General features: G+C 36.6%; 3 protein-coding genes and 3 long non-coding RNA genes across 10 annotated transcripts, besides 14 other annotated features; 3 read left to right on the forward strand and 3 right to left on the reverse strand.

Moving 5' to 3' along the window:
* Nucleotides 6,341–6,932: an enhancer, noted in NCBI's record as "H3K27ac-H3K4me1 hESC enhancer chr6:142135627-142136218 (GRCh37/hg19 assembly coordinates)". NCBI's record gives its function as "activates a minimal SCP1, AML or CMV promoter by ChIP-STARR-seq in naive H9 embryonic stem cells {active_cell/tissue: H9 hESC(naive)}" and the evidence as "EXISTENCE:reporter gene assay evidence [ECO:0000049][PMID:30033119]".
* Nucleotides 21,731–22,254: an enhancer, noted in NCBI's record as "OCT4-NANOG-H3K27ac hESC enhancer chr6:142151017-142151540 (GRCh37/hg19 assembly coordinates)". NCBI's record gives its function as "activates a minimal SCP1, AML or CMV promoter by ChIP-STARR-seq in naive H9 embryonic stem cells {active_cell/tissue: H9 hESC(naive)}" and the evidence as "EXISTENCE:reporter gene assay evidence [ECO:0000049][PMID:30033119]".
* On the reverse strand, nt 40,819–222,277 carry LOC105378031 (uncharacterized). The gene is made up of 4 exons (XR_943079.3): nt 222,014–222,277; nt 101,749–101,862; nt 92,174–92,261; nt 40,819–42,011 (listed from the first exon to the last, which is right to left on the reverse strand). It is a non-coding gene; the product is annotated as an uncharacterized LOC105378031 (long non-coding RNA).
* Nucleotides 155,870–156,070: a silencer, noted in NCBI's record as "peak6169 fragment used in MPRA reporter construct". NCBI's record gives its function as "represses an SCP1 promoter by STARR-seq MPRAs in K562 erythroleukemia cells {active_cell/tissue: K562}" and the evidence as "EXISTENCE:reporter gene assay evidence [ECO:0000049][PMID:32103011]".
* Nucleotides 206,176–206,840: an enhancer, noted in NCBI's record as "OCT4-NANOG-H3K27ac hESC enhancer chr6:142335462-142336126 (GRCh37/hg19 assembly coordinates)". NCBI's record gives its function as "activates a minimal SCP1, AML or CMV promoter by ChIP-STARR-seq in naive H9 embryonic stem cells {active_cell/tissue: H9 hESC(naive)}" and the evidence as "EXISTENCE:reporter gene assay evidence [ECO:0000049][PMID:30033119]".
* Nucleotides 206,841–207,504: an enhancer, noted in NCBI's record as "OCT4-NANOG-H3K27ac hESC enhancer chr6:142336127-142336790 (GRCh37/hg19 assembly coordinates)". NCBI's record gives its function as "activates a minimal SCP1, AML or CMV promoter by ChIP-STARR-seq in naive and primed H9 embryonic stem cells {active_cell/tissue: H9 hESC(naive and primed)}" and the evidence as "EXISTENCE:reporter gene assay evidence [ECO:0000049][PMID:30033119]".
* Nucleotides 222,278–224,954: 2,677 nt separating the features above from the next.
* LOC107986654 (uncharacterized) lies at nt 224,955–237,908 on the forward strand. The gene is made up of 3 exons (XR_001744394.2): nt 224,955–225,043; nt 229,567–229,623; nt 237,827–237,908. It is a non-coding gene; the product is annotated as an uncharacterized LOC107986654 (long non-coding RNA).
* Nucleotides 249,870–250,070: a silencer, noted in NCBI's record as "peak6171 fragment used in MPRA reporter construct". NCBI's record gives its function as "represses an SCP1 promoter by STARR-seq MPRAs in K562 erythroleukemia cells {active_cell/tissue: K562}" and the evidence as "EXISTENCE:reporter gene assay evidence [ECO:0000049][PMID:32103011]".
* Nucleotides 266,335–338,973, reverse strand: NMBR (neuromedin B receptor). Of its 3 annotated transcripts, none has more exons than NM_002511.4 (4): nt 338,895–338,973; nt 280,088–281,172; nt 270,406–270,754; nt 266,335–267,900 (listed from the first exon to the last, which is right to left on the reverse strand). In NM_002511.4, exons 2-4 carry the CDS (start codon nt 280,507–280,509, stop codon nt 267,499–267,501), a joined length of 1,173 nt encoding a protein of 390 aa, NP_002502.2. In that variant the 5' UTR covers nt 280,510–281,172; nt 338,895–338,973; the 3' UTR covers nt 266,335–267,498. The 3 variants fall into 3 exon arrangements, with proteins under 3 accessions (NP_002502.2, NP_001311236.1, NP_001311237.1); NM_001324307.2 differs by lacking the exon at nt 280,088–281,172 and adding an exon at nt 334,407–334,481; NM_001324308.2 differs by lacking the exon at nt 280,088–281,172.
* Nucleotides 279,819–280,372: an enhancer, noted in NCBI's record as "H3K4me1 hESC enhancer chr6:142409105-142409658 (GRCh37/hg19 assembly coordinates)". NCBI's record gives its function as "activates a minimal SCP1, AML or CMV promoter by ChIP-STARR-seq in naive H9 embryonic stem cells {active_cell/tissue: H9 hESC(naive)}" and the evidence as "EXISTENCE:reporter gene assay evidence [ECO:0000049][PMID:30033119]".
* Nucleotides 280,373–280,924: an enhancer, noted in NCBI's record as "H3K4me1 hESC enhancer chr6:142409659-142410210 (GRCh37/hg19 assembly coordinates)". NCBI's record gives its function as "activates a minimal SCP1, AML or CMV promoter by ChIP-STARR-seq in naive H9 embryonic stem cells {active_cell/tissue: H9 hESC(naive)}" and the evidence as "EXISTENCE:reporter gene assay evidence [ECO:0000049][PMID:30033119]".
* GJE1 (gap junction protein epsilon 1) lies at nt 324,776–327,209 on the forward strand. The gene is made up of 3 exons (NM_001358410.2): nt 324,776–325,048; nt 325,701–325,895; nt 326,390–327,209. Exons 1-3 carry the CDS (start codon nt 325,010–325,012, stop codon nt 326,771–326,773), a joined length of 618 nt encoding a protein of 205 aa, NP_001345339.1. The 5' UTR covers nt 324,776–325,009; the 3' UTR covers nt 326,774–327,209.
* Nucleotides 338,843–339,137: an enhancer, noted in NCBI's record as "tiled region #1984; HepG2 Activating DNase matched - State 1:Tss, and K562 Activating DNase unmatched - State 1:Tss". NCBI's record gives its function as "activates a minimal TATA promoter and a strong SV40 promoter by Sharpr-MPRA in HepG2 and K562 cells {active_cell/tissue: HepG2 | K562}" and the evidence as "EXISTENCE:reporter gene assay evidence [ECO:0000049][PMID:27701403]".
* Nucleotides 338,901–339,040: an enhancer, noted in NCBI's record as "active region_25176". NCBI's record gives its function as "activates an Ori minimal core promoter by ATAC-STARR-seq in GM12878 lymphoblastoid cells {active_cell/tissue: GM12878}" and the evidence as "EXISTENCE:reporter gene assay evidence [ECO:0000049][PMID:35858748]".
* VTA1 (vesicle trafficking 1) lies at nt 339,114–416,536 on the forward strand. 3 transcript variants are annotated; one of them, NM_016485.5, is made up of 8 exons: nt 339,114–339,250; nt 358,079–358,173; nt 361,401–361,528; nt 362,197–362,272; nt 381,277–381,385; nt 390,290–390,466; nt 395,836–395,916; nt 410,349–416,536. In NM_016485.5, exons 1-8 carry the CDS (start codon nt 339,139–339,141, stop codon nt 410,492–410,494), a joined length of 924 nt encoding a protein of 307 aa, NP_057569.2. In that variant the 5' UTR covers nt 339,114–339,138; the 3' UTR covers nt 410,495–416,536. The 3 variants fall into 3 exon arrangements, with proteins under 3 accessions (NP_057569.2, NP_001273300.1, NP_001273301.1); NM_001286371.2 differs by lacking the exon at nt 395,836–395,916; NM_001286372.2 differs by lacking the exons at nt 358,079–358,173; nt 395,836–395,916.
* Nucleotides 339,295–339,815: an enhancer, noted in NCBI's record as "H3K27ac hESC enhancer chr6:142468581-142469101 (GRCh37/hg19 assembly coordinates)". NCBI's record gives its function as "activates a minimal SCP1, AML or CMV promoter by ChIP-STARR-seq in naive H9 embryonic stem cells {active_cell/tissue: H9 hESC(naive)}" and the evidence as "EXISTENCE:reporter gene assay evidence [ECO:0000049][PMID:30033119]".
* Nucleotides 347,490–348,117: an enhancer, noted in NCBI's record as "OCT4-NANOG hESC enhancer chr6:142476776-142477403 (GRCh37/hg19 assembly coordinates)". NCBI's record gives its function as "activates a minimal SCP1, AML or CMV promoter by ChIP-STARR-seq in primed H9 embryonic stem cells {active_cell/tissue: H9 hESC(primed)}" and the evidence as "EXISTENCE:reporter gene assay evidence [ECO:0000049][PMID:30033119]".
* Nucleotides 399,303–399,597: a silencer, noted in NCBI's record as "tiled region #15423; HepG2 Repressive DNase unmatched - State 25:Art". NCBI's record gives its function as "represses a minimal TATA promoter and a strong SV40 promoter by Sharpr-MPRA in HepG2 cells {active_cell/tissue: HepG2}" and the evidence as "EXISTENCE:reporter gene assay evidence [ECO:0000049][PMID:27701403]".
* A 20,229-nt stretch (nt 416,537–436,765) lies between the features above and the next one.
* Nucleotides 436,766–451,769, reverse strand: LINC02919 (long intergenic non-protein coding RNA 2919). The gene is made up of 2 exons (XR_001744395.1): nt 451,255–451,769; nt 436,766–438,699 (listed from the first exon to the last, which is right to left on the reverse strand). It is a non-coding gene; the product is annotated as a long intergenic non-protein coding RNA 2919 (long non-coding RNA).
* Nucleotides 467,228–468,427: an enhancer, noted in NCBI's record as "CDK7 strongly-dependent group 2 enhancer chr6:142596514-142597713 (GRCh37/hg19 assembly coordinates)". NCBI's record gives its function as "activates an origin of replication core promoter dependent on BRD2, BRD4, P300/CBP, MED14 and CDK7 cofactors, with strong dependence on CDK7, by STARR-seq in HCT116 cells {active_cell/tissue: HCT116}" and the evidence as "EXISTENCE:reporter gene assay evidence [ECO:0000049][PMID:35650434]".

A 492,096-nucleotide genomic window follows, 5' to 3' on the forward strand; every position in this document is an offset into this window, starting at 1 on the left:
ATTAACACCAAAATCAAAATAATGTTTCACTAAAAATATAAAGTTTTAAAGAATTATCATGTGCATCTCAGAGCATTCAAAATAAATTTACAGAGCAGTTTTAAACCATACTGAGAGGAAGAACTTATTAAAAATACAGTTTTCTTTATTCAAACTTAAACCTTAAAAAAATTCTAATCCTTTGTGAATCATGCTCAAATGAGCTCTGCTCTGTCCTTTGTTATAAAAATATAATCCTAGACACAACAAGACTATGGCACCAGGTCCTTAATATTATTGTAGTTGAAATAATTTGCTTATATTTATTCCTTTGTTTTATTTTACAGTCATTTTTTATTTAAAATTAAAATATGAACTGGTGGAGTGAAGGCATATTTGACTACTCAAACAGATTTATTCTAAATTGGAAGTTCATGGCATGCACAAGTAGGAGAATTTTGCACAACATAAATGCAGCAAACACAGCTTAAGGGCATGGGAGCTGGGAATAGAAAAACTAGAAACCGAAGCTTTTCTTTGTTTCTCGGTGACCATGTCATCTGAATCTCTGTTTCTTTTGAAAGGCCTATTGCTCATTCCTTCCTTCCTTCTCTCCTTCTTGCTTCCTTTCTTTCTCTCTCCTGCAGACTAGTTTCCTCTGCCTGAACACTATGAACACTATAGTCCTAAGGCATTCAGGCATGTAACTAGAATGACTTGATCAGTTCAGCTCAAGGCAAACTACTCCAGAGTTCTAGTATACCACAGGTTTCTAATGCCCAGGACAGAAAGCACTGATCCAGGTCAGCACTTTGTTTTCCTTGCTGCTGTGTGCCTAAACTTGGCCCACACTGTGATCACAAATAGTGTCATGGAGTGAAATCCTTTGTTCATCCAACAAATATGTATATTTACTAATTGATAAACACTATGCCTATGGCAGAAAATAAGGGCACAGTCTTTGATCTCATAAAGTACACAATTTCGTGGAACAAAGAATATGTTTCAAATAATCACATCAATTAAGGTATAATTTCCTAACTGAGAAAAACTCAGAAGGAAAGGAAGATATTTTTGTGGAAGGTCAGGGAAAGTTTTTCTGAGGAAGTGAGGTTAGAGACGTGATTGGAAGGATTAATCAAAGTTTGTCAATTTAAGGAAGAAGGAGAAGTTGAGAACATCATTCCTGGGAAATAAACAATACATACAATGACTCTGTGGTAGACTGTATACCCAACATATTATGAGAAGGCCTCAGTAGCTGATGAAGAGAGAGCAAGAATATGACTATGTTCAGTAGAATATGACCGAGGAGGCAGGTAGGCAGGAACCAATTCACTTTGTCTTACTAGAAAAGATAAGACTTTGTTCTGTAGCCTTAGAACAATGGGAGTCTTAGAAGAGTTTTGAACAAGTGGGTAAGTTGATGTGACTTGTTTGAAGGACGCTTCTGATAGCAGTGGGGAAAGAAGAAAAGATTGTATGAGGTCAAGAGTGGATGTAAGACCAGTTACAATTTAATAGTGTAAGTTAGAGATGATAGAAGTTTAGTGTAGACATAGTAGTAGGAGTGAAAAAAGTGTTAAGGATTGAGAGATATTTAAGAGTAAAGTTGATGTGACAAGATTATGTTTCACCTGAGAACTGGGACACCATGCTAGAGGAAGGGACATGGACACAGCGTATAAACTCAGTGAACATTTGCAGTACCTAAATAGCTAAGATTAAAGATGATCATTATAGGGGTTGAGTTTTGTCTCCCAAAAAAGATACATCGATGTTCTGGCCCTCAATGCTTCAGAATTTGGCTGCATTTTGAAATAAAGTCTTTACAGAGATTATCAAGTTAAAATGAGGTCACTAGAATGGATCCTAATCCAGTATGACTAGTGCCCTTATAAAAAGGAGGAATTTGGACATAGAGACAAACATGCACATAGGGACGATGATGTAAAGACACACAGGAAGAAGACAGCTGTGTGACTGAAGTGACTCACTTACAAGCCAAAGAATGCTAAAATTTGGCAACCCACCACCAGAACCTAGAAAAGGACAATGAAAAAGTATTACCCTACAGGTTTCAGAGGGAGCACAGTCTTGCAGACACATTGATTTTAGACTTCCATTGTCCAGAACTGTGAGACAATAAATTTCTGTTGTTCTAAGCTACCCAGTGTGTGGCACTTAGTTATGGCAGCTTTGGGACCCTAATGCAGCTCATAACTTGGAAGGGATTTATCTGATTCTCCTGAGGTTTCAGCTTATAACTTTGATGTTTTTGTTAGTATATTGCAAACATTTGAGGCAATATGACACATTAGATTTTACACTGGAGAAGCTATAGATTTTATACCTTATGCAGGTCTTTGATTTTACACATCTTATTATAGTTTCAGTTAAGATATCATGCATGAAAGGTCTAATTCTCTTATATCTGCCCTCATTTTTAGTAAATGTGCTAATTTAAAATCAAACTAAAAAGACATATAAAAGATTTTTAGGCCAAATAGTATATGCTGGACTTTTAGTTAAAGCTGATTGGTTGGTAAAATTCTAAGACGGTTCCTAAAATCTCCACCACACTGTATGCACACCTGAATAATCCCCTCTTCTTGTTAGGACTCATGACTATGATGGGATTTCACTCCTGTGCTGAGGTTACATTATATGGCAAAGGTAAAGAGATTTTGCATATGTAATTATAGTTCATAATCAGTTAATTTAAGTTCATCAAAAGAGAGATTGTCATGGGTCAGACCTAATCATGTAAGCTCTATAAAATAGGGTCCAGGCCTTCCCTAGAGTTTGAGATTTGAACCTGGAGTCTCCTGCTGGCCTTGAAGAAGCAGTCATGCTGTGAACTGCTTATAGTGGAAGCCAATTTGCAAGGATCTGAGGATGACCTTTAAAAGCTGAAAGCAGTACTCAGCTGACAATGAACAAGAAAATAGGGACTACGATCCTAAAGCCTCCAAAAAACTGAATCTGCCATCAACCAAATGGGCTTGGAAAGAGATTTTTTTTCTATTAAGCCTCTAGGGAAGAGCCCAGCCTATCTAACATAATGATGGCAGCCATCTGAAATACTTAATCAAGAACCCAATTGAAAAATACCTAAATTTCTGTCCTGCAGAATCTGAGACAATAATCAAGTGTTTTAAGCCACTAAAACACGGCAATTTAATATGCATCCATAGAAAACTAAAACAATTTTTACAATATGTTATATTTTTATCTTTTTGAATTTTCTAAATAAACTTACTTTGTCATCTTTATAAAACTGTTCTATTATTTTAATTTCATCTTGAAAAAGTTTATCATAAAACTCTTGATTTTATGGGTAGTTCTTCATAGCATTTATATTCATCACTAGTTTTGAAAATTTAAGATGTAGATTTCTTTTGATTCTCTCTCTCCCTATCTCTCTTTTCATCTCTATCTCTATTTCTTTTCTACACTCCAACTAGCAAACTATTTTGTTCTTTTCTTCAGCCAAACTACTGGACATCAGTCCAAATCCAAGACATATATGTGTACTTACAAGCTTTTGGAACAATAACAATAGCAACAACAAGAATAAATTGCCAAATCAAATCTGAGACAGGAGGGAAACATTTCATCTCTGGTGACTATTCTGTGTACTCTTCCTTTCTTAGATCCGCAGCTTTACAGATTTCAAATCCTCAGGCAGTATTTAGATCTATCCCAACACATGATTTTTGTAGCAGTGGGATCAGCTCCAGTACTTCACCTTCTGTGGGGCAAATTTTCATCCCTTGACAAATTCTCAGATTGCTTCTGACTGCTTCCCAACAGTCCATAAGCCTGAAGACACATCTCTCTCACTACTTTACATTCTTTCCCTACATGGCAAGCTCACTTCTGTGATTGAAGCAGAGGGGATGAATCAAAGTGTGAATACTTCATCCTGTTTAAACTGAAGGTCTACAAATGAATTTTAAGCTACTATTTTTCAGTTAATTCTTCATGCTCCTCTTGGGAAAGAAAATATAAAATAGGTAAAGAGGAGTGAAGGGGGGAAAACAGAGAAGAGAATTTAGTGTGAGAGAGATTTACTCAAAATGAACCCCCAAACCAAGTTTGCAATTATTAACTAAAAGATTTATGCTTGAATGGAATGAGGGAGAGAGAACTTATTTTTATGTTTTCTAACATCTCCAGGGAAGGAGTGGGACACAAATTAATCATTTGTTAGACACTGTCACCATGCTTTATCTCATACTTAACTATTTAGGAAAACAAAGTGTTAAAAGGTCACAGCATTTTAATGTTCTGTTATCTTGGAAAATTAACTTTAAGAGATAGAAAGACAGAGGGGTGTGTGTGTCTTATAATATGTTACAACTTTCAAGTTGTTTTTATTTCGACAACTCATCCATAAATAATCTTCATAAATCATATTCTAGATTATGATTATATCAAACTTTTTAGATGTTATCACCAATTGCAAACAGCTCACCTTTTGCTGCATATCAACAAATGGCACTCAATATTTTAACTTCCTACTTACAAGTGGCCCATAAAGATTGTAGTGAGAACAGCATGAACATTTTCAAATGGGGTCATGGCCCAATTCCACTTTCCTTTCGCATACCACTTTATTATTTTTTATGCTATTGCTATTTTTTACCTGCATTTGTGTTATATAAATTGACTTAACCAAAATACTAGGACTTCATTTTATTTTCCTGAAAAAAATACCTAATATATTAAAAGATGCTTAACATCATATATTATTAAGAATTTGAAAATTAAAATAACAATGAGATACCACTACATGCCCATTAGAATGGCCAAAACACTGACACCACCAAATGCTGGCAAAGATGTGAAGCAACAGGAGCTCTCATTCATTGCTGGTGGAAATACAAAATGGTACAGCAACTTTCAAAGGCAGTTTAACAATTTTTTATAGTCAAAGAAACAAAATATGTTTTATGACTCAATCTGTAATTTGAAATCAGCTCCATGTGGGAATAAATTTATTTATAAAGTCTCAAGTACCCTTTCTGAACCATATTCATATTTTTAATTAACTATCTTCCTCATTTCCTGAGACACACATCCTGAGGGTTGTAGGAATGATTTTTCCAGGGACCACCAAGTATACACCAACTCATCTTTGGAGTCTAATTCTTAAGGGTAACTATAATAGAACTTCTGGAGTCTGCACAAGCTTCAGAGTATAAAGTCAAGTCTTTGGTTAATTTTTATTTCTTTGTTTCAAAAAATAGGTTAAAGACAATTATCTTTTATTCTTTATTTCCTTATGAATATAAAGCAAAAATCCAGTTATAGTCTATTTTTCTGCTTTGAATGTGTCCATTGTTTTAATAATGCATGCATTCTTTCTTACAGAGACTTCACCATATAATTGTGACAAAGAATGAACAAAATGGAAATGGTTCCTTCTTTTTAAAATAGGCCCTTTGAGCTGGAAGACTAGAATTTATCTCTCCCTCATAAGCTCTCTCTCTGTCATTCTCTCTGTCTCTGTCATTCTCTCTCTCTCTCTCCATGAAGCATCTTCATATATCTATCTTGTGTTACTTTATATAGTGTCTGGATATTAAGTATGAGAATTTTAAAAGAACACAGCATGTCCCAATATGTGTGTTTTTATTTGGTGTGTTTGGATCATACTTATATCTCATGGCAAGTCCAGAATCAATGTGGAAGGGGACTATGCAAAGTGGTGAACACCAACAGGCATGGTCTCCAAAAAGAGTTCAGTTCAGGCGCTTTAAAAAGAAAACAACATCTGAAGTTCTTGGAAGATCTTTACACTGACATGAAATCGTCCATAAAACTAATAAACAGTAGAAATTAATCTTTTCAATATTTAAGCAAAACATTCATTCAAGATGAAATCCCATATTTCAGTTGTTTGTCATTGTTCTTTATCTGGGTGTAGCGATCTCCATACATTTAAATCTTTATCCCCTCTACATTTTTAATGTAAGGTTTAGTATAATGTTTTCTTATTTTAGATAATGTAAATTTTAAATATGTGGCAAACGATTTTCATATTATAAATAATAATGATGCAGCAAGCTAATGTATGTTGAAAAATGGAAAAGTATAACTGTGTCTACCTCTGTTTCCTCCCAAAGAAAATATAATAAATATGTTTCTATCTTAATTTTCCATATGCTTGTAGTACAACTTACTGGGTTTTAATTTCTTCTGAACCTTCATAAAATAAAACCTCCCATGCCATTGAAACACACACAGTTTTATGCCAACAACTTAGAAGCTCCTTTAGGTAGAGAAATTATCTGAGTATCAAAACTGCTGTGCACAAATAGCACATCATTTTAAATTAACGCCACAACTAGCTGCAAGATACAAATTTTAAAAAGATATTACAAGTTTGAGACACATTTTAAGTGAAGCATGATAGCGGTGCTAAGAAGCAATGCAATTTCATATTTGAATCAAATAACACTTCTATAGCACATTGATGGAAAGAAAAATTCCTACATAAGTTCACGGAGTAAAATAGTTTCAAAAGTTTTTAAGATGTGACCTACCTTCTTTGTCATAATTGCAAAAGTTTTATGCCAGAAAACAGAAATTTATCTTTTGTTTCAAATAAATTATTTTCTTCCTGTAAGCCTATGTTTAAAAATCAAAGTTTTAAATGATTAAAAACTCACTTTCTGGAGGGAGGAGCCAAGATGGCGGAATAGGAACAGCTCCGGTCTACAGCTCCCAGCGTGAGCGACGCAGAAGACGGGTGATTTCTGCATTTCCATCTGAGGTACCGGGTTCATCTCACTAGGGAGTGCCAGACAGTGGGCGCAGGACAGTGGGTGCATGCACCGTGCACGAGCCGAAGCAGGGCCAGGCATTGCCTCACTTGGGAAACGCAAGGGGTCAGGGAGTTCCCTTTCCCAGTCAAAGAAAGGGGTGATGGACGGCACCTGGAAAATCGAGTCACTCCCACCCGAATACTGCGCTTTTCCGACGGGCTTAAAAAACGGCGCACCACGAGATTATATCCGGCACCTGGCTCCGAGGGTCCTACACCCACGGAGTCTCGCTGATTGCTAGCACAGCAGTCTGAGATCAAACTGCAAGGCGGCAGTGAGGCTGGGGAGGGGCGCCCGCCATTGCCCAGGCTTGCTTAGGTAAACAAAGCAGCCAGGAAGCTCCAACTGGGTGGAGCCCACCACAGCTCAAGGAGACCTGCCTGCCTCTGTAGGCTCCACCTCTGGGGGCAGGGCACAGACAAACAAAAAGACAGCAGTAACCTTTGCAGACTTAAGTGACCCTGTCTGACAGCTTTGAAGAGAGCAGTGGTTCTCCCAGCACGCAGCTGGAGATCTGAGAATGGGCAGACTGCCTCCTCAAGTGGGTCCCTGACCCCTGACCCCCGAGCAGCCTAACTGGGAGGCACCCCCCAGCAGGGGCACAATGACACCTCACACGGCAGGGTATTCCAACAGACCTGCAGCTGAGGGTCCTGTCTGTTAGAAGGAAAACTAACAAACAGAAAGGACATCCACACCAAAAACCCAACTGTACATCACCATCATCAAAGACCAAAAGTAGATAAAACCACAAAGATGGGGAAAAAACAGAACAGAAAAACTGGAAACTCTAAAAAGAAGAGCACCTCTCCTCCTCCAAAGGAACGCAGTTCCTCACCAGCAATGGAACAAAGCTGGATGCAGAATGACTTTGAAGAGCTGAGAGAAGAAGGCTTCAGACGATCAAATTACTCTGCGCTACGGGAGGATATTCAAACCAAAGGCAAAGAAGTTGAAAACTTTGAAAAAAATTTAGAAGAATGTATAACTAGAATAACCAATACAGAGAAGTGCTTAAAGGAGCTGACGGAGCTGAAAACCAAGGCTCGAGAACTACGTGAAGAATGCAGAAGCCTCAGGAGCCGATGCGATCAACTGGAAGAAAGGGTATCAGCGATGGAAGATGAAATGAATGAAATGAAGCGAGAAGCGAAGTTTAGAGAAAAAAGAATAAAAAGAAATGAGCAAAGCCTCCAAGAAATATGGGACTATGTGAAAAGACCAAATCTACGTCTGATTGGTGTACCTGAAAGTGATGGGGAGAATGGAACCAAGTTGGAAAACACTCTGCAGGATATTATCCAGGAGAACTTCCCCAATCTAGCAAGGCAGGCCAACGTTCAGATTCAGGAAATACAGAGAACGCCACAAAGATACTCCTCGAGAAGAGCAACTCCAAGACACATAATTGTCAGATTCACCAAAGTTGAAATGAAGGAAAAAATGTTAAGAGCAGCCAGAGAGAAAGGTCGGGTTACCCAAAAAGGGAAGCCCATCAGACTAACAGCAGATCTATCGGCAGAAACCCTACAAGCCAGAAGAGAGTGGGGGCCAATATTCAACATTCTTAAAGAAAAGAATTTTCAACCCAGAATTTCATATCCAGCCAAACTAAGCTTCATAAGTGAAGGAGAAATAAAATACTTTACAGACAAGCAAATGCTGAGAGATTTTGTCACCACCAGGCCTGCCCTAAAAGAGCTCCTGAAGGAAGCGCTAAACATGGAAAGGAACAACCGGTACCAGCCACTGCAAAAACATGCCAAAATGTAAAGACCATCAAGACTAGGAAGAAACTGCATCAACTAACGAGCAAAATAACCAGCTAGCATCATAATGACAGGATCAAATTCACAAATAACAATATTAACTTTAAATTAAATGGACTAAATGCTCCAATTAAAAGACACAGACTGGCAAATTGGATAAAGAGTCAAGACCCATAAGTGTGCTGTATTCAGGAAACCCATCTCACGTGCAGAGACACACATAGGCTCAAAATAAAAGGATGGAGGAACATCTAACAAGCAAATGGAAAACAAAAAAAGGCAGGGGTTGCAATCCTAGTCTCTGATGAAACAGACTTTAAACCAACAAAGATCAAAAGAGACAAAGAAGCCCATTACATAATGGTAAAGGGATCAATTCAACAAGAAGAGCTAACTATCCTAAATACATATGCACCCAATACAGGAGCACCCAGATTCATAAAGCAAGTCCTGAGTGACCTACAAAGAGACTTAGACTCCCACACATTAATAATGGGAGACTTTAACACCCCACTGTCAACATTAGACAAATCAATGAGACAGAAAGTCAACAAGGATACCCAGGAATTAAACTCAGCTCTGCACCAAGCAGACCTAATAGACATCTACAGAACTCTCCACCCCAAATCAACAGAATATACATTTTTTTCAGCACCACACCACACCTATTCCAAAATTGACCACATACTTGGAAGTGAAGCTCTCCTCAGCAAATGTAAAAGAACAGAAATTATAACAAACTATCTCTCAGACCACAGTGCAATCAAACTAGAACTCAGGATTAAGAATCTCACTCAAAACCGCTCAAATACATGGAAACTGAACAACCTGCTCCTGAATGACTACTGGGTACATAACGAAATGAAGGCAGAAATAAAGATGTTCTTTGAAATCAACAAGAACAAAGACACAACATACCAGAATCTCTGGGACGCATTCAAAGCAGTGTGTAGAGGGAAATTTATAGCACTAAATGCCCACAAGAGAAAGCAGGAAAGATCCAAAATTGACACCCTAACATCACAATTAAAAGAACTAGAAAAGCAAGAGCAAACACATTCAAAAGCTAGCAGAAGGCAAGAAATAACTAAAATCAGAGCAGAACTGAAGGAAATAGAGACACAAAAAACCCTTCAAAAAATTAATGAATCCAGGAGCTGGTTTTTTGAAAGGATCAACAAAATTGATAGACTGCTAGCAAGACTAATAAAGAAGAAAAGAGAGAAGAATCAAATAGACGCAATAAAAAATGATAAAGGGGATATCACCACCGATCCCAAAGAAATACAAACTACCATCAGAGAATACTACAAACCCCTCTACGCAAATAAACTAGAAAATCTAGAAGAAATGGATAAATTCCTTGACACATACACTCTCCCAAGACTAAACCAGGAAGAAGTTGAATCTCTGAACAGACCAATAACAGGATCTGAAATTGTGGCAATAATCAATAGCTTACCAACCAAAAAGAGTCCAGGACCAGATGGATTCACAGCCGAATTCTACCAGAGGTACAAGGAGGAACTGGTACCATTCCTTCTGAAACTATTCCAATCAATGGAAAAAGAGGGAATCCTCCCTAACTCTTTTTATGAGGCCAGCATCATTCTGAAACCAAAGCCAGGCAGAGACACAACAAAAAAAGAGAATTTTAGACCAATATCCTTGATGAACATTGATGCAAAAGCCCTCAATAAAATACTGGCAAAACGAATCCAGCAGCACATCAAAAAAGCTTATTCACCATGATCGAGTGGGCTTCATCCCTGGGATGCAAGGCTGGTTCAATACACGCAAATCAATAAATGTAATCCAGCATATAAACAGAGCCAAAGACAAAAACCACATGATTATCTCAATAGATGCAGAAAAAGCCTTTGACAAAATTCAACAACCCTTCATGCTAAAAACTCTCAATAAATTAGGTATTGATGGGACGTATTTCAAAATAATAAGAGCTATCTATGACAAACCCACAGCCAATATCATACTGAATGGGCAAAAACTGGAAGCATTCCCTTTGAAAACTGGCACAAGACAGGGATGCCCTCTCTCACCACTCCTATTCAACATAGTGTTGGAAGTTCTGGCCAGGGCAATTAGGCAGGAGAAGGAAATAAAGGGTATTCAATTAGGAAAAGAGGAAGTCAAATTGTCCCTGTTTGGAGACGACATGATTGTATATCTAGAAAACCCCATTGTCTCAGCCCAAAATCTCCTTAAGCTGATAAGCAACTTCAGCAAAGTCTCAAGATACAAAATCAATGTACAAAATCACAAGCATTCTTATACACCAACAACAGACAAACAGAGAGCCAAATCATCAGTGAACTCCCATTCACAATTGCTTCAAAGAGAATAAAATACCTAGGAATCCAACTTACAAGGGATGTGAAGGACCTCTTCAAGGAGAACTACAAACCACTGCTCAAGGAAATCAAAGAGGATACAAACAAATGGAAGAACATTCCATGCTCATGGGTAGGAAGAATCAATATCGTGAAAATGGCCATACTGCCCAAGGTAATTTACAGATTCAATGCCATCCCCATCAAGCTACCAATGACTTTCTTCACAGAATTCGAAAAAACTACTTTAAAGTTCATATGGAACCAAAAAAGAGCCCGCATCGCCAAGGCAATCCTAAGCCAAAAGAACAAAGCTGGAGGCATCACGCTACCTGACTTCAAACTATACTACAAGGCTACAGTAACCAAAACAGCATGGTACTGGTACCAAAACAGACATATAGATCAATGGAACAGAACAGAGCCCTCAGAAATAACGCCACATATCTACAACTATCTGATCTTTGACAAACCTGAGAAAAACAAACAATGGGGAAAGGATTCCCTATTTAATAAATGGTGCTGGGAAAACTGGCTAGCCATATGTAGAAAGCTGAAACTGGATCCCTTCCTTACACTTTATACAAAAATCAATTCAAGATGGATTAAAGACTTAAACGTTAGACCTAAAACCATAAAAACCCTAGAAGAAAACCTAGGCATTACCATTCAGGACATAGGCATGGGCAAGGACTTCATGTCCAAAACACCAAAAGCAATGGCAACAAAAGCCAAAATTGACAAATGGGATCTAATTAAACTAAAGAACTTCTGCACAGCAAAAGAAACTACCATCAGAGTCAACAGGCAACCTACAAAATAGGAGAAAATTTTCACAACCTACTCATCTGACAAAGGGCTAATATCCAGAATCTAAAATGAACTCAAACAAATTGACAAGAAAAAACAAACAACCCCATCAAAAAGTGGGCGAAGGATATGAACAGACACTTCTCAAAAGAAGACATTTATGCAGCCAAAAAACACATGAAAAAATGTTCATCATCACTGGCCATCAGAGAAATGCAAATCAAAACCACAATGAGATACCATCTCACACCAGTTAGAATGGCAATCATTAAAAAGTCAGGAAACAACAGGTGCTGGAGAGGATGTGGAGAAATAGGAACACTTTTACACTGTTGGTGGGACTGTAAACTAGTTCAACCATTGTGGAAGTCAGTGTGGCGATTCCTAAGGGATCTAGAACTGGAAATACCATTTGACCCAGCCATCCCATTACTGGGTATATACCCAAAGGACTATAAATCATGCTGCTATAAAGACACATGCACACGTATGTTTATTGCGGCATTATTCACAATAGCAAAGACTTGGAACCAACCCAAATGTCCAACAATGATAGACTGGATTAAGAAAATGTGGCACATATACACCATGGAATACTATGCAGCCATAAAAAATGATGAGTTCATGTCCTTTGTAGGGACATGGATGAAATTGGAAATCATCATTCTCAGTAAACTTTGGCAAGAACAAAAAACCAAACACCGCATATTCTCACTCACAGGTGGGAATTGAACAATGAGATCACATGGACACAGGAAGGAGAATATCACACTCTGGGGACTGTGGTGGGGTTGGGGGATGGGGGAGGGATAGCATTGGGAGATATACCTAATGCTAGATGACGAGTTAGTGGGTGCAGCGCACCAGCATGGCACATGTATACATATGTAACTAACCTGCACAATGTGCACATGTACCCTAGAACTTAAAGTATAATAAAAAAAAAAAGAAAGCAAAGAAAAAAAACTCACTTTCTTATTAATTAAAAATAACTTGAACGGGTTGTGGAAAACTTTAATGAGTAATCAGTAAACCATTTATAAAATAAATCTGTTATTGACTGAATCAATTGAATAGTCCTCTATTATTTGCCTTGTCAAATTTGGATTGTATTATTAGTCAGAAAGTTAAGCTGAGGCATTAAAATAGCCCCATATGTTTTGTCATTCTCTGTTTTGTTAGGGTAAACTCTTAAAAAATACAAAAAAGACAAAACCATAAATGTACTTCTTTGATGAATGTGTATAAGATAAACATAGCCATGTAATAATCAGCCAGATCAAGTAGAATACTTCCAGAAACAAAATCTCCCTCATTTCTACATTCATTTATTAATGTTCCTTGATAAAGGTAAACAGTTTTCTAAGCCTTCATGGTACATTTTTTTTTTTTTGCCTACTGCAGAAAGCTGTATACTCCATTGTGATTGATTTTTTGTACTTTAAAATATGGTTGTGAAATTCATTCATGTTGTTGTATGTTCTGGTAGTTCATTTGTTTTCATTTTCATGTAGTATTCCATGTATAAGATATTCTATTTTATTTATTTATTATACTGTTGATGGACATTTGGGTTGTTTCTAATTTGGAACTCAAAGAATGGTGTCAGTAACATTATTATTAATGGCATTTGCTGCAAATAAGCTCATGGAAATCAGAAAAAAAATGAGCTAAGTCAATTTCAAAATGTGAAAAAAAATATTGAGTATTTACAAAATAAGATTTCCATATGGTCAATAGACATGTAAAAAAGTCTTCAAAATAATTAGTCATTAATAAAATGTAAATTAAAACCCAATGAGATACCACAACACACTATACAGAATGGCAGAAAATAGAAAGTAATGCCAAATATTGGTAAGGATATTAAAAAACAAGAATTTTCACATATTGCTGCTGATTCTGTAAACTGATATAACAGCTAACTTCTATTGTTTAACAGTGTCTAGAAAAGCTAAACAAATTTTTCTTTCTGATGTAAATTTTCCAAGAAAGTTCAACAAGACATAAAGAAATATGTTTATAGCCCAGTATTCATAATGGCCACCTTCATTTTCTAGGATATTTCAGCTGGTTATAGTATTCTAGATGGATACATTTTCTCTTGGCATATCACAAATGCCATTAAATATCATCTGTTTTCATAATTTACATTGAAAGATCAATAGTTATTCATATTGTTGTTCCATTTAAATTAATCTATTTTCTGCCTCTGCTATTGAATTTGTTAATTTTGTTTTAATAACATTATTTATCTCTACCTATGCCATTTCCTTCCAAGGAAATAGTTCTTTAAATATTGTTTCATTATTTTTCCTCTCTTGTACTTCATATACATGCATAGTAGAAACTTTCACTGTGTCTCATCTGTTCCTTTCTCTTTCTCTCTTCAATAATACATGTTATGTTATCCTCTGCTCCATAATATATACACATATGTATATATATTACACTGGCTATATTACATTGTCTACCCAAGTTTGTATGGTTCATACCCCCATAAACCTCAGTTTAAATATTTTAACTATCCTATCTTTAGTTTACTATCCCCCACTTCTGCTGAATCTGATCTAATTTTTAAAACAGATTTATTAAAGTCTTATTTACATAAAAATAAATCTATCAATTGTATAATAGGTAATACATTTATAGAATTGTACAATCACAACAATCCATCTCTAGAACATTTGCATCACTCCAAAATATTTCTTTATACCTTTTTACACTTAAGCTATGCCTTTCCCAGATATGGCAACAACTAGTCTGGTTTCTGTATCTGTACATTTGCCTTTTCTGGTCATTTCAAATAAATGTAAATCATATGATACATGGTCTTTTGTGATTGGCTTCTTTCACTTGCGTAATGTTTTTGAGGTTTATCAATGTTGTACTATGTAATCATGTTTTTTCCCTTTTTTATTGCTGAATAGTATTTATTGTGTTGATATAAAACAGTTCATAGATTCATTTACCAGCTAAATGGACATTTGAATTGTTTCCACTTTTTGGCCATTATGAAAGTTGCTGCTATGAACATTCACATCATGTCTTTGTGTGGAAGTTTTTTTGTTGTTGTTTTTATTTTTCTAGGCTGATACCTAGGATTGGAATTTCTGGGGTTTATGGTAAATTCATGTTTACCTTTTTTTCTTTTTGAGACAGGGTCTTTCTCTGTTGCCCAAACTGGAGTACAGTGGTATGATCACAGCTCACTGAAGCCTCAAACTCCTGTGCTCAAATAAACCTCCTGCCTCAGCCTCCCAAGTAGCTAGGACTGCAGACACATGTCACCATGCCAGCCCATGTTTAACTTTTTAAGGGACAACCAAACTGTTTTCCAAAATGCCTGTACCATTTTACATTCATACCAGAAATGCATGAAAATTTCAATTTTTTCATTTTCCTGTCAAATGTTGTTATTGTCCATCTTCTCAATTGTAGCCACTCTAATAGTACATAGTTGGAAATTAATGAATACTAAATACATAAATATATATGTATGAGTAAATTCCATTAGGTAAATTTTTCCAGGAAAAATTTATAAGAAAGATTACTTTTATTTTGACTCTACTTGTAAAAATCTCAAATATATTGTGAGCAAATAATCAGACGTAAAAAGCATAACATTATAATCAAGTATGATTATACCAGTAATTGAAGGGTGATCCAACATTTTAAAATGTTCTTTAGCTACTCTGTGTAACATACGAATAGCATTGTAAAGTGTCCAATATCACCTTGATTAAAAATGTATGATAAACTAGATGAAACTTTATTTTTAACATAAAAATTGTTATATTTTTATGTAAAGTGTCAAAAAAGGAGATACAGTATTTTCCAAAATAAAAGTAATGACAGTGATCTGTTGTTCTCTAATCCTAAATAAATCTCCACCCTTCCCTCAAACTCTTTCATTCTAACTCTGATAAACCTACCCTGCAAAGTGAAAGTAAACTTCCTATTCAAAAATTAGTCAATTTTGGTTGCATCCATATCTGGCAAATTTTATACAGCTATGGTTTGGGAAACCAAAGTTATTAGACTATATGCAATAACTTGAAGCACAGCTTTCCCATGACGATATTTTTCACAACCACATTTTGAAATATATATAGGAATACACTATAATTGACATTTTGACAAACCTTGGGAATGTTCATACATAAATGTGTAAGGAGTCCACAAGAATACCCTCAGATTCAAAGACTCACTAGAAGGGTTCGCAAGACACTCAATAAAAAACCGTTAGATGCATGGTTATGGTTAGTTACCATGAAAGGACACAGATTTAAATCAGCAAACAAAGATGAATGGGGTGAAGTCCAGAAGCTGGGTATAAGATTTTAGATGTCACCTCCCAATGGAGTCACACAGGGACACAACTCTCCCAGCAACACTGTGTGAAAACACATGTAGAGTCTTGCCACCAGGAAGCTCATCTGAACTTTGATGTTCAGAGTTTTTATTGGTAGTCAGTTATGTGGATGTGCAGTGCCCACATCACAGACCTCAGCTTCTCAGACTCCAGGCCTCTCACCCTAAAGGAAAAACAGACATTCAACACATATCACACAGCTAGGATAAACACATCTGGTCAAATTGGTACAACATCGCCTAAGGCCTCAAGGATACAAAAACACTGTTATCAGGCAGAATACTGTAAGGGGTTGAAGGTTATCTCCAAGTAGTTGGCTAAGGGCCAGTCCTGAAGATAGATCTTTCTTTAGAATGTGCAGGATGTGAGCCAACCAAGCCTGCTGAGTTAACCCTTTCCTGTCCAATAAACTACATACATGTTTGGTTTCATCAATACAAAATATCATTAATTTTAATGTTGCAACACAATGGATTGTAATCCTTCCTTTGAATTTCCCAGTTTTCATTAGAATCACCAAATTTTGTATAATCTATTCTTGCATATTACATGTTGCTTAGTAAATATTAAATCAAAAAGATTTTGGCAATATTCAACACTGTGTGCCATTTTGTATATTTTTAAATTACAAATAATCATTGTATATATTCATTGGGTAGAATGCATAATGTGATACATATGTACCTTGTAAAATGATCAAATCAGACTGATAACATATCTAGCACTTCACATAGCTATAATTTGTTTGTGGTGAAAACATTTAAAATGCTCTCTTTTAGCAATTTTTAAATATGCAATACATTATTATTACTATAGTCACCATGCTGTACAATAGATCATCAGAAGTTATTCCTCCTAACTAAAGCTTTGTACCTTTTAACCAATATCTCTCCTTTTCCAGTCCACAACTCCCCTCCACCCTCTGGCAAACATCATTTTATTCTCTACTTCTGAGAGTTAGGCTTTTTAGATTCCACATACAAGTGAGATTATCTAGTATTTTTCCTTCCATGTCTGGTTTATGTCACTTAGCATAATTCTCAACATCATTAATCACATGGAAATGGAAACTAAAACCACAAAAAAACACTTCATAGTTGTTAGAATGGCTATTAACAAAAAGATGAAAGATAACAAGTGCTAATGAGGGTATAGAAAAAGAGGAACCCTTATATATCATTGGTTGGAATATAAGTTAGTACAGCCATTATGGAAAACAGTATGGAGTTTCCTCAAAAAACTAATAGTATAACTACCGTATACTGTACCATATACTAACTACCATATACTAACATATATGTATATAACTATCATATACATATACCATATACTAACAGTATAACTACCAGTAATCCCACTACTGGATACATATATATATATATATATATATATATATATATATATATATATAGTAATTGAAATAAGTATATCAAAGAGTTATGTGCATTGTCATGTTTATTGCAGCGTTATTTACAATAGCCAAGAAAAATTGAAGTGCCTATAAATGAATGTATAGATAAAAACAAAATGTGGCAGATATAAACAAAAGAATATTATCCAGCCTTAAAAAATAAAAATGAATAAATCTAAGTGCATGTTATTTTTGATAGAGATTCTAATGAGCTCAAATGCTCTAAAAATGCCAAATCATGAAAAAAAAGCCCTCCTTTTATTCCGAGCTTCTTCAAAATTTAATAACCTTTAAAAAACAATAAAAATAATGACAGAAGCTAAGAGAACATACTTAACTACCTACCAGAACCTAAAAAGCAAGCATCATAAATGTTATTCTTATACAGAAATATTCTAAATACAGTCTAGAAAAAAAGAGAAGTCTCTGTTTGCCATCACTACTGAAATTCTGTCTTTTTTACACATTTTAATTATTAGAGTATTTTTAAGGCTCACAGAAAATTTAATTAGAAAATATAGAGAGGTTCTGTATATGCCCCTTCCTCATATATGCAAAGCCTCCTCCACTACAACATCCCCCGCCAGAGGGTTATATTTACTACAGCCGATGAACTTGCACTAACACATCATTGTCACCCAAAGTCCACAGCTTACACCAAGGCTCTTTCTTGGTTTGTGCATTCTACGGGTTTAGACAAATGTTTACTATATTATCAATCATTATAGTATCAAACAGAATAGCTTCACTGCCCTAAAAATCCTCTCTATTCTGCCTTTTCATCCCTCCCTCCCCCCACAACCCCTAGCAACCAATGATCTTTTCATTGTCTCCACAGTTTTGCCTTTTCCAGAACATAATATAGATGGAATCATACAGTATATAACTTTTTCATATTGGTTTATGTCACTTACTAATATATATTTAAGTTTCCCCCATGACTTTCCATGTCCTGATAGCTTTTCATGGCTTGACATTTCATTATCTGGATGCACTACAGTTTATTTGTCCATTTGTTACTGAGTTTGGTCTGGGTCCTGTTGTTTGCCACAGAGAAAGCCAAGGAGAGGTAAGGAATTATGATGAATGAGAAGTCTGGTGTCTCATTGGCTGGATGCAGTGATCTGGTGAGTTACAATTATTCAGACGGAGGGTTTTTTCCTGAGGAAATAACTCAGATAAGACTTAAGTTTCAAGCTTTAAGACCAGGAGGGTCGATTTCTATGATTTTCCAACAAACAGTAAACATCATTTCTATGGGACAGTTTGACCAGTTGCAGCACCCACCCACTCCCCTAACTTTCCATTTATTAATTCCTCAACCACAGGGAATCTGGTTGTGGATACTTCTGACTGCTTCATGGTCAGGAGTGGCATCATGGGATGAGGAATGAAAACGTTATCCCTGTAGTTGGAAGTACTTATGGATACCTGGTTGGCATCTGGCTTGTTGGAGCACCATGACTTGGGTACTTTTATTAATGGTTTTAGAATATTTTAAGCCACATTGACTAGGATGATTAATAACATAAATAACCCAAATTTTAAAATGCCAAAAGAATATAGAGTGGATCCTTTGAGGAATCCAAGAGAACTGCATGTTGCCCTTATGATTTCTTATCTACGGTCTTTTGCTGGGTCTTGAGTTTTAAGTTAAGGCCATACTAGAGTTCACAGATTATAACTGTTTCCTCTGAAGGGATCCCAGAGGCACTGGTTTTACCCAAATATGGTGAATCCATAGCTTAGCACGGGCTAACCTGATAGATGAGTGGGTGGTCAGCAACACCTCAAAAAAACCAACCCTTGTGGTTGCCTTTGGTCTTCAGTCTGGTGGGATTTTGAGGTTTTCAGCAGGACATGGTCCTCTAGTTTCAAAGAGTTGAGAGGAACAACTTTAGTAAACTAGAGCCTGTTGGAAACAAACTCAGAGAGACCAGCTATTAATAATATTTTCCTAATTGTTTTACATGTGATCTAGGTTATATTTGGGGGAAGAAAATATCCTCAAGTGTCAGGGAGTCAGGGTGTTGGAGAAAATAGTCTTCCACGCATTTCAAAAAGGCTAAGAGCTAACCAACTTCTTGGGGCTGCGTATATTGTCAGCAAGGCAAGGGACAAGCTGTTTTCCCAGGTAAGATTTGTCTCTTGGCAACTGGGGCCCCCTTGACCACAAGTGGGTCCATTCAGTCTGTGCGGGGCTTAGGATTTTATTTTGTCCCATACTGTTGCTGGAGTGGTGTGGCTACCTGCCCCAGATCCATCCTGTCCCTCCATGGGAACCTAAATCACCAAAATACTCAAAAGATTTATAACTAATTATGTTTTAGACCAGATAAGAATGGAGGTGGGCAGACACTTTTTAACACTTAGAATCATTTAAGCCACAAAAGAGCCAAAAACTTAAAGCCAAAAGTGAGGTTACAGAATTGCCTGTGACTCAAAGGAATTTCCTTTGCCATTTAACAGGCCACACTCTGGCCTGTTTACCATACAGGACTTATTTTCTCACATAAAATTATTCTCTTTCTTTATAACCTTCCTTACCAAAAATACATCTTTATATCCATAACTTTCTTCACATGTCTCTCTCCTATTTACCGGTTCCTTTCTACCTTGTTTCATAAACAATCTTTTCAAGTCCATAATTTGAATCAATCTTTACATAACTTCTGAATTAGACAAAACTATTATTTTTCTCAATAAGAACACATCTTCTTTGGCACATTTTATATACAGAATTATATGTTAACTATAATTCTTATTCTTAGAAACCTTAAATTTTAGTGAAAATCTAGGAAGCAAGAAATCCTGAGCTGCTTATCAGATATTAGTATTTTATAGATGAAGACCATTCCACTATTTTTAAAAATACTTCCCCATATCATAACCCTTTCTTAATTGGAAGTGACCTAGATATCTAGTGACTATCCAAAATGATTTTAAGATTTTAAACTACACAAAAAGTTTACCAACAGCATTTACCCCATCTACATTTCATTCATTTTTAACCGTTTATCTAGATTACTTATGAGAACTCAGATACTAGACAAAGCTAGTCATTATCTCCTTGCTAACCATTTTTATACCCTGTGCATATTAGGTATTCACCCATGTCAGAAACTTAAGTACATTGGTATTTTCACCAGTCACTCAGAAGATTCAATTTTTTTCATTAAACTAACAACATTAAGTTAGTTTTGTTTATCAAAAAGACCACACAAAGATCACTTTGGATTTGGCTAGGTTTGTAGTTTTATAACCTTCTGTGTCAAACCCTGACACCTTAAAATATCTAGCAGAGACAAATATAAAACCTAGACAAAAATGTATGCTGACCATTCCAAAGACAATTCTATTTTAATCTTACCATTAATTTTAAAGACTGCTTGTTTATTAAAGATTTACTCAAGTCACATGCCCTTGAAAAGCACTTCAACATATTTACTTAATTTATGAGCATTATTTTATTTATAAACCAATTTGGTAGACACAACATTATTCATGTCCATACACATAAACACATCTAAACATGTATACACAAACAAAGATCCAATAGCTTTTATCTCAGATCTCTAGCCATGAGATAGCAATACGAACTCACTGGTTTACAAATATGTTCACCTGGATAAACTTTGTTTGCCACAATAGGTAATTCAAATAAAGCTGTGAACCAAAATTTTGGGTAAAGCAGTTTCCATGGCAGTTTGAGTTTTTAAGACCAAATCTCTTCACACTCAAAAGAACACTGGGGCCAAACACCACAAAAGAACATCACATACTGACCAGGCAGGACAGTGCTTAGAACAGTGGCATAAAAGCCTGAATGCAGAAACTCCATCCCACTTTGCCAATCAACAGGACACATACAATAACAACCACCAAACATAATCCAACTGCTGCAGCCAATAAGCCCAAGAGTGTCCAAACTGAAACGAAGTGCTTTCCTCTTTCATTCAGTTGGGCTTCTTCAAATTGCAGATGGAAATTCCTTTAGAATTCCTCAAATCAAGAGGAATAGACTTTGTTGTCTGGTACCCACAAAAGACACTCACCCATTCAGATGCAGATGTCAAATGTCAAAGGTTGTTCTTCCTAGGCAATCAGGAATGCGGCTGAGGCCAGAGGCAGTGGACCACAGAGAGAGAGAGATCAAAGCCCACCTCTGAGCAAATAAAAAAAAAGAGGCGGCTGCTTAGGAGGGCTTCTGAAACTCCTGGCCCTTGGCAGCTGAGCTATAAGTAATACAATCCTAATCAGGGAATCAAAATTTGTTACTGTCAGGCCTCTGAGCCCAAGTTAAGCCATCATATCCCCTGTGACCTGCATGTATACATCCAGATGGCCTGAAGTAACTGAAGAACCACAAAAGCAGTGACAATAGCCAATTCCTGCCTTAACTGATGACATTCCACCATTGTGATTTGTTCCTGCCCCACCCAAACTGATCAATTGACCTTGTGACATTCCTTCTCCTGGACAATGAATCTCAGAGCTCTCCACAGAGCACCTTGTGACCCCCACCCCCTGCTTGCAAGAGAAAAACCACCTTTAACTGTAATTTTCCACTACTTACCCAAATCCTATAACACTGCACCACCCCTATCTCCCTTTGCTGACTCCTTTTTCGGACTCAGGACACTTGCACCCAGGTAATTAAAAGCTTTATTGCTCACACAAAGCCTGTTTGCTGGTCTCTTCAAACGGATGCACGTAACAGTTACAAAAATGCCAGGGGTTTGGACTAGGTCCTGCTGCTTGCTCTCACAGAAAGCCAGTCACTTCAGTAACAAGTATTGCCAAAGAAGGCTTTATTTGGGTGCTTCAGCCAAGGAAAACAGGAGATCAGTCTCAAATCTGTCTCCCCAACTGAATACAATTATGAATTTACATAGCAGGGAAGCAATATAACTGCATGTGGGAAAACAGAAATTAGGAAAAGGTAAGGAAGAGGAGTTGGTAAACAAATTATGATGTATGAGGGCTCTGGCATCTCATTGTTTGGATGTGGTAACTGGTGAGTTTCATTTCTTGATACTATCTGCATGGCCTGAGGTCAGCTTTCAGGGGATGGAACTCAGATAAGACAAATGAATGTTTCAAGTTTAGAAGCAAAAGAGAAAAATATTTTTTGATTTGCATCTCACTTATCCTTCTCAAGCCCCACATTGGGCCTCAAAATGTTGGACTTTCTCTTCAGTTCAGTAAAAACCTGGGTTCGTGTCACATGACCAGGAAAGATTAGGCTTATAGACACATAGAAGGATAAGGACAATTGAATTTATTGAGTGAAAAGGAAAAATACTCTCAGCAAAGTGAGAAGGGTTCCTGTTAACAGGCCCCCTTCTCACAGATTGAATCCCAGATTATCATATAGGACATGGAGAGGCCAGGCTCCTCCCTCTTGCAAACAGCATGAACTTCCCAAGGCACCCTCCCATCCTCCCAGTGCACAGGCCAGTTGGACATTCTCCAGGGAGCCCTTTATACTTGACTGTCTCAGTAAAGAAGGCTATTAAAAGATTCTCCACATCATATATCATTAGGAATATGCTAATTAAAACAACAAAAAGATACCACTACACATCCATTAGAATTGCCAAAATGCAAAATGCCAGCCACACCAAATGTCGATGAGAATGTGGACTAACAAGAACTCCCATTTATTACTGGTCGAAATACAAAATGGTGTAGCCACTTTGGAAGACAGTTTTGACATTTTTTTACCAAAGTAACCAGATTCTTACAATACCTTCCAGCAATCACACTCCTTGTTATTTACCCAAAGAAGTTAAAAACTTGTCTACATTAAAACTTACCCATGGATGTTTATATGAGCTTTATTCATTATTGCCAAAACTTGGAAACAACCAAGACGGTCTTCATAGGTGAAAATGAAACCAGCTTAACTGTCCCATAGAACTGACGTTTACCATTTTTTGGATAAATGTAGAAATTGACCCTCCTAGTCATATAGAAAGAAGAAATAGTTATTCTTTCTGCAATTTATGCAAAAATAAGGCCAAGTATATGTCTAAAATCTATTTTGCAAACAACTCAAAACAACTCAGTCCTACCATGATTTTTTTTTAACAAAAATAAGGACTGGAGAGAGAGATGTTATGTTTCAAAACTTATCATACCTTTGTCATTAAATTCTAAGCTCATTAGTTATTTTAAGTTTTTGCATACATTTTTAGAGTAACCCTTCTTGTTCCTGTGAACCAACCAGCAATCTCGATGTGGCTCAGAAAAAACAAAAAGGATGGGTAATGTAGAAATCTGGATCAGTATTCTAGTTCTGAGCAATTATCCTGCAAATCCTGCCAGGTAAGGGGAATAAATAGGGTGCCTATCACCCAGGGGTTTCCTTTGGGGAAAGTAAGACCAAGAGAGCTAACAAAAGCCAAGCACCATGCACCACAATCTTAACAAGCGTAAGTACAGCCACATGTTTTGGGGGCATATGTCACAAGACATCCTTTCCTCTCCCTTGTTGGAGGAAGAGTCAATTCCACAGTTTCACCTTAGCATTAGGATTATGATAAGGAGCACATGCAATGCCTCCCGCAACCCGACACATTTTTGTCCCAAACTGAATTCCAAGCTTTGGGTCAAAGCCCTAGGAAAGAAAACTGGATTTGAGGTACCCAAAGGCAGACAATAACAGAAGTTAAGAAACACAGTGCAGGTGAGCATGGCTGATTCCTGCCAATTAAGCCAAGCTTCTCATTCCATGGATAAAGGTCATGCTAATATTCATGGCATAAATGAGGTCTAGGGAATTCAAGGATACTGACCATATCTCAGGGGAGATAGGGCGCATGTAGATAAGAATGGATACTCCCACCCCCCAGGCTCCCCTGTTAACACAGGTGAAAGCCACTTTAACACTCATGGGTGGTACCCTGTCGTGTTCACTGGGACTCAGGAATACAAGGATGGAGGAGAGAAAGAGGAATGCCTTACATTCCCTCCCTCATGTACCTCAGGTATTTGCTAGGAAGAGAAAGGAAACAGGGACCCCTGCTTCCCTCTTTCTAGATAAGTAGTCATTTATCTTCTATCTGTACTCCTTTTGAAAGCATCCTAAACCCCTGGGACTCCTTTGAAAAAATGCCTTTTCTTTTTCCTCCTCTGTCCTCTCTTCACAAATAGGTAATTGTGTCTCCATACTGTGTGCCACTCCCCTCAGATGCATCCTCCAAACTGGGAAGAGTTAGTTTCCCAAACCTTAAACTGGTAGGCATAGGACTGGGCTCAGGGGAAGGCAACCCAGAAGCCTGACATGCTAGCAAAATGGTAAACTTTTTTTTTTTTTTACCAGTTGGGCTTTTGGCCTGTCTCTCCCTGTGCAAACTGGTAAAAGGCCTCGGGATTTCTGAGCTGTCCTTACCCACCCCTTGTTTAATTGTGATATATGTTTTCTAATAAACCGGTCTGTCTCTTCTTGCCTTCAGGACATGAAACTCCAAATGGTCATGCAACTGGAGCTTTGGACAATGGGCCCTTTTGCTGGGGTCCCTTACATAGGCCTCTGAGGGAACTCTGACTGCTCTTTTTTCAAAACAGCGTGCCTGTCAGCAGGAGGCAGTTAAATTGGTCTTCATCCTTATCCTTATACTTATTTTAACAGCAATTAGATGTACTTCTTTAGAGAGAGGAATGAGACAGCCAAGTAAAAAGAGTTCTCTGTAGAATTTCCAACCAGCCTGCACACTGAAAGGAGAGGGTGGAGCTTCAGGAAGTTCATGCTCTTTGCAGGCGGGAGGAGCCTGGTCTTTCCGGTTCCTGAGTGGTGACCCGGAATTCAGTCTGTGAGATGGGGGTCTGTTAACAGGAACTCCCTCACTTTGCTGGGAGTCTTTTTCCTTTTCACCCAATGAATTCCATTTTCCTCAGCCATTTATGTGTCTACGAACCTAATCTTTCCTGGTTGTGTGACAAGATCCCAGCTTTTTTTAGCTGAACTGAGGAGAAAGTCGTCCAACATTACCACCTATGTATCTACTTTGGTGAGGTGTCTGTCAGGTCGTTTCCTCATTTTTTAATCAAGTTGTTCATTTTCTTAGTGTTGATTTTTAAGAGTTATCTTTATATTTTGGATAGCAAAGTATTTTATCAGATATGCCTTTTGCAAATTCTCCCAATTTGTGAAAGTCTCTATGTTTGCAAGAACCATTCAATATCTAGGTTGTTTTGTAAGTACTTTCCAATGGAATAAAACAGAATAAATAATAGGACTTTTAAATATTGGAAACAAAGAAAGGAATCATTGTAATATGTACTTATACAACAATCTACAGAGAAACAAGACATTAGTTGAAAAATCATTATCTCTTAAATGACATTTCAACATATAAACTCAAGTTTTCTTATTCATCTATATTAATAGAATAATGTAAATAAAAAAGAACAAGAAGGTTTACAAATGCAATAAAAGTCTGTAGATCATCTAGTAATAACCCTTATTTGAAATGCCCAAGCCTAAGGTAAAGAATAATTTGTAGTGAGGAACATATAAGAAAGCTGAATAATTGGAAAACGTGAGATTAATATATTAAAATAGTCAATGTAAGAAATATTTCTTTCTCACATTTTTTTAAAAAATAAAATATGTCTGCCAGGTGCAGTGGCTCACTCCAGTAATCTCAGTACTTTGGGAGGCCGAGGTGGGCAGATCACAAGGTCAGAAGATCGAGACCATCCTGGCTAACAGGGTGAAACCCCATCTCTACTAAAAATACAAAAAATAGCCAGGCGTGGTGGCTCGCACCTGTAGTCCCAGCCACTCAGGAGGCTGAGGCCAGAGAATGGCATGAACCTGGGACGCGGAGCTTGCAGTGAGCAGAGATCGTGCCACTGCACTCTAGCCTAGGTGACAGAGCGAGACTCTGTCTCAAAAAAAAAAAAAATAGAATATTTCAAAAATGCCATTTGAGGTGAATTTCTCAAACTAGAAAAGTTACTTTTCATTTGGAAGAGGAAATGTACAAGGAAGAGTAAAAAAGCACTTTTAAAAGAATAGTGAAATTCTTAATTTACCAAGTTTTCAAGACGAGCATAAGGGACAAGTCTTTAAAAGTAAAGAGCTTACAAAGTACTAAACCAAATTAATTTTAAAAAAATCTTAATTATCAGGTATCAAAATATGCTAAGGGTAATTATAAATAAAACAATATGATGTTGGTGTTGGAAAAAATATACAGAAAAAATGAAATAAAGTAACCATGTGAAAACTAAGATTTATATATGTATACATAAACATGCGCACACATAAACATATAAAAAATCTAAAGGCATTAAAAGTCGTAAAAGAAAGAAAATACAAATAAAATGTGTTAATCTGCAGTTAGATAAAATGTTCTAAAGGTATATGAAACAAAAATCATAAAGGATAGATGATTTCAAGTATATTCAGAAATCTATGTGACAAAGTACATCATCAAAACATTAAAAAATAAATATTGAATAAGAAAAAAAGAAAATGATTCTAAAATCCATAACAAAGTTAAATATGAAATATTTTGGCAAAGGAAATGAGTAGATAATTAAAAGAAGAAAAAACATAAATGTCTAAATGAACATCATGAACATATTTTGTCTCACTACTAACAAGAAAATGCAAATTGAAATCACAAAAAGATAACGTGTTACTCCTGTTACATTGGCAATAATTATAAAATTCTGTAAAATCCCCTCTTGGCAAGTGTTGAAATTGTCATTCTTTACACATGAATGTTGAGAGAGAAAATTAATACAATTATTTGGATGGAGAAGTTAGCAGTTTTTCTCAAAATATGCATAGAATAGGAGCAAAGAGGGAAAACTACCCCCTTCCTCCTCTGAAGGTTCACTGAACGTGAATTGACAAAGGCAGATTAAATGGAGAAAAAGGCATGCACAGTTATTTTAACAGTCATAGTATGGAGGAATCGCAGGAGAATGATTACCCAATAAACCCACAGGGTAAGATGCTTATATGCCCTTTATCATAGGGGAAGTGGAGATGGGGTGTATAAAAGTAAATGATTTCTAGGGGGAATGAGTAGACCCAATTGTCAGATAATGTTAAGGAGATAATTCTCTTCGGGAATTGAATGGGACCGGAGAACAAACAACTGGTTTGGGACAAAGTTTGTCTGAGCTCTTGATGTGATGTTTACTTTTCAGTCTCTTTCTCTGTGACATGAGTTTTAATCTTCTCCGGTTAATAAAATTTTAAGGAAGGAATCTAAGGCAATTGTGTTTCTCTTTGAGGATCTGGTTTCTACATAGGTAAGGGAACTTCAGAGAATATCCTATGCTTTGGGAAAGACAGTATGGACTGAGAGATGGGGTAATGGGAGGATGGTCAGAGGCCTTCAGGCCTTCAGGCTTTTTTTTTTTTTTTTTTTTTTTAAAAAAAAAAAAGGAGGCTTGCTCTGACGCCCAGACTGGAGTGTAGTGGTGCGATCTCCGCTCACTTCAAGCTCCGCCTTCCGGGTTCACGCCATTCTCCTGCTTCAGCCTCCTGAGTAGCTGGGACTATAGGTGCCCGCCACCAGACCCGGGTAATTTTTTGTATTTTTAGTAGAGACGGGGTTTCACCGTGTTAGCCAGGGTGGTCTCGATCTCTTGACATGTTGATCCGCCCACCTCGGCCTCCCAAAGTGCTGGGATTACGGGCGTGAGCCCATGCGCCTGGCGAAGATGCTTTTTTAGTTTTATATTTTGGGGTATCCATTTTTAAGCCCCAACAATAGCCAATTCTAGTTCAAGATGACAGGGAGCTCTCATGCTTTCTTTTCTTTCCTGCTAAAAGTATCATTTATATCAAAAGGAGAAGGTGTCTTAAAAAGGAATGAATGTATAAAGGTACTGAAAACAATAAAAGATACCTCAGCAAATCAGGTATTATGAACTTTAGGTAAAACAAAGAATTAGTGCAACAAAATTGATTAACTCAAAGCTCAGGTGGATGGAGCACTGAGCATGTAAAGATAAAGCTGAAACTCAGTAGAGCCTCCATGGAGCACCAGGGCACTGGCAGCCAAAGTAAGGGGCTGGGGAAGTGGCTATAGAATCAATGTAGGATTTCTCTCTCACTGGCCCCCAACACACACATCTACTATGCACAATCTTGTCCTTCCACTATTAGCATTTACTTCCAGTTGAAGGCAGTAAAATAACTTCTATATAATGAAGCCAACTGTTGGCAATGGACAAGTGGAGGCTGGGACTTCCAGAGCCAGGGTTGATGTTACATCCAAGCTTGGCATTTGGAGCTGAAAGTCCATTCTCTTGAATTTCTTGACTTTTGCTTATGTTTAGTATAACCTGTCAAGACACACACACACACACACACACACACACACACTAATCTCCTCATTCAAAAATGAATCTGGAAAGTAGCCAATCTGAAAAGGCTACATACACTGTATGGTTCCAACTCTATGACATTCTATAAAAGTCAAAACAAAACAGGCAATGAAAAGATCAGTGGTTGCCAGTGGTTGGGGTATAAATAGGCAGAGCACAAAGATGTTTAGGGTACTCTATATGATACTATAATGTGGATATATGTCACTACATATTTGTCCAAACTCAGAATGTACAGCACCAAGGGTGAACCCTAATGTAAACAATGGACTTCGGGTGATTATGATGTGTCTGTGTAGGTTCATCAATTGTGATAAATGTACTGTTGTGGTGGCGGATGTTGAAATGGAGGAGGCTATGCCTGAGTGGGGCAATTAAGGGGAGTATATAGAAAACCGCTGTGCCCTTTTCCCAATTTTACTGTCAATCTAAAACTACTCTAAATAATTATTAAAAATTAATCTGTTAATTGTATAGGAAATTGATTCCTAATGCTTTAATTAATTAAACAAATCATTATTCATAAATATGATCAGGTATCATCAGGCAAATGAGGAAAACCACCAGCAAAAATATAAATAATCAACATAAACGATAGAAAAATTGTCAAAGAAGCCGGGCACACTGGCTCATTTCTGTAATTCCAACAGTGTGGGAGGCCAAGGTGGGCAGATCACCTGAGGTCAGGAGCTCGAGACCAGCCTGGCCAATATAGTGAAACCCCATATCTACTGAAAACACAAAAATTCGTCAGGCGTGGTGACCTGTGCCGGTAATCCCAGCTACTCAGGAGGCTGAGGCAGGAGAATCGCTTGAGCCCCGGAGGCAGAGGTTGCAGTGAGCTGAGATCACACCACTGCACTCCAGCCTGGGTGACAGAGTGCAACTCTGTTTCAAAAGAAAGAAAGAGAGAGAGAGAGAGAAAAGGAAAGAAAGAGAAGGAAGGAAGGAGGGAGGGAGGGAAGGAAGGAAGGAAAGAAAGAAAGAAAAACAAAGAAAGAAAAGAAGGAAAGAAGGAAAGAAGGAAGGAAGGAAGGAAAGGAAGGAAAGAAAAATTGTCTAAGAAATACATTTAAACATTTTACTGAAAAGAAGGAAATGGCAAGAACAATGAAAAATCTAAGTAAATCTCAGAAAGATTTAAAAATCATGCAATCAATCAGAGAAGTCAGAATAATATAAAAACAAAACAATTAAAGAAAAAAAGAAGATAAAAATATATAATAGCCATATTCTAGGCTCAAAATATTTCTGTATAGTATAAGATCAAAATATTTGCTTCACTAGGTACTGTCTGGCCTGCTTCCACCTCACTAATATTAGGCTTGGCCTAAGAAGATGCATTAAGAGTTATTGCATGAATCCACCATTGTTCTTCTCACACTGCCATGAAAACAGAAGATCTCGGATAACTGGCTGTATCTTCATCCTGGGTCCAGAAGGAAACAAGACACATAGAACCAGAGCCAACATGTAACACTTAACCAAAAGTAGACCACTGTTTGTAAGTCACTAAGATTTTAGAGCTATTTGTTACCTCGGTGTAATCTAGAGAAAGTTTGCCAACATAAACATTTAAATAAAGATTAAGAGAAAATGCCATGCAAATCATCCAGCAATTAGGGTCAAAAGATGAAAAAATAAAATATATGTGAAAAAAGCTAGAAGTCATGGAAGATCAATTCAGAAAGTCAATATCATCTAACAGGGTACCAGAGAGATGCATCAAAAAAAATTTAAAAAGTGGAGGGAAGCTGTATATTTGCTAAGTCTGGAGAAAGGCACAAGCCTTGAGATAATAAAATCCACAAAATAGCAAATAGGATTTCTTTTAAGAACTTATATTCATAAAACTTCAAGGAAAAAAATGAGGAGCATAAAGTGATACAGAGAACAAAAAGCAAAATAATTACAAAGAGCAGATAAAATACCAAAACAGCTTTTTAAATATTAGATGCTAGAAGATAATCAGCTAAGTTTTCAAGTTTTTAAGGGAAAAATATTTTTAATGTAACATTTCCATGCCTAAGGAAACAACAATAAAACATGGGGCTGGAGGCAAGAGGGGCGAGCAGGACATGGTATCGGAGATATAATGGACCTATAATAATTCTGGAAGAATAACAAAAGGAACTTGGAGCATGACAAATAATAATTGTGAAGTAAGCCTAGAAATAATTTAGTACATGCCAGGCCATTTATCAAGTATGGTGACCTGGAAACTATTAATAATATGGAGAAATGAGTTTCTTTCATTTGCCCTTCTTTCAGTAAGAAAACGAAACATAATTCAAAATTCAAGAGAAAAATCATCAGGCAAGAAAAGCATGGTACAAATATAAACCTTAAGATTGTATGGTTTGAAAAAATTATTGGAATATGAGAAAAATCATCTCTTTAACTTTGATATTTAAAACATAGCACTGGCTTAGAATTAATTACATAACTATATTTTATTCTCTACCAACCCTTATTCTAAAGTGAATAATATGTATTGAAACTTAGCATTAGAATTGTTCCTTGTCTTATGTTTTCAATTTTAAAGTTATTATAAAATATTTAGACCAACCAAAATTTAAAGATAATTCTATAACACTTCCATACTCATCTGGCTTAAGAAATAAAAACATTTCTGATAGAATGATGGCCTCTTATGTATAGACATTCCTAAGCCCTTTCCTCTTTGCTATATTCTCCAGTGGAGCCAATACTATTATTTAGGGTTTACTGTTTTAAATGTTTTTATAGTGTATGACATATATATAAACATATAAATAGTATATCATAAGGTTTTTCAGTATTTAAAGTTTATATACATTATTCCACATGGTAATATCAATATACAAGCTATTTGGCATTGGATATTGTTCTGAGAGATATGTAGGTTGATACTTATGGCTTAGATTCATTTCTTTTAATAACTGCATTGTGTTTAATGGTGTTTCTGGTATTAAATGACTACAATTTATTTTCTTGTGAAGAGATATTATGATATTTACAAATTTTTGGTCACCCTAGAATGAACACTAATGATTATTATTCCTTGTGCACATATTTAAGAATTTTTACATGATAGTGGTTCTCAATCTGGTCAAATGCAAGACTCCCTTTTTATAGCAACTATTTAGTCACATGCCATTTACTCTCCCTTAATAATATTCTCAGGTAATATAATATACCTATATATACATCTGAAAAAAACAGAAATAAAAGGAAAATAAATTAAAATAAATATGTATTTTCATATGTAACTACTCAGACCTAACTATGCTTGAAGACATAATGAAGTAGGGAGATACGTATATGACCCATCTGTGAAAAAAAATCATATTGTAAAAAGAAAACATTTTTTATGTTGAAAATATACATTGGCATAGGAGGTAAATATGGAGTGTAAATATGTTGTAAATATATACTGATATAGGACATTTATAATGGCGACTTAAATATCATGAGCTATTCTGCTGGTGGTGGCAGTTTCAAAATGGTACACAACAGCATGATAAATTTACAAACGAAAGAAAATTCATTTCTAGAAAATTCAGCTTATATTAAACCATATAAAAATAATGGTTTTATTAATATAAAATGAAGGTATAGCTGGACTCAGATTATTTAAAACAGACGTTTTAGCTAGGTGAATGTCTTGGAAGACAATTGAAAGAAAACCTCATTGTGGACAAAACAATTCTTCGCTGTATGGGATTATCCTGTGTATTCCTGCATGTTTACCTTCTGTGGTCTTGCCCACTAAATACAAGTAGCATTCTCCAATCATTGTGGCAACTACCAATAATACATGTCCAAATCACACACTAGGTTGAGAATTACTCAATTACCTACTTAGGAGAACTTCTAAGGATACATAGGAATTGCTATATGTCCATGAAAATAATTGCTGCAACATAGGCAACACATCAGTATTTCGCCATGGTTGTCCCAAGTTACACATCATCAGTACCTGTAACTTTATATAACTCCACATCTTCATCCACATTTAATGTAGGTAGAATTTTCTATTTTTGCCAGTCTTGTGTGTATATGATTTTTTATTTAGATCTCTGTGGTTCTTTATCATATTGAGTGTTTATTTTATATATACCAGCCATTACAGTTTTTTCTTCTTTGAATATTGAAACATGGCTTATAATAACAATTGTTAACATCATAGACATTTAACAACAGAGAGACAAATAAGTAAATAAATTGTAACTATATTATAAAGTACTATACTATTGTTAAAAAGAATTAAATAAAACTATAAGTACTGGCATGAACAAACTGACTATATACAGTGATGCTAGAAAATAAAGGTCTAGCATATAATGGAGAATATGAGCTCAGTTCAGTATCGATATGCTTTGGTTCTATGTCCCCACCCAAATCTCATCTTGAATTGTAATCTTCATAATTCCCACATGTCGAGGGAGGGATCAGGTGGGAGGTGATTCGATCATTGGGGCAGTTTCCCTTATGCTGTTCTCATGTGAGTGAATTCTCAAGAGATCTGATGGTTTTATGTGTTTGACAGTTCCTCCTTCACATGCTCACACTCTCTTCTGCTGCCTTGTGAAGAAGGTGCTGGCTTTCTTTTCCGCCATGATTTTAAGTTTCCTGAGGTCTCCCCAGCTATGTGGAACTGTGAGTCGGTTAAACCTCCTTTGTTTATAAATTACCCAGTCTCGGGTAGTATCTTTATAGTAGCATGAAAACAGACTAATACGGGTATGTATACATGTACACACTTAGATGTTAGAAAAAGTCTTAGAAGGATATATTTCAAATATGAATAGTCCTGCTCATTGGCAGGAAAAATCTGATTAGGTAAAGTGAAATGGCATTTCAATCTTTTCTCTACATTTTAACTGAAATTTTTTTGTGGATGACTTAATTAAGCATCACATTTAAAATTTAACATAATAAGTAATTAGAAAAAAGGAAGATAATCATTTTTATTAGGGTAGCAAAAGAGTAAGAGATGGGAAAACTTCAGTTTTTCCTTAGTTGCTATTCACAATCTTATGTACATAATTCTTAGAGGTTGTGTGACCATGTCACTGAATGGTAGACAAAAGGGTAAGAAATATATATGAGAAACCCTTTCCTACTTTGTCCTACAAGCCAAATTTACTTTGTATCAGAGATTCCAATGCAAAAACAAAATGTTATAAGGCAAACTCTCAGATGAACTTTTAAATACAGCTATAACATAATAAAATATATGTTGATTTCCCTATTACAATTTCCTCATTCGTCCAAGTAAAATTGTTGTTTTCAACATTCTAGAATGCTACTATTATTATATTTGTATTTTTAAACCTACCAAATTCCAGAGTATAAATTTACATATTAAATATAAATCTGAAATAATAGAAACATACCCTTTTATAAAAGCAAAAACCAAAATTGGCATACTTTCATGATTTACTTCCATAATTATTACTATTGTGTTGCTGACGTCTGTCTTAATGAACCACTTCTTATATGATAATCATGCCCAAGAACATACGTCTTTTGAGGTAACAACATCTAAAGACAATTTCTCAGGCTGCAAAATCATATTCCAGTTCTTTCACATCATGTCTATGGGGCATATTTTACCTCTCTGTGACTAACAGTTTGTGAAACCAACTGTTGTGAAACCAACATATATATAACATATATATATATATATATATAATTTTTCTAAGAAATTTCAGGGGAGATATGTGTAATATTTATATTTAATACTGCTATGAGAATAGATATACATTTATTAGTTTGTCAGTGTAACTCTTATAGCAGCTGTGGAAGGGAGGAGGCGTATATATTTTCCTTGATTTTGGGGAAACATTACAGAAATATTTTCTCTCCAGTTCTCCCTTTAATGGGCTTATAATTTGTAAAAACCTACCAAAGGCTCAATAACAGCTACGTTAATACTAATTGTAATAGTGTCTATGAGGTGTCTTCTATCTGCCAGGCAATATTTTTGATACACAGTATTTATATGTATTTCTGGGGTATATGTGGTATTTTGATACATGCATACAATATGTGTTGATCAAGTCAGGGTACTGAGGATATTCATCACCTCAAACATTCAGAATATCTCTCTGTTGGGAACATTTCAACTCTTCTAGCTATTTTCAAATATACAATACATTATTGTTAACTATAATCACCCTACCGTCCTATCAAACACTAGAACTTATTCCATATATCCAACCATATGACTATATCCATTAATCAACCTCATCCTCTCTGCCTCACTCTTCTCTACTTCTGGTAACTATCATTCTATTTCCTATTCTCCATGAGATTAATGTTTTAGGTCCCACATATGCGCAAGAACATGTGATATTTGTCTTTCTGTCCCTAGCCTATTTCACTTAACATAATGACCTCCAGTTCCATCCATGTTGCTGAAAATGACAGGATTTTATTCTTTTTATGATGAATAGTATTCCATTTTATGCACATACCACATTTTCTTATCTATTAATCTGTGGAAAACTTAGCTTGTTTCCATATCTTGGCTATTGTGAATAGTCCTGCAACAAACATGGGAGTTTAGGTACCCTTTGATATGCTGATTTCCCTTACTTGGAATAAATATCCAGTAGTGAGATTGCTGGATCATATGGTAGTTCTATTTTTAGTTTATTGAGAAATCTCCATACCATTATCCAAGATTACTGTACTAATTTACATTCCCATCAACAATGTATAAGAAGTCCCTCTTCTCTGCATTCTTGCCAGCATTTGTTATTGTTTCGTCTTTTTAATAAGAGCCATTCTAAATGGGCTAAGATGATATATCCCTGTGGTTTTGATTTGTATCTCCCTGATGATTACTGATGTTGAGAACTTTTTTCGTATGTCTGTTGACCATTTTTATTTCTTCTTTTAAGAAATGTTTATTTAGATTTTTCCCCACTTTTTGATGGGATTATTTTTTGTTGTTGAATGTCTGAGTTTCTTATATATTCTGGATATTAGTCCCTCATCAGATGAATCGTTTGCAAATATTTCTTTTTCACGTTCTACAACTTGTCTCTTCATTCTATTGATGACTGCCTTTGCTGTGCAGAAACTTTTTAGTTTAATACAGTCCCATTCCATTTGTCTATTTTTTTAAATTTTATGGCCTATACCTTTGAAGTCTTAACCATAAAATCTTTTCCTAGACCAATGCCCTGAAACATTTTCCTACTTTTTTCCAGTAGAAACATATAAGGATAAATGACAAAAAACATATGAAGGAGAGCTAACACCAATTCATTCAAACTATATTTTAAAATTTGAAGAGGAAGGAATTTTTCCTAACTCATCTTATAAGGCCATCATTACCCTGATACCAAAACCAGACAAGGACACAAACAACAAAAGAAAACTAAATGCCAATATCCCCGATGAACACAGATGCAAAAATCCTCAATAAAATTTTAGCAAACCCAATCCAAAAACACATTAAAAGATAATACACCATCATCAAGTGGGATTTAGCCCAGGGATGCAAAGATGGTTCAACATATGCAAATAAAGAAATGTAATACAATGCATCAACAGAATAAAGCACAGAACACGTATAATCATCTTAGTGGATGCAGAAAAAGCATTTAATAAGATTCAACATCCTTTATGATTTAAACTCAAAAACCAGGCATAACAGTAACATACCTAAACATAATAAAGGCAATATATGAAAAACCCACTTCATCTTCCCCACAATCATCCATGAAGTAGCTATTATTTTTACCATAAGGATATAAAAATTGACACACAGAGAAGCTATGTAACTATGTCTGAGGTCTCATGGCTGGTCAACTGTAGAGCAGAAATTGAGAACCAGGTAACATGAGCTAGAGCCCTCTCTCTTAATGACTAAGCTGTAATGCCCATAATGAACACAAGTGACTGCAACCATAACATTACCTTTATAGATTATCAAGAGCGTCATCTACTCTTTATGATGTTGCTCTTTGTTTTTCTTCCCTGAGGATTCTCCAGAGGCCGATTATTTTCACCTCCAGAACTTCCTTGAACAATAGCCAGCTAGAGATTTAGCCACACAGTGGGAGAATGCTATTTTTCAAGATTTCCTGAACAGCTTAAGTAGAAGAGGCAGTGTGTCATTCGTATTTCTAAATGGGAGTTTGTGGAAGTTTTAGGAGAGTCAACTTATAACAACAACACGTATTAGGTTGGTACAAAAGTAATTGCAGTTTTTGCCATTACTCTCAAAGGCAAAAACCACAATTACTTTTGCACCACCCAAATAGTTATTCTTACCATTAAAGAGGAGCCATTGCTCTGTTTCCTTCCCTCTTGTCTCCTGCCCTCTGCGCTTTCAAAGGAAACATGATCTAAAAAGCTAACCTTTTTTTTAATGCAAGTCTTGGCTAAATACTCCAATCTGTTCTGTGCCAACATTCCCCTCTTAGAATTTTTGGGAAGAATTCCACTTTAATCCTTCAAATTATCCTCTGAAATTATTATCTTGGTGTCAGCTGATGGCAACATCCCCAAACAGCCAGCGACAGAGGATCTATGCATCAGTTGACATTTATATTGTTTAAACATTATGATTTTAGAATTTATATTCTACTCTGTCCACTAAAAATTTCAAGGAGAAAGATTCATGTGGAAAGTAGGGAAATTGAATACATACTTCTATGGTGATCTTAGATTTTTTTTTAGCCTTCACTAATATAGGTCAAAGTTATATTTATACCTTATCACAAAATAATTATATTTTATAGCAGTGGGAAAGCTGAGTAAAAAATGTTTTCTTTGATGACAAAGCCCATTAAGCTCATTATTTTAAAGCCACAAGACTGTACTATAAGCATTAGAAAATGGATGTGAATGTACACTCACACTTATTTCTTCTTTGTTTATACAATTATCATTTTCTTCTCAACCTGAGCTGTCAAACAGAAAATATTTTCATTAAAACAAGGTGAGTCTTGTAGGCATTTCTCTCCTAACAGGATCTGCTACCTTTTAACTTTAATTTTCGTAATGAACCCATCTTTCCTAACCAGGAATCTTAGAAAAATCAGTTGATTTTAAACTCAGGATACACAACAGAGGATCACTGATTTTCTCTGTCAGGAATTACTTTGCGTTCCATCATAGATATCTTATTACTTCATAGAATTCAGAGGGATTCAGAGAGTTGTTTATGCTGTTTGCAAGCAATCTCTTCTTAGTGTGGATAGGGATGCAATATGGTTGTATAAAGTCCCACTACCATTTAGCTTTAATTTAAAGAATGACAGAACAAAGGGAATATTCTGTTGAGTTGTTTAATAATAGTGCTTGTGGGATAACTAGGAGAGGTCCTTGGGACTCACCCTTGAAGCCACCTCCTGAAACAACTTCAGTTTAGCTGACAGAATAAGCACTGCAATGTTCAATATTCTGGGGAAGAGGCTTTAACTACTTTACGTTGCTGGCATATCATTTAGGCCGACATGTCATTCACTTGTTAGGGGAACAAATAATAATCCTGCTGTTCGTATACCCGATCCCATTCATCAATTTGTAAGATAGCAGCAATCCAGCAATTTTCTAGGTGTAATCAGAAGGCTACAGCAGAAGTGTTAAATGGGATTTCTCACCTTTCTAATGGCATAAAAACACTCACACCTTAGGTTTTTAATCATCATCTATATTAGGCAAAAATAAGTGAAGAATGGAGAAGAACTTTAAACAGGTGAGGAGTTATGGTAACATTATGCATTTAAAAAAATTAGGGTAGAGAACATGGCTCAGATATCACCTCATCACACCACAAACAAAACTGAAACGAACGAACTAGTTATTTTCTCGATGAATCTCTGTTTGACTCTTCTAACACTGGCACTATCACAAACACCTTGCCAAAGAGACAACTGCAAGGGAATGATTTCCACTGATTAATTGTAAAACATCTTTCCTGCATTCTAACATAAGCTTCCAAATGTCGAGCAGGCATGTCCATTTCTGAATTCTGTGTCCTATTTTATTCACCATCTCCATCTCTCTTGCCCCTAAAACAGCTTATGTTCCAGACTCTTCCATATTAATTAAGGATACTATTCACCTAAATTCTACTTCCTTTTTCTTATCTCCTCAATAACAATTCAGCAGCATATCTTTTTGAGCTGCAGTTCCTAATATGGATTAAGTGCACTCCTTCCTCCTGTTTCTGTTTCTGGCTTGCTTGCCTTCAATTACAAAAGAAAAAAATCCTAAAATTCAAATTGTGTTTATTTAAGATAATTCTGAATGATAATGGAACTAGAGTTAGCAACCAAAAATGGCTTTTGCAGTGGCATCAACATAATATGTCATTAGCATGGGAACTCTAAAAGAAAAGAAGACAATTTGGAGGTAGAAGTAACATGTTTGGGTAGCTGGATTTGGGGACTTAGAAGAGGAATAACTTATTAATGACATCTAGGCAGTATAAACTATCACTGCTTAATCAGGCCAAAACAATATTGTGCTGTGCATAATTATCATATTTGCTTTAAATAATTCTTGGAATAGCTGGGAAAGTCTCAAAAATTTAAATCACAATGAAAACTACTGTTTCTGAGTATCAGGACTTATATATCCTCCAAGTTATTCAAAATTTCTCACCAAAACATGCATGTGATTTTCTATATTTGGAACAGTGTAAAGGCATTTCTCATTGACATCCTTGTAAGTCACATTCTGAACTTTATCCTAAATGCCTTTTAGTTTGTTTTATAAGGTAAATATCATCATTTGAAAGGTCCATTATGAAATTAAATGCTGAAGCTTGACATCTTAAAGGAGACTTGCCAATATTAATTATAGCACCAGATCTATATTTACATTTGAAAGATAATTTTATAATTTGACAACACCTAAATAATTGTTTTGCAATGCATCTTCAGACCTGTATTTTACTCCTTTGATCCTTTTATAGGGTACTTTTTATTTCTTCTGAATCTTTTGTTATCTCTCTTACTCTCTGACCCAGAAGCCAAGGTTCTTTAAGAGTTCTATGTAGGAATAAAAACCAAAGGGTTTAAAATAACACTCTGAGGTGTGTAAAATAAGGGGTGAAATTGTAAGGCTATTAAACATTACAGCTAGGAAATCCAGGATTTTCGGAATCTTGTCCCTTAGACTACAATTATCACCCCACATATGGTCTTCAAACATACTATTTTGCAGAGGTTGCAATTTCCACCAAAAGATCTCAGGCTTGAGAATTGTAACTCAACCTATGAAACATTAGTGAGCTTTCCTTTACTATGTAACTTTGTCCTATAATACTTTAGGCCTAAATAGTTTCAAGCTCAAACAGATCATAAAGATATCTCTGTCTTTTAAAATTGAACATTCGCCCAGCATCGACGAGATAGAACCGGAGATATAGAGCAAGAGATGAAAAGTTGAACTGTGGTGCCAACATCACCACCACTGACTAATTCCAAGTAGATTATATGGGGTTTGGGGGTTGTGAGACATCTCAACATTTTTCCATGGAAGAGCAGTCTCTGGCCCTTATTATTCCATCCTGTAGAAGAGAGAAAACGAAGAGAAAGCCACACCCATGAACCTTGTCCTTGTATGAAATAGTGATTCCATCCATTAAAAATGTGGGCCAAACTTTGCTCTGTAATACAACCAGAGCAGTGCCCTCCTCCTCAGTGAGAAAACAGGATGCCTGTGGTCAGGGTGGTAAAAGCAAGTGAACAAAGATACCTCAAATGCTGATCATCTGACCCCACATCCCTCCAAAGTCAGGTGCTACATCTCATTTGACTACTTGTTGTTAATATCACCATTATTGCTAGGTTCATTAAGTGAATCATGGGAATGAAAAAGAGGTCTACAGAAAGACAGTGTTCATGGAGTTGAATGTATTGATGATACTAATGTTGAACTACATAGAAGGCTAATATTAAACCCTGAGAGATAAAATAAATTATTTTTTTATTTTGTCCCTTCCTCCTTGTTTCTACATTGTTTGTATCAGAGTCCTACTTTAGGGAGAAATAGCACAAATCAAATGGCCTGATATATACATAAATATTTGTCTTCCTTTCAAAAGATTCGCTTCCTTACATCTCTTTAACATTTTACATTTCTCTGTAGATAAATTTTTCTAGCTCACTGATATAAATCTAGATTTCCCCTCTGACATATAAAATAGAAAGAACTTCAAGCCTTTGAAACACATATCAGCTCCTGAATGTTCCAGAACTGTGACATAGTTGGTGGTGGTAAACTGTGATTATTAAAAAGGATATCCTTTAGACTCCCTATAAAAACATCCCTGTCTGTCCCTTTTTTACATTTACTGTAGGTGATGGGTTGTTCTGGTGATGCAGTGGGGTAAGTATGAGAGAAGGTAGAGAGAACACTTTAATATTCTCTCTGCTAAGGTATTTGTGAAAGTTTTCTTCTTTATACCTGTTAAAATAAGATAAATCTCACATCAATGTTTTTTTCATTTCTCATGATGCCAATAAAAGTTTCTAATATATTCATTGAAACAATGATAGTGACAAAGTGGTCTTTAGAAAACAACTGGTGGGGAAAAGACAAAACTTTTCTTCCAAATAGCTTTTAATAGCAGCAACAGCAGCAAAGTAAAGCAGTGTAATATTTGTTTTGTGAGAAGAGCATCTGCTAACTTCACTAACCCAGTAGAATAAGAATCATATGTTTAACAATGTCTCATTTCATACATCTAGAACGAGCCTAGTTTTTAGGGGCATTATTTTGTTACTGTGGATAATTAATATTAGTAAAGGGGATACTAGTATTCAAATGAATGAAGATATACATATTTTCTTCTTCCCAAAATATTTCTTATATATCTCTGTTTCTGTTTATTCTATTTTTCATCTGTAAAAATGAGAACTCTTGGAAAATATTTTTACATATTTTAAAGAATATTTAGAACGTTAAGTGCTTTATTGAAGCACATGCTGTTTATATCATAAAACATTAAAATAAAACTACTCCTTTTACTCTTTTTGAGCTCAACACAATTATGTGATGCAAAAGGCCCAACTCTGAAGAGGTTGAAAACAGATTACAATTAGTTTCATCGATTTGTGACCAATGTTCTTACCTCAAGAGCTTCATAATCTCAATTTCATCCTCAAAAACACAAAATAGAGATGTCTATTATGTAAGTTAATATGTCCCTGCTTTATAAAATCTAGCAGTTTTATTTCCCTGTTATTTCAAATCCTTGAAGTTAATTACCTTTGTTGATCCCACATGATTTCCGATACTTCATTTTTTAAGGTATTATGCAATATTCTGGAGGATATGTTGTTTATTTTTGAGCAATAAGTCCTCACAATAAAAAACTAAATCTATTAGTTCTTAAGCCTTACTTCCTTAAATCATGTCTCTGTTTGAAAAAAAAAAAGAATGTACTCTTCTATCAACCAAAGTGACGAAGTCTAATAAAGCTTGGATTTATCTATTTTGACAGAACTATTTAGCAAAAAAAAAACAGGTTTTGTTGCAAATTGATAAACATAAAGCATTGTGAGTCATCCTACTACAGGCACTGTGATCTCAGCATTCTAGGTTTGTGTTACCTGGGTTATTATTTATTTCTGTGTTCTGTATTATATTATTTATTTCTGTGTTCATATTATAGGCTTTTAAATTATATTACATTATAATTTAAATTATATTATTATATTAAAATATATACTCTAAATACATTCTCGGCCAGAAAAAAACAAAGTTCAAGTTAATGGCTCTTAATTTAAATATAAAATATATACCAGGGTTTGTTCTTGGCAGAAAAAGAATCTTCCAAGTAAAACTTTAGAAAGACAAAACACAAAAGCTCGATTCTTGGTGAAAAGCTATCCACTGAGAGAAGACAAGATACTGCTCTTTTTCCACATTTCCACCAAACACACCTTTTTCTCATTTGGTTGGGACAGCTGAAGCTTTGGAGGAAATTCTTCTAATGAGTATGACAGGATACCTTTTCCAGCATCTGTTCCTATTTTGGTGTGCATTCCTATACCACAGATGCTGGAAAGCTAACACTTTATTTTCACAAATGAAGTGCACTTGTTCAAAACTTGTATTGAGAGTGAGTAGGCAGGAAAAGAGGACATTGCATACAAGCCATTCATTTTGTTGATATAGAACTGGAAGAAATATTCATAGCAGACTTCTGATCCTAAGATCAAGGCTAAAGTGGTGCAATGTGGTAAGCAGCAGTTGGACAGCAGCTGTCTGATTCCCTAGCTTCTTAAATGTAGTGGTGGTAGCAGCTTCCTCAGTCGACCAGTTCTGTGGTGTGTCCTGCGAATCAGTGCTGGAGATTCAGAGAAGAGCCCCTTCTCCAACCCTTCAAAAAAGTTGGTAAGTGCAATCACTGTTTGAAATATTGTTGCACTTAAAATATAGCAAATATTGTCTGATGCGTGAACTAAAGTTTGAGTTGAAATAGGGCTAAAATGGATGAGAATGGGCAAGGGCTGGAGTGCATCGAATTTGCTGCCTATAGCAGAACAGCATTTAACAGTCTACCTTGGAGAATAATTTGAGAGTATCCTAAGCCTAGAACTCATTGCTCCTTACAGTAGTAAGTTTTATATAACAAATTATATACATATATACATATTCATCATATTATTAGAACAAATTCCATGATCATTTGTAAAAAAAAAAAAAGAAAAGAAAAAGAAAAAATGAAAAAACTCAACACCCAATCATGATGCAAACCATCAGCTAACAAAAAGTAGGAGGCGACATTCTGAAAAGGTTCCTTCAGAAAAATCTACAAATCTTTATGTAAGTTCTGATGATACTAAATGATAAAAGATTACATATTTTCCACATAAATTGAGGAAGAAGGCAAGAATGTCCCATTTCATTATGCCCTTTCAAGACTGTACAGAAAGTCTGAAGTGTAGTAAAGCAATCAAAAGGAATAAACATCATGAAAATCAAAAAGAAAAAAGTAAAACTTTTTTTATTTGCAGATGACAAAATTTGAATAGAAAATCTGGGTAATACACAACCAAAAGACTAAATCTGAAGGTGAATTTATCAAAGACATAGTGTAAAATATCAATATACAAAGTCGTGGATAGCTCTATTTTCTAGCACCAAACAATTGGAGAATGATTTTGAAAAAATAATGTACCATAATAATAAAAATAAAATATTAAATATAAGTTTAACAAAAGATGTGGAAAACTCTAAACTTAAAACTATAAAACATTGATGGGAGAAATTAAAACCTAAATAGAGAGAGATATAAATGATAATAGACTGAAAGACAATGCTATTAAGATATAAATTCTCCCCAAACTGATCTATATGGTTAATGCAATCTCATTCAAAATTTCAACTTTTAAAAATTGACATGTCTATTCTAAAAGTTATATAAAGTGCTAAAAAGACATAGTCATTGAAACAATCTTTACTAAAGAAGAAAGCAATGGAAGTTGACTTGCCATAAAGCTACAGTAATCAAAACAATGTAGTATGAAAATATGATGAGACAAATAGTTCAGTGGAGCAGAAGAGAGTTCATTAATAGACTTATGCATGAAAAGTCAATTGATTTTCAACAAAGTCCTGTGACAATTTAATTTTAAAAAGAATGCCATTTCAACAAATGGTGCCGCAACATGAATAAAAAACAATGTACCTCAAACCCCAATGCTCAACATACAAAAACTATACATTTTTTATGAAAAAATGTTAAGGTAAAATCTTCGCCACATTGAGGTGGGCAAAGATTTTTTAGAGAGGACACACACACACAAAAAGTAATCATAAAATAAAAAACTGATAAATTGAACATTAAAACTTAAAACAGCTACTCACAGTTAAGAAAGGAAATTATTCACAATACGTATGGACATAACAAAGGAATTGCTTCCAGAATATCTTTTAAAAACTGCAATGAAACCGTACTAAAAAAGAGAAACAAGACATTTTCAAAAAAAGACAAGACTTTGATGACACTTCACAAAAAATATATTAGCAATAAGCACATGAAAAGTTGTTCAACATCATTAGACATCTGATGTTGTAGGTCATTTTCCCTGAGAATTAGACTTTGAGGTGGAAGCTAAAATGTCGCATGTTTAAAGAAGGGCTCTTTGGCTAAACATGTGTGGAAAAGGGAAAATGAGTCAGATTTGTCAGGGGAGGCATTAGACAGCCATGCTTAAACAGCAAAAATCTCATGTGAATTCCCCATGAGTGGATCTGAAGCTGGAATGGTCCATCAGAGTTACCCCAAGTTGGAGCAAGAGGCTAGACCTTTGTACTCCTCCAATGAACAGTCATTGGAAGAAGCCTGTTCCTAGGAACAACAAAAGACGCATGGACTCATAGGAAGTAGCTCTCTTAAGTAGAGGCAATTCCGAGAGAGTGCAGTTCTGGGAAGTTGAGGACTGGCAGCAGATAGCATTCACAACCGGGGACGTAAGTACTTCATTTCTGAAGAGGAGAAATGGGATAACACGTGGTATCATCCACTATTTACTCATTGTGCCTTTTAGTTCTACTTTTCTACATAAGCTCTGGGAGTAGTTCCACCTGGATTCCAATGGGCCTCTTTCCCTGGGGGAAACTTAGAAAAGGAAAGTTAATGGGACAATCCCCCACCACAGCAGCTGTTCTCAAGGCTATAACTAAATATCATCAATTCCCTCTACTGTACATTCTCTATTTTCCTCACCCTTAGCTAGTAATTCTGTTGGTCTAAGTGGCCTTCCTATATACCTGAGGGGTTTGAGCTTCCACTCGCCTTGCTCTTCTATGGCTGTCTATTGCAGTTGACTTTTTATTGTCACCTACATGGGTCGATGGATCACATGGGGACCACACATATTCTTCTTTTCCCTCAACTTTAACAGCAGCCTTGATTCTTCCTGATGATCAGAGTCAATTATCCCTGCCAGAATGCTGGCTTTCCTAACTTGCTTGCCAGCCCCTTGACACAAAGCGCTTAATTAAGTTCCTGGTTGGCAGCCATGACAGAAAGTTCACTGGTTCTCTTGTGTCCCCTGATGTAAGTTTTCCCTTTCTGGGGATTAAGAATGTTGATACTTAGAGCTTGATGTTGTGAGGTAAGCAATTTCCTCAAATAAGACAACAGAGGCAACAGTCATCAGAGCTGCTCATACTTCTGCCCCCTGGTTCCCAGACCCTGTATTTTATTATTTGAGGACTCTCCACTTTAGAATGGTAATTGATAGTGTACTCTTCATTCTGGAGGATAACCATCCATGCTTGCAGTGTATATTCTCTAATCTGAGTCTCAGCTTTGCATTCAATAGGCCATCCCATCACTCTCATAGGCTGTCAGCTTCTTTGAGATGCAGGATGTAATTAGACCAGTGAACCTCAAGATCATGTGCCCATTTCTGCATCTCCTTAGCTGTTCATTGGATTTCTTGTCCTGATCAATGTAATTCAATGTGAGACTCCTAAGTTAGTGGAACAAGCACACTGAGCACTTGCATAGAAGATGGTAACTGGGAAACTATGTGTAGAAAAGGGAAACCCGTATTCAGAATTGTGCCAGTTCCAGTCAAAAGAAAATGCTGCACTTTTCATGGCAAAAGGGGCCCCAGGGAGTAAACTTGCCAGCAAAAGGCTGGTAAATCTCTTCCAGTGAGGTGCTGCATCAGTGATTATGTGCTGGGCTTATTTGCTGGCAAGTGAATATTTAACAGTGTCAGTATAATTATCAGCTATGGTGAATGGGAGCCTGGCCTGTTGGGCCCATGGCTAGGCCCCATCTCTTCCACCATATCTACCATATTCAGACACCCATTATATCAGCACAGGGGTGGCTGATGCAGAAGCTAGGTTAGGGCCACTAGGAGAATCATGCTGTCTACTGTGTTATTGAATGCCTCTTCTGAGATGAATACTACCTGGTAGACAATGAGACGTTGTCCATGCCATGCCTTGCCAGCAGACCAGTCCACGTGCCTCTACTCCTTACCTCCTTGCCTCTGATTTTCCAATCTTTTCTTTCCATGCCCCTAGACCAAACAACCAGAGCAGTTGCTTTTACCCATGAGTATACTCTCAGCTGTCTACTCTTCTGCCCAAAATTGACAATCAAATTCACCATTTGTAGTGCCTTTGAGGAGGATTTCCTCTTACTTCTGTCTTTCAGAACTACCCCGAGTGGAACCAAAGTGCAACTTCAGTTTTAGATTGCACACACATAATGAACTGAACCATCTGTGAACCAAAGTCTTTTTAAAATTTCCTTCTGTATTAGTCAGGGTTCTCTCTAAAGGGACAGTACAAATAGAATATATATAAAAGAGAGTTTATTAAGGAGTATTGACTCACACAATCACAAGGTGAAGTCCCATAATAGGCTGTCTGCAAGTTGAGGAGTGAGGAAGCCAGTCCAAGCCCCAAAACCTCAAAAGTAGGGAAGCCGACAGTGCAGCCTTCAGTTTGTGGCCAAAGGCCCAGGAGCCCTTGGCAAACCACTGGTATAGGTCCAAGAGTCCAAAATCTGAAGAACTTGGAGTCTGATGTTTGAGGGCAGGAAGTATCCAAAACAGGAGAAAGATGGAGGCTAGAAGATACAGCCTGTCTAGTCCTTCCATGTTCATCTGCCTGTTTTTATACTAACCACACTGGCAGCTGAGTAGATGGTGCCCACTCAGATCAAGGGTGGGGCTGCCGCTCCTAGTCCACTGACTCAAATGTTAATCTCCTTTGGCAACACCCTCACAGACACACCCAGGAACAATATCTTGGATCCTTCAATCCAATAAAGTTGACACTCAAGATTAACCATCACACCTTGCCTGTCAGCTGGTCATAAGGGATCTGCATCCCATGTGGTCTTAGACATAAACTGAAAGGTGGATATCTGGGTCATACGAGGATGCAACTTTTTTATTTCTTCCAGCCATGGTTGTGTCTGAACCAAGATTAACAACTTCCATGTTACGATGGTTTACTGCTGGGCCTCTCAATTTTGTGACTTGTTGTAGTTGACTGAATCCAGATGTGAATGGGCAATTACGGCCTCATGGTCATATCAAGAACCATGGTCAGGCATTCCAATTCTCAACGGAGACTCAGCAGCATATCAGGTGCTCTTTTATAAAAGGTATATTAATTTTCCACTAAAAATTGCACAGCCTTGCTTCAGAATCTGAAGTGTCTACATAGGGCTTGCTATAAAACTACTCCTGTATGTTTCTTCAGATACTGCTAATATTATAGGGTATTCTTTATGATAATGTTTATATGAATCAAGTGGTGGTACTGTTACATAAGCCACAGCCTGAGCCTGATGCAAAGCCTTTCTTGCTCTGGGAACCACTGAAGCTGGTGAATTGAAAGGCATTTCATTTCACTTATTGTATAAGCAGGAACTGTATTTCTGGGTATGGATTAAGTTGTCTTCATGACCTAGCAGCATGTCAGGCATTGCATTTTCTTTACCATGTGGTACAGCAAGATGCAAAAATCTGTCCTGTACTTTAGAAGAGATATAATGGTATACCAGGACTACTGGATCCTTAAATACTTAACCGAGTCTTCACGGTTCAGCTGTCATTCTACAGAGAATATATTTCTTACCAAGGCCTTCAACCAACTTGACAATTTCTGCTCATCTGGTTTTGTTTTCTTGAGGTCATGAATATATTGGATTGGTAGGATGATACCACTGAAGCTACCACGATTTCTCTGGTCTTTGTAAGGACAACATTGGTGAACTAAATGGGGATATAATTGGGACCACACTCCTGTATTTTTAGGTATTTAAGGGTGGCACTAAACTCTGCAATTCCTCACAAAGGTTGATTATGCTTTTGTTTGCTATCTTAGAGGGGTAACTATTGAGTAAATGAGTTATTCTATTGATATCATTATAATTCTTGATGTCAATCAGGCTCAAAATTTGATACTACTCTGCCCCACATCTAGTGAGTCACCAGATCTAAACTAACTGTGAAAATTTCCAAACCCCTCCCCTTTGCTCAATCATTATTATTATTGTACTAGTTCAGGTATTTATGTCTTTTCTCTAGGTTATTATGTAAAACTTTTGTTTACATTCAAGCTCTTTCCAATCCAATTTATTATCTTAATGCAATATTCTTTTTTCAAAACCTTCCCCATTCTCAAAAGATATTGGCTATTTGTAGTCTATAAAAGCCTGGAGAGTGTAAATCCCTCCACAGTTCATATCTGTCATTAACCCTGGATCTGTTCACTGAAACACTTCAATCCTGGGATTATGGCTAGAGATGTTAGTGGTGCCACATATCTGAGTTACCAGTGGTGAATCCTTACAGATCTGCAGCAACCTCAATTCTTGCCTCCTCTGAAGAAAGAATTGGATGGAGAAGCATAAGGCTGAATAAGACACCAAGGCAAGTTTTAGAGCAGGAGTGAAAGTTTATGAACAAGCTTTAGAGCTAGAATGAAAAGAAAGTACACTTGGAAGAGGGCCAAGTGGGCATCTTGGAGGACAAATGTGGGGTTTGACCTTTTGACTTGGGGTTTTGGATGTCAGCGTACTTCCAGAATCTTGTGTCTCTTCTCCCCTGATTCTTCCCTTGGGGTGGGTTGTCCACATGTGCAATGGCCTTGTGGAGGGATGCAAATGTGGAGGGGAGCACGCACAGTGTGTTAGTGTGTTTAGTGGAGTTGTATGCATGCTCACTTGAGGCATTCTTCCCTTACCAGTGGAATGCCCCTGGAAGATCATGTACCTGTTAAACTCCACCATTTTGCCTTTTAATGCACATGCTTGAGCACACCCACTCAACTCCTGAGATCTTATCCAGAAGCTGCTTATCACTAGTTTCAGGCCTTTTCTTTTCTTTTTTTTTTTTTTTTTTTTTTTGAGATGGAGTCTCGCTCAGCTGCCCAGGATGGAGGGCGGTGGCGTGATCTCAGGGCTCACCACAACCATTGTCTCTGGGGTTCAAGCGATTCTCCTGTCTCAGCCTCCCTAGTAGCTAGGATTACAGGCACCCACCATCATGCCCAGCTAATTTTTGTATTTTAGTAGAGACGGGGTTTCACCACGTTGGCCAAACTGGTCTTGAACTCCTGACCTCAGGTGATCCGCCTGCCTCAGCCTTCCACAGTGCTAAGATTACAGGCATGAGCCACCGCGCCTGGCTTGTTTCAGTTATTTTCTACCTGTGGGGACAATGCCTTTCCTTGGTGCTGGCTGCAACCAGTTATTATTTGAGAGAGACAGTTAACAACCACCTGACTATCACTTGATGGTCACCTGACATTCCTAATTGGTGGTGGGGGGTGTCTCTTGCCTGACTACCTACTGTAACAGAGATTGTGTATTGTTGTATGGGGAAGATGACAGCTAAAAGTGAAATTTACATTTAGACCAATTTCAGCTCAATTCTTAAAAGGTATTTTAGGGAAGTAGAACTACTTTATTCCAGAAGATATTATTTAATTACATAGAAGAACTTAAGGATACAGAGTGATACTATGTATGGAATAATGGGAAGGGTTATTCTGCTTTCTGACAGAAGTTGAATTAGATTAACTGGAATATCTTTGTGAATTAAATATCTTGAAACTTTTGATAAACTTTTAAAAAATTCAAATTTTCCATTTTAGATTTTAAGAAAATAATTAACCGTGCTCTTCATAATGCTTCCAAAATGAAGGATTTTCATCTCAACACCCTATGCTGGAGTTATTTAATTCAAACAGAAAGAAAAGAAAAGAAAGCCTCAGAATTCATAAGAATGCTGTGATGAGTGTGATAACATGTTATCTACAGCCTTTGAGCCCTTTGAAGATAAGCTGTTGAATAATGTCACTACATTATTATTATAGTTAGAATATAAATACAGGTTTAGCATCCTGTCAAGATAATACAACTTTCAAAAGAATACAAAGTGAGAAATTCACATGTGCAATTTTAAAGGAATGAGGCAAGATTCAAAAGATAAAATCAAACAAAAGATATCATATTTTATTATCTTTATATATCCTTTTCATAAAAATAAGTCATAAAAATATACATAGATAGATAAATTAATTTTAAATTTAAGTTTGGTTGCCCATTACTTTATGTGGGAGAGTATTTTGAGCAGTCCAAATGAACTTAATTGAAATAAAACTGTTCAACTGATTTATTTACATTAAGATCAATATCAGTTTTTAAACTGGACATTTCTCTAACATTTGTGTTAAAACTAAAAATTAGTCATAATTGTTACGTCTCTATGTTTTAGTTAATTAAATATTATGATTAATATAAAAAAGAAATGATTTTAGTATTTTAGTATTATTGTCTTTAAAGCTATTTTTTCACAGTGTATAGTCCTTTGATGTAAGTCATTTGGGTTATTCCTCAAAACTAAACAATTGCTTAATTACTCCAAGGCACAGAATCCACACTACAATTTTAAAACATCAAAATGGGAAAAGTAATTAGTCTCTTGAGTATAATTAATCCGTCTGCTAAGAATTGGGCCAAATTGTAGTTTAGCGTTCTCTAGAATTCAGAAGCCAATTTTAATTACACTGAAACGTTGAGCTTGAAGCTTGTAGACTTTGGCTCTAAAAGTAAGTTAAATCTTTATATTTATGGTGGACTTGAAAAAACACAGGACACATGGAAAGGAAGGCTTTACTTCCAGAACTAGACATCTACAGCAAAACTTCAGGATTGTTTATTCTTCCTTTATAAGCTAGATATGGTTTAGGGACCATTGAGTGCTTGATAGGCATTTCATAAAGCAAATGCAATTTATTTCTACTGCACTTTCATTGACAAATATCAAACACAAAGTTACTGGATATTAACACAGAGAAAAAGACAAAAATAATTTTTACAGTAAACTTTAGAGAGAGGAGAATGTTGTTTGTTAGCAGCAGAAATGACGCACTTTGCAAAATATGCATCAAATGATCACTTCAGCAAATGATCAATTCAACAAAAGATTTGTTTGCTGTATTTATTTAATTTAGTAAAGCAATGTTTTTAAGAATGCATGAATTTCTCATCAATTCACACTGTTTTAATATATTTTAAAGGTTTCTACAGAGTTTTCAATTTGTATTTGTAGTAGCAGTTTAAGAAATGTATTTGACAAAAGCTAAGGGCTATTGGAAAGTTTAAATTTCCTTTCAATATATTTGGTATTCATAAAAGCCTATTTTATTCACCTGTAGCCTAAATTTAAGCATCACTTTACAGTGTTCAGTCTGTGCTAATATATTTTGAATCATTTGCAACATAATACTTATGTTATAAGCCATGTATCACTACCAAGATGCCTTCTCCAATTTTTCAAGTAAGAAATTGTTTCTCATATCTGTATCATTCAGAAGTGAAAATATACTGCGCTTCATTTATTTCTTATATATTACCTGTATTTTGAATTTTTAAAGAATTTCTAAACAAAACCTTCCTTTGCTCTTTTGCATGCAAAGTTAATGTACATAGAATTAGAGATACAAATAGTGCTGCAAATTTAATTAATATAGTAATCCTTTCTAGGAAAATCCCTAGGAATAAACGTAATAAAGATGGCAGGAGATATATTAAAAGCAAACAAACATTTACTGAGGCATGTAGAGAAAATACAAACAAATGAAAGCCACATTTCTTTCCTGACTGGGAAGATGAAATGCAAACTTTACTTCTCTCTGTGATAATTGGAACACTTTATGTGAAAAATAACACAAAACCAAGTCAAACTGGCACTGTGGATGAGAGTGTTGATTCAATCATGTGTATGGAAGTTCAAAAGAAAAGTGAAATTCAAGGTTGGCTTAATTTATTGACTTAATTATGTCTAAAATCTATTTGTTTTTAAACATTTTTTTTTCTTCCTGGCATGTTTTTAGCTTTATTCTAAATCTAAAATTGACTTTTTTCCTGATTGCAAGTCAATTGCCAAAACTTCCCTGAGCTAGAATATTCCTCATTCACATGGTGGGGAATTTGGGGCAGGGCATGGAGAGATAAGCGGAAAGAAAGACAGCTGTATATCTCTTACAAACTTCAAACAAAAATCCTGAAATGCATTCTAATTGGCCAACCTTAAATTATGTGGCCAGTTCTTAGCTAGTCACTACAATGAAGAAAGTGCCAGATGCTGATTAATTTAAGCCAATAAAGAGCTACCTTTGGAATGGAAACCAAATTTCTTGGCTACTATTCAAGAATAATAATAGAAGTGAGGTTGTAAATAAAAATAAAATGCTGTACACACTTTCCAAATTAGTTATTATTTACCGTATAGGCATTTAAATTAAGTGGTATTGGGAGAACTTGACAAATTTGTTCTAATGTTCATCTAGAAAAGTATCCCTAAATTCAAATGTTTATAAGGTCAAAGTAGTTAAACCTACAAAATCAAGTCAAATGAAAGGGCATTTATAATATGCAAAGATAGGGTAAACCTGATTTTTTTTTCCTAACTTGGACTCTATAAGAGTAATTATTAGTCTAGGTAAGAGTTACAACCCATACCATCCCATGCAAATCTGAACATATGTGTGTATATATATTTGTACTTTATATATATATATATAAAATATATATATGTTATATATGTGATATATATGTATATATAATACATATGATATATATGTGATATATATATAATTATTATTATCCTCTCTCTCAAGAGCAGTCTCTCAGCATGTGCCAATTATTGCCATATAAGAAACAGTCTCAGCATCACTGGATTTTCTGATCTTTCAGTAGGAAAAAAATCCAATTTTTATATGAAATATCCTAATTTTAAAATATTGCTTTAATTAAAAATTAGCTGGAAAATATTTGTTGTTTTTCAACCTCTGTTCTAGGAAGTAAATGAATAAAAATAGCTCTTGTTATTTGAAGAAAAAAAGCACAAAAAACTAAGTATATTGCCAAATATTAAAACACATAAAAACCGCCGTAATTAAAGCAGTGTGGTATTGATGTAAGAATAGGGAGATAAATTAATGGAAAACAAAACACAAGTCAGAAACAGAGCCAACAATATGTAAGCATTCAGTATGGTCATCATACAAAACTCATTTCTCCAGTACATTTTTTCTCTCCATTTCCATAGCCACTACCCTGATCTCAGCCACCATCACTTCTCACCTGGATTCCTAATAAAGTCTCTGAGCCTCACCTTTTATCTACTCATATTACTCTTCAATCTATTCTACATACTATGGCTAGAGTTTTGAAAATTACAAACCTGAACTTATTATTTCTTTATTAAAGTACATCAATAAATTTTCATTGTTTTAGTACAAAGACAAAATTTCTTCATGACTGTTATGAAATTCACAGAATGGCCCTTACCTGCTCTTATACTTCAACTTGTCCAGCTCTCTCGTATTTAGGCTTTATTTTCAAACCTGGTAAGTTCGAGATACTTAATATACATATAAATTGGAGGTACTGAATAAAAAAATGTTACATGCAAGTCATGAGTTCAAGAAAGACTGTTAACCTAGATGCATAACCCTGAGAAACATTAGTGTTCTTATGTGCTAAAAGCAATGAAACTGAGTTTACTTAAAGAATATACATAGATACAGAAGATTAGAACTCAAATATCTAAAGAAAACATGCTCTACAGCACAATGCAATCATACTATTCAGCCTTTTAAAAGAAGTAAATTCTGTCACTTGTGACAATATAGATAGAATTGGAGAACATTATGCTAAGTGGAATAAGCCAGGCACGGAAAGATGAATACCACAAGTTCTCACTTCTATGCAGAATCTAAAACAATTGAACTCATAGAAGCAGAGAGCAGGATGGTGGTTATAGTCGCTGCAGATTGAGAGAAATGGGGAAATGATGGCCGAAGGGTAAAAAATCTCAGAAACGAGGAATATATTTTTTAGTTCTATTACACAGCATGGTAAATATGGTTAATAATAGAGTACTATACATTTCAAAATTGCTGAGAATAAATTTCTAATCCTCCCACGGCAAAAAAAAGTTAAGTATTTGAGATAATGGATTTGCTAACCAACTTGACATAATAATTCACATTGTATTTACGAAACATAGCATCACTTTGTACCCCATAAATGTATATCATTATAAATTACCAATTTATAATTTAAAAAATAAAATTATAAAATTGTAAAAGCAAATATAAGAAAAAGAAGTCAAAGACCTGATTGCTGTAGCATCCAGCATTTAGAGGTGAGAAAAATTAAAAAAGGAAAAGCAGAGTAAAGTGAGAAGAAGCTGCCAGTAAAGCAGGAAAGAAACCAGTGTCATTTTTCGGAAAGAGATGAGGAATAAAAGAAGGTACAATCACTATAATATGTCAAGAAAAAGACATAAATTTATGAAGATTGAAAATGACAAAAAAAAAGCTGTTGTATTCACAAAGTATGTTACTATCCGTATAGAAAACCCAATGGAATCTAAAATTTTTATAAATAATGCAGAAATCTAGTAACTTCAGTAAATATGCAATCAATATACAAAAATCAATGTTTTTCTGTCTGTAACAAAAGTGAAAAAAGCATAGTTTTGCAAGGATTCTATTTTCCATAGCAACTCCTTTTTCTCCTGAATCTCAACTCAACTGACTTTTTCAACTCAATCTCTTTTTCTTTTCATGCTTTGTGTATGTGTATGGGTGTGTACCACAGGCATATCTCTGATAAAATGTGAGCACAATCTTTACAGAGCAAATTACAAAATCTTATTGAGCTATATTACATAGAAACATATATCTATATACCACATTGATATATGGGAAATGTTAGTATCTTTAAAATATCAATTATCTTCAATTACTCTATAAATTCACAATATTCTAAACAAAATCTCAGTAGTTGTGAAGTACTTGGAGGAACTTGACAAGTATAACTTAAAATATATGTAGAAATGCAAAAAGCTAAGAATAGCCAAAAATTTGCAACACTGGCTTCGGTAAAAGTATTAAACAAAGATAGTGTTGGAATAAAAATCACAGATATGAGTTTATGGAATTTTTATAGATGACAGAATTGGCATTTCAGTTCAGAAAAGGATGGAATAGTATTTAATAATTTGTAATATAATACTTATCAATGGTGGGGTTGGGAATAGATCTCTATGTTGATATCAAAATCAGTTCCTCATGCATTAAGCACTTCAATGTAAAAAGAAACATTTTAGAACTCTCAAAAGAAACCATATAAGAATATATTATTTTCTCACAATAGTTTAAAATATATTAAACAAGATCAAAAAGAAAAAAACACAGTACATAAAATATTGCTAATTCATGTACATTCATATTCAGAGTACTGTTCTTTAAATCATAAGAAAAAATTATCACAAACTAGGTAGGATATATAGAGGAAATATAAGCACAAAGTGTTAATATACCAAATATATAAAGAAAAACACCAGAAACTCCATGGGATAATATGACAAAGATATCAACTGTCCATAAATAAATAAGGATAAGCCAGTGAACAATACGTATATGAAAATATGAAGAATCTCACTAGTAAGAGCTCAGTAAGAGGTCTAAATTTTACTTTCATTAGTTTGGCAGAAAGTAAAAAGTGTATCAATATCAGGCATTTATAGACATGGAGCAATAAGAAACACCACCTGACGTTGCTAGAAATTAATTATATAAAACCAAACTGAGAATAATTTGCCCCACCGTATAGAAAAATTTATATTAACTCTAAGACTCAATAATCTTACTCTTAGTTATAAACTCTAGAGAAACTCTTGCACACAAACACAAAGAAACATACATAAGAATTTTCTTAGAAGTTCTGGTTGTAAAAAAAAAAGGAAATGGAGGGCTGGGTGCTGTGACTCTCTCCTGTAATCCCAGCACCTTGGAAATGGAGGCAGGAGGATTGCTTGAGCCCAGGAGTTCAAGACCAGCCTGGACAACAAAGTGAAATTTCATCAATGCAAAAAAAAAAAAAAAATTTCAATTAGCCAAGTGTGGTGGCATGTGCCTGTGTTCCCAGTGAATCAGGAGGCTGAGGCAGGAGGACTGCTTGTAGCCAGGAGATTGAGGTTGCAGTGAGCTTGTTTTCAAATAAAAGATGTTGGCAAGGTTGTGGAGAAAAGAGAACACTTATACACTGTTGATAGGTGTGTAAATTAGGTCAACCACTCTGGAAAGCAGTACAGTGATTCCTCAAAGAGCTAAAAACAGAGCTACCATTCAACTCAGCAATCCCATTACTGGGTATACCCAGAGGATACATAAATCATTCTACAGTAAACACTCATGCATGCAAATGCTCACTGTGGCACTGTTCACAAAAGCAGACATGGAATCAAACTAAATGCTCATCAATGACAGATTAAATATTTTAAAATGTGGTACATACACACCATGGAATACGATACAGCCATAAAAAAGCAAAAAAATCAGCCAGGCATGATGACTTATGACTCACACCTGTAATCCTAGCACTTTGGAAGGCCGAGGCAGGCAGATTGACTGCACTCCAGAGTTCAAGACCAGCCTGGGCAACACGGTGAAACCCCATCTCTACTAAAATACAAAACATTAGCCAGGTGTGGCAGCATGCTCCTGTAGTCCCAGCTACACAGGAGGCTAAGGCAGGAGAATTACTTGAAACCGGGAGGCAGAGGTTGCAGTGAGCCGAGATCACCCCACTGCACTCCAGCCTGGGCAACAGAGTGAGACCCTGTCTCCAAAAAAAAAAAAAAGAAAGAAAGAAAAAAAAAGATCATGTCTTTTGCAGAAACAGGATGAAGCTGGAGGCCATTATTCTTAGCAAACTAACACAGGAACAGAAAACCAAATACCACATATTCTCACTTAAAAGTGGGAGCTAAATGATGGGAACACATGGACACATAGAGGGGAACAACAGATGTTGAAGTCTATTTGAGGGTGGAGGGTGGGAAGAGGGAGAACAGCAGAAAACATAACTATTGGGTACTAGGCTAAGTACTTGCGTGATGAAATAATCTGTACAACAAACTCTGTGTCACGAGTTTACCTATATAATAAACCTGCATGTGTACCACCAAAACTAAAATAAATGTTTTTTAAAAATGGAAGTAGTCTAAATGTCTGTGATCACACACACAAAAAGATTATACTATATTCATGCAATGGAATCCTACATACCAGATCAAGGAAATGAACTAAAGCTACATTTATCACACAATCAAGGTAATAAACATATCCTTCACCTCTAGAAGTTTCCCTGTTGTGTCTGTTTCTATTTTTTATGGTGTTTTAATATAATACAACAACCCAGCAATTGTACTCCTGGGTATTTATTTCAACAAAATGAAAATTTATGTCCATACAAAAACCTGTACATGAATGTTCAGAATGTCTTTATTTGTAATAGCCAAAAGTTGAGAACAACCCTAATGTCCTTCAATGGGTGAATGAATAAAAATAAATAAATATCCATAATATAGACTACTAGTCAGCAATTAAAAGGAAGGAGCTAGTGATATACTATACTACTTGCATGTATTTCAAGGGCATTATGCTGAGTGAAGAAAGTCAACCATAAAAAGTTACACACTGTATATTTCCATTTATATAATATTATCAAATGACAAAATTATTGTCATTTGTGATGTCATTGTGACAAAGCTAGGATTAGGAATTTTCTTTGTGTTGATAGAATGGTTCTGTGTCCTGATTGTGGTGGTGGTTATATGGATCTGTATCTGTCTGTCTGTCTGTCTGTCTGTCTATCTATCTATCTATCTATCTATCTGACAAAAAAAATGTATCATGCTATAAACCAAAAACAAAATAAAACAAATATATGTAAAAACTGGTGAAATCTGAAGAAAGTCTGTAGTTTACTTAACAGTATAGTATCAATGTGAGTGTCCTGCTTTGGATAATGTTCTGTGCTTATGTAAGATGTTGTTATTGGAGAGAGCTGAGTAGAAAGTCCAAGGATAAGCTATGTATTACGATTGCAGCTGGCTATGAGTCTTAAACTGTTCCAAGATAAAAAGTTAAGCAAAAAAATTTAGACTCTTCTGCTTATTTCTCTTATTATGCAAAAAAAGGGCCTAACCAAGTATTCAGAAATCACTTTTTTCCTTCTAAGGAAGCCTGACCACCTTTCACAAAAACACATTTAAATACTAGCTACTTCAATAAATAGTTCTTTGTGTAGTCATGCAGCAGTCTTTAGTAACATAAGACTTTTCCAAATTGCCACTAACAGAAAATTATTATTAGTGTGACTTCGCCTCCTGAAGGAACTTGAACTCACACACACACTCACAGCAGGAACAGACTTAAGCCTGCTGGGTTTTCAAGCACTGTAATGTAGTGAAGCAAGAGAAAGGCAGCATGAAGGAAACAGGGAGGATGTAGAAGGAGCCTCACTCTAATACATCACTGGTTTAATTCTCTTCTCCCATTATGGCATATTTAGCCTGTTATAAAGGTTAGGGATTTTTGATAATGGTAAATCTATGCAGAGTAAGGTCCATCTGTATTTTAAAATCCCCAATAAAATATACAAACTCCCTGTATATATTTATTTATATCCATTTAAAATGCTGAAACTCCCTCTTCCATTCATTAGCTGTTTTGTTGTCTTCACAAAAATCATGGGGAGAAAACATTTAATTAGTATTTCACCTTAAATGAATAGAATGGATAAGAAACCAATTAGTCTTTAGATAATAGAAAGTCTAATTAGCCACCAAGTATTCAACAGAAAATCTTCATTGTTTTCCTTTCTGTAACTGAGGCAGCATGCACGGATCAGATCAGAATCCCAGGAGTGCCTAATCTAATCCCTCTCCTGCCTCTAACGTATTGCTAAAAGCATAAACAGATCGCTTTATTGAGAGATTAATACATTTAGCAAATATACCTGAGGGTAGCAGTGCTTTGAATGTGTGGAATGTGATTGGGAACTCCGGAAAACAAGCTTACTCTTCCATAGTCTAATACCTGTCACTTTATTGTTGTGAAGAACAAGATGACAAGAAGCAAACACTAAAAGCATTCCGCGGAACCTGGAAGTGTGTGTGTTTGTTTGTGAGCACATGCACATGTGAGCGTAGTGAGAGTTCAACCAGGGAAGACTCAACTTTAAGGGCAGAAACAGAGGACATGACTATTAACTAAGATTTGAACATTCTAAAATTGACAGGTAAAGCATGAAGGAGGGGGATGTCTATTTAAATACGTAGAAGCTAAGTGTTTAGCTCCATTCACCACGCCTTCTTGCCTTGTTCTAGATGAATTTGGCAATTTGTCCATCTTGTTACACAGATGACAGATCATCACTGCTCTATTGAGCTTCCACACGGCAGTGGAAGAAAAAGAAGAGAACTTGGCCCCATGGGCAGGTGAATCTACAAGTGAAAATATCAGGAAGAATAAAGCAATTATCATTCTCCACAACAAAATACAGTACAGACAGACCTCAACTTATGATGGTTGAATATAGGATTTTTCAACTTTACGATGCTGTGAAAGCAATACACATACAATGGAAACCATACTTCAAGTACCCATACAACAATTCTGTTTTTCACTTTCAATACAGCATTCAATAAATTACATGAGTTAGTCAACACTTTATTATAAACTAGGCTTTGTGTTATACTATTTTGCTCAACTCTTGTTCCTGTTGCTCTGAGCACATTTAAGGTAGGCTAGGCTCAGCTATGATGTTTGGTAGTGTAGGTATATTAAAAGCAGTTTTGACATATTTTCAACTTACTGAGATGTGTGTGACCCCATCATATGTAGTGAGGCATCTGTACTCTCCTGAGGATGGAGAGCAGCTTCCTGAAGTCTCCTAAGTAAGGTATATCTAGAATGGAGGGTGACAGGAAAGACCCATACACTAAAATGTAAAGACATAAAATATAAGCAGCAGACATTTATGCAGCCAAAAAACCATGAAAAAATGCTCACCATCACTGGCCATCAGAGAAATGCAAATCAAAACCACAATGAGATACCATCTCACACCAGTTAGAATGGCAATCATTAAAAAGTCAGGAAACAACAGGTGCTGGAGAGGATGTGGAGAAATAGGAACACTTTGACACTGTTGGTGGGACTGTAAACTAGTTCAACACTTGTGGAAGTCAGTGTGGCGATTCCTCAGGGATCTAGAACTAGAAATACCATTTGACCCAGCCATCCCATTACTGGGTATGTACCCAAAGGACTATAAATCATGCTGCTATAAAGACACATGCACACGTATGTTTATCGCAGCACTATTCACAATAGCAAAGACTTGGAACCAACCCAAATGTCCAACAATGATAGACTGGATTAAGAAAATGTGGCACATATACACCGTGGAATACTATGCAGCCATAAAAAATGATGAGTTCATGTCCTTTGTAGGGACATGGATGAAATTGGAAATCATCATTCTCAGTAAACTATCGCAAGGACAAAAAACCAAACACCGCATGTTCTCACTCATAGGTGGGAACTGAACAATGAGAACATATGGACACAGGAAGGGGAACATCACACTCTGGGGACTGTTGTGGGGTTGGGGGAAGGGGGAGGGATAGCTTTAGGAGATATACCTAATGCTAAATGACGAGTTAGTGGGTGCAGTGCACCAGCATGGCACATGTATACATATGTAACTAACCTGCACATTGTGCACAAGTACCCTAAAACTTAAAGTATAATAATAATAAAATAAAATAAATAAATAAAAAAGAAAAAAAGAAAAGAAAAAATAAAATAAAATAAAATAAAATATAAGCAGCATTGAGACCATTAACATTCCTCAGGCATCACATCTGCAATGTTGAGCTGCTTACCAGATTTTTCATATTTCAGAATTGAGTGCTTTCATAATAGCGTCCAAGAGCACTGTTTGAATTTAGAAAGCAATAAGATTATAATCTTTAAATCCCATCTCAAGTAGCTTAACCTCTTTGAGAATCAATTCTTTATTAGCAAAACAGGACCTTGTACAATTAGTTCTTATGTGTCTACATTTTATGAGGAATAGTATCCCATCATTAGCAGCCAGGTCCTTAAATGGGGCTGAAGTCACCCAGCTCACAGAATAATAGAAACTACATGAATCCTGTGGTGCTCAAGACATCTAAAGAATATTAAATATCCAAGTCTAGCCTAAACTGGGAGTGTTCGCAAGCACTTGATTTGAGTCCCCAGCCTACATTCCAGTATTTTCTAATGGCTTTGCAATTCTGTCCCCTCCCCCCTGCTATCATAATAACTTTTATATCTTCTAAACTGAATTAAAGAGGAATGAAGGAAATTTTTGAGTGTTTTCCTTCAGAGGACAGGCATATGCCACTCTATAACACGCACTAACCACTGACTACAGACTTCCTGTGGCCCTATGCCCTATGTAAATATGAGATGTGAGAAGTATGTTCTTCACCTTCCTTCTATGCAGCTTTTAGGTCACAATCACAAATTTCAGAGAAAAATGCCATCTGACTCTCCAACCATCAGTTGAATAGATGAATCTTTTTTTTTTTAAAGAGCTTTGAGAAAGCAGAATGAAATGCTGGAGGAGGCTGAGAGGAGAATCAAAAGCACTAAGCCCTGATTTAACTCAATTTCTGATTGAATATAAGCATAGTGAATATTTGATTCCTAACAATATGTAAAATAATATTAATACATGCCAGAACTTAGAGGTAGTAGTGCTCAATAAATAATATTTTATGTATATATATGTGTGTACATGTGGGTGTGCATATATGCACCTACACTCATACATACATACAAATTATCAGTAAAATAAATATAAATTTCAGTGTTACTTTGGGATAGACTCCCAACGATCAAAAAATTGCCAAGTGTGTGCCCTATTATGATATTCAAAGCTCTCTGGTTAGTACATAATTTTTCATATTATAATTTCATGACATCAAATTTCACAATCTCCCAGATTGTTCAGGAGGGAGGCAATCTAGAATTTCTTCTATCATTTTCAAAAAATTGTCTCTAAAGTTATGTCTCATAGAAAAGTCTTAACTTATGAGATAATAATGTTTTTAATATTTTTCTACATACAGGGTAAGGTTTCAACAATTATTCACCCATTCTTTCTTTTTTTTTTTTTTTTAGTGCTTTATAGTTTCCTTAGGATTATATCCTAAATCATTCCCTCTCGTACACAGAAGGTCTTCCCTTCTCAGTTCTTGCAGTGACGCAATATCAGTGCTACTATGATCATACATTATATTTTAAAAATAACCTGCACCATGACATGGACATTTTTATGGGATTCTTATACATATCTTTTATGCAAAAGAAGGCTATTGTTTAAAATTAAATTGTATCTTTAGGAAAATTTATGCCTCATCCATATATTCAGAAAACTGCAGAGACATGTTCTGAATTTAATTATTAAAAGCATGCAAGTCAGTCACACATATATTTACCAAATTATGGACAATGCTAATCTATTCCATCCAGAAAACTATGAACTTTTAGCAGTTTCTTAAATGGGATTATTCATAGCCCAGATTAATTTATTCTGCTGAATATTCTATATTTTGGTAGCTTAACTTTCAGCATGTTGCCTGTATTAGTCTGTACTCACATTGGTAATAAACACATACCCCAAGACTGGGTAATTTATTTAAAGAAAAAGAGGTTTAATAGGCTCACAGTTCCACATGACTGGGGAGGCCTCACAATCATGGCAGAAGGCTAAGGAGAATCAAAGGCATGTCGTACAAGGTGGCAGGAAACAGAGTGTGTGCAGGGGAACTGCCTTTTATAAAACCATCAGATCTTGTGAGACCTATTCGCCATCATGAGAACAACAAGAGAAAGACCCACCACCATGATTCCATTACCTCTCACCAGGTCCCTCCCATGACCCGTGGGGACTATAGGAGCTACAATTCAAGATGAGATTTGGGTGGGGACACAGCCAAACCATATAATTGCCATATATGAGAAACTCCTAAAGACAAATTAATAAAATTACATTATTTTCTTTTTCTCAAATTCATCTTTTTTCTTTCAAAATCACTGATCATTTGGGAAAAACAAAAATAATTATTTAATACTAATAAAGCAACATCATACTTTAAAAGCATATTATCAAGCAGTGGGAATAGTTTTTGGACTGTGGGCTTTCAATTCAGAAAGATGTGAATTTCAATCCCAATTTGTTTCATTCACTAACTGAATAAACCGGAGCAAATAACTAAACTTTGTTAACTTTAGTTTCTTCATCTCTAAAATGGAGATATTGAGTCTACCAGACTCAAAGTAATACTGTGAAGAGAAAATTTTAAAATATGTGAAAAAGTCTTGAAATCTTGAAACATTTTTGAAACACATTGTTAGAACACATTAAGGAATTACTTCTGCTACTACTGTTGAAACCGACCCAATAGACCCACAGACAGTGTTTTTGGACAAACACAAAAATTGACCCTTCTGGTTTTAAAGCTTGAAACTTACATTTGTTTTATCTGATTTTATTCTTCAGGTTAGGACCCCCAGGCCTCTCAAAAATATCAAAGAGCCAAAACTGACCAGATCATCACATCCAGACAATGAGATGCCAGTCCCTTCATTCACCATGACTGCATCCTTACCCCTCCCAAGTTCCTATTTTCCTACACATCATTATATTTCTCTCCTGCTATATAAAACCCCTGATTTCAGTGAGTCACAGAGATGGACTTGAGACTGTTCTTCCAACTCCTCGGCTGCAGCACCCAATTAAAGCCTTCTTCCTTGGTAATAATCGTCTCAGTGTTTGTCTTTGCGGGCAGCAAGCAGCAGAATGTAGACCGAATCCCTGGTGTCATCAATTCTTTTTTTCACCTGTGTGGTTTTCATTGCATTATGTGCATTTACTGTAGTGAATTCATCTAATTCTTTCTGAAGGGCATTCATGTTATTTCCAAGCTTCTGTTAATACAAACATTGTCACAACGAGAAATTCATGCATATGTTAATTAATTTTTTGTAACCCTATCTTTTTTGATAATATCATAGAAGTAGGATTGCTCATTGTCAATATAAATGTATATATGATTTTCCTAAATATTCTAAATTTACTGTCATCTTTGGTTGGTAATTTTGCATTACTACAACACTGTATGAGAGTGATGGGGTCTCCAAAGCCTTACCACAAAGTATGTTGTCAAACTTTTGAATTTGTATCAATCTGATTGTGGAGAAATTGTATCTGAAGTTTATTTAACTTGCACTTATTTATTTAATTGCCTAATTTCTTATTATGCAGGATGTTATGCACCTTTCATTTTACACCCTGCTTATATATTTTCTGTGAAATACATGTTTGCATATTTTGCCTGTTTTTCTATCATGTTATTACATTTTTTCTCTCAATTTTTAGAATCTTTTCATATATAAGGGCAGTTACAGCTATTGCAAATATCTTTCCTCATTTTCCATTTTACTCTGGTGATGTTTATTTGCATGTACTTATTTTAAATTTTTATGTAGTAAAAATTATCCATGTTGAATGCCACAGGATTTTTTTTTCACTTTTAGATTTTGATTCATGGTTAAGAATATCTTTCCTATTGACAGTTAAAAAGAAATTTATCTTTCTGTTATTATTGTTTCACCTGTTAGTTTTGTACAACTTCACCTTTTTATTTAGATCTCTGATCTTTTGAAAATTCATTTTAATGTGTGACATAAGGAAATGATCCAATTTTTTCTTTTTCCAAATTACTTTCACATTATCCAAATATCATTTACTTAATAGTTTTTTGTTCTTTTTGAGAAAGTATCTTTATCATATACTAAATTTACATGTGCCCTTCTGTTTAATTGCTGATTTTTCTATTATGTTCTTTTCCTTCTGTAGTTTATTTCTATAAAAATATCACACTTTTAATTAGATAGACTTGCAATATGTTTTAATAACTTCTAAGACTATTTCAAATGTATTGCTTTTATTTTTAGGGTTTTTTTAGGATTATTCTTGCTTATTTACTTTTCCTATGTCCTCTTATTTTAAAAACAGCTTGCCTAGATCCAGAAAAAGAAAAACAAACTTGTTTCTTTCAGGAGCTTAAAATTATTAGATAATGTTACCATATTTCTTATAATTTTTATGCCTAGATATAACATTGTTGATACTATAACTGTGATTATTTACACATTTAAAATTATTAGATAATGTTACATTTTTTTAATTTTTATGCCTAGGTATGTTATCAGTGTGTTGACATTGTAAATATGATCTTTTCCTCCATGATAACTTTGATCTGCCTATTTTTACATAAGGTTTATAATTTTATTTCTTTATTTATTTTTATTATTTATTTACTTATTTTGAGACAGAGTATCCCTCTGTTGCCCAGGCTGGGGTGCAGTGGCGCGATCTCAGCTCACTGCGACCTCTGCCTCCTGGGTTCAAGCAATTCTCTGCCTCAGCCTCCCGAGTAGCTGGGATTACAGGCACCCGGCACCATGCCCTGCTAATTTTTTTTGTATTTTTAGTAGAGACAGGGTTTCACCATGTTGGCCAGGCTGGTCTTGAACTCCTGACCTCGTGATCCACCTGCCATGACCTCCCAAAGTGCTGGGATTACAGGCATAAGCCACTGTGCCGGCCCTGTTTATAATTTCATATATTTATTTAATTCTCCCAATTAACTAAATTCTCTTATGTTTTCAGGGTTTTTTTAGCTAAACATTATATCATCTGTAATAATTTTGCATGTTCCCTTTATATTCTTATGCCTCTTGTCTAATTACTGTGACTACTCCCCCCATCACAATGTTACAAAGTAGTGATTGTGGGCATGCTTTTCTTCCTTGCTTTAACAGGAATACCTGTGTTCGCTTCTCCACTATGTAGGATAGAATTCTGGCTGGAGTATGTGTGTGTGTATGTGTGTGTCTGTGTGTGCGAAATGCTTTTTTAAATATCTATGGGAAGGACTATACAATTTTTGCTCTTTGTTTTTGTGTTTTTTTAGATCTGTCGACAGGGTGAATTATCTTAGAGTCAGTATTAGTCAGGGCTCTCTAGAAAAAAGAATATGAGGCAATAATTAAAATGTTAACACTTCACTTGAAAGCTGAAAACCCAAAAGATGCCAAGGGTGTGATGAAACAAAAAATGAAATGAGGTTAAGGGAGAAAGGATGCGATGCAATTGCATGTGGTGTATTGCAACACAAGCAACTGCTCCAGGAAGTATCAAAAACAAAAATAGAAACTGCAGGTCCTCTATCAGGTCCATTCACTGGGCACAGGGGATATACCTGTGGAAAGCCTGAAAAGAAAAATCTCACTTCTGTGTAACCCACAAGTGGGATCATTTATCCACTCAGTTCCTTCTCTCCTCGAGTATCTCACTGGTTAAGGTCTCCCCATTTCCTAACGACTACCAAACATTGCAGGTTGCATAATACATTTCTAAGAGGCTGGTCAGAAGTCAGACCCTGTGCTCTGCAATGGATAATTTTATCCAAGTCTGGATGTGTCAGGATAACTTAGCTCAAATACGGCTGAGTGTTTTGAGATTGAGAGATATGCAAGAGCTAGACTTCCTCTTAGATGCTATTTAGCTAGGAGGTCTCCATAAGGGTGCCGAAAATGGCAGTAGTTATGCATGGGAAGCATTAAAATTCTCAGAATGAACAAGTTGCTGAGGAAATTCTGAGGACGCACACAAAATTGGATTCCTGTGTTGTATTAGTCTGTTTTCACACTGCTGTGAAGACATACCAGGGACTGGGTAATTTAACAAGAAAAGAGGGTTAATGGCACACAGTTCTGCATGGCTGGGAGGACTCAGGAAACATACAATCATGGCAGAAGGCGAAACAGGCACGTCTTACATAGCAGCCACTGAGAGAAGTGAGTGAGAGCAATAGAAATGACAGACGTTTATACAACCATCAGATCTCGTGAGACCTCACTCACTATCATGAGAATAGCATGGGGGAAACCGCTCCCATGATCCAATCACCTCCCCTTAAGTTCCTCCCTCAACACGCGGGGATAATAATTCAAGATGAGGTTTGGGTGGGGATACAAAGCTAAACTATATCATATGTATGGTTGACCTTTGAACAATGGTGGGGTTAGAAGCACCAACCCATGCCCAATCAAAATCTGTGTGTAACATTTGACTCCCCAAAATCTTAACTAATAGCCTGCTATTGACCAGAAGCCTTACCAATTACATAGTCACACATATTTTGTATGTTATATGTATCATATACTGTATTCTTACACTGAAGTACACTAGAGAAAAGATAATGTTATTAAGAAAATCATAAGGAAGATAAAATATATTTACAGTACTATATTGTATACATTGATACCATAAGTTTATGTTATCTGCTTACAAGATGAATTAACTCTCTGAAATGGCAGGCAACTGCAGCTACAGACATCAATCTAGACTTTATATCAAGAAATTCAACTTTTTTTTGTAATGTAAGGACTTTTCTCTGCTTCTTGGGAGCACTTCCAGCATCATTAATGGCACTTCCTATAGGTCCCGTGGTGTTATTCAAACTTTACACTATTGCATTAAACATTATGTAAAATACATGAGAAATATAAGAGATCACTTTTTACAGAGATATACAATTTACCAGAGAAATGAACTGCTCATGCAGAGATGATTAGCATCATACAGCATTTTAAGGGGATATGTACAAACACTTGACCTTTACTCCAATAGTAACAGGAGGTGGTTATGAAATTATTACAGTAGTATAGTATGTACTATAGTTAATTTTATGGTTATGATTTAATAAGGCATTTTTACATTCATTTACATTTATCTCAACCATGAATGGCACCATATATGGTCTGTAAATATGTGTGTGACTGTATTGATGGATTTTAACTTTAAATAGTAGATGTGTGTATATTTTATGTTAATAATAAAATATATTGTTATCTATATATATATTTTATGCATTCATGACGGACATTTTTCTTCATTTTTTTCAATATTTTTAAGCTATGTGGTTCTTCTGCAAGTTTTTCAAATTATTGCAAATCTCCAAAAAAATTTCCAATATATTTATTGAAAAAAATCTGTGTATAAGTGGACCCATGCAGTTCAAACCCCTGTTGTTCAAGTGTCAACTCTAATTTACTTCTTGGTCTTCTCAGCTACATTTGTACACTCCTGTTAATTATATCTGGTTTCTATAGCAAAATATTGTCAACCTAAAATAAGAAAAAGGCTAAAAATCTAGTTAAAAGAGTTTATTCAAGTGCAAAATGTGAGGGTGGCTGTCTGGGAAACATGGTTGCCAAAGAATGCTAACCACTGCTCCTAGTAAAAATTGTTTATATATGCAAAAACAGAGGTGCTGAACAGGATTACAACATTCTCCATTCAAAGGCTAACATACAGATATAAGATTTGATTGGCTTCTATTGAGTACACTCCAAAGAGATTGCTTAACATACTATTGTAAAGTGGTAACAATCAGAAGGGTCTCTATTTACAATATAATTTAGTCCAGGTTTGGATGAAGAATAAGGAGTCCAGTTAATGTACAACATCTCAACACAAAGGTCAGGAAGCAATGGTCATGCACCAGGGAAGATAAACACCCATGTTACATAACCCAGTTTCCAGGGCTTAATTTTTCCCCTTGGCATAATAAGTTTGGAAGGTCCTGAAATTTTATTTTCTTTTCCCAATATGGTAATCTGTTTTTTTCCTTCATGAGAATAAACACAAACTCATGCCTTCTCTAGAATGAAAGACACTAGTCCAATCAGTTGCAGTGTATCTTTAGGAAAGTGCCCAGCAATGAACTCACTGAACACTGAACTGAAAGTTTTAGTAAAGTTACATGGGGTAGCTGCCTTGAATATACTTGCAGCAGGGCTCCAACTACAGTGACAAAGATGAACCAAGGACCCCAGCTACAGTGCTCTGAAATCCATGACGGCATTTGCAACAAAACCAAGCTTCCTACAGACTGACGGTAACCAGTAACTGAACCCCAGAGGAATGGTAAGTAAGGTACACTTATTCCTGGGAAACATGGGACTCCTTTGAGAGACAGCTTTGGCTTAAGGGCTCCATGATAGAATTACCAAACATTCTTTAGACTATAAGGCAATCTAGGGGGCTTTCACCAACCTTTCCTCCCTTTCCTTCAAGCAGGGCTAGACTTTTATCAAGTCTAGTGCTTCTCTCAAAGAAAAATTTCACTGGACAGAGTTAAATGGTCAAAGAAGACTTTTTTTCCAAGATTGCAATGGGAAAGAGAGAGATCAAATTCAACTCCTCTGAAAGAAAAGCTGGGAGAGTTATTTAGCCCTGGGGTGAGCTAGTGGAAAAGTGCTGGAGGACATTAGGAAGAGGATGGTCAATGTGATTAGGCATCTGTGTTTGCTAATTGGCCCTTATTATGGTCAGGCTTCTACCCTAGCACAGACACTGGGAGAGACAGAGACACTACCTTTCTTGAAGATTATATTTCAAAGAGCTGGTTCCCAGGTATTTGAGAAAGACATTCCTGGGTTTTGGAAGTGGCAAGAGGCTGGGAGAAGATTTATATCACAAAAAGACAGAAGCATTTACAATTTTAAGTTTTCTAAAGTAAATTTTTAAGAAAATGGAGGACAGGGACCTATAGTCAGGAAGAAAGATGTTTAAAGTGTAGTGAAGCTGAGGGGAATGTTTAGGCTGTCTTGGTCATTTCTTCCAGCCTTCTCAGGTTAACTCCATATTTTCTCTCACAGAGGTGTTTCCCCCAATAAAATCTTTACCTGCTTTGGTGTCTACATCTCAGAAGACCAAGACCCAAGACTAGCACCACTGATACCAGGAGTAGCCCAAGAATGCAAGTGGTAATTTGGGGATGGCTCACTCCTTTCCCTGACACAGAAGAAGATGCCATTCTGTCACAAGGTGATGACTCATTGTTACAGCTTTTGACAGTGTGACCTGGAAAAATGTCCAGGGGTAGGAAATGCTGCAGCATGTGCAAAAATACAGGCACCTAGAAAACATGGGGAGAAAGGGAATGCCTAAAAGGACAGCAACATTGGTTGGTTACTACTAAATTGTATTGACACTCTGCAAAGGCATGGTGAAATAGTGAGTGATCTTAACAAGTATTTAATAACTACATGTGGGTTTAGGTGGTAGGTGAGAAAAAATATATTTCATCCTCTTTTTGGACTTAATTATGGTACACTTTCATCTTGTTGGAATATACTCAATTCATGTTCATACATTTTTTCCTTGTAATATCTATGTTTTCAGTTCTATTATTAACCTTTCCACCCCAGTTGTATATTAGACTGGTTTTCCTAAACTCCTTGCAGTTGGTTCATTTGTAGGAGGTGAAGATAAGTTAGAGTAGTTTTTCCAATTTCATGACTCCATAAATCTCTCTTCTGTCAAAGCTGCTATATTTTCAAAAATGTGCCACTTGTTTAGGCAATTCCTTGTCTTTCAGAAACAGAAAGTCTTATGAAAACTTACTGTTTTTACTCCTAAATTGTCCATGCTTTAAAGGCCTTACATCCCAAAATGGTGTCATCTTAAAAAATTTGTATATATATTTTGCTAGCCTCTTAAAACTCTGCCTTTTATAGACATCTGTCCATTCCACTCAGTGTATGAACTCTTTTTTTTTTTTTTTTTTTTTTGAGATGGAGTTTCGCTCTTGTTGCCCAGGCTGGAGTGCAATGGCGCAATCTTGGCTCACTGCAACCTCCACCTCCTGGGTTCAAGCAAGTCTCCTGCCTCAGCCTCCTGTGTAGCTGGGATTACAGGCAGTGCCACCACACCTGGCTAATTTTGTATTTTTAGTAGAGATGGGGTTTCTTAATGTTGGTCAGGCTGGTCTCTAATTCCCGACCTCAGGTGATCCGCCCGCCTCAGCCTCCCAAAGTGTTCGGATTACAGGCATGAGCCACCGTGCCTGGCTGAATTCTTTTGTTTTAATCTCAGAGATTCTCAGTTTTTATACGTTGCCCAGTTATACTTGTTTTCTAGCAGGGTTTTTTGTTTTTTGGATTTTTTTTCCAGGTCAAAATTCTAAAAGAGACTTTTAAAATCCCTTCTAAAAGGGACTATATGTTGAATATTTTTGAGGCTCTAGCAAGCATAGGTTGTTTCAAAACTGTTTAAATTTCCTCATGGGCCGCTAAGTGTTTAAGTGAAGTCTGACAGGACTCATCAGACACTGGAAGGTATAAGGGTTTCTCAGAGTTTCCTGGTTTACCACCTAAGTTCTCATTCATTAAGAAGCACTGTTTTGGCTGGTAAGAACGCTCAATAATTTCCGCACTCCTCTGCCGATAGGATTCTCCACACTTCTCTGTACAACTATTGTTACACAGCCAATGGTCTTGATGCCAATGGATGCACTGGATTTTGTTGTTGCTGTTTATTTTTGTTTGTTTCTGTCTTTTTGTTTTTGTTCTCTATTGATCTCTAGTTGATCTCTATTAATTTGATGGAAGGTTTGTAGAGATTCATAAAAATGTATAGTGATTCCATATTCTTGACACCAGAATTTCTTTAACTTATTTGGAATTGAAGTGATTTAATTCAAAAATATGCTGAAATTTAATCAGTTAATAGTGTTGTTTTGGAATTTGCCTAATTAGAAAGTGGGTTGCCATCAGAGAGGAGCATAAGAGCTCATGCATGATGCACAACAATCTAAAATCACAAGCATTTCTCTTTCTGAATGTATTTCTTGTAAATGACAGAAAATACAGGTTACTTTAATAAAATAACAACAATTCAAATGATAGTTAACAGCAAGAATAAAGCCAAAAGGGAGTAAAATTTTATGTCCAAGGTGTTGAAACCAAATAACCATTAAAAATTACAAATTCTATGTAATCCCAGCACTTTGGGAGGCCGAGACGGGCGGATCATGAGGTCAGGAGATCGAGACCATCCTGGCTAACACGGTGAAACCCCGTCTCTACTAAAAATACAAAAATTAGCCAGGCATGGTGGCGCGCGCCTGTAGTCCCAGCTACATGGGAGGCTGAGGCAGGAGAATGGCGTGAACCCGGGAGGCGGAGCTTGCAGTGAGTCGAGATTGCGCCACTGCACTCCAGCCTGGGCGACAGAGCGAAACTCCGTCTCAAAAAAAAAAAAAAAAAAAAAAAATTACAAATTCTAGGAAAGAAAGTCTTTAAAAATGAAGGTGAAAAATAAAATGATACATCATGATTTGATGAACCTACATAGAAAACTCTATATAAGAACAGCATAATACCCATTATTTTCCAGTATCCATAGTACATTGATATGATAGGTCATATCTTAGGTCATAAAACAAATTTAAAACAGTTAAAATCATAAGAGTATGTTACCTGACTATAATGAAACGAAAACTAGAAATTAGTAAAAGAAAGATAGTAAAATCTCTGAATATGTGGAAATTAAGTAACACACTTCTAAATAATTTATGGGTCAAAAAAAAGGTTCAAAGGAAATTTTAAAAGACAGATCTTGTGTAATTTACTGAATACCATGCTGAAGTAAAAAATGGAATTGCTGTATGGAAACTGGAAGTATGGTTTCTACTCATGTGTATAGCTTCTGTACTATTGCAAAGTTGAGAAATCATAAATTATATATCATAAGTTGGGGGACATCTGTACCTGGATAAACTAAAAGTACAAGAATGAGAAAACATAGACTGTGCTAATACAGTAGCCACTAGCCAAACATGGCTGTTGAACATTTGAAATCCTTGTTAGGACAAATACAGATGTCCTAGCAGTGTAAAACACACTGAGGGTATCTAAGATTTAGAAAGCAAAAGTTACATAAATGTATTGCTAAAACTAAAAATCAATCACAAAAGGAAATTTATCAAATATTGGAAAAATTAGACAATGTAACCATCAGTCAACTATAAGTAAAATAAGAAATTATAAGGCAATTTTAAAAGTATTTTGAACATTGGCCTAGATGCAAAATTTATGACTAAGACCTCAAAAGCAAATGCAACAAAAACAAACAGAAAACCTGGATTAATTAAACCAAACAGTTTCTGCACAGCAAAAGAAGTTATCAACAGAATAAACAGACAACCTGCAGAATGGGAGAAAGTATTTGCAAACTATGTATCTGACAAAGGACTCATATCCAGAATCTATAAGGAACTCAAATTGGTAAGAAAAACACACATAACCCCATTAAAATTAGGCAAAAAACATGAACAGACATTTCTCAAAGGAAGACATACAAGTGGCCAACAAACATGAAAAAACATGCTCAACATAACTAATCATCAGAAAAATACAAGTCAAAGCCACAATGAGATACTATCTCATGCCAGTCAGAACAGCTATTATTAAAAAGGCAAATAATAAGAGGTTGGTGAAGATGCTGACATGCTTATACACTGTTGGTGAGAATGTAAATTAGTTCAATCTTTGTGGAAAGCAGTTTGGAGCATTCTCAGAGAACTAAAAACAGAACTACCATTCCACCTAGAAATTCCACTGCTGTATATCTACCCAAAGGAAAAGAAATCATTATATCAAAAGGATACCTGTGCTCGTATGTTTATTGTATAACATAGCACTATTCACAAGAGCAAAGTCATGGAATCAACTTAAGTGTCCACCAACAATTGCTGGGATAAAGAAAATGTTCTATGTACACACCATGGAATACTACTTAGTCATAAAAAAATAATGAACTTACGTCCTTGGCAGCAACGTGGCTGGGGCTAGAGGCCATCATCCTAAGTGAAATAACTAAGAAATAGAAATTAAAATATTGGGCTGGGCATGGTAGTTCACACCTGTAATCTCAGCACTTTGGGAGGGCGAGGTGAGTGAATCACCTTATGTCAGGAGGTCAAGACCAGCCTGGCGAACATGGTTGTATTAGTACATTTTCACACTGCTGATAAAGATATATCTGAGACTGGGCAATTTACAAAAGAAAGAGGTTTATTGGACTTACAGTTCTGCATGTCTGGGGAGGCCTCGCAATCATGGTGAAGGTTAAAGGCAAGGATGAGCAAGTCATGTCTTACATGGAAGGTGTCAGGCAAAAAGAGCTTATGTAGAAAAACTCACATTTTAAAACCATCAGATCTCGTGAGACTCATTCACTATCATGAGAACAGTGCAGGAAAGACCTACCCTCATGATTCAATCACCTCCCACCAGGTTCCTCCCATGGCATGTGGGAATTGTGAGAGTTCACAGTTCAAGATGAGATTTGTGTGGGCACACAGCCAAACCACACCAATGGGGAACCCCCCTGCCCCAACTGAAAATACAAAAAATTAGCTGGGCATGGTGGCACATGCCTGTAATGCCAGCTACTCAGGAGGCTGAGGCACTAGAATTGCTTTAACCAGGTTGCAGTGAGCAGAGATTGTGCGACTGCATTCCAGCCTGGGTGACAGAGCGAGGCTCTGTCTTGAAAAAAAAAAAAAAATGCGTTCCACTTATAAGTGAGGGCTAAACAATTGGTATACACAGACATAGAAATTATAAACCCTGGAGACTCCATAAGAGGAGAGAGTGGGTGGGAGATGAGTGTTCAAAAATTACCTACTGAGTATAATGTTCACTATTTGGGTGATGACTTCACTGGAAGCCCAAACCTCACAAGTATGCAATAGATCCATGTAACAAACCTGCCCATGCACCCCCAAATCTAAAATAAAATTTAAAAACAAATAATAAAAGTATCTTGAACTGAATAAAAGACAAAGTATATTAAAAATATTTATATGTTTTAGTTTCCTGGTACTGTTGTAACAAAGTAACATACACTGGGTGGCTTAAAACAACAGAAATTTATTGTCTGGCAAGTCTGGAGACTAGGATCTTTCAATGATGCCCTTGTGAAAACTAAGAGGCAGCCTACAGAATAGGAGAAAATATTTGCAAAATCTATGTCTGAACAACTTGTGTGCAGAATATACAATAAACACTTAAAATTCACTTTTATAAATACAACACTTTTTATAAATGGATAAAATATTTAAATATACATCACATGTAAGAAGATATACAAGTTTCAAACAAGCACATAAAAAGATGCTCAGTGGCATTCATTCATCATTTGAAAAAAGAAAGCTTTTTCACAATGTTATATGATTGAATACATGCCAGAATGGCTAAAAGTAAAATTATTGGAAATACTTAGTGTTAATGAGGCTATAGAGCAACTGGAGATTTTACACATTTCTGAAAAGAATTAAAATTGTTAAAAACAATTGGAAGGTACCATTTAAAGTTAAACATACACTTGCCATATGATTCGTCATTCCCACTCTTAAGTATTTATACATATGTTCAAAGATTTGTGTTTAAATGTTCAATGCAATTTTATTTAGCCAAAAATAGGACTAACGCAAATGTTTGTTATGGCTTAAATTGCTTTCTCTCAAAATAGACATGTAGAAACCCTAACCTTCAGTACCTCAAGAATAACATCTTATTTGGAAATACAGTCTTTGCACATGTAGTCAAATTAAGATGTGGACATTAGAGTGGGCTTTAATTCCATATGACTGATGTGCTTATAAAAATGGAAAATTTGGAGACAGATATGCACACTGAGAGAATGCTATGGGAACATAAAAACAGAGATTGGAATGATATATCTGCAAGCCAAGGAAAGCTGAAGATTACCAGAAAACCACTGGAAGCAAGGATAAAGGCCTGAAACATTATCCCTCACAGAATTCAGAAGGAATGAACCCTGCCAACACCTGGATCTCATAATTCTAGCTTCCAGAACTGTAAAACAATAAATTTCTGTTGCTTAAGCTACCCAGTTTGTGACGCTTTGGTAAAGCAGCCATAGGAAACTAATAAATTCATCAGTTTTGAAAGAATTTAAAATTTGTGGTATGTCCATTCAATGGAAAATTACTCATTAATAAAAACAAAATTCTGACACACAAAAAATGGCTGAATCACAAAAACTGCTAAATAAAAAACAATACAAAAATTAAAGACTATATACAGTATGATTCAATTTATATAAAATTATAGAAGATGTAAAACTATAGTGCCAGAAAGCAGATCAGTAGTTGCTAACACCTGGGATGGGAGAGAGGATTGACAGACGACAAAGGCTATGAGGGGAAATTTGAGGCGATGGAATGTTCTGTATCATAAGTATGGTGATGCTTACCTAGCTATACACATTTGTAAGAACTCTTTAATCATACACTCAAAATTAATGAATTTTATCTATACAACTGATGTTAGAAAGACAAATATAATTAATATTATGGGAGTGAGAACTAATGGCTAAGAATTGGAAGATTAGTAAAACCAAAGAGTCCAAGACAGCACATAAGTGATTCCATTATAATATGTTAATATAAATAAAATTAAATTAAACAACCAAATATTCAAATATACTTTCTACAAGCAGAAAAAAACTAAAGTTAGAAATTTGATGAATGACTTAAACAACTAACCAAGGCAGAAGAGAGGGATAGTGATCTAGAAGATAAATCTGAAGAAATTATCTAGATTGCAACACAGAGTGATAAAAGTGATAAGAATATGGACAATATGAGACAGAAAGAAATGAGAGAGTGAATTAGAGAGGCTAGAAACAAGAAAGATTTTTTTTAAAGTTTCAACATACATCTTTACATGTTTTATATATCTGGGCATGAGTATGAAGTAGAATGATTATGAATATTTTCTGTACTCACTGATAGACAACCTGTGGAGTATGAGAGAAAGAAAAAGGTCAAAAATGCTCCATATTTTTGAAGTAAAGAAAAAACATTTGAAAAAAGTATCACATATTGAGTTGTAAAACAATTCTCAAAAAATTTAAAATTTATATAACACAGATCACATTCTTCGAAAATAACATGAAATCAGAAATTAATGAGAAAAATGTAAATAAAATGTTTCTGAAATTTTTTTAAAACCCACAATCTTATGTACCCATTTAAGAAAAAAAAATCAGAAAAAATAGAACTAAACTTAATTATAAAAAAAAACTTAGGAAAAGTCCTACAGTACAGTTAGTATATATATTACTTGAATGGGAATGTACATATTATAAATAAATGTTAGAAAGAAAGGAATTGCTGAATATTAATGAGCAATCTAAGAAGTTAGTAAAGGAATTTCAGAGTAGTACTGAAGATTGAGGACAGATGATTATTAAGAACAAAGTAGGGTTAACTGGCAAGATGGCTGACTAGAAGCAGCCAGGAGGAACATCTGCCACGAAGACACCAGTACATCAGGAAGACTGGTGCACTCTGAGCAGGTCTTGAGAAAGAAGGCATTGAGAGTGGACAGAAGGAGGATACACACTCTGGGCTGAAGGGCAAGGAAGCTGGGAACCCTGCACTGGCTACCATGCATCAGGACTCTTTCCTGGCCCCCAAAACTCCTGGGAAAGAGGTGAGTTGAACAGGTGAGAAGCAACCCGCTCTTGCTGGGGACCTCTGAAATTCTGACAGAAGGAGACCTGACAACCCTCAGACACTGAGCTGGCAGAGAGGGCTGCTTAGATAAGTGGTAGGGGCAGGACTAACCTGTGCAGTGCCCAGAGTGTTTGGTGTGGGAATATCTGCAATGAAGCACAGGGAAGGATACCCATTCCCTAAGGCTTACCATGCTCCCCTGGGAGACTTTAGCCTTAGGGATACTGTCGGACCTGGACACAGCAGGGCAGTTTTGCCTGTGAGATAGGACCAGTCTGGCCATGCCCACTTGCAGTGCAGCCTCAGACACCCAACTGTGATGAATCCTGGAAGCACACATCATAGCTCCTTCACCAGCAAACCACACCTGACTATCAAAGAGCTCCAGGAGAGCAGCCCCTGCTGATATGCAGAAGCCCATCCTTGCACTCACCTCACTGCATCCTCCCCCATGCTGCTTTGATGGCACACACTTGCCCATAGCCATGCTGTATTAGTCCATTCTCATACTATTATAAAGAAATATCTGAGACTGAGTAATTTATAAAGAAAATAGGTTTAATTTTCTCATGTTCCTGCAGGCTGTATAAAAAGCATAGCACTTTCTGCTTTTGGTGGGGCCTCAGAAAGTTCCAATCATAAAGGAAGGCAAAGGAAGAGCGAGGCACTTCATATGACTCGAGCAGGAGGAAGGCAGGGGTAGGTGCTACACACTTTTAAATAACCAGATCTCATGAGAACTCACTCACTGTCATGAGAACAGACCCAAGATGGAAGGTGTTAAACCATTCATGAGAAACTGCCCCCATGATCCATTCACCTCCCACCAGGTCCCACCTCCAACACTAGGATGACAACTTGACAGGAGATTTGGGCAGGGACACAGATTGAAACCATATCACACCCCCCCACTGCATTGCTGCAACACACACATGGGAGGATATCACCTCCCCTCCACCACACCACTGTTGCTGGTGTGAGTGCGCACCCCTCAACAAGCTGCCATTGCCAGCATAAATGTGAACATGGAGGCCAATAGCCCCATGCCAGGCAGCATGTTGCCCTTATGCTGACATTGCCAAGGTGTATATAGGTACATGAATGGCAGTGGCCCTGCCACCAACTCCACACTACCAATGCAGCTGGTCCAAATGCACAGAGGCTGGTAGCTCCATGCTTGACAGTTCCCTTCCCCCATGCCAACACCACTGCCAATACAAACATGCATACAGATGCCAGTGGCCCTGCCCTCTGCCCCACACCACCACCACCACCACTTCAAACAAATGCACAGATACCAGCAGTCCCATGTCTGCCACCACCCCAGCCCAGCTAACAATGATGCACTCTGCCATGCTGCCACAGCTGCTGGCATGTGTGAACAAGAATGGATCCCAATGCCACCACCCTGATGAAGTGACTTGGTCAGCACCACCAATTGGAGTGTTGTGGACAGTCATTCAGGAACACCTCATTCCCTCCAGTGCAGCAGGTTCCTAACCTTGAGGGGCCAGAGAACAAAGCCAGAGTCCCAATATCAACCGTCCAGAAATAGAGCATGCAGCCCAAGATGGTTAAGCTGAGTCTTAGCCCCATAAAATCTTCCAAAAAGGAAGCCAGTTGGCTGAACCCACATCATACCACTATTAAACCCAAGGGCATCAAAGAAGATACAAGCAAAAAAATATATATATACCATTCAAAGGACAGCAACTTCAAAGACTGAAGAAATATCAGCCCACACAGATGAGAAAAAAACAGAACAGAACTCTTGCAACTCAAAAAGCCAGAATATTCGTATCCCCAAACAACCACACTAGTTCCCCATAAATGGTTATTAACCATGCTCAAGTGGCTGAAATTACAGAAATAGAATTCAGAATATGAATAGAAAGGAAGATTATCAAAATTCAAGAGAAAGTCAAAACCCAATCCAATAATTCTAAGGAATACAATAAAATGATATAGAAGATGAAAGAAAAACAATGGCCATCTTAAGAAAGAACCAAAGTGATCTGACAAGGCTGAAAAACTCACATCAAGAATTTTAGAATAAACTCACAATATTAACAGCAGAATCAACCAAGCTGAGGAAAGAATCTCAGAGCTTAAAGAGTGGTTCTCCAAAATAACTCACTCAGCTCAGAAAAGAAAAAAGATTAAAGAAGAATGAACAAACCTGTAAGAAATATGGGATTATGTAAAGAGACCAAATCTATGACTCACTGGTATCCCTAAAGACAGGGACAGAAAGCAAGCAACTTAGAACACATATCTCAAGATATCATCCATGACAAGTTCTCCAACTTCACTAGAGACCAAAATTTAAATTCAGGAAATGCAGAGGACCCCTGCAAAATACTACACAAGGTGACCATCCTCAGGATACATAGTTATCAGATTCTCCAAAGTTGAAATGAAAGAAAATATGTTAAAGGCAGCTAGAGAGAAGAGTCAGGTAACAATGGGAACTCTATCAGGCTAAAAGTCAATGTTTCACAGAAACCCTATAAGCCAGAAGAGATTGGATACCTACATCCAGCATTCTTAAAGAAAATAAATTTCAACCAAGAATTTCATATCCAGCCAAACTAAGCTTCATAAGTGAAGAAGAAATAAGATCTTTTTTGGACAAGCAAATGCTAAGGGAATTTGTTACCACCAGAAATGACTTACAAAAAGTTTTGAAGGGAGTGCTAAATATGAAAAGGAAAGACCATTGCCACTACAAAAAAAACACTTAAGCACACAGACCATTGACACTATAAAGCAATCACGCAAACAATGTCAACCAGCTAACAACATGATGACAGGATCAAATCCACATATATTAATATTAACCTTGAATGTAAATGGGCTAAAAACCTCAATTAAAAGGCACAGAGCAACAATTTGGATAAAGAAACAAAATCCATGGTATGCTGTCTTCAAAAGATTCATCTCACATCCAATGACAAACATAAGTCCAAAGTAAAGGGATGGAGAAAAATCTACCAAGCAAATGGAAAACAGTGACTGTTATTCTAATTTCAGACAAAACAGACTTTTAAACCAACAAAGAAGGGTACTACATAATGGTAAAGTATCCAATTGAACAAGAAGACCTAACTGTCCTAAAAATATAGGCACCCAACACAGGAGCACCCAGATCTATAAAACAAGTTCTTAAGAGACCTACAAAGAAACTTAGTTAACTACACAACAATAGTCAGGGACTTCAACAGCCCACTGACAGTATTAGACATATCATCAAGGCAGAAAACCAACAAAGCTATTCAGGACCTGAGTGCAATACTTGACCAAATGGACCAGTGAGCTGAAGGGACTCTTCAGCTCATCTGTACATGGCACATACTCTAAAACTGACCACACAATTGGCCATAAAAACAATCCTGAGCAAATTCAAAAAAATTAAAAAAACAAAATTATACCAACTACACTCTCAGACCACAGCACAATAAAAATAGAAATCAACACTAAGAAAATTATTCAAAACCATACAATTACAAGAAAATTAAACAATCTGCTCCTGAATGACTTCTGAGTTAAATAATGAAATTGAGGCAGACATATAAAAATTCTTTGAAACTAATAGAACAAAGACACAACATACAACGGTCTCTAGGATATAGCCAAACCAGTATTAAGAGGGAAGATTATAGCACTAAATACCCACATTGAAAAGTTAGAAAGATCTCAAATTAACAACTTAACATTACACCTAGAAGAACTAGAGAAAGAAGAGAAAACCAACCCCAAAACTAGCAGAAGACAAGAAATAACCATAATCAGAGCTGAACTGAAGGAAATTGTGACAGGAAAAAACATACAAAAGATCACCATATCTAGAAGGTGATTGTTTGAAAGAATAAATAAGATAGGTAGACCACTCACTAGACTAATATATAAAAAAAGAGAAAGGTCCAAATAAATACAATCAGAAATGATAAAGGGGACCTTACCACTGAGAGCTGTGGAGATGTCAGACTACCAGCTGCAGAGAGGAGCTACCCACTCCAGGGTCTCCTCTCTGCTGACAGATGAACACTCACCGGGACACCCTGCCTGCAGAGAGGATCTACCCAATGCAGGTATCCTCTGAGCTGTTTGGTCGCTCAATAAAGCTCCTCTTCACCTTGTTCGCCCTCCAGTAGTCCACGTACCTCATTCTTCCTGGATGCAGGACAAGAACTCAGGATCTGCCGAATGGCAGGGCTAAAAGAGCTGTAACACAAACGGGGCTGAAACATGCCCCTTGCTCACTACATTGCAGGTGACAAAAAGGAGAAAAGAAATAAGGAGAGAAGAGCTGTGGCCTTTCAGGAAGCCCAGACCTAGGAGCTCTCTGAACCAGGGGTGTGACACCCTCTTTGGGGCTCTGCAGTTCCTGGCATCTCCAAGCTTCCAGGCATCACTGCATTCCTTGGTGCCAGCCGTGGAAGCTGCTTGGGGTATACCTGCTCCAACTGCAGCCTCACAGGGAGCCAGCACCAGGGCCAGCGCCTGGAGCTGCCTGCCCCACTGCAGCCAGCATGCCTGGCTGTGCACAATGGTTGGATCCCACACTCACTTGCTCACACAACCCTTGCCACTCTACTCATCCTTGGCAGGCATAGGATGCAGGCCAGTAGTGTAAACTGAGCACAGCCTGCCAGACCAAGTGGGCAGAACAAGCCCAGCAGGCCCAAGCAAAACTTGGGCAAAGGTGCCACTAGCCACAGGGGTTTCCAGCCAGAAAAGCATCACCCCAAGGATCCATGACAATATGTAGAAGGCTCAAGCCAGACCCCTTCTTTACACCATATACAAAAATTAACTCAAGATTGATTAAAAACTTAAATGCAAACTTTAAAACCACAAAAACCCTGGAAGATACCTAGGAAATACCATTCTGGACATAAGGCCTGGCAAAAATTTCATGATTAAGACGCCAAAAGTAATTACGACAAAAACAGAAATTGAAAAATGGTTCTAATTTAACTAAAGATCTTCTGCACAGCAAAAAGAAATTGTCAAGAGTAAACAGACAACCTACAAATGGGAGAAAGTATTTTCACACTATTAATCCATCAAAGTTCTAATACCCAGAATCTATAAGAAACATAAACAAATTAACAAGCAAAAGACAAATAACTCCATAAAAAAAGTGAGCAAAGAATACGAACAGACACTTTTCAAAGGAAGACATACATGTGGCCAAAAAGCATACGAAAAAATTCTCAACATCACTAATTATTGGAGAAATGCAAATCAAAACCACAATGAGATAACATCTCACGTCGGTCATAATGACTATTATTAATGTCAAAAAATAACATATGCTACCAAGGTTGTGGAAAAAAGGGAATGTTTATACACTGCTGGTGGGAATGTAAGTCAGTTCAGCCATTGCAGAATGCAGTTGGGTGATTTCTCAAAGAACTTACAACAGAATTACCATTCAACCCAGCTATCCCATTATTGAGTATGTACTCAAAGAAATATATATAATTTTACCATAAAAACACATTTATGTGTATGTTTATTGCAACACAATTCACAATAGCAAAGACATAGAATCAGCCTAAATGCCCATCAATGATAACTGGATAAAAAATGTTGCACATACATATACACCACAGAATACTATGCAGCCAAAAGAAAGAATGAGATCTTGTCCTTTGTATCAGCATGGATACAGCTGGAGGCCATTATTCTAAGTGAACAGAAAACCAAATACTGCTTGTCTTCAATTATAAGTGGGAACTAAACATTGAGTACATATGGACACAAACTACAGACAACAGAGCCTACTTGAGGGTGGAGGGTGGGAGGAGGGTGAAGATTGAAAACTGTCTATTGGGCATAAAATAATCTGTGCACCAAACCCCGTGACATGCAATTTACCTATATAAAAAAACTGCACATGTACCACTGAAACTAAAAGTTGAAAAAAGCAGACTTTTTTAAAAGAAGACATAAAAATCACCAACAGACATATGAAAAAATGTGCAAATCACTAATCGTGAGATAAACGCAAATCAAAATCACAAAGTTAGAATGGCTGTGACTGAGAAGACAAAAAGTAATAGATATTGGCAAGGATACAGAGAAAAGAGAGCTTTTATAATGCTGCTGGTAGGAATGTAAGTTAGTACAGTCCCTGTGGAAAGTAGTATGAAGATTTCTCAAAGAACTAAAAATAGAACTACCATGTGATCCAAACATTCCCTGTATGGGTTACCTACCCAAAGGACAAGAAATCTTTATATCAAATGATGCCTGAACTTGTATGTTTATTGCAGCACTATTCACAATAGCAAAGATATGTAATCAACCTAAGTGTCCATTAGTGGATGATGGATAGGGAAAATATGGTAAATGTATATACCATGTAATACTATTCAGCCATAAAAAATTAAATGAAGTCTATTGCAGCAACATGGTTGGAATTTGAGGCCACTGTTTTAAGTGAAACAAGTCAGACACATAAAGAGCAATACTTCATGATCCTATTTATAAGTAGGAGCTAAATAATGTGTACACATGGGTGAGGCATGGAATGATAGACAATGGTGTCTCTGTTGAAGTGACACCAATAGACTGACAAATTTCTGGCAAGATTCATTGGGGTGGATAAGGGGAAATAAGAGAGAGGAGGAGGAAGAGGAGGAAAAAGGAGGAGAGGAATCCAGATAGACATTAATGGAAGGAAAGGCATGACATAGCTATAAATGCTATAGAGATTAAAAAGATAGCAAGAGAACATTATGAATATCCTTATGCCAAAAACTTCAAAAATTTAGGTGACATGGAAAAATTCCTAGAAAAAAATATTAAATAACAAAACTAACACAAGGAGAAAAAGGACATCTGAATATACCTGTACATTTAAAGAAACTGAATTGGTAATTATAAATATTCTCAAAAACAAACTACCAGGGACCACAAGTTAATTTGAAATACAAGAAGTTAACTTAAATAAGGGATAATTTTGGTTGGGCACCTTGGCTCATGCCTGTAACACCAGCACTTTGGGAGGCCGAGGCAGGTGGATCACATGAGGCCAGGAGTTTGAGATCAGCCAGGCCAATGAAACCCTGTCTTTACTGAAAATACAAAAGTTAGCCAGCATGGTGGTGCACAGCTGTAGTAGTCCTGGCTATTCAGGAGGCTAAGACAGATAATCACCTGAACCCAGGAGGCGAAGGTTGCAATGAGCAGAAATAGTGCCACTGCACTCCAGCCTGGGTGACAGAGGGTGACCCTGTCTCAATAAATAAATAAAAAGGGAATTATTTTAAGAAATACAAAGAATAAAATTTCCAATTAAAATTGTGATGGAGACTTATCTGATAACTTGCAAGTAGAAGATAAGTATTGTATATTGAAGAAAACTTCCCCAAAACAAAGATTCTAAAGATAAAACACAAATATTGTGAAGGCAAAAGCAAAAAGAAAGAGGAGAGAGAGCCAATCTCTCCTTAGAGTAGTTATTGCATTAATGGCAACAAATGCAGTGTATTATAAACCTTAACAACATCAGCAGCAACCACATTAGGTAAGGGAAAAAGGAAGAAGAAGACAAAAGATGAGCAGGTGGAGGCCGGGGAAGAAAAGCAGGAAAAGGAATTACAGGAATTCCTTTTCTCCTTTACAGGAGAAATAGCACCAAAAAGAGAGACGCAACAGCAGACATTAACCTGAATGTAAGAACATGGAATGTCTAATGAAATTTGCTTTAAATAGAAAATCATCTTAAGCAGCCCAACAAGTACCAGTGTGTGTGTTTTTTTTTTTCAATATTAAAAATTGGGAAATTTTAACAGTACTAAGGGAGGCAAATTATTACCTACCTGGCTTTAAAATTCTCTGCCACGCACAATGTCAGAGGACAATTCACTGAGTTTGAGAATCTTATTTATTTGTTATTTACGTTACTAACATTTATATGATCCATACTGTTTTAAGAGAACTGCCTTCCAATAGGAACTCTTTCGATGCTTATTATAACACTATGAGCTAGCTCATTTTGTTAGCCCTATTTCAAAGATGGGAAAACTGAAGCAAAGTGTGACCTTCTCCAAGGTCACACAAATAATAAACAGCAGAGCTGGGTTTTGAGGACAAATTCTGTGCTTTTAAACTCTATGCTGTGCTACCTCCCAAAGGATTCTATATCCAGGTTGATCTTCACACACAGAAAAGTAAGGAAGATGTTTTCAGCTAAATTTCATCATTGACTCTAGAATGCAAATTATTTTCAGGTTTTTAACTTGGTTAAGATTAGTGTATGCTCTGGATCAATGTCATGCCAGAGTTTATTGGGTAGAATCCTTTTCTTTCTTTCTTTGTGGTATATAAAATTATAACACACCTAGAAGATGTCAACTTAGAAATTCTCAGAAAGCATATAATTAATGCGTTTTTCTAAAATGATGACTTGATGAGAGCCTGAGGATGAGGGAGAAAAGGGAGAAAAAAAGAAAGAGAAAAATTAGAACAAAAGGAGGAAAGAAAAATTAAAAAATAAAATACAATTATGGCTTGATGTACTTTAGAAGACCATGAGATGAAACAGTATAAATTGCTTGGGATGAAGAGGTTCTGGTGTAAAAAGCCAATAACTAAAAAAATGTGCAATCAAAATAATTATTGAATAATTTTTGATACAAAAATCAACTAATTGAAACAAATATACCATATGTTATATAATAATTTTGCAACGCCAATTAGAAGAAACACCCCAATATTTTGTCTCTATAAATTTGGAAGCACCTGAGTGAGAAAGGTGTGGGTAAAGAAATTTAAATTGAATGAAAGCATACACAGTTTCCAAACATACACTGAGAAAGTGCATGCTCACACATTTTCTTAGCAGAATTGGAGTTTGTTGTAAGCACTAGGTCTGTGCTTTAAGAATTCTTTCTTCTCAATTAAATTTTGGAAGTTGAGCAAACCCTTTTTTCAATAATAATTTTATAAGGATATGTATTATTGAAAAACATTGAAAAAAGTTTTTATTGAAAAATATATATCATTATCATAAATATATATCATCATAAATATATATCATTATCATGTACAATTATAATCACTACAACAAACTGAAAAATAAATGGCATTTTCTTCTTTATAGCCAAATGAATGTTTAATTGTGGGAACCCTGGACAAATTATCTCAATACTTTTTAATATGCAAGATAGATAGAAACATAGATGATAGATAGATAGATAGATTAGATATAGACAGATACATTCTTTTAAAGTTCATAAAAAGACAGGAGAGCAAGAAAAGAAAATAAAAACAATTATTATTCTAAGAAACAGATGTGTTGACCTATTCAAACAAAAATTTTCAAAATTAACTGCCTAGAAAAAAATGAACAAGTGGCGCATAATCTTTGTTATTTAAGTGTGTTGCTTAAAACACAATGTATACAATAAAGTAGTGTTTTTATAAATAAACAATATTAAGAAAGTCTGAGTCTGACAGAGATTAAATTTCATAATCAGTACCTAAAACTGGTTATGTCTGACATGAAAGATGCTTAATGGTATCTAAGTATTTATATTTTTAAAAATTTGTTCTAATTATGTATTCTTCTTTTTAAATTATGCATATTAATTTCATATTTATAATCTAATGCAATAAAATATCATACTTTAAACCAATCTATTGTAAAAAGCATTCTAATATTACTTTATGAATTACATTATTAGAAAGCCTAGGAATTTGGACTTTGGGATTCTGTTCATCTAATAGAAGTTGACCCAATTAAAAACAAAGACATCACACCAGTTAGAATGGCGATTATTAAAATGTCAGGAAACAATAGATGCTGGCCAGGCTGTGGAGAAATAGGAATGCTTTTACACTGTTAGTGGGAGTGTAAATTAGTTCAGCCATTGTAGAAGACAATGTGGTGATTCCTCAAGGATCTAGAACCAGAAATACCATTTAACCAAGCAATCCCATTAATGGATATATACCCAAAGGATTATAAATCGTTCTACTATAAAGACACATGCACACGTATGTTTATTGCAGCACTATTTACAATAGCAAAGACTTGGAACCAACCCAAATGCCCATCAATGATAGATTGGATAATGAAAATGTGGCACATATTCACCATGGAATATTATGCAGCCATAAAAATGAATGAGTTCACGTCCTTTGCAGTGACATGGATGAAGGTGGGAGCCATCATTCTCAGCAAACTAACGCAGGAACAGAAAACCAAACACCACATTTTCTCACCATAAGTGGGAGTTGAACAATAAGAACCTATGGATGCAGGGAGGGGAACAACACACACCCATGCCTGTTGGGGGGTTGTGGGCAAGGGGAGGGAGAGCATTTGAACAAACACCCAATGCATGTGGGGCTTAAAACCTGGATGATGGGTTGATAGGTGCAGCAAACCATCATGGCACATGTATACCTATGTAACAAACCTGCATGTTCTGCACATGTATCCAAGAACTTAAAGTAAAATTTAAAAACAAAGAAGAAGATATTAGAAAAGATAAGTTCCAGAGTAAACCTGTGGACAGAAATCAATGTATCATAGCTCTTTTAAAGGGTTAGGTGGTCACAATGCTATAATACATCATTATAAGATATTAGATTTTTGTAGTAGAATTGGGACAACTTTAGATCCCAAAATGTTTATTTATTTGAATATTATCCTTAAATTTTAGTGGCTTATTTCTATTAGTTTACTGCAAATTAGATTATAATATCAATTGAAGAGAAACAATATTGAAGAACTGCCATTTGAATGCACTTATAATAACAGCATATAATATAAATTGGATTCTTTTTTTTTACAACTAATTTGGTATGTAATTGTGGATATCCTGGACAAAAACCCATCAGTCCCATCTACCATGCTATGATTTTATTATTATAGTCTAGAGATGCTGTCCTTAATAACTACTTAGGTTAAAAACAATTTATTAAAAAATTACACAATTCATGAAATACAGTAGTTAATACAAAATGACTTTCCAACATTGACAAATAGTTTCTTAGAGGGCAAAATAGAGCATTTGTTAATGTAAATAATGTTGACTGCACTCAATTGGAGCAATTGGTTGAATGAGTCTCAACAAATGTGTTTTTTTACTTCACTGCTATTCTTTGAGACCTTGATTTTGAATTATGGCAGTCCCCTTACGTGTTTTGTTTCCATCACCAGCAAAAAAATAATTTATCAGGCACAAAGAAAAAAATCAAAAATAATTTTTTAAAAATGTAACCCTCAGTGGCTTCATATGTATATGAATATGGGTATGTGTGTGTGTGTGTGTACACATACATATCTTAGTGGAAATGCATGAGTGCAAAACTCCATGAAGACTCTCAATTCAAAAATTGGGCACAATTTGCTATATAAAATCCCACATACAGTCAGTCGTTGATTTCTGGAAATGTCAATATAAATGCTCACCCAGTTACTACAATTTTATCAATTCATGACACAGTAGAACTAAAGTGAATTCATACATTTATTCTATTCTGCTTTTGACAAGCACTGCATAAAACTTCCACATTTTTTTCTCAGATGTACTTTCCTACAAAATGCCCATCCCTACATCTCCTAGAGACCCACTCTCTGTGAGTTATTGGAAAGCTTTCAACTTCACAAAAATTGTAAAAAAAACAAACAAACGAACAAAAAACCTTTAGGGTTGGTGCACACAATCGGCAAGGCAAGATCCATAAGGCTACAGAGAGATTCATCGCAGTCATATCTTCTTAAAACATTCCTCTTAGTTGGAAGAAAGAAAGGTAAGAAATTCAAACATTACAGCTTGACGAATACCATGAAAGAAGCAATTTTGGTACAGAACTCTGAAGAACTGCTCTCCCTGCTCCCCAAAGATACTGCCCCAAATTCAGTTTTACCAGAGATGTAGGGTAAGAAATCTTGAGTGTTGGCACTTTTGCAGTCAGAAAAGATAAGTAGATCTCTATAGGACAATCTCCATATCCCAGGCAAGAAAAAAAAAAAAACATGGCACAGTCTAAGAGTTGCAATATAATCTATTTCTCTACAGCAAGGGTTAGCAAAGTGTTTTTGTAAAGGACCAAATAGTAAATATTTATATTTTGCAGCCCCAGAAGCAAAATTAAGGATATTATGTGGGAACTTGTATAAAAAAGAGAGAAAGCAGATGTTCACAAATACTTAATATTTTAATTAAAAATTGGAGTTATAGATACGAAAACTTGAACTTCATATTTTTACTTGTCATGAAGATTTTTTGCACTGATTTTCTCAAAAATTTGATAATGTTAAAACCATTCTTAGTCCACTGGCTGTACAAAAAAAGAGGCAATGGGCTAAATTTGGCTCTTGGGCTGCAGTTTGCTGACCCCTGCTCTGAAGCAAAATCAAAAACCCTGTATGACACAACCTATTATCCAAGATAAATTGAGTCTTGAAAGTGAAATATAGCAACAGGAAAAGAATAGCATGTGCAAAAGCCTTCTACAATTTTAAGAGCAGGTAGACACTGAACATTAGTTTAAAAAATTGAATCTTTTAATATTAATGAGAAGGCAATTCAAAAAAGGAAAGCAATTCTTATTTAAAAGCTGAATAATGGCTTAATTTTTAATTCCATTAGTGTTTAGAAAAATATGTAGTTGAGAGAAAGCCAGCAAACAAGAATAAATTTCTCAAAGTATAATGAGACGTCACTTAGAATCTAGTTTAAAATAAAAGCAAAATGCCTGCAAAAAAATCACCAAAGAAGCACTGCTGAATTTCATAACTGTTATGATTTGTTACAGTAATTATACATTTTAGACTGAAAATATAAAGAAGAAAAATTCAAGTAACATGACTTACAGTAAGACAATGAACTATATCATATGACATTCAGTTTTACACCATTGGTTATTGTGTGTGTTAGCTTAAGAAACTTATTTGCTACCTTAGAACTTTATAATATAGCTATATAGTTATTGTGTCTTTAAAATGAATGATATTTTGTTTCATTTCTGCAGTAGATTGGGCTTTAAGCCTTTGATCAGTAAGAGAGTCATTTATTACACCATCCTTTAGTATTAACTTTCAGATTTCATTTTTATTATTTACATTTATAACAAATTAAGTTTTCCAAAAGCTGAAAAATCTGAAGACAGTCCAAACTTGAATTTGTTTCATTTCTTTTCAAACATAAGAATTAAAATCAATTCTTTATTCACATGTAATGATCTTAGAACATATAACAGGCCTTAAGTGAAGCAAACACTAATTCAAACTAGTACATTTGCAATCAGTTCACTTCAGAAACTTTGTTCTGTTTTCCTTCACAATTAATATGCTCTACATGTGATGTTTATCAGCTTTCTAAATTAATGCTTACCATGCGGAGAAGCATCTAGTGAATCAGGTCCATTAAATAACAACAGAGGAGGCATATTTGGCTTCACAACCTAGGCAGGACTAAGATATCCAGCAATATTCTTTCTCTACATGGGACCTTTCAAGGAAGTTACCAAATGCCAGTTTCTTTCTTCACTGCATGTCTTGTTCATTGGGAGAGCATATATTATTTCTCCACATAGTAGAATACCAACTTGTACATCTGACTAGTGTTTTCCTCTAATTTTTCCAATCAGATGTTACACAAGATTAAAATCAATAATGTAAAAAACTTTAGAAAATAAACATCATTTAATATTATAAACCATCAGAATAAGTAGGTCATCAATTAAAAGCATTCACTGGCTTAAGGTTAATAAACAGCTACTTTTAGCTGAATGCTTACCACATGCTAGGCACATGCTAGAAACCTTACATACCATATCCGTTAGATATTACTACCACAATTTTATAGATAAAGAACTCAAAGAAAGGGTAAGAGATTATTTTCAAATCCATACAGCTGATACAGTATGTGATACATTACAAATTTAAATCCAAGTCTAACTTACCCAGCAGTCCTTGTTTTTGTCCAGTATGCTATAATGCATTTGGCAAGCAAATCTTGAAATTACACCAGCACTTGCAGAAAATGACAGCCTAACACAATGACCAAAACAAAAGAAAACAAAATGAGAAGAATTTCTGGAAATAAGGACTAAATGTGTGTCTTTTATCAGAAGGACGATGATGGAAAAATAAATTCATAGACTTTGTTCAAGTTGTGTGCTGCTAGATTAAAGGACTTGATTTGTCCTATTAAATTTTGACATCTAGAACTTTTGTTAGCATCAAAACATCACGTAGACATTAAATTCAAAGAAAGAATAAGAAAATGAATAATAAACATGAAAACAACTTAATAAAATGTAAAACAAACCTACAAAGGAGAGGACCAAAAATATCAGAAGTTGGTTATTTTTACAAAAATTTTAAGGAAGGCTAGTAAAGCCTAGATATTATAAACTCATTAGTACATTCTATATCTTCTACTGATTACACCTCTAGATAGAATTCAAAAAGCAACTACCTGAGGACTTTGAGTAATAAACAATAAAAAACAGATGGGAAATTAAAGTCAAACTTAAACACAGGCTCCTGGGACAGGGCTGAATTTACTATATTTCTTCTTTTCTTATTTAGAGGTGGTATTAATCACTCAATTTTGTTTTTCATTTTCAAACTTCTTTGGCTGCCATAGCATTTTCAATGAGTTTCAGAATCAAATTGTCCATTTCTATAAAAACACAATGTAGGATTTTCACTGGGGTTGTGTTTAATCTGTAGATCATTTTAGGACAAACTGACATCTTAATAAGATTGAATATTCTGAACCATAAATCACCTTGCTAAACTCACTTATTAATCCCAGTAAATTTTGTTTGCAGATGTCATCAGATATATAGGCAATCATGTCGTCTCTGGATAAAGACAGCTTTATTCCTTCCTTTCCTATCTGCATACCTTCTGTTTTTTTTATTTTTTTCTTCCTTATTTTACTGGCTAGAACCTTCAGTACAAAGTTGAATAGAAGTAGTGAAAGCACATAGTCCTCTCTTTTTCCTGATCTTAAGGGGAAAGTTTTCAGACTTTCACCAATATGTGTGATGTTAACTATGTTTTTCATAAACATCTTTTATCAGTTCTATCATGTCTAGAAAATTTCATTATATTTATATTTTGCTGAGAGTTTATAACAGAAATGTATCTTGGATTTTATCAATTAATTTTTCTGTTTCTATTACGTTAATCACATAATTTTACTTTTTTTCGTTCTTGAGTTTGTTAATATGATTAATTATACAGATTGATTTTATATGCTTTGGTCATAATTATCTTTCTTCTGTATTATTTCATTGAATTTACCATATATTTTTTAATTTTGGCATACATATTTGTGACATATATTGACTTGTACTTTTCCTTTTAATGTCTGTCTGTTTAATATCAGGGTAATTTAGACCTTATACAGTCAGTTGGAAAGTATTCTCTTCAGTCACTGGAAAAATTGGTGTAGAATTATTATTTTGTACTGAAACGTTAGTAGGAATTTCCTAGTAATTTTCTTTGTGGGAAGGTATTTGACTACAAATTTAATTACTTTAACATACATACTTATAGCAGTAACATATACTACAAAATACTATCTAATGGTATATAATGGCATGTATGTATTCACCTTTATGAATACATAATATATACATAACATATATATGTAATTATCTACTATAATATTTGAGATATACTATAATATTTGAGATATAATATTAGGTTACATACTCCTTTTTTTTTTTTTGAGACAGAGTCTCACTCTGTCACCCAGGCTGGAGTGTTCACTGCAACCTCTGCCTTTCGGGTTCAAGAGATTCTCCTGCCTCAGTCTCCTGAGTAACTGTGATTACAGGTATCCGCCACCAAGCCCGGCTAATTTTTTTTTTTTTTTTTTTTTTTTTTGGATTTTTAGTAGAGATGGGGTTTCACCATGTTGGCTGAGCTGGTCTCAAACTCCTGACCTCAAGTGCTCTGCCCACCTTGGCCTCCCAAAGTGCTGGAATTACAGACATGAGCCACCGTGCTTGGCCTAGGTTACCTATTCTTCTTGAGTGAACCATGATAGATTGTGCCTTTCAAAGAATTGTCCATTTGATTCATGTTGCCACATTTATAAGGTATTAATTACTTTAAAATCATTTTAATATCTGTAGAGTCTATTGTGGTTTGCTGCACTTATCAACCGTAATCTAGGTTTTAAGCCCCACATGCATTAGGTATCTGTCCTAATGCTATCCCTCGCCTTGCCCCCCAGTCCCCGATGGGTCCCGGTGTGTGTTGTTTCCCTCCCTGGTCCATGTGTTATCATTGTTCAACTCCCACTTATGAGTGAGAACATGTGGTGTTTGGTTTTTCTGTTCCTGTGTTAGTTTGCTGAGGATGATGGTTTCCAACTTCATGCATGTCCCTGCAAAAGACATGATCTCATTCCTTTTTATGGCTGCATAGTATTCCATGGTATATATGTACCACATTTTCTTTATCCAGCCTACCATTGATGGGCATTTGGGTTGATTCAATGCTTTTGTTATTGTAAATAGTGTTGCAATAAGCATATATGTGCATGTGTCTTTAAAGTAGAATGATTTCTATACCTTTGGGTATATACCCAGTAATGGGATTGCTGGGTCAAATGGTATTTCTGGCTCTAGATCCTTGAGGAATCACCACACTGTCTTCCACAATGGTTGAACTAATTTACATTCTCATCAAAAGTGTAAAATCATTCCTATTTCTCCACAGCCTCACCAGCATCTATTATTTCTTGACTTTTAGTAATCACCATTATGACTGGCATGAGATGGTATCTCTTTGTGTTTTTGATTTGCATTTATCTGATGATCAATGATGTTAAGCTTGTTTTCATATGTTTGTTAACTGCATAAATGTCTTCTTTTGAGAAGTGTCTGTTCATATCCTTTGCACACTTTTTGATGGGGTTGTTTTTTCTTGTAAATTTGTTTAAGTTCCTTGTAAATTGTGGATATTAGACCTTTGTAAGATGGGTAGATTGCAAACATTTTCTCCCATTCTATAGATTGCCTGTTCACTTTGATGATAGTTTCTTTTGCTGTGCAGAAGCTCTTTAGTTTAACTAGATCTCATGTGGCATTTTCCTCATAAAGATTTTGCCCATGCCTATGTCCTGAATGGTACTGCCTAGGTTTTCTTCTAGAGTTTTGTAGTTTTGGGTTTTACATTTAAATGACTTAGATATTCTAATTCTGAAAATATTTTAAAGTGGTAAAAAATGGATAGAGGAATAAAGTTCACACATGAAACCCAAAAGGCAAGTGTCTTAGTTGCTTGTATAAAAAATTCAGACTCATATAAAACATGCAAGGAGTAATTAAGTTTCTAAGTCTGGAAATCTCAATCATTTTGGAATTAAATTTTTATACATTGTCAGACCTTAATTTTGATTATGGTCTTTCAGTTCTATTTTGTATATCTTATATTGTGTTTCCTAACTTCTGTATTTCTTAGTATGTGAACTCCATTAGTATTAAAACAAATAGTTCAACTTTTTATAATATTAAAATGCAATATTATTGCCTATTAAACCTGTTCACAGTAGAATTATAAAAGCATTTATTTAAAGTTTTACAATTTTACCTGAAAGCATACATCTAAAATTTTAAGTATATTAATGTAAAAGAAATATGAACAAAGTAATTTCATATTTGACTGGACATGTTGTGATTAGCAAGTAATATATTGCTGTAAGGGCATTAAATCCTGCAGATAAGAAAGGAAATATTAAATGGAAAACTTATGAATGAACAGTGCATAAATCTGGCTCTCAATCTTGTTTATATGTAGATTATCATAGACTATTTGATGAAGATAGTCAATTATTTTTGAATTTTTTGACCAAAACAATATTCTCAGTATACTAAATAGGTTTACTTTATATTGTATTTATCTTTGTTACAACAAATAAGAAAATGAAAGAATATCCTTAAAATGAAAATAGACTAATAACTTTAGAATAAAATATGAACTTACATTACATTTCACAGGCTATTCAACTATCAAGAGACAGATTCAAAAGAAAGATTTCAGTCATGTGATTGAGAATCCTTATTCAAAGGATGAGAATGTCATTATTAAGAGGTTATATAACTGCAGAACAATAGCTATAAGGTAGTATAGCAAGAATGCAAAACTCTCAGATATGGGAGTTTTTCAATGAGGGTTAAATGGTAAGGACAGCACTTAATGAGAATTCTATGCCACAGGACTCACAGAATGTAGAAAACCAGTCAACCTCACAGATATGGCTACAGTGAAAAGTCAAGTTTCATTGAAGATACTGTACAGAATGCATTCCATTAATAAATTGATTATATAAGGTGTCTGTTTCAGGGAATAGGTTTTTCATAGGCCATTAAAAAAAAGTAAGAGACTCTTTTACTTGTTATGTTAATACTTATAAATTAATGAATAAACATACCAATAAATATCTCATTTAATTCTTAAACATCACTCTAAAGAAAGTATTATTACACCATCTAAACTTCAAAAATGAGAAAACTGGGTCTTAAGGATTTTTGCTAAGTAACCTATCAAAGTTTGCATAACTAGTATGGGCAGAATCCAAAAGTCACACTTGGGCAATGTGATTTTAAAGTGTTTTTATAAAGTATGTGCTGTGCTGCTTCAGCATCTGAGGTATGGAATAACCAATAAACCTTGGACTTTTTCTAAACATCCCACTTCTACCAATGTAACCTAAGATCATATTAGCACTACTGACAACACAATTACACTATTCACACAAACGAAGCATAAAATAAATCAAGCATTCCTGTATCTTTTTCTTTTTCATATGAAACTAAAATACGTTTTTCTGACAACAATCTGTTCTGAAAATTATTCTGTAATCAAATACATAGGTATCTTTCCAAGGAAAATTTTAAAATAAAATTTAAACCTAGCACAATATGAAGTGCAGAAGATACAAATTTAAGAATATAATAACAGGGCTGAGCATGGTGGCTCACGCCTGTAATCTCAGCAATTTGGGAGGCCAAGGCAGGTGGATCACCTGAGGTCACAAATTCAAGACCAGTAGGGCCAACATGGTGAAACCCCATCTCTACTAAATACAAAAAATTATCCAGGCATGGTGGTGCATGCCTGTAGTCCCAGCTACTTGGGAGGCTGAGGCAGGAGAATTGCTTCAACCCAGGAGGCGGAGGTTGCAGTGAGCCGAGATTGTACCATTGCACTCCAGCCTGGGCAGAGAGAGACTGGACAGAGCAAAACTCCATCTTAAAAAAAAAAAAAACTGTAATAACATTTAAAGAGGTTTTCAGAAAGACTATCACACCATAAATAGTGTTATTAAAAAGAAAGAATTAGCAACTATGGTAGGCTTTTTCCTAATTAAGCAGTTTTGCATTTATCTTCTGGGTCACATATAGAATAGAGAAAGGGAGAGTTCATTCCAGAGGATAAATGCACAAGCAAAGGGCTCCAGGTCATACAGGCACCTGTACCCAAGGATTTACAATGGGAAATTAGCAATGACAGGAAATTGTCTATTTCTTTAAAACTAAGTACGTCAAAGGGTCTTTCTGTGCCAATTGTTCCTGATAATACTAAAATTAAAATAGTAAGTATACCTGTAGAGTCATGTACTATACAAATGTAAAATTTTATTATTATATTAGGGAGTGCCTGCTCTTAATTATTAAAAGGTTATAACTGAATATGAAGTAAAGAAGCCTTGATGATATCCTAATCTTGTTACATTACTAGAATGAATCTACTTTTGGCATGAAATAAATCATCTTTTCCAGGTTAAACGACATAATTTTTATGGACAGAGGTGAATTAACAAAACAGGATTCTATCTTTATGTTATAAAATTCACTAGCATCTTTGTGCCCTAATTCACAGATGGCTTTTTAGCCTGTTGGCATCATTAAATAAATAAATGAATACATGTAAATAAATAAACAATCTCAATTTTATGCAAGTTGTCTTAATTCTTTCAACAAGTACTTATTCTTTAACATCTACTGTATGCCCACTCATCCATGTTAAGGGCACTTAAGTAATTTATAAAACTAGTGGATGCCTTGTATTAAATTATTTACAATCATCCACAAGTCAGTTGCTGAATATATTTCTGAAGCCAACCTAACCAACTAGAGTATTCTGCTGAGCCCGAAAAAGAGCAAAGTCCTCTATTCAAAACAGAATTAAGTTATGCACTATCACTATACAATTCAGTCAAAAAGTCTTGATATATATTTTCCCAACCAGAAAACATGTGAAAATGAGTTTGACTCTTTTCCCCTAACATTATGCAAATTTGAAAGGAAATGCAGTTATCTTTCATGTCATATTGATTATTTTTGGCTTTCACTGACTCTAACAAGGTAGACCAATGTGGTATTTTACACCTTGCTAGAAAGAGCTTCTGCAAAACATGTTATTATTAGCTTCATCTGCAATTATAATGTCAACACCACATTTTGCCAGAATAGAAAGGGAGGCCAAGAAAAACAGAAACCATAAATGAGAAACAGCTTGGTCATGGATTCAGGTGCCAGCAATTTATTTAGTTTATTGGATTCAGGTTGCATCCCTGCTTTGTGAATAATTTCATTTTTCTTAAATACCCTTTATAAATGAACTGTTTGTTTAAAAAGATTTTAAGTTTGGGAAATTCATTTTTAACAACTAATTAACAGATTTTGAGTACTCATTACTATCTAAAATATTGTTTATGTTTTTCTCATTTTTCTTCCAATACCCTCTATAAATATGTAATCATTGTTGGTATCCCCCAATTATGATATTGAGGAAATTCCTTAATTTCTTTGTGCCTAGTGACCCTTAGTCAGTTGGTAATGAATGAATTTTGTCAAGCTGTATGAAATCCCTATCAAACACTTTGTACTCAACAACACAGGGCCTGTGGTCCACAGCAGTGATAATTCCTTCAGGTTAATTCAGTATTTGGAATTTGTGGGACAAGTTCTAGGAGTTATTATTTATGATATATAGAAACACAGTTAAACTTTCAATTCTTTTGCCTTTCAAGTAAAAAAGGCAGATATATAACATATTTAAAGTATGTGAATTTGATCACAGTAAGGTAATAAGGGACATTCCTCAAAGAATAATTTACTTTAGATTTCTTTCCCCTCCAATGAATAATGGCTAACTACTTACTCATCTACCTGACAGGGGTAGCTCTATTGTGAGAGAAACAATACTTATACAGTGTGCTTAGCATAAATAAATGGTAGCAGTAACAGCTTTAGTAGTTTTTGTTATCATTGCAGTTGTGTTGTTATAGCTACATTTTTGAACATGTATTTTATTTAACTTGTTAATCAAAAAAACAGTAAAATATTACAACTGGTTCCTGTTCTATTTTCAATTGGCCATCTTCCAGAGTTTCACCATCTCTCCATTTCTACCACTAGATTTAAAGTCTTGGCTGATTGCCAACCTATTTTTTATTCTTTTTAGCCTTTGACAATACCTTTGCTTTTTTTAATTTTTATTTTTATTTTTGGCAAGGGCTTAGGAGGGGGAACTCTATTCCATAATCCATATGGTTCTTACTAAAGTATAAAATTCTTCTCTACTTAATTTTGAAAAATCTGACAACTGTATCTCAGATACAGACTTTTTATATTTCAATTGTCACATGAAGAACAAATATTATTCTTCAGTGGACCCTATAATTTAGACTCCTACTAGCCATCTCACTCAAGGAAGAGCCATTCACCTGTATAAGTGACACAGGGCAGGCAAGCCCAAAACTTGGGGCTTATCCTGGGAGGGTTTTTGACTTCACCCAGGAAAGAATTCAATGGCAAGCTGGTGGTGTCAGATAGCAACTTTAATTGAAGCAGCCATGTACAGCAACAGCAGCAGAGGCACTGTTCCTTGCAAAGCAGGGATACCCGATTGGCAGTGTGTCCAGAGTAGCAGCTGAAAGGCAGTTCTGCTGTCATATTTATACCTACTTTTAGGTGCATGCAAACTAAGGGGCAGATTATACAGAAATTTCCTGATTGTTGCCACGGAAAGGGGCAGTAACTTCCAGGTGTTGCCACGGCAATGGTAGACTGACATGGCACACTAGTGGGCATATCTTATGGAAAGCTGCTTCCACCCCTTCCCCATTAATAGACAGTCCTCAATTTGGTCAGGTGTCTAAGCCCTGCCTGCAGAGTTGTGTCCCACCTCCTACCTCATAAGATTTTCTAGGTCCAGTCTTGATAAGTTCTGCTTCTCTGTTTTCCCACCAGTATGAGATTATTGAGATTATTGAGATTCTGTCATAGTCATGATAGACTCATGAGTGCAAGGATAAAGAAGGACCAGCAGGCAGGTTCACTGTTCTGAGTTACTTGTTCTTCTGGGTTTTTATTCAAGAGTTATATATGTATGGTATCATAGTAAGCCACAAACTAAATGCCTTCCCATGCTTATAATAAAAAGAAAGATACATACAAGCTTGTAAGTGAGCATAAATCTTTGTCATCTTTATCCAACCAACCCACAGAAATTGAACAGAACTCTTCGTTTAGGTTAACCAAAAACTGGGCAGTATAAATTTTTTCTCATATTTCAGAATTGAATTAATTAAATTGGAAATAAAAGAAATAAAACTCCACAGCAAAATATGTGGTCATTGTAACACCAGCAACAAAGAAAGAAAATGGAAGGACAGTGGAACCAAGTGGGATGTACACCTTGCTTGTTCACACATTTGCCTTCCAACACCCTCCCCTTGTTGTGGTTATTAATATGGGCCCAGGGACAACTTGAAAGAGCTATATGCAATTAAACTTACAAAATATTTTAATATTTGATTGAATTTATTATTTCTCCAAAATTTTTTAGGATGCCTAAATGACCTGTCATGTCTGTCTATTGCTTATATCCCTAGCCTGATTTTATACCAATTTCCTGTTGCCCTGCCTGCTCCTTACCCTTAATGATAGCATGGTAAGTGTTCTTAAGTTCCTCAAAAGTGTCACCAAATTTTCCTCCTCAGAGTCTTTGCATGAAATGTTCATTCCCCAGCTCTTCACCTAACAAAATTATACTTTGGATCTCGACTTAAATGTGATCTCCACAAAGAGGCCTTCTCTAATGCCCATTCTAAATTCCCTCCCCAAATCTAGTTTTGCTTTGTTTTGCTTTCATAATGTTTATCAGTTTTTATCTCTGCATAGATTTGGGCGACAATGTTTTTACTATCATTCCTTTAGTGTTTATCCCAGTGAACTGAACTTGATTAACAATGAGAAAACACATTAGCTCACTTGAGAGCAAATCCAGAGGTAGGTCGGACTTCGGTTGTTTGATTTAGGGGTAAATGAGATTGTACAATGGCTGCCAGTAACTTTATATCTCCTTGCTCATATTTAGCCACAGGGAGAGAGCTGGGTTCACTGACTTAAGGCCTGAGCAAAACATTCCTAAAAGCAAAACTAATCTCACATTTCACTGGACAACATTGGATCTCAAGATTATACTTGAGCTGATCACTGACCAGGCAGATGCAGTTTCCAAGGCTCTGACCCATCCTTGAAGCTGAGTTTGTGAAGATTTCTCTGAGGCATAGATGGTGTGGGAAAGAGATAGATACATAAACCAAGTCAGCATTCTGTTAGAAAGAATAAAAAGGAAATCAATGCTGGGTAAACAATTGCAATAACACCATATTATTATGTACAAAGAACCTGTTTATCTTGTTTGAACTGTGTAATGTTGTCATCAGCTTTGTTTTTAATGTTTTTAAATGCTGTGATTCCATTATTTACTATTCAAGTTAAATTAACAAATGTCATTTCTACTACCTTACAGGATGAGAATTTAGATGAATTTAGATGCATATTTATATGTAGCCAGAAGCATATTTCCCATCAAAACTGACTACAAAACTCATTTTCTAAATCTATGTCCTTCCCAAGAAGGTTAAACATAAATAATGCCTGATGCTATCCATCTTTGACAGGACAGGCCACTATAACAAAAATACTATAGTCTTGGTGGCTTAAACAAGAGACATTTATTTCTCACACATCTGGAAGCAGAGAAGTCCCAGGTCTAGGCTCCAGAAGAGTCTATATCTGGTGAGGGCCTGCTTCCTGGCTTGTAGACAGCATCCTTTTTAACATATACTCATGTGGCCAAGACAGAAATAATTTCTCTCATATTTCTTTGTATAAAGGCACTAATCCTATTCATGAAGGTGCCACTCTCACGACCTAATCACCTCCCACAGGCCCCACCTCTTAAAACCACCACAATGGGGATTAGGCTACAACATATGAATTTTGGGTGGGGGATACAAACATGCAGTCTATAGCACTATCTATTAAGAAAGCTGTTTTAATTCTTTACTCTGAAAAATTTCAGTTTACCAAGTAATTAGGAGAATTGTAAATAAATTCTAGAAGAAGAAATTGGAAAGCATAATGTCAAATCATGTAATATTTCACTTAAAACACCCTTAGTTCTATACAGGATTTATGTAGCCACATTATGTCTAAGATACTTAACTATAGACCAGTAAGATCATGTGGATTTCGGATAGAGAGGTGCAAGACAAAAAAAAAAAAGTGCATAGCTGCACCTCTCCAGGTGTGCTCCAAGGTCACAGAAGCACAAAAGTCAAAACTGCATCTGAGGATCTATTCACAAAAGTCAATATAGCACTGCAGAGAGATCTGCAGGAGGTTGGCTTGTAACAAAACATTCAAAGCTCAAAGCCTGATCTCACGGTCACCCCAATTCCAGAAGTCTGAGCTGTCTTTATAGCTCAGATTGTAGTGAGAAGAAAAGCTATCCTAGAGTGATAATTAAAACTAAATTGAAATACTTTGTGAGTTCTTCTCTAAAAGAACTCTATTAAAACATCTATTACCAATGTAGAATGCATTTGTATTTGCAGAAGTTAGTGGAGATGAGTCAAAGTGTCTATTCTACATGTATTTTACATCAGCAAGTTCAAAGAAATACAATGAATCTACTTTGTAGCCAGGCTTATACACACATGCATGCAAAGATACACACACGCATAGATACACACACACATACATACACAAGTAAGTACACACACATACACATACTTGAACTTAGATTTATTGCAGGAAAAAATGGAAAATCATTTTATAGTCAGCATATCGTTATTATTTCCAGAAATATGCATTAAATCACGGTCTAATGTAATCCAGAGTAATTTTAGTTGTTACCATTTCTGTTGTGTGTCTACTCTATACCTGGCATTTACATTATCCAAAGGCTACCATGCTAAGACTGTGCAGTTTTGGGACTGTTCACAAGTGACCAGCCACAAAGGCAGGGAAACCTACATAGTCTAGCTAGGGTTATGCTCTTTACAGCAGGATGCATCTATCCCAAAGTGGTACCTTTTTCTAATTCATCCACCAAAAGAGGATGCTTTTTTTTTTTGCTAATCTGCACAAAATTGCTGCACATGCTAACAGTTGTGCTGGCATTATCTATTATTCCTGGCAACGAATCCTACAATGTAGATGTTATGAATTCCATGTAACCTAAAACATTCTGACATGGATTATTCTTTAAGTAGTCAAGTAAAACAATATGAGCCTATCCCATCCTCCTAATTGTGAAAACTCAAGAGGCCTCAATATGTATTTGGATTCCGGTATTCAGCTGATGTGATAATCTCTTGGTTAGAATTTTGTGTATTACTCTGGCTGTCTCTCCACCAGTCTTGTGACTACTATCATCTCACAACATCATATTGCTCCATAGGAAATCATGACCTTTTCATCTGAGTTACCTAAGGCAGTAAATCACACACAAGCTATTGGTAACAAACTTATCAAGGTCTCTGGATGAGGAAGATAAATTACAAAACACATCAGCAACTATTTAAAATCAAATATCACACGTCATTTATTATTTTTATCACTTCCATAAGGGAGTTTTTAACCAGCTATGAGGTTCCACAGCCCTAGTCTGACACCAGAATTCCAAGACTCCATTTCTTCCAGCCAAATGTCTTTCTGAGCCTCCCCAAAACAACTCTACTGGGAACTAACATATTGCTCACCATTTCTTAGTTCTTTATTATGCAGAATTAAATTCTTTTTTTCTCAACTTTTTTTCCCTAAGACTACATAGAGCTAATCTCTTATAACCTCGTTATTTTAGATTAAATTATCCATCATCCATGAAATGTAGTGTGACTTCAATTGTTATTTCTTCTCTAGATAGCAACCTTTTCTTTTCTGATGCATCATTTCTACAAATGAGAAAACTGAGACTGTGCAACTTACATAAGATTACTCAGACTCCAAAGCCTACTCTCTTTTCATTAAACACCAATTTGAAAACAATTAGCACATAACAAGAAGAAATTCTGGACTTGAACAGAACCTTTATGCTAATAGGAGGAAATTATCATATGAGCTCCATTCATTCAACATAATAAATATCCTTGAGCACCAACAGTATAAGAGGGACAGATCCCTACAATTATGGATTCATGTTCTACTAAAAGATACAAACATTGAACAAATAAATACACAAATAAATACATATATTGCAATTAGTACTAATTATTATGAAGGGAAAGGATGGGATGCTATGAGCTAATAACAGAGAAGACATTTTAAAATGCAGCTAGTCTTTTCTATGCTCTTTGAAACATAAGGCAAAATTCTTTCCTAGATATTTTTAATACCCTGGATAGTTTTTTAAAGCCCAGAAACTATATGAGCCCTATAGACATATTTAACTGCTACTCTAATTTCCTAATTAAGTTGTTCCTCTCTTTTCTGAACCTGTCTCAAAACAAAATACAACATATAAGAATTAGTAAACAAATCCACAAGTAACAACTCTGTAGAAACCATCTATTTTCTCTTATCTCTACTCGCCAAGCTGGATACCTTGAGAATAAATCGCATAACGGAGCATCAAACTGAGATCATCTTTAGTGCATAATTGCATGCACTTGAAACAAGTTTTCCTATGAAGTTAATATGTTTCCTTGATTAAACCCTTTTCTCACGATTGAATCTGTAACACTTAACACTTGGGTGAAGCCCAGGCCTTCTCCTCCATAGAGGAAGAATGGAAATATCAGATGGGAAGTCTTACTCTTTCGACCTCTAAACCTCAATGTATCTGCACCCAATTTCTCCTGCATTTTAATTGTTACAAAACACACGTCTTCGTACCTAAAGCCAAGCACTCTGTGCTCTGAATCTCTTCCCCTCAGCCTTCTCAGAAAACACATGCTATTTATTGTCCTTGCTCTCTTTTGCTATCTTTATCTCATGTTTCCTACTAGATAAATAAAATAAACAAATAAACAAACAGAACAAAAACCCACCTCCAATCTACATCTCCCAACAGTTGCTTTTCCTACTCTATGCCTTCTCACGCAAACTTGTCATCAGGAAAGTCGTTAACTTCACTTCCTGACCCACCATTCACTCCAACTCTGCCCAACTGAGTTTCCACTTCTCTATTACACAGCTAGTTATGGAATGAAAGTTTGTGTCTCCACCAAATTCCTATATGGAAGCTCTAATCCTCAGTGTGGCTCTGTTTGGAGACGGTGTTCTTCCTAAAGAAGTAATTAAGGTTAAATAAAGTCGTAAGAGTAGAACCCTGATATAATAGGATTCATATTGCTAGAAGATACACAGGAGGGCTCCCTCTCTCACTCCATACATGCAAACACAGAAGAAACACCACATGAGGACACAATAAAAAAGTGGCTGTCTGCCCGCTCAAAAGAAGGGCCACACCAGAAATTGAATCTGTTGGCATCTTGATCTGGGATTTCTATGGCCAAAATTATGAGAATATAAATTTCTGTTGTTTAAGCCACACACCCTGCGGTATTTTATTCTCACAGCCAGAGCCAACTAGTGCACAGTTCTTGAAAATGTCACTGAAACAACCATATCGCTAAATTGAATGGACATGAGCACAAAGGTTTTTGTCTGTAATATCTAGAGTTGGGGTAGAGAAGACTTTCTTAGAGAAGCAAATTTGAGCTGAAATGTTAAAGTTTAGTAGATAGTTTATTATATAAAAAGGTGGATATAATGGATACATTGTAGTGAATTTATACAATGGAACACCATATAACAATGAAATAGAACAGAGTACAACTGCATCAATAGTAATGAATCTCACAAGTATAATATTTGAATACAAAAATAAGAAAATATGAAATTTCATAATAAGAAAACTGTTTCATTGACATTAATTTAACAAATACTTGTGAGTACCTACCACTGTACTAGGCACTAAGAATGCAGAAATGAACAGAAGCAGCAAGTGCCTATTCTCATGGAGCTTACATTCTAGTAAGTGGGAGACTGACAATGAACATCAAACAAATGGACAAAAATAATGTCAGATAGTGGTAAGTGTGTGATGATAATGGTGTTAGTCACTGAGTTTTCTCCCTTGGAACATTCCCTTTCTATATTTACCTAGCTGTTCTTCCGCATCTCTGGACGTTTTTTTTCTTAGGCACATGTGCTGGCCTGTGTTCCCCTAGACACAATATAGACATTGAAAATGCTCCAAACTTGATCTTGGGTATTAGGCATCTTCAAATAAGATATCATATTTATTTACTATATTACAAATAATACCCAATGTTACATCTTCAGCTGATACTCTTCCTTGGAGATGTACATACATCTGCATCTTCCCTTGAATGTCTTAAATACATCTTAATCTGGTTTTTTTTCCCCAAAAAAAAGCCTAAAGCATCCTAGAAAAATATCTCAGCCACCATGATCAATTAATTAACAGTTTAAATACTAAATACCTTTCAAAACATCTTTTCTCTTCAACCTTGATTGTTTTTTTACTAACCCTGCTAAAAATCCTCCTAGTCAGTTTCTATCTCCCCACTTATAACCCCACTTCTGTGCCACGGCTTTTGTTTCAAATGAAAATACGATTATGAGTTATCCTATAAGCAACACATTTCCACTAGTTTAAATATAATGAGTAAAACTGTGAGAATATTTTAAGACTTGATAAAAGCCTTTAGAATCTTCTAAAATATGCTCTCATTTTTTGACCTCCTCACTCCCTAAACACCACACACGTCTTTCATTTTCTCAAATGCATATACTCTGCCACCTCCAAGCTTTTCAACACGCTTTTTCTTCTGCTTGAGAAAAGATTTTTTCCAACCTTCTTATATAATAAACTATCTACTTAACTTTAACATTTCAACCCAAATTTGCTTCTCTGAGAAAGTCTTCTCTACCCCAACTCTAGATATTATAGACAAAAACCTTCGTACTCATTAAACTCACATCTTGAAAAACAGACAATAAACAAATCAAATAAATAGAATATTAGAAATCCAGCAATTTTACTCCTGAATATACATAATAAACAGAAATATGTAATACCAAATACACGTATGGTAGTGTTTACACAAATATATAAGATCAAGTATCAAAAAAATACAGCAGCATTGATAGCAATATTATTGGCCCCACACTAGAAAAATTCCAAATGCTCATTAGAATGGATATATTGTCTTGAATTTATACAATGGAACACCACACAACAACGAAATTGAACAGAGTACAACTGCATCGATAGTAATGAATCTCACAAGTATAATATTTGAATACAAAAATAAGAAAATATGAATCTTATGTCTTATTTCACTTATATAGAGTTTAAAGGTAGAAAAAACCTAGTCTATAGTATTAGAAATCAGGATAGTGGTTACCACTGGCTGGCATGGCAGTGACTAGAAGGGGATAATTAAGATTTTGGGGTGGTAATAATATTTTGTTAATTGTTCTGGGTTCTGATTATAAGTGTTGATTCACTTTGGTGTACGCATTGAGCTGTATATTTATAGATTGTGACTGTTATATTTATAGATTGTGACTGTCATATGTATACGGTACTTCAAAAATTTTATTTAAAAATGTATAATACATCATGCTGATTAAATGGAATGAAATGAAGCTAAAAATGAAGACCAAAATGCCATAGGAGGAACATGGTTTGGCAGTACTGGTAACTATTTTAAATAGGATAATCAGAGAATGTCTCACTGAGAAGGTGACTTTTTAAGCAAAAATATTTAAATGAGGGAAAATGTCATGTGGATATCTGGGAGAGAGAGTTCTTAAAAGAAGAAAACCACATCCTTGAGATGTGAGTCAACCTAGCATTTTCAAGAAACAATAAGGAGGCCGGTATGGATGAATTTAATGATCAAGGGAGGAAGAGCACAGAATTAAGACAGAGAGGTAATGGGAAAGTGTTAAAACCAACCTAATAGTCCCATAGACTGTTTCGTGGTTTTTTGTTTAGTTTTGTTTGTTTTTTTCCCCCCGATAAACATATAAATTGACCTTCTGATCTTAAAGCTTGAAACTTACATTTGTTTTATCTGAGTTTCTTCCTCAGGAAAGGACCATCAGGCCTCTCAAAAAGTATTAAAGAACTGAAACTCGGAGCCAAGATGGCCGAATAGGAACAGCTCCAGTCTACAGCTCCAGGCGTGAGTGACGCAGAAGACTGGTGATTTCTGCATTTCCACCTGAGGTACCGGGTTCATCTCACTAGGGAGTGCCAGACAGTGGGCGCAGGTCAGTGAGTGCGCGCAGCATGCACGAGCCAAAGCACGGCGAGGCATTGCCTCACTTGGGAAGCACAAGGGGTCAGGGAGTTCCCTTTCTGAGTCAAAGAAAGGGGTGACGGACGCACCTGGAAAATCGGGTCACTCCCACCCGAATATTGCGCTTTTCGGACCAGCTTAAAAAACGGCGCACCACGAGATTATATCCCGCACCTGGCTCGGAGGGTCCTATGCCCACGGAGTCTCGCTCATTGCTAGCACAGCAGTCTGAGATCAAACTGCAAGGCAGCAGCGAGCATGGGGGAGGGGCGCCCGCCATTGCCCAGGCTTCCTTAGGTAAACAAAGCAGCAGGAAGCTGGAACTCGGTGGAGCCCACCACAGCTCAAGGAGGCCTGCCTGCCTCTGTAGGCTCCACCTCTGGGGGCAGGGCACAGACAAACAAAAAGACAGCAGTAACCTCTGCAGACTTAAATGTCCCTGTCTGACAGCTTTGAAGAGAGCAGTGGTTCTCCCAGCACGCAGCTGGAGATCTGAGAACGGGCAGACTGCTTCCTCAAGTGGGTCCCTGAACCCTGACCCCTGAGCAGCCTAACTGGGAGGCACCCCCCAGCAGGGGCACACTCACACCTCACACAGCAGGGTATTCCAACAGACCTGCAGCTGAGGGTCCTGTCTGCTAGAAGGAAAACTAACAAACAGAAAGGACATCCACACCAAAAACCCATCTGTACATCACCATCATCAAAGACCAAAAGTAGATAAAACCACAAAGATGGGGAAAAAACAGAACAGAAAAACTGGAAACTCTAAAACGCAGAGCGCCTCTCCTCCTCCAAAGGAACGCAGTTCCTCACCAGCAACGGAACTAAGCTGGATGGAGAATGACTTTGACGAGCTGAGAGAAGAAGGCTTCAGACAATCAAATTACTCTGAGCTACGGGAGGACATTCAAACCAAAGGCAAAGAAGTTGAAAACTTTAAAAAAAATTTAGAATGTATAACTAGAATAACCAATACAGAGAAGTGCTTAAAGGAGCTGATGGAGCTGAAAACCAAGGCTCGAGAACTATGTGAACAATGCAGAAGCCTCAGGAGCCGATGCGATCAACTGGAAGAAAGGGTATCAGCGATGGAAGATGAAATGAATGAAATGAAGCGAGAAGGGAAGGTTAGAGAAAAAAGAATAAAAAGAAATGAGCAAAGCCTCCAAGAAATATGGGACTATGTGAAAAGACCAAATCTACGTCTGATTGGTGTACCTGAAAGTGATGGGGAGAATGGAACCAAGTTGGAAAACACTCTGCAGGATATTATCCAGGAGAACTTCCCCAATCTAGCAAGGCAGGCCAACTTTCAGATTCAGGAAATACAGAGAACGCCACAAAGATACTCCTCGAGAAGAGCAACTCCAAGACACATAATTGTCAGATTCACCAAAGTTGAAATGAAGGAAAAAATGTTAAGGGCAGCCAGAGAGAAAGGTCGGGTTACCCTCAAAGGGAAGCCCATCAGACTAACAGCGGATCTCTCGGCAGAAACCCTACAAGCCAGAAGAGAGTGGGGGCCAATATTCAACATTCTTAAAGAAAAGAATTTTCAACCCAGAATTTCATATCCAGCCAAACTAAGCTTCATAAGTGAAGGAGAAATAAAATACTTTACAGACAAGCAAATGCTGAGAGATTTTGTCACCACCAGGCCTGCCCTAAAAGAGCTCCTGAAGGAAGCGCTAAACATGGAAAGGACCGGTACCAGCTGCTGCAAAATCATGCCAAAATGTAAAGACAATCAAGACTAGGAAGAAACTGCATCAACTAACGAGCAAAATAACCAGCTAGCATCATAATGACAGGATCAAATTCACACATAACAATATTAACTTTAAATGTAAATGGACTAAATGCTTCAATTAAAAGACACAGACTGGCAAATTGGATAAAGAGTCAAGACCCATCAGTGTGCTGTATCCAGGAAACCCATCTCATGTGCAGAGACACACATAGGCTCAAAATAAAAGGATGGAGGAAGATCTACCAAGCAAATGGAAACCAAAAAAAGGCAGGGGTTGCAATCCTAGTCTCTGATGAAACAGACTTTAAACCAACAAAGATCAAAAGAGACAAAGAAGCCCATTACATAATGGTAAAGGGATCAATTCAACAAGAAGAGCTAACTATCCTAAATATATATGCACCCAATACAGGAGCACCCAGATTCATAAAGCAAGTCCTGAGTGACCTACAAAGAGCCTTAGACTCTCACACATTAATAATGGGAGACTTTAACACCCCACTGTCAACATTAGACAGATCAACAAGACAGAAAGTCCACAAGGATACCCAGGAATTGAACTCAGCTCTGCACCAAGCGGACCTAATAGACATCTACAGAACTCTCCACCCCAAATCAACAGAATATACATTTTTTTCAGCACCACACCACACCTATTCCAAAATTGACCACATATTTGGAAGTAAAGCTCTCCTCAGCAAATGTAAAAGAACAGAGATTATAACAAACTATCTCTCAGACCACATTGCAATCAAACTAGAACTCAGGATTAAGAATCTCACTCAAAACCGCTCAACTACATGGAAACTGAACAACCTGCTCCTGAATGACTACTGGATACATAACGAAATGAAGGCAGAAATAAAGACGTTCTTTGAAACCAACGAGAACAAAGACACAACATACCAGAATCTCTGGGACACATTCAAAGCAGTGTGTAGAGGGAAATTTATAGCACTAAATGCCCACAAGAGAAAGCAGGAAAGATCCAAAATTGACACCCTAACATCACAATTAAAAGAACTAGAAAAGCAAGAGCAAACACATTCAAAAGCTAGCAGAAGGCAAGAAATAACTAAAATCAGAGCAGAACTGAAGGAAATAGAGACACAAAAAACCCTTCAAAAAATTAATGAGTCCAGGAGCTGGTTTTTTGAAAGGATCAACAAAATTGATAGACCGCTAGCAAGACTAATAAAGAAAAAAAGAGAGAAGAATCAAATAATCACAATAAAAAAATGATAAAGGGGATATCACCACCGATCCCACAGAAATACAAACTACCATCAGAGAATACTACAAACACCTCTACACAAATAAACTAGAAAATCTAGAAGAAATGGATAAATTCCTCGACACATACACTCTCCCAAGACTAAACCAGGAAGAAGTTGAATCTCTGAATAGACCAATAACAGGAGCTGAAATTGTGGCAATAATCAATAGTTTACCAACCAAAAAGAGTCCAGGACCAGATGGATTCACAGCCGAATTCTACCAGAGGTACAAGGAGGAACTGGTACCATTCCTTCTGAAACTATCCCAATCAATAGAAAAAGAGGGAATCCTCCCTAACTCATTTTATGAGGAAAGCATCATTCTGATACCAAAGCCGGGCAGAGACACAACCAAAAAAGAGAATTTTAGACCAATATCCTTGATGAACATTGATGCAAAAATCCTCAATAAAATACTGGCAAAACGAATCCAGCAGCACATCAAAAAGCTTATCCACCATGATCAAGTGGGCTTCATCCCTGGGATGCAAGGCTGGTTCAATATACGCAAATCAATAAATGTAATCCAGCATATAAACAGAGCCAAAGACAAAAACCACATGATTATCTCAATAGATGCAGAAAAAGCCTTTGACAAAATTCAACAACCCTTCATGCTAAAAACTCTCAATAAATTAGGTATTGATGGGACGTATTTCAAAATAATAAGAGCTATCTATGACAAACCCACAGCCAATATCATACTGAATGGGCAAAAACTGGAAGCATTCCCTTTGAAAACTGGCACAAGACAGGGATGCCCTCTCTCACCACTCCTATTCAACATAGTGTTGGAAGTTCTGGCCAGGGCAATTAGGCAGGAGAAGGAAATAAAGGGTATTCAATTAGGAAAAGAGGAAGTCAAATTGTCCCTGTTTGGAGACGACATGATTGTATATCTAGAAAACCCCATCGTCTCAGCCCAAAATCTCCTTAAGCTGATAAGCAACTTCAGCAAAGCCTCAAGATACAAAATCAATGTACAAAATCACAAGCATTCTTATACACCAACAACAGACAAACAGAGAGCCAAATCATGAGTGAACTCCCATTCACAATTGCTTCAAAGAGAATAAAATACCTAGGAATCCAACTTACAAGGGATGTGAAGGACCTCTTCAAGGAGAACTACAAACCACTGCTCAAGGAAATCAAAGAGGATACAAACAAATGGAAGAACATTCCATGCTCATGGGTAGGAAGAATCAATATCATGAAAATGGCCATACTGCCCAAGGTAATTTGCAGATTCAATGCCATCCCCATGAAGCTACCAATGACTTTCTTCACAGAATTGGAAAAAACTCCTTTAAAGTTCATATGGAACCAAAAAAGAGCCTGCATCGCCAAGTCAATCCTAAGCCAAAACAACAAAGCTGGAGGCATCACACTACCTGACTTCAAACTATACTACAAGGCTACAGTAACCAAAACAGCATGGTACTGGTACCAAAACAGAGATATAGATCAATGGAACAGAACAGAGCCCTCAGAAATAACGCCACATATCTACAACTCTCTGATCTTTGACAAACCTGAGAAAAACAAGCAATGGGGAAAGGATTCCCTATTTAATCAATGGTGCTGGGAAAACTGGCTAGCCATATGTAGAAAGCTGAAACTGGATCCCTTCCTTACACCTTATACAAAAATCAATTCAAGATGGATTAAATACTTAAACGTTAGACCTAAAACCATAAAAACCCTAGAAGAAAACCTAGGCATTACCATTCAGGACACAGGCATGGGCAAGAACTTCATGTCCAAAACACCAAAAGCAATGGCAACAAAAGACAAAATTGACAAATGGGATCTAATTAAACTAAAGAGCTTCTGCACAGCAAAAGAAACTACCATCAGAGTCAACAGGCAACCTACAAAATAGGAGAAAATTTTCACAACCTACTCATCTGACAAAGGGCTAATATCCAGAATCTACAATGAACTCAAACAAATTGACAAGAAAAAAACAAACAACCCCATCAAAAAGTGGGCGAAGGACATGAACGACACTTCTCAAAAGAAGACATTTATGCAGCCAAAAAACACATGAAAAAATGCTCATCATCACTGGCCATCAGAGAAATGCAAATCAAAACCACAAGGAGATACCATCTCACACCAGTTAGAATGGCAATCATTAAAAAGTCAGGAAACAACAGGTGCTGGAGAGGATGTGGAGAAATAGGAACACTTTTACACTGTTGGTGGGACTGTAAACTAGTTCAACCATTGTGGAAGTCAGTGTGGCGATTCCTCAGGGATCTAGAACTAGAAATACCATTTGACCCAGCCATCCCATTACTGGGTATATACCCAAAGGACTATAAATCATGCTGCTATAAAGACACATGCACACGTATGTTTATTGCGGCATTATTCACAATAGCAAAGACTTGGAACCAACCCAAATGTCCAACAATGATAGACTGGATTAAGAAAATGTGGCACATATACACCATGGAATACTATGCAGCCATAAAAAATGATGAGTTCATGTCCTTTGTAGGGACATGGATGAAATTGGAAATCATCATTCTCAGTAAACTATCGCAAGAACAAAAAACCAAACACCGCATATTCTCACTCATAGGTGGGAATTGAACAATGAGATCACATGGACACAGGAAGGGGAATATCACACTCTGGGGACTGTGGTGGGGTGGGGGGAGGGGGGAGGGATAGCACTGGGAGATATACCTAATGCTAGATGACGAGTTATTGGGTCCAGCGCACCAGCATGGCACATGTATACATATGTAACTAACCTGCACAATGTGCACATGTACCCTAAAACTTAAAGTATAATTAAAAAAAAAAAAAAAAAAGAACTGAAACTCACCAGATCATCGCATCTAGACAATGAGTTACCAGGCCCCTTATTCATCATGATTTCTTCGTTACCCCTCCCAAATTTCTTCCCTGTTATATAAACCTGTCAGGTTTAGTCTGTCAGGAAGATGGATTTGAGACTGATCTCCCACCTCCTTGGCTTCAGCACCTGATTAAAGCCTTCTTCCTTGGCAATAATCATTGTCTCAGTGATTGGTTTTCTGTGTGGTGAGCAGCAGCACCTAGCCAGAACCCCTGGTGTTTCAGTAACAGTGAAACCAAAAATTTCAAGACCTGTCCATCATTTAAAGGGTTTCAAATTTGTAGAAGTTAGTTCCAAAGTGAACCATCCTTCCCAGTAATCACATTTTTGTGAAGCTCCTCTCTGCATTGAACCTAGCCTGGCCCTGTGTAACTAGTAGTGTGGCATTCATTACTTAGTTATAGAAAATACTGCTTCTACCTGTGTCTCTTGGAATGCTCACTCTTGGAGAAGCTAACCACATGTAAGAAGTCTACCTTGAGATTTTCATATTCTGAGACAGTCCAAGCTAGCCAAGAGGAAAGCCACATGTTGGGAGAGAACATAGCCAGCCCTCAGCTGCTTTAGCTATCACAGCTAAGTCACCAGATCTGTAAATGAAGAAGTCACCTTGGATGTCCAGTTCCATAAACTCAGCAAGCCTTCTGAATCCAGCCCTAGCTGCATTTGAATGCAATCACATGAAAGACTTTAAGTAAGAACCACATATCTGAATGCAGCCAATCCCAGAACCCTTGACATAATAAATTGTTATTTTGAGCCACTACGTTTTGGGGTGGTTTGTTACTCTGCAACACCTAATCAAAACAGGATTTTCTCTAAGTGAGATTGAAAGCTATTGTAAGATTCTGAGCAGAGGTATGACATGTGTTGAAGGATCACACATGTGTGGTGTGGTATGAAAAGACTATAAGAATTATTGGAGGGCAATGGTAGAAGTAGGAAGATTGCTTAAAATTCTGTTGCTGTCTTTGCACTTCTTATAACACTTACACAGTTCTAATAAAATAATTCATTTTGTAACTTTTTAATATATTTCTTTTTGCTAGACTATAGCTTTATGAAAGGAGGGAGCATGCAGATTTTGTTCACTGGTAAATCTTCAGTGTCTGGGAGATGCCCAATAAGTATTTATTGAAAAAATATATGACTATATGAATGACTAAATGATGGATGAGTGAATGAATGCTTTAGATGTCTAACTAAAGAAAGATTTCATTCCTGGATGTCTTCCTGGTTTTGGGTTTCTCTTTTCCTTTAGTCTGCTAATTTCCATTTCCATTTCCTTCAACTTAATGCCTGGTTTTAAAAATAATTTTCAATATATTTCCATGTACAAATAATGCATGGAAATGAGAATTCTCTCATCATTTACTGAAGATTTTGAATATAGAATAACATTAATATTTTTAGATCCAAATGCAGACATAATAGGAAATGAAACAAAATCATGACTGCATTGAATATGTATTTCTTTCTTATGAACCATTCTAAAGCCTACAGAATACTAACATCTTTTCTTTACTACTTTTCAGAGTGAAATATTCTAAAAAATCAAAGGAAGGATCTCTTTGGAAAATTGCATAGGAGCAAAAATTGGTTTATTCTAACATTGCAGATAAAGAGAACACTACCAAAAGGACATAGACTAAAATAATTTTTAAAAAAAGAAAATTAAACGTCCATATATCCAACTCTCTATTAGTTTCAAGAATTATACACTTAACCACTATTTACTTAGTTTTGCCTTATTTTAAATTATTTGTAAATGAATTATTTTACTATATATGATTGTATATTTCAGTACCTCCATATTTTTACCATAGGCCATTGTTTCATCCAAGCTCCAAGAAGTGATCCCACCAATGTATGAGGACCACCTCCAGGTATCAATGGTAGCTATTAAATCATGAGGTCTGTGAGAGTGGCTTTATAGTTAAAAAAAAAAAATTCTAGTATCCACTTTTATATTCTGCCCTCTCCATTTCCATATTCCCAAGATCTGTTCCCAGATACATTCTCCAGGGTCCTAACAGAAAATGTTAATTTTAGTTAATTTTTAGTTAATTCCCTAAGATACTGTACTTTCCCAGTTGGACTGCATGACATTCTGCTAAACATCACATTGGTCCATGACACACACAACATCACATTAATCAGAAGTGTAAGCAGAAACTTTCATGTATTCTTTACATCATGGTAAGCCACATGTGTAGCAGAGAGTGGCAAATAAATGCTAAAAGCATTCAAGTGCCTGCCACATTGTTGAAATATTTAGCAATCCTGTACTATGAGACATGCTAAGACATTCTCTCTGTTCCAATTATCCATTGCTGCATATTAAACCACTTTTTAACTTAGAAAAACAACCATCATTTATTTTGTTCATGAATATGAAATTCAGGCAGGAAATAGCCAGAACAGCTTATCTCTGCTCCATGTAGCATCACCTTGGGCTGGAAGCTCACTCACATGGCTATCAAGTTTAGGCTGCTGATTGACTGTGAACTCAGCTGAAATTGTCAGCTGTAGATTTTGGTTCCTTTTCACATGGAGCTCTCCTTGAGGCTTCTTGGGATTTCTCATAACATGTCAACTAGATTCCAATAGCAGTTGTCTCAAGAGGCCTGGGAAAAAAACTACAAGACTACTTATCACTTGGCGTCAAAAGCCCCATCTTTCTGCTGCATTACATTGATTAAATAAGTAACTAAGTCCAGCCCAAATTCAAAAGAAAGACAATTTGATTCAATCTCTAAATGAAAGGAATAGCGAAAAAAGTTGCAGCTTTTTAAAAGCTACCGTATCATCCATGGGAAGTGAGAAATGATTGCACTTTGAAACACCTACAACTAAAAAAGCAATAGAGCATTTAGTAGACCTCTTTAGACTTTGGAAATTGCACATTCAACACCTTGAAATACTGCTCCATCTCATTTATTGGATGACTTGAAGGGATATAAGTTTTGAGTGGAGCCCACTGCAAAAATAATTTCTCTAACATGTTCAAAACACAATACAAGCACACCTGTCCCTTGGTACATGTAACCCAGAAGATCGCCTGGCTCTAAAGTTATTTGTGTTAGATAAGAACTTATGTGCAGTTTCTGACAAGCCCTATATAGAGAGTTGCATCATGGATCTCCAAGATCCTGGAGCAAAGCTGTCTGCAACAGAGATCTACTCACCATTAGCAAAGCAACTGCTACATGTTATATGGCCCTAGCAAAGGCTGATATCCTGACCATAAAAGATGTTAAGTGATAATGTAACTAGCACCACCTTTAATAAGCTGGTTACATTCAGATCGACCAAATTATATAATTGAAATGGCATATTCAAGGTAAGGCATGAGATGTTCTAAGGGCACAAGACTGCCTTCTTACCTCTGTCATGTCAGCATCTGTTAGCTTACACCTACATTTTAAGAAAGTTCCTCATAATTGGCCAATAGAGAGGGAAAAAACCTTAGGCTTTGTTCATGGATGAGTCATAATAGTTTCAGTGAGTAAAATATGGACTGCTTTCACGTTACATTTTCTCTCGGGGTAGCCCTTGACAGACAATGGTGAGGAGAAATCTTCCATGTTGGCAGAACTTTTAACAGGACACCTGGACACTTTCCTCAAGGAATAATGTATAGCGGACAGTGGTAAATGACTTTGCTGGTTGGTAAGAGCAACTAGCAATATTGGAAGATTAGAGAAAAAGGGTTCTAGATGACTCATCAAGGGAAGCTCAGTCAGCCTCTGTACTCATACACTCCAGTGCCTGAGCACGGAACTCAAAAATAAAAAAGCTATGGTGTCATAATAAAAATGCACATGGGCCAAATAGCATGGGCTCCCTCGTGCTAATCAGTACTATGTACTGCTGCTACTGAATATCAGATCTGTCAAAAGCAGAGATCAATGTTGAGCACTTGACGGATGATGGTACCATCCACCAAAGAGACCAACTAGCCACTTGGAGGCAAGTTGAAAACATCAGACCACTTACCTACTAAAAGGAGTAGTGATTTGCCCCGACTTGAATTATTCTTGGCATAGAACTCTCTGTCTTTCCCACAGCATCTTGCAAAGCACCACCACTCAAAGGTTCATAAATCTTGAAAAACATCTCCTAGGACCAAGGGTCACACTTTTAGAAGGAGGGGTGACAATGATAAATAACCAAGGAATGTACTGTTTCTACCATACATCATGTGGTCTCCTGAGGGCAGAGCTAAGCACCAACTTGGAAGTGACATCTCTGAGATGGGGACATTGTCCTTCAAGGCTTCAAGGTAAAGTATATTATTTAACTAATGGCCATTATATAAGACTGTGTACTTAGCAGTTAGAAAACATGAGTCTGGGACTGAAATGGTGAAATTAGGATTAGCATTTCTAATTATAATTTGCAGTTATCTGTGGGAGAATTAGTGATTTCATTACTACAACTTTAGGCTTTTCTGGACTAAAGGTCCCAGTTCCTGGAGTAGGGGTGGGGAAAGCTATTCTACCAGCATCCTTGTTAAAGGTTCCACCAAATCCAAACTGAGCAGCTGCATGGTCATTTTGGGATCTTCATGCTGGCAGACTGGCAGACAAAGAAAGGAGTTACTATACTGACAAGAGCCATTGATTATTGGTCCCTAGTGTTCATGATGCTATAATGTGCTGCTACCTAATGAAGACAAGAGGTAAATGACTTCGTTCCTTCTGGAAATTTAGAGGATTCACTGGAACACATCATATTGCTTCTACATAGTGATTACCCAAGAGGGAAAAGCAACTTTACTATTGTACTATTCCTTTGTCCAAAATATTTTAAGAATGTACATGGCTCTTATTATTGTAATTCAAAAACATATTTCATAGATGTTTAATGATGACGGTGTATATTAAACTTAATTCGTATGTTTCCCTAGATATAAAAATTTCTTACTACATCTATTATAAGTTTATTCATTTTAACAACCACAACAAGACTTGATTTGATTGACCTTTTACTAATATTTCTGTAACTGTCACAGCAGATAATATAAAGTGTAATCTAACATAATCTGTTTTTTATTTCGCTGCTTCTAAGAATCGCATCTTATCTTGAAGTTTTCAACCATGGTTTAATACACAGTAACTTATTGGAAGCCTCAATTGGTTTCCTGTTGTCTATTAATAATTAAAATGAATTGAAAGAATGTCTGAATTTGTTTTAACCTAATGTTGTTGTGCAACTATTTGCTTTCACAGAAAACAAACAGGGAAGCCACAGGAAAATAAATTATTCATTGAGCAATTAATTATGTAGTCCATTGTGATAACTCTTATACACTTATTTAAAGCTGATGAGTTACATTCAAATCCCAGCTCTGATATGTAATAGCTATATGATTTTGATGAGTTACTTATCTTTTTCTGAGATTTAATTCCCCCATTTGTAAAAATGACAACATGAAACCAAGCAACTATTTTAAGTAGTAAATGTAGTAATGTATGTGAAAGCACTTAACATACTGTCTGAGGATAGGCCATCAATAAATATCTACTTGTTTCTTTCCTATTTAACTGCCTTTCTGTCACTCTTCTTTCTATTTTTCCAACTTTCTTCTGTGCAATTTAAATTTTGTTAATTATGGGAACTTATATACATAGGTAATAGATGAAATAACAAATGACCATCATTATCTAGATATATCATATATAACATATATAACTATATTTATATGTACATATGCAAAATGAGGTTAAATATGTATATGGATATGTCCAAACTTGACATCATCTTGATATTTTGTCTTTTTCCCTGTGAAGTCAATCAACAGACACATATCTTATTTCTTTAAATAGCATGCTACACACTACACAGAACGTAACTTTTCTGCATCTCTGGGACACCAAATCTTGAAGAAAAAACAATACATCACTGCAAAAATATGCTTTTATTTTTAGTTAACCCTTGTATTTATTTGCTAGAGCTGCCATAAAAATGTACCACAGACTGGCTGATTTAAATAGCAAAAGTATATTTTTTTCACAGTTTTGCAGACTAGAAGTTCAAAATTAAAATCATCAGAGTTGGTTTCTTTTGAAGGCCATGAGGGAAAATTCATTCCATTTCCCTTCTTGGCTTACAGATGGCTGTCTTCTTCCTGTGTCTTCACATCATCTTCCCTCTCTAGGTATGTATACAGATACATATGTATCGGCATCCAAATTTCCTCTTCTTATAAGGACACCAGTCTTATTGGTTTACGGCCCACTTAAATGACCTCAATTTAACTTAATCACCTTTGTATATATCCTTATCTCCAGATCAGTCACATTCTATGGTACTGGAGGGTTATTACTTCCACATGAAATTTTTAGGTGTGAACAAAAGTTCTCTGAAAAAGAATCTGGAGGAAAGAGACTTTTTTTCACAGTGAATACTTTGCACAACAGCCTTCAGTATAAAAGGAAGGTGCATTCCACAGATGATGAACAAAAAGAGGGTTCAGGTTTTATAGCGAAAGTTCTTTCCCAGGTTCCCAACCAGGTCTGTTTATGCAAACGAAGAATGCAAGTGCTTAGCTCTAACTAGTAAATGCAGCTGACTTCTGACTGGTTGATGCAGCTGAGTACTGATTGGCCAAAGCCAGTGAACTCTAAAAGTCCCAAGGTTAAAACGGTGTGGGATTTAGGGGAGCTCAGAGTATGTCTGTGACCTCTACTTGGCAAATGGGCAATTAACTCTGTTTTAAATTTAGGCCTAGTTACCACTGAGGATCCATCTTGAAGGATTGGCTCTTTCAGGTTCACCTTTGTTCACACAAGAAACACTATTCTGCTCAAAACAACTCAGAGGCCTCCAGCAACCTTTTCTATCTCATTTATCAACTTCTTATCCCATTCCTATAATAACAATTGCAACCATACTCAATATCCCAAAACTAACAGAAAACAGCTAGGCTATCAGAAGTTACCTTCTTCAGCATTCGTACCTACAAACTTATCTAAAGCTGAATCCACTCTCCCTTATTTCTCCTGTTCTCAAAAACGTTGCCTTTCTATGGAAGGTTCATTCCTCCTCCTATGCTCATTATCTGACTTTTCACACTCTCATGCCAAGACATGCTCCACTGGTACTCCGTTTCTTGCTTTTGTAACTTTTTCCCTCTTGTTGGCTCCTTGTGATCACCCGTCTATGCACAACAACATAGACTCTCTTGACTCTTTGATCCTGCCTCTCTTCTGTCCAAAGCAAAGCACCTAGAAGGAACAGTTTACACTTACGACTACCGTCTGTCTTCCCAGCCCACAATTACCTTTTAGTGCACTGTGGAACTTCTGCCACAATTTCACCACTGATACCTCCCTGGAAAAGTTTACCATGGACACCTAATCATTAAGTTCAGTGAGTCGTTTAATGACTTCATTGTATTTTTTCAACCTTAAGCATATGACAATATTGGTAACTCTTTTTCTCCATAGAGGCCTTTGTTCACTCCTTTCCTTCAAGGTTCTTAAGTGTTATAACTTCTGTGAAGAATTTCTAACATGCACATACCTTACCTTCGTGTCTAAGGAAGAGTAACTACACCAGTTCTTCTGTACCACCATTCATCTTTTTCAAATCTCACCTCTAACTCTGGCACACTTGTTCATCTACTAACGTGCACAATCCTTGAGGCAAGTGATCATGTATTACTTAGTAATTATGACTTTGTTTTATGGTGCTAGTCACCTAGCAGATAATAAATGAATATTTGTTGATTATAGTGAATTAAAATACCCTTGTGGCCATTAATTCCAACATCTGTGCAATGAAGGACTCTTTTCAACATTGTCCCATGGAGATGATCATTTATCCAATGCTTGAAGACTTTTTCCTATATATCTCATTTCTTTCCATTAGATTTCAATAAGTTGAAATACTACTCTCAACATATTCTTATGTGGAGAATTCACAACCAGGGTATCATGACTAAGCCTAAATAGGAATTGTTGTAAAAGGAATATTGGAAAAGAAGAGTCCCAATAAGAGGTTTATTAGAATTAGGAGGAAAGTAAATACCATATATGATAGAAATGCAAGAAATATAACATATACATATTTAGCTTATGTATTAATTCATCTTCCCCAAAGACATGATTTCACTCACTCATTTAATCTTTACAAGAAGAAACAAACATAGATAGTTTAAGCTTATAGGAGTTTGATATTAAAACATATACAAGTAAACCCTGTGTGGGCAATTAGGAACACTTTAGACTTTTCCATTCATTCGTCATTCACTACTATGCATCTGAACTTAGGAAAAATAGCTTGAATGCCCAGACATCTGTGTATAAACTTTACTTTTGTTGCTTTTGTCATGGGCCTTCAATTTAATATCTCACACACTAAGAGATGTGTACATGTTGTAAACATAAGTTAAGGAATTTTCAAGTGTAATTTTATCTTATTTCAACTAGGCTCACTTCCAACCTTTTGCTACCTTGAGAATCTAAACCACCAGGTAAGATGTTATGTGAGAAATTCTTGAGAAGACTGGGAGAGTTAAGACTAAAGATAAATATTAGAAGAAAAATAATGAGTACACTGAAATATTTAAGGCATATCAAATCATACTCTGGAGATCCAGGAATTAGAATTGGAATAAATATGTGAAAGTTACAAGGACACATACACATCTCAACTTTACAAAAAGAAGGAGAGTCAATAGGGTAAAACTTAACCTTGTTATAGTGGTGGAACTGAGCTATATATACATAAAATTTTATATATATATAATATATAATTATATATTATATATATACACACACACATACATATTTTTTTCTTCATTTCCCACCTTACTCTATCTTTCTCAATGCCCTGGAGACAACTCTAAATGGCTGAAAGCAGCACAAGCTTCTTTGCCCATTGGATTCCTGGGTTCTGCCAATTAGGATATGAGCAAGAGAACAAAAGGTGGAAGGATAATGAGATCAGAATATTTATACTCCGCTCCCCACCTTGTGGAGAGGGGAAGAGACCACTGTGGGATTTCTTATCTGAAGGTCACAGCTGCGACCTTCAGATTGCAGGTAGCCCTCTCTGCGCAGGCCTCTGTTTCTAATTCTGGGTGCTTCCTCTCCTTGCCACTTGCAGGCTTGGGGGATTAGTGCTTTATTTGGTACAAGCCCAAAGATATTGTGCTATTCAACATGATTTCTTTACACTCTATCCGCACCTTATAAATAGTCCTCTATTTCTAACTGCTCAAAGTGTCCCAAATTGTGTATCCCATATGTTTCCTACTGTGACATTGATTCATATAGGAACTCTTCGAAATTTCACTAATGCCAAGACCTTCACTCCAAAAAGAAAATTTTAAAAAATAACACAGATTCACAACTCTCTATTCATGGATCTAGCCGAGATGATGCATTCATAAATATACAAATGATTTAGATAGCATTTTGCAGCTTTAAACAGAAAGATGTTTTGTCCAGTTGATTTCAGCAAACAAGGAAATTAATATGAAGTCAGATAATATCAACTAATCTAAGAGTCATACACAATACAGCCTCTTTCAGAGTATCTGATGGGTGAATCATTGTTCACATGAAAAGCAAAAGATAAAATGTAATTCTCTCAAGTTTTTTTACCTTGGCTGATATTTCTGGCCTTTCCAGCTACTAAATGGTTTCAGTTATACTTGGAAAGCTCTTCTGCCATGGCTTTTCAAAACCCATTTAGAATCTTTTGACAAGTGTAAATTTGATTCAATAGATTCTACTCTAATAAAAAGATAATCTTACTTTTTTTGCTTGTACTTTTAGAATACATATTCATTACTTGATATTATCTCTTCATAGCCATGCAGCAGATATAATGCTAAAAGCAACACAATGAGTGAGCAGAGGCTTGAGATGAACCTAGCGCTAGCAGAATGCGGAAGAACATTTTGAGACAGCATCAGAATGGAGGGCGGTCTTGCCTTGCCACTCACAGTGATTGCAAAAGGGATATGCTATTGTTAAAACTGATTCCATGACAGGAAAAGCAGCTTTAGTGTCATTATAAGATATGGTCTCTTCTCAAGAAATGAGAATGAATGCTAAGACAGGAAAGCTAATGACAAATGAAATGCTTGTAGGTATCCAAGCCAGGCCAGCAGTAAGATTGTGAAGTAGGTGAACTTTATATCTTACTTCTTGCCATATCTCCTATGAAGATCTGAGATTCTTCACTGAGCCTTTTTTAATACTCCAATCTGACTAATATTTGCTTTGCTTGTGCTACACTTTCAAAGCTAATTTCTTTAGCATTTAAACTTATCCCTTGGGTTTCAGCTGGTAAAGGAGTAGCGAGTACATTTACATTTTATTACAGATTATTAAGATAAACATCCTTGATACACCCACAAAAATTCATTAAAATATTTTATAGAGTAGTGTGTACTACCAACCTTGTGCAAGGCCACACATTTCTACACAGAATTCCATACATTGCTATGTAGAATTCTACTTCTATAGTTCTATAGAATATTAAAAAGCTTTCTTCGAATCCCTCATCCACCGAACTTCATCACACATCTCAAGTTAACTTGAGTAACATTTAATGAAACATATTTCAAAAGCTACAATGAAAATTCAAGAGAAGAACTTTACTAACAATACTTAAACACTAAAAAGTAAAAGCCACATTTTAGAAAAGCAAGGAAAACAATTTTTCAAGCTGTCTCCATCCTACAGAAGGATACTAGGTAGCAACACACTTGACTGATTCTATCCTGTAATCGTGCAAAATTTACACAATTGTGCTGTCAAATTTCTGCTTCTTCCTAGAAAATCCTATGAGGTTAAGACTTTGAAGAAAGGAATTTGAGAAAGTTTTTATTATTCTTTATTTTTAATAAATTTTCAATATACAAATATGTTTTAACCAGACAGTGAGCAAGGTATTACAGGCCAAAAGAGTTTGCATTCAGTAAGAATGTAGAAAGAACTATAAATAACTATAGAGTAATATAATTTGTTACAAGTGCTTCAAGATTGTACAAAGTGCTATAAGATACCAAAAGAAGTGGGGGAACATTCAAAGAAAAGAGATAAATACACAACTACATTTTCCTCTTCATTAAATACCCTCTAATTATGTACAACACTTCAAAACAAGAAAAACATACCGTGTTCTAACAAAATTAGCCATTTATAGTATTGTGATTTTCACAAGTCTGATATTTTTTCCATATTATCAATTAGTAGATTTAATTAGTAAAAATGATTGACTCCTGTCTGCTGTACAATCACCAGTGAATTAATTTATTTCATGATGATATGGTTTGGCTGTGTCCCCACCCAAATCTCATCTTGAATAGTAGCTCCCATAATTGCATGTGGTGTTGCACCTGCGAGTGCACAGACGTCAAGAATTGAGGTTTGGGAATCTCTGCCTAGATTTCTGAGGATGTATGGAAAGTCCTGGATATCCAGGCAGAGGTGTAGTGCAGGGGTGGGAACTTCATGAAGAACCTCTGCTAGGGCAGTGCAGAAGCAAAATTTGGGGTAGAAGCCCCCACACAGAGTCCCAACTGGGGCACTGCCTAGCAGAGCTATGAGAAGAAGGCCGCCATCCTCCAGACCCCAGAATGGTAGCTCCACTAACAGCTTGCACCACGTGCCTGAAAAGCCACAGACACTCAACACCAGCCAGTGAAAGCAGCCAGGAGGGTGGATCCAACCTGTGAAGCCACAGAGACAGAGCTGCCCTAGACCATGGGAACTCACCTCTTGCATCAGCGTGACCTGGATGAGACAGGAGTCAAAAGAGATAATTTTGGAACTTTAAGGTTTGATGACTGCCCTATTGGATTTTGGACTTGGATGGGGCCTGTAGCCCTTTTGTTTTGGACAATTTCTCCCATTTGGAATGGCTGTATTTACCCAATGCCTGTACCCCCATTGTATCTGGGAAGTAACTAACTTACTTTTGATTTTACAGGCTCATAGGCAGATGGACTTGTCTTGTCTCAGATGAGACTTTGGACTCTGGACTTTTGAGTTAATGCCGAAATGAGTTAAGACTTTGGGAGACTGTTGGGAAAGTATGGTTGGTTTTGAAATATGAGGGCATGAGATTTCAGAGGAGCCAGAGATGGAATTATATGGTTTGGCTGCGTCCCCACCCAAATAACATCTTGAATTGTAGCTCCTATAATTCCTGTGTGTTGTGGGAGGGACCTGGTGGGAGGTAATAGAATCATGAAGGTAGGTCTTTCCCATGTGGCTCTTGTGACAGTAAGTCTCAGAAGATCTGATGCTTTCATAAAGGGGAGTTCCCCTGCACATGTGCTCTTTTTCTCTCTCTTGCCTGCTTCCATGCAAGACATGACTTTGCTTCTCCTTTGCCTTCCTCCATGACTGTGAGGAATCCCCAGCCATGTAATTTCCTTTATAAATTACCGAGTCTTGGGTATGTCTTTATTAGCAGTGTGAGCACAGACTAATACACATGATTCCTAAGAATTCCTTAAATAACAGGGTACCACGAAGTAAATTACTAAATTCACATCAATGCTGAAATGTTATTAGTCAGATCCTAAGTTGGGAGATAAAATGAATATATTATTTTATTCTGGTTCTTTTATCTAACATTATTCTCTCATTTCAATCTAGATAAAGTTTCTTCTATCTATGAAAATAAAACGTTTGTTTCCCAGAATCATTATGTGAATTTTATTTTCAAGATGCTTTCATGGGGCTACATATTTGTTTCCTGATTAGTTTCTATTCACTTTCTTCACCCAGGTTAAGATATTGAGGCGGCAGGGGAAGGAGGGGATGCAGATGGAGGTGGGTCAGCTCACTTGCTTCTGCTTTAGTTCTCAGGGGTAATGATTCTGTCATGTTCAAAATATTTATTTGTCAAATCTTATAGTGAAAAAAGAAATACTAATGGGTAGAACAACACGAGAGCTAAGTTATTGACTCACTCCTCCCCACAACAGTATCCTACCAGGACAAATCTTTGGACATCTCTGTATATCAGTTTTAGCATTTGTATGTGGGAGTGAAAGTATCATCTCTCTGTATCTCACTGGCTTGCTTTGATGATAATGTGCTTGTGGGGAATGCTATATAAGAAGTCTGCATGAGACAATGTCAGGGAAGACAAGTAAGAGGTGTTATTGTTGCTTCCCAGAAAGAAGTGTTTGCTTCATTCATCAGTTAAGAAACAGCCAATGCTCGTATAAACATAAAAACAAATCTTAAGAAAATATAGCATGACTGGAAATGTGTTTCTAAGGCAGTGCTGGAAAATTAGCCCAGTGACTTCAAACAGGAATATATACAAGTCTAAGAATTTTTATAACTATAAGAAAACAAAGACTTACTTAAACAGGATGAACCCCAGAATTGAGTAAATACCCCTAGAAAGCCCTACTCAGGGAAAATGGAGACTGGGCTTAAACCCTAGAGAGAGCGATTTCTATTCCAAAGTTTAGAGCAAGGACTCAGATTCAATATGTATCTAAGATAAAAGGTAAGGGAAAAATGGTTTCTCTGCCCTTGATGCATGAATAAAAACCGTTTTCATTTACCTTATACATTGAGAAACTGAATCATTCACCTTCCAGGGCCCTTTGCCCTTCCCAGGGCTCTTCTTCCTGAGCCCCTGCCATTTATTATAATGTGTTGCTTATAACAAGATTTTGTTATTTTGTATGATCTTAGATACATATGAGGACATGGATCTATATGTTTGGTAATCAAATTAATCATAATTCAATTATAGATTGAAAAATTGAGCTCAGTAATTATTTTCCTCCTTGCTGATTTTAGTGACAGAGCAGCCAATCTAAAACAAAACAGTTGAAACTAAGTCAAATGTAAAAGATACAGATTTCAATAAAGAGAAATTTTCTAGGAGATCAGAAAATCATGGTTCAAGAAAGCTAGCACAAAATCATTGTCTTGGATTTGCATAATTGATTTAAGTCCCAAAAAAATATCATCTGCCCTTACTAAGACTTTTGATTTAGACAGCTTTAGTTCACATCCTGACATTGTGGCTGTCTGGAGTGTACAATCTTGGACAGCCTTCTTTGCATCAGTTGTTTCTATCTTCTAGAAATGTTTAAAAATAAAATAAAAGAATGTAAGCATAGTACTTAGCATAATATCTGGAACTTCAACATGAGGGAATTAGGGGCTAGATTTTAAAATTTCAATTGAAGTTAATTGACTAGAAAAGGAGGAGGATACTCCAGGTGAAATGAATCAGGTAAGAAAGGATATATGATGTCTGTTTCATGTTGGAACACTTATGACAGTGGTTTTTAAATATGTAGAATATCAGAATCACCAAAGTATATTTTTGTTTAAAGATTCTGATTTGTGAGTTCCACCCTCAATGCTTTTGGTTCAGTAGCTATGGGATGCAACCTAGGATTCAATCTTCAGCAGCATGGGTATTCTGAACGTTGGCTACATTTGAGAACAACTGGAATAAGGCCTGTGTAAAGATATAGTGAAATATGTACTTGAAAAATTGGGAGGCATGGTGAGAAAAACAGAGGAATTAAATGCCAAGTTAAAGGATGTGGAGTTCACCTACTAAAGTATGGCTTACCGTGACACATATTTTTAAAAGGCAATCCTTGGTAAAAGCTCTGCCTTATTAAGATAAATTTTGACAATAATAAGAAATAGATTAGGACAAGAGTAGATGTGAGAAAGACTACTCAGTATTCTACTTGGTAGGCTAGTTGGGCTAGTCTATGGGACTATCCCAAAATAAAACTAAGAATGACTGGGCTTCAGGAACTGATATTGAGCCATGCAAGATGACAGCTAAGGGTAAATGAGATGCATTTAGTTAAAATGGTCAAAACACACAGGGATGGGAAGAGAGTCAAGAAAACCCTCTATAAAAAATGAAATACAATTTAAAAAATACAAAGCTTACAATTTAAATAATATTAATAAATTACTGTAAATCAAAATGATCTGCTGTTTGAGCCAAAATAGAATATAAAGTAAGTTAACCAGTTTTTTTTATGAAAGAGTATTAGGGGGAGTGTGTTGCTCCTTAGTTGTGTCCATACACCACTTCTCCTTAAGCTTTCTGCCTGGAGTCCATTTCCACGTGCCAAATGGGGAGAGGGGGCACAAGCAGAGGATGGCAGTCTTCATAGATTAAGAAGAAAGAGATTGGAATTTGGAGATGCTGAGGTGCTGGAATTTGTGTAGCAGTGTATGAGGAGGGTGCTGCCCAGAGGGAAAACTCCAGAGCAGGGTGATCTCCTGGAATTCTTGGCTGAGTACTGATCTGTATATGCATGGGGTAAAAGTCCATAAGACTTAAGAAAAAAATCATCAGAAATCCAAAGTCTGAACAACTCCTAGAGCTCACACAGGGCTGGGAAAAGTTCTTGATCCCACCAGCCAAGAGTATGTTGACCTTGCAGAAGACAGCATTTGGATAGTCCTCAGAAGGTGTCAAACACATGCAAAACAAGGCAAGGCCAAGGACAAGGTCCTACTAACTCTACCAATAAAATAAAATGAGCCACACTTGGATTCATATAGTTTATTACTTATATGGAGAGTGAAATGAAGAGTAGCCAAAATGCCAGCTCTTCATAATTCCTGCCCCACTGATTAAAAAAAAAAAAAAAAGCTGCAATGAAATAAAAGGAGCTTTGTAACAATATTATGAGCTGCATGGTACCCCATGGCTGAATAGCAAACTGTAGACTATAGCCAAGAAGTTTTATAGTCTGCAGCTGCATCCTAAAATGTCCAAGGCAGAAAGCCTCATGACCCATCAGAGCTTAGGAGACAATGAGAAACCCTCTCTCAAGACAGCCACCCAGAGGAGATGGGGAGGGGAGTAGGTGATAGTACTTAGGAGCTCCTCATAGGCCTCCCATCCTCTCATTTGCTGGAAGAATCATAAGGCATTCTGCCAAATTTCAAATGAACTGAAGTTCCAGCCTTTGCCTGCATGATCTACGGGGAGATATGCAAAGTTGCCAGAGTGTCATGGGAAAGACATTCCTCTATGGAAGATTCATACTTTATTAGTGGAATTAAATTAGTACTTGACAAATAATTTTCTGGATATGCTATATTTAATATCAAAAGCAAGCCTTGAAAGTGCCAACAGATTCACAAGTAACTTTATCTTGTGCCAAAACACAATTGTTTTTAAAGAAACACAACAAAATCCAACCATCAACTATGTAAAATTACAGCATTTTGCATACTGCCAAAAGTTACCAGGAAATAAGTAAAAAGCAGGAAAATAAGATTCACACCTAGGAGCAATATGGGACCCAGAAATGACAAACATGGTGTAATTAGTAGAAAAAGACCTAAAACATCTAATATCAATCTTATAAAAATGTTCAAGGATATAAAAGAACATATGAATGAAATGAAAAGAGAAATGAAAGATATTAAACAAGTAAATACCTAAAGGGGACTAATACAGTTTGGCTGTGTCCCCAACCAAATCTCATCTTGAATTCCCACTCGCTGTAGAAGGGACCCAGTGGGAGGTAATTGGATCCTAGATGCAAGTCTTTCCCACACTGTTCTCGTGATATTGAATAAGTCTCAAAAGATCTGATGGTTTTAAAAAGAGGAGTTCCCCTGCACAAGCTCTCTCTCTTTGCCTGCTGCCATCTATGTAAGATGTGACTTGCTCTTTCTTGCACATCTTACCTTCTGCCAGGAATGTGAGGCTTTCCCAGCCACATAAAACTGTAAGTCAAATTAAACCTCTTTCTTTTGTAAATTACCCAGTCTCAGGTATGTCTTTATTAGCAGCATGAAAATGGACTAATACCAGGACTTACAGAGATAAGCAATAAAAAAGAAAAAAATTTTGCTAGAAGGAATTAAGAACAAAGTAGGCCAAACAGGAACAGCCCTGGTCTGCAGCTCCCAGTGAGATCAACGCAGAAGGTAGGTGATTTCTGCATTTCCAACTGCAGTACCTGGCTCATCTCACTGAGACTACTTAGACAGTGGGTGCAGCCCACAGAGGGCGAGACAAAGCAAGGGTTATGTTGCCTCACCGGGAAGTGCAAGGCATCAGGGAACTCCATCCCCTAGCCAAGGGAAGCCGTGAGGGACTGTGCTGTGAGGAACAGTGCACTCCGGCCCAGATACTATGCTTTTCCCACAGTCTTCACAACCTGCAGACCAGGAGATGCCCTCGGGTGCCTATGCCACCAGGACCCTGGGTTTCAAGCACAAAACTGGGCAGCCATTTGGGCAGACACAAAGCTAGCTGCAGTTTTTTTTTTTCTTCATACCCCAATGGCGCCTGGAACACCAGTGAGACAGAACCATTCGCTGCCCTGGAAAGGGGGCTGAAGCCAGGTAACCAAGTGGTCTAGCTCAGCAGACCCCACCCTCACAGAACCCAGCAAGCTAAGATGCACTGGCTTGAAATTCTCACTGCCAGCACAGCAATCTGAAGTCAACCTGGGATGCTCGGGCTTGGTGAGGAGAGGGGCATCCACCATTACTGAGTCTTAAGTAGGTAGTTTTCCCTTCACAGTGTAAACAAAACTGCCAGGAAGTTCAAACTAGGCAGAGCCCACTGCAAATGGGCAAAGCCACTGCAGCCACACGGCCTCTCTAGATTCCTCCTTTCTGGGCAGGGCATTTCTCAAAGAAAGGCAGCAGCTCCAGTCAGGGGCTTATAGATAAACTTCCCATCTCCCTGGGACAGAGCACCTGGGGCAAGGGGCGGGTGAGGGCACAACTTCAGCAGATTTAAACGTTCCTGCCTGCAGGCTCTGAAGAGAGCAGTGGATCTCCCAGCACAGTGCTTGAGCTCTGCTAATGGACACACTGCCTCCTCAAATGGGTCTCTGAACCTCATGCCTCCTGACTGGGAGACACCTCCCAGCAGGGGTCAACAGACACCTCATACAGGAGAGCTCCGCTGGCATCTGACAAGTGCCCCTCTGGGATGAAGCTTCCAGAGGAAGGAACAGGCAGCAATCTTTGCTGTTCTGCAGCCTCTGTTGGTGATACGCAGGCAAACAGGGTCTGGGGTGGACCTCCAGCAAACTCCAGCAGACCTGCAGCGGAGGGGCATGACTGTTAGAAGGAAAACTAACAAACAGAAAGGAATAACATCAACAAAAAGGACAACCACACAGAAACCCCATCTGAGGGTCACCAACAGCAAAGACCAAAGGTGATAAATCCACGAAAATGAAGAAACAATAGTGCAAAAAGGCTGAAAATCCCAAAAATCAGAACACCTCTTGTCCAAAGGATGACAACTCCTTGCCAGCAAAGGAACAAAACTGAATGGAGAATGAGTTTGACGAACTGACAGAAGTAGGCTTCAGAAGGTGGGTAATAACAAACTCCTCTGAGCTAAAGGAGCATGTTCGAAACGAATGCAAGAAGCTAACAACCTTGAAAAAAGGTTAGAGGAATTGCTAACTAGAATAAGCAATTTAGAGAAGAACATAAATGACCTGATGGAGCTGAAAAACACAGCACAAGAACTTCGTGAAGCATACACAAGTATCAATGCCAAATTGATCAAGCGGAAGAAAGAATATCAGAGACTGAAGATCAACTTAATGAAATAAAATGTCAACACAAGATTAGAGAAAAAAGAATGAAAAGGGACGAACAAAGCCTCCAAGAAATATGGGACTATGTGAAAAGACCAAACCTACATTTGATTGGTGTACCTGGAAGTGATGGGGAGAATGGAAACAAGCTGGAAAACACTCTTCAGGATACTGTCCAGGAGAACTTCCCCAACCTAGCAAGACAGGCCAACTTTCAAATTCAGGAAACATAGAGAACACCACCAAGATACTCCTTGAGAAGTGCAACCTCAAGACACATAATTGTCAGATTCACCAAGGTTGAAAGGAAGGAAAAAATGTTAAGGGCAGCCAGAGAGAAAGATCGGGTTACCCACAAAGGGAAGCCTTTCAGACTAACAGCAGATCTCCCTACAGAAACCCTGCTAGACATAACAGAATAGGGGCCAACATTCAACATTCTTAAGGAAAAGAATTTTCAACTCAGGATTTCATATCCAGTCAAACTAAGCTTCACAATTGAAGGAGAATTAAAATCCTTTACAGACAAGCAAATGCTGAGAGATTTTGTTACCACACAGGACTGCCTTATAATACAGGTCCTGAAGGAAGCACTAAATATGTAAAGGAAAAACCAGTACCAGCCACTGCAGAAACATACCAAATTGTAAAGACCATTGACACTATGAAGCAACTGCATCAACTAACGGGCAAAATAACCAGCTAGTGTCATAATGACAGGATCAAATTCACACATCACAATATTAACCTTAAATGTAAATGGACTAAATGCCCCAATTAAAAGACACAGACTGGCAAATTGGATAAAAAGTCAAGACCCACTGGTGTGCTGCATTCAGGAGACCCATCTCACATGCAAAGACACACATAAGCTCAAAATAAATGGATGGGGGAATATGTACCAAGCAAATGGAAAGCAAAATAAAGCCGATGTTCGATTCCTAGTCTCTGATAAAACAGACTTTAAACCAACAAAGATTTAAAAAGACAAAGAAAGGCATTACATAATGGTAAAGGGACCAATGCAACAAGAAGAGCTAATTATCCTAAATATATATGCAACCAATACAGGAGTACCCAGATTCATAAAGCAAGTTCTTAGAGACCTAGAGAGAGAGTTAGACTCCCACACAATAATAGTGGGTGATTTCAACACCCCAAGGTCAATATTAGACAGATCAACAAGACAGAAAATTAACAAAGATATTCAGGACTTGAACTCAGCTCTGGATCAAGCAAATCTAATAGACATCAACAGAAATCTCCACGCCAAATCAACAGAATATACATTCTTCTCAGCACCACATCACACTTATTCTAAAATTGACCATATAATTGGAAGTAAAACACTCCTCAGCAAATGCGAAAGAATGGAAATCATAACAAACAGTCTCTCAGACCACAGTGCAATCAAATTAGAACTCAGGATTAAGAATCTCCCTCAAAACCACACAACTACATGGAAACTGAACAACCTTCTTCTGAATGACTACTGGGTAAATAACAAAATTAAGCCAGAAATAGATACGTTATTTGAAACCAATGAGAGCAAAGACACAATGTATCAGAATCTCTGGGACACAGCTGAAGCAGTGCTTAGAGGGAAATTTAAAGCACTAAATGCCCACAGGAGAAAGCAGAAAAGATCTAAAATTGACACCCTTACATCACAATTAAAAGAACTACAGAAGCAAGAGCAAACAAATTCAAAAGCTAGCAGAAGACAAGAAATAAGTAAGATCAGAGCAGAACTGAAGGAGATAGAGACAAGAAAAACCCTTCAAAAAATCAATAAATCCAGGAGCTGGCTTTTTGAAAAGATTAACAAAATAAATAGACAGCTAGCCAGACTAATAAAGAAGAAAAGAGAGGAGAGTCAAATAGACACAATAAAAAACAATGAAGGGGATATCACCACAGATCCCATGGAAATACTACCCATCAGAGGATACTATAAACACTGCTATGCAAATAAACTAGAAAAACTAGAAGAAATATATAAATTCCTGGACATATACACCCTCCCAAGACTAAAGCAGGAAGAAGTCAAATCCCTGAATCGACTGAAATTCTGAAATTGAGACAGTAATTCTTCAGAATTCTGGAATTCTGAAGTTCTGAAATTGAGGCAGTAATTAATAGCCTACCAACCAAAAAAAAATCCCAGGACCAGACTGATTCCCAGCCGAATTCTACCACAGGTACAAAGAAGTGCTGGTACCATTCCTTCTGAAACTATTCTAACCAATAGAAAAAGAGGGACTCCTCCCTAACTCATTTTATGAGGCCAGCATCATCCTGATACCAAAACCTGGCAGAAACACAACAAAAAAAGAAAATTTCAGGCCAATATCCCTGATGAACATCAATGCAAATATCCTCAATAAAATACTGGCAAACTGAATCCAGCAGCATATCAAAAAGCTTATCTGCCACAATTAAGTCAGCTTCATCCCTGGAATGCAAGGCTGGTTCAATATATGCAAATCAATAAATGTAATCCATTACATAAACAAAACCAGTGACAACAACCACATGATTATCTCAATAGATGCAGAAAAGGCCTTTGACAAAATTCAACACCCCTTCATACTAAAAACTCTCAATAAACTAGGTGTTGATGGAATGTATCTCAAAATAATAAGAGTTATTTATGACCAACCCACACCCAATATCATACTGAAGGGGCAGAAGCTGGAAGCATTCCCTTTGAAAACTGGCACAAGACAAGGATGCCCTCTCTCACCACTCCAATTCAACATAGTATTGGAAGTTCTGGCCAGTGCAATCAGGCAAGAGAAAGAAATAAAGTGCATTCAAATAGGAAAAGAGAAAGTCAAATTGTCTGTTTGCAGGTGACATGATCGTATATTTAGAAAACCCCATCATCTCAGCCCCAAATGTCCTTAAGCTGACAAGCAACTTAAGCAAAGTCTCAGGATACAAAATCAATGTGCAAAAATCACAAGCATTCCCATATATCAATAAGACAGAGAGCCAAATCATGAGTGACCTGCCATTCACAAATGCTGCAAAGAAAATAAAATACCTAGGAATACAACTTACAAGGGATGTGAAAGACCTCTTCGAGCAGAACTACAAACCACTGCTCAATGAAATAAGAGAGGAAACAAACAAATGGTAAAACATTCCATGCTCATGGATAGGAAGAATCAATATCATGAAAATGGCCATATGGCCCAAAATAATTTATGGATTAAATGCTATCCTCATCAAGCTACCATTGACTTTCTTCACAGACTTAGAAAAAACTACTTTAAATTTCATAAGGAACCAAAAAAGAGCCTGCATAGCCAAGACAATCCTAAGCAAAAAGAACAAAGCTGGAGGCATCCACTACCTGATTTCAAACTGTACTACAAGGCTACAGTGACCAAAACAGCATGGTACTAGTACCAAAACAGATATTATAGACCAATATAACAGAACAGAGGCCTCAGAAATAATGTCACACATCTACAATGATCTGACCTTTGACAAACCTGACAAAAACAAGCAATGGGGAAAGGATTCCCTATTTAATAAATGGTGTTGGGAAAACTGGCTAGCCATATGCAGAAAGCAGAAACTGGACCCCTTCCTTACACCTTATACCAAAACTAACTCAAGATGGATTAAAGACTTAAATGTAACACCCAAAACCATAAAAGCCCTAGAAGAAAACCTAGGCAATACCATTCAGGACATAGGCACGGGCAAAGAATTCATGACTAAAACACCAACAGCAATGGCAACAAAATCCAAAATTGACAAATGGGATCTAATTAAACTAAAGAGCTTCTGCACAGCAAAAGAAACTACCATCAGAGTAAACAGGCAACCTACAGAATGGGAGAAAAATTTTGCAATCGATCCATCTGACAAAGGGCCAATATCCAGAATCTACAAAGAACATAAACAAATTTACAAGAAAAAAACAACCCCACCAAAAAGTGAGTGAAGGATATGAACAGATACTTCTCAAAAGAAGACATTTATTTGGCCAACAAATATATGGAAAAAAGCTCATCATCACAGGTCATTAGAGAAATGCAAATCAAAACCAAAATGAGATATCATCTCATACCAGTTAGAATGGCAATCATTAAAAAGTCAGGAAACTACAGATCCTGGAGAGGATGTGGAGAAATAGGAAAGCTTTTACACTGTTGGTGAAGTGTAAATTAATTCAACCATTGTGGAAGACATTGTGGCAATTCCTCAAGGATCTACAATCAGAAATACCATTTGACCCAGCAATCCCATTACTGGATATATAACCAAAGGATTATAAAGCATTCTACTATAAAGACACGTGCACATATGTTTATTGCAGCATTGTTCACAATAACAAAGACTTGGAAGGAACCCAAATGTCCATCAATGATAGACTGGATAAACACAATGTGGCACATATACACCATGGAATACTATGCAGACATAAAAAATGATGAGTTCATGTCCTCTGCAGTGACATTGATGAAGTTGGAAACCATAATTCTCAGCAAACTAACATAAGAACAGAAAAACAAACACCGCATGTTCTCACTCATAAGTGGGAGGTGAACAATGAAAACACATGAACACAGGGAGGGTAACATCACACACCAGGGCCTGTTGGGGGCCTGGGGAGCAAGGGGAGGGATAGCATTAGGAGAAATACCTAATGTAGATGACGGGTTGATGGGTGAAGAAAACCACCATGGCACATGTATACCTGTGTAACAAACTTGCATGTTCTGCACATGTATCCCAGAACTGAAAGTATATAATAATGAAAAGAACAAAGTAAACGGTGTAAAACAAAAGATCAATAAACTTGAAGGCACAGCAATAGCCAAATGAAGCATAGAGAGAAAAAAGCCTTGGACAATATTAGGTGTTGTAACCTTTGTTGTAAATAAAGATGGGAGAAATGGGGGCACAAAATTTTGAAGAAATAATAACTGAAATTTTTGAATATGAACACTACAAACCACAGATCCAAAAGGCTCAAGGAACCTGACGTGTAAAGAAGACCACATCAACATTTATTATAATCAAATTGCTTAAAAAGAGCTTTAAAGGAACAGTCTTAACAAGGGAAAAAGAATAAAGTTGTGCTTATGATAAATACTCTTAAGGAGAACTTATAATGAGGAATTTGATTTTGTCAGAAAGGTTACGAAACTGCAGAAGTGCTTTTGACCTGGTAAACAGATCAGATGAACAGATAAGGGTGGAGAAAGTGCTAGAGACATAGGAAACATATGGGGCCTGGGGGATGAGAGAGTGAGAGAGAGTGGTGTGTCTATATATATACATACATCTACATGTGTGTTAGTGTTCTTAAGAGGAATTGTGACTATAGAGAATGAACTAGAATCTTGTTTCTAAGTTTCAAGAGGTTAGGAAGAACTCTATAAGCTATAAAAAATCCTACCTCATAAAATATCAAGAAACTTGAGGATTTTAACAGATTCAGAAGGGAGTAACATCTGGAATAAGGATCAGAGGGCCTAGAGGAGATATATGTAAAATCACATTTTCTTCCTCTGGCTTCAGTGAAATATTTCACACATTAGTCCTTCTCTGTCACCTTACTTGACACTCTTCAACTCCTTAACTCCAAAATGTTGTTATTTGAAAGGATTCCCTCTTTGGCCTCCACCATTCTTCAGTTGACATGCTCTACCCGTGATCTCAATTACCATCTAAAAGCCCGTGACTCTCAAGACCAATGCTTTTCTCCTGCCCTCCAAGCACAAATATTCTAATAACTACTGGCATGTCCATCTAGAAACACCACAGGTACCTTAAATTTAACATTTACAAATTTAGAAATTATTTTCCTTTCTTCCTCCTATATATGTACTATTTTTAATGGTATCCATAGTTCATCAAAAAACACAAGCAAAAGTCATTCAATGTTCTTTTCTCTTCCTCACTGACTGCATCTAACATGACACTAAATTCTGTTGGTTCTAACTCCTTAGTTATCTTTTATCTGTACTGTCATTTCTAACTCACCTGTGACTGTCCTAATTCACAAACTTTACCATCATTACTGTGAATGAACAATTGCTATACATCAAGCAATAACACAATAATAATCTTTCTAAATCTCAAAGAAGATCGTATGACTCTCCTGGTTAAAATTTTTCAATGATCTCCACTTCAGTTAAGAGATTCCCAAGTGTCTTAGTCTGGGTACCTTGGGCGTTGCTTATTTCATTTACCACAGTGGCCAAATAAAACTCCTTCCCCAAATACACACCATACAGCTTATGCTTTCTCTCACCTGAAATACTTAACCCATGTTTTAATTCTGAGCAGTATCTTTTTCCTCCCCAGAGGTAGAGTTTATAGAAAGTCTTGTTTTTCAACTTTTTGTCACCAGAGTAGTATTTCTGAAATAATCTGAAACACTGTTATCTCAATGGTCCCACATCCTTCCAATGATTAAAACCAAACTCTATCAGCAAAATATTCAAAGTCTTTCACTCTCGCTACTTCCTCCCTTGTTCTAAAAAATCCAGCTATATGGACCTCCCTACATTTCATTGAATGTAACTTGATTGATTTTATTCATAATGCCCCAAAGATGAAAACAACTAATATTCATCAACAGGTATATGAATAAACAAAACATGTTATAGTCATACAATGAGATATTACTTAAAAACAGAAACAAACTATCAATATGTATATAATATGGATGATCTCAAAAACAGGGTAAGTGAAAGAAGCCAGAAATAGATGAACACAAATTATATAATTCCACTTCTATTAAGTTTGAGAATAAACACAATTTATCTAATCTAATAAAAGTCAGAGTAGAAGTTGCCTCTACTCAGTGGGAGAAAGTCACTGGAAAGAGGCAAGAAAAACTTTTCTAGAAGGATGAAAATATTCTATGTCTTGATTTGGTATGGGTTACATGGACATACACATTGATCAAGACTCATTGAACTGTACATTTAGAATGCACACTTGTGCATGTCACCATATATAAATTTAATTTCAGTTTAGAAAGAAAGTTATAAAAATGGAATAAGAAGAGTCATAAGAATAGCTGACATTTATTGAGCCTTGTTCTGTGCTAAAATTATTACTATCCTCTGTGCAGAATCTTCCAGCACTTGCATTTAGATTGGTGGTATCTCATATAAGTGCTTCAGTGATGGTGGCTATTATTATAAATACGTAAAATATGTCAAAATACTTACAGGATAAGGGGGTCATAATATAAACCCCTGGACAGTCACAAAATTACACCCTTTTTTCACTCTTTTATATCCAAATGAGGATAATATCATTGCAATGATACTATGTTGTCATTTATAGGATCTGTTTTTACATCATAGGATTTTTTTCAGTTTTTATTTTTGGTACTTCAACTTGTGATAGCCACTAAAAACTTGATATGTACCTTTATTTGCGACAGTAAAATGAAAAAATGACTAAAATTGAAGGGGTCAGGACAGTTAAAGCAATTTTACTGGCTTTTATAAAAAGCTTAAAGGAATAACCTCCTAAGGTCGGGAATGCCTTTTTCTCCAGAAACGAAAAAGGCATCATAAAAAGACACTTACTGGGTTCGTAAAATTCAAATGAATATATTATTACCAAGTTCACAATATTAAAAGACAGATGATAAAAGGAGAAATGAAATATATGAAAGAAAATTGAAATTGATCATCAAAAATGCTAGGTATAAGAACCCTAGAAAATTCACTGGTAAACCAATTAGAATTACATTACAGTTCAAATGATTACCATAAAATCTAGTATCATTTGAGATTTCATTTTTCTATTTTCCCAAGTAAAAGACAGAGCTTAGTCAAGTATACTTAAAATTCTTGTCATTTATCAATTGTCTGGTAACCTAAAATAAATCAAACTCTGAAATGGTTATATAATATAGTTATTCTGGTTAATTTGACTAATTTATGTGTCCCTTAATCATTTTTTATCGAGTTACTAAATGAACAGAAAGCAATCGTTTTTATCTATGATGCTAATCATCAGAGCCATTCTGTCTTTACATCTCTTTTGTGATCACTTCAGTTCTGTAAAATGGAAGCAGACACCAAATGAAGCTTCCATTACTTATGTGACTGATATCAACTATAAAATATTCAAATAAACTGCAACAAGCTATAAAGTCAGACCTTCAGGTAGGCTACCAACCAACAAAATAATTCCTTCTCTTCCACATCAGCAGTTTTTTTTTTTTTTTTGTCACATGTGCTAAGTTAGTGAAGCAATTATTTTTTAAGTACATGTCTATAGCTTTTCTATCCCTTACCACACACTGCCTGACATTTTTAAGCAACCAAATAACAATGCTATTTCTACAATTACATCTCTTATGAAACTGGACCTTATTTGATATAACACTAAGAAAATAAAGATGAGCTTTTTAAAATTAATAGACTATTTTTACAGCAATTTAACTTTAGAGAAACACTGAACAGAAAGTACAGAATTCCTATACTCTTCCTGTTCTCTGTGTCCCCCACAGACTCTCCTGTTATTAACAGCTTTCATTAATGTGGCACATTTGTTACAATTGAAGAGCCAATACTGATAAATTGTTATTAACTACAGTCTATAGTTTACATTAGACTTCACTCTTTGTATTGTACAGCTCTACAGGTTTTAACAAATGCATAAAGTCATGTATTCATCAATATCATATCATAAAGAATAGTTTCAGGGCCATAAAAATCTCCTGTACTCCACCTATTCATCCTCCCTGCAAATCTTTTGCAACCACTCATCCTTTTACTGTCACTATAGTCTTGCCTTTTCAAGAATGTCATACAGTTGGAATCGTGTAATATGTAGCCTTTTCTGATTGGCTGCATTCACTTAACAATACACACTTAAAGTTCTTCTATATCTTTTCATCGCTTGGCAGCTTTCTGTTCATAACTGACAAGTCTTCCATTATATCATTATACTATAATCATTTATCTGTTCACCTATTGAAGGACATCGTTGTTTCTTTTAAATTTTGAGAATGATGAAAAAGCCACTATCAACATTTATATGAAAGTTTTTTTCTATAGATAGAAGTCTTCAACTCATTTAAGTAAATACCAAAGGACATTACTGCTGGATCATAGAGTTTAGATTTGTAAGAAACTTTCAAACTGTCGTCCAAAGTGAGTATACCGTTGGGTTTTTCAACCAAAAATGAATGAGAGTGTTGTGCTCCACATCCTCATCAGCATTTAGCGTCGTAAGTGTTTTTTATTTTTGCCATTGTAATAGTAGTAACACTGTGTCATTGTTGTTTTTATTTCAATTGTCTAATGACATACAATGTTAAACATCTTTTTGTATGTTTATTTTCACAAGACCAGATGAGTTTGTTGGTCAATTCTACCAAACATTGAAGGAAGAAATGATATCAATTCTCTCCTATCTGTTTCAGAAAACAGAATCAGAGACTGCTCTTGTTTTCTATGATGCCAGCATTACTTTCATACAAAAATCAAAGAAATAAATCACAAGAAAGGAAAAATGCAGACCAATATTTCTGATTGAACGTAAATGCAAAAATCTTCAAGAAAGTATTAGTAAAGTCAATCCAACTATGCATAAAAAAAATTATGTACCCTGACCAAATAGGATTTATTCCAGGTATGCAAGGCTGGTTCAGTGTTTGAAGATCAACTAATGAAATCCATCATATTAACATTTTAAAGAAGAAAAATTATATTCTCATAGAAATAGATGCAGAAAAAGCATTTAACAGTACTCCACACCAGAAACCAGCCCAATTGTCTCATAGAACTGATGTTTATGGTTTATTTTGAATAAACATAGAAATTGACTCTTCCAGTCTTAAAACTTGAGAAAGTTACATTTGTCTTATTTGAATTCCTTTCTCAGGAAACCAGCTATCAGAACTCCTAAATAATATCAAGTAACTGAAATTTACCAAATGTTTGTATCTGGACAATAAGACACCACACCCCTCACCCATCATGATTGCCTAAGTGATTACCTGCCTCCTGTTGACAACTCTTCTTTACTCCTCCCTAATTCCTGTTTTCCTGCACATAGTTACATTTCTTCCCTGCTATATAAACCCCTGATTTTAGTTGGTCAAGGAGATGGGTTTGAGACTGATCTCCCATTCCCTCAGCTGCAGTACCCGATTAAATCCTTCTTCACTGGCAATACTCCTTGTCTCAGTGATTGGCTTTCTGTGTGGTGACCAGCAGGATCTAGACTAAACCCCTGGCTTTTTAATAGCACACCCATTCATGATGCAAACTCTAGGCCCCATCTAGTGATGAGTGCATTGAAGACATTCTTCATCTTTGATAAAGGTTGTTTTTTTTTTTTATTTCTGGCATCTTCTTTTGATATTTTTTAGAGTTACATCCCTCTCTGATATGGTTTGGCTCTGTGTCACCATCCAAACCTCATCTCCAACTATAATCCCCATGTGTCAAGGGAGGGACCTGTAATTCCTACATGGTAAGGGAGGCAGCTGACTGGATCATGGGGGCAGTTTTCCCCATGCTGTTCTTGTGATAGTGAGTGAGTTCTCATGAGATTTGATGGTTTTATAAGTGTTTGACCTTTCCTCCTTCATACGCTCACACTGTTTCCTGTCACCTTGTGAAGAAGGTGACTGCTTCACCTTCTGCCATGATTGTAAGTTGCCTGAGGCCTCCCAGCCATGTAGAACTATGAGTCAATTAAGCCTCCTTTGCTTATAAATTACCGAGGCTCAGGTAGCATCTTTATAGCAGTGTGAGAATGGACTAATACAGTAAATTGGTACTGCAGAGAGTTGGGTACTCTACAAAGATACTTGAAAAGGTGGAAGCAACTTTGGAAGTGGGTAATGGGCAGAGACTGGAACAGTTTGGAGGTCTCAAAAGAAGATAGGATAAAGTGGGAAAATTTGGAGCTTCCTAGAGACTTGTTGAATGGTTCTGACCGAAATGCTGATTGTGAGGTGAACAATGAAGTCCAGGCTGAGGTGGTCTTAGATGGAGATAAGGAACTTATTGGGAACTGGAGTAAATGTCACTAACAGTATGCTTTAGCAAAGAGACTGTTGGTATTTTGCCCCTGCCCTAGAGATCTGTGGAACTTTGAACTTGAGAGAGATGATTTAGGGTATCTCGTGGAAGAAATTTCTAAGCATCAGGGCATTCAAGACATGACCTGAATTTTTCTGAAAGCATTCAGTTTTATGCACTCACAAAGAGATGGTCTGAAATTGAATCGTATGTGTAAAAGGGAAGCAGAGCATAAAAGTTTGGAAAATTTGCAGCTTGACAATGTGATAGAAAAGAAAAACCCATTTTCTGGGGAGAATTCAAGCAGGCTGCAGAAATTTGTGTAAGTAACAAGGAGCTGAATGTTAATCTCCAAAACAATGGGGAAAATGTCTCCAGGGCAGGTTAGAGATCTTGGTGGTAACCTCTCCTACCACAGGTCTGGAAGCCTAGGACAATAAATGGTTTCGTGGGCCAGGCCCAGGGCCCTCACTGCTCCATGCAGCCTCGGGACATGGTACCCTGCATCCTAGCCACTTCGGCTCTGGCTATGGCTAAAAGGGGCCAAGGCAAAACTCCTGAATTGCTTCAGAGGGTGCAAGCCCCAAGCCTAGGCAGCTTACATGTGATGTTGGGCCTGCAAGTGCACAGAAGTCAAGAACTGAGGTTTGAGAACCTCCACCTAGATTTCAGAGGATATATGGAAATGCCTAGATGTCCAGGCAGAAGTATTATGCAGGGGTGAAGCCCTCATGGAGAACCTCTGCTAGGGCAGTACAGAAGAGAAACTAGGGGTTGGAGCTACCACACAGTCTTGACTAGGGCACTGCCTAGTGGAGCTGTGAGAAGTATGCCACTGTTCTCCAGACCCCAGAATGGTAGATCCAACAACAGCTTGCACTGTGTGCCTGGAAAAGCTACAGGGACTCAATGTCAGCCTGTGAAGGAGCTGCCCAAACTGTAGGAGCCCACCCCTTGCATCAGTGTCCCCTGGATATCAGACATGGAGTCAAAGGAGATCATTTTGGAGCTTTAAGATTTGAGGACTTCCCTACTGGATTTTGAACTTCCATGGGGCCTGTAGCCCCTTTGTTTTGGCCAATTTCTCCCATTTAGAATGGGAGAATTTACCCAGTGCCTATACCCCCATTGTATCTAGGAAGTAACTAAGTTGCTGTTTATTTTACAGGTTTATAGGTGGAAAGGACTTGCCTTGTCTCAGATGAGACTTTGGACTTGGACTTTTGGGTTAATGCTGGGATGAGCTAAGACTTTGGGGGACTGTTGGGAAGGCATCATTGGTTTTGAAATGTGAAAAACATGAGATTTGCAAGAGGTAGGGGTGGAATTATATGGGTTCAGTTCTATGGCCCCACCCAAATCTTATCTAGAATTGTAATACACATATGTCAAGAGAGGGACCTGTAATACCCACGTATTGAGGGAGAGAGGTGATTAGACCATGGGGGAAGTTTCTCCCGTGCTGTTCTCATGATAGTGGTGAGTTCTCATGAGATCTGATGGTTTTATGTGTTTGATAGTTCCTCCCTCACACACTTAAACTCTGTCCTGCCTCCTTGTGAAAGAGGTGCCTGCTTCCCTTTCTGCCATGATCATAAGTTTCCTGAGGCCTCCCCAGACATGCAAAACTTGAGTTAATTAAACCTCCTTTGTTTATAAATTACCCAGTCTCAGGTACTATCTTTATACCAGTGTTAGAATGGACCAATATACTCTCCTTATATCATCCAACCATTCTTGCATATTGTCCACGTTTCTCATTAATGTCCACAGCATATTAATCATAGATATTTTTAATTCCCAGTCTAACCCTTCTAAAATCTCTACCACATCTGAATCTTCTCTTGACGCTTGTCTCTTCGCTTTGTGTTTTCTTTGTTGTCGTTGTTTCGTTTTGTTTTGTTTTGTTTTTGCTGTTTTGGTATCACTTGTCATTTTTTGTGGAAAGCTAGACACAATATATCAGGTAAAAATAACTGATATAAACAAGTCCTTAATGTGAGGGGTTACGTTTATCCAGCTAGGAGTTAGGCTATGTTTACCATTTTCTGTAGCTACGCTGTTAGAAGCTAAATTTCATTCAGTGTTCTTGTTCTTGTCTCCACTGTTGTCTTTGGGTTTCTGCCAAGGCTTCTTCCTAAATAGGGTCTGAGACTTTCAGATCTTTCTGCAAATTGTAATCTCGTTATCATATAAGAACCATATTGGTGTGGCAGTAAGGTGTGCAGGGAAGTGGAAAGATGCAGTCTAAAATCCTATGTTTGGTCTCAGTCTTTACACAGCCTATGACCCTGGCTGTGACATTCACAAGTGCTTCTCAGCTATTTTCACCCACATAGGTGAGACAGAAGGCTGGAGTGAGATGGAGTTGATATTTCCCTTCCCCTGGGTCAGTTAGGATCTGGTATAACCCAAATGTGTTAGGCTCTGGTGAAACAGTGTCCTTTGAGGGCAGTCCTTTGTTAAGGAGAGCAAAGTGCTCTAGATTTACTTTAAAATGACTCCTATTCCTCTCCCCCTGCCAGAAAGTGTGAGGCATTTTTTTCCCTGATCTTCAAAGGCCTTAATGTGAGGTGTTGTATTTATCTGCCTAGGAGTTAGTCTATGTTTACTATTTTCTGTAGCTGTCATGTTAGAGGCTACATTCCCTCTAGTGTCCTTGTTTTTGTCTCCACTGTTGTCTTTGGGTTTCTGAGGACACTTCTGAGAACCTGATGGGGTTCCTAGAGCCAAAACTTATGAAAGGGTACTCTGCCTTCCCAAGTAAAAAGCTCAGGCCTCCAGGAGATTTTCTTCTCCCAAGCTAATCTAGATTCAGTCTTGTAGCCATTAGTCAATTATCCTTTAAGCATTACTATCAGGTCTGGCAGTGTATTCTGCAACCCATAAACAGTATTCCCTGCATTTGCTTGCCTCTCTTATTTTGGGGGCAGTGGTTTTCCCTGTAATATCAATTCTCTAATGAATCTTAGAAAAGTTATTAACTTTCAATTTGTTCAGCTTATATTACTGCGAGGATTTCTACAACCAAGCAGCTTGGCATTAAAATCTATTTTGAAACTTGTTTTTCCTTCTCTCTCAACTTAGACTTAAAATGTACTTTGAAACTCTTTGTTTCCCTCCCTTCCCACCAGGCACTCTTTTGCACTGCACTTGCTTATCTAAATATGTGCTTGCTTGGAAATTTCAGGGGATAACCTTGAAATAAACCATGCAGGAAGAACAAGCAGCAGAATTCTCCCCAGCTAAGGATTACTTCAAGGCAATTAATCTACAACCTGGCCATTGTCAAGATGGTGCCCGCCCACACTCTAGTTGGACAATAACTCAAGGTAGCCATCAGAACAAGACACAGAAACCCTGTACCCTGTCCCACTCCCACATACTTCTGATGCCAAGTTTCTCTTCTTAAACCCACTCACTTGCCTACAATTTTGAAATTGTTTTGGACAATTTCAAAGACAATGGAAATGGCATGAGCCTGGCCATTTTCCAACTGCTAGCATTTGAATAAAGTTGCATTACTTTCACCGCACCTCACTTTTTGTATTTTGCATTTCAAGCAGCAAGCAGCCAGACCTGAGTTCAACTACAAATTTGGTGCCCTGTGTGAAGAGCTGTGCTTTCACAATGGTTTAGCCTCCCCATGTGAAGAACTGTCTGCCTGGTTTCCAACAAGTAGAGTAACTAGCTATGGCAGTGTGCCAGGGCTTACCCACTCATGCTACCAGGCAGTGACAGTTGCTCATAAATTCCAGCTGCTCATGGCTAGCTGATTCCGTGGCTGAAACTCTATGGAGCTCCTCAGCAGCTACCAAGATGCTTTTGTCTTGGGGATCTTCCCATCTTCCTCCTTCACCCTACCCCCAGTGGCATCAGCTGCATATAATGCTGTACTGGTGCAGGTAAAGTGACATCTGGGAAATCAATGGGCTTCAAGGCTTGGTAAGTCACCCAATGCACCTAGGAATCCTCTATCTCTGCTACGTGGACTTTTTGTGCTGTTTGGACCTAGCATGGGTCATTCATACTGCTATTTTTGGCTTGTATGCCACTTGGACTTTGCATGAGTCATCTGTCATGCCTTTTGGGCTTGAGACAAGATTTTAGAACTTCTCTCTCAATTTTTCCCTTTGTGGGAATTGGTTTAGGAGTACTCTATTTGAATTCAATTGTGTTTGTGTCTGCATTTGGATTTATGTCTGTTTCTATTTCTCTTTGTAAAAGTGATTGGTATGGTCTTTATCCCATCTGCAGGTTCAGGTCCCACCAGAAAAAATGAGCCTGATTTTCTGAAAGCAGCAAGGTAGGTCATGCCTCTCCTTGTTAGGAGAAGAACAGATCTCACCATCCTGGCTCCTGATTTTGTTACCCTCTTTAGGACTTCAAAGTATTCCCCGCATTTGTGTTACAGTTGGTGGGAGAGGAAGAGGAAATGTGTGAGCTTTCCTGCAGGCAATCTAAATGGGCCTGGAATCCTGCTGGTTGCTCCCTGTGTTACTTTAGATAAGAAAATAGGATCCATATCACCTGGGTCCAGTCCCTGCATGATCCTCACTCTAACCCATTTTCTTTTTGTTTGGTTAATTTGTCACCTTATCTGTTGTCACTCTGTCTCATTTCACTGGGATTGCCAGGTCAGTAGGACTTGGACCTGGTATAAGACTGAATTATTAGGAAGGGCTGTGCAGACCATTGCAAACCCCTGGCCTACTTAAGGAACTCTGTCTTTGAAGTCTCTCGCTGTTGTGGCCATGTGGCAAAGCTTATACAAGCATGCCCACTGAGACTGTGAATGGCATTATATACACAAGGAGTTACAGACTAGGGGAGTTCATCCAGCCCCTGGGCCTTTGATTGAGGAGGAACTCAATATAGAGACAAAATTCGTGGCAACATTTCCACTCCAACTGAAAACCCCCCGGGGCATATCCTGGCCAACTGGAAGGCCTGTAAAAATAAGCCTATGACTAGAAAGAAAATTATTTCTTATTATAATACCATCTGGCCTCTGTATAGGCTAGATGATGATGCATATTGGCCTCTGAACTGAAGACTTCAATATTGTACCCTATTACAATTGGAGTTCTTCTGTCGGAGGTTTGAGAAATGGGAAGAAATATCTTATGTCCAGGCTTTCATGTTATTGCATAACCAGGACTCATGTCATGAGAGGTGAGAGCAGATTGCTAACTATACAAAGAGATGAGAAGAAAGCCCGTTTCAAGCCAAACACAGAAATCAGGAAGAAAAGGATAGTGAGGAGATGGGCCTCTTAAATGCTTTCAATCCCCTTCCTCCAGCCCAAGCCACTTAAGCAGCCACTCCAGCCTAAGCTGCCTCAGTGTCACCACTGGAGGCCCTGGACTAGGAATGAGGGGCAACTGCCCTACCTCAATAGAATGAAGGAATTGGAATGTTCTTCCCCTCCAAGACCTGACAGGGCACCCAATGGGCCTTACTGTGACTAGGGCAGGGCAATATCCAATGAAAGAATACCCACCCAACTACTCATTGGTGGAATAAAACAACAGGGAAGGCTGCTGGATATTGTTGGACTTACAGCCTGTTCTCTGCCTCTGACTTGCTAAATTGGAAAAGCTCCAATCCACCCTTTAGAGATGACCCACAGAAAATAACTAATCTCTTTGTCTGTATCTTTGCTACCCACCAGCCCCCTTTACAGGCCTTGTTAAACATACTTTTGACTGTGGATGAGAGAAGGCTGGTGATAGATAAGGTAAATAAGGCGGCTCAGCACCTACATCAGAAAAATTCCAACAGAATTCCCAACCCCAGATGGGCAACTCCATTTGTGGATCTCAACTGGGACCCCAAAAATGGGGATGTGGCCCAGCTGGATCATTATAAGACATGTATCCTGGAAGGACTTAAAAAGGAGGTGTCAAAACAGAAGAATCTGAATAAAATTCAGGCAGCTATCCAAAAGAAAAATGAAGACCCATCTGATTTCTTACAGCTCATTTACAAAGCTTACAGTAAATATACAGATATTATATACAGATATAAACTAAGAGGCTCCTAAAAATTTGAGAATGATAAACATGACTTTCATTCAACAGAGTGCCTCTGTCCACTAGGGAAACAAGACAGGGCACTGGAATAAAGTCTCTGCATTAGGTTGCTCTTGCATTGCTATGAAGGAATACCTGAGACTGGGTAATTTATAAAGAAAAGAGGTTTAATTGCCTCATGCTTCCGTATGCTGTACGAGCATGGCACTGACATCTGCTTGGCTTCTGGGGAGGCCCCAGGGAGCTTTTACTCACGGCACAAGGTGAAGCAGCAGCAGGCACATCAACACAGTGAAAGCAGGATCAAGAGAGAGGTGGTAAGTGCCACACACTTTAAACAACCAGATTATGTGAGAGCTCATTCTCTACCACAAGGACAGCACCAAGCCATGAAGGATTCGCTCCCATGACCCAAGCACCTCCCAATAGGCCCCACTTCCAACACTGTGGATTACATCTCTCTATGAGATTTGGAGGGGACATCCAAGCCATATCACTCTCCCAGCTACTTGATATTGCCTTCAGCGTACACAATGCCAGGGAAACTAAAAGGCTAAAGCCAGCCACAATATATTTGAAAACTTTGGAGAAAAACTCATGCCAGCCAAAAGAGGGGAGATGAGGTGGTCAGAGCATGGCCTTGGGTAGCAACCAATGTGCCTATTGTAAAGAAGGAGGCCACTGGAGATCTGACTGCCCTAAACTAAAGACAAAAGAAGGGGTTGCTAAGAATGAAGTTTGAAGTAGATGGTAGAACAGTCCTATGCTTCCAATAATTAATGGCAGTGCCTCTAAATCTTTCAGAGCCAGTTAAAATTTCCCCAAAGGATCCCTGGGTACAACAACAGTGGGGCAGAAGCTGATTGATTTTCTTGTTGATATGGGCACATATTATTCCATTTTAAACACCCCAGAAGGAAAAAGCACAAAAGCGACAGTACTCCTGATGGGGGTTGCAAGTAGAATATAGCAAAAGGTTTTCTTACAACCATTAGAATGCGAACTGGGGGATTTGCAGTTGAGGCACAGCTTCCTTTCTATGCTAGAATCCCCTATCCCATTGCTGGAATGAAACTTGCTTTGTAAATTAAATTCTTAAGTGACTTTTTCCCCAGAAAAGCAGCAGTTACACCTACAGGTCCCACGGAAACAAGCATTGCAGCTGCAGATACTACTCACTAATCCCAACAAAGAGAAGAAACCATTCCTCTGGAAAGCAACAAATGAGTGAGTAACTGCGTACGGGCAGACAAAACCCCTGGCCAAGCTAAGAATGTGCTGCCTGTACATATAGAAATAAAAGAAGGAGTCAAAATACCTTCGAAAAAACAATATCCATTAAAATGAGAAGTCTTTGATGAGATTCAGCCTGTATTGCAAAAATTTATTTAAAAATGGGCTGATTCACCCCTGCAGATCTCCATATAACACTCCTATCCTGCCTATGAAAAATCCCCACTTGAATGAATACCCTTTTATACAGAATTTAAGAGCTATTAATGAAATTGTCCAATATATTCATCTGACTGCACCTAATACATACACCCTATTGGCTGCCATTCCCAGAAACTATGGATGGTTTTCAGAATTGGACTTAAAGGATGCCTTCTTTGCATCCCATTTGAAGAAAAGCCCAACAGCTATTTATCTTTAAATGACAAGACCCAGAAACAAAAGCAACTTTTCAGCACTGTTGGACGGTGTTACTTCAAGGTTTTAAAAACTTGCCCAAGCTTTTTAGTGAAATACTGGCAAGAGACTTAAAAAATTTGCAATTAGACGAGGAAGTTCTGCTACAGTATGTAGATGGCTTGCTGCTAAAGCTCAAGCTATGATAAGGGCCTGGCCAACACCATCTTGGTTTTAAACCACCCGGCACAATGCAGATATAAAGTGTCTCCTCAGAAGGCCCGAATCTGTAAACAAAAAGTTACATACCTAGGGTTTCCATTAAAACAGGGAAAAAGAAGCCTGATTTCAGACAGGAAACCAGGCAACAGCAGCCATAAAGGCCCCTGAAAACAGGAGGCAATTGTGGGGATTCTTGGGTATGGCAGGCTTTTTTTTTTTTTTTTTTTTTTGAGACGGAGTCTCGCTCTGTCGCCCAGGCTGGAGTGCAGTGGCGCGATCTCGGCTCACTGCAAGCTCCGCCTCCCGGGTTCACGCCATTCTCCTGCCTCAGCCTCCCGAGTAGCTGGGACTACAGGCGCCCGCTACCACGCCCGGCTAATTTTTTGTATTTTTAGTAGAGACGGGGTTTCACCGTGTTAGCCAGGATGGTCTCGATCTCCTGACCTCGTGATCCGCCCGCCTCGGCCTCCCAAAGTGCTGGGATTACAGGCGTGAGCCACCGCGCCCGGCCGGCAGGCTTTTGCCAAATTTTGATCCCCAGCTTCAGACTTGTGGCTAAGCCCCTGTATGAAGCCCTGAAAAGATTAGACTTGAAAACCCTGCACTGGATAGCCGAATGTCAATAGACATTCAACACTATTATAGAAAATCTAGTGTCAGCCCTGGATCTGGGATTGCCAAATCCCCAGAAGCCATTCAAGCTTTCTGTACATGAAAAGCAGAATATAGGGCTAGGAATGCTATTCCAAATGTTGGGGGACACCTCGCAACCTAGAGCACATTTTTCTAAACAATTGGATCAAATGACTGAAGAATGGGTCCCTTATCTCTGGGCAGTGGCTGCCACCTGTAAAATTCCGCAGCAAGCAGAAAAGTTTACCCTAGGACAGTCCATCACCATATTTGTGCCTCATCAGGTGCTAACTTTGCTAGAAAAGAAGTGAGGCTACTGGCTTACTGCAGAGGAAATGGGTAAATAAATTAGGTCATCTTCTGGATGACCTAAATGTCACCTTATAAACCACCACAGCCTTAAACCAGCCACCTTGCTTCCAGCCACTGATCCTGATCAAGAATTGAAATACAATTGTCTAGAAATCCTTAATGTGGCTTACTCTAAGAGGTGGACTTATCAGATCAATTGATGATCACTCCAGACTGGGAGCTCTACACTGGTGGAAGCAGCTTCATAGAAGATAGACACCAAGCCAGGTATGCAATGGTGATCACAGGTAAGGTAGGTAAGGTAATAGGGGCTCCTGCCCTTCCTGCTAGCACTACAGCACAAAAAGCTGAGCTGATCGCTCTCAACAGAGCTTTAGAATTGTCCCAGGGGAAGTGAGTAAACACTTACATTGGCTCCAAATATGTCTTTATGGTGGTATATGGCCATGGGGCTATTTGGAAAGAACAAGTCTTCTTGGCCTCAGGAAATAAGAACATTAGGCATCCAGTGGAAATCCTTGCCCTGCTGGAAGCAGTCACTCCATCTGCTCAGGTCACCATAATGCAATGCCCAGGGCATCAAAAAGGGAACAAAGCAGCCAACAAAGACACAAATTTGGCTGCCTGGGAAGCACAGGTGCTTGAGGGCTGTCATACCTCTTTGGACTCACCAGACTCGAGCCTCACTATACTGAGGAGGATGAAGAGTGTGCCCACGATTGAGGGTTAACTAATGCAGACCCTAGTTCACCTTGGAAGACTACACTCATGGGATCATTTGGCTCCCAAGACTTTGGTTTGTTCAATTCTCAAACATTTACATGAAGGAACCCACTATGGAAGGGATACCCTAGTTGACTTAATACGGCCCTACCTCAGAGGGCCACACATTTGGAGAATCATCCAGAAAATCACACAAGGATTCTACCCATGTGCAAAAAGTAATCCCAAAACTGAACATAGTCCACCCGAGAAAGGAGCACAACACCAAAGGCTGAGTCCATATGAAGACTGGCAGGTTGACTTCACACAGAGGCCCAGAGCAAGTGAAAACTATAAATTTCTACTTAGTGTTTGTAGACATATTCTCAGGATAGATTGAAGCATACTCCCACTGATTCTGTAAAGGCCACAGAAGTAGCAAAAGCTTTGCTAAATGAAATAACTCCTCGTTTTGCACTTCCTTGCTCTGTACAAAGTGACAGTGGTTCTTCTTTTGTTTCCGAGGTTACCGGGAAGATAAGTCAAGCATTACAGATGAAATGGAAATTGCATTCATCATGGAGTCATAGTCAATAGGAAAGACAGAAAAAATAAACCAAACTTTGAAAAAGATAGTGGCTAATCTCCATCAGGAAATGGATTTAAGTTGGGAAAGGGTCGTACCCATTGCCTTTATCAGAGTAGTGCCCTGAAGCAGTCTAGGGTTAACCCCTTTAAAAATTATTTATAGGTGATCCTTCCAAAATCCCTCCCTGGGAATCCCACCTTTAGTCTAGTAGGTGAACCAAGAATGAAACAACATAAACAACAATTAGGGCAGACATCACTAACTATGCATCAGTTTTCCCTTTCCAGGTCCGCATATCCCACAGACAAGCCTCTTCACCCTTTCTACCCAAGAGATAAAGTGCTGCTGAAGTCTTGGGAAAACAAAGGACAAAACCAACAGCTGCTGAAAAGTGGACAGGATATCAATGAACTGCTAACCACCCACTCATTAGTGAAGCTGTCTGGCGTTAAGCCATGGATATATCATACTCAGGTGAAGGCTGCCCCTTCTCCACCTCAGATAACCAACCTGCCTGGACCTATGAATCAGAGAGAGACCTAAATTGTTTCTTTAAAAGAACCTTGACAATAAGTAGAAACTTCTTTCTTTGCTCTCATAATATAAAGCTCTTATTAGTTTTTATCATAATAAGTACATTTTTTGTGCTCGCTAAAACTAATAATTTTTTGCTGTAGTAGGCACAGCACTATGCACAGTTTACAACAAGAAAATTTGCTGAATATGTGGTCAATAACCCTTTTCCAACAACTCTGGTCTGCCTTAGTAGGTTTTACCTATGCAGGGAAATGACTGGCAGTATCTGAAAACATTCATTAAAATTCTGAAACAATATGCCAGGCACTGTAGCTCACGCTTATAATCCCAGCACTTTGGGAGGACAAGATGGGAAAATTGCTTGAGCCCCAGAGTTCAAGTGCAGCCTACACAACATGGCAAGGCCCCGTCTCTACAAAAAAAATTTAAAAATTAGCCAGGCAAGGTGGTGCATGCCAGCTGTTGTCCCAGCTACTCAGGAACCTAAGGCAGGAGCCTAAGGCTCTCTGAGCCAGGGAGGCTGAGATTTTAGTGAGCTATAGTCATACCACCGCACTTCAGCCTAGGTGACAGAGTGAGACCCTGACTCAAAAAAACAAAAATTTTTAAACAATAGGGTGGTGTGATGGCTTACACAACCAGGAGCAATGTGATCAATTGGCCAATTAATAAAACTCTCAGTGATTCCAGACATGGGAAGCCTTTCTCAATGAATATCACATAAGAATATGTGAACAGCTATAACCAATCTGCAACTAAGTCCTAAGATAAAATCTAGCAATTCTCACTGTAAAGAAGTTTTTCTTCATATTTGAGATGGTTTCATTTTGTTGACATCAACTGCAGGGCAGTTGAGTCAAGTAGCTCCTCTATACTGGAAGCATCAAAATGACACCTGTGACTCATCACCCAATCTTATTTGAATACTGAGCTTGATTTCCCAAGAACACTGTCAGCATATCATAATTTTGCAAGCCACAGATTTGTTTGCCACAGATTGGTCTCAGTGTTCCGGCTTAAACTGGTATTAGTCCAACAGCACTGAATGGCTGTATGGCCCTAATATCTCACTTTGCTTGCCATTGGAATGACTAGGACAATGTACTTTAGGTTTCCCATGGGTGCAAGGGCAATGGAGAAAGTACAATCAAAAACTTGCTAATCCCCCACACCTAATTAAGACACGGACTAGATCCATTTTTCACTGGTATGACTATTTGGCTTCAATCCTTATGCCATTAGCAGGATTGAAGATGTCATCCAATATGTAGAAACCCTTGCAAATTATACCCAGTGGGTTATCAATGACAGCCTCCAAAGTATCTCCTTAGTAAACTCTGGGATGACCTACATGCAAGAAGCTGTTCTGAAGAACTGCATGGCTTTGGATATCTTTGCTGCACGAAGGGGACCTTGTGTCTTGTGCCATTATTAAAACTGAATATTGCGTATATATTCCAGGTAAGTAAGGGAATATTTCTATCCTTCTAGGATATGCACAAACGGATTAATGCTATGTCTGACCTTATGATGTCACTAGACCAATGGCTATCTTATTTGTTTGGGCCAGGAACTTCTTGGTGGAAAAAGCTGCTCATAATTCTAGCGATGATTTTAGGAATAGGTGTGCTTCTTTGCTGGGGATTATATATTGCCATACATTCTGTATGAATGTGAGGGCTCTTGAGCCCTCCAACAGATCTCTCCTATAAGTCCAGGTATTCAGGAATATTTTCAAATCCACGTAGACTGGTTACATTCCCTGAACATCTCCATCAAGGAGGAAGTAGCTAGATTGAATACATTACCCACCTTCTAAAGAAATAAAATGGAAGTTGACAGTGGAGAGTTGTAATTGAGTGGCTTGACTTTAAAATGCATTTTAAAAATTATTTTTCCTTCTCTCTAATCTTAGCCTTCAAATGTACTTTGAAACTGTTTCTCTCCTTTCTCACCAGGCACTCCCTTGCACTGCATTCACATATCTAATTACGTGCTTGCTTAGACATTCCAGGAGCTAATCTTGAAATAAAACAGGCAGGAAGAGCCAGCAGCAGAATTCTCCCCATCTAAGGGTTACCCATAGCAATTAATCTACAACCTGGCCATTGTCAAGATGGTGCCAGCCCACATTCCAGGTGGACAATTGCCTACAATAGCCATCAGAACCAGACACAGAGACCCTATACCCTGCTCCACACCTGCATACCTCTCATGCCAAGTTTCTCTTCTGAAACTCGCTTACCTACAGTTTTGAAATGGCTTTTGGAGGTATGAGCCCAGCCATTTCCCAACTTCCAGCATTTGAATAATGTTGCTTTCCCTTCACCACACTTCACTTCTTGTATTTTGGATTTCCAGTGATGAGCAGCTGGACTTGAGTTCAGTTACATTTCTATTTCTGGCTCAGACCTCTCCCCACCTTCTTTCACTGACATCTCAAATTGAACATGCTTCAAACTTAACTCTTGATATTGCTCCCCAGAATCTGTTCTGCCCACAGTGTTCTCCATTTAATTTATGAAACATCATCCTTCCTGTTGTTCCAACCAAAAACACTGAAACCATTCTTTACTCTTTTATTTTTCTCAATTATCACATCAAATTAATCAGGAAATCTTTTTGATTATTTTAAAAAACATATCCAAAATGGACCACTTATCACCTCTGTTGCCACTAGCCTGACGTGAGTGGCCAGTATCAGTCTTGTCGACATCACTTTAGTAGCCTCTTAACTGATACGTATGACTATATTTTTGCCACCCTCCACACCCTCATCACCATACTCCCATAGAGTCTATTCTTGACACAGCAGCCAGGTTCCTGTATAAAAACATTTCATATGGTAAAGATGGCTGTATTAGTTTCTTTTCATGCTGCTGATAAAGACATACCTGAGACTGGGCAATTTACAAAAGAAAGAGTTTTAATGGACTCACAGTTCCACGTGGCTAGGGAGGCCTCACAATCATGGCAGAAGGCAAAAGGCACTTTTTCCATGGCAGCAGCAAGAGAAAGAATGAGAGCCAAGTGAAACAGGTTTCCCCCATCAAACCATCAGATCTCATGAGACATATTCACTAGCAGGAGAACAGTATGGGAGAATCCTCCCACATGATTCAATTATCTCCTCATGGGGCCATCCCTCAATACGTGAGAATTACGGGAGTACAATTTAAGATGTTATTTGGGTGGGGACACAGCCAAACCATATGATTCTGCCTCTGGCCCCTCCCAAATCTCGTGTCCTCACATTTCAAAACCAATCATGCCTTTCCAACAGTCCCCCAAAGTCTTAACTCATTTCAGCATTAACTTAAAAGTCCACGGTCCAAAGTCTCATCTGAAACAAGGCAAGTCCCTTCTGCCTATGAGCTGTAAAATCAAAAGCAAGTTAGTTACTTCCTAGATACAATGGGGGTACAGGCATTGGGTAAACACACCAGTTCCAAATGGGAGAAATTGGCCAAGACAAAGGGACTACAGGCCCCATGCAAGTCCAAAATCCAGCGGGGCAGTCAAATCTTAATGCTCCAAAATGATCTTCTTTGACTCCACGTCTCACATTCAGGTCACACTGATGCAAGAGGTGGGCTCCCATGGTCTTGAGCAGCTCTGCCTCTGTGGCTTTACAGGGTATAGCCTCCTTCCTGGCTGCTTTCACAGGCTGGTGTTGAGTGTCTGCAGCTTTTCCAGGCACGCGATGCAAGCTGTCAGTGGATCTACCATTCTGGGGTCTAGAGGATGGTGGCCCTCTTCTCACAGCTCCACTAGGCAGTGCCCCAGTAGAGACTCTGTGTGGGAGCTCTGACCCCACATTTCCCTTCTGCACTGCCCTAGCACAGGTTCTCCATGAGAGCCCTGCCCCTGTGGCAAACTTCTGCCTGAACATCCAGGCATTTCCATACATCCTCTGAAATCTAGGCGGAGGTTCCCAAACCTCAATTCTTGACTTCTGTGCACCTGCAGGCTCAACATCATATGGAAGCTGCAAGGCTTGGTGCTTGAACCCTCTGACATCATGGCCCCAGCTATACCTTGGCCACTTTTAGACTGGAGTGGCTGGGATAAAGGCATCAAGTCCCTGTACTGCACATAGCACAGAGACCCTGGGCCAGGTCCAGGAAATGACTTTTCCCTCCTATTTTCCAGGCCTGTGATGGAAAGGGCTGCAGTGAAGACCTCTAATATGTCCTGGAGACTTTTTCCCCATTGTCTTGGGGATTAACATTCAGCTTCTTGTTACTTATGCAAATTTCTGCTGCTGGCTTGAATTTCTGCTCAGAAAATGGTATTTTCTTTTCTATTGCATAGTCAGGCTGCAAATTTTCCAAACTTTTATACTCTGCTTCCTTTATAAACCTGAATGCTTTTAACAGCACCCAAGTCACATCTTGAATCCTTTGATGCTTAGAACTTTCTTCTACTGCATACCCAAATCATCTCTCTCAAATTCAACTTCCAGAAATCTAGGGCAGGGGCAAAATGCCACCAGTCTCTTTGCTAAAACATAACAAGTGTCACATTTGCTCCAGTTCCCAACAAGTTCCTCGTCTCCATCTGAGACGACCTCAGCCTTGACCTTATTGTTCCTATCACTATCAGCATATTGGTCAAGGCCATTCAACAAGTCTCTAGGAAGTTCCAAACTTTCCCACATTTTCCCATCATCTTCTGAGCCCTCCAAACTGTTCCAGCCTCTGTCTGTTACCCAGTTCCAAAGTTGTTTCCACATTTTCGGGTATCTTTTCAGCAGCACCCCACTGTACTGGTACCAGTTTACTGTATTAGTCTGCTTTCACTCTGGTGATGAAGACATACCTGAGACTGGGCAATTTACAAAAGAAAGAGATTTAATGGACTTACAGGCTAGGGAGGCCTCATAATCGTGGTGGAAGGCAAAAGGTACTTCTTACATGATGGTGGCAAGACAGAGAATGAGAGCTGGGCAAAACAGACTTCAGATTTCCCATTATCAAACCATCAGATCTCATGAGACTTATTCATGACCATGAGAACAGTATGAGAAAAACCACCCCCATGATTCAATTGTCTCCCACAGGGTCCCTCCCACAACACATGGGAATTATGGGAATACAATTCAAAATGAGATTTGAGTGAGGATACAGCCAACCCATATCAATGGCAATTCTTCACAAAATAATCTATGAATTTAATACAATTTTAGTTAAAATTTCACATAGTTTATTTATGGAAAGCTTATCAAAAAATTTCATAGAAATATAAAATTCCCAAGAATAGCTGTGATGGTTAATATTAGATGTCAACTTGATTGGATTGAAGGATGTCTAGATAGCCGGAAAAGTATTGTTTATGGGTGTATCTGTTAGGATTTTGTCAGAGAAGATTGACATTTGAGTCAGTGGACTAGGAGAGGGAGACCAACTCTCAATGGGAACTGGAGCAAATTGGTAGGCACCATCCAATCAACTGCTAGCACAGCTAGAACAAAGCAGACAGAAGAAGGTGGAATAAGCTGGCTTGCTGAGTCTTCTGGCTTTCATCTTTCTCCCATGCTGGCTGCTTCCTTCCTGCCCTTGGACATCAGACTCCAGGTTCTTCTAAATTTGAACTCTTGGACTTACGCCAGTGGTTTGTCAAGGGCTCTCGGACCTTTGCCCACAGACTGAAAGCTGCCCTGTTGGCTCCCTGCTGACGAGTCTTTTGGACTTTGACTATGCCACTACCAGCTTCTTTCTTCCTCAGCTTGCAAGCAGCCTAATGTGGGACTTTACCTTATGATCATATTAGCCAATTCACCCTAATAAACTCCCTTTTATATATACATATATCCCATTTATGCTGTCCCTCTAGAGAACCCTGACTAATACAGATTTTAGCCATGGAAATCTTGAAGAAAAAGAGAAAGAGGAAGAGAAGGGGGAGGACCAAGAGGTGGAGGAAAAGTAGGTGGCAGGGGAATGCAGCAATGATTGAGGAGAAAAAAATGGGAAAGATGGAAGGAAGGAAGGAAGGAAGGAAGGAAGGAAGGGAGGGAAGGAGGATTGCCAGCCATCATTCCAGAGGTCACAAGATACGCTACTTCCCCAATTACTCCGGCAGAATACATCACTATTACAAAACCTAAAATTGGCTTTTGAGATATCTTTTCAGATTTTTTGCATGCCTGATACATATGATGACTCAACCTGGACCCACCCGCTGCTTCTGAGGCCCCACCCAGGAGTAATTCAGAGCAAAGGAGAATCATTTCCCATACTCCTATGATTGCACCCCCCAACCAAACAGCAACAAGCATCCATTGTCTAGCCATCCCCACCCCGTTCCACAAACTACCTTTGAAAAACCCCTTGAGGGTAGAGCCAAGATAGCCGAATAGGAACAGCTCCAGTCTACAGCTCCCAGCATGAGCGATGCAGAAGTCGGGTATTTCTGCATTTCCATCTGAGGTACCGGGTTCATCTCACTAGGGAGTGCCAGACAGTGGGCGCAGGACAGTGGGTGCAGCACACCGTGCGCGAGCCGAAGCAGGGCGAGGCATTGCCTCACTCGGGAAGCGCAAGGGGTCAGGGAGTTCCCTTTCCTAGTCAAATAAAGGGGTGACAGACGGCACCTGGAAAATCGGGTCACTCCCACCCCAATACTGAGCTTTTCCAACGGGCTTAAAAAACGGCGCACCAGGAGATTATACGCCACACATGGCTCGGAGGGTCCTACGCCCACAGAGTCTCACTCATTGCTAGCACAGCAGTCTGAGATCAAACTGCAAGGCGGCAGCGAGCCTGGGGGAGGGGTGCCCGCCATTGCCCAGCTTGCTTAGGTAAACAAAGCAGCCGGGAAGCTCCAACTGGGTGGAGCCCACCACAGCTCAAGGAGGTCTGCCTGCCTCTGTAGGCTCCACCTCTGGGGGCAGGGCACAGACAAACAAAAAGACAGCAGTAACCTCTGCAGACTTAAATGTCCCTGTCTGACAGCTTTGAAGAGAGCAGTGGTTCTCCCAGCACGCAGCTGGAGATCTGAAAACGGGCAGACTGCCTCCTCAAGTGGGTCCCTGACCCCTGAGCCCCGAGCAGCCCAACTGGGAGGCACCCCCCAGTAGGGGCAGACTGACACTTCACATGGCTGGGTACTCCTCTGAGACAAAACTTCCAGAGGAACGATCAGACAGCAGCATTCGGGGTTCATGAAAATCCGCTGTTATGCAGCCACCGCTGCTGGTACCCAGGCAAACAGGGTCTGGAGTGGACCTCTAGCAAACTCCAACAGACCTGCAGCTGAGGGTCCTGTCTGTTAGAAGGAAAACTAACAAACAGAAAGGACATCCACACCAAAAACCCATCTGTACATCACCATCATCAAAGACCAAAAGTAGAAAACAACAAAGATGGGGAAAAAGCAGAGCAGAAAAACTGGAAACTCTAAAAAGCAGAGAGCCTCTCCTCCTCCAAAGGAACACAGCTCCTCACCAGCAATGGAACAAAGCTGGACGGAGAATGTCTTTGACGCGCTGAGAGAAGAAGGCTTCAGATGATCAAACTACTCCGAGCTATGGGAGGACATTCAAACCAAAGGCAAAGAAGTTGAAAACTTTGAAAAAAATTTAGACAAATATATAACTAGAATAACCAATACAGAGAAGTACTTAAAGGAGCTGATGGAGCTGAAAGCCAAAGCTTGAGAACTATGTGAAGAATGCAGAAGCCTCAGCAGCCGATGGGATCAATTGGAAGAAAGGCTATCAGTGATGGAAGATGAAATGAATGAAATGAAGTGAGAAGGGAAGTTTAGAGAAAAAAGAATAAAAAGAAATGAACAAAGCCTCCAAGAAATATGAGACTATGTGAAAAGACCAAATCTACGTCTGATTGGTGTACCTGAAAGTGACGGGGAGAATGGAACCAAGTTGGAAAACACTCTGCAGGATATTATCCAGGAGAACTTCCCCAATCTAGCAAGGCAGGCCAACGTTCAGATTCAGGAAATACAGAGAACGCCACAAAGCTACTCCTCGAGAAAAGCAACTCCAAAACACATAATTGTCAAATTCACCAAAGTTGAAATGAAGGAAAAAATGTTAAGAGCAGCCAGAGAGAAAGGTCGGGTTACCCTCAAAGGGAAGCCCATCAGACTAACAGCGGATCTCTCGGCAGAAACTCTACAAGGCAGAAGAGAGTGGGGGCCAATATTCAACATTCTTAAAGAAAAGAATTTTCAACCCATAATTTCATATCCAGCCAAACTAAGCTTCATAAGTGAAGAAGAAATAAAATACTTTACACACAAGCAAATGCTGAGAGATTTTGTCACCACCAGGCCTGCCCTAAAAGAGCTCCTGAAGGAAGCACTAAACATGGAAAGGAACAACTGGTACCAGCCACTGCAAAATCATGTCAAATTGTAAAGACCATTGAGACTAGGAAGAAACTGCATCAACTAACCAGCAAAAGAACCAGCTAACATCATAATGACAGGATCAAATTCACACATAACAATATTAACTTTAAATGTAAATAGACTAAATCCTCCCATTGAAAGACAAATTAAAAGGCAAATTGGATAAAGAGTCAAGACCCATCAGTGTGCTGTATTCAGGAAACCCATCTCATGTGCAGAGACACACATAGTCTGAAAATAAAAGGATGGAGGAAGATCTACCAAGCAAATAGAAAACAAAAAAAGGCAGGGGTTGCAATCCTAGTCTCTGATAAAACAGACTTTAAACCAACAAAGATCAAAAGAGACAAAGAAGGCCATTACATAATGGTAAAGGGATCAATTCAACAAGAAGAGCTAACTATCCTAAATATATATGCACCCAATACAGGAGTACCCAGATTCATAAAGCAAGTCCTGAGGGACCTACAAAGAGACTTAGACTCCCACACAATAATAATGGGAGACTTTAACACCCCACTGTCAACATTAGACAGATCAACAGGACAGAAAGTTAATAAGGATACCCAGGAAATGAACTCAGCTCTGCACCAAGCGGACCTAATAGGCATCTACAGAACTCTCCACCCCAAATCAACAGAATATACATTTTTTTCAGCACCACACCACACCTATTCGAAAATTGACTACATACTTGGAAGTAAAGCTCTCCTCAGCAAACGTAAAAGATCAGAAATTATAACAAACTGTCTCTCAGACCACAGTGTAAACAAACTAGAACTCAAGGTTAAAAAACTTACTCAAAACCGCTCAACTACATGGCAACTGAACAACCTGCTCCTGAATGACTACTGGGTACATAACGAAATGAAGGCAGAAATAAAGATATTCTTTGAAACCAACGAGAACAAAGACACAACATACCAGAATCTCTGGGACACATATAAAGCAGTGTGTAGAGGGAAATTTACAGCACTAAATGCCCATGAGAGAAAGCAGGAAAGATCCAAAATTGACACCCTAACATCACAATTAAAAGAACTAGAAAAGCAAGAGCAAACACATTCAAAAGCTAGCAGAAGGCAAGAAATAACTAAAATCAGAGCAGAACTGAAGGAAATAAAGACACAAAAAACCCTTCAAAAAATTAATGAATCCAGGAGCTGGTTTTTTGAAAGGATCAACAAAATTGATAGACTGCTAGCAAGACTAATAAAGAAGAAAAGAGAGAAGAATCAAATAGATGCAATAAAAAATGATAAAGGGGATATCACCACCGATCCCACAGAAATACAAACTACCATCAGAGAATACTACAAACACCTCTACGCAAATAAACTAGAAAATCTAGAAGAAATGGATAAATTCCTTGACACATACACCCTCCCAAGACTAAGCCAGGAAGAAGTTGACTCTTTGAATAGACCGATAACAGGCTCTGAAATTGTGGCAATAATCAATAGCTTACCAACCAAAAAGAGTCCAGGACCAGATGGATTCACAGCCGAATTCTACCAGAGGTACAAGGAGGAACTGGTACCATCCCTTCTGAAACTATTCCAATCAATAGAAAAAGAGGGAATCCTCTCTAACTCATTTTATGAGGCCAGCATCCTCCTGATACCAAAGCTGGGCAAAGACACAACCAAAAAGGAGAATTTTCGACCGATATCCTTGATGAACATTGATGCAAAAATCTTCAATAAAATACTGGCAAAACGAATCCAGCAGTACATCAAAAAGCTTAACCACCATGATCAAGTGGGCTTCATCCCTGGGATGAAAGGCTGGTTCAATATACACAAATCAATAAATGTAATCCAGCATATAAACAGAACCAAAGACAAAAACCACATGATTATCTCAATAGATGCAGAAAAGGCCTTTGACAAAATACAACAACCCTTCATGCTAAAAACTCTCAATAAATTAGGTATTGATGGGATGTATCTCAAAATAATAAGAGCTATCTATGACAAACCCACAGCCAATATCATACTGAATGGGCAAAAACTGGAAGCATTCCCTTTGAAAACTGGCACAAGACAGGGATGCCCTCTCTCACCACTCCTATTCAACACAGTGTTGGAAGTTCTGCCCAGGGCAATTAGGCAGGAGAAGGAAATAAAGGGTATTCAATTAGGAAAAGAGGAAGTCAAATTGTCCCTGTTGGCAGATGACATGATTGTATATCTAGAAAACCCCATTGTCTCAGCCCAAAATCTCCTTAAGCTGATAAGCAACTTCAGCAAAGTCTCAGGATACAAAATCAATGTACAAAAATCACAAGCATTCTTATACACCAATAACAGACAAACAGAGAGCCAAATCATCAGTGAACTCCCATTCACAATTGCTTCAAAGAGAATAAAATACCTAGGAATCGAACTTACAAGGGACATGAAGGACCTCTTCAAGGAGAACTACAAACCACTGCTCAATGAAATAAAAGAGGATACAAAGAAATGGAAGAACATTCCATGCTCATGGGTAGGAAGAATCAATATCGTGAAAATGGCCATACTGCCAAAGGTAATTTACAAATTCAATGCCATCCCCATCAAGCTACCAATGACTTTCTTCACAGAATTGGAAAAAACTCCTTTAAAGTTCATATGGAACCAAAAAAGAGCCCGCATCGCCAAGTCAATCCTAAGCCAAAACAACAAAGCGGGAGGCATCACGCTACCTGACTTCAAACTATACTATAAGGCTACAGTAACCAAAACAGCACGGTACTGGTACCAAAACAGAGATATAGATCAATGGAACAGAACAGAGCCCTCAGAAATAATGCCGCATATCTACAACTATCTGATCTTTGACAAACCTGAGAAAAACAAGCAATGGGAAAAGGATTCCCTATTTAATAAATGGTGCTGGGAAAACTGGCTAGCCATATGTAGAAAGCTGAAACTGGACCCCTTCCTTACACCTTATACAAAATTAATTCAAGGTGGATTAAAGACTTAAACGTTAGACCTAAAACCATAAAAACCCTAGAAGAAAACCTAGGCATTACCATTCAGGACATAGGCATGGGCAAGGACTTCATGTTTAAACACCAAAAGCAATGGCAACAAAAGCCAAAGTTGACAAATGGGATCTAATTAAACTAAATAGCTTCTGCACAGCAAAAGAAACTACCATCAGAGTGAACAGGCAACCTACAAAATGGGAGAAAATTTTCGCAACCTACTCTTCTGACAAAGGGCTAATATCCCTTTGTCAGATATCTACAATGAATCTACAATGAACTCAAACAAATTTACAAGAAAAAAAACAAACAACCCCATCAAAAAGTGGGCGAAGGACATGAACAGACACTTCTCTAAGGAAGACATTTATGCAGCCTAAAAACACATGAAAAAATGCTCACCATCACTGGCCATCAGAGAAATGCAAATCAAAACCACAATGAGATACCATCTCACACCAGTTAGAATGGCAATCTTTAAAAAGTCAGGAAACAACAGGTGCTGGAGAGGATGTGGAGAAATAGGAACACTTTGACACTGTTGGTGGGACTGTAAACTAGTTCAACACTTGTGGAAGTCAGTGTGGCGATTCCTCAGGGATCTAGAACTAGAAATACCATTTGACCCAGCCATCCCATTACTGGGTATATACCCAAAGGACTATAAATCATGCTGCTATAAAGACACATGCACACGTATGTTTATTGTGGCACTATTCACAATAGCAAAGACTTGGAACCAACCCAAATGTCCAACAATGATAGACTGGATTAAGAAAATGTGGCACATATACACCATGGAATACTATGCAGCCATAAAAAATGATGAGTTCATGTCTTTGTAGGGACATGGATGAAATTGGAAATCATCATTCTCAGTAAACTATCGCAAGAACAAAAAACCAAACACCGCATATTCTCACTCATAGGTGGGAATTGAACAATGAGAACACATGGACACAGGAAGGGGAACATCACACTCTGGGGACTGTTTTGGGGTGGGGGGAGGGGGGAGGGATAGCTTTAGGAGATATACCTAATGCTAAATGACGAGTTAATGGGTGCAGCACACCAGCATGGCACATGTATACATATGTAACTAACCTGCACATTGTGCACATGTACCCTAAAACTTAAAGTATAATAAAAATAAAATAAAATAAAAAAAGAAAAACCCCTAACCTACAAGCCTTCAATGAGATTGATTTGAGTAATAACTCCATCTCCCATATGGTGTAACCAGCGTCATGTCTATTAAATTATTTATTTACTGCAATGCAATGGTCTTTGTGCAGTGTGCAGCAAGAACCTGTTGGGCAGTTACATTATACAGACCAATAAAAAAGACAAGTGTTTCTGTCAAAAACAACTTTCTGAAAGTTTAGGAGAGACCTCAAAAACTCAAGTCCCTGAAATGTACTGTCAAATTGAACATAAAATATAGTAAAAAAAAAAAAAAAAAAAAAAAAAACACTGAGATAATTCTGCAATAATTTCTAAATGTGCACATTTTCAGGAAATTTCTTACAAAAGTCAAACTGAATGCAAAACACCAGTGGCTTATGCAAAAGAAGATGTCATAGGAATTTGATTAGTGTTGGCCCAATGCGTTAAGTGACTTTGCATTTACAAATTAGTGTCTTTATGCTATATTCTTATAATTCTTCAATTTAACCTTCTTTGGATTATCCAACATCAAATTCTAACTGTATTGGGTAAAACCATTGCACTTACATGCACAAGCATTTGTCGTACCATAGTCGTAACAAGAAGAAGCTGGATTCAAAATTAATGAAATGCCTCTATACCATAACAGTAAAATGATCAGAGTTATATGCAGTACAAGGAAAATATATCCAAAATAAATTGCTAATTGTAAGCCAAAAAACTTTGTAAAATATTATATAGAACATGTCTCTAATTTTTTATTTGGAGAAAATGGTGTTCAAATATAGAAGGAAAAAAGAAAATTAAATAGAATAAAAGATTAAAAAAATGAATCGAACTATAAATAGTGGTTTGTCTTGTTCCTATTTTTCTTTTCTTTTGATGTACTTTACTCTGTAAATATAGCCTGAGTACCCCTTATCCAAAATGTATGGGAACAGAAATGTTTTGGATTTCAGATGTTTTCAGATTTTGGAATTTTTGCATTATATGTACTCACTGGTTGAATAAAAGCAAGCAGTATTTTCTCTGGACATTATGTTGAAGCTCAAAAAATTTTGGATTTTGCAGCATTTCGGATTCTCAGTTTTGGAATGCTAATCTAGTATATGATTTATTTTAAAAAATTAATATTGTTTTTAAATAATCCACACCCATTTATAATCCAACTTGCCCTTTTTGGTTTTTCTAAAAATGCTTTATACAACAGATATTCTATTTGTGTCAAACTAATGAAATATATTTCAAATAAATGATATTTTCTTTCTCTACCCTCTTTGCCTTTGGAGACTAATCCCAGAGCACTAAGTTGTATGGCAGGGATTTAGACTTTAAACAACCTGTCAGTCATTTAAATTGCTGATTAATTTTGGCTTGGCACCACTTATGATCTTAGATCAAGTGTTTGATGAAATAATCAGTCATCTGTGCCTGCTTTGAAAAATTAGCATGCACGTTTATTTGTCAAAATGTCAAAATGAGTCTAATTTTTAAGTACTGTCCTGTGCAGCATATGTCAGCATTTCTCAACATGAAGAGGGTAACTCTCTCCAGGCAACAACCATGATGACTCTTGTAGCAAGACCACCTTTGCAAACTTTCCTCACAGATTTTTCATTAGAAAAGTTAGGTAGAGCTAGAGCTACAGACTGGGGGAATTAGTTCTTCAAGTTTTTTTTTTTGTTTGTTTGTTTGTTTTTGAGACGGAGTCTCTCGCTCTGTCGCCCAGGCTGGAGTGCAGTGGCGCGATCTCGGCTCACTGCAAGCTCTGCCTCCCGGGTTCACGCCATTCTCCTGCCTCAGCCTCCTGAGTAGCTGGGACTACAGGCGCCCGCCACCATGTCCGGCTAATTTTTGTATTCTTAGTAAAGACGGGGTTTCAGCGTGTTAGCCAGGATGGTCTCGATCTCCTGACCTCGTGATCCACCCGCCTCAGCCTCCCAAAGTGCTGGGATTACAGGCGTGAGCCACCGCGCCCGGCCCAAGGTTTTTATCAGTACCCATATTAAAACTAAACTTTTTTTCCTTTTTTGTTTAAAGAAAAAGCTATGGACTTTCATTTATTTCATAGAGTTATTAAATGGAAAGCAAAGTCTATTCTAGGTGTTGGGAAAATAATCCAGGAGTTATTCCTATGGGAAATGGAGCTGAGCAATTTGAAATCATACCAATTCAGTATTTATACATTAATATTTATTGAGATCACTATGTGTGTAAAACTTTATCTCTAAAATTACAGAGAACGACAATGACAGAAGAACACAGAATTGGCAGTCACAAATTACAGTCAATCAATGTCAAACATCAAGGTATTATTACTTGAAAAGAATGATGTCATTAACCTAAAAACAGTAGGATCTAGGGCTCCATTCACACTTTTCTAACAGAAGATAGAATCTACGTTGATACAATGCATTCTTCTAAGAATAGTTCTATCATAAAACTTATATTTTTATTCAACTATATGTCTGTGGTAAACTAGTAAAAATTTACTGTTCTCTCAATTTTGTTACCTGTGTCTTAAATATCCTTTTCTTTTACTTTTTTTTTGTTTTTTATTTTTTTATTTTTTTTGAGACGGAGTCTCGCTCTGTCGCCCAGGCTGGAGTGCAGTGGTGGGATCTCAGCTCACTGCAGGCTCACTGCAAGCTCCGCCTCCCGGGTTCACGCCATTCTCCTGCCTCAGCCTCCCGAGTAGCTGGGACTACAGGCGCCCACCACCACGCCCGGCTAATTTTTTGTATTTTTAGTAGAGACAGGGTTTTACCGTGTTAGCCAAGATGGTCTCGATCTCCTGACCTTGTGATCCACCTGCCTCGGCCTCCCAAAGTGCTGGGATTACAGGCGTGAGCCACCGTGCCCGGCCTTAAATACCCTTTTCATAATAATATATGTAGATAATGTAAAAACAAAGCTAAACAGGAATCATTAATAATTATTTGAAAATAATATGCTTCTGTAGACAAAAACAAAAAGAAATACACTTGAAAAGAAATTATCACTCTCTTGATTGGGAAATATAATGTCAATCCCAAAAATAAGAGATAGCCATTTCATAGTTTCTAACTTTTGCACATTTTATAAGGAAAATAAACATGAAAAAGTTTGCTAAGAATGAATATAAAGAGTTATAAAGTGTCAGCAAGAAGTGACACATAAAGAAGGTTGATTCCATAAATAAATATTTATTAAACACCTATTATGCTTCAGATACCTGAATGACCAGTGAATAAGATAGACACTTTCATGAAATTCACTAATGTAAGCATCAAAAATTACAAATATTCCTCTATGAGTTGTTTTAGCTATATCCCAAAATTTAATATGTGTATTTTTATTATCATCTAGTTTAAATATTTTAGCTTTCCATGTAACTTATTACTTTACCCATGATTCTTTAGAAATAATCTGCTTAATTTCCAAATATTTAGAAGTATGTATATATAAGTAATTTTTAATTTTACATATATATGATTTCATAGTGATCAGAAAAGATATTTTGCAGAATTTCAATCCTTTTAAATTTGTTGAGATATTTGTATGGCCCATACCATAGTCTATCTATCTTCATAAATGAACCATATACCTTGAACTGCAGTTGCTGAGTGAAAGAATTTGATCGTTAATTGGTTGATGAGGGTGAGGATGAACCAGGGAAATACCACATTTCTTTTCCTGGATGAGACTGCCACTCACAAAAGTAAAAATCAAACAAATAAAAAACATGCAGAAGTAAGATCAAAAGTGTGAGGTGTGGGTGTTAGTGAATTTATGGGGCACATAGGAAAGCATGCTAGAGAAGACAAGATGGTAAGCAGAGATCATACATGTCTTGGATATGCTGAATATCAGCCAACTAAGAAACTCAAGTATGGCCAGTGATAGTTCACTATATATTATAGATACATCATTCAGATGAGAAGTTTAAGACAGCAATATTATAAAAAGTAAAGTCAAGCATATCCAAATGGGGCTATACATGTTTAAAACAAAACAAAGAATAAAGCAAGGGAAAGGTTATGTTTTCTGGCTCAAATTTAAAAGTTTTGTTTTTACAATTTATATGACACTGAGCCATTCTGGCATAATTTTTCTGATCTTTGTCAGTATTGGCATAGAATAGTAAACAACTAAGGGAAAAGAGTTAATACGTCAAGTAAATTCTAATAAATTTACAATTTAAACTCAGACAATTATCTGAGTTTAAAAATGTACCTCCAACCTACACACACACACACACCACACACAAATACACTTTAAAAAAAATGGCAAATCTATTTAGCCAGAGCATTATACTTCCAAAGGCTTTCCATTCTAGAGGTATCAAAAAGCAGAACTCCTCTAATGGAGAAGGTCTTTACTCTCAGAAGAAACAAATAGGGAACTCTGTGAAGGAAGGAGATGTCCACATACCCATCCAGATCAGTCAATCAGCTCGGTGCTTAGTGGAGCACAGAGGTCACAGGTACACATCTTCAAGTCCCTTACACAAAGGTTACAGAAACTTATCTTTTTAAAATCATGGCTATAAATAATTTTTCCAGGAAAATAAGAAGGATTAGTCATAGCCTACTTAAGCAAATATGTTTAAAGGCCTTGAAATCACAAGGCAATTACTCTGGGCTTGGGAATAGTGACATCTAATTAAAACGTTAAATTAAGTTCAGTAGTGATACCAACTTGTTTACACATTCAAACTAATTTCAGTAAAGTAAATTTAGCCTACAGAGGTCATTTACTTTGGCACCATCCCTTATAATAAAATTATGAATGAGATTTTGAGATTAAATGATGACTAGGTAACTCCTCAAATTTCCCATTGAAAGATTCATTGAGGGGGAGGAGAGAAGGAGGGGGAGGAGGAGAGGAGGAGGGAGGGGAAGGAGAAGAGAAGGAAAGGGAGGATGGACAGGTGGATGAAAACCTGTACACCAAGAAATTGAAACTTCTAACTTCCTTGGCAGGCAGCAATATTCATCAATGCCTTGTCAGGCCTCAGAAAAAATTTCCACTAAACAAAGAATAGTTGAGTTCCTGAAAACAACCTAACAGAGCCTTACACATACTCCTACCACAGTGATAGAGAACATTCACAGTCCAAAAAGTCCTGGTAGTCAACCTTCATCTACTGCATGCCCCTTTCTAAAGAATTTTTTTTCTTATCTTCATGGTGAGAGACCTATGCATGCACCAGCTTGAATGTGCTAATCAGTACCAATACTTTGTACTTTTACAACATGAACAGGGCTTATCTTGATCTTTTTGCAAAGGGAACACCAAAATGTGAATTAAGGAAGAAATTAAAAACAAAAGAAAACTCAGTACCATTTTAGTGTGGAGATTAAGATATTTGGTAAAAGTGTGAAATTAAATATATTTCTGGGAACTCTGAGGTTGGCGTACTATGTAAAGAGGAGTCACGTGAATCAATGTAGGTAATTCCCCAACACAGAAATAAGTAAACCCAAGGAGGGATATTGTGCTGAGTTCTCCCCTACTAGTATTTACCAGTGGAGGAAAATAGTATTGCTGATTCCTGAAAGGAAATCAGAGAGCCCTAGGGCAGTATTAAAGGAAGCTCCATTGAGAGGTTTACTTTCAATGAGCTAGGATGCTAAGATTGGTAATGCACTGAGGCCAAAGAGACATCATGTGACCAGCTATTTGTAATAAGCTGGTGTGTTGAGTTGAAGACTACACCTCCAAGGTTGAATGGTCCCCAAGATTTCTCTATTTACTGCCTAAGTTAGAGTCTTTACTGGAAAAACTACTACCATCATGCAATCTTACCACATCAACCCCACCTAAAAGTGTGCTTTCCTGTCTGTAGCAGCTGGACTCAGGAAATGCAAGTTTCAGTGAGCAATCTCAGCCTTCTTCAGTCCGCAAGTCTGGGGGATATCCCCTTTTTCCACTATGGGAAAGAAGAAACTTTAACAAGTTTGGTTCAGGCAGTTACTTGTCAATTCCCTTACTCTATTTAAATATGATCATCTAATTACATAGTGATAGAATGTTCACTCTTTATATAATATTTATACCTCTTTGAAGATAAATGCATACTCAGTGAAAGATGACTTCTTGGTCTCTGGATATTACCATTCTCCTTAATCAACAGGACTGTATAGCAGGATTGTGTGACTTTCCCGAGTTCAAAATGTTAGTAAGTGGCAGAGCTGGTATACAAATTCAGATGCAAAAACCCAAATTCTCAACTACAACTTCAATTATCTTGGCTACCATAGGAATTGGAGTTACAAATAATTCTAATATAGTGTTGCATTTTAATCATTTTCGGGCCTTACAAATTTTACATCTTTTCCTACTTGATGCTTTCTTGATCTTAACAAAAACTGTGATAAGCCTTTTTTAATATATATTTCCACCTTATCTACTACCTTTTTAAAAGTCCCCACATAGAATACTGAGACTAAGAGGGCCTTCAAGTGATACTATTTATCAATATATCCTAAAATATAAGAATATGTTTCATTTAAACAGATTCAGATACAGAGACTGAATCTTTTCCTATTCAGCAGAAAGTCATATTTTTATTATGTAAGTAAAGTATACTTGTGTATTTCTTCTTATACCAGTTTCAATACAAAATATTTGTTCAATGTCAATGCCATCTACACAATACTGTAATCATATGAGAGCCCAACCTCAAGTAAATTTATGGTGTTTATGGGGTTTGTTTTAGGTTACCAAGTTCCTTAATTCTACACAACTTTCACAGATTTACCTTGCAGGTTGCAGCACTCTCCTTTATCCTCACTGATACTTATTTGTTCAGGGCATCCTAAAATTCCAGCCTTATAAGACAGTCAACTGCCAAGAATGAAATGACTTCATGGTAGAGTAATTAATGTATATCATTCCTTGTCGAAGATATCCTAAGGGATAGTATTATATAAGGTAGACAAAATGAGTGTGGCCACAATGAGACACGGAGAATGTTTAGGAGACAGAGTGAAATGTCATGGCTGAATTTTGACAGAGGGATGAAGTTAAGAAAATCCAAAGAATAACTACCTAGAAGTGAAAGCTTTGGGGGACCTCAGATCTCAAAGACAGAGCATAAAAAATCCAAAGAAGCAATAAGAAAATGAATCCATGACTCATTGAAACAGAACTTTAAAAAGGAAAATAGTTCTACTATAAATATGGTCAAATTGTGATACAGTGATAAATATATAGGCCACGACAATCTTTAAATGTTTTACTATTACTTGGCAAAGCAAGATATTCTTGTCTTCTTTATTGATTTGTTTCCCCCCTCCCTAGTTGTAACATTCTTAATCGTACCCACCCATGTTAAATTCTGACCATTGGTTTGATTACAGAAAGAACACTACACTTTTTCTTCCTTCTGTCTTGCACCATGATCTTATTTATCAGGAAAAGTGATTAGATCTCAGGCAAGTGCAGAAGCGCTCTCAAAAGCAAGAAAAAATTACTCTTTGGCTGGATTTTTTTCTCTTTCTCTAAGTCACTTTATGTGTCTGAAAAACAAAACAAGTTTTATTGTTAATAAAACACTGGTCAATAAATTCTCGTCTCTCACTTAAGACCTCCTTGCCCTACTGTGAAAACTATTTTTAATAAGAAGAAGTAAAAACTTGATGTTGGGTTAAATATGTTATTTCCTTTTATTACCAATAGAAGCAATATTGGAAGTGAAACTAAACAGCAAATAGCATGATTTGTACTTTTTCATTCCCTTGTAATTCTGAAGACAATTGTCACAGAGGTGGTGTTTTTTCTACTAAGCAAAACACCTTGACTTGTATAAACTCATTAAGAGGCTGTGAATGATTCAAATAAATTATGTTTTTCAGTGCTAGAAAACATCAATAGCGGGTGAAAGAGGGAAATAAATGGTTGAGGGTATGCACAAGACTGTCCTGTTCAGGAGGCTGGTGGGTGGTTAGACTCATCATAGAGCATCAGAACTAGAAACAAGGCTGTCAATAGAGTCAGTAAGTATTTGAATAATATCAAGGGGAAAGGAAAGTAAATCTGTTGTGACAAAGAAAATTCTCTCCAGCCACAGCAGGGATTCATGCACATTTAGGGATAGTTCATACCTGGCATGTTTTACTAGAGAACTGCCTCAATTTCATATCCTCCAAGGGATAAGCCCCTTGAGAATCCATGGGTTATTGGAACCTCCTAGGTTTTTCTAGGTATTTTTTTCTCAGCCTGCTGCTGGCCTTTTGCTTCTCTGGTACAAATCAGTTCATTCCATCTGTCTCTCTTCTGTCCTTCTGTATTCAAGCCTTACCTATTTCCCCCAGGGAATGTTCTCCCAAGACAAAGCTTATGAAATCTCAATGACTAAATTTTAAAAGTGGCTTTAACCAAAGAAAAGCTTTAAAAAGGTGGAGGGGGGTGAGGTGGGAAGGATGAGAAGGAATACAGAGATGAACCATCTGGGGAAAGAAAGAATTTGGAGAATAAAAAGAAAAAAAGAATAAGAAGTTGTGTAGACATCATGATACACCTTCCCCAAGGGGTCTGGGGACGAGGATATGGCCAAAGGTAATTAACCTTTAGGTTTGAGACTGAATTCTACTAGTAACCTATTTCTTATCTAAAACTTTAGAAACACTTTATCAAACCTTGTTGGCATTTTTATTAGAATTTCCATATGAAGTAATATATTTCATTGTTTAAGACCATTTGAGTGGAGTCTTTAGTTCACTGCAGCTGAATAAAGAAACAAAAAATGTTTTTAAACATATTACAATTTTCCTAACCATTAGTTAGCAAAAGCAAATCCTACATAAAAAAGAATCAGTGGGTAGCCTGTCAGGCTTCCAGTTCGATTCTTTGAAATTCACTTTTTCCTAATTTCTTCTTCATGTTGAAGAAAAGAAAAGCTACAATTGTGTCTGTTTAGAGCCTTCTTCTTCACAATTTTAATTGTCCTTCTGACTTGAAGTTTTGCATGGAGAGAGGGAAAATTGACCTACTGCCCCGAAAAACGTACTGCTGTGAAATGCTATCTCCTTGGCATGCTCTGGTCATTCTCAATGCTGTTGACAGTTTCTCTTAACTATTTTCATTGTAAAATAAACTTCAGTAAACCAGCTGTAGTGCCCCTCTTTGCTGGACCCAAGTGTTCTTAATCCCTAAATTGATACCTTGCTTTCCCCAAGATCTCCCTAAACAGGGGCCCTCCCGATCAGATTTGGTGATAATTTATACTTCGTAATTTCACTTGACTTACTTTTCCCCATCCCAATCCTCTTAAACCACTTCTCCAAATGGATCAAGGTCCGTTCCAAACCTGCACCAGAAGCAGCTTCTTCACTTTCCCTTCAGGATCATCTGTTCCCACTATTTTTTCTACAGCAGTTTGAAAATATATAATAGTTTAAATCTGTACTATCTCCATTCTTTACTTCAAGACATGTAATATTCTATGGTAACTATGTTAATGACCATCTAGTATATTAAAATGAGACCCCAACTCAATCTTTCAGCAAATATGTATTGAATACTCCTTGTGTTTTAGACATTATGTTGAAAAGCACTAAATGTTGAAAATACTATTATCTAAAATTATGCAAAATCTACCTTTTCATGACAATAATATGGAACGACATAGCTTCAACTATGTGTTATTACCTATATTCAACATAAGATTTGTTAAAATGTGCAGACATTACTTGCTTCAGTCATACCTTACTTTCTCTAGTTTGAGATAATTTATTCAATAATTAATGTATTATATTGTGCATAGTTACATATTATTTAGAGCTAATATTTTTCTTTTCTTAGGAAAGTGGAACACTTTACCCATTAATTTAATGAAACATGTACCTGTTAAAAAGAAGTAAATATTAATCCTATGATAAGCTAATCTTCTAAAATATAACGACAAGTATTACATCTCTATAAATATATTATCATCTCTAATATCTGGAGTTTTTTCTTTAAAGATTACAAATTATGTGTTTGCTGTCTGGACTGCAGAATTTCTAGTATCATAAAAAGTAAAAGCATCATTTCATCACTGCAAATTAGTATCCCTTATTTCTCTGTGAAGGAATTAGGGAAAAATAATTAAAGTATGAGAGTGATCAGCATTCAAATGTGAAAAAGAAAATATCCCATAGCATTTTCCCTTTCTTTCCAATTAATCCTTTAACCTAAATTCCTAGGTTCCATTATGAGAAAACCTTTTCTTGTTCTCTTCTAAGGTCACTTATATAAGCCATCCCACACCACATCTTTTTTTTGGGGGGTGGGGGGTAGGGCAGGGCAACAAAGTCTTACTCTGTCACCAGGCTGGAATGCAGTGGCCCAATCTCGGCTCACTACAACCTCCACCTCCCGGGTTCAAGCGAATCTCCTGCCTCAGCCTCCCGAGTAGCTGGGACTACAGGCACGCACCACCACGCCCAGCTGATTTTTGTATTTTTAGCAGAGATGTGGTTTCACCATGTTGACCAGGATGGTCTCGATCTCCTGACCTTGTGATCCTCCCACCTAAGCCTACCAAAGTGCTGGGATTACAGGCATGAGCCGCTGCACCCGGCCCCACACCACATCTTAATTCCTTGGTCAAGGAAATTATGAGTCACACATACATTTAAAGCAAAATTCAAGGAATCAAAAGAGAAAGGTTTTTATTTTTCTATTACCTACAACTAAGAATGTAGTAGCTCCTGGTTGTGAGATGTCACATGTTTCTTTGTGGATAGATAATTACAAAAATTATCACTTTGCTTCTGCTGAGAGCTGCCTGCTACCTTAATACACAGTGAAGTGAAAGTTTTGTAATTGTCACTATTTTAAAAGGTGATAATTTAAATAGCTACCCAGAGGCATCATGTGATCCTATCAATTGGCAAGATGTGATACCAGTGCACACCTCAGGATGAATACAGAGGTTGTCATGGCAACACTGAAATTTGGGGAACTGCTCTAAAAGCTCCAGTGTTCTTGTGAATCCCAGGAATGCATGTGAATGTGTGGCTTCTACTTGTATGTCTTACTGACCGACCGCCTGGTCAGACCGTTGTAAGCAAGGTGCAATCAGGTTTACAGCTGTGCCTTTGGTTCTCCTGGCTTACGGCTCTCTGCTCCTTTGACCCACTGGGGTTTTGCATCACTCCCTTCATCACTATTGCTTTGAGCATTTGGAAAATATGTACCATCCAGTCAATATCAAGATGGATTTTTAATTTAAGTTTTAGCAGTAAGAAATTCGAAAAAATATATAACAATTTAACCATCAATGCAGTAAAATCTGGAATGCATAAGGAATACAGAAATTGATTCCAATGTTTACTCTAATTGAAAAATAGTTGGCCTCCCCCCACCTTCCCCCAGAGAATGAGGAATACAGGTAAGACAAATTATTTTACATTCCCATCACATTTTAGAGCTGTGGCCAAAAATGTATTAATTGTTGATCTCACATCTAAACGAATGCATACTTACAAATCAATGTGAATGGCCTTGAAAAACAAATATTTAACTTTCTTTGCTCCAAAACAGAAGAGTAAAATACTTCATAGAGGTTCAATTAGCATGACAACATAGTTTATGCACCTTATTTAATAATTTCTAGCTGTTTCCAGAATAAAATTTTAGAATGCTTATTTAGAGCTTTTGAGATTATTGATCACATTGAATTTCCTTATCAAATATCTCCCCAAATACTTCCAAACAACAAGCCCTGAATGTTGACTATGAGTAAATGTGTGTGACTACCGTGTTTGATTTTGTTTTATTTATGTCTTCAGAAAACAAAATCAAACAAAGTAGTCATACACATTTATTCCAACAAATCTTGTGGCATACAAAGGTATTATACTAAAATATTTGTATTTTACTACATTGTGCAGTAGTTGATCCTTATTTGGAGAAGGGAAGACAAGATGCAGACAAATTGGGAAACGTGAACATAAAGGCAAAATAGAGAGGAGCAATGCTTGAGAAACAGCCTGCTAAGGAGTACAGGGCTGTTGACCATAAGGCCTGGGTGGGGAGTTTCTGGAAATGAGCATAGGGACAGAGGTTTCAACCATATAATGAAAGGCATGGAAGGTTTTAAGAAAATATGTGATATAATAATATTCGTATCTCTGATGTTTATGTGAAAATAGATTGAAATACAGAAGATCAGAGCTGAGGAGATCAAGCAAAAGAAAATGAATAAGGTCAGAGCCAATAGGGATGAAGAAAAGGAAACTTGACTATTACAATTTTGATGAACACTATTTTCCAGGAGCCTAGTACACAGTTTCAAGCCAACTGCTTTTCAAAACAATGTCTTATTTCACCTGCCCTAGATGCTCCTCAAGCTCTATTATACTCCCCTATTTATAGATGAGGAAACTGAGCATGAAAAGTAAAAGAATTTCCTCCAAGGTCACACAACAGATAAAGAGATTTTGAATCAAATCTAATTTTGGAGGCACACTCATTGAATAACGATAAAGAGGGAGAAGAGGAAAATGAGTTAATGGTTTTCTTAGCTGCAAATCTAACCTCTAAATCTCTACTTTCTATATTCAGTACCACTTTCATTAAAGTAAAAAAAAGTAATGAATTCTTTGCATTGCTTTTAATTAACTTCATAGGATAATAAAGAAATCACAATGCAGTAAAATGGAGATTCATTAACAAGTATTATAATATTATACTATTTTAGAGTCTGAGAAAGATTCATAAAGTATAATGTTTCTTTCTAATTTTATCTTCTGATTCCAAATACCTAGCACGGTGGACCAGGTGAACACACAATATATTGCTTAATGGAGAGGCTTAAATATCAACTATGCCAATCTCCTCATTTATAAATGAGTAACCTGAGATCCAGCTTAGTCCTGTGACTTGATAAAGCAGGGCATAAAAATCACATCTTCTGACTTCAGTGAGTCCAATATCATTTTTATAAATAGTTAATTTATCTTAATAGAATCATTACCGGGATAGCATAATCAACATTACAAATATGTACTTTCATGTGTAAGAACTCAATTAGAAAAGTATAGTCAATGGATAAAATGTACTTGATAATAAATCTATAAAAACCATTTAGTTGCCATTATAAGAAATTTGCTTGGTTTTAAAATATCCAAAAGCAGGCATTATCCAGAACAGTTGAACAAGTTTATTTATACTTCATTTAATGTATAATTTCCGACACTTGTTTACTGAAACATTTTAACTTGCCTTAGTTCTTTATGGTCATATATGTATATTAAAATTCACACACATGTGAAAATGGAAAAAGGAAATGACTTGCTGCTATCTGATTCTATCTGATTCTGCGGCCCATGTTTCCATTAATTATCATATAATTAGATACCTTCTAACCCCATTGGGTCATAATGGGAACTAGCAAGTTCCAACAGGAAGAATTCTGTTGTTTATTTGAGAATGAAATGTTCCCTCTCAGAGGATTTCAACATGTTCTCCACACAGAAAATATGCTAGTAGGAGACCTTTGAACATAATTTTTATGCATTTACCATAAGTAGCATATGGTTTGGTGTCTTTAAAGGGACCAACCAGACCCAGCCTCACCTTCCTCTTGTGTGGAGCTCCAACAATAGTGTTCTACAAGCATGACTATAAAACCCAAGCAATGTTTTTGCACCAGATCCCAGAAGTAAAGTTTATTAGTCAGTGGAATTCTTGTATTAGATTTCAGAAAGCACCCAACTACCAAACGAGAATGAGGTTCCTCCACCATTCCAGCAGAGGGCACACTTTTAGCAGCTTTTGTAGCTGGTTGCTTCCTGGATGTTTGAATACCAATTGATTTGTCAGCAATGAGCCATTGCAGCAATGCTGTCAAAGTCTGGATCCCTGACTGGTGGCTGCAAACTGTTTATTAACAGCTTGATGCTCATTAAGGACATTGAGCCAGAATATAAGTCAACTGTGTCACTAAGTGTGCTATTTAGCATAGCTGGCATTATGTGTGTTGTGGGAGAGGCAAGACTCTCAATGAAAGAGGCAATACATTGATTTTCATTCTGATGTAAGCCATTTCACTTTTGATTGGGACTTCACAGAATTCTTTTCATAGCTGGCCTCTCTCCTCATTCTGATGGAAATCTGCAAGCTAAAGGCAGTCCTGATGATAGGAAGCAAAACAGCAACCTCAGAAGGATTTCAAAATGATTCATTTTCTTTACAAAAATATATATCATTAGCCTAACATAAGTAAGCGTTGAATATTATGATCTTGAGAATGAAAAAGATATACCTTTAGTGTTGCTGTGACTGAAGATGATATTTGACCCTTTAAAATGCATTAAGTTTCTTTCTATTGGCCTTTTATAGCTTATTATTTCATCAATATTCATATTAAGAATTGAAAGTTAAGAATGTTCCACAGCTCCAAGAAGTTGCTATTAGGTGTGCATATCAAGATGTTTTAAGGAGTTGATTATTATTGACTACATGTTCATGATTTCCAAGCCTGAAATTAACCTTTATATTACATGAGTAAAGGAAAGGACATTTTGTTTTCAGATTTTCCATGGATATTAACCTTTGATGAAAACCAAATTTTTCTTTCTTAATCTGGGCACGGCGGTAATTTTTTAATTATTCAATGTGCTACAATGTTCTAGATTGTCACTGATGCTAGCTATTTCAATACAACAGAGATGCAAGGCTTTAATGACCCTTATAAAATGAATTACATTTGCTTGGCCATTTCTTGGGTCTCAGACATATTTATTTTTATTTTCATGTTTATTTTCAAAAAGCAATTTAAAAACTAAAGTTAACATAGTATAAATAGTTTGCTTTCACATCATATTCAAAGATAAAAGGGGCTGTTTAATGGAGTGTGAGAAACAGCATCAGTTTTATAAAGACTTTTATTATCAGTGTGGAAGCTTTTAAGAACATTCCCTTGTAAAAAGAAAACAATATAAGAAAAATATTACAGTCAACATTTTTTCTGTTGTTTTAAAACTATTTGGCTGTCATGTTTTCCATACTATTCTAGATTAATCAACCATCTCAAAGGGCTATAAAATTGAAACAGAATACTAGCACCATTTTAGGACTCAGAAAGAACATTATGAAGTAATAAGTTATTACACTTTGTGGTTATGTAAAGCTAGTTTTCCTAAAAAAGGCATGGGACTTCAAACTCATAAGCAAGTTTCTTGTAGATTCTCTCAACCTTTCAATCAGATGCTAAATGGCTTGAAAGCAGAATGTTATTAATCAGAGAATAATATGCCAGCTCCTAAAAATGCAATCTATTTGAAATAGTAGTTTCTAGGGTTGGTTGCAGATCAACCACAGTGAGTTATGCAAATTCTAGAAGATTCTTAACATCAACTAAAATAATCAAATACACATTTGAGCACGTTTCACACATTGACTATGTACACCACTGTAGAAATCATTAGCCACAGCATCTATTAATAGTGGAAAATTAGCAATATTATCTGTCTAAAGATAATAAAGTTTCTAAAAAATTTCTTCAATTAACAGTTAATTAATTCCTCCAATTAACAGCAAATTATTTTATCTGTTGCATGTTGAGTTGCTTTGAATTTTTTTTGAAATCTTTAAAATGAGCTTTTAATTGAGCAAAATAACAGTTTTTAATAACTTCACACGTAAATAAATCTAGGTGGTATTACGATATGACTTGGAAAATGTATAAAGTCTAAAAAGAGCAACAATCAGTATCACAAGAGGCAAGGTTTTTACAGCTCTATCTAATTTTCAAAAAAATTTATATATCAATTTTTTCCTTTTATAGATTGTGCTTTTTGTGTCAAGCCTAAGAACACTTTGCCTAGCGTTAGATTTTGCATATTTTCTTCTCTGTTTTTTCTAAAAGTTTTATAGTTTTACATTTTACAACATTTCAGTTTAGAATTCATTTTGAGTTAATTTCTATATATAAGGTAGGACATTTAGGTCAAGATTTATTTTTTTGTCCATGGATATCCAATTGCTCTAGCACTATTTTTTCAATGTACTGTCCTTCCTCCATTGAATTGCTTTTGCAGTTTTGTCAAAAATCAGTTGAATATTTGTATGGGCCTATTTTGTGTTCTCTATTCTGTTCTTTCTACCAATTTCACATATTGGTAGCTACATAGTAAGCCATAATATTGGGTAGAGTGATTCCTTGAGCTTTATTCTTCTTTGTCAGGATTGTTTTATCAATTTCAGGACCTAAGCCTTTTGACATTATTTCAGAATAATTTTGTTTATGTCTACAAAAACACCTTATGGAGATTTTGATGGGAATTACATTAAGCCTATAAATAAATTTAGGAAGAATAGATATCTTCATGATGTTAATCTTCCAATCCATTAACACAGTCTGTCACTCCATTTATTTAGGGCTTCGATATTTTCCAACAACACTGGAAACTTTCAGCATGCATACCCTGTACATATTTTGTTTAAATGAATACCTCAATCCAATTTACCAGCTAATAGGCACTCATTCTTCAATTACTTTATCGATTCTTCTTACATTTGCAATTATATATTTCTTAATAATGACACCATTTCATAATCTGTTTGGAAATCTAAAATTCTACTTATTTCTGAGATATCCTCTCCTTTCTTTTTGCTGACAAATCAGTTCTATATGGTGTGTTGCTCTCAAAAGTTTCACTTATGCTAGGATAAGCTATAAGGCATGTTTTCTAAAGTCATATTTTGATAGCCTGTGTTATTTTAAACAGATAAGGTTTCTAAACATGGTCATTTAGCAGAAATCGTTTAAAGAATTAGCCAAAATGAGTTACTATGCTTTAAGAAGATGGAATATAAATTTATAATAACCATACTCAGAGAGGATGAATACAAAATAAAGTTTTGTGCTTATAGGTCTGATGTTTAATTGCTCTAGTCAAATAAATTAATAAAGAATGATAGAGTCTGAAGATTCTTCCTGGATACTACCAATTTCAGCTAATCCTCTCTCCAAAGACATAAATTAATATATACATGCTTAATATTTGTACTGGCTTCACAAAACTGTATTTTTGCTTTCCACTTTAGGTAAAGTCTCAACAGAATGTAAACATGACATTCCAGACTCTAGTTTCTTCCACCGATGTTTACATGTTTACTTTCCTTTTTCAGTAGCTGATATAGTTTGGCTGTGTCCCCACCCAAGTTTCATCTTGAATTGTACTTCCATAATTTCCATGTGTTGTGGGAGGGACCCGGTGGGAGATAATTTGAATCATGGGGGCAGTTTCCCCCATACTGTTCTTATGGTAGTGAATAAGTCTCATGAGATCTGATGGTTATATCAGGGGTCTCCGCTTTTGCATCTTTCTCGTTTTCTCTTGCCACCTCCATGTAAGAAGAACCTTTCGCCTCCCACCATAATTCTGAGGCCTCCCCAGCCATGTGGAACTGTAAGTCCAATTAAACATTTTTTTTCTTCCCAGTCTTGGGTATGTCTTTGTCAGCAGCGTGAAAACAGACTAATACAGTAAACTGGTACCAGTAGAGTGGGGCGTTGCTGAAAAAATACACCAAAATGTGGAAGCAACTTTGGTACTGGGTAACAGGCAGAGAATTGAACAGTTTGGAGGGCTCAGAAGAAGACAGGAAAATGTGGGCAAGTTTGGAACTTCCTAGAGACTTGTTGAATGGCTTTCACAAAAATACTGATAATGATATGGATAATGAAATCCAGGCTGAAGTGGTCTCAGATGGAGATAAGGAACTTGGAAACTAGAGCAAAGGTGATTCTTGTTATGTTTATCAGGGGTTTCCGCTTTTGCATCCTTCTCATTTTCTTTTGCCACCACCATATAAGAAGTGCCTTTCACCTCCTGCCATGATTCTGAGGCTTCCCAAGACATGTGAAACTGTAAGTCCAATTAAACCTCTTTTTCTTCCCAGTCTCAGGTATGTCTTTATCAGCAGCGTGAAAACAGACTAATACAGTAGCATTCTTTTTTCTTGTCATACAAGCAAGAAATATCTGATTTACCTTTATTTTTGGACTATCCTATTCTATCTAAACCTGATTATGCTCCTTAGGAAGATTCCTTAGGGGATTTCCAAAGACTTCTTTTCTTTCTATAAACATATTGTCAACAAAAAACCTATTTCACTGGCCTCCTGTGCTTAAGCCTCTTTCATTTGCACTTATTTCAAATATTATTGCTAGTTGTTAAAGTCCTCAAATTTAATTTGACCATTCTGTTATAATGAGATCTCATTGCCTTTAGGAGTTCTAATATGAATATCACTTATTCATTGATGGCATACTATGGATTCTGTGGCTTACACAAAGAAGTATACACAGGGGCTTCAAAATGGCTGACTAGAGGCATCTGGTAGTTGCCTCCTCCACAAAGAAGAACCAAAATAGTGAGTAGATAAACACACTTCCAATAGATAATCTGAGAGAGAACACTAGACTTTCAACAGAAAAGTGACAGGAAACACTTGAAGTGAAAATAAAGAGGAAAGCAAGGTAGGCTGCTTGGCCAGGATCAGCTGAGAGCCTACAAAGGCTCAACAATGTAGGGAAAGAGTAAGTGAGTGACTCCTGTAGTTCAAATTTCTACTATGACTCTTGCATGCTAGCCACAGGAAAGACCCTAGATCCTCAGGCCCCTAGACTAACATAGGGAGTGCCTGGGGACAGACCTGAAGAGAAAGCTCACAATGAGTGTCACACACACCCTGAGCCCTAACCATTTACAGCAAGGCACCATATTGAGAGACCAGATCCCAACAGATTGCATCTTGTCTGGGTGCCCAACAGACCATGCATATCCACATTTCTGGAGCCTCATTGACATTTCCCACCAGCAGCCACTACCATAGCTGACTGCTGCCTCCATGACTGAAGCACAAGCCATTGACAAAGGCCACACTGCCTCCAGCAGAGAAGCTGCAGTACATTTTCACGGGTTCCAAGGACAAACGTCCCTGCTCACAGTAGCTGCCACTTCAAGCTGCCACAATTGGGGCCAAAACACTTCTAAAGTGCTCACTCTTCAGCTGCTGCCTCCATGACTGAAGCATAAGTCATTGACAAAGGCCACACTGTCTGCAGTAGAGAAGCTGCAATACATTTTCATGGGTTCCAAGGACAAACGTCCCTGCTCATAGTAGCTGCCACTTCAAGCTGCCACAACTGGGGCCAAAACACTTGTAAAGTGCTCACTCTCCAGCTGCCTGCATATGGTTGATGCCACTGAAAGAAACCCTTCCCTTCCCAGTAACAAGGCTGGAGCACAGCCACTGCCATCTCCACCCAAGTAGGACTTTGGTCCTACGAATTGTTCTACCCAAGCATACCACGGCCAATGCCTGAATTCACCACCAGTAGGCTTGAAGAAAAGTCTTCCCAGCCAAACTCTGGCTCTGCAGTGCCTGAACATGCCTTCTGGAGGGGTCTGGGGAACATCCAGTCCAGGCAATCATTGTTGGCACCAGAGAACCCCTCCCAGAGTCCTAGGTCAGGCCCACCCAACCTGCTACCACAACCACAGCAAGAACCCACCTGTAGGCCTGGGGACTGACCCATGCAACCTGTCACAGCCACTGCCAACACCAGTATGGACCACGTGGGATGCAGAGGTTAGTCCCATCACTGCTACTACCATCTCCCATGCTACCCTCACTGCCCAGAGGCCTGAACCCGCCCACCTACTTGGCTCATTGCTGCCACTACCAGCACCTGAGCAAGTCTCCAGGAGGCCCAAGCCTGCCTGCACCCTCTAACACTGGTGCCAGTGTACCCACCCTTAAGCCCAAGAACAGTCATGTTCAGCCCACTGCTGCCACAACTGGAGCCCAAGGACAGGCCCATCTGGCATCCCCGTCTTCAGCAAAACTTCTCCACTGCCCCCACTAACAAATAAGAGAGAAAATGAGAAGGATGCAATAACCTAATCTACTGAGGAAATCACAAACAGCACTGATGCTGTGTACAGCAAAATGAATTACATGGAGAGTATACTACTGCATGCACCCAGTATCAAAGCCAAAGTGTCCTACCTAGCATGATAGATACTTCTTCAGTCCTTCCATACAAAAGCAAATCCAAAAAATTGAAACAAGCCACCATTATACCAGATGTGCAGATATCAATGTAAAGACACAGAAAGCATAAAAAGCAAGGTAATATGACACCTCCAAAGGAATACAGTAATACTCCAGCAATAGATTTCAATAAAAAATAAATTTATAAAATCCTAAATAAAGAATTCAAAATAATGACATTAAGGAAGCTCAGTGAGATACAAGAGAATACAAGAAAACAATAAAAATAATTTAGCATATGAAAGAAAAATTTACCAAAGAGCTAGACATTATTTTTTTAAAAGAACCGAATAGAAATTCTGGAGCTGAAGAAGTCATTGAATGAAAAACAAAATACTTGCAAAAGTTTCAATAATAGACTAGATCAAGCAGAAGAAAGAATATCAGAACTTGAAGACAGGTCTTTCAGAATAACACAGCCAGAAACAAATAAACTTAAAAATAAATAAATAAGAATAATAAAGTATATGTGACATAGGGGACATCTTAAAGCAACGAAATATCCAAACTATTGGTGTCCCAGAAGGTAGAGATAAATGAAGGGGTTAAAAAACCTATTTAACAAAATAATGGCTGAAAACTTCACAAATCTAGCAAGAGATTTAGACATCCAGATTCAGAAAGTTTAGAGATGCCCAAACAGATATACTACAAAAAGGTATTTTTCATAGTACATTATAGTCAAACTATCAAATGTTAAAGACAAAGAGAATGCTAAAAACAACAAGAGAAAAATATCTAGTCATTTATAAGGAACCCCCATCAGACTAATAGTGGTTTCTCAGCAAAAACCTTACAGGCCAGAAAAGAATGTGATGATATATTCAAAGTGCTGGAAATAAAAACCAAAACTGCCACCCAACAACAGTATAACCAACAAAGTTATCCTTTATAAATGAAGAAGAAATAAAATCTTTCCAAGAGAAGCAAAAGCTGAGGAAATTCATCACCAGTAGATCAATCCTGCCATAAATGCTTTAAGAAGTCTTACATCTGAAAGTGAAAAGATTATATCTATTATCATGAAAACACATGAACGTTTAAAACCCACTGGTAATGCAAACACATGAATAAAGAAGAGAAAGGATTCATATGTTACCACTACAGAAAACCACCAAGCCATAATGATAAACAATGAGAGAAGAAAGGAACAAAGGATATACAAACAACCAGAAATAAATTAATAAAATGACAGGAATAAGTCTTCAGATATCAATTATAACCTTAAATGTAAATGAATTAAAATTTCCACTTAAAAGATACAGGCTAGTTAAATGGAATAAAAATACATAACCCAACTGTATGCTGCCTTCAAGAAACTAATCTCAGCTATAAAGATACATATAGAGCAGGGATGTCCAATCTTTTGGCTTTCCCAAGCCACATTGGAAGAAGAAGAATTGTCTTGGACCACACATGAAATACACTAACACTAATGACAGCTAATGAGCTTTAAAAAAAAAAATCTCATAATGTTTTAAGAAAGTTTACAAATTTGTGTTGGGCCACATTCAAAGCCATCCTGGGCTGCATGCAGCCCACAGACTGTGGATTGGACAAGCTTGATATAGACTGAAAGTAAAGGGACGAAACAAAATATTCTATGCAAACAAAAGCCAAAAGCAAACAGGAGCAGCTATACTTATATCATATAAAACAGACTTTAAGTCAAAAATAGTAGAAAACAAAGGTAATTATATAATGATAAAGGAGTCAATTCAGCAAGATAATATGACTATTTTTTAAATATACACACCTAACACCAGAGAACTCAGATATACAAATCAAATCTTATTAGATCTAAAGGGAGAGATAGACTCCAATACAATAATAGTTGGGTTGGAACTTTACCACTCCACTTTCAGCATTAGACAGATCATCTAGACAGAAAATCAACAAAGAAACATTAGATTCAAACTGCACATTAGACCAAAGGACCTAAAAGACATTTACACTTATAGAACATTTTATTTAACAGCTTTAGTATACACATTCTTCTTATCAGCACGTGGAACATTCTCCAGAACCGACCATATGTTAGGACATAAATAAATTTTAACACATTTTTATATATTGAAATCATATTAAGTGTCTTCTCAGACCACAACAAATTAAAACTAGAAATTAATAACAAGAAGAACCTCGGACACTTAAAATTAAACAACATGCTCCTGAATGACCACTGGGTCAAGGAGGAAGTTAAGGAGGTAATAAAAAATATTCTTAAAACAAATGAAAATAAAAAATACCTTGAAACCCAGCATACCAAGCCCAATGGGATACAGCAAAAGCAGTGCTATAAGGGAAATTCATAGCAATAAATGCCTACATCAAAAAAGAAGAAAGCTTCTAAACAAATAATCCAGTGATGGTGGCACCTTAAGGAGCTAGAAGAACATCAAGAAACCAAACCCAAAATAAGCTGATGGAAAGAAATAATGATAATCAGAGCAGAACTAAACAAAATCAAGATTTAAAAACTAATTCAAAAGATCAATAAAATGAAAAGCTTTTTTTGAAAAAAACAAACACAGTCAACAAACCTCTAGCTAGAATAACCCAGAAAAAAAAATGAGAAAAGACTCAAAACATAAAAACCAAAGTCAGAAATGAAAAAGGAAACATTAAAACTGATATCACAGAAATACCAAAGATCATCACAGACTATTATGATCAACTATATGCTAACAAACTGGAAAACTTAGAGAAAATGGATAATTTCCTGGACACATACAACCTACTAAGATTGAATCAGAAAGAACTAGAAAGCCTGAACAGACCAATAATGAATAATGAGATTGAATTAATAACAAAATGTCTCCCCAAAAAGAAAAGACCAGGACCAGATGCCTTCACTGCTGAATTCTACCAAGCTTTCAAAGAAGAACACACACCAATTTTCCTCAAACTATTCCAAACAATTGAAGAGAAGGAAATTTCCCCTAACTCATTCTACAAGGCCAGCATTACCCTGATACCAAAGTCAGACAAGTATGCAACAAAAAAGAAAACTAAAGGCCAATATGCCTGATGAACACAGATGCAAAAATTGTCAACAACATACTAGCAAACCAAATTCAACATCACGTAAAAAAAAATAATGCACCATGATTAAGTAGAATTTATCCAAGGAATGTAAGGATGGCTGAAAATAGACAAATCAATAAATGTGACAGATTATGTTAACAGACTAATGGGAAAAAAGCATATGATCATGCCAGGTGACACAAAAAAAGCATTTGATAAAATTCAACAGTTCTTTATAATAAAAACTCTCCACAAGAGTGTTGAAGGAAAAATACCTCAATACGATAAAGACCATATATGCCAAACCCACAGTTAACATGATACTGAATGGTAAAACTGAAAGCCCTTCCTTTAAGAACTGGAACAAGACAAGAATGTCTACTTTCATGACTCCTATTCAACAGAGAACTGGAAGTCCTAGCCAGAGCAATTAGGCAAGAAAAAGAAATAGAAGGCATCCAAGAGGGAAGTCAAATTGTTTGACTTTACAGATCTAGAATGTTACATCTAGAAAAACTAAAGACTCCAACAAAACATTCTTAGATCTAATAAATAATTTCAGTAAAGTTTCAGGATATAAAATCAACATGCAAAAATCAATGATAAAAATCAGTAATGTTTCTGTACCCCAATAATGAACTAGCTGAGAAACATATCAAGGAAACAATTCCATTTACAATAGCTATAAAAAATAGCTAGGAATAAATTTAACCAAGGAGGTGAAAGATCTCTATAAGGAAAACTATGAAACACTGAGCAAAGAAAGTTAAGAGGACACAAAAAATGGAAAGATAGCCCATGCTTGTGGATTGGAATAATTAATATAATTAAAATGATCATATGGCCCAGAGAAATCTGTAGATTCAATCTAATTTCCATCAAGATGGCAATGTCATTGTTCACTACAATAGAAAAAAAAAACCTAAAATTCATTTGGTATCAAAAAAAGAGACTGAATAGCCAAAGCAATCCTAACAGTGGTAATGAAAACAATAATAGTATGGATATAAAAATAGTAATGAAAACAGCATGGTATAAAAACAGACACATGAAACAATGAAACAAAGTAGAAAACCTAGTTATAAATTCATGCATTTATGGTTAACCCATTTTCACCAAGATGGGTTATAAAGTCACCAATAAAGTCACCAAGAATGGACACTGGGGAAAGGACACCCTCTTTAATAAATGGTGCTGAAAAAATTTGATATCCATATGCAGAAGAATGAACCTAGAGCCCGACTTCTCACTATATTCAAAAATCAAATCAAAATGGATTAAAAACTAAAATGTAAGACTTGAAGCTATAAAACTAGTAGAAGAAAACATAGGGAAAACACTTCAGGACATTGGTCTAGGCAAAGATTTTATGGCTAAGATCCCAAAAGCACACACAACAAAAATAAAAATAGACAAAAAGGAATACATTAAACTGGAAAGCTTCTGTATAAACAAAGAAAACAGTTAATAGAGTGAAGAGGCACCCTGATGAATGGGAGCAAATATTTGCAAACTGTTCTTCCAGAATATACAAGGAACTCAAACAACTGAACAGTAAGAAAACAAATAATCTTATTAAAAGGTAGGAAAATACATGAATAGATATTTCTCAAAAGAAGAGATATAATAGGTACCAGACATATAAAAAACAAATCACTAATTATCAAGAAAATTGCAAATCAAAACCACGGTTAGATATCATCTTACCATAGTTAGAATGGCTACTACTAAAAAGACAAAAAAAATCAGATACTAGCAAGTATGCGGAAAAATGGGAATTCTTAAAGAAAATCAACAAAGAAACATTAGATTCAAACAGCACATTAGACCAAAGGGACCTAAAAGACATCTACATTTATAGAACATTTTATTTAACAGCTATAGTATACACATTCTTCTTAGCACATAGAACATTCTCCAAAATAGACCATATGTTAGGACATAAAATAAATTTCAACAAATTTTTATAAATTGAAATCATATTGTCTTCTCAGACTATGACAAAATAAAACTAGAAATTAATAACAAGAGGAACTTGTTACTGTTGGTAGAAATGAAAAATTAGTACAACCACTATGAAAATAGCATGGAGATTTCTCAAAAACTAAAAGTTGAAATGCCATATGCTCCAGCATTCCCACTATTGAATATAAGGGGGAAAAATTCAGTATATAAAAGGAATACCTGCACTCCCTTGTTTATTGCAGCACTATTTAATAGAGCAAAGATATGGAATCAACCTAAGTGTCTATCAACTGACAAATGGATAAGGAAAATGTGGTATATATACACAAAGGAATACTACTCAGCAATTAAAAAGAATGAAACCATGTCATTTGCAGCAGCATGAGCAGAACTGCAGATCACTGTGTATGTGACATAAGCCAGGCACGGAAAGACGAATATCATATGTTCTCACTCATTTGCGGAAGCTAGAAGTTTGATTTCATGGAAGTAAATAATAGAATGATAGATACCAGGAGCTGGGAAAGATGTATAGGTGACTGTGGGGTATAAACAGAGGTGGGTTAGTAGGTATAAACATACATTAGACAGAGAAAGTAAGTTCTAATGTTTGATAGTAAAGTAGGGTGACTATAATTAACAACAATGTATTATATTTTTCAAAACAACTGGATGAGAGAACTCAAAATGTTCCCAATATATAGAAATGATAAATACTCAAGGCCATGGACAACTCAGTTACCCAGACTTCATCATTATATAGTCTGTGCATGTAAAAAATTATCACATGTACCCCATAAATAGCACAAATATTTGTATCTATTTTTAAAAGCATATAAGTGCACCTCTGTTATCAGAAATTACATTAAAGTGTCACATTATTTGGAATGGAAAAGTCAAATGACATCAAAATGTAAGATGTGATCTGAACAAAATGTGTATTGCCAGTTGTGCCCTGTACAAAGGTATCTGGCCAAATGTAGAGGGAGCTGCTAGAAGCTAAAATTTAGTTCATGTTAAACTTACTAAACCACAGGCTCTAGTTGCATTTGCCAAGGAGGGTACTGTTTTCTAATTCTCACAAGGTACAATACAAGCAAATAGTTGCTCTATGTAGCACATAAGACGTGGTGACAGTTCCTAGGTTTCCTTCTCTCAAAAAGTCTTAAATTCAGAGGAGGCAGCTATCATTGGAGATTCATGTGTTGGAACAAGGCTCCATGTATCATGCACAATGTGAACTGGGCCTTGAAAAATTGGTAAAATTTGGTTCAAAAGATTCGGTGGAAAACTGCTAATGAAAGAAGCATGAACATTTAATACCCAAAGATGAGAATGAACGTAATGTATTTAAGAAATGTAATTGTTCCTAAAAATCTATAAATCCATATTTACATGGATATTTTTGTTACCCAGACATAAGCATTAATTTATTGGTGTCCTTCCTCTTGGCCCTTTTTTGTGTGTGCACATGCATGGGACGTGCATGTGCATCTCTGGTTACTGTACTTGGGAAGAGAATAATGAAACCAAGCGAGGCTATAAAAATGGGAGAAGACCAGCAAATACAAATATTAGCTGGGCATGGTGGCAGGTGCCTATAATCTCAGCTATCCCAGAGGCTGAGGCAGGAGAATCGCTTGAACCCGGGTGGCGGAGGTTGCAGTGAGCCAAGATCGCTCCATTGCACTCCAGCCTGGGCAACAAGAGAGAAACTCCATCAAATAAATAAATAAATAAATGAGAAATACACGTATGGAGTTGACTTCTGTTTGACAAAAATAAAGATAGAAAAGTAATATGATGGAAATACATATGAAGGAGATAGAAAGTGAAGGAAATAGACATCACAGAATAGCCAGCAAATTAGAAATAAAAGCATGAGAATGATTTTCAGGAGTCCATAGTAAGAAAAAAGATTCGGTCAATAGTTCAATCAAGAAACATTTATTATTATTTACCCTATGCCAAACAGAGAGCTGAGGGTGAGAAGATATAAAGATGAGGAAACAAAAGCTCCTGTTCTCAAGAAGCCCACAATCCAACAAAGACATAAGACAAGTGTATTAGTTCGTTTTCATGCTGCTGATAAAGACATACTCAAGACTGGGTAATTTATAAAGAAAAATAGGTTTAATGGACTCACAGTTTCACGTGGCTGGGAAGGCTTCACAATCACGGTGGAAGGTAAAAGACACGTCTTACATTGGCGGCAGGCAAGAGAGAGAATGAAAACCAAGCGAAAGAGGTTTCCTCTTATAAAATCATCAGCTCTCATGAGACTTATTTACTACTATGAGAACAGTATGGGGGAAACCACCCCCATGATTCAATTATCTCCCACTTTCCTCCTACAACATGTACGAATTAGGGGAGCTACAATTCAAGATGAGATTTGGGTGGAGACACAGCAAAACCATATCAACAAGCATATCGATTGTGGTATTTCAAATCTAATAACCAGAGCCCTGATTAAGGCACACGATGAGACATCAGAGCCAGCTGGGAAATTACAGCAGATTTCAGCGAGGACAGGGAAAGCAACTTTGAAGGATACACTAGACTCATGTATGTATAGATTGAGATAGGAAAGTAAACAAAATGCCTTAGAAATGGCTGAGAGTAAAAAGTTGGAGCCTGCCCAGATGGCAGCAAGCAAAGGAGGTGAGAAGACTAAAAGGCACAACTAAAACAAAGACGTTTTGGAAAGTTGAGTCAATGGAAGTACTATTTCCTTTGTAGATCTTTAAGCAGCAATATTTTTGTTTGTATATATACATACAAATAAATTTATATATTTACTTATATTACATATAAATATATTTAGAATATATAAAGAATATATATTCTTAGAATGTCTTAGAAATATATATTCTTAGAAAGAAATATATATTCTTACAATATATATTTATATACATTAAAAATAAATTTATATATTTATTTATATTACATATAAATTATTACATACTACATTATAAAAAATTACATTTTTATAAATAAAAAATTTATAATTTTATATTTATAAAATTATTAAAAATTTTATAATTTTATAATATTTATATTACATATAAATATATATTTAGAATATATAAAGACTATATATTCTTAGAATGTCTTAGAAATATATATTCTTAGAAAGAAATATATATTCTTAGAAAGAAATATATATTCTTACAATATATATTTATATTCTTAGAAATATATATTCTTACAATATATATTTATATTCTTAGAAATATATATTCTTACAATATATATTTATATTCTTAGAAATATATATTCTTACAATATATATTTATATTCTTAGAAATATATATTCTTACAATATATATTTATATTCTTAGAAATATATATTCTTACAATATATATTTATATTCTTAGAAATATATATTCTTACAATATATATTTATATTCTTAGAAATATATATTCTTACAATATATATTTATATTCTTAGAAATATATATTCTTACAATATATATTTATATTCTTAGAAAGAAATACATATTTATATTCTTAGAAAGAAATACTATTTATATTCTTAGAAAGAAATACGTATTTATATTCTTAGAAAGAAATACGTATTTATATTCTTAGAAAGAATATATATTTATATTCTTAGAAACAATATATATTTATATTCTTAGAAACAATATATATTTATATTCTTAGAAAGAATATATATATATTCTTAGAAAGAATATATATATATTTTCTTAGAAAGAATATATATTTATATTCTTAGAAAGTATATTTATATTCTTAGAAAGTATATTTATATTCTTAAAGTATATTTATATTCTTAGAAAGAATATATGTTTATATTCTTAGAAAGAATATATATTTATATTCTTAGAAAGAATATATATTTATATTCTTAGAAAGAATATATATTTATATTCTTAGAAAGAATATAAAAGAAAGAATATATATTCTTTCTAATAATATATACTTATATATTACCTATATATTCTTAGAATATAAAAGAATATATATGGAAATATAGAAAATATATATTCTAAGACCACATATATGTTATATGTGATATATATGTTTTATATAGAGAGATATAGAAAATATATGTTATATATAAGATATACATGTTTTATATATGATACATGTTATTTATATATATTATTTTATCTGCTAATCCTCCATGGGTGCTGATATGTTTCCATTACTGATGTTATGAAGAAATTACTATTCACACACACAAATAAATCAGCAATTATGGCATTTTCTGCTCAAGCACAGTTGATAATTTACTGAAAAAATTTAAAAATAAAAATTATGAGGATATTGCCTACCATGTTTGGCAACAATCCACAAGACTAACACCATTTTATGCTTCAGAGTTTATTGCAAATATAAATGTATTTTTAGGCAAGAAACGATTTGAGAAACCACAGTATTCCCTAGCTCATCCTGGAAATGGTAATTAGCACATCAGTAAATCACTTGTAGAATTTTATTTCCATGAACAAGAAAATAATGTTATCTCACTCAGTGCAGCAGGCTGATGTGAGTTATGACTTTCAGAAAAATGAAGCCTTATGATTAGCCACCAAAGGTGCAAATTTATGAAGATGATGTTGCTAGTACAGCAACATATTATTCTGAAGCACAGAGTAATGCTCACAGAACATTCTAAAGAATTCCCTAGAATAGCTTAAGAGCACAAGTATATCCTGCCCCATTTCCTTCCCCCTGAGATCAGAGTGCTGAACCTTTTTATTAATTATCTTTGTTTGGTTTGGTGCTCTTAAATACTCCAAGAAAGTTTCTTTGAATGTATCTATAGCAAGTTGCTTTGTACTATAAATTCATTTTAGTAGTTACAATTTTAAGAAGAAAGCTGGTTAAACGCTGATAAAATGATCCAGGCTATTATATAAATAATCGCTACCTGCACAGTATTTACGCATCACTTTAAAGCTCAATGTAGCTTGTAAATTTTTTAATCTACTTGTTCCTTCATTTTTCAGTGATTACTTTTATTTTTGCATTATTACACAGTTCATAGAAAAAAGATGTGTATTTCTTCTGTTTTTCTGCTGAAAATTACTTAAGAGAAAATGTCTTATTAGACTGCTTTGAATTACTCATTTACTAATCTAGAACTCCCTATGTCTAACAACATCACGAAAAAGAAATAATAAAATAATAGAATAAAAGCATGGAAATGGGACCTTATAGATAATCTATGGATAATCTAAAGTGGCAGTCTACAAGAATCCCACCAAAATATCTGTCCTGTGCATCCATAGCTTATTCATGGGGAATTTATCACCAGTGCGTATTTAATCTTCATACACCCATGGCAGTTACTCTTTACATCTCCAATGGGTCTTCTCTGTTATTCTGCATTATACCTGTGTAAGATGAAATAAAATAAAGTCTGTTTGTATATTAGATTGCTTACATATTTTCAGAGAAAGATGGTAGAGTAAAATTGATTTTACCCTAACCTCTCAGCAATCAACTAAAAGCAATATTTAAATAATGAAAACAAAATTAAATAGACAACTTCATTTCTAATAAAACAAAGAAGTAGTGACTACCTCATATCACAAATTATGATGATATATGTCAAGTAAAGTAAATTTGGGTCAAATCATGAGATAATGCAGAAAGTAAATATAGATTTTAGGCAACAGCCTGAATTCTTCAAAACTGATGGAATTTTTTTAAGAACCCAACAAAAGGTTGTTATGTAGAAAAGCAGAGCCTGGAAGAGGATTTGAGTTATGACAGCAACCTTTGCCCATTTCATACTTGAGAGGGGAAAGAGAAATAGGGCTTATGAACAATCACCAAAAGGCATCATAATAAAAGTAACAAGGATAAACTATATAATAAAAACCAAAGAATACCTAAGCAACGTTTCTGAAAAAGAATGAGAATCTATTGTCTATCAGAGTTTCTTAGAATAACATGTTGGAATAAGTGGATATTTGCTGAAGAAAGTTTGAGTTCTAATAACATCTCTACACCTCTAATTTCTCAGATAAATAGCAATATATTTGAAATATTCAATTTTTAACAAAATTTCTGACTGGTCATATCTTAAAGTATTATCATTTCAAATCCAATTTATTTCTAAATACTCTCTTTTTGTCAAAAAAAAGACAAAAGGGACCCAGATTCTTCTTATGAACTAATGAAGAAGCAGAAAGAAATACTTAAATATAATAATGTCATGGTTATAAATGTCTTTAAAAATAAATAAGGTTCTATAAAATTCAACTAGTTAGATTACATTTCTATTTCTGAAACATCAAAATAAAGGCAGGAGTTTTCCTCGTTTCCTAAAAAAGTCACCGTCAAGTAGCAAAAATAAGAACCAGAAGCAATTATAATTGTAAAAATGATAAATTCATTAAACAAATATTTATTACGTCACTATATGGTACACATTTTGTTTGAAGTACCCTGACATAAGTACAAAGACAAGTAAACTAAACATAATTTTTGTTCACGTGGAATTTACAGTCTACTGAGAGATTTAAATGTACTAATATGTTCTACTGCTTTATCTTTAAATAATGAGAGAATTTGAGAAATGAGAAGAAATAACTAATTATGATAGGTGAAAATTAGTTAATGTTACTTCTAGTTTGATTGTGACAAAATAAATACATGTGACAATGTTGATTTGGAGATGATTAAAATATAAACTAACATTTTTCCTAATTATTGTCACTTTCTTATTATGTGGAATGAATATTTTCCAGTCTAATTAACAAAATATGCTTTGTGTCACATATAAAACAAAAAAATGTATTGTTGTGATGCCAGTTCCTTTCAATAAAAAATATTTGGCACTATAAATATATAATAACAAAATGTATAAGTATTAAAGAAAATTGTTAAAATTTATTATTTTATTCTAAATTACATATATGGGAAAATATATTTATCACAAAATAGCTATTATGAGCCTACTATGCATAAAATCTCAATGTACTATTATATATTTTATGTCCAGGATTTTTACTTTTAAATAATCTCTATCAATTAAGAGAAAAAAGCAGTCTGCTTATTACTTAATAAAAAGTGAGATACTTTACTGTAACAACTCGTATAGTGATAAATATATTTAAAAGTGGATGAAATGCTATAGGAATCCAAGTCATAAAATTAAATTTATAGTTATAAAAGGTGAGATAGAAGGCAGGTGTTCTCCTTATCCTCTCCGCAAATCATTCTATGGCAAAACCCAGAAGCAGAAGCACAAACTCCAAGCCTTTGGATTTCAGAAAAAGTTTACAGAGCACCTTTCTTGAAAATAAGTGGTATATGCAATTCTACATGCCATATTTATCTTGGAGGAAGACATACATCTCTTCAAGGAGCATTCTACTGGTGAAACTCAAAAAGGAAAAAGGCTGCATTGAGAGACATAACACTCTGTATTCAGATGTAAAACTCCAATTATTCTGGTTAGCCTCTCATATAGCTCCGGCCCCATTCCAGTCCTGTGAATCACTTAAAAATGGCTGATCTAGGGGAAACTCATGTTACCAAATCCAAGTGAAATTTTTTAAATGACCATTGTATGCGTATCCAAGGATATTTAAAGAAAAAAAAGTTGAACACAGAGAAGAGAACACGGAAAAACAAACAGTAAATTAGGAGTATTCACTAGAAAAATATTGCCACAAAAACAGATAAAAAGACTGATTAACTGTATTGCCACTAATGAACAGTATTAATGAAGAAATCTTCTATATAGATCAAGAGCACAATGTCACAATACAAGAGTTTAGAAATAACAAGTCAAGACCTAAGATGTGATCAGCTTTGTTTACTCTTCTACATTTCTTGAGAAGAAAGTACCCTATTCGTATTAGGGTGTTAATTTCAAAAATATCTGTGAAATCTACTGTATTGTTTATATTATACAGGTCTAGATCTTTATTATTTTTTATATACTTGACTTGACTTGAACTGAGAGTGATATATTTGAATATTTTACCATTCCAGTTTATCTGTAAATTTTATTTTGCATCTCATGTAGTTCCTGCCTTATGATGGATATTTGTTATAGTATTTGGTATGCAGGTATTTAAAACTTCTATATCTTCATGGTAAATTGTAAACCTTCACATCATGAGTGTCCTACCTACCTACTTTTCAAGTTGAATTTTTCACTTTAGTACTCCTTAACCCTATGTGTCTGCCATACCAAATATCTTACAGTTTCATTAATGAGTCATTCATTGTATCTCTCTCTGTCTCAGTGGAACACGCTACCCCAATTAATTAGTTTACCTGGCACTTCAACAAGACTTCTCTGAAGGTTATGCTCTTTCCTTTTACTCACTAGACCATATAAATATCTCTGTTATAGTATTAAAAATATAAGGCTAACTATTATTTTCCATTTATGTCCTCTTCTAGACTATAAACTTTTTAAAAATAATTGCTTTGTGGATTTATCTCTGTGCCCTCAGGGCCTGCAGTGTAGCCAACACTCAATGGGTGTTTATGATTTTAGGCAGTGTGATGAGATTAAAGCTATATTCCAGGCATCAGTTAAGGTTATAAGAAAAAATATTTAGTTCTATGCAGAACAGCATTCAAGGTAAAGCTCTGGGCAAAATGTCATAGCCACAGCCAGATAGGCTGGACGGATGAAGAGAAAAGAAAAACATATGACCTGGCACAATTTTTGGTGAAAAAAAAGTAGAGTTTAAGAGGAAAGATGGCTCACATAAATGTGGCATATAAATACACAGAAGGCCACCTCAGATACTGGAATCTGGACAAGTATAGCAGGCAGAGTTCTGAGAAGATACTAAGACCCTTGGTTCCTGATATATACATGCCTTCCTCTAATTATTCAAACCAAATCTATGTGCTTCTGTGAAGGAATTTTGCAGTGTAGTTAGATCCTAGATCAGCTGACTTTAATAAAGTTGAGGCAGTGAGTCTGATCTATTTACGTGAGCCATTAAAGGGGAGGAGGCTCTTCTTAACCAAAGAAATTTAAAGTATGAGAGGGACTCAATAAGAGCAACTGTTTATTGCTGGCTTCAAAGGTGGAGGGAAACATGCCAAAAGATTGAAAGTGGCCTCTTCCAGCTGAGATAAGCTTTGACTGACAACCAGCAAGAGAGCCAGCATTAGTCCTAAAACCACAAGAACTGAATTCTCCAGCATGAATGCGCTTGAAATAGGACCCTAGGCTCCAGATATAAACACATCCAGCTGAAACCTTGATCTGGTATGTTCTTGACACATGGGTTATATTATGCTTAAAGTTCTCACCTACAGAACTGTCAGCTATTAAGTGGCAGACTTAAGGTAACTTAAACTTAAGGTATTAAGTTTGTGGTAATACATTGTGTAGCAATGGAAAACTAATATGATAAGTAACTAATTGTATGCCCCAACCCCTTACTAATGAATGTAGTCAGAATTGTGTCAAAAGCCATGGGTGGGACTTAGCATCTAGCTTGAAAATCTTTGCCATATACTTCTAGACCACATTTAGGAGGGCAAGAGTGACGTTAGCAAGCCTTCTAGAGACTGGGTTCACCTCTCTGAAACTCAGTCCCCACAGTGGAATATAACTTTCTACTGCGGGAATGCTTGCTGCCTCCTGTGACCTGCAACCAGAAAGCAATCTACTCAGATGGCTTTCAGATCCTACTCTACCATTTAATTGTTGAATTACCTTGGACAATATATTGAACTTAACTAAGCCTCTGTTTCCTCATCTATAAAATGGGGATTGGAGTAACCATTTTATAAGTTTATCGTGAGGATCAAATGAGATAACATCCTTAAGCTTTTAGCACATTTTTGAGAATATAGTAAACACTCATACATATTAGTATTAATTCACTATCTCAGACAAATTTCTTTCCTTCTCTAATGTTCTTCCCTGGCCTAAAAAAACCACATATGCATGTATAACGGGTATAACGGCCAAGAATAAATACCCATATGTTCAGGATATAATACACAAAATGTTGTAAATAATGTCTCTTTGTAAATGTTAGAATATACATGCAAATAAAGACTTATCTGACTTCAACAGCAGGTGGATTTACATAAGCAACACACAGTTAAATAGCTGGGACCATGTCCATTTTACCAATACATTTTATAATATGCTGTCTACATTTTAATTGTAACACCTGCTCCTGATTCTGAAAGAAAAAAAGTTTATTTATCCTTTAAGTAGGTTAGGTGAATAAATATTGCCATGTTTTAACCCATCATATATTATATAATTATTTCTTATTCCTAGCAAAATATTTTCATTTTGAGTTCCAATAGTAAAAATTATCTCAAAAATTCTATCAAGCACTCTATGGATTCATGGTTAGTCTGTCTGAAGATATTAAAATGAAAAATCACTGCCCTGACTTGAAACTTAGGAGATACCAGAGTAAGAGAGACTGAATATAAAGCTACTGTAATAAATACTAACAGGAATAAGGAGGTGAAATAAGGAAATGTGAGCTGAAAGGAAAGGGAGATACTGATGTGGAAAGGAGATACTATTGCTGATATAAAACAAAAGCATCTGGAAACTGACCAGTTGTGGAGAATGAAGAAGAATGAAGAGAGAAAATGTTTCTTTTTCATTTCTTAGTTCATAAACAATGAGTAAGCAAACCCTGTCAAGCCTATGTCCACAATTCTGAAATCAGAGATATAAAAAAAAAAATCACATTCCTTTTAAGTTAGACAAACCTGAGTTTGAGTCTCAGTTCTACCATTTATTATTTTTTATAATTATTATTATCATTATTAGGTATTGTTCTGTCACCCAGGCTGGAGTGCAGTGGCACAATTACAGCTCACTGCAGCCTCTACCTCCTGGGCACCAGTGATCCACCAGCCTCAGCCTCCCAAATAGCTGGGACTATAGGCATCCACCATCATGCCCAGCTAATTTATTTAATTTTTTGTGGAGACAGAGAATCCCTATGTTGCCCAGGCTGGTCTCAAACTCCTGGACTCAAATAATCCTCCTGCCTCAGCCTCCCAAAGTACTGGGATTACAAGCATGAGACACCATGCCTGTCCAGTTCTTCCATTTATAATCACCATGACTGTTGGCAAACATCTTAATTTCCTTGAGATTTGATCTTGTTGATGGTAAAATAGTGATGGTAAATGTCTTTGCTTATCTGTATCACTCAACTCTCTTGAAACTCAAACGAATGTGTGCAAAAGTCTCCTTAAGTTTTCTAAGATGATGATGTCATTGACTATGGTAGCTATCAGAGGTAGCAAAGCAGATTTCTGTCAGGCTCTGAGGAAGATAGGGAGTTCAGACTATGGCATGTTATAGATGAGAAAGCAGCAGGATATGCAAGTGTAAATTTCAAAATAGATATATGGAGATATCTCTGGAACTTAGGAAAACAGTGAGGGCTAAACAAAAATAAACAAAAATACAAAAACAAAATTGATTTAAGAATCATCTCTGTAGTACTGATGGTTGAAACTGTGGGAGTATATCAGATGGTCAAAGAAGTTTAAAGATTTTACCATAGTATGAAAGAAGAGAATAGTCACAACTACAGAGTTAAGCTGTGCATACAAAAGATGATTAGGATGCATTCTTTGCCTTTAAGGAGCTTATATTTTAAAGGCAGAATCACACCTGAGTACATAAAATTTTAATTCAATACAGGTACTAATAGAGTATAGAAGCCTCATTTCTGAAGTTCCTTAAAGGCAAGAGAGGTCATCAGGAAAGCTACATGTCTGATGCTTGGGAAACTGAGGAGATTTGAATGAAATGAAAATGAAAAGAATATTGCGTTTCATACTTTGTTGACTCAAGTGGATTTTCGTCTTATTTGGTTTAAATTAGTAAAATGTTTCTGATATTTGCCAATCAATTCTCTCTCTGACAGGCAGCCACACAAAAAAGTGATCTTTTCTTTGTGTCCAAAAATATAAATCTGGCTCCGGATTTGTATCTTGGCCCCTTGCATTTGTTTAAACAGAATACTTTAATGACTGTCTTCCAACACCAAGCTCATAATTTGAGTTCACCATTCCATGACCATATTCTTTCATCTAACCTGTTAGAAGGGTAGGCCTTGTGGGTACAGCCATGAACTGCAAAATCTAGATAGAAAGGAAAATAAATACGACAGGAAGATTTTTGAACACTTGACCCTCTAACATGGCACTTTATAATATAGAGAGTAGTATTTACTTTTTAAAACAAATCATTCAAACCTTCTTTATAGTATGCATTCCACAACAATGTCTGTGAATTTCTATTTTGCTGTGCCCTCTACTATATGAAGAAACATCATTGTTGAAACTGTTGCTGATTTCTTAAAGAACACATTAAATACTAGAATTCTATTATGTCTTTAACACGTTTATTAATTATTGAGTTCAAATATATTTTCATATATTTATTTAAATTTTCTCTTTTGTCATTATCTACTTGCATCCTTTGATGATACCTCAAATTATTAGGTATTATTTTACCTCTGACCCTCTCTCATCTATCTCCTTGCCTCCCTCTTTTTCTCTCTCTCTCTCTCTTTCTATCCTTTCTCTTCATATTCTTTTCTTATACTTTCCTTTAAACATTGGTTTCATAATAATAATCAAAAAACATAACTACAGTAGTAGTAGTAGAGTGAAAACATATACCACAAACAGGAAAATTTAGAAACTTTCTTCCCCCAAGCTAACCTTTCAGAAGTCACACACAGATTTGCCAAGCCCCAAGAATGGATTACTCACCCCTATTAAAGATTACTTTTGAAGAATACTCATTCTGGGAAACCATAAAACAATGAATAATGACTCAGAACTATAATTCTATTTGTGCAGATGACTCAACTGGCTTATTGAAATTTTCTTACTTCCTGGACTCTTTTATATAAAGAGCTGAGTATTTTAGAATCCCAGACTACTATATATGTGTGTGTGCTTGTATATATATATATATATATATATATATACAAGCACACACACAAATGCAAGATATATATATATATACATATATATATATGCCAGGAATCAAGATTCTAAAGGAAATGGTAGAAGGGAGAACATGCAGAAAATGACAGAGGAAGCAGTTATTAAATTTTCCACCAATAATTCCCAGAAAGTGGTATGCAAATCCTCAGGTCTTGTCTCCAAAAAAACTTAATCCTAACCCTGAAATCTGTGTTCAACATGTCCTCCAGAAGATGTTGATGCTTGCTCAAGTATAAGGGCTGTCGGTTTTGAGGACCATGTGATGACATGCCTACCCTGCCACCAAAATATTATTTACAGGTTACTCCAGTTTTGTCTTGGATCCCTTCACATTGCAGTTAGTTCATGCTCACCACTGTGACTATGACACCTTCCGAGGGTGGGAATACAACTAAACAAGATTTTCAAAACAACACTTCTGCTGGAAACTCAACTAAGTTTTAAGATTCACATTGGGCTTCCTGAGTCTGATCAGGCATTGGAACTTTAAAAGAAGGGAAGGACTTTTTTTTCTTACCTCCACATCATTATCCACAGTCCCTCCCAGACAGATTCTCAGAGACCATTCACTCATGCATTCATTTGTGTGTTCATTCATGCTTGTGCTTTGTGCCTGGGCACACGCCTGCCACTGGGATACAGAAGTTAACCAACAGATATGGGCCACGACTGCACAGAAGTTAGATAAATGTCTTTTAAAATGTCTTAAAAAGATGATTGATGTGCATTATAAAGTCCCATGGTATTTAATTTTAAACTCTGATTACAAAAGTATAGGAAACTATGAAAGAAAGAGGATATAATTTAAAATTCATAAAAAATTTTCCCAAAGAAATGACAATATAGGAAAATATCAAGGTCTTCCTTGTCCAAATGTTTGTCCATCCCCTCAGGGAATAATAGGACACTCAGCTGGGAAAATTGCGTGTGGTAGTGAAAGGAGGGGCCAGCTGGGCTTCCTGGGTCGAGTAAGGGCTCAGAAATCTGTGAAACTCATTCATTTCCTGCATCAGGACTTACTTCGGTCCTGGATGAATAATATCGAAGATATGTGCTTAAAATATTCCTAACACCAGGATTTGTGCATGTGTTTTCTTCCCCAAGAGAGCTACAAAGAGCGAAAATTTTGCTGTAAGCTTCCCTGTGTCCTCTCTCCCTCTCTCCCTTCCTTCTCCCCGAAAACTAAAAGGAATGTTAAAAGCCCATTTTTCTGTGACCAGTGGACCTTATCTATGCTCCTAATTCCAATTCCTTGTAAACATCCTTTGTAAAGTCCTGTAAGATCCTGTCTCCTTTGCCATGCTGCTGTTAAGGTCATAAAGTAGATAAAACCTAAGTTGCAATTCCTGTTTTCCTCAAGATCTAAAACGAGTCACAAATGGTTAATTGTCTTTGTTTCTCGCTCTGGTAACATCTTCCCCCTGCAGGTATTTCCCACCTTAAAGAGTTTAAAAGGAAACTGCATAATCTAACCCTTGCTACCTGCTGGGGACCCCTTCCATGCTGTGGAAGCTTTGTACTGTCACTCTGTTCAATAAAGCCTACAGCTTTTTTTCTCTTGGTCTGTGTCTCCATCACTCACCGCAGGCAGCTGCCACACCAATTCTTTGGCGTGGCTAAGGCAAGAACCTTTGGCGTTACAGTAGGAAGAAAAGAAATTATTTTCTTCCTCTTCCTTTGAGATAAAATAAATATGTGGGGAAAAGTGCACTACCACAGTATTTATTCTTTTTATCTATCCTGATTACTTTCAGGATTATGATGATAAAAAAATGTGCTAGCCCATCAATTTAAAATGAAATACTGAATATGTATTAAATCAACCAACTTACATAAAGGTGAAGATATAGACTGGGTTTTCAACTGAGTGGTTGTACAGCACTTCTTACCTGCAGATATGATATGCAACCTTATTTTCATCAAATAAGAAGTGGGGCAGGGTGTCAGGCCTCTGAGCCCAAGCCAAGCCACCAGCATCCCCTGTGACTTGCACGTATATCCCCAGATGGCCTGATGTAACTGAAGAATCACAAAAGAAGTGAACATGCCCTGCCCCACCTTAACTGATGACATTCCACCACAAAAGAAGTGTAAATGGCCGGTCCTTGCCTTAAGTGATGACATTACCTTGTGAAAGTCCTTTTCCTAGCTCATCCTGGCTCAAAAAGCACCCCCACTGAGCACCTTGCGACCCCCACTCCTGCCCGCCAGAGAACAAACCCCCTTTGACTGTAATTTTCCTTTACCTACCTAAATCCTATAAAACGGCCCCACCCTTATCTCCCTTCGCTGACTCTCTTTTCGGACTCAGCCTGCCTGCACCCAGGTGAAATAAACAGCCATGTTGCTCACACAAAGCCTGTTTGGTGGTCTCTTCACACGGACGCACATGAAATTTGGTGCCATGACTCGGATCGGGGGACCTCCCTTGGGAGATCAATCCCCTGTACTCCTGTTCTTTGCTCCATGAGAAAGATCCACCTATGACCTCAGGTCCTCAGATCGACCAGCCCAAGGAACATCTCACCAATTTTAAATCAGGTAAGCGGCCTCTTCTTACTCTCTTCTCCCACCTCTCTCACTGTCCCTCAACCACTTTCTCCTTTCCACTCTTCAATCTCTCCCTTCTCTTAATTTCAATTCCTTTCATTTTCTGGGAGAGACAAAGGAGACACGTTTTATCCATGGACCCAAAACTCCGGCGCCGGTCATGGACTGGGAAGGCAGCCTTCCCTTGGTGTTTAATCATTGCAGGGACGCCTCTCTGATTATACACCCACGTTTCAAGGGTGTCAGACCATGCAGAGACGCCTGCCTTGGTCCTTCACCCTTAGCGGCAAGTCCCGCTTTTCTGGGGAAGGGGCAAGTACCTCAACCCCTTCTCTCCTTGTCTCTACCCCTTCTCTGCTTTTCTGGGAGAGGGGCAAGTACCCCTCAACCCCTTCTCCTTCACCCTTAGCGGCAAGTCCCACTTTTCTACAGGGCAAGAACCCCCAATCCCTTATTTCCACGCCCCAACCTCTTATCTCTGTGCCCCAATCCCTTATTTCCAAGCCCCAACCTCTTATCTCTGTGCCCCAATCCCTTATTTCCAAGCCCCAACCTCTTATCTCTGTGCCCCAATCCCTTATTTCCACACCCCAACCTCTTATCTCTGCACCCCAATCCCTTATTTCCATGCCCCAACCTCTTATCTCTGTGCCCCAATCCCTTATTTCCGCACCCCAACCTCTTATCTCTGCACCCCAACCCTTTCCCACTTTTCTGGAAGGTGAGAACCCCCGAACCCCTTCCCTCCGTTTCTCTACTCCCTCTTTTCTCTAGGCTTCCTTCCTTCACTATGGGCAACCTTCCACCCTCCATTCCTCCTTCTACTCCCTTGGCCTGTGTTCTCAAAAACTTAAAACCTCTTCAACTCACACCTGACCTAAAACCTAAATGCCTTATTTTCTTCTGCAATGCCGCTTGACCCCAATACAAACTTGACAGTAGTTCCAAATAGCCAGAAAATGGCACTTTGAATTTTTCCATCCTGCAAAATCTAAATAATTCTTGTCATAAAATAGGCAAACGGTCTGAGGTGCCCGACGTCCAGGCATCCTTTTATACATCAGTCCCTTCCTAGTCTCTGTGCCCAGTGCAACTCATCCCAAATCTTCCTTCTTTCCCACCCACCTGTCCCCTCAATACCAACCCCAAGCGTCGCTGAGTCTTTCTAATCTTCCTTTTCTACAGACCCATCTGACCCCTCCCTTCCTCCCCAGGCTGCTCCTCGCCAGGCTGAGCTAGGTCCCAATTCTTCCTCAGCCTCTGCTCCTCCATCCTTTTTATCACCTCCCCTCCTCACACCTGGTCCGGCTTACAGTTTCCTTCCGTGACTAGCCCTCCCCCTCCTGCCCAGCAATTTACTCTTAAAAAAGTGGCTAGAGCTAAAGGCATAGTCAAGGTTAATGCTCCTTTTTCTTTATCCCAAATCAGATAGCGTTTAGGGTCTTTTTCATCAAATATAAAAATCCAGCCCAGTTCATGACTTGTTTGGCAACAACCCTGAGACATTTCACAGCCCTAGACCCTAAAAGGTCAAAAGGCCATCTTATTCTCAAAATATATTTTATTACCCAATCTGCTCCCGACATTAAATAAAACTCCAAAAATTAAATTCCAGCCCTCAAACCCCACAACAGGATTTAATTAACCTCGCCTTCAAGGTGTACAATAATAGAAAAAAGTTGCAATTCCTTGCCTCCACTGTGAGACAAACCCCAGCCACATCTCCAGCACACAAGAAGTTCCAAAAGCCTGAACTGCAGCAGCCAGGCGTTCCTCCAGAACCTCCTCCCACAGGAGCTTGCTACATGTGCCGGAAATCTGGCCACTGGGCCAAGGAATGCCCGCAGCCCGGGATTCCTCCTAAGCCGCATCCCATCTGTGTGGGACCCCACTGAAAATCGGACTGTTCAACTCATCTGGCAGCCACTCCCAGAGCCCCTGGAACTCTGGCCCAAGGCTCTCTGACTGACTCCTTCCCAGATCTTCTTGGCTTAGCGGCTGAAGACTGACACTGTCCGATCGCCTCGGAACCCCCCAGACCATCACGGACACCGAGCTTCGGGTAACTCTCACAGTGGAAGGTAAGCCCGTCCCCTTCTTAATCAATACGGAGGCTACCCACTCCACGTTACCTTCTTTTCAAGGGCCTGTTTCCCTTGCCTCCATAACTATTGTAGGTATTGACGGCCAGGCTTCTAAACCTCCTAAAACTCCCCAACTCTGGTGCCAAATTAGACAATACTCTTTTAAGCACTCCTTTTTAGTTATCCCCAACTGCGCAGCTCCCTTATTAGGGTGAGACACTGTAACTAAATTATCTGCTTCCCTGACTATTCCTGGACTACAGCTATATCCCATTGCTGCCCTTCTTCCCAATCCAAAGCCTCCTTTGCGTCCTCCTCTTGTATCCCCCCCACCTTAACCCACAAGTATAAGATACCTCTACTCCCTCCTTGGCAACCAATCATGCACCCCTTACCATCTCATTAAAACCTAATCACCCTTACCCCACTAAACACCAATATTGCATCCCACAGCACGCTTTAAAAAGATTTAAGCGTTATCACTCGCCTGCTACAGCATGGCCTTTTAAAGCCTATAAACTCTCCTTACAATTCCCCCATTTTACCTGTCCGAAAACCAGACAAGCCTTACAAGTTAGTTCAGGATCTGCGCCTTATCAACCAAATTGTTTTGCCTATCCACCCCATGGTGCCAAGCCCATATACTCTCCTATCCTCAATACCTGCCTCTACAACCCATTATTCTGTTCTAGATCTCAAACATGCTTTCTTTACTATTCCTTTGCACCCGTCATCCCAGCCTCTCTTCGCTTTCACTTGGACTGACCCTGACACCCATCAAGCTCAGCAAATTACCTAGGCTGTACTGCCGCAAAGCTTCACAGACAGCCCCCATTACTTCAATCAAGCCCAAATTTCTTCCTCATCTGTTACCTATCGCAGCATAATTCTCATAAAAACACACGTGCTCTCCCTGCCGATCGTGTCCAACTAATCTCTCAAACCCCAACCCCTTCTACAAAACAACAACTCCTTTCCTTCCTGGGCATGGTTAGATACTTTCGCCTTTGGATACCTGGTTTTGCCATCCTAACAAAACCATTATATAAACTCACAAAAGGAAACCTAGCTGACCCCATAGATCCTAAATCCTTTCCCCACTCCTCTTTCCGTTCCTTGAAGACAGCTTTAGAAACTGCTCCCACTCTAGCTCTCCCTGACTCATCCCAACCCTTTTCATTACACACAGCCGAAGTGCAGGACTGTGCAGTCGGAATTCTTACACAAGGACCAGGATCGCGTCCTGTAGCCTTTTTGTCCAAACAACTTGACCTTACTGTTTTAGCCTAGCCCTCATGTCTGCATGCAGCGGCTGCCACTGCTTTAATACTTTTAGAGGCCCTCAAAATCACAAACTATGCTCAACTCACTCTCTACAGTTCTCACAACTTCCAAAATCTATTTTCTTCCTCATACCTGACGCATACACTTTCTGCTTCCCGGCTCCTTCAGCTGTACTCACTCTTTGTTGAGTCTCCCACAATTACCGTTGTCCCTGGCCCAGACTTCAATCCGGCCTCCCACATTATTCCTGATACCACACCTGACCCCCATGACTGTATCTCTCTGATCCACCCAACATTCACCCCATTTCCCCAAATTTCCTTCTTTCCTGTTCCTCACCCTGATCACTCTTGATTTATTGATGGTGGTTCCACCAGGCCTAATCGTCACACACCAGCAAAGGCAGGCTATGCTATAGTACAAGCCACTAGCCCACCTCTTAGAACCTCTCATTTCCTTTCTATCGTGGAAATCTATCCTATCCTCAAGGAAATAACTTCTCAGTGTTCCATCTGCTATCCTACTACTCCTCAGGGATTATTCAGGCCCCCTCCCTTCCCTACACATCAAGCTCGAGGATTTGCCCCCACCCAGGACTGGCAAATTAGCTTTACTCAACATGCCCGAGTCAGGAAACTAAAATACCTCTTAGTCTAAGTAGACACTCACTGAATAAGTAAAGGCCTTTCCTACAGGGTCTGAGAAGGCCACCGCAGTCATTTCTTCCCTTCTGTCAGACATAATTCCTCAGTTTAGCCTTCCCACCTCAATACAGTCTGATAACAGATGAGCCTTTATTAGTCAAATCAGCCAAGCAGTTTTTCAGGCTCTTAGTATTCAGTGAAACCTTTATATCCCTTATGGTCCTCCGTCTTCAAGAAAAGTAGAATGGACTAAAGGTCTTTTAAAAACACACCTCACCAAGCTCAGCCACCAACTTAAAAAGGACTGGACAATACTTTTACCACTTTCGCTTCTCAGAATTCAGGCCTGTCCTCGGAATGCTACAGGGTACAGCCCATTTAAGCTCCTGTATAGACGCTCCTTTCTATTAGGCCCCAGTCCCATTCCAGACACCAGACCAACTTAGACTGTGCCCCCCCGAAAAAAAAAAAAACTTGTCATCCCTACTATTTTCTGTCCAGTCATACTCCTGTTCACCATTCTCAACTACTCATACATGCCCTGCTCTTGTTTACACTGCCGGTTTACACTGTTTTTCCAAGCCATCACAGCTGATATCTCCTGGTGCTATCCCCAAACTGCCACTCTAAACTCTTGAAGTAAATAAATAATCTTTGCTGGCAGGACTATGCCGAATCTCCTTAAGCACTCTCTAATCAGATATCCTGAGTTGTCCCAATTCTTAGATCTTTTATACCTGTTTTTCTCCTTCTGTTATTCCATTTAGTTTTTCAATTCATACAAAACCATATCCAGGCCATCACCAATCATTCTATATGACAAATGTTTCTCCTAACATCCCCACAATATCACCCCGTACCACAAGACCTCCCTTCAGCTTAATCTCTCCAACTCTAGGTTCCCACGCCGCCCCTAATCCCGCTTGAAGCAGCTCTGAGAAACATTGCCCATTCTCTCTCCATACCACCCCCTAAAAATTTTCGCCGCCCCAACACTTCAACACTATTTTGTTTTATTTTTCTTATTAGTATAAGAAGGCAGGAATGTCAGGCCTCTGAGCCCAAGCCAAGCCATCGCATCCCCTGTGACTTGCACGTATACGCCCAGATGGCCTGAAGTAACTGAAGAATCAGAAAAGAAGTGAATATGCCCTGCCCCACCTTAACTGATGACATTCCACCATAAAAGAAGTGTAAATGGCCGGTTCTTGCCTTAAGTGATGACATTACCTTGTGAAAGTCCTTTTCCTAGCTCATCCTGGCTCAGAAAACACCCCCACCGAGCACCTTGCGACCCCTACTCCTGCCCGCCAGAGAACAAACCCCCTTTGACTGTAATTTTCCTTTACCTACCCAAATCCTATAAAACGGCCCCACCCTTATCTCCCTTCGCTGACTCTCTTTTCGGACTCAGCCCGCCTGCACCCAGGTGAAATAAACAGCCATGTTGCTCACACAAAGCCTGTTTGGTGGTCTCTTCACACGGACGCGCATGAAACAGGGTGCAGTGGCTCATGCCTGTAATCCCAGCACTTTGAGAAGCCACGGTGGGTGGATTACTTGAGCCCAGGGGTTCAAGACCAGCTTGGGCAATATGGCAAAACCCTCTCTCCCTGTCTCTGCCTGGCTAAAAAATTAGCTAGGGATGGTGGCCTGTGCCTGTAGTTCCAGCTAATCAAAAGGCTGAACTGGGAGGATCACTTGTGCCTGAAAGGTCAACTCTGCAGTGAGCCGTGATCAGATCACTACACTCCAGCTCGGGCAACAGAGGGAGACACTGTCTTCAAAACAAAAACAAAAACAAACAAACAAACAAAAAGTGGGTCTTCCCATTAAAGATAAGCTCGAATGATCAAGCATCCCAATGAATGCTTCGATGATCAATGATCAAGATTAAGAATCCCAGGTGTCCAGAAAAAACGTGATCATTAATTCCAAGGGACTGGTGAAGAAAGAAAGAACTCTAGGTCAAGAGCCAGAGAGAGTGGTCAGGAAGCAAACGTGATCGACAATGATGAAATCCAATAAAGCAAGCTGTAGGAAGAGGAGCCTGAAATTATGACATAACAAGTGAATGGAACACAACCAAATTTTGATACCCAGTTCCTGCAGTTAGTTGAGGTGGAAGAACATGTCCAGAGTGGTTATAAATATCAAAATATTCATAGGGAGAGATTAGCATGAGGATAAGAAAATGCCTTTTACTAGTAGATAATAGCTCTATGGTTTGTACAAAGGAGAGATTCTCCTGTGACCAGAGGGAAAAGAGTAATCTCACTCCCTGGAAAAATTTAGATGAAAGCCAGGGCTAATCTTAAGAGCAAGCAAAATAGATTGCAATCTCTGCAGTGAGATATATTTTTCTACTTCTTCAATAGTTATAGTTTTATTCTATATTCTTCTTATTTTTTCACTTAATAATTAAATAGCTAGTGCATTTCACGTTTCTAAAAATTAAAAATGTAAAGAAAAGTTATGAATGGGAAGGAATTCCTGCCACTACTCTGCTCTGTTTGTTCAGCACACCTCCCCCAACCATCCTCACCAGGTAACCACTTTATTGTGTATCTTTCCAAATTTCCTTCAAGCATATAAAATAAAAAAGCATACATTATTTTCTATATTTGTCTACCATTTATACACCAGGTCAGCATGCCATGCACACTGTCCTGTGACTTACACTTTTTATTTAACAAAGTATTTGAATAATCTTTCCATAATATTACAGAAATTTGTTGTATTTTACAGTTGGACATCATTGCATTGTATTGAAAACTTATATTTCATAACTAGTACCCTTTTAGAGGACATTTAGGTTGTCCCTAAGCTTTTCCAACTACAAATAATTATCCAATTAATAACCTTGTTTAAGAATCACATTTGGATGTGCAAGTATATTACAGCAATAAAGTCCCAGAAGTCAATGAGTTTGTCAAATTCTATTTGTCTTTGTAATTTTGACAAGAATTAGCAAATTGCCATCCACAGAGATCGAACCAAGTTACACCCTCACCAGAAATGGATGAGAGAACCCATGTTCCCAGAGCCCAGCTCAAAATATCTCAGATTTTTTCCATTTTTTGCTCACGTGATAGATTAAAAATAGGCATTCAACAAGCTTTTTTAATAAGGTTGAGAATTTTCCCGTATGTTAAATATCCACTTTGCATTATTTTCTGTGAACTGTCTGTTCATATTATTTGTCCTTTTCTCTGCTGAGTTATTAGAAAGTTTGACATTCAAAAATTTTAACAATCTATTTGGCACGATTCCCAGCCAGTGGCAAAAGATGCCAGCCCAATTAGAAGAAGTGCCAGATGTAAACACCTGGCATGTCCAGAGCAACACATTCCAGTGGAAAATTAGACCTGATGGTTGGTCTTTCTCCAGGTGTTTTCAGCATAGAAGAGCTGAAAATACTGTTTCCAAATTAATCTTTTATATTTTGACTCTGCTTATGTTATTTTTTGAAAGGCAATTCACGTGTTTTTTAGATAATTAAATTTTCAAACCTCTTTTATGCCATCTGCATTTTCAATTAAAATTTTCCACTCCAAATATTTTTAGCAAATTCTTTTATTTTGAGTACATATGATTTCAAATTTTTACATGTAGTCTCTTAAGACATTTGGATGTCATCCTAGTAGACGTTGTGAGATATAAATCCATCATTATTTTTACCAGATAGTTATTATTTGTCCAGCTATCTCTATTGATTAACCCTTCTTCTTCCCTAATGAAAACAATCTTACCCATATGCTAAATTTCCTTAAGTATTATAACTTATTTCTGCACTTTCTATTCTATTTCATGGATCTCTATCACATTAATTTAATTAGTAAGTCTTTATAATATGTTTTAAATCTTATATGTCTTATTCTATCCTCATTGCTCTTCTTTTACAAAGTTTTTCTATTTATTCTTGTTTATTTTCTTACATTAGATTTAGAGTCAGTTGGTATAGTTTCTTTCTTCAAAAAAGATGTAGGTGTCATTTTCATATACTTCTCATGAAAACAAAAAAAATTAGAGGCGAACTTAGTAATATCTAGCAAAATTGCATGTGCATTTTACCTTTTGAACATGTCATTCTAATTCTAGAGACCTAGACCAGATATTTATTAGCAAAAACATAAAAAGACATATGCACAAAACAATTCATTGCAGCACTATTTATAATAGCAAAAAGCTGGAAAGCCTAAACTACTGTCAATAGGAGGCCAGTTGAATAAAATATGTCTACCTACACAATGGAGTAAAGAGTAGCTGTTTGTATTGAGGATTATCTCTCTATACTATTATGGAGTGATCTGAGTTAAGTGGTATCTAATGAGTTTTTAAATTTTCCTCTGTTTCTCTGAGCTTTTACCTATTGTCACTTGTTTTTAGTGCATTTTGTTTTTTATCAGTGGATTAAATAGTGATTAATCCCATTTTTTCTCAAAACAAACAGCTTTCATATTTATTTTACATTTTTTCTGTATTTGAATGCATTTTGGGGTTATTTTATAATCTCTAGATTCGGATGCTTCATAACTTTATTTAAATTTTCTTTATTGTTATATAACTATTTAAGTCTGTGCATTTCTTTTTAGCACTCCTTCAGTGAATTCCATAGTTATTCAATGTAATGTTTTTATTGTTTTCTAGGAATTCTACAATTCCAGGTTGCATTGTATATTAATTCTAGAGAAGTTTAAAAGTTATTGCTTTGTTTGTTTCTTTTAATTTCCAGACAGAAGTACCTTTTTATTTTCTGGTTTTGTTATATTTTCTATTTTTACCACATTTCAATCAGATAAATTTTCTATACTATTTACATTTTATGGAATTTCTTGAGGTTGCTTCATGAGCTTTTAAATGGTTAATTTTCATAAATGCAACAAGGACACTTAAAAAAATCCATTATTCTTATTTTTCAGGGATCAAAGTTTGGTACATACCAATCAAAGGAACTTTTAAAATTATGTTATTTATTTCATCATAGCCTTAAATTTTGTCCAGTTTGATCTGTCATAGACTAAGAAAGGTAAATTCATTCGCTTGCAGTAAGTGGATATTTTCTCCTTTCGTCTTCTATATTTTCTCAGCTACTTCTGTATATCTCCATTTTAAATTCCTCATATTAGCATTACAAAGGGCCTTCTCTTCTTCTTTGAATAATTGATGGACTAAATTGCATTTTGTTTAATATCTTAAAGTCAAGATCTCCACATTATTTTTATTTGCATTTGGCCTGGAAATACATTTGCCCATTTCTCTCCCAGATTTTCTAGATTGTCTTGCTCACTGATGTGATTTTTAACCTAGAGTTAGTTTCGTTTATGGTGTAATATGAAAATCCATTTCTTTTAATGGATGGATAAGTCCATTAATATTTACTGTTTGTAAGAATAACATACCCAGGAATACAGGTAACTAGGCAGGCAAAAGACCTCTACAATGAGAACTACAAAACACTGCTCAAAGAAATCAGAGGTGACACAAACAAACAGAAAAACATTCCATGCTCATGGATAGAAAGAATCAATATTGTTAAAGTGGCCATATTGTTCAAAGCAATTTATAGATTCAATGCTATTCCTATGAAACTACCAATGACATTTTTCACAGAACTAGAAAAAAAAATTTTTTTTAATTCATATGGAACAAAAAAGGAGCCCAAACAGCCAAGGCAATCCTAAGCAAAAAGAACAAAGCTGGAGGCATCATGCTACCCAACTTTAAACTGTACTACAGTGCTACGTTAACTAAAATAGCATGCTACTGGTACAAAAACAGGCACATAGACCAATGGAACAGAATACAGAGCCCAGAAATAAGGCTGCAAATCTACAGCCATCTGATCTTCAACAAAGCGGACAAAAACAAGCAACAGGAAAAGGACTCCTGATTTAATAAATGGTGCTACGATAACTTCTTAGCCATATGCAGAAGATTGAAAATGGACCCCTTCCTTATGTTACAAGAAAGAGGTCCCAATCCAGAGCCCACGGGAGGGTTCTTGGATCTGGCGCAAGAAAGATTTCAGGGCGAGTCCACAGTGCAAAGGAAAAGCAAGTTTATTAAGAAAGTAAAGCGGTGAAAGAACAGCTACTCCGTAGAAAGAGTAGGGTGTTCCTGAAAGTAAGAGGAGAAATGCGTCCACCCAAAGTACACTACTCGTATATGTAGGATAAAAAAAAAGATCATGGGGAGATGTGCTGTGATACAAGCCTTTGTGATAAAGGATTAATTTTCTTAATACTATATTTTGCAAGAATTAGTATTATTATCTTTAAAGCAAAATCAGGAATGCCTTTGTTCTTAAGATATTGAGGTATTAGGACACTCCTAAGTCTGGATCTGTTTAGCAAACATTATCCATCTGCTCCCTTAACCATAAACACCTAGAGGCTAGGAATACCTAACTTCTGGAATGTAGCCTAGCAAGTCCCAGCCTCATTTTCCTGGCCCTCACTCAAGATGGAGTCATTCTGGTTTCAATGCCTCTAACACTTACACCCTATCCAAAAATCAACTGAAGATGAATGAAAGACTTAAATGTAAAACCCAAAGCTATAAAGTCCCTGGAAGCCAGTCTAGACAGTACCACTCTAGACATAGGACCTGTCAAAGATTTCAAGTTGAAAACACCAAAAGCAATTGTAACAGAAGCAAAAATTGACAAATGGGATCTAATTAAACTAAAGAGCTTCTGCACCGTAAAATAAATTATCACATAGTAAACAGAGACAACCCACAGAATGGGAGAAAATTTCTGCAAACTGTGCATCTGACAATAGTCTAATATCCAGCATCTATAAGGAACTTAAATGTATAAGAAAAAAAACAACTAAGAAAAAAACAAACAACCCCCATATGGTTTGGCTGTGTCCCCACCCAAATCTCATATTGAATTCCCACGTGTTGTGGGAGAGACCTAGTGGGAGGTAATTGAATCATGGGGGCAGGTCTTTCCCGTGCTGTTCTCAAGCTGTTCTCATGATAGTGAATGAGTCTCATGAGACTCATATTTTAAAAAGGGAGAGTCCCCCTGCACAAGCTCTCTTCTCTTGTCTGTTGCCATGTGAGATGTGCCTTTCACCGTCTGCCATGATTGTGAGACCTCTCCAGTCACATGAAACCCTAAGTCCAATAAACCTTTCTTTTGTAAATTGCCCAGTCTCAGGTATGTCTTTATAGCAGCATGAAAATGAACTAATACAAACCCCATTAAAAAATGGTAAAAGGACATGAACTTTCCAAAAGAAGACATGTATGTGGCCAAGAAGCATACGAAAAAGAGCTCAACATCACTGATCATTAGAGAAATACAGATCAAAACCACAATGAGATACCATCTCATACCAGTCAGAATGGCTATTACTAAAAAGTCAAAAAATAACAGATGCTGGCAAGGTTGTGGAGATAAGGGGATACTTATATCCTGCTAGTGGGAGTGTAAATTAGTTCAACCACTGTGGAAAGCAGTGTGGTAATTCCTCAAAGAATTAAAAAGGGAACTACTATTTGACCCAGCAATCCCATTACTAGGTATATACCCAAAGGAATATAAATTGTTCTACCATAAAGATACATGAATGTGTATGTTCATTACAGCACTATTCACAATAGAAAAGACATGGAATCAACCTAAATGACCATCAGTGCTAGACTGGATAAAGAAAATGTGGTACATATACACAATGGAATACTATGCAGCCATAAAAATGAATGAGGTCATGTGCCTTGCAGGGACGTGAATGGAGCTGGAAACCATTATCCTTAGCAAACTAATGCATGAACAGAAAACCAGCTACTTCATGTTCTCACTTATAAGTGGGTGCTAAAGGATGAGAACACACGGACACATAGAGGGAAACAACAGAAACTGGGGCCTGAGGGTGAAGGGTGGGAGGAGGAAAACGATCAGGAAAAATATCTAATGGGTACTAGGCTTAACACCTGGGTGACAAAATAATCTGTACAACAAGCCCATGACATGAGTTTACCTATGTAAGAAACCTGTACATGTACCCCTGTACTTAAATAAATATGTGTGTGTGTGTGTGTGTATGTGCACGCATGTGTGTGTGTAATAGTTGAAATAAGTTATTTGGGCTTTTTAAATAATTTCAACTATTATTTTAAATTTGGGGGTGCATATGCAGGTTTGTTACATGTGTGTATTGCATGATGCTGAGTTTTAGGGTAGAAATGATCCCATCACCCAAGTAGTGAGCATAATACTTAGGTCATTTTTTAGCCTTTGCCACCCTCCCTCTCTACCCCTGCTAATTGTCCCCAGTGCCTATTGTTTCCATCTTTAGCTCCATGTTTGCCCAATGCTTAGCTCCCACTTGTAAGTAAGAACATGTGGTATTTGGTTCTCTGTTCTTGCATTACTTTGCATAGAATAATGGACTCCAGCTGCATTCATGTCGCAACAAAGGACATGGTTTCACTCTTTTTTATGGCTGTGTAGTATTCCATGGTGTATATATACATTTTCTTTATCCAGTGCATCATTGATGGGCACCTAGGTTGATTCCATGTCTTTGCTATTGTTAACAGTGTTGTGATGAACACAGACGTGCAGGGGTCTTTTTGGTAGAACGATTAATTTTCCTTTGGATATATATTCAGTAATGGGATTCCTAGGTCAAATGCTCATCCTGTTTTAAGTTCTTTGAGAAATCTCCAAACTGCTTTAACATAGTGGCTGAACAAATTTACATTCCTTCCAAGAGTGTATAAGTGTTCCCTTTCTCCACAGCCTCACCACCATGTTACTTTTTGACATTTTAATAATGTCGATTCTGACTGATGTGACATTAATATTTGTTGACATGCAGATGCCAATAAACATTGCCCTGCCAGAAATATCTATCTGTTGCACCACTTGGGTGTGTGCTTTTAGGGGGATTTCCTCTCAAGTTTCAGCTATTAGCTCTTCACCATGTATTTTTCTTTTCTGAGTATCTCTGCCGTACTCTGTACATAGTTCTCCCTGTGAGATCACATACACTGTCAGTAATTTGTTCCATAAAAATGCTTTTTAAATCTATGTAAGGTGTACATCAATCAGGTAATGAAACACATTCTTGTTTGATTTATGAAATCACACTCAATGCTACATGGGACATTTACCCCTCTAATACTGGCCTCAAGGATACAGTCTTACATTTCCACCTTCCTTGGAGATATATTGAATATTCTGCCTTCGAATATAGCCAAAATGAATTCAAAAATTTCTGCCAAATCACTGTTCTCCAATATGAACTCCATATTATCCTCAAAAAAATATGTAGCAAATTGACAGACCACTGTCCTTTTTCTCATTTCATTCCCCTTGCCTAGAAGGCTATATTCGTGTATGGAGAGCCCACTCATCCTTTAAGATCCACCTTCAATTTGAAACTTTTACTTGCTCTCCCAGTTGAGCATATTCTCACCTTCTTTAGAACAAAATTTGTTTGGGATACACCACTGAGTTTTGCGTTTATAAAATTCATCATCGTCTTGTGAATTACTTTCCTACGTGAACATTATTTTTGCAATTAAATTGAAATTATCTCAGAAAAATGGAACTTCCTTATAATTCTATAGATACATACTTGACAGTACTATTCAACTGCAGAGATTAGACCTCATTAAGAGTTTGTTTATAATTATAGCACCTTAGTGTAATTCACCTATTCAGTTTACTGGTTTTAGAGTAATTCTGAAAGAAATCTTAATAGAGATATTCGGTGATGAGCAAAAAGCTCATACGTACCTAGAAGCAAAGAAGAGGCAGAAAGAAAAGTGTATTAGTCAGGGTTCTCTAGAGGGACAGAACTAATAGGATAGATGTATATATGAAAGGGAGTTTATTAAGGAGAATTGACTCACACGCTCACAAGGTGAAGTCCCCCGATAGGCCGCGTGCAAGCTGAGGAGCGAGGAAGCCAGCAGTGGCTCAGTCCGAGTCCCAAAACCTCAAAAGTAGGGAAGCTGACAGTATAGCCTTCAGTCTGTGGCAGAAGACCTGAGAGCCCCGACAAACCACTGGTGTAAGTCCAAGAGTCCAGAAGCCAAAGAACTTGGAGTCTGATGTTCAAAGGCAGGAAGCATCCAGCGCGGGAGAAAGATAAACGCTGGAAAACTCAGCAAGTCAGCTTCTTCCGCCTTCTTCTGTCTTAAAGCCAAGGTGACAGCTGATTGGATGGTGCCCACCCACATTGTGGGTGGGTCTTCCTCCCCCAGTCCACTGACTCAAATGTTAATCTCCTCTGGCAACACCCAGAGACACCCAGCAACAATACTTTGCATCCTTCAATCCAAAGGATTAACCATCACAAAGAGCAAGAAACAAAGAATGGTAGGAAAGAGAAGACAACATACTTTGTTTCACTCATATTTTTATTGGAGCAATCCCTTTTCCTAGGTCAAAATTTTTAGTTATAGAACATTTAATAAATCTTTGCATTTACAGATTTTTTCCAAAATCTTATAAAAATCTTCAAATATGCAGCAAAGTTGAAAGAATTTAAAATAAACACCAGTACATTCACTTCCTAAATTTACCACTAGTATTTTATTTATTTTTAACCCTGTATTTACTCATCTCCCCGTCATCAAGCTCTATTCGTTTTAAAGTAAATCACAGAATCTATATTCTTCTGCTTAAGTACTTCTGAATGCAGATTATAAAGAAGAGTGCAATTTTTTTACAGCTTATTTTCTTTTATTTAAAATTTACTGCATACCATTATCTGACCATACCATTATGTGACAGCTACACTGGGACAGCTCTGTGCTTAACAACTGGAGATGCCTAGAAAAGTCTGGGACCAAGATAAAACAAGTGGGTTAACTAACGATTAATACTGTGCTGTTTAATTTTCCCATTTTATACTTTACACCCAAGACCAACTTGTTTATTGATCGCTTACACCTGGTGTAACTGGTTAAATGTTTACTAGCTTGGCAATGTGACTAATCAGCATAAAAGATCCAGCTGGAAAGTTTTTCCCGGTCTCATGAAACTCATATTCTTCATTCCATATTGGTGGCTTATAATCCACAGACTAAGAGTGTTATATGAGACAAATCCCTGCGGAGCTGTGCCCAGGAGTCTCTCTGGCCCCCAGGCTTGCATATACTTTCTTTCTCCAGTTGTGCCATTCTTTTCACCTTGATTCAAGGCTTACATGAGTATTCTCCTTGAGGGTTTTTTTTTTAATCTAATCTTATAGTTTTTGCATTTATATAGTATGAAATAAATAAAGTGTAGGAGAGATTTGAGTTTCAATAAATGGATATAGCTGGATAACCCAAACTCCTTTCGAGACATAGGATATTATTTTTACCCCAGAATGTTCCCTTATGCCCCTTCCCAATCAATCTCTTGAATACTCCCAGAGACAACTCCTGTTCTCTTGGTTTGATTTTTCTCGCTATACTTAGGTTTGCCTATCGCAGGACTTCATATACACGAAACCATACAGTACGTGCTTTTATGGTTAGCTTCTTATGCTAAGCATAATGTTTTTGAGATTCATTCTTGTTGCTGTATCACCACATTGCTGCTTTTTATTGTTGAAAAATATTTTCATGTATTAATATACCACATATTCATTCTCCTATTCATGTACGCCAAGGTTTTTTTTTACAGTTTAAAGCAATTCAGAAAAGAGCAGAATGATCGTAATTATAAAAGCCTTTTGGTTTTCATTTCTTTGGGATAAATAACAACGATAAAAAATGCTAGGTCTCGGCCGGGCGCGGTGGCTCAAGCCTGTAATCCTAGCACTTTGGGAGGCCGAGGCCGGCGGATCATGAGGTCAGGAGTTCGAGACCATCCTAGCTAACACCATGAAACCCCGTCTCTACTAAAAATACAAAAAATTAGCCGGGCGTGGTGGCGGGCGCCTGCAGTCCCAACTACTCAGCTACTCAGGAGGCTAAGGCGGGAGAATGGCGTGAACCTGGGAGGCGGAGCTTGCAGTGAGCCGAGATTGCACCACTGCACTCCAGCCTGGGTGACAGAGCCAGACTCCAACTCAAAAAAAAAAAAAAAAAGAAAGAAAAAAACGCTGGGTCTCATGGTAAGTATATTTTGAGTTTTATAAGAAAGTGCCAATACTTTCTCCAAGTGGCTGCTGCATTTTACATTCCCATCAGTAATGTATGGATTTCAGTTACTCAATATCCTTATCCATATTTAATGTTATCAGCCTATTTACTTTAGCCACTCACATGGATGTATAATGGTATCCTAGCATAGTTTTAATTTGCATTTTCTGATGACTAATGATACTGAAAAGTGTGACATATGCTAAAAGGACATTTATACATGTTCTTTTTTCCTATATATTTAAAATATTTTGCCAATTTTTAATTGAATTGTTTGCCTTTTCGTTATTGAGTTATAGCATTTTATTATGTATTCTAGGTAACAGTCCTTTTGCAGTTATATGTTTTACAAACCTTGTCACCCATGCTGTGGCTTGCCTATACATATATTTAACTACAATGCCTTTTGGTGAACGTAAGTATTTAACAATTTTTTAAAGCCTAGTTTATCAATTTAACCTGCAGAAGCATAAAAAGTAATAAATCATTGTTGTTTTAAACTGTAATTTTTTGGGTGGTTTAATATACAATAATAACGCACTTGTCTATATACATAGGTTAAAGGTAAAATTTTAAAAATAAGTTTAAAAAATGAGAGATTTGATTCAGTCTCACCCATCTAAAGGGTGCTGAACTGATAAAAGCTGAACATTTTTATTACAATAAATATAAATCATAACTTTCTTATATATTCCCCCATTCAGGCATGAATACTAAGGAATTCAAATTCTTCATGCATTATGCAAAGACTGACACAGAAACTCTTGAAATCTCACAAGAATGGAGCTCCACTTTAAAATTTTGGTTGGTACTTTTTTTAAGTGCTAGCTCTTGATAATTTGTTTGATGTAGCCAATAACACTTCTTCAATGTGAAAAATCAGTCGACTAAAATTATTTGAGTCACAAAAAATTGGAGATGAGATTTATATAGTTATGGTTGTAATGTATAATAATTATATTATAATGTAATATATAATGTAATACAATCAATTATAATGTAAAACAATCAATTAAAAAGATTGTAAGAGCATCTGTCCTCATTTACACCAGGGGACAATAATAATATGATATGCTCTTATTAACTGTATTAACTAATTAATGTTAATGAAGATTGTGGGTGTCTTGTTTTTCTTGAGAAGACAGTTACAAACTTCAAAGCTGTGTTTGACGCACTTATATTTGAATACAAAGAGATTAACAAAATCAAAAATCTTTTGTAAATAAATTATATTATTTTGTGTTTTAAAATTTCATGTGTCTCTGGAAAAGAGTAATTTTAAAACCTTAAGAACAGTAGAGCCATCTAAATTTGGGGGAGATATGGAAAAAGTACATCCTCTAAAATAATTTTCTTTAATTTGAAATCACAAAAATATACAGCCTAATAATGAAATGATTATATTATGTTTGGGATAAGTTATTAAAGAGTATTCCTTTACTTGGGTTATATTAGGTTAAGACTTGGTTTTTATCCTGAAAGTGTATACTAGGATCCATGTCCATCCATTCACTCCACAAATATTTATTAAATACCCAGCTTTATGCCAGGTGTTGTTAAGAGCTCTGCAAATACAAAAATGAGCAAAATTAAAAAGTTTTTACCCTCATGGAGCTGACTTTATAATGAGAAGAAGGAATTCTTAACTAAATTATATAGTGGAAATAAGTACTCTAGAGACAAATAAAACAGGTTAAAGTGTTGGTGAGTGGTGAAAGAAGAGGGAACACTATGTGCTAGGGAAAGACCTATCTGATAGATGATGCTCAAGGAGATAATTGAAGGGCATAGAGAGCCAGCCATTTAGCTTGCTGGAGGAAAAGTGGTCCAAGAAAAGGAAGAGAAAGGGCAAAAGCCTCAGAACAAAACTATGTGCCTATCTTCCAGAAATCCAATGAGGCTGGCACAGAGTGACATTAGGGATATATAGCTGGGGTCAAACTATATCATATCTCTTAGCGTACTATAGACTTCTTTTTCTTTTTTTCCCGTGACTGAGAAGGTAAACCACTGGATGACTTTGAGTAGAGAAGCGACATAACCTAACTCTTTTATAATTCACCCTTTCTGCTCCATGAGCAAACATCAAGGTTAAGAATGGAAAGTGTCGCAGCAATTAGGAGACTAGACAGTTATCCACTTAAGAGATGTTTGTGCCTTGGACCAGCAGGGCTAGCACTGGACATGACCATAATGTGGCTGGATAAACAAGTCTAGAGTTCAAGAGAGAAGACTGGCTTGGAGTTCTAAATTCGAGGGACCATACCATATAGGTGGTATTTAAAGCTTCAAAATTGGATGATACCTCTTTCTAAGTGGATATGGTTAGAAAATAAAGTGTTGAGGGAGACAGAGGAAGAACAAGTTAAGAAGCTGTGAAATAAAACCAGAGGTTGGAGGTAAAACAGGCAAATGCTATGTATCCGAAGCTAAGTAAAGAAAGTGTACTAAGAAGAAAGGAGAGTCATCTACTGTGTCAAATGGTGCTAGTAGGTTTAGCAAGGTGAGGTCTGAGAAATGACTGTTGGATTTGTCAATATGAGTGAAAGGCACTGGTGAAAGGAACAATTTTGATGGTGTGGTGGGGTAAATGCTTAGGGGACAGACCATTCTTCCTTAGACTTTGGGGTAAGAGGGGACTGAGAAATGGAGATGCCAATTGTAGCAGAAAAATTGGCCAGAAAAAGGATTTTTTAATGTAAGAAATCATAACACTTTCATAAGCAGCTAGAAATGATGCAATGGAGAAAAAGAAAAACTGATGACCTATGTAAGAAGAACCCAACAGTAAAACATCATGGAACATTTCTCTAGATTCACCCAATCCCTGTGTTCCGTCTTCAGAGCTAACTCTTGCTCTTCCTTCTGCTGCCACCTTCGTGGAATGACTTCTTTTTTAATTTTATTTAATTTTATTTATTTTTTGAGACGGAGTCTTGCTCTGTCACCCAGGCTGAAGTGCAGTGGCACTTTCAGCTCACTGCAACCTCTGCCTCCCGGGTTCAAGCAATTCTCCTGCCTCATTCTCCCCAAGTAGCTGGGACTACAGGCACACACCACCACGCTCAGCTAATTTTTGTATTTTTAGTGCAGATGGGGTTTCGCCATGTTGGCCAGGCTGGTCTGGAACTCCTCACTTCAGGCGACCCACTCGCCTCGGCCTCCAAAAGTGCTGGGATTACAGGCATGAGCTACTGTGCCAGGCCCTGTGGAAGGACTTCTGAAGCCTCATTAGTTGCTTCTAGCTCTTCATCTCTGGCTCCATTCTCCAGAAATCTATGCCTCAGTCCTCCTCTCTTGTCTCAGTAAAGCATGCCCTCATCCTTCATTAGACAATTTTAAAATGATTTCACCTTACTTTCCGAATGTATCCTACACCTATTTTGAATCTAATAGTCTTAAATAGTTTAGCAAGAGGCATTTGGTATGTGGGTGCATACTTTTGCAATATTTATAAGAAAATGTTCAGTTTTATTCGCGCTAACTTTAGAGCCAAGCAAAGAACATTTATTTCTTTATTAGAAAATTCTGAAACGTGGGGATATAGTTTGGATATTTGTCCCTGCCTAAATCTCATGTTGAAGTGCAGTACCCAGTGTTAGAGGTAGGGCCTGGTGGAAGGTGTTTGGATCTAGGAGCAGATCCTTCACGAATGGCTTGGGCTATCCCCTTGGTGATGAGTAAGCTCTCACTCTGAATTCACAGGAGATCTAGTCATATAAAAGTCTGTGGCACCTCGCCCACTTCTGCTCAGTCTCCCTCATTTGCTCCTACTTTCATCATGTGAGAAGCCTGCTCCTCCTTCACTTTCCACCATGATTGAAAGCTTCCTGAGACTTCCCTAAAAGCCTAGCAGATGCCAGCACCATGCTTCCTGTAAAACTTGCAGAACCACGAGCCAATTAAACCTCTTTTCTTTATAAATTTCCCAGTTTTAGGTACTTAATTATACCAATGCAAGAACAGACGAAGGTACCTAGTAAATCATCTTTGGGAATACTCACTAGATTTCCCAAGTTCCCTTGATACAATTTCTCCAATAGGAGGTAATCATTCCCATGAGGAGGCAATACTCACTTCTCTCCATATTGTCACACACTCTATCCCTTGTTTTCTAACCTACTTCTCCTCCTCTCCTCTCACTTCCTTTTTTTAAAACAGCAATCTTTTCTGAGTAGAAAAGGAATAGTCCTTAACTGCAAAAAAGATATACTAGAAAATATAAGGAAAAATTTAAAAAGAAGAAAATTACTGAAATTTTAACCACTCACCATATTTCTGATTCATTTCTCTGTTACTTTGCAACTTGTTTTACAAATAAGAAATCACACATAAAATTTGCACTTAAAATGATTAGAAAATGACCACCATTTTCTAACTATAATAAAAATACTGTTTTACATAACTATAGATTTTGTAGTATTTCATTGTGCAGACACACCACAGTTAAGTTTGAAACAGTTAAGTAGTTGCTAGTATTTTGTCATTATAAAACATGTGTTGTAAGTTGTTATTCTGTAAATGTTTATCTATGTTCTTTGGAGTGTTCCTTAACGCATATATCCAGAAACACAAATTCTGAGTCAAAGCATGTGAACCTAGGCTCTGGGTCATATGTTCACACATTATAGTTTCCAAAAATTCATGTTTTACATCTTTAGTAATTTGCTAAAAATAGTATACTAGAGTTATGATTTATATACTAATTATTAGTAAGCATAATCTCTTTCAAATTTGATTAAACGTTTGCCTTTCTGGTTTTGTGAATAGTTTGAGTGCCTTGTCCAGTTATCTGTGGCTTACTTTAAAGTATTTCCCCCTCTATAAAGTGGTTTAATGTCCCTTTTATTAAGAAAACCAACAATCTTTCACATTTTATTTTAAATACATTCCTGTGTTTTTTCTTTTAATTCCATTTTGGGGTTTTTAAATTTGTTTGTTTCTGGGGTTTTTGGAGGTTTGTTTGTTTCTGGGTGTTTGTTTGTTTGTTTTTGTTTTGTTTTGTTTTTACTTTAGTGTCTTGAAGGTGTTTACAAACAGTAAGATAGAGTGGTTATTTTTAGCTGTTTGGTTTTATTCCAATTCATAAAGCTTGTCTCCACTCACAAGTTAGATAAATACCTATCTATATTTTCTGCTGTTTTAAAGTTTCGTTTTCTATGTTTGGCTTTTTCATCCTTTTATAATCTATTTTGATAAAATGGAGTGAAGTGAAATCAAAATGGATTTTTAAAACTATCTCATCAACATTCTCAGGAATACATTTTGAAAGATCTATCTCTTTCACCTGATTCACGAGGATTTATTTATCATGCATTTTGTTATAGGGTCTGGTTCCATGACAGCTATTCTACCCTATTGATCTGCCAGTCTATTTTTCACCAGTAAGTACAACAGTTTAATCATTTAAATTACACAGTTAATTATTCTAGTTTTATATAATATTTTATTATCTTCTAGGACTAGACCCTATATATTCTTCCCTTCAAAATTTTCAAAATGTTTTACACTTGCTACTTTGTTCAGATAACAATGAAGTCTATTTTTATTGTAGTTTTGTATAGTGATTGAGAAAATCTACTCTAAATCCAATTTGCATAGGTTCATATATCCCAGCTTCATTAAACACTAGCTTTATAACAAGTTCACACGCCTAGGTTCATACGCTTTGATTCAGAATTTGTGTTTCTGGATATATGCGTTAAGGAACACTCCAAAGAACATAGATAAACATTTACAGAATAACAATTTACAATGCATGTTTTATAATGACAAAATGCCAGCAACTACTTAACTGTTTCAAACTTAACTATGGTGTGTCTACACAAGTTATGTGAACACTCTTTGCCTCAGTTTTGCTTCTGTAACTTGAGTATAATAATATACATACCACATATAGCTGCTGTGATGATAGAGTGAATTATTAAATACATGTAAGGCACTTAGAATAGTACCTGGCAACATAATATAGAATATTATGTAGAGATATTTTCTATTATTATTTAGTGACAACCACTTTGTTAAGTTTTATATGCATCCTATCACTGAATCTATGTTTGATCCCAGTTCTCAGGACTCTCCCCATATGACTTAGTGATCTTCTGAAAACTAATCAAGTTAAAATAATTTCATATTTTTTCATGAGCAAGGAGTTCCACAGGGGAAAATCCTGAGATTCATTTTTCCATTTGTTTCAATTATTTTTATAGGCTACTGATTCTCTTGACTTTCCAACCAACAGAATGGAAAGAAGAAAAAAACAAATGCTAGTGTAAACATTCTTGTTAACATCATTCCTAGCTTATTTTTATTGAAACATTGCATTATTATGTGTCTTTTGTTGTGGTTTTATTCAGTCTATAAAATAGAATTGTAGAAATGACTTTGCACTTTCTAGTTTGTCTCAAATAGACACCCAGATGTGAATGAAATTCTCTTAGTTGGTCCTTTGTGATACAGTCCGGGCTCTCACTTGTTAAGATACAGAAGATTTACCAAGAGGGCAGGTTAAAATTCTGACTCAGTAGGTCTGCACATTTAATAAGCCCCCTTCCCCAGGTGAGAGAAAACAAGTGATCCCGAAGGAGGGCCACGAAGGGCAGCATCTGGCACTGCCTATAACCATGGCTGCTTCCTTATTAAAAAACAAAGAGGACAGACTTCTCAGATTAAGAGAGATGTTATCAGATTACAGTGTGAAACAGAATGAGTCAGGGATGGAAAGAAAATACAGACACAGCTACATATGCTACTGGTGCTCCAGTAACAGCTGCTTAAAATCAACAGCTGCATTGTCAAGCAGGGTCTGAAGATACTTCTTCTCCATGATGCAGAATCCCTACTGCAGAGATACAGTCTACTTCCTTAATGCCACCTCTTCTCTGGTGTCCACTTATACGCACACACACACACACACACACACACACACACACACACCCGCACAGGCTCAAGAGACAGTGGCCTGTTAAAAGGCCATATAAAATCTTAGTCTCCACTTTACTGTGGGCTCTCAATAGATTCTCTATTTGAGTCAAGCCCTTCCCTAATCACCCCAGAGCTCTGGATTGTACCTTCCATGCTTTTCCTTCCCATGGCTGACTCTTCATTCAGCTATAGTCATTTCAAGAGGAAGGGAGGAAAATCATTAGATCTTTCTACATTTCAATGTAAGTATGAGAACAATCTCTTTCAAAAATATATCCAGGATCATATAGTCAATGATTCCACACTAATTGAGATTTTACCTCTGGAAATGTCATCACCAATATGTTATTAAATATGAATTAAACTGTGCAGTTTTCCAGTGGGTCAGCATAAATGTCTTCTCTTGCATACACGATATTTCCTTTCTCTCTCCAGTCTCTTCTCCTACCATCAGCACTATGTTGTAATGAATTCCACATATCAGTGAGAGCCACGGTATTTTGAGAACCAGTCTAGGGCTTAATGTTTCAGAAAGTTCAGAAATAGTGCAACATTTGAGTAAGAATTATGAGTGAAATGGGTTCTCAGAGAAGTATCAATCATGTTTAACTTGCAAGTTAATATTTCCATAGTCTGACATGTTTCAAGTGTATGATAAGCTTGTATAGGGAGAAAATGAGGCTGGGGATTTTCCCAAAAATTGGTTATCACTCATTGAAATTTTTTAATGGTTTAATATTTTCTTAGAGTTTTACAGTGCATTCATTGTGTTCTGTTAAAAATATTCATTAATAAATGATGCTTAAGGATAGTAGGTTTTAACACAGTCAGTTTTCTGGGCAGTGATAAAATAGACTTAGGTAATAGAACTCATCATTTTCAACTCACTGAAAGCTAATGGTTTTAGTAAATGAGTTATAAGTTTCACTGACCAATTTGCTTCATTTAAGGAAGAATCTAAGTAATAGCACAAAGAGCTGTGAAGCAAAACTTCAAAGAAATACAGAATGGGTACAAAGGATTACATGAAAAGACAATGAACTAATACTCAAGCACAAAAAGTGGAATTCAATGAACACTAAAACTCTTAGGTGTGAAAACAATCAGCTCCAAACAGAATGAAGCAGAAAGAGACTCCCTTTTTCTAAGGCCATTTTAAAAACACTCGTGTGATATTAACTACCCTTGCAAATTCCACCAACTCAGGTAAACAGTTAGGAACCAGCAACTGACAACATTTATACATTTCTGGAGTACCATTTAGGGAATATAAATGGAGCCTAATATGACATTTTAATATCTTGTAAACTATTATTATATGCAGGAATCTTCCCTTTGATGCTTGCCATAGTCTAGTCATTTATATACACAATAATAATTTACTTTTAGTGACTACGGCTTTCCTCATCCTCATCTTCATTCCATAGACTGATTTCATGTCAATGAATACCATGGGGCTGTAAGGTCACTATCCTAGAGTTCCAGGAGAACTTCAGAGCTGAAACAGAAAGTCGCTAGCATGTTGTGACAAGTTCAACTTCCAGGTGGTTGTGGTACAGTGGGAGGAATCTTGGACTTTGCAGTCAGAACTTTTGAGTTCAAATCCAGGTTCTTCAAGTGTGCAATCTTGAGCAAATCACACCACTCTCCTACCCTGTTTCCTCACTGTGAGGTAATGATGGTAACTCCTATCCTGTAGAATTAAATATGACATTATATGCAAAATATTTGTGCTTGTCTAACACTTGACATATAGCAAGTACTCATAATTGTGGCCTAAATCTAAATGTTGCAGAGGTTCCAGAACCTTCACTTAATTTCTACTCTCAATCAAACCTAAGAATTTGTGTAGACACAAATATAGAGAGCACCACTCTTCCACTGCATACACAGCTTTAGTAAATGTTCTATTCGTTACACATTGGGGGTCCGCAAAGACCTGGCATGTATTTGATGTGCAGGCCACTTATTGCTAGGAGAAGTAATTACATAAATGTTACTGATTTGAATAACAATAAGAACAAGCACAATGTGCAAGGCACTGTTCTAAATGTATTACCTGCATTAATTTATTTAACCCACACAGTAAGTTCACAAAAGAAAAGAATTAATTTATTTTCTGTGTCTAAAGGCACAAGCAACAAAAAGAATAGAATCCTTTATGTCATAAAAATGCTTCTACAATAATGAGAAGCCTGATTCTGTGCAGCTGTTCTTTTTGCATCCCCTTCAGCTCCAGTTTGTTTTAAGAATACAGGAATCACTCCAAATCCAGGATGCAGAGTTCCATAGAAATGGTCCAGGTGGCCAGCTGTTTAAAAGAGGTGCATACAGCTAGAACTATAAGCTTCTCAGCTAAGGAAGAGGAAACGTCAACCTAATTTAATCACAATATCATTAATCAAAACAACTTTTCCATAAATCATTGGAAATTATAAACGAAAAAAGAAAATTTCCTTCCTTTCACTTTTTACTCTTTCTTGATTTTATATATACTGCTAATACAGGACTTATTTTTTACATTGATGACTGGAATAGTATTTTCTTGAATTCTGCCAGATGGTTGAAAATATTAAGAAGATCTCAGTCTAAGATATCAGAGAAAGAGACAGAACAAAGACAGGCTCATGTTGAGAGCATTTAGTGGCATTCAGCGATATTTTCACCCTCTAAGTAACTGTGATTCTTATTATTCTTTCTTCCCCACTAAACTTTCAGCTCTTATATAAAAGTTTCCTGAGATTCAAAATTTTTTGTTTTAAGTATAAAGTTTTAAAAAATATTATTAAATAATATTCCAGCAAGCAGCAGCATTTTCTGTATTTGTACATTTTGAAACATAATGAAACAAGAACTTCATAACAGAAATAAGACATTAACCAAAACATACAATGATTTTATAGATCAACAAATTTGGAAAGGCTTATATATTAAATATTCCAATATGATAACAAGACAATGCTTCTTTCTCATAATACTCCTTGTTTCTTCATATCAAAATTTTCAGTGCATGGTTATTCTACTTCCGAAAGTGCGAGGTTCATTTTTTGTTTTCTTTTTAATTGTGATAACTTAATACAAATTCAATAACTCTGTAACTATATTGCCACTGCCTACATTTCCACATAAATTGGATTCTCTTTCATTACATAATTAATTTTTAGAAGGGAAATTGTGTTTCCACATCTCAAAGTTTATCCATTATTGCTAAGAATATTTTGCATCCATCAAGTTTTAAATCATTTTAGTTAAATATTATTTTAGTTTGGAATGAAGCAATTCTTAGTTGTTTAAGTTATTCTGCATTATATATTAATACAGTTACAATTTGAAATATACAATCAAGAGTTTAAAGGTTATGCTAAATAAGATAAAACTGAGTCATATTCTACCTTGCTACATTTGGACATGCAATTGTCTTTAAAGCCCTGAATTATAGAAAATGATTAAGATTACCCTGATTTAAAAATGGATAGTACTGAAGCATAAAGGAAAAATGTTTAGGCAGAGGAAGATGGGGTGGGGTAGTGGCACTAACTACTGGGCTCTGCAAAGGTCCAGTGACAAGAGAGCTTGGGGAAAGAAAACATGATCCCAAATAGAGGGACTGAAAGTATTTCTGGATTACCAAAGAAAAGAGTTCAAGTTTCAGAGAAATAAATGAAAGATTAGGGGAGAGGTAAACAAAAGCAGACTTTTAGACACTCTGTAACCATTCAAGGACATTGAACTTCATCCCAAATCAGTGGTTCTCAAGCTTGAGTGTGCATCGAAATCAACTGAAAGGCCTGTTAAGGCAGTGTGGGTACCCGCCTCCAGAGTTCCTGATACAGTAGGCTTTGGGTGGGGGCAGAGTATCTGCAGGTTTAATTGATTCCCAGGAAATGTTGATGCTATTGATTCAAAGACACGCACTTTGAGAACCTGTTCTAAGAGAAACCTCTGAAGAACTTTCAAGAGGGGAGAGACTTGCTCTTTGGAAAACTCACTTTTGCTATGGAGTAGAAAATAGATTCAGGAAGAGGAAATGTGGAGGATGCCAAGAAGCAGTTGCTATAGTAAAGACAAGACAGCAGAGAAGGAAAAAAGCAGAGTCCAGAACTCTTGACAGGTGAATGTCACAGATTGCTCTCAAGGTTCTGGCTTGAACACCTGAGTGAATGGTTGACATTATCTGCGATAACGCTGGCAAAGGGACCACTTCCAGGGAGAGGACAGTGTGGGACATGTAAAGGTTGAGTGCTGGTGGTATTCTGGTAAGGGTTTCATACCTGTTCTCTGTGGGGAGAGGAAAGCCCTGGTTTGTAGACCTTGCTAATTTACATGGGGTAAACACTCCCTCTGTGGCCAATGTGATGTGGCAGAAGACGGAAGAGATGTGCAGTAACACACCATTATGTCGCATTCCCACCACAAAGATGCAAAGCCAAATTCCGGATAGGAGTACTGCATAGGAGTTGTGGGTAGACTGAAGAGCACAGTAAGTCACAGTTACAATGGCAATTTTCAGTAAATAAGCAAACCACAGGCAAGGGTCTATTTGTGACACCAGATCACAGTCTAAGTGAGACCATGAGTAACCAAGGCGGTAGGAGCATCAGTCTCAAAAGATGTGCAAGGAGAGGTGTGGACAGGGGCAGTCCTCAAAGAAAAGGCAGTCACAATGGATATACAGGAGATCAGTCATCAGATAGCAGGCTCCTAGCAACCCGTTATGGTTCGAGGCCAGGGTTCTTGTCTCCCTAGAAAAGCAGTAGCTAGATTTATGCAGTGACTTAGTATTAAGGAATAGAGATATTAGCTCACCTAAAAAAGAGCTATGGTATGAGGCAGGAGCTGAAGTAAGATAAGAAGGGCATTCAATGAATATGGGTTTTAAGAAAAGTCGAAAACCTAGTTGCCCAGACTATTGTCCAAGGGATATCACCAGCAAGGACAAAAATGCCCGGATGGATAACACTGGTATGAATCCAGGCATTGGATCAGGGGTCATGCTTTCCAGGTAAGGCTAAAAGAGGTTTTTAGAGGCTGGGAATCAAGCAGAAAGTAATAATTTTACAGCTCATTTAAACTAGTCCATCTTGATTATCCTGCAGAACATCTCGTCCTCATGTATTATCACTGTTCATAGGCAAACAGTTTTTACTCCTAGGACACAGAAGAAGTGTGCTTTATTTAAATGCAGTTTTTGTATGTGTTGCTTATGCTCACTGGTTAGTAGATTTCATGTATAACTAAAATATAATAAACCATAGGCACCATCAAGTCCTAAATACAAAGAGAGAGTCTGAGTGCCCTAATGTTTTTGAAACTATTTATTTGAGTAGTCAAAAATCATCAGTCTACCTTGCAGATGCCAGAGTAAATAAATTCAATGAAATCAATTGCAAATTTATCTGAATTGATAGGAAGGAGGAAGCAGGACAATGTTGTTTTCTATATATTGCACTCTTTTAGACTATTTTGCATTAAAATCCTGTATACTCAACTAAAAAGCAGAAAAATATCTTGGTCTAATTCATGTACTGAAACAAATCATTTTACTTTCCTATTACTTGGATATTTATTGCACTTACATCAGTACAAATTAATTTAATTTGTTTCAAAGCAATAGGAAATTTCAAAAACCAACTTTATATATTTCCATTAAGAAAAAAACTAATAGAAGGAACTGTCTATCCAAAATAACATAACAGACTCAAGGATTTCAGAACGCAGCAATAAGCAGAAAAAAAAGTTTTGTTTTCCCTAGCACTTATTTTCTTTCTTTCTCTTTCTTTCTTTCTTTTTTAATTTTTAATTTCTGGGGTACATGCGTAGGATGTGCACATTTGTTACATAAGTAAACGTGTGCCACGGTGCTTTGCTGCACCTATCAACCCATCACTTAAGTATTAAGCCCAACATGCATTAGCTATTTTTCCTGATGCTCTCCCTCCCTCCACTGCCCCCTTCCCTGCAGAGGCCCCAGTATGTGTTGTTCCCCTCCCTGTGTCCATGTGTTCTCATTGTTCACCTCCCACTTTTGAGTGAGAACGTGGTGTTTCATCTTCTGTTCCTGCGTTACTTACCAGCGCTTATTTTCTAGCACCCTTTGTTGTTTTTACCTAATTTTGGAGACCATTTCTTTAAAAAGAAAAAAAAATCAGTTATTCCGTTTGGTTTCTATAGTAACAAAAACTAATTTCTGGGTTTCTCCATGATCTATGATCATGTTGAAACCAAAGAGCACTCATGGGTCTTGCAAAATTCATAAAGTCCTGAACAAATAGGACTGCCATCTTCTGGCATTTGTCTGAAATGACTGATAATTGTACCAATTCTACATTGTAATCATAAGATTTTTATCCTCATTTTTTCACCTGCTGTTTTTTAACAAAGCATGACATAGTACCTGATCAGACAGTTCTTGGGTGACATCATCAACTTGCAAATAAGCCATTTGTCCCAAAGGGAACATGCAGAAGTGAGGATGTCTTAATATAAATGTTTATTCCAGAAACTTGGAAGAGAAATACATTGGGTTCTGAAAGGATCAAAATCTTTCTGCTTCTTTCAAGGGGTTATTTAATCGTTTTAGAATCAAAATAATTCAAAACATGGGTTGTGCAGTTCAAGGGAGATTTCACCAGTGATTACTATTACAGTGTTTTTCTCTTGTAGGAACGAACAGAAATAGGACTAATGGAAGAGGGCATATAGGATCTGGAGACTTCCTCCCACCCTTTACAGCTGACAGCAGTGAGTTATGAGGTGTTACAGAGTAAAACAGAGTTACCGTAAGAGCTGTCCAAATAACTTATGTCCTTGAATCACAACACCATCTTCAGAAGATAATTCATGTCACAAGTGAATGTTCAGTAATATGGATTTTCTCCAAAACACCATATTTAACAGGCAACATCATTGCGAGGTGAATTTAATGGCAGAGTGCATTATTTAATAGAATTGAACTATACTCTAACATTCAACAAGAGCTGATTAAAATGTATGCATAGTTGATAAAGAAACTTAAATACTGGATGTGAATAGCAAATAATAATCAGAATAAAATTTTAAGATTCAGCCAAATCAAAGATTAAAAAGAGTTAACATTAATATAATTAGAATTTGGATATATTTCAACACTATCTTATTATTACAGACATAATATTACATTAAATTTTAAATGTATAATGCAGATGTTTATTCTACCAGAATAGTTTATTGTAGCAATATCTATTCTTTACAAAATTAGGCACACAAATAATTACTTGAATAAATGAAAGGTTTTGTGAAAACCTTAATTTATAAATTAAAGACTATGTGTAGCCTGCCCCCAAAAGTGAGCTAGAATCTGCTTAATAATTGATTAACTTAAATAACTATGTAACATTATAATATGCAAAGATAGTAGTAATACATCATTATTGATTCTATTTCAACAATATTACCACTATTTGTCTCAAATCTGAAAAAGACCAAAATGGATCTTTAAAGTCTTCTTCCCGGATTATTGTCTCCACAAGAGGAGAGCTGGAATATTATAATCAGCCACTGATCTTGGCTTTATGATCAGTGTGACATTCTGTCCTAGTATAAATCCCCAACTCTGATCCATTGTTAAGTGTATCTGGTTTGTTTACCTTCCATGTCTAAAGATATTTCTCTGCAATTGGTTATGTTACTATATTTCTCTGTACTCTGTTGATTTCAAGTTTCTCTTTCTCTGAAATTTGAGAATTGGTCAGAGTGCCCTTGCTCTCTTTCCAGCTCAAGTAATTTTCCACCTCACAGATTTTCTCAATAAAAGAGTTAATTGTACCAGCCATAAATTTTATAGACAAGCAATGATTAAAGTAAAAAATAAGCACCTAGTAAAATTCTATATATCATATTGAATACTCTGTGTGTTCAATTTATTGCTAAACTATCCTTTGCATTCACCATCTTCTTCAGTTCTCACTCCAATACCCTAGTTCAGGTTCTCCCAGCTATCATCTGTATTGTTCCAGGCAATAATCTCTAACTTGTTTTCCTCACAACTTCTTCCTTCTACAAACCACTGTACATGCTACTTTCATAGTAGTCACCTAAAGAAACAATTCTTATTAAGTCAACAATTGTACTTAACTTGCAGCACAGAACCTTGTCTTAGTGTCCCTTTCAAAGCATGCATTCTGCCACCAACTTGCCTTCTAAGTCTTATTTCCTCAATTCCATTTGGGAAGTCTATGCTCCAGCCAAAACGGACTCATCACCATTCCCAAGGCTTAACAATTATATATCTCCCATATCTCCACTTATTAAATTCTAACTATCCTTCAAGGCCCTACTTAAATACAACCAGCTCTTCATGCCTCTTCTGATCACTCAGCATCAGGGAAAACTCAATCCTTGCCCTCTCATTATTTATATATTTCTTGAGATTTCTAATGCATTTATCAAAATATTACAACTCTCTGTTTAATTCGAGTCAGCTACCTAATTTATTTTATTTACCCTTTCATTCACAAATTCTATAAACACTTGAGCAGCTACTAAATCTCGGTCCACATATCAGGCACTGGTGATAGAGCTATGCACATACTAGAACAGATTTGTGCCCACACGGAACTCACATTGCAGAGGAAAACAGACCATAGACAAGGTAATAGATAAATAAACAAAAAGCCTAGATACTGAGACAAGTTTTATAAAGGAAATAAACTTGGTTATATAAATGTGAAAGTTTCTTTTACCTTGGGCAGAAGAGATGATTCATCTGAGGCTTGAAAAATGAGGATTTAAAGTGGAGGATGGCTCTGGATTAGATGCTGTCAGAAAGTAAAAGTAATTGTATGATTGGATGGACCCAGAGTGGGAGGTGGAGCAAGATGGTGGAATAAAAAGCTCCACCCTTCCCTCTACAAGGACGCCAAGTTAACAATTATCTACACAGAAAAAAACACCTTTATAAGAACCAAAAATCAGGTGAACACTTATAGTATCTGGTTTTAACTTCATATCACTGAAAACATGCACTGAAGAGATAGAAAAAAACAGTCTTGAGTCACCAACACCACCTCTCCCCCACCCTCGTCAGTGGTGGCATGATGCAGAGAGCCTCTCCGGGTGCTGCGGGAGGGAGAACGCAAGAATTATGAATCACTGAACTCCGTGCTGTTCTGTCAGAGCAGAAAGGAAAATCAGACCAAACTCAGCTGATGCGAGCCCACGGAGGGAGCATTTAAATCAGTCCTAGCCAACGTGAATTGCCGATCCCAGTGGTCCGAACTCGAGTGCTCACAAATGTCACCACTCAGGGCAAAAAGGCTTTTGGTCTCTAAGTAAACTTGAAAGGTAGTCTAGATTATATGGACTGGAACTCTGAGCTAAGCCCAGAGACAGTGAACTGGGAAGGCAAGAAATGTACTGAGACACCAGCTGGGAAGGCTAAGGGAGTGCTGGCATGAACCCTCCCCTAGCCCCAGGCTGCACAGTTAATTACTCCAGAAAAGACCTCTTCCCTCCACTTGAGGAGAGGAGAGGAAAGAGTGAGGAGGACTTTGTTTTGGATACCAGCTCAGCCACACCAGGATAGGGCAAGAGTCAGAGTCATAAGGCCCTTTTGCAGGCCGTAGGTCCCAGATGACATTTTAGACACACCCTGGGCCAGAAAGGAATCCACTGCCTTAAAGGAAAGGACCCAGTCCTTCCAGCATTCATCACCGGCTAACTGAAGAGCCCTTGGTCCCCGAATGCCAGCAGTGATACCCAGGTACTGCATCAAGGGCATAGGTGAGCCTCTGAGACTTGCTGGCTTTAGGTGACACTCAGCACATTGCCAGCTATGGCGGCTACAGGGCAAAACTCCTTCTGCTTGAGAAAAGCAGAGGGAAAGTAAAGGAGATTAGTCTTGCACCTTAGGTACCAACAATGACACTGGGGTATAGAGCACCAAGTGGGCTCCTGGGGTCCCTGATTCCAGAACATGACATTGGATGGCATTTCTGGACTACCCTGGGCCAGAGAGAGGAGCTGCCTTGAAGGATGAGTCCCAGGCCAGGCAGCATTCACAACAAGCCGACTTAAAAGACCTTGGTCCTTAAGAGAACATTTGTGGTGGTCTGGCAGTACTCTCAAGGCCAGGACTGGTAGCAGCCTTGGGTAAGTCTCCTCTGCATTTGAAAGGGGAGGGAAGAGTGGGAAGGACTGCATCTTGTGGTTTCAGTACCATCTCAGCCACAAGATAATACGATACCAGGTACACTTGTACGTTTTTTAACTCTAGTACCAGACTCCCGAGTGGCACTTCTGAACCCACCCAGGGCCTAGGGAATCATGCCACCCAGAAGGAAAGGACACACACCTGGTTGGCTTTGCCACCTGCTGATTGTAGAGCCCAGGGCTTTGAGTAAACATGGGCATTAACCAGGGAGTGGTTACAGCAGGCATTGGGTGAGACGCAGCAGTGTTCTGGCTTCAGTCTATCCCAGTGCAGTTGTAGTGGTGGTGGTCACAGGGGTATATGTGTCACTCAACCTCCACCTTTAGAGGCTCAGAACAGAGACAGATATTTTGTATGTTTGGGAGAAAATAAGAGATGAGAACAAAAGTCTCTGCCTGGTAATTCAGAGAATTCTTCTGGATCTTGCCCAAGACCATCAAGGTGGTACCTCTAGGAGTCTGCAAGAACCAAAGTGTTACTGTGTTTGCAGTACCACCTAAACCAGAAAAAACTTAGATCATAATACCCAAGTGCTTTCAAATATTTGGAAGATCTTCCCATAAAGGACAGCTACAAATAAGCCCAGATAGTGAATACTACAATAAATACCTAACTCTTCAATGCCCAGACACTAAAGAACATCTACTAGCATCAACACCATCAAGGAAGACATGACCTCAACAAATGAACTAAATAAGTCACCAGGGATCAATCTTGGAGAAACAGAGTTATGTGCCCTTTCAGACAGAGAATTCAAAATAGCTGTGTTGAGGAAATGCAAAGAAATTCAAGATAACACAGAGAAGGAATTCAGAATGCTATTGAATAATACATTTAAGAAAAACAGTTTGAAATAATTAAAAAGAATCAAGCAGAAATTCTGGAGCTGAAAAATGCAATAGGCATGCTGAAGAATGTGTCAGAGTCCTTTAATAGCAGAATGGATTAAGAAGAAGAGAGAATTGATGAGCTTGAAGACAAGCTATTTCAATATACACAGAAGAGAAAAAAAAAACAATGAAGCACACCCACAGGATCTACCAAATAGCATCCACAGGGCAAATCTAAGAGTTATTGGCCTTAAAGAGGAGGTAGAGAAAGAGATAGGGGTAGAGAGTTTATTCAAAGGGATAATAACTGAGAACTTCCCAAACCTAGAAAAAGATATTAATCTGCAAGTACTAGAAGGTTATAGAACACCAAGCAGATTTAACCCAAAGAGATTACCTCAAGGCATTTAATAATCAAATTCCCAAAGGTCAAGGATAAATAAAGGATTATAAAAGCAGCAAGAGAAAAGAAACAAATAACATACAATGAAGCTCTAATACATCTGACAGTAGACTTTTTAGTAGAAACCTTACAGGCCAGGAGATTGGCATGACATATTTAAAGGTTGAAGGAAAACAACTTTTACCCTAAAATAGTATGTCTGGCAAAAATGTCCCTCAAACATGAAAGAGAAATAAAGACTTTCCCAAACAAGCAAAAACTGAGGGATTTCATCAATACCAGACCTGTCCAACAGGAAATACTAAAGGAAATACTTCAATCAGAAAGAAAATGACATTAATGAGTAATAAAGAATCACCTAAAAGTACAAAACTTACTGGTAATAGTAAGTACACAGAAAAACAGAATATTATAACACTGCAACTGTGGTATGTAAACTACCCTTTTCCTAAGTAGAAAGACTAAATGATGAACCAATCAGAAATGACAACTACAACTTTTCAAGATGCAGTCAGTGCAATAATATATAAGCAAAAACATCAAAAAAGTTAAAAAACAGATGAAGTTGAGGTGGGTTTTTATTAGTTTTCATTTGGTTTATTTGTGCAAATAGTGTTAAATTGTTATCAGGTTAAAATAATGGATCACAAGATAGTATTTGCAAGCCGCATGGTAACCTCAAACCAATAAACATACAATGGATACACAAAAAACAAAAAAAGCAAGAAACTAAGTTATATCATCAGAGAAAATCATCTTTACTAGAGGCAGACAGGAATAAAAGAAAGAACAGAAGGCCACAAAACAACCAGAAAACAAACAATAAAATGGCAGGAGTAAGTCCTTACTTATCAATAGTAACATTAAATGTAAATGGAATAAACTCTCCAATCAAAAGAGATAGAGTGGCTGAATAGATGAAAAAAACAAGACCCATTGATCTGTTGCCTACAAGAAACACACTTCACATATAAAGACACAGATAGACTGAAAATAAAGGGATAGAAAAACATATTTCATGCCAATGGAAACCAAAAAAGAGTAGGAGTCACTATACTTATATCAGACAAAATAGATCTCAATACAAAAACTATAAAAAGAGGCAATGATGGTCACTATATAATGATAAAGAGGTCAATTCAACAAGAGGATATAGCAATTTTCAATACATATGCACCCAACACTGGAGCATCAGTAAAGGAAATATTATTAGAGCTAAAGAGAGTGATAGGCCCTGATATAATAATAGCTAGAGACTTCAACAGACTTTAAGCATTGGACAGATCATCCAGAAAGAAAATAAAAAAGAAAAAACATCAGACTTAATCTGCACTATAGACCAAATAAATCTAATGGATATTTACAGAATATTTATCCAAGAGCTGCAGAATACATAGTCTTTTCCTCAGCACATGGATCATTCTCAAGGATAGACCATATGTTATGTCACAAAACAAGTCTTAAAACATTCAAAAAATTCAAATAATATCAGATATCTTTTCTGACCACAATGGAATAAAACCAGAAATTAATAACAAGAGGAATTTTGGAAACTATACAAATACAAGAAAATTAAACAATATGCTTCTGATGACTAGACAGTCAATGAAGAAATTAAAAAGGAAATTAAAAATTTTCTTGAAACAACTGATAATGGAAACAATTGAGAAATGTCTAGATACATACCATCTACCAAGATTGAACCAGGAAGAAATCCAAAACCTGAACACACCAATAACAAGTAACAAGATCAAAGCTTCTCGGTAAAGAAAAGCCATCATGATGGCTTTACTGCTGAATTTTACCAAACATTTAAAGAAGAATTAATACCAATACTACTCAACACATTCTGGAGGGAATACTTCCAAACTCGTTCTACGAGGCCAGTATTACTCTGATACCAAAGCCAGAAAAAGGCACATCAAATAAGAAAACTATAAGCCAATATCTCTGATGAATATTGATGCAGAAATCCTCAAAAAATACCAGCAATCAAATTCAACAATACAATGGAAAGATCATTCATCATGACCAAGTGGGATTTATTCCCAGGATGCAAGGATGGTTCAATATATGCAAATCAATCAATGTAATACATCATATCAACCAAATGAAGGGTAAAAACCATATGATCTTTCAATAGATGCTGAAAAAGCAGTTAATGAAATTCAACATCCCTTCATGATAAAAATCCTCAAAAAACTGGGAATAGAAGGAACATAATAAAAACCATGTATGACAGACCCAGAGCTAGTGTCACATTGAATGGGGAAAAACTGAAAGCCTTCCCTCTAAAATCTGGAACATGACAGGGATGCCCACTTTCACCACTATTATTCAACATAGTACTGGAAGTCTTAGCTAGAGCAGCCAGACAAGAGAAAGAAATAAAGGGACTTCAAAGGGAAGGAAAGAAGTAAAATTATCTTTGTTTACTTATGATAAGATCTTATATTTGGAAAAACCTAAAGACTATCTAAAGACTGTTAGAACTGATAAACAAATTTAGGAAATTTGCAGGATACAAAATCAACATACAGAAATCAGTACCATTTTTATATGCCAACAGTAAGCAATCTGAAGAAGAAATCAAGGCAACCTCATTTACAGTAGTCATACATGAAACTGAATACTTAGGAATTAACTTAACCAAAAAAGAGAAAAACCTCTATAATGGAAATTTGAAAACATTGATGAAAGAAATTGAAATGGACAACAAAAAATGGAAAAATATTCCATGTTTATGGTTTGGAAAAATCAATACTGTTAAAATGTCCACACTCCCCAAAGCAATCTACAGATTCAAAGCAAACCCTATCTAAATACCAATGACATTAATCACAGAAATAGAAAACAATTCTAAAATTTACATTTACCCACAAAAGACCCAGAATAACCAAAGCTATCTTGAGCAAAAAGCACAAAACTGAGGAATCACATTACCTGACTTCAAATTATACTATAGAGCTATAGTAACCAAAACAGTATGATATTGGCATAAAAAGAGACACATAGACCAAGAGAACAGAATAGAGTACCCACAAACAAATCTGCACACCTATGAACTCATTTTCTGCACACCTATGAATTCACACACCTGTGAACTCATTTTCAACAAAAGTGCCAAGAACATACATTGGGATAAAGACCATCTCTTCAATAAATGATGCTGGGAAAACTGGATATTCAAATGCAGATGAATGAAACTAGACCCCTATCTGTCACTATATACAAAAGTCAAATAAAAATGGATTAAAGACTTAAGTCTAAGGCCACAGTATATAAAACTACTATCCAAAAACATTGGGGAAAATCTCTAGGACATTGTTCTGGGCAAAACATTTTTGAGTAATATCTCATAAGCACAGGCAACCAAAGCAAAAACGGACAAATGGGATCACATCAAGTTAAAAAAACTTCAGCACTGCAAAGGAAACAATCAGCAAAGTGAAGAGACAACCCACAGAATGGGAGAAAATATTTGCTTATTTCAAACTACGCATCTGGCAAGAGACTAATGACCAAAATATATAAGGAACTCAAACAACTCCAAAAGAAAAAAAAATCAAATAATCTGATCAAAAAATGCACAAATGATTTAGATAGACATTTCTCAAAAGAAGACATACAGATGGCAAATAGGTATATGAAAAGGTACTCAACATAATTGATTATCAGAGAAATGTAAATTAAAACTACAGTGAGATATCATTTCATGACAGTTAAAATGGCTTATATCCAAAAGACAGGTAATACCAAATGAACAGATGCTGGCAAGGATGTGAAGAGAAAGGACCCCTCACACACTGTTGACGAAATGTAAATTAGCACAACCACTATGGAGAACAGTTTGGAGGTTCCTCAAAAAACTAAAAATAGAGCTACCATAAGATCCAGCAAACCTACTGCTGGGTATATACCCAAAAATAAACACATCAGTATATTGAAGAGATATGTGCACTCCTGTGTTTGTTGCAGCACTCTTTACAATAGCTAAGATTTGGAAGCAACCTAAATATCCATCAACAGATGAATGGATAAAGAAAATATAGTACATATACACAATGAAGTACTATTCAGCCATAAGAAAAGAATGAGATCCTGTCATTTGCAACAACTTGTTTGGAACTAGACATCATTATGTTACATGAAATAAGCCAGGGACTGAAAGCAAACATTGCATGTTCTCACTTATTTCTGGGATCTAAAAATCAGAACAATTGAACTCATGGACATAGAGAGTAGAAGGATGGTTACCAGAGGCTGGGAAGGGTAGCAGGGTGTGATGGGGGAGGGGGGTGGTGGTTAATGTATACAAAAAAGAGTTAGAATGAATAAGACCTGCTATTTGATAGTGCAACATGGTAACTATAGTCAATAATAACTTAATTGTACATTTTTTAAAAGAGTGTATTTAGGTTTTTTGTCATGATGTGCTCATTTCACACTGAATGCCTGTATCAAAACATCTCATGTATCCCATAAATATATATACCTACTATGTACCCACAAAAATTAAAAATCAAAAAAATTAATTAAAAAAATAAACTAGAACCAGACAAACACTGTAATTGGTAAAGAAGAAGCAGCTACTCATTTTAGCCCGGATAGAGGGCTTTGGAGTAATTTCTGTGGCTTAGACAATGCGCATGCTTTGTGTTCAGATATGACTACACCGTGGTATTGTTTTCTCTCTATTCATCACAGTCACAGCACTGCCTTCTCTGATGTTAATGTTCTGCCAAATTGTTTATGTTCAACAGAAGAACACTGAGGTCTAGCTAAGGGGCACCTCCTGGATGTCAGGCAATATTTTTGTCTTTCTCACAGGTTATTCTATATAGTTGCAGTGGATTTCCATGGCTTAGGTAGTTAGTTTGAATATACACAATAAGTTTTCCCCCACAGCTCTGTTAGGACAACAGCAGCTGCTCCCTTAGAGGTAGGTATACGCACCAAGCCTTAGACATAATGTTTAATCGCTATTGCATAATTGACACCCAAGAAGGACTTATCAGAGCCCTTCTCAGAGACCATGTCTGGGTGAGAAAATATCTCTCATTCCTCTGGTGTTTTTAACCTAGGGCTGCCTGAGATTGTGTGAACTGACACTTGAAAAAAGGATAGAAGTACATTTTTCTTAAAAGAAACAGAGATAAGAAATTAATACTAAGTTCAGAAGTCATCTATAGGCTTGGATACAGCTTTTCCTAAAGTCCTAACCCACCCTTAGATTTCCCAGTCATATGAGACAATATGATTTATGAGTAAATTCTTTATCAAATTGCATTTTAATTAAATTTCTGTCATTTGTAGTCAAACACATCTAGAATAATGTATAAATACTGCATACATAAGTAAAAGTTCCCCATTCAAGAACTGAAGGTTAACTATTAACACTAGTATGTAATCCATCAACAAGTCCTGGCATGTATACTCCCGTTTATATCTTATATTTGGCCACTTCTCCCTGCATAGCCCCCATGCAGATAAAAGACATTAATGATACATCATTTTCATGTGAAATAGCAGTAGGTTCCTTACTTCTCTATTTCTTTCTACTCTATTCTCCACACTGCAGTCAAAATAATCTTTAATAAGTATAAATAATAAAAATCCATTGGCTTGGTTAAAATTCTTCAAAACTTCCAACTTCACCTCAAATAGATTCCAAAGTCTATCATGACCAGACCACTCTTACCTCCCAAACCTCATTTCATTTTACCCTTCACCTCTTCCACTGTCTCAGCCACACTGGCCTCCTTTTGGCCCATCAAATATATCCTAGTGTTTTTTGCCATCAAGACTTTACATGAACTACTTCTTCTACCTGGAACATTTTCCTAGCTACTACAGTTCCCTCATCCCCATCTCTGACTCCCTAGGAATCAGTCAGATCTCCTTAAGGTGCAAGTGATGAATAAAGCAATATTGATAATAAAATAATTTTCAAAGCAGCCATACTGTAAGTCTTCTTCTCATGCTTCCTCTCAATTTAAACAAAGGCATTTTTCCCATCCCCACACCCACATTGTCACTCTTTCTCAGCACTCTATTTTTTTTAAAAAAGCACCAGTCTCATGTTATAATTATAAATGATATTTTGGGAATTGTTTCGGTAATAGTATCTCTCCCACACTTGTTTATAAGGTCTGTGAAGACTGGACTCTTTAGCTATTTAACATTTGCTTCTGTCTATATTTCTTGCCTAGTGCTCCAGTTTCCATTTAATATAGAAATTCTTAATGTTGTTCCCCAAGATTTTCCTTCTGCTTCAGCTTGCCAGGGTGTGTTACTGACAACTAAAGATTCTTATACCAAGTCTATTTTTTTACACCGTATACTCAAACTTTAATAGAGCACCTATTGTAGACTTTTCGTTCCATAATATTTGTTAAAATGAGATTTTTATGCTGTTTCTTATAGAAAGTGTAAATCTAAGAGCTGTTGCTGTAATACTTCACCAAAAAAAACCTAGAAAAGTAATCAAATGAACATAGTTGAAGACAGACTCTATGCACAAGTTCAGGCAAAGAAACTCATTATAAGACTTTTTTAAACCTGAGGCAGAGAGAGATTTTGAAATCCAGGAAACTAGTGATTTTGCATCTAGTCAGACCTCTTATCATCTGGAGATTTTGAGATTAAAATCAACATGATCAAATATAAGTAGTCATAGTAGGCCACTGTGCAGTGTAATAATTGATTTTCAAGAATTTCACAGGCTTAAATTGTATGGTTTGTATATGCTTTCCTTATTACTTGAGTCTCCTATTACAATGTAAAAAATGTTGTCTTAAGAAATTTAACCTTGGAGTTCCAAAATACAGTGTTCTTAATCTCTAACATGGATCACAACAAAAGAAAAGGAAGGATGAGCTATCAAGAAAAATGTTCTGGCCTGTAATCCCAGCACTTTGGGAGGCCGAGGCGGGCGGATCACGAGGTCAGGAGATCGAGACCATCCCGGCTAAAATGGTGAAACTCCGTCTCTACTAAAAATACAAAAAATTAGCCGGGCGTAGTGGCGGGCGCCTGTAGTCCCAGCTACTTGGGAGGCTGAGGCAGGAGAATGGCGTGAACCCGGGAGGCGGAGCTTGCAGTGAGCCGAGATCCCGCCACTGCACTCCAGCCTGGGCGACAGAGCGAGACTCTGTCTCAAAAAAAAAAAAAAAAAAAAAAAGAAAAATGTTCTGGACACTGAAGCTGTACACTACAGCATATTGCTAAGAAAGCTGTATGGTTGTTTCTCATGGAGACGTTAAGGGTGAGATACCACAGTTCTCCTACTAGTGGTTTAGGTGTCACCTAACGCTAGATAAAGCCTCACACAGATTATGATTCTAGTAAACTACAGTTGTTGAAAACCTAATGCAATGAATCTGTAAGGAACCACTGGGCTCAAAATTGGTCATCAAAGCTACAATTTAAATGCCATTTTACCATGCAAGATTTAGGGATCTGAAGAGGAGAACCTAAGTTAAACTTGCAAAGGACAGCTCCTAGTTATCCTGATGTGTTCTATTTCACATTTATCCCAAGGTTGATTATTTCTCCCCTTACTGGTATTTTGCCAATGTCTACATCTGGGAAACTTTATTTTTGCTTTTTTATTACTTGACATAAGAAAGTAAAAAAGAATAACAGACCAGCCATGTTTATCTTCACCTTCATTTTCTGTGAGTTAATGAAACAGTCTCTCCAGATCAAGAACACATCTGGTATCCATCTGTTAAAAAGCAAGAATTATAATTTTAGCTGTTCTCACTGCTGTCGCTTTATTATCCCCCAGCATTTTTAGGTAATATGCATCCTAATGACTAAGAGAACCACATTTCAGTGACAAAAAGTGGTAAATAGTGCAAAGTATGAAACTTATAGCATTCAGAATTTCCTAGTTTTTCATACAAGAACTAGATCGGATAGCTAAGTAATCACAACAGCAAACGCTACAGCTGATCTAAGTCTCTGGCCTATGTATTCTAATCAGTCAGCAATATTCAACCATAAAACATTTGAATTGGAAAATATATGACAGGTTTTTTATAAATTTTATATATTACTAAGCAGATTTATCAATTTTGTGAGTACCTTAACACTATCTAAGATTATATTGCATGCTAACTCTTTTTTTCCTTTTTTTTTCACTTTGCGAAACTATCAGAAGAGAATACAGTCATTTTTTAGTTATAAATCCACAGAAAGGGAAGGAAACCTTCATGCAGGTATAATGGGAATCAGTGAATTGCCTTCCAGCTACAGTAGAAGCATGGTTCCCACATCATAAAGTGACTGCTTTAACCTACAAAAAGTATTTTCAGGGGCATAAAAAATTGCTTCCTGATGAGCAACTGTGAGCTTTCTTCTCACTATAAACCACAAAGTATTTAAGAATAAGGCAAATCTAAAGGCACAAGCTTCTCATGTGGCTTTCAGGACAAAGATTCCAGTTGCACTTTATGCTCTTATTGTTTCTCCTAAAAGATATCATCCAAATGATATATTCTAAGAAACTTTAAGCTTTGAGAGGCCAAAAAAACAAATCTGTCAAATTCTGTGGATTCCTGACCTGGAGGAATCCATGTTTATATCTGTATAACATTGAAGAGGATATAGGCAGAGTATAAAACAATGATAAACTCAGTACTTCATAGAATTGGATCAATTAAATCTAATTTCTATTCAAAAGAAGTGCTTCTGTTTTACATCAGGTAAGAAAGAAGGTCATAGAATAATACCTTGAGACATTCCACAAAATGTTTCCATCTTTTATTTTCAGGTTCTCTCTTTATCTCCCAACCCAGTACCATTCAACACTTTATTTATATTATTTACAATTACTTGGTGAGCACCAACTACATTAAACTACATTCCAGGAACTACGTAAGCCTTGGGGATATAGTATACACAGACAACACCCTGCTCTTATAGGATTTATATTTAAGATGAAGGAGAAAGACCATACAAGTAAGTAAAGAGACTAGATAAGTGCTATAAGTACATAAATCAGGACAAAATACTGTGATGAAATAATCTGGTTGGGCACAGTGGCTCACACCTGTAATCCTAGCATTTTGGGAAGCCAAAGTGGATAGATAACTTGAGCCCAGTAGTTTGAGTCCAGCCTGGGCAATATGGCAAAACCCTGTCTCCACAAAAATCACAAAAATTAGCCAAGAGTGATGGCATGCACCTGTAGTCCCAGGTACTCAGGAAGCTGAGGTGCGAGGATCACCTGAGACTGGGGTGGTCAAGGCTGCACTGAGTCAAGATCATGCCACTGCACTCCAGCCTGGGTAACAGAATTAGACCTTGTCTCAATAAAATACACGTATATATTTTACAACTGATCTGAGAGTGCTACTATAAATTGATCATGGATAGCCTTTTCCGCAAAAGTTAGCCATGTGAATATCTGAGAAAACAGAGCTACAGGCACAAGACACAAGTGTAAAGGCATTGAAGTGGGAACCTTTTTATGTGCTTAAGGAATATAAAAGAGTGCTGGTGAGACTGCAGTCCAGTGAGCTAAGTAGGAAATGAATTTGAAAAGAGAGTCAGGGATCAAAATGTGTAGACTAAGCAAACAGTTTTCACTTTATTCTAAGTGTATTGAGAAGCAAAGATGTGACATGCTCTAATTTAGGCTTATCATGATTTCTGTTTGCAGTGTGGAATGTGGATTTAATTTGGGACTGGGTGAAAGCAGGGAGATTAGTTAAAATGTTGTTGCATTGATCTAGGCCAAAAAAAAAAAAATGGTCACTTGTGTGTGACAACCATGGCAATGAGGAGATAGTGAAAATCTCAGGATATGCATACTTTGGAAGTAGAGTCAATCAACAGGACTTGCTGATAAATTAGATGTGGAGAGGCAGAAAATGAGGAACTAAAAATGACACTTTTGAACTGAGTTTGTGTTCCTTCAGTAAAGGGTAGAAGTCATGACATTTACTAAAATACAGAAGAAAGGATCAAGTTTGAGAACAATGAGTTAGCTGCAGACACATTAACTTTGAGATGACTGAAATATTCAGAGCAGATGTCCCAGTAGACAGAGGAATTTGCGGGTCTAAACCATAGCTGTGCCCTCTTCAAGCCTCCAGCCAACACCCTTGCCCATTGCCTCTTGGGCAAATCAGACTCTGAGCTATAATTTGAAAATGAGTGTTACAATAACTCAACAACTGCAACCCTTTTTTCTCTTCTATTTTCTTACCCTTTAGTGGAAATCCTCCTTTCCTTACTCCAAAAGAGTTGGACTGTTCAGCTCAGGACACTAGAACGTATTTCAGCATAGCTTTGAGACTTCAAATGATTCATTAGTTGATCCTAAACATACCAACACTATGAAAAAGAGTTCACTCCTATCTCTGTTGTCTTGATAATGACTGATGGTGAGTGCACTTCCATTGGACTCCCTTAGTTTATACACTGATTTTGAGAGACCCAAACACAACTCATCTCTAGTTGGTTAATTCTACTTAAGTCTTACGTTCCTCTTCAAAGTCTTCACTACAAATAAAAACAGTAAACAATGTCACGTTTATTTGTTTCATAAGTTTTGAGCCATTTTATGAAACAACTTATTGACTGCAATGATAAAGAACGGTTTCTAGAGTTCTCTACAACCTTCATAAAAGAATGCATCAAACACAGCTAACAGTCTATATTAAAAAAAGAGAATGCTCTTTGAAATATGTAAAAGCTATCATATATAACATTTTGCATATACTTCCCTGATAAAGAAAAACACCCAATAAAATAAGCTCTCATTAGTTACATTTCTGATTTTTTACTCTATGATTTTTTTTTGCTTAAAAAAGCCAATTTCTGCCTTTTCACAAGGAATTGTATATATAGAGGCAATTCCTTTGCTATACCTGTTCTTGTTTTTGTCTCTTACCTTCTATATCTAATTAGCAGATCTACAAAAGCTTCACTGATTATTATTTGCAGTGGTTATTATTATTCCTAGGAGCTCAGTGCAGAAATCTTAATTATTTATATTTTTAAAAATATATTCTTTATTTTTCTTTAATGATTATTAGCAAGTGACAGAGACACTAAGAAAAATATTGATTTCATATACTTTCAGGTAACTGACTCAATTAAGAAAAGAATATAAAACCTGTACTAATAAAATAATTTATTTGTATTTAACCTAGCCACTAGGATCTAATAGGAGATTTTAACCTGTATCAACAAGAAAATATTCAGATAAGATGAAAGTTTCAACTAACCATATAGTGGTTTCATATGAACACCAAATATTAAGAAACAGATGATACGTGAATATTTTGTTTTCTATGCAAGTGTTTTGACACTCCGTCAAAATACTATTGTTTTTAAGTCTCTAGAGAACAAGAATGCTATCCTACCATAAAGTATGTTTGCAAAAAGGAATGAAATATTGTCTTTAAAGATCAATCAAGTGCAGCAATTTTTGCTTCAAGATTCCAGACCCATCTTTTACTTTGCCAAGCAATAATTACATCATGAAACTTGAGTTAAGACACATTTGTCACCACTTTTGCAGCCTTTCTATTAGAATAGCTTGAGAGTGATTATACTAATATATATTAAATCCTATAATACAGTTTTTAAAAATTACGCTCCAAGAAACACCTTATCTAACAATAGTTTAATCATTTCAGAAGACAGTTACATCAACATAAAATCATGCAAGTAATTCCTATAATCGACAAAACATGATACATCAATTAAACTGTTAAAGCAGAGTAGACTTCACACATTGAATTAAAACTCTCTCAAAAAAGTAGGCTGAAAGGACAAGATTTTCTGTTTTCATAAAATAAGCAGTTGAAATCAAACCGAGGATTTTTTCAGTCAAAACATTTGTGTCTGAAAAGAGCATCTTCAATTTATTTCATTTCTCTCTAATCTTTACAGATTTCAAGTTTCCTAAATGTGACTTTTCTCCCGTTTGTAAACAAATAAAAATTTACATTCAAATACAATTATCAACATCCTTCATAGTGAAGACCTAGGAAAGGATGTTGAATTTGAAGTTGTTGGTGATGCCCCAGAAAAAGTGGGGCCCAAACAAGCTGAAGATGCTGCCAAAAGCATAACCAAAGGCAGTGATGATGGAGCTCAGCCCTCCACCTCCACAGCTCAAGAGCAAGATGATGTTCTCATAGTTGATTAGGATGAAGAAGATTCTTCAAATAATGCCGACGTCAGTGAGGAAGAGAGAAGCCGCAAGAAGAAATTAGATGAGAAAGAGAATCTCAGTGCAAAGAGGTCACGTATAGAACAGAAGGAAGAGCTTGATGATGTCATAGCATTAGATTGAACAGAAATGCCTCTAAACAGAACCCTCTTCCTATTTAGGTTATCTGGGCAGAACCAGATTGTTAGGTCCTTTGTTGCAAAGAGAAAAAATTGACACCAGTGACTTGAAAATGATTCTGCTCCCTTTCAAAGCATTCATTTTGCTAGAACTGTTAGACACATTGCAGTATGCTGTATTGAAAGTGGGAATATAGTTTTAAAAACCCTTTGAACAAAGTGTGTGCATAACCAGTCATGAGATAAAACAACACAATGCATGTTGCCTTTTTAATGTAAATACCCTTAGGTATCATTAATAGTTTCAAAATATTGTGGTTTAGTAAAGTTGATACCTGGTTATAAATATTATGCCTTTATTTTTGGCTAGAAGAATAATTATTTTTAGCCTAGATTTAACCATTTTCATACTCTTAGATGATTGAAACAGATTCAAAGAAGTATCGAGTGCTATGCATTAAAACTTGTTTTTAAATGTTAAATGGCACTATGTATATTAATGTAAAACAATGTTAATTTACTCAAGTTTTCAGTTTGTACTGCCTGGTATGTCTGTGTAATAAGCCAATTTTTGTGTATTGTTACAGTTTCAGGTTATTTATATTCGATGTTTTGTAAAACTCAAATAACGACTATACTTACGGACCAAATAAATGGCACCTGCATTCTTGTTTTAAAAAAATACAATTTTTTGTAGGTGCTTCTCAGATTTTACGCCTGTAATGCAGTTTTATAAACTAATACTTATAAACTAATGTTTATTACAAGAAAAAAATTATTCATGCTGCACTGATTTTTTATTTATTAAATTAAGAAGTACAAAATACATGTGATTTAAATAAATAGAATAAGTGCAATCAATAACTTCTATTTTATCAGTGAGGATTCACTCATTAAAAGGCACAACGCCAAAATAAATTCAAGAATATTCATTTTATAAATTTTGGGATGGAAAGGAAAACGTGATTCCGAGATAGAAAGGGGGAAAAAATCCTGTTGGAATTGCTTCTAATTTTATTTGAATTAAACATATTATTTCTTTAAAATAAGAGGAGACAGCAATGCCAATACATCAAGTACAATTATTAATTCCACAGTTTCACACAATCCTACAATCCATGTGTTGCCAAATATTGTCAAAGATTTAAAGAAATTTATCATCAAGTCCCATACTTATAAAATCTAATTATTTAAGGTTTAAAATAATGGAATGAATATTAATTAAAAACAGAAAAAATTAAAATCATGTTAGTTTTAAAAATTGTAACAATCACAACATGGGTTTGGTTATTATTTATGGTATTGTTTTCCCTCATACATACTTCAGTTGGCATTCATCTACCACTATCAACTTGAAAAACATACAATAAAGGAAGAGCTACCATTTTAGAACCAAAGGCTCAAGTCTGGCAAACTGTTCTCATGCGTACTTTAGAAATCTAATTGGCAGAATATAGTTGAGACGATAATATTAATGCTCTAAATAATTCTACGATAGGATGGTATGTCACTGAATCGAAATACACCTGACTTTGTAAATTTGAAAACTTGTTTTCTAATAAAAGAAAATTATTCTATTTTTATTTTTAGTTTTTGTGGGTACATATTAGGAGTATACATTTATGGGATACATGAGATAGTATGATATAATCATACAATGTTTAATAATCACATCAGGTTATATGGGGTGTCTATCACCTCAAGCATTTATCCTTTCTTTGTTTTGCAAACAATCCGATTATACTCTTTTAGCCATTTTTAAATGTACAACAAGTTATCATTTACTGTAGTCACCCTGTAATGCTATCAAATAACAGATCCCTTTCATTCTAATTTTATTTTGTACCTATTAATCATCCTCACTTCCCCCTCCCCTTCTGCTACCCTTCCCAGTCTCTGGTAACCAACATTCTACTCTCTAACTCCATGAGTTCAAATATTTTAACTTTTAGCTCCCACAGATAATTAAGAACATGTGAAGTTTGTCTTTCTGTGCCTGGCTTATTTCATGTAACATAATGACCTCCAGTTCCACCCATGTTGTTAGAAATGACAGAATCTCATTCTTTTGTAAGGCTGAATAGTACTCCATTGTGTACATGTACCACATTTTGTTTATCCATTTCATCTGTCGATGGACACTTAGGTTGCTTCCAAATCTTAGCTATTGTGAACAGTGCTGCAATAAACATGACAGAGCAGGTATCTCTTCAACACACTGATTGCCTTTCTTTAGGGTATATACCAAGAAGTGGGATTGCTGGATCATATAGTAGCTCCAGTTTTAGTTTTTTGAGGACCCTCCAAACTGTTTTCCATACTAGTTGTGCTAATTTACATTCCCACCAATAGTGTACCAGGGTTCCCTTTCTCCACATTCTTGCCGGCATTTGCCTGTCTTTTGGATATAAGCCATTTTAACTGGAGTGAGATGATACCTTGTTACAGTTTTGATTTACATTTCTCTGATGATCATTGATGTTGAGCACCTTTTCATATGCCTGTTTGCCATTTGTATGTCTTCATTTGAGAAATGTGTATTCATATATTTTGCTCATTTTTAATCAGATTTCTAATTTTTTTTCCTCTGGAGTTGTTTGAACTCCTTATATATATTCTGCTTATTAATACCTTGTCAGATGAGTAGTTTGCAAATATTTTCTCCCATTCTGTGGGTTGCCTCTTCACTTTGTGCATTGTATCCTTTGCTGTGCAGAAGCTTTTTAACTTGATGTGATACTTTTTCCATTTTTGCTTTGGTTGCTTGTGCTTGTGGGGTATTACTCAAGAAATCTTTGCCCACTCCAATGTCCTAGAGTTTCCCCAATGTTTTCTTATAGTAGTTCCATAGTTTGAGGTCTTACATTTAAGTCTGTAATCCATTTTTATTTGATTTTTATATATAGTAAGAGATATTTGATTTTTATATGTGGTGAGAGTCTAGTTTCATTCTTCTGCATATGGATATTCAGTTTTCCCATCACCATTTATTGAAGAGACTATCTTTTCCCCAATGTATGTTCTTGGCACCTTTGTCAAAAATGAACTCACTATAGATGTATGAATTCTGGGTTCTGTATTCTGTTCCATTAGGCTAAGTGTCTGTTTTTATGGAAGTACCATGCTGTTTCGGTTTCTATAGCTCTGTAGTACAATTTGAAGCCAGGTGATGTGATTCTTCCAGTTTTGTTTTTTCTACACAGGACAGCTTTGGCTATTGTGGTTCCATATAAATTTTAGGATTTTTTTCTGTTTCTGTGAATAATGTCATTGGTATTTTGATAGGGATTGCATTGAATGTATAGATTGCTTTGGTTAAGTTGAACATTTTGATAATATTGATTCTTTCAATCTATGAATGTGGAATATCTTTCCATTTTGTGTGTGTGTTCTCTTCAATTTCATCAATGTTTTATAGTTTTCATTGTAGAGGTCATTTATTTTGTTAATTTCTAGGTATTCTATTATAACTGTAGCTATTGTAAATGGAATTACTTTCCTGATTTCTTTCTCTGCTAGTTCATTACTGGTATACAGAAATGCTACTGATTTTTGTATGTTGATTTTGTATCCTGCAAATTAACTGAATTTGTTCATCAGTTCTCATAGTTTTTTGGTGGTGTCTTTAGGTTTATCCAAATATAAGATCATCATCTGTAAACAAGGATAATTCGACTTCTTCCCTTCCAATTTGGGGATTTCTTTCTTTCTTTCTTTCTTTCTTTTTTTCTTTCTTTCTTTCTTTCTTTCTTTCTTTCTTTCTTTCTTTCTTTCTTTCTTTCTTTCTTCCTTCCTTCCTTCCTTCCTTCCTTCCTTCCTTCCTTTCTTTCTTTCTTTCTTTCTTTCTCTCTTTCTTTCTCTTTTCTGATTTCTCTAGCTAGGGCTTACAGTACTATACTGAATAACAGTGGTGAAAATGGGCATCCTTGTAGTGTTCCAAATCTAAGAGAAGGGTTTTCATTTTTCTTCATTCAGTATAATACTAGCTGTGAGTCTGTCATATATGGCGAAAATTGTTCTTTATTTGAAGCTAAAAAAGAAAAAGGTGGGCTTGAGGGTAGTAAAATTGGGTCATCTGTGACTTTATTGCTGATTTGGTATTTTGAATCATTGCACAGGTGAAATAAAATATTCCTCACAAATATTTAGTGGGATTCTAGCTTAGACTAAAAAAAATTATATAATTACTTTGTGTTAGTAAATGGAAAGGATGTAATTATGAGATAATTTAAATAGAAGCTTTTCTACTTGACACCAAAATGGTGCTCTAAGAGTACTGTAGAACTTGCCTCCAGAATTTTGTGATTTTTGGCCTCTAGTGTGTTGCTTTCCACGCTGATTTTATTAAGTAATATTTTATTAATTAAAAAGAAGCCAATGTAGTATACTAAAACTGAGTTCAATGTAAAGTGAATAAAAATCATTTAAAGTGTTCAAACATTTATCTCTGTTTTCTATTTCTTGAATTCATTCTCTAATAATAAATTCTCTTGGGATAAAATGTATTCTCTTGTCCTGTGCAATGAGTTATGTCAAACCATTCTATTCAAACAGTACTACATTTTATTAATATGCTTCTAGGCAAACTGCCAAAGAAGAAAAACAAGTTCTAATTTTTAAATACTCTAGACAGCTTATTATAGCTTAGGCTGAAATACAAAACTAAGGCAGGCAGATCAAGCACACCTACATTCCAGTGTGCACTTTTATATGGCCTTTCTTAATTCCAAGAGATGTATTTGATTAAACACATTAGCAGAAATAATAACACTGCTATTAGTAATTTGCTATTTGGATAAATCTGCCTTTAAAATAAGTTAGACATGCACACTAAATTCAATTTGTCATTGCATTTGGTTATTTATATACCTAATGCCATATGGCTGTTTGACCAGGCTCTTTCTGCTTTGCAAAGGAGAATCTTTACCCGTCGAAAAACATGAACTTACGAGGATAAGAAAGTCTAACGGAGGCAACAAGGTCATATTAAAATGACTTGTGGGTTTTTTTCTCCTGCTTCTTTACTCTCATAGGACCATGATTATATAGTCTTCCTTTTAATTCATGCACATAAATAAACATATTCCAAATGGTATAAGATGGATTATACTGCTGAGAACTTTCTTACACTTTTTAGCTTGAAGAATCCAGGAGAATACCACACACGAGATGCAAATAGATAGATTTCTAACACCCAGCAGAAAACTAAAAGTTTTAAGATACCCATGTTTCTCAATTAAATTTTATCAGCATATGAAAAAAAACAATTTGAAGATTCTCATACTTGTTTTTTCAGATTTGATTATCTACAACACCAAGATACCTCAAATGGTTATGAATTTCCCCTTTCAAATAGTTCTGTTAAGTATCATTAAATATTTTGTAAAATATGTTTTAGGTTCCTAAGTGGGTTAAATTTACATTATTCATCCACCATGAAGAATAATGAGTAATTATAATCTCTTTCTTGCCCAAAAGGAGAGTTAGTTCCCAGAAATGAAATCCTGGTTAAGTTTTGCTGTATACCACTTCCAACACAAATTGCCCACCACAGATTAAAACTTGGCTCTGTATGTAAGAATATGTCCTGTTTGAAATTGCAGTAAGATACAACATATGGGAAAAAATGGAGCACTTGGAATAACTTGGCAAAATAATTTAGAAAATGAAATGTTATAAAATGCAATGTATAAGTAATGTTTTCTCTAATGATCATTTAAAGATGCAGTTATAACAAGACAATCTTTTGCTCTCTTCTTTTTATTCTGTTATAGCTTTACAAAAATGACTTTCTGCACGGAAGCTGATCTATTTGCTCACGCCTTTCCCACTTGTTTTGAAAAAGTCTAAGAAAAACGTACTTATATATATATTATTTTACTCAAAGTTGAAATACACATGCTTACTCTTTCTTAAGAGAGGCCTAATTGTTGAAATATTTCATTTCTCAGAAACTTAGTGTAAATATTTTCTGAGTGAGCAATGAAGCCAGTAAAAAATATTCATAAATGGAAATATTATACTTATTTAAAACTCATTAATGATTTTAAAGCTGTATAGGATGATATAAACATTTAAAACTTGTTCTAACAAGCAAATAGTCAAATGAAATATGTTTCAATATCTAAAAAGTTCCATTAATTTTTATTATCTTCCTCCTTTTTTAATATAGCATGCACAAAAGGGAGAAAGAAATTTAGGAGCAAAAATTATGCTCCCACCTTTTATATATGAAATTTATTTTTATACAGGTATTCACATGACCTAGAATTTAAGCTGCTATCTTTCCCTAGGAAAGACAAAGGCAAACTGAGAGAACCATTCCTTTTTGTCCTCCACTGTCAGGTAACCTGTGCATTTCAGTGAGGAAAATGTTGACATGCATACTCCTGTCTTTTAATGAATTACTTGAATTCCAGACTCCTGGGAGTATTGACTGTAGATAAAATATATGAATTTAAAGTCAAACAGATAAAAGTTCAATAGCAAGTTCTTCCATCCTTATCTGCCTCAAATATAGGATGGGAACCAGAATAGCTTCTGCCTTATAAGCTATTATGATGCATCCCTATAAAATAATATGGCACAGGTCTGCCACATAGGACATGTTTAATCAATGTTTATTATTACTTTGTTACATGAGAACAATAACTTTAAAATATAATGATAAATGCTATCTTCACTGAACACTTACTTCAGGCTTTGGGTAAGTACCTTACATGTGTTGCATAATTTAATTCTACAATGTTATTAATCCATTTTACAAATGCCATGATTGACAGGTATCGGTTCCTGATTCAAAGTATTCCAAGGTTACTTTTTTTTGTATTTTTTTAACAACTCCTGGTTTAAAGAGGAGATTCACATAAAAGGGCATATATATCTTGCATATACATTAAAAATAATATTTTGTGGATATTTCTCTGTTATGGCAGATATTACCACGTTAGACATTTTTTCTGAAATATTTTCTTGGATTAAGATATTACTAGATTGAGTTACAAAAATCAATAAATTAATTACATTTTTCAAAAGGCTATTTCAATTTATGTATGTTTATTTTAACAGATCTGATATTTGGCATTTTTGTTCTACTTCTGACTAATAGGCATCATCAGTTTGATTCATTTCTGTAGTGTGATTTCATAAATAAATGTTGAGATTTATTTCTTTTAATAATAATATTATTATTATTAGTTTTGAGACAGAGTCTCGCTCTGTCGCCAGGCTGGAGTGCAGTGGTGCGATCTCGGCTCACTGCAACCTCCACCTCCCAGGTTCAAGCGATTCCCCTACATCAGCCTCCTAAGTAGCTGGGACTATAGGTGTGCACCACCATGCTGGGCTAATTTTTTTTTTTTGTAAATTTGTAGAGACCAGGTTTCACCATGTTGGCCAGGATGGTCTCAATCTCCTGACCTCGCGATCTGCCTGCCTCAGCCTCCCAAAGTGCTGGGATTACAGGCATGAGCCACCATGTCCAGCCTTAATATTATCATTTGATAATAAGAACAATGAAATCTTCAAATACCCAGAAACAAATATAAATATTTATAAATATAAAAGTGTAAAACAAGTGTATACAAATTAAATATATGAAAAATTCAACAAATGCAGAAGTTTAAAATCTAATTTTAATATGAACCAAATATCATACTGTGTGTGTGTGGGTATGTGATAATTTGCACACAAAATGACTAATGATATGGTTTGGCTGTGCCCCACCCAAATCTCATCTAGAAGTCCCATGTATTGTGGGAGGTACCAGGTGAGAGGAAATTGAATCATGGGGGCAGGTCTTTCCCATACTGTTCACATGGTAGTGAATAAGTCTCATAACATCTGATGGTTTCATAAGGGGGAGTTTCCCTGCACATGCTCTCTTCTCTTGTCTGCCACCATTTGAGACATGCCTTTCACCTTCCACATGATTGTGAGGGCTCACCAGCCAGGTAGAATTATAAGTCCATTAAACCTCTTTCTTTTGTAAATTGCCCAGTCTTGAGTATGTCTTTATCAGCATTGTAAAAATGGATTAATACAGTAAATTGGTACCAGTAGAGTGGGGTAGTGCTGAAAAGATACCTGAAAATGTGGAAGCAACTTTGGAACTGGGTAATAGGCAGAGGTTGGAACAATTTGGAGGGCTCAGAAGAAAACAGGAAAATGTGGGAAAGTTTGGAACTCCCTAGAGACTTGTTGAATGGCTTTGACAAAAATGCTGATAATGATATATATGGACAATGAAATCCAGGCTGAGGTGGTCTCAGATGGAGATGAGGAACTAGTTGGGAACTGGAGCAAAGATGACTTTTGTTATGTTTTAGCAAAGAGACTGGTGGCATTTTGCCCCTGCCCTAGAGATTTGTGGAACTTTGAACTTGAGAGAGATGATTTAGGGTGTCTAGTGGAAGAAATTTCTAAGCAGCAAAGCATTCAAGAGGTGACTTGGGTGCTGTTAAAGGCACTCAGTTTTAAAAAGGTAACAGAGCATAAAAGTTGGGAAAATTTGCAGCCTGACAATGTGATAGAACAGATAATCCCATTTTCTGAGGAGAAATTCAATTTGGCAGCAGAAATTTGCATAGGTAACAAGGTGCCGAATGTTAGTCACTAAGACAGTGGGCAAAATGTCCCCAGGGCATGTCAGAGACTTCTGAGGCAGCCCTTCCCACGACAGACCAGAGGCTTAGGTGGAAAAAATGGTTTTGTGGGCCAGGCCCAGGGTCCCTCTGCTGTGTACAGTCTAGGGACTTGGTGCCCTGCATCCTAGATGCTCCAGCCATGACTAAAAGGGGCCAAGGTACAGCTCAGGCTGTTGCTTCAGAGGGTGGGAGCCTAAAGCCTTGGCTTTGGTGTTGAGCCTGTGGGTGCACAGAAGTCAAGAATTGAGGTTTGGGAACCTCCACCTAGACTTCAGATGATGTATGGATATGCCTGGATGCTCAGGCAAAAGTTTGCTGGAGGGGTGAGACCCTCATGGAGTACTTCTGCTAGGGCAGTGCAGAAAGGAAATGTGGGGTCAGAGCCCCACACAGAATCCCTACTGGAGCACCACCTAGTGGAGCTGTGAGAAGAGGGCCACCATCCTCCAGACTCCAGAATGGTAGATCTACAAATAGCTTGCAACATGCACCTGGAAAAGCCACAGATACTTAACACCAGCCCATGAAAGCAGCCAGTAGAGGGCTATACTCGCAAAGCCACAGACGCAGAGCTGCCCAAGGCTGTGTAAGCACACCTCTGGTATCGGCATGACCTGGATGGGAGACATGGAGTCAAAAGAGATCATTTTGGAGCTTTAAGTTTTGACTGCTCTGCTGGATTTTGGACTTGCATGGGGCCTGTAGCCCACCACTTTGTTTTGGTCAATTTCTCCCATCTGGAATAGCTATATTTACCCAATGCCTGATCCCCATTGTATCTAGGAAGTAACTAACTTACTTTTAATTTTACAGGCTCATAAGCAGAAGGCACTCGCCTTGTCTCAGATGAGACTTTGGACTGTGGACTTTTGAGTTAATGCTGAAATGAGTTAAGACTTTGGGGGACTGTTGGGAAGGCATGATTGGTTTTGAAATGTGAGGACATGAGATTTGGGAGGGGCTGGGGCAGAATGATATGGTTTGGCTGTGTCCCCACTGAAATCTCATCTTGAATTCCCACGTGCTGTGGGAGGGACCTGGTGGGAAGTAATTGAATCGTGAGGGCAGGTCTTTCCCATGCTATTCTCATGATAGTGAATAAGTCTCATGAGATCTGTTGGTTTTATAAGGGGGAATTTCCCTGCACAAGTTCTCTTCTTGTCTGCCACCATGTGAGATGTGTCTTTCACTTTACATGTGATTGTGAGGCCTCCCCAGCTACCTGGAATTGTAAGTCCATTAAACCTCTTTCTTTTGTAAATCGTCCAGTCTCAGATATATCTTTATCAACAGTGTGAAAACAGACTAATACAACTAATATGCAGAATCTATAAGGAACTTAAACAAATCAATAAGAAGAAAACAACCCCATTAAAAAAGTGGGCAAAGACATGAACAGACATTTCTCAAAAAAAGACATACAGGTAACCAACAAACACGAGCAAATGTTCAACATCACTAATCATCAGAGAGAGGCAAATCAAAACCGTAATGAGATACCATCTCACACCAGTCAGAACGGCTATTATTTAAAAAGTCAGAACACAACATGTCAGAGAGGTTGCAGAGAAAGGGAACGCTTATAGACTATTGTTGGGAATGCAAATTAGTTCAGCCACTATGGAAAGCAGTTTACAGATTTCCCAAAGAACTGAAAATAAAATTGCCACTTGACACTGCAATCTCATTACTAGGGATATAGCTAAAGGAAACTAAATTGTTCTAACAAAAAGATACCTGCAATCATATGTTTATCACAACAATGTTCACAATAACAAAGACATAGAATCAACCCAGGTACCCATCTATGGTGGACTAATGACATTGTGGTACATATACACCATGGAATACTACACAGCCATGAAGAAAGAATGAAATAACATCCTTTTGTAGCAACATGGATGCAGCTGGGGCCATTATCTTAAGCAAATTAATGTAGAAACAGAAAAATAATTCATGTTCTCACTTACAAGTGGGAACTCAACATTGGGTCCACATGAACACAACCATGGGAAAAACAGACACTGGGGACTCCAACAGTGGGGAAGGGGGTGGACAAGAGTTGAAAAACTACCTGTTGGGTACTATGTTCACTACTTGGGTGATGAGATCATTATGAGCCCAAACCCAGCATTATGCAGTATACTGATGTAACAAGCCTACACATGTACCCTCTGAATCTAAAATTTAAAAAAATAATAATAATTTTCACAGATAATCCTCTACCTGCTTAGTTTGTTAACAGAGCTATTAAGTGTTGACTGGATCTCCAAAAAGAAAAGCTCGATATTTTTAAGTTAGTTAATATCTCTGAGCCTCAATTTCCTAATCTATAGAGATAATAACAGACCTTCTTCAGAGGTAAATTTACAATGAAATTAATAAAGCCTAAGTTCAGGGTTCTAACAATGTGTTCACATGATCTGTTGTTTCTGCAAAGTTTTCAAAATCGTGTACTCTTTCAAATAAAGATGCCTTACCCACAATCGCATAACTTCATACCTTGCCAAATTAGATCCTTCTCTTGTTCACCTCAGTGATTATATTGATGATTAAATTAGATAGTAAATGTAAAGCTTTAGGACTATGCCTATAACATAGAAAATACATGATTAGTGTTCACTATTATTATTATTATCAAATATTTTAGTTTGTATTTATTCTTCTAATTGTTATATACAATTGAATATGTTACATCTTAAATAGCATGAGTTATGGGTGTTTAAGGAAAAGCTTAGTATACTAATAGAGTCTTCTCAAATCTGGAGAAAGAAATAGTATGAAATATATTGATTTAAATGTTAGATTTATTGATACATGCTTTTAAAAATGGTAGCTTTTAAACTGTAATCAATACATTTGCATTTTCCTAAAAAAAGAAGACATTTGTTCAGAGAAAACTGTGGTATCATGCAGGAAAAGCAGAAAAAAATTGCCTAAGTGTGATCCCACATACTTGTCAGTTGGGTATTGCAAGAGAGGATGAGTAAATGGTTGAACTCACTGGAATTACACAAATCTTATCACATCTATACACAATCATCCAAATATTCGAGGATTTAGCAATGTATACTAAGATGGCCATGCAAACTTGTGAGTTGTAGCTTTGCAATTTGGGACATATGATACCTATTTTACATTCATAATGTAAATCATATTCATATGATACCTATTTTACATTCATAATATAAATTATATTCATATCATATCTATTTTATAATTCATAATATTAATTTCATTATATCTGTTAATCACATACTTAGAATTACAGATATGAATTATTTCTATAAATTATGATTAATCACAGAATCACAATAAATACCAATTTGATTAAGCTCCACCTTTGAATTTTTTCTTATTTTCTTAAAATGAAGGACGTGTGTGTGTGTACATATATACATATACATATATATATACACACACACACACACTCATGCAATAGTTGTGAATTGAATGAAATTCACCAGGACAATCTGACTTGTATTTCAAATAATAGGAGTTTGAATATTACCCTCACTGAATCATTGAGTCAATATAGAAATTTATTTCATGCTTCAAGATAAAACAAAACCTAAGACAAATATGCTAGAACTGGCTTTAGCAACAGCCTAAATACTAAAGCAATGTTAAATTATACATATTGCATTGGTTTGGGGATCATCTTAAATGTGAAATATATATAATGTACATGTGTGTACATGTGTGTGTGCAAATACATATATATACATATATGTATTATATGTAGTGATTTAAAGTCTTTTCTCATATTCTAATTATTAGGAAATGAAAAGAGAAAAAATAAAGTCTAGTGTAGAGAAAAAATGTCTTGCATTTTCTGAGTCAATCATGCAATTGCCTAATAAATTAGCTAAGCAACAGCAAGTTCTGATCTGCCGAATAGGAATTTTAACAGTTACTAAGTTCTCTCCAGGTAGTGAGTTGAATGGCCAAAATCACAGTGCCATTTCCTGCTTCATGCTGTGCCCATTTAGTAAAACAGAATTGGTCACCATGTTCTTAGCATTGCTTTTCAGAGATGTCATACGCACCGCTGAAGAGCTGAGTAGGTAGCTGGTTCCTCTCTCTTGATAGGACTTCCTCCCACAGCAGAGTTGGCTGTTGAAATGCCTCCTGAAGCTTTCACTGAGTAGGTAAAGAGCAAATGGGTTGACACAAGAATTGCCAAAACTGAGAACCCGGGCAACTAAGGTGACAATCATGTGGCCTAGAGATGGATCAATCTCATTATAGTTGAAAGACCGATACATGTAAAGGATGTGGTTTGGAAACCAACAGAAGATGAAACAGCCCACAAAGACAAGCACAATTTTAGCCAGGCGTTTCCGTGTTTCCATCTGCAAATATAAGAAATTGATCCCATTGGTTAAAGTGAAAATGGAACCAGCCACATACCAACTTTATCAAGTCAGGAAAGAGCAAAATTTACAGCATGATAATACATCCAAAATACATAAATTATTTATTTTCCTCACCAAAGTGATGATGGATTTTAACAGTTTGATAAGCTTATTTTGGTCTCTACATTATTTGCATTAATAAATATTTGACAGCTTATACAAAACTAAGTGGTAAATTACTAAATGCTGTCTTCATATTATTTATTTATTTTCTTTTTGCTTAATGTCTCATTGTGTGTAACATAAATATAAGTCATTTCTGTTTGTATTAAATCCACTAAATTAATAAACCATAGAATATATTCAAGCTTAGGTGTTTTAAAAAAATCAGGGTGTTTTAAATAGGAAAAACTGATCTGATGAAGCAGGGCTTGCTGTTTAAAACTACCACTCCACAGGAAAACAAAATAGCAACTTGAAATTTAAACTCCTGACTTACACAAATCAAAAGCATCTGATATAACCGTGAATCCTGTAAACATTATTATATTGTCACATTCACAAATAAAAATAAATTTTCCTTCTCCATAAAATTTACATATTATGTTTACTGTTTCTAAGAGGGTATTCAAGAGTGTAATAAATAGGCAAAATTCAAATATTGGACATCAATACTTTTTAATCTAAAAACAATTTCCTAACATCAGTAGTTCAAGGGGTACCTTACATTTGTCTAATTTGTTTAAATACTTAATTAAACCAACATGGACATGGAATACCAATTTATTGAAAGACATTGGTAGTAGGTATCATAATATTTTCTGAGTGAATACTACTGGTCGTCAACTAGAATATTCCAAAGAAGACTGGAAAGGTTTGGGATTGGAACATATCTGATGGTAGGTAGCAATAGAGTGGTAATGGAGGAAGCGAAGAAAGGTAAAACTGAAGAGGAACCCAGGCCAGGAAGCAGAATGTGATGTTCCACATGGATCCCAGTGGCATAAGTTAGGCAACCCAACAATCAATCCTAAGAAAGTCAAATGTGAAATTTATCTTTCTAAGCAGTGTCATGCCTTCCAGGTGGACCATGAGTGCAAGAATGTCACAGCAGTCTATACTTGGAGATTCAAGTGCACAGGCAGGCTGTTGGCATTGAGATTATTTCTCAGCAGATGTCAAGACCCAGTTGCCCTGCCAGAGTCTATAGGTCCCAATAGGGAAATTCACAAAAACAAGGCAGGCAGACCAAGGCCAATAAAAATTTAAAAAGTGAAGCAAGGGCTCTGTATATGAGAAAAACTCAACTTTAGAAACCAAAAGCAAATACTCAAATACCTAATTGAGATACACAGGGCTCAAATTGGGTCACAGGGCTCAAGTAAAAGAACTAATTATATAAAATAGAAAGCACAGTGAGCCAATGATCTGAACACATTGCCTCACTGATGCCAAATATTTAGAGAAAGTCTATGAATTAATCTAACAATGCCTTCAATAATTGGGTGATTTTTTAAGTCTTTAAAGCCGATGTGGATCTTTGATGTTGATGGCCACCAATTCATAAAGGTTACCTTCCATGCAAGAAAACTTTACTAGTTTCTGCTGTTGCTAACATGCCCAAGGCCCCAGCCTAATGCTCCATCTATGTTCTAGTAAATTTTAAATGATCTGCGATTCAATTTCTTTGCCTTTAATTTGGAAACAAGCATCGGTAACTACTCTGTACCTGCAAAACCCGTTAGAAGTTCTTTTCTAGCTGTACACAAATGTACAACCAGAAACTCTTTGTCACAAGAACACTATTTCTCTTTGTGTATTAACACAGTAGATTTTTACCTTAAATTAGTACTGCATATTCTTGAAGGAAGAAAAAGTACATAAGGTGCATGATGTAATTTTTAAATGAGCGTATTATCTTTGTAGGGAAAGTTACAAATTTGAGTTGGGTCACGTACTGCTTCAGCACCAGCCCACCTTTGGATTGCACCTTTGGGTTCCTTTTCTGCTGCTCTTGCTATTCCCCTCATCTCTCATTCTGACTTCCACCCAAATCCCATCCCAAGATCCCAGGCAGTGTCCTATAGTCCTTTCCTGATGCATCCTTCTTCTAGACTCCCTGCCATCCTTAGTGGGTTAATGGGAGAAGAGACAATAATCAAATTAATGTATGCTCATATGTGAAATTTTTCTGGTTTATTATGTTGTTTGTTAAATAAAAATCTGCATGTAAAACAGGCCTTTCAATACATTAATTTCTAATGGTGGAATGTCAGGCCTTATCACAGATCCAGATAAATGATAAACTGAACCTAAGCAGGCCTTTGCAGGGCTCTGATATGACCATATATTAGAGATCCCCACATATCCCTTCTAGTTAAGGCCTGTGAAGGCCCAACTCTGTTCTCCTCAGTCATAGGATTAAAAGCCCACAAAATAAAACAATAAATAGCAGTTACTTGTTCTGACCACACACCACCAACCCACGCCTACTAAGCTTACCTGTTTTTTGGTATGTTCATTGTATTCTCCAGGAAGATTGTGTGCGCTTTTAATTAAGGTCTTTGCAATATGATAATAATAAATGCTAATAATAGCAAGTGGTATGAGGAAATAGACCAAGAAAATGAGCACTGAATGAATCTTTGGATGTAATTCATCTGTTTGAGGGTATGGGATACATGCTGTGAAGCTGCTATTATCCAAGCTACTGATGCGAGCCACTTCTGAAAACACCGCTTCGGGAACTGCCAGCAACACGGAGACCACCCAGATACCCATGGCCTTCACACAGGTCCGCAGCAATGCCCCTGACGTCTGCATGTCCATGGGGTTAACGATGGCTCTGTACCTGGGAAAATGATACATCTCAAGTTATTCCAGAAAGAAAGGAAAGAAAAAAGAGAAAGAAAAGAAAGAAAGAAAAAGAAAGGAAGAAAGGGAGAGAGAGAGAAAGGAAGAAAGGGAGAGAGAGAGAAAGAAAGAAAGAGAGAAAGAAAGAGAGAAAGAGAGAGAGAAAGAGAGAAAGAAAGAAAGAGAGAAAGAGAGAGAGAGAAAGAAAGAAAGAAAGAAAGAAGAAAGAAAGAAAGAAAAAGAAGAGAGGAGAGGAGAGGAAAGGAAAGGAAAGGGAAGGAGAAAAGAAAAGGGAAGGAAGGAAGGAAGGAAAGAAGGGAGAAGAGAAAAACATTCTGCTTAGTAAGAGAGATGCCAACAATATTCTGTCTTTATAGCTCAAATTTATTTATTCCCTGGCTGCTTAAAAGTGTATGGAAGACCTAAGGTTCCTGGTGTCTCTCAGTCTACAAGTCATTCCACTACTTATTAGCACAGAAAACAAAAAGAGAGAGAAAAATATTTTAAATTTGCATTTCCTAAATCCTAGTCATTTCATTTCCAAAATCCTGGACATTAGTTTACCTCTTAAATTCTTCTAAATCTATATATGTTACATCTATCATAATGTATTGAATACCAAATATAAGATATTCACAAAATAATATTATTCAATTCTTCCTTGATACTTTTCCATAGCTTCTGAGCATGAGCCCCTTCACTCTTTTTCTAAGGACATTAATGAATTTTAGAAACTAATCTAGATTGGTCATACTACATTTTGACAAAATAAAATAAATAAAAGACTCATCTAGATTGGGATTTTCTCCATAATCCAATAATAAGGACTGAAAAACTTGAAAGCAGAACAATATTCTGTCTTTATAGCTCAAATTTATTTCATGTCAAGATCCCATAAAATTCTTTTCTCCTCCAACCTAAAATATTAATGGCAATATACTAGCAGTGTACTAGTGATAAAGGAATCACACTCCAGGACACAGTAAACAATCCAAAACTTTCTACAGCTAACTCAAACACACATATTAAGTAAGGCAATGATGATGCAAACAATTCAAAATGGTATGTAAACCTCAAATTTTTTATATTTCTCTTTAAAGTATTTCAGGTGACAATATACCTAGCAAATAAGATGCAGTATCACAGGATTTTAGTTAGACAAATCTGAATTATTACCCCATCTCTGATATATTTTGGAAAATCACATTTATCAAGCACATCTCCACCTTCTTCTTGATTTTAATTTCTAAGATATTCTGTTAGCTTTACTTTCCATCATTTTTTTTCTGAATTTTAAAATTTCTGCTATCATCTTTTGTTTCCTATAAGTTTTTTATGTTTTCAAATTATTTCTTTTTTATAGTGTCCTATTCCTATGTTATATGTGCACATTCTTGCCCTATATCTTTTTTTTTTTTTTTTTTTGACAGGGTCTCACTCTGTCACCCAGGCTGGAGTACAGTTGCCTGATCACAGCTCACTGCAATCTCCACCTCCCAGGTTCAAGCAATCCTCCCACCTTAGCCTCCCAAGTAGCTAGGACTACAGGTGTATGCCACCAAGCCTAGCTAATTTTTGTATTTTTGTAGACAGGAGGTTTTGCCATGCTGCTCAGGCTGGTCTCATACTCCTCCTGGGCTCAAGTGATCTGCCGACCTCAGCCTCCCAAAGTGCTGGGGTTATAGGTATGAGCTACTGCAGCCAGCTCTTGCTATGTACCTATAAAACTAATACAAAAATAAAAATTTAATCTCTTTCCAGGTTGTTTGGTCTCTTTGTGCTGTAATCTCTCCCAATAAATTTGCATAATTATTGACTGACAATTCATATTTAAGAGCAAAGTACCAAAAAGTTGACTGTAATTTTTTTTCTGTGGAAGAAGACAAGGAAAGGGCAGAGAGGTTATCACTACAAAAAGATCAAGCCTTCTTTTTAGATTATCAAAAACCACAAAGGGTATTCTGAACTTTCCTCCACGTATTTAAAAAGGAGAAGAAAATGTCACTTCTCTACCTCATATCTAAGCACATATACTATTGTAGAAGTACTGTTGTAGTTTACTTGAGCTGCTATAATAAAGTACCATATACTGGGCAGCTTATAAACAACATAAATTTGTCACAATTCTGAAGACTAGGAAATCTAAGATAAAGACATTGAGAGATTCAGTGTCTGGTGAGAGTCCCCCTTTTTTACATAGATAGATCTTCTTGCTGTTTATTCAAATGGTGGAAGGGTCAAGGGTCTCTTTGGAGTCTTTTATAAGGGTATGAATCCCATTCATGTGGGCCCCACTCTCATGACCTAATCACCTCCCAAAGGCCCACCTCTTAATGCCATCATCTTGGGGAGTAGGATTTCAACATATGAATTTTGGCCAACATAAACATTATATCATAGCATGCATTATAACTATAAAAGATATAGAGAAACTTTAAATAGAAATTAAAACAAAAAGTCTCTCATTTTGATAAGATTGCTAGAAACAGATACAGAAATCTCGGTTTAGAGAAAGCAAGAAACCTAGCAGAAATGTTGGCCTTTCCAGCAAGGAGGATTATGAGCCACCTCCTGCAAGAAAAGATAGACCCCAATGATATTCTCTGAATGATACACATTTGAATAAAAGGGGAGAATTGAAAATCCTACAAAAACAGAATTAGAGTTGAAAATACAGATTACTGAAGTGTTATTAGTGCTGAGACATAGCTTACAATTGTCGAAGAAAAATGTTGTATACCAACTGTGTGTATCTTTGAAAGGATAAAAAGCAAAAAATAAAATGAGATAGTGCAAATTAATGTGGACATGTTTTATTATGCTTCCTTCAAATATTTATAGACATGTGGGGAAAAGTATCTCTTAGTATAAAAAGTGTTTCACTGTGTATATTAGCATAGCAGGTATGTGTAAAAAGGTATATTTTCCCTTATAAATGGTCTCAGGAGGATATCCCTAACTGAAAACTAAATACTAGAGAATGTTGATCAAAAGGCATATAAAGAGAAAAATAATCACTATTCATGTATTAAACCTCAATAAATAAATAGATTTCTTCATCAATTCTTATTTTGGATCTCGCTTGTAACATCTGTGTAGTTTAAATTTTAATGTAAAGAGATAATTAAGTTTAATCATAAAACAAAATACATAATAAAAATGGGATATTTTTTACCTCTTACAGAGTCATCATAGCATCTCAAAAATCTCCATCTACACTAATCTTTCTAATGACACTACCCAAAATTTCTTTCTTTCTTTTTTTCTTATTAAACTTTCATTTTTCAGGCAAAGAATAGGTCCACAAAAAGTCTGAGTGTGAACCGCATGATAAGAGAAAGGTCTTGCTCACTGTTATATCTCTAATACACAACACAATGCCTGGCCTGGCCAGTAGAGTCTATAGGGTCTCAATAAATGGTTGAAACTATAGCCTGAGCAACAAGGAGATCCTTATTAGGAGCAATTGTGGTAAAGTGGGTGGGAGTTGTTGGGTATTATGTTGAAGTGGGAATGGTGATGACAAACGGAGACTGAGTCTAATCTAATGATGCCTAAGACGCATCAATATTCAGAAACACATAGAGAAGTAAAAAAAAGAGAGAATATGATTAGGCTTCTCTGTAGAGTTACTAATGCAGAATCCCTAGAATGTGAAATGTGGGATTCTGCATATTACTAACATTTCCAGGTGATTCTGATGATAAGCCGGGTTTAGAAACCATGTTTTAAGAGAGTTGTGTGCAGCAGTGAGCATCTTTGCCACAGGCTTCCTGCAAGGTGCAGTGCAATGGGTGCACATTCAGCAACAGAATGGATAGTATCCAGAATCCAGCAGAAATTCAGCATTTGAAGAATCAGATGCCTGCTCTTTAATTATGATATGTCACATCATGAGGAAGACATCATTCTTCTTTTGCAAATAAGGAAAGCACCACCTTATGGCCATGAGTTTTGTGCTGTTTTATCCTTTTTCTCCAAGAAAAACATTTGGATGTAATGGATACATGGTTAGCAGCACCCAGAAACCATAAACCCAAGCCTGATGCAATCCCTCCTTATTTATAGTGTGTCCCAAAAGTTTCAGATCAAGGTAGATGAATAATCTTCAAAAGCTATAAGCAACATATAAATTATGGCAATATTATGAATCTTGTGAGAATTATACAGTGCCTTTCTAATTCAATGTGTGAAATTACTTCTAAGTATAAAAGAAAGAGATAAACTAGAAGTGTTCAAGATCAGTGAATAAAAGATATCTAATTTATTGGAGTCAAATAACATTTATTTAACAATAAGCCCCATAAATTCAAATTAAAAACTAATAAATTATGTGCAGAAACTACAATTGATTCTGTTTCTATGGTTATATAAAAATAACAGAGAATTGGTTATGGAAAGCAAATTTTTCTTTTTGAAAAGGCTACGAGAAAGCTCTCAGAAAAACCTATGACTCACATTTTGTGAAAGTATGGGTCATTTTATATTTTCCAACTTTTCTTTTCCCTGCCCTTGGTTTCCTCCCTTTTTAGTCCTGTGGTGTGTTGTTTGTATCCTTATTTTTAAGCTGCCTTACATTCTCCTGTCGCAGGTCTGATATGGTTTGGCTCTGCATCCCCAACAAAATCTCATGTAGAATTGTAATCCCCAGTGGTTGAGAGAGGGACCTGATGGGAGGTGACTGGATCATGAGGGCAAATTTCCCCTTCCTGTTCTCATGGTAGTGAGTGAGTTCTCATGAGATCTGGTTGTTTGAAAGCGTGTAGCACTTCCCCCTTAGCTCTCTCTCTCCTGCCACCATGTGAAGACATGCTTGCTTCCCCTTCACCCTTCTGCCATGTTTCTAAGTCTCCTGAGGCCTCCCCAGCCATGCCTCCTGTACAGCCTGTGGAACTGTGAGTCAATTAAACCTCTTTTCTTTATAAGTTACCAAATTTCAGGTAGTTCTTTATAGCAGCGTGAGTAATACAAAGCTGAACAAAAATAAGTTGAACATAAATAAGTCATCACTCTAGCATTATAGGGTAAGTGTGGACTATTGTTCTAAAGAGAAGCACACTCTTGGTGCCAATCTCACTACCAATTAACAGACTGAGAGGCAAGGGCTATGGAGCAAAAAAGAAAGCATCATCTCCAGTCAGGGGCAGCTGGCTAACATGAACCTGAGCTTCAGTCAGGAGTTTTGATGAGAAAACAGCAAACAGTTAACAGCACTCCCTCCCACCACTGAACAAAGACTGATGGAAAAGTCCTATGAAGCCTAGTGAGTGTTAGACCCAGGGCCTGTATCCAATCTATTTCAGTATCTTAACAAATAATTACACTCAATAAAATATCTGTTTGCATTGATGTAATATACAAATAATATTAATGATTCAAGACTTTGTCTACTGACCTAGTTATGGAATGAAATCTGATTATCCTAACCAGCACTCAAAAACTTGGATTTTGTATTAATAACTATTAATGCATTAGAAACTTAATCAGATTTGGTACAACATTATTTTTGCATTTAATCCAACATTGGCTATTTGGTATCAGAAGAAAGTATCACCCAATACATTAAACTAATATTAGTTTATTTTTATGGTTTTTATAGTTTTATTTTTTAAATTTAATTTATAAATGCGTTTTGGTTAACAGTTATATAAGAAGCCACAATAAAGAATTGATATCTAGTTTTATATTTGTTAATACATGAAATTATGAAGTTTACAGTTTAGCACTAGGAATCTGTGAGAATTTTTCCTATGAAGGAAAAAGGAAAACTCCATTCCTAAGAGTTATTTGCATTTTAATAATGTGCCATCAGAGGCCAAAAGATCTTCAAGAATCAAAGAAATAACATTCCAAATTTGGAAACGCAGCTACTCATATACAGAGAAAGAGATAACTATAACGCCAACCAGGAGCAAAATATGGCTTATGGGGCGCCACCAACCTGATGTCACAGCACACACGTCCCAATACTCCACGGGGGGAGGTGAGAATATGTGTGTGTTTGTGTGTATGTGTGTATGTATAAAAGTGTTAGAAACATGACAGAATATAGAAATACTTTTAATCAACTACTTTATGTAAGCAAGCAAGCAATATACATTTTCAAAATTGTAACAAAACTGTCTATCAAGATAACAGTTTAAAAAATAATAAAAAATTGAGACTACCACTATCACCACTTCATACCATGCACTGTCTCTCCTCCAGCCATACTGGTTATGATGATGTGCCTCTGAGGCATGACTGCAGTGGGCACAAAAGCTGTTGCCTAGGGATGTGTCTGCTGAAACTCCTCGGAAGAGTTTGGAAAGTTGAGGATTAATAATCACAGACACCAGCTAGGAGCAGTGGCTCACACTTGTAATCCCAACACTTTGAGAAGCCGAGGTGGGCAGATCGCTTGAGGTCAGCAGTTCGAGACCAGCCTGGCCAACATGGTGAAACCCTGTCTCTACTAAAAATACAAAAATTAGCCAGGCATAGTGGCGTGTGCCTGTAATCTCAGCTACTCAGGAGGTTGAGGCAGGAGATTTGCTTGAACCTGGGAGGCAGAGGTTGCAGTGAGCCGAGATCGCACCCCTACACTCCAGCCTGAGTGACAGAGCAAGATTCTGTCTCAAAAAAATAAAATATAATAATAATCACAGATACCAGTGTCATCTGACCACCCTTTGGCCATATCAGACAAGGTGTTTTAGGCCTCAAGGTGGATTCAAAATATTTGTGTTTTTCATTTTAGTCTCTGCAATCTAATGATGCTGACATCAATGAAGTGTAGAATATGAGTCTCCACTTCACATTGGAATATGCTTTCTGAAATCTAATTATCTTCCTGGGTTTTTTTCTATGTACTGTGATCTCTATAGGCAAAGAGATCTTAGGCAAAGATCTTGTTAGGCAAAGACACTTAGGCCATCTGTGAAGACAGGATATATGATACAAATAATTGAATTTGTTGTTTAAAGACTCTAATAACATAATTTTTATTTGTTTATTATAGTTTTTATTGCTGCAACTACTACTTAAAATTGAATTCAAGGTGCTTCTTTTATTTTGCAGTTACATTTTATGATGTTTTTTCACTGTAATAAATCTAATGAATCAGCTCCTGTACTCTTTTTTTTTTTTTTTAATGCTTGGGTGTTTTGTTTTAAACTCAGCTTTTAAGTCTGCTGGTAAATAAAAAATACTATTAGTAATTTCTTATACCAAGAATTGTAATAATGTGGATTAATGGTGAAGAGTTCAGACTTTAAATGGCGTTCAAACATGTTGGCACCATCAGTGGCTAGCTGTGAGATCATAAAAATGTTGCTGAATTTCTAATCTGTTTTCTTAGCTTTAAAGTTTTTAATTTAAATAAAATAATGCCTATCTAACAGCATTGTGAGGGTTGAAAAATTACACAAAAAAAGTTAGCACTGTGCTAAGCACAATTAATCCTACAATTGATTCCACATCCACAAGAAATCATAGCTTTTGGTGAGATATAGTAAGAAGTCATCAAGTACTAGTCAACTATTGATTGCTATGCTCTAGAAGAAAAATAGAAGTGTAGACAATATATAACAAACCATTTCCAACCCATTTTAAGTGAATCATGGAATATATTGCATAACTTCATCAACAGTTACTCAGGTTTCCTAGTTTATATTTCCTAAACACACACTGGTAGACAAGGGTAGCCTACGGACCAAGTAGAAGAGGCATCTCACCTTTCCTTATTGTTATTACTAAAGTATTCATCCTGTATTCACAGAATATATGATGCACAAATGAAACAAAGAAAGTCAGTAAATATATAAGGATTATTATTTTCTCTGATCTAGGCCAGGGCAAATTTACCTGTGTAAATGGTCATGTGTCGCCATGACAATAGATTGTAAAAACTGGTGTGAAATAAACTCCAACCCTGGGTCTTGCTACCAATGCCATGTCTTTAGAATAAAAGCACAATGATAGTAATTTAAACTACTGTGGTTGCTAATCATTAAGTTTTATTCTAATCACTAAGTAGGTTTTTTAAACTTTCTAGGTAAAATAAGATTGCATAAAGAGGGGCAGCTAAACTAGTCATATTTTTGCTTTGGAATTCAGAGAAAGTATTTTAAAAGATAATAGAAATGCTGCCACATAAACAAAATTAGGTACATAATTTATACAAAAGGCACCTAAGTTTCCAGGAGTGTGGTTTTTAAGAAAGTGAATCATTTTCAGTTTCTCAAGTCTCTGTTGAATGCTGTGTTTCCCTCAGTCAGGATTAACTCTTCAATGCCAAAGTAGTATTCCAGTATTCTTGCAAATACCAGGAAATTCAGATACAGACTTATTTTTCATTAGCAATTGAATATGTAAATTAAAGAGGAGAGGGCATACCACCTTAATTATCCAAGTTAATTGTTTATCTAAATAGCTTAAGTCAGTCCTCCATTCCCACCAAGGGAATTAAACCACAGCTCCATGAAAAGGTACCTAATTTTGCATTTTTCCCCACCCCTATCCAAACATTCCCTTCTGCTTAAATGGACCCTGAGTCAGGAGACTTGGATTTTCCTCCCTGGTCTTCCATTAGAAATTACATTCCCTGGGCCTCAATATGCACATCTGAAAAATGACAGAGTTGAACTAGTTGATGTGCAAAATAGAATAATGGACACTTCACACCCTTAACATATGTCAAAAGCAGATTTAATATCAAAGATGTATTTTGGGTACCTATCTGTGGAAAAAAAAAGTCTCTTAGCTTCAGGTATTAAACAAGAAGAATGTGAAAAGTCATCTGCCCAAAGAACATTTATTAATCTAATTGGTTTTACTTCTAAGAAATAGTAAAATTCAGTTAATAAATTTAAGTAAGTTCTCCTCTTACTTGAAAGAAATAAAAATTAAATATTTGCCTAATATTAAGCAGACATTCTTACCTATTAGATTCTTACTCTACTGCATAAAGGAAAGAACACTAATAAGATTTTAAGCACACACAGAAAGCTTCAACAAGATACTCGCTCTTTTGCATGTTTATTCTATAGCTTTTCTATGAAATAATATTCCCTAAGTGTCGGAGGTGGGACTAGGAGATGCAATTTTAAATGCAATTTTAATTGTTTTTTTTAAAACATAGTAATTTTCTTATATTTTTCCAAGCCTCACATGTCAGTCCGTTTTAACTCTGTTTACTCTACTTCCCAGGTACACACTCTCTCCCTCTCTTCCTCTCCACACCCAACCTTTCCTTGCGTCCTTCTGCCAGTAGGTGCACTCCGGGTGAGTCTTCTCTACTCGCCCCTCTCCACGACTTTTCCAAGCCACTCACAGCTACCTGTGCTCTTACCTGTCGGCGCTGAGGGCAGTGAGAGTGAACACGGAAACCCCCACGGAAGTGAGCTGGATGACAGGGATCAGTTTGCAGCCCACCTTGCCAAACATCCACTCGTCGAAGAAGTAGCGCGAGGCGTCCACCGGGACGCAGGTGAGCAGCAGCAGCAAGTCCCCGGCCGCCAGGTTAGAGATGAAGATGTTGGGGACGCTCCTCATGGCGCTGTTGGTGATGAAGATCTTCACCAGCATGATGTTGCCCAGCAAGCCCACGGTGATGATGAGCAGGTAGAGGGACGGGATCACACAGCGGATCACCAACTCCGTGGTGGTCCCGTCCGAGGCCGGCAGGAAATCCCTTTCCCACCCCTCGGGAACGGAACCGCTCTCATTCGCGCCGGTGGTCACCGAGAGGTTGGAAAGAGACTTAGAGGGCATGATCTCCTTTCCAGCAGAGTCCGCTGGAGTTTTCACGCGCTCCGGTGCCCTGAGGACTGAACGCCCACGATTTAGGTTTAATCGATGTCCCTCCCTCTCGCCCCTGCAAGTTTACTGTCCGCGGGGCAAGCCTCACAGCACCACGTCCCTAAGAGTTCAGGACCTGGGGAGGGGTCTGTCCACACACTCGGGCGCTCCGCTTCTAGAGGGGGGAAATGGCTCCGGCTAACTCTGAATTTAAATTAAAAAAAAAAAAAAAGCAAAGCGGTTGCGTCTTTGTTCCGTATTCAGTGGTTTGTTCTCGCGGTTATCTAGCGGAAAACAGCCTTTCAGGAACAAGGAGCTGTCCCTTGGGGATCAGTAGAAGCACCTGCCGGACTCTTCGCCCAGAGAAGCAGAAGTCATCCTGGCGCTGTCCAGCGGGCCGCAGCTGAAATCCCGGGAACTAGGCGGGGCCACCTGCAACCTGCTTTTCCCACAGCTTTGCTCTTGTTTGTGAAGTTCCTGTTGTATTGTGTGGAACTGGAGGGGAGGTCAGTCCTCCATGCATGTGTGTGTGCCCCTATATACATCCATCCTTACCCGCCTCCAAGCAGGAGGAGCTCCAGGCAAGAACTTTGGAATCTCTGAGGATTAAAGGGCTGAGTTGGCAAGTCCCTAATGCTGAAACACAGAATTTAGGGGAAAAAAATGAGTGCCAAAGAATGAAGCTCATAAATGAAATCCTCTCGCTACTCTTCTTCTGATCATCTACTGTTCTTACCTTAAATGTGAAAATTATTTCCTATTGTTGGCATATTATTTTTAAATTTATATTTTATTGAATTATAACGTGTATAACGTACACATTTCTTAATCGTTCTGCTTAATCTAACCATCATTCAGAGCCCACAATCTAGCCACCATCTCCCAAAATAACCACCATTTGGCTTGTTATTGAATAAGTGTGCCTCCTATTGAGCATCGTATAAATGGAATCATTCAGCATACACTCTTGTGTCTAGGTTCTTTCACTCGACACCATATCTGTGAGATCCACTCATGTTTTTTCTCAGGTGGCATTTTTCATTACTGTATACTACATCATTTTATAAATATACCACAGTTTGTTTATCCATTCTATATTGATTAACATTTGGGTTCCTTACAATTTTAGTCAACCTGAGTAACGTTTCTATGAACATTCTTTTACATGTGTTCAGGTGCACATTTGAATAAATCCCAGGTGTGGATTTGCCAGGTCATAGTACTTGAGTATGTTCAGCTTTACTGGAAACTGACAATTTTTTAAAATAAATTACTAACTTATTTTTTCTTTTGGAACCTGGCTCGACAATTTTATTTGTTAATTCTATCTATTAAGGCAGAGTATATGTATGCTTATGATTGAGTAATGCCACTCGTAGATATATATTCAATAAACATCTGATATGCTGTTTTAAATAGGTTGTCCCTAAGCACAAAACAGTTTCCCAAATCACCACCATCTGAGTCTAATGTAAACTGATCAGAAATGGTGGCTCAGTTCTGGAGTTAGCTAAATAACACTCTTCATTAGGGAAAACATTTGACTAGTTCTTTGTTATTAAAGGATAAAATTGAACAATTGAATAATAACAATGTAACTAGCCAAGGACTACCTATGATGATCTAGCCATAAACTGATAAGATGTGTATATATGCAATGTCACTTATAAATTAAGCAACTTTTCCAGATATTGCCCACCAAGAGCACTGTCACATCATAATTGAATTAGACAAGGTAAACATTTGCATTGTAATCAATTTTAAGTTTTATGTTTTCTAACTCAAAAGTCCTTATTGTACTCTTCTGGAATTTCACTACTTAAAATAATTCATTATAAAATTAAGATTAGTTAAATAGAATATTTATGTATAAATATATTTGAATATATAAATATTCTATTTATATTTATAAAAATTATACACATATATAGAGGGAGAGGGAGCAAGAGAAAGAGGAAAAGAGAGCAAGGAAATTAATATTACATGTAAGTTGAGAAATGTCTCTAGGAATTTTATCTCCAAAGTTATTTGTTTTCTTTTTAACATCCAATATTACTATACAGAATAAATTACTAAAGCAATCTTCTAATTATGAAGTGTCTAAAATTCAAACTGCAACTATGCCATTTTAACATATTTTATATAAAAATATATTGAAATCGAAATTACTGTATGAATTTTTATATTCTCCTCCTTGTGTCTGTGTGTTCCTAATCATTTAGAAGAGAAAAAAATGTTTAGTCTAAAAGCTGGATTAATAAATATCCAATTGACAGGCATTGTAGAAACAAGCCATCTGGATTGAATTTTCTTCATTTTAAGTAAATTTATATGTATTTACTTAAAGATTTGTGTTCATTGTAGTGAAGAATATAATGAATATTTTAATAATTTTTTTGGTATTTTATTAAAATGTTATAAAGTTATAATAATGTGTTATTTAGATTCATCACAAAATTACATATAAGAACACAGTATTGTCTCATATTAATAGAATGCACACACATCAAAGGTAAACATCTACTGGAATGAAACACTATTTGTTTATTTATGTTTTGAGACAGGGTCTTGCTCTGTCACTCAGGCATATGCAGTGGCATGAAGATGGCTCACTATAGCCTCAACCTCCTTCATTCAAACAATTCTCCTGCCTCACCTTCCCCATGTAGCTGGGACCGCAAGTGTGCCCCACCATGCCTGGCTAACTTTTTTAATTTTTTGTAGACATGGGGTCTCACTTTGTTGCCCCAGCTGGTCTCAAATTCTTGGGCTCAAGCAATCCTCTTGCCTCAGCCTCCCAAATGTCTATAATTATAGGCATGAGCCATAGCACCCAGCCATACAAACTTTATTATTGTATTCAATATGTCATATACCATATTAGGTTTCTTAGACTCATATACTTAATGTTTATCAATATTCCTGGATAAAAATACTTGAGTCTTAACATGATTCACAGAGACAAGATAAATTGTCTAATTTGAAAGAGACCTCATGAAACTGCATTTTGAAATTTATTGTATTTGAAATCAGTGTCTGTTATGTCTCTTTGTTTCTGGAGAAAGCAATTATGTCAAAAAAATGTGATTTCTATATAAATGAAGTATACATTTTTAATCCTGAGTATTTGATGTTTATAAATACACATTGTATATTTTATTGCCCTAGTACAGAACTGTTCAGAACCATATTGATGCTGTTTCAAATTCGTTGACATGAGTATTATTGTTGTAAGTGAATATGAAGAATTTGAAATTTAAACCAATTTTGTAATCCTCATCTGCTTCAATGTATCTATCCTTCAGTGTATTATGAAAAAATATAAAATACTATACTTATGGAGACATTTTATAGGTTTTTCTTAAGATCATGACAAAGGCAAGTATACTCGCTATTATCATTGTTATTTAACACACTGGAGGAGATTCCAAGCAATGCTATTGCAACAGAAATGGAAATGAAAAGCATAGAATTTGAGAGAAAGGAGATACTAATACAAATATATAATATTAAAATTAAAATGGAACTGGCGAAAGAACAGAAAAAAACATTAATGGAAGAGAATACAAAGTTCAAAGTCAGCTGCATGTAGATAAGGAAACAACACTCAAATGTGTATTGCAACAAATAAAAACTTAGTAGATAATACTGGGAAAACTGTTGCACAGGCAAGAAGAATAAAACAGAGTCTCTATGTAATACTATATGTAGTATTATAATTCTAGTGCATTAAAGGTCACAGTATGAAAAAGTAATTTGGGGAAGATAATAGAAGAAAATATTAAAGAATATATATGAGACCACGGGGGTGGGAAGTGATTCCTACTTCAAGTCAAGATGGAGTAACAGAGAATACACTGAAAACATAAAAACCAGACAAAACATATTAAACAGTAGTTTTTAGACACTGGCAGCACAAAAGAGGCAGCACAAAACAGTGATCCCTAAGACAGGTTTAACAGATGAGATGAGCTCTACCATCGCTCTATCTTACTGCCTAGAGAAAGAGTTTTCAGCCCATGCACAAGGATAAGGAATCCACAGTGAGCCTGGAAGTCTCTCTTACTTGAGAAGATGGAATTGGAATCAGCAGAACAGAGAAAAGTGAGTCATACAGAGAAAGAACTCTGGAGATTCACAGAATTTCCCCTTGGGTTTTCAGCTAAATACGTGTTTCTATCTGCATGTGGGAAAATTAACCAATTCTCAGGAAAACACTTACCCAAAAAGGGTAAATTAGTGATTTAAAGAAGCTAAGTTCCTACCAGCCACAGTATAACAACCTTGTAAACACATAGTTTTAGGTACATTACTTAGAAGTGTATTGTGTTTGTAGTTAGGAAAAATTAACCATAGACCAAAGGCTTCTCTGGTCTTGCCCTCAAAGCTTAAAAGCAAGGATTAAAATGGTAAAACTAGTTCTAAGAAACCTGATGGTATCTTAGAACAAAACTTAAGAATTTTTTTTCTTTTTTTTTAATTATTCTTTAAGTTTTAGGGTACATGTGCACAACATGCAGGTTTGTTACAAATGTATACATGTGCCATGTTGGTGTGCTGCACACATTAACTCATCATTTAGCATTAGGTATATCTCCTAATGCTATCCCTCCCCCCTCCCCCCACCCCACAACAGTCCCTGGTGTGTGATGTTCCCCTTCCTGTGTCCATGTGTTCTCATTGTTCAATTCCCACCTATGAGTGAGAACATGCAGTGTTTGGTTTTTTGTCCTTGCGATAGTTTGCTGAGAATGATGGTTTCCAGCTTCATCCATGTCCCTACAAAGGACAGGAACTCATCATTTTTTATGGCTGCATAGTATTCCATGGTGTATATGTGCCACATTTTCTTAATCCAGTCTATCATTGTTGGACATTTGGGTTGGTTCCAAGTCTTTGCCATTGTGAATAGTGCCACAATAAACATATGTGTGCATGTGTTTTTATAGCAGCATGATTTATAATCCTTTGGGTATATACCCAGTAATGGGATTGCTGGGTCAAATGGTAATTCTAGTTCTAGATCCCTGAGGAATTGCCACACTGACTTCCATAATGGTTGAACTAGTTTACAGTCCCACCAACAGTGTAAAAGCATTCCTATTTTTCCACATCCTCTCCGACACCTGTTGTTTCCTGACTTTTTAATGACTGCCATTCTAACTGGTGTGAGATGGTATCTCCTTGTGGTTTTGATTTGCATTTCTCTGATGGCCAGTGATGGTGAGCATTTTTTCATGTGTTTTTTGGCTGCATAAATGTGTTCTTTTGAGAAGTGTCTGTTCATATCCTTCGCCCACTCTTTGATGGGGTTGTTTTTTTTCTTGTAAATTTGTTTGAGTTCATTGTAGATTCTGGATATTAGCCCTTTGTCAGGTGAGTAGATTGCAAAAATTTTATCCCATTCTGTAGGTTGCCTGTTCACTCTGATGGTAGTTTCTTTTGCTGTGCCGAAGCTCTTTAGTTTAATTAGATCCCATTTGTCAATTTTGGCTTTTGTTGCCATTGCTTTTGGTGTTTTAGACATGAAGTCCTTGCCCATGCCTATGTCCTGAATGGTATTGCCTAGGTTTTCTTCTAGGGTTTTTATTGTTTTAGGTCTAACATTTAAGTCTTTAATCCATCTTGAATTAATTTTTGTATAAGTTGTAAGGAAGGGATCCAGTTTCAGCTTTCTACATATGGCTGACCAGTTTTCCCAGCACCATTTATTAAATAGGGAATCCTTTCCCCATTTCTTGTTTTTGTCAGGTTTGTCAAAGATCAGATAGTTATAGACATGTGGCATTATTTCTGAAGGCTCTGTACTGTTCCATTGGTCTAGATCTCTGTTTTGGTACCAGTACCATGCTGTTTTGGCTACTGTAGCCTTGCAGTACAGTTTGAAGTCAGGTAAGGTGATGCCTGCAGCTTTGTTCTTTTGGCTTAGGATTGACTTGGCTATGCGGGCTCTTTTTTGGTTCCATATGAACTTTAAAGGAGTTTTTTTCCAATTCTTTGAAGAAAGTCATTGGTAGCTTGATGGGGATGGCATTGAATCTATAAATTACCTTGGGCAGTATGTCCATTTCCACGATATTGATTCTTCCTACCCATGAGCATGGAATGTTCTTCCATTTCTTTGTATCCTCTTTTATTTCATTGAGCAGTGGTTTGTAGTTCTCCTTGAAGAGGTCCTTCACGTCCCTTGTAAGCTGGATTCCTAGGTATTTTATTCTCTTTGAAGCAATTGTGAATGGGAATTCACTCATGATTTGGTTCTCTGTTTGTCTGTTATTGGTGTATAAGAATGCTTGTGATTTTTGCACATTGATTTTGTATCCTGAGAATTTGCTGGAGTTGCCTATCCGCTTAAGGAGATTTTGGGCTGAGACAATGGGGTTTTCTAGATATACAATCATGTCATCTGCAAACAGGGACAATTTGACTTCCTCTTTTCCTAATTGAATACCCTTTATTTCCTTCTCCTGCCTAATTGCCCTGGCCAGAACTTCCAACACTATGTTGAATAGGAGTGGTGAGAGAGGGCATCCCTGTCTTGTGCCAGTTTTTAAAGGGAATGCTTCCGGTTTTTGCCCATTCAGTATGATATTGGCTGTGGGTTTGTCATAGATAGCTCTGATTATTTGGAGATACGTCCCATCAATACCTAATTTATTGAGAGATTTTAGCATGAAGTGTTGTTGAATTTTGTCCAAGGCCTTTTCTGCATCTATTGAGATAATCATGTGGTTTTTGTCATTGGTTCTGTTTATATACTGGATTATGTTTATTGATTTGCATATGTTGAACCAGCCTTGCATCCCAGGGATGAAGCCCACTTGATCATGGTGGATAAGCTTTTTGATGTGCTGCTGGATTCGGTTTGCTAGTATTTCATTGAGGATTTTTGCATTGATGTTCCTCAGGGATATTGGTCTAAAATTCTCTTTTTTCTTGTGTCTCTGCCAGGCTTTGGTATCAGGATGATGCTGGCCTCATAAAATGAGTTAGGGAGGATTCCCTCTTTTTCTATTGATTGGAATAGTTTCAGAAGGGATGGTATCAGTTCCTCCTTGTACCTCTGGTAGAATTCGGCTGTGAATCCATCTGGTCCTGGACTTTTTTTGGTTGGTAAGCTATTAATTATTGCCTCAATTTCAGAGCCTGTTATTGGTCTATTCAGAGATCCAACTTCTTCCTGGTTTAGTCTTGGGAGGGTGTATGTGTCAAGGAATTTATCCATTTCTTCTAGATTTTCTAGTTTATTTGCATAGAGGTGTTTACAGTATTCTCTGATGGTAGTTTGTATTTCTGTGGGGTTGGTGGTGATATCCCCTTTATCATTTTTTATTGCATCTATTTGATTCTTCTCTCTTTTCTTCTTTATTAGTCTTGCTAGCAGTCTATCAATTTTGTTGATCTTTTCAAAAAACCAGCTCCTGGATTCATTGATTTTTTGAAGGGTTTTTTGTGTCTTTATTTCCTTCAGTTCTGCTCTGATTTTAGTTATTTCTTGCCTTCTGCTAGCTTTTAAATGTGTTTGCTCTTGTTTCTCTAGTTCTTTTAATTGTGATGTTAGGGTGTCAATTTTAGATCTTTCCTGCTTTCTCTAGTGGGCATTTACTGCTATAAATTTCCCTCTACACACTGCTTTAAATGTGTCCCAGAGATTCTGGTATGCTGTGTCTTTGTTCTCATTGGTTTCAAAGAACATCTTTATTTCTGCCTTCATTTCGTTATGTACCCAGTAGTCATTCAGGAGTAGGTTGTTCAGTTTCCATGTAGTTGTTCAGTTTCCATGTAGTTGAGTGGTTTTGAGTGAGTTTCTTAATCCTGAGTTCTAGTTTGATTGCACTGTGGTCTGAGAGACAGTTTGTTATAATTTCTGTTCTTTTACATTTGCTGAGGAGGGCTTTACTTCCAACTATGTGGTCAATTTTGGAATAGGTGTGGTGTGGTGCTGAAAAGAATGTATATTCTGTTGATTTGGGGTGGAGAGTTCTGTATATGTCTATTAGGTCTGCTTGGTGCAGAGCCGAGTTCAATTCCTGGATATCCTTGTTGACTTTCTGTCTCGTTGATCTGTCTAATGTTGACAGTGGGGTGTTAAAGTCTCCCATTATTATTGTGTGGGAGTCTAAGTCTCTTTGTAGGTCTCTAAGGACTTGCTTTATGAATCTGGGTGCTCCTGTATTGGGTGCATATATATTTAGGATAGTTAGCTCTTGTTGTTGAATTGATCCCTTTACCATTATGTAATGGCCTTCTTTGTCTCTATTGATCTTTGTTGGTTTAAAGTCTGTTTTATCAGAGACTAGGATTGCAACCCCTGCCTTTTTTTGTTTTCCATTTGCTTGGTAGATCTTCCACCATCCCTTTATTTTGAGCGTATGTGTGTCTTTGCACGTGAGATGGGTTTCCTGAATACAGCACACTGATGGGTCTTGACTCTTTATCCAATTTGCCAGTCTGTGTCTTTTAATTGGAGCATTTAGCCCATTTACATTTAAAGTTAATATTGTTATGTGTGAATTTGATCCTGTCATTATGATGTTAGCTGGTGATTTTGCTCGTTAGTTGATGCAGTTTCTTCCTAGCCTCGATGGTCTTTACAATTTTGCATGTTTTTGCAGTGGCTGGTACCAGTTGTTCCTTTCCATGTTTAGTGCTTCCTTCAGGAGATCTTTTAGGGTAGGCCTGGTGGTGCTTCTCTATTTATATCTGGTCTACATCTCAGTAAACGCATCATAAGTTGAAAATATCATAAGTGGAAAATGCATTTAATACTCTAACAAATCCATCATAAATAAAGTCAAAAAATCATAAGTCAAATCATTGTAAGTGAAAATGCTCCTCGACTTAGGATGGGGCTACGTCCTGATAAACCCATTGTTAAAGTCAAAATATTGTAAGTTGCACTATTGTAAACTGGGGGCTGTCTGTGATGTTTAAACTATGTAGAACGCAACAAGGTAAAATTAAAATATCTGGCTGACATGCACTTGGAAATTACCAACCATGAAAATCAGCAAGTAATTATATCTAAAAATAAGGACAAAAATCAGTTAATTGAAACTAAACCAATAATGGCACAGATGATAGATGTATAAAAGAACATGAAAAATGTTAACAAGGCTCTATTCCATGTGTTGAAGAAGGAAGTTGCATATTAAGGAGAGACATGAAAAACATAAAAAGACATACATTAAATTTTACAGAAGAAAAAAGTCATAAAAATAAACTTCATAAAATTAGCAGCAGAAAAAAACACTGCAGGAGAAAAGGTAAGGTAATTTCTCAATGTAGTAGTAGAAAGTATCCAAAACAAAATATACAGAGAAAATGACTGGGGAAAAAAATGAATAAAGTGTGCACTCTGGAAAACTTTAAGTGGCCCAATGTGACTACAGTTGGATCTCCAAAGGACAGAAGAAAAAAAGAACAGAAGAAAAAATACTTGAAGAAAAAACAGCCCCAATTTTTTCATAGTTAATGAAAGCTAAACCCTTCACATCCAAGAGGCTCAGCAAACCCCAGGCAGAAGAAACACAAAGAAAAATTTGCCAAGATGAGAAACTCGAAACTATCTTGCTAACATCGGGGATGAAGAAAAATGTGTACTCTCACCATTCCTTTTCAATTTTGTACTGGAAGTTCTCATCAATGCAATAAGACAAGAAAAAGACATAGGGTGATATTGATTGTGAAGGAAGAAATAAAACTGTCTTTGTTAACAAATAACATGATTATCTATTAGAAAATCTGAAAGAATCAACAAAAGACTCTTGCAACTAATAAGTAACCATGGAGAGGTTGCCAAATAAAAATTAATATACAAAAGTAAATCACTTTCCTATATACCGTCAATTACTAAGTGGAATTTGACACTGAAAACATTAAAAAATTTACAGTCACCCTGAAATATGAAGTACTTAGACTAAATCTAACAAAATTTGCATGATCCATAAAAGGAAAATTACAAAACTGAAGAAAATTGGAGAACTAAATAAATAAAAAGATATTCCATATTCATGGATTGGAAAACTCAAGTTTTCCTTGTCAAGTTGTAAGTTCTTTTCACCTTCATCTATAAATTCAATGCTATCTTAATCATAATCCCAGAAAGGTAATCTGTGGATATCAGCAAAGCGATGATAACAGGCACAAGATTCAGAATAGTCAACACAATTTTGAAGGAGAACAAAGTTGGAAGACTGACACTACCTTATTTCAAGACTTATTATAAAGCTACAGTAATCAAAACAGTATGGATATTAATGAAAGAATAGACAAATAGATCAATGGAAGAGACCAGAGAGCCCAGAAATGGACCCACATAAATACAGCCAACTGCTCTTTGACAAGGAACCAAAGGGTAAACATTGGAACCAAGATTAGTCCTTTCAACACATGGTGCTGGAACAACAGGATGTTCTCATGCGAAAGAAATGAACCTAGACATAGAGTTTACACCCTCCACAAAAATTCACGAAAAGTAGATCACAGACCTATATGTAAACCACAAAAATTATAAAATTCCTGGAAGATCACATAGAAGAAAATCTAGATGAACTTGTGTATTCGTTCGTTTTCACACTGCTATAAAGAACTAACTGAGACTGGGTAATTTATAAAGAAAAGATGTTTAATTGACTCATAGTTCCACAGGCTTAACAGGAAGCATGACTGGGAGGCCTCAGGAAACTTACAATCATGTCATAAGGAGAAGGCAAGGCAAAGACCTTCTTCACATGGTGGCCGAAAAGAGACAGAGTGTGAAGGGGAAGTGCCACACACTTTCAAACGAGCAGATCTTTTGAGAGCTCACTCACTATCATGAAAACAACAAGGGGGAAGTATCCCCCTTGATTCAATCATCTCCCACCAGGCCCCTCCCCCGACATGTGCAGATTGCAATTGGAGATGGGATTTTGCTGGGGACACAGAGACAAACCATATCAACTTGGGTATATCGATGACTCTTAAGATACAAAACTGAAGAGATAATCCAAGAAAAAAATAATTGATCAGCTATACTTAATAACTTATTCAAAACTAAAAATTCTGCTTTGCAAATGACACTGTCAAGACAATAAGCAGGCTAAAGACTAGGATTTATGATCCAACACATACAAGTATCACGTAGAACTCTTACAGCTCAAGATATCAAAAATACACAAATAATTTTTAAAATTCATCAGTAAAAAAATAAAAAATCCAATGAAAAAGAGGACAAAACACCTTAATAGACATCTCACCAAAGAAGATACACAAGTGTAAATAAGCATATAAAAAGTTGCTTACATCATGCCATTAAGCAATTGCAAATTAAGACAACAAGATACCCCTATACATTTATTAAAATGGCACAACATTACAACTTTATTCAAAACACTGCCAACTTTAAATGCTGAGCAGGATGTGGAACAATAGGAATTCTCATTCACTAATGGTGAAAACGCAAAATTTGGAAGACAGTTTGGCAGTTTCATACAAAATTAAACATACTCTTACTATGTTATTCATCCATCACACTCCTTCCTGTTTACCCAAAATATTTGAAAACATATGTCCACACAAAAACCAACACATGGATGTTTATAACAGCTTTATTCATAATTGCTAAAAGTTGGAAGAAAGATGTCCTTTAGTAGGTGAATGAATAAATAAACGGTGGTACAACCAGATGATTGGATGTTATTCAGCCCTAAGAAAAATGAGATATCCAGCCATAAAAAGACATTGAAGAAACTTAAATATATTTTGCTGATTGAACTAAGTCAATCTGAAAAGGCTGTGTACTGTATGATTTCAACTATATGACATCCTGGGAAATGTCAAACTACAGAGACAGTAAAATGTGCTTCCCAGGGGACTGGAGGAGGAAAGGACAAATGTGTGGATCGCAGAGGATTTTGCAGTAGTAAAACTACTCTGTATGATAATGTAATTGTAGAAATGTGTAATTATAGGTGGGTTCACACCCAGAGAATGTACAACAGGAAAATTGAACTCTAATGTAATCTATGACTGAGTAATCATGATGTCTCAATATAGGTTCAAATAATTGTAACAAATGTGCCACTTTGATGAGGAAAATTGATAATGGGAGACTATGTACGTGTGTTGGTAGAGGGTATAGGAGACATAACTATACTTTCTTCTTAATTTTGCCATTTCAAAGCAGATTTTACTGTCTTAGTCTGTTCAGACTGCTATAATAAAATACTATAAATTGGGTAGCTTATAAAAAGAGAATTGTATTTTCCACATGTCTGTTAAAAGAGAATTATTAGCCAAATTAAATTTTACAAAGTTTAAATGAGCAGAGAACAATTCACAAATCAGGTAGCCTCCTGAGCCAGAGTAGGCTCAAAGAGACTCCAGTGCAGCCATGTGGTAGAAGGAGATTTACGGACAGAAAAAGAAAAGTGATATACAGAAAACAGAAGTGAAGGAAAGAAACAACCAGATTGGTTATAGATCAGCATTTGCCTTATTTGAACATGGTTTGAATAATTGGGCCTCTTTGATTGGACCAGTCTCAATGATTAGCACAAGAGCAGGTTCCAGTCTGTTTACACTTCTATTCAGGTGATAGTTCACTAGGTACAGAGAAACCTTTATGTCAACCTTAAAATATATAAGGAAACAGCTTTTGGCTAAACTTGATTTCACAATTCCCTGTTTTGGGTCATCCTCTGAAAATTGATCATTGATCAAAATTTTATCATTGATGTCACTAGCACCATGATAAATGTACTTATTTGGTCTCAAAACCCATTGGGAAATAGCAGAACAGTGGGTTTTTTAAGGTTAGAACAAGGACTTCAGATTATTTTCTTTGTAGGGGTTAGGTTACAGGGTAGCTCTTTATGGTGGAATCTCCTGTTTACAGGAGAAAAACAAAACTTGGTTTGTTCTAGGATCGATCTTTTTCTTTAAGGTCTTAGTTTGATTATGTCAGATTTAGCATAAGTGACTCTAATTTGGTTTAAAATGGTCTGTTGGGGCCTAGGGCATGAGCTCAATCCAAAACAATGGCATCTCATAATTTTGCTTAAAAATAACCCTATTTGGTCACGTTCTCACTTAGATGAGAGAATGACCAAAACTTCAGGCCTTAGCACCACTCTCAGTTACCATCACTTTGGGTTTCTGGTCTCAGCACGTCATTTATAGGCTACAGTGCCCTCATGGTCACAGATTTTTTTCAGCTCTTGTCAATCCAGTTGAAGACAGACCATTCGACACTCTAAAGATGGCTGCATGCAAACATTTAAAACTTTTAAGAGAATATAGCACACCAGGGAGACTACTATTAAGACTATCAGGAGGATAATACCAAGAGCTTGGAGTGTGCTCCTTAGCCAGGGTTGTCATGAACCAAACCAACTACAATCAAACAGATCACAGAATGAGCTAAAGAGTCTACTTGCAGCTGGGCGCGGTGGCTCACGCCTGTAATCCCAGTACTTTGGGAGGCTGAGGCAGGCGGATCACGAGGTCAGAAGATCAAGACCATCCTGGCTAACACGGTGAATCCCCGTCTCTACTAAAAAAATACAAAAAATTAGCCAGGCATGGTGGCGGGCACCTGTAGTCCCAGCTACTCAGGAGACTGAGGCAGGAGAATGGCATGAACCCGGAAGGTGGAGCTTGCAAGGAGCCAAGATTGGGCCACTGCACTCCAGCCTGGGTGACAGAGCAACACTCTGTCTCAAAAAAAAAAAAAAAAAAAGTCTACTTGCTTTAACAAAGCAGCCTGTTCATTGATCCCCTACAACTGAATATCTATAATACCCAATGTATTTCTCCATGGGAAACAAGAAGTACAAGCAACTGCACAGATACTTCTGTTTAGCCAGTAAGTAATTTAGAGCAATTCTATTATGTAGTATAACTTTCACAAGAGAATTTAAAGTCTGTTGTGCAACCATTAAAGCCTCCTAACAATGTTCTCTTTAACCTGTGATGTAGGTTAAGAGGAGTGGAACCTATAATGTAGGTTAAGAGGAGTGAATCAGTGTTTGCTTCTCACTAATTATGAGGCAACAAATGTACCATTAAAATTTCTCACCTGCACTGGCCCTTCATCTTCCATTTATCAAGGCATAAAGTTGTCCGTGTATAAGGCTGGCTGCAAAATTCTTCACAAATAAAAATAGACCCCATGAGTGTACACAACAGATGCCCTTTTCAATTCTATTGTTCAAAGAGACATAAGCAAGGGGAAAATGGAAAGATAAGAGTCTCATGATAGCAGAGAAATCTTGATCCATGATCTTGGGGAAGAGCTGTCCATATCAAAGATGCCATCTGCTTCTGGGGAGGAACTTCCTTGGTTAGCTTTACCTTAAGGTTGTAAATGGGTGTACAGTTCCAAGAGTGCAGGGGGCCTATGTGAGTTGTGAGATAATGAACCCAAGGTTCAAGGTGCCAAAGTTTTGCTGCAATGTGGATGGCACAATGGCAGCCTTTCTCTGATACTCTGAGAAGACCATGGAGTCTAATCCTTGGGTTCTAGATTATGAAAGGGTTGATTGTCCCCAGTCAGTAGACCATGAAATGCATTCATTACCTGGTGAAAATATACTTTGGTAAAATGAGCTACTATTATAACAACAGCCCTTTTGTATGTTAAAGCTTTTATACAACCAGAAAGCATGCATTAAAAATTACAATTGAATGAAATCCTTTTATAAATGTTTAAATGGCCCATCAGGTAGCAGAAATGTACATAAAGTTTTAAAACCCAGGAATGAGTTTGATAACCAAACATTGGTCAAAAACTATTTGAGCAATTTAGAACAGCCACCAAAATAATATATTTTTTAATTTGGATAATTTTATTTATTCCATGATGGGTCATGGAATGCAGAGCTTCTAGTAACAAACACTTTAAGGACTCAGGATGAGGTGGCTGTCCAGAATCTCCATGAGTCCATTCTTAACACTAGATTTACATTTTTTAAAATACCAGTTGTTTCTCCAATTTATATGCATAGCACTGATACTGATGGGTTATAAGCAATTTGACTTGCACCATGGAGTTTATTCAAATTGTATATCTAAATATTTCAGTACTGCCTGATTTATCATGAAAATCTCACAAAGTATTTTCTTGGTATTCAGTTAATTTTTTGCCCTGCTTGGGTTAGCAGTTTTATAAACCAATTAATCAATCTTTTCATTAAAGTGTTGAAAATTCTTACCCAGTCCAAATCATATAAGCCTAAAGTTATCAGAAACTTGTATTCAAGAGTGCTTGTCAGGGTTCTTTCTATACTTTCACAAACCTCCTTAAAGATACCATACTCTAGGATTTTGTATGCTTGTAAAGCTTTCAGAAACTGCATTAGAATTAGGCAATTAACTGTGGAAATAACTGACATGTGGAAATAACTGACTATGTCGGCCATACTGGTTTGAACTACTGGCCTTAAGGTATTCTCCTGTCCTTGCCTCCCAAAATGCTGGGTTTAGAGGCATGAGCCACCACACCCAGCATAAATGGTCATAGTTAAAGACACAACTGACAAGGAAATGTGGTCATTTCTGTGGCCTACAATAACTAAATGATAATTATGGTTGATAGCACATAGCTAAACATATTAGAATTTTAGAAATTTTATACCATTTTGGAACATCTATTAATAATATATGCATTAAGATATAACTTGAAGAAGGTTGAAAATCATTTTTTATTTGGCAGTGGTTTCCACGTAATTTAACATGTCAAAACATCGGCTTCTCTCGCCTTTGGATGCTTTAGGGGCTTTCTGCAGAATCCCAAAGTTAGAGATCAAAAAAGACTTAACTTTGAAGCTGAAATTTGATTTTGGAAAGCTTGTCAAATATTTCAAAGTATTAAAACACTTGACCAAAATAGGATCACAGGTCACCATAAAATAATAGTCATTCATTTAGCCAAAGTGATAATTAAAAGATTTTTAAAAATAAAAAACCTGTACTCTTTAATGGAGAAGGCTGTTTTCCAAATAAGGAAAAGACTTAAGACAGTATGAGACAGAATCTATCTCTTCTTCTCTCCTCTCTCCCTCTCTTTTTTTGTTACAGTTTACTCAGAAAGTGAGGAAAAATGTTTGAATGTGTCTGATTAATGTCACATGCATGGATGTGAAGAGACCACCAAACAGGCTTTGTGTGAGTAATAAAGCTTTTTAATCACCTGGGTGAAGGCGGGCTGAGTCCAAAAAGAGAGTCAGCAAAGGGTGGTGGGATTATCATTAGTTCTTATAGGTTTGGGATAGGCAGTGGAGTTAGGAGCAATTTTTGTGGCAGGGGGTGGATCTTACAAAGTACATTCTCAAGGGCGGGAAGAATATTACAAAGCACCTTCTTAAGGGTGGGGGAGGATATTACAAAGTACCTTCTCAAGGGTGGAGGGTGTACTGTACAAAGTACATTAACAAGGGCGGGGGAATATCACAAAGTACATTATCGAAAGGGCGGGGAGGGGGTATTTTCACAAAGTCAGTTGGTCAGTTAGGGTGGGGCAGGAACAGATCACAATGGTGGAATGTCATCAGTTAAGGCAGGAACTGGCTATTTTCACTTCTTTTGTGGATCTTCAGTTGCTTCCGGCCATCTGGATGTATACGTGCAGGTCACAGGCGATATGATGGCTTAGCTTGGGCTCAGAGGCCTGACAATTAATACTATGTAAAATTTTTGTTCAAAAGAGAAAACCAAATTCTAGTTTTATGTTGTGTATTATCAATGTTAAAGCTTATTTTAATAAAACCTGTAAATAAATTTATAAAATCTGTCATCTTTAACCACACAAGATTTCCATAAACCTTTTGTTTTACATTTTCTCCAACTTTATATATTCATCTAGATTTATCTATTTTTTACTCCTTCAATTTGAAACCTGTAACTTCAAACTAGACAAAATTTTTAAACATGCACACATTTTTATGCCTTTATATATTTTCTCATTAAAAGCACATTTTTGTTTATACTTTTGTTTATATGTTCTGTATACAGAATTGTTTCTCTCATATTTAGTAGTTTTAGTTACATACATTAACTACAATTTTAACTTTTAGTAATCCCAATTTGTAGTGAAAACTCTAGAAAGCAATTTTGAACTGTTTGTTTTATATCACCATTTGTAGATAAAAAACATTTTATAATTTTTTTAGAAGGATGGTTCTTCAAATTAGTGCTTATTAACACCTTTTCTATAGCATTTAAAAGTAGCATGTCATTATATAGACTTAAGTTCATGTTTAATAATTTATATTTCAGTATTTTAACTTACAAATGATGTAGACATTTTATGATTATCTATTACTTAATCTAACATAATATGACTTTAAGATTTTAAATTACTGAAAATAATTTGGAACTAAACACAAGAACCCTCCCTAATGTCTTCCCCAGTCATCCTGGGTCCCAAGTAGCCATGTGGCACCCAGGAAGGTCAGGACTATGAAGGTTATGACCTGTCTGAGTCCTGAATTTACATGCTAGGTCTAAAGGGGTCAGAACAGAAGACAGAGCTGTGAAGACTGCAACTGGACAATCTAACTCTTCCCAAAATAGCAAGGAGGCAAAACAGGGAGAGCAGGGAAGAAGGGGCTCTATTGGGCTTGATTCTGGCTTGCAGTTGCTAGTCTGGGTACTGAGAACTTGTCTTGTCTCTAGACCTCATCATGTCCACCTATCCAGACCCCCAAATCCCGAGGCTCTAATCTAAAAACATAAACTCACAGTTAAATCAAGCAAGTTTCTAATTATATTTAACTGATAATTTTGAAACCATTCCTGTTTTACCAAAAACTTTTTAAGCAGCTTTATTTACTAAATAATATCACATACACATAACACATACAGACATACAAACACAGAGAAGCAATTCTTACAGCTTTTATAAAGGATTGTCATTTGCTGGCTTTTAAATAGCTTTTCTTTTCCCCATTCAGACTATCAATCTTCCAATTACTTGTTTCATTGCCCTAAGCAATTGTTAACTAGACAACAAATTTGCATTTCTAAAAAGACAACTCTTAGGTGAAACAAAAAGAATTGTATTTTGTAAGCACAGAGCTAAAATTTTAGGCCTAAATATTGTATTGCCATTTGCTCAAACTAAGGGAAAAATACAGTGCCCAAGTAAAAGTTAAGTCAAGACAAGATGGCCAGAAAAGCACCTTAAACAAAGGTATGGCTTGTGATGTAAATTTAAAACAATGGTAAGAGTTTCTAAAGTATACCAACACACATCCTTAAAAATGGAGACTTCCTTTATAGAAGTAAATTTCTTTTACAAAAGTGTTTCAAGATTGCCAGTTAAATTCCAGAAAGGTGCATTTTAGGTTCATAAGTGTTCTTGTTAACTTAGCTACTGTTTCTTAGCTAGAATTACGAGTTCAGGGCAGAGCTCATCATGAATAGGGCAAAGTATTCTCTGCCTGAACTCAGCATGGATAGATCTGAAAAAGAAGAAAGCCTAGTTTACCTGAGGGCCTATATTTTATAAACACTATCTAGGAGACCAGCCAAAGTCTATGGCATTTGAGACTTGACCCACTCTCTTTATTCCACAATAAAAAAACAAATGTCAAAGAAAGGCCTCAAAAACCAGTCTTGCAAAGGGGGCTGAATTTAATTGGATTACACTGTGGAACAATTAATGCCCCCAAGGCACTACTAAAAACTATAAAGCAATCAGCCAGCAATTCAAGGAGGCTAACAACTGGATGTAATACTTACAGTGGCAGACAAATTAATAATTAAATCAGAGAAAGAAAGAATCAAAGAGAATATTGCTAAAACCACTTCATCCCAGGGTGATGATGCACATACTCAAGGCTTCACCCTCTGAGTAGTGACATCAGAGGTTGAACATTGTGGGAAAAAATAGACATTATTGAAATGGTACACCTTGTTACTAAAAAATCCAACAAGTTCCATATACAGATTTACTACAGTATATTTTCTAAAATGTCTAGTTTTCAACAAAAAATTATGAAACATACAATGAAACTGAGTGTGACCCTTATACCGGAAAAATGTAGGCAACAAAAACTGCCTTTCAGAGAATCCAAATGTCAAACTTAGCAGAAAAAGACCTCAAAGCATCTAATATAAATATATTTAAAAAACTAAAGAACACCATAAAGAAGGGAAGAAAGGTATGAGGACAATGTCTCAACAAATAGAGACTATCAAAAAAAAAGTAAAAGTTATTTTAAAAAACAAATGGAAATTCTGCAGTTTAAAAGTACAGTACTTGGAATGAAACATTTACTAGAGTGCTCAGCAGTAGATTTGAACTGGCAGAAGAATCAGTGAAATTAAAGATAGATTGACAGAGATTATATAATCTGAAAAACAGAGAAGGAAAAAGAAAAGAAAGAAAAATAAACAGAGCCTCATAGACATGTAGAACATAATTAAGCAAACCAAAATATGCATAATGAAAGTAACAGAAGTAGAGGACAAAAAGGAATGAGCACAAAAGTTATTCAAAAAAGTAATGACTGAAAACCTTCCAAATTTGACTTAAAACCATCTATACATCAAAGAAACTCAATAAATTCCAAATAGGACAAACACAAAGAAACCTACACTTAGACATATCAAAGTAAAAATATTCACAGGCAATGATAAAATAATAAAAGCAGCATGATAAAAATGACATTTACATAAAAGGAAACACCAGTAAGGTTATGTACTAGTCTGTTCTCACACTGCTATAAAGAAATACCTGAGATTAGGTAATTTATAAAGGAAAGAAGTTTAATTGACTCACAGTTGTGCATGGCTAGGGAGGCCTCAGGAAACTTACAATCATGAGAGAAAAGGAAGCAAACACATCCTTCTTCACCTAACTGCAGAAGAGAGAAGTGCCGAGCAAAGGAGGAAAAGCCCCTTATAAAACCATCAGATCTCGTGAGAACAATTACAAGAACAGCATGGAGGTAACCGCTCCATGATTCAATTACCTCCCACCTGGTCCCTCCCACAACATGTGGAAATTATGGGAACTACAATTCAAGATGAGATCTGGATGGGGACAGAGCCACACCATATCATTCTGCCCCTGGCCCCTTCCAAATATCATGTCCGCACATTTCAAAACCAATCACGCCTTTCCAATAGTCCCCCAAATTCTTAGCTCATTCTAGCATTAACCAAAAAGTCTACATCCAAAGTCTCATCTGAGACAAGGCAAGTTCCTTTCTCCTATGAACCTGTAAAATCAAAAGCAAGTTACTTACTTCCTAGATACAATGAGAGTACCGGCATTGGATAAACACACTCACTGCAAATGGGAGAAATTGACCAAAACAAAGGGGCTACAGGCCCCATGCAAGTCTGAAATCTAATCATGCCCACCTCAGCTGATGCATGAGGTGGGCTTCCACAGCCTTGGGCAGCTCCAACCCTGTGGCTTTGCAGGGTACAGCTCCCTGCTTCAGCTGTTTTCATAGCTTGCATTGCGAGTCTGAGGCTTTTCAGGCACATGGTGCAAGCCATTGGTGGATCTACCATTCCGGGCTCTGGAGGAGAGTGGCCCCCTTCTCATAGTTCCATTAAGCAATACCCCACCGGGGACTCTGTGTGGGGGCTCTGACCCCACATTTCCCTTCCACACTTGCACCCATGGTGAGCACCTGCAAAAGTCACTGGGACTCGAGGATATAAGGTCAGAAGTAAGAAAAAGATGCTTTTTAAAATCTCCTTCATGTACCCCAGGTATTCATTGGAAAGAGAAAGAAATACATTTCTCCAAAAAATATATATAATCAGTGTGTAAGACATTGGGTATGTCTTTTTTTTTTTTTTTTTTTTTGAGTTGGAGTCTCACTCTGTTGGCCAGGCAGGAGTGCAGTGGCACGATCTCTGCTCACTGCAACCTCTGCCTCCCAGGCCAATCAGCACATGAAAAGATGCTCAATATTATTACCCATCATGGAAATGCAAATCAAACTCACAGTGAGTTACCACATCACACTCATTAGGATGATTACAGGGATGAAATGCTACGATCTGAATGTTTGTTACTCTTTTAAAATTCATACATTGAAAACTAATTCCTAGGGGTATTGTATTAAGAGGTGGGGCCTTTGAGAAGTGATTAGGTCATAAGGGTAGAAACCTTATGAATGGGATTGATGCCCTCATAAAAGAGGCCCAAGGGAGTTTATTTGCCCCTTCCCACATGTAAGGATGCCGCAAAATGGCACCATATATAGATATGAGCCTTCACCAGACACCACGAGTCTCCTTGATCTTGGACTTCCCAGACTTCAGAACTGCGAAAAATAAATTGCTCTTGTTTATAAGTTACTCAGTCTAAGGTATTTTGTTATAGCAGTTTGAATGAACTAAGACAGATGGCTACGACCAAATAGATGGACACAAAAAAAAGTGTTGGCAAGCATATGAAGAAATTCAATCCCTTATACATTGCTAGTGGAAATTTAAAGTGGTGTAGCCGCTTTGAAAAACAGTCTGGCCATTCCTCATAAGGCTAAACATAAAATTACTACATTATCCAGCAATTTCAATCCTAGGTATATACTCAACACAATTAAAAATATATGTCTACACAAAACCTATATACACATCATCACAGAATTGTTCATAATAGCCAAAAAGTAGAAACAACCCAAAAGTCCAATCAACTAATGAATGGATTAAATAAAACATGTTAAATTCATACAATGGAATATTGGATGGCATTAAAAAAGAATCAATAAGCAATAATATGGATGTATCTTGAGAGTATTATGCTAAGTAAAAGAAGCTAATTTTGAAAGATCACTATTGTATGATTACATTTATATGAAATGGAGTGCATGAAATTTATGTGAAATGCTAGAAGAGGCAAATCTAGAGAGATAGAAAGATTAGTGGTTGCCTAGGACTAGGGGAGTTGGGGGGAAATGCTTACAGATGTGGATTTTCTTTTGAGGGTGATAATATTTTTAAACTTACCGTGGTGACAGTTGTACACTCTGTGAACATACCAAAAACTATTTAATTGTACACTTTAAATGGGTAAATGGCATGTGATATGAATTATATATCAACAAAGGTGTTAACTAAAGGAAGAAAGAGAAGGAAGTGGAGGAGGACCTGCCCAGATCATCAGCTTTTCATCTTAACTGCCAAATTCGTTTATAGAAAATCTATGAGAACCCCCCTAACTATGGAGGTTTCTAAATGGGTAATATAGTTTACATCAGTGTCTTTAATAGCTTTGATCAAAATAAAATCGAATTAGACATAGATCAAATAAGACATACTGGCTGCGTGCGGTGGCTCACACCTGTAATGCCAGCACTTTAGGAGGCCAAGGCGCATGGATCACTTGAGGCCAGGAGCTTGAGACGAGCCTGGCCAACATGGTGAAATCCTGTCTCTACTGAAAATACAAAAATTAGCCAGGAGTGGTGGCATGCGCGTGTATTCCCAACTACTCAGGAGTCTGAGGCAGGAGAATTGCTTGAACCTGGGAGGCAGAGGTTGCAGTGAGCAGAGATCGTGCCACTGCACTCCTGCCTGGCCAACAGAGTGAGACTCCAACTCAAAAAAAAAAAAAGACATACCCAATGTCTTACACACTGAAATCACTGAGACACAGGCTTAGCCTTTATACCACCCTACACAACAAAACCTGTTACCTAAGAAGAGGTCATTTATATTAGCAAGGGGCAATGAGTACAACAATCATAATTTCTGATTTGTTGGAACCCAAACAAAATTAAATGATTTTCTTAGTGAGAAAAGTTGCTTTGGTTACATAATAATATGATTTCTCGGAATTTTCCAATTATTAATATTACTTGTAAAAAACCACTAGCTTGTCACTTATGTATTTGTCTCTTAACCTTAGTCGTATTTGAGGGAACTTCTTTAAAATAGTTTTATCCACCCACCGGTTTCAAATAGGATTATAAAAAAGTGAATAAATCATTTTATGCAAATTGAAACATAGAACTGAGATGAGATTGGTTTTTACTGGATGAAAATTGAATAGTGAAAAACTTAGGCTACGAGAAATGTCAATGCTGATTTAATCTGTATAGAAAGGTGACCAGAGAACGTGCATCAGTACGCTCTAAGTAAACGCCTCTGAATTCCCATTTAAAATGTAGCTGTTTCTTTCTTGGTAAGATGGCTCCCAAATAACTTGTTCAGGAACCATCAGGGCACTCCCCAACCCAAAAGTGAATGTCATGTTTGTAGCTTAATTCTTAAACTGAAAAGGTAAGCAAATACTTCAACCCTTTCTAATTAAGTAGCATTTGCTTATTCAAAATATCTATTTAATTGCCACAATACATCTGATTTTCATTCCAAATGTTTAACAGAGTAAAAAAATAGTAATTTTCTGGCTGGGTGCAGTGGGTCACGCCTGTAATCCCAACATTTTGGGAGGCTGTCGGGAGAATCGCTTGAGGCTGGGAGTTCGAGACCAGCATGGGCAAAATGAAAAAGAAAATAGTAATTTTTAAAGTTGGAACACTTGGCCTGAATGGGAAACTGGTAAATAACCTGCTAGGTATTTTTCAAAGATAAGCAGGATTCTAATTTCTAAGCAATTAGTAGCTCCCAAGAATCTCATTTGCATTCGATATTTCATGTTTAACAGAATCACCACAATGTAATCTAGTTTTTCTCCTATTGCAGCATATGTCAGGAAAGCACTTCATATAGGTGAACAACTAGGCTTAGTTTTCAGTGGAAAAAGATGCTTTATTTTTTTCAAATATTATGAAGTAGACAAGAAACAATAAACATTATGCTCAAATTAATATAAAGCATGGATTGGATAAATCTCTCAAATAATTTGATGTGGCATCTGCACTCCTCAAATGAGAGACAGTACAATCAGCCTGCCTTTACTCCCAACATCCTTATTTCTAAACTCAGTAATAAATCCTCTGTGGCAATAGGATTTGACAATTCGATATTGTACGTCTCGTTAGCGCCACCTACTGAGTGCTGGTCACATTTTGTAAATCTCAGTTAAAAATCACTGGCTGAAAATGCAGAAGGAACCAAATCAAAGTAACAAAAGGATGACAATAGAATGATTACATCTCCAGCTTTTTATTTTCATCAATGCTATTTAAGTATAGGTACAGTTACCAGAGCAGTGAATGTCATGTCAGAAAAAGAATTAATTATAAATTACATTTATATAAATATGATAATTAATTTGATTAAAAGAGGATTTACATTGACAAAAGCAAATATTATTAAGCCATACCTGCCTTACCCATCTCACAAAGTTATAACAAAAATTATACAAAATAATTTATGTGAAAAATCCTTGGGAACCACAAAACATTAAAAAATGTAAAAGCATTATTCCATAATGCAATAGCATTTTCATTTTATAATTTTTTTCAAAAATTTTTTAAATGCTACAACTAAATTTATGATACATGCTAGATGCTACTTTTAGGCTCAATTAAGCTTAGCATTTGGAAAAGCTGAAATATATACTTTCAAAGGATGGAAATTTTCTACACTATATGATTTAGAATCTCTTTTATATTGTTTTCTCATTCCTATAAAATAGACAAGCTATTTTATAGCCTAAAGTCATATTTATTTTTCAGTTCTGAAAATAGATTGAATCATACACACTGAGAGTGGCATATGAAGACTTCATTAATAAAAATAAAGTTGGTGATTCAAACTTCTGGTTTTGCTGAAACTGCTAAAGGATTCATGAATCGCATGAGGAACTTAATGTGGTTAAGTATCAAGTTTATTGACATTCAACTGTTGGTGAGGTTTATAAAATAGATTTATTCTATATAAGAGATGTTCCTCTCACAAGCTTTGACTCTTTCATCACCTTTCTGTAGGTCTTGACTGAAATAATAAAACAATATAAAATAATTAAAAATAAAAATGAAGTGATTCCATGTATCTGAATAAATATATTCACTACATTTAGTCTTTCTATCATATACATAGTGCAGGTGGAACACAAGCTTTCAAGAATCAAATGATGCTCACTTTGAATGTTTTCTTATCCACAATAGACAAGAATATCAAGCAGCCTTACCAAATTTGGAAGCAACTATTTAGTTGCTTTACAGATATTTATTTACAGATATTTATTTACAGATATTTATCTGTAAACCTCTAAATGATTGTCATAAACATAAAAGATAACTGCCTGAAATGTTACCTTTTCATAGACTAGGCTTTGACATTTTGTAAATATAAATGTAGCCAAAATATTGAAGTCAATCCAACTTCCCACATGCAAATATATTAATGTGTAACAGAAATCATCCTTTTGCCCAATTCCCCCTACGTGGCATCTTTATGTCCATCCCCCAATCCCCCAGGGGTTTCTCAGCATGAAGAGCCCAATTACAAAATAGGAAAAGCGCCACTCAAAGCCTATATATACATGCAGCTGCAAAGTGTTCTGGAGAGGTTAAAAGACTGATATGAATTTGGCCCACTGCATATAACCTGGAGCAATATTGCCAGAAAAGAGGATTTGAATGAGCCCAGGTTGGAAAAATAAATTACCTTTATGCCTTGAAGGCAATCTCCATGGGTCAAGGCTAATGCCTTTTTCTTTGCTATTGTGTGAGATAATCATCTCTATCACCTTTTTTTCTTTTCATTTTTTTTAAATAACTAGGTGGTTTTGACATTTTTGTGGTTGGTAATCTAATACTTTTTCACAAATTTTCTTTCAGGAAATAGAAAATTTTTTCAGTAATTGAATGAGAATGATGGATCATGCTAATAAATGTCTTTCTCAAAACCTGTCATAACTTTAAATCAAAGTCAGGGTATTAATATGAGACTCCTATATTCCTCATATTTATTTCATGTCAGCATGTGCCTAGCTGATGTCAACAGCAGAGGAAAATAACATCAGGGTTCAAGAAATGTGGTACCATTAACATTTACATGACGTATTGACTTGATAATGAACATCAGTAAACATTTCAGCCAAATATAAATAAAAATGTATTTGTGTCTATAACTATATTTAATATACAGAAACTTTAAGGAGAAAAACAAGTGAGCCTTGAGAGTAAAGGTGGTAACATAACACATAATTGTGGTAATGGTCAATGCAATTTAATGATTAGAGTTTATGAGCCAGATATCAAGCTGCTAATTTACTTTCATTATCTCTTATCATATTCATAGCAACACTATGAACTCCATATTATTATTCCCATTTTACAGATGACAAAACTAAATCTAGAGCAGTAAAATAATATTTTCAAGCCCACTCAGCTAGATAGTGACAGTAAAGAGAACTGAAACTTAGCAGATCTCTAATCAATAAGTCATACATATTGGCAAGAAGCTAAATCTGCAAAGATTGAGAGAGACTTTTTTCTAATTCACTCAGAGTGATTGTTTGCTCACGAAGCTGTGTGCCTTCAGGACTTTCTGCTCAAATCGACTGGTTTTTCTAATTTATGCAAATACGTCAAGTGACCTCATATTAGCCTGTGTGTTGCCAAATGTTCTAAAATTTCAAAAAGTTTGCTTTTACTCAGTTGATCAGGAATGAGATCATAGAGAAAAGAAATTTAAATTTAACCTAAAAAATAAATAGGATTTTAATGGGGAAGATGGAGAGTATAGTGGGAGGGTAAAAGAGGATCTTTTTAGAACATGCAAAGGATCCACATGCAGAAAAAAATAAGGCCTATTTGAGGTATAGGAGTTAGGATTGGCTGAAGCATAGATTTTCTAGCAAGATGGGAGATCGGACTAGAAAGGCCAACGTGTGGAACACTCAGAATGCTAAGTTAAGGTGTGTAGTCAATGGTCATGAAGCTGTGGAGAATTAGGAAGGAAACAACAGAGTCAAAAATAGGATTATTACTCTGGTGCTGGGTGTAGATATTTTTGAGCAGGTAATATGACAATAAGAAGACAATGGAGAAACTTTTAAGGCTAGACCTGAACTACACTAGTGTAGAAGTGGTGGAAATGGAGAAGAGAGGTAATCTATCACTAGACATGCAAGTATTATTCTTTCTTCCCGTGAACAATAGTTGTTTTTCGGTTCCTAGATTTAATGTTTGCTCCTGTGGTCATCAAATTTAAACACTAAAATGTTTTGGAATTTGATATAGTTGTGAAAATTATCTAATGACTTTGAATTATGATTTTAAGAGTTCAATCAAAGAATGAACTTTAATACCTGATATGCTTTGGCTGTGTCCCCATCCAAATCTCATCTTGAATTGTAATTCCCACAATTTCCACGTGTTGTGGGAGGAACCCGGTGGGAGGTCATTAAATTATGAGGGTGGGTCTTTCCTGCACTGTTCTCTGATAGTGAATTAGTCTCATGAGAACTGATGGTTTTAAAAATGGGAGTTTCCCTGCACAAGCTCTCTTTTTTTACCTGCCGCCATCCCCATAAGATGTGACTTACTCCTGCTTGTCTTCCACCATGATTGTGAGGCTTCCCCAGCCATTTGGTACTGTAAGTCCAATTAAACCTCTTTCTTTTGTAAATTGCCCAGTCTTGGGTATGTCTTTATCAGCAGCATGACAATGGACTAAAACAATACCCCTTCTTCTCTTCACCCTCTTAGTCTCCCAAAAAGATACCCAAACACATATACCCACATCGACACAAAAATACCTCTTCAGCCTACAGTTACTGTAGGATGCAGTATATAGAATGTTTGGCTCTAAGAGGGTATGTAGAGTTATTAACATCTTGTTTGGACACAAATAGAGGCCCTCAAGGAGCTCTATTTTCAGAGACTTTTAGGAAGAACTCAAGGATAAATTACTAGGACCATACATCCACTAATAGCAGTATTGAAACCCTACAAGGGTATTGATGCTTTTGAGTACTGACATCTTGACAATCAAGAGAAATCCCTTATATCATATCTGTGATATCATTTGATTCCCAACTGTTCTGTCTACCAAATTCAGGGAATTCTTCCCAGCAGAGTCTTCCTTTTTGTAAAGATCTTTTTGTATCATTTGACAACTGATAAGCAATTTTTAGCCAGGTATTATTTAGGCACATTCTTTTTATTTCTTACCTATTCATGTTTCCGTTAAAATTTGTTATAAATTTTTGCCAACTGATTTATTGGTATAAATCATCTTTCAGCTTATTATTACTGTAAATGTTATTCACTGTTAAACAAATAAGCCATAATTATTATCATTGTCATTAGCATAATTGCTTTTTACCAATTATTAACTCCTGCTAGTATGATCATGATTAATATTATTAGAAATCTGCCACCTCACTGAAAATGTTAAGAAATCCTATGTTTATTTTATAGATAAAAACTATTATTAAAAACTTGTAGCACCTTAAACTCATGTCTTAAATTGTTTCCATTCCAATCCCAATAACATAAATAATAGGACTGGCTTCCATTTATTTGTGTGTACAATAATGCTTGCGATGATAAGGTCACTGAAGGTCACCAAGACATTTACAGGAGCTTTCACTACACCTTGAAAAGTATATAGCCCAAACATATAGAGCTAGAGAAATCACTTCTTTTGGAACTACCAGAAAATATGTGATGGATTTAATAGTTTTAGTTCATATGACTCCAAAAAGTCAAATAATTGTAGTTAGCAGCATATTAACATAATCACCTCACATATAGTTTTATATTTTACCAGCTCCAATAAATCTACACCCCTAGATCTATATTAATATTTTAAATATAAATTAGCACATCTCAATACTTAATAAGTAGAAATTCAAGGAATAATGGACATTAAATTTTCTTATAAAAGGGAGCAAAGGTGTCTTATAAATTAGGTGTTCACTACAGGGAAAGGCATTAATCAGCTTTCAAAAGCTAAATTTGTCTCAAGCTCATTATTATTCAAAGCAGTGAATTTTCTCTGGTAACATGTCACAGAGGGAATAAGGAACGGAAATTCTAATGATAGCCCAGCAATTTACCATGAGGTTTTAATTAATTAATCTGGAGTTTATGCACATAAGACTGATTATATGAACCAAAGTTCAGTTCTACAAGTATTTCCCAAATTAAAGGAATGCTACATATTTCAATAATGTCAAATATGAAAAAATCGTACAAAATATGATTCAGTATATACCAAAATTAAGAAGCAGTTATAGTATACTTCTTTGCCAAACAAGGCAATCATTAATTTTTCTCACACTAAAGTACACAACAAAAGTATTTACAATTTATCATTACATCCAACATTGAAAAATGATAACAAAGTGATGACTTATATAATTTATATTGATGAAAATTGGGATGACATGAGGAATAAGCACTGACAAAGGTGTAGTATTAAACCTGGGCTTTCTGAGTTTGACTCTTGTTACAAATAATTTCACAAAAACCATTGATTATTAGATGTATATGTCCCTACACAGAAAAAAAGAAAAGAAAACTGGGCATGCACAAATTTTAAAATCAGTATTTTCCAGAAAGATGAGTATAATTTTCCTACCAATAAATCTAATTGATCCAGTTCTGGTGCCATAATGTTCATTAACTCCTTTGGTATTAAAGTGATTGGAAATAACATAAAAACCTGAGCATGTTGAATGGTATATGCTAACAGTCCAGTTCTAATACACTTATATTTGTGGTCATTACTAACAACATTATTCACATACACATAGCCAACCTTAATGCAAACGTTTCACATTTGCTAATGACAGTTTTTGATTACTTCAGAAGAGAGGTCCCCAAGTTAGGTTTATATGATGCAGATTGTCTCATAATCGAAGAACCTGTTAATTGAAGAATCACACTTATATCCCTTCAGTTTTAGCTAGGAACATCTGAAGGACTGATGACTAAGTTGCCTAGAGCTATCATTTTTTGAATTTCAGAAGGCACTGTGCTAGTTGCCTCTGCTTCTACACTTTCTCTATAACCTTTCTTTCTCTTTAAGCTCTTACTCAGCAGGCATGAAATGTATTTAGGAACACATGTATTATAAAAGTCTTTCAGATTAAAAATAGAAAACATTTACAGACTTGTTAAGACGATAGAAGGTTGTGGTTAAGAAACCCATGGAAGGAAGGACATAGAAATCATCTTAGCAGTTGTACAACTTTTTATCTCAGTACTTCTAATTGGCCTATGTCAAGTCTCACAAAGGGTGAGAGTAGCAGATTGTCAGCATTCAGAATACAGCATTCTCTTATTTGTGTGTGTCTTACATTCATGCTCCCCAAGTGTATTAGATTGGGTCCATAGGAAAAGATTCTGAGATAATAAGCTCTCTGCAGAAAGTTTATTGAAAAGTATTCTCAGGAGTTGCCTGCGTAAAGAAATGTGGAAGGCAGGACTGAACAGAAACACCTGCAATGTCATTGCAACTGAAGTCTTAGGCAATGCCAAGGGCAGCCCTGCAAATGGAATGGACTCTGAGTATTGTTCTGAATTGAGATGGGAGTAGGCTCTATAGCACCACATCAGCCAGTTACTGGTTATGCGTCAGCCTCTAGGAAATGACATAAGCTGGCTGAAACATTTCCCTGCAATGGAGGGCTATGCTCAGTGAGTGAAATAGTTGTACACTGTCAGCAGCCAATATTCCCAGCAGCAGAGAAATGGCACTTAGGTGAAGGATCAGAGCATTCACCACACCAGGATGGGACATATGACTGGGTCAGGATACCCCCATCTAAATAGGACCATATCATTAGGCTTGGCTTATTATACCAAGCCTATTCATGGTTGCCATTGGCTGGTGCCCCAGGAGCTGGTCCAACCAGTTAATGCCAAGTAAATTGGTCTGTTCTCACCCAAAACATAAAGTGTGAAGGATTGCCAAGGACTCTAGGTGTGGCAGGGATGTAAAGGTTTACAAACTCATCTTCAACATAACAAATTACCAACTTCTCAATAACAACACAGAAACAGCAACAATATAATAATATTTTATGTTAATTTGGTATTTACAGTCTAGATACTATGCTAAATACTTTACACAATTTATCTCATTTAATCTTAACGGGAACCCTATGAGGTGTTATTATTTTACTGTTACAGACGGAAAATTGAAACCCAGAAAAATGCAGAAAATGTATCCAATACAATAAAAATAATAAGTCATAGACCTTGAAACAAAGAGTTTCAGAGTCTTTCGTTTTAAGAATTTTACTAAACAACCCACAGAGTCTGGCTTATTAATGACCGTATACTACTTGTCACTTGCATGGAAATCTGTTGGCTTCATTTTAAGTATAAATCATTTTAAGTATAAAGTCATATGTACTATATTACAAATATTGCAAAAATTGACATTGTACTTGTTGGATTTGAAATCTGTTGGCTTAATTTTAAGTAAAGTATAAAGCCATATGTACTATATTACAAATATTGCAAAATTGACATTGTATTTATTCAGAGGTCCTATATCCAATGATCTTAACTCTTAAGAACATTATTGAGAACCACAAGACCAGTTTAAGAGACTTTTGTGTTCTGGTAGAAATGGAATAATGGGGATTGAATAATCTCTCCTGCCCTAAACAACTAGATGATTGGACAAAACCTATAACAATCATTATAAAAGATGAGACTGCTGTTGGAAAGCAAGTATCATGGGACTGTAATCTCTGAGAAAAAGGAAACAAATTGAGTGAGCCCTGAATGCATCAGCTCACTCCAGAGGCAGTTTCACACCACCTTTTAGGAAGATGGGACCCTAACAGAGCCCAGTGGTCTCACTGAATTGAAGAACCAGAGATCAATGTTGGAGGAATAAAGATGGTTAGAATTTGCTAAGAGGAATATGGTACTATAGAGGTAGAAGCTAAACAGGGAGAACTTCAGAGATCTGCAGAGGGGTCTACTTGAGGCTCTGAGTATTGACCTGTTCATGTGTGACAAGAAAACACCCAAGGCCAGAGAAACACTTAAAAACATTTGAAATACAAACAGGGCTGAAAGTAATTTGTGTCTCCAGAGCAGAGTGGAAAGACCTTGTAATGCAAGATCTATCCTGTAGAGTACTCACAAGTATGTTACCTTGGTTGTCAGCCTAAATTTGCCCTATGCGACAAGCTAATCTAAACCTACCTTACAAATACTTAAATAAAGCTTCAAAGATATCTACCTGATTCCTGCAGAATAAGTGCATGCCAGAACAAATTCTAACATTATTTAAAATTCAGCAAACAACAAAATAAAATTTACAACATCAGACATCCAGTCAAAAATTACCAGTTACAGAGTTACCTCATTTTATCGTGTTTCATTTTATTGTCCTTTGCAGATACTGCATTTTTTACAAATTGAAGGTTGGTGTCAACCCTGCATCCAGCAAGTCCATCAGCACCATTTTCCCAATGGCATGTGCTCATTTTGTGTCTCTGTATCACATTTTGGGAATTCTCACAAAATTTCAAAAGTTTTCATGATTATTACATCTTTTATGATGATCTGTGATGAGTGACTTTTGATGATACTACTGTAATTTTTTCAGGACACCTCGAAAACTGCCTATACAAAATGGTGACTTTCATTGACAAATGTTGTGTGTGTTCTTACTGCTCTACCAATTGGCTGTTTCCCCACGTCTCTACATATCCTAGGGCTCCCTATTCCCTAAGACTGAACAATATTGAAATTAGGCCAAATAATAACCCAACAAAGGCCTCTAAGTGTTCAAGCAAAAGAGTCACAGGTCTCTCACTTGAAATCAAAAGCTAGAAATGATTAAGCTTAGTGAAGAAAGCATGACCAAAGCCAAGACAGACTGAAAGCTCGACCTCTTGCTCTAGTTAGCCAAGCTGTGAATGTAAAGGAAAAATTCTTGAAGGAAATTAAAAGTGCTACTCCGATTAATACAAGAATGATAAGAAAGAAACAATGCCTTATTGCTGACATGGGGAAAATTATAGTGGTCTGGATAGAAGATCAAACTGTAACTCAGTAGCTTAGCTTCAAAACACATTTTAAAACCTTTTTTTTTCATTTTCTGTTTTCTCCCTAGTCTCAAGATGTAACCTTGAAGCAAACAACAGAAACCTTTTATTCCCTCCTTAGCCTTAAAAAAATACGCTAAAACATACTTTAAAACTCTGTTTCCCTCCCTTTCCCACTCTACACTATGTTACACCATGCACATTTACCTAACTATATACTTGTATTTAATTACGTGCTTACTTAGAAGTTCCAGTGGCTAATCTTGAGACAGACCAGGAATGGAGCCCAAGCTGCAAAATTCTAGAGATTACCTCAAGGTGGTAGTCAATATGCAGCCATTGTTGATATGATCCCAGACCACACTCCAGGTGGACCATGACTCAAGATAGCTACCAGAACAAGACACACAGACATTGTACCCAGCACTACTCCCCACATGCCTCTCATTCCCAGTTCCCTTTTTAAGCCCCTCTCCTCAGCATAAAGTTTGAAATGGTTCCTTTAAGGTATGAGCCTTGGCCATTTCTCCCACTGCTAGCTCTGGAATAAAGTCACTTTCCTTTCACCGCATTTTGTCCATGTTACTGACTTTGCAAGAAGTGAGCAGCTGAGTTTGTATTCGGTTACAAAACCAGCCACAACATTCCCTTAAGCCAAAACCTAATCCAGAAAAATACCGTCTCTTCAGTCCTATGAAGGCTAAGAGAGCTAAAGAAGCTGCAAAAGAAAAGTTTGAGGCTAGCAGAGATTGGTTTATGAGGTTGGAGGAAAGAAGCCATAAAAATATACCTTGTAATGCAAGATGGTATATCACCATACCATATCATCATACCATAAAAATGCAAGATGAAGTAGCAAGTGCTAATGTAGAAGCTATAGCAAGTTATGCAGAAGATCTAAAATAATTGATGAAGGTGGCAACACAAAACAACAGATTTTCTATGTATATCAAACAGCTTTATACTGGGAAAAGATGCCATCTAAAACTTTCATAGCTAGAAAGAAGTCAATGCCTGGGTTCAATGCTTCAGCAGACAGGCCTGACTCTTGTTAGGAGCTAATACAGTTGGTAACTTAAAGTTGGAGCTAATATTCATTTGGAATTCAAAAAATCCTGTAGCCCTTAAGAATTATGCTAAATCTACTCTGCCTGCATTCTATAAATAGAATCACAAAGCCTAGATGAGAGAATATCTGTTTACAGTATAGTTTACTGAATATTTTAAATGCACTATTGAGACTTACTGCTCAAAAAAAAAGGATTCCTTTCAAAATATTATTGCTCATTGACAGTGCACCTAGTCACTCAACAGCTCTGGTATAGAGGTACAAAGAGATTCATGTTGTTTCTATGCCTGCTAACACAATATCTGTTCTGCAGCCAATGGGAAAAGGAGTAATTTCAACTTTTAAGTCTTATTATATAAGGAATACATTTCATAAAGCTACAGATAGTGATTCTTCTGATAGATCTGGTCAAAGTAAATTGAAAATATTTTGGAAAGAATTCATCATTCTAGATGCCATTAAGAATATTTGTGATTCATAGAAGGAGGTCAAAATATCAACAGGAATTTCAAAAGAAGTTGATTCCAAACCTCATGGAAAACTATGAAAGTTTCAAGACTGCAGTAGAGGAAGTAACTGCAGATGGGATGGAAAGAGCAAGAGGATTAGAATTAGAAGTGGGGGGCCTGAAGATGTGACTGAATTGCTGTGATCTCATGATAAAACCAGGAGTTGCTTCTTATGGATGAGGAAAGAGAGTATTTCTTCAGATGCAATCTACTCCTGGTGAAAATGCTGTGAATATTGTTGAAATAACAACAAAGGATCTAGAATATCTCATTAACTTAGTACATAAAGCAGCAGCAGGGCTTGAGAAGATTGGCTCCAATTTTGAAAGAAGTTCTATTGTGGGTAAAATACTGTCAAAAAGCATTGCATGCTACAGAGAGATCTTTTATGAAAGGAAGTCAGTTGATGTGGCTGACTTCATTGTCTTATACTAAGAAATTGCCACAGTCACCCCAACCTTCAGCAGCCAACATCCCAATCAGTCAGCAGCCATCTACATCAAGGCGAGACCCTCCACGGTGAAAATATTACAACTCCCTAAAGGCTGGGGTGATCATTAGCATTTTTAAACAATAAACCATTCAACTCTGACCCTGTAGCAAAAAGCAATCATAGACAATATGTAAATGAAAGGATATGGCGAGGCTGCAATAAAACCTTATTTCACAAAAGAGGTGGCACACCCATAAGCCGTAGTTTGCCGAACCCCTTCCTAGAGCTAAAAATACCACATCGGATATTTTTTTAAAAGCCATAAATAGGATTAACTTCAGATGAGATTCTGTAGCAGAAGAGATTAGTGAAATTAACACGGTAACTATTCACAATGAAATATAATGAGAACGAAGATGGAAAAGGAGGAATATAGAGAGGATCAGTTACCTTCGAAACCATATCAAGCAGTCTAGCCGAAAAATTGGAGTCCCTGAAGACAGAAAGGGGACAGAAAAAATATTTGAAAAAATAATGGCTGATTATTTTTCCCAAAATTTATTGAAAACAAACCCACAGATCAAGACAGCTCCAGAAACCCCAAGAAGATGAGGAAAGTAGGCTTAGACTTGTTAGGTAATTTTTCCAAGACTTTTTTATTACAAGGTATGTACCAATTCATGTTTGTTGATTCAAGAACCCAAGTTTATACCTATTTGGTACACTTTCTCCCAAGCTTGCCAGAATGAGTCTAGTCTCCATAATAAGAGTGAAAATATTGTTTTTAGAGAAACCCATGTGTATCAGGCACTGTACAAGATATTATCTCATGTACTATCTCATTTGGTCACAACTTATCTAGTAGATAAGAATCATTTTCTCCATTTTACAGATGGAAGAACTGAAACTAGCAGAATTAACATTGTGTGTTTAAATAATTGCCAGTAAAGTAGGGGAAAAAATGCACTCTCAAGTCTTCTGTATTTCCAGGCAGGGCTTTCCTATAGAGATATGTGGATGGCATATCCCCCGCCAAAAATAATAGCTGTAGATATGCGAACTATTCAAAAAAGAAATTGTTATATGTGTTATACAACTAGAAATCATGCAGTTTAGGAATATTTGAAATATGAACTCATTGAAAAGAAGGAAAATAAGACCTTCAATTTAACCATTAGGTCAGGCAATTGCTGGCACATCTAAATTACTGACAATAAATCTCAGAGCAAGTACAATACTTCTAAGTATGGTTATAAGAATTAGAATCATAAAACCATAGAATTGTGAAATTACTTACACATCATAGAATCCAATCCCTTCTTTTTGGAGAAATGGAAACATACCCCAGAAGGTTAAATCATTTGCCCAAAATAACATGATTGGTTGTTGACCCTTTCTACTAAGCCATCCCCAGTTCCACTCCAGAAAATATAAATTATTCATGCAGAAAGACAAACTTAATTTTGGCAGGTCAGAGATTTCAGAAAGATGTGAATTGGCTAAGGGTTGTGATTTATGAATCTAGGCAGCTATTCAGATTGCCTTATCTCAGCTGTCCCTCTGTGAAACATACCATTCTGAGTACCTAAATTGACCTCTATTCAACCCCACTTTACCATCATTGGGTATGTCATGAGAAGAAGGGTAAATTACTCTGACCCAATGCAAAATACTGAGAATCAAAAAATGGTAGAGAGGAAACATATATAGAGATTACTTCCCCTTGTTTTCCAGATGTAAAATAAGCCAAGACAGTTTGTGACCATACTCTGAAGGATTAAATATAAATCATCCTTTATTTTAAGCAAATTATCAGCAGCATACATTTCAACCATATACACATATACATGTGCATGCATATACACATATACATGTGCATGCATATACACATATACATGTGCATGCATATACACATATACATACATACACAATTACTCATGCTTTTATGTAAGCCCCATGGAGGCAAGGGCTACACTGTTCTCACAAATTTCTAACACCTTGCACAGTAGCTGGTATTATATATAGATGCTCAACATTTATTCAAAAGAAAAAAGGGGTGAATAAGGACAAACACATAGAACAGCACAGCTCTAAAGCAATGAATGTAACTTGCTTTTTTATTTTCAGATTTATCATGGTATACCTAACAAATAATTATAGGTATTTAAGGTGTACAACTTCATGTTTTGATATTCATATACATTGTGAAATAATGACCACAGTAAAGCTAATTGACATATCCATCGCCTCCCATAATTATCTTTGTGTGTGTGATAATTACCTGTGTGTGTGTGTGTGAACATATTCACAGTGAGAATATGTAAGAGTTACCTCTTACCAAATTTCAAGTATACAATACGGTATTGTTAAACTATAGTCACATTGCTGTACATTAGATTTCCAGAAGTTATTCATCTTGCATAACTGAAACTTTCTAGTCTTTGACCATCTTCCCATTTCCCACTCCCCACTAGCTTCTGGCAATCACCATTCTACTCTCTGCTTCTATGAATTTGACTATTTTAGAGATTCCATATACAGTGAAATCATATAGTATTTGTCTTTCTGTTTCTGGCTTATTTCCCGTCAACATAATGTCCTTCATTTTCATTCATGTTGCAAATGGCAGGATTTTCCTCCTTTAAGGGCTTAACAATATTCCTCTCTCTCTCTGTGTGTGTGTGTGTGTGTGTGTGAGATTTCTTTATACATTAATCTGTGGATGGACATTTAGGTTGTTTCCATACCTTGGCTATTGTTGAATCAGGCTGTAGTGAACACTGGGGTGCAGATAGCTCTATGAGATAATGATTTCATTCCCTTCAGGTTTATACCTAGAAGTAAGATTGCTGAATTATTAAGGTAGCTCTATTTTTAATTTTTTGAGGAATCTCCCTACTGTTTTCCTTAATGACTATTTCAATTTACACTCCCACCAACAGTGTGTACAAGTGCTCCCTTTTCTCTACATCTTACCAACACATCTTTTATTTTATAATAGCCATTCTAACAGGTGTGAAGTGATATCTTATTGTGATTTTGATTTGTATTTCCCTGATAATAAGCGATGTTGAGCACTTTTTAAGACTTATTGGCCATCTGTGGTTCTTCTTTTGAGAAATGTCTATTTATTTTTCTGCCCATTTTTGAGTCAGGTTATTTGAGGGATTTTTTTTTTTTTTTTTTTTTTTTGCTGTTGAGTTGTATGAGTTCTTCATATATTTTGGATATTAACCCTTATCAGATATACAGTTTGCAAATAATGTTCTCCCAATCTGTAGGTTGCTCATTCAATGTTGGGTTTTGGGGGGGTTTATTTAGTTTTGGTTTTGAAGGCCTTTTACTTTTGTGTGTGTGTGGTTTTTGTTTTGTTTTATTTTGTTTTTGCTGTGCAGAAGCTTTTTAATTCAAATAACTTATCTGTATTTTTGTTTTTGTTGTCTGGCTTTTAGTGTCCTATCCAAAAATTCATGCTCAGACCCATGCGAAGAAGCTTTTGTTTTATGTTTCCTTCCAGTAATTTTATGTTCTCAGGTCTTACACTTAAAACTTTAATTGATTTGGAGTTGATTTTTTTATAGGGGGTGAAATAAAGGTCCAATTTCATTTTTCTGCATGTGGATATCCAGTTTTCCCAGCATGATTTGTTGTAGAAACTATCACTTCCCCACTGGATTTTCTTTACATTCTTGTTGAAGATAAGTTGACCTTCTGGTGGACTTATTTTGGGGATCCCTTAATTTCCGTTTGTCTGTGTGTCTGTTTTTATGCCAATACTATACTATTTTGATTACTGTAGTCTTTATAGTATATTTTTAAATCAGGAAGTATGATGCCTCCAGCTTTGTTTTTCTTGATCAAGATTGCTTTGGTTATTTGGGATCTTTTGTAGTTTCATATAAATTTTAGGATTGTTTTTTCTATTTCTGTATAGAATGCAGAATTGAGGTTTCAGTAGGGATTGCATTGAATCTGTAGATCACTTTGGATAGTGTGGACACTTTAATAATATTAATTTTTCCAATACATGCATATGAATGTCTTTCCATTTATCTGTCTTTTTTTTTCTTCATCAGTGTTTTATAATTTTCATTGTACAAGTCTTTCGCCTCTTTGGTTCAGTTAATTCCTGAGTATTTTTTTCTTTTTATTGCTATTGTAAATGAGATTATTTTATTAATTTCTTTTTCAGGTAGCTCATTTTTTGTTTGTGTACAGATATGTCACTGATTTTTGTGTGTTGATTTTGTGTCCTGCAACTTTACTGAATTCATTTGTTAGTTCTAACAGGATTTTTTGGTTGAGTCTTTAGTGTCTCCTACTTGTATAATTATGTTATCTGCAAACAGAGATAATTTTACTTCTTTTTTTCTGATTTAAATGTTGATATGGTTTGAATTTGTGTTCTTGTCCAAATCTCGTTGAATTGTAATCCTCAATGTTGGAGGTGGGACCTGTGGGAGATGTTTGGCTCATGGGGGCAGATTTCCACCTCAGTGTTGCTCTTGTGACAGTGAGTGAGTGCTCGTGAGATCTGGTTGTTTAAAAGTGTGTAGCAGCTCCCCACGCTTTCTCTCTCTCTTCCTCCTACTCTGGCTGTACAAATAAATGCCTGCATCCCCTTCGCCTTCTGCCATGATTTTAAGTTTTCCCCAGCCATGCTTCCTGTACAGCCTGTGGAATCATAAGCCAATTAAACCTCTTTTCTTTATAAATTACCCAGTCTCCATTATTTATTTATAGCAATGCATGAACAGGCTAGTACAGATATCTTTTTGGGTCCAATTGCTCTGGTTATGACTTCTAGTACTATGTTGAATATAAGTGGCAAATGTGGGCATCCTTACTTTGTACTGGATCTTAGAGGAAAAGCTTGCAGTTTTTTTTCCATTGATTATGATGTTAGCAGTGGGCTTTTCATATATGGCCTTTATTATGTTGAGGTAAGTTCCTTTTATGCCTAATTAGTTGAAAGGTTTTATGAGGAATTGATTTTGAATTTTGTCAAATGATCTTTCTGCATCTATTGAAATGATCATGTGGTTTTTGTCTTTCATTTTGTTAAGTTGGTATATCACATTTACTGATTTGCAATGTATTAAGCAATCCTTGCATCTCAGAGATAAATCCCACTGGTGTATTATTCTTCTATCTATGTTGCTGAATTTGGTTTGCTAGTATTTTATGGAGGGTTTTTGCATCTGTACTCTTCTGGGATGTTGCCCTGTAGTTTTCTTGTGGTGTTTTTGTCTGACTCTGGCAACAGGGTGAAAATGGCTTCATAAATTGAGTTTGGCAGTGTTCCTCTTCAATTTTTCAGAAGAGCTTAAGAGGAATCAGTATTCATTCTTCTTTGAATGTTTGGTAACTTGTTGCAAACTATTAAATTAGACCAGATGTCAATGTAATAATATATAACATTTATGCATTAATTTGCATGTGTTAATCATCATGCATAATGCTTTAACTCATTTTTATTTATTTTGATCCTATTTTGGGTTCTGAACAAAATTTACCCTGTTTCTTGTTTACACCACAAGGTCTTAAATGCTTTTAATCTCAGAAAGAAGTTTTAGGACACCAAGAATGTCTACCAAAAGATTATACATTACTCCCAGGGTTTAGAATAGTACTGGCATATAGTAGTGATTAATAAATGTCAGCAACTTTTTGTACTAATAGTAGTAGTAGTAAATCTGAGCTCGCCTTCCCTCCTTTATCTGAAACTAAAAACTTCAAGCAAATTTGAGCAAACACCCTTGTATTGGTGCCTCAAATTTTGCCCACTTACTCAGAAAATTTATAAATGTATCCTGGTCATTTTAAAAATTTTAGGGCTAAAAGAACAAAGGTATATTTTAATGATTAAATTAACTAACAGCCTTAAGTCTTTCTGGGGTTCACTCCCACTAGTCCTTGCTTACAAGTAGATGTCTTGGTATCTTGATAGACTCAAAAGGAAAATGCACTTATTTTCCAAGTAGAGACAGAGAGAGAGAGAGAGAAAAGACATTGAAAACAGACATGGAATTTGCGTCTGTTATTTATTCTTCCCTGAAACACTCTTACTCTGGCCAACACAAAGGTTCTTTACCCTCAAGGAAGTAGTGACTCTTCTTTGCTTAAGGAGTATTAATTTGTTAATATATAGTAGTCTGTATAACAAGGAGACCATAGTTGGTCCACGGTCTCATTAAGGACAGGATAAATGTTCTCCGAATCCTTTCATAATCCACATACAACAATCACTTGAGGTAAATACGATTTTCATTGCCAGTTTGAGAAACTGGGATTCAAGGACGTGAAATAATCTGCTTGAGACCTCAAATCTCTGATTCCAGAGCCCGTGATCTTAGGTACTGTGTGCTCCCTCCTACTCACATTAATGCCATTCATTTATATGGGGTTCTTTGTATTTCTCAACTACACCCCTGGTATGAATTGTACTTGGTTAGTTCTCTGCTTGGCCTTTGCTCTTCGCACTGAGATCTGCTGAGGAGTGTAAATAAGGGCCAGGCTCTGCAGCACCATCCAGGTGCTATGTACCCCAATAATTTTCTGAGCTCTTCAGAGGAGAAAATAAGGTCAAAGTTTATTTCCCCCTCACTTACCCATGTTTCAGCAATCAATCTACATTACCTTGCAAAGAGACCTAGAGATGAGTTTGCAGGAAAAACTTGGAGAAAATATAGAGAGGTCAGGACTGGCTACATGTGATTTTTTTTTTTCTAATTTCTAGTCTCCCTAGCCATAAAACTTTCTAATGTAAGAAATGGTCTTAGGGTAAAAGTCAAATTAATGGTGTGGCTATAATGTCCTTTGATTAGACTTTTTAAATATTTAAGGCATGACTAATGACTATCTCAATTAGACAAAAGATTTCTAGATATCTTAAGAGCACTTCAGAAAAGCCTAATCCAAAAATAGCTGTAAATGTATGTGTAGAGAGAGATATTTCTTTAATTATATGACTCTTACTAAAACTAAGTATATTAAATCTATTACACAGAAAGCCAAAGAGTGATTAAGAGGGTTGTACCAGCAAAACAACTATTACTTTGGCTTAAAAGGCCAGATATTGGTCAAATTATAAAGAAGATTTCTGGCCCCCCAGCTTTTTTCTAGCAAGAAGCAGTCTGAGCAAGTTATTTACTCAAGCATAGTCATTTCTTTTTTTAATGAAAAAGGGAAGACACTTTCGGCCAAGAACACAGAGAATGGAGCTACAGGCCACTGACAACAATGGACCAGGGAACCACTTCCATTAAGCAGAAGAGTATAGTATACTGCAGAACAGCTTTCAGGGTAATACTACTGTGCCTTAATCATGGAATGTTCCCTGCCTCCAGAGTAGGGACAACAGGCAATATTTTTCCTAGCAAGATTTCAGAATTGTTATGGACCAGTGACCGTTACATATCTCCTGTTTTTCCACTTTTGGAGTGTAAGTGTCTACTGTAGTCATCCTATTCCTGTATCACCATTGTATATTGATGTCATGTAGAACATAACTTTTCCCTTTGTTTCTCCAGATTCTAGATCAAGAGTAGCCACATCCAGATATAATGCAAATCACAAAATCCTGGACTTCAATCTTAATTCTATAATTAGATGACAGTTTTGGCATCCTGTAATGAAAGTGAAGACATGCGGGAGGCATGTTAACATTTGTAATCAGCAGGCACATTGCAATAGAATATACAGTTGTCAACAAATATTTTCTTTTCATACACCCACACCTCTGCAATGTGACTTCACAGATCCATCAAGAGGTAGAAGATGTTTCTCAAATCTAGGTTCATTTTGAAACTTTCTTTGCCTAATGTAACATTAGCAAACGTAAAGCAAGCAGAGTCCTAAACAATGCTTATGCATTGAGAATCGCCCTTTTTCTGCTTTTGGAACCTGCAGCTGTTAGCATGCAAGAAACACAGGTTGTCACTCCAATATACACCCTTACCAATTGCCATACATTTGAGATCAGTCTCACTAAGGATCATATTTTCCTAAAGAAATAAGCAACATCCCTCCTCAGCCTAATCTTTATGTGTGATATTTTGGCCCACGTATGGTTTATTCCTTTGTTTTATTACCCAATTGGATCAGAACATGTAAGAGAAAGATTGGCATTATTTGGCCCTCATAGATCTCAGCAATGACAATGATGCTGCACTCCCTTCTTCTACACATGCAATTAAGGTTCAAGACAATTCTATACACCCCTGAAAGGAGACACTGATGATTTCTACATGTCTGACAATTGTATACAGTTGACTAAACAATAGCATTCACTACTGTACAATGGTAAAAGCCAAAGCACTATTCCTTCTTATGCAAATGGTTGTTAGGGCTTTTAGATGTCACTTCTTGGGAATCAACACAAAGCAAACCTGAAATTCTGATTCTGAGAAGATGGGAATATACACAAATATCTCTTATCTAACCATTCTGAGGGATCATTAAGTTGTCCATGTTTATTTGTTCCTATCCAGCACAGTACTCCTATTCAATGAGAACACTGTCCCCTGTTTATTGGTTACAAATACATGTATCATGCAGTCACTTCTCCACTTGCTGGAAGAAAGCAATGACATTGTCTGGAGTTACAATCTTTGGCAGATCACAAGAAAATGAGAAAGGCAAGTGAAGAAAGCAAATATAATCAATGATTAGCTGTATGACATTATAGGTGGATGGAAGATAGTAAGCAGATATGTAAGTCAGAAGGTAGTTACTGGTCTGTCTTGGTGCCTGCTGGTCCTCAACACCCATAACAATGTCTTACAGATGATGTATCTGCTGAAGGACAAAAGAAAGGATGGGAAGGATTGTTCTCATGATATGTGCTAGCTCCTGGCCTTGCCTTAATTAGTAGTTCGCTATCTTTTTCCTTAGCCCAGAGATCTAATTACAGATTTTTCCATGTCTGTGGCAAGCATTCAACAACTAGACAAATATAGCAATACATCAATAATATTCAATAATGCAATAACTATTATATCCTGTGTTAACAATTTCTTAGGATTTCCCAGAAATTAATTATACTCTATGGAAGTAAACAATAAAGAATCAGGAATATTTCCCATGTACTTTTCCTTTAGGACACACCTAAATAAAATAAAAAGGAAAAGAAAAAGATTACTTCAACATTATCAGAGAAAACTCCAAGCTAAAGAGCCCACTAATTTAGATACAGTCCATTTTTAGGTAATTGCAGAAGCGTTGAGTGCTCAGAACCTTTGTGGGGGTGGCCTCTTGCTTTGCTGGCACTCCTGGCTGGCTGGCTGGCTGGCTATGCTGACAGTGTAAGTCAAGGGATTATTAGATTGGCCACATGCTCTCTGCTTTTGTTTCTTTGTTTTTGTTTTGTTTTGGGACAGAGATAGGAAGGTTGAATGGGGCCCCAGAGATCTAAGAGTAAAGGAGGAGGGGAGAGAAATTTGTAGTGATGAGTGTTTTCTGCTGTAAGAGTCCTGAGAGAATGTAAGAGTTTGATTCTGGCAGAAGCAAACTGGCAATGTGGGTCAAGAATTAACCAACAGGAATGCCAGGATAACATCTCCTGAGACATGTCTCTAAATTACATCAAAAACTTCTATGAAGGATGTGTAAGTATTATACAAACAAAAAATCAATTGTATGAGTCTTTTCTGAGTATTTTACCCTGAATTGCATAAGTCTTGGTGAATAAATTCTCTACATCTATGGAGAATACTGTTAAGTGTCAACCATATACTTCAAAATATTCTGAATTTAAAACTATAAAGAGAAAAATTCAGGAAGTGTCTTTAGATGTTGGTGTTTTAGTGTGGCTCACTCTCTCAATTCCCTAATTAAGAAGCAGAGGAAAAAAGCTTTAACTACAATTAATAAACATTATTTGGTTGTTAAGATAGTGTACGGACTGAGCTTACTACTGGATTTTTTATCTAATTTTCAAAAAGAAGTATTAGATATTCTGATTTTATTTCAAAGGGATTATAATGGTGGGGATATTAATTGAATTCAAAGCTGTATAAATATTTCCAAAATTACACATTTGATTAGCCACATGTCCCTATCAACTATTGCTTTTCATATTTTAAGAGTGAGAAATCTCATAATGCAGGAATTATATTTGATTTGATGATCTCTAAGGGTCTATTTGGCTTCAAAACTTCTTGACTCTTACATTTTTTAAATGTGATATAAGGATTTTTTTAAATGTCCTCCTTTAATGTTTGTGTTTAAAAGATTTTTTTTCTCCTAAAACCATAACAGGTTAAACCTCCAACTGTGATTGGTCAATTCCACACCCTTTTCTTTGGATCGATCCGAATATTCTTCCTCGGGGTGCTAGGCTTTGCAGTTTATGGGAATGAGGCCTTGCACTTCATTTGCGATCCAGACAAAAGAGAAGTAAACCTCTTCTGTTACAATCAGTTCAGGCCAATCACTCCACAAGTAAGTTTTTCTGTGTGCACATAAACATTAACTCTACAACAAACTCATTTTCTCTTTAAATGTAAAATAATGTCATAATATGAGAAATACCCTAACAGGTTTTTTGTTCCTAAGGATTATGTTACTTTTTCTTTAATTAGCTGTATATTTCAGATAAATTGAGTTTTGGGGAGTTTCTTCCAATTCTGGCATTTTATTATCTACTAATGTTATCATTATTCTCCAGATCTATATTTGGGATATAGACTAGCTGTCTAATAAAATAAACTACTTCATCATTATCAGTCATTGAGAGGCAATTACAGTAATATATGACTATGTTTTCACAATAAATATGTTCAACATTACTACCTTCATTATATTAAGACACATATAAGATTTTTATGAAACTTGGAATTTTTAAATTAGACTCTGTTGAGAGTTAGTGGGGTTTTTTTAGTGTATTTTAGTTACATATTGATTAATTGATTTACTAAGATATTTCTGACATACTTTAGGTGTTCTAGGCATTACAACTAGTTATTGTCCTGGTTCCTGGAGCTCTTTTCCACCTTTATGCTGCATGTAAAAGCATCAATCAAGAATGCATTCTTCAAAAGCCTATCTACACTATAATTTATATACTCTCTGTTTTATTAAGAATTAGTCTAGCGGCAATAGCATTCTGGCTTCAGATTTACCTCTTTGGTTTCCAAGTAAAATCTCTTTACCTGTGTGATGCTAGATCTCTTGGGGAAAACATGATTATAAGATGCATGGTTCCAGAACACTTTGAAAAAACCATTTTTCTCATTGCAATAAATACATTTACAACAATTACAATTTTATTATTTGTTGCTGAGATTTTTGAGATCATATTTAGAAGATTATACTTTCCATTCAGACAATGACCAAATAATTACCTATTGTCATGCTGCAGTTATTTATCATTTTTATTTAGTTTTATCTTACTCAGTGAGTACAATTTCAAAACAAACTTACTTCAATGTGTCTGAAATTTTTGTCTACTATAAAATATAGTGCCTGGTTGTAAGGTAAGGATTCTTGAAGAAATATTTCATTTTAATTTTGATCACTTTTATTAGAAAATATACACAGAACTACTGTTAATTTATTTTTAAACAGTGCTTTTACAGAGTTCTCTCACATACATGTTAATTGATCAGTTTTTCTGTGGCCAGAGAAACTTTTATTGTCTTTTTTTACGAAGTGGAAAATTGATGCTCATGAGGGTTAATTTAGGTGGTCAAAGTCATAATCCAGATATTTATATTTCCCTTTCTGTGGAACTATACAGTTTTAAATTTGAGGGTGTAATTATTTTGCATTCATGTAAAATATAACTTATTAAGCACAAAAGTTGGAAATTAATTATTAAAGAGTAATTACATAGTTTGACCATTAACTTGAAGAAATTGAACAATTACATTTTTAAAATTTTATTCAATCGGTTTTCTTTTCTTTTATTTATTATTATTATACTTTAAGTTTTAGGGTACATGTGCACAATGTGCAGGTTAGTTACATATGTATACATGTGCCATGCTGGTGTGCTGCACCCATTAACTCGTCATTTAGCATTAGGTATATCTCCTAATGCTATCCCTCCCCCCTCGCCCCACCCCACAACAGTCCCCAGAGTGTGATGTTCCACTTCTTGTGTCCATGTGTTCTCATTGTTCAATTCCCATCTATGAGTGAGAACATGCGGTGTTTGGTTTTTTGTCCTTGCGATAGTTTACTGAGAATGATGATTTCCAATTTCATCCATGTCCCTACAAAGGACATGAACTCACCATTTTTTATGGCTGCATAGTATTCCATGGTGTATATGTGCCACATTTTCTTAATCCAGTCTATCATTGTTGGACATTTGGGTTGGTTCCAAGTCTTTGCTATTGTGAATAGTGCCACAATAAACATACGTGTGCATGTGTCTTTATAGCAGCATGATTTATAGTCCTTTGGGTATATACCCAGTAATGGGATGGCTAGGTCAAATGGTATTTCTAGTTCTAGGTCCCTGAGGAATCGCCACACTGACTTCCACAAGGGTTGAACTAGTTTACAGTCCCACCAACAGTGTAAAAGTGTTCCTATTTCTCCACATCCTCTCCAGCATCTGTTGTTTCCTGACTTTTTAATGATTGCCATTCTAACTGGTGTGAGATGGTATCTCCTTGTGCTTTTGATTTGCATTTCTCTGATGGCCAGTGATGATGAGCATTTTTTCAAGTGTCTTTTGGCTGCATAAATGTCTTCTTTTGAGAAGTGTTTGTTCATATCCTTTGCCCACTTTTTGATGGGGTTGTTTGTTTTTTTCTTGTAAATTTGTTTGAGTCATTGTAGATTCTGGATATTAGCCCTTTGTCAGATGAGTAGGTTGTGAAAATTTTCTCCCGTTTTGTAGGTTGCCTGTTCACGCTGATGGTAGTTTCTTTTGCTGTGCAGAAGCTCTTTAGTTTAATTAGATCCCATTTGTCAATTTTGGCTTTTGTTGCCATTGCTTTTGGTGTTTTAGACATGAAGTCCTTGCCCATGCCTATGTCCTGAATGGTAATGCCTAGGTTTTCTTCTAGGGTTTTTATGGTTTTAGGTCTAACATTTAAGTCTTTAAACCATCTTGAATTAATTTTTGTATAAGGTGTAAGGAAGGGATCCAGTTTCAGCTTCCTACATATGGCTAGCCAGTTTTCCCAGCACCATTTATTAAATAGGGAATCCTTTCCCCATTGTTTGTTTTTCTCAGGTTTGTCAAAGATCAGATAGTTGTAGATATGCGGCAGTATTTCTGAGGGCTCTGTTCTGTTCCATTGATCTAGATCTCTGTTTTGGTACCAGTACCATGCTGTTTTGGTTACTGTAGCCTTGTAGTATAGTTTGAAGTCAGGTAGGGTGATGCCTGCAGCTTTGTTCTTTTGGCTTAGGATTGACTTGGTGATGTGGGCTCTTTTTTGGTTCCATATGAATTTTAAAGTCGTTTTTTCCAATTCTGTGAAGAAAGTCATTGGTAGCTTAATGGGGATGGTATTGAATCTATAAATTACCTTGGGCAGTATGGCCATTTTCACGATATTGATTCTTCCTACCCATGAGCATGGAATGTTCTTCCATTTCTTGTATCCTCTTTTATTTCATTGAGCAGTGGTTTGCAGTTCTCCTTGAAGAGGTCCTTCACGTCCCTTGTAAGTTGGATTCCTAGGTATTTTATTCTCTTTGAAGCAATTGTGAATGGGAGTTCACTCATGATTTGGTTCTCTGTTTGTCTGTTATTGGTGTCTACGAATGCTTGTGATTTTTGTACATTGATTTTGTATCCTGAGACTTTGCTGAAGTTGCTTATCAGCTTAAGGAGATTTTGGGCTGAGACAATGGGGTTTTCTAGATATACAGTCATGTAATCTGCAAAAAGGGACAATTTGACTTCCTCTTTTCCTAATTGAATACCCTTTATTTCCTTCTCCTGCCTAATTGCCCTGGCCGGAACTTCCAACACTATGTTGAATAGGAGTGGTGAGAGAGGGCATCCCTGTCTTGTGCCAGTTTTCAAAGGGAATGCTTCCAGTTTTTGCCCATTCAGTATGATATTGGCTGTGGTTTGTCACAGATAGCTCTTATTATTTTGAGATAAGTCCCATCAATACCTAATTTCTTGAGAGTTTTTAGCATGAAGCGTTGTTGAATTTTGTCAAAGGCCTTTTCTGCATCTATTGAGATAATCATGTGGTTTTTGTCTTTGGTTCTGTTTATATGCTGGATTACATTTATTGATTTGCGCATATTGAACCAGCCTTGCATCCCAGGGATGAAGCCCACTTGATCATGGTGGATATTCAATCAGTTTTCTTGAAAGTTTCAATATTAAAATGATATAGAAATATAGTTACCAAATAAATAAAAAATGCTATGGATTATATTGCGCATGGGATCCTTGTTTCTTCTTGGGGAAAAAAAAAACCTTTCTGTGCCCACAGATGTCCTGCAACTATAACTTCTATATTTATCAAAAGGGAACACTGTGTTTATATTAAGTTAGACTTCCTCAATAGCTATGAAATTATTTCAGAGACAATTTTATATTGATTTAGTGTATTTCTTTTTATCTGCCTGCCTTACCAACAATCATTTGATTCATTTGATATTATTTAAAATCCTTATGTATTACTGCCTTATACTGGTAACTTAGTAGGGAAATCAGTATAGTCAAATACTAAGGTTTTCCATTTTTCCTCAAGCTTTATGCAGCCTGTGTTTGATATCATGAATTTCTGGATCTAAGGTTTTCATCATTGAGGTTTTCTCTACATGAAAGCACAGGAGAAAATCCAACTTATCTTCATTTCACAAATAGCTACTGATGTCTGCTATTTAACAAGTACTGCATTAAAAAATTCGTATAAAAAGATCATCAAGATTTAATACCTTTATAAAATCATACTCTAGCACGTGAGCTATAAAATCATACTATAGCAGTGGCATGCCAACAGGGTGGGGACTGGTAAAAATTGTCCACTCTACAAATAAAGGATATTTATTGACTTTCTTTATTTAGAATAACTAACAATTGGTGTTAATAAACAGCAACCTTGTTTAATATTTTATCCTTATTTTTAAATTCTCTATAGATAACATACCCCTTGATTGCCTGCATTCAAGGTGGAATGCTCCCGCCAATCTGCTGACAAACATACACATTTTCATTATGGGTCCTATTTTTCCTGCAACTTTGCAAGGCTGGTACTTTTTTATTGAATGTCAGGCATTGTGTGTTTTATCCTGTTGGATGCCAATTATTTTTCTTCTCATAAATATTCTTCAACTTAGTTCTGGAGCACAGTTAAGTTACTTGGAAACAGATGATCCTTTCTGCTTCCTTTTAAGCTTTGTTATATATGACCAGTGTAGTACTTACTGAAAGGCCAGTTTTGCCCCAATACTAAGGAAGAACTTTTCTGTGTGCTCTATCAGATGTCTATTTGGTGGTTTGGAAATACTATCCTTTCACTAGTCTCAAAAATCTTGAATTCTACCCTCCTGCTGGTTGACTGTGGTGGTGACACAAATTGCCACTGCCATATGAAACAGGTTCTCTCCGTGTCCAAGGAAAGAAAGGAGATGGGGCAAAAGGACCTTCTTCTGGTTTGCCTCTCAGGATTCTTCCCCAGGGAAGATCACTTTTCCAAAAAATCCCACAGAAGACTTCCCCTTAACATTATTGCCCAATCATAGATAAACGCTTGGATTTATTCTTACTCTGATTCATCCTTTAGGGTAGGGCATTGTCAACGTATATCCCTTTATTAAGGGATTTTTCCACTCTGACTTTGGGAACAGCAACTATTCTCAGTCTTGTGTGAATCTTGAGTATTGTTCCTTTTGATCCTTTCAATTAGTTCTTTTCCTGTAAAGATATTTAAAGATGTTGCACTGCCATCAGGACTCACTTAAATGCCCTTTGCAGATCTCTGGAGCTCTCTCGCTTTTCCAGCTACCTTACTGTAGCATCCATTAAAGCCAACTTCCTCGGCCTCCCTGAGCTCTTGATCTCTTCAACTGACAAGGTGGAAGGATGGCATCTCTAAGCCACCAAAGAAACTTTGCTTCCCTCTACTTCTTTGAACTAAACACTACATATTGTTATGTTTAAAGATAGAGATAAGACGAGACAGGTGGTTTAGACAATCTTGTAAATTCACTACCGACCTACTATGATTTCATTTTATTAGTAACTATATCAGAATTGTTAGCACACAGCTATATAGTCCTGAATAATAAATGCTATATATCAAAATTCATATTCCAATATAAAAACTAATTTTTCTGACTAAAATGCAAATATAGTAAAAATTAATAAGAGCATCAAAACTAAACAATATCTAACCATTTGAAATGATATTTAAAAGCATTTCATAAAAAGCTCTTTGGTGAAATAAGGTAATTTAAACTGAAGCTTTTCCGACTATTTATGTGAACAAGAAGTGGGATGCTACATATTAAAACCTATGAGATATGAGCAAATTCGTAGTGCACTGAAAATTGACAGCTGAAAATACATCTATTATGAAAAAGGAAACATAAATGTAATTCAAAAAGCAAACATAAGAACTTATTAAACAAAGATAAACAAAAATAATTTAATAAGGATATAGGTAAAAAGTAACATTTTAGAAAACAAACAAAATAAAATAAATAAATCCCAGATCACTCTTGAAAATTACAATAAAATTGATAAACCTCGGCAAATCAAATCAAGTGTAGAAGTATACTATTATAAGATTCTTGTAATATATGTAAAGTATATTATCAGTTGAAGTATGCTGTGATAACTTTAAGTTGTATATTATAAAATATAAAACAACCAGTTTAAAAAGCCAACACAATTTTGGCTTAACAAGCAAACAAACAAAATTAACTGGAATCATAAAACATTCAATTAATATAAAAGGTGGCAGGAAAGGAAAAAAGAGAACAAAAGCAGGTGAAACAAATAGAAACAATAACAAGGTAGTGGAACCAAACCCAAACATATCAATGGTTAACAATAAATACAAAAGATCCTGGCACTCCAAAAACATAGAGATTGTCTAAATGTATCTTTTAAAAGCCAGACCAAATTATTAACAAGAACCCCACTTTAAACATTTTTAAATATTTAAAGGTTTAATATTTTAAAATCTTGAATATTTTATAGAAAATAAATGGGAAAAGATGTATCATGCAAATCCTAAGCATCAGAGAGCTCAATTGGCTATATTAATATGAGAAAACTCAAGTCAATTTTACAGCAAGGAATGATGACAGAGATTAAAGAGACATTTCATAATGATGAAAGTATAATTTCATCAGGAAGCATAATAGTTGTAATATGTATGCCACCAGTTAATAGAGATTCAGAATGCATGAAGCAAAACCTGATAGATTGAAAAAAGAAATATATCCTATTATAGCTAAAGATTTCAACACTTCTCTCTCAGTAATAAACTGACAAAGTAAATAGAATATCAAAAAGGATATAGAGGATTATAAATTATTAATAAGCAACTTGAACTAATTGATATTTATAGAATACTCCACCCAGCAACAACAGAACAGATGTTCTTTTCAAGTGTGTGTGTAACATTCACCAAAAGAGATCATTTGCTGGCCCATAAGAAAGTCTCAAGGATAGAAATCATACAGACTATAGTCTCTGGTCACAATGGAATTAAACTAGAAATTAATAAAATTAAGATATCAGGGATGCATCTAAATGTTTGAAAAATTAACAACATACCTTTATTAACCCATGGATCAAAGAAAAAATTACCTGGGAAATTAAAAACTACTTTAAACAAAAATGCAAATACAACTTATCAAAGTAAGTGGAAAGCAGTTAAAACAGTGTTTGGTGGAATATTAGAAGTTCTAAATATTATGTTAGAAAAGAAGTTATATTGTGATTTTAACTGCTCACTTTCTGAAGTTGTGTTGCTTTGTTTTTTTTTTTTTTTAAGATGGAGTCTCACTCTGTCTCCAGGGCTGGAGTGCAGTGTTGCGATCACGACTCACTGCAACCTCTGCATCCTGGGTTCAAGCGATTCTCCTGCCTCAGCCTCCCGAATAGCTGGGATTACAGGCACCCGCCACTACACCCAGCTAATTTTTTGTATTTTTAGTAGAGATGGGGTTTCACCATGTTGGCCAGGCTGTCTCGAACTCCTGACCCCGCGATTCACCGGCCTCGGCCTCCCAAAGTGCTGAGATTACAGGCATGAGCCACCACGCCCGGCCTGAAGTTTTTAAAAGATAATTTAAATACAAATTAAATAGAAGGATGCAAATAAAAATACGAGTACAAAACACAGTGATATAAAACCCAAAGACAATAGAGAAAATCAATTAAACCAAAATCTGGTTCTTTGAAAAGATTAATAAAACTTATAAATTTCTGGTTTGATAATATGAGATAATAAGGGAGAAAATGAAAATCATCCATAAGATAAATCAGAAAAGGGACATTGTAGTAAAACCTTGAAGCGATTGTAAGGAAACATCCTGAACAATGTTAGGTCAATAAGTTTTTGATACTTAGATGAAAAAATTTCTAAATTCCAAACTACTAAAAATTGAAAGACATAAACAAAAAATATGACTTATCCATATATCGATTTTTAAAATTTTAAATCCAAAGCTTTCCCATAAAGAAATGCCAGGCCCTGATGAATTCAGTGGTGAATTCCACTAAATGTTTAAGGAAGAAATAATACTCCAAAATCTTTTTTAGGAATTAGAAGAGAATATTTGCCATTTCATGTAAGGAGGCTAGCATAATGTTGATATTAAAAATTCTTAGCAAAAATATATTTACAAATAGGATCCAGCAATATATATAAAAATAATACATCACATTAGGCGGGGTTTACCCCGGGAATGAAAAGTTATATTATAAACACCCATTTATAATGAAACAAACCAAAAACCCTAAACCTCTCACTTTAAATGAGATCTACCTAAGCTTGATAAATAGCATCTAAGGAAACTTACAGAAATTAACAATTTCCCCTGTAGTCTCAAAACAGGCAAGGCTTTCTACTTTTTCCATTTGTGTTTAACGTTGAACTGGAATTCAATAAGACAAAAACAAAATAAACATATATATATAAATATATATTTATGCAATAAGTACAATAACACAAACAATATATGAATTGCAAAATAATAAATCTTTATTCACAGACATGGTCATGTACATAGAAAATTCTAAAGAACGTTCCAAAAAATTAAATTTATAGGCCAAGCACTGTGGTTCATGCCTGTAATCCCAGCACTTTTAGAGGTGAAGCCAGTAGGATCGCTTGAGTCTAGGAGTTTGAGATTAGCCTAGGCAATATAGCAAGACTCCACCTCTACAAAAAATAAGAAAATTAGCCAGGCATGGTGGTGCCTGCCTGCAGTCCCAGCTACTCCAGAGGCTGAGGTAAGAGGATGACTTGAGCCCAGGAGTTTGAGGCTGCAGTGAGCTATGATTGCACCACTGCCCTCTAGCCTGGGGGACGGAACAAGACTCTAACTTTAAAAATATATATAAATAAACTTATGAGGAATAATTTTTCTATAGAGTAATAAAAAATAAAATTTAAATGTAAAAAATCATTTACAATGCAATAAAAAATATGAAATGCATAGTGATAAATTTTTCAAAATATGTGCTAGACCTGTACAATGAAAACTACGAAACAGTGATGAAAATAATTAAAGACTTTTTAATTTTAATTTTATTTTTTATTTTTTGAGACGGAGTCTCGCTCTGTCGCCCAGGCTGGAGTGCAGTGGCACAATCTTGGCTCACTGCCACCTCTGCCTCCCGGGTTCAAGCGATTCTCTTGCCTCAGTATCCCAAGTAGCTGGGATTACAGGCATGTGCCACCACACCCTGCTAATTTTGTACTTTTAGTAGAGCCGGGGTTTCTCCATGTTGGCCAGGCTGATCACAAACTCCTGACCTCAGGTGATCCACTCTCCTCGGCTTCCCAAAGTGCTGGAATTACAGGCGTGAGCCACTGCACCATTTTAAGTGGAAAAATAAACCATGTCGAGTAAGGCTTGGCAGTCTTACTCATTTGTAACTTTAGTCATTATAAACTGATCTGTAAATTCAATATAATTCCAGTCAAAATCCTAGGAAACTTATATAGAAATTGACAAGCTGTTTCTAAAATTTATATGGAAATACAGGAGATGTAGAATAGCCAACACAATTTTGCAAAAGCAAAGGAAAAAAAAAAAACAGACAGAGGACTTACACTACATACTCTGAAGACTTCTTTAAAGGTACAATAATCAAAATCATGTGGACCGGGCATGAAGATAGGCATATGGAATGGGAACAATCAAGAGACTGGAAATATGTTTGCTCGTATATAGTTAGCTTATTGTTTTAAATGTGCTAATGCAATTCACATTTGTGAATACATTATATTCGTATATAGTTAGCTTATTGTTTTAAATGTGCCGGAACAATTAAATATCCGTGTTTAAAACATAAAATGCAATGTTTATAGTGTCTACATGTCCCAGCCATGGGCGGATGGGGTGGCAAATGGTCCTGGCCAAGTTTTCAGGGTCTTCCCTATCATTCTTCTGCGGAAAATTTAAGGAAAAATTATTTCTACTTGGGGGGGATGCTAAAATAATAGGATGTTAGTCTCATGATACTGGAAGCCAAATTTCTACCACATACAGTATCTTAAAAAGATACAGCTATAGATATATATATTATCCTGATTACATTGACTGATGCCCTGTCATTTGCCAACAAGATGGTTCTGACCAAACGGACACAGAATATTTTTATTGTCAGATGATCACACATACATGTGTGTATGTAGGGTATGGTGTAAAACATTTTTTCCCATCAAAACACCTGTCAGCTCTAGTTTCTCTCCATTTTCTTCTTCCTATGGTTGCCCTCACCCCCTATTTTGTTCTACAGCTCTGCCCTCCCCTTACTTGCCAAGGTTCTAGCCCAGTCCTAGAGGGTGATGTCAGATCCTTCAGAAACTGGTCTGAGATGAATGGAGAAGAAGAATGTAGGTCTTTCTAGTAAAATATCATAGTAAAACAAGAAAAAGCAACCTCACAGTCATTAATATTTGTTTTATAGCATAATTTCAATGTGTGTTACACTAACACTGTCTCTGTACTGTTCTCCATCAAATCAATTATCATCTCATGAAAGGGTTAGCATATTTAGAAAGAAGAGAGCATGAGGCTCTTGTCTGTAATCTCAGCACTTTGGGAGGCCGAGGCAGGAGTATCACTTGAGACTAAGAGTTCAAGACCTGCCTAGGCAACAAAATAATAATAATTAGCCATAGTGTTATGTGCCTGTGGTCCCAGTTACTCAGGAGGCTGAGGCAAGAAGATCCTTGAGCCCAGGAGTCCAAGACTGCAGCGAGCTCTGATAGTGTGCTGCACTCCAGCTTAGGTGACAGAGTGAGAACCTGTCTAAAAAAAAAAAAAAAAAAAGAAAGAAAAAAAGAAGGAAGGAAGGAGAAAAGAAAGAAAAGAAAAGAGCATGTGTTGGCAGATCAGAGAGTAAAATCCAACTCCAACCATTTCACTTTCTTATTTTTCCCTCAGTCCTGCTCATGAGGGTATGCAAATAAGAGTACACATGAATGTATGCAAATGAGAAAGAGTGGCAAAATTCACTTCTGAAGGGGGAGATCAGGAGAGTAACAGGAGGGTGCAGCCTTCTACCAGGAAGAGGAACATTTGTTTCTCAGACATAAGATGATGGAATAGAGAAAAGATAAAACATAAGATCTAGAAAGACATCATAGTCAAGTAGTAATGGCTAGGTGCACAGGCTCTGAAACCAAAATACCTAGATTTTAATGTGGAATACTCATCCTTCCTGGCTGTGACCTAGTGCAAGTTATCTAGATTCTATGTGTCTTATTTTTCTCATCTGTAAAATAATAATGATATGTTCCTCATAGGGTTGTGGTGCAAATTAAATAAATTAATATAAAGACCCTAGAAACATGCATGATACATAGTTGATGCTCAGCAAATGCTGCTAGCTAGTTATTATTACTTTAAGTTGTGGTAGAGGCAAGGCAAAATAATTCATATCTGGTGGTGGCCTTAATCTCAATAGCAGGAAATGCTGTTGTAGACCAAGGAAATTGGGGCTGAGTGCCTAGCTTGAATAGAGCGAGAGAAGTTTGAAACACCATCTGTGGACTACAGCACTGGTCCTTAACCCTAGACGTAACATTAAAATTACATGAGGACCTTTTAAAGATACTGACATTTAGGATCCCACCTAGAACAATTAAGTGAGAATGCCTGGAGTGGGCTTTAAAGTTGATCTTTAAGGGCAGCTGCGGTTGAGAATCAAGAAGTAATAGGAAACAAATAAATGAAAAGTTGTGAGTATAGAAAGAAAACAGTTATGGTTATCCAACTCTGCTTTTCTTCATTGATTTCTCTACCAATCTAGCAACTTTTGACTGGAAAGTCCAAATAGTGGGAGTAAGAGAAAGAGAAAGAAACCATACATTCTCCAGTGGTAGGAAATATGCCGCTGAGATTGGGGAAGAAGACAGAACTGAGTTTCAGGCTGAGTAAAAAAGCCCGACCCAGAATAAGATGATGGACTTTGCAAATAGGTCTAGGCAACGTATGTGGAGTGGGATAATATGAGGACATGGAGCGGTTTCTTCTGGGGGTGAGAGAGTGATCAGAAAATAGTAGGCAGAGGGGAATTTCCGAGCTGGAGATTTTGGCTCTTGGGGATAGTGTGATTTCAGTGAAAACTAGTTTTAAGATGAATTGTCAAAACTGAGGACTGAGATAAAATAAAGAAGGTTATTGGAGGAAGTAAATAAAGTGTACAGTCCTGAAAGATATAAGTAAGGGATGGAGAGGAGAGGAAGAGAATTGAAGTCATTGAGGGTAGAAGGAAAAGTGATGCCTACTGTACAATGGTTAAGAGTTACCAGCGTTGAAAACGTCCCAAACACCCTATCTTACATTAAGACAAGATAATAAATATGAAAATACTTTACAAATTGTTAATCACTCTCCAGAAAAAAAAAAGGTGATCTACAGATTATTCATTCACTAAAATACGTACTAGCCAGCTGAGAACAAAAGTTCAATCTTCTTTAAGCTTCATATGTTTAGCTTAATTTGGCGCGAAATCTGATTATTTTATCCAGTATGTCAACATAGAAAAATTTAATTTACAATTTAAACACATTATTTCTCTCTCATGCAAGTATTGAAATTAAAGTTTCTAAAATCAAAAAGGCTTCTAAAGGACACTGCTATATGGAATATTAATGTGGCATATTAACTGGAAGTGGTAATTCCTGAATGACGCCAAAGGCAATTCTCGCCTTTATACTTTCTCCCAGTCAACATACATTATTTTCTTGTTTTTCCTTTTCTATCCTTCCTTTTGCCACAAACAACAAACCAAACAAAAAAGCAAAACAAAACAAAAACCCTTCCTCCTACCAGCAGAGAGCGCTAGCGCCATGCGCGGCATAAGCGCCAAAATGCTCGGGTCTTCTGTGGGTTCTAACCGCCGAGAGCCAAGCACCCTGAGGTTGTCCCAGCTGGGGATCCGTAGTTGACTTGACGTCGCTGAGCAACGGAAGAGTGGGCAGCATTTGCTCTGAACGCTCGTGCGCGCTACCGCCCAGACGGAAGCGGAAGTGCCGGTGGAGCGCGAGTAGGAAGTGGTGAGTTCGGAGTAGAGATGGCCGCGCTTGCACCGCTGCCCCCGCTCCCCGCACAGTTCAAGAGCATACAGCATCATCTGAGGACGGCTCAGGAGCATGACAAGCGAGACCCTGTGGTGGCTTATTACTGTGAGTCTTTCCGAGTGGCCGCGCCCTTTCTTTCCCAGTTGCATTTTAGGGCCCACACACCTCCCTGAGGTTCTTGGGGCATGCCCCGCCCCCCTCGCTTTAAACCTGAGCTTTGACCTCGAGCCTACCCAGGGAACTCCCTGGGTTCCCACCCCCTGGCAGTAGGAATCCCAAAACACCATGGTGTCCACTGCTTCTCCTATCTTGTGCTTAAATGCTCCAGTACTGACTACACAGGCTCTTGAACTGTGGAATATAATCTTCCAAGGTTTTCTCTGTGTGTGTACACACAAGAGCTTCTTGTCTCAAATAGGAATCCTGAAAATAAATTGAGTTAGGTTTAAAACGAAGGTGAGTGTCCGAAAGAAGGAGTGATGTGGATAAAAGGACGATAGACTAGTTGAAAACATAGTAATAAGTGAATATTATTTATGACAGCATGCAAGCCCAATCAGAAACTCATTTGGTTAAATGGGGAGTATCTGCTACTAAATAAGCAGTTGAATTTGACCTTTCCCCACCCAGCTGCTCTCTCCTACCATGCAGAATTTTTAGTTTTGACTTCTTTGAATAATACCCGCTGTTGAGACCTTTGAAAGCAGTATTTTCACTTTGAGTGTTATACGTTGAATTTACAGTTTGATTAAAAAAAATATAGGTTAACTCTGCTCAAACTTGTAGTGAGTAAAGGGAGTGCCAGTAATTCTGTGTTAACTTTATTTTGTATTCTGTACTCTTAACTTTACTGCAAATAAAACAAGTAACTGGACAATTATAATTCTGAAAAGGATATTTAGAGTTGAGAAGTTGGATATAATGCGTCCATTGTTGTGTATATTGTAAGGTTAGCTAAAATCTGGTCACTGTTATCTCTGCCATACTCCAAATGTACCCTGTTTCTCAAATGTGCAAGGCCTTTTCAGACCTACCATCTTCCACTCTCTTGGAATGTGCACCTTTTTCTTGCACTTGGCAAACTCATGATTCAAGATCTAACCCAAATGTCACCACTTCTGTGGGCAGCAAATTGATTATTCTCTGTGCATTACTTCATTTTGTTCAAATTTTACAGCATCATTTTTATTATACTTGTTCTTCAGTTTCCTCAAGCAGGGTCCATATTCATTCAGTATGTGTTCATTGAGCTACCTTTGTATCAAGCATTAGTAGGCGCTGTGACTACATTTGCTGCATTTTTGGAGCTTACATACAATGGAGGTAGAGAGTTTCAACAATATAGAGTCTATCATACATAGAGTATTAAAAGCTTATGAAGACAAATAGAGCAAGGAAAAGGAATAAGAGTATCAGGAGTAGTGGTGGCAGGGAGTGCAGATGGGATTTCAGTTTCATAGTGGTCAGGAACACTTCACTGAATTGACATTTGGGGAAATAAAAGAGTGAAAGGCATACCTTGCACCATCTGGGAAAGAGTATTCTCCATAGAGGTTATAAAAGTCCCGAAGTAGAGGCTTGCTGGAAGGAGGAGTAAGTAGACTATTGTGACTGGAGTGGATGGGGCTTGGGAGTGATGGGATAAGGTCAAAGAATCTCTCATCCCTAAAGGAAATTCCTGTTCCCGATCCCTGTATCATGTATCTTTGTGACAAACCAGGGACACCTTACTCACTGTCGTCCTTTCCCTCTAGATTTTTCTAAACCTAATCCAGTTTCCTTTATTTAAAAATATAACATAAACTCTCACCATATCATTCCCTAAAGTTGCAGCTCTGCTTTTCCAGCCTTATAGGTAAGTTTGAAATAGTTGTCCATAAGTTAGCTTTACGCCTTTATCTTGTAGAGCCTTTCAGCCCATGCAGTCTGGTTTTCATGCCCAGTATTTCACTGAAACTGCTCTCATCAGGCTTATGAAGAAATATTTTTATTGCTCAGGTGACACTTAACAATTTTAGTTATGAAACATGTACATATAAAAGCATATGTAATGTGCAGACAGTTTAAGGAATAATAAAATGAACACTAATATGCCTATCACATTTGATGTTATTAAACTTTTTAATTTTTGACAATCTGGTGGGTGTGAAATGGTGGTGTCTCATTGGAGCGAAATCTGCAATTCTCTGAGTCTTAATGAGGTTTAGCATCTTTTCATATGTTAATTAACCATTTGTGATTCGGTTTTGAAATACTTGTTTATTGCTTTTGCCCATTTATCTGTCACAGTCTTGTCTTAATAATGTTAGATGTTAATCCTTTGTTATATGTGTTGTAAATATCTTCTCCCATTTCAGTTTGATTTTTCACTCTGAAGACCTTTGATGTTCAGAAGTTCTTAATTTAAAAATGTTATCAATCATTGTATGAATCTCTTAGGACTTAACCTTCTGATTTTATAGGCTTTCATTTCTTTTCGTGTATTTGTTTGGGACTTTGGCTTTCTACATCTGTAGATGGGTGTTTTTAATCAATTTTGGAAAATTTTCTCTACTATTATTTGTTCAAATATTGCTTATATTTCTATTCTCTCATAAAAGTTTGATTAGACATGTTTTGCACTTCTCCCATTTAACTTCCTTGTCTCTTGATTCTGTCATTTTTTTTTATCTCTTTGTCTTTCTGTGCTGCATTCTGTGTAATTTCTTGAGGTTTATCTTCACCTCCCTATATTTTATTGTTTAACCCTTTTATTGAATTTCTACTTTAATTTTTTATTTTAGTGTTCTCTTTTGGTTTTCATATTGGCCTGGCCATTTCTGATAGTTTCTTGTTACTGATATTTTTAACCACTCTATTTCTGTGAACACTTTAAATATATGGATTTATGTTTGCTGTTTGATAACATTGTAGCTGCTATATTTGTGGGCCTGATTCTGCTTTTCAACAGAACACTGCTCTTGGTGACTTCTTTCCTTACAATTGTGGGCTAGTCATGCTAGACCAGCGCTCTCCAAACTGGAGTAGGCAAATAATTCCAAAGGAATCAATTTTCCAATTCTTGACTTCCATGTTTTCCTTCCAAAAACTGTTCTTAACAAAGCTCCTGTGGTCAGGGTAGCAAAGTAGTATATAATATGCTGCTTATCTTTTCCTACATCCTGTTCACAATTGTCCTTCTCCCACTTTAATGAAGAACGGCATACTCTCACGCATCCTGAGTGCTTTTATGTTGTATTGCCTTGAAAGAGAAGGTGGAAAATCCTCCAGGGTGTCCAGACAAAAGAGACAATTCAAATTACCCATGTTAGTGAAGCCTCCATTAATTAAGGCATTGGATAGACCTTCCTATCTTTCCTGGTCTTACATTGAAGAAAACCAGCCAGAGCAAAAAATAAACCTTCATTCGGGAGTTCAAGACCAGCCTGACCAACATGAAGAAACCCTGTCTGTACTAAAAATACAAAATTAGCTGGGTGTGGTGGCGCATGCCTGTAATCCTAGCTACTTGGGAGGCTGAGGCAGGAGAATCACTTGAACCTGGGAGGCAGAAGTCGCAGTAAGCTGAGATCGTGCCATTGCACTCCAGCCTGGGCAGCAAGAGCGAAACTCCATCTCCAAAAAAAAAAAAAAAGCTAAGCATGAAAGGTTCCAAAAGAGCATTCTAATTTGAGGGGAAGGAGGTAGAACTTTGTATAAGGGGGATGCAGGGAGTCACCTGGAATTGTATATGGGGGATGCAGGGAGTCACCTGGAGTTTGTCTCTTTTCAGGAACAGTTGGTCAGTGGATCTCCGAAGAGGGAGGAGTTATTCTGCGATATTAGCAGCCATTGTTAGGTCATCTTGGATTTTATCAAGAGGTTGAGGAGGAACAGTTTGGGGCCAAGGTCATGAGCAAGATGATGTGAGGAAGATTAGCTGTAGGGACAGGGATGTGGAGGGACCACAGTGGGAAATCTCAGTCTTTCAGAGTCTCTTACATTTATACATGTATCTGTTAAGGGTAATGCCTTATGTTAAAACCGGTCCTGTGTTGCAGTATTCTGAATTCTCAAAATGATAAAAATTTTCATGAGATGACCTTACTGCCTCATTCTGTATTCATTATTAAAGAATACCAATCTTGGGTTGAGAGCAAAACCAAGAACAAAGGAGAAATACTGAAGATGAGAGTACCTTGTTTCATCCAAACAAGCTCCTGCAAGGCTCTGCAGCTTATTGCTATTTTATAATTAGAATTTAGAAATAAAATGGGGACATGAGTTGACATTCCAACTGGAATATTGTATTTCTCTGAAAAAGTAACTCTTACTTGGCTGATTAGTTTGGTGTTAGCAACTGGCATTGCCATTAAACAGTGTGGTAGACATTCTCTTTAAACTAAATGAGCTAAAATCTTCGGCTCTGAGGTTTTTTGTTTTGTTTTGTTCTTCTGGAAGTACATTTAAAACAGCTTGGCCGAGCACGGTGGCTCATGCCTGTAATCCCAGCACTTTGGGAGGCTGAGGCAGGCAGATCACCCGAGGTCAGGAGTTCAAGATCAGCCTGGCCAATATGGTGAAACCCCATCTCTACTAAAAATACAGAAATTAGCTGGATGTGGTGGCAGGTGCCTGTAATCCCAGCTACTGGGGAGGCTGAGGCAGGAGAATTGCTTGAACCTGGAGGTGGAGGTTGCAGTGAGCTGAGATCGTGCAATTGCACTCCAACCTGGGGAACAGGAGCAAGACTTCGTCTCAAAAAAATAATAAGAAAAAGAAGAAGAAGAAGAAAATAAAACAGCTGATGAGATTGAACCTTATTTGTTATTACTATTTTTTTTTTTTCACTGAGGGATGTTGGAACAAGTATTTCAAGTTTTCCCAATCCTTTCTGCATCCTACAATAAATAAGAAGGCTCTGATTGAAAGAAGATGATGAATCTTTATAATATCTTTTTGCATACATCACAGGAATTGAGAAAATGAGTAATGATGGGGTAACAAATCCTTTTTAATTTTTAAACAAATTTTAAAGTGGGCCTAATTTAATTGTCAGCTTAGAATTTATTTAAAATATTTGATGATAGGTGGTTATATGGTTTTTAGCCTGTAACTCAGAAATAATTTAAAGAATTTGGTGATTTTGCTGTGTAACATGGGAAAAACTGGGATTTGGGGGGATTGTTTTTTGTGAATTTAATTTATAAAAATAAAAAATAACAACAGAACCCCAATAGTCTACTCTTCCTCATTATGGCAATAAATAATATTAATACATAAATATTTGATTTAATTCATAACAATGTAAAATTTCTGTTAAAAAAGTACTTTTTGTATTTTAAAATGTGATAAATATCAAGTTGCTATGATAGTTTAGTTTCAAAGATACAACTTTTAGATGTCAATATTTGATGTAGTATAGAAATCACATTTTTTATACCTGTTTAACCTTCTCATGAAAAGGTGTAGACATCAACATAAAAACATGTTAAGGGATACATTTCTATAATCTTAGAGCATATAATAATTTTATAAATTCCTAGAGCAGGGAAACTTTTTTTTGTGAGAAAAAAATTCAAGAGTATTTTGCTAAACTACTTGCTGATTCATAAAAGCTCCATGGGCTATGTGCTACCCTCTGCCAGGAATCCTTCTGCATTCCTATTAATTTGACTAACTTACTGACTCAGTGCAGATTTTACTTCTTACAGATTATTTTTCATGACCTCTTAAAGATGATCTAGAAATTGTTCTTGTGTGCCCCTCATCACATGTGTTATAATATAAACATCTGTTTATCTTTCAATCTTGATTCTCCTGGAGGACAGGGATTATCTTTTTCTTTTTTTACCACCTGACACATAAATGGAATTTACAAATTCTTAATGAATGCCTCCTCTCTAAATATTACTAATAGTCCACTAAAATGTAAACTCTATGAGAACAAGAAGTATGTCGTGTGATGATCATTGAATGTCCACCTCCTAATATAGTATCTAAGACATGTTAGATAACCTGTAAAACTTATCTGTCGATTGAGTAAACAAACTATACAGTAATTCATAGCTTTTTTTTTTAATGTTCTACCACAAATCAATGACAAAATAGAATGGAAACAATCCTAGTACTCTAACTCATTACCTTACTATGTTTATAATGAATTTTAGATTGAGTCATAGGTCATATTATCATATGATTTACACCTTGTGCCCTATCCTTTCTAGTATTTATATCATTTCCAAAAATGATTCACTTCTGGCCTTAATGGGAATTTTCTAGTGTTTTATCACTTTTTAAAATTACCTTAATATTCCTACATTTCGAAGTTGGTTGGTCTTTTGTTTTCTTTTTAAATCAGGAATGAATGTTGAAATAATGTATATCAAATTACTTTTGGCCGTCTATGGAAATGCTAATAGGCTTATTGTTTATGTGTTTGAACTTTTTAATGTAAGTAGCAGCAAAATAGTAAATTCTCTCATATTTGAAACATCCCTCCATTTCTGGAAAGAATCCCATTAGTTTTTGCATTTTCTTTTAATTAAACTTTTTCTTTTGAAATAGTTGTAGGTCCATGTGCAGCACATGTAGTTGTAAGAAATATTACAGAGAGATTCTGTGTACCCTTTACCCAATGTCCCCCAATGATAATATCTTGCAAAACTATAATAATGTACCATAACCAGAATATTGGCATTGGTACAATTCACTGGTTTATTCAGGCTTTGTCAGTTTTACATGTATTTGTGTGTGTGTGTGTATATTTAGTTCTAAACAGCTTTGTCAGGTGTACATTCCTGTACCCATTACCATAGTCAAGATAGAGAATAATTAAGAATTCCCCTTGTTGCCCTTTTATTAATATAACCTGCCTTCTCCTTTTCGCTACCTCACCCCCATCCCCTGGTAGCCAGTAACTTGTTGTCCATTTCTAAAGTTTTATCATTTAAAATGTTCTATTAAATGAAATCATATATAAGCTTTTGGGATTGGCTTTTTTCATTTGGCATAATCTCTGGAGATTTATCCAAGTTTATTCCTTTTTTAATGCTCAGTAGAATTTCACCCTATGTGTATACTACAGTGTAACAGTTTAATCATTGAAGACATTTAAGTGTTTTAAATTTGTGACAATTATGAATAAAGTGAATATAATCACGTATAGTTTTTGTGTGACCCTAGTTTCCATTTCCCTGGGATAAATGCCCACAAATTCAGTTGCTAGATCATATGGTAATTGCATGTTTAGTTTTATAAGAAGCTGTCAAACTGTTTTGCAGAGCATCTGTACCATTTTACACTCTTATTGGCAACACATGAATAAGTGATAGAGTTTCTCTTCATTCTCACCAGCATTTTGTGTCACTATTTTTAATTAGTCATTCTTAATAGGTACAGTGATATCTCATTGTGGTTTTAGTTTTTATTTCCCTGATAGCTAATACAGTTGAAAACCTTTTCATGTGCTTATTTACCATATGGGTATCATCTTCAGTAAAATGTCTTCATGTTTTTGCTCATTATTTTTGAGTTTGAGAGTTCTTAATATATTATAGTTACGTTATCATTTTGAGATTTTTAGTAACAGCGTTACTCTGGTTTCTTAGATATTGTTGAGAAAATTACTCCTTTTCCTCAAATGTGAGTTGGATTAAAAACGCAAGCAGATTTACCGCTTTCTTTAGATTTAAAAAAATCATTGATACAGCAGAACTTTGTGCTTTTTTATATTTCTCAATTTCTTCCATTAGAAAAATATTTTCCTCTTGAGCCATTCTTGATATAGTAGTTTTCTAGAATATCTTTCATTTCTACTGTATTTTGAAATTTATTAGCTAGAGTTAAGCATTCATCCTAGTTAGTAATAAATGTAAATTAAAGTGGAATAACAATTTTTGACTGTAAAAATATGACTCAGTACAAATGAGTACGCGTTCAGATCCTTGCTGACATGGCTGTGTGATTGGTACAAAGTTTGGAAAGCATTTTGGCAAAATGTAGAGTATCTAATTCAGTAATTCCAGTTTGGGGAAACGTGTTCAGGAAATAACTATACATTTAGTAAGACCTTTATGCAGAATTTCCTGAATGATTATTTATACATTTATGATAAGCTCAAAATAACCTAAAATATATATCATTATGGAAATGGTTAAGTAAATTATGTTATATCCACTGCATAGAAAGTAATGTAATTGTTTAAACATTACAAAGCATCTTTTATAACGTGAGGGAAGGTTTATATGAAAGTGTGGAATACGGAATTATTATACATGCAGTTCCATATGTCTATCTGAAGAAATCTTTGTCTTCAGTGACCCCTCATGATTTGAGTTCTGAATCACCTTTTGTAGTTTTAATCAAATTAATTTCATTTTGTTACTAGAACATTAGGCACTTGGTTGTCTCCAAGCCTTTTAACATTCTACTTTATCTGCCTTGACACCTCTTCTCTTCCCCACCACACTCACTAGATTTTTATCCTTTGGGTACTAGCTTGAAAGTCACTTTCTCTGGGAGGCCTTTTCTTAAGTCTCCTAGTTTTAAGGTGTTTCTTTTTGTTCTTTATGCCTTGGTGTAGCTTTACCGTAATTGCTTTTTCATTTGCTTGTCTTTCTTCTAGACTGTAAACTGAGGAAGGCTTACACTGTGCTACCAGTTTTTATTCATTTACTCTGCCTGGTAGTGCTAGGCCACTAGAGATATTTACATAATAAAGAACAGGTGCTCAAAAAGTGTTAGCCAAATTGACCTGAATTTTAAGGCAGTTGTGGTCCCTAGAGGGAAGTATGGCCATACAGTTGTCACCTAATAAGGCAGACAACTAGCATTCCTGTAGCTGATTGGCATTTTAACAGTGCTTTCTTTCAGGATGTCTGCCTCACAGTCTTTCTGGTCCTTCTGTTACTAAGTGATAGAACCAAGACTCGAATAAACAAAGTCAGATTAAAAAAAACGGTTGAATGAAAAATTGTTGGTAGTAGCTAGTAATTAGAGAACCAGTTATTGAGTGAGCCACAGAGTAACTGAGGGGAAAGGGACTAGTACAATCCATGGCAAAAGAAAAAGGCAAAAAAGCCAGTGAAAAAATCTCGGAGATTCCCCTAAGTGGAGAGTGGAAAATGAAGGAGATGCTTTCTGTTAATAGTATGTCTCTGAGCTCCATCTCTTTATTTTTCTTTAATGAAGCCGGAAAATATTTGAATCTTTACTAAAAGTGGGCACTGTTAGATAAATATTTTGATTCTGCCAGGTTTGGTGCTGTAGATAAAGCTAAACTCAGAACTTTCCCCTTCCTTTTTCAGTTTGCCGTGAGTAAATGTATAAAATTTCAAGTTTCAATTTTTAAAGCTTCCTCTAGGGGGTGACATTGTAAAGTTAATAAACTTCCAGTTAAAGTATACACACAGTCTCAAGAGTCTTCATTTGTTGATATCATCATCAGAAAATTAAATACAGTATAGTTGTTCAGGAAGCTGTAAGTATATATAAAGTTATTTCAGTTCTGAGATGTTACAGGACATACCAGTAGAAAATGTTAATTTAGTGTAAATGCTAAATAACAATGGATTTCTTTATTGATAGATGGTAAACTACATGGATATTAGCATTAACAATCACTTGCTTATGCCTGTACTCCTAGCACTTTGGGAGGCCCAGGTGGGCAGATCACGAGGTCAGAAGTTCAAGACCAGCCTGGCCAATATGGTGAAACCCTGTCTACTAAAAATACAAAAATTAGCCGGGCGTGGTAGCGTTTACCTGTAGTCCCAGCTACTCAGGAGGCTGAGGCAGAAGAATCGCTTGAACCCAGGAGGCAGAGGTGGCAGTGAGCCGAGATTGCGCCACTGCACTCCAGCCTGGTGACAGAGCGAGACTCCGTCTCAAAAAAATGATAATAATAATAACTTGCCTCTTACTATTTTTTGTTGGGTTAATCACATAGAAATTGGATTTTAAATTCATTCAGACAAGTTTAACTAAACCAATAAAGAGAAGCAGTTCCTTTCAGTCTTTGCTGGTTCCTGAATGATAGACTAGAGTCTATAGTCTTATTGCTTGATTACTTACTTTTTTTTATTAATAAGCTTTCTCAGGGTACTTTACTGTAGCATTGACAATAAACACACAGAATGTTGGACTACTGATTTATCCATTAGCCTTCCATTCCTCTTAAGTTTGTTTTTGTGAACATATATGCAAACATGAGTTTTATTTTGTAAAAATTATTTCTTTCCTTTTTGAGTAATGTCAACTCATTTTACATCTCTTTAGAAAAAACCGTAAAGTTGAAGGGGCTGTGGAGTCAGATAACAGATTCTTAACTTTCATTTCTTTTTTGGCATTCATACAGGTTTAAGCATCTTTGATAAGGTTTGTCTTCTATGACAATTATATTTGGTTGTTCAAAGTGGAAGCTTATATACTCTTGAACAGTCAAGGTATATATATAGTAGATTTCAATAACTATGCTTGATATAAGTTCCTACTTTCACTGAAATTCTTCATTGGGCTGTTACATTTACATTTTTTATGTTTTTTTATATTTATTTTTCTGTGGCTTGTCAGATTTTTATGTTTTTACTATTTTGGGTTTTTTTTTTTTAACCTCAATTTATTATTGTTTCTACTTGGTGACCCTTAACAAGTCTTGGAGGAGCAATTCTTTGTTGTCAGGGCTGCCCAGTACCTTTCAGGATATTGCTGTTTTAAATGGTAATAGTACCCCCAGACATTGCATTTTAAAATAGAAGTTAAAAAAAAAAAAGCCTCCACACTTTTGTAGCTCCCCCGAGAGGCAGTATAATTGAAAATCTAAATACCTATCAGTATGGAAAGTTTATATTATGTAACTGTTAAAGATATATGGAGTTACATTTATTACAAAAGCTGCCATAGCCCACAGCATAATGTAAAAATGAAGGGTGCAAACAAATTACATGTTGCAATGTATATAACATTTGTGGTTATATATAATTTTATATGTGTATATGAAGAGAGACATCTTGCTGGATGCAGGGTAAGACTCTGGAGCCACACTGCCTGAGTCAAATCCTAACCTATCGTTTATGGCCTGCATGACCTTATGAGTTTCAGGTTTTTTATTAACATACTCAGGATAATAATAAGATCAACTTCACAAAATTTTTTGGTGGATTAATCAATTTTTCTATTTTTATGTGACTAAATGAATACATGATCCATGGCGATTACTCGTTTGATATTAGTTATTATCAAGTTATTATTATTCCAGTTCAGTGGGATCTTATCAATAGTATATTGCTGGATCTTATGTTTTTATCCATTATAACAACCTCTACCTTTTAATTGCAATGTTTAAAACATTTATAATTAATGTAATGAGTATGTTTGGGTTTAAGTCTTGCTATTGGTTTTCTATGTCTCATTTGTTGTTTGTTTCTTCTTTCTCCTTTTTCTGCCTTTTTGATAATCGAAGTTCTTTTAGAATTCTGTCATACCTCCACTGTGAAGTTACTAGATATTCCTCTTTTATTTTTTTAGTGGTTGCTCTAGAATGCTTACCATAGCTTATCATAGTCTACTGTCTCATAATATACCACCTAATATTTAAGGAAAGATCTTTACTGTCTTTTCCCCTCTCATATCCTTTGCCTATAGTTGTCATACGTTGTACTTATACGTATACCATAAACCTTATATATTTTTTAACTATTCTCTTTTAAAGAAATTTATAAAATGTAAAAATAAAAATTTTTATATTTTGCGACATAAATATCATTTTCAGTACTCATCAAGATCCAAGTTTTAAATCTGGTATTGGTTGGGCATGGTGGCTCATGCCTGTAATCTCAGCACTTTGGGAGGCCGAGGTGGGTAGATCACATGAGCTCAGGAGTTGGAGACCAGCCTAGGCAACATGGTGAAACCCTGTCTCTACCAAAAATACAATAAGAAATTACCCAGACATGGTGTCCCGCACCTGTAGTCTCAGCTACTTGGGAGGCTGAGGTGGAAGAACCATCTGCGCCCAGGAAGTGGAGGTTGCAGTGAGCTGAGATTGTGCCACTGCACTCCAACCTGGGCAACAGAACGAGACCCCATCTCAAAAATTATATAAACTACTTTGGGTAGTTTATATTGCAATGTTCCAGAGTTTACTAATCTTTTCTTTTTTGGTGTCTATACTATTAATCCTGTCCACTGAATTTTTCATTTCAGGTATTATTATTATTATTATTATTATTATTATTATTATTATTATTATTATTATTTTGAGACAAAGTCTTGCTCTGTTGCCAGGCTGGAATGCAGTGATGCAATCTCAGCTCACTGCAACTTCTGCCTCCTGGGTTCAAGCAATTTTCCTGCCGCAGCCTCCCTAGTAGCTGGGACTACAGGTGCCTGCCACCACACCCAGCTAATTTTTTGTATTTTTAGTAGAGACAGGGTTTCACCGTGTTGGCCAGGATGGTCTCGATCTCCTGATCTCATGATCCACCCACCTCGGCCTCCCAAAGTGCTGGGATTACAGGCATGAGCCACCGTGCCCGGCCGATATATATTTTACCTCTAGAAGTTTCATTTGGATTCGTTTGTGTATATTCCATTTCTCCTTTCTATTCATGGTTTTCTTTAAATGCTTTCTATAGTTCTCTAGTATGTTAATGTCACTATCTTCTGTTTTTATTATTTTGTCATTGTTTGATCTCATACTGTTGGCTTATATTTTTTCTTCTTATGGATCACATTTTCCTATCTGTTGGCCTCTTTAGTAATTTTTGACTGGCAGTAGGGCATTGTGAATTTTACATTCTTGAATGTCTGGAGTTTGTCATCTTTCTTTGAAGGGATTCAATCTGGCCAACAAGTAATTTGGAGTTCAGTTTGATTCTTTTGTGTATTGTTTTTTTGTTTATTTTTAGCTTTTCAGGGTAGGTCTAAAGTAGCCTTTGCTCTAGGGAGAGTTTAACACCGCTACAAAAGTATGCCCATCTTGGATTCTCTACTGAATACCCAGGGTAACATATAGAACTCTTCACTCTCTCTGGTTGGAGCTTGAATGCGTTCTAACCCTGTGTGTGCATTGGGAACATTCAACTTATTGAACAGGTTTTGTTCATTCTTTGGCCTTGAGGAGCTTCCCCCTGCACACCATATGTTAGTATTCAGCTGAGTCTCCAGGTTACCCTTCTTCAGATTTCTGGGTTTTTTCCTGCATAGCTCCCTTTTCTTTAGACCTCTGCCCCTTAATGTACAACTGCCTCAGTCTCCCTGAATTCACTCCAGTGTGTTTTTTCAACTCAAGAGGACTGTTTTCTGCTTGGGACTCCTCTTCCTGGGCCTTAGTTTGGCGTGTGCCTCCGGGCAGAATGCTGGGCTGATCATTGGTGCCACCTCATTTGTTTCCTTTCTCCAGGTATCATGGTCTTCCTCTATCTCTGTTGTCTGAAAACTTGTTACATATATTTTGTTCAGATTTTTTCTGTTTACAGTGGGATGATAACCATAGTTACTTCATCAAGGCCAGAAGTAGAATCTGTGTTCTCATTTTAATAATCAAATCATCACTTAGTGTTCGCCATGTGTCAGCACAATAATATCAGAATCCCAGTGATTATCTTTTTATTCTTTGGACAATGAAAAAGCCAGATATTCTTACCCTATACTTTGATTTTCATTACATCATTTAATAGGAAGTCAGGAGTGGCTTTTTCTTAAAATTGTTGTTACGACAGGAGTTCCAAAAGTATTTATTTAACGAAGGGATGAGTGAAGTAAGTATTCTTTATTAGCAGGCATTCATTCATGCTTCCTTCCTTCCCCCCCCCCCCTTTTTTTGGGTCAAATAGTGTGCCTAAATTATTTAATTTGGAAAGTAGTTAGATATGTTTTGTACAAAAACTGTATAATAATCTTTGACACAGAAATCCCTTCACAAAGGATAATACTAACCATATAGAAAAGATCTGCAATATATTTAGGAATAGAATAACATTCAGTTCTATTTTTTGGAATAAAATTTGCTTTTGTGTATCAATATGTATTCTATTGAGTGCCACATTTTTTAACCTATCAAAGCCTCACTCCTCACAGTTGCTTTTATATCTTTTTGCGTGTGTTTTTATCATGCGTATTTCATAGTTTTATGTTCTTATGGATAAGCAAGGATGTGTTAGAATGTTAATGTTCAAATTCTAAGGAACTTTGGATTACATATACCTTCAGAATTAGTAAATGTTTGTTTTCTAAATGTCTCACATTAAATTAAATTCAAGTTGGAAAGTATTTAATCCTTTTGCAAATATGCCTCATTACTCATCATCAAATAATATTTATTCATAAAGATAAACACATTTCCTTGATGAAATAAATCAAATATATTTTCTTATAGATGATTTTAGCTAAATGTTTATTTGTTCTGTTTTTGTAGGTATTTTCCATGTTAGACATTAATTTTTCATCGTATTGCTGCTGCTAGAATGAATTGCTTGTCTCAGAGTTCTTTATGAAAGAGATCCTTTTTTCATCCCTGTGGCAAAAAGATGTTTTAGTGTACTTAAACTGAGTTTTCTTAAGTGAATTCAAGGAATTTTCCTTTTTATTAATAGTAGAAAATGTATCTTATGGTAAATTTTTTGTACTTAAGAATTCTTTGCAATGTAAGATATTTAGAAATATAAAAGCCAGGCCAATTTTTGTCCTAAATCTTTTAATGCTGAGAGGATCCAATTCTTCAATTAAAGATATTACCATATAATAATGTCCTTGTAATTGCAAAGACTACATATGCACACAAACTAAGAAAAAAATGAATGTAGGCCAGGCTAATTAAACTATATTATAATTACACTGTGTTTAACTATTAGTTATCTGGATTAGGTTAACTTCTAAAGGACAAGAAGTGAATATTTTGTTTATATTTGTATGTGCTGCGTTAATTATCTGCATGTTTGCTTAATGGTTACATCCTGAGATGGCTGTCACTAAAGCCAAGGGCAGTCTTAGGAATCAACCTTATTTCTCTACTGTCTAGGTTGTTCCCTATATTTCTTCCCAAAATTGATCTATCAAGTAGCTAACTCTGCTCCATGAATGGTAGGCCTCACATAGTGTTCACTACTATGGTTAAAAAGAGAGAAAGACCTGTGGGGAGATGACACTGTCGGTACCATCCTTCAAATTATTATTTTATCATATTGGCCAGTGTACATTTAGATCATGAATAATTACCTGATGTGTATGTATGATTGGGTAAGTTGGTTGTCTTCGAGATTAAAGTGTGTTTGAAATAGTCATTTGGGATGTTGGGAAAGCAAGTATCAAGCCCATTTGAGACTGATAATTACGATATTTGTAATGATGACAATCTGTCGTCAGTTTCTGCTGCTTGGATGCAGATATAGAGAAAGAAGATAGTTGGGTTTATGTATGAGTATGCTTTTGCCAGAGGGATGTAATAAAAAATTTAGAGGTAGAAGGAGATAGTAAAATAAAGTTCTTAAAATGTAACATCAAAGCTAGTTGCAGAGGGAAGTTAAAGGGGAGAAGACTGATCATAATGAAGAAGTAGTAAGAAGCCAGGGAACTGGAAACCTGTAGTAATGTGCATAGTTGAATGTTGGAAGAAGAGGAGATTATGTTTAGAGAGTGGGCGCTTGATGTATTGATTTTGGCAGTAGTTTGAGGTGGCAGTTTAATTATAGAATGGCCACTGAGTGAAAGAGAGCACATAAAATTGTTGGAGGTCAGGGGTCAATAAGAATTGAGAACATGGGCTGTGTTTACATTTGAATTCAATTTACTTGCTTATTGCAGAAAATCCAAAATAACAATGGCTAAGTAAAGTAAGGATTTACTCTTTCATGTAAAGAAAGTCTGATGTTGGCAGTACCCTATGTTAGTACACCAATTCCATTAAGTCATCAGGGACCCCAGCTGATTGCAGTTCAAATTTACCAGCCAGCACACTTCCAAGGTTGCTTTGTAGCCCAAGATAGGTACTAGGGCTTCAGTCATCTAGTATTTATATTCTAGGTAGTAGGGAGGAAAAAAGGGAGAGGGTCTGCAAGATCTTTCCCTGCTGTCATTCCCCCTTTTATGGAGACATTGCAACAGTCTTTCCTAACTATTTCTGGGAATATAATATTAGTCTTGGTTACATGGCCATATTTTGCTTTGGAGAATACTGGGAAATGTACTCTTTTGGCTAGGTATGTTACAACTCCTTAGTAATAATATAGCAGCTTGCCAGTCCTAAAGAGGTATGTGAGAAATTTTTTTTTTTAAGTTACTAAAGAAGACTGCAAATACAATGATTTCTTCAAGTGACAACTGCTTTTAGTTAAGACAGAGAAGGAGAAGGAATCAGAAAATGTAGAGGAGTATGCTGATGAAAAGCAGTGGTTCCACGAGATTTTGGTAGAAGGCATGGGGGTGTGGGGAAGAGGCATGGGCTAGGTTGGGGCAAGAAAACATAGTTCATAATTGAGAGGAGTGAGGATGCCATAAAGCAGCAAGTCTCAACCTTTTGATCACCTATCCATATGAGTTAGAAAAAACATTGAATACAAATCTGCAATATGTTATGTAAATTATTTATGAATTACATTTACATATTGATGTACTAATACTGTATTATAAGAGATATATAAAATAGAAATTTTTAAAGAATTAGATAAAATATCAATATAAATGCTAATATTTTATTTTCCATACTCTAGCCAATTGTTTTGCCAATCCCTGGGATCATATGGGACTCAAAGGCCTAGCTAGCTTCAGTATAGCATAGGGTGTTGGCTCTCTTAGGGGAATATGAGCCACCTGGCATGGAGCTGATCCTACTTTCTGCTAGAAGCATCCTCTTAAAAATAAGAGAAAAGATACCTAATATTCTTTGGGAAATTTTGGCAATACAGTAAGATACAGTAAGCTTAAATTTGAGGAGGAAAGAGCATATTAAGATTTATAGATATTACCTTGTAAGGAGATAACATTTGATCTGAGATCAAATTAGCATCCCTTTGTATGTCAAAGTGATCTTCAGTGCTAGTTAGTGTGCAGTGAAAGCAAAGTGCACTACGCTGGTAGTGCAGTATATCTCGGTTACACTTTTGGAACTCTTTTTTTTTTCTCCTTAATACCTAGATGGATCGAATTCTTAAAATTGATATGTGGTTATGAATACATTATTAAATTAAACTTCAAGCTCTGTAATATGAGATAGCCCTCAAAGCCTAAGCACTAAAAAGCAGTTCCTCTGGACAAAACCATTAAAATTAAAAACACACAGATATGATAAATAGGTAACTGTTTCGTGTGTATATTAATTTTTAAAGAGAATTTTTGACATGTGACCATAATTGAATTGGTAATTCTGAGAGTAACAGATATTCAACTTTGTTATAAAGCTCTAGTAAATTAAACAACGGTAGACCCATAGAATAACACAGCAGGGTAGGCAGTATACAGAGTTGGGCCCTATTATCCCATGGAAACTTAATATATTATAATGAATGATAAAAATGACATTTAAATCAGTAGGACAGAATGAGCTATTCTTTCATTCATGTGTTTGTCTATTCAGAAAATGTTTATCAAGGGCCAACCACTGTCCTAGATGCCAGGGATACATCAGCAAACCAAATAGACTAATATCCCTGTCATCATGGAGTGTAAATTCTAGTTAGGGTACAGACAGGTTAAATACATAGAAGATTCCCTTTGGTGGGGGAACGTTATATCTCTACTTCATACAGTATAAAGAATTGTTACAAGTCAATTTGTTTAAAAGCAAACCAATTTGACAGAAGATTATTTTATTTTGATAGCTATCCTTAATTCATAAAGGAGAATATGGAGCTATTCAGTAAATATCTAACAGTTTTTTAGTGGTTAGGAAAATATAAAATCAAACAGAGTGTTTTTAGTCTTCAGATTGATAGGAATGTAAGTTTAATAAGTTTTTTGTGAGTTTAGGCAAAATGAGTGCTTGTATATGTTGCGGATACAATGGTGTATTGATACTTTTGTTTTGGGGGGCAGCGTAACCGTAGGTCTCAAAATGAAACAGGCACAGAGACTATGACCCAAGAATCTCACCTCTTGGTTCCCCTGGGAACTCTCTTGCATTATGCCTAAGGAGGTATTTTGCAATTCAGGAGTTTTACTATCAATCTTCATTCAAAAACTTCGTTGCATTTTGTTGTTGCATTTGTGCACAACAGTTGTAATGAAAATTTGAGAGCTACCTAAATGTGCTTTTGTTAGCATGATGCATTCATGCTGTAGAACATTAGCACTGACACAGATCTCTAGGACATATTGTTGAATGTAAGGGGTAAATTACAGACATTGTATGTAAACATCAGTGGTAACAGCAGTTACCACTAGAACTGTTCACAGTTCTTATCACTGGGAAAGCTACTGAAATTGTGGTGACAGCTATTTAGGTTTAGCCTTATCTCAGTTGTTTTTATTAACTTTTTAAAGAGAAGGTATATTTATTCAAAGAGAGAGTATATGTAAAATTACTATAGCAATTCTTTCTATAAACCTCAGTTCAAGTCTCATTTCCCACTATCCCAGCCCATTTTGAATATTTTGTCAGTATCACTTATTTGGCACTTGGCAGGTGCTCTTGTACATATGGTTGTTTGCTGTGTGCTCTGTCTTACCAATTAAATTATAGGTGCCTTTGACAGCTTAGGACATACCTAGTCCTCTTTTTTTTTTTTTTTAACATAATACCAAAAGAGAAGGCCTTATTTGATAAAAAAATTTATCATGAATGTCTTGCATTCTTTGGATAATATTTTTGTGCTTTTTAGGTTTATAACTTCCATAGTAAATCAGTTTTATTTCTAAATTTACTTGAATTTTTAATTATTTATTAGCAATTATATTTTAAACACTCATAAACATGGATGTTTAAAAATGAAATTGTTCAAATTATCTTACTTTTCTTTCTAGGTCGTTTATACGCAATGCAGACTGGAATGAAGATCGATAGTAAAACTCCTGAATGTCGCAAATTTTTATCAAAGTTAATGGATCAGTTAGAAGCTGTAAGTTAACCACTGATCATTTATTTTCTGGTTATGGTTAAAATACCATTTTATTCATTTGCGTGTCTGTGTTGTCATTTTAGTTCTTTCCCTTGGCAACAATCAAACAAAGCCATTATACCTGAGGAAAAACTAGTAATAATTTATTTTCATTTATTTGCTGTATACTTCCAGAGAGGTTATGAGTGTTAATTAAAGTATGTTCAAGTATCTTTGCATATGCCATCATATCTTGTTCCACATTATTATAGATGGCCTTTGGCTCCTCCTTTTATAGGTGAAAAACCCCTCCTTTTTTTTTTTTTAAGTTGAGACAGGGTCTCACTCTGTCACCCAGGCTGGAGTGCATTGCAGTGGCGTGATCTCTCGGCTTGCTGCAACCCCCACCTCCCAGGTTCAAGCAATTCTCTTACATCAGCCTCCCACGTAGCTAGGACTACAGGCACACGCTAAACGCGCCCGGCTAGTTTTTTTGTATATTTTGGTAGAGATGGAGTTTGACCATGTTGGCCAGGCCTGTCTGAAACTCCTGACCTCAAGTTATACACTCACCTCAGCCTCCCAAAGTGCTGGGATTACAGGCATGAGCCACCATGCCCAGCCGTGAAAAACCCTTTCTAACCTTCCCTTGCAGTCACGTGGATGATTAATTTGGGAATCTTAATATTTCTTATAATAATGAAATAATGGGCTGTGTATTTAGTGAAAGGAACAATGAAGGAAATGATGCCAATTACTTATCCTTTCTTCCTCCCTCTCTGGGGTCCCAGGGCAAGATATTCTTATGGTTTAGGCATCCTTCCCTCCTAGCAGGAATGTCGTAGGTGACTAATTAGTCACCTTCTTGAACCTAATATAACGTCACAGATCACTGTAGAGGTACTTTTGGAGAAGTGCCTATTGGATTGGATGTCAGTGCATAAAGAAGGCAGTGCCAACCTTAGTAGTCACACTTAGTAATGAGGACTCTGTCCTGTAACTCCTGGACCCAGCCATACCTGGTTTCTCTTTTAACAAAGTCAGGGTACACTCATTAATTCATCTCCTCCAAGACTGTTACATTAATAGTCGTGACTTACTTTTTATTTGCTTATTTAGATATCCAACCTCAGGAGAATTAGAAACCTATTCTATCAGTTGTATTATTTTGCTTAGAGAAAATTTAGACAAATAAAAACCAAAATGAAAACACACTAGTCAGCCCAGAGCTTTTTATTGTTTTCATTGTTTTTATGTATTGTTAGGAGGTTATGATTCAAACAAGACTTATGCGAAGACAGAACTTCCTACCTAGTTGTATAAAGCAGCCATGGGCAGTAGTGTTCTCTCTCACTTGGTGTGGCTGTCTGGCTTACTGACTCCTGTCGTCTGCTACTGTTAACTACCCAAAATCAGCCTCATGGCAGCACTGAGGAAATTCAGCTGTTCTGGAGCCTATCTGGCCTTGCATTTCTACAGCTGCTTCTATGGATACAAGATAAATTTGAGTACTCTCTTTCTAGGGAATGGGTTGGGGTAGAAGGGAGAATGTTTCTCACACATAGCAGTATATTTGTAAAATCCAACTCTAGCATTTTGTATAGTATAATGTCTCTTTATTAACTTCACTGTATAGCAGTAGTAGCTCAGATAATAGTTCTTGGGTAAGACAAAATTCAAACGTTTTCTGAAGTGTAAAATCACATTTATAAAGGGACTCATCAGGAATTTATCACTATCTGCATTAAATGACAGGTAAGATAAATGTATTCCATGGTAAGGGCACACTGTGGTGTTTGTATTACAGTTTTAAAACTTCAAGTATATTATGTTTTTGCTGTCAGGTATTTTCTGATGAAGATGAGATGAAGTGGCCTACTCTCACTAAAATTGTTCTACAATGAAATCTGCCTTTACAAATGATTTTGCAGTTTGGATACACAAATTACTGTTATCTGTGGGGATTTTTTTTTTCTTTTTTCTGTTCTTGTTCAGGATAAACATAGATAAAATTTCCTTAAATTTCAGCATTAAATCTTTTCTGGACCATAAGTTATTCTGTTTAATTATGAAAGTATTTACTTTGCTGATTTTATGAAAAATCCTGGGGCTTCTTTTAATTTAATTTTTTACTTTATAACATCTTTGAAAAAAGCAGTTTTTAATTAACTAGTTTGATGCTCAGATCTGATACTCCAGAGAGTTATTTTATTCCTGTATTGTAGTCTGAGTAAAAATTAGGAACTTTTTTTAAATGCTTTAAATTATTGTGTCTATAGAAAAGGGCTAAAAATTTACAGATAGAAGTTGCATTGATTGCAGGTATATATTTGTCTAATTTTTAAAAGCTTCCATAATTTGATTCTGAGTTTGTCATCTTATACCTTACTTTGAATTAGATCTTTTTTGTTTTTCACACTATGTGCTCTGAGAGATATCATTATTATTATTATTATTATTATTATTATTATTATTATTATTTTGAGACAGAGTCTCGCTCATTCGCCCAGGCTGGAGTGCAGTGGCGCGATCTCAGCCCACTGCAAGCTCCTCCTCCCAGGTTCATGCCATTCTCCTGCCTCAGCCTCCCGAGTAGCTGGGACTACAGCTGCCCGCCACCATGCCCAGCTAATTTCTTTTTGTATTTTTAGTAGAGACGGGGTTTCACTGTGTTAGCCAGAATGGTCTCGATCTCCTGACCTCGTGATCCACCCGCCTCAGCCTCTCAAAGTACTGGGATTACGAGTGTGAACCACTGTGCCCGGCCGAGAGATATTATTTTACGACATGATGAACCTTCTAGTCTTATTTTTTTTAGATTTGACAGAAATTGAAATGGGAATAAATTAAAATTTTAAGTTATATATGCCTAGAAATTATTTTCTAATTCTATTTTTAGGGTAACTTATAGTTTGGGTAATAAAACATGATTTTGAAATATTTGATGCTTCCTTCACATGGATAATTGGATATATTATCCTTTTATGCTTGGTTATTTTGATTGTTAGAGCTAAATTATATTTTCAGTTTATCATAAGTGTGTTTCTTCAAAGTTGTAAGCATTGGATTTTGTTTTAAATGCATTGGGCTGAGGCATAGCAGCTCTTTTTGCAAGATTTCATTGATGACATCTTTTATTGAAATGAATGTAAAATAATTTACTTAAAATGATTATTAGAATTGTTTGTAATTAAGTCAACACTTCTGAGAGTCCAAAATCATAAGCTATGTATCTGATTTTATTTTAGCTAAAGAAGCAGTTGGGTGATAATGAAGCTATTACTCAAGAAATAGTGGGCTGTGCCCATTTGGAGAATTATGCTTTGAAAATGTTTTTGTATGCAGACAATGAAGATCGTGCTGGACGATTTCACAAGTAAGTAAAGAGAAAAATAAAAATTATTTTATTAATTTTGTAACTGTATAACCAAAATTAACTAGTTTTCTCTGGAACACTTTCTAACCTGCTGATTGATTTAGGTTTTTTTAGAAAAAAATTATCAAACCTCACGGTGATTTTAGATTACAAATTCGGGCCTTTCTCTTATAAGAAAATGGCTGAAAGAAGAAATACCCAGGGCAGATTTATTTACTTAGTAAATATGCTCTACTTAGCTATTTTTTAACATTTAGTAAAATCTGAGTTGATTTTAGCCAAAATCACAGCCCCGCCTGATGATTTTGATTTTGAAGGTACCCACCCCAATCAATTCAAATGATTTATCAGTATAATATTTACATTTAAAGAAATACATTATGGTTTGATATGGAGTCAGATAATACTATAATTACATTTTTCTAAAGTCAAAAACATACAAAAAATCTTGACGTAGCGCATTTACTTGTAATGTGAGTCTTGTTACTTTCTCATAGTAACAGATTAGAAAACCATTTTTGTTATTTTCTTGAAATCTAATTTTATTTAAAACATGAATTTCAGAGTGCTTTTATAAAGATAGGAATTTTTTTTCTTATAGCTAAATGACAAAACTACATTTTAATGTGTTTCATATTTAAACTAGACCGCTCTCTTTTCTCTTCCAGAAACATGATCAAGTCCTTCTATACTGCAAGTCTTTTGATAGATGTCATAACAGTATTTGGAGAACTCACTGATGAAGTGAGTGTACATTCTTTATTGTCTTATTAGCTGAAGATCAGTAATGTTTCTGTTTATCAATATTGTTATTGCATTGTTTATTTACAGCAGAATGTCTGTCAGAAATTAATGCAAGCAAAAAATGTAATTTTGCATTTTTTATTAGCCATTTTTAAAAAGTAAATTATTTCCAATAATATATTTTAATTTTGTACTAAGTTCTTTATTTTTATTTTTGTATTTGTTTTTTGAGACAGGATATTGCTCTGTTGCCCAGGCTGGAGTGCAGTGGTGTGATCTCAGCTCACTGCAGCCTCAGCCTGCCCGGGCTCAAGCAATTCTCCTGCCTCAGCCTCCTGAGTATCTGGGACTACAGGCACAAGGCACCATAGCTGGCTAATTTTGTATTTTTTTGTAGAGACATGGTTTTACCAAGCTGGTGTCGAACTCTTGAGCTCAAGCAATCTTGCCTGCCTCAGCCTCCCAAAGTGCTGGAATTACAGGTGTGAACCCCATTGCACCTGGCCTGTAATAAGTTCTTTAAATCCAGCATGTATTTTACACTTCAGCATATGTGTGACTACTGTATTGGACAGCACAGGTTTAGAGTTTGATCTTACTAAGTATTAACATATTACTAATCCTGTATGTTGTTAAGTTTTTACACTGTAATTTGTTGAACATACTTGAGGTAGAATCATTTTTTTTTTTGAGATGGAATTTTGCTCTTGTTGCCCAGGCTGGAGTGCAATGGCACAGTCTTGGTTCACTGCAACCTCCGCCTCCCAGGTTCAAGCGATTCTCCTGCCTCAGTCTCCCTAGTAGCTGGGATTACAGGCGGATGCCACGACACCCAGCTAATTTTTGTATTTTTACTAGAGACAGGGTTTCACCATGTTGGTCAGGCTGGTTTTGAACTCCTGACCTCAGGTAATCCGCCCACCTTGGCCTCCCAAAGTGCTGGGATTACAGGCATGAGCCAACACACTGGGACTGGAGGTAGAATCTTTTTATGACTTTTTTTCTGTTTAATTTCTAGTCAGCATTATTGTTAATGGTTTGTTTCCCTTGTAAAATGCATATAAGACTTAATATTTTATAACATACTTCCTGTTCATTCTATCTATTTGATTCCCATAATGATTTACCATAAGGTAAGCAAAGCACATAACCTTTGTATACATGGGCAAATGGGGCTAAATGACAAATTTACTACTTTAAGTTCAGTATCATTTTCACCATAACAGGCTTTACCATTCATGTGGAGAATTTATTTTCTGAGAGGGAATATATTAATCTAGAAAAAGGAAGAGTTATAAATGAGATTGATACATATGTGTTATATGAGTGATTTGAACACTATGGGCAATGTTTTTTTTGTGATTAAACTTTTTTTTCAAAATGATGAGTAGCTCTTAGTAAAGTCCCAAACAAAACAGAGTACAATCACTGTATAAGGCATTTTTGTAAAAGATTGTATAGCAAAACTGCAAAAAGTTATTTTTTGTTTATATTCAAAATGAAGTTACTCTCTAAGCTTGATGAGTATAAGCAGGGGTTTTGCCAGCATGAAAGTTGTACAGGACATTTCAAAGTTGTGACAAATGAAGGACTTTTCTTTTTTTGTGAGACTGAGTCTCTCGCTCTGTCACCAGGCTGGAGTGCAGTGGCACAATCTTGGCTCACTGCAACCTCTACCTCCTGGGTTCAAGTGATTCCCCTGCCTCAGCCTCCCAAGTAGCTGGGCCTACAGGTGTGCACCACCACACCTGGCTAATTTTTTGTATTTTAGCAGAGATGGGGTTTCACTGTGTTGGCCAGGATGATCTCAATCTCCTGACCTCGTGATCCACCTGCCTCGGCCTCCCAAAGTGCTGGGATTACAGGCATGAGCTACCAAGTCCAGCCAGGACATTTTTTTTGTAATGTGACTGTCCCTTTAATTTCAAAACATGGAGCAATTTTGGCCCTTGCCTGCACACTGCCAGTAGCATTTCCCAGTAATTGAGCTAACTAGAAGCCACCTGAGATATTTCAAAACAGCCCTACCCTAGGGTATGGGGCAATGCCCATTTAGAGCCACTGCTCTCAGATATTTTATACTCTTATACAGAGTCATATAAAGGAGAACTGATACCCGGAGTGTGAAAACCTGAACTATTACTCAATGGGTATTACCTTTTTATATTCTGATGGCCTTATGGATCCACCTTTTTAACTCCCTTTTACCTCATCTCCTGTTATTAATGATCCAAATTTTCTTTTCTTCTCTGTTTTACTAGTGTGAGGCACTATGCTAAATACTTGGGGATACAGAGGTAATATAAACATGACATGATGGAAAGCTTTGAGTGGTTCAGTAGAACTTTGGAGAGTACCAGGTAGGTGAAGAAGAATAGTGAGAATTCAGATTAGAAGAGTAAGTCATAAGCCAGGTCAGACAGATGATGGAAGACCTACAATCTTCAGTTTGTATTTTTGAGTAAAGAACTATGCCTTGGGGTGCTTTGTATAATAGGAGCCTGTACAATGAACTGAAGTGAGGGAGAACTACAAAACCATTTGACAAAAAAAAAAAAGAAAAAAAAACTGGTTGATGATTAACTATGGGCCTTAGTTGAGAGGTGGAAAACTGTACATGATGAGTTGTTTTTGGTTTGAGAAACAATAATATATTGAAACTTAGACTTTAAAATTTGAGGTGCAAGTATGACAGCCAAAAAGGAATTACCAGAAGCCTCTTGGAAATAAATAAGCAAAAGACAGCAAAGTAGAGGGGACAATTCAAGTTATAAGATTAGACAAACCCTTCAGGTAAGTGGATTGTTTTGAATGAGAGAGATGACTAAATAAATACCCTTGGTAAACACTTATTTTTGCAGTGTAAGAGGAAGAAGTTAATAAACACATTCGTAGATGTGAATGGAAATTCAAGATACCAGAAGAGAGGATCATGATAAGGCAAAGTAACAGATCAGAATGCCACATGGTTTATTGTGCTCTGGGCCTACAGGCGTGCGCCACCATGCCTGGCTAATTTTTTGTATTTTAGTAGAGACGGGGTTTCACTGTGTTGGCCAGGATGGTCTTGATCTCCTGATCTCGTGATCTGCCCTCTCCTAGTTCTTATTTGGGGAAGCTACCTTCCCCTATGTATTTTAGAAGCAAGCACATAATCCTTTAAAGTTATAACTGCTAACAATGGTGAATCCAGCCAACAGGTAAAGTAATAGTCATAGGAAAAAGAACAAAATTTCCAGAACTCTTAAGTGAGTAATAGGTTCTCTTCACTTAAGGAATATGTAACACTTCCACATACATAAGCTACATTAATTTATCTGTATTTCAGGAGAATAATCTAGGTTTACTTTTAGCTACCATTAATGAAGAACCATCTTCCTTAATTTTTTGAACATAGTAACTAGGGCAAAACTGTAAATGAGGCCAGTGAGAAGGCTTCATGTGAGATTGGGGTGATGGGATGGGATTTGTTTAGATATTAGGGTTACTAAAGAGTAAGGGTAAAGGGATTTTTTTACCCCCTATCTCACTACCCAACCTGCTCCCTAAGCCCCTTTGCCTTGCACTGGTGCTAGAATAAAGTAGCGTCTTTGTTGGTGGATAAAGGATTCCAGATAGTTGGAGGGGTCTGGAATGGGATCCCACACACAGTCCCACCTGGATCACTGCTTAGTGGAGCTGTAGGAGCGGGACTGCCACCACCCAGACCTACCTGAATGGTAGAGCCACTGGCAGCTTGCACCCTGAGCCTGGAAAAGGTGCAGCTTTCAACTCCAACCTGTGGGAGCAGCCACAGGGGCTGTACCCTGCAAAGCCATAGGGGCAGAGCTGCCCAAGGCCACCACTTGTACCAGTGTTCCCTGGATGCTGGTCATGGAGTCAAGGATTATTTTGAAACTCTGAAGTTTAATGTCTACTATGTTGGTTTTTGGACTTGTGTGGGGCCTATCGTGCCTTTTTTTGGGCAGTTTCTCCCTTTTAGAATGGGGATGCTTACCCAATGCCTGTACCACCATTCTTTCTTAGAAATAAATAACTTGCTTTTAATCTTACAGGCTCACAGGTGGAAGGAATGTGCCTTGATTCTTAGATGAGATTTTGGACTTTTGAGTTGATGCTGCAATGAGTTAAATCTTTAGGAGACTATTGGGAAGGGATAATTATATTTTGCAATGTGAAAAGGACATGAGATTTGAGGGGGCGGGAGCAGAGGTGGAATTGTATAGTTTGGATGTTTGTCCCTGCCAAAACTCATGTTAAAATGTGATCCTCAGTGTTGGAGGTGAGGCCTGGTGGGAGGAGTGGTCATGGGGATGGATCTTTTATGAATGGCTTGGTGCCCTCCCCATGGTAATAAGTGAGTTTTTGCCCTGTTATTTCACGTGAGAAGTGGTGGTTTAAAAGAGCCTGGCGTCTCTCTTGCTGCCTCTCCTGCCTTGCGACACGCTGGCTTCCTTTTGCCTTCCATCATGAGTAAGAGCATCCTGGGCCTCACCAGAAGCCAAGCAGATGCTGGGCCCAGGCTTATGCAGCCTGCGGAATGTGAAGGCTCTTTTCTGTATAAATTAGCCAACATCAGGTATTCCTTTATAGCAGTGAAAACAGACTAATACAAGATGTAAACAACCTGAATAACCGAAGCCTTCTGTGTGATATCTGTACATGATGATTTGGGATATTCTAATTAAGTTATTTTTACTTAAAATTCCATCCCTTTTCAAAAAGGCCACTGGTTCACAAGATGAATTATGCAATTTACATAACTAATTCATCTTATTTTGAGCTTTTTTTCCCTGCAGTTCGTTCTTCTGTCATTGAAGAACCTACAGGAACTTCTTATTTCCTAACACTGCAAGTCCAAGCTCCTCTGTCAGATTTTCAGGTTTTCTGTCATGCTCCGTACTCTGCTTGCTGCCCTATTTGCCAGTCCTACTTTGTAGACCAGGCTGCTCACTGTCTTCTCATTTTTCACCTTTGGAAATGTGTTTTTAGCCGGCTTTGCCTAAGTTTTATCTTCTCTTCAGGTCTCACCTATATTATTCTAGTCCTTACATGAATTTCTCCATTCTCTCAGCTCTCCCCCACCTGTATTTAGAGTTCTAACTTTATAAATGTATTGACTTCATTTTTGTGTATTGTATTTTTGAATAAATTATATTGCAAGTACTTGAAGAGGGGGCTTTGTCTTCTTGATTAGTTTCTGCTTGAAAAGTTGCTATAGTGTTTCATTTTTTAACCTGTAGATGGAAAAATGCCTTACACTTGTTTATATATAACTTATTTTATTTCATAACTTTTCTAAAATGTAATAGATCTCATTTACTCAATGATAATTTTCTTGGTCATTTCTTGATTTTTTTTTCCTTTTAATTTCATGTCATTACTCACTTGTATAAAACTAAAGTCTATTTTCTTTAGTCCTTCAACATTTTTGTTTTTTTATTTTTTAATATTTTGTCTGCCACTATTCTATTTCTCAGTTATCTTATCTCTATTTTAGGTATATGTATTTAGCTCTTTTAACTGTGCCTTATTATCATTCCATCACAACATTTTAATTAAATTTGCTGTTATGTAAGCTTCTAGCTCTGTTGTTACATAAACTGTAGTTCTCTTGGAATCAGTGCCCAGTTTTAGTTATAGAGTCAACATAAATATTTTCTTTTTCTGCTATAGCATCTTGTATAATCTGTTTGTGGCCAATATTATTGATAGGCTTCCTTTCATTGTATTTTAGATTCATTTCACTACTAGCAGTGTTTGAGGAACAGATAACATTTTACTATTTTTCATTCATAATCTTTGGTTAAGATTAATACTGCCAAGTTAGGTAGAACATGAAAATTACAGGTGAAAGATAATGCTATTCTTATATATGGAGTTTTTGCTATTTGAGGGAATGAGATGAATATGTTTTCTGCCCTCGTTGAGCTTATGTTCTAACCTGGAAAGAGAAACAGAATAACTCTAATGATACATGATGTATTAATGAAATGTAGGGAAGGTATGCATTGGCAGTACCTAACATTAGCCTGGCACTATGCTTAGACACCTTGTTTCATCTTTCACAACTCTGAATTATAGTGAGAAAACTGAGGGTCAGAAAAATATAAAGTGCTTGGCCCCAGATACATAGCCCAGGACAATATTTCTCAAACTCTCTGTGATAAAGGTTCAGCCTTTTTTTTTTTTTTTAAATTTTCAATTCTTTGCAGATGATTTTGTAAAATACAAATGCAAGTAATAAATGAATTACAAAAGAGAAAATTTAAAAAGGCATACAGATAGATATACAGCATAATTTGCTATGTGTGTTTCAAATATTTCTAAATCCAGTTTCAGTATTATGTTGTCACAAACTCGTAAGCAGTTTTGCAGACCAGCAGTGTTTCTGGGACCACATTTTGATTGGCACAGATCTAGATCTTTTTTGGATCCTGTTATGGTCCTCCTGGCTTGAAAAACAGGGCTGCACATTTACTGAGGCAATAAGGCACATGAATAGCTGGCTGTGAGAAGGTGGTCTGTTTAAGGGTATCCGTGTGTACTGGAACGTTTCAAAGTGAGCAACATCTTATTATTAGCCTAGAAAACCATGGTAAAGCAGAGATATTTTCCAACTACAAAAGCATTTATTCCTTACATACACCATACTTTAGGTTTTCATGTTCTTACTGTATCCTGAAAGTCTCATTCTTAGCAATTATCATAGTAGATAAATATGAGAGTAGAGTTATGTCTAATTACAGTAGAAATTCCATGTGTCTTGTACTCACTTGTATGATAATTGCCAAGAACAATGTCTTACACCTAATTGATGAGTTGTAAATGAATGAAATATTTTTTCATACAGTATTAGTATAAAGTAATTAAGAGTGCAGGCATTGGGCCTCCAAATTCTGTCACTCCATAACTGCATGACTTTGGGTAAGTTAACTTATGTAAGCCTGTTTCAACATACGTAAGATGATGAAAATTGTAATACCTGTTTTGTCAAGTTGTCATGGAGATCAAGTGAGGAAATATATGTAAAGCCTTTAGCAAAGTGCCTAGCATGTAAGTGCTTTAAAAAAATTGGCTCTTGCAGATTCTAGCAGTAGTAAGGAGTATAGCTTGAGAAGGCCGATTAGGAAGCCTTTATGAACTAGGGTAAAAGATTAAAAACTTGAGTTTTCAGAAAGGAGATCAGAGAGTAGGGTTACGTTAAAAAAAAATATGCTAAATGTGCTTTTTCTGTTGGAAGGTAATTTTTTTACACACAAAAAAATCAGTTCGTGTAGTCCATTCTAAGTACTAAATGTGTATTCATTGCTAGTTTTAGCCTGTAACCTGAGTCTGAAGCATATAGCTCTATCATATAATAATGTTTAAACCATGTTTTAATAATATTTTACTGGGCTGTATTTAGAGAGGTTGTCAGCAAATACATAAAATTTTTCATGGAAACTATCCTAAACTGATGTGGCTTATATATTTACTTTGTATTTAGATGAGCTTATTCACGGGCATTAATGTATTATTGCTACTGTATTTGGGAGTCTAACATGTACATTTGGAGTTCCAAAAGGAGTACAAAGAAAACGAGTACAAAAAGATATCTGAAGAAATAATGACCACAGATTTTCCAAATTGAGTAAAAAAGCAGCTACAGATTCAAGAAGCACAGTGGACAATTAGGTTAATATAAAGGAAATCACACCTAGAAACATTGTAGTCAAACCACTGAAGTCTAGTGATGGAAGAGAAAATCTTGAAAAAGCAGCCTTGAGAAAATGTGTTACACACAGGGTAACAGTGTTGTGAGGGATAGCTGACTTCTCATTTTTTAAAAAATTGGAGGCTGGAGGATAATAAAATGACATATTTAAAGGGCTGAAAGAAAAAAAATAAAACAAATGAACAAAAACCCTGTCAACTCAGAATTCTATATACAGCAAAGCTGTGCTTCAAAAAATGAAGGTTTTAAAAAAACATTTTTAGGCAAGTTAATTCATTGCTAGCAGGTCTGCACTAAAGATCCAAAGAACTAAAGAACAGCTAAAATGAAGGAAGTTTTTCAGGCAGAAGGAAAAGGATACCAAGTAGGAATTTGATTTACAGGAAGGAATGAACAACACTGGACACAGTAATGTAGGTAAATGTAAAAGACTATATATTTTTAATTTCTTTAAAAGATACATGACTATATTTGTAAAAATTATTTTAACTGTACATATATATATTTGGCAAACTCTAAAGAAGGCAGAGAAGGGGAAGAGAAGGAAACATAAACAGGTGGGACCAATGCAAAACACATAGCAAATTTTAGACCTAAATACAGCTATGTTGTTACATACCATAATTGTAAATGGACTAACACCCAAATTTTATAGTAGAGGTTTTCAGACTAGATTTTTTTTTAAAAGCAAGCCTTAACTGTATACTGTTTCTAAGAGATACTGTTCAAATACAAATATAAATATTTTGAAAATGAAAATATGGAAAAAGATGCTTAATGCAGATACTAAGTAAATAGAATCTCAAGTGGCCATAGATAAAATAGGCTTTGAGTAGATGTGTTACTAGAAATAAAAGGGGCCATTTTATAATAATGGGTCAGTTCATCAAGAAGACAATACAGTTACAAATGTCTGTGCACCTAATAATAAAACTTTCAAACTATATGAAACAAAAATCAACAAAAAAAGAAAAATAAGGAAAAACTCATAATCATAATTGGAAATTTTAACACCCCCATTAGTCATCGATAGAATAATTTTTTTAAATCAATAAAATAACACGAATAACGAGTGGCCACATAAATTGTTGTCTAGAATGTGAAAAACCAAGCGCTTTCATACATTGCTTGATGGAGATGTTAGATGTTATATCCACTTTAGGAAAAGAGTTGGTCATTTTTTTTTTAATGCTAAACATACTCCCTTTTACCCAGCAATTCCTATTCTGGTTTTTATCCAAGAAAAATAAAAACATATGTCCTGAAAAAGACTTGTTGAGGAGTGCTTATGGGAAGTTTATTCATAATAGCCCAAAGCTAGAAACAACCCTGATGTCCACCAACAGGGGCACTGGTAAACACATTGGGGTATTAGATACAAAAAGGAACTGACTGCTGATATAACCTACAACATGGATGAATCTAGTAGACATTATGCTGAGCAAAAAAAGAGCCGGAAGTATACAAACTATATGATTCCCTTCATATACATATGTGTGTACATGCGCGCACACCAAAGGAAGTTGATCTGGGAAGGGATATAAATAGAAGTATGGTTTACCCAGGTATATTAATCTGTTTGTCACAATATTAAATTGTGCACTGAAGATGTATGCATCTCAAAGTATGTTCGTTTTACTGCAGAAGTTGAATGTTGAACTATTTTATTGATAGGTTTGGTTTATCTTAGTATGGGTTGACAGTTCTAAACCTGCTTATTCTATATTCTAAGAGTGACCAAATGATTAAATATATTGAGGGAGACAGTTTTCTCACTTTTGGGGAATTTAGTTACAATGTGGAATGAGAGAAGACTAGATTGTGTTGTGCTGTTAGGTTGGAATTGTTGTAATCTTAATTCATGCTTTTAAATATATTACACTAGATGAATAGATCTATTTATATAGGTATAATATGTATACTATAGTTTGTGTATCTGTATACTCTGCTAGGAGCAATGATGCAGCAGTAGCAGTGAGCACACAGTGAGCATCCCTAGTGCCTGATTTTCTGTTCTAATTTTATTCTGCATAAGGAACCAGGACTTTCGTAAAAAGTGCTTAATCTAGGGCTAAGTCCAGGAAGGCTACAGATAAGGCCAGACCTTCTTGTGACAGAAAGGAGGAAAGTGTTATCATAATCATAGGACCCAGAAGCCGACTTGAAAGGGTTCCCATTGTCCAAGCCAGGGACAGTTTGAGCATAAAAATAAGAATGATAGTAATGGATGATAACTCATTGAATAAATTAAGAATCTGTATAGGTCCAGACTGATACATATGAAGAAATAAATAAATGAATAAATAATAGAAGAGCAGAGAAGGCTCTTTGTCATAGTATTCTAACTATAAATATACAAATAGTGATAAAATTAAATTATTAGTGGGCTTTAAAAGTAGTAGGTGGAAAGTTTGATAAAAAGAAGTATATTTACATGTCTCTGAATATCTTACCAAATTGCTTATTGATATCAGAGGAAAATAGTAATTCAATAATGAGAAAACTTGTAACACACCTCTTTAGGCCAAGTCATTAAACCTAACACCACTAATATTGGGACAGCTCACGTCATGTGCATCCTAATAAGATGATCTGAAAAAGACAAACATCGCTTCAGTGATAATGCTTCCAAAAACGTATAACCCGAACGTAATCATGAGGAGACATCAGACAAATCAATAGACATTTTACAGCTTGGTTGGTATTTTTTAAAAAGTCAAGGTCAAGAAACACTAATCATGCTCCTTAGATTAGATCTGGGCCTGGGGGGAAAATAACTACAAAGGACGTGATTGGGACAATTGACAAAATTTATTGGGACTGTGGATCAGACTGTGTAACTATTAAATTTTCCGATTTTTGAGATTGTCCTAGATTTTGGAAAGTGCAATGAAAGGGTAAGGGGACACCGTGTCTTCAATTTACTCTTAAATGGTACAGAAAAAAAAAAAAAAAAATATATATATATATATATATATACACACACACACACAGACACACTTTTTTTTTTTTTGATACGGAGTCTCGCTCTGTTGCCCAGGGTGGAGTGCAGTGGCGCGATCTCACCTCTCTGCAAGCTCCGCTTCCCGGGTTCATGCCATTCTCCTGCCTCAGCCTCCTGAGTAGCTGGGACTACAGGTGGCTGCTACCATGCCCAGCTAATTTTTTGTATTTTTAGTAGAGATGGGGTTTCACTGTGTTAGCCAGGATGGTCTCAATCTCCTGACCTCGTGATCCGCCTTCCTCGGCCTCCTGAAGTGCTGGGATTACAGGCATAAGCCACCGTGCCAGGCCTGACACACACACTTTTTATATTTTATATATATATATATATATGTATATGTACTTTTTATACATTTATATGTAGAAATAAATTGATAAAAATTAAATAGTTGGAGAATCTGAGTAGAAGATATGTGAGAGTATGTTGTGCTATTTTTAAAACTTTCTGTAAATTTGATGAAAACTATATTTTTTTTTCAAAAAATAATTAACATTGGTTTCTTTTCTTACCCCAGTAGATTAAGTATTAAACAGTTACCGACCTTACCTTGTTTGGAAATCTTTTGTTTACTTGGAACATATATTCCAATGTTATGATATTTTAAAAATAGAGGAGTTATATTTAAGTCTTTGTGTATTAAGTTATAGTTATGATTTGGGGGGTATAGTTTTACTCTCCCTTTTAAAAACTTGTTTGCTGAAATTATAGTTGCTTTGAAAAATATAAAAGGATTAAAATGTTGAATGAATATCAGGAAATACATGTAATCTGTGACTATAAATATTTCAGTGTCTGAGTAATTTTGATAATAAATTTGTTTAATATGTTTTTCAAGCATTTCTCATTATACCACATCTCAGTGTTCTGGGAGTTATGTGGAAGTCTTGTTTATATAATAACTTGGGAGGTTGAGGGACTAAGAGTATAAATGTATTTGTGATGTTGCCACAAAGTTAGAGATTATTAATCCCATTTTTATCACTGTCTACTTTGAAAATCTTATGAAAGCTGTGGATTCTCATGCTAATGTGTATTGCATTTTTGCATGTAATTTGGAGGGTGTTCCAGGAAGAGGCAAGAGAGAGTGCTACATTTTTGAGACTACAGTACAAGCTACCTATTCTTGTTCAAGAAATAACAAGGAGAACAATGTGGCAGAATCCAGAATGAGAAGGAGTGATAGGATAGGAGATGAGAATGAGGGTGGTGGGGGGAGGATTCAAACAGAGAATTTATAAAATTTGACTTGTATTTTTAAAGTATTGTTCCCTTCTGTAATGGACAAGAGTGGAAAAGGCAAACTCATTAGTATGTTATTAAATAATCAAGGTAAAAGATAATGCTTGCTAGGACCAGAGTTTGCCAAAGAGGACATGTTGAGTAGTGGTTGGATTCTGGATATATTTTGAATGTAGAGCTGACAAAATTTTAACAGTTTCATTGGCAGAGTGTAAAAGATACAGAGAACTCAAAAATGACTCCAAGGGTTGGACCTGACAACTATAAGATTTTTAACCATTGTGGCCATTTATAGAGTTGGTGGGGGAAAATCAGGAGTTGGTTTTGAACTTGGAGGAGCTTATCAAACATACAGGACAAATATGGAATTGGATGTATACTTATACAAGATCCTAAGGTTCAGAGAAGTCTGAACAGAAGATATAAATTTGGAAGTTGGCAGCAAATACACCTCATGGTATTTAAGGGTGGTACATTTAAAGCCATTAGACTGCGTGAGATCATCAAGTGTAGAAAGAAGAGACAAGGAATCCAAGAGCTGAAGCCTGAGGTACTCCTGACACTGGGACATGAAAAAGGACAAGTATAAAAGGACTGAAGGAGCGCGCAGCAAGGGAGAAGGAAAACCCGGAGGTCTTGATAACCAGGAAAGCAAGTGTAAGGGGGGGCATCAAGGAATGGGGTGGGAAATAATCACCTGTTCATGCTGATAGGCGTCAAGGAAGATGGCATGTAAGCCTTGAATTTAGGTGGCAAAAATCACAATTACTTTCACACCAACCTAATAGCAATATAGAAGTAATCTGTAACCTTGACAAAAGCTGTTGCAGTGACTGGTGGAGATTAAAAACTTGCCTAGGATGGGTTCAATATAAAATCAAAGAGGAAGAATTAGAGACAGCTGGTGTAAAACTTTGTCTTTCAAGGTGACTTTTTGGTATGCTAATGGAGAATAATTTATATCAAATTTTTCATAGCTCTAGCCAGGAATTTATTATTACACTCTTGTGAGTCTTACAGGTCCTAAGTTTGAAAATCCCTCCTCCCGCCTATGGTTGCTGTTGTCTAACCAGTCATGCTTCAGTGTAGCAAGTGATTTAAAAATTAAATGAAAATTCATGCTAATTCTTAAGTGGCCAAAATTTGCAGTTGTCAGTGATTCTCATCAATCTAATAACAAAACAGGAACTTAGAGGCCAAGGACAAAAGTAAAAGTTCTTTTTGCAGTTCCTGTCTCTTAGAAAGGATGTTTAATCAGCCAAAAGGAGTTAATGAATTTCAAAAATACATCTTGAAAATTTCCTTTTAAAATATTGTTTAGTATCCAGCATCCTTTACATCCTTTATTTTAAAGAAAACAACATTGAAAAGTGAATTAGTGGAATTACAACTGCCGGAAATTTCTGCTAAATAGTATATGCAGCAGTTTGTAGGAATAGGGATGTTTTGGAAACAGGATGAAATAAAAATTAAATACGTTGCTTTACTAAACTGAGCCCTTTTCAACTTAGTTTCTTAAATTTCACATACTAATGCAGAAACTCAAATTGGTTTAAACTTCTCTACACTGCTCATGCTTAGATATTAGGACTGAAAGAACCTTCTAAAGTCATTACAACTTTTCTACTAAGTCTTTAGACAGGATTAAATTATTTCAGATAGAAGAAAATTTAGCCTAATTTTAAAGACCCTCAAAGAAGGCAGTTTAAACTTTCCTTAGCAATTTCTTCATTTACTTGTAAAATAGTTTTCTTCGTAACTACCAAAAGGTACATTCTGCATTGATAAACATTAAGTAGCTGATCTTTAAGGCTTATTTTCTGTTATTTCATCTATTTTAATCTGAGTTGCAAATTGCAGCGTGGTAATTGTAGTTTACCAAGATAGACCTGAATGAGTGGCTAACTTTACTACTAAAACAGTATGACCTTCAGTAAATTACTTTACTTTTGTAATGACATTTCTTCATCTCTAAAATGATAAGATTATAGAATCCCAAGAAAGAAGGATGAAGAAATAGGGACTTCAGATAAGACACGTGTCACATTTAGGGATGTCAGTTATTGCGTGGTTTCACATTAGACTCTAAAACTCATGCTTGACTCATTCATCTCATGTATCCCCAGCACTTAGCATAGTACCTGACTTGAGTAAATAATAAATAACTTGACTTACTGGAAATGAGGGTGCTTCATAGGGAGTAAACATTTGCACTTAGCCTTGGAGGAAAAGAGACTGGGCAGAAAGGAAACCATGTTAGATAAGAGAGAATAGCATAAGAAGAGAATGCAGGTAAGACAGGAATCCAATCTTGATTGAGGGAAATGGAAATAAGACTGAGTGTCCACAATGTAGAGGGCCTTGAATGCCAGATTAAACTGTATTTACATTGAGCCAGTCTTATAATGTCTCAAAGCCTTAGTGTGAGTAAAATGTGACCTGCCTAAATTTCGAGGTTTTGATGAAGACCAAGTAGAGGAAAATGTGTGGAAATGCTTTATAACCTGTAGAATGCTATAAAGATGTCAGTCCAAGACTTTAATCTTGTCTTGGATTTATCTTACGTATCCAACTAGCATTTAATATGTATCTTCTATCCATGGCATATTGGTTTATTTATCTTTATTCTCCAAGTATTTCCTTATTTCTATCTTTGCTTGTACTTTTCCTTCTCTCCAGAATCTTGTTATTGCTTCCATTTTTTCACATCTTACCCATCTTGCATGGCCAAACTAAAGTATCATTTCCTTTACCTTATTCTGTTTTTTCTTTATTCTCTGAACTGTTCCATGTACTTACTATAGGAAACAGGTTTAATACTTCCTACTAAGTGTTTTTATAGTAACAGTTCTTTGTATTTTAATTTCATATCGATAGCCAGATGAGTAGCTCCCTAAGGGTGGAAATAATGTATTGACTTATTTTATATATCCCATATTGCTAATTAAAGGTCTTAATTAACAGCAAACTTTTACAGAGCCTAAAAGTATGTTGAGGTTAACTATACATACCTTATGTTTTTCCCCAAAGAGGGAAAGTTTAAAAATTTAGGGTAATTAATTACCTTCATTAGTTTTCATTGCTGGAGCATAGGTTAATAATAAACATTTTAAAAGAATGTCATTTTGCAGATACTGAATTCAAGTGAACATAGAGACTCAAATCTGATACTAATCCAGCATTTGTAGCCCTTCAATTCTAATTGCTCAGGATTTTGAAAAATTAAAAATAATCTGGAAAAGTCAGTGCTTTAGCACATATTCTTTGCTCTGAAAAAATGAAAAAGGAAGAAAAAGGTGAACCACAGGATATTGCTGTTTCTGTAGGCCTAAAACACTGGAAATTTCAAGTCATTCTATCTAACTGTATCATAAACGTAACAGAACTTCCTAAATCCAATAGCCACTTACATACCACAGAAATAATGATCTCTTGTACTACCACAGAAATTTCAGTTAGAATCAGTTAAGCTTTCATACATTGGAGATATGTATACTTCCTGAGCAACTACTGCATACTGGTCACAAAGCCAAGTGCTTGGTATAAACAACAGATAGACTCTGCTTTTAATGAGCTTATATTGTAAGGTATGTGGGTGTTTTGAGGGTCTGGGAGGACACTTTGTCAGCATCCTTATATAATTATAAACTATGATAAATGTTGTTTTAAAAAAAGATGTAAGATTACCGGAGAGTCTGACCTTTGATTGGGAACATCAGGAAAACCTTTCTGAGGAAGTGGCATTTGATCTGGCATATGAGGAATGAGCTGAGTAGGGGTGGGTTAGCTGGGTGAGGAAGAAAAAAGACAATAGGCAAACAGGTTGTATGGGCCATGGCATGTGTAGTAACAGAAAAAAATGCATAGCTGGGTAGTAGTCAGTGAATGGGATAGGGACATTGAGAAGAGGTTGGACAATCAAGAACCAGGTAGAGTAGACCCTTGTATCCAAAGTTAGAGTTTATTTTGCATTTTAAATGAAAAGATTGACACGAATGGATTTATATTTTAGAAAGATCACTGTACTCAGAGCACTAGATGAGGAAGGTGTGGTAGGGGCTAGGGCAAGAATAGAAGTTGGGACAAATTAGGGGGCTATTTCAGTGAAAATGGGGAGATGAAGACCAATCAAGGTATGTTTCAAAAGGAAAATCAACTGGATTCTTGGTGAATTAGGTAAGGGAGTGGGGGGAGAGGCAAAGTATAGAGAGAGCTGTTAAAAATGACTCCTCCCATTTACTTGAGAGTGAAGTTCCCAGAGGAAAGGAGAGGTGGTAGGGGGATCAAAAGAACAGTTTTAATTTTAATTGTATGTGAGACATCCAAGTGGTGATGTCACATAGTCGGGTATTTGTCAAAGCAGATTCTGGCTAGATTCATAAATTTAAGAATAATAAATTTATCAATAGTATTTAAAGCTATGGGAAGGCATATGAAGAGGTTAAAAAAAAAAGCTAGATGGCAGGATCATGATGTTTGTATGAATCTGGTAGGTGGTGTAATGGCTTAAGACAGCCCCACTGTGAGATAATAAATGGCAACTGATATGATGTATGAACTTGAGATGGAGGAGAGGGAGAATGAATGAACATACATTATCTGAAGGGAACTGCCTCTATTCATTCAGCTCAGATAATTATTACTAAATAAATCTGGGCCCAGATATTTCATTTTTAAAAGAGAAGTTAGAAATTTGGCTTTTATGTAACTTTTCCCATATTTGGATATATAAAACATAATTCATATTTAAAATTCTATATGAGTTATTATTGATTGCGCCCACTATTTTGCACTCTGTCCTAGGACAGAGTATTTAAAATTACTTGAAGGTCAGCTAGAGGATTAGGAGCCAAAGGAGGTTAGAGAGAAACCAAGAGAATAGAGTGTCACAAAAACTAGAGATAGAGAAGGTTTCACAAAGATTGGCATAGTCCAGGGCTTTTAATATATTTACAGAGTGTAGCAGTTTGGTAAGATGATACCTAAAAAGTGTCCCTTGGATTTTCTAGTGTAGACTAGGCAGTTGATATTAGCAAGAGCAATTCCTCAAATGAACTGACAACTTAAGTGAGGAACAGGCTGACGCATGTGGGCTCCCTGCCAGTAAAAGACACAGGCATATTCAAATTCCCTGACCTTTTGTGTTACTGGAGAATATGAACTATACAGAAAAGAAATATACCCTCCCCACCCCACAGAGTGAACTGAGTGGTGAAGTAGTGAAGACTAAATGTGGATACTTCTGTTGGAAAGCTCATTTGTGAAGTGGAGCAAAATGTCATACCTGGAAGAAAATCAGAATCAATGTATAGATTTTTAAATTGAATATGTAAGAGGAGTGTTTGATAAGGAAATGTGATACAAATTTAGTAATTTAGGGGTTAATTTTTTTTTAGTTTTCTGTACAGAAGCTGCCTGTAGTAGTATCTAGAGACTCACATTATAGAATACTCAACTAAGTATCTGGACCACCTGCTGCATTTGTACTTATCAGTGACTTCGTGGATCTTTGCAAAAGGATACTTTCTTTCTTTTTTTTTTTTTTTTTTGGCCGGGAGGAGGTCCGGAGCTGGGCTGGTGCAGTGGCGCAGTCTTGGCTCACTGCAACCTCTGCCTCCTGGGTTCACGTGATTCTCATGCCTCAGCCTTTTGAGTAGCTGGGATTACAGGTGTGTGCCACCATGCCCGGCTAATTTTTTGTGTTTTTCATAGAGACGGGGTTTCACCATATTGGCCAGGCTGGTCTCCAACTCCTGAGCTCTGGCAATCCACCCTCCTTGGCCTCCCAAAGTGCTAGGATTACAGGCATGAGCCACTGTGCCTAGCCCTCTATTTCTTTATTTCTTTTTTTTTTTTTTTTTTTTTTTTTTTTGAGACAGAGTCTCTCTCTGCTGCTCAGGCTGGAGTGCAGTGGCGTCTGCCTCCTGGCTTCAAGTGATTCTCCTGCCTCAGCCTCCCGAGTAGCTGCAACTACAGGCACGTGCCACCACGCCCAGCTAATTTTTGTATTTTCAATAGAAACAGGGTTTCACTGTGTTGGCCAGGCTGGTCTTGAACTTCTGACCTCATGATCTGCCTGCCTCAGCCTCCCAAAGTGGTGGGATTACAGGCATGAGCCACCGTGCCTGTTTTCAAATAGTAAAACCACGTTCGCTCTGGAACGCTAATGTGCGTATAAATCACCTGGTGGTCTTGTAGTGCAGGTGCAGGCTGGCACTTGTAGATCAGGTTCAGTAGATCTGGGGTGGGCTTGAAGATTCTGCATTTCTAACAAGTTCCCAAGTGATAACGATGCCACTATAAAGGTCAGTGGAAAATATAAACTAAAAATCACTAGCACATCCAAAATTCTAAGAGATTTTTATATTTTTAATGCAAATTTTTATCTTACATCCTGTAACATTAGCATATCATGTTACATTAGTTTTAAGACATAGAAGAAGAGGCAGCTAACAGGTTCTTCATGATCTTTTCAGTTAACCCAATGAGGTATTATTTTTCCCTTTTTAGAATCAGGGTAACTGAGGTTCAGAGCTGTTAACTAGCATGTGACTAGTTAAAAAGTCAGGTTTACCTGCCTATCAGTCTAGCATTTGCTTTAACCACCACATCTTAATTTTCTTTTTATTTTTTTCTTGATTTGTACAGTTCTGTTTTTTTGTCTTTAGTGAAAATAATTCAATCTATTGTTATTTTTATATTTAGTCTTAGATTTCTACTTTAGCCTATTTCTCCCCTGTGCAGAAGAGTTGCAAATTTTGCTGGAAGGACACTCCTGTTTTTCCGTTGCATATCCTTTCTGAAATGTTATATGATAAAAGAGAACTGGGCGTATGTTTTGAGGACAATAGCTTTTCATGAATTCTGTCAAGCCTTAAATACTTGGTGGATTCCAGCAATAGGGTGGGGTATTGCCAGTTTCTTTTAGAGCTGTAATCTGCAAAAATAGGTTTTATCTCAGAAATATGATATAGGTCATCATAAATGTTTACTTTTTACTTCTTTACCATAGTCCAATGTTGATATAAAAATGCTCTCTTTTAGAATGTGAAACACAGGAAGTATGCCAGATGGAAGGCAACATACATCCATAATTGTTTAAAGAATGGGGAGACTCCTCAAGCAGGCCCTGTTGGAATTGAAGAAGATAATGGTATGTATTTATTTATTCTGAGTAAAAGGACTTAGTAGAATCATAATTATTCAGTAGATTACTCAAAGTTTTTGGAGGGAACAATACAGTTTTGTTTTCATCAGGCCCAGAATCAATGAAAGTTAAGTATAAAATCATAAACTTAGGGACAGTGAGAAATAGAAATAAAGGTCAAACTGCTGTAATACCTGTCCATGTCAACAAAGTGACTTATCTGTCTCCTGCTTTTTTTTTTTTAATGAGACATAGTCTCGCTCTGTCGCCCAGGCTGGAGTGCAGTGGCGCAGTCTCTGCTCACTGGGAGCTCCGCCTCGCAGGTTCATGCCATTCTCCTGCCTCAGCCTCCCGAGTAGCTGGGACTACAGGCGCCTGCCACCACGCCTGGCTAATTTTTTTGTACTTTTAGTAGAGACGGGGTTTCACTGTGTTAGACAGGATGGTCTCGATCTCCTGACCTTGTGATCCGCCCACCTTGGCCTCCCAAAGTGCTGGGATTACAGGCGTGAGCCACCGTACCTGGCCTCCTACTTTTAATCAGATTTCATTCCTGTTACATAGGAAAGGCAATCCATTTATAATTTATAAAATGTTTTCAAACCACGAAGAATACCGTATCATTTTTTGTAAATCTATTTGAGTTATGTAGGTTATTTGCGGAGTTAGTAATACATTCACATGGTTCAAAAAAATTGTAGAGTATATAAAAAATATGAAGTGAATTTCTCCTGTCTACCACATCCCCCGTCTTCCCAGATCCTACCAAAACTCAAGTAAGCATTTTTAGTTTTTTTTGTGTATCTTTACAGAGATCATTTTTTATGAATTTACTACCAAGTAGAAACATATATGCTCCATTTTTTCATACAACTGGTAATATACATACTGTTCTGTACCTGGCTATGTTTTTTTTTAACTTAATATGTACAGGAAAATTTTACCATCACACAGTGCGTTTTACAAATTTTAATCATGAAAAAATAAAGGTCTCATTATTTTACTTGGCCTTTCAGTTAATGTGTAATAGAAAAGGGAAACCTTTTTTCACTTACTTGTTTTTTATGTATTAGACGTAGTAAATAGATGGTTATAAAGAGAACGACCACTGTTCTTGGAACTGAGAAAATTCCAAACGATCCTTGCATTTTGTTACACACTTTTATGCATTTGTGAAGATAATTATCCAATGCAGGCATCAGTAAACTTTCTTAAAGGATCAGATAATAAATATTTTCAGTTTATGAATGATACTGTCTTTGTTGCAGCTGTTTAGCTCTGCTGTTGTAGTACAGAAGTAGCCATAGATAATATGTAAAAAAATGAGTGTGGTTGTGTTCCAGTAAAGCTTTATTTACAGTTAACAGCCTGCCAGCCCACTGGCCATAGTTGGCCAACCCCAATCTAATTAATCTCTTTAGATCTATTATTATAATGAATTATATTGAAAGATTGCCTATTATTGAACCAATTTTACATTGTGTGATAAACCCCACTTGGTCATGATATATTATTTTTTTATTATACTGATAGGTTCAGTTCACTACTATATCATTTAGGATTTTTATGTTGACATTTATAACTAAAGATGGTCTACAGTTTTCCTTTTTGGTATCAATGTTATGATGTTATGCTTACTTCATAAATATACTCAGAATATTTCTAGTCTTTTTCTGTGCTTTGGAACAGTGGAATTATCTGGTCTTTAAATGCACCCTGGAAATTTTTTGTGAAACCAACTAGCTGTTTTACTTTTCGGGACTATTTTAGATGTTGCATTTTAGGTATATTGAAATACCTAATAAATTGTCAATTTGGGGTTTTCGGCATTCTTTCCATATCAGTAACTTCTCTAATCTTAAAACTCTTTAACATTTTGCCTTTGAAAGTAGGAAGTGTGCATTTTGATTATCACGTTGATCTGTTTTGTTCTGAAATGGTTATTGTAGGCCCTTACGATTAATAATGCTAACTAAATAGATTATTAAATGTAGACAGTTTTTGTTTTCCAAAAGTCAGCTTAAATGGAAGTTGTCATTTCTGTTATTTATTTTCATACATATTTGCTGGAGTTTCTGGATAGTGGAAAATTGTAAGCTACAGAATACTAATAATAAATCCTCTACAATATAAAGGAGAATATTTTCACTGCATACTTTTTCAACTCATTAACTTAAAACATAACCTGTTGTCATAATCAGGGCTTAATGTCATAACCTCTAATAATGTCTTCTCAAAGATAGCCTATATATCTACAAGATATAATGTCATTAAATCTGATTTTGTGTGAGAAAAATCTTCTTTAAGACTTTGATTTGTTTTCTTTTTTTGAGTGTAGAATTATATTCTGTTGTGTTTTAGGATTAACTCTTGGAACATAGTCTAAGTGTAAAAGGTAGTATATTTCACAAAAACCTAATTGTCTATTGTTCTGGCATTGAATTTCTAGTAAAACCGTAGAAAATAATAGATATTGTACTTAGTTAACTTAGATAAAGAACAAAAGAGTATACACTTTTGAAAACAATACTATGTATTAAGTTCTAGCTGAATACCACATCACTGTGACATTTGAATAGATATTACAAACAGGCTTCCACTTATGATTTAACGTATACTTTTTCACCTTTAAGAAGATAGCAAAGCAATATGCATTCAATAGAAACTGTACTTCGAGAACCCTTACAGTCATTGTTTTTCACCTTCAGTACAGTATTTATTAAATTATATAAAGGCTTTGTGTTAGATGATTTTGCACTAATGTAAGTGCTCTGAGCATGTTTCATGTAGGCTAGGCTAAGCAATGATGTTCGGTAGCTTAGGTATTTTAAATGCATTTTTTACTTAGATTTTTGACTTACAGTGGGTTTTTTGGGATGTAACACCATCGTATGTTGATGAGCATCTGTATGTAGAATTAATGATATAAAAAAAGAACAGTAGATCATTGAAACCATTCATTTTATATGGTAAATTTGTTTTGATACAATGTTAAATTTACTGGCAAGTTGCCAGAATGATATAAAGAATTCCAGTATGCCTTTGATCCAGAATTAAACATTCTCTCATTGATTCATAGTCTGTCCCTCTTTCTCACCCCTTGTCCCCTTTTCTCTCTCCCCACTCCCCCTACCACACATAAAAAACAAAGGACATGAGGTTATTTTATATATTTGTGTGTGTGTGTGTGTGTGTGTGTGTAAAATTTCAAAATACAACCTGGTGTCATAATCTGGTGTTAATGTCATGATTTTTAGCAGTATCTCCTTAGAAATGGCTTATGGCTTCACAAGAGGATATCATTATATATATATTTTGAAGTATTTATTAGTAAATTAGAGATATGCTCTTTTACTGCTGAGTACTTCTGTATTTCCTCAGAAGAGTGGCATTCTTTTTACTACAGTGTACTTATCAAAATCGAGAAGTATAGTATTTATTTAGTGTATCATCTGATTTCCATCTGTATTCAGATTTTAGCAGTTGACTCAGTAATACCCTTTGTAGTTTTCCTTCTCATGCACATAGATCACACGTTGCATCTGGGTGCCATATCTCTTCAGTCTCCTTAATCTGGAGTAGCTCCCCAGGATTTCTAGTGTTTCTTTGCCTTGATGCTTTTGAAAAGTACAGTTACTTTTTAACTGTTCCTCAATTTGTTTGTCTGATATTGCCTCATAATTAGTTTAACCCTATGCATTTTTTGCAGAATAGCCCAAAATAAAGTTGTGTCCTCCCTGCCTTACATTAGAAGTATATGATTTTGGTGAAATATTGGTGATGTTAACTGATCACTTGGGTAATGTGGTGTCTTCTGGGTTATTCCCCATTAAAATTATTTTTCCCTTTGCTATTAATAAGTAATTTGTGGAAGATACTTTGATATTATGTAAATATCCTATATTTTTTATGCAACTTCACCCCCTGGGTTTAGCATTCATTGATGATTTATCATTCTTTTTATTTTAATTAGTTGGCACTCTATCATAAGGATGGACTTTCCAGTCTATACATAAATAAATGTATTTATTCATTTAATTATTTACATCAGTATGGGCTCATGAATTTATATTCAGTGATTATAATTCATTACTCATTATTCTTTATTATGATCCTTTATGTGACTCCTGTTGCAGCTTCTGCACCAGTTGTGGCTTCATTACTTGAGCAAATTAACATTCTTTGGTATCTAGTATACAGCTATTGATCTGGCCAGTGCCTTTTTCTTCATACCTGTCCATAAGGTTCACTAGAAGCAGTTTGCTTTCATCTGGCATGGCCAGCAGTACACTTCACTGTCCTACCTCAGGGGTATATCAACTCTCCAGCTCTATGTCACAATTTAGTTTGCAGGGATCTTAATACCTTCTTACCCTTCCACAAGATATTACACTGGTCCATTATATTGATGACATTATGCTGATTGGACCTAGTGAGCAACTACTCTGGACTTAGTGGTGAGACATTTGCTTCTCAGAGAATGGGAAATCAAACTGACTAAAGTTCAGGGATGTCAGTGAAATTTCTAAAGGTCCAGTGATATGGGGCATGTCAAGATATTCATAGTAAGGTGATATTGTTGCATCTAGCCACTCCTACGACCAAAAGAGAGGTACTGTGCCTAGTGGACCTGTTTGGATTTTGGAGTCAACACGTTCCTCATTTGGGTGTATTACTCTGACCCATCTGCTGAGTAACTCAATCTTCTTTTCTTTTTCCTTTATCTTAACTATTCTGTCCTTTGAGTTTCCACATAAATTTTAGAATTAGATTTTCAGTTTCTCTTTTTTAGAAAAAATGCCTACTGGCATTATGATTAGTATTAAACTTAGGGAGAATTAATTGTCTTTCAGTACATGAACATAATGTATCTTTCCATTTATTTAAGTTTTCTGTAATTTCTTTCAGCGGTATTTTAGATTTTTTGAAGTAGAGGTTTTTACCTCTTTTGTTAAATTTACTTCAAGTATTTTGTGTCCTTTCATTCTCTTGTAAATGAAATTAATTTTTTAATTTGGTTTTCCAGTCGTTAGCTTCTAATAGGAATTACAATTGATTTTTGTATAATTTTTTATCTTGCAACCTTGCTAAATTTACCTATTGATTCTGATAATTACTTTGTAAATTCCTTGAGAGTTTGTATGTAGATAATTATGTCATTTGCAAGGAGAGACAGTTTTGCTTCTTCCTTTCCAATCCTCATTTCTTTCTTTTCTTGACTATTGTGCCAGTGGCAATAAATATGTCCATTGTTTTGTTTTGTTTTTTGCCCTATGTGATACTGAGAAATCTTCTTTATTTCTAGGGTGCTGAGAAGTTTTGTCATAAATGGATGTTGAATTTTGTCAAGTGCTTTTTATGCACTTATTAAAATTATCATAGGACTTTTTTTCTTCTGTTAATATGAGTTACATTGATTGATTTTCAAATGTTGAACCAACCCTGCACTCATTGGTAAACTTAGTCATGATGAGGCCTTGTATTATATGGCTGATTTGATTCTGATACTAAGAATTTGTGTGTCTACATTTCAGTATTGGTGAGGTTTGGTATCAGGGTTACACTGGCCTCATAAAACAAGGTGAAAGTAATCCCTTCTCTGTTTTCTGAAATTGTTTGCATAAGATTGGTATTTTTTCTTACTTGAATGTTTGATATAATTCACTGCTTATTCCATCTAGGCTCTGCATTTTCTTTGTAGGAGGGTTTTTAACCATGAATTCAATTTCCCCAATAGATTTAGGACTGTTCAGATCATCTCTTTTTGGGTGAGTTATGGTATTTTGTATCTTCAAGTGATTTGTTCATTTCCCTGAGGTAGTGCCATTTATTGGCGTAATATTTTCTTATTGTCTTCACTGTCCTTTTAATGTCTGTAGGATGTATTTGATATCACCTCCTTCATTTCTCATATTCATAATAGCTGTTTCCTCTTTTTCCTCCCAGTCTCTTGACAGAGATGTTTTAATTTTTTTTATTATCTCAACAAGTACTTAGTACAGTTTTTTTCTTCTTTATTTTCTATTCCTTTTATTTTTTGCTGCACCACACTTGGAGTTTAATTTGCTTTTTTTTTTTTTTTTTTTTAGCTTCTTAGGGAGGAAATGTAGATCTTTGATCTTTAAATTTTTCTTTTCTGATAGAATAATTTAAATCTATCTTTCAGTTTCCCTCTAAGCATTGGTTTAGTGACATCCTGCAAATTTTGGTATCACTCAGTTCACCATAATTATAGTTTTCTTTGTGATTTCTTCTTTGAGTAATGGATTATTTATAAATATATTCTTTAATTTCAGAATGTTTGAGGTGTTTGTAGATATCTTACTGATTTCTAATTCAATTCCATTTTAGTCAGAGAACATACTATAAAAGATTTCGGTATTTTGTAGTTTATCAAGATTTCTTTCATGGCCCAGCATATGATCTGTCTTGGTGAATGTCCCATGTGCAGTTGAAAAGAATGTATTCTGCAGTTATTGCTTATGATGTTCTCTGTTAAATCTCCAAGTACAGTGGTTTTACTAGTTCTGCCAGTTTGTTTCATTTTGAGACTCTGTTATTATATTAGGCACATGTACCTTTATAGTTATTTTTTATGAACTAACCTTTTTATTATTATGGAACATCCCACTATATCTTGCTGATGTTCCTGGTTACGAATTCTATTTGGCCGGATTTTAAAGTTAGCCACCCCAGCTTTTGTCAGCTTGGTATTTGTGTTAACGTTTTAATCCTTATGAAATGGTCCTTTTTATCTCAGCTAATATTCCTTGTCATTGATTCTATTTGTCTGTTATTAAAATTAGTCACCAGCTTTTGTCTGCTGGATATTTACATGGTTTGTCATCCTTTTAGTTTAAACAAATCTAGATCTTTGTGTTTTAAAGTACATTTCCTGCAAAAAGCATATAGGCACTTTTTTATTCTGTCTCTCAACCCCTGTGTGAGAAATAGTGTTTAGTTCATTTACATTTAATGTAATTGCTATAGCTAGATTTAAACCTATTTTGCCATTTCCTTTCTGTTAATACCATCTGTTTTTTTTCTCTTACAGTTTTTCCCCCCTCTGGTTAGTTTTGTCTCTTTCATTTGTTATGTCCATGTTTTACTTTGTGGCCTTGAACAAATTTATTGTAGCTGCTTTAAAGTGCTTTTTTGCTGATTTTCAATATCAGGGTCATTTTGAGGTCTTTTTTGTAGACTCTTTTTTTCACATTTTCCTTTTCTCCCCTAATTTTTAATAATTTCTATTTGTTGATAACATGTTGAAGCTCCTCTGCATCCTGTTATCTTTCTCTGCAAAGTCTTGATTCTTATTCCAGCAGACCATTGACTTGCCAGAACTCAAACTTTGTCCCCCTGTTTCAGCTTTAAGTTGCTTTTCTCCAGGGCCCCCTAGAGTCTTACCTGAGTGTGCATAATTCAGGGGCTTGTAGGTATTTAGTTGGGGTTCATACAAACATTTCATGGCTCACTTCTTGGCAACTTTCTTTTATGTAGACTATTGACTGCCCTCAGATGAACAGCCACATAAAATCAAATGTTACCTGGTAAGATTTCCTCTTACCCTTACTCTCATTTCTACCAGCTTTTGGTCATGCTCTAGTGCCTTTATGTTGTGGAGCTTTTTTCTTTCCCAGAATGTATAAATGTTAGAGTTCTCCAGTATTGGGGAAAGTCATGTTAATGTATGTAAAGTATAAATACATCCACAAGGTTGCTTGATAAAATGCTTATCTCAGATTAGGTAAATTTAACTTTTTTTCTTGTTTGAAATTAGCTACATTGAATAACCTGTTTATAATCAGACAAAAAAGTTATTTAAAAATGTGGTAGGAAGCAGTAAGATCTATTCTCTTTGATGAGTCTGTAGCTCTAGCTTGCTTTTATTTTAAGTTACTATGACTCCCAGTAGCGGCTGATGGTCATTTTATACTCAAAATTCAGTTTTTCAAAGTAGTTTTCAAATTCGGCTCACGATACAGTATATTTTAAAAGTTTGCATTTCAGAACTTTTCAAAATGAAATATCTCATTTCTTTCTGCATAGCTAAATGCAAAATTTCATTCCTCTGTTTTTATTAGCTAAATGCATTGAACAACTCACAGATAATCATTTAGTAGCTAGTACGCGGTAAATCTTAAGTAAAAGTCCGCTGTCAGAAAATGGAGTTCTTATTGGATAGCATAAATGTGGCATGTTTTGCCAGAAATGTCCTTGAGTCTTCATAAGTTTAAAGAAAGTTTATTTTAAAGAAAAACATATTCTGGGTGTGGTGGCTCACGCCTGTAATTCCAGCACTTTGGGAGGCCGAGGCAGGCAGATCACGAGGTCCGGAGATTGAGACCATCCTGGCTAACACGGTGAAACCCCGTCTCTACTAAAAATACAAAAAAAAAAAAACCAAAAAAAAAACAAACTAGCCGGGAGTGGTGGCAGGCGCCTGTAGTCCCAGCTACTCGGGAGGCTGAGGCAGGAGAATGGCGTGAACCTGGGAGGTAGAGCTTGCCGTGAGCTGAGATCACGCCACTGCACTCCAGCCTGGGCAGCAGAGTGAGACTCCGTCTCAAAAAAAAATATATATATATATATGTGTGTGTGTGTGTGTGTGTGTGTGTGTGTGTGTGTGTGTGTGTATATGTGTGTACATATACACTATATGCAAAGATTTTATAGAATTAAAAAATATTAACCTGAAAGAAGTGATAATCATATTGTCAGGTACAATTACATTTTTTAAGAAAATAAAAAAATTAAAAATATTGTTTTAAGAATAGAGCTTGCTTCTCCACTGCATTAAATAGAATTGCATTTAAAGATTCCATTTGTCATGTGTATAATGAAATAAGAATACCTAGCACTTGTATTTCAAAATACCTACTGTAACATTGTGTATATGTGATCTGATAGATATTGAAGAAAATGAAGATGCTGGAGCAGCCTCTCTGCCCACTCAGCCAACTCAGCCATCATCATCTTCAACTTATGACCCAAGCAACATGCCATCAGGCAACTATACTGGAATACAGATTCCTCCGGGTGCACACGCTCCAGCTAATACACCAGCAGAAGTGCCTCACAGCACAGGTGGGAAACTGTAACTGAATGATTTATTTAATTCCCCTTTTATAAAGAAGAACTGCATTTCTTATCACATATGTGCCTCATAATGATGGTCATGAAAACATGACAAGTTCCTTGAATTCCATTTGAACCCACAAGAAACATTAAATTATTTTCATTAAAATTTTAATATTAGTTGTATTCTAATTATTTGAGAAATGACAAGTATTATGTGCATTGATTACTCTTAACCTTATATTTTATTAATAAGATTGGTTTCCATGCTTTTCATATATATTGCTGTTTTTCTTTTTCTTCTCTTCCCTTTCTTTTCCCCTCACTGTTGTTTTAGAATAGCTCGGAGGTGAGTGGAGTTGATATTAGGATGTGTCAGTCAGGGTCTCACTGTGATATCTAGGTTTGTTTCATTCCCTTGGGACTATGCCTCTGCCCTGAAGATGGGTATTATTGATGATGGGGAATGGGCTTTGAGGCATGAAATCTCAGTAACAATGAAATCATAGACAGGTGAAAGCAGGGATTCGGATTTTTTTTTTTTAACCTTACACTTTAAAAAACTAACAGGAAAGAGAGACCTATCTGTGAATAAATCAGTACTGTATGTTTATGTTTTTATTTTTAAAAATCTGACAAAGTTAGTCCTTAGTAGTTAAGTCAGGGTCAGTAAAGACACTTTGACAAAATTTCAGTTACTCTTCCCTTTAATTGCATTGTTGACAAAATGTCACCTTTATCTCCAAGTAGGACACTTGCAGCTATAATTTAAATTTTACATTTAATTTTTTCAAAAACTTTTCTTAAAAATTTACTTTTATCCCAGGTGACTTATGGTACTAAACTATACAAACACTTTAAAATAATTAATGGAATGATAGTCATCCTTCATGCCCTGATTTCTACTGTTCCTATTATGTAACACACTACTACTTTACTTTTATTTGTCAGCCTTATTTTACCCAAATTTTTTTTATTTTACCCAAATTTTGCATGAATTACATTATATGCAAGTTTTCTATTTTGACCATTGTAACATCAAGTATGATTAGTGTCTTTCCTCCTATTTTAAAACTTACAAGTTTATATTATCTGCAAAAATATTGCTAACGTTTTCTTTAAGATTATTGATGAAATGATAATTTTAGCACTGATCTTTTTTTGTGTCTTCAGTCAGCATATTTGACCTTGACTTTTCAATATTTTATGGCCTATGTGATGATATTAATAGACAAACCTATTTGCATTTGTTTTGGAAGTAAAATTTCTTGGAACACTTTTAAGTATTTTATTATGTTTAGAAATATTCATTATTTCCAGTGTGGAATAATGTAAGTGAAACCAGCTACTTAGATCTGTTTGCCTTAGATGAATACTGTTCAGATTATACTTGAAGGTTGAAATCCTGATCAAGAGTCCCAGACACAAGCATTCTCATAGAGGAGCCAAGGGGAAATAAAATGCATTTAGGAGGCAAATCATATTGGTTATTTGTTTCTACCCCATGCTAAAGCATAAACTCAGCTGATATTTAACTTCTCGTGACCTTAATTTTTCCTCTTTCTAATATGAAATTAATCATACTTACTTCTCATGGTTATTTTAATTATTAAAAGGGAAAAACTGTAAAAATGGACTAGTAGTAGGCCTATCACAAAATCAGTGTTCAGCAGATTAGCCTCCTTTCCCTCTTTTTTTCCTCTTCCTTCCTATTTCTGTGCCAAGGAAAGTCAAGGTATTTAATGGCAAGTTAATGAACACTTAAAATTATTATGCGAATCAAGAGAAGTATCACAACTGGGGGTAGGATATTAACCTTATAGAAAGACTGTCCAAGGAGTTTTGTTTTAGACAGTATATCTCAAGGCAGAGTTGTGGTATAGGCACATCAGTATATATTTTATATATAGGTACACTCTATGAGTATACAAAAGAGAACACTTTTAACAGGAGGGCTATAGTAGATCGATCCATATGAAATTGCTAGTTTTGTGTAACAAAAATGATAAAGTATTGATAGTCTTATATGTTCAAACTAATACACAGTGTATCCTGGCTAGAATATTCATGACATAAAGATAAATATTAGGTGGTTTTCCATTAGAAAGTTTTTTGTCATAAACAGTTCAATTTGATCTAGTTAACTCTAGCATGAGCCTCTTGTTTTCTCTGTCTTTTGTTCCTTAGAGGGAAGAATAAAACTAAAAAACTTAGAACTTTTATAGAATGAGATCCTATCATATTTTATACACTCTTGTAGCCTTACCAGTCAAATGATTATCATGGCTAATTTCCACACTTATTCTTGCAGCAACTATATTATGTATTACTGTCTTTAACTTACAAACTCTCAAGAGACTAAGCAATTATTCTAAGAAAACAAACATACCCAGTAATGACAGAACCAGGATTTGAATCCACGTTTTTTTGACTTCATGTTTTAGCCATGTGCCTTCTATGTTCCTTCCTCTAAGGAACTAAAATCCTCTCAAATTAAAACCTACTTTTCTGATAGTATATTTCCCTTTAAGATTGGTTTGAGATGTTGAAATCTCCTCCTTTTAGCCCCAGATTTTTTTCTATTATATTTGAAACAGTAAAAAAAGTTCATAGTTGCCTAATAAAAAACAAAATAACATTTTTAATAATATAAATAATAGCAAATGTTTCCCCTCTTACTCACGTTAAGAATGATTTATTTTCTCTCATATAAAGGTCCAGGATGCACTTTTATCAAAGGGAAATCCTTAAGATAACTGAAAAGAATAGTATGTACTAATTTGCAGTTTTTAGTTCTTCCACAAAAAAGCAAAGGAGGTGCAATGAGGACAGGGATAGTGATTGTTTAAACAGGCGAAGTGTTTGCTTCTTGTGCTTTCAACACTGCACAGATATCACATGTAGTTGATACAGTGTGTTTTTTTCTTTCTCAAGAAACATAAGCTTTTTATAGTTCATATTACAGGAGAAGATTTTAGTAATAAAGCTAGATTAAATAATATAATTATTTTATGATTAAAGCTAGCCTTTCATTGTAAAATGCAGCTCACTTCATAGATCAAAATGTAGGCTGTGTACTTGTGTCAGAAGTACCATGTTTGCATTCTTCTGTAAGCTTTGATAACCTGTTGTTGATACTCTGGCCTACGCATTTCTCTCAACCCTGTTTCTCATGATTACACTAAGGTTTCACTCATTCTTTCCTTATACTGTTACTCATAGACAATATAGGTAACATTCCTTTCTTCCTTTTTCTGTGTCTCTCCAAATGCTGTGTTCTTTCAGGAGTCTGTTTAATCACACTTTCTGGATAGTCTTCTCTATAAATAGAGATTTGTTTGGAGGATTTTAATTTAGGCAGAAATGCAAATTACTTAGCAATGAATGACATTGATCTATAGATTGGACCATTAGAGTATAGTAGATTTACCTTGTTTTTTAAGATGTATATGAATGATATATGTAATCTACATAAGCCTAGGTACACCTGTTTCAAAGCACTAGACATGACTAGTGTGAAGATCCATCTCAGATTTTACATTCTAGCATTTTTAAAATAATATATATTTATGTGCCTTTCAGTGTTTGGCAAGTTTTGTGGAGAAAATTGTCAGATGTTTATAATTTAAATATATTTGGTGAGTACTTATCAAAATCAAGCAAAAAATAGTCATTGAATAGGTCAGCCTAAGATTTGGCTGTCTCCTCACTTTGCATTTATACTTTTATACAGTTTTCTATAAATATATTCATATACACAGTATATGAGAATATTTACTGTAGCATTATTTGTAATAGCAAAAGATTGGAAATTAAAACTTAAATGTCCATCAGTAATGGATTGCTTTATAAGCTATGCATGCAGAGAATGGGACACTATGGAACCATTAAAAACAGCAAGACAGATTTATACGTATTAATCTGGAATTATTGCTAGGACACATTAAGTGAAAAATGCATAAAACTAAAGTATAGTATGCAGAACTTACTACCATTTGCAAAACACACACGCAAGTATGCCTTCTAGAAGATTTTGGTTTAGATAAGTACACAAATTTCTTAGCAGAGAACAGCATTGACATATATATAGATTGGATTGGACACACAGTTATTTGTAGGTGGGTGGAAAGGTGTCATAGAAACTGGTACTAGCCCTAAACTTTGGGGTAGGAGAGGCAGGCTTTCTCCTTTATATTTTTTTGTACTATATAAAATTTGTACTTCACCTTTCATCTGTATCCCTGTGTACTTTAAAATTTTTCAATTTTTAGTTAAAAAGCAATATTTATATGGCTTTTAATAGTTCCAAAGGGTATAAATACAGAGCGAGTTTGTCCTGGAAAACAATTAAGTGAGGTAAATAATGTATATTTAAACCATTTTTTCTCTTAGGTTGGGGTTGAGAAAAATCTTAAAAGTCAAAACTTCTTACCAGAAGAACTTTAGAACTTCATACCAGAAAAACTTTAGACCTTTAGAAAATTTTAGAACTTCAGCCATCTTTTGTGAAACCGTTATTCTAGAACTCTCAGTGGATATATATCCATCCCCCTAGAAACTTCCTATTTATTTTAACCTTTTTCTCTGTTTCCTTTTTCTTATTCCAGTATTTTTCCCACTTTACCCTTTCTACAAATTGCCTATTCGAATTCAGTGTATTAGTTTGGCAAACAGTCCATCTTGAGAGACTGTTTAACTCCATTGATTTGGAGTAATCAACTTTTCCTCATTTTATTTTCCTGCTGATTGAATCATTTCAGTCCTTTTTTGGGGGAACTTTTAACACTTTTTGTTAGTTTTTTAGATGATTAATAAATAATCTTCAACTTCAGTATATTCCTTACCATTAATCAAGAATGCTAAGTTATTCATTGATATGACAGTTTTGAAATGTTCTAACAAAGTCAAAACAGTTGTTTATTGGATAATTGTTTATTGGATATGTAAAAATATCTTAAAATGTGTAAACTAGAAAATTACAAATGTTAATTTGTAATTTCATGCACAGTGATGAAATTGGATTCATCCTCTAAGTTAAACTAAATTAGAATTATGTTCTACTTTATCACCAAATTATTTAATTGGCTGAGAAATTGAAAGGTAGGGAGTTTGCTACTTCTACAGATATTTGGTAAGCTTTAATGGAGAAGTAATGCGAAGCATTAGACAAAATACATGTTAGGAAATGCATAGCCCATACACATATGTAAACACTTGATATCCTCCAACATCAACTAAGTATGTCAAGTTAGAATCCATTGATGTTTCTAGAAAATAAGCAAAGTAATGAAATTGCCTCATGATTTTTAAGTGCTGCCCTGCTGTATAATTAAAAGGTGTAATACTTCTATGCCCATTTTTGCTTTTCTGATTTGCAGGTGTAGCAAGTAATACTATCCAACCTACTCCACAGACTATACCTGCCATTGATCCCGCACTTTTCAATACAATTTCCCAGGGTAAGTCAGCTGACTATTTTGTGAGATACATTTATCTCCTGTTTTGGGTTGCTGTTTTGTAATTTTACCTTGACAGTACCATATATTTAAATGTTGTTACTGAAATTTGAATTTCTAGGTAATTTGAAATAAATTTCCTTGAATGCTTATGTTCACTAGATTCTCAAATGAGCCAGGATTGTTTGACTTTAAAAATACCAACATCCAAAGCTGTCCCCTTTTGTTACAGTTCTTTTTTTCATGCACTACCGGATATTGAAGAACAAACATGGAGCCAAGGCTACCATGGAAGCCTATGCTAGATTATATTAATTTAGTTCGAGATTACCATGAGTTCTGATTGTGACTTTTCTTATCTACACTGTTATTAAATTATCTAAAAAGAAAGGAACTGACCATTATTAAAAATAAAAATCTCTGAGGTTACTTTGGTTGGTTGGTTTATAGGCTAAGTGATTGGTTTAAGTATAATCTTTACTACTTTTCTGATTTCTCTGTTTTTTTAGCCCAAATCAGGCATTGTGTTTATTTTGGTCTTTCTCATTCAGACTTTTGTTTTCTTCATATGTCAGATGATATTTAATCCTTTTATATTTAAAAGGATTTAAATTTTAATCCTTTTATATTTAAAAGGATTTAAATTTAAATCCTTTTAATTTAAAGGAAGTGAAGACCTTTTTTGTTTTGTTTTGTTTTTGAGACAGTGTGGAGTGCAGTGGCGCAATCTCAGCTCACTGCAACCTCTGCCTCCCGGGTTCAAGCTATTCTCCTACCTCAACCTCCCCAGTAGCTGGGACTACAGGTGTGCGCCACCACACCCAGCAAATTTTTATATTTTTAGTAGAGATGGGATTTCACCATGTTGGCCAGGGATGGTCTCGATCTCTTGACCTCATAATCCGCCTGCCTCAGCCTCCCATACTGCTGGGATTACAGGCATGAGCCACCGTGCCCAGCCATTTATTTTTAATAGCTGTTATTTAGTTTCCTCTGTTAATGTCTGCCAGTGTGTTTTTCAGCTTGAATTTTCTGTTCTCCCTGTATGAGTGGGAACTGGCCAATAAGCCTTCCTGCCTCTCAACCATGGAATGAGGAGAGCCTTTTAGGGGTGAGCTGGATATCATACCTACCTTAAGAGTTCTAGCACTGCCTGGGCAGTTTGTTACACAGTTTTAGGGAGATGCTCTTTAAATCTCTTGTCAATTTTCTCTTTTCACTTTTTTCATTCTTTCTCTTCTCCTTTTTAATTTTGTGGATTTATTTCCTTCTGTGTTACTTTATCATTTCATTATGGTTTCAGAAGGAAGAATAGTTAATTATATATGCTTAGTCTACCATCTAGAACCAGAACCCTAGAATTCTTTATCTAAACTGTCAGGCAGGTGTTAGGGCAAAATAATTTTTAAATATGTAAGAACTCTCACATTTTGCCTAGCACATACCTTTTTTAAGGAACTTAACTCAGGATGTACTCCATCAAGATAAGGGTGGTAATCAAGCAAAATAGAAATATGAAATATAAGAAAGGGTGAAATATACTTCTTTAGATACTCCAAAGAAGAAAGATTCTATGATAGCTTTCCCACCTGCTTGGAAAGCAATTGCTCCAAAATTAGAATAGGAAATTGGAGAACTCCCCTCCTTTAAGAAAAATAACATGGATTTCATTTAATATATAGAATAGGAGCTTCAGAATATGAAAGACATAGATAAGATGCCCTAGAATCCTGCCAGTAAGAAAAAAAAGTGAACTAAAACATCTAATTTTGATATTATACAAGAAATCTCAGTTTGGAAGCAAACAAAAATATGCCATGATTTTGAACAGTAATAGAATTATGGAATATAAAAGAAAAGGATTTCATTTGACTTAGACACAAAGAACATTCTCCTTCAAAAGGTAAAAGGCTTATGACAAAACATAGAGTACTTCACTCAGAATGAAATATAAATATCAACACTGACATTTTAACATCATACTGAAAATCCTAGCTAGTGCAGTAAGAAAGGAAAAAGAAATAAAAGCTATAAAGATAGGAAAAGAAAAAATAACACTGTCTTTGTTCATAGATGACATGATGGTCTGTAGAAAATCTGGAAGAATCAATCAAAAAATACACTTAGAACTGATAAGCAATTGTAACTGGATTGCAGTATACATGATTAATATGCAAAAATTAATTGCTTTCCACATAGCAGCACAAAACAAGTGGGATTTGAAATTTAAATACACTTGCCATTGTGTTTGTATTTACATAAATACAATAATCAAAAACAAAATACCATTTACATTAGCATTCCACCAAAAATATTCAGGTATAAATGTAACAAAATACATTACAAGATCTATATGAGGAGAACTACAGAATGCTCATGAAAGAGTCAAAGAATTACATAAATGGAGATTTCGTGATCATGCATAAGAAGACTGTATTCTCAAGATGTTAGTTCTTCCCAGCTTGGTCTATAGATTATGGACAGTTCCCATCAAAATCCCAGCAAGTTATTTGGTGCATATGAACTCCAACTATCTAAAGTTTATATGGAGTGGCAGAAGACCCAGAATAATCAACGTAGTACTGAAGGAGAAGAACAAAGTTGGAGGACTGGCACCACCTGACTTAAAAACATAATACAAATCTGCAGTAATCTAGATAGTATGGTACTGGCAGAAGAACAGACAAATAGATCAGTGAGACAGAGTCCAAAAATAGACCCATACAGAAAAAGTCATATGATCTTTGACAAAAGGAGCAAAGGGAACACCATTGAAAAAAGATACTCGTTTCAATAAATGGTGCTGGCGTAACAGGACAGCCACATACAGCAAAAAAAGTGAATCTAGACACAGACCTTCCACTCATCTCAAAATTTAACTCAAAATGGTTCTGATGCCTAAATTTGAACTCCAAAACTAGGGACTTCCAGTTCCAAAATGGCAGTGTAGAAGCATACTGGCTTCATTCCCCACCAACAGAAAACGAAAAACAAATATACAGCACTGAGATTGACACCAGCAACAACCCAGAGCCCAAGTATGAGGATGAAATAGTTCCTGGGGCCACAGAGAAGTGGAAAAACTCCAGTAGGAGAATCAGACTTCCACTTTCATGATGCTTCTGCCCTACCCTTATGCCCACACAGAAAATCTCCCCCACCTCATAATTTCTACACTGAAAGAAGTAAAATTGAAGTGGTCAACCATCTTCCCCACCTCCTTGGGTTCCCTGGCAGGAGATCTGTCCTTGCCTTAACCCACAGGTAGCATCATGACTGCCTGCAGGGAAAATATCACTGAAGACCAGCAGAGACTATTATTCCCAGCCCCAGAAACTTCACTGTGCAACTTGGCCAAAGGAGACACCAAATCAGAATGGCTGTTCAGCAGTACCATGCTGTAGGAGGTACATTTCCCAGGTCCTGTAGGCACAAACCCCTACCTAGCCTGCCTTCCCACACTGCCAGTGTAATCCATTTGGGACATTCAGCGCTCCAAACATTTACTAGAGCTGAGGCAAACCTGGGCTTATGGCGCCACCTAGAGCTGAAAAGGAGGTAGCGACCTAGCAGTGAAGATTTGTTGAGCAAATATATGCAATAAAAACCAAAACAAGCTGGACAGAGAAAACTGGAATAAATAACTAATTCTTCCAGTGCAAAGACATAGGAAAGACCCACAAGAAACAACAGCAAACAGGGAATCATGACCTTCTCAAAAGGACAAAGCAAAAATCCTGGCCGGGCACTGTGGCTCAAGCCTGTAATCCCAGCACTTTAGGAGGCTGAGGTGGGCAGATTACCTGAGGTCAGGAGTTCAAGAGCAGCCTGGCCAGCCTGGCGAAACCCTGTCTCTACTGAAAATACAAAAAAAATTAGCCAGGCATGGTGGTGCATGCCTATAATCCCAGCTACTTGGGAGGCTGAGGCAGGAGAATCGCTTGAACCTGGGAGGCGGAGAGTGCAGTGAGCCGAGATCTCCCCACTGCACTCTCCAGCCTGGGTGACAGTGAGACTTCCATCAAAAAAAAAAAAAAAAAAAAAAATCCCAAAACTGACCCTAACAAGACAGCAGTTTGTGAGCTCTCTGACCAAGACTTCAGAATAACAATTTTAAGAAAACTCATTGACCTCTAAGATAATACAGAAAAGCAATAAAGACATTTGACAGATATTGGAATAATTTTTCAAAAAAAATCAAATCTTGGAACTGAGAAATACATTTGCTGAACTGGAGAACTCTTTTGAGGCTCTCAACAACAGAATGAAGTAAGCAGAAGAAAAAAATCAGTGAGCTCAAAGACCAGCTATTTGAAAATACACAGTCAGAAGAAGGAAAAAAAGAGAATGAAAAGGACTGGCTACAAGATATAGAAATCTACCTCAGAAGACCAAATCTAAGAGCCATTGATGTTCAAGAGGGAGCTGAGCGAGAGGTAGAAAGCTTATTCAAAGAAATAATAACAGAAAACTTCCCAAAACTTGAGAAAGATATAAATATCCAGGTACAGGAAGGTCTTTTAACACCGAACAGATTCAACCCCCAAATAAGACTACCTGAAGGCATGTAGTAATCAGATGCTAAAGGCCAAGGACAAAGAGAAAGTCCTTAAAACACCAAGAGATAAGAAGCAAATAGCATATAACAGAGCTCCAAATCGTCTGGCAACAGCCTTCTCAACAGGCCAGTAGGTATTGGAACATTTTAAAAAAAAACTGTCATCTAGGAATATTGTGTCCAGCAAAATTGTCATTCAAATATGAAGGAAAGATATAGTCTTTCCCAGACACAAAAGCTGACCCATCCTGCAAGAAAAGCTAAGGGGAGTTCTTCAGTCTGAAAGAAAACACTAATGTGCAGAAGAAAACATTTCAAGGTGTAAAATCCACTGGTAGAATTAATACTATGTATATAATTTTTTAGTATAGAGCAATTTTATAGTATAGAGAATAGAGCAATTAGGCAAAAGAAAGAAATAAAGTTCATCCAAATTGAAAAGGAAGAAGTCAAATTAGCCTTGCTCACAGATGACATGATCTTATGCCTATAAAAACCTAAAGACATCTTATGCCTATAAAAACCTAAAGACTCCACCAAAAAACCGTTAGAACTGATAAATTTAGTGAAGTTACAGGATACAGAATCAACATACAAAAATCAGTAGCATTTATATACACCAACAGCAAATAATCTGAAAATCAAATTAAGAAAGCAATCCCATTTACCATAGCTACAAAAAAATATAAAATACCTGGGAACCGATCTAACTAAAGAAGTTAGTTATTAATAACTAACTATAATATTCCGTTGTGTATATACACTATGTGTATATATTAATAACTAAGAAAAACTATATAAAATTCTGATGAACATAATACAAAAAATGTAATACAAAAAAATATAAAATACCTGGGAATCGATCTAACTAAAGCAGTTAGTTATTAATAACTAACTATAATATTCCATTGTATATATACACTATGTGTATATATTAATAACTAAGAAAAACTATATAAAATTCTGTTGAATGTAATACAAAAAATGTAATACAAAAAATACAAATACAAAAAAAAATACCTGGGAACCGATCTAACTAAAGAAGTTAGTTATTAATAACTAACTATAATATTCCATTGTGTATATATTAATAACAGAAAAACTATAAAAAATTCTGATAAATGTAATAGAAGTAGACACATAAAAAATGGAAAGATACTCCATGCTTATGGATTGGAAGAATTAATATTATTAAAATGACAATACTACCCAAAGCAATCTACAGATTCTGTGCAATCCCTATCAAAATGCCAAAGACATTCTTCACAGAATGACATTTTACCAAAAAAAAGAACCCTAAGATTTATGTAGAATGATAGAAGACCCTGAATAGTAAAAGCAAAACTGAGCAAGAGGAGCAAAGCTAAAGGCATCACACTATGTGACTTCAAAATTTACTACAAAGCTATGATAACCAAAACAACATGGTACTGGCATAAAAAACAGACACATGGACCAGTGGAACAGAATAGAGAATCCTGATATACATTTATGCATTTACAACCAACTTATTTTTGACAAAGATGCCGAGAACATACAATGGGGAAAGGACAATTTTTTCAATAAATAGTGCTGGGAAAACTGGATAACTATATGCAAAAGAATGAAAGTAAACCCCCATCTCTCATCCTACACAAAAATCAAGTCAAAATGGATTAAAGACTTACATCTGAAACCTCAAATCTAAGACCTATGAAACTTATAGAAGAAAACATTAGAGAAATGCTCCAGGACATTGGTCTATGCAAAGATTTTTTTGTGTGTAAGACCTCGAAAGCATAGGCAAATAAAGCAAAAATGGCCAAATGGGATTAGATCCAGCTAAAATGCTTCAGCATGGCGAAGGAAAAAATCAACAAAGTGAAAAGACAACCCATGGAATGGGAGAAAATATTTGCAATCCATCTATCTGACAAGGGATTAATAACCAGAATATATAAGGAACTCAGACAACTCAATAGCAAAAAACAAATAATGCAATTCAAAAATGGGCAAAAGATCTAACATTTCGTATATGAAGAAATGCTCAGCATCACTAATCATCAGAGAAATACAAATCAAAATCACATTGCATTATCATTTTACCCTAGTTAAAATGGCTCATACCAAAAGACAGGCATAGAGAACAGTGCAGAGGTTTCTCAAATAACTAAAAATAGAAGTACCATATGATTCAGCAGTTCCAAAGGAAAGGAAAACAATATCCAAAAGAAAGGAAATGAATATGCTGCGAGAAATCTACACTCTCATGTTTATCGCAGCACTATTCACGGTAGCCAAAAAATGGAATCAACCTAAATGGCTATCAGTGGATGAATGAATAAAGAAAATGTGGTGTGTATACACAATGGAATATTATTCAGCCAAAAAAAGGAAAAGAATTCTGTTATTTGCAGCAACATGGATAGAACTAGAGGTCATTGTTTGAAATAAAATAAGCCAAGCACAGAAAGACACATATCGTATGTTCTCACTCACATGTGGGAGCTAAAAAAGGTGGATCTCGTGAAAATAGAGGTAGATTAGTGGTTACCAAAGGCCAGGAAGGAAAGGGGGAAGGAGTGGAGGATGAAAGTGGAAAAAAAAGAATATACGTGTTTTTATTACCACTGAAATGTATGCTTTGAAACTGTAAAGATGGCAAATTATACATGAATATTTTACCTTCATAAAAAATAAATGTAAAAAGTAAAATACAAAACTATAAAACATGTAAAAGATAGCATAAGAGAAAATCCAGATGACTTTGGGTTGAGCAATGACTTTTTAAATGCATGACCTATAAAAGAAAGAAATGATAACGCAGATTTCATTAAGATTAAAATTTTCTGCCCTTCTAAAGATGCTGTCAAGAAAATGAAAAGACAGATCACGAGGTCAGGAGATCAAGACCATCTTGGCTAACACGGTGAAACCCTATCTCTACTAAAAATACAAAAAATTAGCCGGGCGCGGTGGCAGGCGCCTCTAATCCCAGCTACTCGGGAGGCTGAGGCAGGAGAATGGCATGAACACGGGAGGCAGAGCTTGCAGTGAGCTGAGATAGCACCACTGCAGTCCGGCCTGGGCGAAAGAGCGAGACTCCATCTCTTAAAAAAAAAAAAAAAAATGAAAGGACAAGCCACAGACTGAGAGAAAACATTGCAAAAGGCTTATCTGATTAAGGACTGTTAACAAAATATACGTAGAACTCCTAAAGAACAATAACGCAGACAACCCTATTTAAAAATTAGCAAAAGGCCTTTATAGGCACCTGACTAAAGAGGATATACAAATGGAAAGCAGACATATGAGAAGATACTCCACCGCATATATCATCAGGAAAATGCAAATTAGAACAATGAGATACCACTACACACCTATTAGAATGGCCAAAATCCACAACATTGACAGCACCAAATGCTGGTGACGATGTGGAACCACAGAAACTCTCATTCATTGCTGGTGGGAATGCAAAATGATACAGCCATTTTAAAAGACAGTTTGGCAGTTTCTTATTTAACTAAATACATTTACCTTAGGATCCTGCAGTTGTGTCCTTGGTATTTACCTGAATGCTTTTAAAACATATATTCATATGAAAACCTGCAAGCAAAAGTTTATAGCAGCAATGTTTACAATTGCCAAAACACAGAAGGAACCAAGATTATCTTGCTGTCGGTGAATGGATAAATAAACTGCAGTACATCTAGACAATGGGATATTATTCAGTGCTAGAAGGAAATGAGCTATCAAGCTATGAAAAGACATGGAGGAAACTTAAATGCATATTACAAAGTGAAAGGAACCAATGTTTAAAAGCTATATACTGTATAATTCCAAGTATGTGACATTCCGAAAAAGGCAAACTATAGAGGGGGTAGAAGATCAGCAGTTGCCAAGAGTTAGGGGGAGAGGGAGGGATGAATGAGTGGATCACAGAGAAGTTTTAGGGCAGTGAATCTATTTTGTATGACACTGTGTTTTAGTCTGTTCTCATATTGCTATAAAGAACTACCTGAGACTGGGTAATGTATGAAGAATAGAGGTTTACGACTCATGGTTACACAGGCTTAACAGTAAGCATGACTGGGAGGCCTCAGGAAACTTATAATCATGGCAAAAGGTGAAGGAGAAGCAGGCATCTTCCTCACATGGCAGCAGGAGACAGAGAGGGAAGGGGGAAGTGCCACACACTTTTAAACCATCAGATCTCGTGAGACCTCACTATCACAAGAATAACAAGGGGCACATCAGCCCCCATGATCCAGTTACCTCTCTCCAGGCCCCTCCTTCAATTCAACATGAGGTTTGGGCAGGGACACAAGTCCAAATCATATCATTCTGTTCTTGGCCCCTCCCAAATCTCATGTCCTTCTCATATTCCAAAATACAAATATCTCTTCTCAATAGTCCACCAGTCTTAACTCGTTTCAGCATTAACTCAAGTTTATAGTCCAGACTCTCCCCTGAGACAAGGTAAGTCCTTTCCACCTATGAGCCTGTAAAATCAAAAACAAGTTAGTTACTTCTGAGATACAGTGAGGGTGCAGGCACTGGATAAATGCTCCCATTCTTAATGGGAGAAATTGGCCAAAACAAAGGGGCTACAGGCCCCATGCAAGTCTGAAGCCCACCAGGAAAGTCATTCAATTGTAAAGCTCCAAAATAATCTCCTTTGACTCCATGTCTCACTTCCAGGTCATGCCAATGCAAGGGGTGGGCTCCCAAGGCCTTGGGCAGCTCCACCCCTGTGGCTCTGCAGGGTACAGCCCCCTTGGCTGCTTTCACAGGCTGATGTTGAGTGCCTGTGACTTTTCCAGGTGCATGATGTAAGCTGTCAGTAGGTCTACCATTCTGAGGTCTAGAGGATGGTGGCCCTCTTCTCACAGCTCCACTAGGCAGTGCCCCAGTGGGCATGCTGCATGGGGGCTCCAACCCCCCATATCTTCTCTGCACTGCTCTTGTAGAGGTGTTCCATGAGGGCTCCACCAGTGCAGCACACTTCTGCCTAGACATCTGGGCATTTCCATACATTCTTTGAAATCTAGGCAGAGATTCCCAAACCTCACCTCTTGCCTTCTGCGCACCCATAGGCCCAACACCACACCTTGGTGTGGCCATGGCCCAAGCCACACCTTGGTCCCTTTTAGCTATGGCTGGAGCTGGAGCAGCTGGGGTGCCATGTCCCAAGGCTACACAGAGCAGCTGGCCCTGTATCTGGCTCATGGAACCATTTTTTCCTTCTAGATCTCCAACCTGTGATGGCGGGGTCTGCTGTGGTGGTCTGTGAAATGCCCTAGAGACACTTTCCCCCACTGTCTTGGCTGTGAACATTCAACTCCTCTTTACTTATGCACATTTGGGTGATAGACTTGAATTTTGCCCCAGAAAACAGGGTTTTTTTTTTGTACCACATGATCAGGCTGCAAATTTTCCATACTTTTATGCTCTGCTTTTTAAATATAAGTTCCATTTTCAGATAATCTCTTTGTTCATGCATATGAGCCTACACTTTTAGAAACAGTCAGGTCAACTCTTGAATGCTTTGCTGCTTAGAAATTTCTTTTGTCAGATACCCTAAATCATCTCTCTCAATTTCAAAATTCCACAGATCTCTAGGGCAGGGGCAAAATGCCTCCAGCCTCTTTGCTAAAGCATAGCAAGAGTGACCTTACTCTAGTTCCCAATAAGTTCCTCATCTCCATCTGAAACCACCTCAGGCTGGACTTCATTGTCCATATCATTATCAGCATTTTGGTCAAAATCATTCAACAAGTCACGTGGAAGGTGAAGGGGAAGCAGGCACCTTCTTCACACGGCAATAGGAGAGTGAAGGGGGAAGTGCCACACACTTTTAAACCATCAGATCTCATGAGAACTCACTGTCACAAGAACAGCAAGGGGGACATCCATCCCCATGATCCACTCACCTCCTACCAGGCCTCTCCTCCTATTTGACAGGAGATTTGGATGGGGACACAAATCCAAACCATATCACACTGTAACAATAGATATATGTCATTATAAATTTGTCCAAACTCATGGAATGCACAACGTCAAGAGTAAACCCTAACATAGACTCTGGGTAATACTGATGGATCAATGCAGGTTCATCGATTGTGACAAATATACCACTCAAGTTGGGGAGTTTAATAATGGAGGAAGCTATGCATGGTGAGGAAGGGGAGATAAGGGAAATCTCTGTACCTTCCTCTCAACTTTGCTGTGAACTTAAAACTGCTCTAAAATATAAAGTCTTTTTTAAAAATAGTGCATTTATAACCACTGTCACTACCATTACTACTGCTTCTAGTACTTATACCCCTTTTCTGCTACATATTTCTCCTTACTGCTTAGTATTTAATCACCTTTTAATGCATATATGTGTGATATTAATGTATATTAAATATATTGTAATGAATTTATGGCTCACTCTGGAGAATGGAATTGGATAGGTAGGTATTTGAAGCACAGTGTTTACTTTTTTACTTTTACATCTCTGAATAGTATTAGAGTGTCAATGACAACTTACCTGATAAAGTTTTTTGAGCATTGGCCAGGCGCGGTGGCACACGCCTGTAATCCCAGCACTTTGGGAGGCCGAGATGGGTGGATCACGAGGTCAGGAGATTGAGACCATCTTGGCTAACACGGTGAAACCCCGTCTCTACTAAAAAATTACAAAAAAGTTAGCCAGGCCTGGTGGTGGGCGCCTGTAGTCCCAGCTACTTGGGAGGCTGAGGCAGGAGAATGGCATGAACCCGGGAGGTGAAGCTTGCAGTGAGCCGAGATCATGCCACTGCACTCCAGCCTGGGCGACAGAGTGAGACTCCATCTCAAAAAAAAAAAAGTTTTTTGAGCATTAAGTGATATAATATCTGAATAGTATTTAGCACAGCACTTGACATAATGAAATTCTGCCTGTATTCATAACTACTATTGTTGGAATTGTTAAGTGACATGTCTCAGCAATGCCTGTATGTATGAAGGTTCAGTCTGTGTCCTGTGTGTTCCATCCAAGTCAAAGGATAATAGAGTATACCAGAATGAGATTATCCAAGGCCTTTGACATAAGAATTTCTAGAACTATCTAGTTAAATTGGAAAGAGCTGCTAAAGACTCATTTTGGAAATATTTACAAATAAGTGTTCTATCCTCTCTTATGACATTAGATATATCAACCTTGGAAATGGATGCTTATGTCAACTGAGCACGCAGTGATTTTTCTTTATACCAAGTGATGTTATCTTTGATCCAGTGCTGACCCAGGCTCTCTTTGCCACTGTAGTAGAGGATTTAACTGATAGTTCTAGCTCTCTTCTGCCTGATCTTGTCCTGACCTCTGAAGAGGAGATGAAGCCCTCTTATATATAGATGGTCTTGTCTGCAGCTCGTCTGTAACTTATAAGCTAAGATTTCAGAAGAGAGATATATTAGACAACCCCTCTAATCTTTGAAGCATCTTTAAGGTCCACTTGCACCCTCTCTTGTTCTGATTATGGCCTCTAGTAAATTTTAATGATAGAAAAAAAAAACAGCTTTTATTTTGGTGCATTAAGCTTATATTGACCTTTTTGAGTATAAAGTCAGATAAACTGAAATTTAACACTTGTTCTCTTTCTGAAATGTGTTTACCCTTATATATTTTTCGCTTACTCTGTTGAGTTTTTAAATACTAATTTTAAAGACTCATAATTAGGTGACATTTTATTTTTACTCAGTTTAAGAATTTAATTCATATTTTATTAATGAATGTAGACTAGTATACTATATTTTCAAAATAAAGGAGAGCCTATGTGTTACAAAATAGCATGTAACATGATTTTTTAGCTTAATTTTTCATTGTTGAAAATAAATATCTCTATATGTTTATAAGTTACATTTTGGATCTAAATCTGTACATTGGTTGTTACTTAGTTCTTGTATTTTATATATGAGTTACATAATTGGTTATGCATGTCTGTAAGCTTTATGTATTTTATATCTAGTTATATTTTTCTGTTAATTTCATTCACATTTTTTAAATATTGAAATTATTTCACAAAAAAATACAGTATTTGTGTTTTAAAATAATTTAATCCTTGGTAGATAAGTTTATAAAACAAAAATAGTAACAGAGTTCTTGCCATTATACACGTTTTACCTTATTAATAAGTGATATGTCAGCCAAACAGTGCTAAAGCTAATGGTGTAAAAATAAAGATTAATCTGACCATTACAGCCTTCTTTCAGCATGTCCAGTAAATTCTGGATGGATGCCTTGTATATTTAAAAGAGTGCCCTGAGATAGGAGAGACTTAAAGCACAAAAAGTAGCGTTAAGGTAAACTCAATTTTCAAAGATGTTTCCTCACCTAGACAGCGTATGTAGTGTAAATATATTTTGAAAAACCATTAAAGAATCTGGTAGGTATTTTTCAAGATCAGAAATATGAACTGGAGCATACCTGACTAAATTGTCAACAGAACTTCAGGATAGTTGATGTTTAGGTTTAATGGGCAACAAATGCCAAGTCAGTAACTTCTGTTAAAATTGGGATCGGTAATCCCTGATTCACAACAGTGAAGGCCAAATTTTATGTAATCTTAAATACTACTAGTTCAACAAATATTTGAAGACTTACTCTAGCACCCTACACTAGTAAGTATATGTGTATTTTAAAATCTGCAATTTAATTAATGTTTAATTCTATATGAACTTAGTTTTAAAATGTGGGAAATAATTTAAAATACAGCTTTTTCATATTCATGCAGTGAAGTTACTGAGCACCTGCAGGTGCCTGGCACTGTGCTGGAAACAGTAGCATCAATTGTTTCAGTACTCTTTTTGAAAATTTTAGAAAATAATAATTTGGATCAGAATATTGTATCCACTTGCCTGGAGTTGCTACCTAGTTTGAAATCTTTGCCTAGGTGATGTCAAATTTTTAATTTTATGCTGCGTGTGTGTATTTGTGTATACACACACGCAGCATAAAATATATACATATGGCAAAATTAAAAGCAACTAAACGAAGTCATTCTAAGTACAGCCTTGTACTTATTTCAAACAGAATTGAAATATGTTGTCTGCTTGTTATAGTCTATGCCTCCCAGCCTTCTGATTAGTACTCCTGAGAATTCTCATAAAAATTTCCAAAGAAAATGGTGGTTATTTCAAAAGACAAGATACAATGTCCATTTTTAATTTTGTCTTTAGAAATATATATTCAAGGAAATTCGTATCTTAGATTAAATGAAATGTTTTTAATGTTTTTTTTTTAAACTGAAATTGTTTAGTTGGGCACTACATGTTAATCATATGTATAACTAGAAAACTTGCTAAGAATAAATTTTAGAGAAATAATATGTAATGGTTGTTTACATGTTTAATTGTATATTTCAGTGATATAAAATTTAAGAAACCTTAAGAAATTTTTACATGGATGGCACAAACATGTAAAATACTCTCATGCTTAAAACAAGCTAAGCAACCTGGTTTTCTTTACATAAAGTTTGTTATTCACTTTTTTTTTATTGAAGGTGATACTTACATTCCAGCTCAAATGAGGGTTGAATTGGTTTAGTCTGTGTGTATTGTTCCATGAAGAGAGAGGCTAAGTGATTTTAGCATAGACACCAAAGCTGCTATCCTTGTTTGTCCTTATTGCTTCTTGAAGGAAAATCTTAATTCATCTAAGTTATTATGTATTGCCGTGTCTGTGGTTTATATTAGTAATAAAAAGACAATTGAAAAGAATGAAGAAAATGTATCAAAGTTCATGTGAGATTGACTAAAACTACTGTTTTTACATAGCCTTAAATATGTTTTTTAATCTTAAGCATAAGCATTTGCCCAACCTTACAGAACACTTTTTATATTCTTATAAATATCCCAATTGTTCTTTTTCTTCTAGGGGATGTTCGTCTAACCCCAGAAGACTTTGCTAGAGCTCAGAAGTACTGCAAATATGCTGGCAGTGCTTTGCAGTATGAAGATGTAAGCACTGCTGTCCAGAATCTACAAAAGGCTCTCAAGTTACTGACGACAGGCAGAGAATGAAGCCTTTGTATGACAGACCCATGTATTTTTGGCATGAGGAACTAACAGTCCATTACTCTATCTTCAGCCTATCAGGATCACAGTTTTAAGGAAGACTTGGTTTTGTTGAATATGACAATGAAATCTGTGTGTATCAGATTTTTATTGAAGCATTCATCAGCAGCCTCAACCAGTTTTCATTGTCCATTTACTAGATTCAATCGTCTCTGAGTATATAGGGCTGATGTTAGCAAGACCCTAAAAATGTCCATTGAACCCTGCTTCAAAAAATGAAAACACACCTCTATAAAATGTGTACTGGGAATAAGCTTTGTATTTACATACATTAGGGGAATTTTTTAAAATCTGTAATGTTTGGACAAACAGATGATATTACTTTGCTATAAAATTATAAATGTAACTTTTAATAAAGATAGCCAGAATATTCTAAATTAGAAATTACGTTTTTGTTTCCCTCAAGACATAAAACAAATATAAACATTCTAAACTGCTGGATGAATCTGAAAAGACATTAAGTTCAAATTTTAATTTATTCTCATATTAAATATAACTCCATTAAAAGTTTAAAATTTCATGGGAGAAAATATAATAAGGTAAAGAGGTAGAATCACTTTCAGACTTAAGAATAATGTTGATTTCCCAAGTGCTTTACCTTATCTGTTAAAGCGTAAGATGAATTGGTATTTGCTTCATAGGCAGTTTGACTGCATGTATTAGAGAATGAAAAGAAGATATTTGTAGTAATGCCTGGAAACTTGGTGCTTTAAATTAAGGTACTCCTCTGCTGCTGTAGAATGGATTCCACACAGTGGATAGCTATGGGTGATTCAGAATATTATGTTTAGATTCCCATTTGTTAAGTTTATAAGTTTTGTGGGGAATTATGAACTTACTGTGTACTACCTGCATTTGTGCTGTGTGAAAAATAAATACAAGGATTCGTTTAGCTAATTCAACTTACTACAAAGACAAATGTCTGTTTTTATTTGCCTGCTAGGATTGTCTTTTTTAAAAGTCATTTTTATTTATAGGAATATGGGTGTTTCTATAGGAAGAAACAGGTTTTTTGTTTTTTGTTTTTTAAGATAAATTTGACAAAGTTAACTGAAATTTATCTGGTCCATTTTATTCATGCTACTAAGATGGGAATCTTTAAACACAAGGGTCAGCAAGCTTTGGCCCATGGATTGGCCACCTGTTACGTAAATAAAGTTTCTTTGAAACAAGCCTACACTCATTCATTTATGTTTTGTCTGTGGTTGCTTTCCACAACTGCAGAGTTGTATGGCTTGCAAGTCTAAAAACATTTACTATTTGGCCCTCTAAGAAAAAGTTAAGACACCTAGTCTAATGGCCTTTTGGGAAAAAACAAATCACTAACTCATAATCATTTATATCCATTATTTTCTGCATAAATGTAATGCTATTGTACAGGGTTTGGTAGAATAAATATTCAGACTGACTAAACTGTTCTAAATCCTCACAAAAAAGTCCCCAAACAACATGCCTCCTAAAAAACATTTTCCTATCTTTTACAAGAGGTATGAACATTTGTAGGGTTCCACATTTGCATCTAGAAATCCAATGCTCTTTAGAATGTTATTACGAATAGAAAGATGGCCAGGATGACCTTTAGTGTTACATGATGTTCAGCAAATTTTAATTCAAACCTTGATATGCCTGGACACTGAAAAGTAAACGCATCACCTCCTATTTTATACCCTACCTTCTGGTTCCCAATTGGGAGAGCACATAGAGGGAAGGAGACAATATAGAAACTACGGAGTCCGCTGGTAGTGGGCTGCATGGTGTGACAGAGCCCTTCTCTGTAAAATGGAAATGACACCACTAGCCATCTCAATAGTTACAAGAATTAAAAGAGATACAGTACCTGAAGTGCTTAGCGCATGGTAGCATTTCATAAATGTTTAGTGTCAATACTAATGCTCTAATAATGTAAATTGTTAATAATTTATTTCCCTAATATCAGGAAATCCCAGTTGTCTATGTGGCCCAGTGCTTAAAAACGCCTTCTTGCATGAGGGGATTGAACTATACAATGTTTGTTAACTTTGTATTTGTATTTTTTCCTATAAAATCTTAAAATAAAATTAGGAGATGTGTTCTGATGTAACAGTAGGATTAGCAATTTTCATTTATTCCTTCCATATATATTTACTGAATGGCTACTATATGCCTGGTATTGTTCTTTGAAAGCAGAAACAGCAGGAAAAAAAGTCCCTCCCTCATAGAGTTTACATTCTAAAAGGGAGGAAATAGATAATAAAATATACATTACATTTAATCAGTGGCTCTCCGAGTGTGATTAGAAATACAAATTTTGGGCCCCACCTGTCCTACCCAATCAGAAACTCTAGGGATGGGTCCCAGCCTTCTGAGTTTTAAGAGACACTTAAGGTGGTCCCTAAAGTTCGAGTGGTTTAGCTCTACCCAAATCAGAAATATTGCAAGTCTGAGAAAAGAGATTCTCCTCAAACCGGTTCTCAAAGGTGTCTCTGGACGACCGGCATCAGCATCACCTGCGAACTTGCTAGAAAGTTCTGGGGACCACACTATGGGAACTTCTGTATTAAATAGTGATAAATGCTATGGAGGAAACATTGAGGACAGGATAGGAGATGCTTAGGTGTGTACAGACATATGCATATTTCAATAGAATAGCCAGGATAGACCTCCCTGAGGTAACATTTGAGCAAAGAAGGAAAAGAGTAACTAGTATGCAGATACATACATGGAGGAAGAGCATTCCCAACAGGTAGACAGAAATCAGGTCAGAGGGTAAAAGCAGGAGAAAGGCTGGTGAGGGAGCTAAAAGCTTAGGATCATAAAGCTTTTTTGTAAGACACTTGACTGGGAGCTATATGGAAAGGTTTTCAGAAGAAACGTAGCCTGATGTGACTTAACTTTTGAAATAATCATATTGGCTCCTATGTTGAGAATAGACCGTAAGGTGGGTGGTAAGTAAGGGAGGAAGCTGGGAGACCAGTTAAAAAGAGTATTAACAATAGGCCGGGGGCGGTGGTTCGCACCTGCAATCCCAGCACTTTGGGAGCCAAGGCAGGCGGATCATCTGAGGTCAGGAGTATATATTTATTAATATATAAATATGTATTTATATATAAATCATAAATATATTAATAAATATATAATATATATATTAGCCTGGCATGGTGGCACATACCTCTAATCTCAGCTACTGAAGAGGCTGAGGCAGGAGAATCGCTTGAACCCAGGAGGCGGAGGTTGCAGTGAGCCGAGATCGTGCCACTGCACTCCAGCCTGGGCGACAGAGCGAGACTCCTTCTCAAAAAAAAAAAAAGTATTACAATAATCAAGGTGAGATATTATGATGTCTTAGTCCAGGAGTAGCCTTGGAGGTAATAAAACGGGATTGGTTTCTGGCGGCTTTTTTTTAGGTAGAGCCACAGGATTTCTGTAAACTGGATGTGAGGTACGAACATAAGAGAAGGAGTAAAGGTTGACTCCAGATTTTTCACCTGAATGCCTGAAAGGAATGAGTAATCATGTACTGCAGTAGGGAAAGTTGCCGAATTCCTCTCTCACTTAGACTGAAGTACAATGTTTCCAAGTTTTTGTGACCAGCCCAAGTGAAACTGATAACGGTGTTTTGTCAATGCGGCAGAGGGAGAAGAAGAAATAAGGTTCTGCTGACAATGATTGCCACAGATATCTCACCAAATCACTGCTGAACTGGAGCTGCAAGCCAAGAATAGTTCCCATGGTTAGCATGGCCTAGGAAGTTTACTGACATCAGGACTACACCAAGAAAAAGACTCCAGTTATGGGTCTTGAAAATTAATATCCTCAGATGTTTTTAGAATTTATATATGACTTGTAATTCTAGAAATTTGAGAATTCTATGTATGCATTGAAAGATTATATACTGTCTTTTCTAAAGAAACACCCTAATAGCAGCATTGTACAAATATTTTCAACTCTAAAAGAATAATAGCTAATGGAGTTGATGGGTTTTGGTTTTCATATGAGAAGTATCCTTCCCTGGTTGGTTGTAATCTTTGAAGTCTATGTGGAATTCTAAGACTGCAGGCTTGTTCATTGGAGTACACTTAAGTAGGACAAATTCTAAGTAAGCAACACTTCAATAATAATCATAATAGCTAACATTTCAATGTTTACTAAATGTCAGATACTATTCTAAGTATTTTGCATATATTAATTCATTTAATCTTCACAGTGGTCCTGAGAGGTAGGCTTTATTTCTGTTTTAAGATGAGGAAAGGGAGCCACAGAGTAACAAATTTGCCTAAGGTAACACAGCTAATATTTATTTCTAAGCTCAGACTGCCTGTTTCAGATCATAAGAAGTATCATCCATGTCAGTAAGTCACCTGTTACATTGTAAGTACAATGAGATGTTATGAGTTCCACATTATCAAGGTCATTGGACAGTTCCTTTTATTAGTGAGGTGTTAGCACCTAAATTTTTCTATTATCTGGGCCATATGTTCCAATTGACAGTGCTAGGCAGTGAACACAGGGTATGAACTTGAAAATCTGATTGCACCCTCAATATCTGGAATATACACTGATCTATGACCTGAAATTGTATGGACTGCAGCAATCCAAGGGGACACTAAGCAGGGTTTGAGTAATGCTACAATGGATTTATAGGTCATTTTGGAGAAGGTGTTCCACATCATTAGGGAGTCTGGGTTTCCCAGATGTGCCTGTTTTATCCTTTTTATTTTAAATAACATCACTGTCTTTCCTAACTAAAAATTCTTCATCTTCAGGAAATAAGATTGAGATACGGACTGAAAATATAAAATTAGCAATAATGTTTATTATTAGATACTTCCTCAATTAAATTTCTCCCTGAAAGTCTTAGGCAAAAGCCCCTGTCTCTTACTTCATATATCAAGTTTGGAGGGAAAGACATAATTGCATAGCAGTATTCCATGAATATAACTTAATGGGGAACTGGCTTCAGAGTTCAGCAATATTGGGAAGTCTTGTCAAATATTAAGTCATTCATATGTTCAAAAATATTAATATGTATTGAGCATCTACCATCAAATATTTAATATGATAATGCCATACTGGATATTATATACGAGTTACAATAATTCTTCCTAAAGTCAGGGAAAGCTTCACAGATAAGGTTGAGCTGAAGGTTTGGCAGGCAGGGAAGCAAGGAGAAGTTAGCAGAGAGAAAAGCACAAGCAACACCATGGAGGAACAAATGTGGGCAATTCAGGTAACTCGAGTAATTTAGTGTTACTATGCATATGGCCTATGGAGGCCAGGAGTGTAAATGTATTATGGCTGGGGCGGGGGGCTAGGGAATGTGTTATGACTAAATTGTATCCCTTCAGAATTCATATTTTGAAGCACTGATCTCCAGTGTGTCTGTGTTCAGAGGCAGGTCCCATAGGGAGGCAATTAAGGTTACATGAGATCATAAAGGTGAGGCCCTAATCCTATAGGTCTGCTGTCATTACAAGAAGAGGAAGAGCCACCGGAGCTGGCTCATTCTGCACGTGTACAGAGAAGAGGCCATGTGAGGACACGCAGAGGCTCGAATATGCTCTCAACCCTATCAGTTGCCTGCTTTAATTCATCCCATGGAATTGTTTTGTCTTTTCGACCCCTCGGCTATGTTATTTGTATTGTGATATAGGGGATATTCGGAGTCCTCTGAGACGGGACAAGGACACTGGACGGTCTATTGTGCCATGCTTATATATTTTCTGTATACAATGCTTTCTGTATAAAACCAGTAATACCTGAGAAACAACAGTAACTTGACAAAATTACTATTGATCACTTAACTTTATGTATCACGTAAGTTAAACTTTATTTATTTACATGTGTCTCCCTCATTAGATGCTAAGTTCCTTGATATTTTATACATTTGTGAATTCCTGGTAATTCACATGAAGCTTGATGCATTGTAAGTATTCTGACCTGGTGAAATAAATATACGAATGGGCAAAAAAATATATACTAAAATGATCAAATAAAGGTTGTGTTCAGAAACCTCTGTTCTATTATATCATAGTGATTTAAGATTATAATAATTGCATCAAAACGTTCTGAAATCACATATTAATCTTACTTATCAAAAAAATCCAGTCCATGCCACCCAGCAAGTCTCGATTCTTAATTCGAATGCATGGTTCTTTATCTTTTGACACCATGAAGCATGATGTCAGGTATGCTCAGGACATTCTTAGAATATACACTAATAACATCCTAGTCACAGACATATATGATACTTGTTAGCAGCTTATATGTTCTTGGTCTGTCTATACTCTGGCAGAGATTAATATATTCAAGCTCAATGGAGTGAAGAAGTAGCAATGTGTATCTTAAAAATGGGAGAAAATATTTAGACCACATTGAAAATTGAAAATATTTATGGTGACTGAGGAAATTGTAACTGGAAGATTATTGCTCCAGATGAAGAGACAAGAGGAAGTTTAAAATTAAAGCCACCAATGACATCTGAACATTTTGGGAAAGTCAGAACTCATTTGATTTTTTTTTCCTCAATAGTTAATCTTTTCTTCTGCCTACTGGTTCAAAGATAAGCAACTGAAAAAAAGGTGTGAAGATGAGAAAACCATAGGCACAGAACGCTGTCACGCAGAGGGGTCTGTTCTGAGTCAGGAAGCTGATGTTCTGGTACGCTCACTGTGGCAATCTGTTCTGTCTACCAGAAAATTGGCCCTTCTGAACCTCCTGTGAGCTTTAGTTTTCCCACAACAACCAGGAGCAGGCAAAACTAGATTTCTACGGTGTTTTGGAGATCTAATATTCAAGTCTCTGAATAATACTTAGACTTCTGCAAACAAAATTTGGGATTAGGTGTGTGGCCCTTGAAACGCCCTCATTTTAACTAGACAAATTATAACATGTTTTTAAAACTTAAATCTTGACAGTCATCCTATTCTGTGATTAAATATCCCCCGAACACTTTCTGTTAATATGCCAAGAATTCAGTAAATAAATCCATTTGAACTAGGTTAAACGAAAGACTGTAATTGCAAAATAATTGCTGTTTCTATGGGCAGGGAATATTCTTCTGCCAGTGTAAAGATTGTCAACGAGCACAAACCTGACGAAGATTTAAGAGCAAAGAGCATTACCAAAGATAAACAGAGTCATTTCATAATGATGAAGTGGCTCAATCAAGAGGATATAACAATCTTAAAGGTTTATGTGCCTACCCACAGAGGTTTAAAATACGTGAAGCAAAAGCCAATACAACTGCAAAGAGAAAAACAGATTTTGACACCCTCTCAATAACTGATGGAACCATTAAAAAATATGACTAGCACATTGGATCCAAAATAAATTGGCCCTTATGACCCTGAATGACACGTTGTTTTTTTTCTTCAGTGAACTATTGTTGGGGGTGACTCCGAGATAGAATGGTATAAAAATAATTCACTGATGTTTTTCTCCTGAATGGAGATTTTATTTCTACATTGATGAAGATTGCAAACAACATGTCTGCCTTTTTTGGTCCTGAATTTAAAGGGAAACACAAGAGGTGTTTAGTTATTTACAAACAAGTATATATTCTTGTTGATCCTTTTTTCAATACTATCTTGAGATACTGTTTGTAAGTATCCTCCTATAAGTATTTCCAAAAGTCTGCCAACCAAGCAGCTTAGAAGAATCTATTCCAAGTTTCTATAGAAAAACTCTGAGATGAATTTATTATTTTTTGGTACCATTTATGAGAAAAATCTCAGCTTTGAAGGTAGAATAGCATACAGAATCCTGTTAAATAGTATATTTGTATATATGTCTATGTATGATATATATCAGATATATACATATGTATCAGTAATCCCTCTGAAAATGTTGTTTTAATTGTGTGGAACAAAAAGCAAAGTAAATCAGCGAGTAACTTATTTTCTAATCTCATCTGCCAATGTTGGAGATGACTTTTTTGTTCCTGTCATACTAGGTAGTTACGTCTCTACAAAATCACTGCAAAAGATTGAACCATTTCTGATGAATGAACTTTGACCTACTGCAGAGACACGGTAGATATTCAATTAATATCAGTTCAACACACTTTGGTTAAGTGCAAAGCACTGAGGACATGAAGTTTTCATTAGAGGTGTCTGCCGCTCAGGAGCTTAACGTCTATTTAGGGACACAGATGTGCACAAACATAATTGAAGGCATAGTTAAAATGCCAAAGAGAAGGCACACTAATGCATTGCTATCGAAACTTAAATATTTTTTTTTCCAAACTGTGGTAACTGCGTCATTACATTTCACTGGGATGACAGCATCTGAGTTGCACCTTACAGAATGAGTAGAATTTCAATAGGGAAAGTGAGATGGGTAATTAAGGTAAGAGGAGGCATAAGAGGAAAAATATGATGGTGGGAAAGCAAGTAACTTGTGTCAATAGCAGTGAAATAGCCATGTTAGTCCTAAGGAGAGGCTGTTTAGTTATATATCCATTCAATATGTCAATGAATATATTTTTGAAACAAATTACTCCTTGTTTACATGTTTTATTAATTTGAGTTTTAAAGTTTAGCCTACTACCTTGTCTTAGTCCATTCAGGCTACAACAAAATACCTCGGACTGGGTAATTTATAAACAATAGAAATGTACTGCTTACAATTCTGGAGGCTGGGAAGTCCAAAATCAAGGCACCAGCAGATTCAGTATCTGGTGAGGGCTCTCTGCTTTATAGATGGTGCCTTCTTGCTGTGTCCTCACATGGCAGAAGGGGCAAACAAGCTCATCCCGGCCTCTTTTATAAGGGCACTAATCCCATTCATGAAGGCTCTGCCCTCATGACTTAAGCACTTCCCAGAAGCCCCTACCTCTATTTTTCTTCTTCAACTGTTACTTTAACTTCAGGGGTACATGAACAAGATGTTCAGGTTTGTTACATAAGTAAAAATGTGCCATGGTGGTTTGCTGCCCAGATCATCCCATCACCTAGGTATTAAGCCCAGCATCCATTAGCTTTTCTTCCTGATGCTCTCTCTACCCCCAACCTTCCACCATCAGCAGGCCCCAGTGTGTGTTGTCCCCTGCCCCCTACATGTCCATGTGTTCTCATCCTTTGATTCCCACTTATAAGTGAGAACATGTAGTGTTTTGTTTTCTGTTCCTGCATTAGTTTGCTCATGATAACGGCTTCTGGCTCCATCCATGTCCCTACAAAGGACATGATAGTGTTCCTTTTTATGGCTGTGTAGTATTCCATGGTGTATATGTACTACACTTTCTTGATCCAGTCTATCATTGATGGGCATTTGAGTTGATTCCATGTCTTTGCTATTGTGAATAGTGCTGCAGTGAACATATGCATCCATGTATCTTTATAATAGAATGATTTATATTACTTTGGATATATACCCAGTAATGGGATTCCTGGGTCAAATGGTATTTCTGCTTCTAGATCTTTGAGGAAACACCATACTGTCTTCCACAATGGTTGAACTAATTTACACTCCCACCAACAGTGTAGAAGTGTTCCTTTTCCTCCACAACCTTATCAGAATCTGTTGTTTGTTGACTTTATAATGATTGCCATACTGACTGGCATGAGATGGTATCTGATTGTGGCTTTGCTTTGCATTTTTCTAATGATCAGTGGTGTTGAGCTTTTTTCGTATGTTTCTTGGCCACATGTATGTCTTATTTTGAGAAGTGTCCTGTTCATGTCTTTTGCCCACTTTTAAATGAGGTTGTCTGGTTTTTCTTGTAAATCTGTTTAAGTTCCTTGTAAACTCTGGATGTTAGACCTTTGTCAGATAGATAGATTGCAAAAATTTTACCCTATTCTGTAGGTTGTCTGTTCACTCTTTTACTGTGCAGAAGGTCCTTAGTTTAATTAGATACCATTTGTCAATTTTTGCTTTTGCTGCAATTGCTTTTGGTGTTTTTGTCATGAAATCTTTGCCTGCACCTATGCCCCGAATGGTATTGCCTGGGTTTTCTTCTAGGGCTTTTATAATTCTGGGATTTACATTTAAGTCTTTAATCCATCTTGAGTTGATTTTTGTATATGGTGTAAGAAAGGGGTCCAGTTTCAATTTTCTGCATATGACTAGCCAGCACTTCCAGCACCATTTAGTAAATAGGGAATCCTCTCCCCATTGCTTGTTTTTGTCAACTTTATTGAAGATCAGATGGTTGTAGGAGTGCAGTCTTATTTCTGAGTTCTCTATCCTGTTCCATTGGTCTCTGTGTCTGTTCTTGTACCATTACCATGCTGCTTTGGTTACTGTAGCCTTATAGTATAGTTTGAAGTCATGTACTATGATGCCTCCAGCTTTGTTCTTTTTGTTTAGGATTGTCTTCGCTATACAGACTCTTTTTTGCTTCCATATAAATTTTAAAAAAGATTTTCTAATTCTGTGAAGAATGTCAATGGCAGCTCAATGAGAATACTCAATGAGAATAGTATTGAATCTATAAATTACTTTGGGCAGTATGGCCATTTTCACCATATTGATTCTTCCTATGCATAAGCATAAAATATTGCTCCATTTGTTTTTGTCCTCGCTGAATTCTTTGAGAAGTGGTTTGTAGTGCACCCTAAAGAGGTTCTTTATGTCCCTTGTTGGCTGTACTCCTAGGTATTTTATTCTTTTTGTGGCAATTGTGAATGGGAATTCATTCATGATTTGGTCTCTGCTTGCCTGTTGTTGGTGTATAGGAATGCTACTAATTTTTGCACATTGATTTTTTTTATTATACCTTAAGTTCTAAGGTACATGTGCACAACATGCAGGTTTGTTACATAGGTATACATGTGCCATGTTGGTTTGCTGCACCCATCAACTCGTCATTTCCATTAGGTATTTCTCCCAGTGCTATCCCTCCCCCTGCCCCCACGCTCCAACAGGCCCCGGTGTGTGATGTTCCCTGCCCTGTGTCCGTGTGTTCTTGTTGTTCAACTCTCACCTATGAGTCAGAACATATGGTGTTTGGTTTTCTGTCCTTGTGATAGTTGGCTTAGAATGGATGCTTTCTAGCTTTATCCATGTCTCTGCAAAGGACATGAATTCAACCTTTTTTATGGCTGCATAGTATTCCATGGTGTATATGTGCCACATTTTCTTAATCTAGTCTATCATTGATGGACATTTGGGTTGATCAAGTCTTTGCTATTGTGAATAGTGCCACAATAAACATACGTGTGCATGTGTCTTTATAGTAGCATGATTTATAATCCTTTGAGTATATACCCAGTAATGGGATTGCTGGGTCAAATGGTATCTCTAGTTCTAGATCCTTGAGGAATTGCCACACTGTCTTCCACAATGGTTGAACTAATTTACACCCCCACCACAGTGTAAAAGCATTCCTTTTTCTCCACATCCTCTCCAGCATCTGTTGTTTCCTGACTTTTTAAATGATCGCTATTCTAAATGGCATGAGATGTTATCTCGTTGTGGTTTTGATTGGCATTTCTCTGATGACCAGTGATGATGAGCATTTTTTCATATGTCTATTGGTTGAATAAATGTCTTCTTTTGAGAAGTGTCTGTTTATATACTTTTCCCACTTTTTGATGGGGTTATTTGTTTTTTTCTTATAAATTTGTTTGAGTTCTTTGTAGATTCTGGATATTAGCCCTTTGTCAGATGAGTAGATTGCAAAGATTTTCTCCCATTCTGTAAGTTGCCTGTTCACTCTGATGATAGTTTCTTTGGCTGTGCAGAAGCTCTTTAGTTTAATTAGATTCCATTTGTCTATTTTGGCTTTTGTTGCCATTGCTTTGGTGTTTTAGTCTTGTAGTCTTTGCCCATACCTATGTCCTGAATGGTATTGCCTAGGTTTTCTTCTAGGGTTTTTATGGTGTTAGGTCTTACATTTAAGTCTTTAATCCATCTTGAGTTAATTTTTGTATACGGAAGGGATCCAGTTTTAGCTTTCTACATATGGCTAGCCAGTTTTCCCAGCACCATTTATCAAATAGGGAATCCTTTACCCATTGTTTGTTTTTGTCAGGTTTGTCAAAGATCAGATGGTTGTAGATGTGTGGTGTTATTTCTGAGGCCTCTGTTCTGTTCCATTGGTCTATATATCTGTTTTGGTACTGGCACCATGCTGTTTTGGTTACTGTACACTTGTAGTATAGTTTGAAGTCAGGTAGTGTGATGCCTCCAGCTTTGTTCTTTTTGCTTAGAATTGTCTTGGCTATGCGTGCTCTTTTTTGGTTCCATATGAACTTTAAAGTAGTTTTTTCCAATTCTGTGAAGGAAGTCAGTGGTAGCTTGATGGGGATAGCATTGAATGTATAAGTTACCTTGGGCAGTATGGCCCTTTTCATGATATTGATTCTTCCTATCCATGAGCATGAAATGCTCTTCCATTTGTTTGTGTCCTCTTTTATTTTGTTGAGCACTGGTTTGTAGTTCTCCTTGAAGAGGTCCTTCACATCCCTTGTAAGTTGTATTCCTAGGTATTTTATTCTCTTTGCAGTAATTGTGAATGGGCACCCACTCATGATTTGGCTCTCTGTTTGTCTATTATTGGTGTATAGGAATGCTTGTGATTTTTGCACGTTGATTTTGTATCCTGAGACTTTGCTGAAGTTGCTTATCAGCTTAAGGAGATTTGGGGCTGAGACGATGGGGTTTTCCAAATATACAATCATGTCATCTGCAAACAGAGACAATTTGACTTCTTCTTTTCCTAATTGAATACCTTTATTTCTTTCTGTTGCCTGATTGCCCTAGCCAGAACTTCTGACACTATGTTGAATAGGAGTGGTGGGAGAGGGCATCCTTCATCCTCGTCTTGTGCCTATTTTCAAAGGGAATAATGCTTTCAGTTTTTGCCCATTCAGTATGATATTGGCTGTGGGTTTGTCATAAATAGCTCTTATTATTTTGAGATACATTCCATCAATACCTAGTTTATTGAGCATTTTTAGCATGAAGGGCTGTTGAATTTTGTCAAAGGCCTTTTATGAGGCTAGCATCATCCTGATGCCAAAGCCTGGGAGAGACACAACAAAAAAAGATAATTTTAGGCCAATATCCCAGAAGTACATTGATGCAAAAATCCTCAGTAAAATACTGGCAAACTAAATCCAGCAGCACATCAAAACGTTATCCATGACAATCAAGTTGGCTTCATCCCTCGGATTCAAGGCTGGTTCTACATATGCAAATCAACAAACGTAATCCATCACATAAAAAGAACCAATGACAAAAACCACATGATTACTGCAACAGATGCAGAAAAGCCCAAAAGCTTCTTAAGCTGATCAGCAACTTCAGGAAAGTCTCAGGATATAAAATCAATGTGTACTGGGCATGGTGGCTCATGCCTATAATCCCAGCACTTTGGGAGGCCAAGGCAGGCAGATCACCCGGGATCCGGAGTTAGAGACCAGCCTGGCCAACATGGCAAAACCACGTCTCTACTAAAAATACAAAAATTGGCCGGGCATGGTGGTGGGCACCTGTAGTCCCAGCTACTTGGGAGGCTGAGGCAAGAGAATTGCTTGAACCCCAGGAGGTGGAGATTGCAGTGAGGCGAGATCAGGCCACTGCACTCTAGCCTGGGTGACAAAGCAAGACTCCATCTCAAAAAAAGGAGTCACTTCCAAGATGGCCAAATAGGAACAGCTCCAGTCTGCAGCTCTTAGTGAGATGGAGGGCAAGCTGAAGTAGGGCAGGGCATCGCCTTACCCAGGAAGTGCAAGGGGCTGGGGGATTTCCCTTTCCTAGCCAAGGGAAGCCGTGACAGACTGTACCTGGAGAAATGGTACACTCCTGATCAAATACTGCACTTTTCCCACAGTCTTAGCAACTGGCAGAATAAGAGATGCCCTCTCGTGCCTGGCTTGGCAGATCCCATGCCCACGGAGCCTTGCTCACTGCTAGCGCAGCAGTCTGAGATCAACCTGCAATGCTGCAGCTTGACAGGGGGAGGAGTGTCTGCCATTGCTGAGGCTTGAGTAGCTCACAGTGTAAACAAAGACGCCAGGAAGCATGAACTGAACAGAGCCCACCACAGCTCAGCAAGGCCTACTGCCTTTATAGATTCCACCTCTGGGGGCAGAGCATAGTAGAAAAAAAGGCAGCAGACAGCTTCTGCAGACTTAAATGTCCCTGTCCGACAGCTCTGAAGAGAGCAGTGGTTCTCTCAACATGACGTTCGAGCTCCGAGAATGACAGACTGCCTCCTCAAGTGGGTCCCTGACCCCCGTGTAGCCTGACTGGGAAACACCTCCCAGTAGGGGCCAACAGACACCTCAAACAGGCAGGTGCCCCTCTGGGACGAAGCCTCCAGAGGAAGGATCAGGCAGCAATATTTGCTGTTCTGCAGCCTCCACTGGTGATACCCAGGCAAACAGGGTCTGGAGTGAACCTCCAAATGAGTCTTTTGAGAAGAAGGAGCACATATTATTCGAGGTGTGTTTAATACAGTCACAATTTACCTTCTCAGGAAAGTCTTAGTGTTTAGGCATTTAAATTCTTATACTACTTGGGGAATGTATTAGTCAGGGTTCTCTAGAGGGACAGAACTAATAGGATAGATAGATAGATATAAAGGGGAGTTTATTAAGTATTAACTCACTTGATCACAAGGTTCCACAATAGGCCATCTGCAAGCTTGAGGAGCAAGGAGAGCCAGTCCGAGTCTCAAAACTGAAGAACCTGGAGTCCCATGTTTGAGGGCAGGAAGCATCCAGCACAGGAGAAAGATGTAAGCTGGGAGGCTAGGCCAGTCTCTCCTTTTCCCTTTCTGCTTTATATTCACTGGCAACAGATTAGATGGTGCCCACCAAATTAAGGGTGGGTTTGCCTTTTCCAGCCCACTAACTCAAATCTCAAATGTTAATCTCCTTTGGCAATGCCCTCACAGACACCCCCAAGACCAACACCAATCCAATCAAATTGACACTCAGTATTAACCATCTCAGGGAAGATGAATAATCCTAGAAACTTGAATTCAGTCCTAATGAAGTGTAAAAAGCTTTAGTAGTGTTGATGAAGGTGATCTAAACTCTTTGATTCACAAACTCTTAAAGAAGGAAGGGACCTCAAAGATGATATTTTCCAGTCCTTCCATTTTACAAAGGATGGACCTGAGACCCAGGAGAGATGCAGTTATTTACTCGGGATCACACAGCTGGTTAGTGAAAGAGTAAAAACCAAAACACCTCTGACTCTCTTCTTATATCACGTTCTGAAGACTATTTCAAAATGATTCAGCTGGCTAAGCACATTTTGAAATTTGACATTTTCCTCAAAATACATGTGTAAGTCCAGCGGGGATCATTAATTGATTAGTCAATTCCTTCATAAATATTCACTAATTATTACTCTAAAATGCCCTCAAAACTCCACAAAAGTACAAAGACGTATATCACTTCTGCTTACAGTTTCCAATCTCCCTAGAGCAGTAAGAAACATACACATAAAAAGATACCTAATGTCCCAAGATAAAATGTCAAATTGAGACGATGTGTAATAACATGTCAAATTGAGACATTGTGTAATAACATGTCAAATCGTATGATAAAATGTCAAATTGAGAGAGAAAATAACAAGGGTGTAGGCTATCACTGTGTCCTTAAAAATGTCGAAGAAGGCTTTGTAGAGTAAGCAGAGCTTGAAGATACTCGGATTTTCCTGGCATTATGGAAACTCTAACTCTTGCTGTACAAGATGATTTGCATGACTTGTAGAAAAGGGTCTGTACTCTTTTTGCCATTCCCAGGGCAATAACAGAGTTTTAATTCTTGATGTCTCCTTAAACAAGAGGTTCTTAACCTGGAAAAGGGTCTATGATCTTGGATAGGATAGGGGAAAAAAACGTATCTTTACTTTTTTATATCTAGCTGAAATTTGGCTCTTTCTTTTCTTTCTTTCTCTCCCCTCTCCCTCCCCTCCCCTCACCTCCCCTCCCCTTCACTTCCCTTCCCTTCCCTTCTTCCCTTCCCTTCCCTTCCCTTCCCTTCCCTTCCCTTCCCCGACTGAGTTTCACTCTTGTCGCCCAGGCTGGAGTGCAATGGCATGATCTCAGCTCACTGCAACCTGTGTCTCTCAGGTTCAAGTGATTCTCCCACCTCAGCCTGCCGAGTAGCTGGGATTACAGTCATGCACCACCATGCCCAGCTAATTTTGTATTTTTAGTAGAGACGGGGTTTCTTCACGTTGGTCAGGCTGGTCTCGAACTCCTGACCTTAGGTGATCCGCCCGCCTAGGCCTCCCGAAGTGCTGGGATTATAGGCATCAGCCACCACGCCCAGCCAAAATTTAGCATTTTCTGCAATTATGAATATAAACAACAAACCACAGTAGTATTAGCAATTTCTGTGACCATCATCAATAGAAATTAATTACAGATATTTTCAAACCTCATTACAGTCATTGCAGAAAAATAATTTATGTTCATCACTCTTTTGAACATATGGGCATTGTTAGATCTGTTCTAGATCTTGTTATTTAAAGTGTTAATAAAGACAAGTATTTATTATTATATCAAAAACTTGGCTTTTAATATATTTTTATTACTGATTTCCACATAATTATTTTATCTATATAGTTCTGCTAGGTAAAACAATGGCCAACAAAGAAGCCTACACCGTAATCCCCAGTACTTGTGAATATGATCTTATAAATGGCAAAAGAGACTGTGTTTATAATTAAGGTAAGGAAACTGCTGGGGAGATCCCACCAGGTGGGGAGACTATCCTGAATCGCCCAGATGGGCTCATCTAATGTGTTTACAGAAGCAAAGAACCTTTCCCAGCTGTGATCAAAGAGGGCTATGGAAAGGAGTTGATCACCTTTGCAGCCTTTGAAGATGGAAAAAGAGGACCATGAGCCAAGGAATGCGGGTGGCCTTGAGAAGCTGGGAAAGGCAAGGAAACACAGCCTCCCTTAGATCTTCCAAAAAGGAATGCAGCCTTGTCAACACCTTAATTTTAGCCCAGTAAGACCTCTATCAGACTTCTGACCTCTAGAACTGTAAGATAAATTTGTATTCATTCCCCGATTTGTGGTATTTTGGTACAGCAGCATTGGAAAATGAGTATACTTTATTTTACTTTATCCATTTCAAAATATTATTCTGAGAAACTTCACCAGACAAAGCTGCTCAGGCACAAAAAAATATATAGTTTTTAAAAAACCCTGCCTAAGTAGTGTATGCAGCTGTACTTACAAGGAAAACCTTATGTAATTTGACATTGACACCAGTCAATGTCTAGTGGGACCTAAAAGGAAAAACTCTATTTGTTTTCACAATTATCCAGACGCTCCAGTAAAAATTTTTGTAGCAAAATCACAAGTTAAGTTCTCACTCAAGCTTGGCTTTTCCCTCGACTTTCTTTCTCAGTGGTTCTTATTTTTTCTGGCTTCCACCATTTCCAAATTTGGATTACATTCATATAGGCAATTCATTCATGCAGGAATGAGAGCCAAGGGAAGAGTGTTTTTAATCCTTGTGATTGACATTATTACTTTATGAGCCTTCAAATGAACCCAGCAGTTACTAATATATCATGCTAGGGAATTGTAGGAAAATGATAACCCAATAAAGAGGGCATATGGCAAAGGAACCGTGTTTCCCCTTCTCGAGGGTGATTGGGTCTCTGGAGATTTCTTGATTGGCATTCTCGGGATCAATTACTTATCCAGTTACAATATGTTAATGCCAAAACAATTTTTACAATAGTTTTAATTTCATATCTGTTAAATGTAAATAGCACTTTTTGAAGTATTTGACTGACTAAAATTGGTAGTGATATTTAAGTTTTGTCAAGTTCTGGGGAAAGGCCTTATATAATTTAAAAGTGTATTCTTAACTGTTATTTTAGAGTCTATCAGTCAGTTAAAAAAAAAAAACAAATTAGTTGTAATCCAAAAGAATTGTTTCTTTCCTTATGAACAACCACAACCATGAAATAACCAAACCTGAGTCTGTCTTTGTCAACAGCAGCCCAGTCTGTCTGCTGTTAGGCATAATTTGCAGTATACTTCCCAGCAAAACATCCACATCCTCTGGTAGCAAGCAGTTTTGTTTAAAGCACGCACTTGGATCTTAAGAGAATGAAAAATTAAAACTGTCGATGCAAACAATCTAAAATTCCAAATTTTTTATCAGTTTGCTTTTGAAAATATGCATGAAGGAATATAATCATTCTTTCCCAGGAGTAGCTCCTTTGAGTAATGAAAGACAGATGTGCTAAAGATGTCTGTCTCTAGTCCAGGTCGAGAATTATATACAGTGTATAATAAAGTATGATATCTGGATCTTAGACAAAATGCAATGCCAAAACTAGAATGTTGCCAGCTTTCCACTGTGCAAGGTCTAATTTAGTTGATAAATCTGCTTCCCATCCTTCATGGATCTCAATGTATTTTCAGGAATTCAAAAGTAACATTTCTCAGTACTTACGATAAATAGTCATTGTGGCCTCAAGTACATAAAGTTGTATTAAATGACAACTATTTTAACATGGGGGATTTTAGAATATCTTACAGAGAGTTTTCACATATGTGAAAAAAACGTTGTGATGTTAAAATTCAGTTGAAAAAATTCTAAAAATTTAAATTGTGCGTCATAGAGTTTTCAATTACTTTTTCATTGAAGCAATTGCATTTTCCCACACCTGAAAAACATACCTCTAACAGTAACCCTCAGCTGAGACCAGCATTTTATTGGTGTTTTCATATACTAAACAAATCGTAAATGCCTGTGCATTGCAGTGACAAATAGTTTTTTTTGTTTGTTTGTTTGTTTGTTTTTGAGACAAGCTCTTGCTCTGTCACGCAGGCTGGAGTGCAGTGGTGCAATTTCTGCTCACTGCAACCTCTGTCTCCCAGGTTCAAGCAATTCTCCTGCCTCGGCCTTCTGAGTAGCTGGGATTACAGTCACCTACCACCATGCAAGGCTAATTTTTGTATTTATAGTAGAGATGGGGTTTCACCATGTTGGCCAGTCTATTCTCAAACTCCTGGCCTCAGATGATCCTCCCTCCTCGGCTTCCCAAAGTGCTGGGATTACAGGTATGAGCCACTGCGCCTGGCCAACAAATGGTTTTTTAAAAAGGCAGAGAATATTTGCTGGTGATGCAAACGGTTTGCAGTTAGTAAATCTGATTTTCTAAAATTAACTTTAATCTAATAGAGAATGTCATACAATTTCATGCTACTAAAGAAAACCTGTAGGGGTTCACAATAGCCAAAGTGGATTATACTACTACAACATATGTACTCCAAAATGTGTAATAGCACAAACACAATATAAGTTTGTTTTTTATTCATATGAAAGTCCAAGGAGGGTGTATCTTGTCAGAGGGTGGCTCTCTTGCAGGTGGTGATCAGTGAAGCCGGGTTCCTTCTATCTTGTGGCTCCATCATCACCCAAAGCCTTTTCATCATCCACATCCAGTGGGAGGAATGGAAAGAGCCCTTGGAGGTGGTATGTCATCTCCTTAAGGCCTTTCCGCAGAGATTGTACTCATCAGTTCTACTTCAATTTCATTGGAAAGGCAGTCATATGGCTACACCTAGCTGCAGAGGAGGTTGAGAAATGGAGCACAGCCATCTGCCCAGAAATAAAGGGGAGCAGATTTTGTGAGAAGCTCTGCATGGGATAATTTCTAGTATTCAAATCATTTTAGGTTAATTTTCATGGATGTGAGTGAGATATACAGCTTCTTAGAAAAACAATTCATTCTCAGGGGAAAAAAATCCAAAAACCATAGGAAAGCAAAGCAAAAAGTAAAAAATCCCCTCAAGCCCAGAGACAATCACTGTAAACACTTTGTATTATTGTATTATGTATATAAAACATGGATATATTTGGATCTATGCAAAACAGTCAAATTATGCATACCCATTAACCTATGTTTACATTCTCAGGTAGATAATCTTCCCTCTTTTAATTATGAGATGCAATTAAAATCAAACAGGAAACAAGCAAATTTTTAAAAAACACATATATTTTAAAAAGGATATCTTCTGATAAAGTAGTATCTGTTATGGTATTATTTGGCTAATTCTAATTGACTATTCTGGACTTTAATGGCTAAAATAATTCAAAGAGTTGTAGGAATCTTGCTCTCTGAATATACTAAATAAAAAAAGGCATCACCTTGCCACCAAAGGCGCTGGCCTAAAGGGCACTGGGCTTCATGATCCAGGCTCTGCCATCATGAGCCACATGACATTAGCCTCCTGTGTTTCGGTTTTCTTGAGGCCCACGAGATCCAGTTAGATATCTTGCTTTTCTAAAACTTTACAACATATTTGTGAAATAAATCTTCCTCTCTCCCTCTTTTCAGCTTTCAGTACTAAGTATCCTGGATCAAAGAACTACAGGATGATAACATTGCTTTCAGCCGTATCTATTACATGCGATGCCCTGATTCTGTGACAGGCCCTCCACAAAATGCATGATGTGTTCTTTCATAATCTTATAATAACTCTGGAAGGTTACTGGTTTCTATTTCCATCAAAGGACATAAAGCTGAAGAGAGTGAGTAAGTTGCCAAGTCCATACAGCTAACAAGGATGTGATGTAGGGTTTAAATCATATCACTGTGACTGCAAAGCCTGAACTTCACTGTTAAGCATCCCTGTGTTCTTGTCACTCGGTGCCATTGATATTTCCTGGGCAGTAAGAGTGTGTCATAGTCCCAGGAACAACTCTGGTTCTTCTAAGATGTAAGATCAAAATTTCTCTAAAAGGTTGCTGTAGCTTAACTATTTAGTTGTTTTGATACGTGTGTGTGATGTGCGTTGGGTGAATTTTTTTTGAAAAGTTTTTTTCTGATTATAAAAATATATTTTTTCATTTTAGAAAGTTAAGAAAGGGGCCAGGCGCAGTGGCTCATGCCTGTAATCCCAGCACTTTGGGAGGCCGAGATGGGCCGATCCCGTGAGGTCAGGAGTTCGAGACCAGCCTGGCCAACATGGCAAAACCTTGTCTCTACTAAAAATACAAAAATTAGCCAGTTGTGGTGGTGGGTGCCTGTAATCCCAGCTACTCGGGAGACTGAGACAGGAGAGTCACTTGAACCCGGGAAGTGGAGGTTGCGGTGAGCCAAGATTGTGCCATTGCATGCAAGCCTGGGCAACCAGAGCAAAACTCCATCTCAAAAAAAAAAAAAAAAAAAAAAGCAAAGAAAGTTAAGAAAGGGTAGAAAAAGTTATATAATAAACAGTAAGGATCACCCATAATCTCACTACTCAGAGAGATTCCTTGATGACATCATTGTCCACTCCTCAGACCTAGGGAGGAAGGGCAGGTTAGCCTAACTAACATAGTTCCTGCCTGGTCCTTTACAGAAAAAGATTTGTGACATATATCATAAAACATTATGGCAAATATTTTAGCCCAGAGAGTTCAATACTGGGTAGTACTAGTAATCTGAGAGATGTTCAATATGAATTCTTTAGAATGTCTGGTTTAAACTGCACTCTAGTTTGATGGACCTGCCTGGAGTTATCTGCAAAATTTACCAAACTAGCAGAATCAATTGATTTATCTGAAGAGTGACTTGGAATTGTACATTCAAACATTAGAAAATGTCTACCAAATTTTTTTTTGTGTGTGTGTGTGTGTATTTATAGAAGTTAATGTTATGAGGTTGAGCTGTTCTTTCAGCGAGTAATTAGTAATCAGGCCCTATTCTTAAGAACATCATGGTTTATGATAGAAAAATTGCATCGCCATTGAAGAAAATAATGCTTTTTTATTGCATTGACAAGTTGGCATGTGTCCAACTTATCTAAAAATGGAATCATTTAGATGTTAGAGGAGAAGTACACAGGGCTTGTCCAACCTCTTTTCTACTGCTTAACATTGAATTCTGATCTGCTAAGAGGCTATTTCTTTAATTTCCAGGGACAGCAGTAGCATTTCGATACTTTCTGTGAAACCCGGTTGTTAAAAGTATGTCTTCTCTCTCTCTCCCAGTGTTAAGTATAACCAGTAATTGCATGCTTATGTGCATAAACCAACCTCTAATTATGTATTTTAGAGGTTTCACAAATGTTAATAATGATTCCCTGTGGGAAAAAATAAACAAATAATAAAAATACAGTCCCTGATATTCCATCACCATTATAAAATCGGGCTCTACAACTTGCTAACCATGTTGTCACTGACAAGTTACTTGGAACCCACAAAACTTCCTTGTCCTTATCCACAAAATGGGAGAAATAAGTTTACTTGAATAAAAACCGAATACTTGTGAAGCACTTTCACAATGTCTAGTGTGGAGTAAAATATAAATGGAAGCATTTCAGCCTATACTTACGATGACTGATGCAGGTGGCCTTATAAGCCTTTTCCATCTCTGGACATTAAAGTTGGTGATAGATCAATAAATGGTGCAAAGTGTCTTAATCAATGAGTGGGGGAAAGAGTATTACATCTTCTGAATTTCCTTAATGAGAAGAAAAAGCACTGCAATAATCACTAGTGGAAAAGCTACACCTAAAGTCTGCTTCCTCCTTGTTCAAAGTCTCCAGAACTGTAGCATTTTAAGAAAAGGAAGTTAAACTATGAAAGAATGTCTAAAGTGGAAGTATAATTTGTAAAAAACAGAGAGTTACTTTTTTTGAAAATAGGGAAGGCAAATGCTCCAAACATGTTCCTTTCAAGAAGTCAAAAGAGAATGAATGGATACCTGCCAAGTTTTCTGGAATAAAGGAGAAACACAGGCCATGTCTCTGAAATCATGAGATGTATCTTATAATTCATGCTAATGTTATATTCTCTATCTTATTTTTACATTTGTTACCTTCAAGTGTTCTTAAAAATCTCAATGACAAGGTGCACTGTGTGTATTTGAAGGCTTTTTGCCACACTACTGTTTATCAGATGGGAAGCACAGGGGCACAGGAGTTTGTCTACAGTCTACAGACATTATCACTAAGGAATACATTAACATAGGACAGAAAAGAACCTGTCGCCTTGAACAGCATCCAAACAGTCATAATGATAATTTATGGAGTTAATGTGATATTGACAAGTCACTATTAAAATAATCCTTTGGGAAAATTGTTAGATATCTGCCGTAAGGTTTTCTTTCAAGGGAACCAGCGACAACCTTCATCTTAGGAAACTAGTTACGTAATGAAAAGAATGAGGATTTTGTAGTTAATGTATTCCAAACCTAGGTCTGCCATTTACTAGTTGAAGGAAAGTATATAACTTCTCTGAGCCTCTTCACCTACAAATGGGAAAAACAATAAAGAGTTATTTAAAGGATCAGAAATAGTGAGTATAAAATGCTTAGCTTGGAGTGGGGTGTGGTGGCTCGCACCTGTAATCTCAGCACTTTGGGAGGCTGAGGCGGGTGTATCACTTGAGGTCAAGAGTTCCAGACCAGCCTGGCCAACATGGTGAAACCCAGTCTCTACTAAAAACACAAAAATTAGCTGGGCATGGTGGTGCACACCTGTAGTCCTGGCTACTCGGGAGGCCAAGGCAAAAAAAAAAAAAAAAAGAAAAAAATGCCTAGCTTGGTTACTGCATACACTGGATGCTCTGTATAATATAATTATACTTTATAAGGTTTTAAGCATTCATTCATATATTCACTTACTCATTTTGGTAGAATTGTGTGTTGCTGAGACAAAGTGAAAAGTATAGTCTGAATTCCATTCTTGACACACATTTTATTGATATCTACACACGAAAGTTTCTTCAGATAATCAGTATAGATCACAGTTTTCACTGGCCACTAAATAACCCCGAGCAATTTGAAGAATTTGTTATCTACAAAACAATGAGGTTAGAATTCCATTAGGCTGTGTGTGCATGTAGGTCTATCTCAAACTAGTTATTGAGCTTTCAGTATGCAAAAAAAAAAAAAAAGCATCATATTACATCATATTAGCTTACAGAATGAAAAGGGCTGGCATAACATGGAACTATAAAATTGCTGTTTCTAGTGTGTAAGGGGCTCACTTCTAAGGCGGATAAAACAGTAAGTATGCAGGAATGCTAGCGTATTTGTTTTTGAAAGATAGAATAAATGTAGGCTCTAGGAATAGGTAGTCTCAGAGCTTATGAATAAAATGTCAACATAAATGGAATACTTGCTAGAAACATGAAGCCCCCAAACAAAACTCTGCAGTGTCAGCTCCAAAATTGCTATGTAGGAGGAGTCTAAGACCATCTGGGAGGAAGGAGGGCCAAACAGACTTCCCCTGAAGCTTTGTTTACCTGTACATAGATTTTACTCAGGGTGGTGGTGGTGGTGGTGAAGGAGATATGGAGAATGTTTAACCGCAAACACTATCCACCACTCCCACCCAGTGTCCCCTTACAATGTGGATTTTAGAATTGGTTTTATCGTTATATTTGGAACCTGAAGTTTGTTATTTTAATATATATCGAGCACCTTATAAGTAAGGTGCCAGGCAAAGACACAATATCTTTTCCCAGGGGGTACGGGTTCCAGCCTATGGGATAGAGACCTGAAAACAAGTAAGTACAGCGTGTCATAAGCATCCGTCTGGACTTGTTTCTTTCTAACACACTATAAACTGGATGGAAATCAAGTTTCCATCCAGAATAGGCAAGGTAGTTTTCACAGAATTGGGATTGTTGAAATCAATTTGGAAGGAATCTTTCTCCACAGCACAATTTCTGTAAAACAAAGCTAAATTTCAAAGCACATGTTCCCTATAAATATTATCTTCACTAGTAAATTTTAAAAATGACTCAAAATGACAAAAGCTTTGCACATAACTCTCCTGAAAACCCACAGGTTGAAAAAAAAATCACTGGTGCCTTAATATTCCACTGAAAGAAAAAGAAAAATACTTTGGCTGATCACAGCTAATTTAGTTAATAAGGGCCCAATGAAAGCTAAACCTTATTTTATAAAATGCTGAGAATACTGAGTGATTACCATAAGCCAAGACAGCACTGGGTGATTACACACATTACCTTTATCAGAATTCTACAGAATGCTTCTTATACAAATTTATATGTTAAAGCCCCAAATTATTCTTCTCAATGACAGTTTTAATTTCCAGGATTGTCCTTCCCTTCAGCTACCAAGTATCAATCCAAGAGCAGGGCTTAGAAAACAAGGCCCTAAAACATTTAATTTCCTTTTGGTTCTGGTTTTACGTGGGATCACAAATATTTGGCTTAGAATTCATAGCTTCTACTGTGCCTTAAAAGAGTCAAATTCTAATGTGACTCTCTGAAACGTTTTCCAAAGACTTGAGGCTGTCAGTATAATATTGACTAGATAAAGAAATAAACTTTACACAAGTATAAATGTGCTTTTCTCCTTTTGCTAAAAGGTAGTTAGTTCAATGTTACTGGGGTGATAGTAAATAAAAATCAAAGAAAAGGAAAATAAGGAAGAAGTATTTAGTTCAAGAGGAAAATTCTTAATGATATATTGAATAGAACATTTACATCTCAGGTTTAACCAATACCGAATCAAATACATTTAAGATCTCAAGAGATCAAGATTATCCTGGCCAACATGATGAAACCCCATCTGTATTAAAAATACAAAATTAGCTGGGTGCGGTGGTGGGAGCCAGTAGTCCCAGCTACTTGGGAGGCTGAGGCAGGAGAATCGCTTGAACCTGGGAGGCGGAGGTTGCAGTGAGCCAAGATCGCGCCACTGCACTCCAGCCTGGTGACAGAGCGAGACTCTGTCTCAAAAAAAAAAAAAAAATACACCTCAGATCATGTGCTGTAATGAACAGAACTATAGAGGCTGGGTAGCCCAGTCTGCTCACTTTATTGGTGAGGCAGCAAATCCAAAGAAGAGAAGAGTCTCCACAGACTGTGCAGCATGAAGACAAATACAGGTAGAGCTAGAGTACAGTTCTCCACACTCCTTTCCATTGCCTTTTCCACTGGACTTGTTTTTCTTTTTGTTGGTGTATGTGGTATGTATGCAGAGTTCCCAAGGATCACTCTCAAAATGTATGATGCTGGTTATACCTCTGCATTTTCCTTATTCTATTGTTTTTCTCAAGTACCTCTTAACTTCAATAAAGGTCACTCAAGATTACAAAAACATGCTGTCATTTTTCTATAGCAGGAATGCCTTTATTCCATTGGATACTGGAAAATTCTGATTTGTAATGACAATAAGAAATAATTCATTGCAAAGCCAGGATAGAACATGACCAGAGTTTAGTGGGGGGGATGGGCAAGCCAACCTTGGGAATGGCTAAGAGTTGATAAGGGCATAAGCTCAAGAGTATGCTCCCGTTTTTATTAATAGATAGGGGCACACAACTAATAAATAATAAAAGACAATGATTAACTTTTATTAGTTACCAAATGCATAAATTTATTACAGCATTTTATATAACTAACTGTCCTCCCCTTTTTCAGTGTGTTTTCCCTTGGCTTCCTGGACACTTCATTACCGGTTGTTCCATTTTCCCCACAGATTTCTCCCTTCATCTCTCTCCTTCAGGTGCCTCTTCTAGGTACTGCTGAATATTATCTTTCTCAGATGCTCTTATTTCCTACTCTCTCTCTCTCCTTCTCTGTCCTGATTTCTCTAGGAACAATAATTTTGCATATTAAACACCCACGGAGAGCTTCCACTATGTATTTCCAAGGCTTCTCAAACTTTGTGTGTCAAAAGTGAACTCATTTTAGGTCCAAACGTCACCCTCAAGGAAGTGGAGCATAATTCCCCATTTCTTAGGTGTGATCTGTACATAGAGACTTCCTTACAAAGAGCACAGCAGAATAAAGTTGGGGGGAGTGTAAGTTTATGTGGAGAAACCTGACAAACCCGGCCACAGCCTGGTGACCAAGATCAACACCAACAGTGATAAGTCATGATAAGTCATATTGACACATATACCCTTACTATCCTGTCATGAACATGGTACCCTTACTGCCCTGTGATCTCCGGAAACCCATACCTAGACTAATCATGAGAAAAATATGAGACAAATTCCAATCAAAGGACTTTCTACAAAATACCTGACCAGTACTCCTCAACACTAACAAGGTCATCAAAAACAAGGAAAGTCTGAGAAACTGTCACAGCTGAGAGGAAACTAAGGCGACGTGGCAATTAAACAAAACCCACTATCCTAGGTGGGATTCCGGAACAGAAAAAGAGGGATGCTAAATAAAAATTAAGACAATATGAGTAAAGTATGAACTTCAGCTAATTACAATGTATTAATACTGGTTCATTAATTGTAAGAAATGCACCACACTAATATAAGACTTTAATAACAAAGGAACTGGGTGTAGGGTATAAGAAAGCTTTCTGTGCTACCATTAGAATTTTTCTGTAACTCGAAAACTATTCTAAAATAAAAATTTTATTTTTAAAAAATTTATCTTGTTGCCTTCCCAGCCTTTTTACTCGTCTTATGTTCCGTATTTCTGCCCATGTAATTATGATGGAGCAAGTGGGGCTTTGCCCCAAGCATCCACGTTTATAAGGCATACAGATGTTAGTGAATGAAGTTTTATTAATTCTGAAATTTAACATCTAAGTTAAATTACACCTCAATAAAAAAAAATAGTTAAAATAGAAAACTTCCAGAGAGTCCCTATTGTTAACAACAAAAATCTGGGTACCATACCATGAAATACAGAGTTGATTAGAGGCAATCCAGAGTGGAGAGGTCAAAGTGGACCCACTCTGATTCTGATTCAGAAAATGGTAAATTTATTTCTCTATAACTCAACTGGACTGACTCATTAGGACCACCTCACAGGGCCTTCTGCCTCTTTTGCTTGCCATTTTACATTCATTAGTTTCTCCAATTAAATTCTACACTCATCTCCCTGGTTAAATAAGTGCCTATTAAATACATACACAGTCTTCACCTTTTTCTTCTTTCTACTTGTCTTCTCAGATATAATGTCTCAAGCAGGCTCAGTGACCTGTTGCATGAAGTAGCACCTGGTCTGCCACCCTCCCCTGTCCTGGTGGCCCCTGCTGTGGTCTGGATGGACCCAGTTGGTCACAAACATGCTGAGCCTGTGTTCATACCATGAAGCACTGCTGAATTCATCTGTTCTCTCAGGTTCTGTACTTCTCCCCTGCTGACCTCCCAGTGGTGGCCTCTAGTGCTGGTGTTCTTCTCACTCTTCAGCCTCTGCTTCCTGATCTCTGCTCTTTTCCAGTTCTCTTACCACATCCACATTACTTCCAGGACATACAGAAACTTCCAGAACCCTTGCACTCCAAATATAGGCCCTGGAAACCAAGAATAGTATCTCAGGCCCATATACTTAAACCTCTTCTTTAACATGGGCAATTATGATTTCATCCACTGCTGTATTTCCAGGTTGCCATGTTGCTCTAGAATGATGCTGAATGCAAACGTTCCTGAAGGGGCCACGCCATAGGAAAGGAGGAGAAAATCCTCTGGCTTTGGGGTTATTCCAAAGCTATTGGGGTTCTTCTACCACTGTGACTGTCATCAGTAAGTCCCTCTTCACCTTTGTAAGAGAGCAGCGGAGCATGGACTAGATTCCCCAAATTGGTCAGCTTTCTTTCTTGTCTTCATGCTTCACTGTGCTCACGTGCTCTCTCTGTCCTTGTTCTCATTCTCCTCTCCCCCTAGACTCGACTTGTTCTCATTCTCCTCTCCCCATGACTCGATTCCTCCCCTCAGACATAGAAAGGACTGGAATTGCTCTCACTTATGTCATAGCCATATCCTTCCCTACTCTGTAGTTATATTAAATCTTCATGCATTTGGGGAGGCCTAGGAAGGAGAATCATTTGAACCAAGGAATTTGAGAGCAGCCTGGGCATCGTGGTGAAACCCCACCTTTACAAAAAATACAAAACTTAGCCAGTTGTGGCAACAGGCACCTGTAAGTCCCAGCTACTTGAGAGGCTAAGGTGGGAGGACTGCTTGAGCAACCTCCACAACAGCAACCTCTGTTGTGGAGGTCGTGCTTTAGTCCTCTGTATATGACTTAATATTCAAAGCCTAGATTTGGAAATTCTGGAAAAACCCTTTTATTGCTCATTAAGCCAGGCTCTTACAAATAATAAAAAAAAACTTCTTTTGAGATTATCATCTCACCATAGACTTCAAAAATACCTATTTTGAAATTCAAAACAGAACATTGATTTCTTTGGTCTTGGCAGTGTCTGCCCTCTGCTGCCCTTGGAAATAAGATCAGGCTTAAGTCTGAATCTTCACAGCAGAAGGGCTGCCAGGGACAAACCTTCATTACTCAGAGGAATAATGCAATAGGTTATACTTAAGCTATTATATTATCCCAAAATAAATGTCTTTATTCTCCTTGGCGCAGATTCCAGCAATGAAGGTGATGGCTTTGGACGGAACTCCCATTGTCCTAGTTACCAAGGCAAGTAACAATGACATTTTGTTTAACTGCTTTCTCTGATTTCATATTCAATTAAATATCAAGTATTGTCAATTCCATCACTATACTTTTCCAACCACTTTTCCCTCCTCCCAGTTTCCATTAATTCTCCCCTTACTTCTCACCTAGAAGTCTTTACACCTTCAGTTTCTTTCAGAGATTCTTTCTTCAGGTTTGGAACGTGCAACTTGGGGTGCTGTAAACCTTAGATCCAATTCTACCTCTACATTTGCTAGTTTGTGAATTTGAGCAAGTTTTTAAACCTATATTTCCTCGCCCTTATAAGGCTCTCAGGAGGACAAAATAAGATAATGCATCATGGTGTCTAGTGCAGAGCAAGGCAAATGGTTGCCATTATTATTATTATTATTCTGCTTAAATGTCAAAATGTTTCATACAATCCATGAAAGAGATCGACATTAAAGGCAAGGTAGGCTTCAGAAAAGTGTAGCTGTGGGGAAAGATCATGCACATGGGTGTCAGCGGAAGCACAGAGTTGTAAGAAAACAAGTGGAAGCAGACAGGGTCAGGGAGGAAGGGAGAGAAATGTTGAAGAGGTGGACTCAGAATTGGTATTTTATTTCACAGGCATTGAAGAGATGTTTCCTTTATACAACAATGTTGTGCATGTGTAGTGTAAGTGTGTGTGTGTGTGACTCTAAAATTAAAAATAAAAGCAGGAGGTTAGAAAGATAGCAAAAATGAATGGTTCCAACAATTAAACATGCTTACATTTTCTAAATATGAAGCAAACTTCAGATTTTCTAAAAGAGATAAATCCTTACAGATGAAGGTGAACTATCAAAATCTCCCCACCTCATTCTATCCACAAAATATTTCATTTAATTTGTATGTAATGTCTGTTAAATATTTTAATTTTTTTAACCTTAATTTTATCTTTGCAATTAGGCCCTCCTGCCTTCAAATACGTTTACTGTTAACAACAAAAAGAGAGAAAGAGAGACATATGTCAAAACCCAAGAGAAAGGGAGAAAGAAATTGCCAGCAGAATAAGATTTGGAAAAAGCCAGGGATAAAATCTTAAGGATGAGAGGCATGAAAAGAAAATATGCTTACACAAAATGACAATAAATGAACACACGTACTTAGAATAAACATTCGATGACTGCCCCACCCCCAGACAACAAATAACCCAAATAGAGGAATAAGACATACAATTAGTCAAGTAAGAAACTGAATCCATTTCACATTCAGAAGCAAAAGGCTCCAAGTGAACATGGTTCATTGACAGTCATGTTGGGAAGAATTCATGATTCAGCTCATCAGGTGATCAATTGCCAAGCTCTTAGCAGAAAAGAATTGTACCTTATTTATTGTATCACCTCCAGTTACCAATACATCATTGGCCTTCAGTAAACTTATTGAACTAAACTAAATGAAATACCTGAGAGTTAGAGAATATGAACTCTGGCCATGGGAGTGAGCTGACTTTTCACCACCGTTTGAAAACAGGTCTATATTATCCTCCCTCAGCTAATTGATACCGTAGAAGTGGTTGAGGTGAGTCTTGCATCACTTTACATTCTGACTGAGGAAAGTTTATAGGCTTGTTTTTTCTTTTGTTGGCCCTCCTTTGTAAAGATAATTTATCACGACTTTAAATGAGCTCAAGGTTCCAGTTGTTTCCTTCTGCTCAGGTTATCAGAAGCTGCACAAAGTGGTCTGGTACTTGGGACACTTTGTTGTCCCAAAAAGACGATATTCAAAGTCTGGTTCTACTAACTCTATTCTCCTTCCTATAAGATCCTTCCTAAGAGACCGTCAGCTGTTCTGCAAGGAGTTCAGAATTACTAATGATGGATGACTGAAGAAAATGAAAAAGGTTGAGAATGCTAGGATAGGCAGATTAATAAAAATTAAAAACTTCAAATAATGTTTTGTATCTTTTGCCCCATGTCCTCCAGGTTGTTAATTACCTGTTTCAGTGTACAAGAAAAATAGGACCTATCTCCCGGTGGATGAGCATCCTTTAAACCTTTATGATGCACTTGAATTACAGCTATTAATAGCGAGCTCATGGAAGAATGAGTAAGACATTCCTACTCATTAAAGTTCTCCCAAATGATACATCCTAAACTTTAAGTTCCTTAAGTGGCTGTAACTTTCCATTAATTAAAAAGGAACAAAGTTTCCTTTTTAAAAAATTTCTAGGAAATGGGGCCTTGAAATTCATCTTCTCTGAAAAAAATGGTCAATTCCTTTGTGACTAATTATCTAAGGTATTTTTCTCTTTCCTTTTCTTCTCTGTCTCCCATTATTGGAGTGGAAGAAAGAGTGTGAGTAGAGTCGTCCTCTCCTTTATTTCTAGGCTTCTCCAGGAGTTTATATGGATCAGTGAAGACTAGTAAGGATTCAAAAAATGTGAAGACATAACGAGTGTTGAAACCATTATTATTTATATCTTTTTTGCTACTGCTGTTACCTTGCTAATTTCCATTTCACATGTTAACTTTCCATTTTCAGTCAGTGGTTTTCACGTGCTCAAAAGTCTTAGTTTCTTTCAATGCTCAGTGTTAAATATCAGATAAGTAAAAAAAGTTCTTAAATTTACATGGAGGTAAAAATAAATTAGTAAAGAACGGCCGGGTGCCGTGGCTCACACCCGTGATCCCAGCACTTTGGGAGGCCAAGGCAGGTGGATTGCTTGAGGTCAGGAGTTCGAGACCAGCCTGGCCAACATGGTAAAACTCCATCTCTACTAAAATTATACAAATTAGCTGGGCATGGTGGTGCATGCCTGTAGTCCCAGCTATGTTGGGAGGCTGAGGCACGAGAATTGTTTGAACCCAGGAGGCAGACGTGGCAATGAGCCAGGATCACAGCACTGTACTCCAGCCTGGGTGACAGAGTGAAACTGTCTCAAAAAATAAAATAAAATAAAATATAAAATAAAATAGTAAAGACCGAGGGGGAGAGGTCTGCTCCTTGAAGAACTATCAAACACATTTTGGGGATGTCTTCATCCAAGGACAACTCTGATTACCTGGATTTTTCACCAGAAAGATCTAAAGAGAAAATCAAATTTTATTATTTATTTTTTGCAACTTCTATTTTGGATTCAGGTTTGTGCAGGTTTGTTACATGAGTGTATTGCATGATGCAGAGATTTGGGGTACAAATGATCCTGTCACCCAGGTAGTGAGCATAATGCCCAATAGTTTTTCAGCCCATGTCCTCCTCCCAGTAGTCCTCAGTATCTGTTGTTCCCATCTTTATGTCCACGTGTAATCAATATTTAGCTCCCACTCATAAGTGAAACATGTAGTTATTTGCCTTTCTGTTTTTGCATTAATTTGCTTAGGTTAATGGGCTCCAGCTGCATCCACGTCAATGCAAAGGACATAATTTCTTTCTTTTTTATGGCTGTCTAGTATTCCATGGTGTATATATACCACGTTTTCTTTACCCAATCCACTGTTGTTGGGCACCTAGGTTGATTCCATGTCTTTCCTATCGTGAATAGCGCTCTGATGAACATTTGAGTGCATGTGTCTTTTTGATAGAACTATTTATTTCGCTTTGGGTATATACTCAATAATGGGAATGCTGGAGCAAATAGTAGCTCAATTTTAGGGTCTGCAAACCTAGTTTTCTTAGTTTGAAAAGCAGTTATATAATTTCATTATTATTCAGTTTGTAAATCTGGAATCATTTCTCAATAGGATGATAGTGTGTTTAAAAAAAAAAGACAATCTTCACATTTAAATTCTAATCTGCTGGGCTCTTAAAAAAGCCCAGTTCAATTTGTTTTGTTTTGCTTTCTCACACAGCTGAGATACCACAGCTTTGTAGCATCTACAAAAGATTATTAAGGTGAACTGAGAAAGTTGGTGATTGGAAAGGATAACTTTCCAGTTTTATTTTTATTCAGATTGCTGATTGATTAGGCTGCAGCACAACCTGAAATTTGGAGGAGATGAGGTTGGTCACTGTGTAGGTTGAAGGAATCCTGCAGAGAAAATGAGTAAAAATCAGAGCCCAAACCAAATCCACGTGTTTTCTATGCACTAATCCCCAGGAGCTTTAAATACATAAAACATGTGGAAAGACATAATCAAGTAGCTATAAATTCCATCATAGAAGTTTTCCAGTGGAACTAGGCAATCAGTCCATTCAAAATAAACCACAACAGGGATTCTTGATGGTGGAAAACATTACAAATAACTTGCAAGCTGGCAAGAAATTACAGCCAATAAGTGTGCTCTAAGAATAGTAGATACCTATAATAAATGATTTCCAAAGGAAATTCCAGTTATTAGAAGAAGGCCAACAAAAGATGTGGGGATGACTTTAGTTCCAGCATGCTCTGTTTCTCTCCACTGGCTTGTGTTGAAAGGAAGAACTGTTTTTTAATTCCCCATTTCAAGTAGTTCCCATGCTTTAATATAGTCAGAAAATGTACATGTTTTCCCCATAATGTAAAAGAGGGCCTCATTCTTTAAGAAAAGAATGGGAATTTCAAACAATTATTACCATTAGCATGTCTAGAGAAGATCATATTTCTATACCTTGAAAGACACATCCACGGAGTTTATAGATGAAGTCAGGTGGTAGAAATAAGGACTAGTCCTTTAAGAAATATAGGCATATGGCCGGGCGTGGTGGCTCATGTCTGTAATCCCAGCACTTTGGGAGGCTGAGGCAGATGGATCACCTGGGGTCAGGAGTTTGACAGCAGCCTGACCAACATGGCGAAACCTCATCTCTACTAAAAATTCAAAAAATTAGCCGGGCATGGTGGCGGGTGCCTGTAATTCCAGCTACTTGGGAGGCTGAGGCAGGAGAATCGCTTGCACCCGGGACATGAAGGTTGCAGTGAGCCAAGATCGCAACACTGCACTCCAGCCTGGGAAACAAGAGTGAAACTCCGTCTCAAAAAAAAAAAAAAAAAAAAAAGAAAGAAAGAAAAGAAAAAAGAAATATAGGCATATAAAGCATACATTTGCTTTGATTGCCCACTAACAGGCCCTGGGGATTTGAAGTCAGACAAGACCCTGGCCTTTCCATCAGTGATTATTCCTGAGTGGAGGATGGGGACAAATACGTATGTTGTCATGTCGCCATATCATTTGTGCAATAAGAGAGGCAGGCAAAAAAGCTCTAAGGAGAGACATCTAAAACACAGTGGGAGGCAAATTGCTTAAACTCCTGTGACCTGGATTTTCTCATCTGAAGAATAGAAACAAGGATAACCAGACTGTGGAAATATTGAAAGGATCAGATGAATCATATTATAATGAAGAATACCATACAAATGTGATCTATTGTTAATATACTTCTTAAACAGGGGTGTCCAATCTTTTGGCTTCCCTGGTCCACATTGGAAGAAGAAGAATTGTCTTGAACCACACATGAAATACACTAACACTAACAACAGCTGATGAGCTAAAAAAAAAAAAAAAAATCACAAAAAAACTCATAGTGTTTTAAGAAAGTTTACAAATTTGGCCAGGCACGGTGGCTCATGCCTGTAATCCCAGCACTTTGGGAGGCCGAGGTGGGAGGATCATGAGGTCAGGAGATCGAGACCATCCTGGCTAACACGGTGAAACCCCGTCTATACTAAAAATACAAAAAATTAGCCAGGCGTGGTGGTGAGCACCTGTAGTCCCAGCTACTCAGGAGGCTGAGGCAGGAGAATGGCATGAACCCGGGAGGCGGAGCTTGCAATGAGCTGAGATGGTGCCACTGCACTCCAGCCTGAGTGACAGAGTGAGACTCAGTCTCAAAAAAAAAAAAAGTTTACAAATTTGTGTGGGGCTGCATTCAAATCCATCCTGGGCCGCATGCAGCCTTTGAGACGTGAGGTGAATTGGACAAGCTTGTTCTAAGATAAAAAGCCTTTAATATGTGCTAAGCACTGTTATTAGCTATTTACATATATAAATCAATCCTCTCAACCACCCTATGAGGTAGATACTATTGTTAGTACTTCACAAATGAGGAAACTGAGGCCCAGAAAGATTAGGTAACTTCTGCACAGTTACACAGCTAAGTTTCAAACCCAGGCATCTGGCTCCAAGCAGAGAATTTACATTGATGTTATTGATGCTTAAGCTTTGGGACTTCTCCTTTGCCTGTGCCACACCAAGACTCTAGGTGGGGTCCCAGTAGTATCTTCATATGGCCATATGTACTTGTAAAATTTGCAAAAGTAAGACATTTTATCCAATTAGTTCAGAATATTCTCCTTTTTGATCCAACTTCAGATCCCTCATGTTTCCCCCCTTGCCAGGTAGAGTTGGAGTAAACATGTCATTTTTGAAATACAGCTAAGGGCTAGTTGAGTTGATGTTGATGACACATTCACTTTGGATTTAGTGAGATCTCTTTATGTAGCTTGCAGTCACTCCCATGACTGGTTGTTGGGGAGGCCTCACATGCTAGTGAGGGTAGAGACAGAATCCAGAGGTTTGTCTGACTCTATTGAAAATTCTCTGTACCCTACACTCCTTTCATGTGTTCAGTAATCCATAAACAGTTTTCTTAATTCTTTCTTTAACTGAGAGGCATGATAGTCTATCCTCAACCACCAACAGCATTTGGCACTACAACTCGTGTCCGACCTGGCTTTAACACACCTTTCTAGGTTATGTCCCCTCTAGATCTCCCTTTACACCATGCTCCAGCCAAAGGGCACTTCTTCCTTTGCTGGGCCATGCTCTTTGCTCTTGCTTAGGCGTTTATTAACTTTCTTGCTGACATGGCACGAAATCTGACATTAGCAAAGATAACATACACTCCTAATTCACCATAAAAAACATCAGCGTCACACTGGTTAGTGGGCGTTAGCATTTAAAATAAGTCAATAGACAAGAAAACTTGAAATGCCAGAAATCTTACAGCTTATATATAAAAAAGGAACTAGAGTTTTTTTTAGATTTGATGAAGATTCTAAAAATACATATGGCATTATCAATAATGGAGTTTGAAGCTGAAAGTTTTCTAAACTATCAGTAACTATAAATATTGGCTAATAATATTAACCCCTCACAATGGTGGAAAGACAGAATTTGCATACTATTCTTGCCAAAATAGTGATATAAAAGTTGTTATAGGCCAGGCACAGTAGCTCACACCTGTAATTCCTTTAGGAGACTGAGGTAAGAAGATTGCTTGAGGTCAGGAGTTCAAGACCAGCCTAGGCAACATAGTGAGAACCCCATCTCTACAAAAAAAAAATGTTGTTACGTGCAGCACAAATTACAGTAGAAGTAGTATAAGATGTATCAGCAGTTAATAAATAAAATATTTTTTCTGGATTTTCTGATTTGGAGAAAGTCTTTGAAAACTGTAATGTTATTTGTTTTGTAACCTTTTATAAATATTTGTTTCATACCTAATGTTTTTTTCTATCCTTAAAGAGAGTTCCACAAAATGTATAACATTTAGGACTGGCCAGGCATGGTGGCTCACACCCGTAATCCCAGCACCTTGGGAAGCTAAGTCGTGAGGATTGCTTGAACTCATTGTTCCAGACCAGTCTGGACAGCATAGCAAGACCCCATCTCTAAAAAAATAATTTTAAAAATGAGCTGGGTGTGGTGACATATGCCTGTAGTCCCAGCTATTCAGGAGGCTGAGGTGGGAGGATCACTTGAGCCCAGGAAGTCAAAGCTGCAGTGAACCATGATTGCGCCACTGCAACAGAGCAAGACCCTGTCTCAAAAACAAACAAACAAACAAAAAAAACAGGACCAAAAAAACTTGGGTTTGTCTCGTGGTTTTTTCCCTAACCCGTTCCCCCAATCCATTTTCCCTAACTCATTTTTTCCTAACCCAATAGCTTTTGGTTTAAGCTGTTCTGATAGTTACATACTGCTTTGAATGAACATATTGCTTTGTTATATGAATTTTGAGTAGTTACATTGATGCTTTAAATGAACCAGAGGGAGACAGGAGCACAGACTGGATAGAGTTCTGCTGGGAGTGACCAAGCTGTGTAGTCCTGCCTCTAGACAGCTGTGTGTGTCTTGAATCCTAGTGCCTCCTTCCTCTAGGTAAGTAAAGTAGTGCCTTCCACTGCATGGTCTGCGGTGATTGTTCTTGGCTCTGGGTTCTGCGGGCCTCTGACAACTATATGAAAAATATTCTTTCTCTTTACTCTGTTATTTTTAGTTTGGCTAATAGGAAATGAATGTGGTTATTTGAAGAGCAGAAAGCAAATAACCAATGATTTCCTGCCTTACGCCTTAAATTTGCTTATCACTCTATTACCTGCATCATTGAGGCTTCCTCCTTATCAGTATTACTAAGTATTAAATATATTAGTCAGTTAGACAGAAACTCTAACAAAATCAATTGCTGCGAGTTAAAGAAAAGCAAAGCAAGTTTCTGGGGCCAAAGGAGCCCAAGCAAAAATCAGAATGCAATAGTAAATGTGGCTCTGGGAAGTAACAAGCCAGGCTGATGGATTACTTTACACCTAAAGCAAAATTATCACCATCAGAGACCTGGCCATCCCAAGTAACAGCTTAGGTCTGTGGTTCTCAATGTCAACTGAATATTAGAATCACCTGGACTTTAAAAACTAAAGTGTCCTGCCCCGCTCCCTTCTGAGAGTCTGATTGCGTTTCCCAGGTGATCCTATGTGCAAATAGATCTGAGCACCTCTGGTCTAGGTGTTAAGCTTTCTGGGGCAGCGGAGAGGCTGGATGCTTATAAACCTTCTCTTAAACAAAGGCTAATATCAGAGCTGGATCCATTTAGTAAAAGAATTCAGTTAAATATAGCTCTCCCAGAAGGAAAAGTATTTTAAGCTATTATTAGTCATTTATACTTTAGTGCAACTCTGTTCAACAAATAGAAGCTTCTGTGATGATGGAAATGTTCTATATTTGTGCGTCTACTTTCTTAGTCCACTAGCCTCATGTGTCTATTGAGCACTTGAAATGGGGCTAGAACAACCGAGTGACTGAATTTTAAATTTCGTTTTAACTCATTTAAATTTAAATCGTTGCATGTGGCTAGTGGCTACCATGTTGGTCAGTGCAGTTCTCGTGTAAATGGGTAATGAGTAAAGTGATAGAGTAGGGGTTACTGTATGCCCGAGGAGAGGAGTGAGAAGGAAGCCTGAGGATGGAAAAAAAGGGAGTAAATGAGGTCAGGTTCACTATGAAAACTCCATAGGAAGAGCAGAGGAGAAGCTATAGCAAAATGTGGCTTTGGGAACGCCTATCATTCTTGGTGCCACCCCAAAATAATGTTGAAGAGAAATTTTTGAGCTAGGGACTTTGGCTCTGATCTGCCCCACCTCTCTTCTACAGACTAGTGCCTGACCAAATAGTAAAGCTCACAGAAGCTCTTGCTGCTGGGAACTGTTGCTAGGAAAGCAGCAAGGAGAAGTGGAAAGAGTAAGACACTGGTGCTTACAAGCCAAAAAAAAAAAAAAGTCACCTGGTATCTCGGAATCACTGTTGCTTCATAGCACAAGTGGTAAGATGTGAGTGTCTACTCAGTGCCATTCAACACATCTGATGTTGCCAAATCAAATCAGACTATAGATGGAAGCCCCTTGGACCTTAAGAGAACCACTGAAATTATTGATTATTCCTGTGGAAAGAGCTGATCCCACTTAAATACTACCCCTTCAAGAGGTATTGTGAAAGAACTTCCATAGGTGCATGGGTGATTCAGTGGTAGAATTTTCACCTGCCATGCAGGAGGTCCAGGTTCATTTCCTGGCCTATGCAACATGGCATCCCATTTTGGCTGGGCGTGGTGGCTCACACCTGTAATCCCAGCACTTTGGGAGGTCGAGGCAGGCAGATCATTTGAGGGCAGGAGTTCGAGATCAGCCTGGCCCACATGGTGAAACCCTGTCTCTGCTAAAAATTAGCGGGTCCTGGTGGCACACGCCTATAGTCCCAGCTACTCAGGAGGCTGAGGCGTGAGAATCGCTTGAACCTGGAAGGCAGAGGTTGCAGTGAGCCGAGATTGCACCACTGCACTCCAGCCTGGAGGACAGAATGAGACTCTGTCTCCAAAAAAACAGAGAAAAAGAACTTCCAGGCCAGGCGCGGTGGCTCACGCCTATAATCCTAGCACTTTGGGAGGCTGAGGCAGGTGGATCACGAGGTCAGGAGATCGAGACCATCCTGGCTAATACGGTGAAACCCCGTCTCTACTAAAAATACAAAAAATTAACCAGGCATGGTGGTGGACGCCCGTAGTCCCAGCTAGTCGGGAGGCTGAGGCAGAAGAATGGCGTAAACCCGGGAGGCAGAGCTTACAATGAGCTGAGATCATGCCACTGCACTCCAGCCTGGGCGACAGAGCGAGACTCTGTCTCAAAAAAAAAAAAAAAAAAAAAAAAAGAATTTCCAGAGGCATGAAGAACATGATGTCTGTAGACGTCAAGACTGGAAGGAATTTTCTAAGCATAAATCTTGGTCCTATGATGTTACAGGCCGAAAGAATGAGGGTCGTGATCAACTCAGTATACCACTGGAGGCTATATGAGTAAGCAACAAAACTGTTTCTCATAAATGCAGAATTGTGACAAACTGACAAAACTGCATCTGCCATCCAGAAGGAATGCTGAGGGCAGTCATGCCCCAAGCGCAGTGTTTCTTGTGATTAGGTACATCTGAAGCCTGTTAGTAACAATATGAACGTGTGATCAATTAAGCAGCTGACCAGTTGTTACCTCCTTCTCCTCGCTTTTGTTACCCAATAAATAGGAGGGGCTGTGGAAGCTCAGGGGTGCCTTTGCTCACTGGAAGTGGGGAGCTCTCTTCTTCTTCCCCGGCTTCCCTTCCTTTAAAACAGTTTCTTTTGTTTTTTGTTATAATTTCTAAGTTCGTCCCTTCGTTCAGTTTGTAATGACGGTCTCAGGCAGTAACAACAGTAACTGCTATAATGACCGTCTCAAGTAGTAACCGTGGCAGTCGGCCACATTATGACAGAGCCTATGGCAGGCCAGTCAGTAACATTTTGTAGATGGCTACCTACACTATTAATTCTCATGAACTGTTCTTTGCCTCTAGTCTTTACCCTATTCCAGAACTAGCGAGTTGATTGCATCAGTCTCTGAGTAACATTTTTTAAAACTTGACAATATGCATTGACAAGGAGTTTATCTAGTTAAATAATTCCTATTTAAATACCTGGTTAATGATATTTGGGTCTTATATCTACCCTCAAATCAATTTTATATTTTTAATGACACTACAGGTCAATTCCTTTTAAGAAAAATTGGCAAAGAAATATTTTTATGTTTTATTTGGATAATGGTCCCAGAGAGCCCTGGCACACATTTTGACAGAGTGAAAAAGGTTCAGGAAAAAACCCACAAGCATAATGAAAACAGAGGGGAAAGGTAAAATCAACAGTAAGTCTTGGATAGAAGTGAAAGTGTGACCATTTGCAATAGCAAAGAGTATACCTGGCTGTCTTTCACAATTCACCTAAGGAGTTGCTCACGGATCTTGCATGGTGGCTTGAACTCTAGCATATTCCTTCTGATCCTGACCGAACAGCAGTCCTCCTCAGTCTCAAGAGCCTCACATTACATGTGTGAGGCCCAGTCCCAAACCAAGGATCTAGAGTCCTTAGGTGCAGCACCCTTCCTACTTGCTCTTTCTGATTCCAGAACTCTGACCTCTTCTTCCTCAGTTCAGTAGGGCCACAGTTTTCTTTCTGGTTGCATTCTACCTCTTTGTGCTCAGAAAATTTTCTCCAGGCACAGAGCTAGCATGAAGTGAGAGTCATCTCGTGAGATTCTCTTCTGTTAGGGATTAAAGGCTTGCACTGTCAATGTCCAAAGTCCACTGTCTGGAAATCATTGCTTCACATATTTTGTCCAATCTTTTAGCTTTATGTTTTGTATGGGTAAAAGTGAAAGTCATTCCTGTTTGATAAGATTTTTAACAAATCCTTGCAATGTTTATAAGAGACACATCAAAATACATTGAATATAATAAAGAGATAGAGAATGATAGACTAAAAAAAAGACTACCAAGCAAAGCTATTGAAGCCTTATTGGCCGGGTGCAGTGGCTCACACCTGTAATCCCAACACTTTGGGAGGCCAAGGCAGGCAGATCATGGGGTCAGGAGATCGAGACCATCCTGGCTAATATGGTGAAACCCCGTCTCTACTAAAAATACAAAAAAAATTAGCCAGGCGTGGTGGCAGGCACCTGTAGTCCCAGCTACTTGGGAGGCTGAGGTGGGAGAATGGCGTGAACCCGGGAGGTGGAGCTTGCAGTGAGCTGAGATCGTGCCACTGCACTCTAGCCTGGGTGACAGAGTGAGGCTCTGTCTCAAAAATAAATAAATAAATAAATAAAGCCTTATTAATAAAATATACATTCCAGCAGCATAATGATAAGCAAAAGGATTACTTATATATTGCTAACAGGAAAAATTTATAGGAAAATACGACAAAGATGAACTTGTATGAGCTTAAAAACATAGCCCCCAAATGCAAAAACAAAATATTTAAACACATAGAGAAATTCCATCAGAGTTGGACATTTTAGCCTACCTCTTCCAGTAATTAATTGATATGAACCTATATTATTTGAAAAATATGATTTATAAGCTTTATCTAATGAACAGATGCACAACTCTGCACCCAGTAATTGAGGGTACACAGTCTTTACAAACACACATGGAATATATATAAATATTGAACACTTAATAATTCACAGTAAGTTTTATCAAATAATATAATCATTTATATATATTAATTTAATATATATCAGTATCAAAACCCTCTTCCAGATTATTTTGACTCTAAGAAAAAATTAAAACGTACATTAGAAACTAGAACATAACAATGATGACCATACTATATTAAAAAAATGTAACCTGCAGCTACAAAACTGTCCATAGTAAAAGGTATAATGTTAAATACTAACATGAAAAGAAAGGATGAAAACAATGAGTAATCAACAACTCATAGTTAAGAAACAAAACAAACCTAAATGTAGGAGAAAGAAAATATTGACAAGAGAAAAAGAAAGTAAACAAAACAAAATATATAGGACCAGCCAACAAATGCAAACCCCAAACGTTGTCTACGAAGATGAACAAACCTCTGATAAAAGTGATTGGTGAAAAGTGGGCATTATATTTATAATAGAGATTTTTTTAACCACAGAAGAATACATGAATAATTTTATCTTTGGTAAATTTTAATACTGAGATAACACTTAAATAATTTATTGGAAAAATATTAATTTAACTTTAAAAAACTAAATTTGTATTTTTAAATCCACTTATCATTAACAAAGAAAAGAGAAAGAAATAGTCCTGAAAAACACCAGACAACAATGTTTTTCTTGGCAAATTATATGTAATCTTCGGGTAACATATAATACCTATCTGAAAAAACTGTTACAGAGGATAAAAATATGGCACAACTCCCTAAATTCTTGATGTAAGTTAGGGTGGAGTGGACAAAGAGAAGATGAAGTAAAACATTCTAAAGTTCTCATGGGGGTAGGAAGAAAAGTTATAGGAAAAGGATGGTGAAAGTTTTCTAACATTCTTATGATATTGGGATGGCAGAAAAATAAGGAAAAATTAGAGCATATTAAATGGTAAACTGAAATTTAGGGGGACATGTTTGGGTTATTTTTGATTGATCATGTGAGCAAAGAAAGAAAAGTCAGCCATTGATGAAATGTAAAATTACATCATCAGAAATTCTAAAACAAGGTCATTAAAAACATAAATTGAATACAAATTTGATCAACCCACAGAAATAATAAACAATAAAGATTTGAGAAAATCATGTAAGATAAGTAATAAACTTAAAGTAAAGAAAGAAGGGATACATCATGAATAATCCAAATCTCATGTTGAAATGTAATCCCCAGTGTTGGAGATGGGGCCTGGTGGGAGGTGTTTGGGTCAAGAGAGTGGATCCTTCATGAACGGCTTGGTTCCATCCGTACAGTAATGAGTTCACTCAAGAGTCAGTTGTTGCCCTTGCTCCCTCTCTCACTCCTGCCCTTGCCATGTGAATGTGTCTGCTCCTCCTTTGCCTTCTGTCATGAGTAAAATCTCCCTGAGGCCCTTACCAGAAGCAGATGCTGGTGCCACACTTCTTGTACAGCCTGCAGAACTGAGAGCCAATTAAACCTCTTTTCTTTACAAATTACCCCATCTTGAGTATTCTTTTATAGCAATGCTAGAATGGCCTAACACAATCATGTATAAAATATGCATGCCATGTATAAAATATAAGCAAAAGGATTACTTATATACTGCTAACAAAAAATTCATAGGAAAATATAACAAAGCTGAACTTGTGTGTGTTCAAAAACATAGCCCCCAAATGCAAAAAAACAAAATATTTAATTAAACACATAGAGAAATTTATAAATAGTGCATTCCATCAGAGTTCATCACATGAACAAACATTTCTCAAGAGAAGACATACAAGTGGCCAAAAAGCATTAAAAGAAATCAACATCACTAATCATCAGAGAAATGCAAATTAAAACCACAATGAGATATCATCTCACACTGGTCAGAATGGCTATTACTAAAAAGTCAAAAAATAATAGATACTGGTAAGGCTGTGTAGAGAAGGTAGTACTTATACACTGCTGGTGGGAATACACACTAGTTCAGTCACTGAGGAAAGCAGTTCAGAGATTTCTCAAAGAACTTGGAACTATCAGGTTGGTGCAAAAGTAATTGAGGGTTTTGCCATGATTTTCAATGGCAAAACATGCAATTACTTTTGCACCAATTTATACTATTCAACCCAGCAATCCCATTACTGAGTGTATATCCAAAAGAAAAGAAATTGTTCCACCAAAAAGACAGATGCACTCACATTTTCGTCACAGCACTATTCACAATAGCAAAGACATAGAATCAACCTACATGCCCATCAGTGGTGGACTGGGTAAAGAAAATGTGCTGCATCTACATCATGGAATACTACACAGCAATAAAAAAGAATGAAATCATGTCTTTTGCAACAACATTGATGCAGCTTGAGGCCATTATCCTAGACAAATTAACTCAGGAACAGAAAACCAAATACCACATGTTCTTATTTACAAGACGGAGCAAAACATTGGGTACTCATGGACATAAAAAAGGCAACAATAGATTCTGGGGAATATTAGAGGTGGGAGAAGGAGGCAGACAAGGGTTGAAAAACTTCTGGGTACTATAGTCACTTCCTGGGTGATGAGCTCAATTGTACTCCAAACCTCAGCATCACACAATATCCATGTAGCAAACCGGCATATGTATCCCCTGAATCTAAAATAAAGGTTGAAATTACAAAAAACAAACAAACAAACAAACTAACAAAACAGGAATACCTCTCATCACACTAAAAATAAATAGACCACATTCGATTCGATTCTTCTATTAGAGAGAGTATTTCAGGTTACATCTTACAAGAAGTCCAGAGAGTTAGGAAACACAGAATCAGCTTATCTTTAAGCAGTTTATTAGTTGTATTGTTTTAGTATATTTTTAAGCAGTATATTTTTATTTAGTATATTTTAAGCAGTATATTTTTAAGCAGTATATTAGTAAGTGTTTTTACTTAAAAAAAATCTTCCAACACATTTTCAAGTGATGTATTTCTGGATTAAAAGCACTGGCTTTAATTTTGAATATGAACTGTCCAAAAGCTTAGAAACACAAGAAAAATAACGCATTATTATACCTTTTTCAGATTAACAATTAAAATTTAGATGTAAAATTGTAATGAGAATACTTTTGTAAGAAAATCTAGGAGTAGAGAAAATTTTAACCAACACTGAAAACTCAGAATTATATAACAATTTCAAAATTAAAAGCTTCTGCCAGGCACAGTGGCTCAGTGCCTTTAATCCAACTCTTTGGGAGACCAAAGAGGTGGATCACTTGATCTCCGAAGTTCGGAACCAGCCTGGGCAATATGGCAAAACCCTGTCTTTACAAAAAATACAAACAATTAGCTGAGCATGGTGGCACACACCTGTGGTCACAGCTACTCAGGAGGCTGAGATGGGAGGATCACTTGAGCCTGGGAGGTTGAGGCTGCAGTGAGCCGAGATCATGCCACTGCACTCTTGCCTGGGTGACATAGCCAGATCCTGCCTCAAAAAAAAAAAAAAATTAAAAGCTTTTATATAACAAAACTGTTACAAATAAAATCAAGAGGTGATTATAATGATGGAGAATATTTGTAATGTGGATGTTAAAGCATTAATGTATACTCATACAAGGAGCTATTAAAATTGACAAGAAAATGACAGCTCAATAGCATATCCGATAGCATAACCTAGGAGTACATAAACCACAGAGGAGTTAATCTAAATGGGCAAGAAACACTTAAAAGAAATGCTTGTTTGAAAAAAAAATAAAGCCAAAAAACCCAGAAAGATCACTTTGTACCCATCAGGCTAGTAAAATTTAACAATGAGCTACAACACCCCATTGTTGTCAAAATGAATATAAAGATTACTTTCATACTTTCAATGTTAATGTGATATGTTACAACTTCTTGGAAAGCAATCTAGCAAAATACACTAAAATTAAAAATAAATATATTCTTGACCTAGCCATCTCTCTTGTGGGACTCTGTCCCAATGAAATATAAGCACTAACAGATGTATAAAACTGTTTATTGCAACCATGTTTTAGTGGCAAGAAAACAAGCAAAATGTTAATACCCACTAATAGGGGAGTGGATGAAGAAATTATAGAACACTTACTCTTGTGAACACTTGTTTATAAAATATTATTCAACCATTAAAAATTATTGCTATACTAGTTTACTTGGAAGTAAAGTATAGTTATGGGCTCACTTCTGTCTAATATTGTGCTGTTAAACAGGAATGACAAGTACATATATTCAAAGACACCAGTGTGTTATTAAAAATTGTGCTGAAGCTATTTTGTGTGTGTGTCAAGTTCTCAAGTTAATTTTCCTTCCTGAATACTAACAAAAACGTAATAGATTTCTAAAAAGAATTGTTACAACATACTAGATGAAAACACTTTCTCATGTGACTTTAAATGATGATTGGAAACTCTCCTGTTTAATTGACTGAGAAGACCCAGCTCCCATCTTGGTATTCTTCTAACACAAATTTAATCTTGCAAATAATACCCTGTTCTTTTACGAAACACATCTATAAGAGAATAGTTAATAGGAACAAATTAAGATTTTGTAAAAACTATGATCAATAAAATAAGACAGAGCAGTCAGAGGATCATTATGAGAAAGTTGAAGATTAATAGCACTATTGTCAGTATAAAAGCCATTTTATTCCTGAAAATTACCATATCAAAAAAGAGACCACCACTCACTGCCACCTTATAAATTCATAGTTCCATGTAAATAGGAATACAGTAAACTCTGCAAAATTTCAGACTAAATGAATTTAAATTTTTTAATACAGGACTTCTCAGAGCTTTTATTTTGTTATTCTGATTTATGATCCTTCAAGAGAAGGGTTTACTGTACGTGACTGTGTGACTCCCCCATTTTATTCAGACTCTCTTACTAGATAAATGTTTCTAGGAATATTGAGGACTTCTGCCCCTGAAAGCGATGTATTTTAATGTCCTGTATTGCCTTCAATTTAGTATATGTTTGTTTCTTTATTGGGTTTCTGCTGTATACCTTGTACTATGTTGAAGGCTGGAGATGTAGTGAAGTTCAAAGTCTGGTTGAAAAAGCAGATATGCAAACAAAGTGTTATATGATAGGCTTAGTTCAAGGTTGGCTCTGGGTTAGGACAGTGGAAGATGAGAAGGAAGAACAAACTATTATCTCTATAGTGGAGAGTAAAGCTCCTCAATTGCAGGCAGTCAGAGGAGAAGTAAAATTTAGAACAGGTCCCACACCAGACTGAGAAGTAAAGAGTTTACTTTTAGTGTCTATAATGAGACTGAAACTCTACCTGAGACAAACCTTGATTTCTTTTCCTTTTCTGCAACATCTCTCAAGTGCCTCCCACCTTAGGCCCAAATCCCTGCCAGAAACTCATCTAGAACACTCTTCTCTGGAACTCATAAGTCTAATTCTTTGTTTTCAAACTCACTCCTTCAGGGCTGGACATCTCCTGAAACACTGTTCTTATCCAGAGTTGAAGGTCTCTTTCCTGAATCCATTAAAAGATGACTTCCTTTAGCTTCTCCAGGAATTTGTTTTCTTATCCTATCTCTCAAAGCCAGACTTTTTCTATCGCCTAAGAAAACAGTTACTATATCTGATGTTCTGATTGTTACTAATGTGCTGATGGGGGTGTGTTAGTTTTAGACCTCAGAGAAACAGATGCCAAAATGGGATTAGAAGTGCAAGAGAGATATTGGGGGAAATGCTTACGAAGGGTTAAGGGAAGAGAATAGAAGAGGAGGAGAGTTCGGTCTGCAGTGCAGTTCCGATGCCTGTGGAGGAAAAGGACTGGGTAGGAAGAGGTGCAGTCAGCAGCACAGCTCTAAGAAGACATCCTCTCATGACAAGTCTTAGGTGGTGGTTGTTATTTTCAAAATTACTAGAACTCATGAATATGAGCATAAATGATATGTTTTCATCTATTGTATTGTTGTCTTTATAGATGTCACATCTTTGGTTGGTAGGACCATGTTAGATTGGATCCTGAGTCATTTTGATGCAATTATAGTCTTTGATAAGTTCATTGCCATCTCATATGATAACAGATTCCAAGCTCATCTCATACAATTCCTACCTCAGACCTCAGAATTATACATATCTCTAAGACATGTTTCTTTTAGTGGGAAATATGATTTAGGAACCGGAATCCATTCCTTAGGGGTATTATGATTACTCCTGATCATTTCTAGGCCTTTTCAGTGGACAGAGCTATAAAATATAAATTAATTTTGATACATTCAATGCAAATTCAGAACTGTATTGTTTCTGCATACCCTCAACTGTCTTACAATTACAGAATTTTTCTTTTATCTGATGCAAAGTGTCCTGGTTTTCAATGACAATGGTGACACTAAAATTTGAGTATTACATAACTGTTCATTTGATTTAGTACACTTGAGTCACAGAACACTCTAGAATAATAACATTATTACCACTAATAACATAATTGCTGAAAGAACTAAATATTTAGTAGCTTTTTTGTTCTCTGTATACCCCACTGAAACTATACAAATTTCTGTGTTTTAAAATCATTGGAAATAATTCCACTTGGTGTGGTTGTGCCACCAACTGGTACAAAATAGGTTCATTTAAAAAATTATTTTTAATATTTAGAAATTTTTAAAATTTTAAACTTTTTAAATAATTATATTAAATAACATGTATGTTTCAAAAGACAAATCTACAAGTAGAAGATACAGTCAAAGAACTCTAGCTCCCATCCCTGTCCCTTCTACCTGAGTTCCCCTCTTCACGTATTGCTAACTAAAATAAGATTTATCCTTCCTTTGTTCTTTTTGTAATATAAGATATTATTTTACAAAATATAATAAGATATTATATTACAAAATATACATATTTTATATTACAAAAAGAACAAAGGAAGGATAAACCTTACTTGGTTTACATACATTTTCTTTTTGATAAATAATAGCATTCTAAACACATTTTATCTTGCTTTTTGGACTTAAATCTTGGAGACTGTCCCATAGTAGTATATATAGATATTACCCATTCCTTTTTTACATCTCTGTAATATTCCATTGTGGTTTATATTTTATTCAACCAGTCTCTTGACGACAATTTGAGGTGTTTTCAGTCTTTTGCTGTAACAATATCCCAACCATCTAGGTTGTCATACCTCTATAATTTTTCCCAGGGTAATAGGTGAGAAATTGTATCTCAGTAGAGTTTTAATTTGCATTTCTCTTGTGAGAGAGTTCATGTGCCTTTTTTATATAAGTAAGAACCATATCCCTTTCTTTTTGTGTGAGCTGTTCATTTTACTAGCCTATTTTCCTACAGTATCAGTCTTCTCTATTGCATAAATGAAGCAGGAAAGGGATTGAGAGATATGGAGAAATAAAAAACAAATTGCAATTTGGCTGCTGATGATGAATGAATCCCAGAACAGCTTTCTCACTGTGGCTGTAGACATCTATCAGACCACAATTCAACCTTTCAACAACCACAAAAACATTGGTTTGTTGGCATGGGTAACTCTCTGAGTCCTAGTGAGGTCTCCAATGCTTCACTAAAGTGATCTAAGATACAAAGTACCTGAGATTTTGTTCGTACTCATATTCCTCTTTTTTTTTTTTTTTTTTTTGAGAGAAGTCTTGCTCTTGTCCCCGAGGCTTGAGTGCAACGGCTCGATCTCGGCTCACTGCAACCTCTGCCTCCCAGGTTCAAACGATTCTCCTGGCTCTGCCTCCCGAGTAGCTGGGATTAAGGTGCCTGCCACCACGCCCAGCTAATTTTTGTATTTTTTAGTAGAGACAGGGTTTCACCATTTTGGCCAGGCTGGTCTCGAACACCTGACCTCAGGCAATCTGCCTGCCTCAACCTCCCAAAGTGCTGGGATTACAGGCATGAGCCACCGTGCCCAGCCTATTCCTCTTATTATTATTATTACTTTATATCTGCTGGTTAAATGTACTCTATAAGGAATTACTTCCCAATCTTTTTCAAATAATGGCAAAATAGACAATTATAGTGTTTATATAGTACACCAAGATAAGCTACAAGTAGTTTGGGGATGTTTATATGGGGCTTTCTGAAATTATCTTTACATTACTTAACTATCATAAAAGCCCAAATTATTAGAGATGATATTAAATGTTGAATTTAGATATAACCTCAAAATTACATTTTTTGAATGGGTTAATGGGAAACTTAAGCTTGATTTTGTGAATACATCTTTTTAAAGTTAGTTTGAAATAGCGACATGAAATTCTTAACCTCCCACGAAGAGATACTTTGTTCACAAAATGAAGTGACGAAAATATTACAACCTCATGTTTTAACCATTCCCAAATTTATAACTTTTGAAATTATATTCAGAAAATGAATGCTCCTCGCTCTTCTTTCAACGGTAAATGTCATATGAAAATTTCATATGATCTGTGCAAACATAAGTTTGCAGTCACCCCCTGGTGCTGCTACTGCCAGTGGACCCGGCCAAGCTTCCTTAGACCAGCTCACCTCGGTCTATGGGCCTTTTCCTTGGCCACAAACTCTTCCCGTGGCTCCCCTAGTGTCGGAACACGATGGGTAAAATGGCATTCTCTGAGACCAGTTGCTCAAGAAGTTGTCCAGGTGGTGGATCATCCATTTGGCTTCCCCAGTCACTTCACTGAGGAGAGGTAGTGCTAGATGTGGCTCAGCATGCTTGTCACCTGCAGGGATAGCAAGACACCCCATTGGACCTTGTGCCACCAGCTACTACCTAAGGAGCTTCAAACATGCCTTCTTTGGTCAGAAATGACCATCCCTAGGGCTCCATCTACCTGACAGCTGAAGGGTCAGTATCTCCTGGCACACAGGTGACCCACACCAGTTGAGAAGAGCTGCTATCATGCATTGGTTAGAAAATGCCATTTCTAAATCCTTTCCTTGCCACTCAATAGTGGGTGACATAAGGGAAACAAAGGTTTCAAAAGTTGTTTTTAAATGGAATGTTTGCTAAATTAAAAACAAATTAAGAAGCAACTCTGCTTCAGATTTTATCGTACTCATTTGGGTAGAAATGAGAGTTTTTAGGTAGAAAAAAATTATATATGTGTAACAGCTGTGTTTCCTGGCTTACTTCTCACATTGTCAGAAAACTGTACGTAAGCGACAGGCTATCCTAGGGCACCCTCAGATTCAAAAACTCACCATGGCTTTGCCTAACATTCAATTCACTGCAAACACCTTAGACAAGTGTACAAGTTATAGAGGAATAACAAGAAACATCATTGATGTGGTTTGGCTGGGTCCTCACCTAAACCTCATCTTGAATTGCAGCTCCATAATTCCCACATGTTGTGGGAGGGACCCGGTGGGAGACGATTGAATCATGGGGGCGTTTTCCCCCATACTGTTCTCACGGTAGTGAATAAGTCTCACAAGATCTGATGGTTTTATAAGATTTTTGCTTGGCTCTCATTCTCTCTTGTCTGCTGCTATGCAAGACTTGTCTTTCACCTTCCACCATGGTTGTGAGACCTCCCCAGCCATGTGGAACTGTGAGTCCATTAAACTTCTTTTTCTTTATAAATTACCCAGTCTCAGGTATGTCTTTATTGGCGGCATGAAAATGAACTAATACAATCATCTTACCAAACTTGACTTTCTCTGGCTCATAATAGATATGTTTGCCTATAATGTTATACTCTTTGCAGAAGATATTCTATAATATCACCAGTTACATGTACCTTGAAATCAACTGGCCTATAGACATCCAAATTCTATAAAATGGTTAAGGACAGCATGACTTACATTTTTTATGTGTTCAGCAGATGTAAAGAATACTGTCAAGATCTCTCTCTGTGTGTGTGTGTGTGTGTGTGTGTGTGTGTGTGTGTGTGTGTGTGATGAGGATTCTAATAACATGAGGCAATGATGGGAAGAGAGAAAAAGTAAAGACAGGGAAGAAGGGTGGAGAGGGAAAGGATTGGATGACCAGGATAGAGGAATAAATAGAGATAGGTGGTTAAAGATAGATAGAGATTGTTATAGCACAGAAGCACCAAAGTTATAAATTATTACCCAGTTAATTCCACAAAAATTTAAGTGCCTACTGTACCAGGAGCTGGGGTACAACAGTGGACAAAACCAGATAAAACTCCTGCCATTCGTAGTTTACATTCTGGCTGATTCTGTGCAGCTGCCAAGCCTTAGTAAATAACTTTCTTAAAATATATTCAGGAAACGTCTCTATTCATAAATAGTACCTCTTGAGGGTTTGAAAAGGTACATTCAATCTTTTTTTTTTGTCTTTTTAAAATCTTATTTTCAATTGACAAATTATAATTGTATATATTTGTGGAGTACAAGGTAATATTTTGATATAGGTACACATTGTGGATGATTAAATCTAGCTAATTAACAAATGCATTACCTCACATACTTTATCATTTTTTTGAGATGCAAACATTTAAAATCTACTCTCTTAGCAATTTTCAATACAATGCATTATTAATTATATCCATTATGCTGTGCGATAGGCCTCGAAAACTTATTCCTCTTATCTAACTGCAACTGTCCCCTTTGACCAACATCTCCTCCTTCCCCCCTCCAGCACCACACCACTTCAGTCTCTGCCATTCTACTCCGCTTCTCTGAGCTGAACATTTCTAGATTCTATATATAAATAACATAAAGTAGTATTTGTCTTTCCGTATCTGGCTTATTTCACTTAGCATAATGTCAGCCAGGTTTATTCCTGTTGTTGGAAATGACAGAATTTCCTTTTTAATGCTGAATAGTATTACATTGTGTACACATAACACACTCATATTTATCCATTGATGGACATCTAGGCTGATTCCACATCTTGGCTATTGTGAAAAACACTTCAATAAACATGGGAGTGCAGACACCTCTTTAACATACTGATTTTAATTCTGTTGGATATATACCCAGGAGTAGGATTGCTGGATTATATGGCATTTCTACTTTTAGCTTTCTGAGGAACTTCCATACTGTTTTCCATAATGGCTGTACTAATTTACATTCCCACCAACAATGTACTAGGGTTCCCTTCACTCCACATCCTCACCAACATTTATCTTTGTTTTTAACCACAGCCATTCGAACTGGTGTGTGGCAATACTCACTCTGGTTTTAACTTGCATTTCTCTGATGATTAGTCAAAGATATATACAATTTTTATTTTCAATTTTGAGAAATGTAGCAGATAACCAAGTAGTATACAACTGTCTTAATTTCATGACATACAATGATTTTTTAAAAATGCATAAAACAGCACAAGTGGTTTAATGAAAAGTTATAAAAACAAAGTTGTACATTTTATTACCACTATCTATTTCCATTTCTGTATTTTCAATAGGAATTTTATGAGGTCTGTGTTTTCAGGGAATTCATTTTCAGATTGTAAAATTCCTTCATAAACTATAAAATTATATACAAATGGGTGGTGACAAATTATATTTTCTATTCCTCATATTTCAGGGAGTTTCTCTACCCTCTTCCTGAAGCCTTGACCCACACCAAGCTAGGTCAAACAAAAAGGACCATCTTGTCACTCTTTAATAAGTGAAATAATATACCTGGGGGTCTTGTTGACATAATGAAGGATTAGGGATGTTATGATGGGCAAGCTGTGTCTTGAAGCTGTTTAATGCAGAAGATTCCAGGAAGAACCAGTTTCTGTCACTCCTGGATACACATAGGACCTGAAGCATCTATGGCCCACTCTTCCATCCACTTCATCATCAAAAGGAAAACTACATGGAACAATTCAATTGTCAGCTGAAACCTAGAGGAAGAAGTGCACCACTGGGGAGCAGAAAGAAAAGGGAGTGGGGCTGGGTGCGGTGGCTCACGCCTGTAATCCCAGCACTTTGGAAGGCCGAGGCAGGTGGATCACGAGGCTGGGAGATCAAGACCATCCTGGTTAACATGGTGAAACCCCATCTCTACTAAAAATACAAAAATTAGCTGGGTGTGGTGGCGCGTACCTGTAATCCCAACTACTCAGAAGGCTGAGGCACGATAATCGCTTGAACCCAGGAGACGAAGGTTGCAGTGAGCCGAGATCGCACCACTGCTCTCCAGCCTGGCAACAGAGTGAGACTCCGTCTTAAAAAAAAAAAAAAAATGAAAAGGGAGTGGAGTCAGACAAAGGTGTGGACACTGTGGTGCCCACACAAATGTACTGATTTGCACCATGCTCTGAACTACAAAAATAAGATTTCTTTCCTGTCCTGTCAGCCACTAAACACATGCATAAGGGGCTTCACAACTGTTTATTTTTAATTATTATTATTATTGCTGCTGGTGTTGTTGTTGATATGGTAACAGACTCTAAACATACCTGTTTTCCACACACCTCCAATGCTACTAATGCCTGCCATTAGGATTCAGAGCTGCTGCTTTCATGTTTCATTATAAAATGACAGTGGAGACAGCATGGATATCATACAGTGCAAGTCCACTTTCCCATGCTCATGGGAAGCAGGAGGCAGCAAAGCTCTGCCTGTCCAAGGACCATATCCTTGTCTTTTTCTTCCTCCATGGATTCTCAGCAGGTCCCTGTGCTTCACATTTTCAGATTAGAATAAAACTGTAAGCTGCTGTCTGTTTTAAAATAAGAACTACTCAAGGGCAGTGAACAAAGCTGTTGAGTAAGTGCTATATGCCAGAAGTTTTACTATTCTCATTTAACCCTAGCAACAAAACTACATGTTGTTGTTGATGTGATTATTATTGAGAGAGAGTCTCTCTGGGTCACCCAGACTGGAGCAATCATGGCCCACTGCAATCTCCCAGGCTCAGGCAATCCTCCTACCTCAGCCTCCCAAGTAGCTGGGACTACAGGCACGAGCCACCACTCCTGGATAATTTTTTGTATTTTTAGTAGAGACGGGGTTTTGCCATATTACCCAGGCTGGTCTCAAACTCCAGGACTCTGGCAATCTGCCCCCCCAGGCCTCCCAAAGTGCTGGGATTATAGGCATGAGCCACCGTGCCCAGCCCATGTTATGTTTTATTACCATTAGTTTACAGATGGGCAAACAGAGGTTCGGAAAAGTTAAGTAGATTGTACCATATCACATTTGCTAATAAGTAGTAAAAACAGAATCCAGATCAAAATCTATCTAATGACAGACTATATATTTTGCACTGTATGTCATTTCTAGAGCCTGCTGTTATTTCTGTTGGGTGTGGTAGCAAAGCATATGGATTAAAATACTCCCTTACGAGTCAAACAAGATCTAGGTTTAAAAGCTAGTTTCATCACTTTCCATTAGCATGATTTTAGCCTACTCATCTGTACAATGGGGATAAGAGCAATATCTACTCATGGAGTAATTCTGAGGATTAATTAAATAATGTCCCTAAAAACATGGCCCAGTGTGTTATGTAGTAAGCACGATAGCTGAGTGAGTCTACTTGGAACAGCATATAACAGCATTTAACTTTCACTGCCAAGGGCATTCATTCTGACTTTTTTTAAAAAGCTCTTTTTTGCTCCTCTCTCTGTTTATAATGTCATAATTTCCCTTGGATGACTCTTTCTCTTCTGGAAAAGATAATTTCCTCATGAATAACAGTCCTGCAAGAACTTGGTGCCTTTCTAATCTTAGCTGTAGGGGAAGGGCATATTTGTAGACAGTGATGATAACTCTCCATCTTAATTTTCCATGGTGAAATTGTATGACCCTTTTCTTCAGCCAGACAACCAAAAACATAAAGGCTCTTAGCTATAGGTGTTAATCAAATATGTGTCAGACATCTTTAAAATATATTTCTCTAAAAAACATGGCTCCATCCTGAAAGCAAGGCATGGAAAGAACTCAATTTTTTAATTAGGAACATGCTTTGGGTGATACTTTTGATTGGCCAAATTATTCTTTGCTAAATAATTTGGTAATCTTGAATGCAGTTGTATGTAATTTCACCTAATCCAGAGATTTTCAATTAGAGATTTCAAAATTCAGTCCCCAAAATGCCTCTCTTGTTGGGGGAACTGATACCCAGACATCAGTCATACATAGAGATTTGGGGAAGGGAGAAGGCGGCTGCCAGATGTTCAGATGATGTGGGAGGCAAATAGGTCAAAAGACTGCCTGCAATTCTTTTGCTTTAAAGAGCCGGGACATCTCCTTTAAGAAGCTTCTGAGGTTTGTATGTTATATTCTAAAGAGCATGTCCTTCCTCACGCCTGTAAGTGGCAGATCTAAGTCCATAATGTGTATGCTGAACAGATGTTTTATTTGTGTCCCACATGTTCCTGGTAGACTGCTAGGTGAGCCAGAGGTGAGGAAGAAAGATAAGAGAAAGGCATAAACTCTGCCTTTGGAGTTTATACTCCAGTCGAATTGAATTAGAATGACCTATCCTTATGCTGGGCTTGTAAGAGTTATCCCTCAAGAACAAAAAGTTGGTAGCACTTACTATGAAGCCAAATGCATTTCGACTCTTGGATGATGAAGTGTGGCCATGAGAAATGAATGGGAAATTCATTCACTTGGATTTGAAGTCAGTTATCTGGACTTTTAGTACCAGTTTGTCTCTAATTTTGTAGGTCTTCTATTCAATCACTATTAAATCTAACTTTTAATTTCTTTGTTGATAAAGCCTAGATTAAATCACCTTTAAGTCTCTTTCAGAAATATGTTTCTACAATTTTAAGTGGAGGTTATATGAATCAAGGCAACAAAACTGTCTTCAGGAACCACTCAGAGCTCTGCACTATGCCCGCTGGTGTGGAGGAGTGAATGAGGACTGAGTCATGGATCCTAAGGACAAGGGATTACTTTATATGGAGGAAACTAGATATGCATCCAGGATGGATATGTGACTATGTGACAAAATGAGTTAATTATCAAGCAGGTCCAAGAAAGGTAAGATAAACGTGCCTGTGTATATTTATTAATTTTACTGTCTAAAGCACTGGAAAAAAGGCAAAAGACCTGCCAGACCAGACTGACAACTTCTTCTCCCTGATCTGAACCCCTATTTGCTATTATTTTAATCTGTATATAGGCATCTCACATACACACACACACACACTGCGTTGTATGTAATGCACTTTGTTATATTAACTTACATTCTAGATGCACTAGGAGAACTGATGCATTCGTCAAGGTTCTTCAGTTTCAAGCAATGTAAACAGACTCTGGATAATGTAAGTGAAAAGGGAGTTCGTTGAGAGTTGCTGGGTGAGATCACAGAGTGAAGGGAAAGCACTAGAACCAGCATAAGAAAGTTCAGGAAGCAGCTAGCTCCAGGGGTTTCAGTGGCAACAGAACTCTGTTGCTTTTATCAGTCAGTGAGCCATCAGAAGTAGAAGGCATGCCATTCCAACCATCTTTTCTGACTTTAGGCTCAAGATTCAAAATCCTGGAAGAGAAAAATCCTGATTCACTTAGCTTTGGCTTTATGCTGACCTTTTGACCAGTTGAGGGAAGACTCCTTGGTTTTCGGTACTCTAAGACTGCACACAACGGGAGGCGGTAGGAAACTGGGAGATGTAAATTGATGCTCCAGAGGAAAGACAGCATGGATGCTGAATAGTCAACACCAAAAACATCCATTATAGCTAGCTATTGTCAAAAAGCCTGAATTTTTCTTGAAGAGCAATTAACTATCCTTGAAGTTTTCTTAAAGGCTGAGTTTGGGTTAATTTCTATTAATTAAAATTAATATTTAAAAAACATATCTGTGATTTTTTAAAGATTATTTTGGGAGATAAAATAGATGTTCCAGGAATATATAGCATGTTTATTCTTTGGCTATAAGTAACCTCTGACACATCCTTTGAAACTCCAGGAAACAATTATAGCTGTCTAGAGGAAGGCAAAGTTGGAAAGAGCTGTTGATAGTGTCAGGGAGACCAGATTTGTATCTTCATTATGTACTACATGTACAATTTTAGACAAACACTTTGACTTCTCTGTGTCTCAAATTCCTAAACTATAAAGTGGAAATAATCTGTAACGAGTGCCCAATGAATGGAAAACAACTTAGAACAGTGCCTGGAACACAGAGAATGTTAATTGTGGTGTTGTGATTGAATAGATTTGCTATGCAGGTCACAGGACATATGTAAAATGGAATTTTTTACTTTCTAAGGGACTCAAAAAGAATTCTCAGACCAGATGAAAAACTTACCTGTTTTAAAATGCTCCATAAAAATCAGATGTTATCATTATGTCCTATTCTTCTTAGGTTGAATTTGCCACTTGAGCCAGGAAATTTTCTCATGATTCCTAATTATTTCTGCTAAAAAAAACTTTCTTAATGATAGCACCTTTGCCTGTAAATTTATACTTCTTTCCCCCTTTTTTATATGTATTCAATTCCTGTCTTCCATTAATGTCCATCTCATTCCCCTTCTTCTCCATGATGCTTTTCTCAGCCCTGCATAAGGGTTTCTCTTTTCTAAGAATTCCTGCATTATATTTGCATAGATCACTCATTTTGTCACCTACTTATCCATTATTTTGAAATGTTATTGTTACTTGCTGCTTTATGCATCTGGGACTTGGCTGTAAAATTGTAAAAACCAATATTTGGTACTTAATATGTGCCAGGCCCAGTGCCAGATACTTCAAAGATTTCAGGGATGAGCAATATGGGTCCAGACCTCAAGAAATTTGTAGTCAGGTAGGAAAATGAGGATGAGCACAGTAGAAAGAAGAGAAGGCTTTTGAATGTCTGAATCAGTTTGGGCTGCTCTGACAAAGTGCCATAGACGGTGGCTTATAAAAAACAGAATTCATTTCTCAGAGTTCTGGAGACTGGAATCCAAAACGAGGGTGCCTGCCTGGTTGGGTTCTGGTGAGGATCCTCTTCCAGGTTGCAGATGACTGTCTTCTGGTTGTATCCTCACATGGCAGAAAGAGGGTGACAGAGCTCTCTGGGGTCTGTTTTATAAGGGCACTGATCTCATTCACCAGCTCTGCATGCTTATGAACTAATTATCTCCCAAAGGCCCCACCTCATAATACCATCACATTGGGGGTTAAGATTTCAACTTATGAATTTGGGGACAGGACACAAACATTCATTCATCCAGTGGAGAAATTAGGATTTGAGAATTATCTTCCTCATCAAGAAATAATGGTGAAGGCTGGGTAAGGACCAGGCAAGCAGGAAGGCCTTTCCAGTCAGAAAGAAGAAAGCACACAGGAGAACCACATCATTCATCTCTTTCTAGCCTTCCACAGAACATGGCCTATGCTAAGTACATTGGTGGAACTTTAATAACTAGCAATTAAATTTCACAGAAAGAAAGAAATTGAGAAAGAACTATGCTTAAGGAGTCTGAAAACTCAATATTGTTCTGAGCCTTTTTTTTTTGGAAAGCAAATCAAGCTTGAATTTGTCTCCAACTGTTTTAGCCAGAGTGTTCATGGAACAGAGATGAGAGCGACCATGGAGATGGTCATTACTTATAATTTATGTCCTGCTTCAGAAACCTGGGGACCTCCCTGAGCTAGTCCATATAACTTACCAATATGGTATCAACAACTCTGCTGAAAGGCTGTATTAGTCCATTCTCATGTTCTCATGCTGTTAATGAAGACATACCTGAGACTGGGTAATTTATAAAGGCAAGAGGTTTAATGGATTCACTCACAGTTCCACATGGCTGGGGAGGTCTCACAATCATGGCAGAAGATGAAGGAAGGGTAAAGGGACATCTTACATGGTGGCAGGCAAGAGAGCATGTGCAGGGAAACTCCCCTTTATAGAACCATCAGATCCCATGAGACTTATTCACTATCAAGAGAACAGAATGGGACCCCCCCACCCACCATGATTCAATTACCTCCCATCCGGTCTCTCCCACGATATGTGGGAATTATGGGAGCTACAATTCAAGATGAGATTTGGGTGGGGATCCAGCCAAACCCTATCAGAGGTTGTATCTTCAGTAGCTCTGGGGTAATTCACGACTTTGATTTCTCTCAGGAACTTCAGAGGTAAGGGGAATCAGAGTTGAGACTTCTTTAACTCAGCAGTGAGCACAGGAGACTCAATCCCAGAGAAACAACCATGTCAACAGGGGGCTGTGTATTTCATGTCTTTGTATTTGGGTAGAATTATGCTTGGATGATTATCTTTACCCACGTCATCATTCTTGTTTTTAAAAACAGGTACGTTATTCTACTTCCTCTCCTGATTTACAAATTTAGCTCAATGACAATTTATGCTTTCTTCTACCAATTTTTGTTGCTGTTGCTTAAATTTCAAGCCAAAGCACTAAAAACTCGTTCTGAGGCTACATTAAGTTTACCTATTTTCGATATAGAAGCTCACTGCCCCAAAGGAGTCTTTACATATTTTTTCCTTTAAACATACACAGAGTTTTTTCCACAAGGATCTTTTCAAGTTGTTCTGGTTTCCATTGTGACTACTACATTGTACTGACCACCCAAGAATGCCTTGTTTTTCATGCATAATACAATTTAAAACCACATGTTTCAGCCAATACTTCTGGTAGAAACTCCTACCTCAACAGGAGGAAATTAGGTATTCTTTTTGATTTATTAATTGACCATTAGGCATAGGCATTTACATGCATGCAGAGAAACAAGTGCTGCAATGAAGTCCAAGTGTTCAAAGAATAAAGTTTCCTATAAACAAAACGAAGTGAAACAAAACCCTATCCCAAGAGAAACCCTATTTAGGGAGATTCCAGAGGGCATATCTTTTCAGCCTCAGGCAGAGAAACAGTACAAAAATTTCTAGAGAAATTCTGGGCACTTATCAAAATATTCCCCTCACTAAAGCAAGAGGGTATTTCAAAGAAAAATTGAGTAATGATTTGGCAATGACATGTGTACTGCAGGGCTTCCAATTTAATATTCAGGTTTCTCAGCAGTCCAAATATCAAGTGTTCCTGAATCACATTTCTATACACCTCTAAGGTATGTAAGTGATATTTTTCCTTGACTAGCACTCGCTCAAGACACAATCCAAGGAAAGCTCTCTCTAGTCATTTTTTTCACATCCTCTTAAAAATTCTTTGGATTCTGCCCTGACATTGGCATGTTGCACAATAATAAAGTGCTGCTCTCTCCTGATCTTTTGAAAGATGAACAAAAAAAGGGTCATGTTTCAGTTGCCATTTTGTTCCTTTTCTGATTCATACTTTTGGAATGTAGCTATAGATTATGGGTCATTTACAATCGATAGGCAGAGCTGATTTCCCAGCTGCTGACAAGGGCCTTATCCTGGAAATTACCTTTACTACTACTGTAAAATCCTGAAATTCTACCCCAGGTATGTATTAATTGTGTTCCCTACATGTTAAACTACAAATATCCAGGAAAGAAGGTAACTATCGTAGCTCTAGTTCTAATGTTTATTTACAACTTTCTCAACTTTTTAGTTGGCAGCCCATTTTGATGAGGGTTAGAGAGAGAACAGAAAGCTCATGAGGGAGCCCGTACCTGAGGGAACAGAAGGCCCATGAGATGCCGTAAAGGAAAGGAGAGAAAAAAAGGAGGGGCTTTTAAGGGAGGTTAAGCATGAAGGGTCACATGTTTAAGAGCCAAATTAATGTCACTTTCAGCCTAAAGTCTTCCCTGTGTGCTCCAGTAGAAAGCAAGAATGTTTCCTCGTTCCTATCAACTGTGGTAAGATTCAGCACTAATATCAGGATATCCTCACATACTACCTTGCATTGTGGTAGTTTTTACAAATGCTTAATCTTCTGTTTTGTGTAAAAATATATTTTATAAACTTCTCTAATCTTTTTTCCCCTACTTACTCTTAAGCTGGTTTGCCTAAACCTGAAGCAAGTCATTTTATACAGCAGCTAAATCTGGAGTAAAAGGTGAGGAAGGAAAACAGGACTGACTAGGACTGACTTCCTTCCTGGGACAAATGATGCTCTCCTGAACTATGACCTCAGAGCACCTTTAGACACATAGAGCCTGCCTTTGGTTATAGGAAAAACATGCTCTAAAAAAAAGATAGCAGTATAGCTTAAGCAAATATTCTATGTCGATGGAGTAGTATGTGTTATTTGAATAATAACAGTGCTATTTATATTTGCATAGGTGAGGTCTTTATCCTTACTGCAATATAGCAACTATTGTGACAATGTTATGATGTCAGGCTTTTGGTTAATGTCACACACACACACACACACACACACACACACACACACACACACACATACTTTTTCTGTCTCAAATAGAAATGCCATCTAAAGCTAACAGAAGTTAAATGATTTCCCTAAAGAACAGAAAGTCCCCTGTGGGAGGCCGAGGTGGGCGGATACGAGGTCAGGCATTCAAGACCAGCCTGGCCAACATAGTGAAACCTCGTCTCTACTAAAAATACAAAAAATTAGCCAGGCATGGTGGTGGGCACCTGTAATCCCAGCTACTCAGGAGGCTAAGGGAGGAGAATCTCTTGAACCTGAAAAGCGGAGGTTGCAGTAAGCCAAGATTGCGCCCTGCACTCCAGCTTAGGTGACAGCGCGAGACTCCATTTCAAAAACAAAACAACAAAAAAACAACAAAAAAAGAAAAAGAACAGAAAGTCCCAGTGGGTGCTGAGAATACTATATCCAGAAAGGAAGAGTTGGTTCACTACACTTTAGTATCATAAATGCCTTACTGATCCTTTTCTAGAAAAGAATGCCTATACTTTGTTCCCAATCTCATTTTGGAATTATTATCCTTCTGTTCATTCAGATACAAACCCCAGAAGCACTTAATAGCCTCCTTCATCCCCAGAATCCAAATACCCTCAATTCTACTTTGGCAATGTTCAAAACATTCATTTTCACTGAAAATACATTAAATCCAGTTTTCCTTTCTACACACAAATATTTTAAATATCCAACCATTTCTACAATGTCAAAATTATTTCTCCTTTCAGTTTTGTCAGTTTTGGGAGGTTTGCTATTTGGTGCATATACATTTATAACTGTTGTATCTTCTTGTTATATTGACCCTTTTAACTTTATGATATGTTTGATGTATCCTGTAGAAATATTCCTTTGCTGGATGCCCTCTCTCACCACTCCTATTCAACATAGTGTTGGAAGTCCTGGCTAGGGCAATCAGGCAAGAGAAAGAAATAAAGGGTATTCAATTAGGAAAAGAGGAAGTCAAATTGTCTCTGTTTGCAGATGACATGATTGTATATTTAGAAAACCCCATTGTCTCAGCCCCAAATCTCCTTAAGCTGATAAGCAATTTCAGCAAAGTCTCAGGATACAAAATCGATGTGCAAAAATCACAAGCATTCCTATACACCAATAATAGACAAACAGAGAGCCAAATCATGAGTGAACTCCCATTCACAATTACTACAAACAGAATAAAATACCTAGGAATACAACTTACAAGGGATGTGAAAGAACTCTTCAAGGAGCACTACAAACCACTGCTCAATGAAATAAAAGAGGACACAAACAAATGGAAGAACATTCCATGCTCATGGATAGGAAGAATCAATATCATGAAAATGGCCATACTGCCCAAGGTAACTTATACATTCAATGCTATCCCCATCAAGCTACCACAGACTTTCTTCACAGAATTGGAAAAAACTACTTTAAAGTTCATATGGAACCAAAAAAGAGCCTGCATAGCCAAGACAATTCTAAGCAAAAAGAACAAAGTTGGAGGCATCAAGCTACCTGACTTCAAACTATACTACAAGGCTACAGTAACCAAAACACCATGATACTGGTACCAAAACGGATATATAGACCAATGGAACAGAACAGTGGCCTCAGAAACAATACCACACATCTACAACCATCTGATCTTTGACAAACCTGACAAAAACAAGCAATAGGGAAAGGATTCCCTATTTGATAAATGGTGCTGAGAAAACTGGCTAGCCATATGTAGAAAGCCGAAACTGGATCCCTTCCTTACACCATATACAAAAATTAACTCAAGATGGATTAAAGACTTAAATGTAAGACCTAACACCATAAAAATCCTAGGAAAAAACTTAGGCAATACCATTCAGGACATAGGCTGGGCAAAGACTTCATGACTAAAACACCAAAAGCAATGGAAACAAAAGCCAAATTAGACAAATGGGATCTAATTAAACTAAAGAGCTTCTGCACAGCAAAAGAAACTATCACCAGAGTGAACAGGCAACCTACAAAATGGGAGAATATCTTTGTAATCTACCCATCTGACAAAGGGCTAATATCCAGAATCTACAAAGAAATTAAACAAATTTACAAGAAAAAAACTAACAACCCCATCAAAAAGTGGGCAAAAGATATGAACAGACACTTCTCAATAGAAGACATTTAGGCAGCCAACAGTCATATGAAAGAATGCTCATCATCACTGGTCATCAGAGAAATGCAAATCGAAACCACAGTGATATAGCATCTCATGCCAGTTAGAATGGCAATCATTAAAAAGTCAGGAAACAACAGATACTGGAGAGGATGTGGAGAAATAGGAATGCTTTCACGCTGTTGGTGGGAGTGTAAATTAGTTCAACCATTGTGGAAGACAGTGTGGCAAATCCTCAAGGATCTAGAACTAGAGATACCATTTGACCCAGCAATCCCATTACTGGGTATATACCCAAAGGATTATAAATCATGCTACTATAAAGACACATGCACACGTATGTTTATTGCGGCACTATTCACAATAGCAAAGACTTGGAACCAACCCAAATGTCCATCAATGATAGACTGGATTAAGAAAATGTGGCACATATACACCATGGAATACTATGTAGCCATAAAAAAGGGTGAGTTCATGTCCTTTGCAGGGACATGGATGAAGCTGGAAACCATCATTCTAAGCAAACTATCACAAGGACAGAAAACCAAACACCACATGTTCTCACTTATAGGTGGGAGTTGAACAATGAGAACATGTGGACACAGGGCGGGGAACTTCATACACCGGGGCCTGTCAGGGTATGGGGGGCTGGGGAAGGGATAGCATTGGGAGAAATACCTGATGTAAATGACGAGATGATGGGTGCAGCAAACCAACATGGCACATGTATACCTATGTAACAAACCTGCACATTGTGCACATGTACCCTAGAACTTAAAGTATAATAATAAAAAAAGAAATATTCCTTTGCTAAAAACTTTAGTCTTATGTTAACATAACAACTGTTTCTTATGCTTACTTCTAAATTTACACTGTTTTCTGTCCTTTTTCTTTCAACTTGCTGTATTTCATGTGTGTCTCTTTTAGACAGCAGTAGAGTTCTGCTTTTAAATCCAATTTGGCATTCTTTGACTTTTATTTTGTGTGTTTAGTCAATTCACATTTAATAAAATTATTTATAGTGTGGGCTTCAAGTCTGTCATTTTGCTGTGTTTTAAAATTTGTTTCATTTCTGTTTTGTTCTTCTTCCCCTTCTTTCCTGCTTTCTTTTGTGCTAACCAAATATTTTGCAGTATACCATTATAAATCTTGTATTGACATTCTAATATGTCTTTTTATTTCACTAGTGGTTGCTCTAGGTATTAAACATGAAACTTTAACTTACCAAAATCTACATAATTAGTATTTAATTGATTCCAGTTCAATATGGAAAATTTTCAACAGTCTAGTTCTGTTTCTCCCTCTTTTCTTTGGTATGTTTTCATCTATATACAATATAATCCCAAGAGTATAGTAGTATAAATTTCACTTTAAATATGCATATATTTTGTAAGAAGTCAATAAAAAAGTATGTGTCTGTATATATAAAATAACTCATATATCATACATATCCTTTCTGTTGCTCTTTATTATTTCCTATATGTCTGGATTACCATATGATGCAGTTTTCCTTAGTTGGAAGGACTTTCTATAGCATTTTACATAGTGCAATTCTACACTATTTAATAGCAATTATTTTAATCAAAAATAATTTTAGCTTTAGTGAAGTATTTTAGCTTTAGAATAATTTCTGTGACTATAGGTATCTTGAATTATAGGCCTTTTTAATTTCAGCATTTTAATATATCATTCCACTATCTTCTATCCTGCATTGTTTCTGATGAAAGTCAGATGCTAATCATATTGTTTACTCTCTATGTAATACGTCATTTTTCTTTTGCTGCTTTCTAATTTTGATTATTTTTGGTTTTCATTAGTTTGAATTTGATGTGCCTGAGTATGATTTTCTCTGTTTTCCTTCTACCTGAGTTTCACAAAGATTCTTGCATTTGTAAGCTGATGTTTATCAACACATTTAGAAAGTTCTATTCTATTATTTATGTAAATTTTTTTTCTCTTATTTATTTCAGTCCTCTCCTTCTCGGACTCTAATTACATGTGTGCTGTACCAGTTGATATTGTTGCAAAACGTTTTTATTTTCTTCTATATTTGCTTCCTTTATATGCATCAGAGGGAATAATTTTTATAGATCCATTTGCAAGCACACTAATTTTTTATATGTCATTTAAAATCTGCTGTTGAGTTTATCATCAGGTTTTTCTTTTAGTTATAATTTTTAGATATAGAATTTTCAGTTTTTTATTTTCATTTATTTATTGATATCACTATATATTTACTCATTAATATGATGTTTATTCTTTAATTATTTGAACGTTTAATTTTTTGAAAACATTTGTAGCACTATTTTGAATTTTATAACTGTTATATTTAACTCCCAGTCCCACTTCAAATGAATTTCTATTGACAGCTTTAATCTCTTTTTTTGTAAATATTTTGTATGACTAATAAACTTTAGTTGAACTTTAGACACTATAACCATGCTGTAATGTGTTTTCCTCTTCTGAGAATTGTTGAGTTTTTGCTAATATTCTGTAACTTGCCTGAACTCAAACTGTGACACCTATCTCCGCGTAGTACATGGTAACTAATACCTCCGCTCAGTGTTTTGGCTTTTAGTAGCTGGTATTTTACTTCAACTGGCATCTTGGAAGTCTCCATAGCTCATGAGAAAAAAAATCAATATGACAAAAGGGGTGTGCGTGTGTGCACGCGCGTGTGTGCACGTGCACATATATCTTTATTTTGCTGGATGAAAATGGACAGTTGTAGAACCAGTATACACTGAGAGTTCCTCCACCACACTGATAGGCCAATGGATTATTTCTGGAAAAGATGCCACATTGTTACATTTCCTCATTCAGTCTTGCCTCCCCTTCTAAAACATGATGAAATGGAAGCTCAGGAGCTTCAGATACCACCCAGCCTATCCATTCTATTTGATTTAAGCAATAGGTTACTGATGTTGATTTTAGAAGTTTATATTTACTTTTAAGAACTCTGTGTCCTGCCAACTCTGCCTGAGATTTTCTGTCTTCTCTCTTATAGTTGTCAGGATTTTACTGTACTTGGGGGCCCTTTTAAAATTATGGCTTAACATTTCAACATTGTGTTTCCTACTGTCATCAAAGATAGATGACTTAAAAAAAAAACCCAGAAATCTGAAAACAGTTTAAATTACATGGAAGAGATTCAAATAATGGCCAATATTCGCCCAACACTTTACAATTTTTAAGGCATTGCCCATCTATTATCTAATGTGATCCACACAATAAGTAGAATAGGTGTCTATAATTGTAATTTTACCAAAATTAAGCTAAATGTTCAAAGCCTCTTAGCAGTTATAATGTCTATTCACAGGATGCATAAGACAATTCTGCTTTTATGTCCCCAGGGCCCATGTCATACTCCACTCAGCTTAGATTCTTTGGAACTATGGCAAGGGTCCCTATTCACTTTGACTTCAAAACCAACGTTTCTTTCACTTATGCTATGCTTCCATAGCTATACTATTGTAGGACTACTAGGGATTATGTCAAAAATGTTAGTTTTAGAAATGTATTTAACAATTCCATCTGAAAGACCAATCATGAAAATAATGTTTATACTTTAATTTTAGATTAAATTCAAATCAGAGAGTTACATATAATTAAATGCTCATAACTCACATTTATATTTATATAGTGTATAGCTCACCAATTTAAGCAAAAATATTAATTTTAGCATATCATTATTTGGCATATTAACAACAAGGAAAATATATAGTGTAAATAACTTGAACTTCGTAATATAGGGCCAAACAAGAAAAAAATGCTGTGACTATATTAATACATTGTCTATAAGGTTAGGCAGAAATTCAGGGTTAAGTCTGTTTTTTAGGAAACAAGCTTACCTTATTAGGAAGAAATGTAGACATAGAAAAGAATAGGAAATTTATGGAAACATCGTAGTCTAATCTTTATTTTAGTTACAGGCACTAATAACTGTTTTGAAGACAAAAGAATATGACGAAAATTAGCTGTAATACTTTTGTTAATATTAATAATTACTATAATTTATTTTATTCCTATTTTTGCCAGGCTGCATAATGGTAGGTGTTTTATGTATAGTGCCCTTTACTGCTAAAGCTAAAAAGGAAACTTTACTACATTGTTAAAAAACTGTTTAATACATTGAATATTGTCTTTAAATATGAGCACACACAACAAAAACTGGATTTGCATTCAGGGATTATCATTTTACTTTCTATGAAATATTAGATAATACCTCTAATTGAGCTCTCTATATATTAGAACTCAATAAAGTTTGAATTGCTAATAATTAAATTTGAGAAATTCTAAATTTCTTTATTAATCTAGCTCTGAGCATTTAAAACAAAGAAGTACAGTAAATAATTTTCTATTTTCTTCCAATTTTTACAAAGATTTGCTGAAAGGGAAATGTCTCTTTTAAGAGGCAGTAGCCATTTCAAGTATGTTTCACGAATAAATCTACTTTTTATAGAATATAACTTTGTATTATGTTGTATTATGTTATGTACTGTGCTAGCACGATGAGGAACCCTGAAGACCAGTGTCCAGCAAGAGTAGAATAATAGTTCTCTTAAGCTGCACTGAAATCAGTTCTCATCCAAAGCGATGGCCTAGGCCTTGAAAACAAGAGGAAAAGTTTTTGCAACTAGCTAATCTGGAAAAGTAAGATATGTGATTCTGGGGAAACTATAAAAATGACCGTGTACCCATGGACAGGAGTCTTGTTAATTTTGGCAGAGATTTTCATTTAAATCAATGATCATATATAAAAATAGAAATATGTAAGCTAAGAGTACAACTCCATAGTGGCATTTGGCATTTAAACATTAAGCAATATTAAACTTAACATACTCATGTAGATTGTGATAAAGTAAAACAAAAATCAATTGGTGGCATGACAGATGATTTCTTTGATATCGACCATTATTTCTATAATGGGTAATGAGAAACTGATTATAAAATGTATTAATATAGTACAGAAATAATTAAGAAAAAATATTACAGATAACTTTAAAATACTGATTAAAAAATCTTTTAAATGATATTTGTTTTTAAAAATATTTCATTGGTTGAATCAGTTTGGATTCTAGGCATAGCTGCCCATGCCCAAAGCACTAGCATTTTCCGTGTCAAAATATTTTTTTTCCTGAAACTACCTATTAGCAGCTGTCTGTGTGAGAATAGAGGGAGGATTGTTTTTACTTCGCTCAAAGATTAATGATATTTTATGACTTCAAAAGAAATATTCAATTCTGGCTTTCATGGCAGGCACCTCCTTCTTGTCTCTTTTTATTTTATTGCCACATTTTAAACATAATTATTCATGCTGTGGCATATTAAAATCGTCTACAAAATTTTTTTTTTGTTAAGAACAAGATTTTGCTTGCTGTTAACTCTGCAGAATTTCACTATTTTCTCTTTCATTTACCAGGTAAGCATTATAATCATTCCAATCATTTTTTTTGCGCAAATATTTAATGCTGGCTAATGGAAATAAGAAAAAGGGTGGGATGGGGAGGTTGAATTTGTCCTTATTTTTCTTCAGATTGTATTTTTTAGTTTCTCAGAAAAAGATGTAGCAACATTTCAATGATATAAATTAAGTTAGGAAATAGTAAAATTATTATCCACGTCCACAATTCCCTGACTTGTTACCAGAGTTGTAACTAGGCAGCAGAACAGTCATAAGCCTACACTGGAAATAAGCATGGCTTCCACCAGCTTTTCCTCTTCCTGATTGCCCCCATTCACTTCACGTCAAAAGCCTTGGGCTTACTGGTGACTTTTTCATCTTGTGTGTGATTCTTCCAGTGGGACACCCTCCAAATTATGAGAATAAAACTTTTTTTTGGTTTTTTTTGAGACAGAGTCACCCAGGCTGGAGTGCAATGGCGTGATCTTGGCTCTCTGCAACCTCCGCCTCCCGGGTTCAAACGATTCTCCGGCCTCAGCCTCCTGAGTAGCTGGGATTACAGGCACCCACCATCATGCCTGACTAATTTTTGTATTTTTGTAGAGAGGAGGTTTCATCATGTTGGCCAGGCTGGTCTTGAACTCCTGACCTCAGGTGATCCACCCCACTTGTCCTCCCAAACTGCTGGGATTACAGGTGTGAGCCACCATGCCTGACCAAATTAAACTTTAAAAATATATATAACACAACCTTAAAAAGGAATAAAGCTCTGACACATGCTACAACATGTATGAACATAATGACAAGTGAAATAAACCAGACAAAAAAGCACAAATATTGTATGATTTAACTTATATGAAGTACCTAGAATGGATGAATTCATAGAACCAGCAAGTAGAATAGAGGTTACCAGGGACTGGGGGAGGGAGAAGTGGGGAGTTATTTTTAATGGGTATAGAGTATCAGTTAGGGATGATGAAAAAGTTAGGGAGATGGATAAGAGGTGATGGTTCATAGCAATGTGAATCTACATAATGCCACTGAACTAAACATGGCTAAGCCAGTAAATTCATGTCATCTACATTTTACTAGAGCTAAAAAAGTTACCACAACAAAAAAAGTTAATAAAGCTTCTATAAACCATTTAAAATGTGATTTGGAAAGGCATTTTTGAATGTTTCACTAAAATGAATGAGAAATGACTCCAAAAATTTATATGTAACACAGATGGCAAATATACAAATGGCACTTTAGATAAGTCATAAGAAGACTCTTATAGTTTCTTGTTAATAAAAAACAGGCTTGGTTTACACAGAACTCAAAAAAAGTAGTTACTTTTTTTAAATTTTTGAGACAGAGTCTCACTTTGTTGCCCAGGCTGCAGTGCAGTGCAGTGCAGTGGCGCTCTCTCAGCTCACTGCGACCTCCGCTTCCCAGGTTCAAGTGATTCTGCTGCCTCAGTCTCCCGAGTAGCTGGGATTACAGGTGCCCACCACCACACCCGGCAAATTTTTGTATTTTTAGTAGAGACGAGGTTTCGCCACTTTGGCCAGTCTGGTCTGGAACTCCTGACCACAAGTGATCCACCCGCCTCAGCCTCCCTCCCAAAGTGCTGAGATGACAGTTGTGTGCCACCACCTCCAGCCTCAAAAAGGGTAGTTTCTGATGGTGGTATCACTCACTACATTTTTGTGCTTTAAGGGTTTCAGTTCAGGTGTGCTGAATATCCAGTTTACATGGGCTGTATGTTTGCACTGTAAATATGGAAACAGCAAGCTATCCAAAGCTGATCTGCTCTTTACTTTTTATTTTATTTTTTATGTTTTTGAGACAGTGTTTGGCTCTGCCACCCAAGCTGGAGTGCAGTGATGCAACTGTAGCTCACTGCAGCCTCGAACTCTTGGGCTCAAGCAATCCTCCCACCTCAGCTTCCCAAAGTGTTGGAATTACAGGCATGAGCCACTGCGCCTGGCTGATCTGCTCTTTAGTGATTACTCTACACCTCCACAGAGCAAGATCTGTGTCTTTACTCCACTGTGGGCCAGCCAAACCATGAAAATTTGAGATGGTAAAATCTATACCACAATTCCAAGGAATGCTGACTATAAGAGATTTCCAGGATGGGAATATACAGACACTAAACAGCATCACAGAATCCAACCTAATATGAATTAAAGAGTAATCTTGGCTATTTATTTTGTTAATGAATCTTGACTTCTTCCCTGAGGCATCTATTTTTTTCTTAGAAAAACCCGATTCTGATTTGAAATTATTATTAATAATAATAGCTCCCATTTTTTTTTGGATGCAGTCTCACTCTGGAACCCAGGCTGGAGAGCAGTGGCACGATCTGTGATCACTGAGACCTCTGCCTCTTGGCTTCAAACAATTCTCCTGCCTCAGCCTCCCAAATAGCTGGGATTACAGACATCCACCACAATACCCAGCCAATTTTTGTATTTTTAGTAGAGACAGGGTTTCATCATGTTGGCCAGGTGGGTCTCAAGCTCCTGACCTCAAGCCATCCACCCGCCTCAGCCTCCCAAAATGCTGCGATTACAGGAGAGAGCCACTGCACCTGGCCAGCCACGGCACCTGGTCATTTTTAAGCTCCAACTTTGCCAGACATCTTATAAATACTATCCTTAATATTTGTAATTTTGCTAATAGCAATTAACAAAACTGGGCATTATTTATTTTAATTTCTAGATATGAGATTAGATCAGACTCAGAGAGGCCTATCTTTGCCCAAGGTTACCTAAGGAGTGAGCAGTGCAGCCTGTGTTTGCATTCCTGCTTCTGTGGGTCTCAAGCTGCGTGTTTTTCCGTCGTGCCCTGAGTTTGGCAGCCCCAAGTTCACTGCTCATTCTGCTAGATCCAGGGCCTAGAACCTCTTGATTTATTTTCCGAGATCTCTACTTCTAGGTTAAGTTCCTTGAGTAGCTATGCTCTGTGCACCGGTTCAAACAAATTTGATTTTTCATTGTTTTTTCCTATTGACTCTCATCTCTGGTCTAACAGGCATGCCTTCTTTTCAATCATATTTCCTGGCCTGGGAATGTGCTTTCCTCTGTTCCCAATTATCCTGACTCTGCCATACAATTCTAACAATAAAATTAGCTCCTCTGAGACCGGCAGAGATTTTAAAACCTTAAGTCAACTTTTTCCTCCCTACGTTCAACAAAGTTGACTGCATACGCAGACTCATATCTCTACTGGGTTTTTTCTCTAAATGCTGATAGAATTTTGTAAACTGTATACGTGTTTGATGGATCAAATATTTTGTGTATGTGTGATTTGTTGCTGTTTCTAGAAATATGAGCAATGTCTTAGTTTTTTCTTCTGTTTGTTTTACATTTTCTGGCATAAAACTTGGCATAAGACTTGGTTATTTCAGAAACATTTAGTATCATTGCAGTAAGATTTAGTAACATGTCATGGTTATGCCCTAAATACTAGCATCAGAAATTCTGGCTACCATCACCACTGCCATCACATATATTTATGTACGAACTAAGACAAGGTAATAGTATATAGCTATGCTAACTAAAATATGTGAGATTTATTTCACCAATGTTAGGACTTACACTTAATTAAAATCTATGACACGGTAAAATATTATTTATCTCAGAATATATAAAATTAGCTAAAAATAACAAGGATTTCATATACTTTGAAACTTAAACTGTAACTTAGTTTTTAATCTTCATCTTTGAAAAACTAGAACAAATGTACTAAGCTCCGATATTTCTAACAATTGATTAATGATAAATATGCTCATTTTTATAAAGTAATCTTCAGTTCTTAAAGGATCATTTTTATCATTTAATACACCATTTAACACTTGTTTTTATAATCATGTCTATTTGTTCATCTTCAAAGAAATTCTCTCTTCAGTGTTGCCTGGAGATATCTGTAATGCTGAGATCCATATACGAATCTGGAATGTTAATGGAGGAAGGGAGACTGACCTAGCAGAGAGAAGTAAAATCTAAATGTTTACCCAGAAGGAGTGCAATGGCAAGCAAGCACAGCTGCCCACATCAACCTAGAAAGGCTCAGAAATTGGAGGCATGGAATTCCTTTTATGTTGGGGTGAGGTAGAAAACTGCTAGAGGATCTCTATAAAAGAACAACTCGGGCCAAAGTCTCACTCTCAACTCACACAAGTTAGGCAACCACCCTTCTCCACCAGGTAGGACATAGAAGATACTCTCTGGAGAAACTAAATCAAAGAGGCTCTGGATTTCAGGCTCCAGGCCCAGTGGTGGGTAGGGTGATGAAAAGTGACAGAATACCAAAACATTTTTACTACAGTGGTGAATCCTCAAGGCCATTCCCTCCACCTGCAACTCCTAAAAGCCCAAGTCTAGGATTCCTAAAAACTTTAAGAGAAAAAGTATGGTGAGGCAATAATGCCTTCTTTTTTTTTTGAGACAGAGTCTCACTCTGTTGCCCAGGTTGGAGTGCAGTGACGCAATCTTGGCTCACTGCAGCCTCCGCCTCCTGGGTTCAAGTGATTCTCCTGGCTCAGCCTCCTAAGTAGCTGGGACTACAGGCACCCGCCACCATGCCTGGCTAATTTTTGTAATTTAGTAGTGACAGCGTTTCTCCATGTTGGCCAGGATGGTCTCAAACTCCTGACCTTAAGTGATCTGCCCACCTTGGCCTCTCAAAGTGCTGGGATTACAGGCATGAGCCGCCACACTTGGCCCAACAGTACTTTTTACATGCATTGCAAAGCCAACTAATGCTTGGTGGAATTCCATTTGGTGCTCAATACAATGAGAACCTGAGAAAGCCTAACCTGATTGGAAGTTCTTTTAATGAATTGTCAATAAGAAATTTTTGTGAAGAGCCAGATCATCCTGGGACAGTTCTGTAGTGTATTTTGTGTCTCAGGTGCATGTAAGTATATAGGATTGTTACTGTGACAGGGGAAGGACTCCATCTTCCATGCTATCTTTATAGGTCATCTCTAACCTCTTACCTCTAACCTCAGGGCTTGAGTCATTCATTCCAAATGAGAGCAGTAGACAAATGGACATGGTTGATGGTCAATGTGTAGAATTTGAAGATAGCTTCACCAAAGTGTATTACGTACCTCTTGTCTTTCCAGCTCACCTGCTCTTTCATATGAATTCCAACAATCCTTCAATCTTACCAAGGATTTCCAATGAACTGTGTAACCACCCTTCCAACCCGCCATGAGGTCACTTTCTTGCTTTATGATTGTATTAGTCCATTTGCACACTGCTATAAAGATACTACCTGAGACTGGGTAATTAATAAAGAAAAGAGGTTTAATTGACTCACAGTTCCACATGGCTGGGGAGGCATCAGGAAACTTACAGTCATTGCAGAAGGCAAAGGAGAAGCAAGCATCTTATTCACAAAGTGGCAGGAGAGAAAAAGTATGGAGGAGAAACTGCCACTTTTAAACCATCAAGGTCTCATGAGAACTGCCCCACCATCACAAGAATAGCATGGGGGAAACCACCCCATGATATAATCACCTCCCACCAAGTTCCTCCCTCCAAATGCGGGGATTACAAATTCAAGATCGGATTTGGGCGGGGACACAGAGCCAAACCATATAAATGATAGATAATCACCATCTTGCAAAGGCCATTCTAGGATAGTATAGTGGGACCCATCAGAGACCAAGTCCTCCCTATGCACTCTGGATTCCTCCATAACTCCCTCCTTCTTCTCCAGAACATCACTCCTGGATTTATCCACAACTCTTCCCCCCTTCTCTAGAACATCACTCCTGCAACTCTCTGTCCCCCATTTGCAGTTTTTTTTTCTTGAATCCTTTCTGTCAACCTATCAGTATTACTTTGCACCTTCATTTGAAGGGAAAAACATTTCTACTAGGCTCCTTTTAAAGAACATTGTGTTTCATTGTTCTGTTCCACTTCAGAGCTAATTTTTTTGTAGAAATGAAATGTGGCCAATTGCTCATCTTTTTTGTTTTTTAAATTGTATTTTTAATTGACAAATAATAATCAGATATATTCATGAGGTACAAGGTGATATTTTTATACATGTATACACTATGGAATGATTCTATCAAATAATTAACATATCTCACCTGTTTTTTGTAGTGAGAACATTTAAAATTTATTAGCAATTTTGAAATACATGATTACATTATTATTAACTATGATCAAGATGCTGTGCAATAGATCTTATTCCTCCTGTCTGACTGAAACTCTGTTCCCTTTGGTCAATCTCTCCATCCCCCATCCTCATCTCATCCCTACTCCCAGCCTCTGGTAACCACCATTCTAATCTCTACTTCTATAAGCTTAACTTTTTAAAGATTCCCCATATAAAAGAGATCATGCACTATTTGTTGTTGTTGTTTTTACAGAAATCCTGTCATTTATGGCAACATGGATGAACCTGGAGGAAATTATGCTCAGGAGAAGAAGCCAGGCTCATCTTTTCTCAGGCTATTCCATTACGGTTTCTGGCTCCTCCATTCCACCAACACTACTTCTGTCTCAGTTACTAGACAACTCTATGTTGCCATATCCAAAAGTCTCATTTTTATTTCTCATCAACACTAGTACTGCTAAGCCCTTCCTCCTTCTTGAAACATGTTCCTCTTTTGACTCTGTGACAACTTCCTACTTTACTAGCCATTTCTTCTCAGTCTTCTTTGCTACCCCTTCTTCCCTTTAAATGTCAGTTTGTCTTGGTGCATGGTCTCAGCCCCTTCTCCTTTCTATATGTCTCTCTGGATAGTAGTCTGTCTCATTCTCAGAGCATTAAATGCTACCTATTTGCTGATTATTTCAAAATCTGCTGTTAAATTCCAGATATATGTGCCAATGATATATTTTGGTGTCTTTACTTAGGCATCTAGAGGCATCTCATATTTAATATGTCCCCTTTCCTTCAAAACTACCCTTTCTCCAGCATTAATTTTTACCCACCACCATCCTTGCAGCTGCTCAAGCCTAAAACATGAGTGTCCTCCTTGAACCTTCTCTGCTTCTCCATCTCCCACATCCAAACCATTATAAGTTCCATCACCTCAATCTCCAGTATTTATCCTGAATCTGTGTACTTCTCTGTCCGGTTTTATTATCAACACCCCAATTCAAGCCACCATTATTTCCTACCTAGATTATTGCAATACCCACCTGAGTGATCACCAGGTGACCATGTATATTAGTCAGGGTTCTCCAGAGAAGCAGAACCAATATGATATAGGCATGTATATACAGAAAGAAATGTACTGTAAGGAATTGGTTTACGCAAGTATGTGAGCTGACAATCCAAATACTATGGGGTGGGCTGGTGGGCTGGAGACCCAAAAGAATGAATGTTCCAGATTGAGTCTGAAGGCTGCCTGCAATAGAACTAGGAAGACTCGATGTTGCATATGAAGTCCAAAGATAGTCTGCTGAAGGTTTCTCTCTCGCTCAGGGAAGGCCGAGCTTTTTGTTCTATTCTGGCATTTAACTGATTGAGTGAGACCCATCAACATTTTGAGTAATCTGTTTTACTCAAAGTTCACTGATTTAAATGTTAATCTCACCCATAAAATGCCTTCATGGAAACATCCAGAATAATGTTTAACCAAGTATCTGGACACCCTGCAGCCCTGCCAAATTGACACATAAAATTAATTATCACAACATACTTTCATTATTGCTCCTCTGTAATCCATCCTCAACCTAGCATCTAACTGTGAAGTCCCTATTTAAATCCCTTAATTAGGCCAAGCATGGTGGCTCACACTTGCAATCCCAGCACTTTCGGAGGCAAAGGCAGGTGGATCCCTTAAGCCCAGGGATGCGCATGCAGTCAACTTTGAATAATAAGCGTATTCTAATACGTATAAAGCGTATTAGAATACGCAATTAGAATTCCATCTTACTATGAAAATTCATTCTGCAGTCACCTAGGAAGTTTGACATTGACTTCAGACAAAATCTTAGAATGTAATGCTTTCTTAATTAACAACTTTTATCAAATACTTAATAAGTTCCAGGCAGTGAGTTAGCTGCATGTGTTAGAATATCTCAGACTTACCATGTCCAAAACTGAACTCTTGAGTTTTCTCCCCAAAACTGTTTCCCCACAAGTCTTCTCCAACTCAGTGATTAAAAACTCCATTCACTCAGTTGCGTAAGAGAAATATTTCAGAGTATTCTTTGTCTCTGCTTTCTCTTATACTCAATATCTAATTATAAGCAAATCACCTTCAAAATATCCCACATCCAATTACTTCTCATCACTTCCTTTTTGACCACCGTAGTTCATCTGATACATTATTATCTCTTACCTGGATTATGCAACAGCCAGCTAAATAGTCTCCTTGTTCTTACTTTTAAACTCCCTAGTGTCTATCTTCCACATATGTCAGATCATATTCTTGTCTATTCAGAAACTTCCAGTGACTTCTGTAGGGAGGGAGATTAAAACCTTTTTTTTTTTTACCTTCTTAGGTTCAGTGGCTTGGGCCTGTGAATTACACTTCAAAAAGACAGATCAACAGGAAAAAAGGACCCCAGAATTTATTTATGCATGCAATGTACATATATATAGAAGAACTCAATGATGGGTAACTCAAAGGCGTGATTAGAATTTGTAACTTATATACCATCTTAAGAAAGAAAGATAAGTTTGTGGAGAACTGACAAAACTAAAGAAAAGGGGTTTAGGCTTCCAGGAACAGTAAATTGTGGGAAAGTAAATATATAAAGGGAAACTAATGGAAGATAAGGATTATTTTAGTAAGGTTTGTTTGTGTAGACCAATGTTGGTGCTGACATTCCAACTTCAGTAATAATGGTTGTTTTCCTCTTTGTGATATGGGAGAAGGAAGGAGGAACACCTTCACAAAGGGACATTCATGTTCTGCTTTTAGGCAAATCAGGGGAGGACAAAGAGCTCTTTCTGTGTTTGCTGCTTCCTAATTGCCTTCAGCTCAAAATAATCATTATGCCAATGTAGCATATATGGGGTGGCATATCTTGATCCCCTTCACTAGTTTATCTTACAAAGCCTGTTCTATTGCTCACAAGGTACATAACTTGGCCTACTGCATTCTCTTAAAAAGAGAAAAATGAGAAGCTATCTCTTCTCTCATGTTAGGAAAGAGGTTGGGTGGGGGAGGGGCGGTTTGTGAGATCAGGGAGTTGAGTGGTTTCCAAGAGAAGCTGTGTACCCTGCCCCTCAGATAGAGGCCCAGGAAGGCGGCAAGCCCACAAAGAGAGAAGGGCTGCTTGGAGGGGGCCAGGCTTATGAAGACTGTGATAGGCCATCAAGGGAATCAAGAAAGAGCCTGAAAGAGCCTCACTTACCAGACTGACATTCTATGTGGACCAACGGCCAGCGACCAAAAAGGTTGATATCTACTGACACAAGTAAGCCAAAGACCACTTTCTTCTACCCTCTCTGCTGAAGAAAGCAAGAAACTTGATGAAACAGGAGGACTTGGATTAAGGCAGAATGAAACATAAACATATAAATTTCCAATTGGGTTGAATTATTTACAAATATATATTTATTAATCTACTTGATTTGTAGAATAAAATTTATATATACTCCCTGGCACACAGAAGGTCATTATAGTTACTATTCCTGCTATATTTTATTTCATGTGTATGTCCATCTCTTTTTGGTTAATCTGATGCTTAATTGTATGTGTCAACTTGGCTTGGCCACGGTGTTCAGATATTTGGTCAAACATTATTTTGCATATGTCTGTGAAGGTGTTTCTTGGATGAGATTAACATTTGAATCACTGGACTTTGCATAATGCCCTCTAGGTTCATCCATGTTGTCACAAATCACAGAATTTGTGTTGCTGAAACAATTTTTTGCTGCTCAAAAAGTCAACACTAATTTTTATTTACACAACAGTAATATCCAGTTCAGGAATGGTAAGAATCTCACTGTCATCAGGGCTGAGGTTTGAAATCCACTTTGAGTACATTGCAAAGAGGGCTGACGTTGACTCACATGCACACAGGAAAGGGCAAGTCACATGTGTGGTGAGGAGCCAGACACTGAATGGTTAAAATAACTAGGGCTGTCAAAACTGAATGAAGGAAGGCTGAACAGAGAGATGATAACTGTCTTCAGATATTTGAAAGGCTTATTGTGGATGACAGAATGTGCTTGTTCTGAATGGGAGTTGAAAGCATGAATGTTTGATTCAACCCACAGAAAGAGGAAGCTTCTCACAGTTGAGTGTGCATCAATGTTAAGGGATTCAAACAGATGTTCAATATTCATTTTGTCTGGAATGTTGTCAGAGGATTCCTGTATGTAGAGGAATGTGGTCTTGGCACTTTTCAGTTTAGGATAATGATAATAGGTCGGGCAGAGACAACTAATATTAGCAAATTTCAGGAAATATGCTGAGTGCTTCATGTCATTAGAATGTCTAATGACATCAGAATGTCTCACTGAATCTGCCTAACAGCTCTACGAGTTAAACACTATAAGTATTATTATTCTTATTTTACAAATCAAGCTTAGTTTACATAGTAAACTGCCAGAGTTCACAATGCTGAGAAATCACAGGGTCAAGTTTAGAATCCAGGTCTATTGCATTAAAAGACTATGTACTTTCCACTATACACTCCATTTTCCTAACATGCTTTTTCAAAAGAAAAGAACAAATTCTTAGTTTGAGGACAAAACTGTCAAAATATACAGATTTTATTAACAAACTGACCAATGAAAGGCACTGATTCATTGAAATATTTTAGCTATGATTCTGATCATATATTAATTTCAATGCATAAAATTATGAACATTTTAACATATAATAATGGCACGTGTGAAAACTACTATCTTCTTGATGTATGTCCATTTTTTTTCGGTTAATGTCATGGTTCATTTTATGTGTTAACTTGGCTTGGCCATGGTGTCCAGATTTGGCCAAACGTTATTCTGTGTGTGTCTCTGATGGTGTTTCTTGGATGAGATTAACATTTGAATCAGTGGGTCTTGCATAATGTCCTCTAGGTCCATCCACGTGTCACAAATGACAGAATTTCTAACTTAAAGGTTGAACGGCATTCTGATGTGTATATATTCCACGTTTTCTTTACCCATTCATCCACTGATGGACAGAAAGAGAAATAGCAAATAATCTCACTTATATGTGGAATCTGAAACAAACTCATAAGAGTAGAGAGTACAATGGTGGTTACCAGAGGCTAGAGGGTGAGGTGGGGTGGAATGGTGAAATGTTGGTCAAAGGATACAAAGTTTCAGTTAGAAGGAATAAGTTTTTGAAATCTATTTCACAGCATTGTGAATATAGATAATAATGCCTTGCATATTTCAAAATTGCTAAATTTCAAATGTTCCTATCACAAAAATGATAGACATGTTAATTAGCTTGATATAATCATTCCACATGGAATAAAAATATAAAAATATCACATTGTATCCCATAAATATATACAATTATAATATGTCAATTAAAGATAAATGTCAAAAAGAAAATCGGAATAAAAACTATTAAAAAATCAGTGGACAATGTACAAAGAAGATTATTCTCCATTCTGCAGGTAGGCCTCATCCAATCAGTTGAAGGCCTTAACAGAACAAAGACTGATCTACCCTAAGCAAGAAGGAATTCTGCCAGACTGCATTTGGAGTTGGACTATAACTTTTCCCTGAATCTCCAGGCTGCCTGACTGTAAATTTTGCACTAGTACCTCCACAATACCTTAAAACTAAAATATATATATCTATGTGCATACACACATCTAGCTGGCTCCGTTTTTCTGGAGAACACTGAATAATGAAGTTATTTATATGTCTTTTCTTTTTTTGAGGCAGAGTCTAGCTCTTTTGCCCAGGCTGGAGTTCAGTGGTGCAACCTCAGCTCACTGCAAGCTCCACCTCCCGGGTTCAAGTGATTCTCCTGCCTCAGAAAAGGTAGCTGGGATTACAGGTGTGTACCACCAGGACTAATTTTTTTTTTTTTTTTCAGTAGAGA

Source organism: Homo sapiens, chromosome 6 (genome assembly GCF_000001405.40).
Source record: "Homo sapiens chromosome 6, GRCh38.p14 Primary Assembly".
Classification (NCBI taxonomy): domain Eukaryota; kingdom Metazoa; phylum Chordata; class Mammalia; order Primates; family Hominidae; genus Homo; species Homo sapiens.

Coding starts and splice junctions, on each gene's coding strand:
- VTA1 (NM_016485.5), top strand. CDS start 339,139: ATGGCCGCGCTTGCACCGCTGCCCCCGCTCCCCGCACAGTTCAAGAGC. Junction 358,174..361,400: donor TAATGGATCAGTTAGAAGCT/GTAAGTTAACCA, acceptor ATTTTATTTTAG/CTAAAGAAGCAGTTGGGTGA. Junction 395,917..410,348: donor TTTCAATACAATTTCCCAGG/GTAAGTCAGCTG, acceptor TTTTTCTTCTAG/GGGATGTTCGTCTAACCCCA.
- NMBR (NM_002511.4), bottom strand. CDS start 280,509: ATGCCCTCTAAGTCTCTTTCCAACCTCTCGGTGACCACCGGCGCGAAT. Junction 270,755..280,087: donor ACTGCCCTCAGCGCCGACAG/GTAAGAGCACAG, acceptor TCATTTTCCCAG/GTACAGAGCCATCGTTAACC. Junction 267,901..270,405: donor ATGAACATACCAAAAAACAG/GTAAGCTTAGTA, acceptor TTATATTTGCAG/ATGGAAACACGGAAACGCCT.
- GJE1 (NM_001358410.2), top strand. CDS start 325,010: ATGTCTCTAAATTACATCAAAAACTTCTATGAAGGATGT. Junction 325,049..325,700: donor AAAACTTCTATGAAGGATGT/GTAAGTATTATA, acceptor AAACCATAACAG/GTTAAACCTCCAACTGTGAT. Junction 325,896..326,389: donor CTCCACAAGTAAGTTTTTCT/GTGTGCACATAA, acceptor TAGGTGTTCTAG/GCATTACAACTAGTTATTGT.